Genomic DNA, 501,285 nt, shown 5'->3' with positions numbered 1-501,285 from the left:
CATTTCAAAACAGAAGGATGAGGTGATTATCATCTCAGGATAAAGTTATTACAGAATTAAAAAGAAAAGGAGTACTTGTGGCACCTTAGAGACTAACCAATTTATTAGAGCATAAGCTTTCGTGAGCTACAGCTCACTTCATCAGATGCATATCATGGAAACTTTCCACGATATGCATCTGATGAAGTGAGCTGTAGCTCACGAAAGCTTATGCTCAAATAAATTCGTTAGTCTCTAAGGTGCCACAAGTACTCCTTTTCTTTTTGCGAATACAGACTAACACGGCTGTTACTCTGAAACCTACAGAATTAAAAGAGGTTTCAGAGTAGCAGCCGTGTTAGTCTGTATCCGCAAAAAGAAAAGGAGGACTTGTGGCACCTTAGAGACTAACGAATTTATTTGAGCATAAGCTTTTGTGACCTACAGCTCACTTCCTTGGATGCATTCAGTGGAAAATACAGTGGGAAGATTTATATACACAGAGAACACGAAACAATGGGTGTTACCATACACACTGTAAGGAGAGTAATCACTTAAGGTGAGCTATTACCAGCAGGAGAGAAAAAAAACCTTTTTGTAGTGATAATCAAGGTGGGCCATTTCCAGCAGTTGACAAGAACGTCTGAGGAACAGCAGGGGTGGCGGGGGGGAGGAGGGGAATAATCATGGGGAAATAGTTTTACTTTGTGTAATGACCCATCCACTCCCAGTCTTTATTCAAGCCTAAAGTTAATTGTATCAAGTTTGCAAATTAATTCCAATTCAGCAGTCTCTTGCTGGAGTCTGGTTTTGAAGTTTTTTTGTTGAAGAATTGCCACTTTTAAGTCTGTAATCAAGTGACCAAAGAGATTGAAGTGTTCTCCGACTGGTTTTTGAATGTTATAACTCTTGACGTCAATTTGTGTCCATTTATTCTTTTATGTAGAGACTGTCCAGTTTGGGCAATGTACATGGCAAAGGGGCATTGCTGGCACTTGATGGCATATATCACATTGGTAGATGTGCAGATGAAGGAGCCTCTGATAGTGTGGCTGATGTGATTAGGCCCTATGATGGTGTCCCCTGAATAGATATGTGGACACAGTTGGCAACGGGCTTTGTTGCAGGGATACAACAGAACCACTAACCCAGGAACCTATCCTTGCAACAAAGCCCGTTGCCAACTGTGTCCACATATCAATTCTCCCCCAAGGAGTTCAGTCACAAATTTAATTAACATGTTATTTTTTTAATGAGCATCATCAGCATGGAAGCATGTCCTCTGGAATGGTGGCCAAAGCATGAAGGGGCCTACGAATGTTTAGCATATTTGGTATGTAAATACCTTGCAATGCTGGCTACAAAAATGCCATGTAAATATCTGTTCTCACTTTCTGGTGACACTGTAAATAAGACGTGGGCAGCAATTATCTCCCGTCAATGTAAACAAACTTGTTGGTCTTAGCGACTGGCTGAACAAGAAGTAGGACTGAGTGGACCTGTAGGCTGTGGAGTTTTACATCGTTTTGTTTTTGAGTGCACTTATGTAACAAAAAAAAAATCTACATTTTTAAGTTGCACTTTCATGATAAAGAGATTGCACTACAATACTTGTATGAGGTGAATCGAAAAATACTATTTCTTTTGTTTATCATTTTTACAGAGCAAATATTTGTAATAAAAATAATATACACTTTGATTTCAATTACAATACAGAATACAATATATATGAAAATGTACAAAAACATCCAAAATATTTAATAAATTCCAATTGATATCCTATTGTTTAACAGTGCAATTAAAACTGCAATTAGTTGCAATTAATTTTTTTAACCCCAATTAATTTTTTGAGTTAATCACATGAGTTAACTGTTATTAATCTACAGCCCTACTATAAAGGCTCCCACCTCTATGCTTCACAACCCTCTTGCTGCATTGGGAAGATTGACTCCCTGTGCAACATGAGTATATTTTCTATATTATATTTATTTTAAAAGTTCCACATTTTCTTCTCACCTTCCTCTTCCACGTTGCCGAAAATGAGTATTTATCCCATTTGAAATTATTTAAAAAAGAGGAATTGGAGGAAGGTACTGGATTCTCCTTTCATCAGTGCTGCTGCTAAGGAAGCTGAGGTAGAGTAAGAGCTGTTCTGGGTAGGGGGTGGGTGAGGAGAACATGAGCATGTAAAAAGCTGAGGATGCCATGTTTGTTATAGACACATGGATGTGGAGTTCTGAGGGCAATATTCAACCAGAGTGCAGGTAAATGAGACATAACTGTACAGTTGTCAGTCAGTAACTACAGTATCACTCGCTCTTACTGGTAAGATAATGTTCTTCCAGTATAATTGAAGATAAAGGAATACATTAGTTTTTAATGACCAAAGTTAATTTATTTAAAATGCATTGGGCTAAATTCAAGACTGTTGGTTCAGTTCATGGTATTGGGACCTGCAGGTGCTCAGCACACCTGAAAAGTTAGGCTCTGGGGCCCAGATCCACAAAAGGATTTTTGGGCACCTAAAAGACCACAGGACCAACAGTGCCATCCACAAAGCCTGAGTTAGGTGCCTAGGCTCCCTATACAATGAATGGACAGAGATCCACAAGTCCAAAATCCACTCCAAAAGTCAGCACACCAGGCAGGGGTGCCTAAGCTAGCCAATGGGAGATGCTGATGCGGAGGGGTGGGGGGCATTTTCTAAGCCCCATCCCTCTCATGGAGATGGGCACCTAAGTCTGGGCTGCAGGGAGACACCTTTCTCTGCTCGCATTCCACAAAAATTGGAACCCACCACCTGGAGTTGGGCAGCTTAGGCACCTAAATTGTTTTTTATGAAGATGAGTTAGACACCTGTCTCACCCACAGCACTCACCTGGGATGTGGGAGGCTCAGGTTCAATTCTCCCCTCTGCCTGAGAGGGAGAAGGGATTTGAAGCGGGTTCTGCCACATCTCAGGAGAAGACTCTAACCAATGGACTTTGGGATATTCTGATGCAGGGCTCCCTCCATCTCTCCTGTTGAAACTGTTGCACTCTGGATAAATAATAAAAGAGTCACTAAAGCAGAGGGACTGGACCCTGGTGGATGGCCTAACCACCAGGCTACAGAATCTCTCTCTGCCACTGATCTGGTGTGTGATCTTGGGCAAATCACTTCACTTCTCTGTGCTTCTGTTCGTCCTTTTTCTGTCCTGTCTATGTAGACTGTAAGCTCTTTGCATCAGGGACTGTCTCTTATTCTGTGCCCAGGACAATGAGGCCTTGAATTCAGTTGGGGCCTCTAAGTAATACTATACTACTACCCCAAACATCCACTCATAGGCCTTTGGTTTAACTACAAGATCATTTGTCCTCCTCTTTACCATATTAATACAAAATACGTTGCATCCCCATTATTGCACAATGCTTTAGCACACAACTTTATGATAGAATTCTACTACCCTTGCTCACATGGGGTATGATTTCAATGGGGATACTCCAGGAATAAGGTGATACTCTATATGAATAAAGATGGTAGAATCAGATCCTTTCTCAGATATTAGAAAGAGGCTGATTAAATGGCAGTGAATTGAACTGAAAGTGTATGGGCTGGATCCTCAGTCCCAATACAGTTCCTTTCCACCATACTTCAAGGGTGTGTGCTGAGGATGTGCAAAGGGTGGAAGGGGATATAAATTAAGCAGATTGTGCTCTAGCAATCCCTAGACAAACCCTTGATAGCCAGCACAAATTAGATTCAGTGGCCCACCCACATACCTCACTGAAAAGCCCCTTACATGCTTACCTATGTGGATCTAGCACAGGGAGCCACCTATACAATATACAGGTGGTACAGGGTACCTTTCTGAGCAGTGTAGCCTATATAAATTGTGCTTGCTTATGTTTCTGTAGAAATGTGTTGAAATGTAAGTAAGCCCAAAATCTATTCCTACAAACAGGCTTGACAATTATCAAGTGAGGCCTGGTAAAATAGGAGTAAAGTGAAGTGAGACAATTCAGAAGCAAATTGGAGACAAGTTAGGGCATAACCCCAGGTTGAAAACATGTTTTGGTCCCAGCTGGTTTTTACAAGAGTTTTAGATAAAATGTTAATGTTTTGGAAAATGGTATCTATATTGACAGTTATTGGTATGGCATTTACACAGATGTTAATTAAAGATGAGCTTAATATTAATGTTAAATAGCCAATGAGAAAGTAAAAATAAAAAAATATTTAGTTATGGTAAAAAAGGTAGATTTAATGTTAATTAAATTAAGGGGTGGTGCTATAAGTAGTTATAAAAAGGGAAATATACTGATTTTAGATAGGCACATCCATCCCCTGTCAAGGTACTGTTAGAAAAAGGATTATGCCCATTCTCCAGATTTAGGGACTGATTATCCCTAAGTGCATCATTTCATTTTAGAATGTGAATACAGATGCAATGTTTGGTTATATTGTAATGCTTGTTTGCTTCACTAACTATTTATATTAAGTATCAGAGGTGTAGCCGTGTTGGTCTGGATCTGTAAAAGCGGCAAAGAGTCCTTGACGAAGTGAGTATTCACCCACGAAAGCTTATGCTCCAATACGTCTGTTAGTCTATAAGATGCCACAGGACTCTTAGCCGTATTTATATTAAAGTTTTTAATTTTATCACTCATTGTCATTCACTGAATTAAATTATCTTAAATAATTCAGTTTGCTTTTATTCCTTATTTTTAAATTACTAATTGGGAACACATAAATCTAAGGTTACAACAGTCACTCCACCAATTTCTCCCAGTACAACTTCACTATGGCGTGAAGTGTTTCTGATATCTTGCACCAGCCCTTCATCCAGAGTGTGGGTGTACTATGGATTTATACAGTAGCATTACGATATTTTCTATTTTATTATCTATCCCTTTCCTAATAGTTCTTAATATTCTGTTAACCTTTCATTGCACAAATGGTATTAGCTAGGAATAAATAAACTAAAATTTAAGATTTTGTGTATATGTGTCTGGGTGTTGGTCTGTTTGTGTGTGTCTGTCTACACAGACACACACTCACACACAGTCTTAAATTTTATTTAAAAAGACCAAAGCCAAAATTCATAGATGTGCTGAGAACCTGTAATTTTCATTGCTCTCAGGATTTGGGCGTAATTGACTATACTGGATCTTGTAGTAAGGTGAACACAGAATATTGTACAAAAATATTTAGTGGCAGTTTTGAGAATATCAGTGATCAAAGTACTATGTATTAATAAGTAGAAAGTCACCTTGAGTATTCTGGTTAAACTCTGCACTACTTTTCAACTCTAATACAGGTGGTATTTATTCACAGCTGTTAACTAAGAGTTATGCTGATGTGCTTAGGTATAAAAGGTTACACAGCGAAGAGAAGAATTGCTGTTGCTTTCCATTTTCTGAACTGCTAAACATAAGTGGACAAATTATCAGCCTCAGATACTGAATCTTCATACTTTCCAACATTTTTAAAATTTCCACATTACTTTCTTTCCTGGTGAGGACACGCATCACTGACAGAAGGAGGGTACCATGGACATCAGCCACCGCAATAATTATACAGGTTGACTTAAGATTATAGTGTAGACATGCCCTTAGGCTCACGAAGCTTGGGCTCCAGGGCTATTGAATTGTGATGTAGATTTTAGGGCTTGGGATGCAGCCCAAGCTCTGGGACCCTCCTTCCTCACAGGATCCTAGAACCCAGGCTGTAGCCCAAGCCTGAATGTCTACACCGCAAATAAACAGCCCCTTCGCCTGAGCCACATGAACCCAAGTCAGCTGGCACAGGCCAGCCACAGGTTTTAATTGCAGTGCAGACATACCCTTAGAGAGCAATCGCTAAAACTCAAACAGAAAATATTCGGTTGCCCCTTCTCCCAGACATAGCTCTATAAAAATTTATAGCATGTATAAGATTACACAGCTCAGTCTAAATCATATGCATTTATTTGTAGTATAAATAAGTATACTGTTCTATATTTGGAACAAAACCGGAAGATGTGTTCATCCCATATGCAGATGTGGATGAAATAGAAAGTTAAACATTGTCAGATCAACAGGCCCAGATAACTTACTCCCAAGAATCTTAAAGGAAGTAGATGAGGAGTTCTCTGAACCACTAAGGTTAATTTTTAATAAATCTTAGAAAACTGGGGAAGTTCCAAAGGATGGGTGGACTAGCACTGTAATACCAATATTTCACAAGGTTAAAAAGGGATGATCCAGTAAACTGCAAAGAGGTTAGTTTGTCAAAACTGAGCAAAATAATGAAATGGTTAATTCAGGACTCAACCAACAAGGAATTAGAGGCTAAAAATATAATTATTGCAAGTCAGCATGGTTTCATGGAAACTAGGCTTTGTCAAACAAACCTGTTATATTTTTTGACAAGATCACAGGTCTGGTTGATAAAGGCAACTGTATTGCTGTAAAAAGAAAAGGAGGACTTTTGGCACCTTAGAGACTAACAAATTTATTTGAGCATAAGCTGTAGCTCATGAAAGCTTATGCTCAAATAAATTAGTTAGTCTCTAAGGTGCCACAAGTCCTCCTTTTCTGTTTGCAAATACAGACTAACACGGCTGCTACTCTGGAACCTGTATTGCTGAAGCATACTTGGGTTTCGCGAAGATATTTCACTTAGCATTACATGACATCTTGATTAAAAAAATTTGCATCACATGGAATTAATAGGCTCACTGACAGATTTCAAAATGTAGTTGTTAATGGAGAGACACCAATGGGCCATTTCTAGTGGGTTTCCATGGGGATTGGTTCTTGGTCCAACATTATTCAACATTTCTTTCAAAGATGTAGATGATACAAAATCTTCACTTGTAAATTTTACAGATGACAAAAAGATTGATGGAGTAGTAAATAGTGAGGATGACAGGTTACTATTACAAAGGGATCTGAATCTCCTGGTTAAATGCTCACATTCCAACAAAAATGGATTTTAATACACCAAATTCAAGGTAACACATCTTGGAACAAAGAATGCAAGCTAGACTTACAATATGGGAGACACTTTCATGTTTGTATAGCGCTCAGGTGCGTGCTGAGCATTGGCACCGCATGTACCCATCAGGATTGCTTGTGTCAATGCAAAGTGCAGTGCACTACAGGTAGGTATCCCAGTGTGCCATGAGCTACCATCCGGCACAATGCCCTTTGGGAGATTTTGCAATGCATTGTGAGATAGAAGTGACTCACCCAGGGATCTCTGAGAGCAGAGATCAGGTTCCCAGCACGCAACTTTCTCCATCCCCTAATGGCATCCATATCCCATAATTTCCACACCATAAAATCCTACAAACCCACACAGCACTTTTCCAGCTCCACCATCTCTGACGGAAGCATAGAGTCCACAGAGCTCTGCACTATTCTCATGAATGTTACAAATACAGGATGCACAATTCTTCTGTATTTGCAGACCTGCAGGAAGTACTGCAGCAATGGGGGACATGATGGTTTCTTTGAGGACAGTTTAAAAAGGGACATAGTGAAAAACAATCCAGGTTTGTTGGTGGTGTTCATGGAGCAGCTGCAAAAAGTGGAGCCCCACTTCTGGGCCTGAGAAACTAGCACTGCCTCGTGGGATTGAATCATAATGCAGGTTTGGGACGACAAGCAGTGGCTGCAGAACTTTCAGATGTAAAATGCCACATTCCTGGATATGTGTGCAGCGCTCATCCCAGCCTTCCAGTGCCTGGACAACAGAATAAGATCTGCACAGACAGTGAAGAATCGAGTGGTGATCACACTCCAGAAATTTGCAACACTGGATTGGTACCAATCAGTAGGAAATCATTTTGGAGTTGGAAAATCCACAGAAGAGCCATTATCACGCAAGTGTGCAGGTCCATTAGTCATTTCCTGCTATGCAGGACTGTGACTCTCAGCAATGTGCAGGACGTAGTGGATGGATTTGCAGTAATGGGGTTCCCAAACTGCTCTGGGGTGAAAGATGGCACGCACATCCCTATTTTGGCACCAGACCACCTTGCCACAGAGTACATGAACAGAAAGGGCTACTCTTCTATAAGAACATAAGAATGGTCATATTGGGTCATACCAATGGTCCATCTAGCCTAGTATCTAGTCTTTCAACAGTGGCCAATGCCAGGTGCTTCAGAGAGAATGAACAGAACAGGGCAATTATTGAGTGATTCATCCCCGTCATCCAGGTCCAGCTTCTGGCAGTCAGAGGCTTAGGGACACCAGGAGCATGGGGTTGCATCCTTAACCATCTTGGCTAATAGCCATTGATGGACCTATCCTCCAGGTACTTATCTAATTCTTTTTTGAATCCAGTTGTACTTTTGACCTTCACAACATCCCATGACAACAAGTTCTACAGTTTGGCTGTGCGCTGTGTGAAGAAATACTTCTTTTTGTTTGTTTTAAACCTGCTGCCTATTAATTTCACCCTCTGTTTCTTCTGTTACATGAAGGGTTAAATAGTACTTCCTTATTCACTTTCTCCGTACCATTCATGATTTTATTGACCTCTATCTTATCCCCCTTAGTCATCTCTTTTTCCCAAGTTGAACAATACCAGTTTCCTCATATGGAAGCTGTTCCATGCCCCTAATCATTTCAGAGTCAGAGCACTGTACTTTACCAACTTCTCTCCTACCCTCTTTATCAGGATATAGAGTTGCCCCTTTAATAATTTCATCCCTAAAGGATGTCTCCCGAACAGTGTGCTCCTCCACATCGGTTAGCTTTCCCCCAGCCCTTAGTTTAACAAATCCTCTGCAACCTTTTTAATTTTACATTCCAGCAGTTTGGTTCCATTTTGGATTAGGTGGAGTCCATCCTTCCTGTCTAGGCTCCTCCTTTCCCAAAAGGTTCCCCAGTTCCCAATAACCCTAAACTGTCCTCCCTATACCATGGTCTCATCTCTGCATCAATATCTTGCAAGTCTGCCTGTCTTCTAGACCCTGTGCATGGAACTGGAAGCATTTCAGATAATGCTACCATGGGGGTCCCGGGCTTTAATCTTTTTCCTAGCAACCCTAATTTGGCCTCCAGGACCTCTATCCTACCTTTCCCTATGTCACTGATACCTACATGTACCACGACCATCAGCTCTTCCCCAGCACTGCACGTAAGTCTGTCTAGCTCTCTTGTGAGATCCTGCAAGGTGCAAAGGTCTTAGGTATTTACCATGCTGTTCTCCCAATCATCACAAATCCAACTCTCTATATTTCTAATAATGCAATCCCCCATTACTATTACCTGCCTCTTCCTAATGACTGGGGTTCCCTCCCCAAAAGGGATAGCCTCCATGCAGGAGGATACCATGACATGAACTGGAAGGAGAGTCCCAACTATATGATTGTTTCCCTCCCCTTCAGCTTGCTGTTCTCCTTCCCCAAGAGTTAACAGTATACAGGCTGTCAGACTAGGGGTGGGACCATTCTATTGTGTCCCTAAAAGTCTCATCTCAGTACCTCACAGTCTCCTTTAGATCCTCCAGTTCAACCATTCGGATATCAAGAGCAAGTACTGTGTCTCTGCAGGCCATGAACTGCTTGTACTGCATCCACACATGCCACATACCCACAAGGCCAGTAATCGTACATGCTGCATTCAGTGAAATAAGCTGGATAGCCCCAACTCTGCTGTCCTAGACACTGTATGAACACAGAACAAAAAGACAGTCCCTGCCTCATAAAGCTTGATGTTGGAATTGATCTATTTGCTGCTGCAGTGAGCCATACAAAAAATACTTGTAAACACAGATATGCCCCAGAACTGAAACATGGCTGCTGCTGCTTCTAATTTCAATCACATGATTTACGTTTGACTTCAGTGGTGACTTATAGATCCAAATAGCAAGTCCTAAAGTTACTAATTGGAGCACCTGGGTTCAAGGACAAGCTTTAGGATTCCACTTGAGCCTTTACCCTAATAATAATCTTAATACTTGGCCCCATCTGCCCAACTTTTTCTTCAATGATCTGACAGTGCTGTAAAAACATTACTCCAAAGGAGGAAAGGTAAAGGAAAATATAGTCATCATTTCACCAACAACTGAAACCAGGCCAACTCCAGAGAGACGAGAGGGAGCTATATAATACCACACAGAAAACACAAACTATACAATAGTTTAGTAAAGAAAATTTGATCAAATATTGGATCCAACTGAAACTGCAGGGAGGTAAAGTGTTAATATCCGCGTTAGAATCTGGCCAGAAAACAGAGGTTAATCCCCATGTTTATGAAAAGTGTGATGGGATTGAGGACCACAAACTGTCCAGTATTTGGTTTTACAGCTCAGCTGAAAGGTAGCTGCTCCAGCAGCAAAGCACCTCCTAATTCCACGTCAGGGCACTGGTTCTTCACTGACTTAAAAGGAACAGTGCCACCTATTGAATCCCACTCCCACTCCTAGGTGCTTGGCCTGGCGCAGTGAGAACCGATACAGTCACAGGATAAGGAGGCATGGCTACAAATCAGAGTAATAAAAGTGATGTGCTCATAATCACAAAGGAGAGGCCCACATTTTACTATATGACCCTGATTCACAGAGAGACATTTGTATCCCTTCTGTTGCTAACAGGGTGACCAGATAGCAAGTGTGAAAAATCGGGACACTTTTTTCAGGGGAGGGGCATATGTAAGACAAAGCCCCTAATACTGGGATGTCTGGTCACCCTGGCTGATAACTTGCTGATGGGAGGAGATGCTATTGGAACTTCATAACACCAGTGATAATAAACTGCAATACACTGGCACGTGGGTAGTGACCATGATAGTTAAGTTTCCAAAACAGTTTCCATTATAACCTTCTATTTATAGATGCTCAGGTGTTTCACAGTCACCCTTTAGGTTGAAATTTTCAAAGCTTGATCTCTGTCCCATGGTCATTTGATTTTTAATTGAGCAAAATCAGCATTGTATTTTTGACTGAAAATGTGAAATAAAATACTTTTGCCAATATACTGTGCATATAAAAATCATAATTTTGTTATGATGGCTACAGCTAAGATGGCTGAGGTTGGTAAATTGCAATTTAGCATTGAGTTCTCTTTCCATACAATCTCAGTATGATGTTTAATGACAGCCAATCAGAGGGCACTACTTGTTTCTGAATCCAGGTCGCTTCATTATACTCTATAAAATATAGTTAGCAGCGAGAGGTAATTACTGATCAACTCCAGTGTTTTGTGGAAGAGTAATGAAAATAAGTTTTCAAATTTGATTGATTTAAGGAGAAACAGTTGCAACTATAGCAACAACTTGTCTGAAAAGATTAATCTGAAACTAAAAGGAGTAACACATTGAACAGTATGCTTCCATGACTTGCTGAAAGGACAAAGAATGACTCCAACTCAAATACATTTTCTCTCTGTAAATACCTCACCAAAGAAAAGATTGAATTTCAGTGAATTGTACAAGGATACCAAGAATTACATTTGAGCCTTCTTGAAACATGTGATGTGACTTGTTATCTCTGAGGAGATAACTCTGAGTTATCTCTGAGGAGAAAATAGATAAACTTCTTAAAGCTAAATTAATCTCCAATAAAATCTTAAATGACTTCCTGGAGATTAATTTGGTCCATTGATTCAGTATGGGGTTGGTTTGATTGATTCTGTGATAAAGACGAAGAAAATTCAGTTGCCCATTGAACTATTACAAAAGAGCACTTCCTCCAACAGCTCACTTTAATTTTATTGGGTGCTGATCAGATCACAGGTGGGAAATGGACATCAAATCTAAACTGAGAAAGTGTGCTTCCACACCAGATAGGGTTTAGGACCAATTTTTAATGTTAGACACCTGTGTACAGTGAACTGATCCTTCTCCCACTGGCAGTGGCGTGAATCACAAGTAATGTGATTGAAGTCAGTAGTGTTACACAGTGTAAAATCAATGTGAGAACAGAATCAGGCTCTATAGGGAAAATTTTCAAGGACATAAATGGAAGTTAGGAATTTAACTACCATCGACTTCCAATGGGAGTTAGCTGTTTACCTGTAATTTGTGCCCTTTAAAGTCCTCCCCTATATCTTTTAGGTGATTAAAGAAATAATCTGCAATATGTCCCAGAAGTAATAATTTACCCTTTTAAGAAGGCCTTCTTGTTTATTACACTGAATTCCAAATCCTCACCTGGTGTAAACTGATGTAGTTCCAGAGAAATCAACAAGCTGAGGATTTGCCCACACACATCTGCAGTAAGGAACATTTAAATCATGCAAATTGCTCTGGCAGATCTGCTGTGGCTACAGAACAAACAAGCTCTGTTGTAGGGAGAATGTAGCTTGTTAATAGTTGCAGTTCTTTTCAACGTTTCCACTGGTGCTTTGACCTTTTTCTTCTGATTGCCCCAGTTAGGTTGCTTACCATGAACATGCACAGCTCTCTAAAATAATTGAACTAAAATCCAAAGCCAGGGAAGCTCATCTGGTTGCATTATCAAGTCTCAAACCTGGCCAGATGTTCCTAAAGGGCCGCCAACATTCACACTCCTTTCAGTGAACCTGGACAGCAGCGTTATAGTTTGGAAGCCAAGTGTCACTTAGTGGGTTCCGCTGAATTTTGTGTTCACATTTGTTCAAACACAGAAATGCAAAGGAAAAAAGATTCCCAGGAACCTAAAGGACAGAGTTTTTGCACGGCTCCACTACAGCCTGATCCTATGAGGTTTTAAACACCCTCAACTGCAGTGGGAGCTGAAAGTACTTGGCTTTTCACAAGATTAAACCCTTAGGGAGCAGGACAATATGCAGTTTCTGTTTACAAAAGGCATATGGAAATACTGTGTAATTTCAAAGGAAAATGTGAGTTTACAAAGCTTTCCAAAAAATAGCAAATGAACAGCAGCTCAATCCTGTTCCCATTGAAGTCAATGAAAAATATTCTATTGATTTGAGTGGGCACAGGATTGGGCCTATAATGTATAATTTAAAATCTTTTAGTAACTCTTGAAGTCATTCATTTTAAAAGTAAAGTCAAACAATACAAGCCACTGTGGGCTACGTTTTCAGAAAATGTATTTTAAGCATGTAATGCTGTGTGGTGCTCTTGTTGACACATACTGCCAACACAAAAATATATTTGCATAAGAACAACCTCGTGCAGTCATAGATCAGGAACTTTCAAGTGAGCGCTCAGATGTATTATCATATTATTTCTATAGCACCACCAGTTTGCAGAGCAATGTACAGCAAAGCAAATAAGAAGTTTCTGCTTCAAGGAGTTTACAACCTGAGGATGACAAAGCAGTATTCAATAGAATGGAGAGCAAACACCAAGTGATGCATAGTTATTGTACAAAGAATAATTCATAGAATAAGTGAGGGAGGGGGGTGAGTTTTTGAAGGGAGGGGCAGGAAAGGAGCTTGATTAGGAGGCCTTTGTGAACATGAGGGTGGTAGAAAGAATGAAGTCTTTGTTGGGTGAGGGAGAAAAAGGGAGCTGTTAAAGAGCCAGGGAAAGAGCCCAGAGGAGTGGGAAGGGATATGGGAGGTGCTCAGGGTGGGAAGGTGCAAAATATTAAACAAATATTTGTTCTAGGGCCGGCCCCGATCAAAATGACAATTGCAGGAAATACTCTGGTCATTACTGATGCAAGAACCAAAATGTGGATTCCTTTAATGCATCAACAGGTTTGTTTTTTCAGAGAAAGTTTCAGCGATGCTGATTTTTTTTTTAAGTAGTATTTTTGGTACTGTCATAAATATAAAGGGAAGGGTAAACACCTTTAAAATCCCTCCTGGCCAGAGGAAAAACCCTTTCACCTGTAAAGGGTTAAAAAGCTAGGATAACCTCGCTGGCACCTGACCAGAATGACCTATGAGGAGACAAGATACTTTCAAAGCTGGAGGGGGGGACAAACAAAGGGTCTGGGCCTGTCTGTGTGATGCTTTTGCCAGGGACAGAACAGGAATGGAGTCTTAGAACTTAGTAAGTAATCTAGCTAGAGATGCATTAGATTCTGATTTCTTTAAATGGCTGAGAAAATAAGCTGTGCTGAATGGAATGGATATTCCTGTTTTTGTGTCTTTTTGTAACTTAAGGTTTTGCCTAGAGGGATTGTCTATGTTTTGAATCTAATTACCCTGTAAGGTAGTTACCATCCTGATTTTACAGAGGTGATTCTTTTTACTTTTTCTTCTATTAAAATTCTTCTTTTAAGAAACTGAATGCTTTTTCATTGTTCTTAAGATCCAAGGGTTTGGGTCTGTGGTCACCTATGAAAATTGGTGAGGATTTTTATCAAGCCTTCCCCAGGAAAGGGGGTGTAAAGGAAAGGGAGGATTTTGGGGGGAAAGACGTTTCCAAACGGGCTCTTTCCTAATAATAATAATACCGGTTAGACGTTTGGTGGTGGCAGCGAAAGTCCATGGGCAAAGGGTAAAATAGTTTGTACCTTGGGGAAGTTTTAACCTAAGCTGGTAAAATTAAGCTTAGGAGATTTTCATGCAGGTCCCCACATCTGTACCCTAGCGTTGGGAAGGAACCTTAACAGGTACTGTCTCACAATAATAGAGGGAAAGCTTCAGCCACTACACAGCAGAAAATCTAATTCTTCCTTTTTATTCAGGAAAAAAATACCATAAAAATACCCCACAAATGTTGAGGGGATGAATAAGACAGTTACAGAGTGAAGATAGATTTTCAGGTGAGATGTCAAATGAAATGGAGATCTAGTTGACTGGTGAAAGAAAATCTAATTTTTTCCCTAAAGGCTGACAGAAATAGAAATATTTTGCTTATTAGTTTTATGCTACTCAAATGTTGGTATTTAAGAATGCAAAACCTATGCTTGTTTCTGCATGAGGAACACACAGCACCTAGTTAAGGAATGGGTGCTTTGAGGGCTGAGAGGGAGTGGGAAAAAACGGTTGCATAGTTTTTAAACTTTACTTTTAAAAACCTTTAAAGGTGCTTTTTAAAATTTCAAAGTCCCATTTTCAAATAGTAGCATATCACAATCAAGCCTTTTGGCATCTTTTCAAGGCAGTAAATAAGAAAAAAGAAGCGATCACAGACCAGGATGTGGGCAGAGCTAGAAAAACCCTCAGCCTAAGGCTGCAGTGCTGTTGGGCTTAAGCCCACATTGGTTCCTCCATCCTATCAGATGGTCTGGCCAGTCAGGTGATTCAGCTGTGAGCCCTCTGTTGCTCACTAGGGAGGTGGAGCTAGCTGGTCCCCATTCAACTGCAAGCCCTAATTCCTGACATAACAATTCTCATCTGTACATCTCACAGCACATTACAATAGAAGGTAGGTTTTATTATCCCCTCTTACAGATGGGGAAATGAAGGTGAAGTGACTTGCCCAGGACCACACAGCAGGTGGGTGGCAGAGCTGGGAATGGGGCTCCTACGCTGCCTCCTTTGTGTTCAGTTTGGCTTTTGTAAGCCACGTCAGCGTGGTGTTCAGGGCAATGTGACTGCACAATGAATTCCTCCAACCATAGTCCACAGGGTGGTTTTACAGGTGGGTTCTGCTGAGAGTCTTCCAGACACATTCCACTAAGGACAGAGAAAGGCGTCTGTCATGTGGCCTAATGGAATGGTCTGCGCTGCTATGCTGTAAACACGAGTACTCTTCCTTGTGTCAGGCTTTCATTCTATGGCTTTTCGGGGTGCTCAGTGACTAGGAGGAGAGTGTCTTGGCTTGGAATAGCTTCCCCTCAGGCCCTCCCTTCCGGGAAGCAGGAGGGAAGTAAAGAGGAGTTTTCTTGTTTCTTTGTGGTTCTGTGCTTCCCTCCGTTACTCAGTCCAAAGCGAAGCAAAGTACAGTACAAGCAGAAGGGCACAAAGGGACCTGAATCTGCAGACCAACATGACATACACTCCTACCCTCACAGCCTGGGGGTGCCTCCTGGCAGTGTATGTGTGTGGATTTTGAAGGGGAGAATATTGGGAGCAGTGAGTGAATACTGGGCGCATCCACTGTGCACTGCATGTTCGCCTCCCAGTTTGGCACATTTCCAAGCAAAGATCTGTACAGGACTTAATGTTGTTCATCCTAATCCACAGCTGTTGACCCTCCCCACAAAGAGCAGGTAGTGGTTAGCCTATGCCTTCCAATCTCCTGAGTCACTCAGAGAGCCAGGGGGCAGGAGGCCCAGTGAACCATACAGAGGTGGTGTGAGTCCTTGCAGATGCCCACAGAACTGCAGAGATTTCCCTGTGGATCCTCAGACTTCACAATTTGAAGGCAATTTGACCCCCAACAGTTCCCCACAGAGGAGAATGAGGCTTTAACTTCTGGAGTTTTCAGAAAGGGAAGGAGGAAAACATAGTCTCTGGAGGGGTCAGCAATGACAAACAGATATCACCCTGATGGGTTAACAATGGTGATTTCTGGCAACACTACAGTTTGACTACTGTACCTCTCCTCTCAACACAAAAAGAGCCTCTGCTGTTACTACAGCACCCCAGGAGCATGTTTATTTCATAACTTGCCATTCATGACAAACCTGCCTCTCTCTCTGCAAAGACACCCATCCTGATAGTCTATCTAGGAGGTTTTCAGCAACATGCCAGTCAGGTCTGAGGTGTATGAAGAGGTACAGAGTAGGACTGCTCCAAACAGCATAAATCAGCACTTAATTTAAGCCACTTAATGGGTGGTCCATTACCACACAAGCAGAAGAAGAAAGAAACCAAGCAAGGATAAAAGCTTTTTCCCTAAGGCTCCAATCCATCATGTTTTATGAAGACAGTCAGTCACTGTCAGCACCAAGCCTCACTAATGAGTCTTGGAAAATCCAGTTGACAATCCGTAGTCAAATGTTGCTAATCACAGATTAAAGTCATCTCCTTCATGAACTCGTAAATTCCTTTCCTTGGCTCTAACAGTAACAACAACAGACTACTAGTTGGTTAGTGCCCTGACAGAAATATCTGCACATATGAATCGCAGGTACCTAGCTGCTTCCTATAAATACTGCACTAAATCTGGGAGGAACTCAAATAAGAAGGTATATCTGAAAGCTAAAGCGGGTTAATAAATCTAAGTAGTCACCTGCTGTATTCACCTCATTAGCAAACATTACGATAACCCATCTCAGCAATAAAACAGGAAGCTGTGATGTACGCCACTCACTGAGCAAAGATGAAATAGAAAGTGGACAGGACCCTTCCATTTTGTTTTGTTTTAGCCAATGCCATTTTATTTCAAACGGTAGATGTGTGAAGCTCAGGGTGGAGATTATTTGTCACTAATAAGAAATTAAACTGATTTAGATCAGAGCCACCAGAAAGTTTAAGTTAAATTTAAAAATAACAGATACAGAGCACTCAACACCTAAATAAAAAGCACAATCTTACCCTAGTGCCTAAAATTCCCTACTAATTCTTTGATTACATGACAATACTTACATTTATTTGATTCCCACAAACAAAGCATGAAGTACAAAAACGATCCCTTCTGGCTTTATAGTCTGTGACAGCAACAATCTGACTGTGCTGTCATACAGTCCATTTAAACACACAGAGCACTTGGAATATAACCACAATATGAAATGACCAACCCACCCGCCCCACAAAAGTAACAGAAACTGGATGATGCGAACTTGACATACTAAAGGTGCTAGATTGCCTTTTTAAAATGTACTGCATGTACTGAAATAAGAGGCTGCCTCAAATGTCCCACTGTATTACATTACAGTAGTGATCAACTATTGTACAAAAAGCCATCTGCTGCCTTTAAAAAAAAATTGCTTCAGCTCCTTACTTCATACTTTTACCTGTCTTTCTGTCAATTGGATTACTTCCCCAGCAAACGCACTCATTTTGCTTATTCTCTCTCTATTCCTGGTATTATCACATTCAGATGTGGGGACAGAATAAGCCACGGTAGTGTTGTGGTACAGATCTCTGGATTAGCAGCTTGCAATGAGATTGCTACTAATCTTCTGATACCGTTGGTAAGTCAAAGAGAAATGGCAGTGCAGCTACTTCTGGGGCAAGAGATTTCTCAGGGCAGTGCTGTGCTTTAAACAGAGAGGAACCCCAGTTAACAAAGGTATGCTGGACAGTAAACAAAAGAAAGAACCACATGTAAATCTAGTGAGTTTGAAAAGAGCCTGATGAGGAGGGTGGTAGTGACATGAAAGAACACAAAGGGCTAGTCCCACCAAAAACATGGTTAGCTGATAAGGATTAACCCCAACTGCACCTACCTATGCTAGGAAGAAAAAAAAAAAAAAACACTGCCTCCTAGATTTACTGGGCAAGTTGGCTAATCTTGACTCTGGCTTTAGTCTAATGATGAGCATGGTTCTAGGGGAAAATTCTTTCTATGGAAAGATCATTAGTTCCCCCACATTGCCTAGAGCAAAGTTTTCATTTTCCTAGAAAAACTCAACAGGGGCAACCCTAAAACCTTCAGATCTCTGTTCCAAGGGAGACGGGGTTTGTCTCAAAACTGAAAGCTTCAGGCCAGGAGGCCACAGTACTAATATTGTGCAGTTCCCTCTTCAGCAACACTTAGCATTTATATTGTGCTTTTCATACAATAATTGATGGACCCTCACGACACCCTGACAGGCAGTAGGTAGGAAGTAGTATTCTACTTGTTTTTCTCCACAGATGGAAAGAATGAGGCAACGATGTAGGTACTTACACTGAAAGTTTACTGGTCATGGGCTGCACTGTGAACCACTATCAGAAGAGAGATTAAAACTCATGGGTCTTGCTGCCCAGTCCCCTATTCAGTCCACTGGAAACACCTTTCTCCTGCTGCCTTTGCTCTAAGCTAACTCTCCAGCGGAGATATGTACCCAAAGAACCTCACAAACTAACAGTTCCATAGTTTTCAGTGCTCGTTCCCTCATCCCACACCAGTTAAAAAACAAAGTTTTGGTTTTCAGGAAATTCCATCTTCCCCATCTTCTCCACAACTTCACTCTCAATGTGAATGGTACAGACAGATAGATGCGGCTGTAGCACTGTATAAGCACTTTGAGAGAGAGAGAGAGAGAGAGAGAGAGAGAAAGAGAGAGAGATTTGTATGCAGGCTTCTGCAGTTCAGAAGTACCTAATCACTTAAAGCCCACAAGCCTATGCTATATGCCAATACAGATTCTTATCCATAACTCATCCATCTGGATCATTTCAATTCACTGTGGATGGAGGAGGAGGAGGAGGAAAAATTCTCACAAAATCTTTTAAAATGGACTGGGTTCCCTATAATTTACACAAACAACCATCATTCACAAATAGAATCCATGTAACTATCAACTGCTTTGATAAAAGGAAACTGTGAGCCAGATCCTCAGCTTCATAAGAGGCTGATTGCTACACAAAATTCAATGGAGTTATGTTGATTCATGCCTGCCAAGGATCTGGCCCTATGGTTTCAAGAGTGGGTGCTTCTAATCTTCAGCAGGCAGAAGTTAAGTGCTTGAATACATATTGCAAGAGGAATAAAATCAAAGTAGGTGGTAGGATTGTAGGCACATGGAGTCTTTCCACTGACTAAAATGGGAGTTGTATCCAACCCTTGCTAAGAATTTCAAATAAAGCAAACTCCTATTTAACTGGACTTCACTGTGAGCTGTGAATGGTCAGCACCTCTCAGGAACAAGCCCTAAGATTGTATTCTAAACTAGAACTACTTAAAAACAATGCCATTTCATGCTACTTTCCCTAAAGAATTCACACCAAGCTGCTCAGCTCACTGATCACTGCCCTACAGGAGGGCTATTAGCCTTCAAAAGATTAATTATGAGAGTTCAGTCCAAAAAAAAAAAAAAAGTGAAGTCCCTTTGCAGGGCAATAACAATTCAGGGGACAACAGCACATCATGCAAGTCACTGAGTCTTTTCCATTGTGACTAGATTTTATTTATGCATAACATACAGGAATGAACAGTAGAGGGTGTTAGCTTAAAGGAAAACTCCAGTGTACTAGAGAACATATTCTAGTCACTATGACTAATTACAAAGAGTAAATCATTATAAAAATTCTGAAGTACAATTTTACTCAGAAGTGGATCAGTAAAAACAACACTGTGGAGTAAAAGGTCTATTTTATCTCAGTTCATGGATAGATGTGCTCCAGCTTAAAAAAAAAATTTCTAACTGCTAACCCTACAAACTCACTGTAGCCTCTGAGAGAGTCAGACTGGGTTCTTTCTTTCTCATAGTTCTTCATCCACAGTAAAGCTTCTTCAGTGCAAATCATGTCTTCAGTCATACGTAGGCACTCAGTGACAACTGTGCAGCCTTTTTGCCTTCAGTGGGTTTGCACAGATGGGTCTGTCTAGAACTTGATCCTGCAAAGTACAGCGCTCTCCTAAAAAAGTTCTTAACACCCTCAACTCCCAAGGCTCCAGTGGGAGATTAACACTTCCACACACAGATTTTTAAAAGGGATTTAGGCACCTAAAGATGCAGCTAGTCACCTAGTCAGATTTCAAAAGAACCTACCACCTAACATTTATTGGGAGCTAGGCACCTAAATGCACCTCTCTGCATCTTTAGGTGCCTACATAACTTTGGCGCACTGAGCACATCACAGGAGCACTCATCACCTTGTAGGACTGAACCCTAAGCAGACAGAATCCAGCTCACTCTCTTAACTGCATTGGCTTTGCTATATTAATAGAAGCAAAATGCAATAAAGACCTATTTCTGTCACTAACATAAGCAAATATGATTTGGAAATCACACAACAAGCATATCTGCTGAGTAAGAAGATATTTTACATAGTGTATTTTCAAAGTAAAATTGCATTGAAGAGCCTGATTCTCAATGCCCTGCGGATGTCAGCAGTAGGAGTAGGCAATATAGACTGAAGAGAGTAAGTACTGTAAACAGCAAGAAAGAAGCCACTGTCTTTATAGGTTTCAGAGTAGCAGCCGTGTTAGTCTGTATTCGCAAAAAGAAAAGGAGGACTTGTGGCACCTTAGAGACTAACCAATCTAATTGAGCATGAGCTTTTGTGAGCTACAGCTCACTTCATCGGATGCATAAATTGGTTAGTCTCTTGGGGGCCACAAGTACTGTCTTTATAATTCAGCAATTTAACGTAAAACTGAAAGAACTGGCTTTGGCATCACAAAGTTTCAAAGTAGTTATTCTACAATACGTTCTGTAATTTAAAACCATTTCTAGGCTTGAATTAGATTGACTATTACATTAATCCCTCAGGAATGTGTAAATAAAGAACTTTCCCTACAGCAGCTCAGTAACTTTCTGGAGTGTGATTTTCAAAAGCATTTAAGTGACTTTGGGCCCAGATTCTCAAACGTATTTAGGTGCCTAACTTCCATTTATTTTAATGCCTGGGTCTAAATACCTTTGAGGATTTGGGCCTTGAAGCAAGAGGCCTAGTAACTTTCAGTGAGAGACTTGTGCTTCTAAGGGTACATCTACACTGCAAAAACAAACCAACAAAAAAAAAAAAATCCACACCCCATAGCAGTGAGTCTCAGAGCCCAGGTCAAGTGAATTGGCTCACAGGGCTCATGCGATGAAGCTAAAACTGGCAGCATAGAAGTTCTTGCTCTGGCTCTGAAATTTGGCGAAAGGGATGAGCCTCAGAGCCTTAGCTCCTCCCGAAGCAGGAACATCTGCTTGCTATTTTTAGCTTTGTAGCAAGAGCCCTGCAAGCCCAAGCTGGGGCTCTCAGACTCACTGCTGTGATGGTTTGGTTTTGGTTTTTTGTTTGTTTGGTTTTTTTTTGCAGTGTAGATGTTCTCTAAGACACCCACGTGCTAGTAAAAACCCTCCCCCTAATTTTCAAATTTAAAGGCAAAGCTGATTCTTCTCAATTCTTGCATAGTCATACAGGCTCTCTTCTCATAATATTAACAATCTCCCCCTGAGATACACCTGCCTCATTCAGTGGAGGGAAATGGCTGTCTTGATTTTAATTCTGTAGCTCTGAAAAGAAAAGCTGTTTTAAAAATTCTGTAATATATATATTACCATATTTCTATGGTACTATAACTAGTCACTGAAGTTTCCCTTTAACTAGAATTAGAGGCTAAGTTGGATCCTAGATACACAGGCATTCATCTGCTACAAGTCATGCATGTTTGTGGATATAAACACACACACACACTTCCCAGAGTAGCTAATACAGTATTAACTGTTCTCATGCATTTTAGATCACAAGCGGCATTTAGATCACAAATAAGATACATTTTCGAATCAGTGGCAGGGATAAAATCACAGGAATATTATGGATGCTAATGGGAGTCATGAACCTGGATAAATTCCTTTCCACTACTTTTCAAATGTATCCCTAAATAATTATTTGTGGTCGCTGTGGCAATGAAGAGCTCAAGATTGGAACGCCTTTGAGCTAGATACTGTACTGCATGCCTCCAATGAAGTGGGCTGTAGCTCACGAAAGCTCATGCTCAAATAAATTGGTTAGTCTCTAAGGTGCCACAAGTCCTCCTTTTCTTTTTGCGAATACAGACTAACACGGCTGTTACTCTGAGACCTAACACATAAGATGACAGTCCCTGTCCTAAAGAATTCACACTATAAACTGACAAAAGACACAAAAAGCTATAGACAAACATGCACACAGTTATACAGTGTATAATTGAAGATAATTCCTAATGTCTATTCCTTTTGAGCTACACACTTATTTCCTGTCCTGTATTAGCCGTTACCTAACTGTTCTCAGAAGTGGCTATGCCAGCTTCTGTAACTAAATATGTCTGACCTCTTTTCATTCCTCTGAATTGTTAGAAGCTACAGCGCTGCAGCTTGCCTGAGTGTGTAAAACACAAATACAGACAGGTTCACATACAGGTTGGGAGCAGAGAAGTTTGGGGACGGTGTAGTCTGTGGCGGAAAAAAATTAGGAATTCTGTTCAGTGTCTCTGCATGTTATGAATTTAAAAGCTTCACAGGTAAATGGCACAAGGATTATTTATGATTTAAACTGGTCAAAACACAATTTTTAAACCATTGATTTCTTCAGTTTTAAAAAAATACATTTTTGTTGGGCAGAAAAAGCTCTGCTTATTTGTTACCCACAAAACTCATTACTGAGAAAGAAACTAAACAGATTCCATCCTGTGTAAAACACTGGGAGTCCATCCTGGGAGAGACTAGAGAGCCATCAAACTGCAAGGGATGGCAGGGCTTTTCATTCCTTGCTAGAAACAACCATTTCACCTTGCAGTCTAGGAAGTGTAACCCATTGCCCTGTTGCTGTAAGGTGCATGATCTCTTCCCTGTTGTTCTGCTGCTCATATATGTTCAATTTGGCAGAGGATCAATACCATGAACAAGGGAGAGGAGGGGGAGAAGGCAGCGGCGGCAGTACCCGGCTACAGAAATGTAGTGATGGATTATATGGGAAACTGGTGTGTAACCATAGATTTGCCATTTAGACCATGTGGACTAACAGAAAACACCAGGGACTCAGTCACTCACATCAGCCAATATGCAACATTTAGACATTTATTTAATACGTTTTTTTAAACACACACACTGGTGCTACAGTCATATTCACAATTGAATTGTCTGTAAATACATACATACAAAAAAAACTTATGCCAAAAGACTTATAAGCACCCAGACCCTTGTTAAGAAGATTGTGTGGATTAAACACTTTCCTTTATCTGGTAGTTAAAGGTCTGAGGGCATGGCTACACTTGCAGATGTAGAGCGCTTTGAGTTAAACCAGCCTTCGTAGAGCACAGTAGGGAAAGCGTTGCAATCTGTCCACACTGACAGCTACCAGCACACTGGCATGGCCACATTAGCAGCTCTTGCAAAGGCCACAGAGAGTTGTGCGTTGTAGTAGCTATCCCAGCATGCAAGTGGCTGCAATGTGCTTTTCAAATGTGTGGGGGGGGTGGAGTGTGACAGGGAGTGTGTTGTGTGTATGTGGGGAGAAAGAGAGTGGGTTTGTGGGGGGCTGAGAGTATGTCAGCATGCTGTCTTGTAAATTCAGACAGCAGCAGACCCCCGACCCTCCCTCCCCCACCCTCTCTCTCTCTCACACACAGCATTCCACACTAATAGTTGCTTTGTCTCAGAGCAGATAAGCAGCTGGCTGTCAGAAACGGAGCTTTCAAAGGGCATATCCGCATTCCTGCAGCAATTCCAAAACAATGACAAGAGTGGCCACTTCATTTAAGGGGATTATGGGACGTTTCCGGCGACTGATCAGAGCGCAGTAATGCAACACCTCATTCACACTGACGCCCGGGTGTTTCAGCCAAGACGCAGCAAATGTTATTCCACTTACGGAGGTAGAGTACCAGGAGCGCTCTAGCTGTGGAGTCAGACCGCTCTAAGTGTCTTGCTAGTGTGGACGGGTAGTGAGCTAGTGCACCCGGGGCTGCTTTAATGCGCTCTAACTCGCAAGTGTAGCCAAGCCTTGAGTTTCCTAAACAAAAGGAGGGTTGATGCCCAAGCTCTATCCTTGAAGACCATGTGATCCCAGGGGAGAATTTTTGAGCTAAAGGGGTTTCCCAGGTTTAAAGCTCAGGAACTGGAGCAGGAAGTGAAAACTGTATATTAAGCAATTGGTTGTGTGTGAGACCTGCAAGAGAATCTCAAGGCAGCTGCTTTTTAGGACAAGGCAGCAGTGCTTTACCTGAAGTTTCTGCAAAAAGCAATTATCTGTGTTGCTTGAACTTCAGTTCTTGGAAGTAGGACGTGTACAAACTACACCAAGAAAACAGCCTGACTCCAAGACACCAATTTTTCAACCTCAAATGAGAAACTGACCTGAGAGGTCATAAAATCTGCTATGCTCAACAAAAGAGCTACAATACTGTCTGCAATGTAATGAGGACTGTGTTGGAATTGTAAATTATCACTTTAAGATTCATGGGGTTTCCTGCTCCTGCTTGCAGGCTACAAGGCTCTTTAGGGAAGTGTGCAATCAGAGTGAGTCTGGAAAAACCTGGCTTGAACAAAGTGGGTTGAGCTGTGCCTCTCTTTCTTATAGGCCTGGCTTGACTTAAGTAATTTGAAATAAATAACTTGACTCATTTCTTAGTGGCTGTGATAAATGAAGGGGGAGGAGGGTAGCTCCCTTTTATGGACCCACGCAGCCAGTTAGCTATAAAATCCCACTTAGTAGCTGTTCTCTACTTGCTGTACCTGTAAAGGGTTAAAAGTCTCACTGCTATGCATAGATAAAAGGAATGAGTGAACACCTGGCCAAAAGAGCCAATGAGAAGGCTAGAACTTTTTAAAATGGAAACAAGACTCCCCTTTTGCTTGTCTGTTGTAGTTCTTGGGGAGAGGCAGACAGGGCTGCAACGAGGCTGTAAGAAGGTTGGGGCCAGGTATGAAAAATCCTCAGTATCATACCTAGAAACTACTCGTTTGAAACCCCAGATATGTAAGTAGATCAGGAAATGTCTAGGAAGATGCAAGCAGGTTAATCTCCTTTTATTTCTTTATGGCTTGTGGACTTCTCTGTGCTAACCCCAAATGCTTTTGTTTTGCTTGTAACCTTTAAGCTAGACCTCAAAAGAGCTATTTTTAATGCTTAGTTCTTATATTTGCTCTTTTTAAATCTAGCAATAGCCTGAGTTTTCAGATGTATTTTCTTTCTTTCTTTTTAAATAAAATTTACCTTTTTTAAGAACAGGATTGGAGTTCTGTGTCCTAAGAGGTTTGTGCACAGGTTATTTAATTAGCTCATGGCAACATCTGATTTCCTTTGTTTTTCTTTCTCAGCTCTTCCCCCTGGGGGGGGGGGTGTGAAAGGGCTTGAGGGTACCCCACAGGAAGGAATTCCCCAGTGCGCCTTCCTAGGTTCCCAAAGGGGTTTTGTACTTGGGTGGTGGCAGCATCTACCAATTCAAGGTCAGAGAGAAGCTGTAGCCTTGGGAGTGTACTACAAGCCTGGAGTGGCCAGTATTAATTTTTAGAATCCTTGTGGGCCCCCAGCTTCTGCACTCAAAGGGCCAGAGTGGGGAATCAGCCTTGACAGTGCCATAACTGGGAAGGTGAATGGAAGGTTGAGTTGCCATAACAAGCAGTGTGCTGGAGTCAGGATGGCTAGCTAAGATCAGCGGGAACAGCCTGGTATTAGTAAATAAGCCTAAATGTAAGATAAGGTAGAGGTCAGAGCATGCTATACAGGGATTGGTTCCTATAATGTAACCAAGCAAATCCAAAAATGTGTAATGCTATGTAACGGCAATGTAATGTATAAATGTATATAAAGGAAGAGATTTGCTGTGTAACGTTGAATGTGTGGTATACCTTACACCCACCCCCTACTCTGGAATTTGACCAAGTCAGCATAGCTTTGCTGTATGCCAAATGAAGATACTCGAGTGACAAACTCTGGAGTTGAACTGAGTTCTTGGGAACCCAAGTGGAAAGAAGTCTCGGAGGGAATCCCAACATGCCTTAGGGAGCAGTCTGCTTTGTCTCTGTCTGTTTTGGGATTCTTTTACATTATCATTCTGAATTCTAAAAAATAAAGTAGTGATGCTTTGCAGCCGTTCAGCAAGATAATTTATATGTTCATTTAATTTCTTTGTGTTTATGCAGTGTACATAACAACAAATATAAGCATTGAAATGTGTTAGACACCCTACCTGGGTGGTTGGTCCATAACTTTTCTAGCTGGTACAGGTAGCACGGTTATTCCTTTAGCTCAGAGCATGGGTAGCAGATGAACCTGCACTTCGGGGAGGCCTGTGGCCTGCCTACCCCAGCCATGCTGGGCTTCCTCACCCCCCGAGCGTCAGTCCAGTCCCAGCCATGCTGGACCGAGCCACCGCCCGAGCCACCAGCCCCCCTGGACAGGCTGAGCATCAGGCCAAACTGTTGCCCCTCCCCCTGAGCTGCCAGGCCAGCCCCAGCCATGCTGGCGCCTGGGCCGAGCCGCCTCCTGGAGGGGCCGAACACTGGGCCGAGCTGCTGGTCCCCCGTGCCGAGATGAGAGGCTGAGCTGCACCCCAGATGGGCTGAGCGCTGGGCCAAGCCACTGGCCACAGCCCCGCCAAGCCACCGCCCCCCCCCCATGCCCGGCCAGCCCAGCACATGGCCGAGCAAGCTGCTTCCCTCCCCACCAGACCCTCTACCCACCGCTGGCTTGCTGCATTCTCTCCTACTGGGTCAGTGCTCTGTAACTACTCCATACAAAGCCAGTCAGGACTCTGGGGGACCATGCCTCCTCTCTCTGAGCAGACTATCTCTAGGGCAAGAAGCTTACACAGCTTCGACCTTCCTGGGTCCAACCTCAGAGCATTCAGCATCCCCTTCCACATCATGCGCTTCCTGCAGCGAGTCCACCCTGGCGGGGCTCCTGGGGAAGCCAGAGGGTCCTGCACCCCAACTCGGCAGTCAGACGTGACTCTTAGCCAGCCAGTAAAACAGGTTTATTAGTCAACAGGAACACAACGTAGGACAGAATTTGTTAGCACAGAAATCAGTGACTTTCAGCCAAGTCCATCTTGGGGGAAGGGAGCCCAGAGCCAGGGCTCTGGTTCTCCCCCGAGCACCAAGCCAGCTGAGACTGACCTGCTTCCAGCTGCCTGGCCCCTGCCCTGCTTGTTGCTCCTCCTCCAGTCTTTGTCTTGCTTCCTAGGCCAAGAGTCACCTGGTTGCATCCTCTTCTTGAGTCTCAGGTTACGAAGGGCCAGCTATAGCATCAGTGCAGGCAGCTGGAGCAGATTCCACAAAAGTCACACCACCTTATTCCCACCACCTAGACACTGATGCAATATAGTGGGAAACTGAGGCACACACAGCATTCATGCAAAACAGTAAGATTCACATAGGCTCACATACAACATAACAAGGGAAAGTCCCCACTACATCACAACTCCACCCCCCCTCCCCCTTTGAGACCGAAGTGAGTAGGGTCACTTTAGCCAGTGACTGGGGCCATTCAAGCCCCCCCTCTTTGGGACAAAGCATCAGCTATAACATTTGCACTCCCCTTAATGTGGACCACCTCCATCTCATAATCCTGGAAGGACTGGCTTCACCTCAGGAGCTTGGCATTGGCCCCTCTCAGCTGGTGCAGCCATGGCAGGGCGAGTGGTCAGGGGACACAGTGAAGTGCCACCCAAATAGAGCTGGCTGCAGCCTTTTAAGAGCCCAGCCCTGTGTGTGGGGCATCGGTGAACACCATAAATGTCTTTTCAAAGTTTGAGTTTCCCAGCACCGGGCCCTTGATCAGATCCTCCTTCAGTGTGCAGAGAGCCCTCTGGCACTGCCCAGTCCAGAACAGCTTGTCTGGCTTACCCTTCTTGCATAGCTCAGTGTTGGGAGCTGACACAGAGCTAAAGTGGGGCACAGACCTCTGGTAGTGCCCCACCACCCCCAAAAAAGGCCTGGGCCTGCTTCTTAGTCTGGGGAGCTGGCCAGTCTCTGATAGCCCCCACCTTGGCTGGTTCTGGCTTTAGGCAGCCAGTCCCCACCTTGTGGCCCAGGTACAACACCTCTGCCATCCCCACCTTGCATGTCCCAGCTTTTACAGTCAGCGCTGCGTCCTGGAGGTGACTCAGCCCACTGCCCCGGAGGAGGAGGGACACGGCGAGCAGCAGATGGTTGGGGGCTCAGGGAAGGGAAAGGACAGGGCCACTGCAGCCCAGGTGTCCAGTGGTGGGTCGGCAGCAGCAGCACCAGGGAAGGCTTAGCTTTCCCTGAACTATTATATCCCCCATCCATGGCTCAGAGAGAAGCAGCTCATACTTTTGGGACTGGAGGTCTCAGTGACATCCCACAATGGCGAGTGTTACAAAAGCACACTAAGCTTCTCCAACTTTTATGTCTGCACACAGAAGGTCAAACTCTTTGTGACCCTTGCTATCCCTATATTCACACTACTGCAATACCAGCTGCACAAAATATGCTTTGTGAGGTATCATTTGAAAACTAACACCACACTGGTCAATAATATCATTGTGAAATATCTGTTACATTATATGAGAAGTTAAGTACTCTCTGTATAACGTTAATGGACAATGTTTAAGACCAGATAGCCTAGCCTAGATAAAAGTGACCAACAGATTTGTCCTAGACAAAGGAATGTGGGTTCCGTTTACCTCAATTTACATATTAGCAGTAAACAAAGCCCTCAAGTTAAACCAGTGGGGGTTATCCTGAGACTGAACTTGAGAGACAGAGAAATAACATGGTTCCTCACCCCACCCCCGCATCCCACCCCAGAGACAGAGGAGACTGAATCCCCAGGAGGCCTTCCTGACTTTTAGGACTGTAAGCAGAGTCAGGATGAGCTCCACCCTGACGTCTGGTGGTGAGGTGTGGCAAGTTGTGGAAAAGAACTTCAGGGGCTGATCTCATTTGCATAGGCACACCCACCCCGTCTACAATGAGGCCATAGCTGCCCAAATGGTCACTTTGGCTGCTGTGGGATCCCCAGTGTCTCTGTTATTGGGACATGAAGAATAAATTATTACCCTGATTATGGGAATCAAGGATAGTGGAACTGTACTTGGCCTTTTGTTATGATGGAGGGACTTGCCATCAACTAAGTAGCACTCGCTAGGCAAGGGACATAGGTTCCAAAACTCTGTGAGTTGAGAGAGGCAGTTGGGGACAGGTATTAATACTTGGTGGAATTGCACTTCCTCCTCTCTCCACTGTGGAATATCAGAGCTAATTTTGATTCCATTAGGAGTCTAGTTACAGGCTGCTGAGCTGAATTCACTTTGGGCCAATGGTGCACCAGCACTGAGGCTCCCCTACTACAAGCTGAAATCACAAAAGAGCTAAACTTACTAAGAGCTGAAATCAGTGAGTGTTGTGTTAAGTAGTGGGGGAGCCTGAAGATATATGGTGGAGCAGTTTGCGGGACGGCGAGCCGAGCGGCTGGTGGAGCAGAGCAGTTTGTTGGATGCCTAGAGCAGCTCATGGGGTGGCTGGCAGAGTGGAGCCCCATGGAGAGGTGGAGCCATCAGCTTTGGACCATGTAAGGTGCCCCTCAAAACCCCCTCCCCCCCCATCTCCACCCAGGTTGGGAGGTAAAACTCTGCAGACAAACTTTTGAAGTCTGGGGCTGCCCTGACCAGGGACAGAGTCTTTTGGGTCGTTGGACTTCTGGGACTTTGGGTGATTTTGGGTTGCTGGACTCAAGAGCCAAAGGGAAAGGTCATCCCCCAATTTGCTTGGGGTGGGATTTTTTGCTCATGGATTGTGTTATGAATCCTGTTGGTGGTGTTTCCACAATATAATGCCACATTGTTTCTCTCTGTTATTAAAAGGCTTTTTGCTACACTCAGACTATGTGCTTGCAAGAGGGGAAGTATTGCCTCTTAGAGGCACCCAGCGGGGGTGGTATATATTTATCCCAGGTCACTGGGTGGGGGCTCGAGCCAGTTTTGCATTGTGTTATTGGAACATGGAACCCCTAGATACTGAACCCGGCCCTTGTTGCTGCCAACTCTGACAGGCAGAAGGGTTACAGGACAAAGACAATTACTTTAGGAATATAAGGGACAGAGATTCTATCTTGAACTTTCAGTTTAAGAAAACACATATATCAAGCAATCTGATCTCTGGGGTGGGTCCCGGCCATCTCTGCCTGTGTTTTTTTTTTAAAGCTTGGTATCATTTAATCCATGCTCTTTTGTTAATAACTAGTTTTGCTTTCATCATAAATCATCAGTGCTAGGTAAGTTCAATAAAGTGTGTGCTTCTACTAAGCAGGTTGGAATGCTGTACTGTCTCTGTCAAGGCAGCAAACCTAATACCTTTTCTGTGAGGATCCAGTGAGAAAAACTGGACCCTGCAAGAGGATTACAGGGCGGCAGATTCAGGGCTGGAAGGGTACTAAGATCAGCCTGCAAGAAGTATCCAAGTTGGGCAAAGTCAGGGTAAGGCTTGTTGGCTACTGGCAGGCTATTGAGGTCAGAGCTCTGAACCAAAGCTGCATAGTCACAAGACACCCAGAGTCACAAGGTAGACACTGACTGAACCCCTTACTGGCCTGGGTGAAGCCCCAAATGTCACAATTATCTGACCAGACTTATTTTAGACCAAGGAAAACAAGAAAGAATAAAAAGAGTACCCCCGAGTGAGATGGCACAGCATGGACCATATCTTCAGTAGGCTTCAGAGAACAAATAGCGACTATCTCTGCAGAAAGGCGGAGATCTCAAAAATTGAAGGTGCTGTATACAGAAAACAGAATCGTTTTAGGCGACGTGGCATAAGTAGCCTGAACTCACGCCACACCATTTGCAAAAGCCTTGGTAAACAATGAAACTTAACATCAGACTTCTGCTTTATTGCATCCTGGAGGGTAGTAAATTCAGGAGTGGCAGGCCACCAATGAGAACATCCTTCTGCTAGATCCCACCAAACACATCTGGGAACTGCTCTAGTGTCCTAGTTAATCTCGACTACTGGACAAGAACACAGGGAGAGAGGCTGTCTCTAAAATACACAGGAACCCAAATCATAAAGGGGTTTGTAAATCAAAACCACCACTTGCAATTGCCCCAAGAGGCCATGCAGTCTCTGGAGCGCAGGTATAACAGGCCTCTCATGAGAAGTACTCAGGCAGCCACGTTCTGCATCAACTGAAATTTCAAAGTGTTCCTCAGGCGTAACTCCAAATAGAGCAGATTGTAACAATCTAGTCTGCGGAGACGGCTGAGCTTGACAAGTGGAAGTCTGATAGTGTTTACCCACCTTAGATACTACAAAACTTGAAACAACTCACATTCATCTGGAGTCATGTTTAATTATGAACATAAACTTCATCCAAGACCACAGAAAATTTTGCCAAAGTTTGTGAATGGTTTGGATAGGACTGTCCAGAGATTAAAAAAATTAATCACGATTAATTGCATGATTAATCACACTGTTAAACTATAATGGAATACCATTTATTTAAATATTTTTGGATGTTTTCTACATTTTCAAATATATTGATTTCAATTATAACACAATACAAAGTGTACAGGACTTACTTTATATTTATTTTTGATTACAAGTATTTGCATTGTAAAAAAACAAAAATAATTTTCAATTCACATAATACAAGTACTGTAGTGCAATCTCTTTATCATGAAAGTTAAACTTACAAACATAGAATTATGTAAAAAAAAAAACTGCATTCAAAAATAGAACAATGTAAAATTTTATAGCCTGCAAGTTCATTCAGTCCTACTTCTTGTTCAGCCAATCACTCAGACAAACAAGTTTGTTTACTTTTGCAGGAGATAATGCTGCCCACTTCTTGTTTATGTTAGCTGAAAGTGAGAACAGGCGTTCTCATGGCACTGTTACAGCCAGTGTCGCAAGATATTTACGTGCCAGATGAGCTAAAGATTCATATGTCCCTTCATGCTTCAACCACCATTCCAGAGTAACTGCGTCCATACTGAAAATGGGTTCTGCATAACAGTCCAAAGCAGCATGGAGCAACGCATGTTCATTTTCATTATCTGAATCAGATGCCACCAGCAGAAGGTTCTTTTTCTTTTTTTGTGGTTCAAGTTCTGTAATTTCTGCATCAGAGTGTTGCTCTTTTAAGACTTCTGAAAGCATGCTCCACACCTCGTCCCAATCAGATTTTGGAATGAACTTCGGATTCTTAAACCTTGGGTCAAGTGCTGTAGCTATCTTTAGAAATCTCACACTGCTACCTTCTTTGCGTTTTGTCAAAGCTGCAGTGAAAGTGTTCTTAAAATGAACATGTGCTGGGTCATCACTGGAGACTGCTATAACATGAAATATATTGCAGAATGTGCGTAAAACAAAGCAGGGGTCATACAATTCTCCCCCAAGGAGTTCAGTCACAAATTTAATCCACACTTTTTTTTTAAATGAGCATCATCCGCGTGGAAGAATGTCCTCTGGAATGATGGCCAAAGCATGAAGGGGCATACGAATGTTTAGCATATCTGGCACGTAAATACCTTGCAATGCCGGCTACAAAAGTGCCACACAAATACCTGTTCTCACTTTCTGGTGACATTGTAAATAAGAAGTGGGCAGCATTCTCTTGTAAATGTAAACAAACTTGTTTGTCTTAGCAGTTTGCTGAACAAGAAGTAGGACTGAGTGGACTACTTCTACCCACACTACAAGAAGGATGTGGAAAAATTGGAAAGAGTCCAGCAGAGGGCAACAAAAATGATTAGGGGGCTGGAGCACATGACTTAGGAGAGGCTGAGGGAACTGGGATTGTTTAGTCTGCAGAAGAGAAGAATGGGGGGTGGGGGGGTTGATCGCTGCTTTCAGATACCTGGAGGGGGGTTCCAAAGAGGATGGATCTAGACTGTTCTCAGTGGTACCAGATAATAGAACAAGCAGTAATGGTCTCAAGTTGCAGTGGGGAGGTTTAGTTCTTTCATGCTGGCTACTCCGACAGAGGGGAGGTGGGTGGGTATTGGAATGGACATGAACCACACATCTCGAAGAACAACGGTTACGAGAAGGTGAGTAACCGTTTTTTCTTCTTCGAGTGTTTGTTCATGTCAATTCCAATCAGGTGATTACCAAGCCCAAGTTCTGGAGGTGGGGTCGGAGTTGTCCACCGATTGGAGTTCTGCTCTTCCAAAGGCCGCATCATCTCTGGTCTGCTGGGTAATTGCATAATGCACAGCAAAACTATGTATAGAGGACCACGTTGCTGCTCTGCATATTTCCTGAGTGGGAACCTGTACCAGGAACGCTGCTGAAGAAGTGTGTGCCCTGGTGGAGTGTGCTGTGAGAGGAGGGGCAGGTACCCCTGCCAGGTTGTAGCACTTTTGGATGCAGGACATGATCCATGATGAAATTCGTTGGGAGGCGACTGGAAGACCTTTCATCCTGTTTGCCACGGCCACAAACAGTTGAATGGACTTTCGGAATGGCTTCATTCTCTTGATATAGAAGGCTAACACTCTGCAGACATCCAAAGAGTGAAGCCTCCGGTCCTTGCCGCTCGAGTGCGGCTTAGGATAGAACGCTGGGAGGAAGATGTCTTGGTTGATGTGAAACTGGGAGACAACCTTCCGGAGGAAAGCTGGATATGGCCTGAGCTGAACCTTGTCCTTGTAGAACACGGTGTAAGGAGGTTCTGATGTCAGGGCCTTGAGCTCAGACACCCTTCTGACTGAGGTTATCGCTACCAGAAACACCACCTTGTACAAGAGACAAAGCAGGGAGAAAGTTGCCAGTGGTTCAAAGGGCGGCCCCATCAGTCTGGAAAGGGCCAGATTGAGGTCCCAGGCTGGGACTGGCTCTCTGACATGCAGATATAGTCTGTCAAGACCTTTGTGGAAACAGCTAACCATAGGGTTGGCAAAGACTGACTGGCTCTCAGGACCTGGATGGAAGGCCAAGATAGCAGCCAAGTGAACCCTTATTGAAGACATGGACACCCCCTGCTGCTTGAGGTGGAGAAGGGAGTCCAATATATGCGGAATAGAGGTGAGTGTGGGTGACTAACTGTGTTGCGTCAACCAGATTGAGAATCTCTTCCACTTGGCCAGGCAGGTAGTCCTGGTGGAGGGCTTTCTACTGCCAAGGACGACTTGTCTGACCGGTCCAAACAGGAAAGCTCCATCGTGTTCAGCCATGGAGCTTCCATGATGTGAGGTGTAGCTACTCGAGGTTCGGGTGCTGGAGACGACTGTGATCCTGGGTTAATAAATCTGGGAAGAGCGGCAAGGTGACTGGGGCTTCCACAGACATTTCCAGGAATGATGTGTACCAGTGCTGGCGAGGCCACGCTGGAGCTATCAATATCACCAAAGCTTGTTCCCTCCATATTTTGAGGAGTACCTTGTGAATGAGCAGAATGGGCAGAAACGCGTAAAGGAGATGGCCTCCCCATGGGGGGAGGAACGCATCTGCAATGGAGCCCGGGCTGTGATTCACGAAGGAGCAAAAGTGCTGACACTTCCTGTTGTGTCATGTGGCGAACAGGTCTATCTGGGGAAAGCCCCACCGTTGGTGGATTGAGTTCATGACATCCAGGCATAAGGACCACTTGTGGCCATGGAAACACCTGCTGAGATAGTCCACCAACTCATTCTGTACCCCGTGGAGGTATGATGCTTGCACGTGTATTGAATGCTCTATGCAGAAATCACAATGTGAGGGCTTCCTGGCACAGGGGAGAGGAGTGTGCACCCCCGTTTCTTGATATAGAACATCACTGTGGTGTTGTCTGTCATTACTGATACACATTTCCCTGATAAGTGGGTTCGGAAATTCTGGCATGCCAGGTGCACTGTTCTCAGCTCTCTGACATTGAGCGAGCTCCACTTGAGACCAGAGGCCTTGAGTTCTGAGGTCTCCCAGATGTGCTCCCCAGCCCAGTGCTGACGCATTCATCACTAGCGGGAGAGAGTTAGCTCAGGGCTTGTGAAGGGGACCCCTGCACATACTACATGAGGGTCGAGACACCACCGGAGGGAGTCAAGGACCTGGCGACGCTGGGTTACAATCCTGTCCAACCTGTCCCGGACTGATCAATACACAGACATTAGCACAACTGAAGAGGTCGAAGTCTGAGTCTGGCATGCTACACCACACAGGTACAAGTGGCCATGTGTCCTAGAAGTTTCAGGCAATTCCCTGCGGTGGTGGTGGTGAACTGCCCAAGACCTTGAATGATGTTGCCAAGGGCCCGAAACCTCATTTCCAGGAGGTATGCCCTGGCCTGTGTATAGTCCAGTACCACCCCTATAAATTCTATCCACTGAATGGGGACAGTGTAGATTTCCCCACGTTCAGGAGAAGGCCCAGTTCATCGAACATCATTCTTATGAAGTCAACTTGTACCTCCACTTGAGCCTTGGAGTGGCCCTTGACAAGCCAATCGTCAAGGTATGGGAGCACCTGTACCTTCTGCCTGCGCAGGAATGAGGCCACGACTGCCATGCACTTGGTGAACACTCGAGGTGCCACTGAGAGGCTGAAGGGGAGGACTGTGAACCGATAGTGGTTGTTGTTCACCACAAACCTGAGGTACCTTCTGTGGGACAGAATGATTGCAATATGAAAATACGGATCCATCAAATCAAGGGTGGCATACCTGTCTCCGGGATCCAATGAATGGATGATGGAGGCCAAAGAAACCATGCAGAACTTGAGTTTCTTTATAAACTTGTTGAGTTCCCACAGGTCTAGGATGGGCCTGAGCCTGCCTTTGGCTTTCAGTATTAGGAAATATCAGGACTGGAAGCCCTTGCCCTTCTGCTCTTGAGGAACCTCTTCCACTGCCCCTAGTGATAAGAGTGAGTGCACCTTCCATACAAGGAGTTGCTTGTTAGAGGGGTCCCTGAAGAGGGACAGGAAAGGGGGGATGGAAGGGCGGGGGGTGGTGGACAGAATTGGATGGAGTATCCCCTCTCTCCCGTGCGGTGCCAAATCCTCTTTCAGACTGGGATGATGGTGCCAGGGCGCTCCACACCTAGCAGGAGGTGCTGGGCGTGGGGTCCCCCGATCCTGGGGCTGAGTGGGGCTGCAGAGCTGCTTCCATGAGCAGAAATTTAAGCCGCTGCTCCCTCTCTTTCCAAGTTCTAGGGCAAAACTCATGGCAGATTCTTCAATGGTCCTTTCGGTGACCCTCACCGAGGCAGCTTAAGCATGTGGTGTGTGGGTCACTTTCTGGCATGCACTCAGCGCAGACCTCACACATTTTGAACCCCGGGGACTGTGGCCTACCATGGCTCCAGGGAGTGCGGGGGGGGTGGGGAGAACCCCCACACGCTCTAACTCTAAACTACTAACTGCAGAAGAACTATAAACAAACTCAAAGGATAGAGGCGCTTGCTAAAACGAGCTATAGGACCTTCCAGCTAACCGTCACAGGTGTAAGAAGGAATTGAAGGGGTGGCAGGTCGGCTCTATATTGAGCACCATGGATGTGCAACCCCAAGGGGAGCCCAGGCCAACCCAACCGATGCTGCTATGGAGAAAATCTTCCAGCTGCCATGCAGTGCGCACACACACACACACACACACACACACACCCCCCTGATTGGAACTGACACGAACAAGCACTCGAAGAAGAATGTGTTTTTATTTTATGGGGAGGTTTACTGTGAATGTAGCAGAACAATCAGCAGCTGGTTTAACCAAACTCTTTATTATTTCAGGTAGGGAGGAGCCGAAGACAGAGGACTTTATGGTGGCAGGGCTGGAGGCACATGGACAGGGGTTGCACATGGATTCTTAACTGGGAATTGGTCCTGCTTTGAGCAGGGGGTTGGACTAGATGACCTTCTGGGGTCCCTTCCAACCCTGATATTCTATGATTCTATGACAGGAGGGATTAGGAAACGAGGATGGCTAGCCTTGGATTGGTTGTTTGAGAAAAATCTTCATTGTAGTAGCCTGATGAGGGGTGTGGGGGAAGGGAAGTGGGGGACAAGTGACTACTTCCTGAGCTCAGAGCAGATTAATGTGTTGTTTCCAAAGACACACCCTGGAGGTTTGGAATTGATAGAACCTTGACCACAGAGGGAAAAGAAATGTGTGTCTTTCCAAGGGTTGACAACATGTGGATTCTAGGCTTTTCTTGAATCAGAAGGCTTGCAGGAATTTTCAGGACAGCAAGGAGTACATCATTTGTCACCGTATCTCAGTGGGTCATAGCTGACAATGCCAGATTCAGAACAAAACTGCTAAGAAATAGGGTAGACTCACCCTGGACTGGTGGTTATTCTATCATACCAAACCAGTAACAAAAAGTAAACTTCTGTCTCACCACACTGGTTAGCAAGAAGTCAAAAATGCAGTCTCCTAAGGCATCTCAGCCCCTATTTCACCCACCAGGCACTAGATTTTATGATGAGTGGTTACTGAAAACCAGTTTCATCAAACAAAGGGTGGTTCTGATCTCAAGAGATCAGCCATAGAGCCAGATCAATATATAACTCAGATCTTACCCAACAGTCACACTGCTGCCAATCCTTTAGTAACTAAAATCGAAAGGTTATTAATAAAGACGAGAGTTACAAATGGTTAATAGATGTTCTTATATCAGGTTTGTATCAATGTTATAGACCGCTGGCTTGTAAAGTCACTGGTAACTTCCAAAAGATTGGAAGTTCTTCAGTCCACAGGCTCATTTTAGTTGTAAATCAGAACAGGAAAGAGGCACCATGGAGATGTCTCAAAGATCTTTTATACCCTCTGCCATGTGCTTGGAATTTTACTGTCCCAAACAAAGCCCACAGCCCCTATCTGTGGAATAATAACACAATCTGTGGCCTAATAACATCAGCCACACTATCAGAGGCTCGTTCACCTGCACATCCACCAATGTGATCTATGCCATCATGTGCCAGCAATGCCCCTCTGCCATGTACATTGGTCAAACTGGACAGTCTCTACGTAAAAGAATAAATGGACACAAATCAGATGTCAAGAATTATAACATTCATAAACCAGTCGGAGAACACTTCAATCTCTCTGGTCACGCAATCACAGACATGAAGGTCGCTATCTTAAAACAAAAAAACTTCAAATCCAGACTCCAGCGAGAAACTGCTGAATTGGAATTCATTTGCAAATTGGATACTATTAATTTAGGCTTAAATAGAGACTGGGAGTGGCTAAGTCATTATGCAAGGTAGCCTGTTTCCTCTTGTTTTTTCCTACCCCCCCCCCCCAGATGTTCTGGTTTAACTTGGATTTAAACCTGGAGAATGGTCAGTTTAGATGAGCTATTACCAGCAGGAGAGTGAGTTTGTGTGTGTATGGGGGTGGGGGGGATGTGAGAAAACCTTGATCTATGCAGGAAATAGCCCGACTTGATTATGTAAAGAGTTGTCACTTTGGATGGGCTAGCACCAGCAGGAGAGTGAATTTGTGTGGGGGGGTGGAGGGTGAGAAAACCTGGATTTGTGCTGGAAATGTCCCACCTGTTGATCACTTTAGATAAGCTATTACCAGCAGGACAGTGGGGTGGGAGGAGGTATTGTTTCATGATTTCTGTGTGTATATAAAGTCTGCTGCAGTTTCCACGGTAAACATCTGATGAAGTGAGCTGTAGCTCACGAAAGCTCATGCTCAAATTGGTTAGTCTCTAAGGTGCCACAAGTACTCCTTTTCTTTTTGCTATCTGTGGAAAGTTACTGGCACAAGATGGAGTCCAGGGTGACATGAGCATGTCACATGTCCTTACAAAGCTTGATGACTCACAGTTGATAGTCATTGGCTCCTTGGAGGCTAAAGAGGCTGCAGGAAGAGTTATCTGGGCAGAATGAGTTTTTTCTGTGGGCCCACTGTGAGAGTTAAATGTCTTGATGGGCTGTCAACTTGACTAGTCCATTCTCAATGTGCTGGCTATTCTGGATGTAAACTACCTTGTGGGTGTTATCCCAGAAACAAACACAATGGTGACATGGTTATATAGCCAACATTCATAACTGCAGATACAAAAATGACACATGCATATAAACAGGATAATCATAACTTTTCCATTGATACCTTACATGACATACTTTTGTACAAGATTTGTTGCAATTGTGGCAATATCATTGATATAAATCAGTGACTCTCAAACTTTTGTAATGGTGACCCCTTTCACATAGCAAGCCTCTGAGTGCAACCCCCCCATATAAATTAAAGACACTTGTTTATATTTAACACCATTATAAATGCTGGAGACAAAGCGGGATTTGGGGTAGAGGCTGACAGCTCGCGACTCCCCACATAATAACCTCATGACCCCTTGAGGAATGCAAACTGCAGGACATGATATATACAGCTGCCTAAATGACTACTAACTCCTACCAATAACATATCTTTTCCTGTTAAAAAAATCTTTTCTTTAAAAAATTTTTTTAAATTTTTTGTGATTAAAAAAACCAAAACACACACACGCTAGGAAATTCAATCACAACAAACTACATAGGGTGGCATGTCATCCCCTCACAGAGCATTGAGCTGAGCAAAACTCAAACTTCTGAAAACCAGGAACAGCACAGTTAAGTTAGTAGTCAATCTTAACTCTACCCTCTTTCAGCAATGCCTCAGTACACTCCATTAATAAACATAGTTTTACTCTGACAAACGCAGTTGCTGAAATGTACAAGCTCTTCACCTCCTTTTACAAACCATACACTCTCACTCACACACTTCCCTCTATCCCCTTTGAGCAATGTCTCAATCACTGGTCCTTAGCACTATAAGATTCCGGAAAGCCACACACATTCACATTCACCCACTAATTAGCCAATTATTCAGAAAGAGTAACATGTACAATTTGTAAAAAGAAAAGGAGTATTTGTGGCACCTTAGAGACTAACCAATTTATTTGAGCATGAGCTTTCGTGAGCTACAGCTCACTTCACCGGATGCATACTGCGGAAACTGCAGAAGACATTATATACACAGAGACCATGAAACAATACCTCCTCCCCCCCCCCCCACTCTCCTGCTGGTAATAGCTTATCTAAAGTGATCATCAAGTTGGGCCATTTCCAGCACAAATCCAGGTTCACACACACAAACTCATTCTCCTGCTAGTAATAGCCCATCCAAAGTGACCACTCTCCTCACAATGTGTATGAAAATCAAGTTGGGCCATTTCCAGCACAAATACAGGTTTACACATTGTGAGGAGAGTGGTCACTTTGGATAAGCTATTACCAGCAGGAGAGTGAGTTTGTGCGTGTGGTTTTTGGAGGGCGGTGGGGGGGGGTGAGAAAACCTGGATTTGTGCTGGAAATGGCCCATCTTGATTATCATATACATTTTAAAGAGAATGGTCACTTTGGATGGGCTATTACCAGCAGGAGAATGAGTTCGGGGGGGTGGAGGGTGAGAAAACCTGGATTTGTGCTGGAAATGGCCCAACTTGATGATCACTTTAGATAAGCTATTACCAGCAGGAGAGTGGGGGGGGGAGGAGGTATTGTTTCATGGTCTCTGTGTATATAATGTCTTCTGCAGTTTCCACAGTATGCATCTGATGAAGTGAGCTGTAGCTCACGAAAGCTCATGCTCAAATAAATTGGTTAGTCTCTAAGGTGCCACAAGTACTCCTTTTCTTTTTGCGAATACAGACTAACACGGCTGTTACTCTGAAACATGTACAATTTAAGAATCACTTCGCAGCCATTTACAACTCCCTTTCCACTTATGCCCAGGATATCATCTCAACCTACACTCAAAGCAAGTGTGGGGCCCTTGCCTCTGGAACCATGGCCCTGCCCTGCCCTACCCCACCCCTTCTGCCTGTGGCTCCACCCCATTTCACCCTTTGTGCTTGCAACCCACCCACAGCCCCACCCTGTTCCGTCCCTTCCTCTGTGGCCCCACCCATGGCCCTGCCCTCAGGGCTGCAGCAGGGAGTGAGAGTTCTTCCAGCCCTGGGACCTCAATGGGGGGAGGTTTTTCTGAGGGTCCCAAATTGGCCAGGCCTCATTGGCCCCTGTGGTAATCCACCACTGCCTACACTTTAAGGCATCATTAAAGCACTAGAATCCTCTGTTGTTATTCCATCTCACTGCTGACAATATCCTTTGTAATAAATGCCAATCCACTGCTACTGACATAACCTGCACAATTCTGTGTTGAAATGATGCTTGTTGGATCCTGAGGGTATACATGCACCTCTTCCCTTTCCTCACCACACAGAGGGTGCAAAACATATCCTCCTCATATCATAATCACAGCTCTGTCACATACCTCAAAGTAATCCACACATCCTTATATCACAAAACACACTTTACCAAGCAGGCCCAATACGGCCTCCACTATGTAGTGTAGGTACACCTAACGCAGTGTATGCAAATAATTCCCATTGGCTACTGCCAGCTCCCAGGGAACATGGGGAAGGTGACATGGACCACCTTTCTTTTCCTCCTTTTAATAGTGTTTGATGGAATCCTGTGCGTGAGAGTGAATGGCTTGTAAGAGGAGGTGAAGAGCTTGTACATTTAATCAAGGGTGGGGTTGGGAGAGTAAAGGTATGTGTGTTAACAGGGCAGATTGAGGCATTGCTGAAAGAGGGCAGAGTTAAGCTTGCACAGAGAACTTTTAACTGGGCATGTCCTAGTTTTCAGAAGTTTGAGTTTTGCTCAACTCAGCATTCTGCAAAGGGATGACATATCACCACACAACTTTAACTGTGTGTTAAGGTAGGTGTTTTGCTATTCAAAGGTCTCCATAGAGCAGACATAACGTATGTGGGAGGTGTCCCTAGCAACCACTGTCCTCTCCGCAACAGCCCCTCAGAGCTAACAGATCATGTGGGAAATAGGGGAGTGACAGACAACAGGGATAAAGAGGTAGGGACTAAGCACCTATTTGTATTTATCTATAGGTATTTCCATGGCACTCATCACTGCAATAACACCTCACACACATTTAAGACTTCAGTCTCAACACACCCACATAAGGCAGTGTGATGGGGCAGATAAGCCCCACACTGCAAACAAGAGGGTTAATGAAAGCCTATGGACCCACCTGGACCCACCCGACTACACCTGCAGCCAGTGTCAGGCATAGAGAAAGAGGGGAGTTAAAAGTTGGAGATCTAGCCCAGTTCAGGCCTACCCAGGGGGAGAGGAGAGCTCTGCTTCTCCTGATCTGAGACAAGCCTGGTTGAAGCAGAGACATAGGATACATCTACACTGGGGGGGAACCACAACACATAGCAGCAAGTCTTAGATGCTGTAAAACCCAGAAGCGGTGAGGGGTCTCACAGCCCAGGCTCCAGCTCGAGCAGGAATGTCTAAACCCAAGTCTGTAAACCCAGGCTCTGAGACAGCTGCCATGGGTGTTTTTCTGCAGTATAGATGTACCCTGAGGTAGTTTGCTGGCTGGATGAGCCTGCTAGAAGGGCTCACCAGATCCTGGGAGGAATCAGCTGCAGCACAGACGGCTTGAAGCAAGCCGTAAATAGAAGGGTGGGGTCCCTTTGAAGTCTCATCAGATGATCTGGTTTTGAATTAAAGAAAAGGAGGACTTGTGGCACCTTAGAGACTAACAAATGTATTTTGTTACAGAATAACACAGCTGCTACTCGGAAACCTGGTTTTGAATTGTAATTTTCTATTCCTGATTTATTTTGGACCAGACCACCCTGAAAGGGGTAGGGCTGAAAATTGTCTTGGCTGGAGGGCCAACACACTGCTACCTCAGACTTTGCATGAAACAGTGACCTATTAATGGAGAGCTGCAGCTGAGTGAGTCATGCCCTGATGCAACCAGAGACAATCCAGTCACATTATCCAGATGGCAGCATATTGTAGGTGGCCCAGTGTCCATATAAAGAACAGGTTTAGTTTAACTGCTCGGAGCAATATCACATCACTTTCTATGCTACGTGACTCCCATTAGAAGGGTCAGGCGTGTAACTAATTGGAGTTCAGTCACAGTCACCAAGCCAGTTAGAGCTTAGCAAACAAGGTGCCAGTTTGCCATTTGCTGGGGATAGGGAACTGAATGGAGTGCGGAGGGAAAGACCCTCCCCTCCAACGCATTATTAAGGATCTACAACCTATCCTGAAGGATGACCCAACACTCTCACAAATCTTGGGAGACAGGCCAGTCCTTGCCTACAGACAGCCCCGCAACCTGAAGCAAATACTCACCAACAACCACATACCACACAACAGAACCACTAACCCAGGAACTTATCCTTGCAACAAAGCCCGTTGCCAACTGTGCCCACATATCTATTCAGGGGACACCATCACAGGGCCTAATAACATCAGCCACACTATCAGAGGCTCATTCACCTGCACATCCACCATCATGTGCCAGCAATGCCCCTCTGCCATTTACATTGGTCAAACTGGACAGTCTCTACGTAAAAGAATAAATGGACACAAATCAGATGTCAAGAATTATAACATTCATAAACCAGTCGGAGAACACTTCAATCTCTCTGGTCACGCAATCACAGACATGAAGGTCGCTATCTTAAAACAAAAAAACTTCAAATCCAGACTCCAGCGAGAAACTGCTGAATTGGAATTCATTTGCAAATTGGACACTATTAATTTAGGCTTAAATAGAGACTGGGAGTGGCTAAGTCATTATGCAAGGTAGCCTATTTCCCCTTGTTTTTTCCTACCCCCCCCCCAGACGTTCTGGTTTAACTTGGATTTAAACTTGGAGAGTGGTCAGTTTGGATGAGCTATTGCCAGCAGGAGAGTGAGTTTGTGTGTGTGTGTCCGTCCCTGGGAAAAAAAAAAGGGGGGGGGGTGAGAAAGCCTGGATTTGTGCTGGACATGGCCCACCTTGATTACCATGCACATTGTAGGGAGAGTGGTCACTTTGGATGAGCTATTACCAGCAGGAGAGTGAGTTTGTGTGTGGTTTTTGGGAGGGGGGGGGGTGAGAGAACCTGGATTTGTGCTGGAAATGGCCCAACTTGATTATCATGCACATTGTGTAGAGAGTTGTCACTTTGGATGGGCTATTACCAGCAGGGGAGTGAATTTGGGGGGGGGGGGGGTGGAGGGTGAGAAAACCTGGATTTGTGCTGGAAATGGCCCAACTTGATGATCACTTTAGATAAGCTATTACCAGCAGGACAGTGGGGTGGGAGGAGGTATTGTTTCATATTCTCTGTGTATATATAAAGTCTGCTGCAGTTTCCACGGTATGCATCCGGTGAAGTGAGCTGTAGCTCACGAAAGCTCATGCTCAAATAAATTGGTTAGTCTCTAAGGTGCCACAAGTACTCCTTTTCTTTTTGCGAATACAGACTAACACGGCTGTTACTCTGAAACCTGTATATCTTCAGGGACTGGGTCAAAGTTTCCTGCAGATCCCTCTTTCATGGAGCTGCCACTTTTTCATGAAGGGAAGAATACTCATTTGAAATCACAATTCTGCAAACTGAATGCTAGGTTACCGGTAAGCATTTTTCTTCCATGCTCTATGGTTCTACAAAGTAGCCTGGTGTAATCTTCTTATTTTTCCCCCCTTCCTCTGAAGCATCAGTAGATGGATACTGCCACTGGCATTGGGCACTATCTCTGACTTGAAGGATCAAAGATCTGATCCAGAATGACAAATCCTATAGTATGTTCCAGGCAGGTAGGTTAATGTGACAGTTTCTTTCTCGGATTCTTTTTTCTTATCAGAGGGAAACAGCAAGGGAGGAAGGAACATACACAGTGAATAACATCCTGATGGTCAGCAGGGAATTACACAAGGGAGATTGAGAAACATCTTACTGAAAGGGCACCATATTAACACTTGCCTTCTTATCACAGATCAGTAGAAAGAAGGTGACAAATGAAAACATATCCTCTTGTACATGTTCAGTGCTGTGTGAATCCCAATTCAGAACTCAAAACATGCAGATTAAATTGGCCAGAACAATAAAACAGTATAAATCATGTAGACAGTTTCTAGACTTAATGAGAAATAATGAAACAAAAAAGTTTAACTAAATTGACAGAAAATCTTTCAGGGATCGCAATAGGTAGAATTAATAAATGTTACCCCATGAGAGGATCTGAGGGGTCAAACTACAGACCCAGAAAGGAACAACAATGTGGACCCTTAAGACAAAAACAGGGAAGATCATCTATCACTTTCCATGTCTCTACAATAAATCCATTCTTAAAAACTAGCTTCTGTCTAAAGTGCCAACAAAGATCTATGAGCAGCCCTTTATGACCTATCATCCCCCAAACACATTGATTACACTTCCAGTTCTAAGACTCCAGCATGGTTTATAAAAAGAAGAGGAGGACTTGTGGCACCTTAGAGACTAACCAATTTATTTGCCACAAGTCCTCCTTTTCTTTTTGTGGATACAGACTAACACGGCTGCTACTCTGAAACCTGTCATTTTGATTTAATATTTCTCACACATTAGGATTACATCCAGTAGAAAATTGCAGTTCCTCCCTGGGCCAAGTTTTCAAAGGGGCTTCAGCTTTTGGTTGGTATACAACTTTGCACATGCAAGTGTTTGTATGTGCAGTTATTTTACACAGTATCACTCAACTATTTATGACAAAATGTGTGTGCAGAACTCATTTGTAGACAATTTTTGTATGCCATAGGGTTTACACATTTAGGCCAGATTTTTAAAAATGCTTAGTACCCACAAATGGGGCCTACTTTAAAAAAAAAAAAAAAAAAAAAAGCTCCATTCCCATTTAAGCACCTAAATGTAGTGGCCATATTTTCAAATTTTCATATTTTCATTTTCCCTGGAGCTAGGAGCCAGCCAGGGGAAATAGGGGATGGCCTCACTCTGCCCAGCCCAGTGCAAAGCACTTTTACAAACTGGCAGACACTGGCCTGCCCGGCCCTAAATTGCCAGCATGCCAACTTCCCCTTGGGGGCAGGTCCGTGCCGCGCCACACAGCTCCCGTGCCCAATACCCCCCGACTCTCTATGCCCAGCGCCCCCCCTGGACCTGCTATGCCCAGTGCCACCCCCCCAGAAACCCACCACCACAAATGCACAGTGCCCTGCATACCACCACTCTGGCCCAGCGCCCCCCTGCCAAGCACTCCACACAGTACCCCCACTCCCTAGCATCCCAACGTACACAGATCTCTCCCACGCATCACAGCCCAGTGTCCTTCCCCACAGTCCCACCACCACAACTACACACTGCCCCATACAGACCCCCCCCCCAACAGACCTCCCACTACCTAGCACTCCAAAACACACAAACCTCCCGCACTGCCCAGTGCCCCCACTCCTCACAGTCCAGCCCCCCCCCCCCCCACAGACCCACTCCCCGACCCCCAGGTGCACTCACTGGCCCTGCTGAGCCACCGCAGAGCATCCTCCCTCCCAGCACAGTGCTAGGGGCAAGACAGCTGAAGCTCGGGAGCACAGAGCAGCCCCACCCAGCCCTACCTGCCCAGTGCTGGTGCCTGAGGAGGGAGCCACTGACTTGCCCAGCCTGCCGCTTCTGCAGAGCAGCGGGGCGAAGCAGGCCCCAGGGGGCCCACAGCAGACAGTCACTGGAGTGGCAGCAGCTGTGGGCTCCTCTCTGCCACCGGGTGAGGGGAGGGGACACAGGGTGTGGAGGAGCCGGTGGGCAGGGGCCGGTGGTGGAGAGAAACTCTGAGCTGGCTGAACGGACGAGAGGAGTCCACTTGCACTGAGCCCCGAGCTGTTGAGTGTGCCAGGCTGCGGCCGCTTTTTTGAGCATGGGCCCGGTGCCATGGCGCCACAGTAAACCTGGGACTGTCAACATGCAGACTGAGTTCATGGCGAAGAGGAGAATATACGATGTACAGTATATGGCCCTATTTTCAAAAGTGCTGAGCTTCTGTAGCTGCCACTAAAGACACTGGAACCAAACCTGCTGGAGCTCAGCACTTCCGAAAACCATGCCAATATACATACCAGTCACCACCTAGATACACAAAATGGCCATTTTGATTCTTCTTGTGAAAGCTAAGAGTCAGGAATCTGAAGCTCCACTGTGTATTGCCATGCAAATATCAGTCAAGTGAGAGAAATAACTGTACCCTGGAAAGTTCAAGGCATTTGATCATATAGTGCAGTCTAAGGAACAAAGTTTGTTGGTAAATTAGTGAAAGCTACAGCAAATATGCTATTATCTTGAACAAACTGAAGACATGCTGTCAAATCTGTATTCCCTACGATATATTATTCACAGACATCATATTATTTTCTTTATTCAGTGCACAGACCTTCCAAAACCTTGTCAAAAAGTTATAAACAAGCCATTTGTCTCTTGCTACCTGAATCTGGGCAGAAAGGAGACTGGATAAAAATCACATTACTATATCAACTGATCTACACTTTGTTCCATGGCATATCTGCCTTTTCCACTCTCTATGGCAAAACAGCTGACTACTGGTTTAACACACTTCTTTTTCAGGTGAATAGAGAGCCATGACAGGGGTGAGAATATTTTTGAGCCATTAGCCTATAAACAAAATCTCAATCCAGAGGCCTCTCAATAGCCCTTTACTATACACAGCTGCACTAAATGACAGATTCAAGCTGAGATGAACTGACATCAACTGCTAATTAAACAAGCCGTGACCAACAGATGGGAGCACTCTGCTTTATTACAATGACATTATCCAAATGCTAAATGAGCTATGGGAAATGAGAAAGGGAAACAAGCATCTCCCTGGAAATATGAATAGCTAATAGTAGGGAAACAAGCCCATCCACTAACTTGCCAATTGTCACAGCTTCCCTCTTGAACAGTTTCTTATATACTTTAATCAGCTGGATTTGTTGTGGAAGGGGAAATACAATTAACCTTTTCAAAGGTCTCCCAAGTACTTCAAATAGCTTTGCTACATTACATTAAATCCCACCCCATTACAAAATAAAAAGGAACATTTTTGTCTATAATTCACTAACACGTCACCTATTGCATCATATAATTGCACTGAAATGTATCATATCTATACTTCTCTAGAAAGTTTCTATTTTCTCCTTTCCTGTAAGTGACTTACCAGGGCACCATTTGGGTTAATTCACATGACTACCACATGAAACTGATAAATAATTCTAGGCATTTTTGGGGGTGGGAAGGAGAGAAAAAAGGTAGTGGGAAGACAGAGAGAAGCATTTACCTGTGGAAACAAATGCATGTGAATAGCTGCATAGTTATTTTAAAAGTGTTTATAGAAGCAATCACAGTAATAATAAGTGTATTATTATATATTTGTGAATCTTGTTTTTTTATATTATTTTATTTATTAAATAGTTTAATAAAACTTGGGTTTTATTGGTCATATTGAGTGAAATCATGGCGCCATTGAAGGTTGATGGGTGTTTTACCATTGGCTTCAATGCCAGGATTCCACCCATACTACATAAACATAACAAGAGAAACTAAGGAAGAGGAATGAGAGGAGCATATATTAAAATATGAATGTATTGAATACAGTTTTGGGTATAAATAGGAACAAGAGGCATAGTGCAGTTCAAGACAGAGGTTGCAATAACAGTGGTGCATAATATTATACTCTAACTTATACACGACTGTGATGGGTAGGGACCTATCAAATTAATGGCCATGAAAAACACATCACAGACCATGACATCTGATCTCTCCCCGTGAATCTGGTCTTGTGTGCTTTTAGCCTATACTCTATAGATTTCATGGGCGAAACCAGCTTTTCTCATATAGGGGGTCCTGACCCAAAAGGGAGTTACAAGCAGGGTGGGTCACAAGATTATTTAGGGTGGCATGAGTATTTCCTCCTTTACTTCTGCGCTGATTTCAGAGCTAGGTGGCCAGAGAGCATCGACTGTTGGCCAGGAGCCCATACCTTGCCACCCTTACTTCTGCACACCTGCCTTCAGAGCTTGACAGCTGGACAGTGAAAGCTGCTGACTGAGGGCCCAGCTCTGCAGGCAGCAGCACAGAACTAAGGGTGGCAATACCCTGCCAGCCTTACATCTGTGCTGCTACAGGAGGTGGCTCTGCCTTCAGAGCTGGGCTCCCAGCCAGTGGCCGCCACTCTCCAGCTGCCCAGCTCTGAAGGCAGCACCGCCGCCAGCAGCAGTAAGGGTAGCAGTACCACAACCACCCCCTATAATAATCTTGTGACCCCCCACCGCCCAACTCCTTTTTGGGTCAGGACCCCTAAAATTATAACACATAGAAATTTCAGATTTAAATAGCTGAAACCAGGAAATTTACAATTTTAAAATCCTGTGGCCATGGAATTGACCAAAATGGACTGTGAATTTGGTAGGACCCTGGAGATGGGGTTCACTCACCACTACAGTGCCTCCTGCTGACTGTCCCAGGGATTAGCTCTGCTAGCCGGTACGCCCTCTTCTGGTGCTATCTCACGCACCATCACTTCTGCTCCTGGACCCGTATCGTTCCAAGGACCATGGCGTCCTCTGCAGGGCACAGCCCTTCAGCCACATCACACTCTATTCTCTCCCCTTCTGGCAGAACTGCAGACCACTGTCCAGCCACTTCCCTAAATGGCAACTGCAGCCAATTGTCTGGCCACTTCCTCAGTGGCGGGCAGGGGGTAGGTGGAGACCCAGGCCTGCCCACTACTCTGGGTCCTGGCCCAGAAACCCTGTAGATGGCTGTTGCTTACTGCATGCCCTCCAACTCCTCAGTTCATTTCCCCATGGCCCCCAGCAACCTCTTCTCTCTTGCCTCAGGACCCCAGCCTGCAAATCTCTGCAGCCAACAAGACGCCATCTTTAGCTTCCCCATCCCTCAGTTGCTGCTAGCAGCACTTCTCTGCCCAGGGTGCTGGCACTCCTTCCTCCTGCTAGGAGCCTGACCTTCCCTCCTCGAGCTCCAGGCAGCTACTGACCTTGCTATGCCCTGCAGCTCTTCTTATATGGGTCTACCAGGCCCTGATTGGCTGCTCCTCACAGTCCCTCTCTAATTGGCTGTCTCCTGCACAGACTCCCTAGGGTCCTTTCTAATTGGCTGCCTGCTGCACAGCCTCCCTAGGGTTCTACTAACTCCTTATGGGCCAGTGTGGGGCAGATGCCCCATCACAAGGCCCAATCATGCAGTACATATTCATTCAAGTCAATGGATGTTTTTCATGAGTAAGAACAGGCCTGGGCCACTGATTACATGCAATCAGGTAACATTCCAGAATATTTTAGCTGAAAGTATGCTGGCTTGTAGACATTTCAAAATCCTCTAACAAGTTTGCTTTAGTACATTCATACAGGACCCAAAAGCAGTGAATATATTAGGCTTCATCAAGTAGATTTGCCAGTTGAATAAATTTACCTTACTAGCTAAAGAAATTAAGAACTATATTGTGCAACTCTTCCTCATGCTAGAGAGCTCCTACTCCCTCTAGTAATCCCACTGAAATCTATGAAATGTTGAAATGTATGTATGAAATCAATGGGACTGCTTATGTGAGCAAGTGTTCACCAACACAAGCAAGGGTTGCACATTCTGGCTCTATGATATTAAGAAGCTTTTGGAGAAAACATATGAAGTGATCAACCAAAGCCACACATTTGAGGACTGGGTAGGCTAGCAACAAAGACACACAAAGTGTATCTCAAGAAAAATGATGTGGACACCACAAGTTGGGAGAAGCAAGCACTACCCGACCCCAATGGTGCCACAGGAGGCATCAGGCAGTGGCCTGCTTTGAGGAGAAACGCATTGCCCTTGAAGCTGAAAAGAGAGAGAAAAGGAAGGAAAAAGAAAGAACTTTCTCCAGCGGGCAGCTGACGCACCAGGAAATGTCTGCACCTATTGCGGGTGAATCTGTGGTTCCAGAATTGGACTCCTGAGTCACCTCAGGACATAGATGTAAATCTGTGGTAGAGATCATCCTTGAATCGAGGGATCACCAGTGATGATGAGGCTGGCATGGTTTTTAAAAGGAGGCACTTTTTCATGGTGTTACATATTTCTCCCATATTACACAAGCGTGAATGGGCTAGAGAAAATATGCTGCACAATTATGAACAGGAAGTTCTCATACCACAGGCAAACAATCAGGAGTATCGAGTAATTTGTTTTTATACAAATGAAAAGACATTCAAAGTACTCAGATATTAGAAACTATGTGGGAGGACTATAAACCTTTTAAATAAACCAACAGACCGGCTTCAGAAATCAAGCAATCAAGCAGTAAGTGTAACCTCATTACAGTAGGATGTATTCAGGCTATTATAAGTTGTTCGTCTGTTTTTAACTATTAAAGGAATTTACAACTATTCAAAAAATTTCTTTTGAGTTGCTGAGATGTTGAACTTATTTTAAAATCTGCCTTGAATAAGAACAATTAAGAAGTACTGAAGACTTTGAAAAATAACGGCGAAGAGCAATGAAGAGCAAGCACACTTGGAAAGTTTGAACATATAAATCAAAGGCTTTGTATGACCACCATTTTAAGATGCTAAGGGCCAGATTTAAAAAGACATTTAGGTGTCTAAAGATATAGATAGGCACCTAGTGGGATGTTCAAAAGTACCTAAGCAGATTGGGTGCCTAACTAATAAAGCAAACGTGGTACTGAACTTCAAAAAAGGAAAACAGAGTAATCCTGGGAACTAGTATTAGGTAAGTCTAACTTCAAACTTCAGTAAAATAATGGAACAAATATTAACCCCCTAACACATAACAGACACATGTGATCCATTCTTCATGAGGTAGCAAACAATTCCAGAATGAAAGGGTTAGGAAAAAATGTAAATATCTAGGGCCAGATTTTCAAAGGTATATAGGCACTTAAAGATGCAGATAAGCACTTTTAAAAATCCCACTAGGTGCCTAGGAAATCAACAGGAGCTTAGGCCTTTAAAATCTAGTCTCTAGAGATTAATGGAACAATGCATTCATAGGACTCAGCTCTGCAATCTCACTCATGTTGATGAGTACTTACTCATGCAAGTAATCCCACTGGTTTAAACAGGAGCATTTGTCTAAGTGCTCATCAGTATGAGTGAGGGTTGCAAAGATGGGATCTGAATAAGCAGCACATATAGCACCAGACTATCAACTACTGTAAAATGCCAGATTACACCAGACAAGGATCTGGCCCATGAGAAAAACAATGATAACAGGCAAACTTGGGTTTTTATTATTTATTTAATTATTTAAATAGAGTTAAAATAAATAGTGAATGTATGGAATAAACTACATGCAGTATGTCTGGCATTTAGTAACATATTTGACACTGGCTCACAAATTTTTATTTGCAAAATTAATTCAAATTTTCTTGGGTATGATAAGCACTATCATATACACTGAAAACTGACTGAACACCTGCAAACAAAGAGTAACAATACTCAACGATGTGTCAAGTTGTGGGAATGCATCCAAAGAAATCCTGTAGGTATCAGTGTAAGGACCAGTTTTATATAACATCTTTATTAACTGTATGAATATCAGAGGTTCTCCTACGCTTCCATCCATTCTGAGACACAAAGAGGTTTGCAAAAAATAAATAAATGGTAAAGCCAATGGTGCCATAAAAAGGGGACTCTGCAGCATGTTCCACCTCATGCCACCTAGAAGAATCTCCTTTGTGGGACTCAGGTGGCCAAGGCTCTGCAGATCTGGGTAAGGCATAGCCAGGATGGGCCAAGGTGATAGCCACTCTCCTCAGATTCATCCTTCTTTCAACCTGCAGGGAATTAGTAACAGAAGAGGCTAATGGGATCTCATGTTCATTTACCCTCTGCAAATTGGAATACTGGGGAGTTCAGAGACATATAACGGCAGGGAGCCAATCATGACGTGGCTTCTGAAGAAGCTGTGACTCTACAAGGATGTTGAGAAACCTGGGCAGTACTGCAGTATCATGCTACTTCAGTACCAGCCAGATGTAGACAAACTGGATGGAATTGACACAAGAGCAACAAAAGATGAGTACTGATTTATGAGGAAAGATTAGAAGAGCAACATACAAATAGCTTGACTTAATGATGACTGAGGAGTAAACATAATAAATATCGGGAGAGTCTAAGTAAATACCCAGGATGTAGAGAAATTTGCTTAAGACTGATACCAAGGGACATAACTAGTATAAATAGATAAAAATCAAGAAAACAATCTCATCCTGATGCTGAAATTAGCTAGTTTGTGGAATAGTCTCCCAATGAAAATGGTGGAACATTGCAACATTTGAAACTAGACTGGACAAACCTCCAGAAAATATACTGCAGGGACCTTTCTGTAGTGGCAGGGGAATGGACTAAATGACCCAACAGGTCAGATCCATCTCTAATCGTTATGATTTTATGACTTGAATCAAATCATTCGTTCCCCACTTCTTTACCTTCAGTTTCCTCTTTGTCACTAGGCAGTGAATTCTTTTCTTTGTTTTTTACTTCCTTCCTGGAGGTAAATAAAAGATCATCAGAGTCTGAAGTCTTCTCCCTGCTCTCTACTTTCCCTTTTTTTTTCTTTTTTCCCCCATCTTCTTTCAATTTTTTCCCCTTTTCTTCTTCTTCTTCTGGAGATGAGTTCTGGATGGATTTCTCAGCCTGTACATTTGGGCTAGAAATCAGAAGAGAAGAGTTACTGATATACATCTGTGTGTGTAAATGTGGTATATTATGCTATTTCAAAACATTCATCTTTATTTTATTATTTTAACACTTTGTATGTCATCTTTCCCCACCTCCTACCTGTCACAGTGTTGATAAGAAAAAGACTCATTGTGCTGGCAGTAGTCTTGTGAAGTGGCCAGAGTTCAAATGTTTTCTGACTCAACCTAACTTATCAGAAGTAACAAAAGAACTAATAAAGGCCAGCCCACACCAGAGCCATGGAAGCTTCCTATAGATTTTGCAACTATGCAGTACAGTAGCTGTCACATGCCTATCATATGAGAGTATTCTTCCAAGAAAGATCCTCTGGTCTCTGAGAATCTCAATTCTAAAAAATTTCCACCAGGAATTCACATCATGCTGTAGATACTCTCTTTACAACCTATCAAAGAGGCTCCTAAAGTTGGCCAACGCAATCAAGCAATATAAAGGAAAAAACTCCTTTAACTAAACTCAGTGCTCCCGGCGCTTTAGTTTGATATGGATAATTACACTTTGGGTAGGATTGTCTTATCACAATTATTTTATTATGTATTTCCATTGTGATAGTGCCTAAGGAGTTCAAACAGGAATCGGATACTAGTGTTCAGATACTACAAGGATGAGGGTCAGATAAGTACCTGAATAGATTATACATTGATGAGGGCCTCAGTGTACTATATGCTGTACAAGCAAACAACACAAAGACAGTCCCTGCCCCAGCCAGACAGCCCAAAATCTAAGATTTAGACAAAATGATACAATACAATACTTGAATGGCCATTGAACACATGCACTGCATTGTCCACCTTGATGCCAGGGGCTATAATAGAAACGTTGACACAATCTTTATTCAAGCAGTGAAAATGGCACAGCCAGAATTAGTACTGATTAATGTGCAGCTAATGAAACACAACTGTCTAATGATTTTTAATGCTCAGTTTTTCATAAAAGAGGAAAACACTCATTGGATACTGTGTGCTAGACTACAAAAAGCGATGAACATAAAGTAATGTCATGGACAGTGCTGAATCTTTATGATTCAATCATTGAATTAAGTTAGTCAATGCCTGGTAGAGGACAGGATGCATATCTACATGATATAAAAGTAAAGTGTTAAATAAGATGGGAGAAATTGTTACACTTCCATGAAAACATTATTCCAATTACAAATATCTTAATGGAAAACAATAAAATACTGTAGCTGAGAGTGTTACTCGCAAAAGGGGAAAATTCTGCACTAATAACTGTGTTCGTCTGAGGCCACCGTCTCCCATCCTAGAAAACACAATTCTATGAGATGTAAAGCTCCAGCTATCAAAGAGGCAGTGTTGCCTAGTGGATAGAGCACTAGGGACTAGGGCTCAGAAAACCTGGGTTCAATGCCCTATTCTGCTATTCATCTGCTGGGTGACCTGGACAAGTCTCCTCACTGCTATATGCCTCATTTTCCACATCTGTAAAATGGGGATTATGATACTGCTCTCTTTTGTAAATCACTTTGAGATCTACTGATGAAAAGCGCTGTATTAAGAGCTAGGTATTACATTACCAAGAAAAAGGAGGAAAAAACTCAACCACAAGAGACAGATCTAGCCAGGCTCCAACCTGTTCATAAAACAGACTAAAAATGCAGCAGAATTATGAATATGTATATAAAAATGTAGATTATTTAGGAGGGATGGACAGATGAGTAGCATGAAAGAAGAGGAAAGACAACAACAAATATTATTGCCAGCACATAATTTTCCCTTCTCTTCCCATCCTCATCTAAAAAGCAAAATTCAATACAGCAAAGCAAACAGGAGTGGTGAGTAGCAAAAATATGGAGGTGCTTAGGAATGGTTGTGGCTGGCTGGCTTGATGACTGAGACCAGCCAACTCAGAGTGAATGACTGAGTGGATGTGAAGGAGAGAAAGATGGAATTAATGATGTTTATGGGGAAAGACAAAACAGAATTCCATAAGAATCTTGAGTGGAATCCGTGATCTTCTTTATTTTATCCATGACAAACAACCAGCCTTAAGGGAGGCTGTCATAAATATAAAGGGAAGGGTAAACCCCTTTAAAATGCCTCCTGGCCAGAGGAAAACTCCTCTCACCTGTAAAGGGTTAAGAAGCTAAAGGTAACCTCGCTGGCACCTGACCAAAATGACCAATGAGGAGACAAGATACTTTCAAAAGCTGGGAGGAGGGAGAAAACAAAGGGTCTCTGTCTGTATATATGTTGCTTTTGTCGGGGATAGAACAGGAATGGAGTCTTAGAACTTTTAGTAAGTAATCTAGCTAGGTATGTGTTAGATTATGATTTCTTTAAATGGCTGAGAAAAGAATTGTGCTGAATAGAATAACTATTTCTGTCTGTGTATCTTTTTTGTAACTTAAGGTTTTGCCTAGAGGGATTCTCTATGTTTTGAATCTAATTACCCTGTAAGATATCTACCATCCTGATTTTACAGAGGGGATTTCTTTACTTCTATTTACTCCTATTTCTATTAAAAGTCTTCTTGTAAGAAAACTGAATGCTTTTTCATTGTTCTCAGATCCAAGGGTTTGGGTCTGTGGTCACCTATGCAAATTGGTGAGGCTTTTTATCCAACATTTCCCAGGAAAGGGAGGGGGGTGCAAGTGTTGGGAGGATTGTTCATTGTTCTTAAGATCCAAGGGTCTGGGTCTGTAGTCACCTAGGCAAATTGGTGAGGCTTTTTATCAAACCTTGTCCAGGAAGTGGGGGGCAAGGTTTTGGGAAGTATTTGGGGGGAAAGACGTTTCCAAACAGCTCTTCCCCAGTAACCAGTATTTGTTTGGTGGTGGTAGCAGCCAATCCAAGGACAAAAGGGTGGAATATTTTGTACCTTGGGGAAGTTTTGACCTAAGCTGGTAAAGATAAGCTTAGGAGGTTTTCATGCAGGTCCCCACATCTGTACCCTAGCGTTCAGAGTGGGGGAGGAACCTTGACACAGGCAGTGTGGCTTAGTAGTTAGGACACTGGACTGGAACTCAGAAGACCTAGATTCTATTCTTGGCTCTGTCATTGGCCAGCTGGATGACTTTTAGAAAGTCACTTCACCTTTCTGTGCCAGTTTCCCCATCTGTAAATGGGGATAATTATATTAACCTCTTCTGTAAAGTGCTTTGACATCTATGAATGAAAAATGCTATACAAGAGTTAAGTGTTATTGATTACTATAACCATTGACTGTGGCCAATGGGAGCTGCAGGGGCAGCGCCTGTGGGCGGAACAGCAGGAATATGTCGCTTCTTGTGGGGAGCCACCAAGGTGAGCACCGCTCAGATTCGGCACCACGAAATGCCGGTTTCTAGAGTTTTCCGGTTTATACAGTGCTGGAAAACACAGCTTTTACTGTACCATGTTCTTTATCAGCAACGTCACCGTGGCTTTGACCAGAGAGGAGATAAAGATGGAATCTTTGGGTTCCAGAACCCTATATAATATGAGGGATTGCTAAGTGAGTCTTTTCTTTGGGTGTTTCCCACTCCACCCTAAATAACTTCTTCAAAGGAGGAACGAAGGGGGATGACAAATTCTGTTCTGATTTTGGGTGGGAAGTATTAACGCTTTGATTTATCTGGTTTCTCCTCTTTCTCTGGCTGGATTTTGTTGGGGGTCACCACTTTCCCCCAAACATATCTGAAACCATAAAAAAGAATGAATCTCTCCTGCTTCATTGATCAGGTTTATTATATTCCATAGGGATTTCATGTTCCCTCTTCTTTGGAGAGGGGAGAGTAGGAGCCACTGCCTCAACGCTTAAAGCCCAGAACAGGGTTTCTACCACACAACACACAGCCTGCTAATGAACTCTGAAATCTATCACTTCTCAGGGATACTTCAAATGGGTTCATGGCTCAGGCTGTGTAAAGGCCAAACAGAAACCCAAATTTACCTAAAAGAAAAGGAGGACTTGTGGCACCTTAGAGACTAACCAATTTATCTGAGCATAAGCTTTCGTGAGCTACAGCTCACTTCATCGGATTTACCTGGAAACCAATATAAGTTCATGTTCTTTTCAAACCAGCAAACATCAGTCGAGGTCTACATAAGTTCACCCTCTCCAAGCCATTCCCCAGACTTAAGTCCAATAAGACACTGAGTACTCTAAATACATTTCATAATTTGAAGCACAAGTTTATATCACAAAACACATCTTAAAATAAAAATCAGCCCCATCACTAGCACTATCTCCAATCCATCTTCCAGCATTTCCTTACTTAGAACTTCCTGTTAAAAAGAACCAAACTAGCACCTCCCACCAGTCCTTCCAAGACTGATACAGTGCAGCTCCATGCCAGTGAACAAAAGCATGAAGTAGACAGTTAACAACTTTCACATCCAAACACTTAGTGGCTCAGACACACTTGGTGATGTGTGCAGGACCACCCGACCTGGATGAACCCTGATCTAGTTTTAAAAGCTACTTGTAATTGTACTAGATATGGAAAATCTAAAGCAATAGTGAATACAAAATATGCTTCTCTGTCCCCCTATATTTTAGAATGCATATAACCAAAAGTTTACATATATCAGCTCAAGCATACTCACAGCAGGCAATCCACCATATGGGCCATTCTTATATAACGGCAGGAACAGGCATACTTTGTTTGGCTGATTTTAATAAGCCCACTTCGTATACAGTGTTTCTGCAATAACACAATCAAATTCAGCTTAGATCAGTAACTTCTAAACCTCAGAAGCAGCAGCTAAGAATAAAGGAACACATAAAGAAAACAGACATTTTGGTGCAACCATAAGCAGCATCTGAAAAACCAAGATGACAATTTCCTAATGGTAAGTACAATTTCTTTATAATACACAATGAGAAAAAAGATAAAATTACCATAATAATCTCCAACAAACAAAGGTAACAAAACACACTAAAAATAGTTTTATTTTATCCCATCAAAAACAATCCTTATTCTCCACATTTGCAGTAAGGAGCCTGTGAAAGCCAATAAATAGATTATGGAGAATAGAGTAATGTTTGATTTAAGGATAAATTATTCTACACTCTTCATCAGTTTGTCCATTATGTTGGCCCATTACCTGGCTCTAAAATTAGATTTGATTTTGGTCAGCTGGGAGGGTGAATGGAACAATGTGCTCTTTAGGCAGGCCAGTTATTTCTGCCTCATCAAAAACAGAATTATAATAATGCTATGGCAAACTTCATATCCTTTCACAGGATACTTACTTTCCTATTGTTGTACTTCAAAACTGTGTAGAGTTTATCATCTGCTTCAACTCTTTTTGGTGTTGCTATGACAACAGCAGGCATATAATAATCATTTCCTGTGTGTCCCCCAGTTCTGGCGAATACATAGTCTCCTACCTGTGTACCAGAAAAGAGTTAGGTTGCAAGAGCTTCATAGCACACCAGTTTTAAATGATGGTTTTACTGTACAAAACAACATGCTAATCCATTCCAATGGCTTAAAATGGAACTCTAGAGGAAAATATAAAGGTACCAATCATGCCATGTGCTGACTACCCTCAATTCCCACTGGATTAGCACCTCACATCAGCATCCTATGGAAATGTCCTACAGAATTTCAGAGGGATCAAGTTAACAGGCTGCTAAAGAAATTATTCCAACCTTTTATTCCTTAGAATTTAATAGAGAATTATATTTTGTTTACATTTTTGAAACACCATATGGAATTCTATAACAGGGACATAATTTTAATTGAATTATATAAAATGATTTTTAAACCCTATAGAAAGATTATAATTTTCTAGGTTTCAGAGTAACAGCCGTGTTAGTCTGTATTCGCAAAAAGAAAAGGAGTACTTGTGGCACCTTAGAGACTAACCAATTTATTAGAGCATAAGCTTTCGTGAGCTGCATCTGAGGAAGTGAGCTGTAGCTCACGAAAGCTTATGCTCTAATAAATTGGTTAGTCTCTAAGGTGCCACAAGTACTCCTTTTCTTTTTATAATTTTCTATTAAATCTTACAGGACACTTCCAGAATTGGATTCTCCACACAGAAGACAGGGACATACTGTTAATATCAGCAGTATTTCCTTACATTATACAGGAAAGATTCAAGTCCCTGGTTTTAATTGTAACCAAGGCAAGGTAGACCATTGCTTTTTGTACCCATCATCCCTGTCTCTGCTAAAATAAGCCCGATTTGAAAGAAGAATTGTGATAATAGACAATTAGCTAGCTAACAAATACAGAAATGGAATATGATTTTTTTTTCATTATTGTTCTTTGGGGGTGGTAAAAGGTTTTTTTGTTGTTGTTGGATTAAGCACATACTATGAAAAATGAATGGCTAGAGCCTGCTGTATGTTATAGTGTGAGTAAAAGGTTCTGTTAGGTTCCAATGCTGTGAATGTAAATTAATTATGTGTATTGTTGAGAAACAGTAAGACCACTTATGCAGAGTGAACTGCCAAAAAATACTATTATAGAGGGAAAGAGCAAAGATTCTAAACTCTTATCACATATCATGTAATAACAAGTGACAACCACAAGAAATACTGGAAATAGCATAGAACCAAAGGAAATTTCACTATGAATGCAGAATCTTCTTTAACATTTACAAATTTATCCAAAATACAGAAATGACCAAACTATAACTTATCATCGTGCTCATATGTGAACGGCAGAACAAAGTTAGTGATGCACATATGCTGCCTTCAGAAGTAATAGTTTTTCACCTGCAGTGATGGACAAGGTATAGCACCCCCAACAGGTATAATGAACTTTATTGGTACAATCTGTGTCTCTCCATGGCTGAAGTCAACAAGAGCCTGGGATGAACTGATACTCTTTATCACAGTTCCTAAGATAAAAACATGAAAAATACAATATTAAAATTACATTTAGTATGTTTGCCAATATGCAAGAATGCTAAAAATCCTGTAGGCTGTAACATGTCCCCATATTTTCTGCAGTAGAATCTATAATATTTGCACTAGGCACTGACAGTGTACATTGTACCTTACAAGATACAACAAAAAGAAAGTCACTGCCCTCGAAGAATTTATAAAATAATTATGCAAAAAAGAAAAAAAAATCAGGAAAACGATCTGGAGGTCATGTAAGAAACACAATGCAACTATCAAAACCTGCTGACAGCCATTCAACACAAAAAGAAAAAGTGGAACCAGCTACAACAACTTCACAACCCACTGAACTTAAACTCCAGGATAAACCATGACACTCCAACATCATCAATATATCCAGAGTACCTTTTACCAGAGCTGAATTATCTCTACTCTCCAAGGAACTAAACTTCTGCCCCACCACAGAATCTGATACAATACTAACACATGGAGAACTTAAAGAATTCTTTCACTGACTCCACCACCCACAACCACCGCCTCCCCACCAAGTCATAAGAAAAAAGAATAATCTGACTGGACACCCCACAATAGACGAAATAACACACTTGACCATTACATTGATTGCTTTTGGGAAAAAAACGGACTCTGAAATCCACTACAGTCGCTCCACCACCAAGATGACAGCTATACAGTCCCTGAAATCCAACCACAAGATAGTGATCAAACCAGCAGACAGAGTGGTGTCACTGTAGTTCTCAGCTGTGATGACTACATCAACAAAACCAACCAACACCACTTACTATAAATAACTCAAAGAAGATCCCACACCTCAATTCACCTCGGAATTAAGGATATCATCAAATCTTTGCCCAAATAACTCCAAAAGAAACTCTACAACCTCATCCCCCACAACTCCTCTTCCCGCCACTTCAGGACCTTCTACATCCTTCCCAAAACATACAAACAAGTGAACCCGGGCAGACCCATCATATCAGGCCATAGCACTCTTATTGAAGGAATATCAGGACTCATAGAAACCATCCTCAAATGACTCACCCACAAAGTGCCAGCTTCCTCCAGGACACAACAACTTCCTCCAGAAACTCTGTAACATTAACCACCTCCCTCAGAACACCACCCTTGCCACCTTAGATGTCACCTCCCTATACACCAACATCCTTCACAATGATGGCACTGATGCCTGCCTCAAATATTTACAAGATAATGGACAACACTCAGATATCCATCCCAAACACACACATCCATCCCAAACTCATCTATTTCATCCTCCTCCGCCATAGCAATTTTACTTTCAGCAACAAACACTTTGTCCAAACCATTGGTACAGCCATGGGTATTAGGATAGTTCCCCAACATTCCAACATCTTCACAGGACACCTTGATGAAGAGTTTCTGGACAAATGCACCACTAAAGCAATGATCTATCTGATACACATCTATGATATTTTCATCTTCTGGACAGACGACCTAAACTTCCTCATAGATTTCCATCACAACTTCAACAACCACCACCCACCCATCAATCTCTCTCTAGAACACTCCCGTACCAGCATCAACTTCATGGACACCATGATCACCTTCAACAACAGAACCCTACAGACTACTATATACAAGAAACCCATGGATCGTCATACGTACCTTCACAGGTCCAATAACCACCCCAAATACACCAAAAGATCTGTTATCTACAGTCAGGCCCTCAAATATCACAGAATATGCGCCAAGGAAAACGTCTTGGATACACACTTAACACACTTAAAACCACCTTCAGCAAACAAGGACACTCCACCAGCTGCAATAAAAAAAAAACAACCTCTAACCACATACTCCTTGTTGACACTTACCACCCCACACTGGAATCCGTACAGGATATCATGCAACAGTTACAACCCGTACTCAATGAGGACCACATCCTTAAAGAAATCTTTCACAAACCCCCTCTTCTGGACTTCAAACAAACCCCCAATCTCACAAAACTCATCATCAGAAGAAAGCTCCCTACAGACTGGTGTTTGGAGGACAAGGGTCAGAGGCAGAAATAGAGAAGACAACATACACTGGGTGACCCACAGAAAGGAAAAGCTTAGAAGATGCATTTAAAAAACAACAACAACATTACTACTATTTTAAAACAATGCAAGTACAGAATAACTACTAAGAAAAGAAAGATTCTAAACTTAGTAGAAGCCATAAGAACCCTTTTACTTTGGACTCTGATTCAGCAAAATACTAAACTATAAGCCTAACATCAACGCCGTGAGAAGCACAAATGATTTCAATGGGACTACTCACATGCTTAAAGTTAGGTGCATGCTTAAATACCTTGCTGAATCGGAGCCTTGATGAATGTGCAAATAGTTCATTCCCATTACAAATAAAGTTTGCTTTTTTGTGTGGCTGGTTCAGAGATACTAAAATTATTATTAATTTTACTGAAAAGGTAAATATAATTATTTTTAGAGAAGCAGAATTGCCTAGTGATTAGAACAGGTGACTGGAAGTTAGAACTAAGTTCTACTCATAAAGGTGCTGACTTCCCATGTGACCTTGACAGCAACACTTAGGAAATAAACACAGAAAGGCTCATTTATAAAATGGTGATTATAATACCCACTTTGAGATCCTATAACTATTATAAATTATCTGCATGTGGGTAAAATGATGCAACAGTCTTCTCACTGGGTATAGTGTCTGTCATTTGGGGTCTGGCACATGATGCAAGAGACACTCATGCATTTATTATTTCATTTAATGAAAGGGTCAAATATTCAAAAGAGTGTGCAATGAGCAGCTAGGCAGGCAGTTACCCAAATTCTGTGCACAACAGCTGTGTGGTTCAAGCTATGGCAGGATTTTCTAAAAACACTTTTGCAAACACATCCATTGTAGTCATCACTGAAAATCTGGTCCAATATGTGAAAAGTAGCATACCAAATTCTAAAGAGATTCAGTACACTGTTATTACTGTACCATTATTACTGTACCAACTGCAATATCTATCTTACCTTTTGAATTATAGCATTCTGAGAAAAAAAGTAAATGAATATCTCAGTAAATTTATACTGTATAGTCTTATCCATGTTAGGGTAGGAAAAAATTCTCTCCCCCTTTTAGGCCATTATCTTTCACTCATTTGATGTTTTACTGAATTAGCATTTGGGTATAGGATAGAGAAACTTTCAACTATGTGACTAGACAAAGAATACACGGCAGCATCAGACCATTCTCAACACTGACTAACGTTACAAAGCTAGATAAATCGCAAAATGATTTTCTGATCCAACTGTAAAATTAAAGAATTCAGCCTGTGATTGTTAAATTGAAAACTTATCAGGCAATCAAAGTACAGAAAAAATAAGCCAAGCTAACAGACGCAATGAATTTTTCTCCATATTTTATCTGTACATGAAACAGTCCTAACAATAAGTGTCTTTGTGGGAATATCCTTAATTTGTTTTAGTTTTAATTGATTCAGTGTTCATGAATGTGAGGAACTAACAGCACTGGCTGACAAGCTAGATGTAGTGTAAAGAGGCACAGAGCAAGCGTCCCCAAAAGGTTTTGCCAATGCACTTCGATCCTCAACACCCCAGCTGTTCAGTTCTTGTGCCTCTCCTGAGAGCAGACTGCCAATGATGTCAAATTATCTGTGAGATGTTCTCTGATGTCAGAAACACCTTCAGCCCCCAACTAAAACCTCTCCAGCGCATCATCAAAGATCTACATCCTATCCTGAAAGATGATCCCTCACTCTCACAGATCTTGAGAGGAAGACCAGTCCTCACTTTCAGACAGCCCCATAACCTGGAGCAAATACTCACCAGCAACCACACACCAAAAATGCTAACCCAGGAACCTATCCTTGCAACAAAGCCCGATGCCAACTCTGTCCACACATCTATTCAAGTGACACCATCATAGGACCTAATCACATCAGCCACACCATCAGGGATTCGTTCACCTGCAAATCTACCAATGTGATATATGCCATCATGTGCCAGCAATGCCCCTCTGCCATGTACATTGACCAAACCGGCCAGTCTCTACGCAAAAGAATAAATGGACACAAATCTGACATCAGGAATCATAACATTCAAAAACCAGTAGGAGAATACTTCAACCTCTCTGGTCACTTAAAGGTGGCAATTTTGCAACAGAAAAGCTTCAAAAACAGACTCCAACAAGAAACTGCTGAACTGGAATTAATTTGCAAACTAGATACCATTAACTTGGGCTTAAATAGAGACTGGGAGTGGCTGGGTCATAACACAAATTGAATTTATTTCCCCATATTAAGTATCCTCACACCTTCTTGTCAACTGTCTGAAATGGACCATCTTGATTATCACTACAAAAGTTTTTTTTCTTCCTGCTGATAATAGCTCATCTTAATTAATTAGCCTCAGAGTTGGTATGGCAACTTCCACCTTTTCATGTTCTCTATATGTATATATATATCTTCTTACTATATGTTCTGTTCTATGCATCTGATGAAGTGGGCTGTAGCCCACAAAAGCTTATGCTCAAATATATGTGTTAGTCTCTACGGTGCCACAAGTACTCCTGTTCTTTTTGTCCTAGAATACTTTGTTAATCATACAAAAAAGGCATGTGGATTAGTTGGATTTTTTTCCCCTATACCATATAATTGGACACAAATTCATACTACAAATATTCTGACTTTGAACTCAACAAAACAACAGAAACATCTAGTGAATATGCTGAATATAGCGAATGGCTCAGCCTTTGCTAAATCCTAAATAGAAATAAGCCAACCTAGAAAGAAAAAGGAATAGATTGACACTGTCTTCCAATTAAAAAAATACACCATTTTATTCCAAAACATTTCCCACCACTTTCTTCTTAAATAAACAGACCTATCAGTAGGATGCCTGCAGAGTTTTCTGTACCTTACTAGAAGCATTATGGTGAGAAAAGATGAAAAATCCAACAATATATACAGTAAAACAAATTAAAACTAAACCAGGTGAAAAAGATTAGGTAAATTTTACTCTTTATTCAGTAATCTTTCTAAAGATTTAAAAAAACATTTGAAATACACACAAAAACAATTTACCTGGAAAATAAAACCCTGTGATGTCAGATCTTGCAATCACCTTTTGGCCTTTGAGAGTCTCAAATACTTTTCCTTTCTGTCTTTTCTTAGACTGTGCCTTTACATTCTCTTCTGTAAGTTTCTGTAATTGGGAAGATAATAATAACCCAATCAGCATAGGTCTATTGTTTTGAATGAATTAAGCATTCATGTAATTTCATGCTATGGAATAGATGTACAGTATTAATACTGTTGCTAATCAACAATAAACTGGATGATTGTAACTACTGGGAGGCTTCAGTGAATATGGTGAACTATATGATAGACAGAGCTGGCAACAATGCCCATCATTAAGCCTAACTAGCACTTTGTATTGTAAGATTCTGTTTTCGGCTGCTCACAGTACTGTTTATCTTTAATTATCCAGCTGAAACTTTCCATGCTGCTTGTCTGCCTCCAGATGAAGTATTTTGGAAAATCTCAACAAAAAACAGTTCATTTATTTCCAAGAATAAAGTTAGGGAAAAATGACGGTTACTCCCCTGTAACTGAGGTTCTTTGAGATGGGCCTTTTACCTGGGGTTTTTAGAACCCAAAACAGTGGTAATTTAGCTGTTTTATTTTAGGAGGTGTTAGGAACAAATTAATGGGAATACAGCAATTTTTGTTTGATAAATGATTAATACAAATAAGCGTGCTTTTATTTAAAACTATAATTTATTAGATATTAAGTATGTATAGGTTTAAGATATTTTAGATATAGTTACTTAGTTTAAGATGATTTTGAGTAATTGCTAGCTGGATTTTTAGGGGCTTTTGTTTGTTTAGCCAATGGGGAGTTTAGATGATAGGTGTTTTTTTAAGAAAAGGTTTTGTGGACTGCTTTGAGATATTTATTTTTATTTAATTTTTATAGTTAATTTTAATAAAATATATAATTTATAGTGATTTAGTGGGTCAATATAATAATTTTATTGGGTTATTTTTATAAATTATTATTTTAAAATATTTTCAGTATTTTTAGTTATAATACATTCGGGATGTTTAAAATTAAGATTTTTTATATATATTTTTTATTTTAATAAACTGCAAATATGCAGCTATTTGACCTTGTTTTAAAAAGGCTGAAGTTTATTTCTAGCTATGTGATGTTTGGTTTTTATCTAGCAATGGCTGCACATACAAAATGACTGGCTTCAGTACTGTCAAGTTCTGGGGTAGATGCAGAAATGTCAAATTCAGGGGCAACGCTCCCCTTCTTGCAGACTGTATATTTTTAATATTAAGATCTGCAGACACACATACAGAACAAGTTCAGTGGATTACTTGCCAGCCATCCCAAGGCTGTGCTCTGGGTTAACAGACCAACCAATTTTCTTGCCACTCTACCCAGCTCAGGGGTGAAGGGCCTAACCTCTACCCATTCTTCTCCTCCTTGGTTACCTTCTTGGGGATCACTCTTACCGTGGGGGCTATGGGCACCTGCAGCTCTTCTAGTGTTTCAAGCAAGGGACCATACGGGGACTGCCCAGAAGAGTCCAAGGGAAAAGGAAGCTCACAGGTACCATCCTTCTCATCCTCATAATGAGGAGGATACAAGCAGAGATCCACCTCTGACTCACCCCTCCTTCTTAGGCGATGACTCCCACGAATCACAATCACTATTCCTTTCTGTTCTCTCAACATGGCTCTGAGAGCACAACTTTGTCTCTTACTTTCCCCATGATCTGCCTGGGTCTTATCCTGGGAATCCTTTAGTAAGGCTCAAACAGCAGATTCACTCCCAATTTTTTGTTGTTTTAATCCAGATGCTTTCTGCTCCAGCCTGTTACCCTCTCGCTCACTGCTTCTGCAGTGCCACTATCTGAGCTGCCCTCAGGCTGGATATTTCTTTGTCTTTCTTAATTTTATTTTTTTAACTTTTTATTTCTGCCTTTAATTGCTTTATCACTTCCATCTGCTTACAGAACCGCAAGAACACTCCAGGACTGGTAGAGCTCCCAGGCTTCCAAAAAAAACATTATCATGCTCCTGCATGAAATCTGCCAAGCTGTTATCCAAATCCATTTCCAGCTTTTATTTCTTTCCAGATGTTCCCTGTCTTTCTGACATATCCTTTTACACAACCAGACATTTCAGCCTGAACCCTAAATCAATAACAGAATGTGACCATAAATCAACTCACAGGCTGCGACCCTGTTCCACTGCCCCCCACCCCCGTTGTAAAACAAACAAACCAACCACTTGTATTAATCATTCCCTTCCTCTACCACTCCTGGCAATGGCTCACCAAATCTGTACCCGGGGTTTTCAGAACCCAAAACAGTGGTAACTTAACTGTTTTACTTTAGGCAGTGTTAGGAATAAATTAAAGGGAACACAGAAATTTCTGTCTGATAAATTTCTGTCTGATAAATGCAGCTGCAATTGAATTCAATGGGAGCTGTGCTTTGAATATATAAACATCTATAAAATGCAAAGTACTCTGAAAAATTAAAGACCTTTGGCATCTCAAATTTGGCTCCCAAAATTAGTGGACACTTAAAAATTTTGTTCTCAATCAATTTGTGCCTCAATTCCCTATTTGTAAAATGAGGCTAATACCATCATCTTATGTCACAGGGATTGTGAATATGCTTGTGAAGCACTAATAGGCTATGATGAGCAGCACCATAAAAAGCTCATAGGGAATGAAATTATTCTGGATGCAGTGCAGGGTTTGAATGGTGTACTGTAAATAAGGTCTCGGGCCCTACACTGAATGAGGAGGATAAAAAGAATTATTGATCAAACTCTCGCTAAGATGGCATTTCCTGAATTCTGAGTTCTCAATTTTACAATATTAATCTTCTTTTGAGATTAGGGTTTTTATGCAATTATAGATCATTTTGTGAGGTTTAGGAGTCACCCCCTTTAAGGCAGCTGTTTCCTGGAGAGAAGATGGGGAGTTAGTTTCTCAGTTTCCTCACACCAAGGTCTCTCTCCCCCAAGACAGACAGATTTGGGGGAAAGATGTTATGAGGAATGGTATCTATGAAAAAACATGGGGATCTCTGGTCCTTGTTCTTCAGGACTTTGGGAGTGTCAATGCTTGATCCAGTCACCCCAAAACCTCACCATCTGCCTGGAGCAGTTCTCCCTTTCCCGCAGGCTCAGCAATCGGTCTGTTTGCTCCTGCATATCCCCACTACTGCCATGAGGGATCACTAGTGTTCTTCTATCTGCTAGCATTCAAATCAAACATTCAGTTTTTTGTCTCCTGAAGAAGTTATGAAAACAATATTCACAGGCAACAGAAAAAAAAACAGTTCTCTCGGATACTGGAAATCATGTAATCCAAATCAATTATTTTACAGGTAAATTTTAATAATTGGCAATAAAAATTCATCTACATTTACTACACTAGGGAAGTCTCTCTTGAATTGCACTGTATACTTCTCTCCATACTTCTAAAGCTAATGCATCTGAACACTAATCATGAGGAAGTGAGAGATTATAAAATATAAATCAAAATCTCTCCTGCCTAATAATTCTTAAAGCACTTATTCATCAGCACATCTGGCAAATAATAATATGCAAGTTCCCTTTTCCAAAGTCACAAAAATATACTGTTTGAAATCAGCATGCTTCTATGTAGGTTCCCACAGATTTACACTGTTTTTATACACTGTATTTATGCACAGAAATATAATCCACACATTCCTACAAAATACTGCTGAGAAGGGAGACCATTAGCTTCCTCCTTCATCGCATGACCTGATTAGTTTCCGCCCCTCCCCTTATAGCAGTACATTTGGCATTAATGCCAACAGTGCCCTGGAAAACAGTGGTGGTGCAGAAGACAGGCATGATTTTTTGTTGAATTGCTCACTGAGGGTTTTCCTGTAATTGTTATTAACACTTCCCCACTCAATTCTTTCCTGTAAAGTAATGCTGAAAAAAAACCAAACAGGCACACTTTTCATTAAAAGCCTGCTTTCTAATTTTACCCTGTTACTAGAGAGCAGTCAGAAACACAATACAAAATGAGCTTTATAAACATTTTTATTTTTCAGATATAGTCTATCACAAAAGAACTTACCTTAATTGTCTGCCTGCAAAATACGATAACAAAGGCTAGTTTAGAAGACAGAGGAGAGGGGTTATCACTCCCAATTTTTCACACTTTCTATCTGGTCACCTTACTTACAACACTCCTGCTAATACATCCCAGAATGATGTTCACTTTTTTTTTTTTTTTCACCAGTAGTACATTGTTGATTATTTAAAGTTGTGATCCACTATAATCCCTGGATCATTTTCTGTAGTACTCCTTCCTAAGAGGTCACTTCTCATTTTGTATTTGTGCAATTGATTATTCCTTCCTAAGTATAATACTTGGATTTGTCCTTATTGAATTTCATCCTATTTATTTTACACTGTTTCTCAAGATCATTTTGAGTTCTAATCCAGTCCTCTAAAGCGCTTCCAACACCTCCCAGACTTTATAAGTGTACCCCCTATGCCATTATCCAAATCATTTATGAAGACATTGAACAGAACTGGACCCAGGACAGATCCCTGCGGGCAGGGCCGTTCTTAGGATTTATGGGGCCCTATGCAGCATTATTAAACTGGTGCCCCTATGCCTGATGGCTGCCTGGGCTCGCAGGTGTATTTTAGATAAAGGTGGTCTTTTGAAGGATTTATTTAAAAAACTATATGTCTGAAGATCCAAGCATTTAAGGCTAAAGATGAATACTCATACTGTGCATCTAAAAATCTATGCATGGACTTTTTAGAGATGTGATTTTATAATCTTCAGCAACACACTAATGAAATATTTTTAAAGCAAATTTTAAACTAAGGACCTGTTGACTAACATGTTCTGAGTAAATATTACAGTAATGCACAACTATTTTCGTCAGAAAATTCAGGAACTGTCAGTATATACCTGGGAGTTGGTAAAAGCCTGTTAAATGGTTTCATTACCACTTGAATGGCTCTTTACCAGTTTCAGTGTTGTGCTAATAGGTCTGGCAGGCTGGAAGGCTTTTTCACTTTTAAATACTAAGTTTCAGAGTAACAGCCGTGTTAGTCTGTATTCGCAAAAAGAAAAGGAGTACTTGTGGCACCTTAGAGACTAACCAATTTATTTGAGCATGAGCTTTCTTGAGCTACAGCTTCACACCTTCTTGTCAACTCTCTGAAATGGACCATCTTGATTATCACTACAAAAGTTTTTTTTCTTCCTGCTGATAATAGCTCATCTTAATTAATTAGCCTCAGAGTTAGTATGGCAACTTCCACCTTTTCATGTTCTCTATATGTATATATATCTTCTTACTATATGTTCTGTTCTATGCATCCGATGAAGTGAGCTGTAGCTCACGAAAGCTCATGCTCAAATAAATTGGTTAGTCTCTAAGGTGCCACAAGTCCTCCTTTTCTTTTTAAAAACTAGATCCCCTCTGGAGGAAGACTCACCAGGCTGCGGCAGCCAGCTGTGGTGGGAGCCTGCAGGAAGGGTCAGAACAGGGAGAGGAAGAGGCGGGAGGGTGGACACTAAGACCCACGGGTGCCCCAAATTTTCAGGTTACCTACGCAGCCGCCTATGCTGCATATGCCTAAGTACAGCCCTGCCTGTAGGACCCCACTTGATATGCCCTGTATCATCTAAGCTATATTTCCCTACTTTGTTTATAAGAAGATCATGTGAGATAGTATCAAAAGCCAAGATATATCACATCTACTGCTTTCCCCCATCCACAAGGCTTGTTACCTTGTTATTACAGAGCAATATTTGGTTGGTTTGACATGATTTGTTCTTGACAAATCCATGTTACTTATCACCTTATTATCATCTAGGTGCTTACAAATCGATTGTTTGATTATTTGCTCCGCTATCTTTCCAGATACTGAAATTAAGACGACGGACTATAATTCCCTGGGTTGTCCTTATTCCCCTTTTTACAGTTCGGTACTATATCTGCCTTTTTCCTCTAGGATCTCACCTGTCCTCAAAGAGCTCTCAGAGAGGTGATTGTCAATGGCTCAGTGATCTCTTCAGCTAGTTCCTTAAGTATTCTAGGATGTATTTCGTCAGATCCTGCCAACTTGAAGACATCTAACTCATCTAAGTAATTCTTAACTTGTTCTTTCCCTATTTCAGCCTCAGATCCTACCCCATTTACACTGATGTTCACTATGTTAGTCATCCAATCACTGCTAATGTTTTTGGTGAAAAATTAAATAAGGCATTTAATACTTTGGCCACTGTTGCAATTTCTGTTAGTGTCTTTAGCTCCCCATTGAGTAATGAGCCTACCCTGTCCTTGGTCTTCCTCTTGCTTCTAAGGTATTTGCAAAATGTTTTCTTATTACCCTTTATATCTCTTGTTAGTTTGATCCTGTTTTGTGCCTTGGCTTTTCTAATTTTGTCTCTACAATGCTTGTGTTGTTTTTTCATATTCATTCTTGCCTGCATAACATTAGATGAGATCAAGATTTTTACCACTAAGTAAAATATGTTTGCTGTATTGATGAGCTAGCACCTGTGCTAACACTTTGTTTTCCATAAAAAGAAAAGGAATACTTGTGGCACCCTAGAGACTAACCAATTTATTTGAGCATAAGCTTTTGTGAGCTACAGCTCCCTTCATCGGATGCATTCCGATCAAGTGAGCTGTAGCTCACGAAAGCTTATGCTCAAATAAATTGGTTAGTCTCTAAGGTGCCCACAAGTCCTCCTTTTCTTTTTGCAGATACAGACTAACACGGCTGCTACTCTGAAACCTTTGTTTTCCATGTGTCATGTGTTAGTGCCACCTTCTAGATACTCACCAACATGCTGGACCCATGTGCTTTACACTTCTTGAGTTTGAGGAGACTAACAGGGCACTGTCTCTCGGTTTCCAGGCACACACTGAGGGTGCATATTCTCTGTCTAGCAGCCCCTTGCGAGAGCTGAGACCCTGCTGTCCAACTGCCTGGGCCCTGAGACTTGTGTTGGCTCCTCCAAGCTCCCCAGTAGCTTAAATACAACCTTTTCCCAGAGCTTCAACCTAGTGGGCTCTCTGCTTCACAGTTTCCCTCTCCAGGGACATGCAATAGTTGAAGTACATAATAGACTTTGCAGAAAGTTCCAAAAACCAATCAGTCTTTACTTTAGACATCACTAGAAATAAACAGATCTAGACAAAATGATAAAACACATTGTAGAAGGTCATGTCCATCCCTCCCCATCAGGGCCGGAGGGAGGCTGTGCCCCCTTGCTGTTGCGTCTCTGCAAAGACTGGCTAAAAGGAGAATTAACAGCCTCAGAGGCCCTAACCCTCTAGGCAGGGCCTAACACCAACCAGTCTAGGGGCTCAGGCCCTCAGGGAGGCGGAGCACCAAAAAATCTTTCGCCTGATGTCCTAACTCAGGCAGACAGCCGACAACGCAGGCCTCTTGGCCTAAGGTGAGGAGTCTGCCACCCCAGTGGTGCAGTTGGCAGCAGGGAGTAGGGAGAACCAGGTGCACCCTACTCCATTGGGTCTCAGCCCAAGGCCCTAACAGTGGCAGAGGGCTCCATCACTGGGTTGGCAGGGATCCCACCGCAACACATCGACCAGTATTCTGGCCACAGCACTGGGCTAGTTCCTATGATCCCCTCATTGGATACCTTCATTTCGTGGGTGTCCTGTGTCTCCCCGGGGTACCCAGTTAGCAGCAGTCCCAGCAGCTCTTTGGTGTCCTTGGCAGCTCTGGCAGTCCCTTCAGGTCCTCAGTGCTGCAGAGGTCTCCCGCGGGTAGGAGGCATCTATCTCCTTCACCAGCTCCAGCCAAATTGAGCCGCAGGAGTTGCCTGTTATACTTCCTGTCCTGCCCCTCTGCTTCCAATGGGGCAGTGTGGCTGGCCAGGCTCCCTGCACTGGGAGGGGTGTTAGTTCCTCCCTGTCAGGCCTGGAGGGAGGCCACGCCCCCTCACTAAATACCTATATGCCATTCTCTGTCTGCTTTTTCACCACTCAAGTCTTCTTCAGGATTTGGGTCAGTGTCCTTTCAAGATTCCAAGTCTCCTCTTCTGCACCCCTCTCCTCATGGCTTCTCCTCTGGAACATGGAGTCTGCTCTTTATCTCCTCCAGAAAGTATGTCTCTTTGTTCCTCTCTCCTGCTCCCAAGTTTCCTTTGCCTCTCTGAGTCCCTCTAAGTTTTTAAATGCTAGTTTTTATATGGTTTCTTCCTCCTGCTTCTGGAAAAATTCCATTCTCTCAAACCTCAGCACCTTCCCGCTCCCACCCACCCACACACAGAGAAGTTGGGAAAAACTTTTTTTTAATCTAGGATGCAGTTACTTGTGTGTTTTAAATTTATTCAGGGGCCAATACTCTTTAACAATTAACCTATTCAGAGACAGCCATGAAAGGGCCATTTCCCTGTCTCCTTAGCACAAATAGTGTAAGGCAAGAGCACACTACAAATAAACATAACGGTTTAAGCATACTGTAAGGATTTGCTGGTCCTGAACCAGGCCCATGGGCTCAAAGGCCACTGCAGCATCCGCAAAACACCATCCAACAGCTGTAGCGGTAACTGGAGAATTGGGAACCTTAAGGCCTTACACTCCAGTAAAGGTACCGTCCACAAGGACACAATTAGTGGCGCTCCGGAGTCCCTGATTGGGCTGGGTACACTAATTAAACCAGAAAGACACAGGAAGTTGTCTGTACAACAAGGTGGACCCTGGCTTGCTGCTGCTATAGACCCTGCCTCCATTATGTGATCTCACCTGCTGCTGGTTCCTGCCTCGTTCATGATCCCTGCCCCTGGTCTCCAACTCTGGCCCCAACCCTTGGCTCTAGCATATAGCCTTCAACTCTGACTTTAGCTCTGACCCAATTTCAGCTCTCACTGCCAGCTCAACTCCTGACTCCTGATTTTGGCTCTGACCCTGACTCGACTCCCAACCCTAACTCCTGCTCGAACCACTAGGTCTGACTGCCCAAGTCCCACCCGTGGCGCATACAGGGGGTTCATCATCTCAAACAGACTTAGTAAATTGTACATAGACAGATTCCCCCAAATAGTTACACCATGTAACCAAGATAAATTTAAATGGATCAACTTTCTTTTCAATGCATTTGGCCCAAAAAATGGTCACCAGCCCTACAATTCACCTAACTTGCAATAGAGCATGTACTCTGTAATCTTCTTTCGTACGGTTTATTCATTTTTGCCTTGTAAACTAAAGTAATAAAATGTGTCTGCTCATTTCCCCAAATGACCTACAGCCGACATAGCTAGAGGTTTTCAATATTCCTATAGTTCTATGCAGACGTCTAATTCATCCCCTTTACATAAGGCATACTTTCACAGATACCAACACAGCAGCAGCATGAATACAACACCAACAGAAGGTCAAAGCAGAGAGTGAGGATAACCCACACCATTAATTCAGTTGCAGGCTTACACAGAAAGCTGCTGTACCAAGGACATCCAAAAAGGATTACTACTACTTTTAAGTAGCTGTCAAGGTACTTAGCCATGCTTAAAAATAAAGGTTTTTATTTTAAATTTTAGCAAGAAAGCATCAGACTATTTGTCTATTTGCTGAACAGACTTTAAAGAATGTTTTGATTGTCCATCATTCACAGTACTTCCTACTATGGCAATTTTCATTCTGTACTACACAAGCTATTTAAGAACTGTTGATAGTTACCATCATATATTTCAACTGGCAGTTAAAATTATTTACATCCATTTAGTGGACTGAAGTCACAATTAGGAAAAAAACAGCAACCCTTTGAACAGTTTAAAGACTAGAGGCTTTATACTTCTTTGCATTGCATAAATGGAATTCTGATTACATCTGCATTTCTACCGCTCACTCGTAAAGCTTTTCAGGGGCAGATTAGCAATTACTGAAAATGGTGCTCTCATTAGACCCCTACAGCAGGTTGACTCAGGATAAGTGATTGCACAATGTTAATCATATCATGGTTAGCAACGTACACTGATACTTCAAAACAGCAGAAACATTACTCAGAATGAGCAAATGAAACATGAACATGTTTCTGCTACTGGTCAACTATGCATTCATGTGGAACGAGATGAAATAATAATCCAAACAGCTACGTTATCAGTTTAATATTTCCAGATAAAAATAAAATACATAAATCTAAGTCTGTTTTTGAAGATCTGAAAAGTTTTTTAAAACAAGATCCAAGAGTCTGATAACTATGTTACATTCTCAAAACAACATTTGTAGGAAACGGATTGTGATCCTCCTATTAGAGTAATATATATTCCTTATTCCTTAAAGCCAAGCTTATGTCTTCTGAGATGTAAATATCTGTTCAAACCCAAGTGTCACTTCACCATGAGCACTAACGCAAAAGAGGTAAGGTAGAAACTTCTTGTTCCTAACCTCCCAAACACTTAACACAAATGTGAAAATATGAAGTGAGGCATGTATTATTGCAGCTTATTGCCGCTACACATTTGCATACTGCTGACAGTGCTATTGCCATTAACAGTTCTTTTGTAACATCCTGAGGACATCACATCCACACTCCTGACCAGGCCTTCAGAATACCCAAAGAAGAAACTGCCCCCATCAAGTCCAGCTCAGTTTTTAAGCTAAGCGTTATGTATGGTGGAACAGGATTTTGGGAGCTCAAACAGCATAGAAATGTTCTATAAAACACAATAATCTATCACATTATAGAGTCTCAGTGCCTTGAGTTGATGTGCCCCCAATGTGTGAGGCCAAAACAACTTGTTTCAAGAAAAAGCTCTAGCCTACTTCTGGGCAGTCCGTTAAAAAATTATAACAATTTTGATAGCTATTTTACAAATCATAAATCTCTCCTATGCCAGAATTATCATCCAAGGCAAAAATGAAGAGCGAGAGACAAGTGAGGACACAATACATTTTACCAAATTAATTCTGAATTATGGAAAAACTGCTCTCTGAAATAGCTTTGAGATTCATACTGCACCATTCTTTCATTAAGTTATTGGCCTATGTTATTATACATAGCCAATTCAATTTAAACATAATTAATACAAAGAGCTCTTTGTATCTTAAAGTTATACTGTGAAAAAAGCCAACAACTCAACATGAAACATATGGGGATTACCTTGTACTGTATTTTCTAATCTCCACAGAATAGTGATAATAGGCCAGCTGCTGCTCCTACTGAAGTCAAAGGCAAAACTCCCACTGACTTCAATGGGAGAAGGAGGCTTATGTTCCATATATCTCTGAACAGAGGGCTATTTGTTAATGTAAACCTGTAGTTTTAACCAAGAAAATGGCATTATTCATACATTCACTATGCATCAGGAAGAGTGTGCTACTACCTGAAATACTTTACAAGGAAAAGACATTTCAACTATGAAAATACCGATAATTCACAGCTGTGCAGGTACCCTCACAACACCCACATTGGTTGGAACCAGATTACTTCATCATATAGATTACTAAAACCGGAAGGGACCATTATGATCATCAAGCCTGACCTCCTGTATAACTCAGGCAACAGGACCTCTTCCAGTGACTTCTGCATCCAGCCCAATCACATTATATCAATGTTTCATTTAAAACGATAACTTCCCTCACGCATAAAAATAAAGCAATGAAAAAGCAGAAAAATAAAGTATGAACTTGAAGATGATTTCTCCTCTTTTTTTTTAAGCATTTATTCTTGTTGTGCCTAAAGGCTCTCAATCAGGATTTCCTATTCATTTACAGTTGAATTTAATCGAATATTAACAGTACAGCTCAGCCTAAAGAATGTAAGGATCTATTAAAATTTAGAAGTCTGCTGCTGATCTTCCAATGTCAGCAGCTCCATCAAATAGTAAAGCACTTTTTGAAGCTGATGTGGATTTTACAGGAAAAAGTAGATAACTCACTTAGGAGAAATTGTTTGCATTTTAAAAAGTTCTCATTTTGAATTTTAAAACAGCGGTTCTAACCTCAACAATGAGCATGGAAACATCTTTCATAGGAAAAATATTAAAGCACTTTTAAAAAACATTCTTGATCTCTCCAGGAAATCTCTCAAGTACTCTACTGTGAGGCCTGCATAATGTCCTATGCTCTACTGAAACCTATGTTAAAGAACCTAAATGGTTCATAGAGTATGTCTACACAGGGATAAAAAACCTGTGACTCGCCCAGGTCAGCTGACTCAGGATTGCAGGGCTTGGGCTCCAGGGATGAAATATCATGGTGCAGACATTCAGGCTTGGGCTGGAGCCCGAGATCTGAAATCCTGCGAGGGTGGAGGGTCCCAGACCTCGGGCTCCAGCCTGATCTCAATGTCTACACAGCAATTTCTAGTCCTGCAGCCTTAGCTCTGCAAATCTGAGTCATCTGACCTGGGCCAGACATGGCCAGGCTGCAGGGCTTTTATTCCTGTGTGGATATACCAATAGAGCCTTATAAGAACCCCCTGCACTGTGAATTTCACCTAATGGGCTTTGCCTGTTTCAGATGCACCATTCTCATAGACTAAGCTGTCAGCAGGGAATGTGATTTTGTCATAGTAAGATCAGGTATAATTCACAGCACAGTCATGGTAGAAGATTGGTAAGTTCAGCAACCTTGTGAACCCTCCTGCCATGCAATATTAATTCGTTAGTTCACTCTGTGTAGTCCTCTTTGCACTGGGATTAGAACAAAGCCAACTAACTGTTAATCTGCGCCGGGGGGCTTGTGGGAGCCTGCCCTTGCCCCCATTTGTCCCCACTTCCACTCTGACCCCACCCCACAGACCTCTCTCCCCAGTGCAGAGCTCCTAAAAGTGGAGAATGAATTCACTGGGAATGAAGGGGTTTCTCCAGATTGGGGCATCGGAGCCTGGCATCTGCCAGTGAAGTGCTGAGCCCAGCAGCAGGCCCCAACAATACGCTAGAGAGAGAGACAGCAAAGGGGATTGGTGGCAAGGAAGAGATGGGGGCAGGTAGAAGGCTGGGCAAGTTGGGGAGATGGGGAAATCAGGGATCCAGTGAGCTGGGAGTGGAGAGGGAATATGGAGCAGGAGAGTCAGGCCTGGAGTCAATAAAGAAAGAAGGCAGGGAATGGGAGCTGTCACCACAGGGGACCTGTGGGAGGAGGAAGGCACAGACCCAGCCCTGTCCCCCCTTGGAGGTACGCACTAGGAAGAGGGGTTTGTGTGGGTAGTCAGAGTCAAAAGCTCTTTGCTTACTCTAAGAGAATGCTTAATTAATCCATGCAAATTTAAGAACATGAACAATACAGCCATTACAAATTATCCGCATTATAAAAGAACAATGTCATAATGGGTTCATCTTCATAGGGATAAAAAGCCTGCAACTGGCTTGGGTCAGATTACTCAGGCTGGTGGGGCTTGGACTCTCTTACCTCTGTGTAGAACTACCCAGTGTGGCTTGGCAAATAGGTTATACTGGCTGTCAATCCAAATCTTCCCAAAAACATGCCAGCATATGCTGATTATGATTGATCAAGATACTAAAAGCATATATATGCTGCTTATTTTAGAAGGTCATAGAGACCAGTGAAGCGATTCTCAGCAGACTCCCAGTGAGAATTTTTCTTATAGCTGCACAAGCATTCAGTTTCTGCTCCCAAGTGGCAATCATCCTATGCCCATTCACAGAGCTCCTGTATCTCTAGAGTTCTACATACAGGAGGTATGTTATGATTCAGTGAAGATGTCTGTTACACTGCAGTGAATCTAAAGCTGGTATGTACACTGTATTTGTATGTTCAATGACATTTCAGAAAGCTGTAACTTTGTATATTCTCATGAGATATTTCTTTGTCTTACTGACAGCTTACCATTAAGGTTAAAATCATAGGGCCAGATTTTAAGATGGTGTAAATCAGCATAGACTCACTGAGGTCAATAAAATTGTGTAATTTTACATGAGTGGACAATCTGGCTCATAATGCTGCAAGTTGTCTTAGCAAAGCTCTGTGAGTTTATGAGTACAAATAAAGCTTTGAGGAACTTGAGGTATAAACAAAAAAATGTTGACAACATGGCATGATGCCTCTCAAGACTATTGCGCTAGAGCAGTGGTGCACAAACTGGGGGACGCACAAGAGGTACTCAAGGGGTGCAAAAAACCTGGGTCCCACAGGACCCGCTGCCATAATAGCAGAGGCAGGATAAAAATAGAATGGGTATTGCGGGGCGGGATGGGAGCAGGATTTAAAAAAATAGTCCTCCTGCCCCACAAACAACATGAACACCCCAGCCAGTAGTTACCGCTCTCCAGCTGCCCAGCTCTGAAAGCAGCGCCACCACCTGAAGCAGCACAAAAGTAAGGGAGGGACAAGTTCCGTGAATGATAAAGGGGGGCATGACTGGAAAAGTTTGTGCATTACTGCACTAGAGCATTTTTAACTTTAAATTTTATCCTTAGTCTCCACTGTCAACAAACCAGACCCTGTTTTCAGGGGTGTATGCAAAGATACTGCTAATTGAATGTACTGTTGAACATAAAAAAAAAAATAGAATACACAACAGCTTTAGATTCATTCCAGCCTACAACCATTTAAAGTGAATCATATTGTGTCAACATCCCAGGCATGCAACACTACCCCTGGTCTTTAGGCTGTTTCTATACTCATAGCTAGTGGCTTCTCCAAATCTTTCTGGCATGCTCCTCTTCCACCACCACCAATGCCCTTGCTAGAGCACTCAGTCTGGTACCTCAGACTCCCATCTGCCTCTTCTGAGAGCAGAAATGGATTTCCTTCCTCTGAGAACACGCAGCAGTCCACAATTCCAATTTGCATAAACAAAAGAAGGCGTATTTAAATACAGAAAATAGAGGGGGGGAATCAAAGTAAATACAAGAAAAGCACAACTAAACAAGACTGAACTAAAGCTTATGCGATTCTGAAACTTGTAGATGCCTTACTCCTTAAACACGTTTTAAAGTCTTACACTTCAATGTTCATTTGGTTCTACCCCTGCACCACAATGTCTCAAAGTATATAGTTCTCGCATCCTTTAAATGAGAGAGACCATTCGACCCATAATCAAGAAACTCTCTCTTGACAGCAAGAGTTTCATCAATTGTCAACCAGTCTATATCCTTCCTTGTAGAAGGAAGGTTACCGGGAAGGTTATAGTGAGAGTCTATTCTGACTTCACCTAAAGTCAAAAGATTTCCTTTATCCCCTTCAGTCTGATTTTAAACCTGAGTCTGCTATGGAAACTGAATTAGTCTCGTTGGCTAACAATTGCCTAGCTATGTACAAAGGTCAGGTATCTTTATCAATTTCCCCTTGATGTGTCAACATACACCAACAGTATAGGTGTGTTTAAAAAAAATCAACGTTTACCACACTTCAGTACTTTCAACTTTAGTAAATTTCCGAAACATGCATTTGGTAAAAACCCCAGGGGCAGAAGAGAGGCTGAATGAAAGCACCGTGTACTGACACTGGCATTCAGCCATGACAGCAACTTTCTGTGGCTCAGTAAAATCGCCACATGAAAGTAGGCTTCCTGTAGGTCCACAGCAGCAAACCAATTATTCTGAGACAACGTGGGGACGACAGTGTATAGAGTGACCATTCAGAATCTCATGTACCCGATATATTTGTTGAGGTCACAAAGGTTGAGGATAGGTCTTATCCCTCCCTTGGATCTGGGTACCAGGAAGTACCGGGAGTAGAAACTGTGACCCTAATGTTCCTGCAGAACCTTCTCCACTATTCCCAAAGCCAGAAGAGAGCAGACCTGTTCAAGAAGCAATGTCTTGTGAGAGAGGTCCCTGAAGAGGGACAGGGAGGGACAGTAAGAAGGAGGCCTGGAGAGGAACTGGATGGCATAACCTGATCTGATGGTGCTTAGGACCCAGCTGTCGGTAGTGATTGAGCCCCAAGCATTGTGAAAGTAGGCCAGCCTGTCCCGGAGTGGGAGATGACGAGTGAGGCGCAATGCCTGGAACAGTGCTCTGGACCAAGGAGTCAAAACGGGCACTTGGAAGGCGTTGCGGGAGGGAACGTAGGCCAGCCGAACCCTGAGCCTGTCTGCTTTCTCCTGTGGGACCTGTCCCTCTTTCTGGGGTAGTCTCGTTGCGTCAGAGGAGGGAAAGGCTGGCCAAATATGTGCTGCGGGTACTGCTGATGCTGTTAGACAGCAGAGTGGTGCCTCTCCACTGGCAGCATGTACACCTCCAAGGGTAGCCCTTGGGTCCTTGAAGGGGTGCAGCGTCTCATCAGTTTTGTCGGAGAACAGTGTATGGCCGTTGAAGGGCAAATCCTCAATGGCTTGCTGGACATCAGAAGCAATACCTGTATTCTGCAGCCAGGAACCCCTTCTAGTGGTGACCACAAAAGCCATCACCGTGTCTGTGACATTGAGTGTGGTCTTTAAGGACACTGTAGCCACCAAGCAGCCCTCAGTAACAAACACTCAAAACTCCTCCCATGAGGCCTTGGTCAGCTGGTCTGCAAACCTTGACACAGCTGTCCAGTTAAAGTTATACATGGACATCAAGACTTGCTAGTTAGCAATTCACATCTGTAAGGAAGAGGAGATATAAACCTTCCTGCCCCTGGGGTCCAATCATTTGAAGTCCCTATCCTTGGGGGTGGACTTAAACCTGCCCTGCCTGACTCAGTTGCTCACCACAGTTATGACTAGGTAATTTGGGGATGGATGGAAGTAAAACCCTGCAAATCCCTAAATGGGAATGAAAGAGCACTTTTCCAAGTTCTTAGCCACAGGCAGTACTGAAGCTGCCATGCTCCTGAGGGCTTTAGCCAGTTCAAGGCGTGCATATTTTATAGGGAGGATGACTCTCCCAGGGGCAGTAGATGGCTGTAAAATATCCATAAATTTGTGGGTGTTCTCTTGGAAGAACTCTGCTTTGGTTCCAAGGGAAGCAGCTACATGCCACAAAAAGTCTAGATACGCCTTAAAATCCTCCAGTAAGAAAGGGGAGGATAAGCCAGTCAAGCACAGCATTGTTCGGGGATGAAGACGAGGCCCTTAACTGATTCGAAGCCAGATCCTGTTCCATGGCTGACAGACCCAGGCAGGATGACTCTGGAGGCTCTGCAGGGAGAAGGACCACCGGTGCCTGGGCCTGCAGTAAATGGACCGTCACTACCACAGACTTGGCTGGTGATCTTGCCTTTGAGTGAGACCTCCATGATACAGATTAGGCATTGGCAGCCAGGAGGCACCAGGCCAGGGACCTCTGTCGCAATCATGAGATGTGCACCAATCCTGGTACCCATAATGGTCCATCAATGGCCCTTGACGCTGGTCAGGCGATGGAGAGCAGGAGGATGACACTGACTCAGATGTAGAGAAGCCTTTGGATCCTGGAGACAAGGGCAGAGCGAGACCAGAGGCAGCAAGTAGGCAGTCTGACTTGTCCGTCGCCCAGAATGAGGTAGGAAACGGCATTGCTGATGGAAGCAGTATCATTGGTACAAAGTATGCTGGTGTTGGAAAAGGTATCAGTCCTGAAGTGACCAGCGGTACCAGAGTATCTGATGGTACCAATGTCAAGGGCGGTGAAAGCTGCCACAAGAAGCATTTGTGGTGCTGACTGCAGTGGTGCCGAGGAGGTTCCTGGTACCAAAGTCCCCTGTACTGATCCCAGTACCAATCCCACTTCCACAATCTGTGGAAGAAAACAATGGGGTGCAGTGCCAACAGACCCGAGAGTTCCATGGCTCAATCAGTCAAAGGGGCTATAGTTGACACAGCCTGGGCAAAGTCCTGGGCCAAGGGAGAGATTGGGACCGAAAGGCAAAGGAGGTCTGTCGCTGCCTGGTATGCCACCAAAGTGGAAAGAGTCAGCACCGGCAACTCTCTCATTGGCACCAGACTCACACACACCCGGAGAAACCCAGAACCAGGGTTTCTAACATCCCTACTAGGTCCTGGGGAAGGGCTAGAGGTACCCATGCTATCCTGCATGCCAGCAACAGCTCCATGCAGGCACATTACAAGGTCTATCTATTAATTTAGGATAAAATGTACCCCAATGCATAAAGCACATCCAATGTCCTATTCATTACTTAAGTTCCACTGAAGTCCTATGTTAAGAGTTTAAGTAGTGTACAGGGCCTTTTGTGGGCCCTCTGCACGAGTGAATTTCACCTTCAGGCTCTTGCCCAAGAAGGTAGATTGATCTGTCTTTCTTCTTCGGCTTGGGGCATTTTCTTTTAATCAAAATTCTATCAAATTTAGTTATGTTTTTATGTGTGTGGTTTTAAGAAAAACATGAAGAGTTTTTGATAAATGAATTTCAATACACTGAAAAGGTAAGTAAGTAAATGCTCTTGGACTGTCAAAAGCTACAAACACAGAAGCACACTGTAAGAAGATGCGGCTTGAGAATCCCGATTACAACCTCTCATTAAGGACAAGTTACTGCTCTTTGAGGACTTTTTTGTATTCATGCTGGCACTAATGGTAGTAAGTATATTTATGTTCCTACTGGGAGAGAGCAAAATTCTACTCTGAGGCTGACATGCCGTGCATCTTGTTGTTATACCTTTAATTGTGTTCAAATGCACTGCACAAGGATCCTTTTGAAGTGGAAATCTGAAGTAAGCATGAACCTTTGTAGAGGACTGAGTCATTTAGAGATATTTCAGTGCACTTTATGTTTCTTTCTGAATGGGTTGCTCACAGCACTGGCAACACATCGAATCTTTGAGCTGTCAAGTTTCAAACAGCATTTGACACACTGAGCATTCTCTGTCAGGCAATCAAGATTGTCATTCATCTCAATATCTTTCACCTGCCACTTTCAACAGGCATTGTGATTGTCAAAGAGAGCAGAAACATCACAACCAGTGAGGCTAAAGTCAATCTCTGAGTTTTTTATTTAAAAAGCAGTATTTAAAGAAGTCATACTGTACCTGTGGATACACCAACATGGCTCCCACTGAAATCAAAGAGAACCACATGTGCACCTCCAAGGGCAGAATTTGCCTTATCAGCTATTCCTTATATCTTTGGACAGGAAAATAAAATTAAAAAAAAAATCACCATTTTCTTTGGAAGTGGGAGCCACGACAAACCCAACAAATACAAACTTCTTCTCCCTTGTCATCCTCCACTTGCTAAAAGCAATTTGATTTTTGAAGCCACAAATTGCAGTTAGGTGTCCAACTCCCATGGACTTTCAATAGGAAATAGGTGCCTTCATATCTTTGAAAATCTAACTACCTTCATATCTTTGAAAATCTCCCTCATAACTGCATTCAGAAAACTTTTGGAGGTGAAAAGCTGAACTGGTTTATCTGCTAGAGACAGAGAGAGATTGGGCAATACCTGTTCGTAAGATTCTAGATGAGATTCTTCATGTGCTGCTGGGTGAAACTGTACAACCCAACTGTCCGGATTTGCATATCTGAAAACTATCAGCTCTCCAGCACAGGAAATAGTGCTGCTTTTTATTAACAGAGTACTAATGTGAACCATGTATTGGTTATGTTAGAAACCAAACTATGCAGCGGTACAATTATACTGATTTATACTGATACTGTGAGGTGTTGCGCACTGAATCCAAAGGGAAGTGAAAACACTAAGGACCAGATCTTCAAAGGTATTTAGGTTCCTAATTTCCAATCTGGGACTAAGCACCTTGCAGCACCAAGCCCTTGCACTGTAGTTACTATGAAAATGAGAGAAACTTAGGAAAATGTTTTCTGTAGCCATTCTAAAAATTGTGATCACTAGTGTCTCTCGATGTTCAGCCACATCCTTAAGTTTATCCTTAGATTTCATACTATGTAATTGTTGCTAAATTAAGTAGCTGTCTTGGATCAATAAATATTTCATCACACAAGTTATTTTGAATCTAAAGCATTAGATCAATTAAAATTGTAATCCATTTAAAAATCTTAATTAGAGAAGGAAAATTCTTTTCCAAGAAGTACTCAGAATGATAATCAGTTTAGCCTTGACAATTATTTTAAAAAGCTGTTTATGCATTTTTATAAAAATTAAAAAATATTTATATTTGTAAAGAAATTCTAAATTAAAACAAAACAAAAAACAAAAAGAAAACCCACCATACACACAGACACACACACATGCACATATTGACTTCAAGACATTTTGTAAGAAAATACTAAAAAAAAATTTCCATATTCCAAAAACAAAACAAAGAAACAAACAAAACCCCCCAACAACAAATATTTAAGACTAAGGCCAAAAATGTATTTATCTATCACATAACTTACAAAACAAAAACAAGAAAGAGAATATGTAAGCATATCATAAATATTACACTCAAACAAATAAACAACCTGTTCTTGTTAAGCCTAAAGAAATGTAACATTCTACTACGTCCTTAACTCTGACCCATAGGTAGTTTTGTACTTTTGTTATCTCAATTTCAGCATTCTTTTTTAGGGATACTGTTAAGTGGCAAATATTATCTGTTAATAATATTGTCAAACCAAAATGGAATCTGTTGGCAAATTACTCATAACTGCTGTTTCTTAGAAATAAATGTTCATTGATTTATGGTAAACTTTTGTATGTATGTGACCTGCATTTGGGGCTGATTAATTTGTACAGGGAGGGAGTATTGATTTGGAGTCCAAATCTACTTCCCTCCACCACTGTAAAACTGTTGGAGAGCTGAAGGCTTGACACTGTGCCTCTTTTGTGAGGGCTGGCGCTGTGCCTCAGCATGGGTTGGGATAGTGAAAGAGTAAAATCATGAACCTTAAGGTTGGACTCTTCCTACAGCACAAGTTCAGATACTTGTATTCTATACTGGAGCTGCAGCCACCCACAGGTACTTACAAGGAAGTGATATACCAAGTTTGCCAGCTAGTATTTCACCTGCATACCACACCAAAACCATGCCCCCACACACACACTCAACTCTTCAGAATAGTTGCAAGCCCAGAACTTGCCTTCTACAAACTGCCCTCTAAAGAGCTAGAATAGAGAAGTGGTGACCATAAAGTTATTGCAATTGCCAACAATCTACAAAGCAATGGAAGTTTTAGCTTACCGAAAAAACATGTAAAGAATATGTTATATGTACATAAAGATATAGAAATGTCCTACAGGAATCTCATTAGTATGCAATAATGAAACTCACCGAAAGACTGGAGGGCCTGCACAAAGCCCACTTAAGCTTTCTATCAGCCTTGTGTTTAGGAGGATCACAAGCAGAGAAACTGCCAGGGGACAAAGAGGATATGTTTACACTGAATACTAAGCCTTGGCTCTGACTCAGGTTTAAGCCGAAGCTCTGCTTCCATTTACTCACAAAGCAGTCTCACTCAGGTCAGCAAGCACTCAGGACCAGGTCCTACAACCCTGCTAGGGAGATGGGTCAGGGCCTAAATCACTCTGAGACTCAGGTCCAATCCCTTTCATTTTACAATGTGGACGCAGTGAAAGGTACAGGCCTGAGCCAGAAGGACTGTGTAGTGCAGAATGGACGTGTTAGCATGGCTGTGAGACCCAGGTCCAGTAACTGTAAGCCCAGATTTACCGTGCAGTGTGGATTCTCCAGCCTGGGCTTGGAAACACCAAGTCCACAAGCCCAGATCCCACAGCACTGGGTTTACAATCCAGTGTAGACATACCCAGAGAAGGGCTCAAATTTGCTGCACTTACATGGCCCAAAAGCACCCCGAATGGAAATGTGGAGGTGCAATGGCCACTATTTCAGCCTCAGAGATTGGAATAACGGTGGCAGATAGCCAACAGATTGGGCTGGTGGTGGAGTCTATCCAGTCCAACCCCTATGGAGTTCCCTGCACAAAATCTAACTACTCAGGCTTAGTATGATGCAGGGACATGAATTTCACCCTAAATGATTACATTTAAGTATTCTTTTTCAGAGGAAACAAATCTACCTTTTGTTAATTAAAAGAAACATGAGGTATGTGTGTTTGCATATATTTGCATGTATAGGTATGACTCTAAGAACTCCCCAATGCCAGATGGCACACAGTTATTATATTTACCCAAAAGGTAGCATGTAATATATCACTGGAAAACTAATAACTCAATGATCATTAAAATTTTCACGTGATATATGTATGTTTAACCCACAAAGAACTTTACAGGTGTGTTGGAAATATGTGACTAAAATGTGTTTAGATCAAGCGTGTCGGTGGAGTTGACAAATGGGTTTTCTCTAGACCAGGCGTGGGCAAACTATGGCCCGCAGGCCAGATCCATCCCACAGGATGTTTTAAGCCGGCCCTCAAGCTCCCGCTGGAGAGCTGCAGCCAGGGAGCAGGGTTGGGGACCGCACCACACGGCTCCTGGAAGCCATTTGCAGTAAGCCCCGCTAGGAGCCTGCACCCCTGAGCCCCTCCCCACAACCCCAGCCCTGATCCCCCTCCTGCCCTCTGAACACCTTGGTCCCAGCCCAGAGCAGCCTCCTACACCCCAAACTCCTTATCCCCAGCCCCACCCCAGAGCCCTCACCCACCCCCCGCATCCCAACCCAGAGCCCCCTCACACACCCTGAACTCTCCATTTCTGGCCCCACCCCCAGCCGGAGCCCGCACCCCCCCTGCACCCCTACCCCCAATTTCGTGAGCATTCATGGGCCACCATACAATTTTCATACCCCGATGTGGCCCTCGGGCCAAAAAGTTTGCCCACGCCGGCTCTAGACAAAGGAAAGAGGCTAATACCTCAAACCAGGTGTGGACAAATTCAACAGACTACTCTATTGTATTGGAGGTTGCAGGAAGAGATCATTTGCTTTGTTAAAATCAGCAGTGGGGAAGGAACCAGCATGGAGTCTACACCCAGCCTACCATCTATACCCGGCAGGGCAAAGGAACTTTATCTGGGGATATCCTTCAAAGTATACATTTCAAAGATTTAATGGAATATAAAGAGAGAGGAAGAAAAACCCTAAGTTATCCTTCACCTGAAGAGACAATGGAAACAAGCATTCTGAGCTCTGTGAAAGATCCTGGCCAGAATGCCTGATCAGCCATGCTGGAAAAGAGACTTGATGAGAAACACTTCTTTGAAGAAGAGAGACTAGTTTGTTGTATCAGGTTTTAGTCTTAAAAGTGTATTTTCAAGTTTGTAGCGTGTAATCCTTTCTAACTTTATTTCTTATACTTGGTATCACTTAAACCTTTTTGGTTAATAAACTTTTTTACTTTTACTATAAACCAATTTAGTGCTTTGATTCAAATAGAGTGATCACCTTAACCCAAGTTAAGCTAGTAAACTGCTGGGTACTGTCTCTTTAAGGAACAGCGAACTTAACTTCTGTGAATGTTCAGCAAGAGGGTTGGGCACTACAGGGCAGACAGTTTGGGGAAAATTCATGACTGGGGAGGGATTGGGGTCACTCTGCAAAAAGTAATTGGGCAGTGGAAGCCAGGGTGTGGCCTGTATGCTTGTCTGTTGGCTGTTGGTGTCTGGACTGTGAGCCAAAGCAGCATAGCATTTAAGATCCTGGAGTTGCAGGGCAGGCGGTGACACAACCCCTTACTGATCTAGTTACAATAGGGAAACAAACTTTTCTACAAAATAGCAGGAGATCACTACAGCTTTATCTCTTTTTAGAAGCATGATTAGCAACTCAGTCTGCATGTTCTTCCCCAGTTTGTACAGAGTTATCGTTAGTGCCAACCTATCATGTAGCTAAGTGACAGGTGAAATTATCCTAGGAGCACACACTGAAGAATATTTGAAAGAAAATGTTTGATTGCCCTGCTAGTACAACCTACCATTTTACTGTGGTTGATGTGCGATACAGAGGTTCTGTGAATTTCCTTTTTGGCAGCTTCCTGAAGATCAGAGGCTTGTTGGACGTATGTTAACCCTGCCAAAATCTCATCTTCCAAAAGTGTCACATCATCATAAGAAACAGGCCAACCCAGATTTTCTAAAGCCTGTAGCAAAGTTTCTTTGTGTTCCATGTACGAGACTGGCTCCTCCTGCTCAAACCTTTAAAAACATTACAACCGTTTACAATTATACATTGTAATGTTTTTCATTTTCACTTTACATATGTTAAGTAATTAAGGAGCACACTGCTCCTGTGAAGTAAATAGGTGCTAACTTCACTGCTCTTAGGGCTGTTCTACATACAATTTTTGTACCATTCTAACTATATCAATTTAAAACCCAATCTGATTGAAGTGCTACAAACCCCATTGTAGGTGCAGTTATACCAGTGTAAAGGTACTCATAATCAGTATAGCTTATTCCCTCACAAACCAATCCTTGGACTGCTACTCACTGGCTAAGTAGAGAAGGGTTTATGCTGATGCCAAAGAAGATGATGTCCCAGCCCTCCCAAACCCGTGCCACTCACACTGAGCATAGAGTAACACTGTTAAGGGGAAGTGCCTATTCTCTTTTACAAAAGTGAACAGCAAGGGGAGAAAGGAATCCTCTCACTTTGTAACTCAGTGGGTGGCAAACCAAAACCTGAGGCTTACATGTTACCCTGTGTCACACATAAAATTATTTACCAGTAAGGTGTAGACAGAAAATACTTGAAAATAAAATAAACTGGCCATGACAAGAGCAGCCAAAAAAGCGTGTAAAATATTTATGACCCGATTCTCAAAAGGTGCTAAGCACCGTAGCTCCCATTCCATTAATAAATGTTTCAAAAATTAAATTATTGAGACAGGAAGAAGGTGAAAACTTACTTGTCTCTTTCCTCTTGAGATAGTGCTCTCCAAATAATTAGATTTAGGCGCCTATTAAATAAAAGAAAACAGTCAGTGTGTGTCTGATTATCATAATACCAATGAATAAACCAGAACACACAGTTCTAAAAGATATCTACCATGATTTGTATTCTGAAAGCACAAACAGTGTTCTTATCATTCCACTATGAATTTATCATCTGCAAAAGGATATAAGAAAACAGCATCTTCCATCTGGTAGCAACATGATTATTTCAGGGTCACTGAGAAATTAGTGGCAATCACTACTGTTTCCTGCAGGAATTTCAGTGGAGAGTTCTGTCCAGCACCCAGTAATCTAAACTAAGCAATAGTGCTGATTTAATGTCAGCCAAGAGCTGCCCCCGACAAGTTAACAGCTTCAGAATGAAGGCACTGGAGAAGCAATGTTAATGATTTTTTTCCCCACTTAAAAATCAAATGCAATCACACCATTTAAATTTCTACTTCATTCCACTCTGCCCATTAAGGAAAGCTGCTGTGGTGAAAACAGAACTGCCTACCCAAAAGCACTCAAGTGCTGTCATTTTAAAAACACTTCAGGTTTTTTTCCTTTGTTGCAGATGATTGGTCTTTCTTTCTTTTTTTTTTTTTTAAAGACATAGATTACAAGTTTCTACTAGCCAATTTTATCCCTACATGTCAACATCCCAACAAGTAAGGCATCACATAACTCTCTCTTTTATTTCACAGTGCAGAAGCAAATCTCTGGGGGGTCCTAGGTGCCATCATATAGAAAAGTGAACTCTGCTATATTATTGTTTACAAATGTCTGAGCTGGCATCAGTTCATTCCAGAGACGACTCAAACCTTTCCAAACACGTGTCCTTTTCCAATCTTGGTGAATTAACTGTTGCACTTAAAAAAATCCCCAACAGCCTATATAAAATTAGATTCTGAACATGGATTTCTGACTGATTCAGTTCATCTGCCAAGGAAATCAAGAACCAGCTCCTTCAGAATGTAAATTACTAGTACATTCATATTCTGCATTCTTGGCATGCTCAGCTGTCTATTTCACACTTCTAAACGCTGCACATTCATAACTAGCTAATTTGCAAATGTTTGTAACTATTTAAGACCACACATGCTTTGTAGATCCCAGCTTTTTTCTCCTTTGCTGAAGTATATTTCTCTGTGGGAACATTAAATTATTGCCATCACTTTCCTACCTCTCAATTTTATGCTAATAGTAAATCTATGTATGGTGAGGTTATTGTGATGGTTTCTTCTATTCTTGAAATTAGCATGTACTAACATATTGTCTAATTTATAGATATCAAAACAAATTTGCGACTATTCAGTAAGCTGAACCTTAGTAAACCTTGCAGATTCAATTATCAGAAATGTAATACTGTATTCATAGCAAAAAAGACATGGTTAAATTGGTGTTTCAGATGGAAATGTGGAGTTATAATTTGTCACTTACATCCACTACAGGTCGAAACTTGGCATCTAGGCAAGGAATGATTTCACCTTTCACATGTACCCCACCCCCATCCTCAATGACATTTGCTGAAACTGTTAAAATCTTCATTGCAGCCTTGCAACTGCAATGCTATAGTTTAATTATACCAGTGTTTCTATTTTATAATCTTAGTTTCAAGGATTTATAGTTTGAGAATTTGGGAGTTTAGAAAACTGCTTTTACTAAAAATTGGTACATACAGTAGAACCTCTGAGTTACGAACACCTCGGGAATGGAGATTGTTCATAACTCTGAAATCTTTGTAACTCTAGTAACTTTGAACAAAGCAACGAGGAGTCCCTGTGGCACCATAGAGACTAACGAATTTATTTGGGCATAAGCTTTCATAGGCTAAAACCCACTTCATCAGATGCATGCAGTGAAAAATACAGTAAGCAGTATATATATACACACAGCACATGAAAAGATGGGAGTTCCCTTACCAAGTGAGGGGTCAGTGCTAATGAAGCCAATTCAATTAAGATGAAAGTGGTCTATTCTCAACAGTTGACAAGAAGGGGTGAATATCAAGAGAGGGAAAATTTCTTTTGCAGTGCTAACGAGACCAATGCAATCAAGGTGGACATCGGCCATCTCCAACACTTGACAAGAAGGTGTGAGTATCAGCAGAGGGAAAATTACTTTTTGTAGTGACCCAGCCACCCCTAGTCTTTATTCAGGCCTAATTTGATGGTGTCCAGTTTTCAAATTAATTCCAGTTCTGCAGTTTCTCGTTGAAGTCTGTTTTTGAAGTTTTTTTGTTGAAAATTGCCACTTTTAAGTCTGTTATTGAGTGTCCAGGGAGATTTAAGTGCTCTCCTACTGATTTTTGAATGTTACAGTTCTTGAGGGGCATTGCTGGCACATGATGGCATATATCACATTGGTAGATGTGCAGGTGAACGAGCCCCTCATGGCATGGCTAATGTGGTCCTATGATGGTGTCCCTTGAATAGATATGCGGGCAGAGTTGGCACCAGGGTTTGTTGCAGGATTGGTTCCTGGGTTAGTGTTTTTATTATGTTGTGTGTAGTTGCTGGTGAGTATTTGCTTCAGGTTGGGGGGCTGTCTGTAACTGAGGACTGGCCTGTCTCCCAAGGTCTGTGAGAGTGAGGGGGTCATCCTTCAGGATAGGTTGTAGATCCTTGATGATGCGTTGGAGAGGTTTTAGTTGGGGGCTGTAGGTGACAGCTAGTGGCATTCTGCTACTTTCTTTGTTGGGCCTGTCCTGTAGTAGGTGACTTCTGGGTACCCTTCTGGCTCTGTCAATCTGTTTCTTCACTTCAACATGTGGGTATTGTAGTTTTAAGAATGCTTGCTAGAGATCCTGTAGGTGTTTGTCTCTCACTGAGGAATTGGAGCAAATGTGGTTGTATCTTAGAGCTTGGCTGTAGACAATGGATCGTGTGGTGTGGTGTGGATGAAAGCCGGAGGCATGTTGGTAAGTACAGCGGTCAGTAGGTTTCCAGTATAGGGTGGTGTTTATGTGACCATCACTTATTTGCACTGTCGTGTCCAGGAAATGGATCTCTTGTGTGGACTGGTCCAGGCTGAGGTTGATGGTGGGGGCAGAAATTGTTGAAATCTTGGTTGAATTCCTCAAGGACCTCCTTCCCCTGGGTCCAGACAATGAAGAGGTCATCAATGTAGCTGAAGAAGAGTAGGGGTGCTGGGGGTACCCACGTGACCCCACAGTATGCCAACATTTTTATGGCTGACTTAGAACAACACTTCCTCAGCTCTTGTCCCTTACTACAGGACAGGCCCAATGAAGAAAGTAACAGAACGCTACTAGCCATCACCTACAACCCCCAACTAAAACCTCTCTAGCACATCATAAAGGATCTACAAAATTGCTTATGGAATTTTGCACCATGGAGTTCACCATGGAAAGGCATATACAGTAGAACCTCAGAGTTACGAACACCAGAGTTATGAACTGACCAACCACACATCTCATTTGGAACTGGAAGTATGCAATCAGGCAGCACAGACCCCCCCCACCCCCACCCCCACAAAAAAAGTAAATAGAGTACCATACTGTGTTAAACATAAAGTACTAAAAAAAAAAAAAAAAAAAAAAGGAAAGCAGTATTTTTCTTCTGCATAGTAAAGTTTCAAAGCTATATTAAGTCAATGTTCAGCTGTAAACTTTTGAAAGAACAACCATAATGTTTTGTTCAAAGGTTTCAGAGTGGTAGCCATGTTAGTTTGTCTCATGAACTCAGAAGAAACAATATTTTTGGTTTTGAATAATTTTTCACTCACTTCTAAAGGAAAAACAGCTAAAACGTTCATTTTGAAATGTTCATTAGAATTAATGCTCATAACAACTAATGCCTTCAAGCAGTTTTATTTTTGACACATATTTGTAAAAACATTGGACCCAGCCCTACAAGCCCTTATTGATGCTAGTAATCCTGACTCACTTCAGTCAATGGGACTAGCATCAGTAAAGATCACTCATGTCAATAAGTTTCAGAGGGACCAGGCATAGAACTTTAAAAGTCAGTCCTGTGTTCTAGCTCTTCAGTAAAACACACATAATATTTTATCAGAAGACATTTTTCTCATCCTTACAACTCCACTAAAGTCAACCAGGGTTATTTTCCAACAACATTCCACAGTACTGAACAAGATGGAAATAGTTTTTCCATCATTAAAAACAAGGACAAAATTCCCATTGACTTCAATTAACATTGGATCAGGCCCCCTAGACCTATTAACATTCAATCTATTAAGTGCAAAATAAAAACAAATATATCTTAATTGATTTCCATAAATATTATACAAGTTAAACAGTTTCCAAATCAGTTTTTATTTTAAGACCATGAAAGACAGGGCAGGTCTACCCTACAAATTTACATCGATGCAGCTGCACCAATGCAGCTGTGCCACTGTAGTGCGTCTGGTGAAGACACTTTAAACCAACGGAAGAGAGCTCTCCCGTCAGCTTAATAAGTCGACCTCCCTGAGAGGTGGTAGCTGTGCTGACAGGAGAAGCTCAGTGTCCCATGATGTATGGTTTTCCATCCCAGCATTCCATGGGCTTCCAGCTTTCTTTCAGAGTAGCAGCCATGTAAGTCTGTATTCGCAAAAAGAAAAGGCACCTTAGAGACTAACCAATTTATTTGAGCACAAGCTTTCGTGAGCTACAGCTCACTTCATCTTTTGTGGCATTTTTCAACGGTCCTTGTTTGCTGTGCATCCCAGCATCTTCGAGTGAAGGGATTGATCTTGCACTGCTCTCCTATGCTCTGATAACTGTCATTAACACATCATGGAGGGCAGTGTTGTTAATCACGAAGTTCCTAACTGAACAAGACTCCCAGTTGCCTGACATGCTGTGTGATATGGATAGGAGCAACTTTAAATTTATTTTGACATTCACAGAACAGCTGCACAAGGTGGACTGTTGTTTTTGGTCTTGGGAAAGAAGCACTGAATGGTGGGATTGTATTGTCATGCAGGTCTGGGATGATGAGCAGTGGCTACAGAACTTGCACATGCAGAAAGCCACCTTCCTGGAACCGTGTGCGGCGCTCGCCCCAGCACTGCGGCACAAGGATACCAGAATAAGAGCTGCCCTATTGGTAGAGAAGCGTTTGTCAATCGCAGTGTGGAAGCTTGCGACTCCAGACTGCTATTGATGGGTCGCGAATCAGACTTGAGTTGGAAAATCGACCATTGGGGCTGTGTTAATGCAAGTGTGCAGGGCAATTAATTGCATCCTGCTACGAAGGACCGTGACTCTGGGAAATGCATGTGAAATAGTGGATGACTTTGCAGAAATGGGTTTCCCTAACTGGAGGGGCTATAGATGGCACACACATTCCGATTTTGGCACCAGACCACCTTGCGACAGAGTACATCAACAGGAAGGGATACTTATCCATGGTGTTGCAGGTGCTTGTGGATGACCATCGGTGTTTCACTGACATCAATGCAGAGTGGTCCAGGAAAGTGCATGACACACACATCGTCAGGAACACCAGCCTGTACAGAAAGCTGCAAGCGGGGACTTTCTTTCCAGACCAGAAGATTACAGTGGGGGATGTTTAAATGCCCATAGTGATCCTGGGAGAGCCAGCATACTCCTTACAACCACGTCTCATGAAACCTCACTCAGGAAACCTGGATAGCAGTAAGAAGCGGTGCAACAACAGGCTGAGTAGGTGCCGGATGACCGTGGAATGTGCCTTTGGCAGATTAAAGGCGCGCTGGCAATGCCTTTATGGCAGGTTAGACTTCAGTGAGGGTATTATACCCATGATCATTGCCCTGTGTTGTATGTTGCATAATATTTGTGTAGCTAACGGTGAAAGGTTTGGTCAGGGGTGTATCATAGAATCATAGAATATCAGGGTTGGAAGGGACCCCAGAAGGTCATCTAGTCCAACCCCCTGCTCAAAGCAGGACCAATTCCCAGTTAAATCATCCCAGCCAGGGCTTTGTCAAGCCTGACCTTAAAAACCTCTAAGGAAGGAGATTCTACCACCTCCCTAGGTAACTCATTCCAGTGTTTCACCACCCTCTTAGTGAAAAAGTTTTTCCTAATATCCAATCTAAACCTCCCCCACTGCAACTTGAGACCATTACTCCTCGTTCTGTCATCTGCTACCATTGAGAACAGTCTAGAGCCATCCTCTTTGGAACCCCCTTTCAGGTAGTTGAAAGCAGCTATCAAATCCCCCCTCATTCTTCTCTTCTGCAGGCTAAACAATCCCAGCTCCCTCAGCCTCTCCTCATAAGTCATGTGTTCCAGTCCCCTAATCATTTTTGTTGCCCTTCGCTGGACTCTCTCCAATTTATCCACATCCTTCTTGAAGTGTGGGGCCCAAAACTGGACACAGTACTCCAGATGAGGCCTCACCAATGTCGAATAGAGGGGAACGATCACGTCCCTCGATCTGCTCGCTATGCCCCTACTTATACATCCCAAAATGCCATTGGCCTTCTTGGCAACAAGGGCACACTGCTGACTCATATCCAGCTTCTCGTCCACTGTCACCCCTAGGTCCTTTTCCGCAGAACTGCTGCCTAGCCATTCGGTCCCTAGTCTGTAGCTGTGCATTGGGTTCTTCCATCCTAAGTGCAGGACCCTGCACTTATCCTTATTGAACCTCATCAGATTCCTTTTGGCCCAATCTTCCAATTGGTCTAGGTCCTTCTGTATCCTATCCCTCCCCTCCAGCGTATCTACCACTCCTCCCAGTTTAGTATCATCCGCAAATTTGCTGAGAATGCAATCCACACCATCCTCCAGATCATTTATGAAGATATTGAATAAAACCGGCCCCAGGACCGACCCTTGGGGCACTCCACTTGATACCGGCTGCCAACTAGACATGGAGCCATTGATCACTACCCGTTGAGCCCGACAATCTAGCCAGCTTTCTACCCACCTTATAGTGCATTCATCCAGCCCATACTTCCTTAACTTGCTGACAAGAATACTATGGGAGACCGTGTCAAAAGCTTTGCTAAAGTCAAGAAACAATACATCCACTGCTTTCCCTTCATCCACAGAACCAGTAATCTCATCATAAAAGGCGATTAGATTAGTCAGGCATGACCTTCCCTTGGTGAATCCATGCTGGCTGTTCCTGATCACTTTCCTCTCATGCAAGTGCTTCAGGATTGATTCTTTGAGGACCTGCTCCATGATTTTTCCAGGGACTGAGGTGAGGCTGACTGGCCTGTAGTTCCCAGGATCTTCCTTCTTCCCTAGGTAGTAGTGCTGAGGCAGACCACCTCGCTGCTGATTTTGAGCAGCCAGATACCAGGGTTATCAGAGGGGCCCGGGTAGGGGGGGCTAGTCAAATCAGGGAGGCTTTGAGGCAACACTTTGAAAATGAAAACCAGTAATGTACATCTCTGTGATTGATACTGCAATGTTACATTACATCTAGTTTTCATAGGAAGCAATTGTGAAATTTGGGCCTTAAATTCCAGTAAGCAAATGATTAAACTACCTGTGTGTGGCTTGATAGTGCCTGCTATCTCAATTTGTAGGACACAAATAAATATTATTTCAGAAAAAACAACACACATGCATGCACACACACACAATATGCATGGTGGGAAAGGAGGTACCAGGGTAAACAGGGAAGCGATGGCACATCTACCACACACTTGTGGTTTCTATCCTGGTCCCTATGCTGCTCGCCCATGTGCCACTCTGGTACCTGCACAAGTGATTGCTGAATGGAGCAGGAAAGTTTCCTACAATGGGGGAAGGAACAAAACTGCTCTGCCAAGAAACCTTTAGCAGAGGATTGCCGAGTACCTCCTAGAGATCTCTCTGGAGGATTCCCATGAGATCTCCGCGTGCATCAACATCCTGTTGCACTATATTACAAGGGAAATGTCTAGCACACAGAAACACATCAAGCCTTATGCATTTCTATACCCTGAACCCACCTCTGCACTACACAAACGACATCCACTTACCAGGCGTCTCCTCTCCTGCTTCTTGCTCGCTGGAGAGCAACTGTTTAGACTGGCTAGAAACCTCTGGAGTGGTAAACAGTTCCTGGCTGCCTGCCCCACCAGGCGACCCTGCCGGGAGCTCCTCATCGTCGTCTAACTCCACCTCTTCATCAATAACTTCATCCTCTGGGTTAGGTCTTCTTTCCGCTGCCTCCAGGCCCGCCGAAGTATTCATGGGGCTCTTGGCAGTGGAGGTAGGGTCGCCGCCAAGGATAGCGTCCAGCTCCTTATAGAACCGGCAGGTCTTGGGTGCAGCACCAGAGTGACATTTTGCCTCCCTCACCTTATGGTACACCTGCCTCAGCTCCTTTATCTTCTCTCTGCATTGCACCATGTCCTGATCATAGCCCTTTTCACACAAGCCTCAGAAATCTACCCATAGATATCAAAATTCCTACAGCTGAAGTACAGCTGGGACTGCACAGCCTCCTCTCCCCAATACTGAGCAGATCCAACAGCTCCGCAGTGGTCCAAGTGGGAGAACGTTTGCTGCCATGGTCACCTGATAAGATGCAATGAGACCTCTCCACGCCGAACAAACAGGAAATGGAACTGCAAAAATTCCTGGGGCTTTAAAGGGGGAGGGGCAGATGGTTGTTTACCTGGCTGCAGGTCAGCGGAGTTCAAACTGCTTACCACAGCAGTCAGGATGGACATTGTGGGACACCTCCTGGAGGCCATTAAAGCAATAAAATCAAGCGTGGTGTCAACACTGGCACTTTATCGACAAAACTTTTGCTCAAAAAGCCTTACACCTCTTGTCGGGGTGGTTTTATTGTGTTGCCAAAGCAGGGCATTTTTGCTGCCAAGAGTCACATCGTAGTGTACACGCAGCTACTGTTTTGTCGACAAAAGCTGCCTATTGTTGGCAAAACTCTGTAGCGTAGACAAGTCCTAAAACTTGGGAAGCCAACACAGCAATTAGTCAAGAAAGGAAGACTCACCTGTTATAAATGTATTAGTCATTAAATCTGTACATTTTATTAGAATAAAATTTGACTAGACATATAGTTTATTAAAGATTTTTGTCCATAAAACCCTGCTAAGATTACTAATCATCACATAATTTTCAAAAACCACAAACTTAAAAGCCAAGAAAGAAATAGTTAAGATTTATAATATCCTTTCAATGTTTACTTCCTATTTGATTCTGAAAACAATAAGCATAACACAACTCTTCCGGGGAAAAAAAAACCCCATAAAAATAAGGGCCAATATCTTATAACACAAATGCCTAAAGTTATGCTCCTAAACCCATAGTCAGCCTAAATAAGTGGTCTGATTTTCAAGAGTGCCAAGCAGTCAATAGCAAAACTCAGGACAATTATTTAGGCACCTAAATATGGATCTAGGAGCTTAATGTTAGGCACCTGTTGTTTATTACCTTGGCTATATTTGTATGTTGTTTCTATTTCAGAAAGGGTTTTGTTTTACATTTAACATTTTGAGAATATAGCTGAGATTAAAATGAAGTTTTGTTACTTAAAAAGAATAATGTATTATGTGTGCAGTGTAATATTTATGGTGTCCCTGACTGCTCATTTACTTTTAATGCCGCACTTTTGAAAAGAAGAAAACATTTCTCTGGCAGGATACATTTTTAGACAATGGTGGTTGTTTGAAAATGCTCAGTTGTACTGAATGTTAAAATACATCTTTGAGGAGATGGATTAGTGAGCAAAGCATAGGTAAGGCAGTCAGAGATGTAAAATGAACCCAATTCATCATATGAAAAAACGGAATTAGTCTGTCAGCATGGAGAAAATCTGAAGAGCAGACTTACCTTTCATAGGATTTAATTGCTTGTTCCAGTTTCTCTTTATAGGCATCAAGATTCACTGCCTGAGGATTAATTAGTGTGATCCGCTTCTTGTCATTGCTAACATGGGCCAGGGGTAACACCTACAACACAAAAAGGGCAAAGACTTCATTTATTGTGTTATTCTTTATCAACCAGAATATTGGAATACCCCAACCTTATGTATACAAGGCAAATCTCAAAGGATTTCATAAAGAAAAAGCCAAGCACTTGATGTGAGTGACCAAGTGTTTGGAGACCCATGAGACTGATACTGATCAAAGGTAATGAGGTTGAAACATAACATTTGTTTCTGAATTAAGATATCATTTTCTTGTACTATGTGTACACAAATCTTATAGCTACTGTGACCCCTTTAAATAAATGCAGGAACCCTACAAATGAATTCTTATGAGGCAAGGGAAATTAAGCTAGCTAACTCACTATTTAACTTCTAAATGGAATGAGCAGCACTCTCTCTAGTCTTAATCTAATAGATAAAGGGTAGAACAGAAAGGATGCAAACAGGATCTACAACATGAACATACTATATATTGTATTGTTTTAATACACCATTGTATTATACTTCTGAATACAACACCAGCTTATTGCCATCTATTTCTACACATAACATGCAAATAGGGAATTTACTTATTTAAACATTTTAAATGTCATATCTTATACTCTAGGGGCAGATTCCCCAAAATAGTTAGGTTCCTAAAGATGCAGATAGGTACCCATTGTGATTTCAAAAAATCAAAGTAGGTTAGATGCTTAACCTCCCACTGAAACCAATGTCATTGATTTCAATGGGAGCTAGGCGCCTCACCTGCATAGGCACTTTTGAAAATTGCACAAGGTGTCTATCTACATTTTTAGGTGTCTAAACATCTTTGAAAATTTGGCTCTAGGTGCATGACAGGATCTACAGAAGCACACTTCATTACAAAAACAACACAGCCAGACACCCTAATAAGGGATCTTAAAGAAAAGAGGGAAGTGAGACCTCCCACAACTTCCCAACCCCCAAACAAAAACATTACCCAACCCATCTTCCCACAACCCTTCAAACAACTAAACTATTCCAGGGTAATTCTGGAAAAACTCCAGTGCACAGTACCACAAGGAAACATGGGGTACAGGAGGAAGGTACTACTGTGTTCAATGTACCAACACAGATTCTGCAAAACGTCTTTTGTCTCAAATGGTGCATTTAAATCTCTTTCCCAATGTCCGGCTGAGTTTGGAGCATGGATGACAGAGAGCTGGCCGAAGTTCAATCCTGATGAAACTGACGTACTGTTGATGGGTTAGAGAAAATGATCAGAAGATGCAATAAAAAAAAAAGTGCCTCTAACTGAAAGTATGTCTCTGCCATGTGTTACTTGTGTCTGTATCATGGGAGTCTGGCTGGATTCCCAGTTATTGCTAGATGATCATCTTTCAGCAGTAGTCAGGTGGCTTTTTCTCCATCTGCAAGGTTCCAACCTTTTCTTTCTGAGAATGACCTCTCCACTGAGATTTATGTATTTGTGTCACCTCATTAATAGACTACAGCAAAGCACTTCACAATGGAGTACACCTTAAATCCATTCAGAAGATAAAGCTAGTGAGAAAGTGGCGCTCAGTTGTTCATAAACGGAGTATTTTGTCCAAACAGATGAGATCAGTCTTTGCACATGGGGAAATACTCAATGAGCAATGCCTGCCTCTGGATTTCCAGATGCAGTTCAAGCCCTAAACAGCCTGGGACCTGCTTATTTGAGACCCCACCTGTTTTCCAATCCCATACTGCCACAGTTGAGATCAGCAGTTTTGCTCAAGCTGCAGTTCCCTTTATGTAAAAGGGGTAAGAGGCTGGCAGGATTTTCTCTACATAGGCTCCCTTTTCAATGAAATGTGTCTCCCCAGCACCACCCTTTATCCCAACAGTACAATACATTAAAATTCAATATAACTTCTCAAAGAATGGGTATAATAGTCTGAGTGGCACTCAAAGGATAGGCAAAAATACATACATTATTATGGCATTAAACTTATTAAAGACACCACAATCTTCAAAGCAGATACACAAAAGAATCTACAGAGAAGTATTCCTCCAGAACTACTAGAGGGGGACTGTACATTATGCTAAACAGCCAGAACACCTTTTATTCTGGATATGAAACTGATGGATTGTGTAATGAATTAATCTCTTTGAAATAGCTCAGGTGAAACTGCCAGGGCACACAAAAATGAAAGAGCACATGAGCATGATGTTAATGAAGAATTGCCATGGTAACCTTTTTGCTTGCTTCTCTATTTCCAAAATAAATCTGATGTTAGTGCATTAATGTTTGTAGAGGATGAAAATAAAAATAATGTTGTCCTCTAAGAAACCAAAGGAGCATTCTACCCCAACAAAACCAAGATCTGAGGAGAAAGAATACCAACAATTGTGTACATATTTATGATTCTGAATGGAGCCTTTCAAAGTATAGGAGCAACAAAGATTCTTAACGCAACCTCACAATTCCTGCTCAAGCTTTATAATTAGGGCCCTACCAAATTCATGGTCCATTTGGGTCAACTTCACAATTATAGGTTTTTTTAAATAGTCAATTTAATGGTTTCAGATGTTTACGTCTGAAATTTGACAGTGTTGTAACCATGGAGTCTCAACCCAAAAGAGCAGTGGAGGGTCGCGGGATTGCCACCCTTATCTCAGCACTGCCTTCAGAGCTGGGCTCCCAAGCCAGCAGCCTCACAGCTTCCTCCAGCCAGGAGAGGTTCCCAGCTGTGAGTCTGACTTGGCCCTGGGAGCAGCCCCTGCAGGAGAATAGGAAGTCTTGCCCCTCCCGAGCCCAGCTGGGACTAGCAGCTGGAGCTCACTCTCCCCTACAATAGCCAGATTTCACAGGGAGATCAGATTTTATAGTCCATGATGCATTTTTCAAGGCTGTGAATTTGGTAGGGCCCTATTTATAATTAAAGTCACACCCTATTCTCAGCTTTTCCTTCAAGTGTTAGCATGGGTTCCAAAGGAGAATGGGTTCCAGGGCTGATAAAGGTAATTCTGTTGACTCCACTTAGTAGTTTTAATTCCTTTCCTTCCTTTACATACAGCATATTTGTGACCTGCAATAATGCAGGTTCCAGCATTTCAGGCCATAACCTACCATTAAGCTATTCATTGGATGTCTTAATGAAATCAGTGGGGAAGTTCTCTGTAAAAATAGGTTTCAGAGTAACAGCCGTGTTAGTCTGTATTCGCAAAAAGAAAAGGAGTACTTGTGGCACCTTAGAGACTAACCAATTTATTTGAGCATGAGCTTTCGTGAGCTACAGCTCACTTCATCGGATGCATACCGTGGAAACTGCAGCAGACTTTATATATACACAGAGAATATGAAACAATACCTCCTCCCACCCCACTGTCCTGCTGGTAATAGCTTATCTAAAGTGATCATCAGGTGGGCCATTTCCAGCACAAATCCAGGTTTTCTCACCCTCCACCCCCCACACAAATTCACTCTCCTGCTGGTGATAGCCATGGGCTATGGCCATGGGCTATCACCAGCAGGAGAATGAATTTGTGTGGGGGGTGGAGGGTGAGAAAACCTGGATTTGTGCTGGAAATGGCCCACCTGATGATCACTTTAGATAAGCTATTACCAGCAGGACAGTGGGGTGGGAGGAGGTATTGTTTCATATTCTCTGTGTATATATAAAGTCTGCTGCAGTTTCCATGGTATGCATCCGATGAAGTGAGCTGTAGCTCACGAAAGCTCATGCTCAAATAAATTGGTTAGTCTCTAAGGTGCCACAAGTACTCCTTTTCTTTCTGTAAAAATAGTTGGCAGGAAAGGAGTGTTAATTTATAACTGGTTCTAACTAGAAGCTGGGCAAATAATTCATTTTTTTGGTTCTGCCAGCAAACTGAAAGATCAGGGAAAATCAGTTCATTTCCAAAAAGGTTTGGAATTTGTCAACAAATTGAAAAAGTCTGTTTCAGGTCGGGTATATATGTTTCCCTTTATAACCTTTAGTTCGGTGGTTAGGAAAATGTTATGTGGGAGAGCCAGTTTCAAATCCCAAATCTGGAGCAGGGACTTGAATTCAAATCACAGCCTGCCAGGTAAGCATCTACTTCCAGGCTATAGACTACTCTGGGTAGGTTGCTCTCAATCTCTCCTGTTGAAGCTGTTCCACTTTATTTAACTACTTTAAATATTCAGTGGGCCAAAGTGAGAGTGACTCTATAGTCTGGTGAGTAAGGCACTGACCTAGGAGATGTGGATTCAAATCTTCCCTCTACCTGACTAAAAGGAGGAATTTGAATCCACATCTCATACCCCTCTTTCCCCAAGTGAGTACTTTAATCACCAACTATAGAGTCACTCTCACTTTGGCCCACTGAATATTTAAGTATTTATACAAAGTAGAACAAACACACTCTTACTTCCCTCAAACTGACCCTGAAAAACCTTCCCCCAAACAAAACTGTCAGGTCAGATTCACGAACAGTTTTGTGTCGACCAAAAATGCATTTTTCAGCAAATAAACTATTTTTTTCTCATAAGAAAAAAATTTGCCCAGCTCTATCTGTAATTATGTCCTTGAACCCAAAAATGCCTACAAATATTGCATTGCTTGCTTCCAGCTATACCACTATATTCATTTCAAATATAATGGCCTAAATGGCCTAAATTCATCCCTATGGATTAATTTGGCCCAATAATATCTAGATAAAATACTTCTCTAAAACAGCATTTGCAGAAAGGTGGCTCAAACTATTCTAGAAGGCTTTTAGTTTTTACAAGGTGCTTCTTGCAAGCAGTAGTTATAACAAATTTTCAAGATTATTCTGGAAAGATGAAGGGAATGCTTCGGAGACTCTCCATGGGGAGACCTGAAGAGAACAGCTGGTAGGGCTCTCCAGAAAAGAGCATAGGGAGTAGTGACAATTGCCAGGAAATAGCCCATTAGAATTGTGGAAATTCACAGTTTCTGTTATGTGACATTTCATACCCAAATTCACTGTATTGTGCTGGTTCACACAAGTTTTTCTTTATTCGGTTTTGGCAAACAGACTATTTTCATGTATGAAATATGAAAATGTGTACATTTATGCAAGGTTTTTATGCAAAAAGACATCTTTCTTTTAAAAAACTGTCCCTCCCCCCTTTTTTTTTACTATCAGAAACAAGCTTGATATTTTTGGCTATTTTCACTAAAATAGTGAGCCTATTTTTGCTTTAAAAATCTGAATATCACAGCAAAAATTACTTTAAAAATGCACCCAAGTTGGAATTTAAAACTGAAATTTAAAAAAAATCTTAAATTGTGTGCAGGTTCACATTTTGTTATGAATATCTCACTCAGGTCTACATCATATCCCATTCACAAAGCCTTTACCTCTTCATTATTCAGTTTAAGCTCATGCTCTCCAGCTTTTCCACTGCTGTGTTATTTTTGAAAAACATATTATTTAGAACGATCTGCACAAATTCTCAGCATGTATAGAGAATACACCAATACAAGAATTCCTCCAGGGATAATCTTCCACAACATGGATTGCCCTTTGAGGAGGGCATAGGTTCATATTTCATGACAAATAATTCAGTGGGAATTGTTAACCCTCAGAACCTCACAAGAGGGACTCAGCACCTCTCAAGATGGGACCCTAGGTCATTTCATTCTGTTCTTTTATAAAAGCACTCTAGAGAACGTGTAGCTCTGAGAACTTAGTGATCCAGGAAAGCTTCACCAGTTTACTAGCTGACTAACTAAGCCCAAAATTCAGAACTCCAGTGATTTAACAAATATCATTAATGACTATGGCCTATGAACAATTTTTGAACCCCTGGTGGCTGCACACTGTCACCAACTGGTATATAGGCAAGAAATGCAAATGCAAATAGCATTAAGCTCTATTATCTTGTCACCCTGCAGGAAACAGAATTAATAATTTTATTTTATCAATATCTGTTGTTAATAAATATTTCCAAATGTATACAGTACATTTACTGTGAATAACCCACACTCTGCCGTGGACACTTGAGGACATAATTATTCAATATTTATCTAGATGAATAATAAAAAAATAATAATAAAAAATAAAAACAATGGTAAATTTTAAGCTTCCTCTGAAACAGCATAAGAGTTTTACCTCATCAAATACTTTAGAAAGAACATGTTTGTCTAAAACCGGGATGTATTTAGTACTGTGAGGAACAGCTGTAGGGGCTAAGGCATCCATTATGGTGAGTCGTCTAGCAACCAAACCATGAGTCTTTAGCCAATGAGCTGAAGACGTATCTAGAGAACTAAAAATAAGAGATTGTGAGAGGTAATATCAGACAGAAACATATTTGGTAATATAGCAGTTACGGAAAATAAATATAAACCACTACCACTTGTGTGTGACACATGTACATACTCTTTAGATGTTCTTTTTGCCACCTTTTGTGTATTCAGCTCTGTGGAAAAACATTTACAAACTTACAAAGGCATCATGTAATGATTTTGCACAAACACACACACACACACACCATGAAGTAATTAGCATAAGCTCTATCTGAGCCTATTAGAAGTGCTACTAAGGCTGTATAATAATGCTTATTCCAGCTACTAAATTTATTCATGAGAATTAATCTCTCTTGTGTTTCAATCGTGGTGCTTGAACACTCACACTTCACAAGAACTAATAAAAACAAAAAATGTAAAGGTAGATAAGCACTAGGGCTATGTCTACACTGTGCAAGGTGTCTACACTGTGCACCTTACAAAGTGCAGCCATGCCATTGTAAGGTGCACTGTGTGGCCACTATTTCTCCCAGTGGCAAAATAAAATCACCTCCGATGAGGGGCCAGTAGCTTCATCGCCAGGAGCACAGCTCCCACCAATGAAGCGCTGTCCACACCAGCGCTTTTCGTCGCTACAACTTTTGTCATTCACGGAGTGTTTCACACCCTCAAGCAACAAGTTTTAGCTACAAAAGTGTCAATGTAGACAAACCCTAATTTTATCATTTCAAAATTATTTTAACCTTTGTTTAGATTTATAGCCTTTACCCAAGAAGGAAGATTCACAAAGCTTATTCCTCAACTCAGGCCACAAGTAACATAACTTAGTGTCACTGGCATCTCATTAAGCTAATATACAATTTTCATGTTTCTTTGATTACAGTGAGCATATCTTAGATGTGCACCCTGTTCAGGAAAAACAACTGTGATTCAGATGTGCCTTCAGCAGTCTTCAATTAAAGTATTCTGCACTGCCTTCATGGAAAATGACCCTGCCAAAGAGACAGCGTATCGACAGTGTGCAAGGATCTTGAGGTCCGTCCAAAAAAACAGACCATTCTTTCCCTTGCAGATGATGCTAAACTGAATGCTATTTACAGATGTGTGAAATTTTATTCAATTTTTCAATCAGTATCCATCATATTTTAATATCTCAAATTTACCGTCCTGCTGAAAATGCTTCCTTGACCAGGTCAGTGAAACCCAGTCAGAATTCTTTTTACTGCAGTTTACAAGCTCATCAACAATTCAGCTCTATCTCAAATGTGCTACCACCAGATCTAAACAAATTAGAATAACTGACTGAAATTCCCCCAGTTGTGATAACTTGCCTTTAAACACAGTTGCAGATTTAAGGCTATTTCTGAGCAAACAACCCTTTCTTTCAGGAGATATCCTCTCGTCTGGTCTTTCTTCATAAGACATCGCTCGATGGCCCAGGGTCCTGAGCAGACTAGTCTTTGTTTGCTCTGCAGGTATTCAGACAGAGAGAAAAGGACAACTAATCTACATATCAAACGGCTGCCTGCAATTCTTGAAAACACTTATTTGGTTTTCATCCCATGTTCTTAAACGAACTGTCTTAGAGAAGCCATCACAGGTAACAATACTTCAGCACTAATTGTTTCTCTGTACTTTCCCAAGGGTTTGTTTTTTTTAAAATTAATGCTGTAGCTAATAAAACACACACATGAGCTCTTCATAATAACCACAAACAATGATTCACTTATTTGCATGAAGAAGAGAGAGGGGTTAAATGCCTACTATTAACTGAACTGCTTACACTGTATTTTTAAAATTTAAATCAAAATAGTTTAAATTAGGCATTCCCCTGCAGGGTATGTAAGCCAACCGTCAAAGCACTGTACCAGAAAGTGCAAATGACTGGACATTGACCAGTCTAGGGTAAATGTCCAAGATGAACAAAATGCAAAAACGATGGAAGATAAATTAGAGTTTTAATATAATGTTTTGTTTAAATAATCAAATGTTTTATTTGCAACAGAGATAAGGAATTTTTATTTTATCATCGACAGAATCACTTCACAGTGGATGAATAAATTCTGTTGAATAATATCCACACTTCATTTTAGATAGTTACCTGCATACAGTGCTGACTTCCTTCTGACTGGACTGTCACAACGAGTTTGCCATACATCTACTGTACGCTGGTGTGAAGTCAGCAATGGCTCTTCTGAGGCACAGTATGGCCTACTGGTAGGAGAGGTGTTCAGCTCCTGAATGTGTGTGGTTACAGAGGATGCAGTAAGAGTCTGCTTGTGATGCCTGTTTATGAGTGATAAAGACAAGAAACAAGCAAGTGAATAACCTTCAAGAGTATAAATGCATTCGTAAGGAACCACTTTTTAAACGTTAAGTTTAAATGTATATGGCACTTAAATACCGATTTCAAATGCTCTGCAAGACTGCAAAATGATTCACATTATTTTACCACGGTCTTGATTTCACAAATAGGTTAAAAATTGTTAGTTTTACTTTCACAGGTTCACGTAAAAAACCCTGATACACATGTAAATACTCTATCCTTTACTGAGACCAGACTATTCTAGTATAGCTGCTTTGAATTCTCAAGGGTGGAGGGAGGAGAGTGAGCCACCCTATAAATAATAAGTGATATAAATGTCTCTAATAATGTTAACAACAACAACAACAAGAAGCCCTAAAATAAACACTTTACATATTTTTTTTATACCGAGCTGCTGACCTACCATGCTCCTACCATGCATCTTAAATCATTCTGCACATCCTCTATAACAATAAATCATGAACTTTTGTTTGAATTCAGATCATTTTTTGAAGGCAGGAGATTGTTTTCATTGTTTAAATCCTTTTTTGAGATGTATTTTTTTTGTTTTTTTATTTGTTATACGCAAATGAAGTAGGCATTAGGTGAAATAATTTCCTCCTTTTTGTTTATTTAGTGCTCCTGTAAGGTTTGATATACCTGGCGATCTAAGGCCTCTGAATTTCTATAAAATGGAAACTGTGTAATTAGTAGCAGTGAAAAAACTTTCCCCCAGTGCCGTAGGAATTTGCCTCCATCCACCATGACCTAAAGGACATCTCTAGGGACATTCATTCTTCATGCACATTAGCTCTTTGTCCAATTAGACTTCCAATGAGCTTGTTAATTGGTGCTGAATGTGGTGGTATTTTTTTTGGGGGGGTGGAGGGGTGGGAACTGGACTGAGACCATAAGGATCAATATAGAATGAATGTACAAACTTGTTCTGTGGGATCACAAACTGAAGGGACAAACTGCTTTTTTCAAGCATGTACTGTCTGGAGGAGGCAGAAGAATACGCACACTATCTGAACTAGTTTCAGAGTAACAGCCGTGTTAGTCTGTATTCGCAAAAAGAAAAGGAGTACTTGTGGCACCTTAGAGACTAACCAATTTATTTGAGCATAAGCTTTCGTGAGCTACAGCTCACTTCATCGGATGCATACCGTGTGCATCCGATGAAGTGAGCTGTAGCTCACGAAAGCTTATGCTCAAATAAATTGGTTAGTCTCTAAGGTGCCACAAGTACTCCTTTTCTTTTTACACTATCTGAACTAGTCCGTGTTACTGCTGCCACCTTGGCTTACACACCATTTTGTTCCAATTCCAAGCAATACATTTTAACATCTTTTTCTTCCAGACTTGTTTTTTTCATAAAGATTCTTACAATAGTATTAATTAAAGATTTTTCAACCTTTCTTTGCAAAAGGAAAATATCTTAAGGAGAATGTTAGAGGTGAAAAATGCAAAATGAAGACAAGACAAGAAATTTAACGGGTAGCTTGAGTAACCTATAGAGCACTCTGAGGCATAAAGGCAGTTTGAGAACATACTTATTTTCACAATCTTTTTCTCCATTACACCAGTTCATCATCAGACATTCAGTGTGAAAGGTTTGCACTTTCTCAAGATCTCTTTCCCCCTGTTCAATTTCTCTTTTTAAAAGGTATATATCTTCACTCTGCCAAAATGAAAATTGAATGTGTTACTATAATTACACTTAAGACATGCTTCATTCATTTACAGAAACAATTCAATAAATAAGTTTTTTGGTGTAGAAAAAGGAAATAACATTTTGGATTGTTTGGATTTTTTCCTCGGAGTTTCCCTCATTTCTAAAACAAAGTTTGCTTTGGTCCCACACCAAACATAGACTGACTATTAGCATAAAATTAAAAGGGAGGGAAATGATGAGGGCAGTAATTTCATGTTCCCACAGAGAAATATCCTTTAGCAAAGGACAAGCACGCTGATGGCAAAAAATAGCACTAACGTGTATTTGGCAAGACAATGTAAGCTTTGTAATTTTCTTAAGAAGATGACTGCAATTACCTCACAAACCAGTTATCTCTTTGAAAAATTTTACATACTCCAAAAAAAGACATGAATAGCCCTGTTGCTCCAAGTTTTTAGTTACATACCTTTTGCTTCCCTTGTCCATGTTTAGTGGTGGTATTATATTACAGCTAAGTTCCAGTAACTGACATGGTTTCCCTTTTACTGTTACACATTAAAGATACATTTTTTTTATTTTTCAAACAATTACAGCAGCATATCAATCAAACAGGCCTGATTCTGATCTCATGCCAGCGTTACACCTACGACTGAGAGTAAGGACTAGCCGTATAAATCCGATGAAGTGAGCTGTAGCTCACGAAAGCTTATGCTCAAATAAATTTGTTAATCTCTAAGGTGCCACAAGTACTCCTTTTCTTTTTTCAGTATAAATAAGGCTTTGAACTTAAATGAAGAGATTGTATCAGCATTAAACATGTCAGGAAAACCATATACTGCACCCACAAGATAACAAAAAGAGGTACAGGGAAAAGTAGAAAACCTGCACTTTATTGACCCCATTCATGCCCATCCTGACACTTTGCACCCGCATCTAAACATCAGGTTCATGTTTGATAATATTTTTAAATGCCCCAAATACCCTAATATATTAAGGGCCTAATTCCACAATGTGTTGTGCCTGTTTTAGTAATCTCACCTGTGCAGAGTAAGTGGAAACTGCATGTAAAACATTACCAGTGCAGAATGGTAGCATTTTACACCAACTTTACACAGGGGTAAGTAACTACAACAGGTACAAAGCAGTGGAGAATCTATCCTAAATGATCACTGGAGAAAAGTGCTGCTATAGTCATATGCCCATTATTTACTGATGGCAATAGTACATTGTTCCATTTCTTCAGGAACATTTTGCATCAGCTCTATTGACAGCTTTAAAAAAAATTGGTTGCACTATGTACTATTCTCTTAACCAGTCATTAGTATTATTAGACAGTCCTTAATATTATTATTGTTTATGTTTATAACTAATGTACATGGGGGGAAAAGCACTCATACTGATCTTAAGGTGCCTTTGATTTAATTACAAGTACAGTAATATAAGAGACAAAACCAGCAGTTTTCCTCAACTTTAAGACAAAGAAAATAAGTAAATAACCTACAGGAGATTAAAATGAAACCGAAGTAATACCCACCTAGGCTGATCAGATGTCCCGATTTTATAGGGACAGTCCCGCTATTTGGGGCTTTTTCTTATATAGGCTCCTATTACCCCCCACCCCCTGTCCCGATTTTTCACACTTGCTGTCTGGTCACCCTATACCCACCACACCCAAAATCCCATCTTTATCATGTCCCTGCATCTCCAAAACTTGGGATAAAAAGCTGCACCTCAAAACATGCCTGGAAGGTGAATAGATTTGGGCTCTTCTGGACCAGAGATGGGATACAGAGTGAATTCCAAAGATGGCTCCAATATTGCCCCACTAGTGCAAGAGCACAGCATGCAAATGATACAAGCTTCATCCTTCCAACCTTTCCAACACATTCTGGATTCACACAATCCACACCAGCTGAGCTATAAGGGCATCTAGTACAGCCTATGGAATATTTTAACTGCATTATTTCTAGTCTTGCTTCTCTGAATTATGGTTTGTGATGTTCAAAATTTCATACTACTCTCTTGTTCCTAATTATGCTAGTTCTTATTCCACTTTTCCTTGTGTTTGGGGAACTAATTAATTGGTTGTATGCTTTAATTCAAAACAAGAATACTTAAAAAAAAACATGATTATTTCTGGAAGTCCATGAAGAAATTTACTACTGGGGATTTTTAGATTGAGCTCATTAATTACACTTGGTAGGTCTGTGCTGTTTTTGTAAATTTAGTGCTTATGGATATGGTTTTATTCCCTCCTGTACCCTCTCCCTCCAGTGGCAACTATATGTCATAACGTTAGGCATGAAACTCTCTTTAGCTATATATGCTTGCATTAATTAACAGGACATTTATTGTTGAAGTAAAAATCATAGATCAATTTCAGTTCAGGTGTAAGCATAACTCCCATTTGCGACACCAGGAATCACACCTGCTTTTTCCGGGCAGAATTTGACCTCCATGTGTTTTTAAACTAACAACACCCATATAAATATACTGTAACATTCTGTACCTTGGGGGAACATATTGTAAGCCCCATATTCTTCATTTTCATATAATTGTGATCTCACATATAAAGCATGCCTTGTAAGGTATCAGGGGAAAGATTATGATCTGCTGAAAAACATTTCTCTATCCATATATGTGTATCATTAATGCATAAGAAGTTATGAGAATTGTGTTGTATGGTGGTCACTAAAGCATTCTGTAAATTGGGGAATCAGCCAGATATTAGCTCCCCAGAGGCAACAGCAATGAAAGAAACCAACGCCTGGGCAGGGTGTCAAACAACCCATCAACAGCCATTGTCCAGCAAGGGAGCTACAATGACTCACCTGCAGGAGGCCCCAACAGGACAATTGCTCAACCTTGCTTGAAGAGACTCAGCAATGCCACACAGACATGCCTGGACTTGTGTTCTACAAGCACATGGACTGAGAGTATAAAACAGGCAGAGTGAACACATACTGGGCCCTTCTCCTGCCCCACCTATGCTGCAAACAACCAGGACACTGAGAAGTCAAGACTCCAACAGAGGAGACTGGCCCAGGTTTAAGGAACAAACCTGTAGATTAAGGGCTGCACTATTCAGTGCGGTGAGAAAAACTGCTTAATCTAGTTGCTGCCCAGTCTAACAGGGTTAAGAGTTCAGACTGCGTGCTTATATTTTATTTTATTTTGGTAACCACTCTGACTTGTTATGCTTTGACTTATAATCACTTAAAATCTATCTTTATATTTAATAAATCTGTTTGTTTATTCTACCTGAAGCAGTGCGTTTGCTTTGCAGTATGTCAGAGACTTCCCTTGGGAGAACAAGCCTGATACATATCAATTTCTTTGTTAAATTGACTAACTTATATAAACTTGCAGCATCCAGCAGGCATTACTGGACACTGCAAGATGGAGGTTCCTAGGGTTGTGTCTGGGACCAGAGATATTGGCTAGTGTCATTCGCTTGCAGGTAGCTGGGAGCAGCTTACATGCCAGAGGCTGTGTGTGAACAGCCCAGGAGTGGGGGCTCTCACAGCAGAGCAGGGTAAGGCTGGCTCCCAGAGTCAAGGATTAGGGAGGCCTAGCAGATCACCGGTCCAGAAAACACCAGAGGGGAACATCACATATACATTAAATGATATTTGTGATTTAGGTTTGTTACGACCTAATAAAATTCTATCACTGAGCAATGGCAGGCCTGGAGCTTTAAGATCACTTCAGCCTGACTGTGATTAAGTGATTAGCCTCTTTCCTAAGTCACATACTTATCAAACTGCATATATGTAAGCTCTGTTGTGCCGTAACATGCCATGAAGATTCATACTCTCATATTTAGTTTGAAATACTCACCACAATAGGCTCTGGAGCTTCAGGATCCGTCATATAAATATTATAGTAATGAAATCGTCCTCCTGTTTCAGTTGACAGTTCATGCAAAAATTTATTGGCCTCTGTATCATCACAGTTGAAAGATATGGTATGAATAGGAACTTTATGACGAAGTAGGATTTGGGTCAGAATTGTTTTTGGTGGCTGTAAAAATTAAAAAATAAAATATAATAAATAGTATTAAATATGCTGCAGATAAACAACTATTTAACAAACACTGTACAGAATTTCACTAGCCATGGCACTGCTTGTAGGACCAATCCCTTCTGTTCAAGGCACAAAGAAAAAGAAAAATATTTGCACTTTTCCCTAAAGATCCAAGAGGATCCTGGTTTATAACACTACCTGAATCACTGATTTACCATGTGAGCTTGAGCAATACACTTCAGGTATAATTCAACTCAACTTTTAATCTAAGTAATATCTAGACTTTGCTGAATGCCAGATGTTGCAACTGAGCTGAATTTTCCCCGGTAAATGAATTATTTTTAAAATGCCTCTATCAGCATATTGGCCAGTTTTCACCATGAACTATAACTTAAATTTTCATTTTTGTCTCTTTTATAGCACTTGTAGCTGAACTAGAGGTGCTTTCCTTTCAGTTTTTGTTTGCTGCATTATATCTTCTCAAACCTCAGGCCATTTTGTGCTAAAATAACACAACTTCATCTGCTATAAACATATTGGCACAAATTTTGATCTTACTTCCACTTATATAAACCAAGAGTTTGAAGTTATTCCAGAACTATACCTTGTGAAATGAGAATCTGACCCAATGTTATCAATAAGAGATGTTTTACATTATACAAACAGCAGTTTACAATAGAACAGATACTTGAAAAAAAATCTATGATAAATTTAAGTCAACAGCTAATTTTCTGCCTACAATATTTACTACAACATCAATTTGCCAGAGATGGGATAGCCCTTATGTACTTCCAGCAAATGGATGGAAGAGGATCTACATGCCTACTTTTTTGCACCTGCTCCCCCAGAATAACTTGTTATTTGGGGGTGGAAGGAAGTATTGTAGTTGGAGGGCCATCTCTTTATCTTCTTATTAGTCTTTCACTTTCTGGTTCTCATGCAGCACACAAGACTGCAATGTTTCAGTTGTAACACTGAAGGGGAATCTTTAAATCCAAATATACTGTTGGATTTGCAATTTTTCTGCATTTTTTTAATTCATGAGAATTTTTCTCTTAATATTACCTCATATACAAGTTTTACTATTTAATCTTAGATTTTAAGCTATCCCTTCAGCCTTTTAGCCAACCACCAGCTGATTAAAAAAGCTTCCTATAGAATTAAATTAGATGCCATAAATCAGATAAAACAGGGTTGCCGTAAGAGAGTAAAGGATATAAACCCCACTACCTCTAGTTTAGAGATTAATTGTATCAATTTTGCAACAGACAACCTCACAAGCTTGAGCCTCCTGGATATTTTATTCATCCCTAAAGCTGTGCTTCAGCATCCTACTACTACCACCGAATCATCACACTACCCCATCTCTGTTTTCTTGTTTCACAAATACCTGGTCAGGTCTCCCATCAGTCAGAAGATAAATGGCTTGAATGTCACTATCAGCAAGCGCAATTTGAAGTGCTTTGAGCGTATTTGTGGAACTGCCAACCTAAAAACCCAAATGAGATGGGGGGGAGGATACACAAAATACTGTTACACTGCTAAAAATAGACCATCAGCTCTTTTCTAGCAATTACAGGAGCAAATTCATGATAAAGCAGTGACACGGTGTAAATTACATGTTGAGCGTCAGCTGGTCAGAAATTTGATGGAAGTGGTAATAGTAAAATTTGCACTAATTCAGTATTCAATGGCTGTGCAAATAAGTATAACTTAGATATCAAGGGACTGGAAGAGAGGGTTTCTTACCTTGTGCAGTAACTGAGGTTCTTCAAAATGGGTGTCCCTATGGGTGCTCCACTTTAGGCGAATCTGCGTCCCTATGCCTGCGATCGGAGACTTTCAGTAACAATGCCCGTTTGGGCCGCACATGCTCTCTCCCAGTCGTAAGCCACTCCTGGCAGCTACATAGCGTTGTGCAACCAAACCGCCCTCAGTTTCTTCTCCACCATAGAGTGCATCTCTGAACTCCAAAGTAGAGATGGTGAGTAGTGGATCATCCACAGGGACACCCATCTTGAAGAATCTCAGTTACTGCACAAGGTGAGTAACCGTCTCTTCTTCAAGTGCTATCCCTGTGGATGCTCCACTTTAGTGACTATACAGCAGTGTCCCTTGGTGGAAGGAAGGAGCTTTGCAAATGAGGATAAGACAGAGTCCTAACAGAGCATTCGAGGTCAACTTGTTGTTCAGTTGGGTAGTGCTCCATGAACGTGTGGGCTGACGCCCTAGTGGCTGCTTTACAGATGTCTATGATGGGTACATTGTTTAGGAAGGCTATTGAATTGGAGAGCGATCTGGTGGAGTGTGCGATTGCCTGGGGGGTGGGCGGGTTGCAGATCATGTTGGCAGTAGCAAAGGTGAATGCACCCAAAAATCCATTTTGAGAGCCTCTGCTTGGATATGGCAGGTCCTTCAGTCTTTCCATAACGGAAAGGAATAGCTTTGGTGACTTTCTGAAGGGTTTTGTCCTTTCAAGATAGAATGCTGATGCCCGTCTAACATCTAGAGTATGGACCATTGCCTAGTTTGTTCTCATGAGGTTTAGGGAAGAATGATGGATGGTAGACAGGTTGGTTCAAGTGGAATGAGGAAAGCATTTTAGGTAGAAATTTAGGATGTGGTCTTAAAGTAACCTTGTCTTTGAAAAGGATTGTATATGGGGGGTATGCCAGGAGAGCCCCTAGTTCTCCTACTCGTTGGGAGGTTGTGATGGCAACAAGAAAGGCCACCTTCATCGATAGGTGCACAAGAGAACATGTCACCAAGGGTTCAAACGGGGGACCAGTAAGACAGCATAGTACTAGGTTAAGGTCCCAGGGTTGGGTGGGGGCTTATATTTCAGGATAGAGGTTCCGAATACTCCTGAGGAATCATTTAGTAATAGGATGGATGAAGACTGAGTACCTGTCAACTTCATGACAGAAAGCTGTGATGGCTGCAAGGTGTACTCTAGTGAGCTTGAGGATAGACCTGATTTCTTTAGCTCCAGTATGTAATCTAGTACCAATGGTAAGGGGGAGGTAATATCCATGGTTTGCTTGTTCTGACACCATATGTGGAATCTCTTCCATTTGTGCAGGTAAGTATAATGTGTAGTCTACCTTCTGCTGTTTAATTGTATGTCCCTTACATCTTCCGAACAGGTCATTTCATTGTCCTGGAACCATCGAAGAGCCATGCCTTCAGGTGGAGGATCTCCAAGTTTGGGTGGTGAACCTGACCTGCGTCCTGAGACGGAAGACGTGAAAGAGGGCAAACAGTGAGTGGTGGGCATACCACCATCTTCATCTGGTAAGGGAACCAAGTTTGTCTGGGCCACATGGGAGCTATCAAGATGATTCTGGATTGTTCTGTCTTTATCTTGTATATCACCCTGGATAGGGGGAGCTAAGGGAAAACACGTACAGCAGAGGCACATCCTTTTTGATGAGGAAAGCACTGCCCCAAGATCAGGGCCCCAATCCCGTTCTTGAGCAAAATTGTGGACACTTGGCATTCTGGGCTGTCACAAAAAGGTCTACAGTCAGGAAACCCCAGTGTCTGAATATATTTTCTAGGACCGTGGTGTTTATTTCCCACTCATGGTCCTGAGAGAATTTTCCGCTTAGCGTATCCACTCTGGTGTTCTGACATCCTAGCAGATAAGTAGCTGATATGTGGATATTGTGATGGATGCAGCTCCATAATCTCAGTGCTGTGGTGATTTTGCTTCCTCTTGAAGGTTTATATAAAACATGCAAGCAATGTTGTCCATCAGTACCTTTATGGTCTTGTTCCTGATCAGCGGTAAAAAGCGTGAGCATACATTGCAGACTGCTTGTAGTTCCTGTAGGTTGATGCGTAATGTTTACTCCAAGGGGGACCACCGGTCCGGGATTATGTGGTTGTGCAAGTGTGCTACCCAAACTAACAGAGAAGCATCTGTTGTAAGTATCATTGACAGAGGGGGTTGTGTGAAGGGAACTCGTAGTGGGGTTGAGTCCACCAGTGTAGAGTTTTTGACTGTGAGTGACATCGTAAGACACTTGTTCAGGCTATGTCTGTGCAGAATGTATACCATCCTGAGCCAGCACTGACAATGCATATGTAGCCTGACACACCTTACAACAAACGTGGTTGCTGCCATATGATCTAATAATTGCAGGCAAGTCCTGGCTGATATCTGGAGGCTGTTTTGTACATGACAAACAGATTAACTTGGGTGACAAATCTGTGTAGTGGTAATGAGGCTTTGGGCTCCAGTGCATCAAGGTGGGCCCCAATGAATTCTAGTTTTTGTTCAGGTGCCAACATTGATTTTTGCATATTTATTTGTAGTTCTAGCTGTGAGAAGAGAGCCATCATCTTTTGAGTAGTTTCAAAGGTGTCTTCCCAGGAGAGGACTTTGAGTAGACAGTCGTCCAAGAAGGGAAATATCATGACCTCTTGCTTGCAGAGGTGGGTTGCCACCAATACGAGAACCTTGGAGAACACCCAGGGAGCTGTAGAGACGCCAAAAGGCAGTACTTTGTACTGGTAGTGATCTTGTCCCAGAACAAATACGAGGAATCTCCTGTGTGATGGGTGTATGGTGATATGAAAATATACATCTTGGAGGTCAAGGGCTGAGAACCAGTCCTCCTGTTACAGTGCTGGGATTATCATTGCTAGCATGACCATCCTGAACCACTGAACCTTCACGAACTTGTTGAGTTTCCTTAGGTCAAGAATGGGCCTCCATCCCCAAGTCTTTTTCTGGGTTAAGAAGTAATGGGAATAAAAACCCTTCCCTTTATATTGTGTCAATACTGATTCTATTTCCTGTTGTAGAAGGTGCTTGTGAGAAGGGTCCCTGAGGAACAGGGAGGGAGAGCAGTGAGGAGGGAAGGAGGTAAACTGAATTGAGTAACCAGTGTTGAAAATTTCTAATACCCAATTTGTCCGAGGTGATGGTCTGTCATACTGGGTGGAATGGGGACTGAGGACCACTGAAAGGATGGACGGTTGTTGATGGTTTCAGCACTTGGAAATGGGGGAGGCATCTCAGGCCCTCGACCAAACACTCAAAATTGCAGTTTCCAGGAGGGTTGTTGGGATGTTGATGGCTGAGTTGGGAGTGGTCTGCGTCTATGTAGGCCTCTGTCTACATCAGGAGTGGGCAAACTATGTCCCACGGGCCTGCACCCCAAACCCCTGCTGCACCCCGCACCCCTGCTGCACCCCGCACCCCTTCTGCACCCTGCACCCCAACCCCCTGCCCTGAGCCCCCTGCAGCACCCCTCCTGCACCCCAACCACCTGCCCTGAGCCCCCTCCTGCACCCCACACCTCTCCGAGCCTCCCTGCACCCAGCACCCCTCCTGCACCCTAACCCCCTGCCCTCGGGCCAAAACGTGTGCCCATCCCACCCCCTCCACACCCTGCACTCCCTCCCACACCCCAACCCCCTTCCTCAGCCCTACATTCATGGCCCTGCACGCAATTTCCCTACCCAGATATGGCCCTCAGGCCAAAAAGTTTGCCTACCCCGGTCTACATTTTTGTGGGTCATATTGTCTCTGTGGTTGGACGTATGGTGCAGGCCCTGTTCATTGTGCTGAGTGGTATTTCCCTGGCTTCCTTCTTGGTGCAGATGTGTGAATGCCTAAAGACGAAGAGTTCTCCTAGTATTTTTTAGGGCGTGGAGGGATTCATCAGTCTTGGCTGCGAACAATTTCAAGCCCTCAAAGGGAAGATCAACCGTAGATTACACTTTTCAGAAACCCAGAGAGGTGGAGACAAGAAGCCTGTTGCATAACTCTGGCTATAGCAATGGATCATGCCACTGTGTCTGATGCATGCAACAAAGCTTGAAAGGCTATCCATGCAAGAAGGTGACCCTCCAAGATGAGTGCTTTGAATTGTTTTGGGTTGTTTTTTTTTTTTTGTTATCAAGGATGCAATCAATAAACTCAGACATCTTAGAATAATTTGTGTGATTGTATTTGGCCATTAGTGCATCGTAGCTGGCGATTCTGAATTGCAGAGTCACTGACGAATAGGCCTTGTGCCCAAAGAGGTCTAACCACTTCCAGTCTTAGTCATGCGGGGTGGTTCTGAAGTGGTGTTGTCTGCGCCATTCATTTATGGACTCTACCACAAAGAAATTCGGTGAGGCATGTGAAAACAAAAAATCCAGATCATTAGAGGGAACTTAGTCATTCTTCTCCGCTCTCTTACAAGTGGGCGGTATTGTTGGGTAGTCTGCCAGATGGTTTTTGCTGGATCTAGGAGTGCCTCATGAGGAGTGCCTCATTTGAGTGCCTCAAAGCGCAATCTCTGATGAGGTTGATGTTTGCAAAGTGTCCAACAGCTTGTGTTGAGACTCTGCAACTTCTTCCAAGGGTGTCCTGAGCGAGTCAGCAATCCTTTTAAATAGCTCCTAGAATGGTTTAAAGTTATTAGCTGTTGTAGGTAGTGGAGGCATGATGGCTTTGTCTGGAGAAGATGAAGAGATATTGGTTGGTGGGGTGACTTCTGTTGAAACACATCTTTTAATTGCTCATGGCTGGGCGGATGTTACCAGTACCAATGAGAATTCAGAAACCAATATGCTTCATGCACAGTAATTTATTTGAGGAAGAATCACACAAGCAGTTAAGGTTACACAGTACACATCTTTTCCTATAAGCCTCAGCTCCCCATGCATACATCCTCAGTAACTATGTTATCTCTGCACAGTATCCTAATTGTCAAACAAAGCAGATATATCTACCAATTCTAGATGGAGACTTCTTCTCTTCTCTTCTTTTCCCTCTCAGGTACTTGGTCTGTCAAACATTCCCAAAGCAGGGCCTAGGTCACCCTGAGCCCTTCTAGAATTCCACAAAGGTCCCTCAAAGCGGAGTCTAGGTTACCCTGGGGACTTTGTCTCACAGTCTCGAACCTCTTCAGATATTAATTGGGGAACTAATCTAATTAATTTACTTTGCTTAGCATTTATATCTTTTGCTCTCAAAAGAGTCACATGTCCCAGAAATATGCCTTGTGAGCGTTTATTACTGGTATACTCTAATTAATATTTCGGAAGGGACTGCGAAGCAGACACTGACACAGACCAAAGCTCAATCATTATTTACCTTCTCATCAATCATTCACTTAAGCTCTCAGAGTGATGCCATCAGAAGTAGTCACTTTGACCCAGGTCAGCTTGTGCCAAGCCCACTGATCACAGGATATTACGTTTTCTTTACTTTGTGAGCTTGTCCCTGCTGCTATTCCAAAGTTTGGTGTAGAAATATACATACAGATCGAGCCATTATTAACCATTTCAGTGCAGTTCCAGCACCTTCAGTGATTTTACATCATTTATCTAATGCTAAGAGAATCCTGCTCCCAGAATCCTCTAGCAAGTTCAGACATACCAAGCCATACCACTCATGCTTGCCACATTCATTCGTATCAGTCACAGCAATTCAACATAATTTGGCACCAGCCCAACAACTTCCTAATCCAAAATCTCCTCGTGCTCTTCAAAAGTCTTCTCCAAAGGCTCAGAGGGACCACCTACCAAGGCTGATGGGGAGCATCCCAGTCTCTCCCTGTGAATGCTAGGAGACCTAGAACATTGTTGCCGGTACACAGCCCATGGATCCCAATAAGGCCATTGCATCAGGATGATATCCGGGTTGTTCTGGTGGACCGGGTCTTGTGGTTGCCAAAATGGGTGAAGAGTGGTGTGAGGAGTAAATGTCCCCTTTCTCATCATCACCCTCCTCACTGGAAAAGGGTGGGACCAATCCGGATGGTGGTGAAAACTGACACAGTACCGAGTATGCCGGAATAACGTCGGTACCTAGAAGGGGAGATGCCGGTGTTGCAAAGACTAGCAAGTCTTTATGGAAAAGGAATTCTTGCGAGACTGTGAGCATCGGTACCGAAGAGGACGTTTTCGGTAGTGCCGCTGTAGTTGCCGGTACCGATGTGGCTGTGCTATGTGCTGAGCTGCTCAGTGCAGGATGTTTAACTGGCTCAGTCGGTACCCCATTGCCACTCCTCTCAGAAATGGCCCACTTAGGGTCTTTGGCTTTCGCAGTACCTGCAGAACTGGAGGATCCCACCAACACTCAGGTCACTGGTGGCCAACTTGTGGCCTGCGGGCCGCATGCAGCCCATCAGGGTAATCTGATTGCGGGCAGTGAGACATTTTACTGACGTTGACCATCCACAGCCACAGCCCCCTGCAGCTCCCAGTGGCCACGGTTCACCGTTCCCAGCCAATGGGAGCTGCGGGAAGCAGCACCCACCGTGTCCCTGCAGCTCACCACTTGCCGCAGCTCCCATTGGAGTATATGTAGTGCTCCAGTATATGTATATGTAGTTTTTTTGGGAGCAGTATACACAGCCACTAATATTAGGGGCATGTCAATCCTAAATACATCATGTTTAAATTGTTCATCTTTTGGTTCTTTTGTTTTTGACCTAATTTGAAATAAACAAAATATGCTCTAGCACATCATGGAAAAACAGATTTGCTTGGTAATCCAAGTGATGTGAAGAAAACACTTGAAGTTGTCCCATCTAGTTTTCCATCATCTCAAGAACTCTGAAGCAGTACTGTATTCAACACATCACTGATATTTTTATCTGTTAGTTTTAGCAAATTTGACATACCTCGTATATGATACTGTTATCATCCCATATGATATAAGTGTTGCCACTTGTAAGGGAATTTTCCAAGAACTGTTACTGTTTTACAGGCCTGTCTCCTTTTAAACACCCCCCCAAGGGGATCCAAGTGCATTACATGATATCAAAGAATTTGTTTTGATTAATATTCCTAGTGATTTGCTGTTCTCTTTAACTTTCTTCTTAAAGCCACCTTCTGATCTTAAGACTTACACACATGCTCTTTTAAATATACTGCAGGTCAGCAACAGATGTCATGCGTGGCAGTAGTTTGAAAAGCACAGGGAATTGCACAAGAACAAAAAGATGTAGAGCTGAGTGCATGACAGGAAATTCATAAAGACACCCACTTAGCCAGCTCTACTGAATAACAAAGAAAATGGGTGTTCCTCATTGACTGGCTGAAATTATGCCAAATGGATGCCTTTTCAAGGTATTCCCAGTCTTGCATGATATTGTACTGCATACCTGGCTTAAGTAAAGCAGTGCTTTATTTCCAGGGACTGGAGGAAGCCCAGAAAATTCAATTTCATACTCATTAAACTATCTGTTCCCTGATTCTAAACATTCAGTAACTCCCTACCCAGAGCTTAGCAATGTTCCCCCTCCCCTCTATATTATTCTGTGATTTCTTGCCATTTACAAAATATATTAAGACATTCTCTTTATATTAGTTCACAGCTTCAAAATCCTTATGTGGCTTCTTCACCTTGCCCACTCCTCACTCCCAGGAACTCCACAAATAAATCACTGGACTAGGAGATATAAAGAATTTTAGTATCATAAACACATGCTTTTCCTGTTATATAATAAATAACCAATATAAAACACTGTTAAAAGACTATCCCTGATCTGAGGCTCCAACACTCTGTCTCTCAGCTCCACTAAAATCAAATACAAACTCTATATAACTACTGAATATGAGTGCCTTCTAGAACGCCTCATGGTCACACTTGCCACATTATTAGTTAAATTAACTCAATTAACTGAATAATATTATACAAATAGGGGATGTAAATGTAACTTAGCTCATACATGCTTCTTGATATGTTTCTCTCTATTTTACCTCCAGTTCTTTTATCCAAAGCCAAGCATCTTGCAAATTCTCTTCATTAACTTCAGCAAGTTTCTCTTGCCAAGCTACTGCTTGAGCATCAAATTTCACAAAGTTAAATCTGCTTTTGTGTCTCAGTTGTTCCTGTAAGAGATAGTCAGTTGCATTTTTCTCAATATTAAAAGAAAAAAAAAGACCAACCCATGTTACGTTGGGAGAGAAACATCAACAAGAGTAGTTTTCATTCATGTATAATTGGTAGTATAATCCCAATAAATAATGACAAGTATTCTTTATACATGTATGTTAGGTGGGAGATAGTAGCATCACCTATTATTAAGTTTCCCTGACATTTCCCATTATAAGATCCTTCAGTTGCTTATAATTTTGTCATGAATGACTATGAATTGCCACTTTGAATGACACTAAATAGCCATTGGGCCAGGGAAAGAGAGTGAGAATGACTCTATAGTCTGGTATTTAGGGCATTTACCTAGGGTGTGGGAGACCCAAGTTCTAATCCCTTTTCTCATCAGGCACAGGGGGGAATTAAACATGGGTAAAGTGAAATGACAAGTCAGTCATGGATTCCGTGATTTTACGTGACCTCCACAACGGCAGCCTCACACCACGGGGCTCAGACTTCTGCGATTTATTGTTTATTGCCCACGTCCTGCTTGTGACTTTTACTAAAAAATTTTGCTTTTGTCAAAATGCCTTGAAAGTCCAAAAGAAATTTTACAGATTTAAATGAAATGTTTCATTTCAACATTACCAAAATGTTTTTTTCTTTCAGTTTGGTCAAAACTATTCAGTGAACTCAACACAAATTCACAAACTATTCTGGTTAACCCAAAAATGCATTTTTTGGTGAATACATTATTTGTCCCCAAAATGTCACCCAGCTCTAGTTACAAGCCTTTGGAAAAATCACAATTCACACGTGCTCAGTAGAGAGTGTTGCTAAAATCTCCAAAGATTCCATCCGCAGAGGGCATGCTCCAGCCTAGGGCGAAGCAGGACTTCTCTACAACTGCTGCTCTCTGCTGCTGCTGCTGGCCGAGATTGGGCACCTGAACTGACAGCATTTTCAGGAAAATCACATGTTTTTGCAAAATGTTCCATTTCTTTAAAAATGGCTACCAATTTTAACTGAAAACAATGTGGAGGGAAAAAAAGCTCCAATCAGCTCTAAGTGCTAGTACTGCTACACATACCAAGTTTCGGGAGTCCCCATTTTATCTAACCTGAATGAGCTGAAATATTTTCTCCTTCACAAGTGGAAGTTTGTCCCTCATAGACTGAGATGTATCAATGAGAATATAGATGTGATCTTCAAGCACATTCCCAAAGAGTCCTCTGCTCCCTCGCTGGAGCCATTTAACCCTAGGGGGAGGGGAAAAAAAGTCACCTGGACATGGTGTGAAAGGCAACATCTCAATAATCTTTTGGAGACAGGCAGGCAGCATAAAGCAATATGGTAACATTAAAGCCTAAATAATCTGCTCGATTGAACCATCTGTCCCTGTGAGCGACCAAGCTGTTCCTACTGCTCAGTGACTTTACTCCAGACCCAATTCAGGAAAGCACTTAAACATGTGATAAAATCCATCCCCATTCAGGGAAACACTTAGGGCCCTGATTTAGTAAGAAACCTAAGCGCTTAAAACAACTTTAATGTTAGGCTCATGTTTAAATTCCTTACTGAACAGGAGCCTTAAACACATGCTTAATTTTTAATTAACTGGATTTAAGCACAGGCTTAAAAGTTAAATGTGTGCTTGAGTGCTTTCCTGAACAGAATTATTGTCCTGATTCAGAGCCCCGAACCAGTTCCACTTTAGGTTCCTCTGGAGAGCTGTAACTACCTGCGTGTATTGCAGTGTGGGATATTAACGAACAGTACAGCAGCTCTGAGATAAAGATTACTCACCTCTATACAAGTTAAAAGAGAATGATGCCATAAAAAAATAAAAGAATCATGTCACATTTGCAGCTGAATGACATTTTCTCATGAAGTATTTCACAAAAACACGTGATGTACTCTACCAAGGTTTCACGACAAATGGACAAGCCATTTAAAATAGAAAATTTATGCTGATGTTCTCGGATTTGAAATATAAAATCCTGGACTCTCAAATCTTTCCTGCTTTCACTGGCATGTGAATTTAAACCGGAAGAAGAAGAAGATAGGATAAACCAAGGAAAAATAACAAAACCCTGGATGTTGCTAAATATATTCAGGCACTGATACCATTGGTGGGAAGAAACATAAAAAACTATAAAGAGAAATGCTTGAACATAATTGTTTCTGTTACAATGAGAGCAATTCCTAACAGACAAATATTATAAGAGCCAGGTTATGCCTATTAATTGCATGCCTGAGCTCTGGGTGAGGCAGAGCCGCACTGCATCAGCAGACGCTCTGGGAATGATTATGCTTGAGAGAAGCAAAAGGCCTCTTGGAGCTCCTGGGGAGCTCCACTGCTGAGCCACCCCTAGGATTGAGCACCATGTTCTCCTCTCAATGGCCAGCCAGCAGATCTAGTTAGGGTGGACAGGAGGGTGTGACAATCAGGGTCCAGACACCCCAATGGGGGTACAAAGGATCTGAACACCAAATAATAAGCAATTGAATCAAATGGTTGTATACAATGTTATTGTGTATAAATATATGTCAAAAAAAGGTCTTCTATGAAAGCCTGTAGTGTTCTGACATTGATGGTCATTAGGAGAGGTGTTTACAAGTTATGGCTATGAATATAAGTATGTATATATGTTGAGAACATTGTAACTGTGGTACAACCACAGCAACACAACAAAGCCCTGGCTGGGATGATTTAGTTGGGGATTGGTCCTGCTTTGAGCAGGGGGTTGGACTAGATGACCTCCTGAGGTCCCTTCCAACCCTGATATTCTATGATTCTATGAACACATCACAACAGAGGGATGAAGCAATCAGGCAGGAAGGACACTGTCCATACCAGTTGTTCATACAAAACTAATTTCAAGTACCCATGCATTGCCCAGCCAGCAAAAGAAAATAGTGGAATTAATTGAGAAACATTGAAACAACTTGAAATTGAAATGAAAACCCCAGTCTTGGAAAACTAAGAAAGAAGGGAATTTCCTCCATCATGTATCACCAGAATCTGAGAGAAAGAAAAAAAAATCTGCAAATCCTCAAAAGAGAGGGGGTTTGAAGTGAAGGACATCCAAAAACTGAGAGCCAGCATCTACGCAGGATGCTGTCCATGGAACACTGGATCCCTCTCTATGACAGGGGCACACTGTGAAACTGTTCAGAGTCAGTAGGTAACTTATACTAGAAAAGGGAATTTAGCTAATATAGAAGTAGAAAGCCTGAGATTGACCTTTATGTTTATTTTCTGTGTGACTTGTATGTGTTTGCTTTTCCTCACAATTTTGTCTTTGAATCTCTGATTTTTCTATTAAATAAACCTTCTGTTTCATTCTACTCCAAACAGGTCTCTGTTGTGCAAACTGCCTGGAGTGTGTGTGTCAAAGTGAACTGATAACAGGGGTCAGTTTTCACTCCTTCAGGGGTGACATATCAGAGGGGAAAAGTCCAAGTGTCTGGTAGTTAAGAACTCGGGGAGATGGATTTGGGGAGAGCTGGGACTAGACGCGCTGTTGGGGGCACGCTGCAAAGAGTAACCAGGCTCTGAGTCATAGCTGCATACTATTAAGGCACCCAAGATTACAGGACAGGTGTTGGACAGAATCCATTACTAATTAAGTGATTCCCAAAATGTCCCAGAGGGCCATAGCCTAACCCCCTCTCCACCCTCTTTTTTGGAGTGGGTACTAACTGGGAGCAATCTGTCCTCGGAAGTACACAGGGATTACAATTGTTGCTGGCTCCTCTACAAGGAGATACTTGTGATTCTCAGATGGAAGGTGCTATATATGTGCAAACAATTTTGAATTATGATCTATCTTACTTAATATTTATTATTGTAGCATCTGATTTGAACAAGAAACTTCCAGCTCATAGATAAATGGAGTAAATGCCAATCTACTTTCATTGTAAATTCTAAAAGTACCTTGGTACCTTTTACTAAAAGACAATTTTTCAACTTCCTACGTCAATGCTCCTCAGTGATCAATAACAGGCATTCATACACTCCTGGTTGCAGAAAATGGACTATTTTTCCTTCCACTCAAACAGAAGAATGCAAGGTTACAAAACTGTGTTCAATCCATCCATCAGTCTTTCCTAGCAAATGAATACTAAGAGGTCCTACCCATAAAGGTCCAACTTCTTTATAATTTTTATTGCATGTTTACTAGCCGCTTCTGTCTACCATGGCTGTAAACTTTAAACATTTCTGCATTAGAGTACAGATCTGAACAGATTTCATTTGAAACCAAACTAACCTTCTTTCCATTAGTCCAAGCGCATTCTTCATTCTCTCTTCATACTGCCTGTACTTCTCAGTAGAGACATACACATGAACCACAGACCCATCTTTCCAGTAAGTGTGCACAAATTTATCACAGTATTTTGCATGGATTATTTTCTTATTCGTCTCCTACAGGAGCAAGGAATTATGAATGATATATTTTAAAATGTGATCTTTGCAATATGCTGTAACAACATTTGGAAAATACACTTAAAAGGCAGGGATCTACGCCTGCTGCAACTGCATAGCTGCAGAAGTAGCCACAGATTATAAACCTGCTGAGGACATTAGCTCCTTATATGAAATCAGTAGAAACTGTTTCCCTGTCCTCCTTGGCCTGCTCTTAGCTAGAAAGAACAGGAGAAGAAGTATAGAGAAAAGTGTTCTAGTGGATCTGGGGAAGAGCAAGCAAAACACAGAATAATCCAACCCTTCACACTTTGCTTTAAAACCCAGTACTATGAGAGCACTTGGGGCCTCTACATCTCCTAGACCATGTGGAACAGAGAAGAAACTGACAAACATTCCTTTGCCCCATTCCACGGAGTCAGAAAGATGAGGAAAAACAAGTTGTTGCTGAAACCATCCCTCCATCCTTCGCAGCAGATTACATGATGAATGGGGGAGGATAGGCAAAGCTGTCCTTTCAGGGCAAAGAGAGGGTCACTTCCACTCCATTTCACTTATGAACCTCTTCATCCTGTTCCATTAACAAGCTTTTATTATAATCCTCCAAATAAGAATGGGGTTACAAACAGACCACATGCTGTATAAAAGGCTCATCTATAAAGTTTCATTGTAAGTCTGAAAAGCAGAAAGAAGCTGAAAAGGACACAGCATTCGAGGGAATCTTAGCAGTACTTACAGCATCAGTTTGTAAAGATTCATCCTCTGGTTTGGCTTTTATGTCAACCACCCCGTCAGCGTGCCGAAAAGTACAGTCAGCAAGTGCTTCATACAACGTCAGCTTCTGAGCTTTCAAGCCATTCTTCTGCAACCACTCCTTAGAATTTATATAATCCTCAGGTTTTGGCTCAGGCACTGGAGGATCAGTTTTGGTTGCTGATTTGAAAATATACATAACTAGTTGTACTTAACATAATTCACCAAAGAGTTTCTGTAAGCTATTACAAAAGAAGACTGATATAAGGATAGGTGGGCCAAAATTTACAAACCTAAGGCCAACCTCGGACTCCTAACTCCCCATTTATATACCTAAATAAAGAGTCTGATTTTCAAAAGTGTAGACCATCCAACAAACCCTACTGAAGCCAGCTGGAGCTGCGGGATACCCAGGACTTTACAAATGAGGCCAGCAATTTCATTGCCTAAGTATGGATTTAGGAGGCTAACTTTAGGCAACTATTTTTGAGAATGTTGACCAGAATTCTGAGTGGAATCACGGAGTAATTATAGCTATAGGGATCTGACTGCATGCATGAAGTTGCAAGAACAGGGCCTTATCATATGAAAGGAATTGACTTTTGACTGCTGATCAGAGGCCTTTCACAAACTCTGCTAAATCATGTTTTAGAACAAGTCAGTTTGCATATTTTAAAACAAACGTGTTTGCATTTTTCTCCTTTGCATATACTTTATATAAAGGCCATGGCTTAGTATGTATACATAATGTATTATCTGAAGAGTCAATGGAAAGTAGACAGCCTCTTTTTCATTTCACTAGAACAGCACAGAGTACATTTTAGGATACAAGAGTTTTAAAGAGATCGGGAAGACAAAGAAAGAAATGTAGACAGACAGGACAACTACAGTTATCTGAATCACTGAGAGACAAAATAGGTGGGCTGCCTGAGTTCAGCTACAAATCACACTGGAATTTAATGTTTTCTTTAACTCAATCTAGAGTATGATCAGAATAGTTTAACATTTTATACAGTGATTATATATGAAAAAATACATTAACACAACACTAAGGTTGCAAAGTCAAGCACTTATAAATTAGGAAATGTCAGAATTAAAGTTGCCCATGTAACCTTAATTCAGGCCCTTTGGACATATTTATTATGAAAGTCTTGCCCAACATCATATAGGAAGTATGTGGCAAACTCAGGAATGGAACTCATTTCTCCAGTACTACTCCAGAGAATGTCCTTTCTCTCCCTGCATCCCTCTGTCTCATTCATTGCCCAACCTGTGTACAGAATGAAGCAGAAGTTCTGTAGAACAAATAGTATGTGATTGTGTAATTATAGACTGTACCATAATGGTTACACACAAGGGAATCAAATTAAGGTTGCACAGGAAACCTTATTTCTGGCATTTCTTAATTCTGAATGCTTAATTTTGCAACCTTAATATTTTTAACCTGTATTAATGTGATTTCCAAGGTTTTTTTAAACAAGAAAATTGAAAAAATAATGGAATAATACGACCCACCCCCCTCCCATGGATCATCAGCAGGGTTTGAATTTAGGACCTTTAGTTCCACTGTACAAATCTCCAACTCGAGCTAAAGTATTAACTGGTAGCAGTAGTAGGCTATTCTCTCTATAAGGTCCAGCCACGAGATGGGGAAGGTGACACTTACTTTGCCAGTGGCTTATACACTACAGTATTTGTAAGAGAGCAGTGAAATGTTGGGAACTAAGAATTCTGGGTTCTATTCCTGGCTCTAGAAGGTAGTGTAATCCAATGGTTACAAACAGCACAGCCAAGCATATAGATATGGCACAACTATTCTTAAAGGCAGAGTGGCTAAGTAGATCAGACTAGGGTCTTCCATACTGGAGGCCTGGGTTCTCTGCACAGCTCTGTCAGAAGCAATCTTGTATGACCTCTTAGTTACCCCTTCTGTAGAAACGGGGGCGGGAGAGGGGTGAATCTGGGGTCGGAGGCCTTGCCCAGAAGTAATAACTATGAAGTTATTAGTCCTCAAAGAATCAATCCTGAAGCACTTACATGAGAAGAAAGTGATCAGGAACAGTCAGCATGGATTCACCAAGGGAAGGTCATGCCTGACTAATCTAATCGCCTTCTATGATGAGATTACTGGTTCTGTGGATGAAGGGAAAGCAGTGGATGTATTGTATCTTGACTTTAGCAAAGCTTTTGACACGGTCTCCCACAGTATTCTTGTCAGCAAGTTAAAGAAGTATGGGCTGGATGAATGCACTATAAGGTGGGTAGAAAGTTGGCTAGATTGTCGGGCTCAACGGGTAGTAATCAATGGCTCCATGTCTAGTTGGCAGCCGGTGTCAAGTGGAGTGCCCCAGGGGTCGGTTTTGTTCAATATCTTCATAAATGATCTGGAGGATGGTGTGGATTGCACTCTCAGCAAATTTGCGGATGATACTAAACTGGGAGGAGTGGTAGATACGCTGGAGGGCAGGGATAGGATACAGAGGGACCTAGACAAATTGGAGGATTGGGCCAAAAGAAATCTGATAAGGTTCAATAAGGATAAGTACAGGGTCCTGCACTTAGGACGGAAGAACCCAATGCACAGCTACAGACTAGGGACCGAATGGCTAGGCAGCAGTTCTGCGGAAAAGGACCTAGGGGTGACAGTGGACGAGAAGCTGGATATGAGTCAGCAGTGTGCCCTTGTAGCCAAGAAGGCCAACGGCATTTTGGGATGTATAAGTAGGGGCATAGCGAGCAGATCGAGGGACGTGATCGTCCCCCTCTATTCGACATTGGTGAGGCCTCATCTGGAGTACTGTGTCCAGTTTTGGGCCCCACACTACAAGAAGGATGTGGATAAATTGGAGAGAGTCCAGCGAAGGGCAACAAAAATGATTAGGGATCTGGAACACATGACTTATGAGGAGAGGCTGAGGGAACTGGGATTGTTTAGTCTGCAGAAGAGAAGAATGAGGGGGGATTTCATAGCTGCTTTCAGCTACCTGAGAGGTGGTTCCAGAGAGGATGGTTCTAGACTATTCTCAGTGGTAGAAGAGGACAGGACAAGGAGTAATGGTCTCAAGTTGCAGTGGGGGAGGTTTAGGTTGGATATTAGGAAAAACTTTTTCACTAGGAGGGTGGTGAAACACTGGAATACGTTACCTAGGGAGGTGGTAGAATCTCCTTCCTTAGAAGTTTTTAAGGTCAGGCTTGACAAAGCCCTGGCTGGGATGATTTAATTGGGGATTGGTCCTGCTTTGCGCAGGGGGTTGGACTAGATGACCTCCTGAGGTCCCTTCCAACCCTGATATTCTATGATTCTATGATTCTAAGTTCTCAGGATTAACACCTCAATAGTTGAACAGCTGAGATCAGAACTCTTGGCTTACAACCCAGAACACTTTCCCCTAAGTCAAAACATGCTTTGCAGATGTTTCTTTGCCTAACTATCCTACAGAGTCAAGTAGGGAAGCCAGGGAATGTGTGATTGCCATGCAGAAGCCCAATCAGGCCTGGAATCATGATCAGGGCAGACAGAATATTCAGAGATTTTAACAACAAACCTCTACACCTAAAATGTAGGTTGACCTAGCTATGTCACCCAGGGGTGTGAAAAATTCACACTCCTGAAAGACATAGTTAAGCCAACCTACACCCCAGTGTAGGCACCACTAGGTCGATGGAAGAATTCTTCCATCAGTCTCTCAGAAGGGGTGGGTTAACTACAGTGACTGAAACCCGCTTGCACCACTGTAGCAAGTGTCTACACAATAGTGCTACAGCAGCACATCTGTAGCGTAGACAAGCCCCAAGGCTTTGTCTTCACTGCAGAGTTAATTTGAGTTAACTCCACTCAAGTTACCCTAGCTCACCTGACTATGGCCACACTGCTAACACTCGACTTACACAGAGTGATTTTATGAGCAGCACAGAGTGACTGTTAGCAGCTGACACGTTGTGCTAACTTGAGCTATAGCCTATACCCCCGATGGGCCAGCCAACTTGAGTTAAAATCACCACTGCTGTGATGCTCCTTAGGTTGAAACAGTCTTGTCTGTGCCTGTTGCGGATCAGCTCCCTGAAACCAACTGTCTTTGGCAACACAAGCACTACATTCCAGGCCTCACTCCCTCTCTGTGCAGGTAGTAATAGGCACACACCAACCCCTGAATCCTCTGAGCATTCCCTGCTGTGTCCAGCCCCCGATCCACTGAACACTCATCAGATTATCAGACCCACTGTTCCCAAAGAACAGTGCACACCCGCTGGTAAGATTCACCTCAGAAACTTTGCTTAACACCACAGCACTTAGATATATTCATAGTGAAAACACGAATACATTTATTATTAAAGACTAGAGATTCAAGTGATAGCGAGTCAGAATACTGGAAACGAATGGTTACATATAAAGCAAAATCATACACACTTTCTAGGGACAAAACGTTAACTAACAAGTTACTCTCTTTGCTAAAGAAGCTCTTCTCACCCAAAGTTCTCTCTGGAGTTTTCAACCAAGCCTGGTTGAAACCTCCTTTTTAAAATAAAGCAAACTCACTGTTTGCTTACCTTCTCAGTGAAGGGTGCCAAGGGGACTTGTTTAACCACCCTACCCCTCCATATATAGTGGAGCTAACTTTTGAAGTGCACCTCAGGATAAGGTTCTTCCCCACCACCAAAACCTGCTGTTTTTCTCTTCCTCTTAGTTCCCACACTCCTTCATTTTCATTCAGTTCAGACTGGTGATAGCAGACCCACTATGAACAAGACAATACTCAACTTACATGTAAACAGATAAGAGATGTTTCTTCATATGTCAGACAGAAAGCCTGTTTTTCACTTTTGCTAGCGACACAGACTAAGAACATGTTTTCAGTATATATATTCAGAACACTTTACACAGTATCTGCATACATATTTCACAACAATATTGATTTCCAGTCTGACATTGGCTTTTATTTGAGACCGTACATGACATTCTTTGGTGAAGTACAGTGTACAGACCAGATTCAGGCGAGTCCTGTGCCCCCTCCCCCCACACACACTATGTCCTTTTCCAATTGACACTAAGAGGTTCCTGGGTCACAACCACATTCCAGGGAAGGGTTTTAGTATGTGGATGAGGCCTGAGTAAGGAGCATCTCTCGAGTTACAACTCAAGTTAATTCTGCAGTGAAGACAAGGCCTAAGCAAATTACAGTTTTCAGAGGTTTATAATTTGGTCAAATGTGGATGAATTTTTGTGGGGCATCTGAACTGCACAGTTATCTCCTGCCAAGTTTCAAGTCCCACCCTCAAGCCGTAGAGCTGATTGAGCTCCTCAGAAAAACAGCTGAAAAAATTAACATTGGTAAAATTACCTGTTTTTGCTAGTCTTGTTCTCAGAGACAACTGAATAGTTTTTGCTGAAACTTTCCAAAAGGCAAAAAGCAAGCATGGAAAAATTCACCCAGAACTGTTAAAGTTTAATGAAGTTAAAAGCAACTGTAAATAGAGGCTTATAAAGGTAAGCGTATGCAACCGTAATGATAGATTACGGCTCTGCATATAATAAATGGTCTTAAAAAGAAACATCATCCCTAAATTGGCAGTTTATCAAAATTGCCCACAAATGAAACAAATTAAGCATGAGCACAATGATATCTTTCTAGAAAGAACTATAAACAATACCTTTGCCAGATATAGGCTGGTGAGACTCGGATAAAATATTCTGAAGTTGTATCAGCGCATTTCTGGCCTCCTCTGACTCCTTCCAGATCATGAAGACATCTTCTCTGACACCAGCTACTGTGGGAGGAATAATGCATAGACCTTAATGCTTTCAGACAAATTCTTCTTTCACCGCTACACCTGCTCAACAATCCTAAAGTCAATGGGGTTGCCTGTGTAGGTACCGTTTTATTACCTTGTAAATAGGGTCCCTTTGCAGTGGGAACTCCTCTCTTTAAAAGGTTTCAGAGTAGGAGCCGTGTTAGTCTGTATTCACAAAAAGAAAAGGAGGACTTGTGGCACCTTAGAGACTAACCAATTTATTTGAGCATAAGCTTTCGTGAGCTACAGCTCACTTCATCGGTGAGCTGTAGCTCACGAAAGCTTATGCTCAAATAAATTGGTTAGTCTCTAAGGTGCCACAAGTACTCCTTTTCTTTTTTTCTCTTTAAAAGGAGTTCAAGGAATATACATGAGCAGAGAGGCACCAGCGACAAAGCTTCACTTGAGATGCGCTGCCTGGGGTTAGGCCTCTGGGCCCTAAAACAGAGGTACACAGCCTTCTGGGTTTAGGGTGGTGGGTTTTGGTTATAGCCTATCCCATGGTGAGGGGCAAATCCTCCTTCCCAGCATGGGGAAACTCCACAAGGAAATTCTCATAGAATTCCCCTATGGATTTTAATGCAGAAGGGGGAAATCCAGCCATCTGTTCTTTCTTTTTCTTTTCTTTTTTTTTAATTAAAACCAGCCTTTGCATGAGAAAGCCCAAGCCCGAAATCTAGAAAAGCTGACATTTTCAGTTGCTTCAAATTCCTAAAACTACTGAGCAGATGTACTTACAACTTTAACAGTCCCCTAAGAGTAAGTGATGTGATTTTAGCAATATACATTTGCCTTCCCGCTATAACTAACCAAAACCTTAATTATGAGGGCACTAATGACACCTAAGTAATTTGTAAAATTGGTTTCAATTAGGGAGACAGGTGTCAATGAAATAGATTATTCAGTACAAACCCCAAAGTTACAGTATATCTAAGACCATTTAAAAAATTCAAGAGATACTCTGCCCTTGATTAAAAGTTTAAAATTGGTCTTTAATAGAATTAAAGTATACAAAAGCTGCAAGTTCAAAGATGGAAAATGGAGACAGCATGTACTTCTGTTTTAAGAAGTCTACACAATGCTGTGAATAAATTAGGTAGCGTAGTCTATGAGAACTTAATACTGTAATATGGATCAGCTGGAAGAATGGCATACTAGAACAATAAGATGTAAAAGGATTGAATCATAAGTGCTCCTTTCTGTAAAACCAGATTAGTAGCCTAATGCTGAATTACATATTACAAACACTGAATTAGTCCAACTATATCTTAACATCTGCTGATCCAATCCAGTGTATGTACCCAAAGCAATCACAGGATATGCCATACTTGATAATATACTCAAGCCCATCTCTACTAAAATAAACCCTCAGTTAACCTACACCAAACAAAACCCGCTCATTTTGCCTGTACAATAAACATTGTAGAATTGCCTTAAATGAACAATACATATATATTTTGTAAATACAGCAACACAGTTTTAAATGTGAAACGCAGTTAATTTTCCTCATAATCTTTTATAATGTGTTACTGTACACTGCCATCTCCTGGTATCCTCTTGTATTTCAAGAGTTCTGTTTTAGCCAATCCGATGAAGTGAGCTGTAGCTCACGAAAGCTTATGCTCAAATAAATTGGTTAGTCTCTAAGGTGCCACAAGTACTCCTTTTCTTTTTACAAGTTAACATGAAAATCAATCTCTCCAAAATCATAAAAAGTTCAAGCAAAATGGCACATTCCACAGCATAAAACTGAAAAGGAAGAATAAAGTCAAAAGTTTCTCATTGACCTTAGAAGATCAAGAAAAATATTCTGACCAAAACACTTGATTCAGTTTTATTTTATTTTTTAAAAAACACCACACTTAAAACATGACAGTTGACAAAACTGTAGCAGAGTTACATAAGAACATAAATGCACTATAAATTTGCAATCAACTACAACTACCATGCTATTAAACATGTACCAGCTACAGTGATGTGGAAGTAAAACCACCAAATATAAATCAATCATATATGTATTATCAAGGTATTGAACAAAAGGTTGTGCTGACAAATGCAATTCAGAAAAAAATATTTCCTTCCCAAATCATCATCTCCTACTAAAAGGGATCCAGGTTTAATTTTGTGAAGGTTTTAAAGTTTCTGCTGAAAAGTTGAAAAATAGAAGCATTTTAAATGTTCTGCTGGTTTCTCCAGGTCTTTCTAATTTAAATGTTTTGAAAACTTACTATATATACTGATAATGTATCCAGTATGGGACATGTATTGAATTCAATATTACACAATAAAACATTTATTGACATGTTTCACTTTAATTTACGCCACAGCATTGTGAAATCAAATCACATACCTGTTTGATGGCCGATGGATTTGGTGACAAATCCTTTAGATGATAAATGCATTTTACCACAGTCAAGCAACACAATATTTTTTTACCCAGGCAACAACCCAGATTTACAAAACCAAGGACAAGATGTCAAAGCAGGTCCTACCCGGGTCTAGTCCCGCATAGCAGCCCAACCTCTCCAGAGATTGCTCCAGCATCATCCACAGCAACCTCTTTTTCTCCAACTGACGGGATCATCTCTCCCTTTTTTCTGCCCCACCCACCACATCTGGCACATCCTCACACCCACAGTCATCTTCCTCCACCTGAGAAGCCACAGGAGAGAAAAACTGCTCCTTGAGGCCCCAGAGAATCCCTTCTCCCTTTCCCTCTTCCCTCCGACACGCGCACACACACACACAAATAAAATAAATTAAACATCAATATCCTTTATATATACAGTGTCCCAAGTGATCTCAAATCATACTGTCCTATTCCTCATCCTTCCTTTCTCCTGCCCTCCTCTCCGATGCCGGCTCTCCTGTTGACCTCGTCCTAATATTCGTTTTTCCACTAAATATTAACAGCCCTCAACAGCACTGCTGCTGGTGTCTACTTTTATTGCAATTACCCAATTTTCAAGCATGGAAGTAGTATATCTACTTGGGGGGAAAATCAAGCACTGACCCACTCCAACTGAACTGCTTGTCAGTTTAACTGTCTCCTTGGATCTACCTGAAGAACTCAACAGTTCCATTTCATAAAGGGAAAAGAACTCAGTGACGTCCATGGGGTTACAATGGAAACAGGCAACATGCTGGATAAATATGCTTACAGCTTTTATATTTACTCTCCACTAGCAGCAAGAATGAAAGTTGAGCTTAAAGTTTGTTTTCTTCTGCCTGATTCAGCACTGTGTTGCACTAATTTTGTGCCTATGTAACTCCACTGATTTCAGTAGAATTACACCAGCATTAAGCAAGAGTAACACAGCGGTAAATCAAGCCCCTTATTTCCTTTACACAATAAGCTTCTACTTTGTGCCTAGCTAACATTTAAAATTGTATGACTGACTCAATGTTAGAAGGGTAAAATAGTTATTTAACTGTGTTCAAACCCTTACAATAAGTAATGTTTCAAAATTATTAACAGAATTTTAGAATTGGGTTCCAGACATTTAAAACCTGTTACTAATTATGTATTACCTATTATAATACCAGATATGTACTTCATAATACAAATAAAGATGGATTTCCTGCCCAGAGGGCTTACAATCTGAAGTAGTAATAGCTAAAAGTCTGAAAAAGAGCAAGAAATAATAACTAAAAATTTAAATTGCGAATGGAGCATTTTAACTTGGTAGAATGCATGCCCACTTTGCTGTACAGAATCAAACCGTGTGTGTGTGTGTTACACATATAAGCAAACTACAACTAACATACAACACCGCAATAAGCACCCCTTTCCGCCTCCCAATCGCTGAACATCCTCACACACACTCAAAAAAAACCTCATTCTGTTCCAGTCTTACCTCCCAGCAGCTATACCCATCCTGTAGCCTGTTTCAAAAGCTACTCCAAACCCACCTGATTTCACAACCAAGATACCAAACTAGCTTACAACCACCAGCAAAACTAAACAAAAACAAAAAACTGGCAAACCAGCACCAACATTTCTAAAAGTCCAAGAAAGAAAATTAAGTCACAGAAGAGACTGGAATAGTAATTAATTCTGTGATCACTTGACTCAGATCAGACTTTACAAAGGGAGAATAGACAAATGCAAGAAAATTAGACATTTTAAGTTGCTCAAACTTATTTTGCATACAAGCCAAGATGGGGAATTTAACTTCTTCCCGCAGACCCCTGCCTCCGCCACTGTGTGGCAGAAGAACACAGTAGCATTCTTTAAAGTGCTGCTGTTTAAAGGCAGCCCTTCAAAAATTAACCTGGTACACAGGGTAGTACTGGAGATGCCTTTGCCTACATACCTGGAACGTTAGATAACAGAGAAGCAAACCCTGATCTCCTTTCCACTGGGGGGGAAGGCCAGTGGGATGCTATGCAGGTGAATTCTGCAGCTGATGCCACTACCATGGAGCAGGGCTCCATGGAGGTTCTCTCCATAGCATAGGAAGTGGGGTTTGGACAGGGTTTCCAACTTTCTAATCGCACAAAACTGAACACCCTTGCCCCACTCCCTGCCCCACCCCTTCCTCAAGGCCCCAGCCCGGCCCTGTCCCTTCTCTGAGGCCCCGCCCCTACTCACTCCACCCCCCGTCAGTCGCTGTCCCGCACCCTCACTCACTCACTTTCACCGGGCTGGGGCAGGGGCCTGGAGTGGGGGAAGAGGTGAGGGCTCTGGCTGGGGGTGCAGGCTCCAGGGTGGGGCCAGAAATGAGGGGTTCAGGGTGTGGGAGGGGGCTCCAGGCTGAGACAGGGGGTTGCGCTGTGGGAGGGGGTATGGGCTCTGGCTGGGGGTGTGGGCTCCAGGGTGGGGCCAGAAATGAGGAGTTCAGGGTGTAGGAGGGGGCTTCAAACTGAGGTGGGGGTTAGGGTGTGTGAGGGGGTGAGGGCTCTGGCTGGGGGTGCAGGCTCTGGGGTGGAGCTGAGGATGAGGGGTTTGGGGTGCAGGAGGGGGCTCCAGGCTGGGGCCAATTGGTTTGGAGTGCAGGAGGGGGCTCAGGACTGGGGGTTGGGGTGCAGGAGGGGGTGCGGCTCTGGGAGGGAGTTTGGGTGTGGGAGGGGACTCAGGGCTAGGGCAGGGGGTTGGGGTGCGGGCTCCGGGAGGCAGTTAGGGTGTGGGAGGAGTGGCAACATGCCCCTCTGGCTCCTAGGCGGAGGCGTGGCCAGGCGGGACAGCTTCTCCTACCAATATAGCTACTGCCGTACGTGGAGGTGGTTTTGTTATGTCGACAGGAGAGCTCTCTCCCATCAACAAAGAGCAGCTACTCAAGCTATCTTACAGCAGTGCAGCTGCATCAGTACAGCTGTGCCACTGTAAGCTCGCTGGTGTAGACATGGCCTCAGTTTCCAATTATTTGCTTTTGTAGTTTATTCCCCATATGCAAGAAACACTTTCAAAACACATTAGAGGCTAATCAGCATTTTTATTATTATTGCCCTCTGCATCATTCAAGAAGGCACCATGAAACAAGAGACATCAGACATGGAAGAAAAGAATAATCACAGCAATATATTTTCTGCTCTGAAAGGATTTAGAATCTAAACACAACTGGAGTTTTCTGATTGGTTGTCAGTGATGTCATAACCATGGCTATAATGCTTAGTAATTGCATAAGGCTAATTGCCTTCCTTTTTAACTTGTAAATTCTAGTCCATAATAGCAATAAGACATACCACACAATGCATTTCAAAGAGATTACTGCACATTTGGGTGATTAAAGCTACTCATCATTCATCTTTAGAAACAGTAGCATAGAAGTAATTTCAGATATGCAACATCTACTGAAATGCTCCCACCACACCCCGAGCATACATACAGAAACACCCTTCCCTCTTTCCAGACAAAACAATTTTGTTCTTTTCTCTGTATCTCTCTCATACACACAAAGCTCTGTCCATTTCTTCCTTCTTCCTTCCCCCTCTGACCACGTACATGGTATCCACCCTTTCCCACCCAGAGGCCAGCCATTTGAACTGCCCCCTCTCCCAGATGGTGAAGTGGGAGCACTGCTCATGCTTATTTTTATTAACACTTGGCTACATTTCCTTAATTACAATGTTATTCTGAAGGTTTTAAGAAAGAACATCCTTTTATTATTTTTACCTAAAGGCACCTTTCCCTTCAATTTTCTTGAATTCTGGGTGGCTAGACTTTCTCCATCCTCTTCACTCTTTGGTATAGGTCCAATGATATCTATGTGGTCAGTTCTCTCAGCAAACGCATGGAATCTGTAATATAAAAAGGGTTTTCATCGCTAAGTAAATTATGTAAATACACCCCTAGTTTATCCCTTCATTATGTACCTCTGAGCATATTTGTTGCCCTTCTGTAGAACTCATTGATTTCTGTTACTGTATATCCATACAGTGAAGAGGCCAGAAACTGGGGTACTTCAGAAGAGGGCATACCATTCTTCAATATGAAGACACTATCATAAATGTTCTGTATCATTTTGTGACCTATTTCAATGCATCAAGCATACTACTAGCTCTTCACTGATGCTGCATGCTGATCCAACCCTACAGCCACTGTTCAGGACACAGCCAATCTGCAGGTCACTGCCATTGCCCACCCAATGGGCCCTCTTTCCACCCTCTCCACATTCAACCTCAGTCAGCTGAGGGAAAAACCCTGCCCAGTATCTGAAGGCTGATACCTGCCTCTTCTCCCTGTGGAGCTGGTCACCTAACTGCTCCCCAGAAGGATGGGGCAGGTTGCCCCACTCCCATATGTCCAGCAGGGGCAAAACAGACTCTGGGGAGGCATGGTACAGTGCAGAATCTCCCCTCTATAACAGCTGATGGACAACATCACCTCTGCTTCTTGTTGTCCCAAGACCTGCCTTAAATTAGGTAACATTGCAACAGTTCTGACACTTCCTTTTGTGTGTTACAAGCCATCTAGCCAGCCCTCTGCACTGAGGCACCACGTATACCTAGACTATCCCTGACAGGTGTTTGTCCAACCTGTTCTTAAAAATGTCCAGTGATGGGGACTCCACAACCTTCTTCGGAAGCCTAATCCAATACTTGACTATCTTTACAGTTAGAAAGTTTTTCCTAGTATCTAACCTCAATCTCCTTTGCTGCTGATTAAGCAGATTACTTCTTGCCCTACCTTCAAGGGACATGGAGAACAATTGATCACTGTCCTCTTTTAAACAGCCCTTAACGTATTTGAAGACCATTATCAGGTCCCTCCTCAGTCTTCTTTCCTCAAGACTAAACATGCCCATTTTTTTAACCTTTTCTCACAAGTCAGGTTTTCTAAACCTTTTATCATTTTTGTTAATCTCCTCTGGACTCTCTCCAGTTTGTCCACATCTTTCTTGAAGTGCAATGCCCAGAACCAGACACAGTACTCGAGCTGAGGCCTCACCTGTGCTGAACAGAGTAGGACAATTACCTCCCTCCCGTATCTTTCATATGATACTCCTGTTAATAAACCCCAGAATATTAGCCTTTTTTGCCACTGCATCATATTGTTGGCTCATATGCAATTTGTGATCCACTATAATCCCCAGATCCTTTTCTGCAGTACTACTACCTAGCCAATTATTCCCCATTTTGTAGTTCCGCATTTGATTTTTCCTTTTTAAGTGCAGTACTTTGCATTTGTCTTTAATGGATTTTATCTTGTTGATTTCAGACCATTTCTCCACTTTATCAAGGTCGTTTTGAATTCTAATCCTGTTTTCCAAGGTGCTAAAAACCCCTTCCAGCCTGGTGTCTTCCAAAAAATTTGTAAGCATACTCTCCTCTCCATTATCCAAATCACTGATTAAAATATTGAATAGTACTGGACTCATGACAGACCCCTTTGGCACCCCTCTAGCTATTTCCTCCCAGTTTGACAGCCAACCACTGATAACTACTCTTTGAGTCTGGTCTTCCAACCAGTTTTTCACCCACTTTATAGTAATTTCATCAGAACACATTTCCCTAGTTTGCTTATGAGAATGCCAGGTGGAACTGAGTCAAAAGCCTTCCTAAAATCAAGATATATCATGTCTACTGCTTCCCCCATATCCACTAGGCCAGTAACCCTATCAAAGAAGGAAATTAGGTTGATTTGGTAAAATTTATTCTTGAAAAATCCATATTGGCTATGAATTATTGTTGGCCTCTCCAGAAATTTTGTTATATTATGGGTGGAAGCAAGGTTAGTGTGTGTTCAGATAATGCCTCTCTAGTATTTTTAGCAAAAGGAAAGATTAAGGACAGGAAAGTCCAGCACTAGAATGTCCCCACTTCTTGGGGGACAGCACAGAGGAAGTCCAACTGCATAATCCAGCCCCCACTCCCCTTCAAAGAAAGGCTTACAATCACAGGGGAGTGTGATGAATGTGTGCCAAGCCCTGAAACAGGAAACAATCTGACTGGGATTTTTCTAGCAAAGACTGCTGCTGCTTTGGGTCCTGATGAAATTGGGGATTACTCCCCATTTACATCCTCCTACTATGTGGCAGGAAAGCCAGTTACTGGTTTAGCTTTGATTTATGCAGGAGAGGACCAACATGACCTCTTTTCAAGACAAACTCCCTCAGCACAATATGCTGATGTTGCTGCACTGGTTCAGGTTATAAGAGGCCTGAAGATGCGGAGTGCTGGTGTCCAGGGAATTATATGCTCCGATTTGAGTTCTGTGTGTAATGCACTTACTGCTTTTCTTCCATTTGAGAGCAAAAAAAAAGAGTGGAAGAAGAGTGATGGCAGGAACATTAAGCATGTAGGCTTGTGAAAGTGGTTGGATCAGGTGACACAAGACAAGGGATTGATGGAGGTCTGGGTAATGAAGGGTAAGGCACAAGCCAAGAGTGGAAAAATTAAAAGATGGCATGATGAAGCAGATAGGGCAGTAAAGGAAGCACTCAAAAGTGGAGTTATATGGCCAGGAGAGACAGCCACTACTGTGGTAGAGGCAGTGACAACTACAGCCATGAAACAGAGACAGAAAAAAGATTTTGATCTACAGGCTCTACAAAAGGAAAATGAGGAAATACAAGACACCTTAAAATCATTAGGTGGGGGAACTGGTGTATTATATGAATGGAAACTAAAACCACAGGGATGGACTACTTGTGGCTCGAAATTCAGGGGAGGTCCCGGTTGGATTAAGTGAGGAGTTCATGAGAATAGACGCACAGCAGGTGGACATTTAAATTAACTTAGCACTAAAGAGCGAGTGTTTACTGTGTGATGGAGGCCCACAGCAGGAAAAGATATAGAGGAGTATGGGGCAGCATGTCTAACCTGTGCCAGAAGTAACCCGGTGGGGAGGAAAAGGAGGAGACTGTTAAAGCTCTAAGTTCTGACAGGCCTATTGGAAAGAATACAGGTGGATTATACAGGAGAATCATCTACAACTGCTAGAGGGAATAACTGTAGATGCTTTTACTAGGTGTACAGAAGCTATTCTGACTCAACACTGTACAGCCATCACCACAGCTCAGGTGCTAACAGAGCAGGTATTCTCTAGGTGGGGTCTTCCTAAGGCTGTGGATAGTGATAATGGTCCAGCATTCACGGGAAAGGTGACTAGGAAGGTTTGTGAGATACTCCAGCGTGATCAGAAATTCCATATACCATGCCACCCACAGAGTCTGGAACTGTGGAACGAGCCAACTAGACTGATAAAAACAATGCTGAAAAGGTGGAAAGCGGCTCAGGGAAAGACTGGGATGTTAAACTACACCTTGTTTTAAAGGTCATAAGGAGAAGCATAGCGAAGGCTATGAAGGTTACCCCTTTTGAGACTATGACTAGAAGGGAGATGAGATATTCATTACCCCAGGGATGGACATAATACAGTATAACAGAGTAATAGGTTAAGGAATTGGTATGGCACATACAAGAGGTACACAAGATGGTGGCACGAAGCTTGGGAGAGGCCCAACAAAAAAATGAAACAATAATTGACGACCAAGTCTCTGGCAAGGCATATGAAGTGAGAGATCAGTTCCTTGTGCAGTATGTCTCAAATAAAAGGCCCTTTCCAAAAGCCAGTTGGGAGAGTCCCTGCTATGTAATGGACAAGGCTAGTCCATCCATATACCTCGTCAGGGAAAAGGATGAAAAGGGGTGGTGAAACAATGGTTGTATGCTATGCAGCTGAAACCATACAGAGGGAAGAACAGAAGGAATCTATTGATATAAAAAAAGGAAGGGACAATAATTTCTTTCTCTTTCAGGTGTTGATCACGATGGGAAGTATATTATGCACTGCATTGGGGTCCGTAGTATTCGTGATAGAGCAGAGGAATAAGGTGGTGACAGTGCACAAGGGGAAGAAAGCCACCCTAGCCTTATGGTTTCCAGGTAATCATGAAGAAAAGCCTACAAAGCTCTGGTACAGACAGAACTGCAGCCAAGATGGAAGATCCTGCAGCGCAAGCAACTCTCAGGAGCAGGGACTTGGACTGGGGGACCCAAAGGGGCCATGTGTTTAAATGGGATGGTAATGGCTAACCTAACCAGTTATAACATGCAGTTAACACATGCGGGAAATATTACAGTTACTCTAGCATATCATCCAACGAACTACTGCCCATGAGTCCACCTACCATGCCAGGAAAGTGACTGAGGCTTTGACATTCTCTCTGAATGTGACTAAGAATGGGGAGACAACCACCACTGCTTCTGAACATACTGGTGTAACAATGCTTCCTATTCCAGAATTGAAGCAAGATGAATCATAGAATCATAGAATATCAGGGTTGGAAGGGACCTGAGGAGGTCATCTAGTCCAAACCCCTGCTCAAAGCAGGACCAATCCCCAATTAAATCATCCCAGCCAGGGCTTTATCAAGCCTGACCTTAAAAACTTCTAAGGAAGGAGATTCTACCACCTCCCTAGGTAACGCATTCCAGTGTTTCACCACCCTCCTAGTGAAAAAGTTTTTCCTAATATCCAACCTAAACTTCCCCCACTGAACCATGCCCAGAAATGAAAGCAGGACCTGACAATGGACTAATGATAAGTTGTGAATATCAGATTATGTATAATAATGTACAGTACCAAATGATACCTGTAGTATTGAATTTAAACAATTTTACATTCCCACAGCAGCTCTGTCATGAAAAATCTGTGTGCTTCTATATGCAAAGGGTAGTAAAAGTAGTGCAAAATTTCAGACAATCAATGGATAGGGTGGAATTGGAGGAAATTTGGTGGCCTGAGGAGGGAAAGAGATAAAAGAGATACAGGAATAGTACAAGGAGTTGAGGCATTGGGAACATCAGCATGGAATCATATGCATATCAGAGTATTGTGGGAAGAAAATCAGAAAATGAGCTCAATTACAAAGTCTGTTAAAAAGTTAAATAAACAATAGAATGAGGATATAGGGGAGGATTTAAAGAATTTCAGGATGCTAGAATAACAGGACAGTTGTTTAGGGAAGTGGAAGCAGCAATCAATGAAATGCAAAAAATCACGAACCATCCTAATGTATCAAAGGTGATTACCTGTTTGTGGTATGGCAGCTTTCTCACAAAGGAGCTACAGGTAGGACTAAAGGAAATTCAAGGTGGGGAAGTGCCTGGGTTGATAACAAATAAGGTGCTATTCAGGGATCTATTATGCTGAGAAAAAGTGCACATGGATCCTTCCTATAGTACTAGCAGTACCAGTAGCCACAGGACTAAGTAAAGCATTAACAGTGTATAGCATCCAGTTTGTAGGTTTGTTGGAACCTATCCTGGCAAGTTACATCTTAAAGGAACATGTCACTCATCCTCAGATACTGGTAAGGAAGGGTGGGAGAGTCTGGAAAGCCCCGGCTACCTCATGTTGTTCCAAGAGGCATGGTACCTATTTACGCTGTTGTGATGTACAGCATGTGGGTTCACCTTGGATGAAGAAATCCAAAATAATACATTACAGATGAGGCAATGGGGACACGGTCAAGCCAAGGTTGCAAAGGGTGGAGAAGGCAAATATTGTATAACCTCGTGGTTTGGACATTTTCAGTATGGGACACAAACATGTTATTACAACTGGCCAATGTTCTGCTCATTTTGCGCTTTAGCCTTTCTGATTTTGTCCCTACTTGCCTGTGCTATTATTTTGTACTCATCCTTAGCTATTTGTCCACCTTTCCACTTTTTGAGGATTCCTTTTTGATTTTCAGGTTATTCAAGAGCTTCTCAGGGAGCGATTTTGGCATCTTACTATTTTTCCTATCTTTCTTTCGCAACAGGATAGTTTGCTGTTGCACATTTAATATTGTCTCTTTGAGAAACTGCCAGCCAAGGCTTGAATTACAGGGTAGCTTGGGAGAATGGGATCCCTTACTACTTTTAGGGGCTACCTCACTTCTGTCTTATAGCCCCCTTACTTCTCACTACTGTTTAAATGAAAGCAAGCCACTTGACATTCAGTGACACACAACTTTTCTCCTGTAATTTAAGCATTGCTGTGAGCTCTCCTGAATGGTTTTTTCCCTTAGATTTTCTTCCCATAGGACCTTACCTACCAATTCCCAGAGTTTGTTAAAGTCTGCTTTTCAAAGAAAGTCTATTGTCCTTATTCTGCTGCTCTCACTCCTTCCTTTCCTTAGAATCATGAAATCGATCATTTGATGATCGCTTTCACCCAAATTGCCTTTAACCTTCAGATTAACAACCAATTCCTCCCTTTTAGTTGGAATCAAGTTTACAATGGCTGTCCTCCTGGTTACTTCCTCCACCTTGTGAAACAAGAAATTGTCACTGGTATGTTCCAAGAACTTATTGGACATTTTGTATTTTGCCGTATTAATTTTTCGACACATCTCTAGCACAACTGCTAACTATGACCATTGCAGCCTCTGCATAAAGCTATGAATTGTAATTAAGTTAGTAAGATGTTTGCTTTATGGTTACCTCTTCCTCCAACCCCACTCCACCCATTTCATTGTTTCATCCACCTGCTGTGTCTTGTCACAACTTTAACTGTGAATTATGTGGGACAGAGGCTGTCTGTCTTTTTACTATGCGTTTGTACAATACCTAATACAACAGGGTTCTGAATTCCCTATTGTTTCCCACAGGTGTTACTGCAAGACGGTATAAATCAATCAATCATCTGTTTCAGCATATTTTTGTATCCATCTCTTTTCCCTACTGTTTTTTTTTCTGCAAGCCAAGGATAGGAGGAGCTGACAGATTTTTTCTCATTTAGATAGTGAGCTGACTTAAAGAGAGACTGTGAACACGGGTGTGGAGGGAGGTTTGGTCTGAGCACAGAAACTCCTGAGTTTTAACCCCAGCTCTTACAAAGATTTCCTCTGTGATCTTGAGGAAATTACTTAATCTCTTTGTCTCAGGTTTATCATCAGTCAAATGGGAATACTCACTTATCTCCCAGGCATGTTGCAAGGATTCACATGTTTCTATCTGTACAGTCCTTTAAAAGTACTGAAATCAGGTAGTAGTACTAGTAGTATTCCCCATACCTTCCAGAGGTCAGTTGGCTCATCTCCTTTAGGAAAAGGATGGTTTCTTCCTCCTTTGCATTAAAAGATACTGTGTGGATTGGGTATGGGCTGTTAGAAACCTTCTGCAAGAGTAGCTGCTTCATATCCTTTGGAAAATCACCCACAGTAAAGTAATAAACAGCTTCAACCTATGGTAGATACATTATGCATGTTATTAAACAGAAAACAACAATAGGAAGACTTATTTTGCATATAGCTGCTTTGGATTTACCCTAGCAATGCACTGTGCTGACATGAGGAAAGAAAAACCAGTAGAGTTGACTCATTATAAGGGTCACAAGGCTAATAGAGGCTGAGTTCTCCTTCTCACTTATACTGATGTAAATCAGAGGTAATTCCACCGGAGCCAGTGGAGTTACACTAGCATAAAAGTGGTCGAAGTGATAAGAGAATCAGTCCCACAGCTATCACAGCCAAGTATCTGAGACAGAATATGGCAATAACTGCAGTACCTTAGGCACTGTAAGTAGTGGTAAATGATCACTTTTAAAAGAAGCCACTCTCCACGTACACAGTAGGGAGCTCTGGAGCACCCACTAAGGAAAATAAGAGAGGATAAAACTGGTTGAGCATGAGAAGGTATTAAGGAACCACGTCCGTGCCTTCATGCTGCTGTGAGGTACAGTCTTAAAGTAAAGCAGATTCAGTCCTCCATTAGACCCAGTGAGTATTTCAATTTTTGCCTTCTAAAGCGTATGTGTACACTTTGAGTGGGGGGCTGTAATTCCCAGTTCAAGGAGACATACCTGTGCTAGCTCTGGTTGAGCTAGCATACTAAAAATAGAGTGTAGTCTCAGCAGCAAAGCAACGGGAGGCTACCCACCCTGAGTAGATATCTAGCATCTTGAACCGCTATTTGTACTTGGGTGGCAAGCCTGTCCCACCAGTTGCACTGCCACCGTTACACTACTTTTAGCACGCTAGCTCAATCTGAGTTAGCACAGGTCTGTCTCTTTGACCTAGGAATTACAGCCACAGCTCAAAGTATAGACACAATCTTAATGGGTCTTCATCTCAGTGCCCTGAATCCCAGATGAGCTAATAGACTAACACATGGGCATTTTTACTCCAACTTTTACTGCATGCACAGAAGAGGCAGGATTCTCCAGCTACCCCACGCAGTTAGTAGGTGTTGGGAACTGCAGATTAAATACTGCTGACCCATTGGGGTAGGTGTGATTCATTAGATTCGACCCTGAGTGTAACGGAGGGAGGAATAGCCCTCTGGGAGAGTGACCTAGGATTTGAGACAGGTAGGTCCAGAGGAAAGGAGCGTTAGGGAGTAACTATGCCTGAGATGAAGGACAGTACCAGGTTTACAATGGCGCCATTGCTCCGGGCCCACATGCAGAAGATGCCAATTATGGTTGCCAAGCAGGAGCGCTGGAAACAACCTGGAAATCGGGGGGGAGTGGGGGGGCACTGGTGCCTGGACCATGCCCCACCACCACCCCGCGGCCTTGCCTGCACTCCGCCCCTCCCACCTTAGTCCCACCTGCGCTCTGCCCCACGGCCCTGCCCCACTCAGCCTCTTCCCCCAGGCCCCGCCTGCCACTCAGTCCTCTCTGCCCCCTCCTCCCCATCACTCGCTCTTAAGGCAGGAAAAAAGGCTATGCCCTCCCACTTTTAAAAGTTATGGGGCCCCTGTTGCCTGCTGTTCGGTTTTCGACCGGAAAGTCCAGTCAAAAAGCAGACCTGGCAGTGTCTGGTCAGCAGTCTGGTTGCAGGAGTAACTGCAATCAGCCTCCCCATCAGGAGGGCAGGAAAAGCAGCTGCTGCTGCCTGGAGGAGCTGCAGCTCAGCTGGAGAGAAAGAGACCTGGCTCCCAAGGACCCAGCTCTGGCGGACAGAGGTAGGTACCAGCTCCGTGCCACCCAAGAGGGGATCCTGTCCACTCCTGCCCCTCCCCTCCACCCTGCTGTGCTTGCCCCTGACCCCTGCCTCAGTCCAGGGACCAACCCTTCACCTCACCCCACTGTGCGCTTGCCTCCGACCTCTGCCTCACTCGGGGACCAACACGCCCACCCCACCCAGCTATGCTCTTGCCCCTGGCCCCTGCCTCGCTCTGGGGTAGGGTTGCCAGGCATCCAGTTTTCAACGAGAATGCCCGGTCAAAAAGGTACCCTGGTGACTCCAGTAGGCACTGCCAACCGGCCCATTCAAAGTCTGGGGCTCCCTGCCTGCCCAATCTGCACATGGTTCCCAGAAGCGACCACGAGGTCCCTGCAGCCCCTAGATGCATGGGCAGCCAGGGAGGCTCCACACACTGCCCCCGACCCAGTGCTGACTCTGCAGCTCCCATTGGCCGGGAACTGTGACCATTGGGAGCTGCAAGGGAGGCACCAGCAGGCATGAGTTAGCACACGGAGCCTCACTGGCCGCTCATGCGTCTAGTGGCCACAGGGACCTGGCAGCTGCTTCCTGGGAGCCGCATTAAGCGCCGCAGGAACCCCACACCCCCTCCTGCACCCTGAACCTCCTGCCCCAGCCCAGAGCCCTCTCCCGCACCGATACTCCCTCCCAGAGCCCACACTCCGCACCCCCCCACACACACACCCCAACCCCCTGCTCCAGCCGTGAGCCCCTTCCTGCACCCCAAACCCCTCATCCCTGGCCCCATCCCAGAGCCCACACCCCCAGCCCAGAACCCTCTCCCACATGTTGAACCCCTCATTTCTGGCCCCACCTGGAGCCAACACCCCCACCCCAGAGCCCTCATCCCCCACCCGCACTCCAACCCCCTGCTCCAGCCCGGTGAAAGTGAATAAGGGTGGGGGAGAGTGAGCGACGGAGGGGGGGGATGAGCGAGCGGGGGCAGGGCCTCCGGGAAGGGGCAAGGTAGGGGTGTTCAGTTTTGTGCCATTAGAAAGTTGGCAGCCCTACTCTGGGGACCAACCCTGCCATGAGGGCCCACAAATATGTTTGGTGCTGGGCTAACAAAAGGTTAATCCAGCCCTGATAAAGGTTTAGGCTAAGTAAAGAAACCACAGGAGCAGCCAAGTCTGGGGAAACAGTTTAGCTACTGTAAGTTTAATGTGGAATTATTTTTTTTATTAACAAAGCCAGCCTCCAGGAGTGACTCTATGACTCTACAATGAAGGTGTGGCTTTTGCCTGGAGCCACATGGGGACTCCACCAGCTTACGCTACGCTACACGTCCCTGAACACACACTAAATGAATTTTCATTGCTAAGGTAATGGTTGTAATTAAACTCTGTTCCATGATGACCAACAGCCAGAAGGACTCTCCTGGATGGTGCACTATCCCACCAGTGTCTTCAAAAATAATAATAAGGCTTATGTGTGAGGCTCTCTACCAGTTGGCTGGATTGTTTAACATTTTCTTCAGACCCAGACCTACAAGGCCTGATAAGCCTGATTTTTTTCAGTCAGACCATACTGCAAATTGGTAATGTTTTCCCCAAAAAGCTGTGACTGTCACATTGCTAAAAAATCACACATAAGAAAATGTCACCCTTGGACAAATTAACTCCTCACCCAGTTTAATTTTAATATCAAATTACACAGGAGTCAAGACTCATCCAGGGTGACATCCACCCTGGGTAGAGAACCACGAGGCCAAAGCACCACCTCACAACCCACTTAAAATAACTTCTCAAAGAAAGGATTAAGTGGAACCTTGCACTGGCCCTCTGCACATCTCCTGTGTAAATGGATAACTCAGTCCAAACACAGAGGGCCAACAATTTACTATTGAATTTAGCTTTAAATGAGTTGTACCAATTTTCTCCAGCAATAACTTTGGCCCAATGTGTCTTTTCTGCCACAGGAATGGAGTGGCTGGCTAAAATTATGGTATATATTTTTATATCCTTGCCTTTCCTTTAATGAGTAAAGAAATATGGCCCTATAAAAATAAACAGAATTTAACTGCAAAAATACTTGGTATGCTTTGTGCACTACTACTGTAAGAGAGTTGCTCAATCACTTGGTGAGGCTACAATTTGGATGTCATGGGAGACTTTAAAGAATTCCTGGAGTCAGCTAGTGCTAAGTTAAAACAGTCTTCACATATATTTTTTTATTTTCTTGCATATTTCAGTCAGCAATATAGAATAAAAATTATGTCCTTTTCTAGAGTAATATTTAATATTAACATTTTCATTAAAATTATTTTGAAAAGTATATCTGGTGAAGACACTGGAGGGAAAATATTTATCTTACCCATCATGACTTCAGAACACATTTACCTTTCATGCTCCACAGAAAAACAAAAACAAGCTTCTGCTTTCAGAACCTGATACATTTACATATGGTATTGGTAAATATGGGCTGTAACTCTACCGGAAAGAAATACCTTCTAGATAGCCACAAGTTCTCTCTTTAGCCCTCCACAGTTCATTAGGATAAAACTTGCAATCCAATTCTCCCACTGGATATTCTTGGGTTTACTGGAGACTTCAGAAGAGATGTATAAACTTACTGTCTCGTCACGTATGGCTTCCAACAGAGCCTCAGTGGAGCTGGTGTGGCTGATGGCTGGCATATGGTCCAACTTCCAGAGCCATTTAACAGCAGACTCTACAGAATATTCAGACACAGGAACGGCTTTCTGTTGCCACTTCACAAGATCTCGTGCAGTGCTGAAAATAATATCAGTGATTATTCACAAGTAATGAGGAGCCACTGGCAACACACTACAGCAGAGCTCAAAATATATCTACTGTATTAGACCTTTAACAATAATAAACCACCAACTCTTGAGGTTGTAGTATTCCATTAATAGGACAGTAGTTGAAATACACATTTCTAAAACCAGACTAGCAATAAGATAAAGAGGTAAAATAAAACCCTCATAAGGCACCACAAGTTTGAAAATTAGTTTCTAAGGCAGTTGTTTCCAAAACAGAATTAAGATAACTAAAGCAATATAGCTGCTTTAAGAACAATTTCTAGAGCATATTTGCCCTTAAACATGCAAGAAGCAATATAAAAGACCTATCTTAGAAGTAGCTGACTATACAGGCTGGTGGGATGTGATGGGGAGGGAACAGAAATATTCCAAGAGTAAGAAATAAATAATTTTAACACTGTTGCCAAGCAAAAACAAATGACCATGTTCTCTAAAAACTGGGGGGACAGAATGGTCTAGTACTTAAAGCACATGACTGAGTGTCATAAAACCTAGGTTTTATTTCTCCTTCTACCCCTGACTTGCTGTGTCATCTTTGTGACTAATGAGTGATTTTTAGCCACTGTGTCATCTGTAAAATGGGATTAATACTTACCTACCTACCAAACCAGAAAGTTGGGATGGAGAGTTCATTAGTATTTTAAAAGCTTTGAAGTTTTTGTCTTGAAGGCATTACAGAAGTGCAAAGCATGTGCGCATGTGCATGAATACAAAGAAAGAAGAAAAGAAAAAAAACACAGGTGGCTCTAGTCTCTGTGACATTCCAGAAAGCATCATTCTGGAGAACTTCTAGCAAATCTGGGAAAGTAGTACTGTACTGTCACAGAAATTTTAAAAAAAGATAAAATGTATTTTTGTGCTAAATCCTTCACCACAGCCTGATAAATTCAGCAAATACTTAACTTTCTTGTGCCTCAATGTTGATATAACTTTGCAGATCACCTTTAAAAAAGTAAAAAGAAAAGGAGTACTTGTGGCACCTTAGAGACTAACAAATTTATTTGAGCATAAGCTTTCGTAGCTCACGAAAGTTTATGCTCAAATAAATTGGTTAGTCTCTAAGGTGCCACAAGTACTCCTTTTCTTTTTGCGAATACAGACTAACACGGCTGCTACTCTGAAACCTTTAAAAAAGTGTTGTGTGTGTTTTTCAAAGGCCATGTAAGCTCGCTTCTGATCTTCAAACCTCAAGTGTATTGGGAGGTGGGGAATTAAGCACTTCAGGGCACAAGAATCAGATCTGTGGCATAAATCATGGGCAAAATGACTTTAGGAGTCACATTCTAATTTTTAAAAAAGAAAAGGAGTACTTGTGGCACCTTAGAGACTAACCAATTTATTTGAGCATGAGCTTTCGTGAGCTACAGCTCACTTCATCAGATGTTTACCGTGGAAACTGCAGCAGACTTTATATACACACAGAAATCATGAAACAATACCTCCTCCCACCCCACTGTCCTGCTGGTAATAGCTTATCTAAAGTGATCAACAGGTGGGCCACAAGTACTCCTTTTCTTTTTGCGAATACAGACTAACACGGCTGTTCCTCTGAATTCTAATTTTTAGTAGACTTTCTGAAGCCAGTTTTCAAAACAGTATGCATTAAATTGCTCACAAACCTTTGCGTACACATGACTTGCATGCACACAAACTCCCATCCTTACGTAAATGTAAATCCTGATTTCTGTGTGCAAACATCTATATGCTTGGATAAATAAAGGTTTGCACATGCACATGAATTTGAAAACCTGGGCCTATTTGTCACTGAGTATGAATTAATTTACTCATATTCGGAAAGGAACACAGTCTCTTTGTTAAGACACTGGACTGGGACTCGAGACATCTGGTTTCATTTCCCACCTCTGCTACTGTGTGATTTACTGTGTGACACTGCGGAAATCAGTTTATTTCTCTGTGGCATAGTGGCCCACCTGTAAAATGCAGCTAGCAATACTTCCTTTCTCCCAATCTGTATTGTTTTGTGGTAGGAACAGTACAGACATACGGTGCCTAACATAATGAGGCACTGAACTTGGTGGGAGCCTTTAGGCACTACCATAATACAAATAATAAAAATGACCATTGCTACTGCAGTAAGCATATCATCAGAATACAGATCTATACTCTACAGTACTTCTCTTCATCTCATTAACAAAAAGTAGAAAATAAACACCATTTCCCTTACCGAATGAGGTTAAACTTGGCAAGCTGGGCCACTTGCTGTGAGAGGACCATAGAAAGCGCATCACGGCACAGGTCAAATTCAGTTCTACACACAGTGCCAAAGTCCAGAACAATGGTGATGCATGATTCCAGAATCACTCCAAATATCTGCCGACTTTCACTGGTTACCCATTCCATTCTCTGCTTGTACAGCTCAATAGCTCCAGTTAGACAGTCCACAAAATGAAGAATGAGCTCTTTTTTGGCTGTCAGCTTTATTTAAATACAAGAGAGAATGAAAATGAAGATCGAAACAAATAACTCAAAGCAGTCCCAAGTCCAGCAAAGTTGCAATGACTGATCCATGTGCCAGATATGCCAGCCAAGGTAGCAATGGAAACAACCCATTTTTCTTCCACTATTTCAGCAGCAAATACTTGACAAATGCCTCTGAGTCTCTCACATATAATGGAAAAGCCACTGCACTTTATCCTAATTGCATTCCGCAATATTTAAACAAGCATAGGGCAGTGCCAACTAGTTTGCATGACTTGCTTGTGACAAGATCAGAGCAATGTAAGCGACTTAAAAGAAATGGGGGTGTTGGGGGTGGGAAAGGACTGCAGAGCAGATGGATGGATAAATTGGGGGCACTTGCAAACTAGTTATTAAGTTAGGACAAGATTGTGACTTGCTCTTAAAATGCTGTGCAGGCAATAAGGGGATGTACGGTTCTTTCCTGGGACAGTGTAATCTCAATCTTGTCCTTAAACAGCAGCTGAAAGGAAATTAAAAATGTTTCTTTGTATTTCTGTTCAGGATGCCCAACATTCAGTATCTATTGGGCCTAAATATTTGTATTTAGGTATTTGGTACAAATGTCAGGCACAAATGCAAATTAAAAACAAAACCTAACTTCCCATAAGCCTCAGCCCCATCAGTAAATTAAGCAAAGCCAAGGCCTACCCCCAGAAAGAAAAATAATTATAAAACAAAAGAGAAATATACCTAAGACCTTCTCTAGACCTTATAACATTCATCCCAGGGTTCTAGGCAAAGTTATAGGCATTACCCTGACTCATGTACATAAGAACGGCCACACGGAATGGACCAATGGTCCATCTAGCCCAATACCTTGTTTACCAACAACAGTCAGTGCCAGATGCTTCAGAGGAAATGAACAGAACAGGGCAATCAGCAAGTGATCCATCCCCTGTCATCAAATCCCAGCTTCTGGCAGTCAAAGGTTTAGGGATATACAGACCATGGGGCATCCCTGACCATCTTGGCTAACAGCCATTGATGGACCTATCCTCCATGAACTTATTAATTCTTTTTTGAACCCAGTTACACTTTTGGTCTTCATAACATCCCCTAGCAACAAGTTCCACAAGTTGACTGTGCATCATGCAAAGAAGTACTTCCTTTTATTTGTTTTAAACCTGCTGTCTATTTAATTTAGTTGGGTTACCCTGGATCCTGTGTTACGTGAAGGGGTAAATAAAGAGCAGATGTTGTGACAGAACTATCCACAATGACTCCAAGATCTCTTTCTTGGGTGGTAACAGCTAATTTAGACCCCATCATTTTGTAAGTGTAGTCGGGATTATATTTTTCAATGTGGATTACTTTGACTCCACATTGAATTTTATCTGCCAATTTTCTTGCCCAGTCACTCAGTTTTGTGAGATCCCCTTGTAACTCCTCTCGGTCAGCTTTGGACTTAACTATCTTGAGTAATTTTGTATCATCTGCAAAACTTTGCCAAATAACTGTTTACCCCCTTTTCCAGATCATTTATGAATATGTTGAACAGCACTGGTTCCAGTACAGATCCTTGGTGGACCCCACTATTTACCTCTTTCTATTGTTAAAACTGACCATTTATTCCTACCCTTTATTTGATGTCTTTTAACCAATTACTGATCCATGAGAAGACCTTCTCTCTTAGCCCATGACTACTTACTCTGCTTAAGAGCCTTTGCTGAGGGACTTTGTCAAAGGCTTTCTGAAAATCCAAGTTCACTATATCCACTGGATCACCCTTGTCTACATATTTATTAGAATTCTTTGAGGGACAACAGATTGGTGAGATATAATTTCCCGTTAAAAAACCATGTTGACGCTTCCCCAAAAAACCACGTTCATCTATGTGTCTGATAATTCTGTTCTTTACTATATTTTCAACCAATCTGCCTAATACTGAAGTTAAGCTTACCAGCCTGTAATTGCCTCTAGAGCCTTCTTTTAAAAACTGGCATCACATTAGCTATCCTCCAGTTATCTGGTACAGAAGCTAATTTAAGCAATAGGTTACACACCACATTAGGAGTTCAGCAATTTCATATTTGAGGTCCTTCAGAATTTCAGGGTTAATACCATCTAGTCCTGGTGGCTTATTTCTCTTTAAATTTATCAATTTGTTACAAAAACCTCCTCTATTGACACCTCAGTCTGGGGCATTTCCTCAGATTTGTCACCAAAAAAGAATGGCTTGGGTTTGGGAATCTCCCGCACATCCTATTCAGTGAAGTCCAATGCAAAGAATTTGTTCATCTTCTGTGCAGTGGTCTTGCCTTCCTCGTGTACTCCTTTGGCATCTCAATTGTCCAGTGTCCCCACTGACTGTTTGGCAGGCTTCCTGCTTCTGATGTACTTAAAAAAAATTTTTTCTCTTATTTTTTTGTCTTTTCCTAGCTGCTTTTCACATTCTTTTTTGGCTGCCTAATTCTACACTTTGCTTGCCAGAGTTTATGTGCCTTTTTATTTTCCTCACTAGGAACTGACTTCCAATTTTTGAAAGATGCCTTTTTGTTTCTAATCACCTTTTTTACTCTACTGTTTAGCCATAGTGGCATTTTTTTTGTCCTCTTACTGTTTTTATTTTATTTGGGGTATACATTTAGTTTGAGCGTCTATTATGGTGTTTTTAAATAGTTTCCATGTGGCTTACAGGCATTTCACTCTTGTGACTGTTCCTTTTAATCTCCATTTAACTAGCTTCTTCATTTTTGTGTAGTTACCCTTTTGAAAGTTAAATGCTACTTGATGGGTTTCTTTGGTATTTTTCCCACTATAAGGATGTTACATTTGATTACATTATGGTCGCTATTACTGAGCAGTTCAGCTAGATTTATTGGACCAGATCCTGTGCACCATTTAAGACTAAATCAAGAATTGCCTCTCCCCTTATGAGTTCCAAGACTAGCTGCTCCAAGAAGCAGTCTTTAATGGGGTCTAAAAAATTTTATCTCTGCATCCCATCCTGAGATGACATGTACCCGGTCAATATGGAGACAGTTGAAATCCCCCATTATTACTGGATTTTCTGTGTTTGTAGCCTCTCTAAATTCCCTGAGCATTTATTCGCTGATGCAGAGATCTCTTCAATCAGAAATCCATCTTTTCAAATAATGGGACAGATAGCAGCTACTACTAACATGCTCCTTAGAGCACAAGTCTGGGGAGAGTTCCATCAAGCTATTCACAGACTATACTAAATCCTTTGTGTCCTGTTGGTACTAAATTATATCTCTTCATTTGAGTACCGCCATTTGTTTTACTGGTAACCACTCTATTAAACTCAGTTTAGTCCTATTCCTTTTTAAGCCTTCTCCCTTACATTATAGGGTAAATCTGTTACTTAGAAATTTCAGCCTTCTCCTGAAAGCTATACACTAGCCCATATGAAGCTTGGAGTATCACTAGCCCTCAGAAAAGAAACCCAACTTCTAGCTCATTAATCATTTGGCGCTACAGAAATAAAATCATCAAAAGATAAAGTTCCCATTTTGGAAATACAGTTTCCTTGCAGCATTTCTTTAGAAGAGGAGACATTTCAGTCACATTTTGTTACACTGATATTATCTTTTAAATAGGGGGAAAGTTATTACTCTGTTGAACCACAAGTCAGTTGCACTTACATTATATACTCTGCCGTCTTGTGCTTTCAAGTATTGAGGAAACAGACCGTCTGCATACCGAGAAGCCACAAATTTCCCCAAGCTGGACACATAATCTACATTCAAGATTATAAACGGTTGCCAGTTATACGGATTATTTTCATTATGAACTGTTTTTCTAAATCATATACAACAGAAGAGAGGATAAATGGCACTGTCATTAAACTCTTTTCTTTTGGTCAGCCAAATAACATTTTTACAGCAACCTACAAACCCAATTCAATAATGCCTCTACAGAGGAGACAGTAAGGTTCTTTGAATAAAAGGGGGAATTTTTCCAACAAGTGATACATGATGCAGGATAGATCCTAAAAAAAGTTACTATCTGACTTTAGGTTCATGCAGCTGGGAGGGAGGATTTGTTCTATCCATGTGATGTTAGTGAGCTTTAAAAAGGTTCTATTTACGTTGAGTTGTAGAAATTATTCTCATCTCCTAGAACCATGTCTAGTTATATCTAATGGGGAATAAAAAAAACATACCATCCTGGTTACTGGTAGAAAACTTCTTGGGACTTTAGATTTCTGCAATTTAACTTTTGTATTTTCCATTTACATCTTAAAAGCAAGTGCAAATATTTGTCAGTCAAAAGAGAAACAAATCATGGATGGATGATGCCCTCCCGTGACATATATGAAAAGGAGCAAAAGTGAATGCAGCTGAAGGCATGTCTACACTGCAACTGAAGGTATGCAATTTGCAGTACAGGTAACATAACTGCAGCACTAGCTTTTATCTAACTAGTGCACTAAAAACAACAACAAAGATGCGGCAGCAAAAACTTCAGCATGTGCTAGCAATGCGAGTACGTCCCTAGAGGGGCTTGTACACCTGTGTGAGGCTGGTGCCACTCTATTTATGCTGCTGTTTTTGTCATGCTAGCTAGATTAAAGCTAGCACAGATATGCCTACCCGAGCTGCCAATCACATCTTCAGTTGCAGCATAGACATACCCTGAAGAAGGAAAAGCATGTTCTCTGCTCCCTTGATGACAACAAAAGTTTCTTGGCAGTAGCTCTGCATAGCTGGGACTCCACTGACAGGAAAACATAGAGCATGGGAATATTTAAGAGCCATGGAGCAGCTATTCTATGCAGTATGTTCCTCTGCTAACCCACTGGCTTTTTGCTAGTAAAACCGTGCTATAAGAAGTATTCACTCCTCTCAGCATCATCTACCTCCTTAATCCAGAGAGGAGTGAGTATGCAACCTCTATCTAGCCTTCTAGTAATGAAAGCAAGGCTCCTGGCAGAGGAGAATACAGTATTGCTGGATGTGCAGTGCTAGACTCTCAATTACCCACGGGTCCAAGCCAGCTGCATTCTTAAATTAAACAGCATAAAACAATTATTAATACATTACAACTACTACTTCTTAAACTGTAAGTTCTTCATGTCACGGAATGCCTTACTGCACTTTGTAAAGCCTTATTATGTAAATGGTTTATAATTATTATTTCTCACAAACTCTCTCCTCCAACTGCTACACAACTGCGAATTACAAATTTGTCTTTGATATTGCAGAGCTTGATTTTGCAAGAAAAACAGTCCGAGTTTAAATCTGATATTAATTACCTGTCTAAAAATTACCAAAATGTTCAACTGGAAGCACAATACAGTAATAATTTATGGCATGGAACTCAGGAGGATCTTTGTGTTTTCAGTCCACGAAGGACAGGGTTCTTGTGGCAGTTACATTTTCGGGCTCCAGGGGAAAGGTTTGCATGTATGGATTCTGGAACATTCAGTATCTAAAGTTATTTCACAAATGTAGCTAGACTGAGATCACAATTAAAGTGAGGAACATGATGGTGCAGATTAAAAAAAATACTCTCTCTCTCTCTCCTCAAGAGATGAGAAGCCATGTGGGATATATTCCCAAGCTAAAGTGAAGATGCGGAATGTGACTTCCCTTTCTCTTTTCTAAGATAGCACCAAAAAAAAAGAAACAATTTTAAAGGCTCCACCCCATATACTGTGCTGCTAAAAAGGAGCATGAAGCTCTGGACTATTCCAAGTCAACTTTTAGCTTTTACCATTGGCTACCCTCCTACCTTCCCTGTGCTGAAATCCAATTTGTGATAAAATCTGAGAGAGGGATAGTTTGTTTCTCTTGAGTCCATGACACTGAAGCCATTGAGAGGATGAGATGAGAGGCTGTACATCCAAGTCCCACAAAGTGCTTTTCAGTCTCCTTTCCTTCTCTTTTGACTTTCCCTTGTGGGCAATGTCGGAATCTGATTTTTCTTGCTCTCTTTTGTGTTTCATATCAAAGGTAACCTCTATAAAGAGAAAAAAACATGAGTGTTTACACTTACCAAAAAATTGTTTATTCCCTCCCACCATCACTTGTCTCACCATTCCTTTTGCAAGGCATATTTTATATTTATCTCTCTACCTTTTTCTCATTCTACTGAAAAGTGTGCTAAACTATGGAAAGTCACCTTCAATTCCATATGTTTACCAGCTATCATGTCCCTCTCCCTCTTCTATGCACATTCACTTCAGTAAATTGGGTTTATTACCAAAAATTGCTCTTTGTTTTGAAACCCAAGCGTTGGGAAGGCTACATCCAGTCTGCCAGAAAGCAACCCTTCGAACCCACAAGAGACTTAACTCCAAATACTGGGAGAAATAATAGGCAATCCTAACATGCACATCAGAAGCTTTCTATTGTAAATCATCCAAGAATACATGCAAAATATGTCTACTTCTTAAGATACTCACGGTCACTCCAGGCAACTCTTTTACACAGATTTCCGATCATTCTGGACTCCTTGATTTGGGGGCCTTCTTTGTTTTCCTCTTAAAAACCTGCAGAATTAAAACCAAACAAACACTATTCAGTATACAGAGCAGCAGCCATGTTAGTCTGTATTCGCAAAAAGAAAAGGAGTACTTGTGGCACCTTAGAGAAGTCTCTAAGGTGCCACAAGTACTCCTTTTCTTTTTGCTATTCAGTATAGTACCACTCAGAGGCCCAATCACAACTGAGACCTTATTGTTCTAGGCAATTACAAGTATAAAATAAAAAACAGTTTGTACCACAAAGAATTTACCATCTAGAAGGTCAATCTTAGAAATACATGCATAACTTTAATCATGCATATAGTCCCATTAGATAACATTACACATGTGTGTGACGGCAGTGTCAGGACCTAAATGTGGAAAAGACACAACAGGTGGGAATAGAACAAAAAGGTAGCGGGTCAGACATGTGAAAGTAACAGGACTACAGGATTGCATATACTGGTTGAGTGTGCAATTTTGAGGCTTCAAGATTTTTAAGTTTCATTTGATTTTTTTTTTTAATAAAATGAATGAAGAAGAGATATTTATGAATCAGTAGCAGGCCACCTGCCTAACTGCTGTCACCATGGGCATTACTGCAGAGACAGGATAAATTACAATATAACTAATCTGTAACGAAAGAATAACTATTCCTCCCTCTTTCTCTTTGCAGAATCAACAGTGTTATTTTTAATCTCTTGTATATTAATCTATCAACTATTATAATCTAGGAAAACACTAACAACACTGAACACAGATACAACCTTAGTTCTTACGGGCCCTGGTAAGAAAAAAGGCAAGGAGTCCTCTTTGCAACCTGATAATATATGTTATGTATATAATGTGTACTATATGTACAGAATAATTTTATTTTAGCTTAATAAAATTACACATTAGTAGCAGGGTCAATATAACATTCAAAGAGAATGCCTTTTATTGGGCAACCAAAGACGATGTGTCTGTGTGATTTCTAACCAGAAATAGACAAACTAAAAGGTTTGTTATCCTAGCAGCTTCATGTTAACAACTAAACTGAGCAGTATTTTGCACAGTCTTCTGCATTTGAATTGTGGATCCCAGAAGCCATCTCATTTTTGTAGCTTCCCATAGTTTGACTATAGATTTTCCTTCATTTTATAATAGAAATTCCACTCCTGATCACCCCGTCTGAACAGCATCTGTATGTAAAATGAATTTTACGGAAGGGGAAAAAAAAAAAGGTTCCTTGACAAGAATATGAAACGGCTTCAACATAAATATCAAATTAACCTCAAATATAAGGAAAGGCAACCAGCTAACCCTGAGCCCAAATTCGGAACCAAAACAGATTTTTATAAATTCAATAAAAGTTCACCTTTATCCTTTCACTCTGCCCAATACAGAAAGGTTTTCTGCACCCTCACTTACTGTGCATCTTGAGTTTTTAATCTGCGCCGGGAAAACTGGACTATTTGATAAATACAAGAACAGCACGGGAAAGCCTGAGGAATTTCAAAATTGGAATAGAACTGATGAGAGCCCAACAAATTGTGAAACCTTGGCAAGGAACATGTATTCACAGAGCTAAGATGGAAGGCTTTTTCATGTGGAGGGAGGAGTTAGGGGAGGATGAGAGACTGGAAGGGCTTGGAGCAGGGTTGAGCAAACTTTTTGGCCCAAGGACCACATCGGGGTTTCAAAACTGTATGGAGGGCCGGTAGGAAAGGCTGTACTGCCCTGAACAGCCTGGCCCCACCCCCTATCTGACCCCTCCCACTTCCTGCCCCGACTGCCCCCCTCAGAACCCCCGACCCATCCAAACTCCCTCCCCCGCTCCTTGTCCCCTGACTTCTCGCGGCCGAGACCCCCCACCCCAACCATCCCCCCGGACCCCACCCCCCGCTCCCTGTCCCCTGACTGCCCCTACCCCTATCCACACGCCTGCTCCCTGACAGGCCCCCCGGGACTCCCACGTCCTATCCAACCACCCCCTGTCCGCCCCCCATCCAACCCACTCCCTGCCCCCTTACCACGCCGCTCAGAGCAGCAGGACGGGCAGCTGCGCCGCTCGGCCAGAGCCAGCCAAGCCGCTGCGCAGTCCCGCCACCCAGAGCACTGGCAGCATGGCGCGCTGAGGCTGCGGGGGAAGGGGGACAGCGGGAGAGGGGCCGGGGGCTAGCCTCCCCAGCTGGGAGCTCAAGGACCGTAGTTTGCCCACCTCTGGGTCGGAGGATTATGAGGAGAGGGAGAACACAGAAAGGGCTGTCAAAGATCTGACACCTAACCATGCCATGGGGAGTTATCTACAGCAAAAAGAAAAGGAGGACTTGTGGCACCTTAGAGACTAACAAACTTATTTGAGCATAAGCTTTCGTGAGCTACAGCTCACTTCATCGGATGCATTCAGTGGAAAATACAGTGAGATTTATATACACACAGACGATGCAAAAGTGGATGTTTATCATACACATTGTAAGGAGAGTGATCACTTAAGATGAGCTATTACAGCAGGAGAGTGGGGTGGGGGGAGAGAAAACCTTTTGAAGTGATAATCAAGGTGGGCCAAGTCCTCCTTTTCTTTTTGCGAATACAGACTAACACGGCTGCTACTCTGAAACCTATCTATAGCAAGTAACTCTGGGGATTTTTAGAAGTCAAGAGCCATGCAGAAGTGTGAAAGCCACAAAACTGAACTAACCGGTGTATCATGAAATACAGCCAATGATAATGCAGGAGGGAAGGAAAACACATGCCCTCGGGAGTAGGGGAATTTATGGTTCCATAGCTTGATTTTCTGAACACCCACGACCACAGCTCCCATTGCAAACCAGGCATGACTGGGGCTACACTACCCTACCCTCACCTCTCTCTTTTCACGGGAACCTGGGTGTTTTAAGGGTTGCCCAGCAATGGCGCTCAGGGGCCTGGGGCTTTAGGGGTACTGGTGGGGAAAATAATGACAAGAAACATTTAACTCGCTGGGGCCCCTGGGAGCTGCACCCCTGTCCTGGGGTCAGGGAGAGGGCTCCAGCTGCAGGCAGGGTGGGTGAGGGGAAGGAGATGTGGGTTTAACCCCTCAGGGCTCGCTGGCCCGGCCGCTCCCCTCACCACGTGGAAACGTGACATTCCATCCCGGCCACGGCGGCGCCCCCTGCCGGCGCCCCGCTGGCTCGGCCCCTGCAGGCTCCCCTCACCTGGCTGCGGCCGCTCCGCCGCCGCTTCCATCCCATTGTGACGAACGCGGCGGGTTCTAAGACGCGGCCGCCCCAGTGTTGACGCTGGAGGCAGCTGGGTTGCTAAGGCGGGGCCAAGGGGAGCGGGGGGCGGGGCTGATGCCGGCGCGGGCCCCAGGCTAGCGCCACGCCCCCGCCCAGCCCCTTGCCCGGGTAGCGGGGTAACCCAGTCGGACCGTGCCTGTGTGCCACCCGCTCTCCGTGCAGGGGGCCCGGGTGTACTCCTGGGGGCCTGTTTACATGGCCAGCTGGGTGCCCTGATGTGTTTTGCTTGCTCAAGCGGACTTCCAACGAGCGCTGGTAATTTACAGGACGCACCGCGTTTGATCTATTTCTTTGTTCATGGATCGCCGGTGAGACGAGAGGTTCTTGGTTAGACGGTTCGAAAAGCACCAGGGACTGTAACACCCGAACTGGGAAGAACTTTCTTTTATTGGGGTTCCAGATTAAACTGAATTTGCTTCCCACCCCTCCTTCCACGCTCCCGGCACAAGTCATCATCGCTGATTGTACTAGTGTCGGTCTCAGGATATTAGAGAGACAAGGTGGGCAGGGGCAGAAGGTTGGTATAATTTTTTTGTGGTGCCTAGAATGAGTCCAAGTCCTGGCCCACCCCCCACACACCTGCTTAAGGGGCTCTGGGAGGGAGGTTGGATGCAGGAGGGGGTTGGGGTGCAGGCTCTGTGAGAGAGTTTGGGTGTGGGAGGGTGCAGGCTCTGGGAGGGAGTTTAGGTGCTGGGTGTGGGCTCTGGGTTGGGACAGGGGGTTGGGGTGTGGGACAGGGTGTGGGGCTGGGCCAGGGATGAGGAGTTTGGGGTGCAGCAGGCAGGCTGTGCTGGGGTGGGGGTCCAGAGAGGAGGACTTTGCCTAGCCCTTTCCCCACCGGGAGCAGTGAGGTCCAGGGATGGGGGGCCCCTCCTCTGCCCCCCACCCCAGCACAACACTCATCCAAGCCCTCCCCAGGCTGCTGCTTAGGAGCTCCAGCCAGGATAAGCCCCCTGCCTTGGAGTCGCCTGGCAGGGGGTGCTGCCATGCTCCTCCTCCCCTCTGCAGGCACACCAGCTGCCTCAGCCAGCCCCTGGCGCCCCTCCCTCATAGCCAGCAGCGGATGGCAAGGGAGCACAGCGCAGAGCTGCAGGGGGCAGCCTCCTGCTGCCCAGGACAGGCAGGGACGTTCAGGGAAGGCGTGTGGGGGCAGCAGTCAGGGCTGGGGGAAGAGACTTGGCCCCGAACATTGGTGGAGCCGGGCCCCCTGAGTCCTGTATTTGGTGGAGCCCGGGCACCACGGACCCATATAACTCGCCGTCCCTGAAGGTGGGTGAATATTATCTTTTATTAGACCAACTTCAGTTGGTGAGAGAGAGAAGCTTTTGAGCCGTACAAAGGAAGAAGAGCTCTGTGTGGCTCAAAAATTTGTCTCTCTCACCAACAGAAGTAGGTCCAATAAAAGATATTACCTTACCCACTGTGTCTTGCTAGTATTAGAACGCATTTATTTACTTAGTAGCACATCAAAGGGAACAAAAGGGCCAAAAGCACAGACACTTTAATAGATATAAATATAAAAGGCAACAAAGTCACAGTAGCTTTTGTTACCCCTGGTCATGGTTGCTTAGTAAACAAAGATGGAAAAGAGAATCTCCTTATAAAGTGTACAGTTCAAATATGTACACTACCAATCTCTTAGTTGGAAACTATGTTTATATTTTTCTTCATATATTTGGAATTGAGAGTTTAAAGACTAGACTGAACATGCTAAGTCATTCGTGATGACACAGCTGTTCCCTGGGGGGCAGAAGAGGTGCTCAGCCATGAAAAAGTTTCCTATTATGTCAATAAAAGAAATAAGTACTGAATGTTCTGTGGATTATTTTAGATACTGGGATTACCATAGTATAAGGTTTTTCAGTGGGAAAAAATGTTGTTTCTGTTTCAGCCATTCTTTATTATTCTTGAAAGTGCAACCTGTGATCTAGAGCAGTGGTGGGCAACCTGGGGCCCAGCAGGGTAATCTGATTGCAGGCCACAAGACATTTTGCTGACATTGACCATCTGCAGGCACGGCCTCCCGCAGCTCCCAGTGGCCACGGTTTGCTGTTCCCGGCCAGTGGGAGCTGTGGGAAGTGGCGGGCTGCAGGGACATGCTGGAACCGCAAACCACAGCCACTGGGAGCCTGTGGATGGTCAATGTCAACAAAATGTCTCATGGCCGGCAAACAGATTACCCTGATGGGCCGCAAGCGGACCGCAGGTTGCCCACCGCTGATCTAGAGGCACAAAAACACATTCTGTCCGTTCTTCTGCTTTGCTTTTGCAGCCTTCAGTAATGGAAGTCTCTCTTCAAAGATCTAAAATGAAAGTTTATTGAGGTCATTTTCTCTGCACTGTACCAAAAAGTAGTCAAAACTACAATCATACCTATGTAACTCCGAGAGACCCCAGTCATCAGCTGACGGGATCAAACCTTTGACCTCTGGAGCTAAAGACATGAGCTTCTACTGTATGAGCTAAAAACCATATGGCTATTAGCTAAGGCTGTAGAGCAGACTCATTAATCTCTCTCTCTCTCTAAACACTCTCTGTGCCACTAGATGGGACAGAACACCACACCAAGGAGGTGTGGGGATTGCATACTTTCCCTAGCTGAGGAAACGCACCCAGAGCGTCAGAGACTTCCCACTTGATATCCTGGATAAGCCCCCCCGGAAAGGCTGACAAACCCCAGTCATCTGCTGGCAGGGTCAAACCTGGGGCCTTTGGAGTTAGTGCATGAGCTAAAAGCCAACTGGCTGTTAGAATCATAGAATATCAGGGTTGGAAGGGACCTCAGGAGGTCATCTAGTCCAATCCCCTGCTCAAAGCAGGACCAATCCCTAATTTTTGCCCCAGATCCCTAAATGGCCCCCTGAAGGATTGAACTGACAACCCTGGGTTTAGCAGCCCAATGCTTAAACCACTGAGCTATCCCTCCCCTAGCTAAGGCTGTGGAGCAGACTCATTCATCTCTCTCTCTAAGTGGTCTCAGTGCCATTAGATGGGACAGAACACCACACCCAGGAGGTTGTGGGTTACACCTACATAGCTACACATACAGTGATTGCAGGATGTGAAAAAAGTTTAAGTAAGCATTTAAATGTGCTTTAATTTTCCATACTTGTAGACTGTCAAAACCCCTAAATTTTGGACATGGCTACACTAAACAAAAAAGAAAATATTTCTTAGCATGATTTGAGTTTGCACTGTTGTTGTAGTCAGGGTATGAGAGAGAAAAGGTAGGTGAGGTAATCCCTTTCACTGGACCACCTTCTCTTGGTGGAAGTTTGTACTCTCCACCTACAGAAGTTGGTTGAATAAAAGATATTAGCTACCTTGAACTTGCAAGACTTTTCCAATTCAGTGAAAGAGTACTGGGGTACCTCCTGGTGAGATGCTAACTTGAGCTCACCCTATGTTCCATGGTGACAGTTAAGATCAACTGGGAGATTCTGGCTGTCAATTCCTAGGTAAAACTCTCTAAGACCAGCAAATAAGACATTCACTGCACACTAGGGTGACCAGACAGGAAATGTGACAGATCGGGACAGGGGGTGGAGGGTAATAGGAGCCTATATAAGAAAAAGCCCCAAATATCGGGACTGTCCCTATAAAATCAGGACATCTGGTCACCCTACTGCACACCAGGCAAACATGAACATGTCCTACTTCACTATACATCCCTGCTTCATTCACAGTACACCATTGAACTTGTGCAGAGAATGAGTCATAGTGTCATAAAATCTAAGGCCAGAAGGTATCACCAAATCATCTCGCAACCTCCTGTATATTACAGGCCACTAACACCACCCAGCACTCACACACTAAACCAACAACCAAAATTACACCAAAGTATTACAGCCACAGGAGACGAAACTATTATATGTCAGAGGCAGAAAACAGGAAGGACTGAGGTGCACTAATGCCTGAGGACTCCACAGAGGCAGCGACATGATGATGTGAGATATACCTAGATAATCCTGGCAAATGACCCATACCCAAACACTGCAGAAGAAGGTGAAAAAACAAAGGTCACTTGCAATCTGACTTGGGGAGAAATTCCTTTTTGACCCTACAAATGGTAATCAGTTAGTTCAGCCAGTCAGTTCAGCACCTGAAAGAAAGAATGCTCAGAGCCACCTCAGAGCCCTGGGTCTCCCCATCCAATGTCCCATCTCCAGCTGTGGCCATACCTGATGCTTCAGAGGAAGGAGATTAAAAAAAAATCCCTTCCTCACCCCTGCAGGTGGCCAGCTGAAACCCTGAAGTATAAGTGTTTAGGAACATAAAACATAAACTGGAAGTAAGCCCCAGGGTTGCTGGGCCTTTCCCCCTACTATCACAAGCAACCCCGTCATATAATTGTCATAAATTTGTCCAGCTCTCTCTTGACACTAATTAAGTATTTGCCTCCACAACTCTTAGTGGGAGACTGTTCCAGAACCTCACCCCTCTGATGGTTAGAAATCTAACATCTAGCAGCCTGACTTTGTTCCTGGTTAGTTTATATCCATTTGTTCTTGTGCCAACATTGTCCTTTAGCTTAAATAACTCTTCACCATCCCTGGTATTTACCCCACAATGCATTTATAGAAAGCAATCAATATCCCCTCTCAGCCTCCATTTGGGAGACTAAACAAGCCAAGCTCTTCCAGTCTCCTCTCAAGGAAAAGGTTCCCCAGATGATGTCTAGTGAATGAAGCAAAGCTCAAAATGGTGGGCAGTGAGTGAAACAGGGGTTTACTCTTTGAACAGAGAATAAAAATAAATATTGAACAACTGACTCATCCGACCTGTGCACTGAACAAGGCAGGAGTCCTGTAGAAAAAGAGTTTATAATATCAATGGCAAAATCATTTATCTTATAATTCAAAAATATATTATAATGCATTTACCTAAGGGGCAGAGTTAAGGCTGCACTAGCAACCATAACTTTAGTTTGTCCTGATTTTTGAATGGTTAACTTTGCAACCCAAATTTTTTAGCATATTTCTGTGTAGCTAAAGCTGGTCATAGACTGCTTTTTTCCTGTAGCTGTTTGCTTTTTTCTTTTTTAGGGAAGAACATTTTTTAACCACAGTGAAAGGACACTCCACTTTCTTCCCTGCTCCCAAAATTTCAAAAATTTCTTATTTTGTTCTTTAGCAATTTCTCTGCCAATATTTCAAGTAAAGAAAACAGGACTTAGCATATAGTATAGTGCTTTATGTATGCCAAGCATGGCACATGGCACAAATATCAGGCCATTACTATTTTATGAATTAAAGATACAGATTTTTGTATAATAAAACTTCAGACACTGTCTACTAATTAGTATGCTATGAAGAGGTGAGTTTCAACAGGAAGTTTAATGTTGACACATCCTGCAAGGCACTGTCCAGTGTCACACTTCCTGTTGACTCAGACACATACACTCACAAGAACAGATTGCATTCAGTAAGACTGAGAAGGAAGCCAGGCTACATTACAGCAGCATCCATTCTCTGTTTACTTTATAAGTTATTTCTAGTGATAGTTTAAAAATACCATCCTAACGCCTGTCTTAGCACCAAAATAATACATTTTTTAGTGTGTGAGCATCAAGAGAGAACCAAAAGAATGCAGTAGTCAGGCTTTATTCCTTCCTCACATAGACAGTCCTCTCTCATCAAGAACTTCCTGAAAAAAAGAGTTCTAAATTCCCAGGCATTAGCATATACATAATGATACTATACTACCCTTTATTGGGAAGTGTTCTGTTGTAACATACATGGTACCACAAGGAAAATGGCAGGCAGAGATCCATCTCCCCCTATAATGAAAGGGTCTGCTATATACAGTGGTTCTCAAACTTTTGTACTGGTGACCCCTTTCACATAGCAAGCCTCTGAGTGCAACCCCCCCCCCTTATAAATTAAAAACACTTTTTAATATATTTAACACCATTATAAATGCTGGAGGCAAAACAGGGTTTGGGATGGAGGCTGACAGCTCACGAGCCCCCATGTAATAACCTCGGGACCTCCTCAGGGGTCCTGACCCCCAGTTTGAGAACCCCTGTGCTATAATAGATGTGCCATTTTCTTCTACTTTCTGAATATTTTTTCCCCATTTTCTCATGATGTGATTGGCCTCAGAACTAGAGCTGGGCAAAATTATTCAATTATTTCAGAAAACAGAGTTTTTTGCTGAAAAATACAATTTTTCAAAACTCAAGAAACTATTCACAAATTTGGGTCAAACTTGACAAAGAGTTTGGGCCAAAAATAACGCTGGCTTTTTAACTCAAAATGTTTCTTTACTTTTTAAAAACATTTTGTTTCAACTTTTCCACTTTGAAACATTTCATTTACACTTTTTCATTTCAAAAATGTATTTTGTTTGCAAATTTTAAAAAAACCTCTCAAAAAGGGTGAAAAGCACCCAAAAAGGGCTGAAACAAAATGAAAAGTTTGAAAAAAATTGTTTTGAATCAACCCAAAACATTTTGGTCAATTCAAAATTAATATTTTTCAAATTTTTAGTTCAACAAAAAAAATAAAAATGATATCAGTTCAAATTGAACCCAATTTTTTTTCTTCAGATATTTTGTTTTGGCACAAACTTAACAAGCAAGTATTAGTTCAGCTCTACTCAGGAAGAATATATTGCAGATGAGCCAGGCACTGTTCCTTCTGAGCTACATGCTTGCACAACCATGCACCTTGCTGGTGGACATCTCACACACAGATAAAGGCTGGCTCCATTGGAGACAGTCCCATCACTCAGCAGGAGACATCTGAGTTGAGAGGTGTATAGAGACTTTTCCTGGCCACCTGATCAAACAGAGAAGGGGGTCCAACATTATGTTCTTCCGCCACTCCCCTTCACTTAATCACTCTAGCCACAACCAGTTCTTGGAGTGGATGGGAGGTCTCCTGGACTCTTCCTTCCCCCAACTACTCCTGGTGCTTTTGGTTCTCAGCTGGGGAAGGAGGGAAGAGGCATTGGGCTCCCCATCTCTTCACTGAGGAGAGTCAAAGTAATGAGTCATCTCTCTCATTATCATCTCTCTCTCTCTCCCCCTGTGTCTATTCTGTCTATCTCTGTATCTCACACACAGGGTGAGCCTAGTTGACTGTTATAAAAATTCCCTACTTGTTTTTCCCCTTCCCCTAGCCTGTGTCTACCTATCTATCTGCCCTTAGGCTGGGAGCAACCCAGAGCAAGGAATGTCCCTGCTTGAAGGTCTAGAAGATGCTTAGCACATTGTAGGCACTACCATAAGCAAATCAATAGTACTAGAATGGGGGGTGAGCGATGGAGGGAAAGGTAATGAGACAGTGAAAGAGAGAGCAAGTGATGAAGATGAGACCATAATGAATGCAAGATATAGAACAAATGAGGAAAGAGACTTAGTCAATGGAGAGGAAGGAGGGAGAGGGAAGGAAGGAAGGAGCATGTAGATGAATTACAATGGGAGTAGAAAGTGAGGGGGAGAGAATGGGAGTGAGATAAATTGAACATATTTAGTAAGTTTTAAATGTTAAGCTCTGATGGTCACTCATTCCACACCCATACGCAAATAAATAGATGGAACATTGGATTCAAGTAGGGGTATCCATGGCATAAATGATAATAGGTAGTGACAGTTTGAAGGGTTTGGATTGTTTGTGTGTCAGAAAGGGCCCGAGACTTAAAGAATGTGCTTCAGTGATGGTCACAAGTTACTGGGTATGTTAACAGATAGTAAAACAGAATAAAATAAAGTTAAAGTTTCATCATTCCAAGGAAACAAAGGAATTGAACTGTGTTCTCTGGGGTGCAAAGATTCAGAACATCCTAGGCACTGGGAAACAAGAGCTGTAGTCCACAATCTGAAACATGGAAACGAACTGGTTCATTTTGGGGAACCAATAAAGCTACAATTCTGCAGGTTGAGACAGTGTTGTCAAGGACATTGAAATACACACTGGCAGCATTGCTTGTAAACGGATACAGAGAAGCTGTGTATGACAATGTCATCAAACTATGCCAGTGCTCCTGGCATGCCAGCCAGGATGGAGGTGATAAATTTCTGAAAACAACTAGAGGCAGAATCTCATCCAAAAGACATTCATTGGTAATGAAAGAAGCCTTTATGGGAGATTAGCAATCAGGTTGTTTTATTTAAAACATAAAAGGCAATAAGAAAGGTTCTATACATACATTAGGCACAAGAGACAGACGAAGAAAAGTGGCAAAGGGTCCTGTGGCACCTTATAAACTAATAGACATATTGGAGCATAAGCTTTCATGCGTGAATACCCACTTCGTCGGATGCCACAGGACTCTTTGCCCCTTTTAGAGATCCAGACTAACACGGCTACCCCTCTGATACATGAAAGAAAGTGTAGATCACTACTTAGGAGGAAGAAGAGCTAATAACAGTGAACATTGAGAAGGCTGAGGTGTTTAATCCCTATTTTACTTCAGTCTTCACTAAAATGCTGATTTGTAACCAGATGCTTAACACAATTAATATTGACAACAAGGGGGAAGGAATGCAAACCAAAATAGGGAAAGAATAGGTTAAACCAACCTAATTTCCTGTAGCTGTAGATGTGATAGATCTTGATTTTAGTATGGCTTTTGACACAGTCCTGTATGACATTCTCATAAGCAAACTAGGGAAATGTGGTCTAGATGAAATTATGATAAAATGGGTGCAAAACTGATTGAAAGATCAGACTCAAAGAGCAGTTATTAATGGTTTGCTGTCAAACTGGGGGGTTTATCTAGCGTGGGGTCCTGCAGTGGTCTGTCATGGGTCCAGTACTATTCAATATTTTCATTAATGACTAGGATAATAGAGTGGAGAGCAAGTTTATGAAATTCACGGATGACACTAAGATGGGAGGAGTTGCTAGATTAGAATTCAAAATAAGCTTGACTAATTGGAGAAATGTCTGAATTCAACAATATGAAATTCAGGAAAGACAAGTTCAAAGAACTACACTTAAAAATGAAAAAATCAAACGCACAACTACAAAAAATGGGAAATGACTAGCTAGTCAGTACTATTGAAGAAAAGGATCTGGGCTTTATAGTGGATCACAAACTGAATATGAGTCAACAATGTGATACAGTTGTGAGAAAGAAAAGGAGGACTTGTGGCACCTTAGAGACTAACAAATTTATTTGAGCATAAGCTTTCGTGAGCTACAGCTCACTTCATCGGATGCATTCAGTGGAAAATACAGTGGGGAGATATATATACACAGAGAACATGAAACAATGGGTGTTTACCATACACACTGTAACAAGAGAGTGATCACTTAAGGTGAGCTATTACCAGCAGGAGAGCGGGGGTGTGGGGAGGGAGAAAACCTTTTGTAGTGATAATCAAGGTGGGCCATTTCCAGCAGTTGACAAGAATGTCTGAGGAACAGTGGGAGGTGGAGGGGGGGAATAAACATGGGGAAATAGTTTTACTTTGTGTAATGACCCATCCACTCCCAGTCTCTATTCAAGCCTAAGTTAATTGTATCCAGTTTATAAATTAATTCCAAGTCAGCAGTCTCTCGTTGGAGTCTGTTTTTGAAGTTTTTTTTGTTGAAGAATTGCAACTTTTAGGTCTGTAATCTAGTGACCAAAGAAATTGAAGTGTTCTCCAACTGGTTTGAATGTTATAATTCTAGATGTCTGATTTGCGTCCATTTATTCTTTTACGTAGAGACTGTCCAGTTTGACCAATGTACATGGCTGAGGAACATTGCTGGCACATCATCTCAGGGCATTGGCACCCTGACAGCAGGATTGTCTGGCTATGTAGACTCCCTCCTCAGGCCCTACGCTACCAGCACTCCCAGCTATCTTCGAGACACCACTGACTTCCTGAGGAAACTACAATCCATCGGTGATCTTCCTGAAAACACCATCCTGGCCACTATGGATGTAGAAGCCCTCTACACCAACATTCCACACAAAGATGGACTACAAGCCGTCAGGAACAGTATCCCCGATAATGTCACAGGAAACCTGGTGACTGAACTTTGTGACTTTGTCCTCACCCATAACTATTTCACATTTGGGGACAATGTATACCTTCAAATCAGCGGCACTGCTATGGGCACCCGCATGGCCCCACAGTATGCCAACATTTTTATGGCTGACTTAGAACAACGCTTCCTCAGCTCTCGTCCCCTAATGCCCCTACTCTACTTGCGCTACATTGATGACATCTTCATCCTCTGGACCCATGGAAAAGAAGCCCTTGAGGAATTCTACCGTGATTTCAACAATTTCCATCCCACCATCAACCTCAGCCTGGACCAGTCCACACAAGAGATCCACTTCCTGGACACTATGGTGCTAATAAGCGATGGTCACATAAACACCACCCTATACTGGAAACCTACTAACCGCTATTCCTACCTACATGCCTCCAGCTTTCATCCAGACCACACTACACGATCCATTGTCTACAGCCAAGCTCTACGATACAACCGCATTTGCTCCAGCCCCTCAGACAGAGACAAACACCTACAAGATCTCTATCAAGCATTCTTACAACTACAGTACCCACCTGCTGAAGTGAAGAAACAGATTGACAGAGCCAGAAGAATACCCAGAAGTCAACTACTACAGGACAGGCCCAACAAACAAAATAACAGAACGCCACTAGCCGTCACCTTCAGCCCCCAACTAAAACCTCTCCAACGCATCATCAAGGATCTACAGCCTATCCTGAAGGATGACCCATCACTCTCACAGATCTTGGGAGATAGGCCAGTCCTTGCTTACAGACAGCCCCCCAACCTGAAGCAAATACTTACCAGCAACCACACACCACACAACAGAACCACTAACCCAGGAACCTATCCTTGCAACAAAGCCCGTTGCCAACTGTATCCACATATCTATTCAGGGGACACCATCTTAGGGCCTAATCACCTCAGCCACACTATCAGAGGCTCGTTCACCTGCACATCTACCAATGTGATATATGCCATCATGTGCCAGCAATGCCCCTCTGCCATGTACATTGGTCAAACTGGACAGTCTCTACGTAAAAGAATAAATGGACACAAATCAGACGTCAAGAATTATAACATTCAAAAACCAGTTGGAAAACACTTCAATCTCTTTGGTCACTCAATTACAGATCTAAAAGTTGCAATTCTTCAACAATAAAACTTCAGAAACAGATTCCAACGAGAGACTGCTGAATTGGAATTAATTTGCAAACTGGATACAATTAACTTAGGCTTGAATAAAGACTGGGAGTGGATGGGTCATTACACAAAGTAAAACTATTTCCCTATGTTTATTCCCCCCTCCACCTCCCACTGTTCCTCAGACGTTCTTGTCAACTTCTGGAAATGGCCCACCTTGATTATCACTACAAAAGGTTTTCTCCCTTCCCACACCCCCGCTCTCCTGCTGGTAATAGCTCACCTTAAGTGATCACTCTCTTGTTACAGTGTGTATGGTAAACACCCATTGTTTCATGTTCTCTGTGTATATATATCTCCCCACTGTATTTTCCACTGAATGCATCTGATGAAGTGAGCTGTAGCTCACGAAAGCTTATGCTCAAATAAATTTGTTAGTCTCTAAGGTGCCACAAGTCCTCCTTTTCTTTTTGCGAATACAGACTAACACGGCTGCTACTCTGAAAGTTGTGAGAAAGTATCATTTTGGGGTGTATTAACAGGAGTGTTGTATTTAAGACATGGGAGGTAATTGTTCTGCTCTATTCAGAACTGGACACAATACTTCAGCAGAGGCCTATTGCTTCTGGGCACCACACTTTAAGAAAGATGTGGAGAAATTGGAGACAGTCCAGAGGAGGGCAACAAAAATGATAGGCAGTTTAAAAAAACCCGACCTGAAGAAAAGTGAAAAAAACTGGGTATGTTTAGTCTTGAGAAAAGACAACTGAGGGGGCACATGAAAAAGATTTCATTAAGGGCTGTTATACGGAGGACAGTGATGAATTGTTCTCCATGTCCACTGAAGGTAGGACAAGAAGTAATCAGCTTAGTCTGCAGCAAAGGAGATTTAGGTTAGACAGCAGGATAGTTAAGCACTGGAACAGGCTTCTAAGGGAACTTGTGGAATCCCCATCATTGGAAGTTTTCATGTATACTTTAGACAAACAGCTATTGTCCAGCCCACTGTGCTAAGATTACCTCTTCGAGCCCTACATTTCCATGATTTTTAAACACTTGGAGCTACTCTGCATTTCCATTATACCTTAGCCAGGTCATAATATTGTTATTCACATGTAGATTAAATGCCTTTCCCAGCCATGAGGAATTATATCATTACATTTTATTTTCTCAAGTATTTACCTTTGTGTTACATATATTTCTGCCATCTTTGATTTATTTTTATAATTATATTTAAACTAAAAACCCAGGTTGTGATAACTGATTCTGTGTGGGTAGTGAATGCTGGAGAGTAGACTACTGACTGATAAGGGTGAATAACACAAATTCTCTATAATATTGTGTAGTAGACCACAGAGGAACTTTTCTATGATAGAAAATTATACTGAAGCATGGGATCTCTCTCTCTCTCTGTATATATACACTAGATCGATTTTTTGCACGTTGTTATATAACTTCATGTATGTATTATTTCTCCAAGACTAAAAATATATTCAGCACTATACAATACACAAACTATAGACAGTCTCTGCCTTGTCCACACTGGAAAATAACACCGGCATACCCTGAGGTGCGACTTTAAACTCATAGCGTTAAACAAGCGCAAATCCCTCTGTGAACACTCTGATTCCTAATAATAAGAACAGCCTTTTACAGTACTGTACAGCTTAAGATGATTGGGAACAGGTTTATTAAACTGAAATAATCAGCTCTTGGACCAAAATAACAGCATCCACACAGGGATTTGCACAATTTAATGAGATAATCTTTAAAATGATTTAAATTAAACTGGAGCAATTTACCCATATATAGTACAAAGGATTAGAGTAAAATCATAGAATCATAGACTTTAAGGTCAGAAGGAACCATTATGATAGTCTAGTCTGACCTCCTGCACAACGCAGGCCAGAGAATCTCACCTACCCACTTCTGTAACAAACCCCTAACCTATGTCTGAGCTATTTAAGTCCTCAAATCGTGGTTTAAAGACTTCAAGGTGCAGAGAATCCTCCAGCAAGCGACCCGTACCCCACACTGCAGAGGAAGGCGAAAAACCCCCAGGGCCTCTGCCAATCTGCCCAGGAGGAAAATTCCTTCCCAACCCCAAATATGGCGATCAGCTAAACCCTGAGCGTGTGGGCAAGGCTCACCAGCCAGACACCCAGGAAAGAATTCTCTGTAGTAACTCATATCCCACCCCATCTAATATCCCATCACAGGGCATTGGGCGTATCTACCACTAATAGTTGAAGATCAATTAATTGCCAAAATTAGGCTATCCCATCATATCATCCCTTCCATAAACTTATCAAGCTTAGTCTTGAAGCCACATATGTCTTTTGCCCCCACTGCTTCCCTTGGAAGGCTATTCCAGAACTTCACTCCTCTGATGGTTAGAAACCTTCATCTAATTTCAAGCCTAAACTTCCTGGTGGCCAATTTATATCCATTTGTTCTTGTGTCCACAGTGGTACTGAGTTTAAATAATTCTTCTCCCTCCATGGTATTTATAGAGAGCAATCATATCTCCTGTCAGCCTTCTTTTGGTTAGGCTAAACAAGCCAAGCTCTTTGAGTCTCTTTTCATAAGACAGTTTTTCTATTCCTCGGATCATCCTAATAGCCCTTCTCTGTACCTGTTCCAGTTTGAATTCATCCTTCTTAAACATGGGAGACCAGAACTGCACACAATATTCCAGATGAGGTCTCACCAGTGCCTTGTATAATGGTACTAACCTTGCCTGAGGTCTCACCAGTGCCTTGTATAATGGTACTAACACCTCCTAGAAATACCTCACCTGATGCATCCCAAGACTGCATTAGCTTTTTTCAAGGCCATATCACATTGGCGGCTCATAGTCATCCTGTGATCAACCAATACTCCGAGGTCCTTCTCCTCCTCTGTTACTTCCAAGTGATGCGTCCCCAGTTTATAACAAAAATTCTTGTTATTAATCCCTAAATGCATGACCTTGCACTTTTCACTATTAAATTTCATCCTATTACTATTACTCCAGTTTACAAGGTCATCCAGATCTTCCTGAATGATATCCTGGTCCTTCTCTGTATTAGCACATTCCCGCTTTTTGTGCCAAGGTCAGTAATAAAAAGATTAAATAAGATTGGTCCCAAAACCAGTCCCTGAGGAACTCCACTAGTAACCTCCTTCCAGCCTGACAGTTCACCTTTCAGTGTGACTTTTTGTAGTCTCCCCTTTAACCAGTTCCTTATCCACCTTTCAGTTTTCATATTGATCCCCATCTTTTCCAATTTAGCTAATAATTCCTCATGTGGAACAGTATCAAATGCCTTACTGAAGTCGAGGTAAATTAGATCCACTGCATTTCCTTTGTCTAAAAAATCTGTTACCTTCTCAAAGAAGGAGATCAGGTTAGTTTGACATGATCTACCTTTTGTAAAACCATGTTGTGTTTTGTCCCAATTACCATTGACCTCAATGTCCTTAACTACTTTCTCCTTCAAAATTTTTTCCAAGACCTTGCATACTACAGATGTCAAACTAACAGGCCTGTAGTTACCTGGATCACTTTCTTCCCACCCCCCTCCCCCTTCTTAAAAATAGTAACTATGTTAGCAATTCTCCAGTCATATGGTACAACCCCTGAACTTACAGATTCATTAACATTTTTTGCTAATGAGCTTGCAATTTCATGTGCCAGTTCCTTTAATATTCTTGGATGAAGATTGTCTGGGCCCTGCGGTTTAGTCCCATTAAGCTGTTCGAGTTTGGCTTCTACCTCAGATGAGGTAATATCTGCCTCCATATCCTCATTCCCATTTGTCGTCCTACCATTATCCCTAATCCCCTCATTAGCCTCGTGAAAGACCGAGGCAAAGTATGTGTTTAGATATCGGACCATGCCTAGATTATCCTTAGCTTCCACTCCATCCTCAGTGTTAAGCGGTCCCACTTCTTCTTTCTTTGTTTTCTTCTTATTTATATGGCTATAGAACCAGTGGTGAGGGACAACCGGTTCTAAAAGGGCTTCTAAATTTAACAACCGGCCAAAAATGGTGCCTTAGGCACCAACTCCATGGGTGCTCTGGAGCTGGAGCACCCACGGGGAGAATTAGGAGGGCTGAGAAGCAAACGGTGGGGGCTCTGCACCCACCAAATTCTCCCCTTGGGTGCTCCAGCCCCGAGCACCCACTGAGTCAGTGCCTAAGGCGCCACTTTTGATGTGATCCGTGGGGGAGCGGCTGCTCCCCCCGAGCTACGCTACCCCACCCCTAGGAGCCAGAGGGACCTGCCGGATGCTTCCTGGGAGCTGCCCCAGGTAAGCACCGCTGGGACTTCCCACCTCACCCCCCGGCAGGTCCCTCTGGCTCTTAGGGGCAGGGCGGGGTGGGTACCCACTATAGTGGCCCACAAAACCCTCCTTCACCTTTCTGGGGGTAATCGGGGGATAGGGGAGGGGGCTGGATGGGGCAGGGGTCCCGGGAGGGAGGGCATCAAGGAACGCAGGGGGTTAGATGGGGCAGGAGTCCCGGGGGCGGGGGTGGGGCACCACCCCCTCCTGGGGTGAGGAGGGAACTGGTTGTTAAGATTTTGGCAACTCATCACTGAATAGAACCTTTTACTATTGGTTTTAATTCCCTTTGCAAGGTCCAACTCTATATGGCTTTTGGCCTTTCTCACTTTATCCCTACATGTTCTGACCTCAATAAGGTAGCTTTCCTTGCTGATCCCTCCCATCTTCCACTCCTTGTAGGCTTTCTGCTTTTTCTTAATCACCTCTGAGATGCTTACTCATCCAGCTTTGTCTACAACTCCTGCCTATGAGTTTTTTTTCCCCTTTCTTGGGATGCAGGTTTCTGATAGTTTCTGCAACCTTGACTTGAAGTAATTCCAGGCCTTCTCCGCCTTTAAATCCCACAAGTTCTTCAGTCCAATCCACTTCACTAACTAATTTCCTTAATTTTTTTTAAAGTTAGCCCTTTTGAAATCAAAAACCCTACTCACAGATCTATTTTTGTTTATCCTTCCATTTAATTTGAACTGAATTAGCTCAGGATCACTCGAACCAAGGTTGTCCCCTACAACTATTTCTTCTATGAGGTCCTCACTACTCGCCAAAACCAAATCTAAAATGGCATCCCCTCTTGTTGATTCAGCAACTACTTGGTGAAGGAATCCATCTGCTATCACATCCAGGAAAATCTGAGTCCTATTATTATTACTTGCACTTGGCCTCCAGTCTATATCTGGGAAGTTAAAGTCTCCCATGATCACACAATTTCCATTAATATTTACTTCATTAAAAACATTAAAGAGGTCTCTATCCATATCGGATCCCAGCGGTCTATAGCACACCCCAAACACTATCCCAGGGGAGGCTCTAGTAGTTTTCTTCCCCAGTGTGATTTTTGCCCAAACAGACTCTGTCTTATCCATTCCATCACTTCTTATTTCTTTACAGTCTGCCTCATCATTGATATACAATGCTACTCCACCACCTTAGCTTTATTTCTGTCTTTCCTAAACAGCACATGCCCTTCAATAGCTGTACTCCAGTCATGACGACTATTCCACCATGTTTCTGTTATCCCTGTAATATCTGGTTTCACTTCCTGCACCAGTAGCTCTAGTTCCTCCATTTTGTTACCTAGGCTCTTCGCATTGGGGTACAAACATCTTCATTTTTGCTGTTTGGCCTCGCTCACATTCTTTACCCGATTAGGCTAGACGTTCTACCGCCAGTATCACCTATCAGACTGGTATGTACACTACCCTTCCTCCCTATGTCCATTCTCCTACCCAGGGCCGGCTCTACAGTTTTTGCCGCCCCAAGCAGTGGAAAAAAAACTGCCACCGCAGACAGCAAAAGGGAGAAGCTGCCACTGATTTGCCGCTGCAGTGGAAACGCTGCTGCCCCTTTCTAACTGCTGCCCCAAGCACCTGCTTGGAATGCTGGTGCTTGGAGCCGGCCCTGCTCCTACCCATGGCTGTATCCTTTCTTACTTCATTTTCTTCCCTCTCAATGTTAAAATCTGGTGTGGAGATTACCTGGACATCTCCTAACCATCTCCCCCAAATTCCTAGTTTAAAGCTCTCTTGATCAGTTGTGCCAGCCTCCATCCTAGAAGTCTATTTCCCTCCCTACTCAGTGATGTCCACCCCGAGAGAACAGTCCTCTGTCCATGAATGCTTCCCAGTAGCCATACATCCCAAAGCCCTCCTTATAGCACCAGTGCCTGAGCCATCTGTTGAGCATCATAATCTTGTCAGAATCCCACTGAAGATCACCTGAGCCTCAATTTCCTTAATGATCTTCCCCAGCCTTGCGTAGTCTCCCTTGATACGTTTCAGTGAGAATCTAGCCGTATCATTTGTTCCCACATGAAGAGCAATCAGTGCATTCTTTCCCGCTCCCGTTAGGATCCTCTTCAGCCTCCACATCCCATATCTTAGCACCCGACAGACAGCACTCCCTTCTGTTCTCTGGATCAGCTCTTGTTACAGGCCTGTCTATTCTTCTCATTAAGGAATCCCCAATCATGTAGACCTGCCTTTTCCTGGTGATGGTGTGATTCTCCAGTCTATCCCCTGTTCCCTTTGGCTGCAAGTCCTCTTGATTCCTATTGTCCCTTGCAATCCTCTGCAACCCATCCCGTAACCTCCTGGGGCTCATTTTTAGTGGTGTTATTTCCATTGACTCTTGCCCTCTTCCTATAGGTCTAGTTGCTCTTCTCTTCTTCCTTGCCCTCTCACCTTCAGTCACCACCTGCTGTGCCCCTTCTTCATTTTCCAACTCAGCAAACCTGTTCTTGAGCTCTGTTTCTCCTTCACTAGCCCATCTTTTCCTCTGCCTGGTTCTCTTAGTCACATGCTTCCACTGTCCACTTTCCTCACCCAACAGTCTCCCCTCAGAGTTCTTCGGTCCTGCTTCCATCTGCAAGTGTGAGCTTTTCACTTCAGCCTCCTCATGTCTTTGCTCCATCATCTGCTCAAACCCCCTTCTAAACTCAACCAGAGTTTCCACCTGCATCTCCAATCCTTGGATCTTTTCTTCCATCAGCTCTATCAGGCGGCACTTCATGCAGACAAAACTCTTTTCAGGTACCCCCTCCAGGATCATGTACATGCCGCAGCTTTCACATCCCCTCATCTTCATTGTGTCTTCCACTGCTTGAGTCACTACCACTGCTGCCTCTATATGTGTCATCACCTTCTCATCTAAGTCCTGTTAGTCTACAAATACCTTCTCCTTCAACAGGACTCCCACTCAAACTCCCCTGTTTACAGCTCTGTTTGCTGACTCCGGTAACACCCATAAGACGGGACACACTGGAAAATCAGAGGTCAAGGTTAGTTAGCATATTGCTTATTCTTGTTATTGTTTTATTAAAATTTTAATCTCACTTCCTCTGGGCCATGCAAAAAATAAAGGTTTTAAAAAGGCACTTAAATGAAGAGCTAGGATTAACTCAGCAAACTGGGATAGGAAGGGCATTTCATGCTTTAAACTCCTTCTGGTATACAGAGTACTGCTAAGAGAGTGAGCTGGATTCTACTTTTCACGCACCATGAACAGACTTAGATCCTGATCCCAGACAATGAGCTGCAGTGTACCTTCACAGAGCTCACTGAAGCATCGGGACCTTATTCACCACATTCCAGTCACATCTGTGCATAGTATACCCATGAAAGGCAACGGGCGTGAAGGGGGGTACAGAGTGACTAAACACATAATGTGCAACTAAGCACATAATTTGAGGTGAATGGGGTTGCACAAGTGAAACTGAGAACCTAGTTTGGTTTGCAGAACCTTTACTAGTGGTGATAATGTATCAAAAGAAAAGAACCGCAGTTGACTCTTAAATACTAAACAGTGTTCCAGGACTGGCAGTTTGGAAAATTCCCTTTTTACTTATAAATTGGGCATAATTGACCCAGAAATTATTTACAGATAATAAATATGGATTCTTACAACAACATTTATATTGAGTCACTTTTCAGACTAGAACTGCACTTTAACAATAAATCAATCATGGTGCATTAATTCATACTAAAACAGTGATGGGCAATCTGCAGCCCGCAGGCCACATGCAGCCCATCAAGGTAATCTGATTGTGGGCTGCAAGATATTTTGCTGACATTGATCGTCCACGGGCACGGCCACCCGCAGCTCCCAGTGGCCGCAGTTCGCCATTTCCAGCCAATGGGAGCTGCGGGACACGGTGGGCCACAGGGACATGCTGGCTGCCACTTCCCACAGCTCCCATTGACTGTGAACGGCAAACCGTGGCCACTGGGAGCTGCGGTGGGGCCGTGCCTGTGGACGGTCAATGACAGCAAAATGTCTTGCGTCCCGCAATCAGATTACCCTGATGGACCGCATGTGGCCCGCTGGCATTAGGTTAGGCTTAAAGCCAAAGCAGTGTGTAGGCTACCATTGTGTTAGGCTTAAAGCCAAAGCAGTGTGTCTTAGATATAGATTTTATACCCAGTAGGATCCATGCTGGGCTAGTTTATTTCATATAGAAAATGTATATATAAAATATTTTTGTAAGCTGTGCAAGGTAATGTGGGGATCTGTTTTCTCTTCAGCAGCAAATGTACAACTCTCATTAATATGAGTTACATGTGGCTCTGGGAGACAGATTATCTCTGGCCACTACATTTGTCATTTGTGCTGGAAATGGCCCACCTTGATTATCATACACATTGTAAGGAGAGTGATCACTTTACATAAGCTATTACCAACAGGAGAGTGGGGTGGGGGGAGAGAAAACCTTTTGTAGTGATAATCACCCATTTTTTCATGGTTTGTGTGTATAAAAATGTCTTCTGTACTTTCCACAGTATGCATCCGATGAAGTGAGCTGTAGCTCACGAAAGCTTATGCTCAAATAAATTGGTTAGTCTCTAAGGTGCCACAAGTACTCCTTTTCTTTTTGCAAATACAGACTAACACGGCTGTTACTCTGAAACCTACATTTGTCATTATTACATTGGGTTTTAGTAGCATAATGCAAATAGGAATAATGTAACATTTTGATAATGTAGGAGGAAAAAATTTTAAGCAATTGAATCAGGTGGTTTCACTTGCCATTTACACATTTCTTTTATGTTTTTGTTATAGTTATTGCTTATAATATTTTAAACCAGGCCATTTTAGGAGCCAAAATGTGCCTAAGTAACCTTAGTATATTCATCTTAAAAACTTCAAGGAGCTCAGCCGAAATACCTTTAAGTAAAGGAAATATTAATAACTCCACTGTACTACACACTTCCCCAGTGCTATACACTTAAGATAATAAAATTACCTCTTAACATCAAATTTTAATAAATATTGTGTTAAATTATAGATTACAACCACCAGGAAGCGTTTCTGGACAATTTATTTAATGTTGTCATTGTGGCCAGCACAGTTGTCTAGCAGCAGTGCAGTAAACAGCAGGTCCATGACTTTGGCTTGTTCTCTCCTTCCCTGGTTACCAGAAACTATACACGCTGTGGAAGTAGTGAGCTCAACTCCTGCAGAGAACAGAGTGGAACATGTCATTCGAGTAAGAACTCTGGCTGATTTGGGAGCAGTGATACACATTAGACATAAGTGAGAGCTACACCCAGCCCTCAGAAACCTTATGATGTTCAACTACATGGGTTTGGAATGAGGGGAGAGTAAAAAGGGGTAGAGGAGGAGAGACTATTCAGCAGCATCAGGCTGCAAGGCGATTAGAGACATCTAGGAAAAAAGAGTGCTGTTTAGTATTGAGGGTGGAGACTCCAAGCCAAAGGTTTAAAGCTTGGATAGAGATCACCCTGTCACTCTGATGTCCGTTTTGATCATCATATTTCCTCAATCCTCCTTCCATCACATCAAAGTAGGGATGCTTAGAGCTATTCCATTCTGCAGCTGACAGAAAATACTGATACGATGGTGAAACCAACACACACCTTGCTTTCAGAAAGGAAATGCCCAAGTATAATTATACTAACAATTACTGGTGTTTTTTCTCCTCCCATCATATCCAGCTGCAGCATTTATATTATAATTGAACCAGTATTAAAACATATCAGCTTTAATTTTCCATAATACTACAACAGTTAAATCATATTATAATTTTGGGTTTATATCAACGACAATCCATGCAATCCTGATAGCTCCAGTTATTAATTTCTTAGTGTTGTATGTAATTGCAGCTATTTACAAAGTTAATATCCTGCTCCCAGGCTTAATAGCAGTGGATACTCATTTTTACAAATTCAGTAAAATAGCTTGAAGGATTAGTGATTTCCAATATCTACTGTTTTGTAGAACACAGGGTCATAGCATTCTGTCTGGAACATCAATGGGATCTCTTGTCCCATGTACCCAAGTGTGACACAGAGGCCAACTGGTGGTTCACTATTCTGTGTCAGCAACTCATCAGGCCTGATATACTTACTACACCTCACACACTGTTGTCATGACAAAAGGTGGCATGTAATATATCATTGTAAAACTCAGAACTCACTGATCATTAATATTATTGCATGGTGTCTATATGGATAACATTCAAAATTACAAATGTGCTGAAATGTTTGGCAAGCAATGCATAAGCCCAGTACAAAGGAATGTCTATTTATTTATCTGACCAGCTTGGTCATCAGGCAGAGACATACATTTACATAAAAGATAAATCAATCCCTCCACATAGCGAGAGGGAGAAATAGCCTCTTGCAGGGATCTAAAGCTCAAATGATAAGCAATTTAAGCAACTGATTGTACATTCTGCAGAAAAGGACCTAGGGGTTACAGTGGACGAGAAGCTGGATACGAGTCAACAGTGTGCCCTTGTTGCCAAGAAGGCTAACGGCATTTTGGGCTGTATAAGTAGGGGCATTGCCAGCAGATCGAGGGACGTGATTGTTCCCCTCTATTCGACATTGGTGAGGCCTCATCTGGAGTACTGTGTCCAGTTTTGGGCCCCACACTACAAGAAGGATGTGGAAAAATTGGAAAACATCCAGCGGAGAGCAACAAAAATGATTAGGGGACTGGAACACATGACTTATGAGGAGAGGCTGAGGGAACTGGGATTGTTTAGTCTGCAGAAGAGAAGAATGAGGGGGGATTTGATAGCTGCTTTCAACTACCTAAAAGGGGGTTCCAAGGAGGATGGAGCTCAGCTGTTCTCAGTGGTAGCAGATGACAGAACAAGGAATAATGGTCTCAAGTTGTAGTGGGGAGGTTTAGGTTGGATATTAGGAAAAACTTTCTCTAGGAAGGTGGTAAAGCACTGGAATGCATTACCTAGGGAGGTGGTGGAATCTCCTTCCTTTAAAGTTTTTAAGGTCAGGCTTGACAAAGCCCTGGCTGGTATGATTTAGTTGGGGATTGGTCCTGCTTTGAGCACGGGGTTGGACTAGATGATTTCCTGAGGTCCCTTCCAAACCTGATATTCTATGATAACATTACTATATTACACAAATGTATCAGGTAGTATCTTTTATGAAAGCCTGTGACACACTGGTGATGAATATTATTGTGAAAAGTATGTGTTAGCACTATGAGGAATTAGGAATACTCACTAATATTATGCTTTAAATTCTGATCAAAAACAGAGAGAAACAGGAGGGAAGGTAGCATTGTGGAATCAAAACAATGGAAGCCCCATTAACATAAAAATAACCAAGGAGATAGGCAATCCACAGGAAGGGAAGAACAGTAGGCAGTCATTCTGCCTCTTGGAACAGGACCAACAAACTCAGAGATAAGGGGAAACAGACAGCCATTTTGGCAACTAGGACAGTGGTCACCAACCGGTAGATTGTGATCAACTGGTCAATCATGGAGCCTCTGTCAGTCAATCGCGGTCTCCGGCCGCTAAAAGTCCGGCACCACAGCGGGACTAAGGCAGGCTCCCTGCCTGCCCTGGCCCTGTGCCTCTCCCAGAAGCAGCCACCACATCCCTGCAGCCCCTGGGGGTGGAGGTAGGGGCAGGAAGTCTCCGTGCACTGCTCCTGTCTGAAGGCACTGCCCTCACAGCTCCCATTGGCTGAGAATGGGGGACTGCGGCCAATGGGAGCTGCCGGGGTGGTGTCTACAGGGAGGGGCAGTGCACAGAGCCAGATGTCCCACCCACAGGGATGTGCTGGACACTTCTGGGAGTGGCACAGGGCCAGGGCAGGCAGGGAGCCTGCCTTAGCCCTACTGCATGCCCACCTGGCAGCCACCTAAGGGAGCTCACACCCCTCCCCTCTCCTGCACACCAACCCCCTGCCCTGAGCCCTCTCCCAGAGCCAGCACCCTATATCCCCTCCTGCACCCCAAACTGCCTCCCATACCCCAACCCTTACCCCCTTCCAGAGCTTGCACTCCTTACTCGCTCCTGCACCAGACTCAGTTCAGAGCCCGCACGCACACAGCAAACCCCTCATCCCTAGCCCATAGCCCCTCCTGAACCCCAACCTGAGCCCAGTGAAAGTGAGTGAGGGTGGGAGAGAGCAAGTGACAGAGTGAAGTGGATTGAGTGAGCAGGGTGGGGCCTTAGGAAGGGGCAGTGTAGATCCTGGGTTGCACTTAAATTCAAAAAGTGATCTTGTGCTTAAGAAGGTTGGAGACCACTGACCTAGGAAGACAAGGGAAAGCAGTTGGAAGGTCCTGACTGATACAAAGTCAACCATGGTTGGTGTGACAAGATGGCTGATGTTAGTATGGTGGGTCCACAATTTTTCTTGGCTAAGATGCCACCCCTTGCCCCTGTTCTTGGGGCACTGAGGGCCCCACTAGCAGCCCAAAAAGGTGGTAGAGGAGGGAAGTAGGGGAGGGGTCTGGGTTTGTTCCTCATTCTGAGCCCCTGCCCCTCTCAACACCTTTGGGTTCTTACCCTCTTCCCCCTTGGGTGGGGTACTTTCAGCCCTTAGATGCTGGGGAAGGGATTCTCACTGGTGTTTCAAAACACACCTCAAAGCTCCAGTCCTCTCTCCTTTTTCCTCCTCCCTGACTGCTTGAAGAAGGGGGGAGGTATTAGGTTCCTGACAGGGCCTTAACTGACTACAGGTACTCCAATTAACCTGTAGCCACCCTCCTTACTCTACAGGTAACCACGCCTCAATTAACCTAAGGCTTATATATTTCCCCTCTACCACTGGCCCCCCTAGCCTTCCAGTATCACACTGGGAAGAAGAAAGATTGGTAAGAAATCTACCTTGAACAAAGGCTAGCTTGTTAAGTTAACCTTAGCTACTAGAAAGCATATTTTACTTTTATTTGCTTATAACCATTTTTGTCTTTATTCCTTGTACATGAACTCACTTAAAACCCATTTTTCTGTTAATACATTTGTTTTACTTTGAATTGAAGCCAACCCAGTGCTGTGTTTGAATTGCATTGATTGTTTACTCCAATTAAAATAAGTTGTGCTTTTGTCCCTTTAAAGGAGCAGCAAACCTTCTTACTCCTCCGAATGTTCCAGGAGAGGGCTGGACACTTCATAGCAGATGGTTTTGAGGAAATTTGGGACTGGGAGTGTGTTGGGGTCACCTAACAAGTAGTAACCAAGGGTGGTGGAAGTCAGGGTGGGGCTGTTGTTGGGTCAGAAGCGCTAAACTAAGGCTGCACAGCACACAGACACTCAGGGAACTGCATGCTTGTCTGCTGGTTGTTGATGTCCGGCCTGTGAGCCACAGCTGCAGAACACTTAAGGCAGTCAGGGTTACAGGACAGGCAGTGACACAACCCCTTATTGGTCTGGGTTGAACCCCACAATGTCATGTTAGTGCCTTCAAGCCAGATTCTGACACTCTTACTCATGTTGGGTAGCAAATTCCTCCATGAGTAGTCCTAATGACTTCAACAGGCTATTTGCGGAGCATGGTGTGACACTGGCAGACCAGATGCCAGCTCATCCCAAAGCCCAGAGCCTCACTGAACACTGACAAATGAATAGCTGGAAACCCATTGGGCTCACTTGTGTGTTAGCTCTGTTAAAACAGATATTATGTTTATAAGAATGTGTTTAGTGCTTGGATTTTATGAAATGCTTGTGAGCTGCTACATGCATTGATCTCATCCCATCACAATTTAACCTCTGGGGGAAGGGAATAAAAATCTCTGACCAGGAAGAACTGTATCAGTTCTGAACTAGGAGTAAGCTGAATATTGTGATTTTTGGTGTAAGGGACCATCTGTCAGAAAGGCAGGCTTGCCTGGATGGTGCAATAGATTGGAGTGCCCAAAGGGACTGTCTGTGACTCCATGTTAAGGCTGTTATAGTACTTGAGGAGTTCACACTTGATACTTGGTATAATCTAATTATAGAACACACAGTACAATTTGGCATTTGTGCCCTGGTTTGTAACAGTCTGCCCTGAGGTTGGCACCCATGTTTGTGAGCCACTTGACACAACCTGAACTATGGTACTATTCAGCATGAATAAGGGTGTGATGGGTTTCCCCTGGGGTGCTGCTTGGAACTTGGGTACCATGGAGCCCCCTGACCCACCAGCCTGGGGTCTCTTCACACTGTATTGCTGAGGCAAGCCAGCCAAGCCCTACCTCAGGCTTCAGACTGCACTTAATCAGCGCGCACACACAAGTAGGGACACACCCAGCTGCAGAAACACACAGACAATGAAATCAGCTCTGCATGGGAAGGCTCAGGTAAGGATTTGCCCAGTACTCAAGTGCACGCCCCTGTCTAAAGGATAAACCCAAAATTATACTGTCTTGCGCTACACAGAGAAGTGTACAGTGTAGGCTCATGAAATTTGCCCCTCCCTCAATGTGGAGAGAGATATGCAACAGCTTTTTGCCCCCCAGTTATGAATTCCACACACTGGGTGTTAGCCAAAACAAAAACAAGTTTATTAATTACAAAAGATTTACGTGATTATAAGGGATAGCAAACAAATCAAAGCAGGTCACCCAGCAAATAAAACAAAAATGCAATCTAAGCTTAAGTTACTAAAGAAACTAGTTACAAGTAATAGTTTCTCACCCTAAATGTTGTTTCAGGCAGATTGTAGAGATTCTGGAAGGCCAGCTGCACTTGACTGCAGCTTAAAACTTCAGTTATTTAATTCACAGGCGAGACAACCTCCCATCTGGGCTCAGTCCTTCTCCAACCACCCACCGTCCCTTCAGTCTTTGTCTTAGATGTCTACAGCAGTCATCTTAGGTGGGGATTCAGTGAAGAATGAATCATGATTGTCACTCCCCTGCCTTAAATAGGCTTTACATATGACTCGAATCCTTTGTCTTCCAGTGTGATTTCCACCGCAGGCCATGATCACGTGACCCTGCAGCCGTAACTTTGAGTCTGTTTGCAGCATCCCCAGGAAGGCTTTCTGGGTGAAAGATTAGCCTCTTCTAAGACCTATTGTTTTTCCTAATGGCCCTTTCCAGCCAGCCATCTAGACCAGTGGTTCTCAAAGCCAGTCTGCCGCTTGTTTAGGGAAAGCCCCTGGCGGGCCGGACTGGTTTGTTTACATGCCATATCCACAGGTTCGGCTGATCGCGACTCCTGGTGGCCAAGGTTTGCCGCTCCAGGCCAATGGGGGCTTCAGGAAGCAGTGTGGGCCAAGGGACGTACTGGCCGCCCTTCCCACAGCCCCCATTGGCCTGGAGCGGCGAACCACGGCCACTGGGAGATGCGATCAGCCAAATCTGCGCACGTGGCAGGTAAACAAACCGGTCCGGCCTGCCGGGGCTTTCCCTGAACAAGCGGCAGACCGGCTTTGAGAACCACTGATCTAGACTGATTGTCTAGTGGGTGTTCCCCAGGTCTAAACAAATTTCTAATAGATGCCTAGACAATATTGCTAACTTCAAATACCAAAATGATACATGCTTACATATATTCAGTAAATCATAACCTTTCCAATGATATCTCGCATGCCTTATCTTGTATAAAATACATCATAGTTATGCCATCTTCATATCATTATAATATTACTATGAAGAATATGGGAGTGTAATGCCACAAAGGGTATCAGAATCTGGCACTTAGATGTTCTTTAAAGGTCTCTCTCACATAGAGGGGCACACTCCAATGAATATAGTAGCCTTTGAATGCCCTGCAGAGATGTTGAGAGGAGCAAAGCTCATTACAGTATGCATCGAAGAAAAAGAATCCAAAGATTCAAATTACAAGGCTATCATCACTATAATTGCCAGTTCCACCTATGTCTCAGAAATGATGCAGATACTAGACTATGTTCCAGCACAACAAATTAGCTAATTAGTGCATTTGCCCCAAGAACAAACAAATGGGCTCTAAGACATTTGACCTGAAGCCAACTGGGGAAGCTGGGGCTGGGATCCACATATAGAAGACTGAAATCATCACAAGAACGTTTTTCCCCCCTTTTTAATTTTGGAGAGGTGGCGATACTTATTTTTCTTTGTGTTTCTTTGTATTTTTAATTTATAACAAAAGTGCCTAGAGCCCTATTATTGTTAGGTGCTTTTTATGTTGTGTGTAAATCTAAATAAATGAAAATAGTGTATTTGCCCCAAGAACTATGCAGTAATTATTAAGTTAAGTTAGTAAATATATTAGTCCTCAGTTCCAGCCCCACTCATGTACATTCTGAAATTTAAGCACATGTGTAAACATTAGTTTTCCTGTTGTACTCGTGAATTTTGTTACAATTCGAGCTAAGTACCTATATCCTTGGTATGCTCTTTATTGAGGTAATGTTTCTATTTCCATCACCTGGTAGTTAATCTTTCATTTGTATTTACTGTGCTGTAGGTAACATCAGAAACTGTATCCTTTCTTCTGAACTGTCTCCCTGTAGAACAATGAGATAACATAGCACATTGTATTGCCATAGCTTCCATTTTTTAAAAAAACCTCATTTCAAAGACACTTACTGCATTAGTATCTAAACAGCACTTTAAGAAAACATTATGTAACCAGTCAGTCTATGGCGGTTATCCAATGTCTCAGTTAGAGCTGGTTGAAAATTTTCCAACGGGACATTTTTCTGTCAGAAAATGCCAATTTGCCAAAGTTGACTTTTTCCATTGGAACATGTTGATTTCAACTAAATTCCAATAGAATTCAGGCAGGCTTCTGTCAAAAATCTGCCAGGTTTCCTGCCAGTTCACCCTCCCATCTCCTCAACATCACACCTAGCAGGTGGGATAAAAGAGTTGAGACCCTGAAAGCTCAGAAGCCCTGGCTCCACAATCACCCAGCCTCCCAGGGCTTCCTGCTCCCTTTTAGCTGCCAAGGAGCTGAGAGGAAGCCTCAACTACTTTGAAAAGGCTGAAACAAAATGTCACTTTGACGCTTTCTAAAGGAAACTTTAGAACTCCCATTCCACGGGAAATTTCAAAATGTTCATTTCTTGTTCGATTTCAGAATGATTTTTTTTTCCAATTTGCAATTTGCCATGGAACAGAAATACCAGTTCCCAGTCAGCTTTAATCTCAGTTTTGATTCAGCTGTAACTCATCCATAAAGCCACTTTATTACATAACTTTGTTTTCCTGTTACCTGGTGAACAAAGGATTAAAGTCAGCTCTGCTTGGCCATCTCATTGCACAGTGCTCAGGGGAAAGATTATAACAATGCCTATTTGGGAGGTAAAGGGCGAAGAATTCCTTTCGGAAGGTCAGGACTGGGTTGAACCCCAAAATATTTATTTTTCTTCCTAGGGTAGTAAATGGGTATAGGTATAATTTAAGGCAGTAATGCAGGGAGCCTATAAGCCTCAAGGGCTATAAGACATTAGCTTAGCTAAACTGATAAAGGCCTAAGGCCCAGCAGCTAACCAGGAGTAACCCCAGGTCATAAGATGTCACAGGATAGAATGCTGTGATTACCTGTCAGCAGTGTAGTCATTACAAGATGACCGTCTATACCAGCTTAAGATATTTTTAAGTTAGGAACATCAGCAGATGTCTGACCACAAGAATGCCATGGAAACTAATGAACGTATATGCTAATGAAGCTGAGGTAAAAGGCCAAGTAGTCTATGGGAGAAGAGCAATCCAACATTAGTAGAGCGTGGAAGTTCTGAAATGCCTACTGAATGTGCAATAGGCATAGTGGCATCAGTGTCACACATTATAAAAGTTGTAGCCCAGCCTGCATGCCTCGTGCCTTGGGAGATGCCAGGATGATGACCACTGCTGGTGGTGATGAGGATAATCATGACTAACGCTTCAGGTTTTTCTGCAAGAGACGGCATGAGTATACAGATGCTCAGATGCTCATTTTATGTTAGCCCAACCGTCTTTGCTGGGTTGGAGTGTTTGTGACTTTGTTAGCTGTGCTAAATAAAAATGTTATAAGGACAAAATTCCTGTCCAAAATGTAATTGTCTCCTTCATGCATGTTAGGGGTTCCCAAATTAATAATTTTAATAACTCTGGGCCTGGTCTCAGGACTAAACCTCCCAACCCACTGAATGTTAATTGGGATTTCTAATTGATCAGTATAATACACAGTCAAGAGATCAGGCAACATAGCCTGATGTATTTAGACTTATTACTGTATTTTCATTTGAGGAAAAAGACTTGCTGATTAGGTTCTTAATACTGAGAGACCATTTCCAATGGGTAAACCACTGTTTTAAGTGACCACTTTAAAATATCCTTAGTGATTCCAATATAACTTTATCTAAGCTTTAATAATGGCCAACTTCAGCTAGACAATGGCTTTTTTGCTGGTCTCTTGGGTGGTTGATTATGTCAGGTTTTGCTGTAATATACAAAATATTTATAAATATTAGTCACAATGCATTTCGACTTCCACAGCCACCCATGTTTGCTTAACCTGCAGTAAAGTTCTGTCTAAATCAAAATGAGTTTACAATTAATATGTATATAAAGCTCTCAGTACACACTGTGCAGTACGATAAGTGAACTGTGCCAAAAAAAAATAGATTCCTACCCCAAAGAGTTTTGAGTCTAGGGGTAAAATGGGTACTATTCAGAAAAACAGAACAGTCTTGCCAGGACAGCTGAGCTACCAGCCATGGGTAGAGCAGGGACAGGAACAGACTACTGCAAGAGTAGTCTGTCAGAACTACCAGGCAGTTGGGAGTATCCCTGAAAAGGTAGTGACCTTGAGCAGACTAGAATGGCTCCTTTAATTAAGAGCCTATAGACCTGCCTTGGGCTCACCTGGTTAAACACTTGCTTGTGGATTGGCCCTTAGGACTCACAGGTAATTATCTCAGATGAGTCATCAGGCTCAGGACACTCATCACAAGCCTAGATTTGGCCAACTTTGATTAAAACAAACACATTTTCAAGCCAGCCCACAATGACTGGCACATCTATGATGATTACATATCTTTGTGTTTATGACATTACTTTCATGTGACAATGGTAAAGAATCCTAGAAAGAATTGCTTTCTTCTAACGCTGAGCAAAGAACTCTATTATTATTATTATTAGAACATGCTACCCTGGCTGTTTCTCACACAGTCTCTCTACTTCACTATAAAATTCTACCTAGAACCTTCCCTGACTTCCTCCCCGTCCCACTTCCCCCAACTTCCCATTAGATTTAAAGAAACAGTACATATCTTCACAATAACAATCCACTTTCCAATATTGGGCATCACATGTAGAAAGGAAACAAGCAGGACTATAACCTGGCCAAAAAGTGTTTACTAAACAAATATTACCAATAACTTGGAAACCATAGACTAACAAGATCCAGTCATTAACATTCGTTAAACACAATAAATGGAATGATCCACTAGTTTTAGAATTAAATAAATCCAGCTATTCAACCAGTAGAAGACATAATTAAGTCCCAATCCACACTCCAGTCAGTGCATTCAACCTGAATTTTGCACCAGGGACTATAGAATTACGCTTTACTGCCCCTATGCCATTGGTCTAGCACAATCACTATAGTATCCTGTGTTGGTTGTTTGTTTGTTTTTATATTAAACTTATTGTGTTTTACTCTGCCCCCAGAATTTCAATGTGCTGCAGATTTTCATACTGAAAATACATAACTGTCTCACAGAAGCTAGTAGGGGAAAGATGGAGGTTTTGGCAGCTTGGTAGGGAACAGCTGGCACTTTGGCAGCAAGGAAGATCTACAAGTCAGTTTTGGTGGGATTTGAAACCCAAAAGTAGTTGAGTATTTGGTAATGGGAAGAGACACTTCACTGAAATCAGGAGAATGGGGAGGAGAAAAAGAAGTATCCCTATATTCATGAAGGGCACTTAAGCTTAAAGTTAAGCACCTGTTTAAGTGCTTTTCTGAATAAGGATGGACCTAACGTGTGCTTCATTGCTTTCCTGAATTAGGATCTTTGATAGAAGTGAAGGTCATTTTAAATTTGGGGTGGGGTATTCCTCACGCCATCTCTAGCAGGTCTTGAGAGCAACTAGCCCCTTGCACTCTGCCTCAATAGCTGGCATAAATCCAACAACAGTGGAGAACTTGGATGTGTCTGCTAAAATGATCGGCAGTGAAATGGTAAATGTTGACATTTTAAATTGGCATTATGAGGTTTCATTAATATCTGATTGAGATTAAAAATTAAAATTAAACTAAATCCTCCTTCCCTGTATCACTAACTAGAAGGGTGTCTTGTAGCACTCTTCCAATCAGTGATCTGCCTCAGGACTCCAATTCCCAGCAGTTACCAATGAAGACTGTAATAAGCTTTGTTTAAATTCATTATTCTATTACTTTTTAATAACTTTATTCTACTTTTTCACACCAGGATTCACGGTTTGTCTGGTGTCTTCCATTTAATACCTGAAGTATGATACATCCTCCTCCTCTCCCACAGCGTTGTTTTGTGTAAAAAGTTTAATTTCAGGCTATATTTTTACTTTTATTTTAATATTAATTGGATAAGATTATATAAGGCAATTATAATTTTTGGTGGGTGATTAATAGCTGAAGTGAAATGAGTACATTCTTCTATAAAAACAAAAAATGTATCCTGGTCTATAGCAGGACAAAAAAATTCAGCAAACCACAAATGTTTTGCCTTTTAAGGTTTTGAAAACGTTATCCTTGTTTGGTTGGTTTGGGTTTTTTACGTTCCACTGTTACTTTGCAGGTTTGGTTTAAATTCGAAAGTGTTCAGAGCTGGGTTCAAAATATTAATTATACAAATGAGTCCAGTATGGAAAATGAAGCATGCGTGTGTTTGCAAAATCAGGGTCCGAATGCAAAATCTGTATTTTTATATGCAGATGAGCATTTGTGCACACAAACTTGTATAGTTTTGAAAATATGGTCTATAGTGACAACAGGGATTTTACTATCATTTGAGAGGAAAATGTCTGAATTTTCTGCATTGTGATTGTCTGAAATCATCCTTTCAGAATCTAATCCTAATGGCTTGTATACATTAGGGAACTTCATTGTGTTTAACTTTGTTATGTGTTACTGATAAACATTCAGATTTGTTATTTTGCTTGGTACATTGTAATAAAAAGTGGAAGTTGTGTGTGTTCACTTTTCCTTTTTTTTGTCGTCTTGGGGTTCATCTGGTTATTCTGAGTGTTCTCATGCAACATGGCAGGAATTCACACTCCTCTTTCAAGACGAGATTATTTTCCTCATTGGAGATTAACTCAGGCATAAATAGTTCCTTCTCCAAGAGAAATCTTTCTCAGAAGAACATGCATAGTAGGGTGTTGTTCCTATCCATGTACATAACTGCCTTTTTATATTACCACAACTTGTTCTTGACCCTGAACACTAGTTTGTTCTGTTAAGAAGGGCACACTTCTGTGAAAGGTACACATTGTATAATGTGTGTCCCTAGCAGTTTGTTTGTTGCATATTTCTTATCAGAAATATCTGATTCACATATTTTAGTTGATTAATTCAATCTGTTAGGACTCAAGAACCCAGATGGGTTCATTCAATTAAAAGATAATAGGACAATTACCTCAATCATTTGTTTGCAAACAAAGCAATATATAAACAGTTTGTATACTTATATACTTGACTACCTCACTCAGCTTGTCTCTCTCATAAAATCTTCTATTGGATGAACTTCTGTTGGAAAAAGAGACAAGCCTTCGAGCTACACAGAGCTGTTCGTACCTGGGAAAGGTAACCAGTGTAACAGATTGTTTAGCACAGAGGTGGGCAAACTATGGCCCACGGGCCACATCCAGCCCGCGGGACCGTCCTGTCCGGCCCCTGAGCTCCTCGCCCGGCCCCTCCCCCGCTGTTCCCCCTCCAACGCTGCCGGGCAGGCAGCGGGGCTGCAAGCTCCTGCCGCTCTGAGCAGCATGGTAAGATGGTGGTGCACACGCACAGTGGTGGGGGAGTTGGGTAGTGGGTCCTAGGGGGGCAGTCAGGGTACAGGGAGCAGGGGGCGGTTAGATGGGGTGGAGGTTCTGGGGTGGTCAGGGAATGGGATGGGGGGATTTGGATAGGGTGTGGGAGTCCCGGGTGACCTGTCAGGGGTCGGGGCTGTGGATAGGTTGGGGCAGTCATGGTACAGGAAGCAGGGGGGGTTGGATCGGGGGTCGGCTCCCAAGGGGGGGCAGTTTGGGACAAGGGGTCCCAGGAGGGGGCAGTTAGGGGATGGGAAGTGGGAGGGGGCAAATACAGGGCAGGGGCCAGGCTGTTTGGGGGGGCACAGCCTTCCCTACCTGGCCCTCCATACAGTTTTGCACCCCTAATGTGGCCCTTGGGCCAAAGGTTTGCCCAGCCCTGGTTTAGCATAAATAACTCACACACCTTGTAAGAGACCATTCAGGGTGCAGTGGGCAATTAACACCTCTGCAATCAGGACAATGGCTATGGCTACACTAGAGAGATTACACAGCAGCACAGATGCAGCAGTGCCACTGTAAGCTTTTTAGTGTAGCTGCTCTAAATTGACAGAGCTCTCCTGTCGTCTTCATTAATTCACCCCCAATGAGCTATGTCCGTGAGAGAAGCTCTCCCACCAACATGGTGCTATCCACCCTGGTGCCTACGTCAGTGTAACTTATGTCGCTCAGGCGGCTGGCGTATTCATACCCCTGAGCAACATACATTACACTGACATACATGGTAGTGTAGACATAGCCAAAGGAGGGTTACAGATTGTTGTAATAAGACATAAAACCAGTGTGTCTACTGAGTCCATCGTTTTTAGTGTTTAGGAAAGTTATGAATTTAAGCTCCCAACCTCCTCTTTTGAAGGCATTGTGCACATTTCCATTGAGGATGAGGACTGAGGGGGTCCAATATGTAATAGTTTTGTGGAAAGTGTTCTTGCATATACAGTGGTCATGGGCCTGCAGAATTTATGAAGTATTTTCAAGGCTCCCAGTAGCTCTGGAAGCCCTAGGATATCTGGACCAATCAGATATGTTAGCAAGCGTTTTAGTTGTAAGTACTGCCACTTGGCTGAGGGTGACAGGTTATATTGTTGCTTTAGTGTTAGCAAAGAGAGAGATCCCTCATCTTTGATTAACTAGGAAATCCACATGATACCCTTGCTCAGCCAGTTTTTCCAAATTATAGTGGTTCCTCCCCCCCCCCACACACACTTTGCAAGTCTGTTTCCCAGACAGGTGCTATTCCCCCACCCAGTTACCACTGGGGAAATAGCTGGACTATGGAACTGGGAGATACTTCCTCCCCAGAAGATGGAAAACACAGATGGTGATGTGGCCAGAGGGCTGAATCATGAAGAGGATGCTACGGTTCCTGGACTGAGGCAGGTCTGCAGGAGAAGGTGGTAGGAGAGGCACCACCAAGAGAGAGAATACTGGCTGAGAGAGCTAATCCCCAAGACAACCCCATCACAAATTCCCATTCAGTTTTCACCCATGTGAGTATAAGAGTGGTAGCACTTAACTAATACTGGAACCAATTTGACATCTGAGACATGATAGAAGCATAATAGTAATTTTGTAGGTCTGGGAGCCCAAATCCCACACCCACCCACCCATGCGTGGCTTTAGGGAGCTGGAGTTTTTTAAGTGATAGCTGTGAGTGTTGACCAGGACCCCACAGAAAAGCTCTAATAATCTTATTACTTTTTCTAAAATAAGATGGAAGGATTTATACAGTGAGGATGCTTAGAATAGAGGAGCCAAAGCAGAATATTAACTTTTATTGTATTAACCCTTCCCCACAGGCTCAGGGAGCAAGAATGCCACCTATTTATATCACTAGTTATTTGAAAGTACTGGATTTAACTTTATCTTCACTAATTAATTAACATATTTGGTACTTTTATACCTAGATATTTGATTGCATCAGTTTGCCTATGGAAATTCCATTGAGAAAAAGGCCCACTACATGACAACTGGGAGATTTCCAACAGTTCTGATTTTTCCCATTTCATTTTGTAACCAGATATTGCACTGGATGTTTGAATTAGTGATCGGAGGGCTGGAATAGTGGTTTCTGGTCTGGATATGTACAAAAGTGCATTGTCTCTGTATAACATCAATTTATGCTCCATGGAACCAATCTGTGTACCTCAGATATCTGGATGAGTCCATATAGCTATTGCCAGGGGCTCAGGAGCCAAATCAAAAAGTAATGGAGACTGCAGGCACCCCTGCCTAGTTCTATGGAAGAGGCTAAGCGTATCCAAGGTCACCTTGTGATTCAAGAGGTTGGGTAAGAATATAACAGTTGGATCTAGGAAATATAGGTCCAAATTTTTGTAAGGTACAAAACATATACCTCCAACCCACTCTATGAAAGCCTTTCTGCATCCAAGGCTAATATGGCTTGTGGTTTGAGGTCGTCATATTTCACTGCTATAATATCAAAAAGAAGTCAAAGGTTGTCAGAGGCCATCATGGTTCTGATAAACCCAACTTGAAATGGGTGCATGATAGAATCCAAAACCTTCTCCAATCTCACCACCAGAACTTTTGCTAATATTTTGATATCCCTATTAAGTGAAATTGGCCTATACTTGGAACATAGTGTGGAATCCATTTTGACTTTCTGAGCAATCTTAACTTTTGTCTCAGTTTTCCCCTCAGTAAAATTGGAACAGTGTTTACCCACTTAACAAGGTGTTGTCAGGGTTAACCCACTAATATTTGCAAAGCACTTTGAGATCCTCAGATGGAATGTGCTAGAGAATTCCGAATTATTATTGGTATTTATTCCTTCCCACATTTATGACCTATTGAGATAAGTTAACATTACAAACTTTTTGAAACGTCCGAACACATGATAAATTTTATATCAAAAGGACATTAACTACAATTATATATTTTCACATTCCCCTTTGTTTATAACATTGAAGAAGCTTGAAAACATTTGTTTTCTAATTGGGGAACACAGTTTGTTTTTGTTTTGTGTTTTTCCTGTTTCATGTCTGTTTTCTCCACATGTCTGTGCTCCAACATTTTCAGTAACGACCACATGAATCTGCCCAGGTTTGCGAATAAACTGAGAGCTCAAAAAACTGGCTGTTTTTGTGTCGTCTGTTTCATTTTAGAACAGAATAATAGATTTTTTTTAAAGTCGATAGTAGGCTCAGTCCTGCACTTCTTACTTCCACCTAGGCAAAACTTTCAGTGGCTTTAAGGGGCACATTAAATAGTGGGTCTATTTAGTGTGTCTATTCCAGAGGAGTTTCTCAATAATATAATTTTAAGCTAGGTCAAATTTGGGGCTTATACTACTTGTCGGTGTCCCTTTTGTTTTTTTCCTTTGCCATGCTCATTCCACCTATCCGATAGCAGTAAACCAAAGAATGTCATTCGCTTTTCCAGAAGTATCACTAGGGAACAAAGACTTGCCAATACAAACTACTGACAGTGCATTCCCCAAAATACTGATCAATGGCATATTCATTTCTGAAAAAGCTGTAAATAGATGCCAGGGTTAGGTTGTGTGTATTCCTATGATGTGATGTATCACGTATAAGAAGTGTAAAAGACTCCTTTTGACTTAGGGCTTGTCTATGCTTAAAACTCTGCAGAGGCACAGCTATAGCACTTCAGTGAAGACCCTACCTATGTGATGGGAGGGCTTCTCCCATTGACATAAGGAATCCACCTCCCTGAGAGACACAGAATTCTCCCATCAGCCTAGCACTGTCTACATCAGTGGTTAGGTCAGTCTAACTGCACCATCCAGGGGTATGGATTTTTCTCACACACCCGCTTTCTCTCCCCCCTCCCAAGCAATGTAGTTATACCAACCTAAATTCCCAATGTAGACCAAGCCTCCCATGTTTTGCATATGATTGCTTACCTTTTTAGAGGTAGGGATTGGTGGCTCTACACACTTAATTAGCTTGTTTTTGAGCTCCACTCCTTTTTGTTCAATGTCAAACATTTTCTATGCTGCATAGTCTCAATCTTGTGAATGAAAAGGCCTCTGAAATATTTCATTTTTTTAAAGGAATACCATTGCTGAGGCCAGGGAACCAATGAGGACAGAAACAAACAGCTCTAGAAAATGGCTAAATGGCAGCAACTTGCTTGAATTACATGTAACAAGGTATCTTTCCCATGTCACTGTGGAGTTGGGAGAACAAATTGCCAATAGCCCATTGATTTTTAACCCCGGCTAGGATATTGATCTAACCCCAAGACAAAATGTCCAAAGATGAAGCACTGTAAAACAAGAAATGAAATTAACCACATATCTAACATCTGCTTGTTCTTAAAATTCATACCCATTCAAAGTGATGCCTGCTGCTGCTCAAAAGTGAATATCTGTCAGAACAACCAACCAAAAAACAAAGAAAAATGTATAACTGCATATTTGAACAAACTGGGGAAAGCAAATTAAATTATAGTGAAGTTATATTGTGATTTAGCAAAGATACCTTTATACAGTAATATGGGAGGGAGAGCGGAAGCAGCAAGGTGGAACAAAAAGGGGGCTGCTTCATGGAGGATCAGTCCATTAATGACTATTAGCTAAGATTGTCAGGGATGCTGCCCCATGCTCTGGGTGTCCTTAGCCTCTGACTTCTAGAAGCTGGGAGTGGATGACCTGTTCTGTTCATTCCCTCTGGGGCACCTGGCATTGGCCACTGTCAGAAGACAGGATACTGGGCTCAATGGACCATGTATGGCTGTTCTTATATACTATTTGCCTTTTAGCAGTGGCATCCCACTCCAGGCCAGCTAATCCGTGACTCTGATTGGATCCAAGATTGATCAATGTCATCCTTCCCAACAAGGAAGATGTTAGTGGTTGGTGGGTGCTGTGAAACTGCTAACACAGAGGCCAATCCGCAGGGCCCAGCCCAGCAATCTATCAGCTGCTGGGATAATTGTGCCCTTTTTGTGGAACTTCCACGATACATTTCCTTAGCTTGTAAAGTCATATGTTAAGGCAGCATCATGGACAGGAGAATAGGACTCTACTACTTAGCACCAAACCTTTTCAAAGCCCTGTACAAATATCAGTTAAACCTCACAATACTGTGAGGTAGGTGCTAGCGTGTTTAACAGAAATCAAGAGACTTGTATGAGGCCACACAAGAAGTCATCAGTGGGCTAGGATTACAACTCAGACATTCCTAATTTGTAGCCTCATGATCATTCCCCTAGATCACACTGCCTCCGTATCTGTAGACCCCAGTCTTTCTCCCATGGCATCAATGGCAAAACTTCTATTGACTTCAGTGGATGCAGGATGATGCCTTTAGTGGGGGTACTTTAATCCAATGTTGTTTCAAGATCCAGCATTTATGGATTAGTCCATGTCATCAGCAAAGGCATATTGTTTATTGAAACTGCAAACAGGCTTTATACTGCAGATCATAAAACCGAGATCCAGCTGTCAGATTTCCTTACAGAATGTATTTAAAGTTGAAAGCTGAATACTCCAGCCTTATAAATCAGCAAATTTATTCTCCAGTTATTTTCACTGAACCTTGAGAAGAAGCTATCTAGCAATGCAGTGGTGACATAATATATGGTATAACAAACCTCAGCCTGCAGGGCTGGGTGTTCATATTATTATTCAAATACATATTCTGGTAGTCCAAGAGGCTGTGTGCGAGGTGATATACAAAAAAAGAGGTAAACGTACCTGCCCCCCAGAGAATACAATCTAAGAAGACAAGCAATGTACAGAGCTTGGGGAAGAAGGAAACAAGATCTATATTGTTTTATACATTTGCTGTTTTATTTGTATAAGCATTGACTTCCCCACTGCCCACTCCAATTAACTATAAAGTATCAACTGATTTTTAATGGATATCACAGTAAAAGAAGGACATGCGAAGGAGTTGAAGGAAGAAAGGTGCTTCCAAGCACAAGAGGCTGGCATGGAACAAAGAGATATAGATCTATACGGAGAAAGAAAGGGACTGAATACATGATGGTATAATGTAGCAGAATACAAAGATTCTGGGTTGTTGTTTTTTTAAAAGGCCAGAATGGACCATTGTGATAATTTAGTCTAACCTCCTGTATAACACAAGCCATAGGACTTCCTTGAATTAATTCCTGTTTCAAGTCCAATAGTTGTGCTTGAACTAAAGCATATCTTTTAGCAAAGCATCCCATCTTGACTTAAAAATTTCCAGTGATGGCAAATCCACCACAACTAGAGCTGTGCAGAGAAAGGTACCTGTAATTCCATTTCATGGTGGATTTTGGTATTTCCCATTACATTTTCCAATTCAGACTGAAATCCAATTTTTTTTTAAATTTTCTGCAAAAGGGAACAGAATCCCAGCTCTGGAGCAGTCTGCCTGTTTGACTATCCTGGAGCCATGGACCTTGAAAGTCCTGAGGTCCCTGACTCAGAGGCAGTCTACCAGGTGGGCTGCTCTGCTCCTGGAAACTTGGGCTCCCCATCAGCTTACTATCAGGAAACCTGACAAGTTTTGAATGGTCTGCCTGTGTTCTGTCAGATCGTACCATACCTGCAAAACAATTTGATTTCCACAAATTGGCAAGCTCTGACCAAAAAAAATATTTGAGGAATTTTTTGAACCAGCTCTAACCACAATCCTTGCTAAGTTGTTCCAATGGTTACTTATTCCCACTGTTCAAAGGGGTTAACAGACTGATTGGCATAATTCCAGGATAGTTATCCATTATCCAGGAGCCTGTGTTTCATATTCAGGTCTCCTGTTTGTTTGCCACTGTAATAATGCGTGGTGATCTCTTTCATTAGCGTCCTTTCATTTCCTATGGACCTTCTCTTAGGCTATGAAGAGCAAAAGTGTCCTAACTAATCAGCTGTCAGATGTGGCCAGGCCGCAGCACAGGAAGGCAGCAGCAGTAACATGAGGCTCTGAACACTGAGGGTTATTTTTGGATTCCTACTTTGTTTTTTCTCTTTAAATATAACTAAACAGCTGGTTATGTGCTGTGAATAATTTCCCATGCAAATTCTTCACAGGATGATGCGTATGGTCCTCTTGTAGTCATGAATGTACAAAATAGAGGCATATCTGTAAGGGCACCCATTCATTAACAAGAACAGGATATATGTGACTTGAAGTAGCTTTAAAATAGCTTCCCTTATACTATAGGCACATAAAATAGTATTTAGGGTCTATGATTTGTGCAGTATGGGTCTAATCCAAAATCTACTGAGATAAATGGGACTTTCTCATTGACTTCAGTGGTCTTTAGATCACAATTTATGATGTTTTGGTAACAATTAAGCACTTAAGGTCTGATCCTGCTCCCATACAATTCAATGGCAAAATTCTCATTGACTTCAAAGGTGCTGGATTGAGCCTTTAAAGTTAAGATCTTGGAAAGGCTGTTGTATATCCGCCCCAAGAAATAATGTGAAACAAAATGCTTTGAGAACGTCCAATGTTGTTTATCTCTGACACCACCTCCTTCAGATCACACTCAACGTAGCTAAAACAGAGCTCCTAAACCTCCCCCACAAACCCTTCCTTCTACCTCCATTCTTGATCACAGTGGAGTGCACCATCATTCTACCTGTCTCTCAGGCCTGAGATCTGGCCTCATCTTCAACTCTCAGACCTCTTTCTAGGTCCTCACATCCAGGCTATTTCTAAATCTCATTAAATCTTTCTGCATAACATCTCTAAAACATAGCTTTTCCCATCCATCCACACAGCTAATCTCATCCAAGCTTTCATTAACTTGTCTCAATTATTGCAACATCCTTCTCTCTGGCCTTGACAAATGCAGTCTTGCCCCACTGATATCCATTCAGAATGGTGCTGCAAAGATCATTTTCCTAGCCCGTTGCTTTGACCATGTCACCCCCTCTTTGCATCCCTTCACTAGCTCCCCCGTTTCTGTTGCATCAAACATACGCTACCTACATTTACTTTGAAGGCCTTTCACAATCAAGCGCCACCCTACATATCATCCTCAATTGCTATCAAGATGTCAGCTCTCTAATCAGTCCATGATGCCAGCCTCCATCATCTATTTGTTAAATTTTCAAACAAGCACCTCCATGCTTTCTCTCATGCTGCTCCTCGTGCTTGGGAGAAGTTTCCCTAAACATCTGCAAAACTAGTTCATTATCCACCTTCAAATCCCTCCTTAAAATTCTCCTTAGGTATAATGCCTACAAAAAACTTGACAATAGTTAACCTGCTAGTGTGCTGAGCCCACTGCCTATCATGCTGACCAATGCTTTCTTATACTCCCCTGTTTGCTGTCTCTTGTCTTATACTTAGACTGTAAACTCAGATTGGGTCAAGGATCATCTTTTTGATCTGTGTATGTACAGGGCCTAGCACAATGGGCTCCATGACTAGGTCTCCTGGGTGCTATGACAATACAAAGAATAACATTAACAATTACCAGAAAGTGCCAAGTGCAGAGAGTGTTCAGTCATCATTATACTTTTACTTCAAAGGTGGATCATTACATTCTTTAAAATATGAATAAACCTTTTAAACTAATCTCAGTAATACCCTAAATCTCTTTAGTGCTCTGAAAACTTACATTTACTGTATCTGAAGAAAAAATGGTAATTAGCTTAGTAAAACTAATTGCAGTATCCTGTAAATTCTGTAAAATGTTTAATTTTTTAAAATCATAAATAAAATTTAAAAGATTTTCAGTGTGCTTTATTCTTAACCATTAAGGGATTTGTGATTCATGGTATCCATTTAATAAATAATCTGATCTGAAAGAGGTAATTTGTCATAGCCAGAGAAAGTGCTTACTAAAAAAAAAAGCATGACAAGTTAATTAAATAAAGCTGAATATACTGTATACTAAAAATAAGAATATGCATTTGTTTTTTGTTTTAATAACTTTTGATGCCTGGATAATCAAAGCACAGAAGCAATTTTATAGACTAAAGAAAGGAGGGAAAAACTGGCAATAATTAAGATATGTTTGTATATTTTATGCTTACAGGATGTGATCTTGCATTCCTTGTACACACTAAACTCCAAGTGAAGTCATTAGACAATTGTATGGTTCAAAAATTAAACCAATTTTTTTTAAATGTTACTCTTTTCATATAATGCCTACCCTGCAAACCTTGCTGAGGACTAATGCAAGATCACACAAAAGATTACTCATATGATTAAGGAGTGTAAGACTAGTCTCTTAGGCCCTGTCCTACAAAGACTTACAAATGTGCTTAACTTTACTATCTTGAAATCAATGGGACTACTCATGGTAATAGTAAAGCATCTATCTAAATCTTTGCAGGGCTTTAGAATCTTTTGTTCAAAGGGACTGACTTTGCATACACTTATACATATAAAAGTAACTTTGTTCATTTGATACCAATGTGTGTAAGTGTTGCAAGAGCTGGCAGATCTGCCAGCTCGTAGAAGACCTAATGCTCCTGGTGCTGAGCCTCTCCAAAAAATTACTGTGTACCCATAACGCCCATTGATACCTCTTCAGAGGAGCTAGTATTGCCAACTCCAGACATTCAACAATCACAGTTCAGGCCCCCCCAAAACCATGAGATTGCCTTTAAAAAAACCCACAAGTTTTTAAAACAATACATTTTGTGTTGTGTTATTTGCTTTCTAATTTTTGAGCTTCCAGGGGTCTCATTTTAAGGCTTTTTCCACAAACATGGTGGCTAGAAACACTTTTTCTTTTTTTATTAAATAAAAGACGAGATTCTTGTGTAATCACATGACCCAGGAGCTGGAGCTTTAAGAAAAACTGCATTTGTCAGGAGAACCACAAACAAATCATGAGCGTTGGCAACAGTGGGCCCTGAGCCCAGCATACAAGTTAGCAACATTCCACTTGTTTACCAATCTGAATTTTTATATTTTTATTTCTATATTAATTGCTACAAGACTAGCTCCAAATAACAATTCTGAGGTTACTGTGAGGTTATGGCATTCTCTTAAATAATAATTATTAATCTTTCACAATATAATAATTGAAAATAAAATATTTTTGCTAGCTCTCTTCCCTCAAGATACTTTGGGGCAACTCCAGATTAAAGGCTTGATCCTCCAAACACTTAGTACCTGCTGTAGTCCCTCTGGAGACTTTGACTCACCAAAAAGGATGTGTTATATGAGTTGTATTCCATCTGTGCCAGGTCCGCTGCTCCCATCCTGGCTCCCTGACAGCACGGCTCTTTCGAGCTGTGTTGCACTTTCTGTCTCTTACTACTGCCTCTGAGACACACCTTTCCAAGGAAGTCACCCCAGCATGGAGACAGTCACATAAAATGTAATGCAGCGTTGCAATGGATTAACCTTATATAACCTTTCTGCTGGTCTTCAAACAGACTATGACTTTCAATCCCATTTCACCCCTTCTTATGTCATAGTTCCATGCACTTGTGAAGGGCTCTCTACAGCATCTGGTGGGGGATAGAAAGGGGAAGAATGATGCGGCGGAAGTCACTGACTCTCCTGCATGTACACATATACACACCCAGAGCATATCAGAGATCCATGCAGAAGGTTTTCTCCCATTAATATGAGAATGGGATTAGGCCCTTAGAGAGGAAGGTATAATGCATTTTACTGGGGGAAGAACAAAATTAAAAGATGTCTATGCCCAGCATTGAAGTCAGTGGGAATTACATCCATTTTTTTTTATTCCAGGGCTAAATTTGGTCCATTGTTCCAGATTAATGAGCCAGATGCTGACTGCCTGGTGTGCTTAATTCTGCTCCATAAAATCCACAGGCAGAGAAGGAAAATGGAGTAGAAGTTTTCCATACCAATGCTGGTTCCCACAAACCTATGGAAAAGCCATAGAACAAGGACTGGGGCTCTAAATTTGTGCATGCACATTCCCTGACCTGGCGTAGCTATATGCACATACAGCCATACACACAGATTATTTATGCCCCTAACAGGAATAGTTTGTACAGGGGGAGAAGATAAATCAGTGACAAGAGCAGAATAATGAGGTGTCTACAAGTGCATTTGTCATCCATTTTGGTGGAATTTAAACAAGGAGATATAACTTGACCTCAAATCCTCTATTATTACTAAAATTAATTTTATACTCTTATAAAGGTATTCAGACAACAGCTGAGGCATTAATATACACCAAAATTCTCTTCTGCTGCCCACTCTTCAGAGGTTCAAGCCACAGACTGGAGAAGGTAATTTTGCCCCAAATGTCAACATTTTGTTACAGTTGTAAACATGCTCAAATTAATATTTCATTTCTATCTGTTTGGTAACTAAAACAAGTTTCTCTTCCACCAACATACTACACAGAGTATGAGTAAATGTGGACTGAAGTAAAGTGAGTCATGATGATGATAAAATAATGTTGTTACCTTTAAATGTCAGCTATTATTCTATGCTAAGATCTCTCAACATTGTAGTCCATAGAAAGTTAAATGGGAGAGCTCCACTGCACTAGACAAACACAATAAAAAATATTATCGCCAAAGAAACTACTTCGAGCCTTTCTTTTCCTCTAAGACAGCATTAAAGAGAAAACAAATTCCATTATTAAGTGCAAATGTAACGTTAACCTTCATAACAGTGTCTAATGTACTTGAGGAAAAGGTCAAAACATTTTCTGTTGTTGTTGTTGCATGAGGATCAGAAATGTCAAACCCTCCTCGCTGTATGCTTCACACTGGCCTCCTGATCCTTCACAATACTGCAGCAACACCAACACAAACTAGCAGAGGTATGAGTCAGTATTCTTTTATTATGACAATAAGAACATGATTGCTTGGCAAACTGCTCTTGTTGCTGTTGCTATAACAGGAAAGCATATTAATGGCCGGTCCAGTTACCTACGGGCCGTGCTCTGCAAAAACCACAGGCTCAAATTTCAGGCCATGAGCCAGGTTGTGAATCATTTACACCTACATAAATCTGGTATCATTCCCCTGACTTTAATTAAGGACTTGTCTACAGACAAAAATTGTACCACTTTACCTATACCCACCCCGCCCCCAAGTGTGAACCATATGGAAAGGGGAATAAACTATCCTGGTATAAGGCATCTTTATTTGGGTATAACTGTGTACACACTAGGGGTTGTAATGATATAATTTGATTGGTAAAAAATCACAACCCTAACTAATATAGTTATACCAGTACAGAGAATATAACCTTAGGCTTGGTCTACACTATAGAGTTAGGCCCAAATGAGCCAGATGCTAACTGCCTGGTGTGCTTAATTCTGCTCCATAAAATCTACAGGCAGAGAAGGAAAATGGAGTAGAAGTTTTCCATACCAGTGCTGGTTCCCACAAACCTATGGAAAAGCCATAGAACAAGGACTGGGGCTCTAAATTTGTGCATGCACATTCCCTGACCTGGCGTCAAAGAATAAGGCACCTTACATTGACCTAATTATGTAAGTGTCTACACTAGGATCTTACTTCCTCCAAAGTAAGTGGCCTGCTACACCGACATAACTCCATCTCCAGAAGAGGTATAGGGCTTATGTCAGGCCTTGTCTACATGGCCACTTTACAGTGCTGAAACTTTCTCACTCAGGCGGGTGAAAAAACACACCCCTGAGCGATGCATGTTTCAGCGCTGTAAAGTGGCAGTGTAGACAGTGCACCAGCGCTGGGAGCTGTGCTCCCAGCATGCGTAGCTACTCCCCTCATGGGGGTGGCTTTTTTACAGTGCTGGGAGAGCTCGCTCCCAGCGCTCTCAGCACTGGTGCTGTGAATACACAGACATATTAAAGTGCTGGCACGACAGGGCTTTAACGTTGGTAGTGAAGACATACTGTTAGTGTAGTTAGGGTGACACAATGTCTATGCAGACACTGCCTTACTTACTACTTTGGCTGCCAGGCTCACAGCTGGAGCCATGAAATTGACAATGTCAATTTCACTGCTGGTAGGCTCCCTGCTGTGAAATTAAGCCCAGCTCTGAACTCACAGCTGCCCCAGCCCCAGCTGTCAGCCTGGTGTCCAGTTTAGAGCTGGAGCCCCCATCCCCAGGAGCCAGCCCCAGCTGTGAGCCCAGTGCAGGGCTCAATATCACCACATGGAGCCTACCCCCAGTGAAATTGACATTCTTGTCAATTTCACAGCTCCTCCAGCTGTGAGTCCTCCCCTGTTGCTGCCCCATGCAGCTGCGAAATTGATAAGAATGTCAATTTCAGCACCAGTAGGCTCTTTGAACCCACAAGGGGCTCACTGCTCCAGCTATCACCTCTAGGTGGGTGGCTCCAGCTGTGAGCCCCACTCAGCTGTCAGTGCCTCACAATGCCCCACTTCAGAGAGTGCAAGTGCTCCTGGTGAGGACACACACCATTAGCAGAAGGAGGGTAGTGTGGACACCAACAGTGCAGTGGCTGTAGGTCGACCTAAATTATGTCAACCTAATTTTGTAATGTAGACAAACCCTTAGTTACTTCAAGTTTATGTGAGTGTAGATTCTGGCTTCAGGTCTCTAGCTCCCTGATACTACAAGGGTTGAGAGCCCTGCTACTCTCTAAGAGGGAGGGAGTGCCTTTCATTATTCAGCAGCAGCTGAGTCCTGATTCAGAGCACTGGAATCTTGACTGGTTGCTGCTACACAGCCAAAAATATGGTGGCCCTATTATGAGGGGCTCAAGAATGGGAAGGATTCAAAGTTGAGGGAAATATGAATATCCTCAGAACTTCATCTAGAAAGTGAAGAAACCCTGGGGGTAAGGGACAATCAGAGGCAACTCTGCAGATCTTCTATGGCAGAAGACATAAAGTCAGGGCATGCCCTATATGTTAGGGACGTGGTCCCAAGGAGGTAAGGACTGAACAATAAAGCAAGGTTGGGGGGGGTGTTAATAACAGACCTGGGGGAAAGTAGTGAGGCTGAGTGACAGAGCTGAGGGAGGTGGGATGGTGAGGGTGTGATAAGGCTCCAGGCTTGTTTTTCCTGCCTGCCAATGGTCTGTAGAGGATATATAAGAGCTCTGACTAATGCTTGCAATGGCTAAGTATTGCTGCCCACAGTTAAGCAAAGCAAACTGGTACACTGGGGAATGCCACATCACCAGACTTAGGGTGCGCAAAAAGCTAGCACCAGCCCCTATATACTGTTTACACAAGAGGTTTTGCTTTATGCTTCATAATGTGATTCACTGGGCTGTGTCCTACAAGAGACTTAGATCTGATTCTTGCACCTGCTTTTATATCTGTCCCTGGTATTTTTTCCCTTTAGAGCAAAAGCATGGTCAGCAACAATAACATAGTAGCATTGTAACCCAAGTTTTCAAAAACTGCCGCTGAAATTGAGCCTGCAGTTTTGCACCCATAATTACTTTTACCCACATTTTGTATTTGCAAGTGTAGTTTTCACAAGCAACTCCTAGTTTCTGAACATATAAAAACCTGAACATGAAAATTTGGGAATGCAAAGTTGCAGGCACGATTCTAAAGTCTCTCATGAATAATCTGTAATATTGCTGATATGAAAGAAAAGTCTCTATAATATGTATTTTTGAAGTGACTTAGTATAGAAAGTGATTTTTCAAACACATGAAGCATAACAAGAAAACAGAATGTTATAATATAAATAAATGATTTTATATTGCAGCTGCAGAGAGTAACACAACCTTGCATATATCTAGTGTTGAGGATAGCAACAGACAGCCAATTGTAGTAACAAGCTAGATTTCACAACGTACAAGATGTAAATCTGGCATGATTTCTTGCATTATAGATAGTCTTTTTCAGAAGCAATTCCTCCTCACCTGTTGTCTTATATGCTAAAATATTTTTAAAGGATTTTATACAAAGGATATGATCAGTGGGACAATGGGAGTCAGAACTCTTGCATTATAATTCCAACTCTGTCACTGACCTGTTGTGGACTTAACTTTTTTGTAACTCAGTTTTCTATCTGTAAAGTGGTTATAATACTCAACAACTACACAGGAATCTTGTGTGGCTTGAGCAGCTAATATTTTAAAAGTGTTTTGTAATCCTCAGATTCCAGGAGGTATGTAGGAAAAGAAAAGTATTATTAATTCAGAACTATAGACTGAGAGTGCGGTGTGCAGACCAGAATCCATCTGAAGTACCGTCTGATTTTGGGTCTGACGCAGAGCCAAACCTGTTCAGGCAAGTTCAGCCTCTAGCATTCCAACATGAGTCACCTCCCACTTCAAAAATGCAGAAGAGCTCACATTCAAGATTCTGATTTTTGGCTGATCTCTATTCTAAACCTGTTATAACTGATGCTATGCAAATGTAATGGAGCATTTTTCATGTGGGGTTTCTTGCTTTATTATACAAATGTAGGCTGTTGTGGCAGTTAAGTAATTAAGCAACTAATATTTTCTCCCAGTTTTTTTGCCCCTCATGAGAATTTATTTTTATGAATTTTAGTTGTTTGATCTTACTGTTGATAATCCTTGCATCACTGTCAGATGTTGCTTCGGGCATGAACAAGCTTTCCCCGTCTATCATGCTGCTGCCAGAATAATGCCCTTTTTGTGTTTCTCTGAGTACATCTACACTGCAGCTGGAGATGTAATTCCCAGGTTGGGTAGACATTCATGTGCTAGCTTTGATCGAGCTAATACACTAAAAAATCATGTTGCCACGGTGGCATGGGCAACAGTGTGGGCTAGCTGCCCAAATACAATCCTGTACAAGAACCTAAGTACGTATTTGGGCAACTAGCCCAAGCCACTGTGGCTACACTGATTTCTTTTCAGTGAGCTAGTTCAATCAAAGCTAGCTCATGTACACCTACCCAAGCTGGAATTTACAACTCCAACTGCAGTGTAGATATACCTTCAGACTTAATTTTTTTATGAGGACAGGTTGCTGGGCTACCACACAACCTCCAGCCTGTAGGACCACTTAGAACACTTAGAATATCAGGGTTGGAAGGGACCTCAGGAGGTCATCTAATCCAACCCCCTGCTCAAAGCAGGACCAATCCCCAATTTTTGCCCCAGATCCCAAATGGCCCCCTCAAGGATTGAACTCACAACCCTGGGTTTAGCAGGCCAATGCTCAAACCACTGAGCTATCCCTCCCCCAGACCAGTGGACTCTTTTCCATCTGGTCACTACCCTTTGACCAATAGGTGCCGACTCTGTGGGTGCTCCAGGGCTGGAGCACCCATGGGAAAAAATAGAGGGTACACAGCACCCACTGGAAGTCCTGTGGATCAGCACCTCCGCCTGCCCCCCAGCATCTCCCGCCCGCCGCGGTCAGCTGTTCAGCAGTGTTCAGGAAGAGCTGGGGGAGAGGAGGAGGAGGAGGGGCAGGAAGAGGTGGGATGGGTGGGGGTTTCGGGGGAAGGGCTGGAGTGGGGGCAGGGCCTGGGGGGGAGCGGGAGTCAAGCATCCCCTGGGAACAGAGGAAGTCAGCACCTGTGCTATAACCTGTCCAGCTTGGGTGGCTCTACCCTTGCACAGCTCGCGGAGCCATTGTAACACAGCCAGCGAAGGTATTGCTGTTATAGAAATCCCTTTATAATATAGGACAAAGGCACTTACAGAACTTTTTATTGCCCCTTTTCCCACCAAAATAATTGAGATCAGATTATTGCCTTTACTCTCCCTCCCAAAATCTAATCTGGGTCACGCTGACGCTGAGCCTACTCACTGGAAATGCTTTGCTTGTGAAATCCCCCCTCTGAGGGTGTTTTCAGAATTTTCGAGTGTGTCCTGTTTCAGTATTCCCTGTTTCCCCCCTACCCCTCCTTTGCACAAGTGGGTTTGGATTTTGATGCTGGCTGTTTGTTCTTGAGCCACAGAGTCCAGCTGGGGATTAATGGAGTTGTTTTTGAAAAGAGCCTTTCAAGTGATTTAATATTTGAAACCTGTTTTGTTTTCATTCCTTCTTTGGCTTTGCCTCAGCACCCCATATCGAGTGCTTTGTATTTGTGCTTTACATTTTCTAATCCCGTTTTCAGATCTTCATAGGGGGTGAACTCATCCCTGTGCAAAGGGCCAGCACAAGGTATAGGTATCACTTCAGCTTCACTTAAACCTGAATTTGAGATATTAAGAGGGAATTAAGTGTTGCATGGGCATTATTCTGAATCTCTACCAGAGCTGAATTTCATCCTTTGAAAGCAGTATCCTCACTAATTAGGTCTAGTTTTTGCCTTTTCTCTCTTAGTACTCGATAGTACTATGGCTGTGGAAGGCATAGGGAGAACTGATTTGACTCACTAAGAAGGATTATAGTAAATTACAAAATTGCTTTTCAAGAGAGAGGATTCAGAAATATCTACAGAACCCCTTAGGCCTGCATAGCATTAAGCCACATAAGGACCATAGGCTTTTGAGGACCTCCACTCCCAGTTCAAACTCACTCATGAATGCAACCACATCCCTGGCCCAATATCCCACTGCAACTCCCTGCCCCTGTCACTATCTCCCCTTTGAATTTTTGTACACGTTTGTGTACAAGGAAATGTGGGGTATATCACACTCAAGAGCACACCAGATTATGCAAGACTGGGATTTGATGAGCCTCAGAATCCACTGTAGATCACTGTAGATGGGCCTTGGAATCCACTGTAGAATACACCAAGATCTGCAAAAAATCAAAGGGAAATTCAAAAGCAAATGAACCTCAACTTAATCTTTAAAGGGTGAAAGAGGTTGCAACTGGCTTTCAGGTTGGGAGGTCATAAGTATATGCTGAGCATGAGAAAGACCCGACTGAGTGGTCCTTTAAAAGCCTAGGCCCTGTGGCTCAGACCAAGTACGTTTGGCACAGACTAGGGGCTAACCCTCACTTGTAAGTATCTGCATATATTCTGATGAAAGTTACTGGGGATCTGATTGAGATAGTAAGTGCTTTGCATCTGCAGCAAGGCACTTCAATCAATCTATAACAATGAAATGTCAGTGGTCATTAACATCTTTTGAGAACTGCAGTGCTGCCACATGTGAGATGCAAGTGTCAGTCTACCCCCTTGATCTCATCAGAGTCAAGATTTTAAAATGCAGAACTGAAAGAGAGGTCCACCCACAGGGAAAAGAGGAAGTCAATCACTGATGGAGAACCGTAATAAATATGCTGCTGCAAGGAACAAAAATAAAAGATAGAAGACCAAAAAGCAGAAGCATGTACTCAACGCAATGCCAGCTATGAGAGTGAGTCAAACCATCTGAGAAGGATGGAAAATCCAGACATCCACGCTCTCAGTCTTAATATCACACAATACATAGCTGAATTCAGAAGCAAAGAAAATGCCCTGGTCCCCTGAAAGATATAGAAGAGGACCCTGTCAATAGAAGCATCAGCAGCTCTGAGCTCTCCTGTAGGAGATTTTTTAAAATTAAATTAAATTAAATTAAATTAAAAGCAAACATTTCAAAAATAAATAAGACAGGGACAAATAGAATCAGTTCCTTCCTGGTGCCAAAACTTTAATCAAATTATAAAATCAGAACGTAAGGTCCTGATCCTACAAGTTGATCCACATGGGCAGACTCCAGTGTTAGCCCATAGCCCCACTGTCTTCAGTACAGAGATCAGCTTGCGGGATCAGAGACTAAATGATTAACAAAAGTAAAACTAACAACACATTTATGGTACAGTTACTGATGCATTTCCCATTTATTAGCCTAACCTGTGGCCTTATACCGCTCAGGAACTGACAGAGACAATATTAAGAGAAGATCCCATGAATATTTGGGCTCTATGTGGATCTGAATTTAATCAGGCATTAAATAAACTTTGACCAAGATTTTCAAACATGGTTGCCTAAAATTAGGCTTCTAAATCTGTATTTAGGAACCTGAATAAGTGGCTTGATTTTCAAGTGTGCTGATCATCCAGAAGCTCCCATTAAAGTCAATTGTTCTTTCTTGGGTGGAGTAGGAGCCATCCAGCTTCATCCAGGTGCTGATCTCCTGTTAGCATTAGGACATCCTTGCAATGTTATTGGTTATGTGAATTGGAAATGAGGTATAAGACTGCAAGTTTGTCACAGAGGTCACAGAAGTCATGGATTCCGTGACTTTCCAGGACCTCCATGACTTCTGCAGTAGCCAGTGCAGCTGGCCCAGGGGCTGCCTGAGCAGTCAGGGGTACAGATTTAGTCAGGGGTATAGAGTACAAGTCATGCACAGGTCACAGCCTGCGCTGCTTCCCGCAGATATCATTGGCTGGGAATGGCAAACCGCAGCCACTGGGAGCTGCGGGGAGCCGTGCCTGCGGACGGTCAACATAAACAAAATGTCTCATGGTCCACCAGCAGATTACCCTGATAGGCTGCGTGCCGAAGGTTGCTGACCCCTGGTGTATATCTCCACTTAGGTGGAGTTTTATTTAACTAAAATTGCAAATTTATGACACTCTACTTAAATGACATGAAATGTCCTAGATATCACATCAAAAACCTTGCTCTTTTGCAATGTGGACCATCAAAGGACTGGAACATCATAGAATCCATGGTCCTAGAGGAAGATTTATAACACCTGCAATAACTTTCTCATTGGTCACGTTGGGGACTGTGCTCAAGCTGTAGTTGAGGTTCTGCCTGCATCATTGGGGTTTGATCCTGCCAGGTATTAACTACTCTGATCCTGATCCAGCAACACATTTAAGCCTTACTGAAGTGTAAGTATATGAGTAAGTCCTCTTCACTGGCACTACTTGTGTGCTTAATGTTAATTCAGCTTTTAAGTGTTTTACTAGCTTGCAGCCAGAGTAATCAGTACCTTGCAGGACTAAGGCCAGGGTGAGCAGCATACAATGGGAGCTGAAGTTACTGAGGTAATGTGTGGGACAAGAGCTGAGGAGCAACATATTGGAGGCACAGTCACAACCGCAGGATTGTCAGGCAAGAGCATTCCATTGTAGGAGTGGGATGAAGAAAGGAGAGCCCTTATAGTACTGTATCTACAGCGACAGCCCAAATAGCACTGTTACTACAGGGGCCATTACTGTAGACAGAATACTCTTTAGTTGCTTTTTTAAGAGGATACTGGTGGCATTTCATCAAAGGCTCAAGCTAAAACCCTACTCCCATACCTCTGTGGCTGCAATGTGATGTGTTTTCAGGGTCTGTGCTAAAATGGTAACTTCAGTGAAACAGAGGGTGGTTGGTATATTACCAAGATGATCAGAAGTTGCCCACCTCTCTCTGCATACAAAGTAATTTATTGCACAATTACATTTACTTTTTAAAATATTAAATTCCTGAAAGTGAAGCATTTAATTTTTTTCTCAATAGTTTAATAAAGAAGAAACTTAATATCATTTATCGAGTAATTTAATTTAGATATGATAGAAGAAGAAATCAAATTTAAAAAAAAATCCCACTACTAATTATCTAGTGGATAATGCAATTGTAAGCCATATGTAGCATGGATTTGCTAAGCATAAAAGTTGACAAACTTGATTTTTTTATGGAATTACAGAATTAGTAGATGAAAAGAACATGGTAGATGTAATATATTGGGATTGTTAGTACAGCATTTGAAACAATGCCTTACATTTCATTGAAGTTAATAAGGAAAGTACAGCAGGTTGTAACCTAAAACCAATTTCTCCCAACTGGCCCTTTAAATAACTTCCACCCATCTCAACCCACTTATTTCTGTTGTGGAGTAATAAGTTGCAAAGTATCAGCTTGAGTGTAAGTGGCTAGTGGAGTCCACAGGGTTTGGTATTAGGACCATTTTTTTAGGGCAAGATTCTGATCCTCTTACTTACACGGAGGCCCTGTCTACACTGGCAAGTTTCTGCACAGTAAAGCAGCTTTGAGCGCTGTCACTCCCAAGGTGTACACACTGCCAAGCCACTTAGTGCGCAGAAACTGCACAGATGCAATGCTCTAAAAAACCACCCCGACACAAGGCGTAGAGTTTTCTGCACTGGGGCTACAGCATAGCAGTGCCAGTGTAGACACCGTGGTCGATTACAGTGCTGCAATTGGCCTCCAGGCGGTGCCCCATAATGCCTGTTCTCACATCTCTCGTTATTGGTTTGAACTCTACTGCTCTGCCCTCAGGTGACCAACCGTCAGCCCCACCCTGTACATTCCTTTGCATATTTGAAAGCCCTCTTCCTGTTTGCTCAGTGGTGCGTGCAGTGGTCTCAGCGCGTCTTTCCAGGTTGCCATGCCTGCTCCACGCACCAAGTGATCCCCTGCTTGGAGCAATGCCGAGCTGCTGGACCTCATCGGCATTTGGGGAGAGGAGGCTGTCCAGTCCCAGCTGTGCTCCAGCCATCGGAATTATGCTACCTATGGACAGATTTCTAGATGCATGATAGAAAGGGGCCATGGCCGAGACACACTGCAGTGCAGGGTCAAAGTGAAGGAGCTGCGGAATGCCTACCACAAGGCGTGGGAGGCAAACCGCCCCTCCAGTGCTGTGCCCAGGAGCTGCCAGTTCTACAAAGAGCTAGACAAGATACTCGGTGGTGACCCCACCTCCACTGCAAAGGACCCTGTGGATACTTTGTTGGCTTGCATGCCAGTCGAGAGTGGACCTAGCCAGGAGGAGGCAATCTTGGACGAAGAGGAGGAGGGGGACCCAGAGGCAGAGGATGACTCAGAAGCCAGAGATACGTGCAGTCAGGAGCTATTTTCTACCCTGGAGGAGCCTAGCCAGTCACAGCAGTCAAATCTTGGTGAAGCGCAAACAGGACAGGAGGCCTCTGGTAAGTGGATCTGATTTTGGGAATTGCTGAAGCGAGTTGTTGGGGACAGGAGGGTTGCAGAAAGCAGGCTTGTCTCCCACCTCATGCCTAGACTGAGCAGTGGCACAGGCTGTTGATACACTCCCTCACTTCACGGGACTCTCCCTCAGAGATCTCCTGGAAACTCTTATGGAGATACTGGGCAGTCCACTGCCACAGGTTCTTCAGCAGAGCTGCTTTGTTTCTTGCCCCATTAACGGTAACTTTCCTGCGCCTCTTTGCCATGATGGGTGGGGGGACCATTGCTGCACACAGGCTAGCCACATAGGGGAAAGGGTGGAAGCCACAGGCTTGGAGAAGACCCTCCCTTGATTCCCTGCTCACCCTCAGCAGCGAGATATCTTCCATAATGATCACCTCTTGTGGAAAGTGTGGGGACAGGAATGATTATCAGGCCCCCGCTACAGTGCTGGCTCTCCCCAAGTGCCCAAGAGCCACGTGCCCAGCATACAGCAGGGTCAGGGAACAGTGATTTACTCTGCCCTGTGGCTACTCACTATTTTGGGGGTCTTGTGGCTCATGTATGCTTGCCTGGGGTCAGCCAGTTAGTGACAGGTGTGTGAATACTGGCTGTGTTTTAAAGCACTGAAACAGTGTTGTCTGTGTGACAAACAATACTGCTGCTGTAAAATGTTGCATTTAAACTTCACAGAGATGACCTTGGGAGCACAGCCTCCCTCTTTGTTATTGGCGGCAGAACGGCTGCGCAGAATTAGAAAGCACCCAAGAAGAACTAAGGAGGATTTTATGTGTGAGGTTATGATGTACTCTGCCACCGAGAAAAAAGAATTGAAGGAGTGGCGGGACAGCAAGAAGAGGGACTGAAAGGAGAATGCGGCACGCCAGAAAGAAGCCATGGAGCGGCTCTTAACAGTTATGGAGCGCCATGGGGACACGCTCCAGGCCATACTAGCTCTTCAAACCGAGCAGCTCCGCGACTGCCCTCCCCTGCAGCTGCTGTTGCAAAACTCTTTCCCATGCACCAAAACTCTTCCCCCCCACCCCCACCCCCACCGCCAACACACTGTTATCAACCTCCTGGCTCCACTCTCTACCCATAGCATTCCACTCTTCCCTCCTCACAGTCCAGCAGTGTGGACTCCCACTGCACTCAACACCCATCCCTCTGCAGTTTGGCCCTGCTGAAGTACAGCACCTGATGCATCATACTGCAAAGGAGAAGGTTGGGTATGATCCCTGGACATACACAAATCTGCAGCCATTCTGGGACCCCTCCTCTTCTTGAGACCTTCCATTTCCCCACTCCCTCCCTGCTGATGATATTTTTCATTTGACTCTCTCCTCTGGTTGTTGTCTTTCAATAAAATAATTGTGTGTGTTTGAAAGCAATCTTTATTCTATTAAGTGAAAGCAAACAGAGCACTGCAAAGCAACATACAATTATGTTAAGGCCCCTTCTTGCATCATGTGCGCCAATCACCTCCTAGCATTACAAGCACTGCAATCCTGAGCATAGCAACCAATATGAGTGGCTTTCAGCTTCAAATTGCTGCCTCAAAGCATCCCTGATCCTTATGGCCCCACGCTGTGCCCCTCTAATAGCCCTGGTCTCTGGCTGTTCAAACTCAGCCTCCAGGCACTGAGCCTCTGCAGTCCAGCCCTGAGTGAAGCTTTTAACCTTCCCTTCACAAATATTATGGAGCGTACAGCACGCAGCTATAAGCATAGGACTATTGTCATCGGCCATGTCCAGCTTCCCATACAGGCATCACCAGCGGGCTTTTAAATGGTCAAATGCACACTCCACAGTCATTCTGCACTTGCTCAGCCTGTTGTTGAACCGCTCCTTGCTGCTGTCAAGTTGCCCCGTGTATGGCTTCATGAGCCACGGCATTAAGGGGTAGGTGGGGTCTCCCAGGATCACAATGGGCATTTTGACTTCCCCTATGGTGATCTTCTGGTCAGGGAAGAAAGTCTGTGTTAGTGTCTGTGAAACACCCACGGTGATCCACAAGTGCCTGGAGAACCATTGAGAAATACCCCTTATGATTAATGTACTTGGTGACTAGGTGGTCTGGTGCCAGAATTGGAATGTGCGTGCCATCGATCGCCCCTCCACAGTTAGGGAAGCCCATTTGTGCAAAGCCATCCACAATGTCATGCACTTTGCCCAGAGTCATGGTCTTTCAGAGCAGGATGCGATTAATGGTCCTGCACACTTCCATCAACATGAGTCCAATGGTCGACTTTCCCACTCTGAACTGGTTAACGACCAATGGGTAGCAGTCTGGAGTAGCCAACTTTCACAATGCAATCGCCAAGCGCTTCTCCAGTGACAGGACAGCTCTCATTCTCATGTCCTTGCACCGCAGGGCTGGGACAAGCTCATCACACAGTCCCATGAATATGGCTTTCCTCATGCGAAAGATGCAGACATGCATCACGATGTGATCCTACCACTCAGTGCTTGTTTCCTGAGCCCAAAAGCAGCATTCCACTATGGTCAGCACCTCTGTGAATACCACAAGCAATCTCGTGTCATAGCTAGTATGCGTGGAGAGATCAATATCGCACTCCTCTTGCCTTTGTAGTTTAAGGAATAACTCCACTGCCACTCGTGATGTGTTGGTCAACGTGAGCAGCATACTGGTCAACAGCTCAAGATCCGTTCCTGCAGCCCGAAAGAGGCAGGACAGGGCGCGCAGTACACAAAGTTGAAAGATGGCACCAAATGCGGATGGAAGCACAGGGATTACTGGGATGCAATGCAATGTATCATAGGGCATTGGGACAGGACCCAGGATGCCCAGCAACCCCTTCTGCCTTCCCACAAATCTTAGCAGTAAAAGAGAAAGAGGTGCTCTGTGGGATAGCTGCCCGAATAGCGCTGCAAGTGCTGCAAGTGTGAACACGCTATTGCACAGGCAGCTGTCAGTGTGAACACACAACAGCAGTTTTCCTTCGGCGCTCTCTGAGTGGCGCTCTAACTGCTGACGCTGTAACTTTGCAAGTGTAGACGTGCCCTTTGTAGCATGTTACCCTGCAATGCCACTGAAGTAAATGGAAATTACTCATGGAGTAAGGTGCTACTCAGTGTAAGGGTATCAGACTCTGGCAATGATCTGGAAGATAGGGGCAAGCAGTATGTGTATAACATGTGCAGATAATAAATTGTGAGGAGCTGGAAATATATGTGAGAACAGAGAAGAATATAAGGGGCTCTAAATAGATTATAAAAAATTGGCAGAACATAACAAAATGAGATCCCATTTGGGCACATGCAGCCTGGTACGTCTGAGGGGAAAATAATCTGAAACACACAAATAATCAATGGGAGGAAAAAACCTGGAAAGCAGTAATCCGGAAAGAGACATAGGGTGATAAAGTACTGCAAATCTGACATGATTCTGGGATGCATTATTACAGCAAAAAGGCCAGTTCACTTATGGGCTGCACATACAGAAACATCAATTCACAGAACAGAGAGAGAATGGTCCCGCTCTCTCTCTCTCTCTCTCTCTCTGGCTTTGGAGCCTAGTAGGCTACAACTCAGCCAGCTAAATCAAGATACAAGGTGTTTACCTACATCTACACTGGGAAAAAGGTCAAGTTTAAGTCAGGATTACCTAATATGTGTTTATTTATTTCAGGTTTAGCTATCACCTTTCCTAATCAAGACAAAACCCTCTATGGCTCTTGTCTGGCTACAACTGCAACAGTGAATTAATTTCTGAGCTCCACCAAATAAAGGAGATATTGACAAATTGGAGACAGTTTAAAGAAGAGCTACAAGAATTATCTGGAGGAATGGAAAGATTAAAACAGCTAAATATGCAATTTTGTTAAAGGATGACTACATAGGGCCATGTTAACGATCTACAAATATTTAAATAATGTAAACAATAAGGACGGAGTGGAAGTATTTAGACGGGTCCACATGGATGTGAGTAATTAAATGAAATTAAGAAAGAGAAATTTTAGAATGAATATCAGGAAACACTTCCTGACAGGGAAGTGCAATAGGCTGTGAAACAATCTTCCAAAGGAAGTCATTGAAACCCCTTCAATTAGGACATTTAAAACAGGAGTGGAAAAAATGCTAGAAAATGTGCTGTAGGGAACAAATCCATTGACAGGAAAATGGACTGGATGATCTGCAGTTGTTTTTTCCTGCCTATCTCGCTTACTTCAGTGAATATTATCAAGAGAAGAAAATGAAGGCTTGAAGCGTGAAAATTAATCATTTACAACACATTTATGGGAGCAAAGAGCAGGTAGCTCAGATCTATCCCTATCTCCTGAAGGCTGACAACCAATAACACCTGTGTCCTTTGTGTTCTTCAATGTACTGTTTCTCTGTCACTCACACTAACAAAGCTGACAACCACAGTAATGCTTAGGGTGTGGCTGGCCACTGAAAAACCTGTATGACTGATATTTTTCTGTGCAGTTGGCTCTCACTATTTATCATCTGATTATGGCACTTCTTGAACTTAATTGCGTAATTATTGCTGTAATTTTGGTTGAGCAGCAGGGTTTTATTCACACAGAACACGTACACTCTCCCAAAAGCTATATTGTCTGCTTTATAATCAGAAGTTATTTTCCATAAAAAACTTGACAGTATATTTTGTTGTAGTTCACTGGGATCAAAGGATACTTTTGTATTGAGAGTAAATGATTTCCCTGCCATCAAAATATATTAATGCATCCTGCTCCTACTTACGTGTAACTGAGAACAAAGATTGAACTTTTAATATATAGGAATACTGTATATATACCACCCAGAAACCTACTGTACAGCATCAAGCATTTATGATACAGTATAATCAGCTGAATTCAGGATTTAATCTTAACAGAATACCTTCTCTATCATTTACAGACATTAAGCCCTATTTTACTATTTTTGCCTCCAAAGAACTCTTACTGAAAACAGTGGGAGTTCTGGACAAAGATGAAGGGGAGAATATGTCCCAAGAGCTATTTCTTTTCTACCCATTTCATAATATCCGACATGAAAGTTTATGTATAGAGCATTTAAAAACAGCAAACATTTTAATGCTACATTTAAGGTATATAAAACCCTGACTTGTTTATATTTGTAATGTTTCTTGCATGTTGTTTCATTGCCATTATTTTTTTCCCCATAAAATGTTTAGTTGGTGCTTCCACCTTTTCATTCTGAGATAAATTTTGCCATCTACCTTCATTAGAGAGTCCATTGATTCCAATGGGACTTCTTACAGAGAAAGAACAGATTTAGAATTTTTATTAAAGCTAACGTTAAAAGAATTATATAATACGTAGGTTGGGAAAACAGTGTCTGTACATCTGGGTACAGTGCTTAGATTATCCACAAATACAAAGTTAGTTGTTAAAGTCAAATGATACATAGAGTACATAATCAGCAATAACCCAAATTTTGGTGAATAGATTTAACAATATAGTTTAGATATTAGAATCCGAATACTTGGGTACATCACTTGTGAAAAGTTATAAGGAGATTTGGTTGTGGAAAGCAAAATATATCAATGAGTGGAGACTGACCCTCAGTAATTGAGAATTAGGTTGGCTGTGCATTTAGAAAATACAATCCATGAGGAAAGTATTTGTTACTTTCCTGACTGCGCTTCTCATCGGCACTCCAGCTCATCCCTCCTGGCATTGCCAATGTCCAGTGATGTGTTCTATGGAGATGTCCCTCAACTAGCCGATGGCGTCCGACACCATGAGTTGCAGCATCAGCCAAGCATAGTGTTGACTGATTCTGCATTCTTTCAGCACTTGCTCGTTACTGGAGTTCCATGCACCTAAGGCTCTGACGATCAGTGCATGTGTCTTACTACACTGTGAGTAAGGGTGACAAAAATCTGTCCCTCTAGAGTATTTTAACAGTGGACTTAAAATATAAGAAGTAGAAAAATAGTTTATTTTTCAGAAAAGAGCACCTGTGTGCAGCAGAAGACTGATTAAAGGGGCAATAATTAAGGGGGAGATCATGCAGTATAACACATTCAAACAATTGCTCCAAGGACATCTTTTTTCAAAGTTCAGGGGGTAGCTGCATTAGTCTGTATCCACAAAAACAACAAGGAGTCCAGTGGCACCTTAAAAACTAACAGATTTATTTGAGCATAAGCTTTCGTGGGTAAAAAAACACTTCTCTTTCAAAGTTCTTTTCCTAGGGAAAGCTAAAAGCTCTTTTCAGAGTAACAGCCATGTTAGTCTGTATTCGCAAAAAGAAAAGGAGTACTTGTGGCACCTTAGAGACTAACAAATTTATTTGAGCATAAGCTTTTGTGAGCTACAGCTCACTTCATCGGATGCCTCATCATGCTTCTTGGTGCATAGACACATCTCCCACTGAAGTTAGTGGGCATTGCTCAGATTTCTCTAAGATTGCTCATGCTCTTTCATGTTGGGTGTGCACTGGGTGGCTCTCAAAACTGTTAACAAAGGCATGCAATACTAGGTCACCAAATCAGATGTAAGCCTTTTCAATACAATGACCAAAAGGCTATGGAGTTCCAGCCTGGGATTTACAGAATGTCACGAATGAGGGCCTGCAGCCGGGCCTGAGATCAGCTAGCTAGTTAGTAGGCATCCTTCAGTCCCAAGAGACCATGGGTATGCACCCCTCAGAGGTAAAGAATTTACTCAGTTGGTTTTATGGCAGCTGCAAACGTGGCTGAAGAGACCCACTCAAGAGAGACAACCTTTGCCGCATCTGTCACATTTAAAGGTGAAGTTTCGACCCTTTGCGCTCTGCCTCCTGCAAGCTCTTTTCTCCTCCGCTAAGCTGGATGGCTTCCTCTCCTAACTCTGGAGATCAGCAAGCTAACTGCAATGGAAACCCCTAGTTAGCCAGGTCGCCTGACTGGCGTTGCCAAGACAGCTCTTAAGCCCAGCAGTACCATTGGCCAGTGGCTGCTCAACGCTTATGCCTGCAGCTGTGCTCGCTCTTGTGCCTGCCTTGTTTCCAGCTGTGCTCCAGTCCTATCCCTGCCCTGTTTCCAGTCTAGCTCCAGGCCTGCTATAGTCTGCTCCAACCCTGCTCCGTTTCTGACTCCTGGTTCCTGACTCTGGCTCTGACTCCTGAGTCTGGCTCCAACTATTAGGCTGGATCACCACTGCTCGGACCACTAGGAGTGACCACCCATGACCTGGTGAGTGACAGTTCGAGCAGCCTAACCAAAAAAAAAAAAGGAGGTAAAGAAGGGGAGTAGAAATGGGTCAGCTACTGGGATGGATCCTGCTAAGGCCAGCATCATCTTGTTGGAGAAAATGGATGCCAGTGTTCCCTCTAATTTTTTATGTCCATGTGCGGAATAAATTTTGTTATGTACACCAATATGGAGGTGATGTGTGCTGGGGGTGAGGCCAAAGGGTACGGAGTGTGGCACAGGGCTCAGGGTTAGGGCAGAGGGTTGGGGTGTGGGGAGGATGAGGGCTCTTTTTGGGGTTGTGGGCTCTGGAGTGGGGCTGGGGTTGAGGGGATTGGGAGGCGGGAGGGCGCTCAGGGTTAGGGCAGAGGGTTGGGGCGTGGGCTCAGGGGTGGGGCTAGGGATGAGGGGTTTGGGGTGTGGAGGGGGGATCAGGGCTGGGACAGAGGATAGGGTGACCAGGTATCCAGTTTTCGACCGGAACACCCAGTCAAAAAGGGATCTTGGCGGCTCTGGTCAGCACTGCTGACCGGGCTGCTGACTGACCAGTTGGTGGTGCCATGCAGCGGGGCTGGCAGGCTCCCTGCTAGCCTCCGCTCCGCGCGGCTCCCAAGAAGTGGCCGGTATGTCTCTCCTCCGGCTCCTATGCATAGGGTAGGGTTGGGGAACCTAGGGCATGGCCCGTGGTTAATTTCATCCGGCCCGTGGCGCCCCTGCACGGGGCAGGAGCTGTGAGCATTGGCTCGTCTGGCTGCAGGGGGAAGCCCTGAACCTCCGCGTCCTGCCCCCCCGTGGGTGAGTGGCCCGTGTTTGATTTTTTTTCTGTGGGTCAATGGCCCGTGACAGACAAAAGGTTCCCCAGAGCTCGTACCCCAGCTGGAGCCCTCACTCCAACCCCCTGTCCCAGCCCAGAGCACCCTCCTGCACCCCAAACCCAACAACCTTGGCCCCACCCCAGAGCCAGCACCCCCAGCGGAAGCCCTCACCCCCTCCTGCATTCCAACCCACTGTCTCAGCCCGGAGCCCCTTCCTGCACTCCGTACTCCTCATTTCTGGCTCCACCCTGGAGCCTGCACCCGCAGCTGGAGCCCTCACCGCCTCCTGCATGCAAGCCCCCAAGCCAGCCCAGTGAAAATGAGCAAGTGAGTGAGGGTGGGGAGAATGAGCGATGAGGGGGGGATGGAGTAAGCGGGGGCGGGGCCTTGGAGAAGGGGCGGGGCTGGGCAAGGGTGTTTGGTTTTGTGTGAGTAGAAAGTTGGCAATCCTAGCAGAGGGTTGGATGCAGTGTGTGAAGGCTCCAGCTAGGGGTGAAGGCTCTGGGGTGGGGCCAGGGTTGAGAGATTTGGGGTGCGCAAGGGGGCTCAGGCAGATGGTTGGGGTGCAGGGGTGTGTGGGCTCTGGGGTGGGGTGGGGGTGTGGAGTTTGATATGCAGGCTTCCCCAGGGCTGCGGCAGAGAGAGATGACTCCTCCCAGTCCTCTATTTCTGCAGCTGGGCTGGGCTGGGGGAGAGGCGCCTCTCCTGGGCCACGGCAGTTCCAGCGGGCCTGGGCTGGGCTGGGCTGGGGGAGGGCCTAAGTTAATAAAGACTGGGAGTGGATGTGTCATTACACAAAGTAAAACTATTTCCCCCTCCCACCCCCCACTGTTTTTCACACATTCTTGTCAACTGCTAGAAATGGCCCACTTTGATTATCACTACAAAAGGTCGTGTCTCCCTCCCACCCCCGGCTCTCCTGCTGGTAATAGCTCACCTTAACTGATCACTCTCATTATAGTGTGTATGGTAACACCCATTGTTTTATGTTCTCTGTATATATAAATCTCCCCACTGTATTTTCCACTGCATGCATCCGATGAAGTGAGTTGTAGCTCATGAAAGCTTATGCTCAAATAAATTTGTTAGTCTCTAAGGTGCCACAAGTACTCCTTTTCTTTTTACAGAGTTTCTAGCAATCAAGGCAACTCTGAAGAGTGGTGTCACCTCCTGGAGGGAGCTCAGTTCCCCGTCCAGGTTCTCACAAACCCTAAGAACCTAGAGTACCTCTGGATGGCCAGGCACCTCAATCAATGGCAGATTTGATTTTGTTGTAACCTATTACCTAGGGCCTACAAATGGGATAGCAGATGCTCTGTCCCACAAAAAGTTATACCTATAGACTGGCATGGAACTTCTCTTCACAGTCCTTAATGCATCCAACTTTTTCTTCAGGTCAGTTGACTGCAATCTAATGTATCTGTTCTCAGCTGTTCCACGACCCCTTTGCGACCCAAATCCATCAGACCCTGGATAACACAGGTGCTCAATCTGTCTCCAGATTCAGGCTGCAGGATGGCCTCCTCTATGATAAGGATCGTATTTATGTTCTGGAGAGTCAGCCTAGACTCCAGGTCCTGAAACTGTCATGACATGCCAGTTGATGGTCACTTTGTCCAACCCAAGATGTAGGGCCCGATATTGCAGAGTTTCTGGTGACTTCATTCATATGCATGCATCAAAGAGTATGCAAGGCTCTCGGACATTTGCTCCCAATCCAAGAGCTGGCACTTGAAACTGCTCAGCCTTCTCCAGCCTTTGCCCATTCCTTCCACCCCCACCGCCCCCAGCAACCCTGGTCTATTGTATCTATAGACTCTGTTGGGGAGCTGTCTCAATCTCAAGGGCACAAATAGCTTCCCCTACCATGGGCTACCAACTGGCATCATGCTGGACTCTGGCCCCCAGTTTGTCTCCCATTTTGGACAGGAATTTCAATGGCTTCTCAGCATAAAGTCTATCACCTTCTCTGCCTACCACCTGCAGACCAATAGGCAAACAGAACAAGTCAACTAGATTCTAGAACAGTACCTGCACTGTTTCTTGAATTACCCCCAGGACGACTGGTTTTCTCCGCTTCACTATGCAGAATTCACCTTTAACAATGCAATCCATGCCTCGACATAACAAAGCTCATTCTGTGTAACTGTTTTCATTCTCAATTCCATCCTGACATACCCATGAACTCCCCAGTACCTGCAGCCGTAGACTGGGCTGCCCACCTACACCAAGAACTCCAGGAACAATTGATATCCATAAAGGAAACTTACAAACACCATGATGACCAAGGCTGTCTGACCTCTCTCAACTAGCTGTCGGAGACAAGGTCTACTGACCCAGAACCTCAAGTTGGTTCACTTGTCAGCCAAAACTGATCATCAGTACTTGTGCCCATTCAAAATTTTGGAACAGGTCAATCCTGTAGCCTTCGAGCTATGAATACCTGCTTCACTCAAGATGCATCCAATATTTCACATTTCCCTCCTTAAGCTACATACTGAGAATATCTACAAATCACTCCAGCCCACCACCACTGCCCAGAACCATTAGAGAGCAAGAATAAATTAATCTGGCAAATCTTTAACTCCCGGTGAGTTAGGGAAAAACTCCCTTACCTGGTGAACTGGACGGGCTATGATCTGGATGACTGATCTTGGGAACTAGCTGAAAACATCCACACCCCAGACCTACTACAGGACTTCCACTGGGCTCACAGGCATCAGCTTCTAATTTTCCACCAGGGTGCTCTACCCACACTCAGCCCCAGGTCCCGCCCCCACTCCACCCCTTCCCCCGAGGCCCTGTCCCACCTCTTCCTGCCCTGACTCTTTCCATCTCCTCCCCCAAACGCGCCCCATCCCTGCTCCTCCCAGCTCCTCCTGCACGCTGCTGAACAGCTGTTCCGCAGAGTTCAGGAGGTGCTGGAAGGGAAGGGGAGGAGTTGATCGACGGGAGCTGGCGGCAGGTGGGAGTGGGGGGGACGGAAGGGAGTGTGGTTGCCTATGGGTGCTAAGTACCCACTAATTTTTCTCTGGAGCACCCACAGAGTCGGGGCCTATGACTGGGCTCATCGAGGTGTCCTCAAAAGGGAGGGGTTCTGTCAAGAATGAGAGCCTAGATATAGCTGGGCCTGGGATCAGCAAGCACCACAGCTGCAATGTCTAATTGGCCAGACTGGCTGAGCAGCATTGCAAGGTCTGCTCTTAAACCTATCTGTAGCACTTAGCGCATGGCTGCTTAATGCTTATGCCTGCTGTTGCACTCACTCCTATGCCTGCCCTGTTCCCAGCCTTCTTCCAGCCTTGGTTCAGCACTCCTCAGTTTCTGACTCCTGACTCCAGCTCTGACCCTTGGCTCTGACTCCTGGTTCCTGATTCCAGGTCCAATTCTTGGATCTTGACTTCTGCTCCAGATACTAGGCCAGACCACCACTGCTCCGACCACTAGCACTGACTGCCCAGGACTTGGTCAGAGACACAGAGAAGCCTTTAACTCCCTTCTCTATGCAGTAAGTTTCTATGAGATTTGTGTAAATGATGACATTGTCTGTGTAGAGCAGTGGTTCTTAACCTTTACTGCAGCCTGCACCCCTTTGGTTCTCAAAATACGTTCTCGTACCCTTTATCAAAAATCAAAGTATGTTCTCGCATTGTTGAAGTAGGTCAGTTCTTTAAACCTAGATATATTTTTGTTTGTATATTACAGTAAGAGTTAAAAAATGTATAATGTTAATAAATACATGGGTTTGATGAAATAGTTGTACTTATGTGCCTGTGCTTAATTTGTATTTTCGATGATTTATCTTCTAAAAAAATCTGGCATGTCTTGCACCTCCAGAAAGGGCATCTTGCACCCCCAGGGGGAGCATGCACCCCAAGTTAAGAACCACTGATGTAGAGGCTTCAGGTGTGCAGAATACCTCATTTTCTCCTTTCCCCCTTGAGATTAGTGCCATTCCCATCCCTGCTATAGTGTGACTGTATCTCTAGTGAACAGCAAGAACGAAAGACTGTAGAGTCTCAAGGTGGCCCGGGCATCATTAGACAACAATAAGAAACAAAAAATGAAAAGTATGACACCAATAACTCCAAAGTATATTATTACTAGATAAAAGTCCATGCTGTCATGTGGGTGTAAAGTGCAAAATAGCCTAAATGGCTGAGAACTTAAAAATTGAACAATAATAGGCTGTGAACTGCAGTGATGATTTAACCTGGTGATATTCTAAACAAAAAAACTCCCAACCATCCTTGTAGCTGTTTCCATCACTTCCCCCTGACTCAACAGACACAATACATGCCTCAGAATGACAAGGTGCTAACCTGGGATTAGGGCCCCTTTGGGCTCCAGAATCTTTTCCAGTTTCTAAAAATTATGTGATTTCAAGAAATTCAACCTTAACAAGAGGGGTTAAAAATGCTGTTGTGGTGGGGAACTGGATGATTAAGGTATGGGTATGGTCATATTCAATTTTTCACTCTAATCTTGCCCAGGTCAGCAGTGAATGAAAGTCATTGCTAGTGAAAGTCATTGCTGTTCAGTGACCCACTTTATGTGACATGACTGATGGTCTCAGATCAGCTCCTAGAAGAGAAGATGATCACACGTGGCTCCTTATTGATAGTCTTAGCATATAAAGCCATGGAATTGTCTGAATGTGCATGGAGACCGAATTTCCCTTTGCATTGTTTATGCCTGGGCTCTACTACATATCCCAGGGCTAAATACCCTCATATTGACATTACACCTAGCATCCCCCTGTATTTCAAATTTGCATTACAAATTTTCAAATGTGAATTTTTTTTTACTGGCATGACAAAATTTTCACACATTTCAAAAGGAATACAAGCTCCTGCACTACATCATGTAGTTGCCTCACCAACAGTGTTATCCGGGGGGTTAATTCCCTTGCTGTTCGCCTTTTATTGCTCACATACCCACAGAGTACCATGCCATGCAGTCAGAGGGGAGGGACAATTTGCTCCCGTGCAATGCCCTGTGGACCTATTAATGTCCCCGCACCAGGGGCAGGACCCACATGTTCAGCACCTTGTCAGGCAGATCAGGGCAGCACCCTCCAGCCGCATTTAAAGCAGGAGGGGGACAATAGACTGAGGTGGGAAAGAGACAAAATCAAGGGGAAATAGCTCCTTCCTTGTAGGAAACGGCCTCCCCCAAGCCTGTAGGGGTCTCTGCAGCTGAGCCTCCCCCCACTCATTGATCCACCCTCCCCTCCCCTCCCCTCCCCTCAGGCTGCCGCGGGCAGGGCGGGGATAGAGAATGTACCCAGGCATCATAGAGAGTAGCCAGCAGCAGGGACGGAGCGTCGAGCTGCACGGCGGACAGGAGTGCGCTTCCCGCCGCCATCTTGACGCCGGGCACGAAGGCCCTCCCTCGGCTAGTTTCATAGCACACACCCTCCGCTCTGTGGCGTCGAAAGGGGCTGGAGTTTCACCGCCAATCATTTCACGCCAGAGGGAGGAGTAGGCGGTTTCCGGCCGCACGGGCCGTTCCGCACAGGGTCGCGCTTCCCCTGCCCTCACCTAAGATGGCGACTCCCCCCTCCAGCCCCCCCTCGCGCGGCGGGGGCGGAGCCGGGCCCGCCCCCTGCCTGCCTGGGTGGGAGGGGGTGTTGTGTGTGTGTGTGCGGCAGGCGCCCGCCAGCCCCGGCCGTGACTGACACTCACACGCGCCCCGGCACGCAGCGAGCCCGGAGCCCCGTTCGCAGGGCCCCGCCGACACACCGACCTCGCGGCAGCAGCGCCATGACGGCCAGGCGGGAGGTAGCGGCGGCGGCCCGCGGCCCCGGCTCTGGCTCTGCCCGCCGGGCGCCCGGGGCCCCCCGGCTCGGAGCGGTGCTGCGGCTTCTGCTCGCGCTGATCGCGCACACGGCCCGGGCCGAGCAGGAAGGTGAGAGGCGCCCCCGCGCCGGCTCCCGGGCTCCGCCGTTACCGTTTGGGGCCTGGCCGCAGAGCGGGGCCCCGATCCTGGCAGCCTGCGCCGGGCCCAGGCTGGGGAGGGTCCCCCGGGGCGGTTGCTCAGGGGTTTGCTGGGACCCGGAGCGCTCCAGCCGCGGGCGGCAGCTGAGCCGGGGAAGCGGCTCCCGTCCCCCCTAGTGCCTGGGCCGCTGCCACCCTCGGCCGGGCCCCTGTGCGGGTGGGGGTGTCCCTTCGCAGCGCCTCGCTTCTCCTCCCGGCCGCTGCCAGCTCACAGGCTGGGGCTGGTCTCCCTGCCGCCCTTCCCGGACTGTCACTGCCGGTCTGACGCGCCCCGCCTCGGCCCGGGGGTCAGGCCAGGGCCCGGGCCGGGGGGTCCGGGTGGGGGGGTGAGAAGCAGGGGTCAGGGCTGGCCGTTGAGGCTTGTCCGCAAGCTTTCGGGAGGCCGTTGACATTGAGGTGAACTTGTGAATGGGCTTCACCTCGGGACTTTCCCCTGAGGCAGTGGCAGGGGGAAGCTGGTGCCGCCTGGTAAAACACCTTCCCTTGCGGGCGCTTCCCCATGCTTCAGTTCGAAGGCAGCTGCCCATTATCAGACGCTTTTGCACAGATTACCCCCCCCCCCCCAACTGCTCCGCTAAGAGATTGACACCCACCCGTCCCCCAGAACTTTTGGCAGGCTGAACCTAGTCACTGTGTAGGATAGAGGGTATTTTTTGTTTGAGTTTGGTGAAATTCAGGAAAAGGCTTTTAAATTTGGTGTTTTGAAAACTCCTATACCACTTTTTTTTTTTTTTTTGGCTCATTTTATTTCTAATATGGGTTGACCCGAAATGCTATGTTTGTTTTGTTGGAGTTGCTGAGCTGTGCCTTCTCATATTGTGGAGAGGACTAATGGAATAGGTAAAAAGGTAGTTGTCTTTAAGTGTCTGAAAAGTAACATTTAAATATCCGTGTTACTGTTTATAGTATAAACTGACATTGTGATGGCTTAGATGCTGAAGCAGTTCCTGGGTTAAGCAAGAAGTGGAGGTACACATACTGTACAAGGGATAGGGCTGAAATATGTCAGAATAGAAGCCCAGAGAGAGGGAGACTGGTAGAGAATTGGGAAGTACAAGCAGGTCGGGGGAACCCAGACAGGTGGCCTAGAGCCATAGTCTCCAGTTTTGAAGTGAGGAGAGAGCAGCATAGGTGTTTCTGCTGGAGAAATGGGGGATGGGACCCCAGTGTCATATACACAGAGATCAGCATATGTTTAGCTACACTTCCATTTCTAATCAAAGAATCAATTCTAATAATTACCTAATCATTTGTTTTTGTAGATTTTAAGGTGGCAGTGTTGATATGGCATGATAGTGACAGAATCACAGCAGAGAGCTGGCTGGATCCCTAGTGTTTGGGGTTTAAAAAAAAAAATGTGTAAGGAATGTAACATTTGAGTGTGGGGTGTTCATAGACCCAGCAGTCATAACTATGGTGTCTTCTCAGTCATTGGGTAGTTCAAATGTAGACATTTCCAAAATGTGGTTATTTCCGTGCCCGGTGTTTGGTTATAATCATTCTGGTGTTTTTTTGCTCACCTGTATCTAGACAGCTCTTAATTGAAATAATCCCTGAATGCGATACCACTGATCTGTGCCCTAGAGTTAGTGCCACCTTAAGACCACTATTTTATGTTGACTCTTTAGGAGGGCTGATCACCCTCAGTGTTTGAGCAATTCCGTATTGACATTCTTTGAGAAATAAATGCAGTCTGAGACTCAAGACCAAAGTTTGAGCAGGTGCAATTGAGTTCTTTCAAGAAAGTAGTATAACTGCATCAATAGTTAAACTGACAAGCACTAACTTATGACTATAAATGTACCCTAGCAATACTTCAGTCATCTCCACAGAGTGAATTTGACATCCATGCTCTCTAGAAGACTCCTTTTTGTTGTTTGCTTTTTTGCATGTCGCCTGGATTGGAAGCCCTGGATAAAGTGAACAATGAAGGTTTAAGGTTTACCTACCAAGAAAAACTCCTGGATACAGAACCTCTATCATATTTATGGGAATAAGTTATACTGCTACAAACACCTTTATACAGTTATAAACAGTGTCTGTAGTATCAGGTCATACTGCTTTAACTAGATTAGTTTCTAAACAAAACTAGTTATACTGGTACAAAAATTGTGTAGCCCAGCCTTAAAGTGGATAGAAGTCCATATCCAGACTGAAACTGACTGATATCTGTCATTGTCATTACTACCCATATGGTTCTGAAGAGCATCAGGGAGACTTTTCAGAATGCTGTTAATCTTTTCTTTCTTTTTTTTTAATTGTTGTTGTTTGGGGAAGTAGCAGAGGGACTGGAATTGGTCAGCTGAGTAAGAAAATACTGAATTCACTCAGTTTGAAGATTCTGTCATCAGCCATAAGGACAAAAAACTTAAATTTAACTACTCTTCTTTAAAATTTTGCAGCTATCTGTAGTTCAGGCTTTCCTTTCTTATTGTTGTGAAAGTGTCCTACTCTACTGTCAAATGGCGATTTCAAGATCATTTGATATCTTCCAGTTTTTTGGTTACTAACCAGTCAAGGTCTAAAACTTGGCAAGGCATAGAAGTGGTACTAGTCCTTGCTTTCAATATAAGTCTCTGGAATCCGTGCCTGATGGAAGTTTATCTAAGTCTGAGCCAGGCCACGTTCAGGAAGAGTTTTAATGTTGCTTTCTAGCAGTTGATTTGGAACCTCTGCCATTCAGCGTATTGACAGCATTTTCCTCACCTTCAACTTGTACAGTTGTTTTGTCTTTGTTCTCTTTGTATTCAATATATAACTTTTATACAAAAGCTGACCCTGGAAAACAACTTTCCAGAATAATGCAGCACAAAATCCCTGCTTTGCAACTGACTAATGAGCACCTGACTACTCAGTTAACTTTAGATAAGCTATTACCAGCAGGAGCGTGGGGTGGGAGGAGGTATTTTTTCATGCTTTTTGTGTGTGTATAATAAGATCTTCTACACTTTCCACAGCATACATCCGATGAAGTGAGCTGTAGCTCACGAAAGCTTATGCTCAAATAAATTGGTTAGTCTCTAAGGTGCCACAAGTACTCCTTTTCTTTTAACTTCCGATAGTTGTCTTTCCTGCCATTTCATAAGACTGGAGCAGAGAGAGCATGACTGTTAGGTAGCTGACAGGTTTCAAAGTAACAGCCGTGTTAGTCTGTATTTGCAAAAAGAAAAGGAGTACTTGTGGCACCTTAGACACTAACCAATTTATTTGAGCATAAGCTTTCGTGAGGTACAGCTCACTTCATCGGACGCATACTGTGGAAAATACAGAAGATGTTCTTATACATACAAACCATGAAAAAATGGGTGTTTACCACTACACAAGGTTTTCTCTCCCCCCCACTCCACTCTCCTGCTGGTAATAGCTTATCTAAAGTGATCGCTCTCCTTACAATGTGTATGATAATCAAGGTGGGCCATTTCCAGCACAAATCCAGGTTTTCTCTCTCCCCCCCCCCCCCCCCCACAAACCCACTCTCCTGTTGGTAATAGCTTATTTAGTCCCTGAAAGTGTATCTCTTAAAGATGCTCTTTAGTGCTCACATTGGAACAGCTTTTATTTAAACAAACCTAACAACTGACAAGTCAACATGAGCAAATAATACCTTTGCATGTTTGACTTACTCTTCTAAAGTCCTTGATATTTATCTTTGAAAGATAGCAACTGGACATTAATGGTAATCTTAACTACCATTTAAGATAGAAAAGATGGTCTGTACTGGGACCCAGAAAATCCTCTTCTGTTTTCAGTCCTGCTGAAGACTTCCCATGTGAAGTTGGGTGAGTCACTTTCTCTCTACGCTTGAACTCAAAGGATGCTTATTCTGTTACACTGAATTAGCACACCAAAATAATAAACAACATGAGGCAAACAACTGTTAGTGAAGCAGAGTGGTACATTTTTTACCCTGTCACTGAGAAATTGTAGATAATTGGAAAGCTAAGTGGTTTGTGCTACATCTTGCTGTTTTAATGTATGATGAAAGTTAAGAACTTTCAGCCAAGGAAGTTTGTCATTTCTATTTGTATCAATAAGAAAGGAATAGTAAGTGGTTAGGTCATGGTTGTCATTTATCGTTACTGGTTCTGTTAACCCATATTCTTTCGTTGTTAGCCAAATTAAATATGGTAGACAGTGTAGTCATAAGAATAGCCATACTGGGTCAGACCAATGGTCCATCTGGCCCAATATTCTGTCTTCTGACAGTGGCCAAGGCCGGGTGTTCAGAAGGAATGAACAGGTAATGATCAAGTGATCCATCCATTGTCGCCCATTCCCAGCTTCTGGCAACAGTGGCTGGGGACACTTCCAAGCATGATTTTGCATACCTGCCCATCCTGGCTAATTGCCGTTGATTGACCTATCTTCCATGAACTTACCTCGTTATTTTTTGAACCCTATGATAGTCTTGCCCTTCACAACATCCTCTGGTAAAAAGTTCCACAGGTTGATTGTGCGTTGTGTGAAGGAATACTACTATTTCTTTTCTTTTTTTTAACCTGCTGCCTATTAATTTCATTTGGTGACCCCTAGTTCTTGTGTTATGTGAAGGAGTAAATAACACTTCCTTATTTGCTTTCTCCGTACCAGTCATGATTTTACAGACCTCTGTCATATCCCCTCTTAGTCATCTCTTTTTCCAGGCTGAAAAGTCCCAGTCTTATTAATCTTTCCTCATATGGAAGCTGTTCCATATCCCTAGTCATTTCTGTTGCCCTTTTCCATACCTTTTCCAATATTCAACATAGTCTAGTGGATAGGGAGTCAGGAGCCCTGGATTCTACTCCCAGCTGACATGATGTGTAGCGTTTGGAAAGTCATTTCACTTAGATATGTTTCTCCTTCCATCTTTTGTCTTCTATGTATAGGCCCCAAGCCTGCAATTCTTTGCATGCGGGCAGACTGCTGTGCTCATGGAGCACCATTAAAGTCAACAAATTGCAAGTTCTGGGCCTTAGGCTGTAAGTTCTTCCGGGAAGTCTTTCATTATTATGTTTGTATAGTGCAGTGGTTCCCAAACTGGGGTTTGTGAAATGTTACAGGGGGTTCTCGGGGGGGGGGGGGGAATTCCCTAATGGTGGACAGAGCTGTCCCTAGGCACCCCAGGCAGCACGGCGCCAGCAGCCCGGAGCCCCTGGACTTCCAAGAGCTAAGCTGATCAAAGCAAGCGTATCTATCACACCGAGGAGATTTAAACTTCAAGACTCCTTATAAGAAATGGAAAGGAAGGTGGATATTTTTTGCTGTTTTTAAAATTAAATGGACAGCTAGTATTGTTTTTAAAATTATTATGGCGAACAAGTTTAAGCTTTGTTGTAACGTGCGTTGTTTGCCTGGCTGCTCAAGACCTGAATGCTTGTGTAGGAGGAACTCTTCGAGTTGGCTTCTTAAATACCTTCATGCTGTTTCACATCTGATACTCCTTGATGAAACATAGGAGCCTTGTCTTATAACAGGCTTATTCAAAGTGATACAAGCTATGAAAGTGAGATCTTGGAAGAGTGTTGCTGTTTTCATAATGTAATAAAAATACTGTAATGATAGATAATTAATAATAAATTGTGTGTAATAAGCATGTCATAAACAAATTTTATATTTTCAAGATCACTGCTTTTATAATTTATACTCGGGTAAAGGAGAAAATCCCTGGAAATATTCATTTTTAGGAGGGGGTTTGGAAGACTTGACGTTTTCTGTGAAAGGGGTTCACAGGTTGTTAAAGTTTGGGAACCACTGGTATAGTGCCTAGCAAAGGTCCCAAACTGTGCTCAAGCCTGTATGTGGTGTTGTAATACAGTTAATATATATTGATGTTTTTAGTTTTAATCAACATGACATCCAAGTCATCAGTATTGCAATATTTTTGAATTATCTGCATTGAGCCATTTGGATAACTTTAATTAAGGTATTGGCTGAATGCAGTACAATTTCATATAAAAGTTCATGTTGGGTATCTATTGTACAACATATTTGGCTAACTTTTAAAGTGCAGTTCTGCTTCAAAACATGACTTGGCTTTTGGTTCCATATTTGTGTTCTCTCAATGATTTCCAGATGAGATCCACTCAGTTTACAAGTACAAAGATTACGTTTCCTACTATAAGCTCTGCAACTCAGTCTGGAATCTGAAAACGAAAGATGGGCTTTTGTGGGCCATGCATTGCAAACTGAAGGATCTGTGATTGTTGAAGTGCAAGCCAGAACAGAATCTAGCTCATTCACTTGCTTACTGGCTCTGCGGGGCTAATGGAAGTAAACAGTAGTCAAAATGTTCTTTGTTGCTTTATGTTCTTTCTTTATGAAGAGTGAAGAAATTAGCTGGATACTTGATGGGCTGTATGTTCATTGGTTGCCTCAGTTTTTGGGTCCTCAGTTTGACATCGGTGTAGTACATATTAAATGGATTAAAACTGGTTAACTGATAAATCTCAAAGTAACTCTAAATGGGAATTATACAATGGGATTGCTTCTAGTGAGGCTCTGCAGGGAATAAGGATCTGTTCTTGTTCCAGTGATATTAAATCTTCATCAGGGATTTGCAAGAAAATATAAACTAGAACAGATTGGTGGGATGGAAAATAATAACAGGTCAGTTCTACAGAGTAATCTATATTGTTTGGTAAGATAGGTTTATCAAAATGCAAGGTTATACATACGTTCATAGACTAAGGCCAGCAGAAATCTCTGTGTTCTTCAGATGCAGCAATGAATCTAAATGAATCTTTGCTAACTAAGGAATCTAACTGAGACAAAACTCCATTCCTGGGATGTGCCAGTGGTGTGGCTTGGATAGTGGAAAAAAATGTACTCCAGCAGGCACTGCTGTGAAACATTTGTGCCGCCTCCTGCCCCTCCCTGTACTTTTTCTGACCATATTGAATGCTAGGCCATAGAACGGGGTGTGGTGCTCTGCTTCCTCAGTTCTTTACAGCTGCACAGTAGATGGACCAGGGACCTCTCCTGGCTGATCCACCCAGATCCAACCCCTTTGAAGATTGTATCTCAGTTAGATCCCTTAGCTGAGATTTGTTTAGATTTATTACTTTTATTCTGACATTTTGTTAGTTCATGTGGGCTCATGGATCGTAGTGAAGGGGAAGAGGCTTTGTATTCCCATACCAGGTGTCTAGTTTGCTTGGAGGCAGAATACCCTTCTTCACAGTGTGCAATCTGCATCACCTTCTTGCAAGCTCTTGGAGTGGTGCATCAAACTAAACTCCAAGACTTGCTGCTTCAGGAGGCTATGCAAGCCCTCCAGCTCTGTAACTATTAGTTCCATGAGTACTGTTGGGCTTGTATCAGCCTTTCACTTCCTAGGGAATAAAATGCAGCCCAAAATCCAACCTGAAGGTAGTATCCTCCTATCATGGAGTGAAAACCAAACCTCTGGTACCAAAGGGTCCTAAATCATTTGATTTTAGTTCTAGACACAATGGAACCCTATATATCTTGACCTTTGTTAGAAGATCTTTATGGGTGTGCCCTTCAGATATGACAGCTTTGGTTCAGAATAAGCGTAGGTCCTGAGATATAGCTTGTGTAAGCAAAACCATGGATTGTTCTGTGTCTCTGTCCTTTAGAGTCAGTTCTGAAAACATCACTGGAACCTAGACTAAAAGTTACTGCCCCAGTGCAGGGAAAATTCCAAAGGAAGGGGTGTGCCCTTAATGTAGCAAGCATATCAGTTCCAGGTAATTTTGTCTCCTCAGCATCCACTATAATGGTAGTCGCCTAGGTACTGCTCAAATTTGCCGTTAGAACTATTATCTAATTAGAGCAAAAGTTCCCAAACTGTAGTCCACAAGCTCCATTCAGGTGGTCTGTGGATAGTTCCTTCTAAGTTGTGCACCTGGGCAGCTGCATACGAGAGAATGAAGGGCCACCCACCTAATAAGTGGAGCTGCGTAAGAGTGGCTCTACTAATTTAGGTGCCTGGACCCTGGAGAAGACGCACATGAAAGGTGAGGTGGTGGCTTTGGGAGGAATGGGGGTAAGTGGGAGGGGGCAGTGGAGTGAGAAGAGCGGGTGTGGGGAATTTGGGACATGCAGGGCTGTGGCGGCCAGAGAAAGAGGCAACTTTCCCCAGCTCCAGGGTTGCAGCTGCTGGAGGGCCCTCCTTCCCAGTCTCAGCTCTGTGGCTGCTGTGGCAGGGGAGAGAGGGCACATCCATCGCATTAGAAAGGTAAGACTACTGTTATTAAAGTAAGAGTTGTGTGCTTTTATTTGTCGAACAAAAAAGTTAAGTTTATTTTTATATAGCGCTTTTATTCAAAGCGCTTTACAATAGTTAGCTAATGATACAAACAACATTTGGAAAGATCATTAAGTGGTCCGTTGAGACCCTCAGCAATTTTCAAGTGGTCTGCCAAAAAAAAAAAAAAGTTTGTGAACCACTGAGATAGAGAACTGTATATTCCCTGGGCAGAGTGATAGGGCCGCTTCCTGCTCCGACCTCCCACCTGGAAAAGAGACAGAAGATCAGAGGAAATTCAGATTTCCCCAGCCATATCACTTCCTTCCCCTAAAACACCTCATCTTTTGTCTCCCCCTTTTCCGTTTCAAGAATTCCAAGGCATTAGTTGTCCTTTTACTAACTGCCTTGGAACTGATATTGGATCTGCGATCTGTCACTGAATCAGATCACGATAAGTGGGTTAATATACCAGCTCAGTTCCCGTCAGCTGAGGTAGAAGTGGACCCAAATAAATGTTAAATGCTCCATGCAGTACACACACAAGATTGTATCGTTAACCAAGTAAGTACTATGATTGGGAATGTGATACTAAATTTTAGCAGATTTAGCAATTCCTTCCTTGGTACAAATCATCATCCTTACAGAAATCTAGCACCTCCTAAAGGTCAGGGAAAATCTCATGTATCATTTTAGTTTAGATTATCTGGGTATATTGAGCATTCCCAAAGATAGTAGTCCCAAAGTAATCCCCTTCTTCGCTCAGAGAAGAGGAACCGATGGGACTCATACCAGAACGTGGATTCGACGTCTAATGATCAAATGTCCCCCTGATGACTTCAGCATCTTCCTCACCAGAAGATGTTATTCAGTTTCATGAACTGTGGTCAGAATAGCTTCACCTTTAAAGAACACATCTGTGTCCATAGAAGAGATCTGTCTTCGAGTATTCAATATATTGGGTCCTCCTAATAGCAAGATCACTGCACTCGGTTTTAGAAGCATTATTGCAACCAACCAAAACTATTCGGGGAAATCCTGCCTCTGGTCAAGCCGTGTCAAAGAAGGCTTATGAGTTATGAGGAGAGGCTGAGGGAGCTGGGATTGTTTAGCCTGCAGAAGAGAAGAATGAGGGGGGATTTGATAGCTGCTTTCAACTACCTGAAAGGGGGTTCCAAAGAGGATGGCTCTAGACTGTTCTCAATGGTAGCAGATGACAGAACGAGGAGTAATGGTCTCAAGTTGCAGTGGGGGAGGTTTAGATTGGATATTAGGAAAAACTTTTTCACTAAGAGGGTGGTGAAACACTGGAATGCGTTACCTAGGGAGGTGGTAGAATCTCCTTCCTTAGAGGTTTTTAAGGTCAGGCTTGACAAAGCCCTGGCTGGGATGATTTAACTGGGAATTGGTCCTGCTTTGAGCAGGGGGTTGGACTAGATGACCTTCTGGGGTCCCTTCCAACCCTGATATTCTATGATTCTATGATTCTAAGGCTGACAAGCTATACCAGTTACCACATAAGGGTTTTTCTTTCTGTCTTCCTGCTCCTAACTTGGTGGTTGCTGCGGCAGTTCAGAGCCCAAGTGCCTTCTGTCCCATTTAACAGAGGGTAAGAAGCTGGATACTCTGGGCAGGATGGCTTTCTCCTCAGCCTCACTAGGCATTAGGATTGCTAATTGTTAAGCTCTAAAGGTTTAGATATCAGTACCATCTCTGGGGCAAAATGGCCTTTTTTGGTAAGGATCTGCCTGGAGAGCAAAGGAAATTGGCTAAAGCCTTAATAAAAGGACAGCTAGTAGCTAAACATGGACATGGCTAGATCTACAAAGTGACTTGGGTGCCTAAATCCAACATTTAGATGGCACTGAGGTCCTCAGAACCCCCACTCAGCTGCTCCTAAATGTGTATGAACGCACATTTCTGCTGTTAGTTACCAAGGCGCCTACAAATCTGCTGGTGAGCATGTTCACAGTTGCCTCAGTCTAGGCACCTGGGTGCCTAAGTCCCAGTAGGATCCTCAAACTAAGCATTCCCCTCCCAATCTCGCCTGCCTGTCCTAATCCAGTAGGCCTAAACCACACACTAAACTAACGGGGAAATTCAACCCTCTGCCTGATGTGGAGGAGGGGCTTGAACACAAGTCTCCATCTATCAGGAGAGCGCCCTAAGCACTGGGCTATGAGGTGTTTTGGAGTGGGGGTCTCTATCTCCTGTTGAAACTGTTCCACTGTGTCAATATGTAAATATGCATTGGAACAGGGAGACTACCCTGGGTCCCTTCCCTACCCGACCAGGTGAGTGCCATAACCACTGGTCTATAGAGTCATTCACAGTCTCTGGCTGTATACATATTTAAATACTTGTATGTAGTGACAAAGCTTCAACAGGAGAGATTGAAAGAGATATGTGTTCGTATCCCTTCTCCACATGAAGCAGAGAGAATTGAATCCACCTCTTGTACAGCCCAGGTGAGTACCCTAACCGTTGGAGTAACAGTTATAAGAGAGGCATACCCCCCCCCCTTCTTCAGTGTTTCATGTGGATGGGTGGGGGGAGGATTAGCACCTAACTCTTTAAGGAATTCAGGAAAAGATTTAGAACTGTGAATTCTAAGCAGAGATTGGTGTCTCCCTCTGGCTTATATCTCGGTGCCTAACTGACTTGAAGGATAGGACTTAAGACTCACCGCCTTCTAGTCATTTTCTACTGGCTAGCTCCACGTGCAATGGACTGGCTTTTGTGGATTCAGTTTTTAAGCACCTAACTCTCCCCAAACATTGTGTTAGGGAGCCAGGTAGGTGTCAAACTTGGGGCTGTGGATTCCACTGGGTGGCAAATCACCTAAAAGCTAGATGTGGCAATGCCTAAGTTCCTTTGGTGGATCTAGCCCTTAGATCCTCATTTGATGCTTCAGACACTACAGAAACGACAGTGGTTTCAGCTATCACAGTAGGTCAAGATGCATGGCTTAGGCTACATCTACACTAGCACTTTTGTCAGTATAACTTATGTCACTAACGGGTGTGAAAAAACACACCCCTGAGCAACATAAGTTACACTGACAGAAGCAGTGGTGTAGACAGTGCTATGTTAACTGGAGACACTCTCCCGCTGACATAGCTACCGCTGCTCACTGGGCGTGGGTTTAATTATGTTGACAGAGAGCGCTCTTCGCATGAGCATAGAGTGGCTACCTGGGAGATACTACAGCTGCATTGGTGCAGCTGAGCTGCTTTAAGGTCTGTAGTATAGACATTGCCTTAGATGATCTCATCTTCCACCTGAAACCAGAGCACATGTGGAAAAACTTTCATTCATAGATGATGGCTTGCTCAGTGCAAGGACTGATAGTCCTGGAGAAGATTAGATGCTAGATGAGCAGCTAGATTGCTAGGGGATTATTAACCCTCAAGGAGACAGTTTGGAGCTCTTGTCTTTAATTATTGTAGACAGCAATACACTTCATCATCAGTTTGTATTTCATTCAGAGATGCTTTTGCACAAACAACTTCCAGTTCAACAGCAGTGGAGGCAAAAGAGCTTCAAGCAAATAAAGGACAAATAAATCATACCCTTTTCTTCTGTGTCAGGTTTTAGACCACAGTTTTGATATGAGGTTCCGGAACTGCAAACTAATCTTAAACTATTCGCCCTCCTCCTTCCACACCTTTGAGCATCAATTTTCTCACTCCAGTAACTGTGGTTTCATCCATAAAGACAAGTGGATCCAGGAAGTAGTACATATAATTTGACACCATACCACCCCTTCCCTATCTCATCAGGAATCCGCTCACAAGAACCTACTAAAAGCAGAGGTTCACTTGTTCGTAGAAGTAGGGGTCATACAGGAAGTTCTAAGGGAATTCAGGGGAAAGGGATTCTTTGGAATCAGAAATTATCTGAAAGCATCTTCAACCTGAGAGCGCATATCTCCTTCGTGAAAAAGTTCAAATTGTGCATGCTGACTCTACCATTAATAATTCCCTCCCTACCCACCCAAGTTTGTTTTGAGCTTTCTGTTTGAAAAAGAATGCATATTTTCCACATCTTTCTGGCTTTCACATTGCAAATACCTTCGTTTCTTTGTGGGGGGGAATGGGGAGGGAGGAAGATCACTATCCGTATAGAATCCTTACATTTGACCCTTTTATCACCCCTTGTATGTTTACAAAATACTTAATTGTGGTGGCAGCACATCTAAGAGAGGGTGTACATGTATCCCTTAGTTACGTGACACACACATTAAGGGATCATAAGAGAGCTTGTCCAGTGATACGACTTGCACCTGCTTCCATTGGGAGAAACTGGGACTTAGAATAAATTGGGGGAAAAAATCATGCTTCCTACTCAAAGAATTCCCTTCATTAGGGAAGATCTGAATTCACAAGCAGGCAGAGCCTTTCTACCAGAAGAAAGATTCCTGAAAATTCAGTTAGCTATACTCAGGCATCAAGACTTCTTACCAGATAGTAATGTTGTTCTTCAGACTGGTGGGGCTCACAATCTCAGTTACACTTACAAATCCCGTCTATGCTTGTCTCAAGATGAGAGTTCTGTAGCAATGGTTAGCAAAACATGATCTCTGAAGCTCAGACAACATGTTCTCAAAGTTGACTCCCCCAAGAGAAGGGTTGCAGTGTCCTGAAAGAGAGAGAGAGCATCAATCCCCTGTTTTATCTACAGGTATCGCCTTCAGAGCCTCCAACTTTGGGAGGAGAGCCTATTTCAACAAATTACTAATTCATTGTCATCGGGCTGTGTGGGGAAAAAATACATACTAATAATGAGGGCAATTTACTGCGCTCTCAAAGTTTTCCTTCCTTACTTGTAAACAAGTAGAGGAGGTCATTCCACTCAGCTGTGCAGAGAAGCTGTAGCACCGTGGAATTGGTGTATCATCACACTTTACCACATAGCTCTACATCAGGTGGGCAAAAGCAACAACCTGGCAGGTCAAATGAGCTGGAGCAGACGAGAACAGCATGAATGGTCTGTAAACACACCACCAGATGACATCTTTGCATGTCTGTGGGTTATCTGTAAATAGATCTGTTTGCAGCAAAGCACAATGCCAAGTGCCCAGTGTTCTGCTTGAGAGCAGGAGAGCATTCCTTTTAGGATGCATTTCTACTCAACTGGTTTCCTCTCATCCAAAAAGTAACACAGAAGATAAAGCAAGACACAGTCAATAATAATATGGTTATGACAGTGGTTTCCAGGCTTCCTTCATCTCTCCAGAGGAGTTTGTTTATTTATTTATTTACTTGTATTACTGTAGCACCTAGGAGCCCCAGTCATGAACCAGGACCTCATTGTTCTAGGTGCTGTACAAACACAGAACAAAAAGACTGTCTTTTCTCCCTATCACCTGTTGTCTCAGAACAGACAGATTTATCACTGCACTCTTCCATTCAGTATACCTGATAGCATGGGCCATAGGACGTCTCTAGATCTGTTAGTTCGGTTGCCACGTCTTGATATATTTCCTGAAACAATCAACTCACAAAGTCTACGACTTCAAGTGAAAAAGGCTTACAGTTTGGGCATCCAATAACATAGTCCCAGCTTCAGCTCCAATCCAGTCTCTGTGTGCGTTGCTTGGAACTTTCTGATATCTGCTTATTGTCTGTGAAAATTCATTTAGCTGTCATATGTGCTTACCACATACTCATTGATAACAGAACTGTATTTACTCATGGCACAGTAAAGAGATTTATGAAAGGTCTAGTAAGCATCTATCCTCTAGTCAAAGGTTCAGCTCCATCATGGGAACTTAATTTAGTGCTTACTCAATTTATGGAGCTGCCCTTTGAGCCTCTGAATGTTCACTGTTTGTCTATCAATCAAAACAGCATTTATAATAGCCATAGCATCTGCCAGAAGAGTACGCAGACTGCATGCTGATGACTGATGTGACCTTCACAGTTTTCCGCAAAGCCAAAGTTGTTCTCCATCCCCATCCTAAATTCTTTCCCAAAGTAATAATTGATTTCCATCTCAGCCAATCATTTATCTAATAATATTCCTTCCCAAACATCATGTAAACATCCACATACCAGATACTAAAAGCTTTCTACCTAAATAGAATCAAAGCATTTTAAAAAGTCACAAAATCTTATGCACAAAATAAAAGGCAGTTTTTGAAGAAATGGTCTATCTAAGTGGGTTATGCTGTGCATTGAACAGAGCTACAAATTGGCCTCTGTTCCTCTCCCTTTCCAGATAGGGGTTAGAGCCCATTCCACAAGGGAAAAAATGGCCTCTGTGACATGGCTTAAGCATATTCCTATTGTGGAAATCTGCAGAGCTACAGGATGGAGCTCTAGCCATGTGTTTACAAAATGCTATGCACTAGACCAGAGATTGGCAACCTTTGGCCCGCGGCCCGCCAGGGTAAGCCCCATGGCGGGCCGGGCCGGTTTGTTTACCTGCCACGTCTGCGGTTCACCGCTCCAAGCCAACAGGGGCTGCGGGAAGCGGTATCCAGCACATCCCTCAGCCTGTGTCACTTCCCGGAGCCCCCATTGCCCTGGAGCAGCGAACCGCGGCCAGGGGAGCTGCGATCAGCCGAATCTGCGGACGCGGCAGGTAAACAAACCGGCCCAGCCTGCCAGGGGGCTTGGCCCAGCCTGCCAGGGGGCTTACCCTGGCGGGCTGCAGGCCAAAGGTTGCCAATCTCTGCAGCAGACCTAGCATTCTGATCAGATGTTCTGTTTAGTAGAGCATTACTTCTGTCATTGTTTATTTAGAACTCCTTGTCTCCACCTTCCTTGCATGACAGTACTGTTGATCAAACTGTCCCATAAGTGGAAATGTACAGAGGCCACTTGAAGAAGAAATGAAGATTATTCACCTGTAACTGGACTTCTTTGAGATGGACTTTGCATATTCACACTTCCTGCCTACCTTCTCCTCTTCCTCAGAGTCCTAATTATAGTCTTGGATCTGAGAAGGTGGTGGTAGGAGCAGAGGTGACTGGAGTACCTTGCCTTCAGTGTTTAGGAACAGTGAAGGAAGGTGCACAAGTGTGCTCCAGTGAGCACCACTACAAAACATTCCAGGTCCCAGGCTCCATTGCAGGTGCATCCAATAAGTAGGAATGTGCAGAGACCACTTGAAGAAGTTGCAGTGGGGGAGATTTAGGTTGGATATTAGGAAAAGCTTTTTCACTAGGAGGTGGTGAAACACTGGAATGCGTTACCTAGGGAGGTGGTGAAATCTCCTTCCTTAGAAGTTTTTAAGGTCAGGCTTGACAAAGCTCTGGCTGGGATGATTTAATTGGGGATCAGTCCTGCTTTGAGCAGGGGGTTGGACTAGATGATCTCCTGAGGTCCCTTCCAACCCTGATATTCTATGATTCTATAGCACAACTCCAGTTACAGTTGAGTAACCTTCATTTAATCTAGCCTGACCACCTTCCTAACATAGTAGGCCGTGGAATTTCACCAAGTGAAATGGCGTTGGTGAAACGATTACTGTGTCCAGTTTTGGTATCAACACTTGAATTTTTTTTTTCCCCAATTGGAAAGAATTCAGAAAAGAGATGCAAGAATGATTTTGCGTTCTGAAAAACTAGTCTTTTAGGGAGACTTAAGATACATAGATCTTATCTAAGATGGTTGAGAAGTGATTTCATCATGATCTAGAAGTACCTACCTAGGGAAGAGATTTCTGATAGAGGGCTCTTTTAATCGGACAAAGGCATAGGAAAATCCGATGACTGGAAACCGAAACTAGACAAATTCAGACTGGAAAAAAGGTGCATGTTTTGAACCATGAGGTTAATTAATCTTTGGAACAATTTAGTAAGGGATGCAGGGAATTCTGTCACTTGAAACCTCTAAATACAGATTAAACCAATTTCTAAAAGGTGCTTTAGTTCAGACAGAAGTTATGGTCTTGACACAGTAATTACATGGCCTTTGTTATGTAGGAGGTCAGACTGGATGATGATGATAGTTGCGTCTCATTTTAAAGTTTTACTCTATAAAAGGGTCTGATTTTTTGGGAAGGTGTTGTACATCCATGTTTGAGAATCTGTCTACTTTAAGGTTTCTCAGGCAGATGGACTCAATTTGAATTCTTTTCAGTTAAACACATTGGAACTTCCAAATATATATTGTGCTCTCTTAACTAATATTTGTGGTTTGTTCTTTTCCAAAAGCCTATGATGATCTCTCCTTTTGTATGCTTCCTCTTGTTTTGCCCTCATCACTTTTTCTGTTCTTGTACTCCCCCATGCGCTCTCTTCTCTGATCTTATTACATGTTTCAGCCCGCCTCTTCCTACTCATCTGTGCTTCCATGGTACAAGGTATTTAGTCACTTTGCTAAACAATATCTAGGTAATATTAATGTACTTTCCAAAAGGAAGGCTTTTTCTGCTCTTTATTTATTTCTGCTTTATTTCTGCCCCATCCCCTGCTCTGCCTCTTCTCCCGGAGACCTTACCCCCCCCCATTGCTCACTCTGCCCCCCTGTCGCGGGACTCACCTGCCATCTGCAGAGCCAGGCTGGGAGGAGCTGGTGTGGAGCCTTCCCGCCTGCCCAGTTAGGACACAGCGGTCAGGCTCTGACTTAAAAAAGGAGAGGGGGTCTGGGGGCAATTGGGGCACAGTGGGGAGGTCAGTCCCTGAAGTGAGGGGCCAGGAGGAATTGGGGGAAGGTCAGAATATGGAGCGAGGGGCAGTGGTGGCACTGGTACCTACCTCTCCACCGGAGGCTGGAGCTTTGTGTCTGGGAGCCAGTTCTCTGTCAACTACTGACCAGCTCCTCCAGGTAGCAGCTGCTGCTCTTCCCTCTTGGTCGGGAGGCTGATTGCAGTTACTCTGGTAACCAACTTTTAGTGTGCAGGCAGTACTGACTGGAAACCGCCAGGTTCCCTTTCGGACTGGACTTTCTGGTCGAAAACCAGACACCTGGCAACCCTAACTGGGGAGGATGGGGCAAAGGACAGTGACAGCTTGGAGTGACTGTTGCTTTGCCCCTTTCACTGTTAAGTGATACGTTGTGAGTAACTCTGTTTCGACATTAGTTCCAATCAGTTATAACTGTGCAAATGAAAACAGTAGATTGGCAGAGGTATAACTGAAGGCCTAGTTTAGGTTACTGAGCCTTACTACTGGTGGTGATGCATAAAAAGTAAAAAAAACTAGAGCCCTGCGCTGATACAGAAGGTTATATCTACAGAGCTGCAGGGCTCTAGTGACAACAAGTGAGACCAACAGGGTAACAGTCAGTGACCAGGCCAGGAACCACAGCGGTGAAAGCAGCAGCATGTCGGGCTGCTGCTCGCAGGAGCCAGCGCCCAGCCTGTGCAGCTCCTCCGGTGCGGCTGTGCTGCCCCCAGCCCTGCCTACTGGGACAGGCACCAGGCTCACTGGCAGCTGTCCCTGGTCACACTAGTGTGTGCATGCGACTTGCACCCTCCCGGACAAGATTCCCATCAATGTTGTACATTTGAATTCTCATCGGCATTAGGGGTCATCTGTGCATTGGAACAAAAGATCATCTAAGTATGGGTAAAAAGAAAGAGTACTTGTGGCACCTTAGACTAACAAATTTATAAGTCCTCCTTTTCTTTTTGCAGATACAGACTAACACGGCTGCTACTCTGAAACCTCTAAGTATGGGTAACAGTCAGTGAGAGCACTTAATCTCTTTCTACTAGTAGGCATATATAGTTCCTTGCAAACTCTTTTTTTTGCCCAGCACATCATGTTAATGGAATTTCTTGCTCTCTTTGAAGAGGAACCTTGGTACGCTTTTTCTAGCTCTTAAAAAGTGACAGGTGCCCCTAGGGTAGGGTCTGTTTGAACAGGGCCTGAGGCTGACTCACTTCCATTCCCCCAGGCTAGGTTAAAGTGCTCTTGTCCATCTCCTGTATGAATCAGGAGTGTGTTGGCACCTTCTGTTTATGGCTGGCTTTCAAAAACAGGACTTTACTAATAGAACTACTAAAGCAAACCCTGATGCAAAGCTAAACTAAAAGTGGATGAGACAAGTGGACAAAATCCATGTCCAGCTACGGGAAAAAGAAATCATGTAACAACTCCCAGAAAGCATTCACTGAAGTAAAGAGCTACTGTATAAAAAGGAATAGCAAAAGGTGTCTGTCCTGCTTTGTCTCAATGTTTTTCTGTCTTGAGTTTCAAAACTAGTATGTACAAATTGTGATAAGACTACCACAAAACAAATGCATTGTTCTTAGTTATTCAACAAAAGTTAGTTTGTTTCCAGTTTAGCTTAATCTGTTTATATATTTATTTTTAAAAACCTAGTTGGTACACTTTTAGCCTTGTATAAAATCTCTACTTCAGTTGTAGATGGTTTAATTGTCACTGAGTATTTTCCACACAAGTGTTAGCCCTTTGCTGGAGAAGGGAGGGCAGGAAGGGGAGTGGGTGTTTAAGGTCATGGGGAAGTGAAAAGAGCAAATGAAAGTTCTATATGATATGAGTTTTTGGTCTCAGTCCAGTTCCCCGTGGTCTGTGATGCTCTCTTAATGTATATTTATAACCTTGGCCATGATGGTTCCATCTAGACTCCCTTTAGAGAAGATTTTGTTTTATCTGTGCACAGACCCCTGCAAAGGAAGAAAACCGGTCATCTGGCTACAAAATCAGCAAGAGCACCTCGTTTGAAAAGGACAGCTGGCTGGTCCTTTTCTGCCCCTAGAGCTCTGTGAGGTGATGTAGGGGCAGAGTGACGTTCTGAATTCTCAACCCAAAATATTATGTCTTAGGAGACAGATAAAAGTTCAGGCTGGTTTTTGTGTTACTTGAATCAGTTAGTTCATCTCTAATGAGAGTAGGCCTTTTTTGAACAGCTTGCAGCAATCAGCTGCCTAATTTGTCTGTGTGTCTTGTGCCAGAATAAGCTTCTGTTCTCCAATGAAACTGTTGAAAAGTGGTTTTTACTGAAAGCATACAACTTTCAACACTATTTTCTGTTCTTGGAATTTCTAAGTTTTTTATGAAAAGTTTCACTGAGTGAGCATGGCAGTCATATATCCTATGTATATGTTTCATGGCATGCTGTCCATTTCTCCCAAGTGCAAACTCCTATCTTGTTTTCCTTCTCCTTCGTATCACTGCATATATTAGACACCTATTAAGACATATTACTTTTTCCCTTCAAGTATTCCACATGCTGCTCAATTTCCTTCTCGTAGGTTATCCATCATCCTATTAGTAATGTCTGTTCTATTGGGTGGACTATGGACTATAACTTTGTTCAAAAATCTCAGTGTTTCATTTGAGCAAGATCAAAGTGTACTTTATAGCTCATCTGAACCAAATAAATTGTTTTTAAAAAAAAATCTATGGTGTTTTTTTTTTTCAAATCGAGTGGTCTCAATTTTTATACTTGCTGGGGGAAAGATTGGGAAGACTAATGTAGTCTGTTTCTTTGTCAGGTATTGTCAAGGTTATAAAACTTACTCATCCAGTTCTAGTTATACTAACATACTAATGTGTGCGAATGCATGCTATGAATCTTGATATAATGACAAGTACATAGCTATACAATGAATGACATTATTGAGCATATTGTGATTGGCTCATGGTTATAATTAGCTCGCAGTGAGCTTAGTCATAGAGAATGGGTTGGAAAATTTAATTTAAAAATTAATGTAGAGTACAAAAGATTTTTTTTCTTTTTCATTGGCTTTTACCCATTTTGGTAAGTTAGGCATCACACTTCCAAAGTGACAAATTTGGAGATAATTCGGAGAACAGATGGTAACAAGTTTCATAAATAAGACTCATAAGGGAAAGGTTTAGAATTGGGAATGTAGTCATTCTAAAGAAAAGACTGAGGGGAGACACTCACTGATTTTATAAATATATAAAGAAATATTTTAAAAAGAACACTGAGCAATTCTTCTCCCTAACATAAAAATAAAAGGTGGAACTAACATGATGCCTGCCTACCATTACTTTAATTACTCTGCTTGTATTTACTACATCTCTTTTTGTCATCCTTTGCCTCATGTATTTAGATCACGGAGATAAAAAACTAAAGTTAATTGCAAAAAGAAAAGGAGGACTTGTGGCACCTTAGAGACTAACCAATTTATTTGAGCATAAGCTTTCGTGAGCTACAGCTCACTTCATCGGATGCATTCAGTGGAATTCAGGTTTTCCACTGAATGCATCCAATGAAGTGAGCTGTAGCTCATGGAAGCTTATGCTCAAATAAATTTGTTAGTCTCTAAGGTGCCACAAGTACTCCTTTTCTTTTTGCGAATACAGACTAACACGGCTGCTACTCTGAAACCTAAACTAAATTGCTGTCTTTAGGCACCAGGAGGCATGATACATTTTAGAGGTGTTGGGCTGAATACAAACTTATTCAGTTTAGTATATTGGTTGTACAGTACAACTTTATAACTTTCTGGTGTTGGTTAGGAAGCTATGGTGCTAAGTGCTACCTTGTTTTGGAGGGTTTTTTTTCCAAATTAACCCTTCTTCTGGTTTTCTGATGGATTATAGATCTGTATTATTTGTGTCCCAGGCCCAAGCATATTATGTTTTTTGTATGGGGCTGTCATAAATATAAAGGGAAGGGTAAACACCTTTAAATCCCTGCTGGCCAGAGGGAAAACCCTTTCACCTGTAAAGGGTTAAGAAGCTAAGACAACCTTGCTGGCACCTGACCAAAATGACCAATGAGGAGACCAGATACTTTCAAAGCTGGAGTGCCTGGGGGAAACCAAGGGTTCTCTCTGTCTGTGCTGTCTTTTGCCGGGACCAGAACAGGAATGCAGGTCAGAACTCCTGTAAAGGGTTAATAAGCAATCTAGTTAGATATGTGTTAGATTCTGTTTTGTTTAAATGGCTGATGAAATAAGTTGTGCTGAATGGAATGTATATTCCTGTTTCTGTATCTTTTTGTAACTTAAGGTTTTGCCAAGAGGGATTGTCTATTTTGAATCTGATTACCCTGTAAGGTATTTACCATCCTGATTTTACAGAGGTGATTCTGTTACTTTTTCTTTAATTAAAATTCTTCTTTTAAGAACCTGATTGCTTTTTCATTGTTCTTAAGATCCAAGGGTTTGGGTCTGTGTTCACCTATGCAAATTGGTGAGGATTTTTTGTCAAGCCTTCCCCAGGAAAGGGGGCGTAGGGCTTGGGGGGATTTTGGGGGGAAAGAAGTTTCCAAGTGGGCTCTTTCCCTGTTATATTTGTTAGACGCTTGGTGGTGGCAGAAATAAAGTCCAGGGACAAAAAGTAAAATAGTTTGTACCTTGGGGAAGTTTTAACCTAAGCTGGTAAAAATAAGTTTAGGGGTTTTTCATGCAGGTCCCCACATCTGTACCCTAGAGTTCAGAGTGGGGAAGGAACCTTGACAGGGGCTGAAAACTACCTGTATTTGGTAAATGGTATTTCCTTACTAGGGAATGAGAGAGAGAAATATATTCACATGCATATTTGTATTAACTCCTACACATTTGATTTAGGGCAGGAAACAAGAGGTTGGTTGGTGGTGTTGGATAGTGCGGCCTGTAGCTGTATCAACCTGAAGGATGGTGGCATAGGCAAGAAATTACTTGTTTTTACCGTACTTCAAAGTAAGCTAGGACCTTACAATTAAAAAACACCAGGGTTCTTGACCCAAAGAGTTTACTGTCTAAACATGCGACATGACAAGGGAAGATCAAACAAGAGGGAAGTAAAAGGAACGACTTTAGGCCCATAAAAGGATGTAGATGGTCAGAATCACTGTAATATTTCAGTGTCTGGCAATTGTCACCAAATGAGTGTCTGATGGTTCAGCATGTCATGTTTAACATTTGTTTTTAAAGTTCAGAAATGACTGTTCCAAGTTGTGGAAAAGAGTGGAATTTAAATAATCACATGCAACAGCATATTTGCCAAACTAACTTGATGAGCTTTCTTACTTCAATATTATTTACTGAACAGAAATTCATGTCTCATTACTTAAGTGTTCATAAAGCAGCTTTTAGTATAAAAACATTGGATCAAAATTATGCAGTCCAACTGAATGTTAAATCACACCTTGTGCAAATATGTCTTTGCTCTGACAGATATGTATATTTAACAACTGTTAGACTACTAGATTTGTTTTCAAATGTTTAGAGATTTATTAAGATGTTTATGTATGCATAACATTTTTCCTATGTCTTCTCTTTTGCCTTTTCCAGTAACATCACAATCAGTTGCTATGAGTGATTGTGGATTATTTCAGTTTCTCTGCGAAAGGATTGTTGGGACAGTAGAAAGTTAACTTAGAAGAAAGATATTTGAGTGACCTGAGGTGTATGAATATTAAGGAAGACAAAAAAAAGTTGCTTAATAGGAAAGCTGTCTTAAATGAAGAATTTAAGTTTTTGAGGTTGCATCTTGAAGCATATCACTGAATGGCCGGCATATATGGGCTACAATACTTTTACTAGCTGCTATTGCTTATGACATCACTTCTGTCAGTGATGTGCAGTTATCTACTTTACAGGAGACTTCCCCTGGCTAGACTAAAAATGGGCAAGCTGTCTGTAAAGGAAATTTTAAAATACAACTTCCCAAGACTCCTCATCTGAATTTAGTGAGTTCAATCAGAGTGGGAGTCTGAGAAGTTACATGCAACACAAATTTAATGTTGTTAAGCTGCAGTTATTCACTCAAGTTTTGCTTTGCTTTTATGAAAATGGAAACAAAGGTTTGAGAGTCAGTGAGTATGTCACCTAAAATAAAAGGTTTAACCACAGAAGCTTAACCACAGGCTGACTTGGGAGCCACCGCTGCTGTGAAGCACCGCTGCACAGTTTGGCTGCTGGCCGTGACTTCGCCTAGCTCTAACTGTCACTTGCTCTCTGAAAACATGTCTTGTGAAGTGATATAATGATGAAGGGCACTTTTATTTAAAATAATCACTCACTTAAACATAAAGCAGCAGATGTTGCAGAAGGTTTAAGATATATGAAATACAAAAATGACTTAGAGAGTGGCTGAGGAAGCTTGTGGGTTTTAAAGGAGAGCTGCCTGCACTCAAGCTGCTTGGTTGTAGGACTCTCTGACATAGTTATAGAGTGTGAGCTGCTGTGTGTTAAGTTACAGTAGTGACTTTTGGAAAAGTATCATAGAATCATAGAATATCAGGGTTGGAAGGGACCTCAGGAGGTCATCTAGTCCAACCCCCTGCTCAAAGCAGGACCAATCCCCAATTAAATCATCCCAGCCAGGGCTCTGTCAAGCCTGACCTTAAAAACATCTAAGGAAGGAGATTCTACCACCTCCCTAGGTAACGCATTCCAGTGTTTCACCACCCTCCTAGTGAAAAAGTTTTTCCTAATATCCAACCTAAACCTCCCCCACTGCAACTGCAGTACGTTCTTTGTTTACGAATTTGAACCTCCTGAGGCTACAGTCATTTCAGCATGCAGTTCAGGACCTCTGATTTTTACGTGGCACATGCGTTGGGGGAAAAAAGAGCTCTTTGCCTCTTTTGCTGAGTTACGATGTATGTAGAAGGTGTGAAAGTGGTATTTTAATGGAAGGTAGGTGTTCCAGCATATGTTACATTATACTCGAGTCCTGTCTACCCTTTTTTTCCCCCCAAAGACTTTACAACTGGAGAATTTACAGAAGTATGTCGTCACAGATAACAAGCAACTAAAACTCGATTGAGGGGAAGGAATGTTCTTCTTCACAAATTCTTACAACAGTGTGTGTGTGTGTTTTTTTTTGTTAACACAGTTGTAACTCAAATACTTAAAATTGTAGTGTGGAGTGGTGGATCTCTTTGCTAAAAATTCAGCCCAGCCTGATCTCTCACTTTGTCCCTCAGTTAAAAGCATAGAGCTTCAAAGCTACATGAAGTTCTCCAGGATAAATTTCTGGGTAGAGTATTGAAGACCAGATCTAAAATTCTTGATATTGTGTTTAAAAATGGACTGGTTAAAAAAGCTTTTCTGTCAATGCTGTCTTTTTCTACTCACTACTGTACTTCCATTGCACCTCACCTTTAAAGTCTTGGATGGCCTGGGTGGGTTCAAGACATATACAAGTCAAAAATTATGGGTTACCTGAGAACTTGTCTATTATACTTGAATTGGCAATTAGTTTGACTGGAAGACTCATGTTCTGAGTTACTAGGATTAAACTTTCTAGGACTGATGGTTGTAATTTCTCAGTTGAGATTCCACTGACTTTGCAATTAGGGATTCAGAGCCCAAGTCCTAATGAGCTTGATGATATGATATAGGAGCTAAATTAAATGGCTTTTGATTGATTTTTTTTTCCTTTGTAGTTTGTAATTTTGTAAATAAGTGCTTGATTGCTAGGATAGGCACTCTGTAATACAAAACAGAGTTAATAGATTAAGACAATTACTGCTTTTTTGTTTGCATATTTAACATAACTTAATTGATCTACACAGGAGTGTTTGGAAAACATTAAGGTTGTAACTCAAATACACAAAAGCAAGCTGACACTGGAATGACCTGTTCCCACTAATGCCACTGTTAAGATACTACAGAACACTTATGCTAAGATTAACTATTTGGAGCCCCACATAATACTGAAGCATACCAGGATGAGCTGGGCTGTATTTGCAGCCTTGTATTTGAAACTTTGCTTTTGAGTTCTAAAGTTTGGAGGCTGACAAAGCAATGCTGTAAAATGACATCCTGGGGTTCTGTATCCTCTTCTCGCTTCACAAGTAAAAACATGTTGTTTCTAACTGCAAAGTTTATAAACTCAGCCTGTGAACTCAAAAGCAAACTGTGTTCTTTCTGTTATCAATAATAAAGATTCCGTAATTGAAATGCAAAATATTGTCAGTGTGTAAGGCAGGATAAAGTAGATTCTCTCTTCCATAACTGCACTGTGAGGAAAAACAGTATTTTGTTAGGTTTCAGACTAGCGGCCGTGTTAGTCTGTATTCGCAAAAAGAAAAGGAGTACTTGTGGCACCTTAGAGACTAACCAATCTACTTGAGCATAAGCTTTCGTGAGCTACAGCTCACTTAGCAAAATTAGCTGAAAGGGCTCTACAGAGTACATTAAAATACTACTTTTTACATAGCACTATATTTATAGACTAGACCTCTGAGACTTTTTATAAACTAAACTCCATAATTAGATTGAATAAATAAATTGGATAATGGTATATTTTGCTTTAGCTGCTGAAACAGAAGGGAAGGGCCAAGAAAGTTGCCTCAGTGGTCTAATGGCAACACATTATAGATCAGGGCTGACTTCTCGCCCTTGGCCCCAGTAGCTGAATATTGTGCAGTGAATCAAACTTTGAAGGGAGTTCGCCCGTGTTGCGGGGGAAAAAGTTAAACGCCGCCACCTTAAGAGAATTACCCCAGCAGGCATCCAGTGCAGTATCTTCTCCTTAGCGCTACGGAAAGCAAATCAATCTGGTTAGAGCTAATTGGGAAACCAAACTTCAGTTCTGCACAAATTTGAGTTTTTTAAATGTTTTTTTGTCCCAAATGGGATGAAAAACCACAATTTAAAATCACAGAACTGAAACTTAGCAATTTTTTTCATTTTGGAAATACTGAAATGCAGTATTTTTAAATGAAATATGCTCCCTTGCATTTCCAGCTACCCACCTGCTTGGCTGCCTTGAAGGTGGTGACCCTGGAAGCCCTGGCAGCTGCTGACTCAAATTCATCGAGTCTGATCAGTTCAGCCACTGACTAGCTGCTGTGAGCTGCAGTGAAACTGATGATTTATTTATTTCAGTCTGCAGTTGGCAGGGTTTACAGCAGGGGTGCCCAAACTATGGCTCTTCAGAAGTTAATATGCAGCTCCTTGTATGGACACCAACTCCGGGGCTGGAGCTACAGGCGCCAACTTTCCAATGTGTCGGGGGGTGCTCTTTGAACCCCTGGCTCTGCCACAGGCCCTAACCCCACTCCACCCCTTCCTGCCCCCTCCCCTGAGCCTGCCATGCCCTCACTCCTCCTCTTCCCCCCAGAACCTCCTGCACGCCACGAAACAGCTGATCAGGATGGGTGGGTGCTGATTGGCAGGGCTGCCGGTGGGTAGGAGGCACTGCACACGTATTACTGTGGCTCTTTGGCAATGTACATTGGTAAATTCTGGCTCCTTTTCAGGCTCAGGTTGGCCACCCCTGGTTTACAGAGTTCCTGACTCCACGTTGGCCCCCTGATGGGCTGCCTTGGACCCAGGAAGCCTGGAAGTCGGGCCTTCACTAGTAGGCCTATTGGGCTGACCAAGAGCCAGGAATGGGAAGCCCTGGGAGCACTGCCTCCCAAGCTCTGGGGCTCATCCAGTGGGCTGAAGGGGAACCAGGATCCTGGGAGTGCTTGATGTGCTGCAGGCTACCAAGGGCCTTGGGAGCTGAGGTCCCCAACTTGCAGTGAGTCAGTGGATCCAGGTAGCCCGGTGGTCCCCAATTCCAAGGCACTCTGCATGGCAGGGTTGCCCTAGAACTAGGTGGATGAGCTAGGAGGAGACCAGGCAGGGTTTCATCAGAAGTCTGTCTGAATCAGTTTCCACAAAATATTTAGATTTTGATGAACCAGTGAAGTGTTATGGAAAAAATGTTTCAATTTTGCTGACCAGCTCTACTGCTGATATGAAATGAACCTCAAGTATTTGAGGGTTTTTGTCTTGAACTTTGCAGATACGACAGCTGTAATGCGCTCTGTTATTCACTACTCTAAAATCTTTTAGGATATAATGGAAGTCAAAATTAAGACAGACAACTGAAGTAGTTGAGTTCTAGTTAGTTTTAAACTAGAAATTAAAGAATGATGCTCAGTTACCATTTTTCGTTATATTTCAGTGTCTGACCAGGATGATCACTACTGATGCTTATTGATTAAAAATAGCTAATCAGCGGCTATACTGCCATGGTCGTGCTTCCTTCATGAATAAGCAGCTTGGATGAATTGCTGACATTTAATTCAACCAGTCCTTCAGTTACACTAGAAAAATTGGATTCAGAACATAGAAAAACGTGGTGCTTGCACAGAGGACTTGGAATTGAGCTGTGTATCTTTGGTGGGATAGTCAGAGGGTTAGTCACTAAGACATGGTATTGAAGCTTTGGTTGTTGCTCCTCATCTTTCATAGCAAAAGTCTGGGATTTTCTTGTGGGGGGTGCTGGGATTTTCATATGGTGCTGGATACTCATGTAACTTAAGGAACTGTAGCTTTCAAATAAACTGTTTGTGTAAGGCAAATATAACACTTCCAGTTACATTTGTTAATGTTATGGGATAAAGAATATTTCTCTCAGTAACTAGCTTTCCCTTTACTTCACAGCTTTCATCCAGTCGGATAGCATAATAGAAGTGCTACGTTTCAATGAAGGAGGCTTATTGCAGGTAAACAGTCATAAGAACATATCAGTTTAAAGTTTTAGATCACCTCTGTCTTTTATCAATTCTGTAACTTTCATCCCTTTTTCAACTTGCTAGCTGTTGTTCAATGTCTCTTGGTTTAGTGGATCTTGATTTAAGTAAATTAGGAAGTACTGCTAAAACTGTAGATTTTCTTAACTGACTTCATGAAATCTTCAACATATTTTTTCTATTGGCTTGCTGCAAGCCAATAGAAATAATTAAACTGCATTGTATGAGCAATATTATTCATTTGAATGGAACATTAGATACGGGCATCGCAAAGTCTGTGTGTACACTAGGCATAACTTTTGCTAACATTGCCCACCAATACTACCACTTTTTCAGCCCATTGGTGGTAGCAGAGTGAGTGGGAGAGGGATGAGGGGAACCATTAGTGTAGAGAGGTTTCTAGGTAGCTGGCACTGTTATCAGTCCCTGTGTCATGTGCACCTGCTCCTAGCAGGGCTTAAAACATCATTGGCTGCCAGTACCTTGTTTGTACTACCACTCCTACCTTTACTGCCACCAGTCGCGCTTAAGTGATAGTAGCTTAGGTTACTTTGCATTTGGCAGGGCTGTTTGAGTTCCTTGTTTCTTGCTCCTGCAACCTTTTGATGGTAACTGGCCTACTGTATACTGCCTTCGTGCCTGCCATTATGTCCAAAAATAACAGTAGTGCCTTGGCTTGATTCAGCTAAATTGATCAGCAATGAAATTGCTAATGTTGAGATTTAAATTGTCATTGGACTTTGGTGTTAACACCCTTGACGAACAAGGTTGTTCATGTTTCTCTAAGTTTTTGTTTCAGGCCGTCTATAGCTCATCCATTTTGAAGGTTGTCTTCACAACCATCATGGGTAGAAATCTAATCTAAGGTCTCATTTAAAAAAAATGATGAAGCACAATCTAGTGGCAAGTGATACATGTGCATAATTACATTTATACACGGGGCTCTGCCTAACGTGCAAGGCCTTGTGTGTGTGAGAAAGTTGCACTAATTTAACTTAAGGTATGATTTAAACGAAAATCAGTTTTAAATAGGTACAAACCCCCTGTGTGGATACTCTTATTTTGATTTTAGTGACTTAATTTTGTCTTGCTTAAAATGATTCTTTAATTGAGTTAAGGTAAACAGAAATAAACCTGATTTAAACTGAAATAAGTGTCCTTACAAGGGTTTGCACTAGTTTAACTAAATAAGCCAGGTTAAAATCATACCTTAAACTAAACTTGTGCAGCCTTTTTATATAGGCAAGTCCCATGTTTCTCATTTGTTGCCAGCACAGTTGGGAAGATGGTGAAATTCATGACAACTGAGAGCCCTTCGGTACTTGGTCTTATGATAGTTAATCAGCTTAAAATCCAGTAGTGCTTACGAATTGGGTGGAGATCGAGAGCAGTGTAATTCTGCATTTGACTCAATTATTTGTTTCAGGGTTTACAGAGATTGTAAACTCTACTTGTAGCTCACCTGAGCTTGTAAAAGCTATTACCTCGAAGTATACAGTAGGCACTAGGAGAGTCATGGTACTAATGTAGCGGTCAAGAGTAACATTTCTGGGTTAATGGTTATAGAATACATCACAGGGCCTGCAGATCTCAGTCATTGAGAACTGAATACTCCAGGGCTTACACCAATTAATCTCTGCCAGGAAGTTGATGGAAAATGTAACTATCATTAGTCACATTTCACATTTTAGTGATATTACAAAATGTGGTGGCAAGTCAATAATGCTTACATCTATTGTTCATCACGTATTCAGTGACTTCTCTCTCCTAGAGTTCTCTGATGCATGGAGGTCCAAGAGTCAGTTTGCTCACAATGTTAACATTTGGGGTATTTGGAGTACTCTCTAACCTGAAATTTCAGAAGTGATTCTCAGTGATCCCTTGCTCCTACTGTGACGGGTTGGATCACAGAAACCCCCTGGGAGCTGCCACCTGATGTGCCAAGACTACTTCTGCCCCTGCTTTCCTGCCCAGACAGCTTAGGACTTCAGTGCCCTGCCTGGTTTGAGCCAGACCTGCTAGCCTGCTGCAAACCCAGACCCAAGTCTGAACAACGTCCCCCAACAGCTGTAGGCTTAACTGAAAGTAGCTTACAGAAGTGTGCCTGTCTTTCAGATGCCCAACTCCCAATGGGGTCCAAACCCTAAATAAATCTGTTTTACCCTGTATACAGCTTATACAGGGTAAACTCATAAATTGTTCTCCCTCTGTAATAATGATAGAGAGAGATGCACAATTGTTTGTCCCCCCAAGTATTAATCCATACTCTGGGTTAATTAATAAGTAAAAAGTGATTTTATTAAATGCAGAAAGTAGGATTTAAGTAGTTCCAAGTAGTAACAGACAGAACAAAGTGAATTACCAAGCAGAATAAAATAAAACACGCCGGTCTAAGTCTAGTTCAGTAATAAAAACTGAATATAGATAAAATCTCACCCTTAGAGATGTTTCAATAAGTTTCTTTCACAGACTGGAGCTGGACACCTTCCTAGTCTGGACACAATCCTTTCCCCTGGTACAGCCCTTGTTTCAGCTCAGGTGGTAGCTAGGGGATTCCCCATGATGGCTCCCCCCTTGTTCTGTTCCACTCACTTATATATCTTTTGCATAAGGCGGGAATCCTTTGTCCCTCTGGGTTCCCACTCCTTCTCAGTGGAAGATGACCAGGTTAAAGATGGATTCCAGTTCAGGTGACATGATCACATGTCCTGTGAGACCCCAAGCCTTCATTCCTCCCAGCCTGACTCACAGGAAGGCCTGCCTGCAAACAGAGCCATCCACAGTCAATTGTCCTGGTTGATGGGAGCCATCAGTATTCAAACCACCATTATTGGCCCACACTTTGCATAACGACAATAAGCCCTCAGAGTTATATTTCATATTTCTAGTTTCAGATACCAGAGTGATACATTTGTACAAATAGGATGACCACACTTAGTAATTATAAGCTTTGTAATGATACCTTACAAGAGACTTTTTGTACGATGCATATTTTAGTTACATTATATTCACACTCTATGTATAGAGTGCGTCACACCTACATGCTGCCTGGTAGTTTAGTGGGAAGCAGAAATGACTTCCTTTTCCTGTTCACCAGCTGAGGCATCGTAATCAGCAGGTAGCCTTAAGGAATGGAGCAGGGTGCTTTTCTGTTCATCCAGGCCAACTTTGGTAGGAATAGAGAGGGGGTGGTGCAATTGAATCCTGCAGAAGATGTGGAAAAAAGCTAGAGAGAGCCTAGAGTGGAGGGGGGAAGTAGAGGAGGGGGGAAACCACAGATTTGTAGAGGACTGAGTTGAATATCAGTGAACAGAAAATGGGAAGACTTGTGGGGGAAAGTAGGAGCTAGTTGCTCAAGAGTCACCCTGCTAGCTGGGGTGGGAACAAGGGATCTGGAACTTATTTATATTGCAATAGTGCTTAGAGGCAGGATCTATTGTGCTAAGTACTAAGTGATCTAGAAACATAGGGAATGACAGTCCCTGCCCCAAAGAGCCTGTAATTTTAAAGGATCTCTTCAAAGTCTGGCTTGGAGGAAGCATTCTCACATGTTGCCAGTGTTCTTATTTGAGGACTTCATGGCTGTTGCAGGCCACTTCAGCAAGTCTGTGAAACCGCTTATGGGTGTCACTGCTAGCACATGGCCAGTGGTTGAACTCTCCTTAGTCCTTCTGTCAGTGGTAGTGGCATTTAATCTATGGTGTGCCACAGTGATCAGCAGTAGCTGTAGTCAGACTTAAGAATTCAGAGGAGGGAAATCTAATGGTTAAAACTATTTTCAACGTTATAGTCTACGTTGTATTTGAATGAGTAATGGGCAGCCTATGGTGAGCACCCTTTAAAATATGGAAAACCATTCATTTCCCATGTACTGTAACTTAAAAATATCATTCTAGATTTTTATCAAACTTCCCAAATTATTCCCTGGTTTTGGATTAACAGAACTTCTTTGGAGAAATTTATATGGAGGGAAGGTAAGAAATTTTCAAAATGGAAAAATCTCATAACTGTAACTATGTTATGTAGTTACATGACTTAGTTTCTGTTTCAAAATATAATAGATGACAATTGGTTGTTTTTCTTATATAAAACAATACAATTGTTACATTCTGATTAAAAATAGAACCATGCAAGAACAGCTAGTTCCTTAGCATGAGGCTGCCTCAACATAGAACACTTACCGCATCCATTATAGTATTTATAGTTTTTAATTGCTAATTAATTGCAAATTAATTTAATTGTTAAATGTATGGTCTAGTGTTTATACAACATCTAGCACAATTAGTTCTCTGTTGGTCCCTATATATTACTAACATACAAATATGTAAGGCTAAGACATTATATACAAATTTGCATGCAAAAAAAATCTCAAAATACAGTTAAGATTATTAGCGGAAATAACCTTTATACAAAATACATAATAAGATTTTTACAATGAATGCTTAGGGGTTTGGAGGTTTAAGAATGCAAATGACTAGGAAAGGTAACTAGCAAATATATATATATTCAGTTATTAAATTGGAATGTGTATATGCACCCTACAAATTCTAATACCACTAACTCTGAACCATCAGACCTGCTTATGCACTTTATCATCATATTAATCTCTTATTGTATACACCATAGTAAAAATATATATATGTACATTAGTGATTAGTGAGATGCATAATCAGGTAGCTCAGAGATAATGTTGTTGGAATGTTTAATGACAGATTTTCATATGCCACTATAGTCATGTAATGGTCTTTTCATGTATTTTCACTGTAGCACTAGCAATAGGTAAGATTGTCCAGGAACCATTTTTCATGTTTATGCACCTTTTGAGGGCAGGACGTTTGGTAATGTCTAGCCAAAGTATATGCAATCTCTGATTTCTTTTGTAAAATATTAGGAAGTTTCTTCAAACTTCTGAGAATATTAAAGTTACCTGATACAGCACTTGGGAAAATGCCAGTCAAAGTTTTTCATGCAGCCTTAACTCTGTACCCTTGTATGTGCATAATGATAGTCTTATCTGATCATGTACTATTTCTGAAATATAGTATATTGTCATAGAAAAGTTATAGAAAAATATTTTTAAGGTGCATCATTTAAGTGAATGAGGCAAGTGTGTGTACAGTGAATGAGGCAAGAACTCTATTGAGTGCTTGATTCATTCTCACTGCAGCTTGCATCTAAATGAGGACATATATTTAAGCAATAGTACATGATCATGGAATTTGTGTCATGCACATGCAGATAACATTTGCAATATAGCTTTTTGTATCAAGTTTGTATTCTAGCAATCTTAATTGTAAGTTAGTAAACTTACTATGGCTTCCGTTGGTGGTTGCTGGTCCAATTTTATTCACATGCTCTGAAAGCTGACTATGTAAAACAGCAAAGGAGAAACAAATTTAATGATTTATTCTTATATTAAAAATGTACTTAGCAAGAATAATATAGAAAGGTAGAGTAAAGGCCAAAATATTTGTACAGTTCAAAGGCCAGTTCTTTTGAGTTATCATTGTACGGTATATTATCTCATGCTATTTCATTTTGATGTTTTCTTGCTGTAATAGTAAGTTATTTTTCTCCTAGTTCTGTAGTTTTTAATATGGTGATTTGTCAGTTACTCATTTCAGCTGATCCAATGCAACCCAACAGAGAAAATATATTTATCATAAGTTCAACTTGAATATCTTGTCAGAGGACAGTTGTTTTTACGGAAGCTGTAAACTCTGTAGCAGGGGTGGCCAACCTGTGGCTGCCAGTGGGTGGGAGCGGGGCGGGGATGGGACGAGACAAGACGACTGACCTGATGGGGGGCGCTGCTGACGTATTACTGTGGCTCTTTGGCAATGTACACTGGTAAATTCTGGCTCCTTCACAGGCTTTGGTTGGCCACTCCTGTTCTGTGGTGTCTACTTCTGTAATATTACACTGTACCACTGTCAGGATGTTTTTACGCATCACTATTCAAGACTGAGCATTCACCTCTCTATACATCATGCAAGTTCTCATAAATATCAAAGGTTTTTCTGGGTTACCTGGTGCTGTAGAATGAGACTCATAGCAATAACTTAAGTTGTGAATTTTAAAAAAACTTGTCTGAAAGTCAGATACCAGCATTCAGATATTTAAAATTACTGAGGTTCTGCATACAAAATCAGTTATGAAATTAAGGAACATTCTTGGGTGTCCTCTCCTTAAGGAAGTGATACATATTTCAGGGCAAGAAGCAAACTTTTATACCCTGGAGGGAATTTACTTATCCAGTAGGCAAATTACAAAAGTGCAGACTGTTGCACAATTTGCTCTTTATCATTGGTACTGAAAGGAAAACTAGTCTTGTTACTGATTTTAAGATCAAAACATGTATATACCTGGAAAATACACTCACAGTAGAACACTGCTAATTCATATTCGTTGGGAGCCCTTTAGAAATTACTGCATCTGAGATTTTGACCACCAAAAGCAAGGAAAATGTGTGCCAAAATGTAGTCTAAATACCTTTATTGTTTAAAATACTTAGTATAACTGTTTAGTTTAGTTTGTTTTTAATTGTTAGTCACCCACAGAGTATAGAAATCTAATTTACTAGTAAATAGTCTGTATCAGATTTGATAAAAGTAAAGAAGCCTTGGTGAGTGAGACACCTTGCAGCAGGTTGCTATTAAAGTGCTGCTCAGAAGTAGGGGGAGAGAGTCATTTTTTGTGTGGATTATGGTGTGAGTGTATTAAAGTATGCACTAGTATGATGTTCTGCTTGTCTTAAGGGAACGACTTAGAAGACTTAAGTGCAACAATTTAGATTGGAATATACGCTTGAATTAACGCATGGTAATTGTGTCCATGATAGGTAGGGTTTTAACTGTATTAATTTTGCAGATTTGGTCACTTCCACCTACATTCTGTATTCAAATCCTCTGGGACTGTATACAGTATTCCAAACCTGCAAGCTTTCTCAAATAGCTTCTGTTTAAAGTACCAATGAACTGCAATAGGCATGGCAACTTTCAGTTCTGGGTGAATGTTTTTGACCCCATATTTGGGTCTGAATAGCTAGAAAAATCTTTACACCAGTAGACATTTGTCATTGTAGGCTTCCTGCCTTACAGCATTCATTTCTAACCTTGATGATTCAAGACAGCAGAATTTAAAATCTAAAATTAATCTCGAGGGAGGATAATTTTTGATCTTCAAAATTTTGATAGTACTCTTTGTCACCTGGATATATTATACACTCATGGTAACAAAGGGAGACTGCCAGGAGGTGAACAACTTAACCAGTAATGAAGTTTATAGCTGTAGACTTCCTAAAATTTTTTGCTCTAAAATAGATTTTTAAAGATGTGGTGTATTATAGCTTTTGTTGGCCCTTGTTTGGGGTGACTCGCAAGTTATTCCAAACTATCGTCAATGAAAACTTCACACTACACTAACCATAATTTTCTTTCACAATAGGGACTTACCTTAAGTCTCAAGTAAACCTGTCCATGAAGATTTAGCAAGTCAAAGTCCTCAAATTGTGCAAGAGGGATGTTGGCAGTTCTGTAGCTATTCAAAAGCTGGCTAAAAAGTTTGCCAACATGTCTCCTTCTACTAAAAGGAGATATATACCTGGGAGCAAGGAAAGGGAGAAATAAACTACAATTGCTATCTGTCAACAAGCTGTGACCTTATGTTAGGCTGAATGATACTTTACCACGCCTTTTAAGAACTGTATTTTTAAAGACAAATGCAAATAAACGCTTACCTTTAACTTTCAGAATAAACTCTTTATGGCTATTGACAAATGAGCAAATTTGAAGTGTGTGCTAAGGTTTGCCCTTGTCTCCTAAGAAAGGGATTCACTATAAACTTGAGGCAATCCAGAAGAGGGTTGTGTGGGTGGGTTTTTTCCCATTTGTCTGTTTACTCACCCACTCCAAGTAAGGCAGCTATCTTCTAGGTTAGTGATCTGCTTCTCACCTTAAATGGCTGTTAGGTACTGCTGTTAATGCAGGGCATTTTAATCCTAAAGAATAAATACACCCTGTCTTCTTCTATTAAAGAAGTGGCAAGAGAACCTCAAGCTCACTCTAAGGCCAAGTTTACACTAGAGAGCTTTCAGTGGCCCAACTGTAGTGATGCAGCAGGGCCGCTGTAAGATCGCTCAGGTAGCCACTCTCTACAGTTGACATAATTAAAACACCCCCCAGTGAGCGGCAGTAGCTATGTCAGCAGGAGACGCTCTCCCACCAACATAGTGCTGTCCACACTTGTGCTTCTGTCAGTGTAACTATGTTGCTCAGGGGTGTATTTTTTCGCAATCTGAGCAACATAAGTTATATCTACAAAAATGATAGCGTAGAGAGCCTAAAACTCTTTAGTCAGTATGGATATTTTTTCTGCTATAATCGTAGGTATGCAGAATTCCTTTCAGAAGCTGGCTGTTGTAAAAGGGTGTAAGTCTTGGCTGTCAGTTGAAGGCATTGAAGGGCCAAATGGGATGGAAAGCAACAATAAAAGTAACTATGTACAGTTATGTATAATCAGGATCTTTGGTACTAGATTCATGTAAATTCTGCTTAGCACCAAAGGTAATCATAACTGCCTCAGTCCTCAGCATCTCATGGACAAAAACTAACAGGAAATATAGTGACTTTGCAGTGTGGACAGCTTGCTAAAAGAACCAAGCTGAAGAGTTGTAAAGGCTATAGTGTCTTAACCAGGAGTCTGCCACTCTTTTAATTGTGGGTGATTTGATAGCTTTAATAGAAGTATTTTACACACACTGCTACACTTTTTGATAAACCAAGACTAGTGTCTCAGTTTCATAATGTAAAACACTGAAATCCATGACATTGTGGAAATCTCTGAGGTGCTAGGATTGTGCACTCTATAAATGTCTGCATGTTTTTCACCTTTGCTCCTGAGAAATGTTTTGACAAAAACCTTTTTTTGAATCCTTTCAGAAATGGGATTTTGTCTTGTTGCATGGTAGAAATTTTTAAAAAAATTAAGTGCCCAAAAGTAAATGAGTATTGCAAAGCCAATGTCAGTAGAACAGATTGCATCAGCTGGAGTCCTCTAGTGTTTTCACTACCTCATGTGAGTTAAGTGATGAAAGAACAGGGCAAAAATGACTCATTCTCAATCCACTAGTTCAGCTAACTCACAGATTGAGGGTATTTGATTTTTATTACCTTGATCAAGATATTCATTTATGCTTTATTTAATTCTTCTGTTTGTTAACATAGAGCTAATGTGGTGGCAGAGACTGTTATCTCCCTACCAGCTTGGCAGTTGCTTTGTAAGAGCTCAACTGCAGCATAGCAAGCAGCTTTTGTACTACTGGAAACGCCTTAATAACAAATAGCAATGGATATGAAAGATCCCTAGTATATCATGACTGGGATTGAGTTTTGAATTTTAGTTTTAAAATAGGTTTCAGAGGAACAGCCGTGTTAGTCTGTATTCGCAAAAAGAAAAGGAGTACTTGTGGCACCTTAGAGACTAACCAATTTATTTGAGCATGAGCTTTCGTGAGTGAGCTGTAGCTCACGAAAGCTCATGCTCAAATAAATTGGTTAGTCTCTAAGGTGCCACAAGTACTCCTTTAGTTTTAAAATAGTTTATGAAAATTACTGTATTGGAATTAAAACCACTTTAGATGTTTGAAGAAAATTATAAGTAGGTTTAAAAAGAAATCTAAAAAACCTGGGAAGCGGTGGTAGCTTAGGAGCTTTCTCCATCCTTTTCTACTAGCTTATCAACCAGTGGGAACAGTATATTCCAACAAATTTGTAATTTCAACCGCTTATGAGGCTTGGTTCTGACCAAGTTTTTATAGTATTGGCTGAGTCCCTCTTGGGGACAGTCACCAGATTGTGTTAATTGGACACAACCTTTGGATCCCACATGCATCCAAAACAGCTGGATCAGGGAAGAGTCCAGGCAGTGTCTTATTGTGTGAGGTACACTCCTAATAAAGTGCAGACTCCCTGTATGAAACCCTTCCTTGAGATGTGAGGCTCCACAGTCCAACTGCCTTAAGCCCTAACCAGTGTTAAACCTCCCAAACTTCCTGAGTCACTTATGCATGCTCCCCCAGAATCCCCTCTTTATAGGCATTCTGGTTTGTAGTCAGGGACATATGGCAGGTAAAGTAAAGGAACACAGGTTTTGCACAGGAGTGTCTTAAACAGGTGCACATTTTACTCTTAATACAGGAGAGTTACAGATCTATGCAAAATCATAAATACCTGAATGCAAATCTGTCTCCATGTCCTCACCACTGAGTACCTGGGTTTTGGTCAGTGTCCTTGGAGAAGCCAAAGCCTCTTTCCCCTGCCCCTACTCCTTCAACTAATGTCTAAAGTTTCTGGTAATGAAGTGGCTCTGTTTGTTTGGAGCCTGCTCTTAAAGCATGCTCTGACACTGCTTCACAAAGGTAGATTAAGTGCATTGACAGAAAATCCCCTTGTGTCATCGTAGGAAGAATCTACACTACAGTGCTACATGACACAGCTGCAGTGCCTTAGCAGTGCCTGTGGTGTAGACATACCTGTAGTCTGTGCCTGCTAGAAAAGGGAAGTTCTAATCCAGGCTGAAAGCTACAATCATAAATGCTATTAATAAAAAAAGGAATTAATACATTGACAGATATATTTCCCAAACTGTCAAGAGAAATCGGGAGTAGCCGTGTTAGTCTGTATCCACAAAAACAAAAAGGAGTCTGGTGGCACCTTAAAGACTAACAGATTTATTTGGGCATAAGCTTCATCTGAAGAAGTGGGTTTTTTAACCCACGAAAGCTTATGCCTAAATAAATCTGTTAGTCTTTAAGGTGCTGCCGGACTCCTTGTTGTTTTTAAGAGAAATCAAGCTGTTTCAGCAGCAATCATTAGCTGAGTATAGGTTTTTATATACTTTTTGTTTCCTTTTGACTATTTGTCCTTTTTATTCATTTTGTTTAGGCTTTCACTTTGGATTGCATGTAAAGGTTTTCATTGTTCAGCACTTTCTCAGACTGGGTTCTTATGTCAAAACTGACCTTCATGTAGAAGCCTAACATTTTTTTGGAATTTTATGCAGCCAAGTGCTGGTAGGAAGTCATATTATCTAAAAAGGACCAGTAGAAAGAAAATGGCAGTTAGTATAACTGACTCCTTAAGATTTGTAAATATTAGAATCATAGAATATCAGGGTTGGAAGGGACCTCAGGAGGTCATCTAGTCCAACCCCCTGCTCAAAAGCAGGACCAATCTCCAATTAAATCATCCCAGCCAGGGCTTTGTCAAGCCTGACCTTAAAAACTTCTAAGGAAGGGGATTCTACCACCTCCCTAGGTAACGCATTCCAGTGTTTCACCACCCTCCTAGTGAAAAAGTTTTTCCTAATATCCAACCTAAACCTCCCCCACTGCAACTTGAGACCATTACTCCTTGTCCTGTCCTCTTCTACCACTGAGAATAGTCTAGAACCATCCTCTCTGGAACCACCTCTCAGGTAGTTGAAAGCAGCTATCAAATCCCCCCTCATTCTTCTCTTCTGCAGACTAAACAATCCCAGTTCCCTCAGCCTCTCCTCATAAGTCATGTGTTCCAGACCCCTAATCATTTTTGTTGCCCTTCGCTGGACTCTCTCCAATTTATCCACATCCTTCTTGTAGTGTGGGGCCCAAAACTGGACACAGTACTCCAGATGAGGCCTCACCAATGTCGAATAGAGGGGAACGATCACGTCCCTCGATCTGCTCGCTATGCCCCTACTTATACATCCCAAAATTCCATTGGCCTTCTTGGCAACAAGGGCACACTGCTGACTCATATCCAGCTTCTCGTTCACTGTCACCCCAGGTCCTTTTCCGCAGAACTGCTGCCTAGCCATTCGGTCCCTAGTCTGTAGCTGTGCATTGGGTTCTTCCGTCCTAAGTGCAGGACCCTGCACTTATCCTTATTGAACCTCATCAGATTTCTTTTGGCCCAATCCTCCAATTTGTCTAGGTCCCTCTGTATCCTATTGCCCTCCAGCGTATCTACCACTCCTCCCAGTTTAGTATCATCCGCAAATTTGCTGAGAGTGCAATCCACACCATCCTCCAGATCGTTTATGAAGATATTGAACAAAACCGGCCCCAGGACCGACCCCTGGGGCACTCCACTTGACACCGGCTGCCAACTAGACATGGAGCCATTGATCACTACCCGTTGAGCCCGACAATCCAGCCAACTTTCTACCCACCTTATAGTGCATTCATCCAGCCCATACTTCCTTAACTTGCTGACAAGAATACTGTGGGAGACCGTGTCAAAAGCTTTGCTAAAGTCAAGAAACAATACATCCACTGCTTTCCCTTCATCCACAGAACCAGTAATCTCATCATAGAAGGCGATTAGATTAGTCAGGCATGACCTTCCCTTGGTGAATCCATGCTGACTGTTCCTGATCACTTTCCTCTCATGTAAGTGCTTCAGGATTGATTCTTTGAGGACCTGCTCCATGATTTTTCCAGGGACTGAGGTGAGGCTGACTGGCCTGTAGTTCCCAGGATCCTCCTTCTTCCCTTTTTTAAAGATTGGCACTACATTAGCCTTTTTCCAATCATCCGGGACTTCCCCCGTTCGCCACGAGTTTTCAAAGATAATGGCCAATGGCGCTGCAATCACAGCCACCAATTCCTTTAGCCCTCTCGGATGCAACTCGTCCGGCCCCATGGACTTGTGCACATCCAGCTTTTCTAAATAGTCCCTAACCACCTCTATCTCCACAGAGGGCTGGCCATTTATTCCCCATGTTGTGATGCCCAGCGCAGCAGTCTGGGAGCTGACCTTGTTCGTGAAGACAGAGGCAAAAAAAGCATTTAGTACATTAGCTTTTTCCACATCCTCTGTCGCTAGGTTGCATCCCTCATTCATTAAGGGGCCCACGCTTTCCTTGGCTTTCTTCTTGTTGCCAACATACCTGAAGAAACCCTTCTTGTTACTCTTAACATCTCTCGCTAGCTGCAGCTCCAGGTGCGATTTGGCCCTCCTGATTTCATTCCTACATGCCCGAGCAATATTTTTATACTCTTCCCTGGTCATATGTCCAACCTTCCACTTCTTGTAAGCTGAAGGATTAATGAAGGATTTTCTGATTCTGTTTAGAAAATTAAGGGTGGGATTTCCAAAAGTGCTCACCATTGGAATGGGAGCTTTACTATTGACATCAGTGGGAGCAGAGTTAACATTTGGGCATATTTGTTTTGCTGCTTAAATAATACCGGGGGTGACTCTCAGTGTAGTCTATGCTAGAAGCGCTACAGTGGCACAGCTGCGCCAATAAATAATAAACCCATCTCTGCGAGAGGCAGTAGCTATGTCAGTAGGAGAGCTTCTCCTGCTGACATGGTGCTGTCCACACTGGCAACTAGGTCATCGTAATTTATGTCACTCATAGGGGTGGCTTATTCACACCCTTGAGTGACATAAATTATACTGACATGTGGTAGTGTGTACAAACCCTTAGTTGCAAGAATTTTGATTTTAAAAGTCCAATTGGGCTGACATGCTTTATGGCATTTATTTCATTTGTAGTTGTCTCCACATGTTTTCCATCCTAGATACTAGGAAGATATTCACTGGTGAATGAAAGGAAGTTTGTAGTCCTTTAAATAAAATTTCTGACTTCTCTAGATCAGCTGAATATTGAAGGAAAAAATTAGCAGATTTATATTCTGAGTTCTTATCTGATTTTTTTTTTGTATTCTCTACTAATAGAAACAGGTTTTTTTAATGCTTAATTAGACTTAATTTGGCAGGGAATATTATAGGGACATCTGTGAGTAATTAAGACAATGTTTTTGTTTTGAATACGGCAGTTCACCTTCCTCCCACCCATCCCATCCCCCAATTTTGCAAAGGTTGTCTTTAGATTCTTGTACTGCACTAATCACCATAGTAGGGTGCCTACAGTGACACTTTTAAATAGCTTTTCTTTCCTTTCCTCAAGTTGCTACTCTTCTCAACCTCACTCACAGGGACCTTATGTTTCTAGGGAAGAAAGACTCCATGAACTAGATATTATGGGATTTGTAATCTTGAGGGTGGGAGGTAATTACAGAATCAAATGCTTTATGCTTAATTCAGCACTGCAAAAGTGAGCGCCCCAATCTGAGATAGAAAAGTTTAAAAATAAAGCCGACATTGCTTTTTTTTTAGAATTCAGGGCCATGTTAGGAAGTTCCTATTTCTGATTAGAAATGTGAATTTCTGAATCATTCTGTTTACCAGGGTAAGTAATATTTTATCTATCAGTTTCAGATATTTCAAGGTGCAAATCATGCATTTTTATTTTTGAGATGTGTACTGCTAGGGCAGAAATCTGTTTGGGGAGCTCACACACATGTGCATGGAAAGTTCAGGTTCATTAGTACTTATACCAGTAAGACAGGATGAAATATTCTGAGAACTGGTGCATTGAAATAAAAGGCTCCTTTTGAGAGCTGCAAGTGCTCAGCAGTTATGATAATCAGGTCACTTTTATTTAGATGCCTAAAAGTAGGTACTAGTGTTAGAAAAATTCAGCTGTGGACCACAGGATTATTTAATATTATTGCCACCATCCTACCACTTTTCCAGAGACATCTTGTTGAAAAAGTCCAACGCTTGGAGTCAACCAGAGAGTTGAATATGCATCCTCTTGAATGTTGGGTTATTTTGAAACATGAAACCTACATCAGGGACTCAAAACAGATGCCCTTTTATTAAATTACCCTATTGTGATATTGTGAAAATATTTTCCATTAGTTTAAAAAAAACTTGCAAAAGTTTCCTGACGGAGGGAGCATTTTGCCTCGGATATTGGTGTTAGGGGTCTCTACTACTTACTTGCTCTCCAGTGTTCTAGAGACATTCAAGTGAAGAAGTGTCAAAATGGCTTCTACGGTGATTTGTTCTCAAGACAGTGTGATAAAGCACGTGAATATTTTAAGTCTCAGCTCTTGAGCTCTTCCAGAAAGCGTAAGCATTGCAAGTGCCATTTCAATGAAGTTTTACAAAGTTCCTTTATAAATGCCGTGACTACCATTGCAATGGGCTCATGAGGCCAGAAATAGTATGCTTATGGTACTCGCAAGCTGTACAGATCATACCTGTAAAACCTATAATTTTCTGAGGCCTCAGTTATTTCTTCTTCTTATGGACACAAGCTTGCAGTCCCCCTGAATACATCATTTGAAGCTTACTGGAAATCAAGCGCTGCCAAAAGAGCCTGTTACTCATACAATCACCACTGAAGAAACAAAGGTTTCAGTAAATAATCTGTTTAGCTGTTTTGGAGTTATATTAGCATGAAGGGGAGAGACTTCATTTTTTAAAAGCAAAAACCAGAGGAAACTTTCAGACAAGTCTTAAGATTCTAGTGCCCTTTAACTAGATATAAAGCCAGGAACTCTGGAGACTTGCAGCTATGGTTCCAACACCAACCTTAACTCTACCCCATAATCCAGCCACTCGCTAGCTTTAGGCCAGACACCCCCTTACTTTGCCCACCTTTCTTTGTCCAGTCTACAGTCCCACTATGAGCCAGAGACTAACATTTTACAGCTTGAGATCTGAGTACTTATTCACCTCCATATGGGGTGCTTAGTGTGACTAGATAGCAAGCGTGAAAAATCAGGACAGGGGTGAGGGGTAATATGTCCCTATATATGAAAAAGCCCTGAATATCGGGACTATCCCTATAAAATTGGGACATCTGGTCACCCTAGGTGTGCTCCAGTTTACCAATATGTAAGCTGGAAACCTCACTAGTCTTTCCTCATATATCCTCTTGATAACAGCTGGAAGACACCTTCCATATGCATTTCAGAGAACCAGCTCTGTTCTATTCACTCTACCAATACTGCCAGCCTGTGTAAAAAAGGCAAGGACTTCCCATCCCCTCAAAAAACAGATAGGGGAGCAAGTATACATGTAGGCCCTGCTTGGCAGCTTCCCAGTGCCTTGAACACTTCACTGCTAACTCTTACTTCCCCACCCCTAATAGGTCACTTTCAGTGATGATGTAAACTGATGCTTCACCTACTCCTCTTCCCTTCAATCTGGGTCCTGCATATTGCTGATGGCTATCTCCAGCACTGGGCCTGAATACAAGGATTGATACTTAGCCTGATTTGGAGTTCACCTGACCACCTGTACCTATATAGGATGAAAGGATGGATTTAGGTTAAGTTCAACTGAAGTCCATGTTGTTGCAATTCGTATATTACTCTTGGGGGAATTCTGTGCCAAGAATTATGCGCACAATATTTTAAATTTCTGCATATTTTATTTGTCAAAATAACACATTATAATCACACCAGTTTCAATTAGTTTTGGTAATTTATTTCAAAATACCTGTCAGCAAGTATGTTTGAAACAATACAGATGATAAAGATTCAGGACATTTTTTTTTGACAAATAGACTCCTTATTAGGCATATTACTCAGTTCTCTATTAATAATTAATTTAAACTACAATACAGAACTATATTTCCTGCACCCCTCAGAAGCAGTGCAAAGGCTTGGGAGAGTTGGGTAATGGAAGAGCTGAGGGAGAGGGAAGTAATTGTTGGGAAGGAGTCTGGGTGTGAGCTTGGAGGGTTGTTGAGTATGGGTGGGAAAAGAATGGAACAGGTTTTTTTGGGCATGGAGGTGGGGAGGGATTGTTAGGGATCTTCCGCCATGCAACCCTGACTGACCTCTGGTCTCTCCAATTCAGTCAGACACATCTGGCCCTTTCCCCCATGTATATCTGCACCCCCTCCCCCCATCCATATTGTCTGTGCCCGCACTCAGCCACCCCCATTCCCCCATGTGGCCCTGCACCGCCTGTCCCCAAGTGTCTGTGTGCCCGCTCAGCCAGCCCCATTCCCTCATGTGGCCCTGTATCCTCTCTCCAATCCCCCTGTGGCCCTGCACCTGCATTCCCATTCAGCCCCTACCCCAGTCTGTTCACCACTAGCTCTTATGAACCCTGTCTGTGACCCCTCCAACAGCCCCATGTTCCCTTTTCTGTCTGTCTCCACATATCCCCTGTCTCCTGACCTGGACCGACAGCCGGTGTGAAGAAGGCACTGCAGCCTCTTTCTCTTCCCTATGATGGCTGGGGATCAGCTGCTCTGTTCTAGTGCCACAGTGCCCTCTGGTGTGCAAAACTTTTCGGCAGAAGTTATTTTCTGCCGGGGGTGGGAGGAAGGAGAATATGCATGGCACATTAATTATGTGTGTACACAGTGGCATAAAATTTCCCCAGGAGTAATATTTGCACAAGAGTACATTTAAATGTGATAAGGCAACTGGTGAAAGTCTCTAGCTTGAAGATGGATGATGGGCGGAGGCCTGGGGCTGATTTATGATTGATGTTAGAAACTAAATTTGCAATTAAGTTTCTAGCATTCTGAAGCAATAACATTCTCTCTCAAAAGATAGTATCATCTCAAGTTTTATTAGACATAAAATGTCATCTCTACTGTTTAACAGCTTCCAGTGTCCATTAAGTAAGCGACCATTACAACCAAACCCCACTTGGTTTATCTTTATCAGATAAATAATTTTCTCCTCATTTCACCTAGACGTAAGAATTCATTTCCCACTAAATTACTTTTGTGTTTGGGAGGCATAGCTGCTAAAAGTAAAGATGAACACATCTTGGAATTGTTGACAACTAAAACTATTGTGGAGTAAAACTTTTTTGTATTTGTCTAGATGGTTAGCTCAAAAGGCAGAGTTTGAAGTTATCTTGGAGTAAACCAGTATCCCATTAATTGACAAACAGTTAATATTAGTTTGTGCAAAAAATGCTTATCATTAGGTGGTCGTTATGATAAAACTACTGCCACAGAAGACTGGTTAAAAGGAGCCTTTTATTTCTAAGTGAAAGAAGAGATCTACGTCCAGAAATGACATGGTCAGGTTTGCTAAATGGCATTCATTTACTGTGTAACTTCTAGAAGCTTACATACATCTCATTATTTTTAACTTTGACCAGGTGCAAACTTCATCCTGGACAGTGCTAACTGTGCCATTGTAACTTTGCATTTTATAATTACCTTTTCTCCTGCGTAGGTGAGATTTCACAAATGTTTCCTTTAAATTTTTTATGCTAATGATATGCTCTCATTGATGAATCTCTTTCAGGAAAGAGGGATATATTTTGTATGTATAGTAAAAATGTGTGGGATAGGGAACAATATTTCTTGCAACTCAGCACTGTCCCTTCCCTTTAAAGTCTGGATTGGGAAGGAATAACTGATACAGAGTTTTAGTACTTGGCAGTCATGCTGACAGCTGGTGGAGAGGTGGACCCAGTCAGACAGGAAAAAGAGCATGCCAAGCTCCAACACAGAACACCCACAAATTTATTTGACGCTGGAAGAAAAAATTTGCCCAAAAAGAGAGTATGTAATTGAAAAGATTCGTGTTATGCATCTGTATATATTATGGATTTTGCAGGACTACACAGATTACTAATCAGTTTTATGAAATGTCAATTATAGAAGCTGCTACATCAGATTTACATTTGCTTTAGTTGTGCAATGATTTAGTTATGCTCATGAGCTGTTCACGTTGACTTGGTATCATTTTACCCTAGTTCACCTTGATTTCAAAACAATCATTGAGATTTGAGTCTCATTTTACATGTATTACATTTAACCCAGGCAGTCAAAAGAACACTTTTCTGTATAAATGTCAATCTTAGTGATCTTTGGTTTTGCTTCCTGTTTACAATTTTAATATATTGAGAATCTGTTCAGTGTTCTGTTCAGTGATATACAAAGTTTACGATCTGTTTTAGTGTATGAAGCATCATAATCTTTTAAATTTAGTTTTAAAGCCTAAGATAAGAAATTTGTGTGTATATATAAGACATTTAATTACAAGTGGAGTAGAAGACATAACTTATGGCAGTAGCTACAGAAGTACTTATTATTCAGTAGTTCAAATAAGTTGAAGGAACATCTCCATTTATTCCTCTATGTTCAGAAGTTTAATTCTAGCCAACATTGGCTCCTGGCTGCAAATTGGTCTAAAAGATCTTGGTTCAAGACTGACATCAGGTTTCTTGTTTAAGTTTGGAAATTGGCTCACTTAAGATTATATTATCTGCTGAAGAATAAAGGCATCATAAAACTTGCTCCTATTAGTTATGTGACAGCTAGGGCTGGTTGGCAAGGATGGGATAGTTTTGGGTAAGTCTTTCTCAGCAGTCTTGTTACTGGACCTAACCCTGCCAGATGTCATCATCCAGTGGCATCATTCAGAGGTTTTGTCAAGTTTTTACTAAGCCACCATATGACTCAGTTCAGAGGCAGTACCATCTAGTGATCAGAACAAGGGATTGAAAGTGAAGATTCTTCTTTTAGTAGTGTCCCTATGGGTGCTTTACTTTAGATGAATCTGTGTCCCTGCACCTTTAATCAGAGAATTTAGGTAGCAGTGTCCATTCCGCCTGCACAGGCACTCTACCTCTCTCGTGGTCTCCCTCGAGGCTATCTTGGGCTGTGCGGGTGAACCACACTCCAATTCTTCTCACCTTCCCTTGTCCTGAGACAGCAGTTTGCTTACTTACCTCTCTTTATACTTGATAGTGTTTACTTTATAGTTCTTCTTAGAGTTTCTGATCCTTTTGTAGTACCTCTAAAGTAGTGGCTGTCAACCTTTCCAAATTACTGTACCCCTTTCAGGAGTCTGATTTGTTTTGTGTACCCCCAGGTTTCACCTCAGTTTAAAAACCACTTGCTTACACAATCAGACATAAAAATACAGAAGTCTCGCAGCACACTGTTATAGAAAAATTGCATACTTTCTCATTTTTACCATATAATTATAAAATAAATATATACCTCTCCAACACATCATCAGTGATCTACAACCCATCCTGGACAACGATCCCTCACTTTCACAGGCCTTGGGAGGCAGACCAGTCTTCACCCACAGACAACCCACCAACATAAAGCATATTCTCACCAGCCAACGACACACGGCACAATAGTAACTCTAACTCAGGAACCACTCCATGCAACAAACCTCGATGCCAACTCTGCCCACATATCTATACCACCGACACTGTCACAGGACCTAACCAGATCAGCCACACCATCACCGGTTCATTCACCTGCACGTCCACCAATGTAATATACGCCATCATGTGCCAGTAATGTCCCTCTGCTATGTACATCGGCCAAACTGGACTCTCCCTACATAAAAGGATAAATGGACACAAATCAGATATTAGGAATGGGCTTTTCCTGTGTATCTGGCTAGTGCATCAGAGTTCAAAGTGCAGTCCAGAACGGTCACAATGGAGCACTCTAGGATAGCTCCTGGAAGCCAATACCATCGATTTGCATCCGCACTACTCCAAATTCGACCCAGCAAGGTCGATTTTAGCGCTACTCTCCTCATCGGGGAGGAGTACAGAAGTTGATTTTAAGAGCCCTTTAGGTCGATGGAATGGGGTTGGTTGTGTGGATGCAGTCATTTTTAAGTCGACCTAATGTGACTAAATTCGACCTAACCCCGTAATGTAGACCAGGCCTGTGATGCTGCAGTTACCTTTGGCCAGCCAAGAGCACCATCTGTACTCCTTCAGCTTCAGCACGGAACTGTCTGACTCTGTAGCTCCTTTTTATATGGCTCTCCTGGGCCTTGATTGGGTCTCCCTGCAGCCTCTCTGATTGCCTAGCCTTTCACAATCTCTCTAGGCTGCCCAGAGGACTTAACTCCGCTGTTTTTCATGGGACAGATGTGGCAGGACCCTGAGGCCTCCAGCGGGGGCCTCTGAGCCTGGTCCGCCTTGTCACACCAGCATCTGACCCCCCCGGTCATGACTATTCTCCAGGACAAAGATTGTCCCTGGAGCCCTCAACCTCCAGAGAGGGAGAATTGCAGAGAAAGTCAGCTGATTTTCCCCCTGGCAAAGCATCTAGAGAAAGGGCGGCAAGCCCTCAAACCGAGCTTTTGAGCAGCCAGAGGAGACTCCTGGCACATTCAGTCACCTGTACACCAATGGCTCCAAAACACGGTACCCAGAAAACACAAGGACCATTGGGTACAAACTCTGCTTTAATGCCTAAAGACCTGAGGAGCAAAGGCTCTGAAGTGGTGGCACTGCCTGCTGAAGATAAGAATAGAGACCATACCCTCTCTACAAAATTGGTACCAACAGAAAAATCCTTGGCACAAAGCAGCCCTTGTCATAATGCACCCTCCATAAAAGATCATCAGTACAGATGAGTCAGCACCGGCAATCCCTGATGGTACTGATTGCAATAGTGGAATCACACAAGTTCCGTTTCTCCAGGGACCTTGTGATTGCAGAGGAACAGTAGTTCCCGCTACTCAGTACCAGAGCTCTGGAATCTGAGCATGTCTCAGTCCTCGGAATCACCAGTGGCACCGGGGCATTCAGCTCCAGCGACCCTATCAGCCCCACTCTACTCCAGCGGGGAGCCAGACCGTGATCAGGATGACAATTTCTTTCTGGTCTCATACCATAACCCACCATTATACAGTATCTGGGACCTCTTCTGCTATACCCATCCTCCGCTCTCCAGTCTTCCTGATATGGTCAGCTGTGGGTACTCCCTCCAGTGGCCTTACTGTGACTTCTCAAACTTCTGGTGTCTTCCACAGGGAGACCACCAGACGTTCCCCCTATGGCCTCTGTAATCAGAGCCCCAGGAAGAAACTTTCAAGGAGCAGGAGGCCAGACTAGAGGTGGAAACTACTCAACCGATGAACATCTCTTCCTCCTCACCAGATAAGGTGGTAATGCGCCATCTTCCACTATTAGCTGATGATTTTAAGCTTTTCCAAGATCTCACTAAGAGGGTGGATGATGCTCTGTGAATTCCCCTAGCTGTGGTGAAAGACCCCAACCACTCCTTGCAACAACAATAGCTGCTACATACAGACTTTCCACATCCCTTCAGAAGTCGCCTGACTCTCTCCATCGGGAGTTGGGAGAACATAGTCTCTGACAGGTGGGTCTTGGAGATTATCTTCAAGGGTTACCTGATCCATTTCACATCCCTCCCTGCCCATCCTTCTTCAGGGACTCTTCTCACGAGAGACTATTAAGTTGGGAAATAGACCACCAGTTATGCCTAGGGGCCATGGTACTAGTCCTCACTCACCTCAAAGGCAAGGGGTTTTATTCCAGGTATTTCCTGATCCTCAAGAGAAAGGGAGGTTGGAGACCCATACTAGATAGGTGAAGGCTCAGAAGTTCAAGATGGTTACACTAGCAGCCATTATGCCATCTCTGGAGCAAGGAGATTGGTTCTCAGCCCTCAACCTACAAGATGTCTACTTCCACATTTCAATCCGACCATCCCACAGGAGATTCTTCCGATTTACCTTTGGGCGAGACCATTATCAGTACAGAATGCTCCCATTCAGCCTTGTCTGCTCCCAGGTCCTCTCCGTCGTAGTGACACATCTACGAACATTAGGTATTGCCATTTACCCATACCTGGACGACTGCCTTCTCAAGGTTCATTCCTCAAAGACGCCCTGTAAGCCACCCAGAGGACCATGTGCATATTTGTACAACACCTCAAACAGAAACCAACCTTGATCCCCCCCGTACAATGTCTGGAGTTTATTGGCGCTGAGCTTGGCGGAGTGTAAGTGAGAGCATTCCTTTTGCCTCACAGATTCAACACCCTGATGAGTCTCATAGACAGTCTGGGCCAGCCCATCAACACCAGCTAAGAATTGCCTCTAGCTTCTTGGGCATATGGTGGCATGCACATTTGTGATGCTACATGCCCTTTTGACATGAGATGTTTACAGATATGGCTCAGATCTGTCTAATCTCCAAACAAGGATGGGATAAACAAGCTGCTGTCAATGCCCTTCAGGGTCAAACGCTTCCTGCATTGGTGGAAAGAACCATCCAACATCCATGCAGGCATCCCATTCACACAACCAACACTGATTCTAACAATATATGCCTCTCTAATAGGCTGGGGAGCCCACCTAAACAACTGCAAAGTCCAGGGCAAGTGGTCTCCCACAGAATTGGTACTCCATATCAATCTTTTGGCATTAAGAGCGGTCAGAAATGCTAGTGCACACTTTCTCACACAAAAGTTAAGACAGACCATATATCTGACAGACAATCGCCAAGAGAGTGCCAGATCACCTTCCCTTTCCATGGAAGCACTGTAACTTTGGAATTTGTGCGTCCACCACAATGTACTCATTTCAGCTGCTTACCTGCCAGGGTACAAAATGTGACAGCAGTCTGTCTGTCAGAATTTCTCATATGACCACAAATGGGAGATGAACCCAGCAGTGCGTCATGGCATAGCCAACCTATGGGAAACCCTGACAATAGACCAGTTTGCTACTTACCGCAACAAGAGATGTCTGCTACTGCTCCAGAGCCAGACTGGGGAAACAGTTTTTAGGAGATGTTCTCATCTTCCCATGGGGCAGGGAGCTGCTATATACCTTTCCTCCATTCCCTCTTATGTCAAAGGTGCTATTGAGGAGACAGACAGAGCAAAAGTCATACTGATTGCCTCCTCTTGGCTGAGGCAAGTGTGGTACACATTCTTTGGACAGGTGGCAGTGTATCCTCCAATTCGTCTTCAATCTATTGCTCACCTGCTCTCCCAAAATGACAGATGGATCCTGTGGTGGATTGGGTCACAGAAACCCCCTTGGTAACTGCCACCTGATGTGCCGAGACTACCTCTGAGCCCGTTTTCCCTGGCAGCTTGGGACTTGGTTGTGCCAGACATGCTAGCCTGCTACAAACACAGACCCAGGTCTGAACTACATCCAACAAAAACTGCAGGATTAACTGAAAACAGCTTAAGAAGTGCTCCTGTCTCGAACACCCAGATACCCAGTTCCCAATGGGATCCAAACCCCAAATAAATCCGTTTTACTCTGTATAAAGCTTATACAGGGTAAACTCCTAAATTGTTCACCCTCTCTAACACTGATAGAGATGCACAGCTGTTTGCTCCCCCAGGAATTAATACTTGCTCTGGGTTAATTAATAAGTAAAAAGTGATTTTATTAAATATAAAAAGTAGGATTTAAGTGGTTCTAAGTAGTAACAGACAGAACAAAGTGAATTACCAAGCAAAATAAAATAAAACACACAAGTCTAAGGCTAATACAGGAAGAAACTAAATGCAGGTAAATCTCACCCTCAGAGATGTTCCAATCCTCTTTTACAGACTAGACTTCGTCCTAGTCTGGGTCCAGCAAACACTCACACCCATGTAGTTACTGTGCTTTGTTCCAGTTTCTTTCAGGCATCTCTTTGGGTTGGAGAGGCTATCTTTTGTGCCAGCTGAAGACCAAATGGAGGGATTTCTAGGGGCTTGTATAGCCTCTCTCTTTGTAGAATCACAGCTACAAGATGGAGTTTTGGAGTCACATTGGCAAGTCGCATGTCCATGCATGACTCAGTTCTCTACAGGTCGAGCCATTGCCCACATGTTAGCCCAAACGTTCCCAGGAAAGCTCAGATGTGGATTGGCGTCTATCGAGGTCCATTGTTAGCCAAGTACTTCCATTTACTTTAATAACCCCTTCACACTATGTTGACCAATTCTGCCTTAGTTGCTTTCTACAGCAAACACTTTAAATACAAGTATAGAGCTAATGCTCATAACTTCAGATATAAAAATGATACATGCATACGAATAGGATGAATACATTCAGTAGAACATAACCTTTGCAAAGATATGTTACATTGCATATCTAGCATAAAACATATTCCAGTTATGTCATAGTTACACTCATAAGCGTATTTCTATAAAGCATTATGAGGTGCAACATCACAGATCCTTCACCTCAACCTACAGATCCTCCTGCTCCAGGCTTGGCTCCTTCATAGTTCCAAAACTTAAAAAGCAAATGCTCTGAGCAGGTGAGGTGTTACTGCACATTAGGAAATTGACAGCTCATCTCACTTACCTGCAGACGTGGAAATTATTCCAAATTTGAGGCAGTTCCAAACAAGTGGCTCTGATATCTTTCTCCATCCTTTTGCTCCTAGACTATATTCTAGACCTTAAAAGGACTGGTCTATATCTTAGCTTACTTAAAGTACATCTAGCAAATATAATTCAGCCTTACACCATTGGGTGGACAGATGCTGAGTATTTGCCCATCCAACACACAGATTCTTCAAGGGCATGGGACTTCCTGCACGTTAGACCACCCACTCCAATGTGGGATCTCAGTCTGGTTCTGAAAACCCCAGCTAGACTACCCTTTGAACCTATAGCCACTTGCTCTCTCCTACACCTGTCCACATAGGTGCTGGAATTGGGGGTGCTGCTGCCCCCATCTTGAAGTAGTAGTAACCCAAATACAGGGTTTCCACCTTCACCATCCCCACTATAAAAATCATTCCAGCACCACTGCCTGTCCACAAAGGCAGCATTTCTAGAGGGCATGACTCAGCGCGATGAATAGGGGAAATAGCAGCAGTGATGGTGCAGCCACTGTTCAGTCTTTTTTAAAGACAAAATCACCCTGCAGCAACACCCAAAATTCCTCCCCAAGATAATCTTGTCCATCCATATGCACCAGCTCAGTCACCTTCCCACTTTTTCCCTAAAACCACATTGTGACAACAGGGAGGCAATGCTTCATTCACTTGATGTTAGGAGATCCTGAATGTTTTATTTGGACAGGACTAAGGACTTTAGGAAGTCTCCTAAACTCTTCCTTTCATTCATGAAAACACCCAAAGGTTCTGCAATATCAGTGAAAGACTCTCCAAATGGGTCTCCAGTTGCATTAACCACTGTTCCCATGTGTGTAACCTGGTGCCCAATCAGGAATCTGCATGCACTCCATGAGATCCATTTTTACCTCGGTCACATTTGTTAAAGATGTCATCATCACAGAAATCTGCAGGGCAGTGACCTGCGCCTCTGCCCATACTTTCGAGGAACACTACATGATCACTTGAGACTCAGCCTCTGATGCCATCTTTGGCTACACAATACTATTGTCAATAATAGACTGCACTCTGAAGCCCCAGGCTTCCATGGGGGATACTGCTGTGAAGTCACCTACAGAGGATCACCCATAGGGACCCTACTCAAAGAGGATGTTACTCACCTTGTGCAGTAATAATGGTTCTTCAAGATGTGTCCCTGTTCGTGCTACACAGCCCACCCTCCTTCCTTCTACTTTGGAGTTCTTGATGAGGGGCTCTGCGGTAGAGAGGGAACTGAGGGTGGTTTGCCCATGCAGTGCTAGATAACCATGAGGGAGGGCTCATGTGCGGGCAGAACAGACGCCACTACCTAAATTCGCTGATTAGGAGTGCAGATACACCCACAGTGGAGCACCCATAGAGATAAATCTCAAAGAACCATGGTTACTGCACAAGGTGAGTAACTTCCTCCTCTGGCTTCGATCCCAGACTGTTGGTCACTCTGACTATTGGCTAGTCGGCATCTCTGTACTTCTGTTCATCCATTGATAGTAATAATTTTAACACTCCTCAGACATAGGTGATGCTTAGTTAAAGCCTTTGAATAGAAGATATTATGATGTTGATGGTGCTGTTTAATGGATTGAAGGTTGTACAATACTTGGACTGATACTATCTGTTAAGGGGCTTATTCCTTCACCCACTTACTTCCCTGGTCCTTCTCACATGAACAGAGAGCAACAATACCCAAAGTCCAAAGGTGCAAACTATTCAATGTTTATTGGGGTGAACTTCCAGCAAGCATGATTCCAGTTTCCTTCCTTAGTGTCCCCCTTCCCAGCTCTGACACCACAGAGCCTTACCTGTGTCCCTATTCCCATTTCCCCCTTTAGCAAAACATGATTCCAATTTCCCCACCCCATTCCCTTTCCCATTCCCCCCCACACACACACACTTCCTGACTGACTGCAGACTATATCGTAAAACTTGAGTTCTGCTTAGCTATACCTTAACTAATCATTTTCCTGAAATTTAACTAACCAATCCTAACATATTGTAACATGATTATGTAACCAATTATATCCCACCACCTTAATTAGTTTACACCCAGCAAAATTAATTATACAGCAGACAGGAACTATCACAGAACCAGACAGAGATTATATAGACAAACAATGGGGAAATGGGGACTACAGTGATAGAACAAACACAGGAATGAGGATTTCACATCCCAGCTATTGATAAGTGAATTCTTGCCAGACAGGATGCTATCAAACTAAGTTTCCTTTTACATCTTCTAGGCACTTCCCTTTCTCTGGAGGCAATAGGCATTATCAGGACAGGATTGTATTCCTAACAGCCCAGTAGCACCTTATTTCAGTGTGACTAGGTTGGAATGTGAGGATGTGACCGTTTGCTTCCCAGCTTATGGCTGCCTCTGCTGCTTAGCCAAAGGCCTTAGCCTAAGCACAGGGCCTCAGACTGTCACAGTAAGAGAAGGCTCTTACAACGGCAGACAGTGATTTTGATTCTTTCTTTTATACCTTTATAACTAGCCAAGTGATAAGAATACACCTAAATTCTTAGGGTATAGGCCTTTACAGACAGGCCTGAATATCTATATCCTAACACTATCCTGTTGCCCAGATCTCTAGGACAAACAAAAGTGCTTTCTGAGCTGTTGTCAATTTTGCTTCCTTCCGGATAGGGTGCAATAGAGGACTTGTGGATGCGTTGAATATCTAGCACAACAGCTCTGTACTGCCAGTCATAGAAAAGGGTGGCTATGCATGTGCTTCCTCAGGAGTAGAGGAAGAAAAGGACCTGAGGGAGCAGCAGAACACCTGCTGGTCATTGTGGAAGGGGATGGGTCTAGCTGATGTCACTCATGCAAATAATGCCTTGGAAGAGTGGGGTAGGGGACTACGAAGGAATGTTCTGCTGGGCTTACCTGATGCCAAGGCTTTTATCTGAATGTGTTGTCTGTTAGCACTTTGATTAGACATTTTTAACTGGGGAGGGGGAAGATAGATTGGATCTGGGCTTTCAGCAACAATTAAATTTTCTAGCCAAGCCTGAGTAAGCTGTGTACCAATTCTTAGAGCCTTTCAGACATCATAGCTCAGAGAGTTTAGTTAGATCTGGTTTTGAGAGAGAGAATAAATATTACAAGCTAAAGACCACAGCTATATAGTACAAAGGTAGTTGTTTTTTGCCAGAAAAGTAAGTAGTAGTTCAATTTGTCAATCAACCCAAAGTATGCTGTGTAGTAAAATAAAATACGGTATGATTCCTTGTTGCTGGAAAGCACAATTTGCTTTAACTTTAGGAGGAAGTTTGCCTCTGTAATACTTCCAGGTGTGTCTGTGTTTGTTTCAAGCTTGTTAGCTGGTACCAGGGTCTAGCAAGTGAATTTGCAAATAAATCCTTGATGTACATACTATCTAGTCTGCGATTTTTGCACCAATTGCAATCCTATATAACCAAAAGATTTAAAAAACAAACAAAAAAAAAACACCCTTGAAATTTTTGAAAACTATGGATATCCAAAAGGGAAAAGAGTACTCTTCATTGTGTACTCTTGACATCCTGGTTTAATGGTGGCATTCATCAAATACTGAGATTTGTAAAGCAAAAATTCAGTTCCTTAATACTGAATATTTTTTCTTTTCAGAGACTGTATCTTTAAAAGGACTTCATAACAAATTTTGTTTTGGAGTTATCTGTAGTATATTACTTTTAGTGGTTAAATGGGCTTTTTAAACTTGTTTTCTGATATTGTATTGGAAACTTAAAGCTCAATCCTATTTGCTAACTGAACTTTCTATTTGTACAACTTATGTTTGACTTTTATTTGATTTATACAATGTCCTTTGTGAGCATTTCTTACCCCCAAGTTATCTCTTGGTAGGTTAGAGTGGCCATACTTCCCTCTTCTCTTGCCCATAAAATGTTGCCCTTTCTGATTTTTTTTCCTCCTCCCTTTTCAATCTTCCTGAACTGCTACATACCTCCCTAGTTTTCTATGTTCCTAAGATTTCAGGAATCATTACTGACTCCTTGATTTCTGACCAGAATTGCAGGGTGCTTTGGTGTTTGTGTTAGTTGCTTGACTTGTTGATATCCTTGGAGGTAGACAGTTGGCAGATACTGGCTTCGACTTCCCACCCCAGGCTCGGAACTTGCCACTGTCTTTTAAAAGACTGTTCTAATTACTTGTTAGCATTGTATTTTTTTATATGGAAAACATATTTGATATCAAGCATTGCAACCTTAACTGTTCGTTCTTCTTGTTATAGACCGACACAAGTATTGGCCTCAGCTCATATCAACAGAAAAGGTAAGGTTGTGTTCACTTTTAACAGATTCCCCACTGGGGAATTTGTGATTCTTGATGTAAAAAAAAAAAAAAATAGATTTTGTTTTTGTGCAAGTCACTGTTACAAGTAAGCTGTCTTAAATCCAAATATTGTAATCTTTCATTTAGTAATCTGTTCAAACTTCATGTCTGCTATCTCAATTATAGAAATTTTAGTTGGCTAATGTTTTAAATACTAAACATTCTAATGTGTAGTAAACATCCTGTTACTGAGCATCTAACTTCATGTATTCTGAAGAAGTGAGAAGGAAAGAACACCTTTGTACCCATAAAAAACAATTCAGTTAAGTTTCAGAGTAACAGCCGTGTTAGTCTGTATTCACAAAAAGAAAAGGAGTACTTGTGGCACCTTAGAGACTAACCAATTTATTTGAGCATAAGCTTTCGTGAGCTACAGCTCACTTCATCGGATGCATGCTGTGGAAGGTGTAGAAGATCTTTTTATACACACAAAGCATGAAAAAATACCTCCCCCCACCCCACTCTCCTGCTGGTAATAGCTTATCTAAAGTGATCACTCTCCTTACAATGTGTATGATGATCAAGTTGGGCCATTTCCAGCACAAATCCAGGTCCCGTTGCCCCCCCACCCCCCCGACACACACACACAAACCCACTCTCCTGTTGGTAATAGCTTATCTAAAGTGACCACTCTCCTTACAATGTGTATGATAATCAAGGTGGGCCATTTCCAGCACAAATCAGGGTTTAACAAGAACGTCTGAGGGGGGGTGGGGGGGGTAGGAAAAAACAAGGGGAAATAGGTTACCTTGCATAATGACTTAGCCATTCCCAGTCTCTATTCAAGCCTAAGTTAATTGTATCCAATTTGCAAATGAATTCCAATTCAGAAGTCTCTCGCTGGAGTCGGGATTTGAAGTTTTTTTCTTGTAATATCGCAACTTTCATGTCTGTAATTGCGTGACCAGAGAGATTGAAGTGTTCTCCGACTGGTTTATGAATGTTATAAACCAGTTCTGTGGTGACCTAGAATCCTATTTTCGACGTCTCCGACTCAAGGAATATTTCCAACATACCTCTGAACAACATACTAATCCACAGAGACCTCCCTACCAACACTACAAAAAGAAGGATTCTAGGTGGACTCCTCCTGAAGGTCGAGACAGCAGACTGGACTTCTACACAGAGTGCTTCTGCCAACGTGCACGGGCTGAAATTGTGGAAAAGCAGCATCACTTGCCCCATAACTTCAGCCGTGCAGAACACAATGCCATCCACAGCCTCAGAAACAACTCTGACATCATAATCAAAAAGGTTGACAAAGGAGGTGCTGTTGTCATCATTAATAGGTCGGAATATGAACAAGAGGCTGCTCGGCAGCTCTCCAACACCACTTTCTACAAGCCATTACCCTCCGATCCCACTGAGAGTTACCAAAAGAAACTACAGCATTTGCTCAAGAAACTCCCTGAAAAAGCACAAGATCAAATCCACACAGACACACCCCTGGAACCCCGACCTGGGATACTCTATCTACTACCCAAGATCCATAAACCTGGAAATCCTGGGCACCCTGTCATCTGAGGCATTGGCACCCTGACAGCAGGATTGTCTGGCTATGTAGACTCCCTCCTCAGGCCCTACGCTACCAGCACTCCCAGCTACCTTCGAGACACCACTGACTTCCTGAGGAAACTACAATCCATTGGTGATCTTCCTGATAACACCATCCTGGCCACTATGGATGTAGAAGCCCTCTACAGACATTCCACACAAAGATGGACTACAAGCTGACAAGAACACCATCCCCGATAATGTCACGGCTAACCTGGTGCTGAACTTTGTGACTTTGTCCTTACCCATAACTATTTTACATTTGGGGACAATGTATACCTTCAAATCAGCGGCACTGCTATGGGTACCCGCATGGCCCCACAGTATGCCAACATTTTTATGGCTGACTTAGAATAACGCTTCTTCAACTCTCGTCCCCTAACGCCCCTACTCTACTTGCGCTATATTGATGACATCTTCATCCTCTGGACCCATGGAAAAGAAGCCCTTGAGGAATTCCACCATGATTTCAACAATTTCCATCCCACCATCAACCTCAGCCTGGTCCAGTCCACACAAGAGATCCACTTCCTGGACACTACAGTGCTAATAAACGATGGTCACATAAACACCACCCTATACCGGAAACCTACTGACCGCTATTCCTACCTACATGCCTCCAGCTTTCACCCTGACCACACCACAAGATCCATTGTCTACAGCCAAGCTCTGCGATACAACCACATTTGCTCCAGCCCCTCAGACAGAGACAAACACCTACAAGATCTCTATCAAGCATTCTTACAACTACAATACCCACATGCGGAAGTGAAGAAACAGATTGACAGAGCCAGAAGAGTTCCCAGAAGTCACCTACTACAGGACAGGCCTAACAAAGAAAATAACAGAACGCCACTAGCCGTCACCTTCAGCCCCCAACTAAAACCCCTCCAACGGATTATTAAGGATCTACAACCTATCCTGAAGGATGACTCAACACTCTCACAAATCTTGGGAGACAGGCCAGTCCTTGCCTACACACAGCCCCCCAAGCTGAAGCAAATACTCACCAGCAACCACATGCCACGCAACAGAACCACTAACCCAGGAACCTATCCTTGCAACAAAGCCCATCTATTCAGGGGACACCATCACAGGGCCTAATAATATCAGCCACACTATCAGAGGCTCGTTCACCTGCACATCTACCAATGTGATATATGCCATCATGTGCCAGCAATGCCCCTCTGCCATGTACATTGGTCAAACTGGACAGTCTCTACGTAAAAGAATAAATGGACACAAATCAGATGTCAAGAATTATAACATTCATAAACCAGTCGGAGAACACTTCAATCTCTCTGGTCACGCAATTACAGACATGAAAGTTGTGATATTACAACAAAAAAACTTCAAATCCAGACTCCAGCGAGAGACTGCTGAATTGGAATTCATTTGCAAATTGGATACAATTAACTTAGGCTTGAATAGAGACTGGGAGTGGCTAAGTCATTATGCAAGGTAACCTATTTCCCCTTGTTTTTTCCTACCCTTAACCCCCCCTCAGACATTCTTGTTAAACCCTGGATTTGTGCTGGAAGTGGCCCACCTTGATTATCATACACATTGTAAGGAGAGTGATCACTTTAGATAAGCTATTACCAGCAGGAGAGTGGGGTGGGGGGGGGGAGGTATTTTTTCATGCTTTGTGTGTATAAAAAGATCTTCTACACTTTCCACAGTATGCATCCGATGAAGTGAGCTGTAGCTCACGAAAGCTTATGCTCAAATAAATTGGTTAGTCTCTAAGGTGCCACAAGTACTCCTTTTCTTTTTGCGAATTCAGTTAAGTCAGTTTTCTGTTGTGTAAGTGGACACCTCTGCCATTAGGAGATTCCTGTGTGTGTAACTCACAAAGGAAGAAAAGAGTAACACCATGTAGTAGTCTCATTAACATGGAAAATTTAGACTAAATATCTTGGAGCATGTCTTAACAATTAGATTTCTTAGCTTGGGGAATAAAGTGGTGGAAGCCCAGTAGCTTAGGACTCTTGCAGCTAGACTGAACAACGGACAAATGTACATCAGGGAACAATTCTCCACAGTAGAGATGGGGCTTGACTGAGTCTGCCTGTAGATTGTGTTCTGTTAAAGGTGACCTAGCAGGAAAAAGAGGTGTAGTCCCCTTTTTGCTGTTGTTTGACCGTCAAAAGCCTGAAAAACTGAAAGGTTTTCTTCTTATCAGTCCTGCCTTGTAAAGACTCTATGGATTACTGGAGAACTTTGTATAACTATGAAATCAGAGAATCAAAGCAAGTGAAATGTGATTAATAGCAAAAAGTGGCTTATTCAAGCTGTTACATTTTAATAGTTATTTAACTCTTGAGAAACATTCAAGAGGAAAAAGGTGTCATTAAAGATTCAGCACCACTGCCCCTTCCATTAAAGGCTGAGAAAGTAGAGTCCAACCCATCTTTGACTTTTGGTGAGTTTTTTCCAGCTAAAAGCAGAATGATATCCTTTAAAAGACCGGAGAAGTAGTAATTAAAAAAAAAAAAAAGTGGAGGACTTTTTGGTGCAGGAATTACTTATAGGTTTTTTTTAATGCATTATGCCTTTTTTTAATGATTTTTTATATATGTATATTTGACTTTAGAACAGTGGACAACAGAAATCCAGAAAAGGGCCATGCACGCAGTATTAAGTACACTCCATAAAGCTTCCAAAAGGGGAAGCATGTGTTATAATCTTGTTTTAAATAGTGTTGATAAATAGATTACATACATCTTCACATATATTTTGCTGTACAAAATTATCATAGCAACTGCCACACACATGGATTGTGGGATGTAGGATTGCATTGGTCTGACTCACAAGTTCTATTCTTTCAAAGAACCTTATATGCATGTGTTGTCCATCTTTATATTTTAAAAGTTGCATCTTTGAAGCTACAAGGAAAACTTTTATTCAATTTGGCCTGGGGAACAAATGAGGTATCTGTAATAGGACTTTTCTCTTGCATGGTGTAATATTTATTCCTAAATGTCAGGGAGTACCCAGCAAATAAAAATGTACTGTGCAGGTAATTACATAATCATTTACAAATACCTGTGGGTAGGTCTGTCATCAGCTTTCCCCCTTTACTCACCCTGGTCCACAGCCCACCCCTTCCTCGCCATCCTCCCCCTCGAATGGGGATTTAAGGGGACTATAAAGGGGGGATTGGCTCCCAGCCATACCAGTCATAGAAGCCTCAAACCCCACTGTTTCTGCTCCTTAAAGAATACCTAATTTAAATCCTTTACCAGTCCATTTTATCTGATCACCCAATCCCTTCCCTATCGAATACCTGCACTGGACATCTGCCCCAACAAGGCGCCAGCAATTAGCTTGGTTCCCAGACATCTACTAATGCCCTTTTTAGTATTGGCCATAAGCATGTGAGCTCCGAAATCTGACAGGTGGATCCCATCCCCCCCTGAATAATTCTGGTGCCCCATATGCTATGTCCAGATGAGAAATCACTTACACCCCCTCCCCCCAATGCCATGTATGAATTTGGCCATTTCCCTGTTCACATTCCTCCTAGCCTTGTTGACCCAAGGGGGCTTCACAGCTCTCCACCACACCCTGCATTGCAACATGTCCAGCGAAATAGTTTTTATTCTTGGGAGAAGTTCCAGGGTCTGCCACGAGTCCCTCTTATCTCTGAGCATTAAGTCCACCCCTTTACACATTCCCAAATCTGGGAACAATGTATGCCCTCACGTCCTCCACAGGGCAGGAGCTGGTCCTATAACACGCCTATAACACGCCTTGCTAGCTCAGGACTGCTTCATCACTGAGGCCCAGCTGTGAATCTCCAGACAACTTGGAAGCCTGCCTATGTGGCCAGTAACCAATACTGTGCCTGCAGATCCACACTGCCATCTGCCTGGCCCATCTACCAGCATCTGGAATGCAAATACAAAGGAAAATTGACATTGATTCTCCACCTGGGATCTCATGTACGTTCTGTATTCTTCAGAATGTCAACGCCCAATTGCCTGAATTGCTGTAACTCCCAGGCCCATCTGGGTCACTGCTGTTGCTGTCCTGATCCTGAATGAGTGGGAACCAAATTCACATGCTGGAAGCCTCAACCTCATCAGTCCCTATCTTAAAACTTGAACAAATCAGTATATTGTGAGAAGACTCCCATCACATGAACCAAGAAGGACCTGTCCATCCCTGGCCTTATTGCTATGTAGAATAGATTCACCCTGCCCGCCTTGATCCATCTTCATCCTCTTCAACATTAATGTCACTGATCATCCCTCCCAACATATAGCCCTCAGTTCCAAAACCCTTCCAGAAGAATCTCTACAGGACCCAGGTACTAGTTCGCAGATCTTAAAAACTCCAAAAAACACTACCAGAAATGCCTCCTTGAACAAGGCCATCTCTTGCCCACAAAGATATATGGGCTCTAGGATCCACACCAGATCCCTAAGTGTTATTAATAGTGGTGGGACAACATGTATCCTTTTTAGAGTTGGTGCTTCAAGACTACCCTGCTAGAAACCTCCAAACTAAAATCCCATAACAAGAATCGTGGTAACCATTCAGCTTACTGACAAATGTAAGGGCCAATAGGCAAGTGGAGATGGTTGATGAAGCCAGTTGCTAACACCATGTGCTGTAGCACCCATTCCTGTGTAATGGGCCATATCAGTGACAGGCCCTCCTGCTCCTGAAATTGCACAAAATCATTAAAACTTCTCTCATAGCTCCATAATGTTTGCAGAACCACTCATCTCTGTGCTACACTGACAGGCATCATGTGCCAAAGTTCCTTAGTGCCTGCAAATAAAATGTCATCTAAGTAATGCACTACCTGCCATAAACCAGTTTTCCATATCACTGCCCAATGTAACATTGTGCTAATTTTCTCAAATGCTGAACAGGATTTGCCAAATCCCTGGACGTAGCTTTGTCAAATTGTCCTTTGAAAAAAATCCAAAAGGTTAAAGTCAGAAGGATGCACCATCAGAAGTTGAAAAGCAGACGATATCATACTTGGCCATCAGTGGCCCTAGGCCACAATACCTAACCATGCACACAGTCTTTTCAATGGAGGAATAGTGCATGCAATACCAGGCCTGGTCTGTTCCATTGTTAACTGAGCTACTCTGTGGGTATGATAGTTGGTGAATTAAGCAATATCACCTGTCTTAGGGACCAAGCCTAAGGGAGAATTTCGCATGGTCTATATGTAGAGGGTTGAATGGCCCTGCTGCCCTATTTTTTAATTGTTGTGCAATCTTTTTCTTTACAAATATGACCCATTCCCACTAAGGGCTTCAAATTTTTGGCATCACATGATTCATAGATACTAAGGTCAAAAGGGACCATTATGATTGTCTAGTCTGACCTCCTGTACAACGCAGGCCACAGAATTTCACCCACACACTCCTGCGAAAAACCTCTCACCTATGTCTGGGCTATTGAAGTCCTCAAATTGTAGTTTGAAGACCTCAAGGAGCAGAGAATCCTCCAGCAAGTGACCCGTGCCCCATGCTACAGAGGAAAGCGAAAAACCTCTAGGGCCTCTTCCAATCTGCCCTGGAGGAAAATTCCTTCCCGACTCCAAATATGGCGATCAGCTAAACCCTGAGCATATGGGTAAGATTCCCCAGCCAGATACTACAGAAAATTCTTTCCTGGGTAACTCAGATCCCACCCCATCTAATATCCCATCACAGGCCATTGGGCCTATTTACCATGAATATTTAATTACCAAAATTATGTTATCCCATCATACCATCTCCTCCATAAACTTATTGAGTTTAATCTTAAAGCTAGATAGATCTTTTGCCCCCACTGCTTCCCTTGGAAGGCTATTCCAAAACTTCACTCCTCTGATGGTTAGAAACCTTCGTCTAATTTCAAGTCTAAACTTCCTAGTGGCCAGTTTATATCCATTTGTTCTTGTGTCCACACTGGTACTGAGCTTAAATAATTTCTCTCCCTCTCCAGTCTTTATCCCTCTGATATATTTATAGAGAGCAATCATATCTCCCCTCAACCTTCTTTTAGTTAGGCTAAACAAGCCAAGCTCCTTGAGTCTCCTTTCATAAGGCAAGTTTTCCATTCCTCGGATCATCCTAGTAGTCCTTCTCTGTACCTGTTCCAGTTTGAATTCATCCTTCTTAAACATGGGAGACCAGAACTGCACACAGTATTCCAGGTGAGGTCTCACCAGTGCCTTATATAACGGTTCTAAAACCTCCTTATCCCTACTGGAAATATCTCTCCCGATGCATCCCAAGACCGCATTAGCTTTTTTCACAGCCATATCACATTGGCAGCTCATAGTCATCCTATGATCAACCAATACTCCAAGGTCGTCCTCCTCCTCTGTTACTTCTAATTGATGCGTCCCCAGCTTATAACTAAAATTCTTGTTATTAATTCCTAAATGCATGACCTTACACTTCTCACTATTAAATTTCATCCTATTACTGTTACTCCAGTTTACAAGGTCATCCGGATCCTCCTATATGATATCCCTGTCCTTCTCTAAATTGGCAATACCTCCCAGCTTTGTATCATCCGCAAACTTTATTAGCACACTCCCACTTTTTGTGCCAAGGTCAGTATAAAAATATTAAATAAGATTGGTCCCGAAACCAATCCTTGAGGAACTCCACTGGTAACCTCCCTCCAGCCTGACAGTTCACCTTCAGTAGGACCCATTGTAGTCTCCCCTTTAACCAGTTCCTTATCCACCTTTCAATTTTCATATTGATCCCCATCTTTTCCAATTTAACTAATAATTCCCCATGTGGCACGGTATCAAACGCCTTACTGAAATCTAGGTAAATTAGATCCACTGCGTTTCCTTTGTCTAAAAAATCTGTTACTTCCTCAAAGAAGGAGATCAGGTTGGTTTGGCACGATCAACCTTTTGTAAAACCATGTTGTATTTTGTCCCATTTACCATTGACTTCAATGTCCTTAACTACCTTCTCCTTCAAAATTTTTTCCAAGACCTTGCATACTATAGATGTCAAACTAACAGGCCTGACTTCTTTCACCGGTAAAGGAGATATTAAACCCTGCAGTAAACCCATCCCACAGATATGCCCTATCTGTCTTGTTTAGGGTAATCCCAAAGGAGAGTCCTTATAAACCTCCATTTTAGCCAGAGATGATGCTCCTGTCCAGCTTCCCATGTTCAGCTTGCTCCCCACCCCTTCCTGTACGTTAGCCCCTGTACCCTGCTCCTGCCCCCAGGGATCTGCAGGCAGCACCTGACTTATCCCCCATTCTGTTTCCTCACTGCAGCCTTCCCCCACTGCTGTGGCAATTGCAGGCTGTGCAGGCCTCAAAGCATATTTTACAAACATGCTAAAATTTCCAGATGCTATGAAACACCTGCTTTCATTAAATGCCCAGCAAATGTCATTACAAGATTCAGGCCTCTGGCGGTCATGCTGTTGAATGAACAGGCCACTGTCAGTGTGGAAGCGAAGCCTCGTGACGTCATCCAATCTAACCACAGCATATGATATGGAATGTCCCACTGGATCCCAGATTGTGTCGCCACGCTCAACCTAGTCCTAGTTAAATCAAGCCATGCCCCAAAAAGTAGTATGGTTTGATTTCTCCTGACCTCTTGTGAGGGAATGAGGGGTAAGTGACCACGCTGCTCTCCTTTAATTCCTCCCTCGAGAAAGAGTGGGCAAGTTCCCTGAACCCCATCAAATTCCCCCCATAGACACCCATGCAGCATGCGGACAGAAGAGGTTCACTTTCACACCCTGCCATCTCCATCTGGTGCTGGTCGCACTCATCCCTGCCAACTTTGTTGCTCTCCAGTCCTGCAATCCATTCATAATGCCATGCTGTCTGGAGTGGTTCACAGCTGAGAGTGCCAACCTCAGTGCAGATTGTCAAAAATCAGGGCAGAAACCCAAGCTGGTTATATGTCCTCTAATTAGATTTCACCAACCCAGTAACAAGTGTGAACTCCTAAAGCACTAAAACATGCCCAAGGGGGGGGACAATGTGATGGTCACTTTACACCAAAAATCACAATAATATTCTGTTTACTCCCAGTCACAGAGGCCTTGCCACTTAACCCAGCTCAACTGTACTCAGATTTAAAACCAAAGACAATGCGTAGCCAATCCTGTAATAAACTAACTAAAGATTTATTAAGAAATAATTATTTACAAGGTTAAAACTGGAGACACACATGCACAAATGAGTTAGTTTTAGATTTAAAAAGATAATAGAAACTTCTATAAGCCACTCTATATGTCCTATATGTAAGCATGGGCATCTCTTATGTTTAGGAATCCTTGCTTCTCAGTGTCCAGACAGCATACAGATCCCAGTTTCTCTTTGTCCAGGGATTGTTAGCCCCTTCAGCCCAGAAACCAAGCTGATGGCATTAGTTCATGCACAGATCTCCTCTTCTTGGAGGGAGTGAGGAATGCAATCAGTAAGGTTTCTGTCCTGTGACACTACGCAATGCCTCCTTTGCCTTCAGTGGGTCATCCTGTGTACAGGATGAGCACTTTACCCTAACTAATGCTTCTTTTCCTGTTTGGTGTGAGTTACACAGACAGAGATTTAAAATGCAAACACACAATATAACTTTATATCATGGGATACAGATATAAGTAGGATTAATACATGCAGCATTCTATAAGCATTCCATAAAATCTAAGCACATTCTTATAACACTGATATCTAACTATACTAGGTGAGCCAGACTGGTTTCCAGCAATGCATTTGTCAGTGTTTAGTGAGGCCCTGGGCCTTGGCATGAGCTGGCTCCTGGTCTGCCAGCATCACGCATGTCCTGGCTCTGGGACAACCCACTACACTTAGTAAGCTTCAAGGTGCTGAACAATTTCGGAAGCAACTGGATGATTTTAATCAATTCTCTGTTAGCACCCCCACACCCAAATGCAGCTAGTTCACTACTGGGAGTGTTTGCTATCTATTTGGTAGGTACAGACCACTCTGGGATCTGCCAACCCCGGTCCTGGATCCTCATGCAGCTAGGAGCCCGCCGCCTGGGATTCCCACAGCCTCTCGAACACCACTCCATACCCCCTAAGCTGTGTTTGGAAATCCCTCCCCTGTCTTCTCTAACACGCCTGCTATGGCCACCCTGTCCCCATTTCCCCCTAAACCTCACTAGTCAGCTAAAGCCCCACACTGATGTGTTTGAAACTCCCTCCTCTTCCTCATCTGCTACTATATGCCTGCTTCCGCTGCTGCTCCGTGCTCCTCCCTGTTCTCACTGGTCTGGTGTGGCTCCCAGCTGAGTGAGAAACTCCCTCCTCCTCCTCCTCCCTCTCCCCTCTGTTACCAAATGCCTACTGCTACTGCTGTGGGCTAGAAGTGGCCGGCTGTTCGTGCCCCCTTCCCTGTTCTCACTGGTGTGCCACCACATGGCACCATGAGAGAGCAGTTTTCTGTGCTGCTGCTCTGCCTGGTCCAAGTAATAGAGGGCTTTTCCTGCACCATCGTGGACCTAAATATTCTCCCCTCTCTTCTGGTAACCGAGCTGGAGGAGATGGATCAGTATAACAAAGCTGATTTGGTCTGAAGCTGCCACAGCAAGTCACTCTGGCTATCTAGCCCTTAAACCGTCAAACCAGACAACAGCCCCCACAATTTAATGTGTGGCAAGGTCACTGCACTGCCATACTGACTGTTGCTAACTTATTTATGCCAATTTGTTAAGAAGAAGATGGGTCATTTCCCTCTGTGCATATTTTATTCCACTGTTCAGCTGTCCACTGCCTTATCTCAATCCCCATCTTGATTCTCTGTGTAAACTACATATAAGCACACAATCTTTCTCTATTTAATGCTCCTCAAATTGTCTGTTTAAAAATAATTAGTTGTCTTTTCTGATCCTAGCAATGGGATGTTAGTCAGTATGTATTCAGCTTTAATTGCATGGGTTAAACTTTGTTTCTCTTGTTATGAAAATGTTTTGAAAAAGTTACTGACCTTCCTTTCAGTTCTTTAATGAAAAGATTTTTATGTACAGAATCAGCAAGATAAAAAGCTGCTTTGTTTCTTTCCTCATGCAGACAACTCATTTTGTATTGTTTTGAGTTTGGCTGTTGGGAACCACACCTGTATGAATCACGTTACAGATCTTCATAAAGCAGTAAGAACTGGCCAAAATTAAACTGCAAAAGCATAAAACACATTACTATTAACTAACCTTTTATTGGTCTGTTTTATACTAAAAACAGAATAATAATCTGAATTAAGATAAATTTTCTTCATAGCCTGCCTATTATGTATAGATATTACAGGCATCCACAGTCAATTTCAACTTTTTTTATTCTTTTGTGAATTTGTTCTGACTTGAATTTTATTTTATTTATTAAAAGGGCCTTAAAGTCACCAAATGAACTGATTACTAATGGGAAAGTTCTGAAAATGTTTACCACATAACGAATCAGCAGTAGCCTATTCTCCAGTTTTTAGCATGTGAATCTTGATAGTGCTGGCTGCCTATGTGGTAGCTATTGGGACAAAAGTTATACTAAAAATCCTTGGGTCTAGTGGCAAGAAAAGAATGGTGCATGAGTTTGTGTGCATACAGTTTTTAATGTCTTTTAAACAACCTGGAATGGGCTAAGAGGCATTAGAAGTACAGGACACAATGCACAGTTATGGACTGGTGGTGCACAAGTGCCTTAAGCAGCACTGCCAATGCACTTCAGTCTTGACCTTACACCCCCTCTTCTCAGTTTTGTGCCTCTTGAATATTCATTAATGAGGCTATGATTTAGTCACAGGTATTTTTAATAAAAATCACGGACAGGTCATGGGCAATAAACAAAAATTCATGGCCCGTGACCTGTCCATGACTTATACTATAAATACCCCTGACTAAATCTGTCGGGGTAAGGGGGGAGCTGCTGCTGCTGGGGGGTAGCCTGCTGCTGGTGGGAGGTGCCCCGGGGAGCCGCTGCTGGGGGGAGGGGGCGGTGGCACCAGCTGCTGAGGGCCGCTGAGAAGCAGCTGCTCCAGCCACTCCAGGACTGCTGCTGAGGGCCACCAAGCAGCAGCTGCTCTGGCCACCCCTGGGACCGCTGCTCAGACAGTCCTGGGGCCAGCTGCACCTACGGCTGTTGGGGCCACACCTACAGCCCCAGCAGTGACCAGTGCGGCTGGCTGCCCGCCCCAGGTGCGGCTGGCTGCCCGCCCCAGGTGCGGCTGGCTGCCCGCCCCAGGTGCGGCTGGCTGCCCGCCCCAGGTGCGGCTGGCTGCCCGCCCCAGGTGCGGCTGGCTGCCCGCCCCAGGTGCGGCTGGCTGCCTGGGCAGTTCTGGGGTCAGCCACACTGGCTGCCGCAGAAGTCACGGAGGTTGTGGAAAGTCATGGAGTCCATGTCTTCCGCGACCTCTGTGACAAACACGGAGCCCTATTCATTAACTAGTGTGCAGTACTGAGGAAGCCATCCTGATTTTTTCACACAGTGCTCCACAAACTTCCCAATAGGTCCAGATCTCGTGAAAATTGCAAGTTGTAAATTGTCCTTAATAATGAAAATTCAAATTCCAGTATTCACATTCCTAGCAGAATTTTTGGTTTTGCTTCAAAGCAGTTTTTGATAATACAACTGTCATGCTGTTAACATCACTACTGAGATGGTAGAAATCAAACAGAGCAGCTGCAGTTTAGAGTAGGTCATGCTGATGCTGTCTGTGTAACAGAGGTACATGCTGTAGTAGGTGGGTTCTCCAGCTGTGACTTGTAGAACAAGTGTACACAGTGACTTGTTGGCTTCTGACTTCCCACCAGAGACATGTTTTAATAGATCACAAATTTTTTCCTATTCCTTCTAATCTGAGTACTTAAACTGCGTCTTAATTTATATTTAGGCACCTGAGTGGCCTGACTTTGAAGGGCTGGTCACTAAAGCTCCTATTTGATTTCAGTGGAAGACGTTAGTGCTCTGACCACCTTAGGTACCTAACTATGGAGTTAGGTGCCTAAATTCAAGTATCCAGATTTGAACATTTCAGTTAAGATACAGGTACACAAACAGTTAAGTGTATTGTTTAACTTTTTAATTGAAAATCTTTCAAAATGTTTTAGATATGAATAGATAGAAAATCTGATTACTAAATAGGACTTCCTTTGTACATTTAAATATGCTTAGGGCAAAGAGACAGCATTACAAGAAAAACCAGCAGCATGCAGAAATGTTCTTCTTCTGACACAGCCAGAATTCTTGCTTGATGCTTCCTCTTACACATCTTGGATGCTATATTGAGAACTGCAATAATAAACATTATTTTATTTTAGAAATTCTTATGCCATAAAAACAGGAAGTATATTTGAATAACATTTCATGCTCCTTCATGCAGTATTAGGGCACAGACTTGCATACTGCATTGCAGTTTAAAAGCCAATTATTTGCATTGGTACTGTAAAGTTAAAGCCATCAAATAACTTCACTTTAACCCCTTTTTAATTTGCAGTTCTTTATTAAGGGTCTATATTAGACCAAGGTTTCTCAACCAATGGGTCATGACTAAGGCTATGTTTTAATGACGGGTATTTTTAGTAAAAGTCACAGACAGGTCACAGGCAGTAAACAAAAATTCACAGCCCATGACCTGTCCATGACTGAAACTTGGGGGATGGGGATCGCATGGCCCTGCAGGCAGAGGCAGCATCATGATGGAGGGGCAGCTAGGGAAAGGGGGAGCTAGTCCCCACAAATTTGAGTGATGCTGCAATCCCATGCATCAGACACCAGTGCCGTTCTCACAGATTTGGCCTGACCAGCCAGCCAAAACTGAGCAGCACTGCAACATCGCATCATCTGGAACAAGGAGCCATGCCCAGCCAGCCCCATGGGACAGGAGCTGTGGGAGCTTGCTGCTGTGGTACATACAGTGCACTTAAATTCTTATGACATAAACATGTGTGTTCTATATTGTGGGCAAGAAATATTTCGTAAGCTAGATGTTTTTTGTACTAAAGTTATTTATTGGGTCGTAACTGGCCATCAACATTTACAAATGAGTCCTTAGCCCAAAAAGGTAGAGAACCACTGTATTAGACAGATCTATTTTGACCTTGTCTCACTGTACAATATAAATCTCTTCATTCCAATCTAATAATTTGATGATGCAGAAAACAACTGATGCAACAGATCTAAACACAAGTTTCATGTGTATTTCATCAGTTTTGTATATAACGTTCACAGAAAAAAATCCTTGGCCAAGATAATTGCTAAGATCCAGAATCTTGTGACGTTAGGGTGCTTTCAGTCCCATTGAAAATAGTGGGATTTGAGGTATTCAGTATCAAGATCCAGGCTCTAAATTTGACTAGATTTACTGAAACTGAAAAGTTTCAGAGTAGTAGCCATGTTAGTCTGTATTCGCAAAAAGAAAAGGAGTACTTGTGGCACCTTAGAGACTAACAAATTTATTTGAGCATAAGCTTTCGTGAGCTACAGCTCACTTCATCGAATGCATTCAGTGGAAAATACAGTGTGGAGATTTATATACATAGAGAACATGAAACAATGGATGTTACCATACACACTGTAACAAGAGTGATCACTTAAGGTGAGCTATTACCAGCAGGAGATCCGGGGCGGGGGGAGACTTTTTGTAGTGATAATCAAGGTGGGCCATTTCCAGCAGTTGACAAGAACGTCTGAAAAATTTCTTCAAAGTTTTGCAGATAGTCACAGTTCAAACTCATTCCTCCACTCCATTCTCTCCATCACCCTTGTAAACAATTGGGAAGAGTCTTTCAAGCTAAACTCATAAAAAGCTACCACTGCATTAAAAATAAAGGTTTGTTCACTTAGTGCTATGCTATTGCTATTATTCTAAGCACTTGATCTTGGCTGGAGTAGTAACTCATTCCTTTAGCTCATCTGTAAACTAGTAATGCAGTACAGCACAAAAACCACTGTCAGCCAGTCAGAGAACTTCATATTTTGTTTACAGAAAAAGTTGACAAGAGATTCCTCCACTCTGAATTTCTTAACTCAGACTCTCAGCATTGGGTTCAGAGAGCAGCCTTCTCCCAGGCAGCCTTTTTTTTGTTTTTGTTTTTATGGCTGCTTGAATCACCCGTGGGGGCTTCGTTAGCTGCTCACTTGCCAGGGATTAGGTAGGAACAGTGCACCCTATCATAATTAAATTCTTAAAGTCTCTTTGAATTTGAGGTTGAAACACATTCTTGCCTTGCACATCAATTTATACAAAATGCTTTTAATTGGGTAAACTTGAATTTTAAAAATAAAATTGATCTAAAAAAATATCTTGGCACTTATTATGTAATATTACCTCAAACTGTTAAATGAGCATGTGTGGTAGTAATATTTTACATATGTAGTGTTGAGAAATTTACACAACTAAGCCATTGGCTTATTTTAGTACCATATGTTTTTACTATGGCAACAATTGCAGCAGGAGTTTGTGGACTGTCACTTACACTGCCATGGTTTTAATAACAGTTATCTTGTGAACCATTATGTTAAGTATGGAATCCTTAATGTACAAAATTCTATCAGTTTAGTGTTACAATTGTCAATGAAAACTCTTGTGATTCAAGTTAGAACCTTCAAAAATAACTGAATGTTACGTGCATGTAAGAACCATCTTTATGAAAGTGCAACTAAATGTGTAAAATTAAATTTAGCAGTGTCTGTTTTTTTAAATAAACTTTTTAAAGCAACAAAATTAAAGGATGCTCTTAAAGCTTCAGCATATCCTTTGACTCACTCTGTGCTGCTCATTCCAAGCAATTGAATGTAATGGACCTATTTCGCTATTCCAGGAAGAATGGCATAACCGATTTTTAAATCCAGAGTAGACTCTTTAAATGTAAATGTATGTATTTTGTGCGGTTTAAGTCAGCCCTTAATGTTGGCGTATAAGGCTTTCTTGTGTTTATATAGATATATTGATTTAAAGGAGCAATTCTGGTACACTATTTTTTGAGAAATTTAGTTTTGTTCATATTAGACATGATCTGAATACAATTAAGTCTAGAATCTTCATTTAATATTCAGACTCCTTAGGACCTGATCTTCAGTGCCTTTAATCTGCTTTAGCAGCACAAAGGTGTCCAAAAGTGTTATTAACAGAGGAGAGGGCTTCTTGGGTTGTACATCAGTGTCTCCCAGTTTCCTAGAGTAGTGTGTGTGGCAGGAGAGCATTGAGTTCTTGCAATTCCTCACTTTCACAACAGCCCCATAAGGGCCAAATGGATTTGGGTTTTAAGCCATTTTTGGCTTCTGTCCACATGACAACCTTCCCCATTGGATCTTGAGGATTGTGGTCCTGGTGTGTCATACAGATTTTAGATCTAAACAGTGTCACGTACATGGACATTAGATTTTAAACAAGCTCTCTTTATCTAGCAAACCACAACAGTGCATATTGAGCATGTTGGGAGAAAGGTAATTCTTTTTTTGAAGATACAAGTCATTTTTAAAAGTGCGATACTGTGTTGCAGTTAATTATATCTGTAGATTGGGTCTTTTTCTTTAGCAGTGCCTGGTGCCTTTTGTTTATCTGAAGGAATATTTATCTGTAAATTGATCAATAATAGCCTATGGGTACATTGCAGAGAGACGTTAGCAGTGTTTTGACTTCAGAGTTTGCATTGCTTCACAATCATGTCAGAATCTGCTGGCCTTTTGCCTTGGGGTGTATGTAACCATGCACCTGTGTGGTAATATGCTGGCTGTTCTATCCTTCAGCTACCTTAAACAGGAATGCTGACTCGGCACGCAAAGAGGACTCTGTAACTTTAACAGTAAGTTGTGCTTCAACCTGTACTTGGGTACTCTGTTTACTCAGAATTATTTTAGGGTGACAGAGTTGTCATGGAGGTCTTTCCAACCCTCATCTTTTCCCATGGGAGAGCACTTGCTTTACAGTCATGTTGGGGTAAAGACAAAAAAAAGTGATCTCCATTGCCCACAAAACATATCTTCCCAAGTAAGTGGATGAGTACAGTAAATTTGCAAGACTGATATGTACAGTTTAAAAACTTAGTCACCAGAACTGCAACTTTCTTTTTCTGATCCTCAAATTCTGACCTTGTAACTCCACATAAAAATCCTTAATGTGAAATGTCTGTTGTGCAGTTTTAAAGTTTGTTGTCTGTTGAATTAGACCATTTTTACTTTGTAGCTTTTTCGGCTGTGTGGTAAGAATTTTTGTGCTGTGAGACTTCTTGTTTGTACATTTTGGTGATTTGCTTAGTTAACTAAACTTTCTCTTGCTTTGGCTGTGAAGCTTGTTCTGTCCCCAAAGCTCCATGTGAGAATGTTCTTTGAGTCTATAGCTCATATACAGATATTCGTAGCTTTGACATCAGACTGTAGCTCATACACAGGGGAGCAAAGAGGAATTATAGACCTCATCAGCCTAACTTTGATACCTGGAAATATACTGGAACAAATTATTTTAAAAATCTGTTTGTAAAGCACCTAGAGGATAATAAGGTTATAAAGAATAGCCAGAATAAATTTGTCAAGAACAAATCATGCCAAACCAACCTAGCTTCCTTCTTTGACAGGGTTACTGGACCAGTGGATAGGGGAGAAGCAGTAAGGCTTTTGACACAATCCCACATGACATTCTCATAAGCAAATTAAGGAAATATCTAGATAAAACTGCTGTAATGTGGGTGCACAACTGGTTGAAAGACTGTATTCAGTTAGCAGTTACCAATGGTTCGCTGTCAAACTGGGAGGGCTTATCTAGTGGGGTTCTGCAGGGGTCAGTCCTGGGTCCAGTACTAGTCAATATTTTCATTAATGACTTGGATAAGAGAGTGGAGAACATGCTTATAAACTATGTGGACGCCACCAAACTGGAAGGGATTGCAGACAATATTATAATTCAAAATGTATGACAGCTGCCCAGTGTCCCAATCACACAAATTAATATTGAGCTAGACACTCTTTGATGGTAATCACCAAGAACGTAGTTTTATCCTAATTAATAACCAGACCAATGTGTGTTCCTTCTTGCCTGTCCAGATCAGCCATCAGCTGCAGGAATTAATCAGAGTCGGTGGGACATTGTCCACAGTGTATTCAAGATCTTGAAGTGGAATGGTTGGGTTGAACACCACCGACAGCTGCCTTCTCAAGTGCATCCATCAATCAATGGATGGTGGCAAGATGCAGTCTTGCCAAACTCCCTTGCAGATAGGAAACCCTGGCATGTTTCTGCCATGGACTCAAATGCAGCTTTCTGCTCTCTTTTAGAGCTCTGTTATCAATGACACCGTCTTCTGAGGATTGCCTCGATGCCTCATCAGATCCCATAAACTTGCTCGATACACTGAATAAAAGGCCTGACAGAAATCTATAAAAAGTACTGTGCACAGCTTATTAAATTCAGCCATCTTTCAAAAAAAACTGTCTCAAGGTAAAGATCTAGTCAACAGTGGAATGATCAAGTCTAAAGTTGCACGGAGTATTTCAGCCTTTGCCACAAATTGCATCATTGATTCAAGACACTAATACAGAAGCGAATTCTTTCCTTGGATCTGATGATAGCATAATACCTCTATAATAGTGACTTTCAGTGTTAGTGAACAGGTATTGTTGAAACACACGAGGTCCATGGATTTAACTAAAGATGTAGTGTTGCACCAGTTTAAAAAGTTGCCACTTGTGTGTGGACACTCTCTTAACATGGGTTTAAATTAAGTTTAGTTTGGACTAAGATTTAAGGTGTGGTGATAAATTGTTACCTAGTTTAGTTTTATACCTTATAAAATAGTTTAGCTAAGATGGTCCAGTTAAAAGCCTAGCCTAGGTTTATATAAATGTAGTCTGTTTAAATGGAAAAGTTTTGCCACTTACATGACTGTAGATGCTTTTATACTGCTGTAAGTGGCTTTTTTGATTGTCTAGACACCTTCCCAAGCAACAGAAGTCAAACCAAACAAAGTCACTCTTATACCAGAATAAGAGGGTCTGTATGGGGGTTTATATTAATTAAGCTGTTCACCTTAAGTTATATTGAAAAAATTTACCTGTGTAAACAAAGCCTTTTATCCTAATCCAGACAACCTAGACAGGCATCAGTGCATCAATTTTGATTCACATTTTGAAGATCCTCTCCATGACCATAACTATAGGTTTTTAAAGAATGGATTTGGGGCATAAGTATGTGGTATATTAAGAAAGGACAATTGCATGATAACTTGTTTTATATATCCGTGTAATCACTTATACAAAGGGCCTTGGTGATGGCCTATTCTGAAATAAGACCCTAAGGGCAGTTGAATGAATTCAGTTTAAGGAAGGAATATATTCTGCATAAATCGGATGGAGAAGCCTGAGCAGATAAATCAAACCCTTCTACACTTGATTAAATTTAAAAGGAAAAAGACAAAGTAGCTTTCCACCTCTGTAAGTTAAAGCAGTAGTTCTCAACTTGGAGTCCATGGCCCACAGGGAGACCATGAGCCAGTTTCAGGGGGTCCCTGAGCACTGGTGCCCTGTGGAGCAGAAGCCCCAAACCCATGGGCGGAGTTGGAGAGGAGCACGGGGAGAATTGCCCCTCCCCCCCCAAACTGCAGTGCCTTAACCAGAGAGGGACAGTTCTGGGGGCAGCTCAACACATTCCCTCTGTCCCCAAAGCCCCACCCCCTGGCCAGGTCTGAGGTGGGAAGCCAGAGCTGGGCAGTGCGGTGTGGCTGCTACTATGGAGGATGCAGCCATGGCACTCCCCTATCTCCTCCTCCTTCTCAGCTCCCAGCCTCTTTTGACTGCTTGCACAGCTGGTCAGAGCCGCCCTGGCCAAGGGACCTAGTTCTGGCAGAGCCCTTAGGGAGCACTGACTGTTTGGAGGCCCTCCTGGCACAGCTCCTAGCTATCTTCCAGCATTAGAGCACCTATCGCTTGCCATTCAGGAAAATGAAGGACTCAGTTATGAGGGAAGGGAAGGGGGAAATGGAGGGGCTTATCCCCTGGCATGGAGGAGAGGGTAATGGGTGGTACACAGAACCCCTTGGATGGGCAGAGTGGGGAATGGGGGACACAGCTCCTGCAGTGTGGGACGAGTGTATGTGAGGTTGCAGGCATTCCTAAAATTGGATGGGATAGGAGGGTGGAACACAGGGAATTTGAAGGGGGAGTGGAGGAACGTAAAGAGCCCCACGTGTGTGTAATGCGCTCAGCCTACAGAAGCAATGAAGTGTGCAACCCTCTTAATTATCATATCTTATTGAAGTGTGGAGCCCTTTGGTTTTAAAGATTTAGGCTGTTGCAGTCACCCACATTGGGTGAGTTCTCATGCATGTCAAAGTTGTTACCCACTTGTGTTTATTATGAGGAACAGAGCTGGCTGTTAACAGGAAGACAAACTTTTATTGAAAGTGAACTTAAAGTGAGAAAATAACTTGCTTTGTATGAAACCTCAGTGGCACTCAGTTGAAAGTGTAGAACATCACACATAATGTGGGCAGAAAGCTGCAAACATAATATGTTGCAGTTAAGATAAATGTGAAGCATCTATTTTCCAGAGCAATTCTTATTGAATAAGATATGAGTAATGAGATGTTGGGAAGATGTTGCTCACAGTACAGTGGCAAAAATTCTGGCACTATGCTATAAAAGATATGAAAGTTTAAAAAAAAAAAAAGGGCAACCTAATGCTCAATTTTCTAGAATTTAAAGAATCATAAGGAATCATTTTTACTTTTTATAAACACTACACCTCTGATTGCGATTGTAGGTTATCTCCTGAAATTATAAGAAGCTGGGACAGCCAAGTTGAGAAGAGGCTTTGGGGAATAGAATGCCAAGGTTTAAAAGTGGAAAGCTTGGTGAGACTCTCACTCTGCATTTGAAGTGTTACTTGGGCAGATTTGGAGTGGCAAATGTGTTAAATTTCTTAGTAATGACTTGATACGTTCTCTCTGAACACTTACAAAATCCCATGTATAAACCTAAAATACCTGCATATGGTACACTCTGAGACATGATTTGAGACGTGAATGGAATGAGAGCAGATATGCCAGAACTTGTTAAAAGGAAGAGGTGGTTATTAAGTATTCTGAAATACATGGTCTTTCAAAGTAAATATATAATAGAATGTGATCAGTACAGTTGTATAGTTGTTGTAATATAGAGTGTGCAACTAATTTGAGATTGAAAATGTAATTTATAATAGTCTAGTTAGACTTTCAAGGATTGGATGATTTTCAGTGTTGTATGCCTAAACTTAGGTCCCTGCGTAAACTGATTTTTTTTCAAACAAGCTACGTGGCATCTCCCATTGGACTATCTATTTAGGTGCCTGAATATGGACTTAGGAATCTTTAGGCATCCAATTTTGAAAATCTCAGCAAATAAATGAGAAATTATGTCCCCCATTTTATTTCAAAACATTTATCTTGCTTTGTTCATCACTTACCGTCAGTTTTCTGCTGCTTTCTGATTTGACACTGACCAAAAACTTGTGATACAGACCTCATGAGTAGTGTGAAAACATTTCATATTTGGGTAAACCAACATTAAAAAATGCATGTTTGTGGGTGTGGGCAGAAGAGTTTTTTGGGGGATAGGCTAAACAACAGAGTGATGAAGGCCATTAGAGGCAAAAAGCCTTGGTTAAAAATTGGAAATAAAATCGTAGTTAGGAAAATAGGAAGGGGTGTAAACTGTGGCAAGTCAAATGTAAAAGTAGAGTTAGGCGAAAAAAGAATTTAAAGAGCAACTAGTAAGACATCTTAACAACAAACAAAAATATTATACATCAATAGCAGGAAGGTGCTAAAGAGCACTCAAGGAAGATAATGCCATTGCAGAGAAGCTAAATTAATTCTTTATATCAGTCTGCACAGCAGAGGATGTGAGGGAGATCCCCACTCCTCATCCTCAGATTTGTGACCTAAAAAGAATGGAACTGTCCCAGATTGAGGTGTCAATAGAGGAGACTTAGGAACAGATTGATGAATTAAAGAGTAAGTCACTGGGACCAGATGGTATGTATTCACCAGGAGTTCTGAAGGAACTCAAATATGAAATTACAGAACTACTAACTGTGGAATATAACATATCACTTGAATCAGCTGCTGTACCAGATGACTGGAGGATTTGATAATTTTTAAGAGAAGACTCCAGAGGCAATCTTGGCAATTAAAGGCTGTCAAGGTTCCTTCTCCACTCTGAACTCTAGTGTACAGATGTGGGGACCTGCATGAAAGACCCCCTAAGCTTATTCTTACCAGCTTAGGTTAAAAGCTGCCACCACCAAACTGTTACACAAAGAACAGGGGAAGTGCCCACTTGGAAACGTCTCCCCCCCCCCCCCCAAGCACTACACCCCCTTTCCTGGGGAAGGCTGGATAAAAGTCCTTACCAATTTGCATAGGTGAACACAGACCCAAACCCTCGGATCTTAAGAACAATGAAAAAAGCAATCAGGTTCTTAAAAGAAGAATTTTAATTAAAGAAAAAGTAAAAGAATCACCTCTGTAAAATCAGGATGGTAAATACCTTACAGGGTAATCAGATTCAAACCATAGAGAGTCCCTCTAGGCAAAACCTTAAATGATAAAAAGACACAAAAACAGGAATATACATCCCATTCAGCACAACTTATTTTATCAGCTATTTACACAAAACAGAATCTAACACATATCTAACTAGATTGCTTACTCACTCTTTACAGGAGTTCTGACCTGCATTCCTGCTCTGGTCCCGGCAAAAGCATCACACAGACAGAGAGGACCCTTTGTCCCCACTCCAGCTTTGAAAGTATCTTGTCTCCTCATTGGTCATTTTGGTCAGGTGCCAGTGAGGTTATTTTAGCTTCTTAACCCTTTATAGGTGAAAGGGTTTTTCCTCTGGCCAGCAGGGATTTAAAGATGTTTACCCTTCCCTTTATATTTATGACACAGGCTGATAAGCCTAACTTCAGTACCAGGCAAATTGGTTGAAACTGTAGTAAAAAACAGAATTATCAGACACATAGATGAATATGATTTGGTGGGGAAGTGTCAACATGCCTTTTATAAAGGGAAATCATATCTCACCAATCTATTAGAATTCTTTAAGGGTCCACAAATACGTAGAAAAGGGTGATCCAGTGGATATAGTGTCCTTGGACTTTTAGAAACCCTTTGACAAGGTCCCTCATCAAAGGCTCTTAAGCAAAGTAAGCAGTCATGGGATAAGAGGGAAGGTCCTCTCATGGATCAGTAATTGGTTAAAAGGCAGAAAAAAAAGGGTAGGAATAAATGTCATTTTTCAGAATGGAGGGATGTAATAATGATGCCCTATAGGGATCTGCACTGGGACCAAGGCTGTTCAACATATTCATAAATGATCTGGAAAAAGGGGTAAGCAGTGAGGTGGCAAAGTTTGCAGACAATACAAATTTACTGAAGATAGTTGAGTCCAAGGCAGACTGCAAAGAGTTACAAAGGAATCTCACAAAACTGGATGGTGGGGAAATAAAATGGCAGATGAAATTTAATGTTGGTAAATGCAAAGTAATGCACATTGGAAAACCTAATCCCATCTTTACTTACAAAAGGATGGATTATAAATTAGCTGTTACCATTCAAGAAAGAGATCGTGGAGTCCCCATGTATAGTTATCTGCAAACATCTGCCCAATATGCCGCAGCAGTCAAAATGCTAACAATGTTAGGAACCGTTAGGAAAGGGATAGATAATAAGACAATAAATATCATAATGCCAGTATATAAATCAATGGTATGCCCAAACCTTGAATACTGCATGCTATTCTTGTTACCCCATCTAAAAAAATTATTAGAATTGGAAAAGGTACAGAGAAGGACAACAAAAATTATTAGGGGTGTGGAACAGCTTCCCTGTGAGAAGAGATTAAAAAGATTAGGACTTTTCATTTTAGAAAAGAGATGGGGAGGGGGGAACAAATGATAGCAGTCTATAACATGATGGTGTGCAGAAAGTGAATAAGGAAGTGTTGTTTACTCCTTCTCATAACACAAGAACTAGGGGTGACCAAATGAAATTAATAGGCAGCAGGTTTAAAACAAACAAAAGGAAGTACTACTTCACACAACGCACAGTAAACCTGTGGAACTTTTTGCCAGAGGATGTTGTGAAGGCCAAAAATATAACTGAATTAAAAAAAGAAATAACATAAGAATGGCTATACTGGGTCAGCCCAGTATCATGTCTTCAGACAGTGGCCAATGCCAGGCTCTTCAGAGGGAATGAATAGAACAAGTAACCATCAAGTGATCCATCCCCTGTCATCCACACCCAACTTCTGGCAATCAGAGGGTAGGGAAACCCAGAGCATGGGGTTGCATCCTTGACCATCTTAACTAATAGCCATTGATAGGCATCTTCCATGAATTTATCTAATTCCTTTTTGAACCTCTTTCTTGTTTTGGCCTTCCAAACATCCCCTGGCCACAAGATAAAAGCATGGACAACAGGTTCTTAAAAGGTATTTGCCAAGATTGTCAGGAACACAACCCCGTGCTCTGGGTGTCCCGAAACCTCTGACTGCTAGGTGCTGGACAACAGGGGATGGATTATTCGATTATTGCCCTGTTCTGTTCATTCTCTCTGAAGCATCTGGACTGTCAGAAAACAGGATAGTGGGATAGATGGACAATTGGTCTGGCCCAGTATGATCATTCTAGTGTTCTTATATTATCACTTAAGATTAAACTAAACTCAAATACTAGCTTAATTCATAGCATCAGTCCTGATAGTATCGTAAGGGAGAAGAACTAAAAGCAAAATAGTTTCATTTGTTGGCTAAGTGAAACTAAATTAAAACTTGATGTTAGGCATACACATTTGATATTTACCTTGAGTAATGAAACAAGGCATGGACTCACTAATGAGTTTTTATGCCACCCTGATCTTGATTGGGATTCTGGGTATTATGATAATACAAATGGTAGCAATATGAATTTAGTGAGCCTGTACTACCATAGCTTGTGCAGGGGGCAGCATACTGCACTAGTGAGGATGGTATTGAGGCAACTAATTTGCTTTGTGGTGGTTTTGATGGTGGTATCTTTGTCAAAATTTTGTTTTTTAATTAAAACCTGCTGTATGAAACTTTAATTTTAGCCGTCTTCCCACATAAAATATTAGACTACCTTTCTTGGTGCTTCCTCTTTCAATACCTCTTCTGCTTTCTTATTGTCATCTGCAACAGAGTAAGTCTTCTGTTCTAATCCTTCCAGGCCCTGGATGGCTCCTCCTACTATATATACCTCTCTCTGTTTATTCCTGTTCCACTCAACCCTTTCTCCTTAAAGTTCCCAATATTCTCCCACAGTTTTTCTTTGCACCTTCTTGTGTGTTGTTCCTTATGGTTGGAACAGTTCCTCTCTCATGTTCCAGATAATCATCTTCTCCTTCAAATCTCGACATTCCTTCTGCAAGACCTTATAATGGTAACCCTGCAAGACTTTTGTGCAAACTGAAGCTTGTAGCGTTACCTAGTATATTGTCTGAACTAGACTGTAAACTACTTGGGGCAGGGATTATGTAATTGTTTTTGTATAATGCATGAGAATATTACTGGCACTCCATATACAAATATAATTGGAAAATGAATTCTAGTATGTTAAAACATTGCTAATTAGTGCTCACCAGCTTGATTTTAATTAAAAGTAAAGTTAAATGTCCTCAATATGCCCTTGCAAATAGAATCCCTAACTTTACAGGCAGAAATCCAAGAATTGAAAAACTGGTATCTAGCCAGTTAGACCAGCTGATTATCTAATGCCTATAGTAAACTACTTGTGGACTATTTGCCTGCTCTGTGAGACTAAGCAAACCATCAGTGTATAACTAAAGTTGTTCTCGTGTGTAGTCACCTCTAAAAGGACACACATTTTTGTAACTACTTCTACCTGTGCTTTGAAATCTGTAGAAGAAAAAAAATTTATTGATGTGTTGCAGCATTTGTGAATGTATTGTCGCGTTTAGGCACTTATATTCTGTAAGAAACTGCATAAATTCAAGTATTTCTCCCATCTGTCACTTCCCTGCATGCATCAAAAGTAGATCAGTCAAATATAAGTACCAAAAATTTGGGTGCTGTTTGTCCTATCAGATCAGAGTGGAATAAAAATGACTTTTTTAAATCAATTTTAATCAACACTGAAAATATTTAAATCAGATGTATTTTACATTTTACTCATTCTTTAAAATGAGAAGAAAGTGAGTTTTTAAATTGTTAACGTGCATGTTCTCTACTTGTTCCTTTAGTTTTCCAGTAGTTAGTAGAAAGTCTGTGTAAAATATGAAATTCTACTAAGAAGTTTTATGCTTAAAATCCTCATCTGTACTGAAGAAATACACAGATACAGGAAAAACAGAACACCTACTTGCACTTCCCCACCTCAGTTTCCTCAGCACTCTTGAGATTTTTTTGGGTTTAAGTCAGTGTCCCCAGTGGAATCCAGGATCCCACTGTCTGCACATAGTCTCTCCCTCTCTGTCCTTTGCACCTGGCTTCCTTTCTTCTTCCTTAGCTGGTCACTCAGTTAAACAAGACCTCTCTGCTGTGAAAGCATGCCTCTCTGATTCTCTTTCCTAACCAAGCTTCCTGTGTCTCTCTTAACATAGTTGATACGACATACACTGAGGCATGAAATGATACAGCAGTTTCAAAACATCAGTCTGAATTCATGTAGTTTATATAGGCAGATTCTCTAAATTATCATAGGTTTCAGAGTAACAGCCGTGTTAGTCTGTATTCGCAAAAAGAAAAGGAGTAATTGTGGCACCTTAGAGACCAACCAATTTATTTGAGCATAAGCTTTCGTGAGCTACAGCTCACTTCATCGGATGCATACTGTGGAAAGTGTAGAAGATCTTTTTATACACACAAAGCATGAAAAAATACCTCCCCCCACCCCACTCTCCTGCTGGTAATAGCTTATCCCACCCCCACCGCCCCCCAACGTTCTTGTTAAACCCTGGATTTGTGCTGGAAATGGCCCACCTTGATTATCATACACATTGTAAGGAGAGTGATCACTTTAGATAAGCTATTACCAGCAGGAGAGTGGGGTGGGGGGAGGTATTTTTTCATCTTTTGTGTGTATAAAAAGATCTTCTACACTTTCCACAGTATGCATCCGATGAAGTGAGCTGTAGCTCATGAAAGCTTATGCTCAAATAAATTGGTTAGTCTCTAAGGTGCCACAAGTACTAAATTATCACAGTGACTGAAACTGCACCTTGCATCTATATGCCCAAATTAGTCTGCTTGGAGAAGTTTCTTGTATATAGCTGAATATCCCTGATGATAGGACTCAGTTGTATATCTGTCTCCTAAGCAGAACCAAATTTAATTGATCATTTCAGTAGTGTGGTAAAAAACTTTTTTTTGTTAAATCCCTTAAGCATGATTACAGTAAAATTTATTGTAAATGTAAGCAAGAAATTTTTGCATTTGTCTCATGTTCTAGTATATTAGGTTTTCAAAAACAGCCCAGTATGGTTGACATTGGTTTATAAATAATTTCATTTTATTACTGAGTCAAAAATAGACTTTCTTGTTGGGGGTCTTTGTGGGTTTTTTATGTGATAGTGTTCTAGATGCCACTGAAGCATGATTATTAATAAATTGTTGCCAAAATATTGCATTTGGTGCAATTCAGAAGTGTTAGCATGTAATCAAATCAACGTAAAATATCTCAAATTTCTGTTCCAGCAGATCCTTACATGGCAGTATGCGTGCATAGCAGCTGCTAATGTTGCCTGTTCAGTGGAGAGTCTGATTAGCATGAATAATCTTTCAAGATGCCCAGTTCTACATTTTCATATTTAAAAAAATAACAAGTGTCAAGTTAAAAATAAGGAAGATGGAGAGACTTACCTGGTTTAGAAAAGTTTGGGTACTTGCCTATTGTGTTTAAATTGGCCTGTAGCCATCCTGCCTTGGGCTGTATGCTTATTAGATCTCACAAGGCTGGGACAGAACTTAATTGGAGACCTTCAAGGAATATATGTAGGTGCTGCAGAAAGACATTAGTGACTCAGTAGGTAGCAATCTCATCTGAGTCAGGTAGATGGTCCTCCTCCAGCTCCCAGTTGTATAGGGTCCAAACACCATAACAGATGCACTGGAATACCCCATGAAAAGGTCCTGGTCAAATTTCAGTGGTGATAATTACCTTCCACCGTCACCCAAGCTCCTCTGTTGAGCCAACTGTGCAATACTGGCAGAGGCCTGTACCAGTAGTGGAATCTGTCCACAGTGGGTGTGGCAGGAAAAATTTGGGCACCACTGGTCTATTGGCTACATAGAAACTGCACCTTCTGAACAAATTGTTTTTCTGCATGTATGAGAGTCATAGGTTTGCTTCAGTGACTAATAACTCCTACTACCTTTTATTCCTGCAAACACTTCAGAGCTGAGAAGCGGAAGAAGAATTAGCTGAATTACTTTTTGGTTTGTACCATCAACAGAGTTAACTGTGTGTCAGCTGCAGCATCTATATTAATGTTCACTCCCAAGCCAAAATAATAGCTTGACTTCTATGTTTTAGACCTCCAATTGCTTGCTGAATTGACTTGCTGTAGAAGGCACTGAGAGAAGTAAACATGGAACCTCAGTGCCATTTTTAGTCACTTTTGGGGGACTGTATAACCACAGTGTGATCCTTGTTCCCACTGTCAGAAGCCTTGAAATGTTTTTTCCATGCAGGCAGGGGGCCAGGGTTCAAGAATATAGCAATCTGAAAAAGTCACATTCTACAATAATGTGGCATGTCCCAGGATAAATGTCTGCTTCTTAGTTCTGATATTCTTAACAGCTGTAGGAAAGTCAAGAATTGTGAGGGGCGAAAAAAGCACTCTTTGATCCTAACATTTTTAGAAGGTTCTCAGAAAACTCTACTATTCAACAACTTAAACTATGGGTATTAAAATACTTGCCTTGCAAGATGGCCTTGCTAATATCTGTGTAACCCTGTGAGAATTGTGAATATCTGCAGAGGTCAGTCACATTTCCTTTTAAATGAATCTCTGAAGCAGGGGTCTCAAACTCAGTTTACCTTAGGGCCAGTGCCAGTGTTCAAATCCTCCCAGCGGGCCAAGAATGTCACTCATGCCGCCCAGAACCTGCCCCCCAAAACTCTGCCCCCAACCTGCCTAAGGCTCTGTGAGGGAGTTTGGGTGGGGGAGGAGGTCTGGGGTAGGGGATTGGGGTGCAGGGTTTGGGAGGGTGCTTGGGTGCAGAAGGGGTCAGAGGCTGGGCTCTGGGAGGGAGTTTGGGTGGGGGAGGAGGTCTGGAGTGCAGGCTCTGGGATGGAGTTTGGGTGCTGGGTGCAGGCTCTGGGCTGGGGCACGGGTGGGGGTGCAGGCTCTGGGAGCGGGTTCGGGGGGTGCGGCACTTACCTGGGGCTCCAAGGCAGGGCGGGCTGGGGGGCCTCTGTGTGCTGCCACCCCAGGCACTGCCCCCACCCCCACCCCCAGGCACTGCCCCCACAGCTTCCCATTGGCCGCAGGGGCACTTGGGGCAGGGGCAGCACATGGAAGCACAGCCTTGCTTGGCCGCAAGGGCACTTGGCTCAGGGGCCGCAGGGAGGGGCCAGCAGACAGGTGGAACGAGCAGGCAGATGCTGCTCAGCTCTGTTGCGCTGCCGGGGCTCCAGGCCATTTTAAATCACCTGTGGGGGGCTCCTGGGGGCAGCAGATAGGGCCAAGGGAGAGACCCGGCCCCCAAAACTGCTGGAGCCCTATGGGCCACATGGGGGAAGTTTGCGAGCTGCAAGTTTGAGACCCCTGCTCTAAGCCACTCTTTCTTTTGAATTCAATTTTCATATTACCTTAGAGTTGAAATGGATTCCCTAGTCATAAATGCCTCATTTTGGTGAGCAAACTCTAGCGTAAATCTGAGGTCTATATAGTTCTAATAAAACACTTAAACAGCTGGCTTCTATAAGGCTCTTATCATTGCATAAGAAATGATTTGGGTGAGTAGATAGGTAGCTCCAGACAGTCTCAGAGGCTATTACATCTAAAAAATTAGAGAGGGAGAAAATCTACTGGGACATGTAGTGCATTCTTCATGCCAATGTAGAATTTGATCCCTGTTGTATATTTTCTTAGACTCCTGTTCAGTCTAGTTATAAACACTGTACAAGAAATAGTACTTCAACTCCTTCTATTGAAAGACTATACCACAGTCATGGACTTTACTGTTGAGATGTTTTTCCTGGTACTCTTTTCATTTAATTATTCTTAGTTACAGTTTAAGATACTGAGGTAAACCATTGGAGTTTAACCCTACAAATGTAGACCATTATATGCCGTTTTCACTTTTCTTTGTTTAACCAAACTGTATTAATTTCTTTCTTCATCAGTCTGTCCCTTTAGGGTCCTAGTCACCTTTGTTACTCTTCTATGAATTTTCTCCATTAATTCCTGTTTGTTTATACCCTTCTGGAACTGAAGAAAAATAGGCTCTGAATCCAGATGCCTTAGAATACACACTTGGGGGAAATTAGGATTCAGAAAAGATCATTGGCAAAAGAAATTATTTTAAAATGTCTAAAGCTCCTCTAACCGCATAGAGGGCTAGGGCTCAAATTAGGTAGAGTATCACAGAATGTGACCCTGTTGCTACTATCTTGTTCTCCAGAATTTTTCTTTTCATTTAAAAGTCTCTAGCCATTATGGTTGTGAAGAAAATAGTCAAAAAGTGAGCAAACTGTAACCCAGAGGTCCCCAGACTCAGGGGGCGTGGAGAAACGTTCTTTTCCAGCCCTGCCCCCAGACATGGCCTCCTGACAAGTTATTGAGTTATCCCTTAGAGCGCCACTAGTTCCAAACCATATTATACCAAAAAGATTGCTTTAGATTACAATTCAAAACTATTTTAAAATCCATGTAGGAGAGTAGTTGCAGCCAGTACTAATAACTATCTTCATAGCAGAAAGGCCAAGCTTGTCTCCTTTGGAGCAAATTTGTTATACTGTTTTAAAATAGCACAGTTGGAGCGGAAGCAGTAAACTGAGAGAAGTATATGGGTCCAAAGAAGGTTTTATATTGCAATGTTGAGCAATTTGCATTGAGATAGTTATCTGAGAAAGGTGGGCACTACGTTTTGAAACTATATTGTGTGGGTTAGAATAAAACTTAAAAAACTGCATTATGGCATCTCTGTAACTTCTTAATGGCTGAATTTTAAATCAGCTATGAATATGCGCAACCACTCTGTCAGTCATGACCACCTGCAAGTGGCTTAGTTACACAGTAGAGCCTTGCTAATTTTCTGACATGGCCACTCCCCACTTCTCACTTCAGCACTCAGCTGTTAGATCTTTGCTGAGGGTTCATATTGCTAAGACTTCATTGGTTTTGCAAACATATTACTGATTGGTCATGGCCAAGGCTTTAATCTGGTTCTAAAATACAGTTAAAATTCTGTCTGGTATTTTAATTTTGTAATCGGTTCCCCAACTACACTGTGGTTGGAATGTGGACATATGCCCTTAAATTTGATCAATATTTAGCTTTTCATCGAAGTACAATGAGACTTAAGTTCTCATTAAGTGCACAATTTCTTTTCAAATCCCATTGTCACAATTACAGGGCTAGTTGCACTACTGTCCCTTTTCTGGTCTCTCTAATGGCACTCCCTCAGGTGTCAGGGGCCTTTACCTATCTTGGGATACAAATCCACAATTTTCCCACTCATAGACCAGGCCCTGTGTTACATTACCCCAATGTAACGTTTTGTTTAGTTACGAACATTTCAGAGTTACGATTACCTCCATTCTCAAGGTATTTGTAAGGTTGAGGTTCTACTCTGTTATACACGATGCCACCTAGTGGCTGAAGAGTATAATATGCTTTAACATTCCATTAGTTATCTAGTCAGTGCTAACTTCTTCAGACACCCCCAGAAACTGTCTGCCTCTGTGTAGTTCCTCGGAACAACTCCCCTCTTCCCTTGAGAGGATTCTTTCTTTAAAACCTGCCACAGTTCCCTTGATTTTCTGGTTCCCAGGCCTTTTCCTGTTTTGCTGAGAAGTGGCTTATTTTGAGCCATTTTCCCCCTTCCTGCTTGTTTTTCTTACAACTCCCTTTTAAACTAAACCAATATAGTTGTACGCTAAAGCAATGACCAGGTTAGCATACAGTATTCATAAATTACAGAGCAGTTCCAATTCAATCACATCTGTTTCATTCAAAGTGAAATAAAATATTTTGGGGTCAGCAAGCCAAGTTCAATTTCAATTTGAAATTAATTACTCTTCCTTCTTGTTCCTCTTTGTAACATGTGGATTTGGGTCTGTAAGAGACCAATCATATGTGCATGAAATATTGTCATATGTCCTAATGGACATATGTGCGTGGACATTGATGTATTTCCCTAATGTTTCATCTTGGTATTTTGTTTATATTGGAATGGATATAATTGTGGGGGGAAAAATTAAAATGTTAGCTTAAACCATTTAAAATGTATAGTCTTAGCATAACATAATCCTGTTTGTCTCTTCATTTGATAGACTGCATTCAAAATAATTTTCAGATCTGTTCGCTTAAAATCATCCAGTGAGTTTATTCATAAATGTATGCACTGAAGCACTGCACAGTAACAACTTGAGTAAATGTAATATGAACGTCACTGGTTGGACAAATTTGTTAAATTCTTCCTTCATCTAAAGTAATTATAACAGTACTAGCCTCCAGAAATTACTTGATAGGAAAAGAGGAATTGAGATGTGTGGAGAGAAAATGTATTTGTTGTTGCTACTTCTGTTAGAGCCTTATTTTTTTTCCCCCACAGTGTATCTCTGTATCGGGGGAATTGCAGACCTATCCGGTTTGAACCACCGATGCTGGATTTCCATGAACAGTAAGTTGGGAAGCTTTTAATTTCTGTCCTAGTTAGACCAATACAAAAACTAACCTAAACAACACACATAATTGATGGGCAGAACTTAAGTATATGCATTATTGCAGCTGGCCTAGCTATACTCGTCACCATGGGATATTGACCATCTTTGACTTGTAGCTAAAACTAGGCTGTTGACTTGTTTTGTACAGTTGGTCTAAGATGTGGAGGAATAGTTTGTTTTAAGCAGAGTCTGCTTTCATTGCATGCTACAGTGAAGCTAGCTGGATTACTTCCTATTTGTAGGAAAGAGTAATGGCACAATGTGGGGTATGTAGAGGAGTATCGGGGAAAATAGTGGAAGTTTTTGCCTGTCCAAGCTGGAATATTATGCTGATCCTGAGTTATTTGTTAACCTATGGAGGGAAAGGGAGTCATGTATATATTTTGTCAAAGTGGTTGCCAGGAATACCCTATGCACATGGAATTATCCTTCTCCCTTTTATAGTAAATAAGTCGCTAAACATTAAAGCTATATGAAAGTGCTTTATTTTACAAGTATTAATGCAAGTTAAAGAAGTATGGGCTGAATGAATGGACTATAAGGTGGATAGAAAGCTGGCTAGATCATTGGGTTCAACAGGTAGTGATCAATGGCTCCATGTCTAGTTGGCAGCTGGTATCAAGCAGAGAGCCCCAAGGGTCGGTCCTGGGGCTGGTTTTGTTCAATAACTTCATTTAATCTGGAGGATGGTGTGGATTGCACCCTCAGCAAGTTTGCAGATGACACTAAACTGGGAGGAGTGGTAGATATGCTGGAGGGTAGGGATAGAATACAGAGGGCCCTAGACAAATTAGATGATTGGGCCAAAAGAAATCTGATGAGGTTCAACAAGGACAAGTGCAGAGTCCTGCACTTAGGACGAAGAATCCCATGCACCACTACAGACTAGGAACCGAGTGGCTAGGCAGCAGTTCTGCAGAAAAGGATCTAGGGGTTACAGTGGACGAGAAGCTGGATGAGTCAACAGTGTACCCTTGTTGCCAACAAGGCTAACAGCATTTTGGACAGTGTAAGTAGGAGCATTGTCAGCAGATGAGGTATGTGATGATTCCCTTCTATTCGACAATGGTGAGGCCTCATCTGGAGTACTGTGTCCAGTTTTGGGCTCCAAACTACAAGAAGGATGTGGAAAAATTGGAAAGAGTCCAGTGGAGGGCAACAAAAATAATTAGGGGGCTGGAGTACATGACTTATGAGGAGAGGCTGAGGGAACTGGGATTATTTAGTTTGCAGAAGAGAAGAATGAGGGGGGATTTGATATCTGCTTTCAACTACCTGAAAGAGGATGGATCTAGACTGTTCTCAGTGCTAGCAGATTGCAGAACAAGGAGTAATGGTCTCAAGTTGCAGTGGGGGAGGTTTAGGTTGGATATTGGGGAAAAACTTTTTCACTTGGAGGGCAGTAAAGCACTGGAATGGGTTACCTAGGGAGGTGGTGGAATCTCCTTCCTTAGAGGTTTTTAAGGTCAGGCTTGACAAAGCCCTGGCTGGGATGATTTAGTTGGGGATTGGTCCTGCTTTGAGCAGGGGATTGGACTAGAAGACCTCCTGAGGTCTCTTCCAACCCTGATATTTTATATTTTATTCCATGGCCTTTGTCAGTGCAGTGAACAACAGACTTCAGCTAATATGCCACATTTATATTAACACATTGTTACAAAAAGAACTTGTAAGAGAAGCTAATCAACCATCTTAGGTTTGTCTATATTTCAGTACTTTGGTTTGGGAACTTTCATAATTTTTAAATATCAGTATGTGGTCATGGTCAGAAAACTAACTGTAGTTATTTACTTATTATGATGTTTAAGCAAAACTGTCCAGTACAAAAGTGCCGTGTTAGTCACATCTCTGCTATAACCACAAAATTTGATTGAATATCATTCATATAAATAATGCAGTGCAAGAACTTCTAAATTCAGTAAGTTTAAAGACTGCTCATCTAGATAACTTTTTTTCTATGACACAGGTTTGATTATATGGTCTTAGTTACTGAATAAGAATAAAGTAAATGTACGGGGGAATTCCTGAAGAAGTTTTGATTTGTAGTGAATACACAGCATTCTTTTAACAGTTGAAGTTTATTTTTATGCAGCTTTTTATCATAATGTTAATTGCTTCTACTCCTTTGTAGAAAAATCTTGCTTTTAAAATGATTTTCTGTATGCACATCTGAAGGAAATTAAATGAGTTATGTGAACTTCCAAATTTTTTTTGTTTTGGAAGTACTGAATATCTATATTTGTCATAAAAATATGAATATAAATATAAAATATCAGTGTTTTAGCCTTAAAACTTATGTCTTAAATGTTCGTTCTAGTAAGTTTGCTCTTCATTATGGTTCAGGTGGTTTTTACATAAATCTATCCTTCTAGAACTCTGTCACTTTGAAACAAGTCCAGTTAATATAGATCTGAAACACTGCCAAAACTGTGCAAGTTTATGATATGCAAAGGACATGTGCAATTGTATAGAATTAGTGCCAAATGATGTGGGCTTTTTAACTGAATGCGGAAATTTCTCAGTTAAAAGTTGTAATGGGAGCATATGTGTCACTGGTTCGTTAAATGTTCTCTTCACTTTTTAAAAATACAAATATGTTAAATATATTTACCTGCTGTAGAAAGTTTAAATGCTTTGCTGCGATTATAAATTTAGGCAGAAGACAATGGTCTGCTATTATGATAGATTTGTTAAAATTTTAGTAGGACTGTATCATTAGTGGAGAAAATGTTTGAGCACTTTTTTATATCAGTTAAAACAAAAAGCTTGCTTGGCTTCAAAAATATAGGCCAGTCACTTCAAAACTGGCTGCCTAAAGCTAAGGCATGTTTATGTACACAAAGAGAAGTGACCTGCCATTTGGCTTTAGTGGAAGCTTGAGTTACTAAAAATTAAACCACTTCTATTTAAGTGCCTAAATAGGGATTGGGAATTTAACCTTGAGGCACACAGGTTTGAAATCTTGTCCAAAATCAGTTAATAGTTCAAAAGGGAAAGATAGAAATTCAGAGAATTTCTTTATCAATAAATGTTTTCATAAAGCACAATGTCTGTGTAATTACTAGCATTCAGAAGAATAAGATGTGTGAGAGTTCAGCATAAAATTCATCTTGGAACATCAGAACAAGGTAGACTATAACCAGGGCTGGATTTTCAAGTAGGCACAGTAACCACGTGCCTAAGGGTGTTGGTGTTCTAGGGACGCCTTATCTTTCTAAAACTGTCTGCAAAATGAAGATCAGCTGGAGGCAGCAGGGGCGTTGAAAATGCTGTGCCTAGGGGTCCATAAGGTGTAAATCCAGCCCTGACTATAACTCAGGGAAGTAATGTGTTAAAGAAACGAGGAACATTTACTTTGTTCATAAGCTGACACATGCCTCCCATGACATAAAATACTTGACATCTAAATCATGGTTGGGTGTAGTCAGATTTTGCCAAAAGATTGCAATATTTTTTCTTAATAATTAGAAAGCTAATGTTGGTATGGAATGGTTAAAATTTGCTCTGTTAGTGTCTGGTGGCAATCCAGAAAATGAAATATCAGTTTGTCTCCTAAAAGCTATTCTAGACCTACATTTCCTGTATTGGATCTGGATACAAGATTATTGTGTTCTCATGACTTCATCATGTAAATGTTTGTTGTTTTTTGTTTTTTGTAAGTATGTAGTCTTAATGGAAAATTTGCCTTCAGAGTGATAGAATGATGGATATATTAGAGCTGGACGAATAACTGATGTCTGGATTTGCTGGCGGGTCCAAAAAGTCGTGAAAAAAAAATCTGGAGTCAAACTGAATATAAAAATTGCAGGAAAAAACCAGCCAAACAAAAGCCCCTGTTTTGGGCTGAATGAAACATGTTTAATTTGATCCAAAACATTTTGTTTTAGGCATTTTTAAAGGACTATACTCACAAAATGAGGCTGGCAGTTAGCCCAGTGCATTCACCTGGGATGTAGGTCACCCTCTCCTGATGTGAAGAAGGGTTTGAATTTGGGTCTCCCATTTCTCAGGAGCATGCCCTAGCAACAGGGCTATAGGATATTCTGGGGCAGATCTCTCTCTCTCTCTCATGTTGAATGTGTTCTGGTTTTTATAAATAGTCATTGGAGTAGGGACTTGAATTTGGGTCTCCCACCTCCTGGGTGAGTGCCTTAGCCACCAGGCTAGAGAATCAGTCTCACTTTTCCCCTAGCCAAATGCCTATTAATTGTGTCATTCATTAGTGAACACCAATTATTCTATGTCCCAGGTGAGCGATCAAACCACTGGGCTAAAAGTTATAAGGAGGCACCACCATCTCCTCTTCATGTCATTTTGTAAATGGTATCAAAGTGTCGAAAAAGTTTTGGCCAATATTATTTGGTAAATTTGCAGATGGCTTTGGGTCAACTTAAAACTACCTTGTGTTTGGTTTTTTTTTTTTAAAAAAAAACACAGTTCTATTTATATCACAGCAGATGTATATGCTGTATGTTTATATATTCAGTTATTTGTTTATCCTTTGAAAATAGCCCATACAGTCTTTGAATACCCCATATAAGTTTGAATTTTAGATCTTGGCTTTTTAAGAGAAATGTATAAATATGGTGTATCTCATTACTGGCCTGATTTTTCAAACTGGATTTCCATTTTTATGACGGCACTGAATTGCATGGAAAAAACATGAATAGCAGGCCCGAAGTTGTACCATTCTCAGCTGAGATCTTGCTTGAAAATTTGGCCATACAATGTTGAATAATATCTTTTATTTGAGTGAGTGGTATGCTGTGTCAACTCAAACATCCAGGATTCAGTACATGTGTTTACTTATATTTTTATCATTTAATAACTACATGGTAAAGCCAGGAGTACATGATGCGATGTATGTTACTGTAATTATCCAATACAGTATAGGCTTTTTATTTTTACTTAAATGTATATATTAAGAGAGCTTTTGTCAGAGCACTTGTTAATCTGCAGTCCGTGGATATATAGCTACTTTGAAGTCCTTGTACAAATTTCTCATCCATCATACATATAAGGCACATTGCATGCACACAGAGGAAGGCTGGCACTGGATAGGGGTAGTGTCCATGTCTGAGTGTCCATAACTGTACATTTCCAGACATTGTAATACTTTTGATTTCTTTGAATGTCGTCTTAATTTTGGATTTTGAGGCTTTCTGATGTTTGCTGTAATTTTCTAAAGATACATATTCTCAATGGTCAATGTCCTTCTGTCCCTCCTAAAACAATACATAGGTATTTACAACCTTAGCTCCAGGTTAAATGTTTTGCATGAGAATTACTTATTGGAATTAATCAGCCCTCTTTGTCATTGGACAACAAATGTCTGACTACTTAAGTTATATCTTGAATCCAGTAATTGAGAGTTGATGGATGTTTTTCAGTCTAATTTCTGATCTACAACTAAAGAGCCAGATTCAGCATCCTTATTGTTGAGTAGTAAGTTCATTAAGTAATCTGATTTCAATTTAATTGAGTTAGATACTATTCCTAGTGAAAAGGATAGCTGTAATAAATGAAATAAAATGGTTCCTTCCTAGCAAACTTGTGTGTATTCAGTTACATCTGTTTTCATTAGTGACATTACATTTTTACTGTGTTTTTAAAAATCCTCGTGGTATTAAAAGACTAACACAGCTATGAAAGATTGAAATGGGCTGGGTTTTTGAATCGCTTGTATTGTCTCAAACAGACAACTACAGTTCAAATTACTGGACCAGAGTCTCACCTGACTTCCCTGGGGTCATGCATAGAAGATTAAATGCACAGACTTGAACATATGTACAAAATACATTTTTAAAATATTGCACTAGAATCCATTCTTTGTATGCATGTCTTTGAAATTTTATTTGTAGATAGAGTATAATCAATTTTATCAAGAAGACTTGTGCTGTTAATAAGCTTTGTGAAAGTATTTATTTGACCTCAGAATATCCTTTTTTGCATAAATACTTTATTCTCACTTAATACAATATGGGTTTAAATAATAAATTGAAGTTAATCTTGTCAGAATTATTATTGTTTAATTCTGTACCAACCCACTCAGTGTATCATTCTTCCCTTCTGCCAGACAGAGACAAGAAATAGATCTGTCATTACCTTCTGTAAAGAGTTGTAGCAGTCTTTTATGTTCTATGCAGTTCTCAATGCACTATTCAGTAGCTGTCTTATTCAGGTAATAAGTTGAGGCACACAATTTCTGCCCAAACATGACATCTCTTGTAATCAGTGGTATCTGTTGTTTTTGCCATAGGGGCCTAGTCATGGATCAAAACCTCATCGTACAAACACAGCACAGAAAGACATCCCCTGCCCCAGTAAGCTTATAATCTAAGGCAAGAGACCTAAAATGGATAGACAGAGTACAAGGAAACAATGAGACAATATTGGTCAGCATGATAGTCAGTGGCTCTGCACACTAGTGGCCTAACCCCTGTCAAGGTTTTTTTGTAGCATCACAGCAAAGGAGAGTTTTTTGAGAGATTTGAAAGAGAATAATGAGATGGCTTTGCAGATGTTTACAGAGAGCTTCTCCCAAGTATTTGAGGTAGCATTGGATAAATCATGAATTCCTAGGGCATTGAAACTTGTAACGGTATGGTAAACAACAGCCAGAAAACAATGAACACCTTATCCTTCTATTAAACACACACAAACTATGTTTAAAAAACATTAAGGTAGCAAAGTCAAGCACTCAAACTGGGGAATGCCAAAATTAAGACTGTCTGCATAAACTTAATTTGGCCCCCTCCTGTGTATTCATTATGATAGTCTTAATTACATGATCACATTTTTTTTTCTTAGCGGTCCTGCCTTTTTCACTGCACATAATGGGTGGTTCTCACTTAACTTTTAAGTGCTTGACTTTGCAACCTTAATCTTTTAATGTAGTTTTTTGTGTGCTATTTCCTAGGGTTTTTTTAAACTGAAAAAAACAAATTACATTGTCACATAACAACGACCTCCACATGGGTCATCAGCAGAGTTGGAACCTTTGATCCACCTCACAGACTTCTACTGTTTGAGCTAACATAGTAATTGCTAGCAGTAGTAGGTTGTCATCCTCTATATGGACCATCATTTGAGGGGGATGAGATATACACCTTGCCAGTAGGTTTCACATACTTGCTGACAGCAGAGGAATGGTGAGACTAAGGAATCCCGGGTTCCATTCCAGGCTCTGGAAGGGAGTGTGCTCTAGTGCAGCAGTTCTCAACCAGGAGTCCAGGGCCCATAAGGAGGTTTTAGGGGGTCCACCAAGCAGGACTGGCATCAGACTCACTGGGGTCCAGGGCAGAAAATCAAAGCCCCACCATCTGGAGCCTCACCACCCAGGCCTCAAGCTGAAGCTTGAGCAGCTTAGCTTTGTGGGGCCCCCTGTGGCATGGGCCCCAGGCAATTGCCCTGCTTGCTACCCTTTAATGCCAGCCCTGGCTTTTATATGCAGAAAGACAGTTGTGGCACAGTTGGGCCATAGAGTTTTTGGGCCGCATATTGTGGGGCCTCAGAAAGGAAAAGGTTGAGAACCCCTGCTCTAGTGGGCAGACTCTTCTGCCTGTTTCTCTCCCCACAAACATTTTACTCCTGTCCAATAGTCTTTCCCACGCCAGGCTCCTGTTCTGATCTCATTCTTCAGGCTTCCCATCCCAGTGTGCTTGCACAATGAGGCCAGTCCTGCTCCCAATTCTATTCTCAGCACACCTTCCTCTCTGTCCCCTCTACGCCCGCTCTATGTTTGATCTCTTCCACTGCTACCCATGTTCCCAGCCTACAGGCTTCTCATCCAATTTCAGTCTCCCCAGCTCCTTACTGGCTGCTTGTTCTAATCCTCTCTTCTGGCTCCTCATCCAAACTCAGTCCCTCACTAGCTCCCCATCCCAATCTTATCTGTCCCCACTGGCTCCCAATTTTCACTCTTCCCCTTCCCCCCTTCTCTGGTCCAGCTATTGCCCCTTCCACATTCAGATTGGATAGTTTCGTTCTCCATGCTGCTTGGGCATCAGCAAGGAGGGCACTGAGAACACAGGAGAAACAGATTCCCTGCTCTCAGTTCCAGTGCCTGGACCTGATGTGGCCTGCTTCATCTCAGAGCTGCAATTGGAAGGAAAGTCCTGCTCTACTCCCTTCAGTTACAGGCTTGAATGTGCTCAGTGTGGATGGAATCTTCATATTTTTAGCTGTCTAAATTATAGCAAGTCTGTACTGAGCACATGTGAACTTCATTTTTCCAAAGGTCTATTACATGGCCACATGTGGATACAGTTTCCTGGGGACTGCAAAAGACACATTCGTGACAGAAAGACCCACTTTCCTGACAAACTTTAAATCACTGCTTCACAGCATAGAGGCACAAGATCTTTTCAAAGAAAAGGAACCCAGAATTATTTAAATCAGTCAAAATATATCTCTAGCCTAATTTTTAGAGAAGGGCTCAGCTGTTTTGGCTGAAATTAAAAAATTAGCTCGACACAGACACCTGGTATAAAAAATTTCAGTTCATACTGTTTGGCAAAATTATAAGGGATTGAAAACGGATCTTGTAATGAGAAGTGTCAGACAATCTTAATAATGAAGAGTGCTACTAGCCTCACCTCTAATAATGAAAATAGCTTTTGATTTAGAATTCAATAGTTAAGAACCAACTCATGTGAGCTAATCACATGTTTTGGAAAAAATAAAATTACAGCTGCCTGAGGTATTTAACTTGTAAGGGTGGCCAGGGCAACTGCATTTAAAATACTATTCTGCATAAAAACTACATTGCTAATATGAGAACCAATTCTACAGTTTAATATAAACTGAGATAATGCAGACGTTTTTAAGTGGCTTGGTGTGGTTGGTGGGTGTGTGCCATTGTTGAAGAAGTGGGCAACAAAGAGAATTTAACTGTAGCATTTTGGATAGAGTTGGGAGCAAGCAATATGAGAATCAAGGAATTCAGAGGCTGTAGTAGTTAGGGCTAGAGATACCTAGGTCATAGACAAAGGTTTTAGCTGAAGAGCTAGAGAGGAATGAATAGTTTTCAAGATAAACAAAAGAAAGAATGAGCAGAATTTACTGTAAACTTGGTATGGGGAGAAGAAAATGATTTCAACTGTGTTTTAGGGTTTTCAATTACCCTCTTTGTTTGCGCTCAACTACATAATGAATTGAGTCTCTCAGATAAGAAATTTGTATCCCAAGTGTTTCAGATGGGGAAAGCTGGGATCCAGAGAGGTTAAATGACTTCTCCAAGGCCACACAGGAGACTAGCAGAGCCAAGAATAGAAATAATATCACACGAGTCCCACTACACTGCATTAACTACAAGACTATCTTTAATTTAAAACAATGCTAAACTTGTGAGTGTGAGCAAGTAGTTTAAGGAAATTATCAGAAGGGAGGATAAATATGAGATGTTGAGAGTCAGTCAAGGAGTTTTTGTTTTCACAGTGTTGTGCCTGAATTGATGGCTGGACACCCAAGAAAAGATTTCAGATGGTTGTAGAATCGGAACAGTGGGAGAAGTCAGGAGGGCAAGAAGAGTTGTCAGTGTTTAGCTGGTGGCTAAAACCTTAACAGTAGGTAAGATCACCAGTGGATTCAATTTAGAGAGCAGTGGACACCATGATGGAACATCATTTGGAGAAGCAGGCGGACAGCTGGTCAGGAAGGTCTCAAATCTCCAAGGAGAATTTGTTGAGGAATTTGGATAACAAACAAACAAGATTGCAGAGGATCCAGAGAAAAGTTAAGGAAGAAATTGAAAAGGAGTACTTGTGGCACCTTAGAGATTAACCAATTTATTTGAGCATAAGCTTTTGTGAGCTACAGCTCACTTCATCGGATGCATTCAGTGGAATTCAGGCCCCCTGTATGTATAAAAACATCCTCACTGCATTTTCCACTTTTACGCATCCGATGAAGTGAGCTGTAGCTCACGAAAGTTGATGCTCAGATAAATTGGTTAGTCTCTAAGGTGCCACAAGTACTCCTTTTCTTTTTACAAATACAGACTAACACGGCTGTTACTCTGAAACCGGAAGAAATTGATGCAGTGAGAAGATGGCACACAACATAATATACCAAACACGATTTCTTTCGTGAAGGAAAGACATTGCAACAAAAATACAAACTGTAATTGGGCCGTATCATCCGTGGCATCTCACAGGTGATCTGGAAGGAACCTTTGTGGCTTCTTGATTACCTGGTTACTGTCCAAACTAAGAACAACTTGAGGGCTGCTTAAATTCACACATTCTCTCTACACCAGCTCAGCATTGAGCAGGATTTTATTTTTTGGTCTGTAAAATGCCTGATGAATAATAAAGCTAATGGCTGTCAGCTGAGTATCTCTTGCATGCTGATGTGCTGATAAACCATTTTGTTTTAAGTGTCTGGGGTTTGTTTTGTTTTTTTAAACTTTTTTTTACTTACAACCAAATACTTTGTAACAGAATCCTGCTGAATATTTGTCTGTCTATACATGAGTTTTCATATCTCTTTCTCTAGCACAGCAGTTCTCAAACTGTGGGTCAGGACTCCATTTGAATGGGGTCACCTGGGCTAGTGTTAGATTTGCTGGGACCCGGGGCCAAACCTGAAGCACAAGCCCCACCACCCAGGTCCAAAGCACAAGGGCTTCAGCCCTGGGCAGCAGGGCTCAGGTTACAGGCCCCCTGCCTGGATATGAAGCTGCTGGGCTTTGGCTTTGCTCCCACTGCCCCTTCCCCCCACCCCACCACCATGGGCAGTTGCGCTTGGGTTTTGGCCCCTCCACTTGGGGCAACAGGTGGGCGGGGGGGGCCTTAGCCCTTTGGTCCCCCTCCTGGGGTTGTGTAGTAATATTTGTTGTCAGAAGAGGGCTGCAGTGCAATGAAGTTTGAGAACCCATGCAGTCTAGCATAAAAGATTATGGAGCTTCAAAATTCCTGCCTGGTAGAAAACCATTTACTAGTTTAAAATGCAAAAAAACCCCAAAAATAAAAATACTTTTCCAGTGGTTTAGAGAAATGGTTGAAATCATCCTTACTATGAATCGTTGGAATATTTCCTTGAAGTTATAGAACACTTAAAACAGGACATTCGCAGTACCCAATCTGTAGATGATTGCAAGGTATACCAAAGAAAGAAATCATTTATCTTTATTGCATTTCATCATGCCCTCTGCTTGGAGCATTTCCAAAAAAAACTGCTTATAAATATAATGCTTCGTTCATGTAGAATACTGTGGGTTTTTTTATAATACTTACAGAGAAGCCATGTGATAAAGTTGTTTGTTCCGTAATTTGTTGAAGTAGAGCACAATCTCCAAATGTTGTCCTTATTGATTTAGAAATGCTCTGTTATGGTTTTAATTCAGTGCGGGTGTCCTTGATGCAACATTTACTATAGTGATTTAAAAAATACAACAAACACCACCACTAATCTGAGCTGTGCTGCACTCTTTGCACATCCACCCCCTTAATGCATCAGATTTCCCACATTGCTAAACAGAAGGGCAGTTCTTGGGGGGGTCCTCTTCTAGAAAAAGTTGAAAACCATTGACATGATCCTCCATGTTTTAGTCAGGCAAAATTACTGTTGCCTTTGAGTGTTTTACTTGAGGAAGGCCTGCAAGATAGGACTCCTGCAGGTGGGTTACCTAGAGTAAGGTTGAGGCACGTTAGGTCAGAATGACTAATATTGCATGCCCATGCCTGCTTTATGGGCAAACAGAGAACTTCAGTCTTCAGGGCTCTCTGTATGATGTATTTCATGAATATTAAATCCAGAACAGAAAGTTCAAAAACGAATTTAAATTTGGGCACCCACTTACTCACAAGTAGTTTCTTCTCTTGGTAGGTTTAATTTTTCAGTAAAGCCGTAATACATATATACTTGATAGTCTTAAGATGTCAACACAACTTAATAAAACTTGATAGCTAACTTTAAAATAGATTTTAAATCTGACATTCTGTCCTTAGTTTGGCTTGTCCTAAAAAGGAGTAGCTTATGGTGTTACAAATTATGAAGTATTCAGTTTGAGCGGACCAAGATAGGATAGTGTTGTTCATCAATTTTGCATTTCCTTCTCCTCCTAATTTGTGCCACAATTCTAACAAACATATTTGTGGGCTTTAAATGTATAAATCAGAGGCTTCCATAAATCCTGCTAGAGTAACTCTGAGAAACTAATCAAGCTATTAATAACCAACCTGGTTTGAGCACCCTTGTACATCATGCCCTTCAGAATCAGGGCCTATGAAATACTTACATTCACTGCCAAAAAACTTGCTTAGTGCTGCTTCATACCCTTTCAAAACATCGAGGGAGCTAAACTGAAACCTCTGAAAGCAGAGTTAAGGTAATGTCTCCCACAAAATCTTAACTCCTGGTTTCTGAGTGTTCTCCACCTGCCTCTGTCAGATCAGAGGACTGTATCGTTCCCAAGCATGTGGAGGACAGTGGGGAAAAAGGGCACAATAGTAGCATGGGGGAAACTTGTAGGCATTGTCTTGCTTAGGAATATCGCATTTGATTATCCTGACTGAGGTTTGTGTTCTGCCAGTAGACTGCTAGAACTTTCCAGAGGAACGGTGTAGCTAGAGAATGGAGAGAGTGCATAGCAGTGTCTAAATGCCAGTGCAAATGTATATTCTCAGTGGCCTCAAGAACTCCACAAATATTAGAATGGCATGAAGCACTCTTACATTCCCTGTCTTGACGTACCTAGTAGAATGTCAGCCTTTGGAGGTGACCGTGACATCCATTTTAGAAGCCCTGAAACACTATTGACCTTTTAAAAAAGAAAAACACTCTTAGATTTTAGAGGAAAAAGGTGAGATCATCTACTTAGAATTCCTGCATATAAACAGTCCAGGAAATAAGCATTCCTGATTTCATCTAGGTGCAGCTCCACCTCTCCTCAAATGGCATTGTGAGCTCTGAAAAATTGCTACAACTGCTACCTGTATACAGTATAGCTACTCCCTGCAGACAGTACAGACGTCAGAGTGTATGAAGAGGAATGATGATATAGAATTGTGTTGGACATTATGTGGAAAATAGTAGATTTTGTTAGAGATAACTAGGTCCTGTTTGGTGGTGGTCTCTTCATGCTCCTGGTAGGGCTGGAAAAGTCTTGGGGAGGAGAAAAAGTGGTAGTCCTGCGCTGTAAGTAGCACATGTATGAGCTGGAGGTAAAAAGGGAAGAGGAGGGTAGCCCCAGAGCCTCCATCCCATATTGGGGGCCTACTGTAGTGAGAAGGGACTCTGTACACACCTCTGCAGCATAGGAGGCTTGCAGAGGTGTAAACTGGCCCATTCATCTGATTCAGATGAGAACATGCCTGTGAGAAATACCCCATGGAGATGATTACACCTTGAAATACTATCTCTGAGAAGCTGAACTGCCCCATTCATCTCAATGGGTGTTCTCCTTTCCCTCCTCTCATCACTGTACCTGTGGCATGTACCAAACATATCCCAGCTCCTTATTCTAGTCTCAGCACTCTCTCTATGGCATACACGGAGATTCCTTTTCCCAGCTTCCAGAACAGGCTCAGTTTATCATGCCTAGTGATGCCTTTCAGGAGTTAAGACTTTCGTAATAAAGAGAACCAATTCTTCCTGGCCAGGAATCTAGTGTCAGTCTCTCTGGTGTCATTTTTCCATATGGTAGCTAGCTAGTCCCTCCCGTATCTTAAGACCCAAGAATGGCAATACTGGGTCAGACCAAAGGTCCATCCAGCTCAGTATCCTGTCTACTGACAGTGGCCAATGCCAGGTGCCCCCGAAGGAGTGAACCTAACAGGTAATGATCAAGTGATCTCTCTCCTGCCATCCATCTCCACCCTCTGACAAACAGGGGCTGGGGACACCACTCCTTACCCATCCTGGCTAATAGCCATTAATAGACTTAATCTCCATGAATTTATCCAGTTCTCTTTTAAACCCTGTTATAGTCCTAGCCTAGTATCAGTCTAGTGTCTCACCACCATAACTGGCTTCATAATATGGCCCACCAGACTGTCCCAGTTTGGACTCAGGCAAGCAAGTAGATGGCTCTGACCTATTGTATCAAATGAAAACCCTGATCTTTTTACGTGTGAAATTTCATGTATTTTACCAGTTGAGATACACTTAGTGAGTTTGGTTTTAAAAACCTATTTGTATCCAGTATGTTTGTTTCACCAGTGTAGGGTTCCCCCCCATCCCACTAACTAGCTCTTAAGCACTGTGTTGCTACGTCACTGGGGCTCCATGTAGACCATGTTGGATTGCCACCGGTTAAACAGAAGAAAGGTACTAAATTAACCTCTCACTTGTAGAAGGTGATACCTCTAGAAGAGGGAGGGGATTTATTGACTGCTGCCGTAGCTCTAACAGTATGTAACTAGAGGACTTTCTTTTCATTTTCTTTCAATCTGGTCTTTCTCACAAGCACTAAATTTACAATTCATCTTGTAAAAGCAGTCTACCAGTATGTTCACTGAGGTTGTTAAATCATGATTAACAGACTATGAAAGTCTTCAAATGGTACTGAAATCTTCAGTCTGTGGCAAAATGTATCTGCGGATTTGCCTTGCCTCACTTGTGTTGAAAAGCATCTGCAACATCTCAACCCATGCCTAATGTTTTCTTCCTAGGTTAATATTCTACAAGACTAACTTTTTAGTTTTTGTTTTGTTTTCTGTTTATCACTGCAAATAGTTCTATCGTGCTTGTGAACTCTATGCTTTTAATATTTGGCAGGCAGTTTTTACTCTGAAGAGAGTATAGAACAGCTTTGTCTTCACTTCACGGGTCACTTGCTGGAGGATTCTCTGCTCCTTGAAGTCTTTAAACCATGGTTTGAGGACTTCAATAGCTCAGACATAGGTGAGAGTCTTATTGCAGGAGTGGATGGGTGAGATTCTGTGGCCTGCGTTGTGCAGGAGGTCAGACTAGATGATCATAATGGTCCCTTCTGACCTTAATATTTATGAATCTATGAATTGCTTGTTAATGTTTAAACTTAATCTAGAAAACAGTTCTACTGGTAGATCAAAACTAAATATGTTAAGCTGATGCAATCTGTTTTGTATTTGTCAGTTATTTTACCTTAGAATGAGGGATGCTGGCAGGTCAAATAATGCAATAATTTAAAGCCTTGTATCATAGAATCATAGAAGATTAGGGTTGGAAGAGACCTCAGGAGGTCATCTAGTCCAACCCCCTGCTCAAAGCAGGACCAATCCCAACTAAATCATCCCAGCCAGGGCTTTGTCAAGCCAGGCCTTAAAAACTTCTACGGATGGAGATTTCACTACCTCCCTAGGTAACGCATTCCAGTGCCTCACCACCCTCCTAATGAAATGGTTTTTCCTAATATCCAACCTACTTCTCCCCCCACACTGCAACTTGAGACTGTCAAGTTCCTTGTTCTGTCATCAGCCACCACTGAGAACAGGCTAGCTCCATCCTCTTTGGAACCCCCCTTCTGGTAATTGAAGGCTGCTATCAAATCCCCCCTTGCTCTTCTCTTCTGCAGACCAAATACGCCCAGTTCCCTCAGCCTCTCCTTGTAAATCATGTGCCCCAACCCCCTAATCATTTTCGTTGCCCTCCGCTGGACTCTCTCCAATTTGTCCACATCCTATCTGTAGTGGGGGGCCAAAACTGGATGCAGTACTCCAGATGTGGTCTCACCAGTGCCGAATAGATGGAAATAATCACTTCCTTTGATCTGCTGGCATTGCTCTTACTAATGCAGCCCAATGTGCTGTCAGCCTTCCTGGCAACAAGGGCACACTGTTGTCTCATATCCAGTTTCTCGTCCACTGTAATCCCCAGGTCCTTTTCTGCAGAACTGCTGCTTAGCCAGTCGGTCCCCAGCCTGTAGCAGTGCATGGAATTCTTCCGTCCTAAATGCAGGACTCTGTACTTGTCCTTGTTGAACCTCATCAGATTTCTTTTGGCCCAATCCTCCAATTTGTCTAGGTCACTCTGGACCCTATCCCTACCCTCCAGCATATCTACCTCTCCCCCACAGCTTAGTGTCATCCGCAAACTTGCTGAGGGTGCAATCCAGATCATCAGTGAAGATGTTGAACAAAACCGGCCCCGGGACCGACCCCTAAGGCACTCTGCTTGATACTGGCTTCCAATTAGACATCAAGCCATTGATCACTACCTGTTGAGCCCGAAAGTCTAGCCAGCTTTCTATCCACTTTATAGTCCATTAATCCAATCCATACTTTTTTAACTTGCTGGCAAGAATACTATGGGAGACCATATCAAAAGCTTTGCTGTAGTCAAAATATATCACATTCACTGCTTTTCCCATATCCTCAGAGCCATTTATCTCATCATAAAAGGCAATCAGGTTGGTCAGGCATGAATTGTCCTTGGTGAATCCATGTCGACTGTTCCTGAACACCTTCCTCTCCTCCAAGTGCTTCAAAATAGGTTCCTTAAGGACCTGCTCCATAACTTTGGTCCAGTTCATTCTGGGTGACATGGCTGGATAATGACCTGCTCTTAGTATTTCCATCTGTGGAGCTTTGAAAACCGATTGAAAAGAGGCTGATGCACTGCAATGATTGGTCCAAAAATATACCTTATAAAAATACTTGTTACATTAATTAAAACTTAAAGATTAAGAATCTCAGCCTCTGACAGTGCAGTGATATCTCTTTCTTAATTTCTGCTGTATTTCCCCTGCTAGAGTGACACAACTGATCTCGACTTATCTCTCTCACTTACCTTGGTCAGAAAAGTAACTCATCCATATTGCTCAGACCAACCATTATGTATGTCTGAGTGCAGAACAGGGATCACGGTTTTTTTGTGCTTTGGTCTTGTCCACTGTCTTGCTTTCCATGAAGCTGTGGCAGGAGTCCAAAGCTGAACTGTTAATAATAGATGAGAAGTGAGCAAAATTATGAAAGGATAACCTTTCCATTTAGGGCAAACTGGGTATTGCACATGTCACTGAAGTCAGAGTAGTCTCCTTTGCTTAGGTCTCTCTTTCATAGGAAGCTTTCCTTTAGACTAGCTTTCAGCAGCTGCCAAAATTTGTAGACAGCCTCAGAATTCATAAAGGCTCTGTCTAGAACCAGAGCAGACCTGTTAGAGGATCTAGATTTCTCTTTTCCTGAAACTAACTAAATGAAGAATCCAAAAATCACAAAAAAATCTTTCTATTCTTCCTCATCCTCCAATTTTCCCACAAAGAAGTGGAGATGGAAGGGTGAGATGTTAAGGCTGAATGGGAATTCCTGCTGAGATTACTAAACTTTTAACATTCAAATGAAATCTTACAAATTTCAGAAGGCAAGTCTGCATTTGTTCGAAGAATCCCAAACTAGATATAGATTGAAAAGAAGTCAGAGGTGTTCTCAGTAGAGGTCTTTTCTCAACAACCTATCCTTGCCCCACAGTGAACAGATGGAAATCTCTGAGAATTACTTTTGAGCCAATAACCAGGACCCTTGCTTTAGCCACATATAGAACATGGCTCAGTACAAAGGACTTACCCACCTCTTTACCTCTAAAGAAGAGGGTAAATTCCATATTCACTAAAACCATTCTAGCAGCTATATGTTTCAGATGCCATCAGATTCTGTTCCACATTCATAACTTCAGTTATCAGGTGCTACATATAGCTGCATTTCTAGAAAGCCAAACAGAATGCAGAGTGAGAAGATAGTATTTCAGTGGAATAAAAATAACTTGTTAGTAACTATCCTTGTTTGATAACACCTTGGCCTTTTAGCTTCAGGGTGCTTAGCACAGGATACACTTATTACTTCATAAACAGGAAGCATCTTCCAGTTACCTAAATGATATTTAATTGTGATGAAAATTGATTATCACCACTCAGGTATTTGTAAATCACTTGTTTGACAGTCAGCAAAATTATCCTGCTTCACATTTGGAACCTAAAATGAAAAGTTATAGAAACAATTGCATAATTACACTAGCATTCGTTAAGTAAACTGGTAACTAGCCAAAACGTAGGTTGCCAGGATCTTCAACCCTTTTGATTAGTATAAAACTATTTACTAGAATTGCTGTATGGTATCTACTGTAATGAAAGTGTACACTATTTGAATAGACACAGACTATAGTTTTAGGGAGCAAGTACACACAATGTACACTCGAATGATTTATGTGAAAGGTATGTATTATGAGGTATAAAACTAATTTCTTCAGAGACATTGAAGTTTGAAAAGCAATCATGAAATCAAAGCATGTCTTGTTTTGCTAGTATATATGTGCTTTAAGAAAAGAAGTGAGTAAAAAACTACGTAGAACAAATTATCAATTTGATTTCACTTGTTACTGAAAAGCTTGCAGTTTATCATTTTTGTCACGGGAATGGATTTTGTAATCTCTCAGCTCTCTAAAGCTTCTGCACTGATACACTTCAGGTAACTAAATCAGGCTATTTTAAGAACCTTTGCTATGTTGTCCTAGAGATGTAAAATTCAAATAAGAATATTAGATTATATTATAATACTGAATCAAAAGTGATGTATATATTTGTATGCTTCTAAAATATAGTAAACGGGTAGGAAATACAGGACCCAGATAGGGCTGCTCATGATGATCTAATGAAAATAATAATTTCAGCATTTGAGGGTTGCAGATTGGTGTTGTGTGTTCCCTTTTTTCTTTAAGCTACTTTGATATTACAAACTTATAAAAGAAAAAGGAAAGATGGCTTTGTCTCAGTTTTCCATCTGTAAAACAGTGATATCCCTTTACTTCACAGAGGTGCTTAGGTTAAATTCTTAATAGGGCAGGGACTGGCAACCTTTCGCACGCAGCCCGCCAGGGTAAGCCCCCTAGCAGGCTGGGTCTGTTTGTTTACCTGCAACGTCCGCAGATTCGTCCGATCGCAGCTCCCACTGGTCGCGGTTCGCTGTCCCAAGCCAATGGGGGCTGCGGGAAGTGACGCGGGCCGAGGGATGTGCTGGCTGCTGCTTCCTGCAGGCCCCATTGGCCTAGAGTGGCGAACCACAGCCAGTGGGAACTGCAATCGGCTAAACCTGCGGACACGGCAGGTAAACAAACTGGCCTGGCCCACCAGGGGGCTTACCCTGGCGGGCTGCGTGCAAAAGGTTGCCGATCCCTGGTTTAGGGTGTGTCCAGATACGAGCACCACAGAAAAGTATATAAGCAAATAAAATAAATAAACTACAGAACAAGAGCAAGCTTGTAAGGAGATGCTGCTTCTCTTATTTCCAGGTGAGACTTAAGTATTGCTTCATACTGCTTTTAATGAGGACTTATGTATGTGAACTCTTTTCACTGCTTTATTTAAATTTGTATTTCTTGTCCAGTATTCTGTGATATGAAACCTAATAATAATTTTGTCTAATAAAACACAGTAAAAACATTCTGAATAGACTTTTATCCTTTCTCTTGTCTTTTGACAGGCCAGTTGGGATGCCAAAAATGGAAAAAGTTTATCTACATAACCCTAGTTCAGAAGAAACTATTATATTAGTATCAATATCTGCTACAACATCACATTTTCATGCATCATTCTTTCAAAATAGGGTGAGTTACTCTGCTTTTTAAAGTTATCCTGTTTTTCTTATGACTGTGAAAACTTGTTTCTCTTTGTAATGAGTAGCTCTTGCTTGAAACAAAATTTCTTATGGATATCTAAAACTTTATGGATTCTTCAGTTCTTTTGATCTTTACCTTTTGACTTTTACCAAGACTGCTAAAACAACTGCAGGGCTCTCCGGAACCGCGGCGGTGAAAGGAGCAGAACATGGGCCCACTGGACAGCCCCACGCTGGCAACTCCTCTAGGGTGGCTGTACCGCCGCCCAGCCCTTCCACGCAGCTGCGTCTCCTGAGTCCTGTCTGGGGTCTGTACAGCCCTGCCGGAGGACTGGGCCCGGGATGAGGGACAGTACAGCCACTCTGGGGGAGCTGCTGGCATTCTGCTTCTTTCACTGCTGCGATTCCCAAGAGAGCCCTGCTGTTCAGCCCTGGAGCGGCTGTACCACCTCCAGCCCTATCCTACAGCGGGCTGCTGTACAGATCCCAGCCAGGAGACGCAGCTGCATGGAAGGGCTGGGGGTGGTACAGCTGCACCAGAGGACGCGGCCCGATGTTCTGCTTCTCCTGTGTCTTTACGGTACAGCGTACCGGCCCGGCTATAAATATCTTAATGGTACGGTGTACCGACTATACCGCCCTACTTGCACCACTGATTGTTTGTAAACTATTTTCCTTTACATTCTAAACATTTCTTTTCGGTGAAGTCGTCCCTAATTTTGCCATGAAAGGAACCTGCATTGAAATCCTTAGGACTCATTAAACTAAGACTGAAGTATTTTTGGGGGGAGCCACTGAAACTCTTCTGCCTTTAACCTGATCCTTAAGCCCACTAGGTCATTCCTGCTTCCTTGTCTTTTAATGTCGGTCAGTTTACTCTTTTGGCAGCTGTCGACAGTTTTTTTGTGGTAATAGTTTCTACAGCCAATTCCAGGGTTGTGTGGGGTTTTTTTTAAGTTTTTAAATGCATTTATCATAAGGGAGAACATTAGAAACAGTAAATAAGCAGACACAACTAGATTAAGATTGTTATGAAAAATGTACCAGCTGTGCTCTAAGATTTGTTACAAAGAATACCAGCTAAGTCTTACCTTTTAGGAAGTTCTGTGTCAGCTAGTTGCTGTCTGAGGTTCCCCCCACCCCCCACAGTCTGTCTAAATTAGGACAGTAGCCTATTGCTGACAATGGTTGTCAACTGGTCCCTTCTAGATCTGTGTCAACTGATGTCAGTACAGTTTGGCTGGTAATGTAGATGGGTCAAATGGTTTTAAACTCTGACAGATCCTATATCATACTAGGCCTCTAGGACACTTCTGTGGAGATGCTGAAAACAATTTGTCCCTATTTACACTAGCAGCCAAACTGCTTTAAATATCACTTGAGGAGCAGCTGGGGGAGATTCACTGTTAAATTATCAATAATGCAAATCACTGTCAGAGTATAATCAGACCCTCTGAATCACAAACTGTGTCTAGTTCCATTCCTTCTCTTGTAATCCAGAGTGAAGCTCTGAGTCCATGTGGTGTTTTTATAAGTCATACATTACTGTATCCTTTAATCAGATATCAGTCCACAAGTACAGTTGTATTTTAAAGTTCTAACCTATTTGCTTAGATGTTCAGTACAGTACTCAGAAGCATCTTTCACTTTACTTAATTTTGAAAGGGTACAGATCCATACTTTCACCCATTTCAAAAGATGTCACCTGTCCAAGAGGTGAGTCCTTTAAGATGGATACAGAAATGCTGTGCATTTAAAAAAAAACCCTCCAAAAAACAAGTAGCCCGAAAGTTTCCGGTTTACCTTAAGGATCTTTGTGTTATTTGAGGTAGCATTTTTCTTGAAGCAACTGCTATTAGCCTGTTTAATGAACACTTCATATTGGGAATTTGTTTCCTAGCTGAAGGCAGTTTAGAAAATTAAAATTAATAGAAAAAACATATAGAGCCAGCATATTGCTATAACAGATACAAGCCAAATTGAACAGCGAGGTCTGAACTGTCGCACTGAAATCAGAAATACCTTAATGTGTTCACTTCATACTTTGTAAAGTTAAATCCAAAGATCTGATTCATTTTAGTTAAACCATTCTACCTCTTTTAAACCTGATCTACAATACTCTTGATAGAGTGGATGTCAAAGCTCTGCTGATTGTACATGTGTTGCCTTGAGTATGACAAATTTACAGGGAGTTGTACTTATTACTAACCCATCAGAGCAGTTTTTTCCAAGGCCTGTGAAGCAGATGACAGGCATTGGGCTCTCAACCAAGAAATTTGAAGAGGGCTAGCATCTGTGTGCGCTTTCTTGTTTGTTTTTGTCTAGTGTGTTCAGAAAACTATAACCGTTTTTGGGTCCTTAACAATGAGATGTCCTTTCTCAGTGTTGAGAATTATGATATTTGAATAGTCAATAAATCAAGTTAAATCAAGGTATAGAAAAAATTAATTTTTAGAAATTATTTACAATATCAAGTAGCTTTGGATATGAGTGAGATTATTTGAGGATGTGGTAGGAAAACGGTGCATTATCTTTAATTTACAAATAGGTAATTCCAGTCTTTATCTGGCCAAATAAATTTCTCATTTGTCTTCATTTCTCAGTGAAATGGCAATTCATTTTTATTATTTAAAGGACACTGTCAAGATTGGTTTACCATTTCTCCCCCCGCCTTAAATTTTGTAGAAATTCCTTCCATTTAAAAACGTATTAAAATATCACAGTACAATAGAATTAACATACTTTGGACAGACAAAGCTAAAAAAGATGAAAAAAACTGGGCACATGTAATGCTTAATGTGAGTTTTTTCAAAACGTTTTATTTCTGTTTTTTTAAAAGTGATGGATGATATGAAGAGGACAGAAGGAAAAAGGGAATAGATTTTATTTTTTCTCCATTTAAAGATAATGAACATAGACACTTTTTTAAACTCTAATACGTCAGTTAAGAGATGGGCGGTGGGAGTTGATGCACTGATGTTTCACCACCAAAGTGGCAAAGCTGGGTAATCAGAAAGTACCTTTTGATAATCAGTGCCCAAACCCTGTACTGTAATCTTTAATGTTACGGAATGTTTTTTGGTTCTAAGTGTTGAATACTCATATCAGGTTTTAAGGTCCTGATTTAAGGTTGAAGTTTGCAGTATCGTACAACTGTGTGAACACTGACATTCAACTTCCTTTGCCTATATAAAGGTAGAATGAATAGGTGATATATAGTATTTTCTCCGTATGAAATTGACTTTGTTTTCAAACTAAAATCTTTAAGAAATTTCAGTGACATTTTAGATTAAGCTGTTAGAAACCCATATGAATACATTAATTTTTTTAACAAAGTACTGTATACAATAGCTTAAATCTTGCTTTGTTCCTTGTTAATATTTTTTGCTAATGTTTAAATGTGCAGTTTCAGCTAAACATTCTTTGAACTATATAGCTTTCATTGTGGCTATCTTAAACTGATTTGAAAAAACAAATTACAATGAAGAGAAAATAAGACTGATATTAGAAATGCATTAACAAATTTAGTCATAGTCCCACTTACTGTGCCATTTTGTGGTTGCTGACTTTCCTTCTGAGTCCTCCCTTTGTGCCAGAACTATACTGCAGGATCTCAGCTGCATTTAAAAATAAAATTGAGTTTCTAGCCTGTATAGTTACAAAGAAAACTTTAAAAACATTAATGGAGTGTAAAACAATGAAGTGATATCTGCCTGAGTTGTAAGACTGTCTGAAACAGTAATTCTAACACAGGAGTAAATGGCCTTGTTCATATCCATGAGTGTTAATACTGAAACTTAATGTCGTTAAATGTCAGAACTTTTTAACTGCTAATAACTTTAACAAGTAATAAACACGAAATAGTCATCTGTTTGTTTTTATTTATTTTGGGTAGCACCTTAAGTTGCTATACAAACACAAATGTTGTTATGGTCCCTGCCCCTAAAAGCACAACCTTTGACAACCTTCTATGCGTCCAAAAGTTCTGTCATAATTGCTAGTTTCTTCACAACAACATTCATTATGCAGCTATAAGTTATCGGTACAAAGTTTCTGCAGGATATTGAACATAAAAATGTAGGGTGTAGTGTAAATTTTAATTATAATATCAAACTAAACATGTAATGTATTGATTATATTATTCATATTCACATTTAACTCCATTTAGAACCTCCTTTGCTTTATGTGAAGCTGCCACAGAATTTCTAGTCTGCTGCAAAATCCTTTCCATAGAATTTAGGTCAAGTTCGCCATGAAGTACACTGGAGGGGATTCTTGACTATAATATGCAACAGTGTTTGTTTGAAAGGTGGATAGTCCTCCTTCAATGTTCTTATTTTCTCATTGCTTTTATTTTTCAGAAAATTCTTCCAGGAGGGAACACATCTTTTGATGTAGTTTTCCTTGCAAGAGTAGTTGGGAATGTAGAGAACACTTTATTTATTAACACTTCTAATCATGGGGTATTTACTTACCAGGTAAGAGAAGAAATGCGAGAATAATCTTTTTAACATTCTTAAAATAGATAACCATATAGGTCTGTGAATATCTTTTGTGACTATGTTTAGTGGTAGGTATAAAAAGTGTTGTTTAGCCATCTAAAGAGGTGCCAAGATATGGAGAAAAGTGCCACAGAATTTGTTGCCTGAGTGTGGACATTAATACCTATAAACACCATTATGCTCACAAATTGCTATATGTAAATACCCCTATCAAAACCTAATACTGAGCATCCTGTCTGAAAAGTTTCCTGAAGACAAAGGTATGCAGTAGCTTACCCATTGTTATCACAAGTTTGTATCTGTTCCTGATTGGGGCAACTTTTTAATAGAATGCTTTCCTTTGGTGTTGTGCTGAAAGCTAACAAATTAAGGGCAAGAATCTGACCCCCTAACTCATATTGTGGATGCTGTTCAGTGAGAATAAGGGTATCTGAATCAGATATTAAATAACTTCACATATAAGGGGAGCTATAGTTTGTATATTCTGTATGTACTAGGGAGTGACGAAGGTTCCTCCATATATAATGTGGATGTCTTACTGTTAAGTTAGGAGGATGGATTATTCAAAAGTCTGGCAATGTGATAGGGATGTCAACTTCTAGGTCACTTGTAAGTTGATTCAAATCACTAGTAAATTAAGTATTTGCCATTAGTAAATCTACCAGTACGGTTAGGCATATGAGAAATGAGTGGGAAAGAGAAATGGTGGTGGGCAAGTAGATTCTGGAACCAGGTTACTAAGCCAGTTTTTGAAAATCTGTACTGAATTCCCTAACAATATGGTTTCTTTTTTTTAAAAAAAGTAACTGCAGAAGTTATACACCAGTAATTTTGTTGTTGTTTACTAGATGCCCAATGGGCCAATTTAATGTAATAATTCATATGCAGATTTTAAAGTTTGGTTCTAGTCTGAAGTCACACAGTAAAAAATGAGAGAGAGAAGAACAAAGCTGGCAAGGTGGACGTAGGTTAAAATGCTCAGTGTATTTTCTTATAGTACTAGAGCAGGGGTCTCAAACTCGATTTACCTTAGGGCCAGGGCCAGTCCTCAAATCATCCCAGCAGGCCAGTGTCATTCATGCCGCCCAGAACCCGCCCCCCCCCAACTCTGCCCCCCACCTGCCTAAGGCTCTGGGAGGGAGTTTGGGTGGGGGAGGAGGTCTGGGGTAGGGGATTGGGGTGCAGGGTCTGGGAGGGAGTTTAGGTGCAGAAGGGGTAAGAGGTTGGGCTTTGAGAGGGAGTTTGGGTGGGGGAGGGGGTCTGCGGTGCAGGCTCTGGGATGGAGTTTGGGTGCTGGGTGCAGGCTCTGGTTGGGGCAGGAGGAGGGGGTGGGGTTACAGGCTCTGGGAGGGAGTTTGGGGCTGAGAGGTGTGTGCAAATCTGGGAGGGAGTTTGTGGGCGGGAGGGGTTGGGGGTGCAGGCTCTGGGAGGGGGTTGCGGGGTGTGGCAGTTAACTGGGGCTCCAAGGCGGGGCAGGCCAGGGGCCCTCCCCATGCTTCTGCCCCCCGCAGCTTCCCATTGGCTGCAGGGGCGCTCGGGGCGGGGGCAGCGTGTGGAAGCACAGCCCCGCCCCAGGGCCACAGGGAGGGGCTGACAGCCATGTGGAGCGAGTGCACAGGAAGCCGCTCAGCTCTGCTGTGTTGCCAGTGATGGGCGGGGACCCAGGCCATTTTAAATTGCTCAGGGGTTGGGGGAGCACCAGGGGGCAGCAGGTGGGGCCAAGGCAGAGACCTGGCCCCAAAATTGCTGGAGGCCCACGGGCCACATTGGAGAGGTTCTCAGGCCGCAGATGGGGGCCAGGAGTTTGAGATCCCTGTACAAGAACAAGGGAGGATTCAGTGAAATTGAAATTTAGAAATTTTAAAACTGATTAAAGGACATTTTTTTATTCACCACACAATTAACTTGTGGAACTCATTGCCACTAAATATAATTCAAGTGAAGGATAATTTACAAAAAGAATTAGCTGTGTGGATAATAAGAACATTTTCTGCTAAAATGGATAGGGTAGAAAAATATAGAGAAATACTCATGTTTCTGCGTCTAAGCCTGCTGCTCAGGTACAAAGACCATGTGTGATATTAGAACCTATATAGAACAGAGAGGAAGTTTAGTTGTTTAGGAAGAAATTACAGCTATTCTGTAACTGTCCCTTATGAGATGTCTTTCACCTTTGTGAAACATCTGGTACCGGCCACTCAGAAAAGATATCGGACCAGAGAGATCAACAATCTGACCTGGCTTTCGTCACACTCTATGTTCCGTGTTTGTGTGTCAGTAGTTAGCAGAGGTGACGGGTATAGAAATCATACTCTTGGTTGTACACTGAGCCAACTTGATCTGAAATAAACATGGATTTCCATGATGCCTTTTTAAAATTAATTTTCAGAATTAGAGCACACTTTAAATTGATGGCATTTATTTGAAAAATTGCCGAGTCCGTTCCCTAAAATTGACACATTTTTTAGATACAATACTAGTTGCAGAAACTAAGACTCTTTTTTTCCTCTGGTTTGAAACAGGTGTTTGGTGTTGGAGTCCCGAACCCTTATCGGTTGCGCCCTTTTATTGGGGCAAGAGTTCCTGTAAATAGCAGTTTTTCTCCTATAATAAATATACACAATCCCCACAGTGAACCTTTGCAGGTGAGCATCAGGTGCCAGCTTCATGTATGTGTTTATTTTTTACAGTGTTCACTGAAATTTGTTCAATATTTGCTTTGTTGAAATTGTATAAAAATTACAAAGTGTTTTGTTTCAGAATGCTTCCCCTCCCTCCCCCCACTTTTCAAAACTTCTTTTCTGGTATTTTGAGCACTAATGTGCCCTGTTTAAAATGCACTAAAGGAGAAAAACACTCATAACTGATTTGATGACTTGATTGTCTAATTTAATATTTTGAGAAGCTGTGTTCAAAACATTGTACGGAATTACAAATAAACAGGTATGTAAATTTAGGGCCGAATCTTGCAAATTATAAGCACTTGCATAACTTTACACGCAAGTCCCACTAGAATAATTGGGATTGCTCACAGGCAGAAAATTGAATAGAAGTTTGCATGATTTGGGTTTCTTATGTGAAACTACTCTCTAAAGAAAAAAGAACAGGAGTACTTGTCGCACCTTAGAGACAAATTTTTTTGAGCATAAGCTTTCGTGGGCGACAGCCCACTTCATTGGATGCATGCAGTGGAAAATACAGTAGCATGATTTTATATACACAGAGAACATGAAACAATGGGTGTTACCATGCACACTATAACAAGAGTGATCAATTAAGGTGAGCTATTACCAGCAGGACAGCGGGCGGGGGAAGCCATCAGGAACAGTATCCCCAATAATGTCACGGCAAACCTGGTGGCTGAACTTTGTGACTTTGTCCTCACCCATAACTATTTCACATTTGGGGACAATGTATACGTTCAAATCAGCGGCACTGCTATGGGTACCCGCATGGCCCCACAGTATGCCAATATTTTTATGGCTGACTTAGAACAACACTTCCCCAGCTCTCGACCCCTAACGCCCCTACTCGGGCTACATTGATGACATCTTCATCATCTGGACCCATGGAAAAGAAGCCCTTGAGGAATTCCATCATGATTTCAACAATTTCCATCCCACAATCAACCTCAGCCTGGTCCAGTCCACACAAGAGATCCACTTCCTGGACACTACAGTGCTAATAAGTGATGGTCACATAAATACAACCCTATACCGGAAACCTACTGACCGCTATTCCTACCTACATGCCTCCAGCTTTCATCCAGACCACACCACACAATCCATTGTCTACAGCCAAGCTCTACGACACAACCGCATTTGCTCCAACCCCTCAGACAGAGACAAACACCTACAAGATCTCTATCAAGCATTCTTACAACTACAGTACCCACCTGCTGAAGTGAAGAAACAGATTGACAGAGCCAGAAGAGTATCCAGAGGTCACCTACTACAGGACAGGCCCAACAAAGAAAATAACAGAACGCCACTAGCCGTCACCTTCAGCCCCCAACTATAACCTCTCCAGCGCATCATCAAGGATCTACAACCTATCCTGAAGGACAACCCATCACTCTTACAGATCTTCGGAGACAGACCAGTCCTTGCTTACAGACAGCCCCCCAACTTGAAGCAAATACTCACCAGCAACCACACACCATACAACAGAACCACTAACCCAAGAACCTATCCTTGCAACAAAGCCCGTTGCCAACTGTGTCCACATATCTATTCAGGGGACATCATCATAGGGCCTAATCACATCAGCCACACTATCAGAGGCTTGTTCTCCTGCACATCTACCAGTGTGATATATGCCATCATGTGCCAGCAATGCCCTTCTGCCATGTACATTGATCAAACTGGACAGTCTCTACGTAAAAAAATAAATGGACACGTATCAGACGTCAAGAATTATAACATTCAAAAACCAGTCGGAGAACACTTCAGTCTCTCTGGTCACTCGATTACAGATCTAAAAGTCACAATATTACAACAAAAAAACTTCAAAAACAGACTCCAATGAGGGACTGCTGAATTGGAATTAATTTGGAAATTGGACACCATTAAATTAGGCTTGAATAAAGACTGGGAGTGGATGTGTGTCACGGTTCCTTCCCCACTCTGAATTCTAGGGTGCAGATGTGGGGACCTGCATGAAAGACCCCCTACGCTTATTCTTACCAGCTTAGGTTAAAAACTTCCCTAAGGTACAAACTTTGCCTTGTCCTTGAACCGTATGCTGCCACCACCAAGTGTTTTAAACAAAGAACAGGGAAAGAGTCCACTTGGAGACATCTTCCCCCAAAATATCCCCCCAAGCCCTACGCCCCCTTTCTTGGGGAAGGCTTGATAAGAATCCTCACCAATTGGTACAGGTGAACACAGACCCAAACCCTTGGATCTTAAGAACCAATGAAAAATCAATCAGGTTCTTAAAAGAAGAATTTTAATTAAAGAAAAGGTAAAAGAATCAGCTCTGTAAAATCAGGATTACAGGGTAATCAGATTCAAAACATAAGAGAATCCCTCCAAGCAAAACCTTAAGTTACAAAAAGACACAAATCAGGAAGATGCATTCCATCGAGTACAGCTTATTTTACCAGCCATTAAACAAAAGGAAATCTAATGCATTTCTAGCTAGATTACTTACTAACTTAATAGGAGTTGTAAGTCTACATTCCTGATCTGTTGCTGGCAAAAGCATCACACAGACAGACCAACCCTTTGTTCCCCCTCTTCCCCCCCTCTCCCCCAGATTTGAAAGTATCTTGTCCTCTCATTGGTCATTTTGGGTCAGGTGCCAGTTAGGTTACCATAGCTTCTTAACCCTTTACAGGTGAAAGGGTTTTTCCTCTGGCCAGGAGGGATTTTATAGCACCGTATACAGAAAGATGGTTACCCTTCCCTTTATATTTATGACAATGTGTCATTACACAAAGTAAAACTATTTCCACATGTTTATTTTTCCCTCTTACTGTTCCTCACACGTTCTTGTCAACTGCTGGAAATGGCCCACCTTGATTATCACTACAAACGGTTCCCCCTCTCCCCCCCGCTCTCCTGCTGGTAATAGCTCACCTTAACTGATCACTCTCATTATAGTGTGCATGGTAACACCCGTTGTTTCGTGTTCTCTGTGTATGTAAAATTGCCCTATTGTATTTTCCACTGCATGCATCCAATGAAGTGGGCTGTCACCCATGAAAGCTTATGCTCAAATAAATTTGTTCGTCTCTAAGGTGCCACAAGTACTCCTGTTCTTTTTGCGGATACAGACTAACACGGCTGCTATTCTGATACTCTCTAAAGAGGAAATTAAAAAGTAGAAAAAGCATGAAATTAGCCAATTTAAAAGCACTTTTCATCATACTCGTGTAAAAAATTAAACTTGACAAGCCACTTTAGAAGTTAGTATATGTGCTTAATCTTTGCCTTCACTGGTAAGTAAGGAAAAACATTGATGCAAATAAAATGCAGTATATTTTCAAAGCAGAGAATAAAGGAAAGTGATTCATTGTTTGAACACAGACAAGTCACTTAACTTCTCTATGCATGTGTTCTCAACTGTAAAATGGAGTATAATCATTCTTAACCACTTTTGTAAAGTGTTGAAATTTATGGATGAAAAACAGAATGTCAATTCTAAAAACAATAAAAAAGAAAGGGAAAAAGTTTCCTTAAAAATCACTGTTTTATTTGGCAAAGACTGCCAAAAGCATTGAAAGTCTGTTGTACACAATAACTAAAATGAAATTTATTTTCCTCTACTGAAGTTTAAAAAAAAAAATTTACCTTGTTCTAAACTACCTCATTGTATGGATGGCTTTTTTTTAAATTTACAGAAATATCTTCTGAGGGCAAAAGTATTTTAACATTCAGACATAGTTAATGTTGGAAGCAGTAGCTGTGTCGTTTTGGAAAAGAAAACAAATCTTCCACTGATGGGATTTCTGTAAATGTGACACCTTATGCTCTACAAATTCTGACATACATAGATGTAGAAGGTGCCTGTTTCCTGAAGCTTAATACTGTGATTATCTGAAATCAGCAAAATCTAATTAATTAAAATTGGAATAGATCCAGGGGTGAAAGTAAAATTGAAAACTTACCAGTACGGGGGCCCCCAGAAGGGGTGGGGCCTTGGGAAGAAGGGGCAGGGCTGAGGGGGTCAGCGTCCCAGCCAGCCCTTACACACTGCCTGGCCTGGGGCTTCAGCGGCAATTTAAAGGGCCTGGGTCTCTGGCTGTTGCTACCGCAGCAGCAGCCGGAGCCCCAGTCCCTTTTAAATCGCTGGCCCCTGGCCAGCTGCTCCTTTTGCTCCCCGCCCCCCCCCACTCCCTTTTGGCAGCCTGGGGAGGGGCAAAGGCAGCAGCAAAGATAAAGTGCTGCCGCAGCAGCGCTTTAAGCAGGGTCCTTTGCCGTGGCTGTGCTTTTAACATGGCTGCCCTTTTTGCACTCCACCGTCGGTGGCCCTGCTGCTAGGGACCCAGCAGGGCCGCCGGCGGGGGGAGCAAAAGTGGCAGCACTTTAAAGGAAGGCAGTAGGGGCCGGTACTGGCAGCCACTTTTTACCGGTACACCGTACCGGTCCGTATCGCCTTACTTTCACCCCGAGTAGATCCAACAGACTGTGCTCTTGTGCCTTTGCTGGTCCATTACACTATAGATTATAATTTCACATAACTAATGAAAGCTCTTTTAATGTTTGGTTTTTGTCATAGGTGGTAGAAATGTATTCAAGTGGAGGTGATCTCCACCTAGAGCTTCCAACAGGTCAACAAGGGGGTACAAAAAAACTGTGGGTGAGTGGTCATACGTTTTCTAACCGGTTCTGTATTCATTTTGGTCTGGTGATTTTTGTTCTTGTTCAGCAACCATTTAAAAAGTAGATAAACATACAAATGACTATTATTAAATTGAAGTCAGTGGGAGCTGGATCAGGTTCTTATTTATTACAGGTGTCTATTCATGTTATATATTTTTCTGAAATGGGAAAAATAGAAAAATATACAGTGATTCATGTTGGGGTCATGATGCCACTTGAACATTGTCATGTATAGGATGTCAAATTATGCATATGACTGTTTCAGGGAAAAAGATTCCCAAACAAGAATTTCCAAATGTACATCCTTAGTTTATGCATCCATGGGTGAAGGGGTGTACTGTCACCATTCTAGTTCTGGGCTTGATTAATTTCAAAAATACCTTTTCTAGAGGTGTACTCTACTTCCAGTTTGAGATGAGTGGTGCCCTTTTGAAGGAGGGAATGACGAAGGCTTTACTCAGACTTTTATCCTTCAGTAGGAAGTTCTATAAAGAAACCAAAATACATTTCAGCAGCTTAAAGCTGTATCTTTAAGATACAAAATGCAACATGTTAGAAATGTATGATTGCAGTGCACAGAGTTTATGGTTATTAAACAATGTATAAATCACCTTAGAATTCTCTTTACTATGGCTGACAACCTTTATTATTAAAGGAGAAACATTTCTTCATTGTCTGAGAGAAAAACCCGCATGTTGTGTTGAATAAAAGCAAACACCTATATTTGGTTATGATGGAAATACAAGTCTATTGTATGTTGCTTTTGTATTAGACTCTGTATTCAATTGATTATTTGTGCTATTAAAATTCTCCTCTTAAATATAAACTCCATCCAGTGTGAATACAACAGAATTCCACAGTTATGCCTGTATCTTTTTCTGATAAGGGTTGAAAAATTCTTCTGGCCCCTTCCCAGAGTCCCGAGAGAAACTCTGTTGCAAGGCAACCTAGCAGAAGAGGGTTGAGAGTGACCTCTTCCTAAAAGGCACCACTTTCAGTCCCGCAGTAGCATTGCTAGAGACCAGCATGTGGCACGCTTTTCCTCGGGCCAAACATGCTGACACAGAAATCTTAATGTATCTTTGTACTGTGTTGTCGGTAGATTGCTAACTAGCCCTTCTTTCCTTTTTTATAAATATGCCATTATAATCCACCCCAATATACTGCTAATTCTTTTTAGAGCATTGTCTACGCATAAAAATGACACCAAATATTCTGCATTTTTTTAACAATGTAATGTGTTCCATGTTGCAGCCTTATTGGAGCTACAGTATTCTTATTTATGTCTGTGATTATTTCAAAAGGAAATTCCCCCCTATGAAACAAAGGGAGTGATGAGAGCCAGCTTTTCTTCAAGAGAAGCAGATAATCATACAGCCTTCATTAGAATAAAAACAAATGCCTCAGACAACACAAAATTTATCATTCTTCCTGTTGAAGTAGAGGTTACAACAGGTTTGTGGGAAAATGCAATATTTAAAATATTTAGTTTATATTGCTATACTAGAATAAGAAAATATTAATGGTTTTCCTTTTCTTTTTTGTAAAGCTCCAGGAATCTATTCATCAACAGAAATGCTAGATTTTGGTACACTACGAACACAAGGTAAATTATACTTAGGATTTCTCATTCTAGGTTTTAAAAATAAAATCCCCCCCCCCCCAAAAAAAAGGATTGTAGACAATATACATAGAAAATTCCCAGTTCTGCACCGATGAAAATTATTTGTGGAGGAAAATGGTGAATTCTAAAGATCGTTCGGAGTCTGCTGAGCTTAATTTGTGCTTGTCTTCACAGGCGGGTTTTTTTAAAAATGTAATTAAAGGAAAACGACTTTTTAAATGCCATTTAAAACAGATTTTTTTTCCTCCTAATAATAAATAATCCAAAATGTCATAAAAATAAATACTTAACATGAGATATAGTATAAAACTAAAACCAAAAAAATAACCTGGGTCTGATTTTCAAAGATGGATGGATGTGATTGCAGATGCCAAGCTCATGTGCAAAAATGTTATCAGTATATGCAGTGCATGCAAATAACCTGTTAAATATGTGGCCATATGCACATAATTTGTATGCACAATTATAATACTGATGGTATCATTGAAAATTAGGCTGGCACAGTTACACACACCTAACTGTGAGAACTAGCTCCATACAGTTTATTTCTTTAACTTTTGAGTGAGGGTTTTGTTTTTTTTAGGTGACTTAAGAGTTTTGCAACATTGTACACAAATGTTTGAAAACCTCTAACTTAGAATACATTCTATCTTTTTTTCCATTTCTGCACCCCAAAAATATTTCAAAAGAACATGCAGACCCCTTTGGAAATCTTACATAGTCTGTGGACCCCCAAGGGTCCATGGACTACAGGTTCAAAAACTACTTTTCTAACTTCATTAAATTTGCTGTTCTGACTTGTTGAAATATTGGTCAATTACATGATTATGAAATCTTGGCACAAGTGTTTATATAGTTAGAGATTAAATGTGAACAGAGAATCCGTTAGTCTTCAGTCTGTGCATCAGAGAAAGCAATATATAGGTGTCAGTATTATGAGATGGTAAATACTTGCAACATTGGTAAAAGAAAAAAATTAATCTTTGGTGGATATGAAAAGTGAGTTTTTTTGGGGTTTTTTTTTGTTTTTTAGAGTAAGTGGCATTGCTTCTGAAATCTTATGTTACTGAATGATTCTTTCATCTTGTATGGAATGGTGTCGATGTAATCATTTTATCTGGTGAATATTGGTATAGGAGAGCCACAGTTGCTCATTGTAACATTATTAACCTGCTGAATTCTTTTTGATTTAGAAATCAGAATGATTGAAGTACACAAAATGTACTTAATACATAGAAACATAGTTTTAAAAACGTAACATACTCTTATGAATAACCAGTTTCTGACTAATTGAACTGTTTTTAAAATAAGTTTCATATTGAATAGTGGTCGATTTGTGCAGAAATCTGGTTGGAACAGACTGCTTTTTGTATGATGGATTAAACAGTAGTATGACCTGATAATTAATTTCTTCATTTTTAACAGATATGCCAAAAATTTTAAATCTACATTTATTAAATTCAGGAACAAAGGATGTACCAATTACAGTAAGTTTTTTATTTCCTTTTAATTTCACAAGTTATGAAAGGAAGAGGACCGTGTCCAAACTTTCATTCATTGACTTTGACATGATATAGTCCACTAAGTGGTGTTCAAGGTTGAAGTCTAGGAAACCTACTTTCTTTTCCCTGAACTAGTATCCCAAACTTCTATACAGTCCGTTGGTTCATTACCAAGATACAGCTTGACATCTTTCTGACATTGACTCTAGAAATTGCAACATGTTTCACTTAATTTCTTATGTTTTTACCTTCATTCTCAGTTCAAACTACCTGCCTAGCTTCTTAGTCGTATTAAAGCAGTACATCCTGAGGTTGCATATATAATGCTTTGACTTCTTGAAGCTTCTCCTCTCACCAGTTAGCAAGCTGCAGTAGGTCTAGCAGGACGGATGATGAAGGGGTTAACTCTCCCATACTCCTGTCCTCTCACCAGCCCCAGTGGAAGCCTCTTGAGCCCTGGGCCCTGTGGGCCCCCCTTCACTCACACTCCATGTGGGAAAAGTAGGCATCAACAGAAGCCTACAGAAAAGTCCCAGCCCCTTGAAGCTTTTACACTTCTTAGTTTGCCAACAGCAGCCTCAGCATGAGGGGCAAGTCCCCAGGGCTTTCCATCTTCCTCCCCTTACAGTGTTGTGCTATCCGGAGTTTTGGAATTTATTTGCATTTGCTGTTTTGCCATTGATTGTTGGTCCTGTCTTCATCCTGCCCCTGTCCTACCACCACTACCCTTCTGTTGCCTAGTTTCTCTCCCTGCCTTCTGTGCTTCCCACTTCCCTTCCCTCTCTCCCTCTGCTGTTTCGTCCATCTCTCCCCAATCTTTTAACCCTACAATCACACCTCTTCCCACCACTTTCCATCCCCGTTTGAACCCCCCAGAGGGCCCCTATAAATAACTAATACAAAGTCTAATACCAAAGCTAAAAGCATAAATCCATCAAGATCTGCATGTAATATTCTTTGCAATCACATTTTGTTCTCATAACTTTTATCATCACCTTCACCCCCTCTCTGCCTTCTTTTTCATTGTCCCTGTTTGTTTTTGTGGGGGCAGGAACTGTTACTTTTGTGGTCTGTAAAATAACTAGCACACTTCATGAATGCAATATACATTATTTTGCTAGTGGTACTGGTTGCTTGAATCTGAATATGGTGCTGAGTCACTACCTTCTTCATGCATCTCCAGAAAAGGTCCATCTATTTGTTGAGGTTGTGGTATCTACATAAGTGTAGCTTTATATCTTGTCCTTGAGCATTAGGAAACTATTTGATTATTTGAATGTCAAAATCTTACTAAAAACTTGTCATTGGTTATTTTTTGTCTGTTTATGTTATAGAATGAACACTTAACAGTTCTGTAGCTTGATAAAATTCTTTATTAAACCCATTTGGTTGCTAGAACAGAACTTTGCTCCTATTGGCACAGCAGATACTAGTACAGACATGCGGCTTTCCCTGCATAAATACTTGGAAAGTTGTGCTGTTTAGTAGGGGGAGTTTCGTGCATGTGGGGAGAGCAGCATACGGAAGCTGAGATCCATCATAGGAATATGAGAGCACAATATACTACCAAGGTATATAACCCTTATCACTTGCCCAGTGCTTCATAGAGAAATAACTATTTTTCTCCTTTCCAGTCTGTATGAGAAGTAGCTTGATTCATCTATAGGTGTTTTTGGTTTTTGTTTGTGTATGTTTATTATTTGGGGTGGGGGTGAGAGACAAAATTGAGGGGAAGCTAAGTTAAAGAAATGCTTTCTTAAAAGTTAGCCATTCTGGGCATTATGTCGTAAGGTTTCAGGTTCTGTGAAAGTTGGCAAGTTTATGTCCGCCTCTGGGTTGAGGATTCAGTTCAGGGTTTAGCTATCTGTTTTGAGTCCAAGATCAACGGAAAGTAGGGGGAAGAAGAGAAGAAGGAATCTTCCAGTTCTTTCACCATAACTATACTCTGGCTTCATTGTTCCCACTCCAAGAAGGTATGGGAGGTATAAGTTTTCAAATATGTTGTTACCTATGGATTGGGCACACAGAAAAAGTGAGTGTCATTTAGGTAAGCTGGATCGGTAAATTGGAACATCAGCATGGAGGTCTGAGTGCAGCAGTCCATGGCAGATCCAAATATTGGTGTAGTATGGCTACTTGAAACTTTCCCTTTTTCCTTGTGTGGTGATATGGCAGTTGCTGGTTTACTTAGGCAGGCTGGGCTGATGGCCCAGCATTCATTCTTGGTGAGAGGTCTTCAGCTTTGGTATGTCATTCCTGTGCCCTCCTGTTTGAGTGCAGATTTGGTGACTTTCTAGGAACACTATAAGAAACTTGTTTTCTAAGGTGGTATTTGGATGAGAGTTTTACTTTTGGGGAAAATGAGATTTTGTTTTAGACTTAAGAAGGACTTTGAGGTGGTTGGTTGTTCCTTATTCTCTCTAATTTGACTTAATTTGCTTTTAAATGTTTTAATCCATGTGGAGAATTTGAGAACTACAAATGAAAACAATTAAGGAATTTTGGACAGCAACAGAACTTAGTAATGCAAAGATTAATTCCTTTCAATGAATTTTAGCCACGAGGTAAGCATTTTGAGGAGAGGACCTACAGAACTTTGGTGCACCTCTGATGTTGAGTACATGTATTTCTAAAATTTCCTACTTTCCTGACAGAAGTACATAAAGAATCTTGTATATAGAATGAACTGTCCTTTAAAATATTTCCAAACTTTAATTGCTGGATATAACTTTTTATAATGTTTAGCTTTTGCTATTAAGGAACAGATAAAAGTTAGTGTGCCTCATTCAGTTGAATGTGCAAGAGCAATTAAAGACTGTTATCCTTTGCTTTAGGGGAGGTACAAATGGCCATAAAATGTGAGTTCTCTGCTTGTTTACAGCAACTTTAAAGGTTTTTTATTTTGCAACACACATAGTCCTCTCCAGGGAGCTGGTAATATATGTGATTCATGAATAGATCCATCCAAGTCATCTATACTACACCAGCAAATTTGACAATAAAACCCAGTACCTCTTAATCCAAGGACACAAATCTCTTCCACTTAACTGAAAGAGACTATTTGTTAGCTGTACGGTAGAACCTCAGAGATATGAGCCCCTGGGGAATGGAGGTTAGTCATAACTCTGAACAAAACATTATGGTTCTTTCAAAAGCTTACATCTGAACATTGACTTAATACAGCTTTGAAACTTTACTATGTAGAAGAGAAATGCTGCTTTCCCTTAATTTTTTTTAGTAGTTTACATTTAAACACAGTTCTGTACTGTTTGTTTTTGGTTTTTGCTTTTGGCTTTTTGTCTCTGCTGCTGCCCGATTGCATACTTCCAGCTCCAAATGAGGTGTGTGATTGACTGGTGTGTTTGTAACTCTGAGGTTCTACTGTAGTAGTGTTAGTTGGGCTTGTTGCATCTGCAAGCCAGCCACTCAAGGGCATCGGATATCGTTTGGACAGGTCTGATACCTCATCTAGCACAAGGCAGTAATATAGATATGCAAGATTTTAGAAATTGGCTTCTTTAAATGAAGAAAATCCCAGCAACTTTTATTAAATATAATGGTACTGATATATTCAAGATCCTGAACTACTCTGTTGTATGTCCACTGGGACCTCTACAAATGAGCTGTGGCTAATCACACTGACAGAATGACTTCTGAACCGTGTTCATCTTTAATACCATTTCCACTCACTTTAGAACATTAAAATGCTGTTGGAATCCGAAAAGTGACCCTGTAAAATTGTAGAATTCCAAATTTTCTCAGTATTCAAGTAACATTTTTTTTTGTAATTGCCAGCTCTGCAAATTCAGCCTACACTCTGGGTCAAGCTGGGGTCATTGCCTTGTGAATCATCAAATGGCACAACCTTTATTGAGGAACTTTAAATACTTAACTGTTCTGTTGATGTATGAACCATAAAATAATCTAGTTTTGTTCTGTAGCTATATTAGCTCTGCAGCATTAGCACCAGTAAAAAGTAGTAAAATCTTAGTTGTTATAAACGTAAGATAAAACTCACTCCCTGTGTGTGTATATTATTTTTTACATAGTCACTTTTCTCCCCATAACCACGCTTGGATTCACCTAATATTGTTAGTGGAAAGTTCTGTATTGCCCACTTCACTGGGTGTTAAATTGACTAATTCAGAGTCCTTTGACAAGTTCCCAAGCCTCTTAATCTTACGCTGTTTTCATTGTAGTGAATATAAAACTGTAAAAAAGCTGCAAATGCTGGTCACCTGATCATCTGGAAAAATACAAAAAGCTGTGCACTGTTTTGGTGGTGGTTGTAAATTTTCAGCAAATTAACTGTTTAATATTTTGGCTTCTGTTTGCAGAGTGTTAGATCCACACCACAAAATGAAGCTATAACAGTACACTTTAAGCCAGTTACATTAAAAGCTTCTGAAAGTAAATATACCAAAGTTGCAAGCATTAGTTTTGATGGTAAGTATTTTTTCTTTCTTTAGAAATATTTTAAAATTTCTACAAAGAGCTACTGCAATCTCATGAAAATTTGAAAAATACTTCTTCAGGAAAATGTCTGTGCTGTGTGATATTTCTCGGGAAAATGAGTAATTTCTTCTCATGTCAGACTTTTGTTGATGAGACCATCAAAACTGATTTATTTGGAAATAATTATGCCATGTAAAACTGTAAACTAATCGTTTTAGTTGGTTAGTAGCAGGAATAGATGAATTCTAAAGTACTCCATCTTCTAAACATTAAAAATAATGGAATAGCAAAATTACTTGGATGCATAAGCAGAATTGTCTGTAGAATATATCAGTTTTTAGTTGACTGTTTATTAAAGGTAAAACAGAATTATTGATGGTAAAAATTAGGTATCTATGAATATCAAGAAAGCAGATACTTTCCTTATACTTTAGTAATAGGAATTTGGACAGGATGTATCATTTCTTGGATCTACAACATCAGATCAGAAAATTTTCCCAGAAGATATGAAAATAATTCTGTGTACCATGGAATCCTCCCCAGCACTCTGCTGTGAATTTTAAGTTTATTTTGTTTTGAAATAGACTTCTTTGGTGTGCAAAATAGAACTTCCACTGGTATCCTTTTGCATCAAGGAGACCACGTACTGCTCACGTATAAGTGGCTATCACTTATATCCCACCAGTCCATTAGAGAGACTTGGTGGTTCGTTTCCTTTTCCAGCCAAACCTCATGTGGTCAATATGGCCCTGCAATTTTATAGGAAAAAGTGCATAAAACATACCTGTTTTCTACCAGAGTTTTTATTGAGTTGTCAGAATAAGTGTTCGAGGCATCCACAAGGTATTACAGTAAAAATATTACAGGGTGTAGTATGTCTCACAGGCTGAAATGACTCAAAATGGAGGTTTATGTGTTCAGATATCATTCATTTTGAGATGAACCAAGACACAATGTTGGGAGACTCCCCAAGTAAATTATAATCATTGCAACTTTTAAGATTCTAATACTAAAATTTTGCAAGAAGAGAGTTAAATAAGAAGTTAGGACACATATTCTAGACTTGCTGAATGCCCCCAGCTTGAGACAAGGATTTGTCCAGATGTAGAAATTTGAAGAAAAAACATATAATGAAGACAAATAGATATAAAATGAGTGTGGCAGGGCACTTAAAGTTGCTTAGGGTGAAGTTGCAGACTCAGCTGGGTAGAACATTCTGTCTAATAGACCATTTGCAGCATTTAAGTGGTTGGCTGATGGGTTGGGTTAACGAAGAGGACCTATTTTGAACATTTTTCAGATTTTACTGCCCTAATATATGAAAATGGTAGGTGTTTGTGGCTTCCACCAGCCAATATTCATGACTTCATTAACTGCTTTCTTGTGGTGTTTCTACAAGCATGATGTTCTGCTTGCTCTGAGACCTTTGAAACAACCCCTGAAGGCTTCTGTCTTGTTTCAGCTTGTACTACTTGAGTCCTTGCAAGCACTGTGGTTTTGCTTATTTCTATAGTCTTCCAGGTTAAAACGTCCAGGTTTTTTTTTTTTCTTTCCTTTTTTAATAATATTGGATCCCTGTGACTTTTATTTGAGGTTTATTCCATGCCACTCCCTGAAACTTTCCTTAGGGAAAAGATTCAGTTTCCTCCCCCATCACAACCTTACCTCACAAATAGCTTTCTAGAGTAACTTGTTGGATGATTCCTTATCTACTTCAACAAGGCTCAAATTGGGACATAATTCTGTTGTACTCTGCTCCCAATAACTACTGGTCTGAGAGTTTGGACTGAGTATTTTTTTTTAAATCACTGCCAAACGTCCAGTATGATTGTTTGCCTAAAAATATTCAGTCTTAAGAATCTCTCCAGCTCCACCATATGCAGCCTATTAATACTAGTAAATGTCTTTTAATAGAAAGTATCTCATCTGGTAGCAACAGGTAATCTTTAAGAAGTCCTTTAGAATAAGGAATGTGAAGATAGAGGTCACATGGTTTTTAAATAACTTTGCCCTGGTCTATTGGTGACTAAGGTACCCATCTTCTTATGCATATAGAGAAAAAAATTACAGCTTTGATGTTTTATGTATAAATCAGTTAGGTGAGAAAAATGATCTACTACTGGTTTGCAGCAGTTAACTTTTAATGGCAGCTTTAATTGCTTAACAATGAAATTTTAAGAATGAAGAATAGCTATTGATTTACTACTTTATGTAAATAAAGTGATCACATAACTTATTTTATTCTTTGTCATACATGTGCAGCCTCAAAAGCAAAAAGATCTTCTCAGTCTTCTGGAAAAATAACTGTTAAAGCAAAAGAGAAGAGTTATTCAAAACTTGAAATTCCATATCAAGCAGAAATATTAGATGGGTAAGTTTGTATAAACGGAGTGCTGATTAAAAGTTAAACACTGAGAATCAGCTGCTTTTCTGTCTCTTATTGTGTTTTGTGGAATAAGGTTATTGCTCATGTACTCCTAACTATGGCGTTCTGCCAGTAGCACAGCTGCTGGTTCTAATTTTTTGCTTTCTTGGGATAGTAGATGAGCTAGTGTTACTCAGTAACACATAAGCTAATTTCAAGATTTGGACTTTCAGTGGCTTTCATGAGTCATTTACCTAAGTGGCTTGCGACTATGTACTTCATATTTTCAGAATGCAAACTTGTATCACGTGCTCTTCTTTTCTAAAACATTGGAACAATCACTGTTTTGTGCTTGGATTGCCCTGCCACTGTACCTTGAAGTAGGGGTATAGAGTATACAGTGGGAGAGCCATCCCTTTTGTGTGAATTGACTGCTTTTAGTCTTTGGAGGTAAAGAGCACAGGAGATTATTTTTGAGGAAAATCTTAAATTTTGGATACATTTTTCTTTTTAAATAGATATTTAGGATTTGATCATGCTGCCACGTTGTTTCACATCCGGGACAGTCCTGCTGACTCTGTGGAAAGGCCAATCTATCTTACAAATACATTCAGTTTTGCAGTCCTCATTCATGATGTTGTGTTACCAGAAGAAATAAAAACAATGTTTAAAGTAAGCCCAATTCCAATGAAGGTTTTACCTAATATTAAATATTTAATGAACTGTACTATTTTATATTTTAACATTGGTCTTATTTCTTCACTAATTTAGGTCCAGAACTTCAGCAAACCAGTCTTGATTCCACCTAATGAATCCATATATATTTTCACACTTTATTTTATGCCTTCCACGTCATCTGTTCATATAGATAACAATATTTTACTTATCACCAACGCTTCTAAATTTCAACTGCCTGTGCGGGCATACACAGGTTTTTTAGATGTAAGTATGTATTTTTCCTTGAAAAATCACGCTAGATCAAAGAATAATAATTTGATTTCCTTGGTCTTTCTCCATGGAGCTGTTCAATTCCTTTGTGATTTAAAACAAAAAAGTAAACCAAATTTTGCTGCCCCTTCCCTGTGAGGTTCTCAACGTACTAAATAATTTGTCAGGGATTGGGTTAATGTGGTGAGGTGTTTTCCCCTGTGTTTTTCCATACTTTCTCTGTTATGTGGTTTGTTTGCCTTATTCTATACATGAACTAAAGTCTCAGATTTTTAATGCTTTCACTTATTAATGAATTTGCTAGTGAATTCTGATTTTGAATGTACTGTGTATTTTTAAGTGCAGCTATAATGCCTTTCTTAATCTCTCTAGTACTTTGTATTACCCCCCAAACTCGAGGAGCGTTTCATAGATTTTGGGATACTGAGTGCAACAGAAACTACTAGCATTTTATTTGTAATCATCAACAGTAATCCCATTGAGGTAAGAATCAACATATTTTAAATTCCTGTTTGTTGTAGTACGTTTTTGCATCTATGTCATTGTTGAGATTGTCATCTTTGTCTTTTTTTAAGCTGGCTATAAAAAGCTGGCATGTTATAGGGGATGGCTTGACTATAGAACTCCTGGTTACCGAAAAAGGCAATAGAACCACAATAATTGCAAACCTTCCAGAATTAGAAAATGCCAGTGTATCTGATCAATCTTCAGTAAGTAAACCCTTCTTCTTGAGTCCTTAGTTAAAAGCTGCATGTAGCACACTGATAAGTGATGATAAATAATGTAGCAATGTTTGACGTAAGTATAACTTTCTGTCATGAAGATATTTGCAGGATAATGAACAAGGTAGTATGTTTCGAATAGAAGGTAAAATAAATGTGTTCATATGTGGGATAGTTGTAGCCTAAGGGTACACTTGATGGATTGGTGAGTTTCTAAAATAAAATGTTCAGAAAGCTGAATCTTGGTATACACGCTTCCTGGGTCATTGCATATTAGTCATGTCCCTGGTCACTTTCTAGAGTTGAATGAACTTTGTGAACTAGCCATTCATAACAGCTGCTCAGGAGGTAAAAGTGATTCAAGCAAATAGCAGCAGGTTACACTCTACTTTCCTCAGCTGCTCTTATGAAGTATAAGTGGTACATGTGGAGATACAAAGATGGGGTCAACTTGTGAGTTTCTTTGTTTACAGAATGTGCCCACTGCAACCATAGTGGGTCTTTGTCCGGCTAGCTGGAAGAAAAGGGGCATTGCCTCTTTATGGGCTCCCTTGCAGTAGGTGGAGAGAGGAATAAAGTCATGGCCTAATTAAACCAAATCCATGGCTTTCTGTCCGTCTTCTGGTGTGGATGAACAATGGACAGAAAGTTTATTTTTTATAATGTTTTTATTTTATTTGTATAGGCAGCTTGCAGGGATTGACAATTAACCCACTATCACTGATGCTGCTCATAGTATTAAATCATAATACCATTGTTAACATTAATGCAGAGCATCCACAAATCCCAAGCTTGGTTCTGCTGTTCTTTCCATAGTTAAATAACTCACTATGCTCTCTGTCATGATATGTTGTGTTCTGTTTTGGACAATTAGGTCTTATAAAGGGAAATATTAATCAAGGTAACACTGTAAATGTTCATGGTGGTTTGCAAACAAGTTTAAAAAAACATCTCCCTGGGCTAAGGAATTTACAGTCTAATTTAATCAGAATATTAAGTTGAAAGAAAAATTGTTTTGCAGCTAACGTATGTAATTTAAACAGATTCTGTATTGGTATATAGAACTTGCAGTTTATTAGGTACGTTTCCTACTAACATTTCTGTTTATATTGGAAGAATGTGGCATAAAACATAAATGATTCATTATATATTTCTACCACTTACAGGTAATATTAGCATCTGGTTATTATGCTGTGTTTAGAGTAAAACTAATAGCAAAAGAACTTGAAGGAATTCATGATGGAGCCCTACAAATAACAACAGATTATGAGGTATACTTATTGCCTACCTAAATGACAGTGGTGCTGCCATAGATGAGATGAGTTAATTGTTATATTTCGGCTATTGGGTAAAAGACATTTTATCCTATTGTGGACTGGTACTTTGTGCTATACTTGAAGATTTTTTTAACTGACTGAGATATTAACTCTGAAAAGCAGTTGCTACATTGGTGCAATAGTTGCTTGCCATAACTGATGATGCAAACCACATCAGTAATCAACTATGAAGTCATAACAATTCCATTAATGACATGTCTGGATCCCAGTGGATAGAATACTATATTAAGCATATGTTGCAGTGAAATACAGTGGTACTGTATTTGCTCTGAAGGGATTTGAAAAAAGGCAAGTTTCACTCAGCTTTCCACTTTGCTTTTGGAATCTCTGTTTCAATCTATTATGTGACGCTTCAAGGTGAGTCCAAGTGCATTGAGAGTCGATGCATACTCAAAGCACCATGGCATGGATCTTTTGACGTGGTACATCGTGATGACACTCTTAGTGTATCATGTCTGTCATTTGTGTGAAAGCATAATAGCTCAGTTTTTTCTCAAAGCTCATTGTAGCACATCCTTTTGAGACTTTTAGAATGTGTTATCCGCCCACAATATGGAGTCGTACTGTTGGAGAGAAGTAATGAAAAGTTACTTAACTTGACCTCTTTGGTCTTCAGTGCTAATATCCACAAAACAAGATATATTCTAATCTCTACAATAAGAGGAGTAACCTTGAAGCATATGATGGGATCACTTTCATTTTTAACAACTTTTGACTGTAGCTTCCAATGTCTTTAAGTATGTGTTGATATAGCATATTATAAACTATATTGTGAACATTTTGTTTGTTTTTGTGGATTTATGGAGTCGGGAAGTGTTGTAGCTTATTCTGGATGCAGCTACAGAAAAAAGGGGATATTTTAAAAGTCTTCCAGTATTCTGTATTTGTCAGAAATAGTATTGGCATTTGTTTGCATATGCACAGATGCATACATATTTGACCCTCTGGGCAGCTGTAAAATCTGAAGCTGTTTGTTTTTTCCTGTGTGTGCACATATTTCAGTCCTGTTCTGATTGTGAGGACTTCGTTGGACTGATATCTGTTCATCTTTAATATTACTTATATATATTCCAATCCCTAAAACAAATGTTTGTGTCTACAGCTTAACACTACTATGATTTATAGTGCTTCTAGAGCAGTTTAATATCTCCTGTGTAAACACAAGTGCAGTATTTTTAAGAAGATGTCGTATTTTCCAAGGAAAAACAAAAATGCCCATTGGGAAGGTTGTAACTTGCTTGTATGTTTTATTTTGCCTTGTACTGAGTTGCATATAAATTCGTAGAATGCGATTAAGGAAAAATGGGCCTCTTAATTTTTTTCCTGGTAAACATTTGACTTGAGGAATTTTCTTTTAGAAAATTGGCTGAGTAATCAAAATATTGGGCTGGAGACTTTAAAATAATCATCCTTACATTAAACTTTACACACTTGGTTGTCATATCATTATGCCAAGTCTGTGTGGCTTGATTATATGTAAATATGAAACAGGAATAATAGAACTTTAGATTTTTAAGAAAATGTGTTGGTGTAACTAAAAACAGAAATAAAAGGATGAGTAGACAGACATATAAAGATTCCACTTGGGGAAGATGTATTACTAAACTTCTCTTGTTCTTTCAGATTTTGACAATTCCTGTGAAGGCTGTAATAGCTGTGGGTTCACTGACTTGCTCCCCTAAACACATTCACCTTCCGCCTTCCTTTCCAGTAAGAACTTTTGTTCACAATATTTTCTTTCTTTTTTTCTTCGGATCCTTTTCAGGAGCAACTTCCTTTATGATTTGCTTTGACTTGTGAATTGCTATGCTGGAGGGAACAGTGGTGATTATTCTTAAACTCTCATTAGCCAGCAATATAGAAGCTCTCATCACCCCAGATGCTAGGCATGACACACACCTCAGTGCCTCTTTTATTGTATCACTTGTACAGAACCTGGGATATTGACTCCTGGCCCAGACGTGGCTCTCTATTCAGCTTCGCTATGATGTAGCTGTGGTCAGTTGTTTTCCCCATCATTCCTTCTACGTTAGTGCCAGGAATAAGAGAAAGGCATCTATTTATATCAGCAAAAAGAAAAGGAGTACTTGTGGCACCTTAGAGACTAACACATTTATTTGAGCATAAGCTTTTGTGAGCTACATCCGATGAAGTGAGCTGTAGCTCACGAAAGCCTATGCTCAAATAAATATGTTAGTCTCTAAGGTGCCACAAGTACTCCTTTTCTTTTTGCGAATACAGACTAACATGGCTGCTACTCTGAAACCTATTTATATTAGGTATATCTTCAGATTTCTGAGACCTTCAGAAGAAAGACTGTGAAACCAAAGAAACTCTTTAAGTTGGCCAGTTTTACAAAAATACAAGATTAGTTGTGCATTTAGCATTGTTTCTGAACCTGGAGATGGGTCGCCCTTAAGGGCACATGTGCACAGTACAGCAAGGAAGCTGTATGATCCTGGATCTACTTTAATCCCTCTGTAGACACACAATGACTGCTTATGGGGATCTGCCTATCTTTCATCGCTGTTGCTGCTGCAGTCTTCATGAACTGAGCCCCAGAAGCAGCTGATTTTGTACAGGGCTGTGTGTCAGGGAGCAGTCCATTAAACAGTTCTTCTCTGCTCCCAGGGCATTTGGCACAATCATGGGATCACATGTAGCCTGGCCCAGCTGTGAGCCATGAATGGATGATCACCCAGTCTGAACAGCATGTAGCCTTCTGATGAGTAGTGAACCAAGGAGAAGGGAAAATCATCCGAGAAAGGAATACAAAAACTAAAAGTGCAGGGGGAGAGGGAGAAGAGAGATGGTAGCAAAGGACCAGTATAGGGGTGCTTTATTGCAAGGGTGTGAGTTGAGTAAAGGATGGGAATTGTATTTTTAAGATTTTTGAAAGGCTGTCAGCTCACAAAGGGGATTATTCAGCTGTATAGTCTCTTCTTGTTAGTAATCACTGTACAGGTTTGAGACAGTGTTTTGATTTAAAACAAACAAACAAAAAAAAACTATTAGTTTTTGCCAAAGAGTTTAATGGAGTCCCAAATTGCCCATTAATAAAAATTGAGTGTATCTTCAAGACGCCATACATGGGGCTCTGGGCACAGTCATTTCTTCCTCCTATGGAATGTGTCCATTCATCAGGACCAAGCCATGTAGTAAACTATCCCTTCATGCACCAGTCATCACGTTGAAAAATTATTTTTCTTGTTTGTGACGCTTCAAGAATTTCCTGAGCCTACAGCCATCATTGGGGCTTGCAAGCCCACAGCTGTGTCTCACCCCAGCTCTAGCACTGAGATATATAAAAGATAAATCTCAGATTTCATCTGAGGGAAGGATGTAAGTTTCTAGTCCTCTTCCTTGCAATAAAACCTTGAAAACATCATTTGTTTGCATCTGTCTGTATTCTTTTGTGAAGGTTGAAAGTAGGTCACTGATCTTTACTAAAGATCACAGGTTATTCATATTCCCCTTCACGTTCACCAGCATTGACCTTTTCAATGAGTGGAAAAACATGACCGCAGGTCCCCTAATTTTTGGTAGGATCTCCGAGTAGTTTGTGGCTGTGGGGGCTGTAGCATGTATACTGCCAGAGATGGTAGTTAGGGCAATCACAATTTCCAGCTAAGCCAGTCCTCTACTGAGCATCCTTGATGGCTTTTTGCCAGAAGAAGGAGTATCTCAGTGAGTGCCAGCATGGTATAGTGAAATAGACACAGGATAGAGAACATGGGGCTCAGGCATTCTAATCAGGGCTCTGCAGATGACACTTAGTTGAGTCACCTAACTCTTCTGATTTAAAATGATGAAATGTGTTACTTACCTGCTTTATAGAGAGAGGGTCATGACTAGAGCTGGTACACAAACTTGGAATTTCAAAAATTGTCTGTGAAACATCCATCTGTTTTTCATGAATTTTCATGCAGGCTTCATCCTGTTTTTTGACCATCTCTGATTGTGATGTTTTAGTAGTAGTATTTATAAAGCATTGTGTGTGTTCTGAATCAGTGGTTCTCAAAGCCGGTCCACTGCTTGTTCAGGGAAAGCCCCTGGCAGGCCAGACCGGTTTCTTTACCTGCTGCGTCCACAGGTTTGGCCAATCGCAGCTCCCACTGGCCGCGGTCCCCCATTCCAGGCCAGTGGGTGATGCGGGAAGTGGCGCGGGCCAAGGGACGTGCTGGCCGCCCTTCCCGCAGCCCCCATTGGCCTGGAGCGGCGAACCGCGGCCAGTGGGAGCTGCAATCGGCCGAACCTGCGGACAGGGCAGGTAAACAAACTGGTCCGACCCGCCAGGGGCTTTCCCTGAACAAGCAGCGGACCGGCTTTGAGAACCACTGTTCTAAATTTCACCATATACATACTTGCAACCCAGCGGTAGCTGAGAACCTACTGGACTCCAGAATCCCACTTTATTGTCCCTTTCAAAATACTTCTAAATGTTTGCAGCTATGCACCAGTTCCATCACAAGCAGCTGGTTCCTCTTCTGCCTTGGGACTGAGGGAACCTAAAATCCAGCCCTTGGTCTCCCTCTTTTGGCACTTTTAATGTAAAAGGAGTCAGATAAATTTGGGGAATATCTCAAAAAATCATCTTACTAACCCTCCTCAAAATACTTAGGGTGGTTCTGTGCGTAGTGGTGTGGTATACTGGGAGAGGAATTGGCTCTGTTTTGGAAGAGTGTGGGAGGGCAGAACGAAAAATTCTGTGGGCCTCTGCCAAAATGCTAAGGTAGGTAAATGTTACCTGGGTAGGTAGATGTCTGATGGCTTGCCCACTGTGTGTTGTGAGTGGAGGAAATGTATACTGTATAATTTTTTTTTCCTTTCCTTTAGGGGAAAATAGTTCATCAGAGTTTAAATATTATGAATTCCTTCTCTCAGAAGGTAAAAATACAATATGTACGTTCTCTGTCCGAAGATGTGCGGTTTTATTACAAGAGATTAAGGAGCAATAAAGAAGATTTAGAGCCAGGAAAAAAATCAAAGGTTGGAGAGTTTTGTTTATTAGTACTAATAGGCAGTTTTTCTTTAAACGTAACACATTGATAATTTTGCAGTTATTGGGAATTTATTTTCTCTATTTTAGTCAGAGATGCTTGCTTCATCTAGTTATTCTTGTACTTTTTGCAGATAGCAAATATTTATTTTGATCCTGGTTTACAGTGTGGGAATCACTGTTATGTGGGGTTGCCTTTCCTATCTAAATGTAAGTAATTTTCATTTTTGCAATTAAAATCTCAACTTATTTTCCCCCCACTGATATTGAAGTGTTGTATAAAAGAGTGGTTTTTGTTTTTTAGCTGAACCTAAAGTTCAGCACAGCTTAACGATGCAAGAAGATGCATGGGATTCTGATTGGGATTTGCATGAGAACTTGTTCAGAGTGTGGGCAGGAATCCGAGAGAACTCAGGTCATAGGTGAGTGTATATTTTCCCTGTCCCCTGTGAATCACTTGATTCTTTTTATTTTGTGTTGCATGTTTACAGTATTGAATTCTTGTGTTGCCAGAGAAGGGCAAGGAATAGTTGCCAGGTTTGCTATTCTAAAAGAGTTTGAAGGGGGGAAAATGACATTTTTCTCAAGGTGCTATGTTTGGCTTAGGTCAGTGCTTATCAAACTTTTTTTTTTTTCCTGTGGACCACTTGAAAATTCTGAGGGTCTCGGCGGACCACTTAATGAACTTTCCAAATGTTGTTGATACCGTTAGCGATCTATTGTAAAGCACTCTGGATAAAAGCGCTATATAAAAATAACTTAATCATTCATGTTTTTTTGTTCTACAAATAAAAGCACAGAACTCATATTTTAATGTCAGTTGTCTTACCTTTCTAACGCGATGGATGTGCGTTCTCTCCCCTGCCATGGCAGCCCCTGAACTGGAGCTGGGAAGGATGGGGGGTCTCTCCCTCTCTCCCCTGCCGTGGCAGCCCCCAAGCTGAGGCTGGGAAGGGCTCTCCCCAGCAGTTGCAGCCCTGGAGCTGAGGAAGGTCACTTCTTTCTCTTGCTGCCACAGCCCTGTGCATCCCAAATTCACCCCACCCCCTCTTCTCACCCCACTGCCCCCTACCGCCTATTGTCCCCCCCAAAGCCACAACCTCATCTTACATGTGCGTCTTCTCCAGGGTCCAGGCACCTAATTAGTGGAGTCATGCCTGCCCGGCTCCACTAATTAGGTGGGTTGCCCTTCATTCTCTCATGTGCGGCCTCCCAGGCGTGCACCTTAGAGGGAACTATCCACATACCACCTGAATGAAGCTTGCAGACCACTGGTGGTACACGGACCACAGTTTGAGAACTTCTAGGTTAGGTAAATCAGCTAGTGTGCATTTGTAGTTGAGCACCTTTCTAAGAAGTAAACTAGAAGGCTAAAAGAAACCCCAGTTTGCAAAGTATTCGTAAAATGTGTGGTATTGCTTGTGCAAAATAGCTGCTGTGTAAAGCTGCTGTGTTCCTGTTTATCTAGATTGTCTCCTTTTGCCGCTATACTGAGAGTGCTACTTTTCAGTGATGAATAAAGGAATCCCTTAGTTTTGTGTAAAGTATTTTGGGATACATTTTTGAAAGGTGTTATATGGAGCATAACAATGAGACTAAAAACCTATTCAAACTAATGCCTAAGAAGTTGAACTGTTGTGTGGTGCTACTGTGCTCTGTTAAAAGCATCTGCTATATTTCATGCATGAAATGGCTGCTTTTCAATGGTGGATAATATGTTCAATGTCTCAGAAGGGTATTGTGTGGATTAGTTAACGTTGGCAAAGTGCTTTAGAGATCCTATTTATTATGATGATATCCATTTTAACTTGGATTTTATTAATGTGTTAAACTTTGTGAAAACACAAAAAGACTTTACATAAGTAATGAAATATTGCAATAGAAATATATCAACAGCATAACCAAAGTGCCTGGCACATCCCTCAGAAAGCACAACAGTAACTCTTAAAGGAAGGGAAATATGACCCTGTCAGAATTCCCCGAAATTATCAGCTTTTTGCAGTTTACAGTAAAGGCTAGAATATTTGAGGAGGAGGGAAAGAAATACAGGAAAACACATTTCCAAATAGTTACATGATACAGTGAATGTGTGAAGCCCTCTAAATTCACTTAAAGAAACAAATAATACAGAGAAACTTTAAACAAAGAATAGGGCACGCTCGGTCTGAATACTGGACAGACCTGACTCTGGTACTAAAGCCCAGAGTGGTATAGTCACACCAACAGAAGGCCTTGGCTGAAGTGCTTGAGACCTGTTGAACTCTGGCTTTTTGTCCATATCTCTAGTACTCCCACCTGTCTACTGAATCTCCACACCAGCTAGTAAGTTTTATTTGGATGTTGGGCTACTCTGTCCCTTACTGGGTGAGAATCTCTTTGGCCTGGTGTGACTACTCATCACACTTATCCTTCTGTTCCATTTCCTCCCTAAACTTGTGCTCTGCACCTTTCAGCATGACAGTGGCGCTCAGAAGAGTGAGTGCACTGAGCAGCTGGGCCAGAGGAGGGACCATCACTGAGGCAAGAGGAAAACTGAAGTAGGGATACAGAAAAATTTACCATCTTAGTCCAGTTAGACTAGCCGGCTAATGCCCGTCTAATGTCCCCTGATGCAGTTACAATTTGATACCAAATTGAGGGTCTCAAGTTGGAATCACATTGCAACTGCATCAGGGGACAAACATGTATCCTCAGTACTACCATCCCTAAACTTTCAAATATCATGACCCAGGCCTCAATAAATCATGAGGTTTAACATAAATAAATATGAGATTCTTTTCACTTGCTTTCTGGTTTGGACATTTAGGGTTCACTTGGGTCAGATAGTCAATATTTTTCTCTGCAGCCATGGGAGTTAGGAACTCTTTGAGAAAATCCTAACTTTCATTAAAATCCAATTGAGCACCAGATCCCAGAGTCAGAACACCAAATATCCTGAGACTTGTGATAAAATGGTGGGAGTTGGCATTGCTGTAAAATTGTTCACTGTGTGTCCTGTATTTATGACATAGACAGACCTTAACACAGTTTGTGAAGCCAGTATAGCTGGAGCTATACTATCTTGGACCAGTGTTTAAAAACAGCTAATGTATATAGAAGTAACTTTACATATCCACTCATGAGTTTTAATACTATTTGACCCTGTTCACACTGGACAGCCAAACAGTATTAGAAAAGGATTTAGCAGTAGCTGTTTACTCTAACTCCCTTTTTGCACCACTGTAGTCAGAGCCTTAGTCATGGTCTCACTACCATAAAACACCTTTGTAACAAAAGAATACTCTGGTAATTGAAGGAGGCATGGGAGGAACAAAACAAGAAAGCATAGAATATTCTGCAGAGGTGTGACAACACAGACAGTGTGGTTGTGTTGTCCTTTTGTGCTTTCCTTTTTTATAACTAAAATAGCGGTAGTACAGGTAAAGATCAAATGTTTTACAAAAGTAAAAATATATTGAAGAATGGTGCATTCTACAATAATTATACATTTTCTAGAGTGCATGGAAAGTTAACAAAATGTTGCTTGTTAGGCTATCAACATTCCATTATCACAAGGTAGATTTTATAACTTTTTCCCCCCTAGGTTGAGTGCCATGTTTGAAGTGGACACAGATCTCCAGAAGGATGTAATATTGAAAATCACAGCCGAACTGGCCTGGCCATCCATACTCAGTTCACCACGCCATTTAAGTTTCCCACTTACAAATACCAACAGCTCATCAGTAAGTGTGTGTGTTAATAGGATCATTTTACACTGACACAGCATAGTTTGAAATAGGTCTTAATATTTGGAAAAGTTTCACTATATTCACAATTAATATGCATGTAAACGCTTGTCAAATTGTTACTTTTGTATTAGGAGGAAGAAATTCTTCTAGAAAACCCAGCAGATGTTCCTGTCTATGTTCAATTCCTTCCTTTAGCTCTGTATTCCAACCCATCATCTTTTGTAGACAAATTAATAGAGCGGTAAGTATTGTTTGGAATATTTAAATTCCTTCCTTTGATACCAAATGTGCTTCTTGCAGGGAGGTGGGGGGAATCAATGCAGTATTTATCAACAGCAGCAGTGTTGTAGAGAGAATTCAGAGCTTTAGTATAAATGGGAAATGAAAAGGTAAAGAAACTTTAGTACACTTCCATTGCCAGCCATCAGTTTGGGGCAAAGCTGGTGAGCTAAACAAATGCTTCAGATTTTCCTCTTTGGAAAGCAGAGTGGAGAAGGGAGAGACCAAGCAAAATAAGAAAAATGAGTGGCCATTTTATCTGTGTAGTCTTCATTACAGTCATCTTAATATAAATTCTATACTTTTGGTTAGTGTTGAAATCCATAAATTATTTGAAAGTGTTAAAAAGGCCATATTGTCAATTATGTGAATTTCATAAATACCTGAACATCCTTTCTCACTGTAATGTAGTTTGGTAAGAAGTATATGTTTATATTTTAGGTTTAACTTGAGTAAGCCAACAAATTTCAATTTGAGGACACTAGAATTCCAGGTTTCCAGAAACTCTGTAAGTATTTCAAAACACTTTCTTCTTTTCTAATGTTTTTACATAGCCACACAAATACTGTATAATAAAAATACAGTCATAGAGTCTTCAAAGTTATTAATGCCATCTGATGTCCGTTGGATATGTTAACGGACATTGCAGAGCAGTTTTCCTGCAAGTCTAGTGTGTAATTCAAATTTAACTTTTTTCCTGTATGTTTATTCTTTTATATAATTATAGAACTTAAAGATGAAAAATATCTGTTGGCTTATTTACCCCCTTACTGATATACAAGTATTCCCTACAGTATATTCTTGGATGCTAGTTTTAAATATCCAGGTGGTGGGGCATCTGTCACTTCACTTTTCATTCAGAATTTTTTGACAGTCTAAATTTTACTTGTGATCCCCCTAAGCAGATGTTCTCCTCAAACGTATAAAAACACTTATTCTTTTCCCTCCAGTTAGTCAGTTTTTAGCTCAGCTATACCTAGTTACTTATTTCAGGGGTTCTCAACCTTTTTCTTTCTGAGGTCCCCACAACATGCTATAAAATCTCTATGGCCCACCTGTGCCACAACAACTGTTTTTCTGCATATAAAAGCCAGAGACAGCCTTAGAGAGGCACAAGCAGGGCAATCGCCCAGGACTCCACACCACAAAGGGTCTTGCAAAGCTAAGGTGCTTAGGCTTCAGCTTTAGCCCTGGATGGCAGGACTCAGGGCCCTGGGCTTCAGCCCGCATGCGATGGGGCTTCAGCTTTCTGCCCTGGGCCTCAGCAAGTCTAATGCCAGCCCTGCTTGGCGGGCCCCCTGAAACCTGCTTGTGGTCCCCCGGGGACCGGACTCCTGGTTGAGAACCACTGACTTATTTTACTATCGTCTCATAAATCAGTGCTTTCTTCAGTAAGATCAAGATCAGGAAAAGGTCACTGGAGAAATTTTTAGAAATTTTAGATTTGTGTTCTCCTTTTACATTGGTAATACTTAGCCTGACTACCTCAAAGTGTGTTGTGAAGATTTAATTATTGTAGAGCACTTTGAAGATGTGAAGCACTATGTAATTGCAAAGTAGTAATATTAGCGTTAGAGATGCACATGAAACAACCCTCTGAATACCCTGTCCTCTGTGGGTTTTAGGAAACTAGGTGACTATTTTGTAACTCAGATTGCTCGTGGTGAATAATCAAGTTGCACCGCTTTGAAGTTAATGATAGAATCATAGAATATCAGGGTTGGAAGGGACCCCAGAAGGTCATCTAGTCCAACCCCCTGCTCGAAGCAGGACCAATTCCCAGTTAAATCATCCCAGCCAGGGCTTTGTCAAGCCTGACCTTAAAAACCTCTAAGGAAGGAGATTCTACCACCTCCCTAGGTAATGCATTCCAGTGTTTCACCACCCTCTTAGTGAAAAAGTTTTTCCTAATATCCAATCTAAACCTCCCCCACTGCAACTTGAGACCATTACTCCTCGTTCTGTCATCTGCTACCATTGAGAACAGTCTAGAACTATCCTCTTTGGAACCCCCTTTCAGGTAGCTGAAAGCAGCTATCAAATCCCCCCTCATTCTTCTCTTCTGCAGGCTAAACAATCCCAGCTCCCTCAACCTCTCCTCATAAGTCATGTGTTCCAGTCCCCTAATCATTTTTGTTGCCCTTCGCTGGACTCTCTCCAATTTATCCACATCCTTCTTGTAGTGTGGGGCCCAAAACTGGACACAGTACTCCAGATGAGGCCTCACCAATGTCGAATAGAGGGGAACGATCACGTCCCTCGATCTGCTTGCTATGCCCCTACTTATACATCCCAAAATGCCATTGGCCTTCTTGGCAACAAGGGCACACTGCTGACTCATATCCAGCTTCTCGTCCACTGTCACCCCTAGGTCCTTTTCCGCAGAACTGCTGCCTAGCCATTCGGCCCCTAGCCTGTAGCGGTGCATTGGATTCTTCCATCCTAAGTGCAGGACCCTGCACTTATCCTTATTGAACCTCATCAGATTTCTTTTGGCCCAATCCTCCAATTTGTCTAGGTCCTTCTGTATCCTATCCCTCCCCTCCAGCGTATCTACCACTCCTCCCACTTTAGTATCATCCGCAAATTTGCTGAGAGTTCAATCTACACCATCTTCCAGATCATTTATGAAGATATTGAACAAAACCAGCCCCAGGACCAACCCCTGGGGCACTCCACTTGACACCGGCTGCCAACTAGACATGGAGCCATTGATCACTACTCGTTGAGCCCGACAATCTAGCCAGCTTTCTACCCACCTTATAGTGCATTCATCCAGCCCATACTTCCTTAACTTGCTGACAAGAATACTGTGGGAGACCGTGTCAAAAGCTTTGCTAAAGTCAAGAAACAATACATCCACTGCTTTCCCTTCATCCACAGAACCAGTAATCTCATCATAAAAGGTGATTAGATTAGTCAGGCATGACCTTCCCTTGGTGAATCCATGCTGACTGTTCCTGATCACTTTCCTCTCATGCAAGTGCTTCAGGATTGATTCTTTGAGGACCTGCTCCATGATTTTTCCAGGGACTGAGGTGAGGCTGACTGGCCTGTAGTTCCCAGGATCCTCCTCCTTCCCTTTTTTAAAGATTGGCACTACATTAGCCTTTTTCCAGTCATCCGGGACTTCCCCCGTTCGCCACGAGTTTTCAAAGATAATGGCCAATGGCTCTGCAATCGCAGCCGCCAATTCCTTCAGCACTCTCGGATGCAACTCGTCCGGCCCCATGGACTTGTGCACGTCCAGCTTTTCTAAATAGTCCCTAACCACCTCTATCTCCACAGAGGGCTGGCCATCTGTTCCCCATTTTGTGATGCCCAGCACAGCAGTCTGGGAGCTGACCTTGTTCGTGAAGACAGAGGCAAAAAAAGCATTGAGTACATTAGCTTTTTCCACATCCTCTGTCACTAGGTTGCCTCCCTCATTCAGTAAGGGGCCCACACTTTCCTTGGCTTTCTTCTTGTTGCCAACATACCTGAAGAAACCCTTCTTGTTACTCTTGACATCTCTTGCTAGCTGCAGCTCCAGGTGCGATTTGGCCCTCCTGATATCATTCCTACATGCCCGAGCAATATTTTTATACTCTTTCCTGGTCATATGTCCAACCTTCCACTTCTTGTAAGCTTCTTTTTTATGTTTAAGATCCGCTAGGATTTCACCATTAAGCCAAGCTGGTCGCCTGCCATATTTACTATTCTTTCGCTCATCGGGATGGTTTGTCCCTGTAACCTCAACAGGGATTCCTTGAAATACAGCCAGCTCTCCTGGACTCCTTTCCCCTTCATGTTAGTCCCCCAGGGGATCCTGGCCATCCGTTCCCTGAGGGAGTCGAAGTCTGCTTTCCTGAAGTCCAGGGTCCATATCCTGCTGCTTACCAAGTTGGTAATAAATGCAGGATTTTTTGTGCTGTAGATCTTTTGTTTTTCTGTTAAAGGCTATGGTAGCTTAAAAATTAAAAGTAACTAGTGTTGCATATCAACTGGTGGCAGAATAGCAGCTGCAACCTGTTTGTTTTTGCCTGATCAAACTCTCATTGACTTAAGACTATTTGTATTTTACCAATTACTTGAAGGGAACTTCCTGTTCATGGTGGACACTCTCATGAATAAATGTTTGTGTGTGTTTTTTTTAAAAAAAAAACAAACAACTTTTTTTTTTCTGTTAGAGAATTAGAAGACTTTAACTAGGCTAATTAAGTATTTAAACAACTTCATCAGGAAGCACCTTTTGATATGAGAATTTTTTAGAAAATATAGTTTGTATGTTCTCACTGGAATCTATGCAAAATTCCCTATTTTTAAAAGTGGTTTTTATTTTTCATTGTCTTAAGGTTCAGCCATTGCAGAGCACTACAGGATTTGCAGAGGGTCTATCTCGACATTTGGTTCTAAACATAGTTTTAAAGCCTGGAGAGAGAAAATCTGTCAAAGTAAAATTTACTCCAGTTCTTAATAAGACTGTTTCATCATTAATTATCATCAGGTATGGTAGGTCTCTGAATTGGGTTTGAGTTAATAAGGTTCTTATTTATGTGTAGGTTACACATTTGACCACTTGTGACCAATAAGTTGTCCCATTGTTTCAAGATTAATTGTGGAATCTCCAGGATTTGGAATGATGGATTTAGTTTGTATACATTACACTATGATTTACAGTGGTCAAAGGCATTCAGTTCATATCTTCTAATATTCATGTGTTACCAATATGCTTTCTATATTAAGAAGTTTAAATTCTTTTCAAGTTCATCTATACTTCTTGTATTGAAAGTAGGGACGGGTCAAACACTATTTTCCTTAAATATTCTTGCTGTGAGAAGTCAAGAGTTTAAATAAGTGTGTTTACTGTTTGAAAGAAGCATGTAGGAGCTTTGCAGTTCTAAGTGTTAATGATAAAATTTTATAACTAAATTACAAGTTTCTTCACTAAACTTTAGTATGCTTTGTGTTGGTTACTGCAGCCCCTAACCTGCAAATCCTTATGCATGGGAATTGTGAGTGAGATTACTCATATACATAAGACAGTTCTAGGATTGGGATGTAATGTAATATAGTTTGTGAACATGTTTGTCGGAGCAGTGGAGTACATATTTATTTTGCTAAATGTTTCTTCTTTCCCCTATTCTCCTTATACAGAAATAATTTGACTGTAATAGATGCCATTATGGTACAAGGCCAAGGAACAACTGAAAGTCTGAGGGTTGCAGGCAAGCCTCCGGGTCCAGGAAGTTCATTACGTTTTAAGATCACTGAAACGTTATTAAAAGACTGTTCAGAAAGTGAGTATTTTATGAAGACCTATTACACTGAACAGAAAATCTCGTGACATCTGATGTACACAACTACGAATATCTGCAGTAACTAGAAAATATCACTTTTTCTTGTTTTATAATGCCTAGATTAAATGAATCTCTAAAAATATGTAAAATGTGTGAACTCATAGTTGATGTACCATGAAAAATATCGTATTTCAATATACAAGCAATATTTCTGGGCAAAAATTTTTATTTTCATAGTGTCTTGGGCATTTTGTCATTGTAAACAAATTAATTAAAAAAATGTAAACATACAGATGAAGGTCTGTCTAACGTTACTTTAATTTAAAGTGATGGATACTAGTGGCTATATAACCTCAATTTTTAAGAGCAGAAGAGTGAAGACAGATAAAAGTAACAGAAAACCCACTAGAATGGCCCTGGATCTCTCAGTCGGAGAATAGGTAAACCAAAGAAGCAACCAGCCCTCTGTCTTCCCGAATCCTTTAGCAGCCCTCAATGCTAACAGTTTGTGTGGGGGGCAGGGAAGGGAGAGGGTACAGGAATTGGGGCTAAAGAACTAGTCAAGAAGATTTGGCCTTCAGCCTTTGCCAGAGATCTATGGTATTTCTTCATGGATGGTCAGACAAATCCTTCTCCATTGAGTGATGTGTGGAAAACTGAGTTGAAGTTGAAAACTCAGATCCTACCTCTGAACATATGCCTCACATTGGTTTTCCATATTCCTTTTAACAATGCTGACTTCAATGTCTTTGATGTCATCCGTGAGCTTTATTTTCAGGATAGAAAAGAATTTAGTGTTAGTAAGTGTAGTATTATCTGTACTCTATCTGAAATTAATGTTTACAACGTTCAGTTAAATGCTGCTAGTAGAGAAACTGTGTACAGAAGCAAAGTAGACACAGTGATGGAACAGTAACTTACACTACTACACAATTGGGATGGGGGCTGGTTTTTTATAAGCAATATTAGTCTCAATAGCTTTCTCCAGGTTTTTTGTGAGAGAATCGAATGCTCTGGAATTGGACAAAAACCATTCTACTTGACAGCCATCTGACACTGCTTGCAGAGACCTCTGTTTTAACATCTTGTCCAAAGGTCAGCACTTAAACCATCCACCACTTCCCTGACACATGTATTTCCTAGTGTCACTGTTGGGCTTAAAGTGAGAATGGTACTAACAGAACTTCGCAAGCATTTTTTGTAGATAATGAATTTACTGCACTATACTGGCTTAACACAGTCCTAATTGCTTTGTTCTATATCTTTTTAGAAATGAAATTAAAAGAACCAAATTTCACACTGAAAAGAACATTCAAAGTGGAAAACACAGGGCAGCTTCAGATTAATGTGAAGTCCATGGAAATCAGTGGATATACATGTGAAGGATATGGATTTAAAGTTGTTAACTGTCAAGAGTTTGCACTAAGTGCTAATGCCTCTAAAGACATTGTCATATTGTAAGTACATTGTTGTTAAAGAGTGAGGCCATTTCCTCATGTAGATCATTTGAGAATAGTCTTACATTAGAAAATGTATGTACAAAGCTTTACTCAGTAAGAAATCGGTGTTGGTTAAATCCTTTTTTTTTCCCCATTTAAACTTTGAGTTGCTTAATTTTCTTCTGTACAAACAAAGATTGTGAAGCTTCCTTTCCTTTCTAAAAGTGGAACAAACTGTTTGCAAGAACTCATTAAAGAGATTTCACAGCTGAGTACAGTGTTGTATTTACTGGATGGTGATGAAACAATTTGCTGTAAACTTGGAATTGTATAAACAGATGAATATTAAGACAACTTCATTCAGGATCTCGTAGAATATAGACGTAGATTAACATATCCTTTTGATTGATTGTGGTGTGTACTGAAAAGGATCCATCTCTGTATTATGAGTGCTCCTATCATAACATACAGCATTTTAACCCTGCGGGTTTTGTGTATGCTGCACTGACTGAAATTGTAGTGGGTGTTTTAATCAAGAATTGGCTACAGAAAGGACCCTTTGCTCCAAAAATGATCTTTGGGCCCTGATTGTATTTAATGCTTCTTTTGTGTACCGATTGATTAGCCTTTACTAAAAATTCATAGAATTTAAAACAGTAAAGGAGCACTCTAAGTAGTCTGGCCTGCTGCATAACACAGGCCATAGAATTTCACCCATTAATACCTGCATCAAGCTCAACAATTAGTGATGAGACTACAGCTTAGCTTTCTAGAAAGATATTCAATCTTGACTTGAAGATGAAGTGACGAACTTTCCACTTTTCTTGGTAATCTGTTTCATTGCTTAATGACTGTCACTCTTAAATTTTGCATTTTTTGCATAATTTTAGTTTGATTTTTTTCTTAAAGGAAAAAAAATGGGTCCAAATTTAATTCCAGCCATTGTATCTAGTTGGCTTAATCTACTAGATAAAACTGCCCTCTGGTATTGGCTTAATTCTAGGCTTTAATCTTCCCTCTTATTGAATATGTTCTTTCTGTGTATGTACTTAAAGACTTATTTCATTGTCTCTTAAGTTACTTGAATAATATCCATAGGTACTATTTGGTGAAGGTGTATGGGAGACTAATGATCATCCCACTGATTCAGTCAGTTTCAGCAAACCTCTCCAAATTACAGTCATTGCAGTCGCTATTATCTTTTTAAAATATGAAAAGGATGAATAATGCAAATTATTTAGAACTTAAAACTGTCATACTAGACTTAGTCTTAAAATATGGACAGTTGTAACAATCTGCATTTACTTTTTCAGGTTTACACCAGATTTCACTGCTTCCAGAGTCATTCGTGAACTGAAATTCATTACAGCAGGAGGCTCTGAATTTATATTTGTATTGAATGCATCTCTTCCATATCATATGTTAGCAACATGTGCAGAAGCCCTGCCCAGACCGAACTGGGAGCTGGCACTGTACATAATCATCTCAGGAATAATGAGGTATGAGTTGCTTGTACCTGAGCAATGAGGTATGAGTTGCATAATGTACGTGGAGTTGTCTGAGTTTGAGTACAAAATACAGAGGGTAGATGCTTAGATTTTAGTATAATTTAGGATACATTTTGTATACAGTGCAATTGGTAATTGATGTAAAATAATGTATTATGATAAGATGAAGTTAAGAACAAACAGGTGCAAACTACTATGGATTTTGTGCTAACACCATGGTGTTGGGAATTCTAACTTTCTGTGAAAAACAAATGCAAAATACAGTATATATGTTTGCCCAGAACATCTTTGCTAAGATCAAATATTGTACTCCTATTAACCATGAAGATGTGTGATTGTTTATAGCTGTAACTAAACCAGACTTGAACCAAGTTATGAATTGAGGCAACGTTGTTAAACATGGCTCCTTTTGAAGGTGAGAAGTCACTCTTCCACAGCACTGCCCCTTAGGGAGATATGAAACAATGACTTAGATGAGTTCAGCAGCAAATGCCTTTTGAATAATTTAATTCTGCTGCCACCTTTATACGCGACAGACAACTTGTGATACTAATAATAGAATTTCTGAGAACCTGGAGGGCATTGTTGAGTCATATGTAAAACATTTAAAATAGAGTTAGTTAGTGAGGTTACATAGTAGCATATGAATACACCGGACAACAAAGCACAAAATCTTTCAGAAAATGTCGTTGTGTTTACCATAATAAGAGATTGTTAGCTTTTGAACTGAAAATGTATTACACTCTGTAGGCTGAACTGCACCACCTCAGATTAGTTTGTGAAGTCTGAAGAGATTATAAAACAGCGTCATACCTGTTCAGTATTTGTATGGGAGACTTCCCTCTTCACATACCCAGGATGCTACAAGAAATGGTATTGGTGTTCCAATAAGTGGCTTTTTCCTTTTAATCATTATTGAAATAGTGTCCCAGCGTAAGAGATACTGTGATGCTATAAGTTCCTGTGATATATAGTAGCGCTTCAGCCAGATACTGTGAACCTGAATAGTTGTCCTAGTAGTATTTCCTCTGCAGTCCATGGTTAAATATTCATACATCTTTCATAGTGATACTGGCTCCTAAGCTCAGTTTAGATCTGTGCAAAGGTGTTTGGGTACCCTCATTTGCAGTGTTTTGTGGGCAATGAAGAAATGGAGAGGCATTATGGAACAGTTAGTTTATGTACTTTCCCAACACTTTGCCTTTTGAGCAGAAGTCTTTATAGTTTTTCTTCCCCTAAATAGTTGCTAACTACATGCAATCTTAACTTTAGCTTAACAGTCTGTTCACTGGGTAAATAATATAGGGGTCATTGTTCTAACATTTGCTGTTCAAATTGTACAGTTTTCAGGGGATTTTGTATGTGCTTTGTAATGTTTTGTTAGTCTAAGTTACAAAACACTCAGTGTCTCAGCTTGTCTCCTGCTTATAACCACAATATAAGTACCAATACTCAGTGAAGGAAACATTCTAATGTGACTGCCTTCTAACATCATGGAAAGATCAAGGGGACAAGCTGTAGCCTTGTGTACTACATGTAAATGAACTTGGGGTTATTTGATGATAGCATAACTCATTCACTTCTTTCTTGACAAATTCCCTTGTTATAGTTAGCATCAAGCAGTGCAGCAGCCAATCAAGACAGCATGCAGCCTTTCAGATGAGACGTAATCCTTCAGGTCCTAACTACTTGTACTTGTACTTCAATAACTTTCACAGAAAGTTATTAAAGGTCCCATGACACTTTTTGCTCAAGTGGCTGTGTTAGCCCTAATGTCCAGATCAAATTCCATTTTAAGTTATTGGTCTGCCTCTCTAAAGTCTCCTTGCATTTCCAGTTGAAGTGGTATTCTTCATCGCCACCTGCCCTAAGCTACTACTATTTTGTGTTGTTTTAGCACTTAACAGCCTCGTTGGGGCTCATTTGCTAGGCAGTGTACAAACATGTAGTGAGATAGTCCCTTCCAGGGAGAGCTTACAATCTAAATAGACAAAACAAAGGATGTAGCGAGAGAGAGAGAGAGAGGTGCACACAGAGGTGAAGTAAGTTGCTCAAGATCACAGCTCAGATTAGTGGCAAAGCTGGGTGTAGAACCTGGGTCTCCTGACTTTCAGGCCAGTACCTCTTCCATTTCTTAATATATTCCTTATATTGTAGTTACAAACAGAAATGAAAATAAATTTGTTTTGCAGTTTCACTGTATTGAAACACTACTGACTGAGTATAACTAAAATATCAAGAGTAAAACTGTAAAAATAAGAATTGAATGATGGAAACACAGGAACAGAAGAAAACTCATATTTTTTTTTTTACTCAAGCAACTGTGTGTTATATAAATGCACAAATGCACTTTTTTCTCTCAGTACAATCACTTGCTGCGTGTATTCAATAGTACTTTTAGTCTGCACATTAAATCTGCTGACACTATTTTAGTCCATCTAGTATACTTTAATTACTCAATGGCATTTTTACCCAAGAATTAAAATTTCTTCAGTTTTCTGTGCATCAGATCAGATTCTAACCTATGCTCCTCCCCTCGTCTCTCTCCCTCTTTTCCCCAATAACAGTGTGGTTTTGACAGGAAACAGTAGCTAAGGCCAAAATTCTGCTTTCTTAAATAGAGTATTGATGAACTTATCTGGAGATGTTTCCCTGTTTTTTATTAATCAGTTTTTCTTAACTCTTTTATTGCATCTTTGTGTAAAACTTTTCTGTGAATTGGTACTTCATTTCACACAGTGGAAATATCAAGAAGCTGTCAACAATTTGGAAGGAGAAGAAGAGACCATGCTGATTGAAACAAGTTAACTTCTGCTTCAGAAACTTATTTTTTCCATAGCTTTTTGGTTTGGGGATCATGTGTATATCTTGTTTTTCCACTTTAATTGTAACTCCCATAGTAATATGTGTACATCGAGGAGTTAAATAGGTGTGTGTGTCATGCTGGGATTTTTCTCTTTTCAGCCACATATAAAATTGCTTTTTGGGTACTGTTCACCTTTTAGCTTTTGATTTGTTGGCAAAAGATGCATTTTCTTTGCCTTGTTAGCGTTCCACCTCATCAGCCCTAAAACAATGACAAGAAAATTAATGTTTTTTTTACTTCTGTTCCCTATAGTGTACTCTTTCTCTTGGTAATTGGAACAGCCTATTTAGATGCTCAAGGAATTTGGGAGCCATTCAGGAGGCGCCTGTCCTTTGAGGCATCAAACCCTCCCTTTGATATGGGAAGGCCATTTGATCTCAGGAGAATAGTTGGAATTTCATCTGATGGAAAGTAAGTACACACATATGAATAAGGCCACTTGGAAAGGAACATTTCTCCTAGTACAGGAGACTAATCAAGGTCACCCTCCTAACAAAAGGGACTGGTAATGCAGCAATAACTTAAGAGGGCATCCAAATAGTGTGCGGAGGGTGGAGGAATACCTACTTTTTTGTGAAAATAAACATAGTAAATTACATACTACCTGTTAGAAAAACAGAAAGTGTATAATGCAACAGACTGGGGCAAAAGCGCCTCTGCTTAAGGCTCTCTGCCTAGGGCAGAGGTATTCAATAGGCAGACTGCTGGCCAAATCTGGACCGCCAGATACTTTTGAATGGACTGTGAAATCTTTTTATTTACTACTACTTGTTGTTGCAATGTGAAAAATGTTCTCTGGAGTCTGGACCTTGACTATACTTTTACAAAACGTAGACTACCCCGGCCTCCTAGGGCTTTATTTGAAAAAGAAACTCCCCACACCAGTATTCCTTCTCACATGTACTATGTGTTGTTGCTGTGATTTGTTCACAAATGTAAATCAGCAAGTGAATAAGGGATATTAAGTATTACTGACTTGTCAGTTGAGCTTTAAGGGAGTTTTCATGTTACATTTCTGTGATAAATAAGCCAAGAACTGTGTAGTTCAGGATTACTAATGGATGTAATAACTCTTCTTATGTAGAGGAATATACACTTACTGTATATTTGAACACACTTGCTCTTCTTCCAGCTTGAATGCACTTGGATCGGACTCTAATCACAGTTCCTCCAGAGGAATCTATGGAGCAGGTGGTTCCTCATCACGATCCACTACAGGAAGTCATAAGCAATGCAATCCAACAGCACATCTGCACAGCAATAGAAATTCAGCTGATATTGAAAATGTCAAATCTAAAAACAACTCAAATGTTGCTAGCAGGACTTCCCTACAGACCGCTTCTATGCAGTCATCTAACAGAGGAGGTTCCCTTATCCTCGATTCAGGTGCTACAGCTCAGAATCACACAGCAGGCAGAAGATCCAGGGGGGCAAAGCAGAACCAGCAAACAAACCAGCAACATGCTCAAGTTCTCTTAGAGCAGCATTCACAACAGCCAACACCAACAGTGCCTCAGCAACAAGAGCAGCAGTCTGAAAGTTCTTTTCCACAATCACCACTTCTTAACCCTTCACACCCAGAATGTACCAGCAACACAAGGCACAGCTCAGAGGATTCAGATATCACTGGTCTGATAGAAACTATGGACAAAGAGTTTGACCATCCAGAATCCCCTTCCCCAGATGTGTTTACAGAGCAGCCCCCATCTCCAGTAACAAAAAACAAAGGTAATACAACTCTGCTTTACTTAATGATATGGGTGACACATTACGACAGCCAAGGAATGAGATTTGAACCAGTAAAGGTTACAGTTTCATAGTGTTGTAAGCTGCTAACTTCTCTGCTGTACCAGAGCGTCATGCATGATCCTGAGTAGCGTTCATATACTTCCTTCCAGTCTCTTGATAACACTGGAATTGTCCATTCAACATTGGATATGCTTTCTTTTGCAAGTTTTATATGAAATAGGTTTTTACTGAAAACCGAAGTGTATATATTTAGAAATCTTTTTAAATTACTGTTCTTCTGGCTTCAGTCCTTTTAGCCTCCAGTTAGTTTTGGGAAAGGGGGATGGTTGCCCTAGTTTATTATGAAAACTGAAAAGTGGAACATAGTGAATCAATATAGTATTGTCAGAATGAAATTCTTCATGCCAAGCACTTGCAGTTGTGACCGAAAATCCTTGATGTTAGAAGGTCGACAAGTTAATAAATGGTACCTGCTTGATTTTTTTTTAATGAAGTGTGTTAATCTCTGTATGAAGCTAGGGTGCCTGTAGAGTTGTTTATATGTGCACCTTTTGATTTCTCAAATGCTCTTGAAATACATACATCATGTGTGTTGAGTTTAGACAATTTTCAAAACAAATTTTGAGATTATTAGTAGAAATTTATTCTCATACTGTAAATATTTCATTAGTGTAGCTTTTGATTACACTGATTGTCCAAAACTGTTTTCTAATTAGCCAGTTGAGTCTAACATACACATCTCTGATGGGTCAACCTACTTACAAATTTAAATCTATTCTTTTTGGTGGTTTGGTTTGGTTTTGGTTGTTTTTTGGGGGGTGGGGTAGCTCATTTAGGCAGTATGGTTTACATGGAATATTGCTGATGCCTTTCATACACGCTATATAAAATTCATTAAAGATGGACGTAGATGGGGGAAGAGATCAGAGGATACGGTTAGAAACCTTAAAATGACTCTGTAATCACAACAGATAAAGCAATTTTAACTTGTATTGTAATGATTAAAAAATACAACTTAGTAACACAACACTGTTATGGACAGATGGTATTAAATATTCCTGATGGATGCAAAGTGTTGGCTGTGCTTATGAATGAGGTCCATCTAGGATTTCAGCAGTATCATGGTCTAGTGGAACTATGGAGACTATACTTTTTATTTCTTAAGACTTGGAAACAAAAGTGTTGTGTCTTTTAGCAAATGAATGGCTCGTATGACTTAACTACCATTTTCATATCTGTTTCCTGGTTGGAACAATTCTCAGTAATTTGTATGTTGGAAGATTATCTTAACATATTTAGGATGAAAATAGCTGTTCCTAAATATTGCGAGTGCCAGTTATAAAGTTTTTATTTACCCATTTTTCAAGCAGTATGCACTGTGTAATCACTTGCTAGTTTGTTGTCTAACAATTTCAGCAGAAGTCTAAATGAAGTTAGAACATTTCACGTAAGTCCTAATGAATCATTATTCATCCTAATGAATGTCCATTTTTTCTCTTGTAACTTTTTCCTAATTCTAAATACCTTCAGATAAGTCCATACTTCTATAAAAAGCATCCCTTTAGTAGCCTTGGTCGTTTCTGCTTGGGAGTGAGGCTATATTGGATGCCTTTTTTTTTCCTTTGCTTTCAGACAAGCAGTTTTATTATTTTCATCTTCCCAAACCAACAAATATATAAAAAGCCCTTCATCCTTAGAAAAGTCTACACAAATACATGATCAAACTTGTCCATTTCCGATCTCCCTCTCATACACTTTTTAAAAAAAATTTCTTTATTGAGATACTTGCTTCATCCATTAGGACTTGGATTTAAAAAAATTGGGGCCCGATTCTTCAAGCAGTTGTACATGTAACTATGCATGTACCCAAATGTTTGCATAATCAGTCTCTTATGAAATAGAATTTGTGCTATGGTATCTAGCTAAGAAGTATCACTTCTGTAAAGTCTTACAGCAGCTGTTTCTCAGTCTATAAACTAGTTCTTCAGAGATAGTACACTCTAGAAGTCTGAAGTTTGTTTGTGAACTATCAGGATCTTGTCTGATTGTTACATGAAATTGCACAAGCAAAAATACAGGAATTTATTTGTCATAAGTATAATTTTGAGAGGTATACCCAAGAGAAATTTCATCACCTAAAATTATAGAACTTCTCTGAAGGTGAAAACTTAGGAATGTTAGAACAGACACTTAAGTTTGATAGGACTAGATTCTCATTTGTTAGCACCCATGAAAACGTGTTGCTTTGGGAAATCCTGATTTATTTTTTTTAACAGTTCACTGGGTTTTTTAGTGTGAAATCTGCATTTTGACAGCAACTTTTTGAATATTTGATTTTCAAATGTTTTATGTAGGATTGATCAAATACTGTTGTATCCAGAATGTGGTGTTACTAACATGACAAAAAATCAAACTAGAGAAATTAGTCTCATTATAAAGAAACCAGACCTTTATAGGTGCCTTACAGTATGTTAGAGAGCATTATCAGAGTGAAAGTGCGTATTAAACAAATTTCCTTACTTATCCTAGAGAGAGAAAGTAGGTGAGGTAATATCTTTTATTGTACCAGCTTCTGTTGGTGAGAGACAAGCTTTCAAGCCACACAGAGGTCTTCTTCAGGTCTGGCAAAGGAACTCTCAACTTCACAGCAAAAATGCAAGGTTGAACAGATTGTTTAGCATAAGTAATTGTTACTTATATATTGTAAGGGACCATTCAAGATAGTGGCCTGTTAACACCTCTGCAGTCGTAGCACAAAAAGGGGGTGTTAGTGGATAAGCCATAAGAAGTTGGTTTAATAAAAGATACTTCTCTAATATCCTGGGACCGACGTGGCTATTGCATACTTACCTACCCTTCTAATAAGTTACTATAAAAATGAATGGAATTTTTAAACATTTATCTGGTGAATAGACTTTCTCAGTTTCAGATTCTTGTGCCCTAACACAATGAAGCAAACGGTACAAGGGTTATTTTTGTTAAAGTATTGTTTACATTCAACAGTTTTTCATTTCATGAAAATATTTCAAGTCATCTAAGGTTTCTTAAGTCTTAAATCAATTACTTTAAGGTTTGATAAGTGTGTGTGTCTTTACAAACCTAAATTTTGAGCCAAATTTGACCTAGCTCTTAAGTTACCCATTTAACAAGGTCTCTTGTACATTAGTGAAATCTCTATTGACTTGTTACATCTGTTAAAGAAGCACGGTCATCTTGAAATCTGCTTTTAAAAAACAAAAATTCAAGGTGGTTTCATATACACCTGATCTTTAGTTCCCCTACGAACTTTTCTATTTTTTACATGAATGTTTTCCTGAACAGGAGACACTGATAATGTGAGCCAGGCTTTTAATAGTATTTAGGTGTCTAAATACGCAGTTAGCTACCTAGCTGAATTTTCAGAAGCACCTATATGGATCTTTAGGCATCAAAATACATTTAAAATGTGTCCTTTGTTAGTTTGTACCTTCGACAAAATTTTGTGTACAGACATGAAGAAAAAATTCTCATTTTTTAGTTAATCTTAACAAGAGGCCGGGGAAATTTCCTGAGAGAAATGCAATTTTTTTTAAGTAGACTGTTTTCTTCCAACCATTGTTAGCTGCTAGAATGAACCTTGCTTGATGTGTAACTTTGTGGTTTTTTTACAACCGTCTCAATTGTGATAATAAATAGGCAGATCTAGAAGGAGGAGAAGTCAATCATTAGGTTTGCAAAAATGTTTTAATATATTTCCTGAAGGTGTCTAACTATTTTACAGTTTAATGCTGAAGAATATGTTAGGAGCAATAACTTCTCAGACGATATGTGGATTTAAAATGAATATATGCAGTGTTGATTTTTAACTTTTAAACCCAGAAAAATAGAAGTTTAGTTTATAGGTACAGACTGTGTGAGTACAGCTTTCCACAACGGGGCTATCTTCACAACTAAGTGTCTGCAGGGTCAGAACCTTATTTTGTGTAGTATCTTTCATATAACTTTTGTTCCAAAAAGTTTTACACAATTAAGTATGGCAACAACCATTATGAACCAGATTCAGTTCCAACATAAGCAGACACAAATCTCAATGGAAATTACACCCATTTACAGTAGAGCTGAATTTGGTCTTCTCTCAAATAAAGTATTAAAAACAAAACAGCAGTGTGTAGACAATATGGCTTATAAGTGAATGCATTTAGTCTTAAAGCCAGCATCTGAGGAAGATCTTATTAAATGGTATTGTAGTGGATGGCTGGCAGAAATTAGTAAGGGAATAATTAGAGGTAATGTTGAGAGAAGCCTATGGATCAAGATGAGGGTGTTTAAAACCAAACAAACAAACCCACACCTGTTGCTCAAGTTGCTCAATATTTATGCTCTTTATGATGTTAACTCATTTCCCTTTCCCAAGAGTCCAAGACATACCATAGTATTTTGTCTACCAAGAGTTCTGGCAGGATTTTGATAGATCTATAGATGATGCTCCTTTTGAACCTATCCCCCCAGTAAATTTTCCTGAGCTCAGGCACCTTCAACCTGAAATTGAGAGAAACCAAAAAAGAAATAAATATATTTAAATATAATTAGCTCCTGTTTATATATAGATTTGTTGTAGAGACTGGTGGATGATCTTAACTGTTGCAACTAACTTTATAGATAAGTCTACGGATTTTTTTAATACATTTTTCCTGTTTTATCCTGTAGTAACATCCAAAACTTTGGGGCTTAAAATGTAGGACATAAAATTTAGTTTTAAGTATTAAAATAATGTAACTCAGAGAGAACGAAATATGTTGAAGACTGATTGTTTAATCTGTGTCCCCTGGCATACTTGTTAGATCCTCTCATAGAAACTTTGTAATATTTGTAAATACCCTCCATCAAATTACTGTAGTTCTCAAACACAAAAAATGAACAACTGAAGTCTGCAGAGCAGTTCCATTTCTCATTTGTCTGGTAAGGTACTAAAACTTTCATAGTGATTTCTAAAGTGATTGATGTCAAAATCAATCTTACATGGTGAAATTCTAATATTAAAAGTTAAGGAATTCAAACAGAATTCCAGTCACATGGTAGCAACGAGTCACAAAGGAGAACTATGTATGCCTAAGTGGCCAGTCTCTATAGAAGGTGGGTAATGTTGATAGTATTTGGGGGAATAAATGTGAGAGTCTTAGTATTGGTCAGATTTCTTTAGGTTTGACATGACTTGTATAGATGAAGTGAAGTGGTATAAAGACATATCAGCAAAAGTCTGAAGTTGCACTTTTAACCACCGTATGAGAAAGAAGATGAAAACGCTACAGTAGTCCAAATCTCCTGGAACTAAGAGCTGCAACTGGCTTGGGAGGCTTAGTGATGGATTGTTTTTCAGTGCACAAAGTGGTGCAAAACACTCCCAGTCTTGGAGCACAGCTGCTAATAATCTGGAGTGCCCTTATCTCCTAGGGAAAGGGAAACCATTTCAGCGCAAGTCTAAACCACAGAAGAAGAGGGAGGAAAAGGAGAGAAGAGGAAAGGGAAAGCCACAGGAGGATGAGCTGAAAGATTCTTTGGCAGATGATGACAGTTCTTCAACCACCACCGAAACCTCCAATCCAGACACAGAACCACTCCTAAAGGAGGTACAGAACTGTTAAAGGGAGGGAAGGGTACTCTTCTCAGATACCTAGTGGCTCACCTAAGTAGAAAGCATGACTTTGCTTTTGACACACATTCATTTATAGTGGGAGCTGCTACTTATACTGTGTTCGCTGATACCAAGAATACTAATAAGCAGCCTATTTCCAAATCTCTCTGAGAAATAAGGGGATTCTTCCTTTATAGAAAAGAGAATTAGAACGTGCTTGCATTGCTTTTTGTTTCGCTCACAGGGGCCAAATGATGCTAGGTAATCAACTGCAGCATCTCAACCACTGGTATATTTGTCAAATGGTCATGATAATGGTTTTGTCTCAAAACATGCATTGTGAAATCAAAATAAAACTAATTGGAGAGAATAGAAAGCCAAAATTTGGGCATGTTTTTAATGTGATTAATTTATTGTAGCTAGAAACTTGCTGTTTTGAAAGCAAAACTGGTTAAATACATGTTAAAATATTTAGGTTTGATCAGTTTTGCTTTGCAAGATGATTAGTCATTAATTTGACAGTGTAATTTTATCACCTTAGTCATAAAGCACAGAGGCTCTGTAAAGTGAGAGAGGGGAAATAACTCAAATGGTGAAGTTGCTTGAACTTGCTATTTCTTTGCTTAAAAGCATCCTATCTAGTTGAGATATGGAACCATTTCAGTTTTTGGTTGTCTGTCAAATGCAGCGCACATCATCAATGACAGAAAGTTACCATCCTCTGATGACTGATCAGTGACTATATGAACTGAGTTGTCCATCTCTGTCCAAAGTCCATAACCAGCATCCTTTTTAACAGTCTCACCAAAGGTCTGAATGAACATGGAGTTGGAGCTACCCTCATGTTCCTAGAATGGCCCCCCAAAATCAGGTTTGAAGCACATTAGTAGGGTAATCTGAGGAAGTTTGCATTGCTGCTGCCCATCCTGTACTATTTCTGTGGATAAGTAGAGACTGAAATCCTCTAGGAAGGTGAACCACTTTTTAATAGGCATTAAATTCACTTTAGGGATGGAGGGGGATTGTCACTATTGAGTGTTGAAATGTTATCATCCATTATGCAAATTGCTCACTATTGCTGATGCCGTTTTCTCTCTCTGGTTTTTATTGAAGCAGGATCCTTCAGTTACTGTTCTTAATGTTTTCTGTGTTACTGTGTGTTGGCTTTTGTAGGAACCAGAAAAGCAAAAGGGAAAACAAGCCATGCCAGAAAAGCATGAAGGTGAAATATTCCAAATAAAACAGAGAGGGAAAAAACTATCAAATATCAAGAAAGAAATTCCAGCAGATTTGAGATCAAGGTGAGCATAATTATAAGGATCTCCTCCTAGTTAGGAAGGCTTTATGCTTGAAGGGGAAATATATGAAGGTGGAGCTTTCTATGGTCTTCAAGTCTTTGGGCTGCCAGCCTGCTCAGAAAAACCTACCTGTAGCAGCGGCTAACCTTAATGGTCTTCCTTCCTGTTGTTGGAGAATATCTGTTTTATGAATGTAAGGAATCATCTGACAGGAATGCTGTGCATCATTGAGATACATGCTAAATCTTGAGCAGTGAATCAACTGCAATAATGTGACACTTTTGGTAATGAACTTCATGTAGAAAAACAGATATGACCAACATTCCATCAAGTATTGCAATTACGTAATAAAGTACATGGTTCACGCCTGTGGTTGATATGAGGTACTCTCAGTGGAATTATAGTTACAGAATTTTTCCTATTGAGTGTTATAATTATCGCCCTACCAAATTCATGGTCCATTTTGGCCAATTTCACAGCCAGAGGTTTTTTAAATTGATCAGTTTCACGCTTTCAGATATTTACCTCTGAAATTTTATGGTGTTGTAACAGGGGTCCTGACGCAAAAGGCGCTCGGGAGGTTGCAAGGCTATTGTAGGGGGGCCAAGGGATTGTCATCCACACTTCTACCCTGCTTCAGGGGGGGGCACTGCCTTTGGAGCTGGGCAGCCAGAGAGCAAAGGCTGCTGGCCGGGTGCCGATCTCTAAAGCCAGTACCATCACCAAAGCAGCGCAGAAGTGAGGGTTACAGGGGAGGGGGAGGGAAAGGGATGGGGAGGGTTACCATAGGTCCTGTTTTTCCCAGCAGTCTCCTGCCCCAGTGGAGAGGCTGACAGCTGGAGCTGCAGCCTCTCCGCATGGGGTGAATAGGGGTGTCACAGCTGGAGCCGCAGCCTCCCCGCGCAGGGTGGGGTGTGAGACAGCTGGAGGGGGGTGGGGTGTGTGTGTGTGAGAGAGAGAGCTCCAGCTGCAGCTTGCTTGCACAGGGAAGGGGGAAAGGGGAGGGGTGATTGATAACCGGAGTTGTGGAGCTTCCTACAGCTGGGGAGATCCCAGAGGTGGGTCGAAGCAGCCCCTGCAGGGGAAGAGGAAGTCTGAATCCTGGACTGGGACTAGTGCTGGAGCCCTGTACAGTGTAGGAACCCACAGCTGGGTGCCAGATTTCACTGGGAAGATCATATTTCACAGTCTGGAACACATTTTTTGAACACTGTTAATTTGGTAGGGCCCTACTCACAATTTATGGATCAGATTCTCAGATCAGTGATCTGGGAAGGCTACGGCTACTTCTTCCTCTTGTCTGGTGCTAGAATGATTTTTACTGTGCCTCTGCATCATCTGTGCTGACAGAGAGGTTTAGTCTTACTACACCCATTTCTTTCCGACACTGCTGACTGGGGAGTTTTATAAAATCACAAATGCCACGCCTCTGAATTGCATAATAGATGGAACGCAGAATATTAATTTATGTGTTCCCTCAGGGGTTGTGGCAAATAAATACTAGACTAGCAGAAATCTAGAGTGAGTGTATACACTGATTTCCTTCAGACTGCTTCTGAAAATGCTGCTAATTGTAGTCTCCCCTCTTTCCTTTACCATGATCACATTTTGTTTGCTTTCCAAATTATAGACAGGTATTTATTAATAAACTTTATGACCGCATCCAAAGACCATACTGAGGATTGTGTTGGGTGAGACTCCCCCCTGCCCTAAAGAGCTTACAGTCTGAATGGTTGGGGATCAAGAATAAAATATACAGGCAAATGAACTTGCTATTGGTTGCAATAGTTTTGTTGTTTTTTAATGTTTAACTGGGAGTCAAGATGGGATGATGGGAGTAGCAGGAATGTTTGAGCTAGTAAGAATAGAAAAAGGAACAGAGGGGAAGAGGGGCAATCACAGCTCATCACCTACCTAGCTGTGACAGTTTTATACCATCAGAAAGCTCCAGTGTGAAAAAAATCAGTGGGTTCTTGAAGTTATGGGTTAATTTAGAGGCCATTATAGGTATATGGGCAGCAGCATAAAAGGTATAAAGATTGAGTTTGGAGAAGGAGACAGATCGGGTGATGAGGCACCCAGGGATTTGGGTGCATGAGAGTGCAATGGGGTGTAGGAGGAGATGAGGACAGAGATGTAGACAAAGGCAGAGTTACAGTTATGGAGAACTTTGAATGGGAGGAGAAGCTTGACATAAACAAGGAAGGCCAATGCAGAAATGTAAAGAGAAGAGGAGACTTAAAGCAACAGGAATAGATGATCTTGCCAGCTGCAATCAGGATGGACTAAAAGCAGGGGAGTAATGAGGCAAGTCAGAGAAGACCAGACTTGTATAAAACTACACGGCTTGTATATAAGTGAAACTCTTCTGCAACACTTCACCCAGCAACAAAGAATAAATCTGTGTTCATGTTTTCACTTTAGTTCCTTGGAATTACCATATACTCCCCCACTGGAAAACAAACAGCGCAAAACCTTTTCATCCAAGATGTCTCTTCAGCACATGCTGACAAATGGGTCCAAATCAAGAAACCTCCCGAAAACAAGAGGTACAATATACCAGTTGCTCTTAAACAAATATCTTGGGCTTTGGATTTTTGTTAAATTACACAAATGGTTTCTTAATTTTTCAGTTTTTAGAGTTCTAGCTTCTAGATCTCTGCACAAGGAGAAATAAGTGCATCTCTTAATGGCTATGGCTTGCTCTGTTTTTTTGTACAGGTCCAAACAATAAGTTAATGGACAGCAGGCCATCAGTACTAGCAAAATTTCTCCCCAGTGGCTCTGGACAGGAATTAGGCAATACCAGCAGTTCAGAAGGGGAAAAAGATTCTCCACCACCAGAGTGGGACTCGGTGCCACTTCACAAAGCAGGCAGCTGTAAGTACAGTTACTGTACAACAGGAGACTACAGTGTTCTGCAAAACAGCAAGGGCTGTTCGTTGTGATTCTTCTTTAAATCTTCCCATCTGCCCGCCATACACAATCCTGTTCCTATTTTTTCTGTAGTGGCCCCCATTTTGACAATGTCTAGTGGTAATGTGGAGGTCTGAAAATGAGGGGTAGAACCTTGATTTTTCCACAGTTCTTTAGCAGTGGGCAGAATTGTGCAAAAACTGAGAATTGGCAATGATGGGAAGAATATTAATATAGCTGATCGTCTGAAAACAGAATGCACCAGTCTTTTGAAATGTGGGCTCTATTTTGTCAGGTCCATTGCAGTTGAGGTTAAAACTAGACAATTTGTATATCCTAGGGAAGCAATAATGAGAATATCTGAAGTAACCAGAGAGTATTTATTAGATGAAACTATTCACTATTAGTACTTGCATTTCAGTAGCAGGCAGAGCCCCCAGTAAGGACCAAGACCACTTCATGCTCAGTTCTGTACAGACATAATAAAGCAGTCCCTCTCCCAAAACGCTTACTAAAAAGGCTTTACCATTTTCTTCCCCTTCCCTACAGTATAAACCAGCTTTGCCTGAGTCTTTCATCCAAACTGTACCCCAAAACTGCTTATAGATGTGAATAATACATGATGAGAGTATTCTGGTGGGACCAGGGACAACTTGAAGCCAAATGCTACACCTCAATCATTTGTTATTCAGCCAGGCTTTGAGGGCTGTGTTTGGTTCCAACTGATGACTGATACTTCAGGGCAGGGCTAGAAACCAGAGAAACAATCAAACCTGGCTTTATGCCACGAGTGGAAGGGAGAAAATTGTGAAATGCAGAGTTCCTGCTTGACTCCACTTTCTCAGGAAGATCTTTGTCACTGCTGGCACAGATTGCTTTGGGTATAAACATATGCCTCTTATAGTGATTATAGTAGCATTTGCTGGTTTTCATTTTTGCCTTCCTGCCCCTATATAGTCATCTTCCCTGGCCTGAGAGTTTCAGTCACAAAACGTTGGAAGATAATGGGGAGCTCTAGTTCTGTGTAGGTGGAGACCAGAGGTAGGGTGGACATGGTTCCACTTCCTAGGTGTGTAAGAGAGAAGCAGCAGCATTCTGCATTGAGGGAGCAGGCACTAATGAAGACCATAGGAAAAGGTCAGTGTGATAGGAGCTAAGTGGCATGGATGAAAATTTCAGCAGAGGTGGAGCTAAGGCAGGGATGTGTAGAGGTGATGATTGTCAGATGTAGATGATGTGGTAGGATAACAGTTTATGGTCGAGTGTGATGCTAAGGCTACAGACAATGGAGGAAAATAGGAGATTTTTAATTGGGGAAATGGAGGCATGTTTAAAGATACACCTTTCTCTACCCATTCCATGCTTTTCAAATGCTGCTTTAACTCGCTTTGTAAATAAACTACCTGCTGCCTTTGCTCCAATTCACTATCCCAAAGGTATACAGCCAAACACGTTCCTATATAGGTCTGATGTGCAGTCCTGCAGCAATTTTAATTAGCAACTATATCGGTATGGGCTTCATGTGCTGCAGTATGCAGCAGTTTTTTCGCTGACAGTTCAGAAATCTCCTCCTGTCATAGACAAAATCTGATTCTGGATCTAGCTGTGTTTTTTCTGCATTATTATTAACCTATACGTGATTTTTTAAAAACAAAGCTTTTAAACAAAGCACTGAGAACTAGAACTGTGGGAAAGGTTGACTTGCAAAATTGTTGGAAAACTTCATTTTCACAGAAGTTTGTTCACCTTGTGTTTTAGCAAAAATGATAAACAGCTTTTTCACCTGACTGAAATCTACACAGACTCCGGGGTGGAAGGCCACTACCATGATTTGATAGTTTGTTAGCAGAGAATTACAGGCTATAATAAAATTACTTTTTGCTGAAGTTCTGTCACCAGTACAACTCCCAGACAGCTTTCCTCAGCCCAGCTTTTTGTGACATTATATTGGTTGATATTCATTTCACTTAATTCTCCATTTTCTCTCTCTGAAAATTTGATATGAATATTTAATACATAAATATTGTTACATGAATATATTTTGATGTAAACATTTCTATGAGAATACGAGCAGGAGATACAGTACTTCAGAAAGGATGACAGACCTCCTTAAGAGTGGCCCATGTGGTGAAATGAAATACTATGAGACCTTTTTTCCTTGGTTTCCCAGCTACCGACAACCTTTATAAACTGTCTCTGCAAACCCTCAACGCAGATGCTTTCTTGAAACAACGACAGACCTCACCAACTCCTGCCTCTCCATCTCCTCCTCCTGCATCTCTAGCTTTTGTGCCACGGAGCACTTATAGTAGTATTGTGAACAGCAGTTACAGCAAGTAAGTTGAAATCTCTACCTCATGTTAAGCAAGTTTTCAGTCTTTGCAATTATGTGAAGCTCATAGAAACATACAAATTAGAGGTGGAAAAAGAGCTGTTAGGTTATCTAAGTCATCCCCCGCCAGTATATTTCTTAATGTGTTTTCTCTCCCTTTTAATACTCTTAATGGTAGAGACATTATCTCAAATCTGTGCAGTGCTTTTGAAAGCTTGGGATCCTCCATGTAACACCGATAACTGGGAATCTGATATAAAAATTCTAGCTAATCTTAACTTTACATTTAGTGGAAAAAACTAGAAATATAGTTATAAATCGCCTATATGTCCTAACCATCTGATTATCAAATGTCAACAATTGCACATAATCTGTTTTTAAAAGCATAGATTATATGGAATTAGCTAATTCTGCTAATTTGTGCTGTTCTGCTGTAGGTTCTTATAAGCATATAGGGGAAATGGTAAACACAAGCTAGAATGGTGTTGCATTTTTCCATAAAGCTATATTTCAATAGCCCCACTGATGCTGATAGCAATGTAGCCATGAAAAATTGATTCCCTCCTGCATTTTCTTTTGATAAAAACATTTTCTGTTGCTACTGAGTGGTGTAATCTCAATATTCCTCCTTATAATTGAAAAACTTACTGCCCTAAAGTATAAAAATATACATATTTTACTTCCTGGGCACAGTTAATAATCTTTACTGAATCAAAATAATAAATATTTACAAATAAAATTTAAAAATTCAGCAGCTAAAGTTAGATCCTCTATCCCTATTGTTGTAGACTCAGACTAAGTAACATTAAAATACAGGGACTTCTCTTAAATTTTTTACTTTTCCCTTATATAAATTCACCTCAATATTTGCAATATATATCTAGGGAACAGTGAAATACTGAGTTATAGAACATAGTTAATCTTTTAAGTATGACCTTTCTGCTCAGATTTCATGTAACTTGATTTTTCTCAACATTTGATGGCTAAAATATGGCTGCATATCAACAGTCTTTCTTACCAGCTTAGAGTAGCAAAACTAGACAACAGGCTTGTTAAATTTTATCCCGTTAGCACTGGCTCAGTCGTCTGCTCATTTAAGAGCACTCAGGGCCTTATCCAGTGCCCATTGAAATCAACTGAAAGACTTGCATTAATTTCAGTGAGGATTGGCAGTGGCTTTTAATCAGTATGATGCTTAAATTTTCCTGCAGTGTGTTTGGGTAGATGTGCTTGTTTTTGTGGGGATTAAAATTATTGAAATGGGATAATGCTGTCCTCTGCTAAACAGTGTTCTGAAATTTAGTTTGTCTGGAAGTTGTAATTCTAAGTAGTTAATTAAAAATAATAATTATTATCATATGTCTACGAGCACTAGTCCTGGACCAGGACTCCATTGTGCTAGGTGCTGTACAGACACAAAACAAAAACTGTCCCTGCCTTGAAGAGCCTAAGTATACAGTCTTGTGGCATCTAAGTATAAGATGAGATATCAAATGGATACAGAGAGACAGACTGGCAAGTACAAGAACACAATGGTACCACATTGGTCAGCCTGATAGGCAGTGGGCTCTACACATCAACCAACTATTACATTTTTTGTAGGCAATCATGTCAAAGGAGAGTTTGAAGGAGGATAATGAGGTAGCTTTTCAGATATTTACAGGGAGCTCCTCCAAGAGTGAGGTGCAGTATGGAAGAAAGCACAAAGTCTGAAGATGTAAGTGGCCAGTGGAGGTAGTTGCTGACTAGAGGCAGGAGTCAACATTTCAATACTGAATGAGAGGTCATAGGTAGTAGCATGGGAATAGGCTTTGAAAACCTTTGAAAATGAAGACAAGAAGCTTAGTTTTGGTGTGAATGAACAGGGGGAGCCACTGGAGAGATTCAAAGAGAAGGGTGACATAATCAAAGCAACAGACCCTTAATATCTTTAATCAGCCTTCTGAGTGGATATCAGTAAGGCAAGACTGCATATTTTCAAGGCCAGAGAGAGAGATGTTGCAGTAATTAGGATGAGAGCATGGATGACAGCTTTAGCTGTGTGGAGGGCTTCTGGTCCTCCTCAACAATCTCCAAGACAGGATGACACATTCGAGGACCAGGAATGGAGACCTGACAAGGAAGCTACTCCACAGTCTAATATTTCTTCTTCCTCTCTGAATGAAGCTGTCATCTCATGTTTACTATTTCAGACAGTTTCAAGATCTGATAGTTCCTATTAGAAGTAGTGCAGAAAATACAGCACAAATTGGTTGACATATTGCATACATTGTCATCAGCACGGGGAGCCCTCCCTGTAAGCCGAGTATTTTATAGAACCTACCCAGTCCGTCTGGCAGACTCCTGCTACTGCTCCCCCACCCCCAACAACTAAAAGACCAAACAAAAGGTATTATGTCCCAGCTGAGGGATGGGAGTTTTTATTTCCCCTGCCCCCACCCTTGTTCCACCCCCGCTGAGTTCTTCAGTCATGGGCAACAACATTCAAAGATTACTCCCTGTGACCTTTTGGGGCACAGGCAATTCTGGAAAATTACAGTCACGTTAATTATACAATGATTAGCTCTTATTGAACATCTACCACAAGAGCAGTTTCTCAGGATTTCCATGTGACGTCCACAACATGGTAAGGGACCTCCTTTTCAATGGTCTAAAGTTGTTCAGGGACACCACAGATGATTTGCTGCATACTTTGAAGGAATCCAGAGCTCGTCTTCATTCGCTGGGCATATGTCCCCCTGCAGATAAAAGGTTTACTCTATATCAGATGATGCAGATCACATCCTTTTCAGTTCAGTTTTCCATAGACCATCAGAACCACCTAGAAAAAAGCCCAGCTTTCAAAAGGGAAGATCTTCATCTGCTACGGCAACCTTGAGTCAGCAGTCAACAAAGGCCAAATGTTCCTTTTTACTTTTCTGTTGAGAGCCATAAATACTCCTGCAATCCAGACCTGTTGCTGCGCCCCATCAAACTTTCTACATTATGGGGATTCTGTTTTCCATTTTCATACTTCATGAGAGCAGATTACCTCCAACCGATGGTTTTGGAGGTTATAACATCAGGACATACCATTCATTTCTGCTCCGTGCCCCCTTTCCACCCTCTTCTCTGTCCCTTTTCAGGGACCCCTCTCACAAACCTCTTCTGAAACAAGAGGTTCAGTTCCTTCTCTGTTTAGGAGCAATGGAACCAGTTCCCACTCAACACAAGAGAAGAGGGCTTTGTTCCAAGGACGACTTGGTTACCAAAAAAGAAAGGCAAATGGCAACTGATTTTAGATCTACAGATGCAGAATACCTTTGTCAAGGTATAGAAATTAAAGATGGTGACACTCAGCCATCATTCCGTCTCTGGACCAGGGGACTGCTTTGTGACCTTGACTGTTAGGAGATGTATTTTCGTATTGCGATACACCCATCTCACAAGAAATGTCTTCACTTCATGGTGAGGCAGAACCACTACCAGCATCATGTCCTTTCTTTCAGAGTAGCTACTGCTCCAGGCTGTTTACAAAAGTCATGGAAATGGTGGCTGCACAACTTCATCAGTGGGGAGTAATGGTCTTCCCTTGCCTCGACGACTGGCTTATCAAGGGACGCTTCTACACAGATGTCATATTGGCAGTTTTTTCAGGGTTACTACTATTCAACAGGCTTGGTCTCCAGCTGAACTTCATGAAGTCCTCCCTCCTACCAGTACAAAGGATAGAGTTTATAGGGGTCATTTTTGACCCCACCACAACCAGAACTCATCTCCAAATGGCAGGTTCTTCACTGTGTCACTTCTGATGGTGCACCTTTTGATCAGTCCTCAAGTCACTGCCAGATTATGCTTGCAACATCTTGGGCATAGGGCAGTGTGTACCTTTGTCATGCTGCATGCTCATCTGCACCTCCATTGCTTGCTAGCCTGGTTCAGGTCAGTGTATACAACCTAACGGGGACAGTCTAAACAAGCTGCTCTCTATCCCCTGTCATATTCTGGTTTCCATCAAATGGTGGAAGAATTTGGACAAAGCGTATTTGGAGGTCCCATTCAACCACCACTCGCACAAAAGTTTCCTATGTGTCCCTCCCTGGACGGGAAGCTCATCTCCAGGACCACACTATCCAGGGCAGATGGACTACCCAAGAGTCCACATTGCATATCAGTGTTCTGGAACTCAGAGTTGTCAGATATGCCTGTGTACACTTTCTACCCATGATCCAAAGACAATCCATCCACATAATGACAGACAAGAGGGCAAGCATGTAATATATGAATTCACAAGGGGGGGGGGGCGAGAGCCCCTACTCTCTTCACAGAGGTCATGAGATTATGGAACTGGTGCATAGCCCACAATATCCTGATCTTGGCAGTCAACCTACCTGGTCTCTGAAACACCACAGCTGACAACCTCAGCAGGCACTTCACTCAACATCACAAGTGGGAACTAAACAAATCCATACTCAAGCAGATATTTCTTCCCTAAGGATTTCCAAAAATCTCTTTCCCACCTAAGCCAATTGGAAATGGGTGTAGTTCTATTTCAGGAGAAGCTTGGGACACCTTTCTCCTCTCCTGGGCGAAGAATCTCTTATACGAATTTCCTTTGCTGCTGCTGATTCTCAGGTTGTTATACAAAATCAAGCAGGACAAAGCCACGATCATCTTGAATGCACCAATCTGGCCAAGACAGGTTTGGTTTCCTCACTTTCTTTGCCTGACCTCCCAACCAACCATCGGTCTTCCACTGACACCCAGTCTTCTCACACAGGACTTGGAGAATGTCCTTTGTAGCACTGACCTGAACCTGCTGCAGCTCAAGGTCTACTACCAGAAAAACTTACCTTACTTTCAGAATTAGAAAAGGTTTTACCACTGGTGTACTCACCATAATTTGTCTCCTGTTGATTAATTCTGAAGAAAGAAGGCCTTTTTTGAGTTTCATTAAAATTCACATAGCTGCCATCACAGCCTTCCATTCTCCCGTACAAACCTTCTCGGTATTTGCTTACTCTGCAACGTTGAGATTTATCAAGGAGCTATTAGACCTCTTCCCAAGTGTTAGACACTCTACTCCCACCTGGGACTTAAAGTTAGTTCTCAATGCTTTGATGAAGCCACACTTTGAACCATTAGCAACCTGTTCTCTTCTGAACCTCTCTGTGAAAACTGCATTTCTAGTGGTTATTACCTCTGCCCAAAAGGCTGGAGAAACTGTGAGTCTCATATGGAGGGTCAACCATTTCCATCTTTGTCAAAGGTAAAGTTTCTCTTTGACCATATTCACACTTTTTACCCAAGGTTACTTTAGATTTTCATATCAATCAATTCATCTCCCAATAGTCTATTGTAAGCCTCATCAGTCAAGACAGGAAGCTGGCCTTTATACCTTAGATGTTCCCTGAGATTTTGTGTTTATTGCCAGCAGAGCTAAAGGGGTTCCAGTGATTACCTACATGCTCTCTAAGTTTCTGGTTGCATGCTCTTTTGTTATGCAGTTGCTAATGTACTCTGCCTGCTTAAGGTCATCGCTCATTCTACCAGATTGTATTGCATGTCTGTGGTCCTGCTAAACATGTCCTTTTACAGAAATATGCAAGGTTGCTGCATGGGCTTGGATCCACACTTCCTCAAGATGACATACCTTGGTCGATGCTTCCTGGGCAGACACTGCCTTGGCCTTAGACTGAGTTCCAAACCCCCCAGGTCCTTCAGGGGGTATTATTAAAGAGTTACCGCAAGTGGAGCACATGTAGCAACACAGCTCTGAGAGGTTACTGGAGTTCTTTGAGATGGGTGTCCTTATGGGTGCTTCACTACGTGCTCTCTTTCCGCTCTGCTTTGGAGTCACCATCTTGGGGTTTTGCAATGAAGAAGGAACTGAGGGAAGTTTTTGGGAACAATGATCTGTGGAGCATATGCAGGGGCCAAATGGGCACTGACACCAAAAATCTCAAGAAGAACTCCAGGAACTGTACAAGGAAAATAATCTCTCCTGGAGTGGTGTGTACCTACAATAGATTTGTTCACTTTGCCTGTCTGCAAAGTTACTGGTTTTCTGCACACGGCATTGAGTGAAGCACACGGAGAATAAATGTCTTCTGTGCCTAGTGGAAGTTGGGGTGTTGATGTACATTTCCCTCATTAACTGTAGTAGTAAAGGACCCGACCAGCTCGAGAGAGAGCAACTGGCTTGTCACATGTAAACTCTGAACCTTACTACAGCCCAGCTCAGGATAGCATGGCTCCTAAGGCGATAGAGATGTGCCTAAGCATGTGTCTGAAGTTCTGTCTGCTCAGGAGTCTTCCAGAAAAGCAAACCAATGAAAGGAGAGAGAGCCTATTTGACTTTCTTCTCCTGTCTTAGTATGTCCTACAGATCTCATCCGTAAAATACATTTCACAGCCATTTCAACTTCATAGCCATATAGAAAATAGACCAGTTCCTCTGCAGCCCAAAGTCATCAGTCTCGTGAAGGACTTCATTGCATTTAAAACCTTCCACTGAAAAGTCCCAGGTGTTGTAAGATATTAATGTGGTATTTAGGAAGCTACTAAAACATCCCCTTGAGTCACTGGATACTTGGGATGTTAAGGCACCTAAATTCCTTTCAAAGGCAGTGCTTAAATTCCATCTTAATTAAATCAGTTATCCAGCCAACGTTCTTCCTCTGCCTTTATGTCCTTCCCAACAAGGCTATTCTACTAAAACTAAACATAAACAGGTCCTGAAGTTTTCATATGTAGTGAAACTTAAAAGCCCTTAGAAAGGGCTTTAAGTTTTCTGTTTCATTTTAACCTAATACCCTAGGTTATGCTGTTTCCAGAAGCCAGGGTCAAATGGGTGGCTGCATCTCGTATTTTTGTTCCTTAGCAGACTTGTAACTTTATAGACGTGGCATGATTAGTCAGAAAGGAGTGCATGCACATGCCACCAGCATCTCATAATCATTTAAGTGTGAGATTTGGAGGACAGCTTGCGTGCTTCTGTGAGGTGTTACTGCATGGCCTATCTCACAGCAAGCTTGTAAACTTGGCCCATCAGTGCTACAGAAATTCTCTGAACTAGGTCTCCCGCTCCACAGTAGCTTTATTTTCTAGGATAACTTTCTCTCTCAATGTTTTTATCCCTCCATTAAGTAACTTCTAAGATAGGTTCATCTGAATAAAGCTCATTCCTACCTTGCAGTTTATTTGCTTCTGCTTGTACTTGTAATTTTTCTGTTCATACAGGTATGTTTACTTCTAAAAAAATTTGAGACAAATATTTTGGAAATATTTTAGAGAAATACTCTGGAAATTAAGTCTCCAAGAGTGGGGACCTATTTCAGCTGGCACCTTTTGAAAATAAAATTACTTCCCTTGTAATGTTTGCTGAAGACAGAAGGATATATTAGATCATTGCTCCACTGAGCACCTCCCCTCAGAGCCCAAAATTCTGTAGTCCATTTGATTTTTCAAAATCTGTACGTCTCCACCTTTTGCTTACAAAGCAGCTAATGGCAAGAGGTACTAGGATTTAGAAATGGTTGCATTGCAGGGGCAGAACATGACACCTCCTGCTGGAACCATTAGGTTTAGAATTCTAAGCTACAGAAAGTTTATTCCCTCAAAGCTAGAAGCATGGACCCAAATCTGATTATCTTTTGAAACCTGTATATTCAGAGAAAAAGAATTACAAGTAATGTTTCCATTCATCTACCTTTGTCCCCCACCCCAAATCCTAACTCTAGTTCATCCTCCATATCCTGTAGGAATCCAGCCCTTCTTGCCTTTATTTTCTAGGTCCTGCCTAACCAAACTTTTCTTCCAGATTAAGAAAACTAATGTGTTTCCTCTAGATCTCAGCAATGCTGCTGCTTGGAGCCTCTATGTTTGTAATCACTCAATAGTAATTCCTTTGCTTCATTATGTAGTCAAATTATTGACATCTGATTGTTCTAGTCACAGATCTAAATGTCAACAGGATAATAAAAAACTGGGCTTTGGGAACTAGTGTGGTGGTATATTCTGGCCAAAATGGTCAGAAAGTGTTTACGCAATAACTTTATATCATTGCAAAGCCAGTTAAATACTAGTCCTGAGAACTTCCTTTTTTAGTAATGTGCTGAATCCCAACATTTTACCCTTTTTTTTCCCCCCTCCTGCCAGTGAAACAAAAAGCAAGCCCCTTCATGGTATCAAACACAAGTTGGCAAAGACAGCCTCTCTCCCTGGCAGGAACGGAAATCCCACCTTTGCTGCTGTAGCTGCAGGTTACGACAAGAGCCCAGGTAATGGAACTGTTTTGGAGTAATACCTATTGCTGCACAGTGTTGGATGATGTTCTTGTACCATTTCATTGCTTTACTCAGTTTGAATTCATTGTTGCAGGTGGTAGTGGGTTAGCAAAGGTTTCACCAAATAAAGCAGATGTTTCTGGCAATATCAGCATTTCTCACACACCTGTTGACAGCGATGGCTCTGACAGGTAACTAATACACTTCTAGAAACCATCCCCCCATTCCCTCAACATCCCTATACAAATGTTAGGGAATACACATGAAGTCAACGGAGGCATTCTCTGCATGGATAGGAGGAGCTCATTCTGGTTCCTAGAAGGGATGCTTTTATTGAAAATTTGAGAGATTTCAGGATATCAGAAGATGACCTTCTAAACATGAGTATCATTAGCAAGTCCAAGGTTCAGAACTACGGTAACTCCTCACTTAACGTTGTCCTGGTTAACATTGTTTCGTTGTTACCATGCTGATCAATTAGGGAACGTGCTCGTTTAAAGTTGCGCAATGCTCCCTTGTAACATTGTTTGGCAGCCGCCTGCTTTGTCCACTGCTTGCAGGATTCTCTGGAAGAGCAGCCCCTCCTTGTGGGGATTAGAACCGGGGGCACCCCCCTCATCAGCTCCCCTAAATTCCCGGTAAGGTCTGTGGCTCGGCAGCTGCCCAGCAGCAGTTCAGGTGTCCCTCCCCCCACTGCCGTGCTGCTTCTGCCCTGTCCTCTGCCTTGGCGCTGCTCCCGGGAGCTTCCTGCTTGCTGAGGGTGTGGGGGAGAGGGGTGCTGATGTCAGGATGTCTCCCTGTTCCTGCCCCCCTCTGTACCCCCTCTCCACAAAGTGGAGGAGGGGACAGTCACAGGGTTCGGGGACAGGGGGAGCTTGCAGGAAGCTGTTGCTTCCTGCCTGATCTGCTTAAAAGGGCAACGTACTTGAAGTGGGGTCAGCAAACTTAAAGGGTCAATGCACATCTCTCTCTCTCTCTCTCTCTCTCACTCAGGCACACACCCCTCAGTGCTTTGGAAAGTCAGCACCTGTGCAGCTGTGCATGTGCTGTCAGGAGGAGGGAGTGGTGCTCTCCAGCTGGATAGCGTGGGTTCATCAGCATGTTCAGTTTTTGCAGAGAAGTGTTTGCAGCTACTGCCCTGCACCTCTCGTGTTTCCTCCCTGCTGCCTCGTAGAGTGTGAGGCTACATTAACAACAGCGTATTAATCCTTGAGGGCTCAGCCGAGTGCTAGTTCATCATTTACAGCAAGGCATTCCCTGGGAAATATCCCACCCTCTTACTCCGCCACCTCAACCAAGCTTTACAATCATTCATTGCTGTGTACAGTATCAAACTGTCTAAAACTTGTACTGTAGATGTATATAATGTCTTTTGTCTGGCCAAAAAAAATTCCCTGGAATCTAACCCCCCCCAATTTTACATTAATTCTTATGGGGAAATTGGATTCACTTAACATGGTTTCGCATAAAGTTGCATTTTTCAGGAACATAACTACAACGTTAAGTGAGGAGTTACTGTATATGGGTGACTTGGAAGTAGGGGAAAGTGTCCTTCATGCCATCTGATTCTTATCCTTTCTTTAACTCTTTTTCCCTTTGCAAGACAATTCTATCTTTGTCCCCATCCAAACAATAGGGAACCCACATGGTTTCTCAGCATTTTGAGAAGCATGCACTAGGTTCACCTGATGTAGCCTATAGGTGGAATTTCTGACCACAGAGCAGAGGAACCAAGTGCAATGCTCTTCCTCTCCGAATTTAACCTTGAGGGCAGGAATGGTGACTGCATTTCCCAATGCTGAGGGCAATGGGCAAGAGGAGAGAATGAGCTCTGAGGGTGGATGTTATTGATCCCAGTTAACCTCTCTGCTTGTCAAACTACAAACTAAGTAATTGAATGGCTTTCTTTTAAGGGATCTCTCAAATAATTTAGAACCTAGACTTGACCTGTCTGGCAGAGAATTTCTCCTAGATTGTGACACCAAAAACTTCTGAGAAATTGAGTGAAAGAGCTATTGTCAAATGTGCACTTGTTATAACAATTAACTAATCTGCTTTATTTCCAGAGAGGTTTATCTCTCATAAGACAGGTGCCAATAGAAAAGTAAGCAAAAAGGCTAATTGAAATACTTAGGGACAAATAAGAGAAATGTAAATTAACTAAGTGCAATAATGATGAGTTAAATTTTTTTTAAAACTATGTTAAAATAGTTGGTCACTTCAGTTCTCTTTACACTTGGTATCCTATTTCGACTTGAACTTCCTAACAATATATCTGTCTGTTCCACACAATGTTTATATGTGTAGCACTAAGTTGTTAATGGTAGTAATACCATTTCAGTGTTAACCTTTGTGTATTGTTCCTCCCCCTGTATGTTTAGTTCTGGTTTGTGGAGTCCCATCAGCAACCCTAGCAGCCCTGACTTCACACCCCTCAATTCATTCTCAGCCTTTGGAAATTCTTTCAACTTAACTGGAGGTGAGCTTTTTAACACTAAAATTAGTAAATAATAAACAGTGGACTGTGAAAAATTCTTCATTCCTTTCTCCATATTGGAAAAAATAAAAATAGTTCTTCAGTTTTTTTGTTTAAGGGGAAGGAGGAGTCTGTACAACAGTTCTCAACCAGGGGTATGCATAATCCAAGGGTGCACAGAGGTCTTCCAGGGGGTACCTCCGCTCATCTGGATATTTGACCAGTTTTACAATAAGCTACATAAAAAGCACAAGCGAAGTCAGTACAAACTAAAATTTCATACAGTGACTTGTTTATGCCACTCAGTATATACTATACACAGAAATGTAAGTACAATATTTATATTCCAATTGATTTTTTTATAATTATATGGTATAAATGAGAAAGTAAGACATTTTTCAGTAATAGTGTGCTATGACACTTGTATCTTTTTGTCTGATTTTGTAACCAAGTAGTTTTTAAGTGAGGTGAAACTTGGGGTACACAAGATAAATCAGATTCCTGAAAGGGGTACAAGTAGTCTGGAAAGGTTGAGAGCCACTGGTCTAATATCTAAACCCAGAAGAAATAGTTAGCAATTTATTTTGATATTACTTATGTGCTGAAACTGTAGCAACAGTAACATTCTGGTTTTGACTGTCCTAAAGTGGACAAAGAAAGGCAACAGATGTTTGCTGCTTCACTTGGTTAGGAACAGAGAGTAGGCTGAAATTATACTCTTATTTGAAGCTGACCATTTCAAACAGTTTTCTGCTGTGAAGCTTTATGAGGTCTCAGATTTATGCCACTGGGTCTTGCTATGTTGGATTGACTTCTCATTTGGTAGTATGATGCTTCTTTTGAGTGACTGAGAGGAAATGCTGCTTCCAAAAATACTAGTTAACAGACTAGTGGAAGATCAACAGCAAGGTAACTAGCAATGGGAAGTTTTTTCTAAACTACATGTGTCAGTATTCAGATTGCCAAAGCTGCGGGATGTAAAAACTGTATAAAATAACACCTGCTCTAGGGAAGATAGATAAGGAGCTTCTGTTCTCCTTGTCTCCGAACAAAAGAACAGGAGGACTTTCAATGAAACCAAACGGTAGAAATTTCAAAGTTGATAAAAAGTTTACATTCAATTCATAATTAGATTGTGGAACTCTGAATCCTACTAAATGATTGATGCCACAAAATGTCATTGAGGCAAAATGGGATTGGAAGTTTATTTGGATAACAAGACTATGCAGAGTTATAGCAGGTAATGGAAACAGTGTTTTGGAACAGATACAGGGCTCATGCTTCAGGTTTTAAATCCGTCTTAAGCTATTGGGGATCAGGGTAAGACCAGATGAGATCATACCTGCCTACTGTGGGGTTTTTGCACCTTCCTCCCAATCACTTAGTGTTGGCCACTTTCAGAAATGATACTGGACAAGATGGACTGTGGGTCTTATCCAGTATGGCAGTTCTGACATTCTTTTATAGCAGTGAAAAACCTGGTCTATTACAGCTGTAACGGAGAAGGTAATGCTGCAAATGTGATCCCTGAGACCTTGTTTCATCATCTTACCCTGTTCCATCTCTGGGATTTATTCTTTATTATTCATTAAGAATTCCCGACATAAACTTGCCAACATCATTGTGTTTGTAAGTGGGGGAGGGGGTCAAGGGATCCCACTTCCTGGCACTGAGTTAATATCCAGTTCTGCAGCAAGCATTGAAGAGGGGTTAAACCATATGTAGTGTATATGTAACTTTTTCTCTAAGTATGATCTTGGTTCCAGTAAGATGTCAGCTGTGGACCACAAGCTTCCAGGATTACACCGGATAAGTTTTTCAGCTATTCCCCTATCTGGCACATCAGATAGGATCTGTACTTTCCTGTTACATGAGCTTTCTCTATTTTTCTATCTTTGTGTCTCCCCCTCTGTATTGGTATCCACTACACTGTGGAAAATATAATATTGTGTTTAAAATATCAGGGGAAATGTGAAGGGTTCATGTTTTTCTTTCCTTTTTAGAGGTTTTCAGCAAACTTGGTCTCCCTCGATCTGCTTATGGCCAGGATATGCAGCGAAACTGGAGTGAAGTTAGTAACATCCCTTCATCCATCTGGGACTCTTCAGCTACAGGTCCTGTACCCTCCTGGCCAACAAATTCAGGTTCCCCAACTCACACAACTGCAGTAAGTACACATGGTTATATAATCTTTTATTAATCTTTTTGCCACGTGACGTTAGTAGTATCTAATCTTTTTTAATTGGATGAACTTTCAGCACCACTCAGTCTTCAACTGAAGGGTTGACAAGGAAGAACATAATCACCATTTTACATAGTCAAAATAAAATAGCTGTTGAATAAAAAAAATGATTAAAATCATATGGGTGCTGTAAAAAACAATGAAAAACATCGGCTCACCTGCCAATAGATCAGCGTACGTTGCTTTATACAAAATACTTGTCTTAGGGCCAGTCTTACAGCAATGGTGCAAGCACCTGGAGTTTTTATAAAATCACTTGTTTGGTACCCAAGCACTTCCAGCATTGCACATACACACCCATAGTGCTGCTATCTATCCTGCGCCGAAAGCCAGGAGCATTAGCTCTATCCCCTGTAAAGCTACTCCTTCCACTTTCAGGAACAATTAAGAGCAGCCAAGGTGGCATTTGGCAGATTTTGATTCCGTTTGGTAGCCCCACTATTATCCCAACCTATAAATCACTACAGTCCAAGACGCATGATGTTTTCATACCCACTCTTCAAGAGTCACAGATTTTCCTAACGCTGCAGCTTAAAAACAAAGGCCATAAATACAGAGAAAGAAATTGGAAACTGAAGGGTAGATTCTTCGCTGACCTTTGACTTTAACAACCCAGGTCTTGCATATAGCTAGCTAGAGAGAAGAATGGATCCTACATTCAGACAGATAGTGGTAGCTCCGCCCTCTCATCCTCACACTCCATATTTTACTCATTTAGTATGAAGACTCTGACATTCAGGACAGCAATGGGGAAGGGTTTTTGTTGAACTGTCTCATCACACACTTTTCTCTTACTACAGTTAGCACTTACAGTGTACAGGAAAATTAGATTGTGTACAGTTTCCTCCCCATTTCAATGCAGCGTTGACCTCATATAAGAGTTTAGGTGGTGTAATGCACACCCTTTGTTGCTAAACCTTAACTGTTTTGTTTAACTCACCATTTTAGTGACATGGGAGAGATTATAAGAGTGTCACTTTGATACCACTTCAGCATCCTCTGCAACTACTACCTAAATCACTTCTCAGTAGCTTCCTTTTGCTGGTGCATAGTTAGTTTTGCATTAGTTTCCAACAAGTTTTGACTCCTCCAGTCCTTGGGGGGTAGGGGGGAATTGCAGAAATGAAGATTAAATATTCAAGGTGAAAATCTTGAGATTCAAAATCCAGGTTGTTACTACTTAATTTTCCAAAATGAGTTTTAATTTTTGCCCTCAAATGCAGAATTCATTGGTATGTAATTGTTTAACATACGGAAACGTATCAGGCTTTTATCTAAGCATTACAATGCTCAGGTGATGTTGAAGTCCAGTGCATTTGACAATTTCATAACTAAACATGTCTGAGTGAAAGGAAACATTAGTTTGAAAGCTGTCAGACAATGGGTAATGACTAAGACTGGTAGTTACAGTTATAAACCTGTTAATACAGCATTAATTTTTTTGTACTGCAGTCGATCCTTGGCAATCCCAGTGGCCTGTGGTCTACCACCACTCCATTCAGCAGTTCTATTTGGTCAAGTAACCTCAACAGCACCCTTCCCTTCACCACTCCGGCAAATACATTATCTGGTATTGACCTCATGGGTAGTGAAAACTCCCCCGCTCCTCCTCCATCTACTGCTGCCAGTGTTACTAACCCGACTGAAGACATGGGACAGACCTATAATCCATGGCGAATTTGGAGCCCTACAATTGGAAGAAGAAGCTCAGATCCTTGGTCTAACACTCACTATCCTCATGAAAACTGAAATTAGGCTATACAAAGGGACTTTTATCCAGATCATGATACAATTCTGAATATGCCATTTTTGAAACATCATTTTCAGGCTATTTATTACCATTGCTTTTTTCTTCCCTTTTTGCAACAAAGTTATGAACCAGTCATGCTTTCATCACTTTCTCCTTTTAAAGTCTATCGTGCAATTATGATAGCGTGAGGTCTCAGTTAAGCTTGAAAAAGTAAGTGTGGTGACAAACCAAACTTCAGCTAAGATTTGTAAATCGGAACAATTTTCATGGGTTTCATATTTTATCATCTGCCATTCTTTATTTGGGAGACTATTTGAATTAGAAAATGGTCCCAGCATGCAGCAATTTTATCAAAGTACCAGGTTTTGGTTTTTAATTTTTTTTCCAGTATTATGCTCCAAAATCTAATTTTTTAAAAAAAAGCACCTTGTGCTAAAAATGCAGAGTATTTTTTTAAAATAAGGCTGTCTTTGTTAACACAGGTTCTAAGAATGTAAAAACATGAAGAGCAAAAATGGCTGAATGTAAGAGGATTCATTCTGTTAAGACAGCGTACACTTTGTGCTGTTTGTACATTTGTAAACCTGAATGCATTTTTAAGTTGAACTGAAATGCACATAGCCAAGACTTGTGGAAAAAACAAGATACCCCGTGCATTTCTTACAGATACAACTTTGGGTTGTACTTTAAAATAAAAAATGCTTTTTTTTTTCAAAAATTGTCTATTGTATTTCTGTGCTCCAGGCTCTGCAGATGTGCATATGTACAGATCTGTTTAGCCATAATGGCTTCAAGGCAATTTTCATTCTGTGCAAGTGGGCTTTATGAGCTGGAACCCCACTGCACATGAAACACCTTCCATTGCAAGCTGCGGTTTTCAGAGGAACTGTAGTGGTGCAGGTCACCTTTATGGAGGTTTGCTCTCTAGAAGAACACTGTGTAAAAGCACCTACTGAGTGTAAACTTTCTTTTGAAGGCCAGCTGCGGTAAAGTTTGCTAGAAACAGGCTTGGTGGCAGTGGCTACACCTCTAGTCTGGTAATGCTGCTCTTCCTGTCAGTCGCTAGACAATAATACTAGGCACATTGTCTCCTCCAAAGCTGTGTGTGTTGGGCTTGCAGATCAAGTTCACCCCTATGCTTTGATAGTGCCCTTTGCCAGCAGTAAATCAAGTAGGTTCTTAGTGCTTCCTGGGGATAAGAGCTGCAGAAGGCAGCAAAAGATGCACTTGATTTTGTTTTCACTCCCTCATGGTGTGCTCTCTGCAGAGTAATCTCTCCAACAACTGCTTGTACAACGTAGAGAAGGGAGACTACCTCTGCTACTCAGTGCTTCCCCAGCAGGAGCAGTAAAGCAGACAAGAAGGGCATTACTATCAGCTGTTCTTGCTGCCTCTGGACAAAGCTAGAGCTATGAATTTCTGGAAAAGGAACTTTAGAAATGCAGGAGAGGAATACAAGAAAACCTGGAAATTCCTGGATTGTAGAGTCCAGGCTGACAGCTAGATCTTTGAGTTCACCAACCATTCTTTATATACTGTGTTCCATTACCTTTTGGTAACTAGACTGAACCATTTACAAGACAGCCTGTCACCAGCTCTCTATTTGCATGCTGTGGACAAGAGCCACTAACATGTCCTAGCATGTTTTCTCTCAGCCATCCTCCAGCTTTTCCCAGAAGAAAGAGAGCAACAAAACATCTGTATTAAGCACAGGGAGGTGATTAAAGCAGAATAGGTGCTACCTTTTTCCAGCAGGCCTTTGTAAGAAGGTATCAGCTGATTCAATAATGAGCCTCCATCTACAATGGCTTTTAACAAAGTTTATCTATTAACTATACAAAATATCAAAAGCCTAGATTTATTTTGACTTTATCTGGCTAAAGCACCTCAAATGCTAGATGTGACATCAGGAAAATTATTCTGCTGCTTTAAAGGACTGCCACCCTCATAGGCTCTGCTTCTTCATGTTATACAAACAGAGCTCTTGAGTTCTGGTCCTCAGACATGAGCCCTTCTCTGTTCTATTCCAAATGCCTCCGTTCCCTCTAGTTTCTACCCAAGCAGGAAGTGAGAAGACTCTAAAGCAAGAGCTCCCACCCAAACTCCAACTATACACAGCAGCAAGTGTGCATCTGCAGAAGTCACAACAGACCTTAAGAAACAAAAGTATAGGCAATTTTACCTTCTTGACAGACCAGAGTCACAAGGTTCCTACTCCTGGAGAGTAAAAAATCTGAGGAATCTTAGCCACGGGTATTTGTAGTAAGTCATGGATAGGTCACGGGCAGTAAACAAAAATTCATAGCCTGTGACCTGCCCATGACTTTTTTACTAAAAATACCTGTGACTAAACCTTGGGCAGGGAGGAGCTGTCAGGGGCTCCTAGGCAGCAGAGGGGCACAAGTGCCAGCTGCCATAGCGCCCGTTAGCCAGGAATCACAGCCAATGGGAGCCCCCCACCTCTAGCCCTGATCCCCGTCCCACACACCCAAACTGCTGCTGCTGGACCAGGGGCTACCCAGCTCAGGCAGCCCCTGAGCCAGCACCAGCTGCTGCAGAGGTCACGGAAAGTCACAGAATCCATGACAGACTCAGCCTTACTTATGTTCCATTCCATCAGCTGACTCAGGTTCAGAACTGCACAAGGGCTTATATCTTTGGTCATCTGTCTGCTTTTGGATCTGAGACTTGAAAGCGGGAAACATGTCAATGGTATCTAGAAGTCTTTTCTTTAAAGGAGGCTATTGCCAATTAAACCTGAAGTATAGCAAAGCTTTTGGATGTACTGATATGACCCTAAACTGAGAAGTACCGCTAGCGCAGTGGTTCTCAACCTGTGGCCTATGCGCCATCCTCAGGGCCATATAGGTAGTATTGGATGTGGCCCACCATGGTAAATTGGTTGAGAACCACTGCACTAGAGCTTTGGGAGCTGGGCGTGAAATAAGAGATTCAACCTGAAAAAATGCACGTTATTGTAAAACAGCTATAGGATATTCTAATCTAGAGGTGGGCAAGCAAGGAATGCCCAAAGAAGCAAAGGAATTTTGGGCTACCTGTAACTGCCTCAGAGCTACCACCCTCTTTCTGCATGGCCCTGGAGAGAATACCTGAAATACTGCACTCCATTCTAGGCCTCTCCACTGCAGAAATGTCAACAAGTTTGGAGAGAAGGCAGAGTTTGTTCAAATTGTTCCTTAATCAAGCAAATTAAGAACAAAGCACTTGACCAAATGACAGTAAGTGGGGAATATAAATCACAAAGTTTGCATGTAACGTAGAGAAATGGCCTACAAAGTTACACATGGATGAAACGGAGCAGAAGTTTCCCATTGCTATAGATGAAACAAAGTGCTTTAGAAGCTTATAATGCAAGAAGCATTGGGCCTGGGCCTGCCCAGGATGACCTAACTCACAGCTATGCTTCCTAGAGAAAGTTTTCACTTGAACTTTACCTTCCCTAATTGCCAAATAGTATAAACCTGCATATAAGTGTTGGAGAGAGTTCATGGTATTCCCTCAATAGTCATGTACTGAGGTTGTAGTATGCTATACAGCTCTTGCTGCTGCAACTGCTGTTGTCTAAATAATGCTACCAACCACTGTGGGTAGGCAATTTTCTTAAGTATTTTCTCTCCCTTTTTGCTTCTTGCTTCTCAAACAATGCTCCTTCCTGCTTTCTAGGTATTTAACCCTGTGCACCTAGTTTATATAAGCAGGCTTGACTACAAATGAGAGTACCAATTCCTACTCCAACCCAAGAAGTGGCACCCTATTGTGAGCAAGGGCAGCAGTTGGATGGATGTAGAAGCGTGATCTGCTCTGTCCTCCTAAGGAAGCTAGCTGCTATTATACACACAGATCTGTGTGTGCCCAGTACCCAAGGAAGGCACATGATATACACTTAAAACAAGTATTAAATTATTTTCTCATTGGAGAGCACAACCACCCTTTCATTCCAAACCTTCACTGAGCTAAGGTGTAGTCAAACAAATACTTGAACAGGTATCTATTCAAAAAACCCTCCCCCACCATCTGCACAGCCCAAACTCTGTTTTAGCCCCTAGCATAGACCTGAGCCATTTCTGAGTTTTAAGCCACCATGTTTTGTACTTTTAAGCCTGGGACAGCTGTGCCAGAGCTGCTCTTCAGTACTTACGCTAAGTTTTATACAGGCTGCAAATCGCTCAAAGGAGCAGGACAGCTGCCTGAATCATGAAGGTGCTGCGAAGCACAGGCCAGGTACCCCATGCAAATGCAGGAAGAAGTGATGAGATAGGAGGATGCTTGGTAACAAATCCTACACCAGCTTTATGACCACATCTATGAAGCATCCGGGGCCTGTGTGCACTTGCATCTCTGCTAGCTATCTTGCTGGCCCAGAAACTCATTAGCCTGCTAAATAATTGACTGAAGGCACTTTAAAATTTGCTTACAGCAAAACTGACCCATCTGTTTTAACTGAGCAGCATAAGGCACCAGCCAAAGCCCAAATGCTTGGCAGATGCCATTAAGAGCTGACGATATGAGACCATATTTATTAACTTGGACATTGCCATCCCACCTACTCATTTTTACTCTGTCTAGCGCGCACGTTACTTCATCTCCTTAGGATATTCCTTTTACCTCATCCTTTTCTACAACCTTGTCTGGCCACCCTTCTTCCTTCCTCTTTCCAATATACAGTTGGGTGGCTTTGATCATCAAGACTCCTGCGATCTTGGCATCAGTGCAAGCCAGAAGATTATGATGGCCTCTGACCTGCCTTTCCCCTAACTGCACCCCCCAGGGTAGTTTACTGCATAAGGGAAAGTTCCAAGATCCAAAGGAGGTACCACTGCAAAATTATTGTAGTCATCGGGCAGAGGTGTGTGATCAAGTGCCCAGACAGTCTGTGGAAAATGGAAGAAAACACCAGGAGCCCTAGACCTGACCAAGATGACATCTTACCCTAGTTAGAGGTGACTAGCTGAGCAAGTGTGGTGTGGTTAGGGTTTCTGAGCCCTGGGAGTTCTCACTGACCCTGTCTCCTCCCCGACCTTGTTCTCCTAATGTGACTTAACTTCCCTCACTGCCACTTCCTAAACTACTCCTGCTCGAACCCAGTACAGGGAAGGCAACATGCATCACACAGAGAGAATCAGGCAACAGGAGGCACGGAAAGGAAGAAGGAGAAAGAGGACTAATGCCTGTGTCCCTCATTCCAGAAGTCTCAGCAGGATGCTGCTGCTCCTGGAGGTTCCTCAAGGCTAATGGTCCTTTATCAATTAGAGACCCCCTACAATTAGGTCAAGTGCAAGCAATGCTGAAGACTTGTCATGGCATGTAAAATATAAGAACAGGGCCTAGGTTTCGTGAGTGCACCAGAGGATTTAGTCAGAATTTTGAGGGACCTCAACCATGCAGGGCCATAGAAAGTGACTGAAACGTGTTACTGCAGTGCGCTACTTGTGTGTGTAGTTATAGCTGCTTAGGTTACTGAAAGGAAAGGAGGATTTTTACCACTGGCAGCATCACAAAGCCCACTGCACTGCAAGAACAAGCTGGAGTCTGTCCTACATCAACAAAATTATCACCTAACTTCTGCTTTTTAAATCTTTACTATTAGTGATTAAGAGTGAGGCTGGAAAGAACAGCATGATTTTCTCTGCAGCCCCTAAGCTGATCCAATATCTGAAATTGTTCTGCCTCTGGAATCAGCTATGAATGGCACAGAGAATACAGATGAAATGATATTTCCCCAGAACCAGTTATTTGTACATAATCCCACTTTCAACTAGAAATCTATCAATGGAGGCCCTTTATTGCAACTGCAGCTCAAAATTGCCTTGCTAGAGGTTGCCCATTTACCTCTCAGGGCCAAATCCTGCTGCCGCTGGGAGGTTTTGCCATTGACTTTGTTTGCAGTATCAGGCCCTCGTTCCTGAAAAGTCCAATGGATCATGAGAAAACATCCAGTGGGAGATTTCCTCGGTTCATCGCCTGGCACAAAGAAAGGAAATCAGTATCATGAGCTTTAAATTCATTAGTGCTTGTAAAGTGACTGGACAGAGAATGCACAGGGAAATGGTACAGTTTAGATAAACTGCAAAAAAACAAGCGCATTTAAAGCAAGTGACAAATCCAGGCTGTGAATATTTCAATGTGTGTGAAAGAAGGTTCCCTTTTTAATGCTGGATGAACTCAAATGGCAAAAAGATGCTATGGTGTTTTTCCCCTCCCAGCTCACAAAATACACAGTGGAAGTCTGTTAATCTTTAAGCAATGACCATGGAGATCTGGTCATTATTCTACAGTTTGTTTTAGAATTACAAATTTTGGAGTCAGGCCCTATCCCTAAGGTTTCAACTGATGCTTACAGCCATTTAAAATGAAAACAAGGCCCATTAAACATACAGTGATACTAAGTCAGCATATAATAGCAGGCAAAAATCTATACTTCAGCTATTAAAACAATGAGAGTAGAATATTGCTGAAATCAGTAGGCTGTTGCCAGACAACTGCAGCAAATCGACAATATTTTATTGTGCTTTCATCTGTGTATCTTAGCGGAGCCTCCTTGAGAAGATTCAGCTATTTAGCCCCTAGGGCAGTGGAAACTGTTAGGGGGCTTATTCCTTCACCCGCTTCCTTCCTTGGTCCTTCTCACATGAACAGAGAGCAACAATACCCTAAGTCCAAAGGTGCAAACAATTCAGTGTTTATTGGGGTGAACTTCCAGCAAGCATGATTCCAGTTTCCTTCCTTAGTATCCTCCTTCCCAGCTCTGACACCACAGAGCCTTACACCTGTGTCCCTGTTCCCATTCCTGCCCTTAGCAAAACATTATTCCAATTTCCTTACCCCTATTCCCTGTTCCCATTTTCCCTCTTTAGCAAAACATGATTCCAATTTCCCCACCCCCATTCCCTGTTCCCATCTCCCCCACCCACACACCCACCCTCTCACTTCCTGATTGACTGCAGACTATATAGTAAAACTTGAGTTCGGCTTAGCTATACCTTAACCAATCATTTTCCTGAAATTTAACTAACGAATCCTAACATATTGTAACATGATTATGTAACCAATTATATCCCACCACCTTAATTAGTTTACACCCAGCAAAATTAATTATACAGCAGACAGGAACAATCACAGAACCAGACAGAGATTATACAGACAAACAATAGCAAAGTGGGAACTATAACGACAAAACAATACAGAAGTGAGGATTTCACATCCCAGTACTGATAAGTGAGTTCTTGCCAGACAGGATGCTATCAAACTAAGTTTCCTTTTACATCTTCTAGGCACTTCCCTTTCTCTGGAGGTGATAGGAATACAATCCTGTCCTGATAGTGCCTAACAGCCCAATAGCACCTTATTTCAATGTGACTAGTTTGGAATGTGAGGATGTGACCGTTCGCTTCCTAGCTTATGGCTGCCTCTGCTGCTTAGCCAAAGGCCTTAGCCTAAGAACAGGGCCTCAGACTGTCACAGTAAGAGAAGACCCTTAAACCAGCAGACAGTGATTTTGATTCTTTTCTTTTATACCTCTAGAACTAGCCAAGTGATAAGAATAAACCTAAATTCTTAAAGTACAGGCCTTTGCAGACAGGCCTGAATATCTATATCCTAACAGAAACCACATTGGCAAATTTCCCCCACACTACCAGCAATTGTGATTAAATCAGCGATTTGCAAAGCACACCTTGTCTAACTAATTAAATTCCTCTCTGCACAGCAAATAACTAGAGAGCTTTAAATATAGATCAACAGTACCACTCTGTGGCTTAAGTAAATGTAGTACTTTGAGATGTGTCAGTTTTCAAAGGTAAGATGCAACATGCGAAACATAGGCCTTGTCCACACTACCACAGTAAGTCGACCTAAGTTACGCTACTCCAGCTACGTGAATAACGTAACTGGAGTCGATGTAGCTTAGGTCGACTTACCGCAGTGTCTACACCACACTGTGTCGATGGGAGACACTCTTCCATCAACTTATCTTACTCTTCCCGTTCCGGTGGAGTACCAGAGTCGACCAGACAGCGCTCTGCCGTCAATTTAGCAGGTCTTCTCCAGATCCGCTAAATCGACCCCCATGCATTGATCACAGCAGCGTCGATCTCCGGTAAGTGTAGACATGGCCATAAGGAGAAAGCAGGGCCAGACAGAGTCCATGCAATGAAACAGTACTTACATTTTGTGTTTGTACAATGCTTAGCACGCAACTGGGTCTTGGTCCATGACTGGGCCTCCTAGGTGCTACCGTGATACAAGTACAGTAAATGATATTACTTCCTGTAAATATTTTACTATATACTACTTGTAGGTCAAGTTATCTAACTAAACTGGACACTATGTCTCGTATTAAAGTGGCCTTTTATTTATTCTCTGTGACTAGCTCTACCCTCTTCCACCCTCCTCCAAAAAAGTCAATTTTTCATGTTCCCATTCTGCACCTGCCTACCCACTGTCTATTTTTATACAGTTTAGGTATTTTTGATTTATACATATATATATATATATATACATATATATACATATATATACATATATATATATATATATACATATATATACATATATATACATATATATACATATATATACACATACATACATATATATATATATATATACACATACACATATCATATTTTCCCCAATCCTTCAGACTGCTTTTCCCTTTCCTCCCTTCCATTGTTTTTCACCCACCCTTCTCCTAGCACACCTCCTTTTATACACGATAGTTTTACTCAAGTCTCTAGTATCTGGCTTGTAGTATTAACTAGTTTCAACAACAGAGCCAGAGGGTCTAGTTCTCCTTTTACTTACCGCAGCGGAAATTCAAAAGTAACTGTTGACGTCAGAGTTATAATGGTGCAAAAGTTGGTAAGAAACAGTCCCAAAAGCTTTAAAGCAAAAGCCTCCTTCAGAATGATCCAGTACTCTGCTTTAGAGAGGTTTCCACCTTTTTAACTCGCAACAGGGAGTTTCCCCCTTCCCAACACCAAGCTAGGACACTGACCTCCTAATTGGACTTTTAGGCACAAGCCTTGTGTCACTACCTTAACCCTCTACACCTATAGAATCATAGAATATCAGGGTTGGAAGGGACCCCTGAAGGTCATCTAGTCCAACCCCCTGCTCGAAGCAGGACCAATTCCCAGTTAAATCATCCCAGCCAGGGCTTTGTCAAGCCTGACCTTAAAAACCTCTAAGGAAGGACATTCTACCACCTCCCTAGGTAATGCATTCCAGTGTTTCACCACCCTCTTAGTGAAAAAGTTTTTCCTAATATCCAATCTAAATCTCCCCCACTGCAACTTGAGACCATTACTCCTCGTTCTGTCATCTGCTACCATTGAGAACAGTCTAGAGCCATCCTCTTTGGAACCCCCTTTCAGGTAGTTGAAAGCAGCTATCAAATCCCCCCTCATTCTTCTCTTCTGCAGGCTAAACAATCCCAGCTCCCTCAGCCTCTCCTCATAAGTCATGTGTTCTAGACCCCTAATCATTTTTGTTGCCCTTCAATGGACTCTCTCCAATTTATCCACATCCTTCTTGTAGTGTGGGGCCCAAAACTGGACACAGTACTCCAGATGAGGCCTCACCAATGTCGAATAGAGGGGAGCGATCACGTCCCTCGATCTGCTCGCTATGCCCCTACTTATACATCCCAAAATGCCATTGGCCTTCTTGGCAACAAGGGCACACTGCTGACTCATATCCACATATCTCGTCCACTGTCACCCCTAGGTCCTTTTCCGCAGAACTGCTGCCTAGCCATTCGGTCCCTAGTCTGTAGCGGTGCACTGGATTCTTCCATCCTAAGTGCAGGACCCTGCACTTATCCTTATTGAACCTCAACAGATTTCTTTTGGTCCAATCCTCCAATTTGTCTAGGTCCCTCTGTATCCTATCCCTCCCCTCCAGCGTATCTACCACTCCTCCGAGTTTAGTATCATCCGCAAATTTGCTGAGAGTGCAATCCACACCATCCTCCAGATCATTTATGAAGATATTGAACAAAACCGGCCCCAGGACCGACCCTTGGGGCACTCCACTTGATACCGGCTGCCAACTAGACATGGAGCCATTGATCACTACCCGTTGAGCCCGACAATCTAGCCAGCTTTCTACCCACCTTATAGTGCATTCATCCAGCCCATACTTCCTTAACTTGCTGACAAGAATACTGTGGGAGACCGTGTCAAAAGCTTTGCTAAAGTCAAGAAACAATACATCCACTGCTTTCCCTTCATCCACAGAACCAGTAATCTCATCATAAAAGGCGATTAGATTAGTCAGGCATGACCTTCCCTTGGTGAATCCATGCTGGCTGTTCCTGATCACTTTCCTCTCATGCAAGTGCTTCAGGATTGATTCTTTGAGGACCTGCTCCATGATTTTTCCAGGGACTGAGGTGAGGCTGACTGGCCTGTAGTTCCCTGGATCCTCCTTCTTCCCTTTTTTAAAGATTGGCACTACATTAGCCTTTTTCCAGTCATCCGGGACTTCCCCCGTTCGCCACAAGTTTTCAAAGATAATGGCCAATGGCTCTGCAATCACAGCCGCCAATTCCTTCAGCACTCTTGGATGCAACTCGTCCGGCCCCATGGACTTGTGCACGTCCAGCTTTTCTAAATAGTCCCTAACCACCTCTATCTCCACAGAGGGCTGGCCATCTCTTCCCCATTTTGTGATGCCCAGCGCAGCAGTCTGGGAGCTGACCTTGTTAGTGAAAACAGAGGCAAAAAAAGCATTGAGTACATTAGCTTTTTCCACATCCTCTGTCACTAGGTTGCCTCCCTCATTCAGTAAGGGGCCCACACTTTCCTTGGCTTTCTTCTTGTTGCCAACATACCTGAAAAAACCCTTCTTGTTACTCTTGACATCTCTCGCTAGCTGCAGCTCCAGGTGCGATTTGGCCCTCCTGATAACATTCCTACATGCCCGAGCAATATTTTTATACTCTTCCCTGGTCATATGTCCAACCTTCCACTTCTTGTAAGCTTCTTTTTTATGTTTAAGATCCGCTAGGATTTCACCATTAAGCCAAGCTGGTCGCCTGCCATATTTACTACTCTTTCGACTCATTGGGATGATTTGTCCCTGTAACCTCAACAAGGATTCCTTGAAATACAGCCAGCTCTCCTGGACTCCTTTCCCCTTCAAATTAGTCCCCCAGGGGATCCTGGCCATCCGTTCCCTGAGGGAGTCGAAGTCTGCTTTCCTGAAGTCCAGGGTCCGTATCCTGCTGCTTACCTTTCTTCCCTGCGTCAGGATCCTGAACTCAACCAACTCATGGTCACTGCCTCCCAGATTCCCATCCACTTTTGCTTCCCCCACTAATTCTACCCGGTTTGTGAGCAGCAGGTCAAGAAAAGCGCCCCCCCTAGTTGGCTCCTCTAGCACTTGCGCCAGGAAATTGTCCCCTACGCTTTCCAAAAACTTCCTGGATTGTCTATGCACCGCTGTATTGCTCTCCCAGCAGGTATCAGGAAAATTAAAGTCACCCATGAGAATCAGGGCATGCGATCTAGTAGCTTCCGTGAGCTGCCGGAAGAAAGCCTCATCTACCTCATCCCCCTGGTCCAGACTCCCACCACTACATCACTCTTGTTGCACACACTTCTAAACTTAATCCAGAGACACTCAGGTTTTTCTACAGTTTCGTATTGCACAATACTTGAGCACAGAATTAACTCTCTGGCTGCCCATTTATGGCCTCTGTATCTCCTTATGCCCCATTCCTACAAACACAGACCCTGGACCTTCCAAAGAACCCTCCCCTGAAATCACTAAAAGTGGTGGTGGTGTTATAAAGGTGGCTGACCCTTCTGCACACAAAGCCCTATGAGTTGATTGGGAAGGAAGCCAAGAAGTTATGACTTTGAAAGTCTTTGTCCCTTATAAAGCATTTTGAGATCTATGGATGAGCAGCACTATACATGAGCTAAATATTATTATAGTAAGACTCAATATCATATTCTGGTCATAGCACATTGGACAACTACAGTTCATGGATGGTCATGAATTTTCTTTTATGTGTGTGTGTGTGTATATATACACACACATGCACACACACAAACAAGATAAGTGCCTGCATATATCTGCACAGTGAACTGCATAACCCCTACAATCATTCTCTTGGGTTTATGTAGTTCACTGTATGATCATAAGTTGATGTGTTTGAAGAAGAGAGGTGGATGAACTTCCCTTCCAGAAAAAGAGGGAAAAAATTAAGCATATAGAAAAAAAAGACCAAGTAGCTCTAGAGAACAATGAGAAAGAGTTCCAAGCTATAAGAATAACTTTGGAGAAGGGATCATGCATACAGGATTAGTGATCACAGGGGCGGAAGGCAGTGTTAAATAACTGAAAGGAGTCCCAGAATCTGAAATTAGGAAGTGGCATAATCATGCCCAAACATGTGGAAACTTTTCAGTGTACTTTGGTAAGATAGTGAGATGTGGGACATTAGCTCCACAAACAGCATTAAGAACAAAGAACTAGACAAACACAGCTAAACAGAAGTGGATCTAACATCATTCATTCATAGATTAACATTACAGAAAAAGGAATTCAGCCATTTTTCTCCCCCATCCTCCCAAAAAACAACATTCAGCCTGAAGGGTGACTATCTCCAGGGCACAGAGAGAACTCACCTCCTTTTGCTCCCTCTCTTTTCTGCCAAGAAAATTAAGTTACATATTAAATCACAAATAAATGAAAAAAAGCTTACTAACCTTAATGGTCTGTCTCTTCATTTTTTATTTTTTTATATCTAGGCTGAAAACCAGGTACATGGCGTGATTGGCTTTGTAGGTTGGACTAGAGATGCCCTGTACAAGTTTTAAGGAGACAAGTGAGGAGACAAATTTTTGGGCTTTTGCATCTGTGGACTTGTCAATATGCATATTAAAATATCCTAGGACGACAAGTCTGGGGTGTTTCACCACCATCACCAACAAGGTATCTGCGAGCTCCATCAGATACAGATGCCATTATGATCTAGAGTTAGATGCACCAGGGAAATACATGGTAGAGTATAATTTTATTATATCAGCCTAGAAGCAATGGTCTCTCTCCAGATAGACTGGGGGTCAGATGCAGGAGCACTGGCTCCTTTAGAAAACTACATCTTCCATGCCTGTTTTCTTTGCTCCCTCTCTCCTCCATGATATCCTGTAGCTCTCATACCCTAGTGCTTTAAAGGACACATAGGCATTGGAGGGAAGAGAAGGTTACTCATCTGTGCTGTAACAGGTTCTTTGAGATGTGTGTCCTTATGAGTGCTCCTCTTTAGATGTGTCTGCATCCCTGCGCCTAGGATCGGAGATTTTTGGTAGCAGTGCTCATTTGGCCCACAAATGCACTCTCCCTGTCTCATGCTGTGTTCAGCAGCTATCTAGCACTGTGTGGCCAAACTGCCCTCAGTTCCTTCTCTACCGTAGAGTTTATGTCTGAAACTCTGAAGTAGTTGGGAGGAGGGTGGCTAGTGAAGCACCCAGAGAGAGAGACATCTCAAAGAACCTGTTACTGCACAGGGTGAATAATCGTCCCTTCTTCTTCAAGTAGTGTCCCTATGGGTGCTCCACTTTTGGTGACTGTAGAGCAGTGCCTCTCATTGGAAGGATGGGGCTGCGGAGTTGGATTAGTTAGTGATGTTAAAACAGTCAATCCTAATGAAGCATCGGATGATGAGTCCCGCACAATGGTGTAGTGCTCCATGAATGTGTGAGCAGAGCCCAAGTCACTGCTTTACAAATGTCTGTGATTGGTGCATTGTTCAGGAAAGTTATAGAGGTGTAAAGCAATCATGTTGAGCATGTTCAAGTCCGATGGGGAGGGGGCGGGTGTGCAAATTATTCTGATGATAGCAAAGGTTAATACAACCAGAAATCCACATTTCAAAAGTCATTGTTTTGTATGGCTGATCCCTTCGATCTCTCTATAATAGAAAGGAATAATCTTGGTAACTTTGGGTTTGGTTCTTTTGCGATAGAAGGCTAACACCCTTCTAATGTCTAGTGTGTGGAACATGGCCTCCCTTTTATTCCCAGGCAGTCTAGGGAAGAATAATGACAGACGAATAGGCTGATTCACGTGGAATGACTTAAGTATTTTAGGTAGGAACTTTGGATGTGGTCTTAATAGGACTTTATCTTTGAAGAAAATTGTGAAGAGGGGTATGCCCTGAGAGCACCTATTTCCCCCACTCTTCAAGCATGAAAGGGAGTCTTCATAGATAGATGTATGAGTAAGCAAGTCGCTGTGGGCTCTGACAGGGGACCAGTGAGGCATCGTAGCACTAGGTTAAGGTCCAAAGGTGGAGTGGGATCTTATACTTCGGAGTAGAGGTTTCGAATACCTCTAAGGAAATCTTTTTGTTATAGGATGGGTGAATACTGAGCGCTTATCAATCTTGTGGTGGAAGGCCATAAGGGACGTGAGATGTACTCTAATTGAACTTCAGGACTGTCCTGACTTTTTTAGCTCTAGGATGTAGCCCAGTACCAGGGGCAAGGGAGAGGTTGCAGCTGTGGCATGTCTATTGTCACACCAGGTCTGGAATCACTTCCATTTGTGCAAGTAAATACATTGCGTAGTTGATCTTCTGCTATTTAATAGCATCTCCTTTACATCTTGAGAACAGGTCACTTTGATACTCTGGACCCATGCTTTCACATGGAGAATATTAAGGTTCGGATGGTGCATTTGGCCTGCATCTGAGACAGGAGATGTGGAACTGGGTGAAGAATGACCGGTGGGCATACCACCAGCCATAAGAGGTAATGGAACTATGTTTGTCTGGGTCATGTTGGGGTTATCAAGATGACGCTGGCTTTTTCTTCTTTTATTTTGGGCATTACTTTGTGTATTAATAGGATTGGCAGAAAGGCATATAGCAGATATGCATCTCATTTGATAAAGAAGGCATCCCCCAGCAATTAATGACCCAGTCCTGCTCTTGAGCAGAATTGTGGGCACTTGCTGTTCCCAATCATGGCAAAAAGATCTATGCTTGGGATCCCCAACATCTGAATATTTTGTGTAGGATCATAGTGTCTATTTCCCATTTATGTTCCCGTGAGAATTTCCTGCTTAGTTCATCTGCTGCGGTGTTTTGACATCCTGGTAGGCAAGTAGCTGAGATGTTGACCCTGTGGTGAATGCACCAAATCTATCATTCAGAGCTTCGGCACACAGGGTGGTGACCTTACTCCCCCTTGTTAGTTTATGTAAATCACACAAGTGATGTTATCTGTCATTAAGTTATTGTTTCTGATTAGTAGTAAAGTGTGAACATGCATTCCGGACTGCTCCCAGCTCCAGTAGATTGATGTGTAACATCGACTCTGAAGGGGACCACTTGGCCTGTACTATGTAGTCCTGCAAGTGTGTTCCCCAACCCAGCAGAGATGCATCCATTGTCAGTATTAGTGATGGTGGTGGTTGTGTGAAAGGAACTCCACCATACACATTGTGGAGCTTTGTCTACCAGTCTAGTGAGCTTTTGATTGTGACTGACACAGAGAGAGACTTGTTCAAGTTGTGTCTGTGCAGAACGTATATTGTCCTGAGCCACCCCGAAGGCAACGCATATATACTCTGGCATGTCTTATAACAAAGATGGTCGCTGCCATATGTCCTAGTAGTTGTAAGCATGTTCTGGCTGATGTCTGTGGACATCAAATTGATTAGGGTGGTAAATCTGTGTGTTGCTAAGGAGGCTTTGGCCTCCTCTGCATTGAGGTAGTCCGCAGTGAATTCTAGGTGTTGTACAGGTGTCAATGTTGATTTCTGGGTGTTTATTTGTAGGTCTAGTCGTAAGACAAGGTCCACAGTCATAGATGACGTGGGCGGGGGGGGATGTGGGGTCAAACCCCCCCCTATTTTTGCTTGGCCTGCCGAGGGGATGGGGGGAGAGGGGCTCTCGCCTTCTCCCGCTGCACCTGCCCACCCCTTCCCTCTCACGGCACACTCAGCCCCTATCCCTAGCAGCCTGGCCCAAGCAGGGAGCTGAAGGGGAGGGAGCAGCCACTTCTCATGCCGGCTGCTCTGGGTCACTGCTCTGGGCAGCATGGCGGCTGCCTGCAAGAGCCCAGCTGGTGAGGCAACAGCAGCAGGCCATGCCACCGCCCAGGCCTGGCTGCTGGGGACAAGGGCCGAGCGAGCTTGAGTCCTCCCCCAGCTCCTGTCAAGTCTTGCTCGGCCTGTCCCCAGCAGCCAGGCCCTGGTGGGAGGGAGAACCTGACGCTGCCTCCTCCCCAAACAGGCTCTCTCTCAGGCAGCCGCCACACAGACCAGTGACCCAGAGTGGCCCCATCCCACTCCCTGCCCAGGCCCGGCTGCCAGGGACAGGGGCCAAATGTGCCAGGGGGAGGTGCATCGGGAGAAAGAGAGCACCCCCTCCCGCAGGTAACTCTGGTGGGCGGCGAGACTGCGGTGGCCCCAGGCTGGACACAGGGCAGGTGGATCACTGGGCAGAGGAATCATAGAACCATAGAATCTCAGGGTTGGAAGGGACCTCAGGAGGTCATCTAGTCCAACCCCCTGCTCAAAGCAGGACCAATCCCCAATTAAATCATCCCAGCCAGGGCTTTGTCAAGCCTGACCTTAAAAACTTCTAAGGAAGGACATTCTACCACCTCCCTAGGTAACGCATTCCAGTGTTTCACCACCCTCCTAGTGAAAAAGTTTTTCCTAATATCCAACCTAAATCTCCCCCACTGCAACTTGAGACCATTACTCCTTGTTCTGTCATCTGCTACCACTGAGAACAGTCTAGAGCCATCCTCTTTGGAACCCCCTTTCAGGTAGTTGAAAGCAGCTATCAAATCCCCCCTCTTTCTTCTCTTCCGTAGACTAAACATCCCCTGTTCCCTCAGCATCTCCTCATAACTCATGTGTTCCAGTCCCCTAATCATTTTTGTTGCCCTCCGCTGGACTCTTTCCAATTTTTCCACATTCTTCCTGTAGTGTGGGGCACAAAACTGGACACAGTACTCCAGATGAGGCCTCACCAGTGTCCAATAGAGGGGAATGATCACGTCCCTTGAGCTGCTGGCAATGCCCCTACTTATACATCCCAAAATGCCATTGGCCTTCTTGGCAACAAGGGCACACTGTTGACTCATATCCAGCTTCTCATCCACTGTAACCCCTAGGTCCGTTTCTGCAGAACTGCTGCCTAGCCATTCAGTCCCTAGTCTGTAGCGGTGCATTGGATTCTTCCATCCTAAGTGCAGGACTCTGCACTTGTCCTTGTTGAACCTCATCAGACATGTGGGTCAGTCATGTGCTCTCCCCTTTAGATTGTGCCCCCCAGCATCAGGGGGCATGAGTCATCTATGTCCACGGTGTTTTGTATAGGTACTAATGTGCCATCTCAAGAGGGGGCTTTGAGTAGGCAATTATCAAAGTATGGGAATATCATAATTCCTTGTTTTCACAGGTGCGCAGCCACCACCTCAAGGACCTTGGAGAACACTCTGGGGTTCCAATCTTTATCATTTGGGGTAGTTTTAGTATGGTATTGTCTGCCCTGTTCATTCACAGCTTCAACCACCAAACTTTGTACTGGTAGTGGTCCTGCCCCAGAGCAAATCTGAGGAATCTCCTGTGGGATGGACGGATGGTAATATGAAAGTATGCGTCTTGGAGGGGGAGGGATAGCTCAGTGGTTTGAGCATTGGCCTGCTAAACCCAGGGTTGTGAGTTCAATCCTTGAGGGGGCCATTTAGGGATCCTGGGGCAAAAATTGGGGATTGGTCCTGCTTTGAGCAGGGAGTTGGACTAGATGACCTCCTGAGGTCCCTTCCAACCCTGATATTCTATGATTCTATGACCGAAAACCACTCTCCCTGGTCCAGTGCTGGGATTATTGTTGCTAACGTGACTATCCTGAATTGTTGTACTTTCATGAATTTGTTGAATTTTCTTAAGCTTAAGGTGGATATCCAACCATTGTTCTTTTTCTGAGTTAGGTAATTGTTAGAATAAAACCCCCTCCCTCTGTGCTGGATCGGAACTGGTTTTACAGCACCCAAGTGTAGAAGGTGGTTTATTTCCTCTCGTAAAAGGTGTTCATGAGAAAGGTCATTGAAGAAGGATGGGAAGGCAGGGTAGGTAGGAGGGAAGGATATAAACTGAATTGAGTATCCATTGTTTGATAATTTCTAACATCCACTTGGCCGAGGTGATACTCTGCCACATTGGGTAGAACAGGGTCAGGCAGTCGCCAAACTGATGGACACTTTCTAGTGGTTGCACCACCTGGGTCTGGGGGAGGCATCTCATGGCCTCGATCAAATTCTCAAAATTGTTGCTTTGAAGTGGATGGTTGAGATGTTGATGATTGAGATGGAGGTGGCCTACGTTTTCTTGCCCCTCTCCTCCTTTGAGGGCCATATTTTCCCTGAGGAGGAACGTATGGAGTAAGCCTCGATCACTGTGCAGAATGGTATTTACCTGGCTCTCTCTTTTACACAGGTGTGTAGATACTTAAAGACCGAAGAATTGCCCTAGAATCTCTTAAGGAACAGAGGGATTCATCCGTCTTGTCCGCAAACAATTTGGATTCTTCAAAGGGAATATCCTGTACCTCTTTTGGAACCCTGAGAGGTGAAGCCATGACACCCTTCACATTACTACAGCTGTAGAAATGGATCATGCAGCTATATCAGCTGCATCCGAGGAAGCTTGTAAAGTTGTCCTAGCCAGAAGGTGAACCTCAGAGATAATTGCCTGGAATTGTTCTTTTTTGTCATCAGGAATGTAATCAATAAATTCATTCCGCTTTGAATAGTTGGTATGATTATATTTGGACATCAGGGCTTCATAATTGGCAATTCTAGCGTCAGTGATGAGTAGGCTTTGAATCCAAATAGGCCTAAACGCTTCCAATCTTTATCATTTGGGGTAGTTTTAGTATGGTATTGTCTGCCCTGCTCATTCACAGCTTCAACCATCAAACAATTCGGGGAAGGGTGCAAGAATAAGAAATCCATGTCCTTAGAGGGGACATGGTACTTTTTGTCTACTCTTTTACTTGTGGGTGTTTTTGTGGCAGGTGTCTGCCAGATGGCCTTAGCTGGGTCCATTTATGGGAGTGCAATTTTAGATAAAGTTGATGTATGTTTCTAGTATATCCAGCAATTTATGTTGACACTCTCTAACTTCTCTGAGTGGTATTTGTAGTGAGTCAGCAATTCTCTTGAAGTTTCTGAAATTGTTTAAAATTATCGGCTGTTGTCAGTGGAGGAGACATGGCAGCCTCGCCCGGAGGGGATGAGGAAATTCTGGTATCTTGTTTGCACGAATGGATCTGATCTGGTAACTGCCTGATGAGGTGGGGAGTGGTATGTTGATGTGAAGTAAATGTCACTGGAGGAGGAGGGGCACTGACCTGATTGGTAGCATTGAGTTGGTACCGAGTGCACTATGGGTGTGATCCATACCAGGGCAATATCAGTACTGAGAAGCTGAGATTCCAGTGTCTTCGATACGAGCAAGTCATTCTGGAAATGAAATTCTTGCGGTATCGGGATAGGCATCGGTACCAATGAAGATATTGGGGGCAGTACCGCTACAGTTGGAGCGGGTGACAGTGCCGAGGGGACTCTGCGTTCTGTTGAGTGATTGGTAGGTGGTGCCATAATCTGCTGCAGTGTTGATCTAATCAGTGCAACATGTCTGAGCAGCTCTGTTGGTATTGTCATGGAGGAGGTAGGCCTATTTCTGCCACTCCTTTCCAAGCCCGCCCTCCTTGGCTTTATCAACATCAGTGGTACCGGAGGATCCCACTGCTTCAAAGGTACTCAACTGTGCTCCTGTCGGTACTGATGTCATTGAGCATGCCGGGGATCTTTTCTTTTTAACTGGTTCCCTGGTAGGAAACTTGGTGCCTGCTTCTTGGCAGCCATTTGCGAGGAATGCCGCGACTTTCTCTGCAAAGTTAGCAGGGAATGTTCCTCTGAAGCTGTCATCTGGGTCGGTGGGGATTGCTGCCCAAAGTGGGTCTCCAAGCCAGGGTCAGAAGCCAGCCGAAGTGAACTCTCCATCATAATAAGTTTTAACTTGAGCTCCCTGGCTTTTTTGGTGCGTGCCTTGAGCTTGAGGCAATGCATACCCTTTCTAAAGCATGTGTGCCTCTCCTAGACAGTGGATGCACCATGAGTGTCCATCGCTGACAGGAATAGCCTCCTGGGGAACCCTGTTTGCACCCGGGGGAGCCTGGCATGCCCCTCTTTTTTAGTTGTCTTTCCCTAATAGGAAGGAGTATGAGGAGAACAACTATACTACTCTAAGGATAATTAACAAATCTTTAGTGAAAATATTTTTTTTAAATAATAAAGAAATAAAATGAGAGGGGAGAGGGTATAGCTCTAACACTACACTACACTATAACAACAACATTAGAGATACTACAAACAGGCTCTGCAGAGGGCTCCGTCTCAGGCCAAGGGCAGTTGAGAAGGAACGGAGGGTGGTTTGGCTGCACAGCACTATATAGCTGCAGAACACAGAGGGAGACAGGGAGAGCACATGTGTGACCTGAACGGGCACTGCTACCGAAAATCTCCAATCCTAGGTGCAGGGACGCAGACACACCTAAAGTGGAGCACCCATAGGGACACTACTCAAAGAACCCTCCCTTAATCTTCTTTGGCACATACTCGTGTGTGTGTGTGTCTGTCTGTCTGTCTTCACACTAGGGAAAAAAAGAGTTACCACCACTTGCTAGGTAACGCGTGGTAAAATCTTAGTGTCATCAAGGCAGTTTGTATTCACATGACAGTAGGTCAAGTAAATACTAGGGGGAAATAAAACTGGATTTAATATCTACACCTTATTAATAGCCCTGTCCTATTCTCTGTCCAGTCTCAGGTTTCAAGCTGTCTCACTGACAACTCCTCTTGAATATCTAGCCACTATCTCAAACTCTCTCTCAAAAACTGATCTTATTTTTCCTCTTAATCTTTTACCCCTGCCATCTCTGTCTCTATTAATAGCTTCATTATCCAGGTTCACAACTTGTCACATTTGACTGCTCTCATCAACCATTATGTCAAATCTCTAAGACCTGTAGCTTCCTCCTTTTTAATCTCCAAAAATCCACTCTTTCCTTAAAGTCATCACTACTATATTCTCCCCCACCCCATCTTTAGCCTTGATTACTGTAACCTCATATCTGGCCTCCCCACCTCTCACCACTCAAGCCCATTGAAAATTCTGTAGGTTCCCCATCCCTGCTCCACCACATTACCTCACTCCTTAACTTCCTCTTTGGCTTCCTGTTTCAAATCACATCAACTTTGAGCTAGTAATACTCACAAGACCCTATAGGTGCTAACATACTACCTCTTTACTCTCATTTCCCCTAACTCTCTCCTGCCTAGACTTCTCTCGATTCTTTTGACATATTTTTTCCATCTCCTCCCACTTCCAAATTTGTGCTTTCGCTTCCAATTCCCTCTAATTAATCCATACTGGAATGCCACCAGATGCCTCTTCTGTCCTCTTGTGGCATCTGTAAACCTAGCTCTTCATGCAATCCCTCCAATCCTTTTAATTAGTCAATCTATCACACAACCCTTACCTGAGCTGTTGTCCCATGATATCTATCTTTGATTGTAAACTCTTTGGAAGGCAGGGACTGTATCGTCATTGGTCTGTAAATCACAGTGTGTACATTTCCAATGCTATGTAAAGGATTAAGAATATTTAGGAAATAGTATGTGATCACATAATTAGATTGCCCCCAGCGCACATATGTTATGATACAGAGTTAAGGCTGTGCACAACCTTAAAGTCCTGCTTTAACAATTTTTTTGCATTTAAAATGTTCACAGTACAAACTACTGTGAACATATTAAAGTTCAATAAAGTTAAAAGGTATTGGTCATGAACAAGTTGCAAGAAAGCTGCTGATATCCAAAGAAATTTTTAAATTGAAATCACTTTATGTAAAAGTATTTTTGTGTAGTTATCTTAAACTTAAAAAATAACCACATGCTTTTGAAATGCAGCTGGTGAAATGACTGAACCATATTACACTAATTTCAGAGACTCTGTAAATCACCTGTCACTTCACCCTCTTTAGGATTATTAAAATGCCCTGAATATCTTAGACCTTACCAGGATTAGTGAATGTATATTATGTACAAACCTTAGAAAATGCAATGCACTATTTAAGTGTAAACCATTATTTAGCTAGCTATGAAAGATAAGCAAGGGTGATTTCAGGAACACTTTTGACACAGGGTTTTTTTTTTAAAGTTGGAATAAAATTGTTTACAATGTGTCACTCAGCAAGGTTGCCAATTTTCTATCCACAAATGGATTAGCTGCAATGATCTCCAAAGTAATTTGTCATTATCAACTGAATATTTGAATGTAGTGTATTGACAATCCTCCTTTATGTGCTGCTGTGTCCAAAACTGAAGGGACCTAAAAATTTGGTATTAGGAAATAAGTTACTGAAGTGCTTTGGGGTTTCTGTCTTGGAGTGTTTCGTGGCTGACTAGTTTTAGTTTTGTGCTTTTGCCTCTATGCCATAAAAAAGATAGGCATGATCTTTTAATATAGAGATTGTTATTGAGCAAAGCATCAAAAATATATTCCTTACCTACTCGGCTGGTTAGTTGCTTTTTGTTATATCGAATTTAATTGTTCTTTTCTGAGCCGGCACAATCACAAAATATCTTTTGATCTCAGAATGCCCAATAACTGAAATCTGCATCTAATTACATGAGATTATTCAGTCTTCTCTGAAGCTCATGGAGGAAACACCACACCCAAAACTCAAGTGGAGAGGAAAAAAAGGTCAAATTTGCTGCATCTCCAATTCTCTAATGCTTTTCGAGCAAGTGGTCAGAAAATCTTCAGTGAACAGAATTCAGATTTTAGTCACTCATTTTTCAACGTGTTTCTCCTTCACTGTTGAAGGTCCAAATCTAGGAGGGCTAATCAGAGATTCTTGTACCAACAAAAAAATTACCACCACAACCCTACTGAAAGCAGCTTATATCACTACAGATAAAATATTACTTTATAAATAAATGAAGACAAAGAATATCCCAAGAAATTACCAGGTCATTTTAACACAGACACACACAAATGTGTGGTAAAGAGATTCTTTAAAAGGACCTTTAGAAGAGATGAGTAGAATTTACAGTTACAAAACCCCATGAGGAATGTTCTCTACAATTTTTGCAACCATTGTCACAAACAGTACACTAATTTAAAATAAGTCTCAACATGATGCATACTTTACACAAACGTGTAGCTAAATAGGACTTGATCTTGCAATTCCTATGCAGACCAGACTCCTACTGAGTTCGAGAGTCAGGTAACCATACAATTAATACAGAAAAGAAGTGTTGTGAAGCAAACCCCACCGAACAGGAAAATGACGTGTTAAGCCACCTAACGATACATGCCTTCTACTCTTCTACCCAAAACCACACAGCTGCCGTAACGACCATACAGCACAGACCATGCGCGGCAACCTTAGTTCTGTCCTCCCACCCCACCCCACCCCCACATCACCCGTCTGTACATATTCTTTTACCAGAGTCCCCCATCTCCACACAAAACTAGTAGCTGCGGATGTTTGAGAGAGGGTAGTTTGATAAAGGGGTATGTGCAGAAAGGTGGCTTAAAGGGGGTGATGCAAGTCGGGTAAACGTAACTCTGCATCCTTATGGTTGTGGTAGATGGTCTGTGTTGAATGGTAGTTCTGGTAATGGTAAGTTTTCAGGTGTAGAGGTAGATGGTAAGTACTGTTAGGTAGCCTAACTTCACATTTCCTTACTTTTGTAGATCCATGAAAGGCAAATTGTGTGTGTACAGGAACTTTTAACTGCTTTGCAACAATTTTTTTGTATATTAGGTTTCCTAGGTTTTTTTAATGCTTGCTTGGAGGAGGTGACATGACAGATTGAGATGACATCTATATCAAATTGCAAACAGATGTGTGGGTTGAGACGTTCAAGGCCTTTGAGGAACCTGACCGTTATGTTCTGAGCAAAAACCAACCTGCCCTGGAGCAGAGGATGGAAGGCTGAAATAGCAGCCAAGTGGACTTTAACAGATGAAAGGGACAGGCCTTGGAGCTTGAGATGCAAAAGGTATCCAGGATCAACTACAGTAAGGCCCGCCCGAACGCCTTTTTCCAAGGTTGAATATGTGAACCACTTCCATTTGGCCAGGTAGGTCATTCTGGTAGACGTCTTTCTGCTGCCCAACCAGACCTGTTGGACCCCGGCACTTAACCATGCAGCAGCCACACGTTCAGGTGCAGCGCCACCAGGTTCGGGTGCAGAAGACTGCCGTGGTTCTGGGACAGCAGGTCTGACTGAATCATAGAATCATAGAATCATAGAATATCAGGGTTGGAAGGGACCCCAGAAGGTCATCTAGTCCAACCCCCTGCTCAAAGCAGGACCAATTCCCAGTTAAATCATCCCAGCCAGGGCTTTGTCAAGCCTGACCTTAAAAACCTCTAAGGAAGGAGATTCTACCACCTCCCTAGGTAACGCATTCCAGTGTTTCACCACCCTCTTAGTGAAAAAGTTTTTCCTAATATCCAATCTAAACCTCCCCCACTGCAACTTGAGACCATTACTCCTCGTTCTGTCATCTGCTACCATTGAGAACAGTCTAGAGCCATCCTCTTTGGAACCCCCTTTCAGGTAGTTGAAAGCAGCTATCAAATCCCCCCTCATTCTTCTCTTCTGCAGGCTAAACAATCCCAGCTCCCTCAGCCTCTCCTCATAACTCATGTGTTCCAGTCCCCTAATCATTTTTGTTGCCCTTCAATGGACTCTCTCCAATTTATCCACATCCTTCTTGAAGTGTGGGGCCCAAAACTGGACACAGTACTCCAGATGAGGCCTCACCAATGTCGAATAGAGGGGAACGATCACGTCCCTTGATCTGCTCGCTATGCCCCTACTTATACATCCCAAAATGCCATTGGCCTTCTTGGCAACAAGGGCACACTGCTGACTCATATCCAGCTTCTCGTCCACTGTCACCCCTAGGTCCTTTTCTGCAGAACTGCTGCCTAGCCATTCGGTCCCTAGTCTGTAGCTGTGCATTGGGTTCTTCCGTCCTAAGTGCAGGACCCTGCACTTATCCTTATTGAACCTCATCAGATTCCTTTTGGCCCAATCTTCCAATTGGTCTAGGTCCTTCTGTATCCTATCCCTCCCCTCCAGCGTATCTACCACTCCTCCCAGTTTAGTATCATCCGCAAATTTGCTGAGAGTGCAATCCACACCATCCTCCAGATCATTTATGAAGATATTGAATAAAACCGGCCCCAGGACCGACCCCTGGGGCACTCCACTTGATACCGGCTGCCAACTAGACATGGAGCCATTGATCACTACCCGTTGAGCCCGACAATTTAGCCAGCTTTCTACCCACCTTATAGTGCATTCATCCAGCCCATACTTCCTTAACTTGCTGACAAGAATACTATGGGAGACCGTGTCAAAAGCTTTGCTAAAGTCAAGAAACAATACATCCACTGCTTTCCCTTCATCCACAGAACCAGTAATCTCATCATAAAAGGCGATTAGATTAGTCAGGCATGACCTTCCCTTGGTGAATCCATGCTGGCTGTTCCTGATCACTTTCCTCTCATGCAAGTGCTTCAGGATTGATTCTTTGAGGACCTGCTCCATGATTTTTCCAGGGACTGAGGTGAGGCTGACTGGCCTGTAGTTCCCAGGATCTTCCTTCTTCCCTTTTTTAAAGATTGGCACTACATTAGCCTTTTTCCAGTCATCCGGGACTTCCCCGGTTCGCCACGAGTTTTCAAAGATAATGGCCAGTGGCTCTGCAATCACAGCCGCCAATTCCTTCAGCACTCTCGGATGCAACTCGTCCGGCCCCATGGACTTGTGCACGTCCAGCTTTTCTAAATAGTCCCTAACCGCCTCTATCTCCACAGAGGGCTGGCCATCTCTTCCGCATTTTGTGATGCCCAGCGCAGCAGTCTGGGAGCTGACCTTGTTAGTGAAAACAGAGGCAAAAAAAGCATTGAGTACATTAGCTTTTTCCACATCCTCTGTCACTAGGTTGCCTCCCTCATTCAGTAAGGGGCCCACACATTCCTTGGCTTTCTTCTTGTTGCCAACATACCTGAAGAAACCCTTCTTGTTACTCTTGACATCTCTGGCTAGCTGCAGCTCCAGGTGCGATTTGGCCCTCCTGATAACATTCCTACATGCCCGAGCAATATTTTTATACTCTTCCCTGGTCATATGTCCAACCTTCCACTTCTTGTAAGCTTCTTTTTTATGTTTAAGATCCGCTAGGATTTCACCATTAAGCCAAGTTGGTCGCCTGCCATATTTACTATTCTTTCGACTCATCGGGATGGTTTGTCCCTGTAACCTCAACAGGGATTCCTTGAAATACAGCCAGCTCTCCTGGACTCCTTTCCCCTTCAAGTTAGTCCCCCAGGGGATCCTGGCCATCCGTTCCCTGAGGGAGTCGAAGTCTGCTTTCCTGAAGTCCAGGGTCCGTATCCTGCTGCTTACCTTTGTTCCCTGCGTCAGGATCCTGAACTCAACCAACTCATGGTCACTGCCTCCCAGATTCCCATCCACTTTTGCTTCCCCCACTAATTCTACCCGGTTTGTGAGCAGCAGGTCAAGAAAAGCACCCCCCCTAGTTGGCTCCTCTAGCACTTGCGCCAGGAAATTGTCCCCTACGCTTTCCAAAAACTTCCTGGATTGTCTATGCACCGCTGTATTGCTCTCCCAGCAGATATCAGGAAAATTAAAGTCACCCATGAGAATCAGGGCATGCGATCTAGTAGCTTCCGTGAGCTGCCGGAAGAAAGCCTCATCCACCTCATCCCCCTGGTCCGGTGGTCTATAGCAGACTCCCACCACTACATCACTCTTGTTGCACACACTTCTAAACTTAATCCAGAGACACTCAGGTTTTTCTGCAGTTTCGTACCGGAGCTCTGAGCAGTCATACTGCTCCCTTACATACAGTGCTACTCCCCCACCTTTTCTGCCCTGCCTGTCCTTCCTGAACAGTTTATAACCATCCATGACAGTACTCCAGTCATATGAGTTATCCCACCAAGTCTCTGTTATTCCAATCACGTCATAGTTCCTTGACATCACCAGGACCTCCAGTTCTCCCTGCTTGTTTCCAAGGCTTTGTGCATTTGTATATAAGCACTTGAGATAACCTGTTGATCGCCCCTCATTGCCAGTATGAGGCAGGAGCCCTCCCCTCACAGACATTCCTGCCTGTGCTTCCTCCCGGTATCCCGCTTTCCCACTTACCTCAGGGCTTTGGTCTCCTTCCCCCGGTGAACCTAGTTTAAAGCCCTCCTCACTAGGTTAGCCAGCCTGCTGGCAAAGATGCTCTTCCCTCTCTTCGTAAGATGGAGCCCGTCTCTACCCAGCACTCCTCCTTCATGGAACACCATCCCATGGTCAAAGAAACCAAAGCCTTCTCTCCGACACCATCTGCGTAGCCATTCGTTGACTTCCACGATTCGACGCTCCCTACCTAGGCCTTTTCCTTCCACGGGGAGGATGGACGAGAACACCACTTGCGCCTCCAACTCCCAACTGGAGTGGTAGCTGTAACAGAGCAGCCACTGAGAGGTCCAGCAGTGTGCCGAACCAGTGCTGGCGAGGCCAAGCCAGGTACTGTATCATAGAAGATTAGGGTGGGGGAGACCTCAGGAGGTCATTGTAGTGGGACTGAGTGGCCCCCCTCCGAACAGGAGAGCGAGGGATCATTACACTTCCCTTGGAGGGCGGAGCCTAGATTGCCCTGTCCCCCACACCTGAAGTACTGGGGTGTGGCTGGAAGTATAAAAGGCCAGCCCTGCAGCACAGTTGGAGCAGAGCCTGCGGAGAAGGACGCTCTGCCACATCCCAGAGGGGAACCTATGCCTGGCTGGTCCAGATCCCAGACGCCAATGAGGACTGGCCCGGAGTGCTTGCCACCGTGTACCCCGAGGAGCCGGAAGAGGCCTGGAGGCCACAGGTACCAACCCCTGGGGAAGCAGGAAGTGGCCCAGGGGCAGCTATGGAGCAATCGGCTGCCAAACCAGGTGTGGCTCAGTCAGCGTGTTGCGGCTGGATCCCCGCCGATGCAGGGGGAGCCAATCCTGCCCCAACCAGGGCCCTGGACTGGGACTCAGGGTGGGCCCGCGTCCCCCTGCCACCGCACCCTGGGGTGGCTGACTCCCTACACTGTGCAGGGAAGCTCTAGCCTTGAAGAAAGCGCCTTCCTTACCAGCTCCCTTATAGACTGTTTGTTTGCTGGCTGCCTGAGCACCGCCCAGGCTAAAGCCAGCCCTGATAGACTGTTTTGTTGCTGGCTGCCTGAGACTCCTCAAGCCCAGGCCCCTGGTATAGACTCTGTTTAAGGGCTGGCAGCTTGAACAACCCAAACCCATGCTAAAGCCTGACGGTGACTATTGGTCGTCCAGCCCTATTGTGGGCTCCTGACGGTCCTGTGGACTGGACTGAGTGGCTAGCCTCCCTCCCCACAGGAGAGCAAGGGACCATTACAGTTATCTAGTCTAACCCCCTGCTCAAAGCAGGACAAACGCCAACTAAACTGTCCCAGCCAGGGCTTTGTCAAACCAGGGCTTAAAAACCTCCAAGATTCCACCACCTCCCTAGGTAACCCATTCCAGTGCTTCACCATCCTCCTAGTGAAATAGTTTTTCCTAATATCCAACCTAAACTTCCCCCACTGCAACTTGAGACCATTGTTCCTTGTTCTGTCATCTGCCACCACTGAGAACAGCTGAGCTCCATCCTCTTTGCAACCCCCCTTTAGGCAGTTGCTGCTATCAAATCCCCCTCACTCTTCTTTTCTGCAGATTAAATAAGCCCAGTTCCCTCAGCCTCTCCTCATAAATCATGTTCCTCAGCCCAGCCCCCTAATAATTTTTGTTGCGCTCTACTGGACTCTCTCCAGTTTCTCCACATCCTTTCTGTAGTGGGGGTCCCAAAACTGGACACAATACTCCAGATATGGCCTCACCAGTGCAGAATAGAGGGGAATAATCACTTACCTCAATCTGCTCTCCTGGACTCCTTTCCCCCTCATATTAGCCTCCCAGGGGATCCTGCCCATCAATTCCCTGAGGGAATCAAAGTCTGCTTTTCTGAAGTCTAGGGTCCGTATTCTGCTGCTCTCCTTTCTTCCTTTTGTCAGGATCCTGAACTCAACCATCTCATGGTCACTGCTGCCCACGTTGCCACCCACTTCTACTTCCTCTACCAATTCTTCCCTGTTTGTGAACAGTAAGTCAAGAGGAGCACAACCCCTAGTTGGTTCCTCCAGTATCTGCACCAGGAAGTCGTCCCCAACGTTCTCCAAAAACTTCCTGGATTGACTGTGCACTGCTGTATTGTTCTCCCAGCATATGTCAGGATGATTGAAGTTCCCCATGAGAATCAAGGCCTGTGATCTGGAAACTTTTGTTAGTTGTTTGAAGAAAGCCTCATCTACCTCATCCTCCTGGTCTGGTGATCCTTGTTACTCTCGCCTCTAAACTTAACCCAAAGACTCTCAACAGGCTTTTCTCAAGTTTCATACTGGAGCTCTGAGCAATCGTACTGCTCCCTTACATACAGTGCAGGGTATAGCCAGAGGATATTACGTTGAGCACCCAACGGTCTGAGGTCAGTCGTGACCAGACCAACTGGAAGGGACATGGGTGGTTGAGGAAAGAGTAGGAAGGTAGATCTTGGGATGTGACTGGGTGTCGTCCTTGAGCTCACCCTCAAAATGCCTGTTTCTGGCTTTCCTGGTTTCTGGAAGGGCTGGGCTGAGCAGATGAATGGGAAGATGAGGGGTGTCATTGTTTAAACCCTTGCCTCTTTCCCTTTTTTCTATAGGTGCTCAGCCAGAAAGTTCTGCAGGACCTAGGCAGAGGAGGCGGAGGACAGAAGTACTTCCTGGCCTGCTGAGGAGCATGAAGGCCCAGAGAGTGGAAGGTGGCACAGGAGTCTTTCAGATAGTGCAGCCATGCATCCATGAGCTTGGAAAAGAGCCCAGTTCCCTCAAATGGGAGGTCCTGCAGAGTGGACTGCATCTCCTGGGATAACCAAGACTGCAACCAAGAGCTGCGCCTCATTACGACCGCAGAGGCAACAACGCTGGCCACCAAATCCGTCATGTCCCAGGCCATCTGGAGGGCACCTTTGGCTAGCTCTGTGCCTTCCCTCCACTAAAGTGACGAACTCCTGAGCTCGATCCTGTGGGAGGACCTCCTTGAATTTACCAAGGGAGCCCCACAGATTAAAATTGCACCTGCCCAACAAAGCCTGGTGGTTAGACATCCGAAATTGCAGGCTGGCCGTTGAATAAATATTTCTGCCAAATACGTCATCTTTAGCGTGCCACTTACCTGGCCCTCTCATTAACAGCAGACACAACCAGCTGGACGGTGCGTATAAAGGTATTCAAATCCCTTTGCAAGGACTTAATACTTCTTTTCCGCCTTCTTAGAAGTGGGTGGAATAGAAGAGGGGGTCTGCCACAGCGACTTTGTGATCTTAAGTCTGGGAGGGCCCACCACCACTTTGTCTGGCAGCGAAGAGGACAATGGCATCACAAGGGGAGGGGCAGGTTCCCCTTTCCTTTTTAGTGATGGCTCCATTGCCATTAGAGCCTGCTGTGCTTCCCCCACGTCGGATTCCGCATTGTGCTCTGCCCCGGTGCCAGCAGTGCCTTGGGTGGTTTGTCCGAGGTGGCGAGGGAGGAGTGGTGGGAGTACAGGACTGGCATCATCGGTATGCCCCAAGGATTCAAATAAGGCCATTGAATAGGCCACTGTCCTTGCTGCCATGCTGCCGCCACGGATGCCGTGCCAGTCTCGCGGGTCAGCGGTGATTCACCCTTTCTTGGCGAGGGCCTGAACTCCTGCTCTGAACCAGACCATTCCCCTTCCAGCGATGAGGGCGGAGATGTGGAAGCCTGTGTCTGCCAACTGACCCTTGTCGGACACCGGCGTGTAGAGGGCAAGGATCGATGCCTGCCCGACAAGCAGTACCGGGGTGGTGATGACCAGTGCCACGATGCGGAGCAGTCCTGCACTGGTGGAGACTGATGCCTGGGAGATCGTCTCGGTGATAGTGACTTGCACCATGGTGATCTCTGGCGGGAGGTTCACCAGTACTGCGAGTACAGGGACCGGTGCCTCGACACTGGTATTCCATGCCTTACAGAAGGAGAGTGCAGCACTGGGGCCTTCTGCCCGGAGAATGGGGTTGCAGGGCCAGGGTCCTAGGCTGTGGTGATAGGGACCTAACCCTGCAGTTCGGGGATCGATAGTGTTCCACTGCCTTTTGGGCGGTCCCATGACTGGCTTGTCCTTAGACGGTAGGGCCTTTGCCGAGTCTGGCATTTGGCGCATCTGCAGTGTTGGCCGGCCCACTAGATTTTTAGCCACCTGGGCTGCTTCAGGCAACGAAGGCCCTAGGAGGAGCCAGGGTCCCCTGCTGTTCCTGGGAGTTGGATCCCTGGCTGGGCGTGGGGGTCCAACCGCAGCAGGACCCCCTTGGAGCTCTGGGGTGGGCACATGGCCTGACAGGTTCTTTGCCCAAGACTCTCTTCCCTTCCTTAGGTGGTGCCAGGGAGCCCTTCTGCTGCTGCTTCTTGGGCATTGGCAAGGGGGAACAATGCTGGACTGTGACTGGTGCCGGTAGTGCATTCCGCACCAATGCTCAAGTGCTAGGAGTGGAGTCCAAATGAGAGGGCTCCAACACTGGACAAAGCTCAGCCTCGATGAGGAGGGCCCTCAAACGGATATTCCGTTCCTTCTGGGTTCTAGGGCAAAAGTTCTTACAAATCCTGCACTTGTCCTTCATTTGGGACTCCCTCAAGCACTTCAAACAGCTGTCATGGGGGTCACTAATAGGCATCAGCCTGTTGCATGACTAACAAGGTTTGAAGCCCAGGAAATGAGGCATGCCCCGCTCCGGGGCAAAGTCCAATCCGGGACTCTGCTACTAAACTAACAACTAACACTTAAACTAATGGCTAAGTACCTAAGAACTATACACAAAAGAGGTAAAAATAGCTGTTATTACTTAACAGCTAACGCTCTTGCAATGTGAGACAATGCACTCTAACCGACCATTACACACAGTAAGAAGGAACTGAGAGGTCACAGGGCTGGCGGCGCCTAATACACCGGCTCATGGGCGCAGCACTCAAGAGGGTGCTACAGCTGACCTTACGGATACCATTAAGGCAACTGGACGTGCACAAGCTTAGAATGGAATCGACATGAGCAAGCACTCAAAGAACAATGGGTTTAATATCAGAAGGACTGTTGCTTTTGAATGACTCCACATAGAAGTTGTTGGGGGGCGGGGCGGGGAGACAGCTAAAACCCAAAACTTCCCCAGAAGTAGTACGTGGCCAAAAGGGGGACAAAGCCTGCTTTAAAAGAGGAGTACTTCTCTAAGCAAGGTCAGCAAGACCAAACCATCACAACATGCAAGAAAGGCCAGGCTTTGAAGGCTGAGCCTAAGGACTCTGACCAAACCTACGAGTTACAGAAAGAGTGAGATCACGTTTGGGGGACTGCATTCAGTATTTTGTTTTTCCAAAGATCTGTAACTCTCTAGCGTGCTTTGTTAAGAGTAAAGTGTAGGTTGTTGCTAAGGCTTTGTTCCTTGCTTTCCTGTCACACTGTTCCTGAAGGATTTAACTAGAAACCAGAGCTTCCATAGCCAGGTGGACTTGGGGCAGTGGGGAGAGAATGTCTCTAAGCAACTGGGAGTTTGGCAGGGTTGTGGCACTAATTCTATGTTCTGAAAAGGCCAGACTTCAAGATCCACTACCCAAGAAAGGTGTCAGATTCAGTGACTGCATATGGAAGTGTGCCTGAGAGACCCTGAGCTAGGAGGGCTTAGAAGCACATGAGATCTAGCGACTGTGTCCACTAACAACAGATTGGAGTCGGTCCAGAGGAGGAAAGCAGGCCAGGTCATGACAGGGGATTTAAGCAATGTGAGTGGGGACCTGTGGGGAGTAAGAAGTGCAGCTACTGATGTACATGAATCCCTTCTCTGTTGTAGAACAGACTCCGACAAGAGAAATGTAGTACCCGCTGTACATTTAATGTGTGCTGCCTCTCCACTGACTCCATCAACCAATTAGAATTGCACGCACAGTGCATAAACTTTCAGTTATGGGCATGAATAATGGCTAGAAGTGACTCTAAATTCAACAACGAAGAAAAAAGAACAGCCTCCTTCTTGCAACCGTTTCTTGCTAGCATTCCTACCTACCAAGTTTTGTGTAGACAGACAATGTTTTATAAGAGATAATCAGACAACAATGAAAAGCACAACTGCCAAGGGAAAACTTCAGCCAGAGCCCAATTTCAAAGGCTTTCATTTAAAACCGTGTGAAAATAACAACAACAACTACAAAGAAAATTCAAAGGGCATAAAAACTAGCAAGGTCTAAAATTTCACAGATTACCCACCTACTTTTAGAGAAATCCACCCCAGGAAATTATGCCTCATGTTGAAATCATTACCAGGGAGAGCAAGAATAAGTTATAACAGGGATAACCACAAGACTCATGATGAGGAGCATGGATCTTTCCTAATGCATGAAATAACTCATTTATTTCATTTCCCATTTTGCACTTTCAGGATTTTCCAAATAGCAAATTAAAATTAGCATTTGGAAAGAACACAGGCAGGTATTTAATATTTTTCTTTACTTCCAAAATCATACATGCTTCTTATACTAATACAAAATGTAATTAACATACTGATTAGTGATATCTAACATATGCAGTATTCTTAAAGAATCATATGAATTATATATAAAAATACAAGTAGCAAATGTCAAAAAAGTCAAGTTACAGTAGGATGATTTCTGAGTATTTGCCATTACTGTAACAGAAACAGCAACAATAGTTCAGATGTAAGTGTGAATATTTTTAAGTTATTCTTTGTGTTTCTTGTTAAAAGTTTAACCACCCAACAAATTTCCTATTGTTTTTGTTCCTGTTTGACAAACAGATTTGATTTCCCCCTACCTAAAGGGTATGAATTAGTATTCTTTTACTATCTCTTTGCTTTCAGCAGAATTATTAATTTGTTACACAGCTCTAGGAATAGATTTAGCTAATTGCGGCTGCTGTACCAGTATTAAGGCACGATTACAGAAAATACTTAAGCATGTTTGTAACTAAAATGATGTCAGTGGTTCGATTGACTACGTTACACATATGCTTACCAAACATGTGCTTACACATGTACGCACACTGAATCATAACCTTAGAGCATGCAAACTACGACATATTCAGTCCAGGTCCTACATTAACAAGTTGCTATTGTTTAGTTTCTAATTGCTGGAGAGCTTCAGACGCCTCTGAAGAAGTGGTTTTTTACCCACGAAAGCTTATGCCCAAATAAATCTGTTAGTCTTTAAGGTGCCACCAGACTCCTTGTTCTTTTTGTGGATACAGACTAACACGGCTACCCCCTGATACTTTTTTCTTATGTAAACTGGACTCAGGTTACAAACCCACTTTAAATAAGATACATAACAAATATAAGATGATAAAAAACTTTCATTCACTACATTTCTGGACGATTTTAAAATTAGTAACCTGAAGTTAAACAGTTTTGTTTCCCATGACCATGGTCCTTCAAATTCCTCTACATCTTCCCTTTTTACGTGTTTTAAATTTTATCAATATATGTTGAGCTCCTGGATCTTAAAGTGGCTTTTAAATAATACTTTACAAATCCTTAATCTAGATTCTCTAAGTAAAAATTGGCTTGTTTTTCCGTAATAATAAAGCAGTAGGAATTAGAACAGTCTATCTTCTCCATCTTACAAACTGATGACAGACATAATTTATATGCATATTCTAGATTTCAATGCTCTTTTATTGCTGTTTCTGTCTACCGAGTAAATGCATTTTTTGAAACTTGGGTAAGTTAAGTATTTACATGCTAAACTAGAGTACTAGCCTACCAGGTAATAAGTGCATGCAGAGTTATCTAACAATTAGGCTGCCATTTTAACTTGCACTTTGAATTCTCTCACTATTGTAGATTTAAATGGGTCCTTTTCATATTCACTTGAATGCACTTTGTTGGAAACCTGACATAAGAGAAAGCTATTAACTAAAAATAGTTTTATGTTGTCTGATAGTAGCTATGAATCTAAAGTTATCTGTACCACTGTAATGAGACCTACAGTTACAGTTCAAAATTAACAAGATTGGGAAATTTATCAGACAGCCAAATGTTATTTTAAAGCAGCAATGAGAAGTTCCTTGAACTTCTCTAAATCACACTTATTAATGACAAAAGCTTTATTTTTCTTCTTAAGAAGACCGGTCATATCCATTACCATCATTCCTCTAGTTAGTGAGCCATTCAGCTCCACACTTACAGCAACTTCTATGGCTTTTGTGACAAAGCTCTCGTCAATTGCAGCAGCCATAGCATAGGAATCACAAGACACGAATCCTGAAGTCCATAACATGTTGCCTGTATTTTCATGTTTTGACTCTGTGAATTTTATGCTGTGAGCAGATATTTTCTCCATGAATTTAGCTTTTTTGGTGTCCTGATTAACCCACTCACGATAGAATTCCTGCAAACCAAAAGAATAATGTTGGCAATTAAAAAATGAAGAGAAACATTGGGATATAGCTTCATGCCTCCTTTTGCAATTAAGTCAAGACTACCCAGCATTAGAGCATATACACAGCTTTAGATACAGTTATTTTTACATTCAAATTCAGGGAGCTCTGATTTAGGACCCAGTCCTGTAATCTGATCCATTTGGACAAACCCATGCAGACTGAGTTTCACCAGATTTACCTTTAACATTAAACATTTGGTATCTTACCCAAGACAAAGAATTGTGACATGTAAATTCCCATGATGCAATATAAGTAGGGCAAGTGAACTCATTTAAGACAACATAAGCAGCTTCTGGATCAGTTGCAAAATTGAATTCTCCACAGATCGTAGTATTTCCTCTGGCTAACAAAAACCGAAAAAATAACTGTTCAGTATATTTGCTTATTTTCTTCAATCATTTTACTTTTCAGTACCAAAACTTACAGTATTTAGTGCACCTTGTTCATTTTGCTTAGCAAAAAATCATAACACAAAAAAGAACATGTCCAAAATACACCATATTTTTAGCATTAAAAGACTATCATAAATTTATCTTCTTATAAAATTCCAACAAAGATTTAACTTCAAGTTAAGGTCGTTAAAAGGTATTAACTGTGAGTGTGATTACTAAATATCAAAGAAATCACATATTATGGCAACATTCACAACTACACCATCTCATTTGGGGGAAGGGATAGCTCAGTGGTTTGAGCATTGGCCTGCTAAACCCAGGGTTGTGAGTTCAATCCTTGAGGGGGCCATTTGGAATCTGGGGCAAAAATTGGGGATTGGCCCTGCTTTGAGCAGCAGGACTAGATGACCTCCTGAGGTCCCTTCCAACCCTGGTATTCTATGATTTCCCATACTTAATCTAATACATAAATGCATGCAGTCTAGCAATCTTATACAAAAGACCACACAGCTTCTGAATAAACATACTGGAGTTATTAGTTCAAATGTTTGCCTACTGATCATTTTGTAAATGACTTACATTCTACATTTCCTCCCATGATGAACATATTTTTAAGCTTCATAGGAAATGTTGGATCCAATTTCACTGCCAAAGCTAGATTAGTCAAAGGACCAGTGGCAACTAGAGAAATCTACAAAACATAAACAAAACGCTTCTCTGTACATGTTACTCCAATGAAAACAAACCAAGAGAGACCCCAGATCACATTTTTCTCAGTGGCTTGTTTTAAATATTTGTTTACAGTTCTGTTAAAGCAACACTCCATCTCTGTGACTTCATCTTCTGGTGGATTAATTCTCCCACTTGCCAGAAGTATTAGCTATGTTGGGGTTTTTTGGAACTCTCACTGCAGATGTCTGGGAATCCCATAGAAGTCACATACTTCTTTTTTCATATGTAGTTGTTCAAGACATTACAGTCTTTTCTTGCTTTTATTGGAATACTGCAATAAAAACTCTACCGGGAGCTATCTATAAAGACCACTCAGAAGCTGCAGCTAGTCCAGAATGAGGCTAGGTGTTGTGAGTTGATATGAGCACACTGTGCCTGGGCTCCAGAGGTTATACTGGCTTCATATCTGTTATGAGTGCAAATTCAAGGTGTTGTTTATCATTGAAACATGATACAGTTTAGAACCTGGCAATTAAGAGAAAAAAATGTACCTCCATCCTTATGACATAAATTAGTTAAGATACTTTTGAGGACTGGAGGCAAGATATTTTCATTGGAGAGTGATCTGAATGTGGGTATGTCTACAATGCAATAAAAAACTTGTGGCATGGCCATGGCGCTTGGACTGTGAGTCTATAAAAGTACCATGTAGCTGTTCGGGCTCTGAGATCCCGTGAGAGGGAGGATCTCAGAGCCCATGCTCCAGCCTGAGCCTGAACAGTTACACTGCAATTATTAGCCTCAAAGTCCAAATTCCGAGATTCCATGCAGCAGGTTTTTTTATTGCAATGTACACATACCCTGTAGAGCTCTGAGCTCACTCCCTTCGATAAGCCATCAGAAGCAGAATCTACTAGCTTTCAAAAGAGGGAAATCTGTATGTTCTTGCACTATTTACATAGCTAGGTAGTAAAATGAGGGGCAGAACGGACCTGTAGGTGATTTTCTTAAAAAAGTTATCCGTGCCCTATATTGGTAAGATGAGGAAGAGAAGATCAGATTCCTCAGTATTTGGTTGAGGAAACATAATAAGGACGACTAGGTTTTTATGTCTTTGGGAAGCAAGGACATCTGTTGGGGAAGAAACTCTAAATGGCCTTCCATTCTGGCCAAAAAATTTCAGAAAGGTTGAAGAAGGGATTTAAACAAGGGGCAACAAGTGGAACACTTAAATCAGGCAGAGGACTGTTAGAGTGCATAAGATGGGTGATTTTATTGTCCAGGCTGAAGAAGCATCTGAAGAGGGGGGTGTTCTATTTTAATGCTACATTAGTAAAAAATAAAATGAGATGATGGCAAGAGAAATGGATTAAATTGTCTTTCCGGGAGTACCAGACTTGGCCATTACAACAACAATCTGATGGCATAAGTAGATAACAAAAAATAAAATGTATGCCATAGACTATAACAAGTAGAACAGGAGGAAATGTAATATTATATATAGGTTAACATCCACTCATCCACAACATTAACACAGCAGTGAAGTTAGATATTAACAGAATCACATCTATTAAGCATCATGGGATAAAAAGGGCTAGATACCTAAAGACACTTTATAATGTGTGTAAGCTAGGTTTCAGTGACAGTTTTAACAAAAGGAATTCCTCAAGGCTGAAGTCACAAGGGCAGCTAAAGCAGAGAACATAACTGAAATGGGAGGCTAAGCAGGAATCAACTGACAGTAGCGACAAACTTACAGTTCTGAAAGGGCCTCAGCAATTTGCAAGGAAACCTCTCTCTCCAAAGTAGTCAAAGTGGAAGTGGAGGGATGGAGACAGAGCCTACTAGACCTAGTTTCCACTGATTTTGAAGAAATCATTTGGATTTATGAGATTCTCTAATTGCTAGACACAAGCACCTAGAAAAAACAGATTTTGGGAAGGGAGATTTAAAATTATTTTTGAGTATTCAGAAGTGAACTAACTGAAATAGATATTGCAAAGAAAAGGGTGTTACATAGGCTGAGGTATACTGTAGTCTGCTTTTCCAGTTAAGATTTATCCCTGTTTTAAAAATTTTGTTAGAAGAAACTAATTAACTAACTAAATAAATAAAATCTATAATTGCTTATAATGAAGATTACAAGCATATCATCAAAAGAAAAAGTCTTTATAAAACCTGGAAGAGCAGGAAAAATATAAGAAACTCATTCAACTGAATCTATCTACAGCATGTACAAAAATAATCATTACAGCAAAAATGCAAGGAAAACATGGTAGATACAATTTGTTCTTAATATTTTTTTAATGTACTAAAGGGAAGCCTGAGAAAAAGTTAGTGTAGGTCACCCTAAAGCCTAGAGGTTGACAGAACACATTAGAATGAGAAGCTAAATAAAGTTTTGCCAAAGGTGTACAGATTAGACAAGGAAAACGTATCGTAACAACTATACCAAAGATGGTGTTTGGGAGCATAGGATGAAGACAATATAATCATGAGCAGAGTTCTCTGTAAAACAAAATATTAAAAGAAAATCCCAAAATGCAAGAAAGATAGTCAATAGGATCCTAGGCTGCATTTGAGGAGAGACATTATAAACCAGACTAAGAAAATTAATATTTTAATTTTTCTATAAGTTTGAGAAGAGTGTTCGAATTAGAGACCCGGAAAATCAAGTAATCAGTTTAGCTACTGAACAGTTACACCATTGGTGAAGACAGACACTTCATTATGCCATTCCACCAATGTGCCACAACTCTGACCACCTCTAGAGGCAAGATATTGTTCATAGATTCCATGTCCATTCAATCCTTGGTCTCTGCTGGAACTGTTATCTATCTTTTGTCAATCACTATCAAGTCCAGAGGTGGCTTTTGTCATTTGTCTACTTGTCCATACGGAATTGGACTGAGCACCAGATCCATCTCATTGATCAAACACCCATCAAACAGTAATAGCTTTCAAGCACTACCAATGAGGCCAATCATCTGAATTTGCAATAAAGATGAAACTCTCTATATCCTATCTTCAGTCCCTCCAAGTCATGCAATCCGCCATAAGAAAAGCTATGACAGAGAAACACTGAGGCCCCAAAATGAAGTACCATGATAGTTTATGGTTCTTTTAACTCTGTAGGGATGCAAAAATTCTAAAGAATATAAAAAAAAAAACCCTGATAAATTAAACAAAGGCATAGAGGGTCTTAGCTATTATGAAAGATTTATACCTTGTGCCTACACAGTAGAAGCTGAGAAAGAGAAGGTAGTAGGAAATCTTATTGCAATATATACCTAAAAGAAGATCACAAAGACATGAGTGAGGACATGTTTGAGGTAAGCAGCAAAAAACAAACAAACAAACAAACGGACTCTCCTAAATATTAAATAAAGATTTTATTTCTCTGGAAGAAAGGGGGATGGTAAATCAGTGTGTCAAATTCTTTTGCCTCCAGAATTACCTGACTAAAGGGACAGTTACTTGGACACCAGTGATTTGGGACTAGATGTTTAATTATGGTTATTCATGTACAGGGTGAGAAGCATGAGAAACAATTTCTTCCAACCCCAGTGTACAACGCCATGGACTACCAGGAGAAGGTAGGTGGGTCACCTTCCACTGAAGACTGAACCTGGATCCTCCATTAGGATTAGACAGGCAAAATAATGTCATATAATTGCAAGGAATTGGCATAAGCAGACTTCAGTCCTGCTTGCTGTCTTCTTTTACTACATAAAAAAAAATGATATAAAGAACATTCTCACCTGACCAGGCTTCTCACTAACAATTCTTAACATTGCAATCACAGCATGTTCTTTCTGTAGATGGTCTAATCCTGGAGCATTCGGATCAGGAACATCACCCAAACCATCTCTTCCATGATACAAAGCCCATTCCACAGGACCACCAAGTAAGGGAGTAGAAGCACCTTGATAAACTGGAATCTAAACAAGGTGCAAAACCAGACTGAATATACCATGGCTGCACATCATCTAAAGACATATTGCCTCTCTTTACATTTATATTATCCCAGTACTGCCACCAACATTTTATTTAGAGTATTAACCCTGTTGTTACAGAAATGCACATAATCTATTGTAAAGAGCAGATTATGTTTGGAGCAAGTCTCAGGAGTGGTTAATTACTATTCATGCTGTCTTCTTGTTACTGATTGAGGGCCCCCCCACCCGCGACTACCAGCTCCTCTCCCTCACCCCCAACTATGGTTCGCCTGAGTGCCTCCAGCCTCAGAGCATCGGGCAGGCGCCCCCACCCCCAGGCAGGCAGCAGCGCAGCCTCCCCTCCCCAGCCCCGGAGCACCGGGTGGGTGGGCAGACGGCACGTGCCCCACTCAACACTGGGTGGGTGGATGGCATGCGCCCCCCCTCCCACCCCAGAGAACTAGGCAGGCGGTGCATCCCCCCAGCCACGAAGCACCAGGTAGGTGGGTGGGCTGCATGCGGCCCCAACCAGGAGCCATACCAAATCCCAGCCGCCCTAGCGCCAGCCCCAGAAGGCTCCCTGGAAGAGGAGCAGCCTGCCTGGTCTGGGGCCAAGGGCAAGCAGGAAGGGCCTCGGGGCGGAGCATGGGCAGGGCCACGTGGGGCTGTTTGGGGAGTCACAGCCTTCCCCAGCCTATGCTAGCTGCCATCCATGACATCAACCATGAATGGGTTTACAAGGAAAGTGAAGCAGGATCTCAGCTTCTGCAAATCTTCAAACCTGTCCTGAAAGTCATCAAGCAGTCCCTGTAATTTACCTTTGTATTCTTTGAGTTTGTGATCTTCTACTTTGATTTCAGGAAATGTGTTTACCCTACTCTTGAAATAGGGAAAATGGTTGAAGTCTCTTGACACTATGTTTCTTTTCAGAAACTTTAACTTGTTCTGGAAGCTGAAGATGCTGAGTAAGGTCAGAAATAATCTTATCCTTCCCTTGGATTGCCAAATTGAGAGTTTGCAGATGCTGTATAATATCAGTGACAAACATAAGATCCTCTATCCATTGCTCATCTCTCAATTGTGGATAGGACTGTTCCTTTTCTTCAATGAAAGCACTGATAGGCTCCAACAGTTCCACAAATCTATTTAAGACATTGCTGGTTGACAACCACCTCACAATACAGTAGAAAGACACATTGTTGGGTTTATCTTCAAGATCCAGCTCTTCAGTGAAATTTTTGAACTGTCGATGAGTCTTCCCATTTGAGCGGATGAAATTGACAATTTCTGGGACTATTTTTGTAACATTTTCATACTTGAAGTATCTGCCTGTGAGATGTTCATGATGGATGATGTAATGAACAAGGAGAAACTCTGGAAATTTGGGATTGCTCTTCAAGAGTCCAATCAGGCCTACTTTTCCCCTCACCACCGCAGGTGTTCCATCAATTGCAACACTGACAAGTTTATCCAGTGGTACATCGGCATTTGTCAATGCTTCGTCAAGTGCATTCTTTGTCAACACCATGGGTTGGTTTTTTTAGCACCGAGTCCAACATTTCTTCTTTCACAATTACATCTGTGGAAACATAGTGAAAAAATATCGCCAGCTGCGGTTTATCTTGAATATCTGTGTATTCATCAACAGCTAGGCTGAATGCTAGAGAATTCTTTAGATCATTTTGCACGTTGCTTGCAACACCGTCACTGATCTGGGAGATCTGCCTCTCCATAATGTGGCATGAAATTGGAATCTGCTGTATTAATCACTGAAGTTTAGTGTTACTTGGATTTAAAATTGCAACCACTTCTGCAATATTCTTCTTAACAAATTCTCCATCACAACATGGACATTTAGCAGGAGCGATATTCCATGCCATAACAAAACTAGCTTCAGTCATTGTGTCAGCTTCCTTACTGAGCAGAGAAAGTAGTGTCTGTTGACTGTTGAGGCATAATTTTAATGTGATTAGCTTGTTTTTCCTTAATTCTGATCTAGGAGGGTACTTAGACGAAAAGTTATTGTGTGTTGTTTCAAGTTGCTCACTTTGTAGTGAGAGCACAATGCATTGCAGATTAGGCACAGGGGGTTGCCATCTTTACTAGTAAATGAAAAAGCTTCCTCCCATTCTGGCTGAAAACTTTGGTTTTCTTCTTCGTAAATGCATTTCTTACAGTTTGAAGATGTCATTGTCATCCATGAAATTAATTTAAAGTTAACACTTAAATCTAAAACTATTCAAATGCAACTTATAAACAGGAAACACAGCCTGTAGTGTGCAGCATGCAGGGAGATCACAGCACACGAGGTCTGCACAGCACTACAGTGATGCAGTTTCCTGTTATAATGAGCATGTACAGTTGCAGTCGGAGCCTAGCACCACCTGCAGGGCTGAAGCCCCCAGCACCAGCTCACCTCCTCCTGCAGGGCTGAAGCTCTGAGCACAGCCTCATTGCCTCCTGCGGGGCTGAAGCCCCAAGCATCAGTGCCCCCATGCCAGTGATGTGGAAACTGTGAGCTATGTGTCACCCTGCTGTAGAGTGAAACCCTGAGCCGCAGCACTGCTGCCCCACCCCCGCACTGGGGCTGAAACTGCGAGCGCCGACTTGCCCCACTTCAGGGGAAAGCCCAGAGCCTCGGGCCTCCCCCTCCACAGGGCTGAAGCCATGAGCGCCGGTTCGCCCTCAACATGGGGTGAAGCCCCAGGCTCTGCAAGCTGCAGCTGACCTGTCAAAAGAGTCGCATGCCGCTCACAAGCTGTGGTTTAGCCACACCTGTCATAGTATCTGACCACTTGATTTTTAAACCATCTATCTATGGTAAATGTGAAACTGCAGTGAAGCAAAATTGCAAGTCTGCTCCGTTAGCAAGGAATGAATGGCTTTGAGATTAATATGCGTTGGCAAACATTTGAAAACACAGCTTGTTAGATTAAAAGATGTCTAAACTATATTACAATAAAATAGGCATTTGCAGTGTTGTTGTAGCCATGCTGGTCCAAGGATATGAAAGAGACAAGATAGGTGAGGTAACGTCTTTTATTGAACCAACTTCTGCTTGCAGAAAGTACAAGCTTTCAAGTGAAGAGGAGCTTTGCGTAGCTCAAAAGCTTGGATCAACTTCTGTTGGCGGAAGGTATAAGGTTTTGAGCTCCTCTTCACTCGAAAGCTTGTACTTTCTGCCAACAGAAGTTGGTTCAATAAAAGATATAACCTCCACCTACACTGTCTCTCTCAATAAACAGATAGAAATTGCTGTCTAGTGATGCAATTTCTGATGTGCATGGTCCTGTTCAGGGTAATCAAGATTTCTAAGACCAATTCATACCAGAACAAGTCAATAAAGTAAGTATCCAGATCTACTCCATAAAATCAGATACCATGCAAGTAATTACTACCAACTGCAAGAAGATCTGCATTATTATGCTTAGGGGAGGAAGAGTTAAATGGAAAAAACAAAGTTTAAGAATCAGACTGGTATCTGTGAGAAAGCAGACACAGAAAAGAAGGTTTCAGAGTAGCAGCCGTGTTAGTCTGTATTTGCAAAAAGAAAAGGAGTACTTGTGGCACCTTAGAGACTAACAAATTTATCTGAGCATAAGCTTTCGTGAGCTACAGCTGAATGCATCCGATGAAGTGAGCTGTAGCTCACGAAAGCTTATGCTCAAATAAATTTGTTAGTCTCTAAGGTGCCACAAGTACTCCTTTTCTTTTTACAGAAAAGAAGATGCTTTTTTTAATTCTGCCATGAAAACCTCTTGTGGTTTAGATCATGGAGATAGGTTCAAAACATTGAGGACCTAGAAGATTGAACCTGCAAACTGATCCCTAGGTTACTTGGACTAAATGTTAGAGACGATACCATATATATGCATTTTGGAAAACTAATATAACGTGTCAATTACCCTATCTGTAAAATGAAAATAATATTTGCTTACCTCACAAAGGTGTTTCGTATTTCTAAAGCACTATGGAAAATATGAAGTAAGTTTGTTATGTGAAAAAACGGTTATTTACCCTACCGTAAATGTGATTCTTTGAGTTGTGCTGTCCACATGGATTTCACTCTTATGTCACATGCACACCATCATGCATGTGAGACTGGATACTTTTGACCAGCAGTGTCCATTTAGGCTGTGCTGGCAGCCTAAGTGCCCCTTCGCCCCCAAAGGCATAAACGCAGAGTGGGCTCAACCACTCCTCAGTTCATTTACTAGTAAAGAATTTCATGCTAGTAGGACTCGATAATAGCAGGGTGTCATAAATATAAAGGGAAGGGTAAACCCCTTTGAAATCCCTCCTGGCCAGGGGAAAGCTCCTCTCACCTGTAAAGGGTTAAGAAGCTAAAGGTAACCTCGCTGGCACCTGACCAAAATGACCAATGAGGAGACAAGATACTTTCAAAAGCTGGGAGGAGGGAGAGAAACAAAGGGTCTCTGTCTGTCTATATGTTGTTTCTGCCGGGGATAGACCAGGAATGGAGTCTTAGAACTTTTAGTAAGTAATCTAGCTAGGTATGTGTTAGATTATGATTTCTTTAAATGGCTGAGAAAAGAAGTGTGCTGAATAGAGTAACTATTTCTGTCTGTGTATCTTTTTTGTAACTTAAGGTTTTGCCTAGAGGGGTTCTCTATGTTTTGAATCTAATTACCCTGTAAGGTATCTACCATCCTGATTTTACAGGGGGGATTTCTTTATTTCTATTTACTTCTATTTCTATTAAAAGTCTTCTTGTAAGAAAACTGAATGCTTTTTCATTGTTCTCAGATCCAAGGGTTTGGGTCTGTGGTCACCTATGCAAATTGGTGAGGCTTTTTATCCAACATTTCCCAGGAAAGGGGGGGGGCAAGTGTTGGGAGGATTGTTCACTGTTCTTAAGATCCAAGGGTCTGGGTCTGTAGTCACCTAGGCAAATTGGTGAGGCTTTTTACCAAACCTTGTCCAGGAAGTGGGGTGCAAGGTTTTGGGAAGTATTTTGGAGGGAAAGACGTGTCCAAACAGCTCTTCCCCAGTAACCAGTATTAGTTTGGTGGTGGTAGCAGCCAATCAGAGGACAAAGGGTGGAATATTTTGTACCTTGGGGAAGTTTTGACCTAAGCTGGTAAAGATAAGCTTAGGAGGTTTTTCATGCAGGTCCCCACATCTGTACCCTAGAGTTCAGAGTGGGGGAGGAACCTTGACACAGGGAAAGAGAGTGGCTTGTGGAATCCATGTGTATAATATCTTGCAAAACCACACGAACTGTAGCATACATAACTGTTCTTTCTTCTTTGAGTAACTGTTCACATGAATTCCACTCTTAGCCCTGGTCTACACTAGGACTTTAGGTCAAATTTAGCAACGTTAAATCGATGTAAACCTGAACCCGTCCACACGATGAAGCCCTCCATTCCAACTTAAAGGGCTCTTAAAATCGATTTCCTTACTCCACCCCTGACTAGTGGATTAGCTCTTAAATCGGCCTTGCCGGGTCGAATTTGGGGTACTGTGGACACAATTCGACAGTATTGGCCTCCAGGAGCTATCCCAGAGTGCTCCATTGTGACCGCTCTGGACAGCACTCTCAACTCAGATGCACTGGCCAGGTAGACAGGAAAAGAACCGCAAACTTTTGAATCTCATTTCCTGTTTGGCCAGCGTGGCAAGCTGCAGGTGACCATGCAGAGCTCATCAGCAGAGGTGACCATGATGGAGTCCCAGAATCGCAAAAGAGCTCCAGCATGGACTGAACGGGAGGTACGGGATCTGATCGCTGTATGGGGAGAGGAATCCGTGCTATCAGAACTCTGTTCCAGTTTTCGAAATGCCAAAACCTTTGTCAAAATCTCCCAGGGCATGAAGGACAGAGGCCATAACAGGGACCCGAAACAGTGCCGCATGAAACTTAAGGAGCTGAGGCAAGCCTACCAGAAAACCAGAGAGGCGAACGGCCGCTCCGGGTCAGAGTCCCAAACATGCCACTTCTATGATGAGCTGCATGCCATTTTAGGGGGTCCAGCCACCACTACCCCAACCGTGTTGTTTGACTCCTTCAATGGAGATGGAGGCAACATGGAAGCAGGTTTTGGGGACGAAGAAGATGATGATGATGATGAGGTTGGAGATAGCTCACAGAAAGCAAGCGGAGAAACCGGTTTTCCCGACAGCCAGGAACTGTTTCTCACCCTGGACCTGGAGCCAGTACCCCCGAACCCACCCAAGGCTGCCTCCTGGACCCAGCAGGCGGAGAAGGGACCTCCGGTGAGTGTACCTTTTAAAATACTATACATGGTTTAAAAGCAAGCATGTGAAAGGGTTAATTTGCCCTGGCATTCGCGGCACTCCTGGATGTACTCCCAAAGCCTTTGCAAAAGGTTTCTGGGGAGGGCAGCCTTATTGCATCCTCCATGGTAGGACACTTTACCACTCCAGGCCAGTAACATATACTCAGGAATCATTGTACAACAAAGCATTGCAGTGTATGTTTGCTGGCGTTCAAACAACATCCGTTCTTTATCTCTCTGTGTTATCCTCAGGAGAGTGAGATATCATTCATGGTCACCTGGTTGAAACAGGGTGCTTTTCTTCAGGGGACACTCAGAGGAGCCCGTTCCTGCTGGGCTGTTTGCCTGTGGATGAACAGATGTTCCCCGCTGTTAGCCACAGGGAGGGTTGAGGGGGTAGACACGCAGTGGAGGGAAGCAAAATGCGACCTTGTAACGAAAGCACATGTGCTATGTATGTAATGTTAACAGCAAGGTTTACCCTGAAAGAGTGTAGCAACTGTTTTATAAAATGTGTCTTTTTAAATACCTCTGTTTTTTTTTCTTCACCAGCTGCATGTGTTTCAATGATCACAGGATCTTCTCCTTCCCAGAGGCTAGTGAAGATTAGAAAGAAAAAAAAACACACTCATGATGAAATGTTCTCTGAGCTCATGCTGTCCTCCCACACTGACAGAGCACAGACGAATGCGTGGAAGCAAATAATGTCAGAGTGCAGAAAAGCACAAAATGACCGGGAGGAGAGGTGGCGGGCTGAAGAGAGTAAGTGGCGGGCTGAAGACAGGGCTGAAGCTCAAATGTGGCGGCAGCGTGATGAGAGGAGGCAGGATTCAATGTTGAGGCTGCTGGAGGATCAAACCAGTATGCTCCAGTGTATGGTTGAGCTGCAGGAAAGGCAGCTGGAGCACAGACTGCCACTACAGCCCCTGTGTAACCAACCGCCCTCCTCCCCAAGTTCCATAGCCTCCACACCCAGACGCCCAAGAATGCGGTGGGGGGGGCCTCTGGCCAACCAGCCACTCCGCCACAGAGGATTGCCCAAAAAACAGAAGGCTGGCATTCAATAAATTTTAAAGTTGTCAACTTTTAAAGTGCTGTGTGGCATTTTCCTTCCCTCCTGCACCATCCCTCCTGGGCTACCTTGGTAGTCATCCCCCTATTTGTGTGATGAATGAATAAAGAATGCATGAATGTGAAGCAACAATGACTTTATTGCCTCTGCAAGCGCTGATTGAAGGGAGGAGGGGAGGGTGGTTAGCTTGCAGGGAAGTAGAGTGAACCAAGGGGCGGGGGGTTTTATCAAGGAGAAACAAACAGAACTTTCACACTGTAGCCTGGCCAGTCATGAAACTGGTTTTCAAAGCTTCTCTGATGCGGACCGTGCCCTCCTGTACTCTTCTAACCGCCCTGGTGTCTGGCTGCGCGTAACCAGCAGCCAGGCGATTTGCCTCAACCTCCCACCCCGCCATAAACGTCTCCCCCTTACTCTCACAGATATTGTGGAGCACACAGCAAGCAGTAATAACAGTGGGAATATTGGTTTCGCTGAGGTCTACGCGAGTCAGTAAACTGCGCCAGCGCGCCTTTAAACGTCCAAATGCACATTCTACCACCATTCTGCACTTGCTCAGCCTGTAGTTGAACAGCTCCCGACTACTGTTCAGGCTGCCTGTGTACAGCTTCATGAGCCATGGCATTAAGGGGTAGGCTGGGTCCCCAAGGATAACTATAGGCATTTCAACATCCCCAACTGTTATTTTCTCGTCTGGGAATAAAGTCCCTTCCTGCAGCTTTTGAAACAGACCAGAGTTCCTGAAGATGCTAGCGTCATATACCTTTCCCGGCCATCCCAAGTTGATGTTGGTGAAACGTCCCTTGTGATCCACCAGAGCTTGCAGCACTATTGAAAAGTACCCCTTGCAGTTTATGTACTCGCCAGCTTGGTGCTCCGGTGCCAACATAGGGATATGGGTTCCGTCTATGGCCCCACCACAGTTAGGGAATCCCATTGCAGCAAAGCCATCCACTATGACCTGCATATTTCCCAGTGTCACTACCCTTGATATCAGCAGATCTTTCATTGCGTGGACTACTTGCATCACACCACCCCCCACAGTAGATTTGCCCACTCCAAATTGATTCCCAACTGACCGGTAGCTGTCTGGTGTTGCAAGCTTCCACAGGGCTATCGCCACTCGCTTCTCAACTGTGAGGGCTGCTCTCATCTTGGTATTCATGCACTTCAGGGCAGGGGAAAGCAAGTCACAAAGTTCCATGAAAGTGCCCTTACGCATGCGAAAGTTTCGCAGCCACTGGGAATTGTCCCAGACCTGCAACACTATGCAGTCCCACCAGTCTGTGCTTGTTTCCCGAGCCCAGAATCGGCGTTCCACAGCATGAACCGCCCCATTAGCACCAGGATGCATGCATTGGCAGGGCCCATGCTTTCAGAGAAATCTGTGTCCATGTCCTGATCACTCACGTGACGTCGCCTCCTTGCCCGGCATCCCTCTGCCAGGTTCTGGTGCTGCATATACTGCTGGACAATGCGTGTGGTGTTTAATGTGCTCCTAATTGCCAAAGTGATCTGAGCGGCCTCCATGCTTGCCTTGGTATGGCATCTGCACAGAAAAAAGGCGTGGAACGATTGTCTGCCGTTGCTCTGACGGAGGGGAGGGGTGACTGACGACATGGCTTACAGGGTTGGCTTACAGGGAATTAAAATCAACAAAGGGGGTGGCTTTACTTCAATGAGTATTTCAGGCAGGACTTCACGGAGGGTTCCAATAAGAAATGGTGCACCTAAGTAATTGTTCTTATTAGAACAAGCAAGTTGGTCTGGCCTCTGACTGATACATGGCTAGATTTACCTTGCTGCACCTTCTCTTCTCTGCAGTGTGACCTAGAGGAATGAGTCCCCTAGACGGGGGGAGGGAGGGAAGCAAATGAGTACAAAACAAATCTGGTCTATTTCTTGTTTTGATCCATTCCATCTATCTTTCACATCTTTGGCTGGCAGCAGACGGTGCAGAAGGACTGCAAGCCATCCACATCTCATGGGTGCTCGGCAGAAGATGGTACAATAGGACAGTTAGCCATCCTCATCTCTTGCCTGCCCGGCAGAAGATGGTACAATAGGACTGCTAGCAATCTGTACTGCCTGCCTGCTCACCATAAGATGGTTCAATAGGACTGACTGCAGGACTAAAGAGAATGACCTGGTCAAGTCACTCCAAATTTAATCCCTGCGCCCATGTCTGCCCAGGCGCTCCTGGTCAACGTGGCCAAGAGCACCTCGGACATGACGATGACGGCTACCAGTCCTATTGTACCGTCTGCTGCCACAAGGCAAGGGGTTGCTGCTGCTGTGTAGCAATGCAGTACCACATCTGCCAGCACCCAGGAGACACACGGTGACGGTTACCTGAGCGGGCTCCATGCTTGCCGTGGTATAGCGTCTGCACAGGTAACTCAAGAAAAAAGGCGTGAAATGATTGTCTGCTGCTGCTTTCACGGAGGGAGGGAGGGAGGGAGGGAGGGAACGGGGGCCTGACAATATGTACCCAGAACCACCCGCGACAATGTTTTAGCCCCATCAGGCATTGGGATCTCAACTCAGAATTCCAATGGGCAGCGGAGACTGCGGGAACTGTGGGATAGCTACCCACAGTGCAACACTTCAGAAGTCGACACTTGCCTCGGTACTGTGGAAGCACTCCGCCGAGTTAATGCACTTAATGCACTTAGAGCATTTTCTGTGGGGACACACACTCGAATATATCAAACAGATTTCTAAAAAAACGACTTCTATAAATTCGACCTAATTTCGTAGTGTAGCCATACCCTTAGAGACTAACAATCAGTTATCTACTGCCTGGAGGTGGGTATTAGGAGTCCTACTTAAATGGCTATAAGACAGCCCTAACAAAACCAACATCTGATGTGGGAGCCCTTACTATGCAAGAGTGTCTTGTAAATGTGTGGTTTAAGCTCCACATAACTGCTCCTCAGATATCGTGGAATGAGCTCTAGTCTGGCTAGATGGATCTATGGCTAATTCATAATATGCTCTCACACATCTGGAGACCCACTTAATCAGGCTTTGGAAAGAAAACCAGGAGATGAAAGGACTGGCTCATATGGAACTCAGACAGTCTGGGGAGAAACCCGGAATGAGGTCTAAGAATGACCCTGTCCTTACGAAATACTATATATAGACAATATGTCACAAGGGCCTGAACCTCCCCTTCCCTGCGAGCTGATGTAATGGCCACCAGAAAGGCAGTCTTCATCGACTAGTGGGGAACAAGTTGCTGAGAGTTCGAAGTGGGAACCCAGCAACGCTGCTAATAACTACTATATTGCCACACTGTATTGAAGTCCCAAGAAGGGGGCGGGGGGCTCCTGCATTGGGGGAAAAACATGTGAGGCCTTTAAGAATCTTGCTACTATGTAGTGGGAAAACACAGTATTACCCAGGAGTGAGGGATGATGTGCAGACATTGCTGCTACATGGACCTTTATGACCTGATGTAAAGTCTAGACTGTTTCAGGGCTAGCAAATACTCCACTATTGCTGAAACTAATGATGTTAAGGAAGACAACTACCACTGGCATCCCAAGTAGCAGACGCCTTCCATTTAGCATTATAAGTAAGGTTGAAGGTTTCCCTGCTTTGAAGCAGAATGTTCTGAATCTCAGCTGAACAGTTTCTTTCAGTAGATGTCATCCACACAACATCTAGGCCAGAGTGGGCACACTTTTTGGCCTGCAGGCCACATCAGGGTATGGAAATTGTATGGTGGGCCACGAACAAGGGACGTGATAAGTCCAGTCTATTCAGCATTGGTGAGGCCTCATCTGGAGTACTGTGTCTAGTTTGGGCCCCACACTACAAGAAGGATGTGGAAAAATTGGAAAAAATCCAGCGGAGGGCAACAAAAATTATTAGGCGGCTGGAGCACATGATTTATGAGGAGAGGCTTAGGGAACTGGAATTATTTAGTCTGCAGCAGAGACGAATGAGGGGGGATTTGATAGCTGCTTTCAACTACCTGAAAGACGATGGATCTAGACTGTTCTCAGTGCTAGCAGATTGCAGAACAAGGAGTAATGGTCTCAAGTTGCAGTGAGGGAGGTTTAGGTTGGATATGAGGGAAAAGCTTTTTCACTAGGAGGGTGGTGAAGCACTGGAATGAGTTACCTAGGGAGGTGGTAGAATCTCCTTCCCTAGAGGTTTTTAAGGTCAGGTTTGACAAAGCCCTGGCTGAGATGATTTAGTTGGGGGCTGGTCCTGCTTTGAGCAGGGGATTGGACTAGATGACCTCCTGAGGTCCCTTCCAACCCTGATATTCTATGATTCTGTGAATGCCCACGAAATTGGGGGTATGGGTGTAGGAGTGGGTGCAGGCGGGGGCTCCAGGCTGGGACCAAGGGGTTCAGAGGGCAGGAGGGGGATCAGGGCAGGGGGTTGAGGTACTGGGGAGGGGGGTGAGTGCTCTGGCTGGGGGTGCAGGCTCAGTGGTAGGGCTGAGGGGTTTGGGGTGCAGGAAGGTACTCCAGACTGGGACCAATGGGTTCAGATGGCAGGAAGGGGATCAGGGCTATGGCAGGGGATTGGGGCATGGGGGCTGCGGGGTGCAGGCTCTGGGCAACGTTTACTGCAAGCAGCTCCCGGAAGCATATCCCACCTCTGGCTCCTAGGCACGGCCAGGTAGCTCTTCGCGCTGCCCCATCCAGAGGTGCCACCCCTGCAGCTCCCATTGGCCGAGAACCGCAGCAATGGGAGCTGAAGGGGCGGCGCCTGTGGACGGGGCAGCACGCAGAGTCGCCTGGCCGCACCTCTGCGTACTACGTAGGACCCGGAGGGGGTTCATGCTGGCTGCTTTCTGGGAACCATGCAGAGCAGGGCAAGCACCTGACCTCGCTCCCCAGCTGGAGCGCCGGAGCAGGACAAACCCCTGACCCCGATTCCCGGTGGGAGCTGAGGGCTGGCTTAAATGGTCCGATGGGTCGGATGGGGCCCACGGGCCGTAGTCTGCCCACCACTGATCTAGGCTGTCAGGTGTAAAGATACTGGATCGAGGTGCAAGATCTGACAATTCTGGAAGACTGTCAGGCAGAGCAGATAAGGTGATAAAGTGGCTGCACTGAAAGGTTCATGAAATCCAAATACCAGAACTGCTTGGCCCATACTAGGGCTATCATAATAACTCTGAATCCTGCCTCAGTATCCTGAGTATCACAGGGACTGGCAGAAAGGCATACTTCAACCCTGGCATCCAAGGGATGAGAAAGGCATTTGTCAGGGAGCCTTAGCTTGCATCCCTTCTGGAATAGAAGAATGTCTGACACTTGTTCTGGTCTGCTGCTACTCTTGGGAATCCCCATTTACAAAAGATGTTCTGTAAGACTGAGTCTTTGAGCGCCCACTTGTTGTCAGGAAATTGCCTGCTGAGTTGATCTGTCAAGGTGTTCAGAAGGCTGAAAAGGTGCACAGCCACACATGTAACTTGGTTCAGAATGTATCTATTCCATAGTTCCATGGCTTCCTGACAGAGTGAGAATGATCTTGTTCCCCATTGCCTGTTGACATAATCTACAGCTGTGGTGTTGTCTGTCAACACTTGTATTCAGAATTCCTAAAGAGGAGGTAGGAATGCTTTGCATACCAAGCTGATACCTAGCCCTAACACATATATATGGCAGCAAGCTTCCTGAGGGAACCAGAGGTCCTGAATTTGAAGGTCATAATCTAGATCAGGGGTGGGCAATTTGCGGCCCGTCAGAGTAATCCGCTGGTGGGCTGCGAGACAGTGTTTACGTTGACCATCTTCAGGCAGGGCTACCCACAGCTCTCAGTGAAGATCCAAGATAGGCTATCATCCCCCTTTCTTCTTTGTGATCAAAAAAGTAATGGGAGTAAAAAGCCAACCCTTGCATTGCTCCCAGCTGTAAAAGGGACAGTACTTCCTATTTTGATGGTCTTTCACGAGACAGTTCCCTGAAAAGAGACAGGAAAGGAGGCAGTAGGAGGGTGGAGAGAAGGATGGAATTGAAACTGAATGCCCCTTTGTTACCATCTCTGGGACCTATAAATCTGAGGTAACCTCAGCTCAAATTTCTCCAAAATAAAAGAGGTAGTTGCCAAGGGGGGAGGTGTAGAACAAACAAAGTTCTCTGATCATCCTATCAGTTTCTCCACTTTGCATTGCACCTGCTACCTAGTGGAACCCCAAGACTGTGGGGCAGCAGAGGAGGCAGAGGGTTGTCTCCAGTGGAATCTCTGTCTCTTCATTGGCAGTTTTGAAGTACCATGTGACTGACTGTAAAACTGGACTGAGGTGTGCTGTCTATAGGATGTTGATGTGGCTGCTTCCTTTTTGGGTTAAGAAAAGGAGTACTTGTGGCACCTTAGAGACTAACCAATTTATTTTAGCATAAGCTTTTGTGAACTACAGCTCACTTGGAACTCAAAGTCCTAAAGAAAGCAGAGTTGGCCTTGAATCTTTTGGAGGCCACAGGGCTTCATCAAATGAGAGGTTCTTGCTTGGAGTTTCCTGGGGATCCTCGAACACTGAAGCCACAAAGATCTCCTCCTGGCTATTGCAGTAGCTATTGTGTGCACTGTGGTGTCAGACACAGAATCATAGAATATCAGGGTTGGAAGGGACCTCAGGAGGTCATCTAGTCCAACCCCCTGCTCAAAAGCAGGACCCATCCCCAATTAAATCATCCCAGCCAGGGCTTTGTCAAGCCTGACCTTAAAAACTTCTAAGGAAGGAGATTCCACCACCTCCCTAGGCAACGCATTCCAGTGTTTCACCACCCTCCTAATGAAAAAGTTTTTCCTAATATCCAACCTAAACCTCCCCCACTGCAACTTGAGACCACTACTCCTTGTCCTATCCTCTTCCACCACTGAGAATAGTCTAGAACCATCCTCTCTGGAACCACCTCTCAGGTAGTTGAAAGCAGCTATCAAATCCCCCCTCATTCTTCTCTTCCGCAGACTAAACAATCCCAGTTCCCTCAGCCTCTCCTCATAAGTCATGTGTTCCAGACCCCTAATCATTTTTGTTGCCCTTCGCTGGACTCTCTCCAATTTATCCACATCCTTCTTGTAGTGTGGGGCCCAAAACTGGACACAGTACTCCAGATGAGCCCTCACCAATGTCGAATAGAGGGGGACGATCACGTCCCTCGATCTGCTCGCTATGCCCCTACTTATACATCCCAAAATGCCACTGGCCTTCTTGGCAACAAGGGCACACTGCTGACTCATATCCAGCTTCTCGTCCACTGTCACCCCTAGGTCCTTTTCCGCAGAACTGCTGCCTAGCCATTCGGTCCCTAGTCTGTAGCTGTGCATTGGGTTCTTCCGTCCTAAGTGCAGGACCCTGCACTTATCCTTATTGAACCTCATCAGATTTCTTTTGGCCCAATCCTCCAATTTGTCTAGGTCCCTCTGTATCCTATCCCTGCCCTCCAGCGTATCTACCACTCCTCCGAGTTTAGTATCATCCGCAAATTTGCTGAGAGTGCAATCCACACCATCCTCCAGATCATTTATGAAGATATTGAACAAAACCGGCCCCAGGACCGACCCCTGGGGCACTCCACTTGACACCGGCTGCCAACTAGACATGGAGCCATTGATCACTACCTGTTGAGCCCGACAACCTAGCCAACTTTCTACCCACCTTATAGTGCATTCATCCAGCCCATACCTCTTTAACTTGCTGACAAGAATACTGTGGGAGACCGTGTCAAAAGCTTTGCTAAAGTCAAGATACAATACATCCATTGCTTTCCCTTCATCCACAGAACCAGTAATCTCATCATAAAAGGCGATTAGATTAGTCAGGCATGACCTTCCCTTGGTGAATCCATGCTGACTGTTCCTGATCACTTTCCTCTCATGCAAGTGCTTCAGGATTGAATCTTTGAGGACCTGCTCCATGATTTTTCCGGGGACTGAAGTGAGGCTGACTGGCCTGTAGTTCCCTGGATCCTCCTTCTTCCCTTTTTTAAAGATTGGCACATTAGCCTTTTTCCAGTCATCTGGGACTTCCCCCGTTCGCCACGAGTTTTCAAAGATAATGGCCAATGGCTCTGCAATCACAGCCGCCAGTTCCTTTAGCACTCTCGGATGCAACTCGTCCGGCCCCATGGACTTGTGCACGTCCAGCTTTTCTAAATAGTCCCTAACCATCTCTTTCTCCACAGAGGGCTGGCTATCTATTCCCCATGTTGTGATGCCCAGCGCAGCAGTCTGGGAGCTGACCTTGTTCGTGAAGACAGAGGCAAAAAAAGCATTGAGTACATTAGCTTTTTCCACATCCTCTGTCACTAGGTTGCCTCCCTCATTCATTAAGGGGCCCACACTTTCCTTGACTTTCTTCTTGTTGCCAACATACCTGAAGAAACCCTTCTTGTTACTCTTAACATCTCTCGCTAGCTGCAGCTCCAGGTGCGATTTGGACCTCCTAATTTCATTCCTACATGCCCGAGCAATATTTTTATACTCTTCCCTGGTCATATGTCCAACCTTCCACTTCTTGTAAGCTTCTTTTTTATGCTTAAGATCCGCTAGGATTTCACCGTGAAGTCAAGCTGGTCGCCTGCCATATTTACTATTCTTTCGACACATCGGGATGGTTTGTCCTTGTAACCTCAACAGGGATTCCTTGAAATACAGCCAGCTCTCCTGGACTCCTTTCCCCTTCATGTTAGTCCCCCAGGGGATCCTACCCATCCGTTCCCTGAGGGAGTCAAAGTCTGCTTTCCTGAAGTCCAGGGTCCGTATCCTGCTGCTTACCTTTCTTCCCTGTGTCAGGATCCTGAACTCAACCAACTCATGGTCACTGCCTCCCAGATTCCCATCCACTTTTGCTTCCCCCACTAATTCTTCCTGGTTTGTGAGCAGCAGGTCAAGAAAAGCTCCCCCCCTAGTTGGCTCCTCTAGCACTTGCACCAGGAAATTGTCCCCTATGCTTTCCAAAAACTTCCTGGATTGTCTATGCACCGCTGTATTGCTCTCCCAGCAGATATCAGGAAAATTAAAGTCACCCATGAGAACCAGGGCATGCAATCTAGTAGCTTCCGCGAGCTGCCGGAAGAAAGCCTCATCCACCTCATCCCCCCGGTCCGGTGGTCTATAGCAGACTCCCACCACTACATCACTCCTGTTGCTCACACTTCGAAACTTAATCCAGAGACACTCAGGTTTTTCTACAGTTTCGTACCGGAGCTCTGAGCAGTCATACTGTTCCCTTACATACAGTGCTACTCCCCCACCTTTTCTGCCCTGCCTGTCCTTCCTGAACAGTTTATAACCATCCATGGCAGTACTCCAGTCATGTGAGTTATCCCACCAAGTCTCTGTTATTCCAATCACGTCATAATTCCTTGACATCACCAGGACCTCCAGTTCTCCCTGCTTGTTTCCAAGGCTTTGTGCATTCGTATATAAGCACTTGAGATAACCTGCTGATTGCCCCTCATTCTCAGTATGAGGCAGGAGCCCTCCCCTCACAGACGTTCCTGCCCGTGCTTCCTCCCGGTATCCCGCTTTCCCACTTATCTCAGGGCTTTGGTCTCCTTCCCCCAGTGAACCTAGTTTAAAGCCCTCCTCACTAGGTTAGCCAGCCTGCTCGCAAAGATGCTCTTCCCTCTCTTCGTAAGGTGGAGCCCGTCTCTGCCCAGCACTCCTCCTTCATGGAACACCATCCCATGGTCAAAGAATCCAAAGCCTTCTCTCCGACACCACCTGCGTAGCCATTCGTTGACTTCCACGATTCGACGGTCCCTACCCAGGCCTTTTCCTTCCACGGGGAGGATGGACGAGAACACCACTTGCGCCTCAAACTCCTTTATCCTTCTTCCCAGAGCCACGTAGTCCGCAGTGATCCGCTCAAGGTCATTCTTGGCAGTATCATTGGTGCCCACGTGGAGAAGCAGGAAGGGGTAGCGATCCGAGGGCTTGATGAGTCTCGGCAGTCTCTCCGTCACATCGCGAATCTTAGCCCCCGGCAAGCAGCAGACTTCTCGGTTTTCCCGGTCAGGGCGGCAGATAGATGACTCAGTCCCCCGGAGTAGAGAGTCCCCGACCACCACCGCCCGCCTCCTTCTCTTGGGAGTGGTGGTCGTGGAACCCCCCATCTCAGGACAGAGCATCTCATGCCTTCCAACCAGCGGAACATGTCCAACATGTCCAGCATAGACTGTAGAGAAGTACATGCAGTCACCTGAAATCTTTAATGGCAACAGCACATCTCCTCTTGGTGCTCACCGAGCAATTATAAATTGAGACAATCGATTCCAGTTTAAAAAGTCGTATTTTGAAAGGCTGGATAGTTAGCCACCTTCCTCTGAAGCACAGCTGTTAAATACACCTTGTAGCTGAATAGATCCAGCCTTTTTTGGATCCTCTTCTCTTGGCATACATTTAGAAGGTCCCTGCTGTTTTGTTCTCTCCTGTTGTGCGGCCACTAGAAAAGAACCCAGTGTTGGATGTAAACAGAAAATCAAATAAGAAGCAGGAACCCAGTGCCCACTGTCCACTCTTTTTGACATGGACAGGATGGATACAGATGTATGTCAGATGGCTTATGCAGGCTCTAGCAGACCTTCATTAATGGGAATGCTCATGTTGAGCCTCCCTGCTGCAGAAGGATGCAGAATGACCCAGTTTCCTATGATTTTCTTGGTATGTCTCAGGAAGTCGGAATGATTTAATCAAAGCAATTTAAATCAGCAGGCTGGAAACACTGGTTTAAATAATTGGTTTTAATCTTATTTTGCTTTTGTAATTTTTAGTTATTTTGCTAAAGAATGGTTGGCTCTCATTGGTTGGTGACCATTAAAACACGTTGATTTGGAACTAAATACAGCCTTTATACTAAATTTGGTACTACTTTTTGCTAATCAGGAGACTATAATACACACCCACACTTACTTACTTACTTGAGCAACTATATATCTTAACTTACATTTATTCAGATTCTTATTGTTTACATTTTTCTTATGTTAAGAAATGTCATTCACCTTTTTTTCTTTACTAGATAATGAATAATTTTTTACTTGTGATTTGTGTCAATTTGAATGGAAATTCAAATCCATTAAAAATGCACAAAACAGCAATTATTTTATTAAGAAAACTAGCTTAAATGTGCTGGATACATGAGAAAAAAAGTAAATGTATCAAAACATGTTTTACATTTATAACTGATTTATTAAACAAAGTATTATCTGTAGCTAGTGAATTCAACCAATTGCTTCCAACTCAAATTGCTTCCATGTCCCTCAAGATTTTAGAACTCATCCTCTCATACCTATGCTAGCTGCCACAGGAAGAAAGAAGGAGCTAAAGGACAATTGGGCCTACTCCACCCTTTATGCCCATTAAGGGGGAGGTAGAAGGGGGCACAAGGGCACCCAAGGCACAGCATGGTCCCAATGAACACTGCTGGCCAAAAGTATCAAAATCTCACGTGCATGGATGCATACACGCAGTGTATGGAATCCATTTGGACAATCACTTGAAGAAGCAATATTACAGCATCAATTCCAAAAAATATCTTAGCAATGATCAAATTAGTGGCACTAAAATTACAGAGCCTTTATGAAAAGGGCAGAAATTTTACATCAGCCAGGAAAAATATATATACTTATAGGATATTTTTTAAAGGAGCTAGGAAAATTACTATTACTATTCCTGGGATCGATATGATGAAACAACAAACAAGTCAAAAATTACCCTACATCAGCGAAGAAATTATTTATGGAGGAGAAACTATAAAAGGTGACCCTACCCTATGCGAGTTGATGATTTTTAAACAAGACCTGACACAAAGATGAACCCATTCACATACATTTAAGAGACTCATTACCTCAAGCCTGTTACAAACTTGTAGCACACGAAGTACATTTTTGCAGACGTTTTCCAACTGTGTGTTTCCATAACAGCAAGTAATTCCCAGGATTTCAACACTGGGAGATGCCAGAGCCATCATTATGGCTTGAGCATCATCAACTCCACAGTCAACATCAATCAACAGCAACTTTGTCATTTTTTAAATACCTACAAAACAGTTAAAAGTGGATTAGACAACTAACCTAATAATTAAGATACTGTAGATCATGTGGAGAAAACATATTCTAAAGATATGGCTACATTTTAACTGGGTTTCAGTTCAAACCCTGTAGGTTATTTGCCAAAACCTTTTTCTACACACTTTTTTTTTATTATTTCAGGTTACATCTGATTTTTCGTGTAATGTTTTATGTACCATAAAATTAATCCACCTCTATTTTAAAAGAAAATGTCAAGAATCACTGATTTGTAGATCAACAGGAAGCTAAAAATGAGTGGTTAACTAACTGGGACTTTTGAGAAGTTTTTATACGTTAACTACAACATTTGCGCAGTGACTTAAAAAAATAAAATCTATCATATTCATTTACACCCAATTAAAATAATTGGGGAAATTATAAATTACCACCTAATACCAGTTTATTTTAAAATTGAGATGATTTCTTAATCCCTATAAAAAAGGGAGTAGTAATGTAGACTCCTTGTGACAATTAAGTAAATTATAATCTGGGAGGTACAGGCAATACCCACATGCGGGGGGGGAATCTGAAATCAAGGAAACCAGCACACAATTATAGGAGCTGGGACACAGCTTTAACACTTACCTTCCTCAAAGCTTCCTTCCCAAATAGAAAATAGTTTATGATGGTCTCCACTGCAATTATCTTAAATGAGATGAGGAAATATTATTCATACTCAGTAGAACTGCAACCATTTTCTGCTACCTTACATTCTTATACCTTCATAGGCACTGACTTCTAGTTTTCCCTGGAGGTGTTCCACCCTTGCTCCGTCCCAAAGCCCTGCACCCTTTCCCCGAGGCCCCCAGCCCACCTGCCCCTCCCTGCTTTCCGCCCTCCCCCAAACCCTTCCCTCAGCCTCCAAACAGCTTTTTGATGGCAGCTGCCGATCAGCTATTTGGTGGTGTTGCCGAACAGCTGTGGCTAGTGGGTACTGAGCACCCACTATTTTTTTCCCCTGTGACTGCTCCAGCACCAGAGCACCCATGGAGTTGACACCTATGCAACTGTTAAATCTTGTTGACATTAATGATAGGTTACTCCATTTGCTTTCTGTGACTTAGTTTATCTCTGAAGTTCAAAGCACATCCGCGGACATCTCCCTTTTAATTGAATCTGAGTCAACAAAGTCCCAAATACCTCTCGCAGCCCTCCCACGCCTTTATCTCACATAATCTAATTCAGTGCTCTCAACAACACTCCACTAGCTACACTTTCATGAGACAGTTCTCGGTGTTCATCTTTTGGATCCACCCTTAGATTTGTTTAATACTTCTGGAGAAAAATTGCTATTAGGAATGTGTGTTGACACACTCCTCAATCACACACCCCCAGGCATTCCTGAGACAGCTGTATTCAGTTGTTTTCCCCCCTACCTTCACCTCTAACAAGGTGCTCCTTGCTCGGGCCCATTTGAGAAGTCTTGCGGCAGAGAAGACTGAATTTTTTTTTCTGTCATTGTTTCTCTGCATTATAGCCACCCAATTAATTGATTAAGCAATAATGGGAGAGTAATATTCCAAAACAGGTTCTGCCAGGTGCCTTAGGTAGCCAGTTTCTGAAAATCAGCAGGAAACTCCCACTGATTTTACAGATAAAGGAAACATGTACAACGCCAGGAAAAGCATTTTGCTAAAACATGTCAATCTAAAGCTGTCAACCCACGTCAAATCTCCAGAGACCCATAGATTCCAAGGCCAGAAGGGACCATGTAGTCTGCACTCCTGTATAACACAGGCCATAGGACTTCACCTAAAACAATTACCAGCACATGTCTTTTGGAAAACATCCAACCTTGCTTTAAAAATTGTCAGTGATGGCAAATTGTTCCAATGACCCCAAGCAAAAGTGATATAAGTTGCCACATTCTACTCCTGAGGGAATTCTGTGCTACTGCACAATGCAAAATTTGCAGAAATTAATGTTTTTTGTGTAGAATTTCCTTTCTGCCACAAAAATGAGCTGCAGTGATGCTGGCTGACATTAGAGGCCACTGGATCCTCAGGAGGAGGTAGCAGGTGTCTGGGCTGGTGGGACCCCATGGCTGGGCTCTGGGAGGGGCAGGTTGTGGTTGTCTGGCCTCCCCGGGCTGGGCAAGGGGCCAGAGAAGCAGGAACCAGGTTGCCACAGGGGTTTCTTTAACTCTCTGCTCCTGGGGGAATTTGTGTCTGTATTGTTTTCTGTTTCGGAGTGCAGCCATGTTAGTCTGTATCCCCAAAAAGAAAAGGAGGACTTGTGGCTCACAAAAGCTTATGCTCTAATAAATTTGTTAGTCTTTAACATGCCACAAGTGCCCGTTTTCTCTTTATGTGCTGTTCTATTCATACTTGCTGACAGGTATTTTGACATAAATGACCAAGATAATCGAAACTGGTGGGATTATGTGGCGTTATTTTGACAAATAAAATTTGCAGAATTTTGCAACATTTTAAAATAGGGCGGGCAGAATTTTTCACGTTTTGGAGGCAGACTGCCCCCCCCCCCCCCGGCGCACCCGCGCTACGCCGCTGTAAGGTCAAGACAGACGGATGCTGCTCGGGCTTGTCCCCGCTCACGAGCCCCAAACCTCCCGCCGGCAAACCACGGGGGCGGGAGTCCAAAAAGCGCCCGCCCGCTCAGCGCCGGCAGCTTTTAGTTGCCGGGGTAAAAAACAGAGCCGCCCACTCCCCTCAGCGGGGCGGGGAGGGGGGGCGAACCGCCTGCGCCCACCACCGCAGCACCCGGCCGCCTCCCGCCGCGCGTCGGAACCCCGGGGGCGGCGCTTCCCACAGCCGAAGACGCCCCCGCTCCCGTCCGCGGCGCATCCCCCCGCCCCCGGGCCCCTAGCGCCCGGCACGGAGCGAGGCGCGCGCGCGCTCCTGCAGTTGGTTTGGGGCTCCAGGGAGGGGCCAGCCCCCGCCCCTACCTGCCGCCGCTCTGGGAGCCGACCCCGCTGGGCGACGTTGCGCGTCCCACACACGTTGCGGCCAATCCCGAGCCGCCCCCGCCCCACGAGTCTCGCCCCTGAACTGGAAGAGCCGAGGAGGGGTTGGGGGAGGTGTCACGTGAGCTAACGCCTGGGCGAGGGAGGGCGGGAGGGGCGCGGGTGCGCTCGCTCTGCGTGCGGAGGCGGGGGCTGGCCACGCCCCTGAGCGGTGTCCTGGCGGCGGGTGCCGGCCTAGCCCCGCCCCCCACCGCCAGCCGCGGCAAGGGCGGGCGCTCCTGGCAGCAGTGGCGGCACGGGGGCGTGCCGAGTACGGGGCGCCCAGGCGCCGGGGCCTGGCCCTGCCGCGGTCCTCGCGGTGTAGACATTTGTACTTGGGCCGCGCCCGCGCTCTGGGACGCTCCTGCCTGGCAGGAGCCGAACATCTACACAGCAATGAAACAAGCCCCAGAGCCCGAGCCAGCTGGCACAGGGCAGCTGCGGGGTGTCCCGGTGCCATGTAGACGCACCCAGGGTCAGGGAATGCTACAGAACTGCAAAGTTCCCGCCTCAGGCTCTGCCCGTGCAGCAACCCCCCCCAGTCACCCAGCAAGTCTCCCTCCTCGCCCTGGCCCCACCCTCCAGCAGTCTGGCCACTTAACTGGCCACTCCTATCACTCCGGCCATGCAACCACCCCCCACTCCATCATACAGCAAGGCACCCCCACCACCCTGGCCACTTAACCAGCTCCCCCATCACCCATGGCTCAACAACGCCCTCCCCCCATCACACCCTCCATCACCCATGTGAGCAGGCCTCCCCCTCACCCCCTGGCCTAGCAAAGAATCCAGGACCTGTAAGCTGGTGGCCTGCCCAGAGCTCCCCGCTGTTCCATGGATGATGGGGCTAGTCTTGCCACCACAGTCACATTCAGACAGGGACTGATTACCTCAAACCTGTTACAAACTTCATAGTATCGTGGCTAACAGCATTCAGCATCAACCTTCTCCAAGCAGGTGGCTGGACCACAGTAGCCATTGAGCCACATGGAGATGTTAAGGACAGGGCTGCACACAGTTTTTCTATTGCTATCTCCTTTTGAAACTGATGTAGTTAGAGCAGAGCAATGGCCTAGTATATATACTTATGTAAAGCAGTATAGTTTATCTCCACAAATTAACACTTGTGACAGTATAGTCTATTCCCACAAATTTATGCTAAAAAACTTTACCAGTAGAACAACATCCTCATTAGGGTTGATTTAACTATACTGGTAATAAAATCAACCCCATAACAAAAATAGTTAAATTGGTTAAAAGTAACTGCATAGACCCAGCCTAGGAACAAGATTCCATCATTTAACAACATGCCTTGGGAACCTGATTCATGCGGTGTCCTCTCTTTGTATTTGGTTTAAGAAAAACACATTTATTAAGCTTAGAATAGAAACAAGACAGCTCCCAAAGTGATCTTTAGAGATACCCACCTGGCAAGCCTCCCTGTGGGAGAAGTTACCATTTTAAGGACTTCAAATAGTTTTCATTCCACATAGTTACAATTGAAAGGTGACCATTAGTACCATGTTGACAGACATACTGCTCTGAAACCTTATAAACACACAGGTTTCAGAGTAGCAGCCCCATTAGTCTGTATTCACCACAAGTACTCCTTTTCTTCTTATAAACACAGATTTACAATGCAAGTAAATTAGTCAAGCATGGCTTTTTCTTCTCAAAACTATACCTATGTTGTCACGTCATGTTACTGCTCTTCAAGGTGATCTTATATTAAATTTTCAACAATATCCCCACAACTGACGTTAAATTAGCATATAGTTACCTGGTATGTTTTGTGCTACTTTTCAAATCTGGTGTTTTGCTTGCTGCTGCTTTCCAAGTATGTTGGAATTTGATCTGGAAGTAGAGAACTTTATAACATACCAGTTAATTCATAATTTGCTGAAAACAGAAGCTGTGTGTGTAGTGTTGTATATGAACTTGGGACTTGTCAAGGTTCCTCCCCCACTCTGAACTCTAGGGTACAGATGTGGGGACCTGCATGAAAAACCTCCTAAGCTTATCTTTACCAGCTTAGGTCAAAACTTCCCCAAGGTACAAAATATTACACCCGTTATCCTTGGACTGGCCGCTACCACCACCAAACTAATACTGGTTACTGGGGAAGAGCTGTTTGGACGCGTCCTTCCCCCCAGAATACTTCCCAAAACCTTGCACCCCACTTCCTGGACAAGGTTTGGTAAAAAGCCTCACCAATTTGCCTAGGTGACTACAGACCCAGACCCTTGGATCTTAAAAACAATGAACAATCCTCCCAACACTTGCACCCCCCCTTTCCTGGGAAATGTTGGATAAAAAGCCTCACCAATTTGCATAGGTGACCACAGACCCAAACCCTTGGATCTGAGAACAATGAAAAAGCATTCAGTGTTTTACAAGAAGACTTTTAATAAAAAATAGAAGTAAATAGAAATAAAGAAATCCCCCCCTGTAAAATCAGGATGGTAGATATCTTACAGGGTAATTAGATTCAAAAACATAGAGAACCCCTCTAGGCAAAACCTTAAGTTACAAAAAAGATACACAGACAAAAATAGTTATTCTATTCAGCACAATTCTTTTCTCAGCCATTTAAAGAAATCATAATCTAACACATACCTAGCTAGATTACTTACTAAAAGTTCTAAGGCTCCATTCCTGGTCTATCCCTGGCAGAAACCAGCATACAGACAGACACAGACCCTTTGTTTCTCTCCCTCCTCCCAGCTTTTGAAAGTATCTTGTCTCCTCATTGGTCATTTTGGTCAGGTGCCAGCAAGGTTACCTTTAGCTTCTTAACCCTTTACAGGTGAGAGGAGCTTTCCCCTGGCCAGGAGGGATTTTAAAGGGGTTTACCCTTCCCTTTACATTTATGACACGCCCCCCAAATCTCAGCTAGGGTGAAACACTGGCTGGGATTTCTTCCTGGAGCTCTAGGAAAAACAGAGTTAATAAGACACATGCATCTCTAAATATACTACCAAGTACATAAAGACTAACAATATTTTCCACATCTCAAGGACGATTTTAACCAGTTGATTCTGGGAAACTTTCACGGGAGAGTGCATCAGCCACTTTGTTAGAAGCTCCTGAGATGTGTTGGATGTCGAAATCAAAATCTTGGAGAGCTAAACTCCACCGAAGAAGTTTTTTGTTAGTTTCCTTGACGGTGTGAAGCCACTTCAGTGCAGCATGGTCGGTTTGCAGGTGGAAACGCCGTCCCCAAACATATGGCCGTAGCCTTTCCAGAGCATAGACAATGGCATAACATTCTTTTTCAGTGACTGACCAGTTGCTTTCCCTCTCAGACAGTTTTTTGCTGAGAAACACTACAGGGTGGAATTCTTGATCAGGTCCTTTCTGCATTAAAACTGCTCCCACACCACGCTCGGATGCATCTGTGGTTACTAGGAACGGTTTGTCAAAGTCTGGGGCCCTTAGTACAGGGTCAGACATGAGTGTCGCTTTAAGCTTGTTAAAGGCCTTCTGACACTTCCCGGTCCACTGAACAGCATTTGGCTATTTCTTTTTGGTTAGGTCTGTCAGTGGGGCAGCGATTTGGCTGTAGTGCGGTACAAATCGTCTGTAATAACCGGCCAAGCCTAAGAAGGATTGAACCTGTTTCTTTGACTTTGGGACAGGCCACTTTTGGATAGCCTCCACTTTGGCCTGTAGGGGGCTGATAGTTCCTTGACCCACCTGGTGTCCAAGGTAAGTCACTCTGTTTAGGCCTATTTGACACTTCTTAGCCTTAACAGTTAGTCCTGCCTCCCTTATGCGCTCAAGGACTTTTTGTAGATGTTCCAGGTGGTCTGCCCAGGAATCCGAAAATATGGCCACGTCGTCAAGGTAGGCGACTGCATATTCTCCTAATCCTGCTAGGAGACCATCTACAAGTCTTTGGAAAGTGGCGGGTGCATTTCGCAGCCCGAAAGGGAGTACATTAAATTCATACAGCCCGAGATGTGTGATGAAGGCTGACCTTTCCTTGGCAGATTCATCTAGCGGTACCTGCCAGTACCCCTTGGTTAAGTCCAAGGTAGAGATGAACTGGGCCCGTCCCAGTTTCTCTAATAGTTCATCTGTGCGTGGCATTGGATAGTTGTCTGGGCGAGTTACAGCATTTAGCTTACGGTAGTCCACGCAAAAACGTATTTCCCCATCTGGTTTGGGAACTAGAACCACTGGAGATGCCCATGCACTTTCAGAGGGGCGGATTACACCCATCTGTAACATATCCTGGATCTCCCGTTCTATAGCAGTTTTAGCTTGAGGAGACACCCGGTAAGGTTGAACCCTAATTGGGTGAGCATTACCTGTGTCAATGGAGTGGTATGCCCGTTCAGTCAGTCCTGGGGTGGCTGAGAACGTTGGCGCGTAGCTAGTGCACAGCTCCTGGATCTGCTGTCGCTGCATACGCCCAAGGGTCATGGAGAGGTTCACCTCTTCCACACCACCAGCACATTTCCCTTCGTAGTAAACACCTTCAGGCCACTCAGCGTCGTCTCCTCCCTGGGCTGTAAACTGACAAACCTTTAATTCTCTGGAATAAAAGGGCTTTAGAGAATTAATATGGTACACCTTAGGCTTTTCGTTGGAGGTGGGGAATGCTATGAGATAATTAACAGCTCCCAGGCGCTCCTGGACCATGAATGGCCCTTCCCACGATGCTTCCATTTTATGGGCCTGGAGCGCCTTTAAGACCATGACCTGGTCCCTACTTTGAAGGAACGCTCTCTGGCATGTTTATCATACCAGGCTTTTTGCTCTTTTTGAGCATCCTGTAAGTTTTCTTTAGCAAGGGCTAAAGAGGTTCGGAGGGTGTTTTGTAGGTTGGTTACAAAGTCCAGAATGTTAGTTCCTGGAGAAGGTGTAAATCCCTCCCATTGCTGCTTCACCAACTGCAATGGCCCCTTAACCTCACGGCCATATACAAGTTCAAATGGGGAAAACCCTAAACTGGGATGTGGTACAGCTCTGTAGGCAAAGAGCAACTGCTGCAACACTAGGTCCCAATCATTGGAGTGCTCATTTACGAATTTACGTATCATGGCCCCCAAAGTTCCATTAAACTTCTCCACCATGCCATTTGTTTGATGGTGGTAAGGAGTGGCAACCAAGTGATTTACCCCATGAGCTTCCCAAAGGTTTTTCATAGTTCCTGCCAGGAAATTAGTCCCTGCATCTGTGAGGATGTCGGAGGGCCAACCTACCCTGGCAAAAATGTCTGCTAGTGCCTGGCACACACTTTTAGCCCTGGTGTTGCTTAGAGCTACTGCTTCCGGCCATCGGGTGGCAAAATCCATGAAAGTCAGTATGTACTGCTTTCCTCTGGGTGTCTTTTTCGGAAAAGGACCCAGAATATCCACAGCTACTCGCTGAAATGGAACTTCAATGATGGGGAGTGGCTGGAGAGGGGCTTTGACCTGGTCTTGGGGTTTTCCCACTCTTTGGCACACCTCACAAGACTGGACATAGGTAGAAACATCCTTGCCCATTCCCTCCCAGTGGAATGACCCCCCACAAACGGTCTTTGGTCCTGTTCACCCCAGCATGGCCACTAGGGTGATCGTGGGCTAAGCTCAAGGGCTTGGCCCGGTATTTAGTTGGAACTACCAACTGTCTCTGAGGATGCCAGTCTTCCTGGTGTCCACCAGAAAGAGTTTCCTTGTATAAAAGTCCTCTTTCTACAACAAACCTGGATCGATTAGAAGAGCTGAGAGGCGGTGGGTTGCTCCGTGCTGCCGTCCAAGCTCTCTGGAGGCTTTCATCTGCTTCCTGTTCGGTCTGGAACTGTTCCCTTGATGCTGGAGACATCAGTTCCTCATTGGATTGTGGACCTAGGCTTGGTCCCTCTGGAAGCGATATAGAGGATGGAGCTGTTTCTGTTGACTGTGAACCGCTCTCCGCTGGTGCACTATGTTGGGATTGAGGCTCCAGCTGAGCCTCTTGGGTAGGGTTATCGGCTGCTGCCAGTTCAGGTTCAGTGGGGCCCTCTGGTGTTGAGGTTGCAAGTACTGGATTCAGTGCTGGCACGGGGTCTGGTGTTGGTTGTTTGGCTGGTTCCGGTTCTGGGACTGGTTCCGTCTGGGTCTCTGGGACTGGATCCACTACTGCTGTTGCAGACATTGGCCTGTGGTCCGGATCCATCACCTCTGACTGGGTCCTGATAGAAGTTTCCGGAACAGAGCTAGGCCTCACGGCTTGTTTAGCCTGGCTGCGGGTGACCGTTCCCACCCTCTTGGCCTGCTTCACATGATTGGCCAAGTCTTCCCCCAACAGCATGGGGATGGGATAATCATCATAGACTGCAAAAGTCCACATTCCTGACCAGCCCTTATACTGGACAGGCAACTTGGCTGTAGGCAAATCGAAAGAGTTGGACTTGAAGGGTTGAATCGTCACTTGGATCTCTGGGTTGATTAAATTGGGGTCCACTAAGGAAGCATGGATAGCTGACACTTGTGCTCCGGTGTCCCTCCACGCGGTGACCTTCTTCCCGCCCACACTCACAGTTTCCCTCCGCTCCAAGGGTATCTGGGAGGTATCTGGGCCTGTGGACCTCTGGTGTGATTCCGGTGCAATGAACTGTAATCTGTTGGGGTTCTTGGGGCAGTTGGCCTTTACATGCCCCAGCTCGTTACATTTAAAACATCGTCCAGCTGATGGGTCACTGGGGCGAGGTGGGTTGCTGGAGAACGGGGTGGTGGGACGATAAGGGGTCTGGAGGGTTCTTTGGGAGGTAGGTGGGGCTTTGGGCGGCCCCCAGTAATAGGGTGTGGTCTGGGGTGGTCCCTTCTGGTCTCCGCTCCAACTGCGACCAGTTTTCTTCTTCTCTGCCACCTCCACCCATCTGGCTCCAATCTCTCCTGCCTCGATTACAGTTTTGGGCTTCCCGTCTAGGATGTATCTTTCTATTTCCTCAGGAACACCCTCTAAGAATTGTTCCATTTGCATTAGGAAGGGCAAATTTACTGGAGATTCAACACTTGCTCCTGATATCCAGGCATCCCAATGTTTCACAATGTGGTAGGCATGTCGGGTAAATGACATGTCTGGTTTCCACCTTAGGGCTCTGAACCTCCGACGAGACTGCTCGGGTGTTATCCCCATTCTGACTCTCGCCTTGGATTTAAACAGTTCATACTTGTTCATGTGTTCTTTAGGCATTTCAGCTGCCACCTCAGCTAAGGGTCCACTGAGCTGCGGCCTCAGCTCTACCATGTATTGGTCAGTAGAGATGTTGTACCCAAGGCAGGCCCTTTCGAAGTTTTCTAAGAAGGCCTCAGTATCATCACCTGCCTTGTAGGTGGGGAACTTTCTGGGATGGGAAGGGGTACCTGGAGAAGGATTGCTAGGGTTTGTTGGTATATTCTGCTGGGCCTTTATCCTCTCCACCTCCTCCACATGCTTCCTCTCTTTTTCCTTCTCCTCCTCCACATGCTTCCTCTCTTTTTCCTTCTCCTCCTCCACATGCTTCCTTGCCTCCATTTCCCTCTTGTAGGCAGCCTCCTGTACCTCCTTCTCCAGCCGCATGAGTTCTATCTGTCTTTCATGTTCCCTTTGTTTTTCCTCAGCCTGAAATTTGGCTAATTCCAGCTGTAGTCGAGCTGAGGATTTGGTCATTCTAACCTCTCTGTTTTTAACTAACTTTACACCCGAGGTTTAGAAATAAACAAACAAAACGTGGCTGTAAAATTTTGCTGTGCTGGAATAGAATACCTATTCTCTGATAGTGACTGTCAGCCTACAGAAAAAGACAATTCCCTTGTCTCTGCTCTGGGCCCAAATTAAAGCAAAAAACCTCCAACTACTTGGAAACCTGCTTACCCAGCCCAAAGAAAAAGCAAATGGGTAGAACACACACCCCCTATTTACTTTTAGGAAGAAAAGAAAAAAAAACCTCTGGGTTGGAAGACTGTGAATTTCCCTGCAGGAGTTAAGTACCCTGCCTCCAGGCAAAGAAAACCTGCAATTCACAAAGATAATCCCCTTTTGTCTCTGCTTGGCCACAGTTTCAGCTTTCAGTTTCAGCTGCTTTCTGGACTTTCTTTCCAAAGAAAAAAAAATTTCCTTTTTAAAATCTGTATTTCTAGTTCAAAAAATCTCAACTGGATCTCAAAATGATTTCAGGTTAATCCCACCACTGTGCCACCATGTCAAGGTTCCTCCCCCACTCTGAACTCTAGGGTACAGATGTGGGGACCTGCATGAAAAACCTCCTAAGCTTATCTTTACCAGCTTAGGTCAAAACTTCCCCAAGGTACAAAATATTACACCCGTTATCCTTGGACTGGCCGCTACCACCACCAAACTAATACTGGTTACTGGGGAAGAGCTGTTTGGACGCGTCCTTCCCCCCAAAATACTTCCCAAAACCTTGCACCCCACTTTCTGGACAAGGTTTGGTAAAAAGCCTCACCAATTTGCCTAGGTGACTACAGACCCAGACCCTTGGATCTTAAGAACAATGAACAATCCTCCCAACACTTGCACCCCCCCTTTCCTGGGAAATGTTGGATAAAAAGCCTCACCAATTTGCATAGGTGACCACAGACCCAAACCCTTGGATCTGAGAACAATGAAAAAGCATTCAGTGTTTTACAAGAAGACTTTTAATAAAAAATAGAAGTAAATAGAAATAAAGAAATCCCCCCCTGTAAAATCAGGATGGTAGATATCTTACAGGGTAATTAGATTCAAAAACATAGAGAACCCCTCTAGGCAAAACCTTAAGTTACAAAAAAGATACACAGACAAAAATAGTTATTCTATTCAGCACAATTCTTTTCTCAGCCATTTAAAGAAATCATAATCTAACACATACCTAGCTAGATTACTTACTAAAAGTTCTAAGGCTCCATTCCTGGTCTATCCCTGGCAGAAACCAGCATACAGACAGACACAGACCCTTTGTTTCTCTCCCTCCTCCCAGCTTTTGAAAGTATCTTGTCTCCTCATTGGTCATTTTGGTCAGGTGCCAGCAAGGTTACCTTTAGCTTCTTAACCCTTTACAGGTGAGAGGAGCTTTCCCCTGGCCAGGAGGGATTTTAAAGGGGTTTACCCTTCCCTTTACATTTATGACAGGACTCTTTTCACTGTTTACTCAATGTGCTGGCATAAGATAAAATTCCATTGATTATGTATTTGAAAGCTCAGACCTTTGAACTTCTCAGTTTTACTGCACAATAAAAATAGATGTCAAATAACTATCAGTCCTACCATGTTCTAGATTTTTTTTCACAGATTCAGGGTGTGTGACTGGGCAACAAAAAGACAGATGAAATTCAATCTTGATTAAATGCAAAGTAATGCATACTGGAAAATATAATCCCAACTATATATACAAAATGACGGGGTCTAATTTAGCTGTTACCACTCAAGAAAAAGATCTTGGAGTTATCGTAGATAGTTCTCTGAAAAACATCTGCTCCATGTGCAGCGGCAGTCAGAAAAGCAAACAGGATGTTGAGACTCATTAGAAAAGGGATAGAAAATAAGACAGAAAATATCTTAATGCCACTACATAAATCCATGGTATGCCCACACCTTGAACAACACATGCAGTTCTCATTACCCCACCTCAAAAAATATATATTAGAATTGGAAAAGTCCAGAGAAAGGCAACAAAAATAATTAGTGGTACAAAACAGCTTCCATATGAGAAGAGATTTAAAAGACTGGGACTGTTCATCTTAGAAAAGAGGTGACTAAAGGGGGATTTGATAGAAGTCTATAAAACCTTGAGTGGTGTGAAGAAAGTAAGAGGCGATTACTCACCCTGTGCAGTAACTGTTGTTCTTTGAGATGGGTGTCCCAGTGGGTGCTCCACTTCAGGTAGGGTCGGATTAACCTTTTGTGGGCCCCTATATAGTCATTGTGGGCTCCGAGTGTGGGCCTGGTGTGGCAGTGCGATTGGTGCCATAGTATACCCGGTACTGAATCTCAGAGACATTTTTCGTTTTGATCACACACCTCTACATGACTATCTGCATTGCCATACACAGCTCCCTCAGCCCCCAGTTTTTCTCATTGAGCTGTACACCCATGTGGGCAGAACTTTCATAGTGATTAGGGAAACTCCCCACAGATTTATCTCCTTCCTCATTCAGACCTTCTATAGCCATGTCTCCAGTACCCCCTGTGTCACCAGTCACCGTATGTGGTCCTAGTCTCAGCTCAAAGTTCCAAAGCAAGCAGATACCTGATCAGTTCTGACAAATCCCTCCCGCAGCACCCATTTGAGCAAGCCACTTGCAAACACCATTTCCCCAAAGTGAGGACTTAGCCCTTGGGAATCTGAAGACACCAGCCTTTCTCCCTCTGCTCCCTTCTACATGCTAGTCTACTACCTGATCACCACTACCTCTCCCCATGCTTGTTTCCTTTCTACTTTGGACATGCTCCCCAACCAGCTGGGGCTATCCTCCCGCTGCAAGCCTGACCTGCTTCCTCTTTCCCTGCTCCCCTTGACATTCCTTTCCTACTGGTGACCTCTGTTCCTTGAGGTTAACTCCAGTTTCTTTATCTGCTCTAGCTTAATGGCCCCCAGTAGTCACAGAGCCACCTGCAGCTTCTCTGGCTATAGCTATGTGGCCAATTGCCAGAGGCCAGCCTGAGATAGCTGCAGCTACTAGTCAAGGGAGGGGTGGCTATTCCAAGGCTGAGCATGCTTGAACCTTGCAATGGCGGCACTAGGGACTCTAAATCCTCAGCGCTGGCCCTAGGCAGCTGCAGACTCTGCAGTTATGCACTTCCCTCCTCTAGGCTATGGCTTTAAGTACCTGAGATACCCATCACCTGCAGCAGAGGCCAATTCCCATGCACCCCTCAGCTAGCACATAGTCTTGCAGAAAGTGCAGCCTGAATGATTTTGGAAGCTGGGGTGCCAGGAGGTTCCCATCCCTGAGCAGCAGCTCTGCAACAAGCTCACATGCCCCCCCCTCTGCTGTGGGACCAGGACCCTGTGAAGACGGTGGAGTTACCCAGTGTATAACCAGTTCCATCCAAAGCCTCTTGAAGTGAGTGGGAGTCTTTTCGTTGTCGTTGATGGGCTGCGTATAGAAGCAAAGGACCTCATTCTAGACTCTAGAAGCAAAGTGCATTCTATGCTGCCCTGGTTTACTGTTGTAACAGGAAGGTCTCACATTACCGAGTGAATAAGCAACACTTCCTACGGCACCTAACTTTTTCTGAGAGGCTTCCCACCCAATTACTAAATGTAAACCTGCTTTGCTTACCAGGGCTGAAAATATCAGGTAGTATGGTCACAAAAGCCAGGCACTTCTGAATTCAGTAAGAATTTTGGATGTGCACAGAACACACACAGGACTGGTTCCCGCCTGGTTACAGAACTGCAGCAAAGTGGAACAATTTTCAGTTTGTGTGACTGGAGGATATCTGGATCCATATAAGACTGTCCTACATAAATGAGGAAAAGTTGAGGTGTCTTTATTATTCTTTTGTTCCACTCTTCGTTTCTATGGGGAATTTGCCAATGCAATATTACTGTCTTCCTTTTAAACAAACTAAAAAAAAAAAAAAAAAAAAAAAAAAAAGGTAATGGCTGTTGAAAAGAGCTATTCCAGTCCTAGTTAGCACTGGGAAGACCCCAGCATTTGTTGCTCAATTTTATCCTTCTTTTTCTACAGCAAATTACAGTGGATCAGCATATTTGATTTGGGAGAAACAAAGTAACAGTTGCCCAAATTGAGCTTGAGAACTCCTGAATTTTGAGGGTGTTCAAACCTGGAAGGCAGGTGCTAGATTTCCTTTCTGAAAATTAGGTAAATCTGGAAAGGAAAAGTCAATTTCTATTTTCATGGTTCAGAAGTGGAAATCCTCCTGTACTGTATCTGAAGCTGCCCAGGTCCTCCTCCCCTCCCTTACTTTTCATGTTAACTTCTGGTGGGATCCACATATCTCCCTTGCTAGGCTTCAGACAGAGAGGTGCACTGTCCATTTAGTCCACCCAGTTCCTCCTTTGGGGGCTGCCCTGGTGAGGGCACACCAGCATCCCTAATCCAGTCTGGGGAAGTCTTCTGAGGGTGATATCTGGGGCCAAAGCGTTCTACTCCTTGGGCATACATGTTCCCCATTCACAGTACCACCCCCTTTTAGCAGCCAGCTCTCCATTCACAGCAAGCTGCGGTGGATGGGGTCTCACAGCTTCCCCACTTCCTCCCCCTCCCTTTCCTGTTGATAGCAGCCAAGGGAATGCTGGGAAATCTAGTTCCTTCCCTGCTCTAGGGCCAGCACTATAGGCAGGGAGCTGGCCAAGAAACGACAGTTCCCAGGGTCCCATAGATTCTCAGCTCCCATGCTGGATCCCTGCTGCTCTGAGGCTCCATTTCTGCAGCGCTACAAGAGGGGAGAAAGTGAGTGTTAGCCCCCTTCTGAGCTTGGGCCTGGCGCTATGGCGCCATTGACACCATGGTAAATCCGGGATGGACTTCAGGTCAAGGTGCGTCCCAGCACCTTCGATCGGAGATTCCTACAGCAGTACCCCTATGGGCCACACACGCACAGTGCCTGCCTCACGAGCTGTCAGCGTTTGAATAGCACGTGCACGGCCCGGGCTCCTCAGTTCCTTCTCTACAACGGAGTGCGTTCCAGATTCCGAAGTAGAGGGAGAAGGGTGAGTAGTGGAGTACCCACAGGGACACTCATCTCGAAGAACGTCAGTTACTGCACAGGGTGAGTAACCTCCTCCTCTTCTTCTTCGAGAGATGTCCCTGTGGGTGCTCCACTTCAGGTGACTGAAAAGCAGTACCTCTTAGGATGGTTGGGACTTCAGATCAGATAAGAAGGCTGTTGACAAGACAGCTCTACCCATCTTGGTGTCAGATGCTTCAGTGTGCATGAGCACGTAATGATCGGCAAAGGTAACGTTCGATGCCCAGGTGGCTGCCTTGCATAGGTCAGAAAACGGAACATTACGGAGAAAGGCAGTGGAGGTGGAGACAGCTTTAGCAGAGTGTGTCCTAATTGATGTCAGAGGGTGTATTTGCTTCAGTTGGTAACAGAGACGTATGCAGTCTGCAATCCATTTGGAGAGTCTCTAGGTAGAGATAGCTTTTCCCTGTGATTGCTGAGTGGTAGAGACGAAAAGTTTGGGGCAGGTTTCTAAACGGTTTTGTTCTATCCGGGTAAAAGGATAGTGCCCTGCGCACATCGAGAGTGTGCATTGCTGTTTCAAAAGCATTAGCATGAGGTTTTGGGGAAAATGTTGGTAGGTGTATTGGCTCATTGAGGTGAAAGGAAGAGCGTATCTTAGGCAGGAACTTTGGATGTGTGCAAAGTGTGACCTTATCATGGAAGAACATGGTGTACGGAGGTTCTGCCATGAGCACTCCCATTTCTCCTACTCGTCTGTCTGATAGCAATCACATCTGCAAGGCGGTCTTCATGGATAGGTGGAGAAGGAAGAACGTAGCCATTGGCTCAATGGGTTTATCCCTCAGGGCTTTGAGGACCAGGTGGAGGACCCATGGCACACCAGGCGGTTTCATGTTTGGATGCCCTTCAGGAACCTTTTGGTTACTGGATGGGCAAAGACCATAGTGTTGTCGATCTTCTGGTGATTGCAGTGAGGTGGACCTTGAGCGAGCTCGTGGAAAGACCTGATGTTTTAAGGTCCAGCAGATAATCCAGTATCAGTGGGAGTGGGGCGGAAACTGGGGAGGTCTGTTTGGCAGTACAGCAAGATGTGAACCTCTTCCATTTATGTAGGTAAGTAGTGCGCGTGGTTTGTCCTGCTGTGGAGTAGAACTGTCCGCACTTGCTCAGAACATGTTAACTCCTCATTAGAGAACCATTGATTAGCCAGGCCCTCAGGTGGAGTCATTGTACGTCGGGGTGAAATAGCTGGCCCCTGCGATGTGATAGGAGGTTGCTGGGGAGGGGGGGGAAATCGGTGGCTTGACCGACATCCACATGAGGAAGGGATACCATGGTTGTCTGGGCCATGATGGGGCTATTAGAATGATGTTGGATTGGTCTGTTCTTGTCTTCTGTATTACAGAGGTATTGGTGGAAATGCATACATGAAAGGTTCCATGGGAGCATGAACGCATCTCCTCAAGAGTGTTTCCCTAGGCCTGCTCTGGAGCAGAATGTCGGGCGTTTTTTGTTTATTGCCATGGCAAATAGATCCAGTTGGGGATAACCCCAGGTCTGAAAAATGCAGGACAGAATGGTGTCAAGTTCCCACTCGTGCTGGGAAGGATTGACTGAGCTCATCTGTGGTCGTGTTCTGAGAAGTGGGCTGGTATGAGGTGGAGATATGGATATTGTATTGAAGGCACCAGTTCCATAGTTTTACCGCCTCTGTGCAGAGGGTATGGAACCGGGCTCGGGTTCTCCCATGTCTGTTCACATAAAACATACATGCGATATTGTCGGTCATGATCCGAATTCTGCGGTTTTGGATAATGGGAAGGAAATGGAGGCAGGCATTGCGTATGGCTCTGAGCTCTAGTAGATTTATGTGAAGCTTAGTTTCTATAGAGGACCAGAGGCCCTGAGTGGTGAGGTGCCCATTTGCGTGCCCCATCCTGTGAGGGATGTATCTATAGTGATGGTAATTGAAGGGGGTTCTTGTCAGAAGGGAACCCCAGCACAGAGGTTGATAGGAGAGTTCCACCACAGGAGCAAGTCCTTGACTTTCGGGGGCATAGTTAGCAATTTGTTTAATCTGTGGATATTTGGTTTGTATACTGGGGCTAGCCACCTGCGAAGGCATCGCATGTACAGGCGGACTTTTGGGACCACAAATGTGGAAGCAGTGGCCATGTGTCCTAACAGCTGCAGGGAATCTCAGACTATAACCTGTGGGCTGACGCATATCTGGGTAATGAGGGTGCCCATTGTGTGGAATCTGTCCTGGGGAAGAGAGGCAAGACCCGTGGTGGAATCTAGGTGGGCCCCGATGAAGTGGATTTGTTGGGTAGGTCGTAAGGTAGATTTGTTTCTGTTTATTTGCAGACCCAAATGGCGTGGAAGCAGTGCACGGTTGCAGAAGTCACTTGGATCGCCTCCAATTGAGTGGGGCACTTGAGGAGACAATTGTCTAGGTAAGGAAAAATGAGGACTCCTTTCTTTCTGAGATGTGCTATTATGACTGCTAGTACTTTTGAGAAGACACATGGGGCAGTGGAAAGGCCAAAGGGCAGGACCCTGTATTGATAATGTTCCACTCCCATGGCAAATCTGAGAAAACGATGATGGGCAGGATAGTGACATGGAAATATGCATCCTGGAGGTCGAGGGTTGAAAACCAATCTCCCTGCTCTAGCGCTGGAATTATTGTTAGCAGAGTAACCATCCGGAATGTCTGTTTCTTGACTAACTTGTTTAGACATCGAAGATCAAGGATAGGGTGCCATCCACCATTTTTCTTTTCTGCCAAGAAGTAGCGTGGGAGTAAAACCCTTTCGCTCTATGTTGAGCTGGTATCTGCTGTCTCACTCCTAGTTGTATGAGGTGCTGTACCTCCTGACGGAGCAAATGTTCATGGGAGGGGTCCCTGAAGTGGGAGGGGGTGGGAGGGTGAGTGGGGGATAAGGAGAGGACAGGGATGGCATAACAAGATCTGATCATTTCCAGGACCCATCTGTGCGTAGTGATGGCTTCCCAATTGGTAAGAAACAGTCGTAGATGATGTCCAAAGAAATGGATGGTTGAAACTGGTGCTGAAGAGGGTGTGAAGCTTTCTTTCTATACACTCAACCAAGACTTCAAATTTGTTTATTTGAGGTAGGAGAGTGGGTTGCCGTCGATTATGGAGGGCAATGTCCTTGGGTTCTGGGTTTATGGCATTGTTGTTATTGCATATCATATTGTCTGAAATGTTGATTTTGCGCAAAAGCATGGTAGCACGACCGTTGGTATGGCTGATATCTGTACTGCCTCTTTTTTGGGCAGGTGGCTGGATGCCTAAAGATCTGAGTGTGGCAAGTGAGTCCTTCATGGAATGGAGGGCCTCATTGGTCATAGAGGTGAAGAACTTGTCCCCATCGAAGGGGAGATCTTTGACAGTGCTCTGTATCTTCTTGGGAAAGGAGGAAGAAGCAAACCATCAGGCATGCCGCATGATGATGGCCACGGCTGTGGATCTGGTGGCTGCATCAACAGCATTGAGGGCAGCCTGAAGAGCTGTGCGGGAGATCAATTGGCACTCAGACACCACTGCTTTGAATTGTTGTCGTTTGTCTTCTGACACATCGTCAATAAATTGCATTACTTCAGCATAATTTTTGTGGTCATATTTTGCTAAGAGTGCCATGTAATTAGCTACTCGATATTGCAATTTGGAAGATGAATACACTTTGCGGCCAAAGGAGTCCAGTCTCTTGTTATCCTTGTCAGATGGGGTAAATTGGAAGTACTGGTGCTTATTTTTCTGATTGGCCCCCTCAACCACTAGTGAATTGGGTGATGGGTGTGTAAACAGAAACTCGGAACCGTTCAACAGGACAAAATATTTGCGGTCCAGTCTCTTGCTAGTGGGGGTTATTGTGGCCGGGGTCTGCCAGACAATTTTAGCGGGTTCCATGAAGGCCCCATTAATTAGTAGGGCTATTTTGGATGAGGTGGTAGCTTGTAATGGGTTGGTAAGCTCATGGTGGGTTCCTGGTACCTCCTCCAAGGTAATCTTGAGCTCATCGGCTACTCTTTTAAATAAGTCCTGAAAATGAGCGAGCTCATCAGTAGTGGAAGGTGGTGGGGACACCATGGCCTCCTGTAGTGGTATCGCCTTAGGAGAGGTGTGGGGAGCGATGTCCTGTGAAGGCGGAGCAGCTACTTCAGGTCTTATCTGCTTATCAGTTAAGAAAGCTTCGGGGAGGATCTAACATCTTTCCTATGGGCAGCACAGTGAACACCCGACTGTGTCGTGGTGTAGTTCCATGGACCCCGGTGTGGCCATTGCCCACAAAAGGGCATAGGTGGTCCCATCCAGCAGTTACCATACCAGTGTGGGTAGCCACTAGGATAGGAGGATCGTGCTTTAGTTTGTCTCCCACTTGCAGAAAATGGAATGTGGGAGGAACATTGTGAGGAAAACGTTCACCATCCTCCTCGTTCTCCTCCTCCTCCTCGCCACTTGAGAGGCTTGAAGCGGTAGGGGAGTACTGTAGATAGGGTGCTGACGGTCTCGGTGCCGAGTAGCGGAGATTCAGGGGCATGGGACACTCAAGTCCCCTGGATGTAAAAACTGAGGTGGTGCAGTGACTCCAGGTGCTGAATGATAAGGCAGGAGAGGAGTGAAGGGTGACTGAAATGGAGCTGGTGCCGCTGCAGTTGGTGCAGGCAGAGTCTGTGGAGGCATCTGCTGAGGCGGCATACGTGTCTGCACCGAAGGTTGCCCTGGGGGTGCATATTGTGCTGAAGGAGTAGGTGCCCCAGAGGTGGGCACTGTCTGGCAGGCAGGCGACATTAGGCGGCTCGGGGCTGGGAGCGTCGGCTGCGGCGGGTGAGAAAGCGGCACCATAAGATTAAACGGCGGCACCGTGACAGCTCTCGGCACCGTGCTGTCAAAGGTGGCCAAGGGAGAGCTGTAGGAGGCGGGCAGCTGAAAGCCCTGAGCCTTGGCACCAGGTAGCTGAGCAGCCCACTCACGGTTGGTGCCTGAGGTGCCGGCAGAGTCAAAAGTGCTGAGCTGCGGGCACTGGTGAGGTGGAAGCCATCTGAGACTTTTTTGTTGAGGAGCAGCCGCTGAGGGGGGAGGAAGCTGGCCATTTTTTGTTTTGTCCTTCTCCCTTGAGGGTTTTAAAGAGCTTTTTTGGCCAGGGTCTGAGGGAGTTTTCTAATAGGAGCAGTTTCAGTCTGAGCTCCCCGTCCTTGCGGGTCCACGCTTTGAGCTGGTTACAGTGGATGCATTTTTGGGGTACATGAGACTCCCCCAACCTGCATACACACTGTGAATGACCATCCGAGATGGGGATGGCATCTGTGCAGGAGGCACATCTCTTGAAACCTGGGGAGCCGGGCATGTCCGTAGCCGAGGAGGTTTGGTTGGTTGGTTGGTTTTTAAATAACTCTAATAATGAAACTATTTTTCTTAAATAGTAACTCTAAAACCTAAACTGTCTAAATTATACTGAGAAACGAAACTAACTATGACTAAATCTGAAAGGACTGCTGAACTCCGTCTCTAGCCAAAGATGGTAGAGAAGGAACCGAGGAGCCTGGGCCGTGCATGCGCTCTTCAAACACTGACAGCTCATGAGGCAGGCACTGCGTGTGCACGGCCCATAGGGGTACTGCTGTAGAAATCTCTGATCGAAGGTTCTGGGACGCACCTTGACCTGAAGTGGAGCACCCCCAGGGACATCTCTCTCAAAGAGGTGTTATTTACCTCTTCCCATAACACAAGAACCAGGGTCCCTCAATTCGATTAACAGGCAGCAGATTTTAAACAAACATAAGGAAGTACTTCACACAGCACACAGTCAACTGAAGAAACTTGTTGCCAGTGTATGTTGTAAAGGCCAAAATTATAACTGGGTTAAAAAAAGAATGAGAAGTTCATGCAGGACAGTTCCATCAAGAGCTATTAGCCAAGATGGTCAGGGACACAACCCCATGCTCTGCATGTCCCTAAGCTTCTAACTGCCAGAAGCTCAGACTGAATGAGAGGGGATGGATCACTTGATAAGTTGCCCTATTCTGCTCATTCCCTCTAAAGCATTGGCAATGGCCGCTGTCAGAAAACCGGATACTGAGCTAGATGGACCATTGGTCTGACCCAGTATGGATGTTCTTATGTTCTTATCACTTTAAAAAATAAAAATTAATGTTATAATCAAGTAATTACACAGTTGAAAATGCATCAAGCATATTAACTTTTGATGCTAACTTCAGTTTATTTCTCTCATAGGTTTAAATACAAAAAAATAGGAATGTAAAAAATTATGAACCTAGAGTTATACATGAAAGGGGACTGGTGTCCCCTTATTAAAACTCGGTGGGGGTGTTTTGGTTGGCTAGCTCCCAGTACCAAAAGAAAGTGGAAGGGTCGATGGGAAATCAGGACTCTGAGACTGACAGTCCCCAGGAACATTGAGGCCAATGCTCCAGGTCAGCCTGATCGACGGGGCGAGCAGGCTAATCAGGGAGTCAGGAGGGTCCCGTCCTCCGTGTGAGCAGGAATTGCCTGGAACAGAGAGTGGGGCCGAGCTAAGCCAGACACTGGGGCCAGAAAAGCAGCCCAGGAAGCAGGTCAGTGCTGGGAGCAGAGTCACAGAAGCAGCCTACAGAGCAGACCTGTCATGGGAGCAGAGCTGTAACAACCAGATCCAGACGGCGCCAGAGAAGCAACCCAGGGAGCTGGAGGCAGAGCTTCAGTAGCAGCGTAGCTGAGGCAGAGTGGAGCTGGGGCTGGAGCAGTCTGGAGCCGGGTGCAGTGAGCAGCTGGGGAGAGCGAGGGGGACCCTGGGCAGTGGCCCAGCTCAGGGAGACGCCCCCCTCCAAGAGGCCTTGCAGGCCAGACTTGGAGGGGGATTGTAACCCCAACAGGGTGGGGGCGACACTGGGAAGAAAGGCCCTGCCACCTAAAGCCTGAGAGCATGTGGCCATCGCCAGAGCAAGTGTCCAACCCACGGCATCCCTGCAGCACAGCCAGGGCCTGAGAAGAAAACCTGGGACTTGTGAGGAACAGACGGAACTTCCCTTACATTCCAGAGACGCTGGTTGTGATGTCCCCGTGCCACAGAGTGGGGTGACAAGTTTTCCTTTAACCTTTCCCGTTTTTTCCTTATTTTTTAAAATTGATTGCTGTTTAATAAATTGTATTTGCTTTGAACTGTATGTAATGATCAGTGGGTCAGGAAAGCATCCAGTGCAGAGAGAGTACCCTGGAATGGGGACACCCAAGCTCCTGCCCTAAGTGACCACGACAAGGTTGGGGGTCGAGTCCCCCAGGAATCCTGGGCCCAGCCCTGTGGGGGTTACGAGGACTCTGCCACACAGGAGAGTGGAAGGGGAGCCTGGAGGTCAGGCAGGCCTCCAGGTTAAGGGAGTGGAAGCGAGGACTCAGATCCTTTCGCTAGCCCATTTCACCGGGGTAGTGTATAAGCCAGGAAAGTTCCCCACAATAGCGGGACCATTCCCCCGCTTACATACACAAGTAATAATAAATAAAATTCCTGAAGGAGGAAAGAAACCAATGTAGTTCCTACTTAATAGTAAGATTTTTACTGATCCCTTGATGTACACATCAAAGAAGCTTTCCAAGTTTGTGTGAAGTAGCAAATTTCACCAAGGTGGAGCAACTAAGTACTCATCCTAGTTGTTAATAATGCATTTGCACATTTATAATTTAGATGTAATAGAATTACTAAAATAAAACACATTTAAAAGGACACACAAAAGGTTATTTTCAACATCAGGATCTGCTACTTTCACTCTGCAGGCTCAGCATTTGCACTAGCAATTCTTTTGATT

At 42.5% G+C, this 501,285-nt stretch overlaps 3 protein-coding genes and 2 long non-coding RNA genes across 15 annotated transcripts; 2 read left to right on the top strand and 3 right to left on the bottom strand.

The window, feature by feature from the left end:
* Positions 1-52,411: 52,411 nt before the first annotated feature.
* VWA3B (von Willebrand factor A domain containing 3B) lies at positions 52,412-165,515 on the bottom strand. Of its 6 annotated transcripts, none has more exons than XM_073352884.1 (29): positions 165,448-165,515; positions 162,212-162,298; positions 161,539-161,766; positions 159,447-159,541; positions 155,546-155,796; positions 153,151-153,310; positions 148,665-148,834; positions 141,332-141,456; positions 135,076-135,192; positions 129,410-129,606; positions 128,519-128,673; positions 125,365-125,503; positions 124,130-124,261; positions 115,806-115,904; positions 114,230-114,412; positions 110,268-110,395; positions 108,511-108,695; positions 107,741-107,878; positions 106,543-106,582; positions 106,273-106,429; positions 100,107-100,225; positions 90,325-90,375; positions 89,392-89,611; positions 65,729-65,849; positions 60,502-60,626; positions 59,026-59,163; positions 58,377-58,474; positions 53,559-53,779; positions 52,412-52,904 (listed from the first exon to the last, which is right to left on the bottom strand). In XM_073352884.1, the coding sequence occupies exons 2-29, from the start codon at positions 162,249-162,251 to the stop codon at positions 52,900-52,902; spliced, it is 3,837 nt and encodes a 1,278-aa protein (XP_073208985.1). In that variant the 5' UTR covers positions 162,252-162,298; positions 165,448-165,515; the 3' UTR covers positions 52,412-52,899. The 6 variants fall into 6 exon arrangements, with proteins under 6 accessions (XP_073208985.1, XP_073209004.1, XP_073208996.1 ...); XM_073352903.1 differs by having other exon boundaries at positions 129,410-129,585; XM_073352895.1 differs by having other exon boundaries at positions 165,362-165,471.
* A 20,504-nt stretch (positions 165,516-186,019) lies between these two features.
* LOC140914625 (uncharacterized) lies at positions 186,020-233,851 on the bottom strand. Its single transcript, XR_012159927.1, has 4 exons — positions 233,754-233,851; positions 216,311-216,403; positions 193,254-193,382; positions 186,020-186,134 (listed from the first exon to the last, which is right to left on the bottom strand). It is a non-coding gene; the product is annotated as an uncharacterized lncRNA (long non-coding RNA).
* Positions 233,852-234,076: 225 nt separating this feature from the next.
* On the top strand, positions 234,077-436,601 carry TMEM131 (transmembrane protein 131). 4 transcript variants are annotated; one of them, XR_012159916.1, is made up of 43 exons: positions 234,077-234,377; positions 261,927-261,988; positions 291,228-291,268; positions 324,637-324,705; positions 344,143-344,266; positions 348,639-348,755; positions 351,302-351,424; positions 356,004-356,084; positions 357,412-357,562; positions 357,657-357,713; positions 359,157-359,218; positions 363,571-363,679; positions 365,951-366,059; positions 366,572-366,725; positions 366,825-366,995; positions 367,374-367,484; positions 367,577-367,711; positions 368,890-368,994; positions 370,684-370,770; positions 373,897-374,049; positions 374,194-374,269; positions 374,364-374,481; positions 377,643-377,781; positions 377,919-378,028; positions 378,508-378,574; positions 382,401-382,552; positions 383,203-383,345; positions 384,616-384,802; positions 386,098-386,283; positions 389,411-389,569; positions 390,291-390,886; positions 396,338-396,513; positions 397,692-397,819; positions 400,241-400,365; positions 400,538-400,696; positions 402,903-403,068; positions 411,204-411,325; positions 411,426-411,522; positions 413,713-413,810; positions 415,811-415,974; positions 430,582-430,834; positions 432,450-432,585; positions 436,289-436,601. XR_012159916.1 is itself a non-coding variant. In XM_073352811.1 (41 exons), exons 1-41 carry the CDS (start codon positions 234,233-234,235, stop codon positions 417,796-417,798), a joined length of 5,631 nt encoding a protein of 1,876 aa, XP_073208912.1. In that variant the 5' UTR covers positions 234,077-234,232; the 3' UTR covers positions 417,799-418,517. The 4 variants fall into 4 exon arrangements, 3 of the variants coding, with proteins under 3 accessions (XP_073208912.1, XP_073208936.1, XP_073208923.1); XM_073352811.1 differs by lacking the exons at positions 430,582-430,834; positions 432,450-432,585; positions 436,289-436,601 and adding an exon at positions 417,502-418,517; XM_073352822.1 differs by lacking the exons at positions 400,538-400,696; positions 430,582-430,834; positions 432,450-432,585; positions 436,289-436,601 and adding an exon at positions 417,502-418,517 and having other exon boundaries at positions 234,078-234,377.
* On the top strand, positions 270,495-272,649 carry LOC140905071 (uncharacterized). Its single transcript, XR_012156736.1, has 2 exons — positions 270,495-271,426; positions 271,614-272,649. It is a non-coding gene; the product is annotated as an uncharacterized lncRNA (long non-coding RNA).
* Positions 436,602-451,191: 14,590 nt separating the features above from the next.
* On the bottom strand, positions 451,192-480,930 carry LOC140914601 (inosine-uridine preferring nucleoside hydrolase-like). 3 transcript variants are annotated; one of them, XM_073352860.1, is made up of 7 exons: positions 480,787-480,930; positions 478,467-478,526; positions 467,248-467,386; positions 458,326-458,505; positions 454,472-454,583; positions 453,707-453,843; positions 451,192-453,448 (listed from the first exon to the last, which is right to left on the bottom strand). In XM_073352860.1, exons 3-7 carry the CDS (start codon positions 467,365-467,367, stop codon positions 453,098-453,100), a joined length of 900 nt encoding a protein of 299 aa, XP_073208961.1. In that variant the 5' UTR covers positions 467,368-467,386; positions 478,467-478,526; positions 480,787-480,930; the 3' UTR covers positions 451,192-453,097. The 3 variants fall into 3 exon arrangements, with proteins under 3 accessions (XP_073208961.1, XP_073208952.1, XP_073208970.1); XM_073352851.1 differs by lacking the exon at positions 467,248-467,386 and adding an exon at positions 477,659-477,849 and having other exon boundaries at positions 451,194-453,448; positions 480,787-480,929; XM_073352869.1 differs by lacking the exons at positions 458,326-458,505; positions 467,248-467,386 and adding an exon at positions 477,659-477,849 and having other exon boundaries at positions 451,194-453,448; positions 480,787-480,929.
* Between the last annotated feature and the right edge of the window lie 20,355 nt (positions 480,931-501,285).

The sequence above is a fragment of the Lepidochelys kempii genome, chromosome 1 (assembly GCF_965140265.1).
Source record: "Lepidochelys kempii isolate rLepKem1 chromosome 1, rLepKem1.hap2, whole genome shotgun sequence".
In the NCBI taxonomy this organism is placed as follows: Eukaryota; Metazoa; Chordata; order Testudines; family Cheloniidae; genus Lepidochelys; species Lepidochelys kempii.
The sequence above is the reverse complement of the archived record's forward strand: the minus strand, read 5'-3'. Positions and strand labels throughout refer to the sequence as shown.

Bases quoted from the DNA above. Each gene is read 5' to 3' on its own strand.
- VWA3B (XM_073352884.1), bottom strand. From the start codon at position 162,251: ATGATCGGAAATCTGTGTAAAAGAGTTGCCTGGAGTGACC. The intron at 148,835-153,150 runs GTAAGTTTATAC...TATCTACCATAG, and splicing joins AAGCCATACGTGACGAGACA to GTTGAAGCTGTTTATTACTT. The intron at 106,583-107,740 runs GCAAGTTATCAC...GTTTTTCCACAG, and splicing joins ATCTGCAACTGTGTTTAAAG to AGCTGAATACACAAAAGGTG.
- TMEM131 (XM_073352811.1), top strand. From the start codon at position 234,233: ATGACGGCCAGGCGGGAGGTAGCGGCGGCGGCCCGCGGCCCCGGCTCT. The intron at 389,570-390,290 runs GTAAGTACACAC...CTCTTCTTCCAG, and splicing joins GGAATTTCATCTGATGGAAA to CTTGAATGCACTTGGATCGG. The intron at 413,811-415,810 runs GTGAGCTTTTTA...TTTCCTTTTTAG, and splicing joins TTCTTTCAACTTAACTGGAG to AGGTTTTCAGCAAACTTGGT.
- LOC140914601 (XM_073352851.1), bottom strand. From the start codon at position 477,838: ATGACAAAGTTGCTGTTGATTGATGTTGACTGTGGAGTTGATGATGCT. The intron at 458,506-477,658 runs GTAATGAGTCTC...CACCTTGTTTAG, and splicing joins AAGTTTGTAACAGGCTTGAG to ATTCCAGTTTATCAAGGTGC. The intron at 453,844-454,471 runs GTAAGTCATTTA...GGTTTTTGTTAG, and splicing joins CATGGGAGGAAATGTAGAAT to CCAGAGGAAATACTACGATC.